At 40.2% G+C, this 576716-nt stretch overlaps 2 protein-coding genes across 2 annotated transcripts; one reads left to right on the top strand and one right to left on the bottom strand.

Annotated features, from left to right (window-relative positions):
- Positions 1-16061: 16061 nt before the first annotated feature.
- wdr75 (WD repeat domain 75) lies at positions 16062-54511 on the bottom strand. The gene is made up of 21 exons (XM_060827361.1): positions 54410-54511; positions 52434-52563; positions 49920-49985; positions 49736-49835; positions 47451-47575; positions 46364-46434; positions 46145-46261; positions 45108-45196; positions 44080-44238; positions 43537-43596; positions 43324-43439; positions 38333-38508; positions 36684-36847; positions 27340-27520; positions 24883-24977; positions 24661-24756; positions 23282-23451; positions 23119-23178; positions 22306-22437; positions 22128-22219; positions 16062-19832 (listed from the first exon to the last, which is right to left on the bottom strand). Exons 1-21 carry the CDS (start codon positions 54502-54504, stop codon positions 19631-19633), a joined length of 2496 nt encoding a protein of 831 aa, XP_060683344.1. The 5' UTR covers positions 54505-54511; the 3' UTR covers positions 16062-19630.
- Positions 54512-266590: 212079 nt separating this feature from the next.
- Positions 266591-540548, top strand: col5a2b (collagen, type V, alpha 2b). Its single transcript, XM_060827360.1, has 54 exons — positions 266591-266820; positions 387952-388161; positions 391330-391346; positions 392550-392582; positions 392817-392849; positions 395376-395429; positions 403425-403526; positions 403764-403841; positions 406546-406590; positions 416736-416789; positions 416964-417017; positions 417741-417794; positions 423734-423787; positions 424003-424056; positions 424666-424710; positions 426606-426659; positions 431546-431590; positions 434887-434940; positions 445360-445458; positions 445552-445596; positions 453653-453751; positions 456538-456591; positions 459288-459395; positions 460637-460690; positions 460819-460917; positions 464969-465022; positions 472270-472368; positions 472798-472851; positions 472968-473021; positions 474348-474401; positions 475183-475236; positions 480359-480403; positions 480492-480590; positions 481343-481450; positions 481548-481601; positions 482486-482539; positions 482719-482772; positions 486400-486453; positions 488453-488560; positions 488669-488722; positions 493347-493400; positions 494252-494413; positions 497699-497806; positions 504846-504953; positions 508239-508292; positions 512329-512436; positions 516834-516887; positions 522444-522551; positions 522827-522880; positions 524307-524414; positions 525314-525596; positions 527708-527898; positions 534359-534601; positions 538449-540548. The coding sequence occupies exons 1-54, from the start codon at positions 266724-266726 to the stop codon at positions 538593-538595; spliced, it is 4476 nt and encodes a 1491-aa protein (XP_060683343.1). The 5' UTR covers positions 266591-266723; the 3' UTR covers positions 538596-540548.
- The last annotated feature ends 36168 nt before the right edge of the window (positions 540549-576716 follow it).

Below are 576716 nucleotides of genomic sequence, written 5' to 3'. Positions count from 1 at the left end.
CTTTGACTATACAGGAACATCTTAACAAGGCAGAGAAAGAGGGGAAGGCATTGTGCTTTGTTTAAAGTTGCCCTTGCCTTCTTGTCAGACATGACACCTCTCTGGATTTGTATCTTGCAGTCCAGATTTTCAATGGGCTGCCTGAAACATTTCTATCATAAATTGGAAACTAAATTGCTAACAAAGGTTTCTATGTTCTGTGTTATATGGTGTGGATATTAAAACGTGTAATAAACTATCAGGAAGGTTCTAATTCTGTGACTCAAGATAAACTGAAGCCAAACTAGTCTTATGGGGATTAATAGCTGCACTAAGATTAATAATTGACATCATGTTTAATTTGTTTTGGTGTATAGAAAACATGTGAAGCTTTCCAGAATTTTAAGCTGACTGACCTCAACTAATGCACATAACTCACCACAGCAGCTGGATGAGAGTGATGGAAATATTAGATCAATTAATTAAGAAAAGTTGGATAAAATAATAGTTCCATTAATAAAACTAGAATAACATATTAGTTCCATTAATAAATGCCCTAAAACTACTGGATTGTTGTTAAAGGAAAGTTCAATAATGCCCTACTAGAGATGAAATTTGCGATCTTTTCTCTGATTTACTACATCTGATTCCAGATCCAAAGCAATGCGGTTTATTCTAAACAGGTCACTGAAATAGCATGCTGCTCAGTGTCAATGAAACTAGGGATAGGCAATTATGCTGACCCAGTCAGTGATGCTTACATCCTAAGAATGAATCTGTTACAAAAAAAATCCAGCCACCCAACCACATTTGATTGGTTCATGCTTACCTTTAACAAAAAGGCATTTCTTTCCAGATGTTAGTCACATTTAATCTGCAGAAGGATCAAAGCAAAGAAGACATCATTATGTTTCTAAGTAATGAAGCTTTTCCAAACCTACTGCAGGAGGTGCAACAGAAATATAATTTTCATTGGCAGGCTTGTTACCTTTTGCTCATACTTTTGTCATAGAAATATGGAAAGAAGGAGCAATTGGAGGCCATTGGGCTTTTCAAGCCTCCTCTGCCATTCAATGTGATAATGGCAGATCATCCAACTCAGTACTCTTTTCCCATTCTCTCCTGATACTGTTTCAACACTTCATCCCTAAGAAATATATTTAACTCCTTCTTGAAAACATATAATGTTTTGACCTCAACCGTTTTCTGTGATGAAGAATTCTATAGACTCACCACTTTCTCAGTGAAAAAAACTTCTCCTCATCATTCCTAAATGGCTTGCCTCGTATTTTTAAACTGTGGTTCCCTGGCTTTGGACTCCCTGATCATTGGGAACATCCTTCTTGTATTTATGAGAATTTTATAGGTCTCTATGAGATTCCCACCCCCATCATGCTTCTAACCGTCATTGAATAATCAATTCAGCATCTCTTAATTTTACAGTCCTGCATCCAGGAATCAGTCTGGAAGAATTTTGCTGCATTCCATCCACAGCCAGAACGCCCTTCCTCGGATAAGGAGATCAAAACTGCACTCATGGTCTCACCAAGGCTGTGCACACTTGTAACAGGACATCTTTGTTCTTGTACCAAATTCTCATACTATGCAGGCCAACATACCATTTGCTTTCTTCACTGCCTGCTCAACCTGTGATCTTATTTTCAGTGACTAGTGTATAAAGGCACCCAGGTCTCATTGTGCCTCCCCCTTTCCAAAGAAATTGCCATTCAGATAATAATCTGCTTTACTGTTTTTGCTACTAACGTGGATAACCTCACATTTATCCACTTGATACTTCATCTATCATGCATTTGTCTATTCACTCATTTTGTCCAAATTACACTGAAGCATCTCTGCATTCTGACAATTCACCCTTCCACACAGTTCTGTATTATCTGCAAATTGGAGATATTACATTTTGTTGATTTATCTAAATCACTAGCAAATGTTGTGACTTGCAGGAATTCAGGCTCTGATCCCTGGCAGCACTGATCCTACTCGTCATAGCCTGCCATTCGGAAAAATACCTATTTATCTTTACTCTGGTTTCTTATCTGCCAATCAGTTCCCTTTCCATATCAGTACAATACCTCCAATATCATGAGCTTTAATTTTACATGCTAATCTCTTATGTAGAACCTCATCAAAGGTCTTCTTAAAATCCAAGTAAATCACATCCAGGGGCTCTCGTTTATCAACTCTACTAGTTACACTCTCAAAAAATTCCAGATTAGTCAAGCATGATTTTCCTTTCAATTTCCATGCTGTCTCTATCTGATCTCCTTACAGTTTTCCAAATGCTCTACTAATGAATCTTTTATAATGGACTCTAGCATTTCTCTACTACTAATGTCAAGCTAACTCTTCACTTCTTTAAAATTATGGGGTAACATTAGCTACCATTTAATTTATACGAGCTGTTCCAGAGTCCACAGAATCTTTCAAGATGGCCATCTGTGCATCCAGTACTTCTTGAACCACTTCTTTAAGCACTCTATATTATTGCGCCCTAGGTCATTAACCCCATCAAGTTTTCAAGTGATTTCCTTCCGCTTCTCCCTCTTGTGAGATCGTGTATTCTCCAACCATTTTGGGATGCTATTTGCTTCTGTCTTTGTGAAGACACAACCAATATATGTATTTAACTTAACCTGTCTTTAAACGTGCTTTCTCTCCATAGATGCTGCTGGACCAGCTGATTTCTGGTTTGATTTCTGATTTGCAGCAACAACAGTTCTTTGTTTTTTTTTTAAAATGTGTTTAAGTGATCTGCCATCTGCTTATTTCCCATTATAACTTCCTCTGTTTCTGATTGTAAGGGATTTACAATTACTTTAACAAATATTTCAGTCTTCAGAAGCTTTTACAAGCAGTTTGCATTTTGTCTGCAAGCTTACCCTCAGACTCTGATTTTCTCCCTTAATCAATCCCTTTGTCTCCAATTGCTGAAATCTAATCTTTGCCCAATTCTCAGGCCTTCCAGTCTTTTTTTGACTAATTTGTATGTTCACTCTCCTAAATTCCCTTGCGAACCACAATGTCACCTTTCCCATTTTATTTTTGTGTCAGGAAGTCCAGTTGTTCAGAGAAATGATAAAGGCAGAGGCAAGACAAAGCTTTGATGATTGACCCGATAATTCAGCAAATTCTTGGGGTAAGATGGTGATGTGGTGATAATGTCACAGGACTAGCAATTCTCTGAGCACATGGGTTCAAGTCCCCACCAATGGGTAAACCTGAAGTTGAAAGTTAACCCCAGTGATTGCAACTGTGAAAGAAAAATCACTGATTATCATAAAACCCAGTTGGTTTGCTCATGTCCTTCAGGGAAAGAAATCTGCCAATCTTACCTATTCTGCACTATGTGTCATCCCAGACTCTTTAAAGCCCTCTGGCAGGCCACCCAGCTGAAGGGCAGCTAGGCTTGGGCAACAAATGCTGGCCTTGCCAGTAACTTCCATAGAATAAATAAAACCATTTTTGATACCTTTCCCACAACCTATTTTCTTCTCCTTCTCTGGAATCAAAGATTCATCTTGCACAAAATGTCTCACATTGGTAACACTCTTTGACTGTATTGCCTTAAAATAACATTGTAATTGACTTTCTTTGTCTAAGAGCGAGTGCCTCATACTTTGTGCCAAATTCAGTTCTTTCCACTTTTCTATCCCCAATATTGTTGCTCCAGAACATGTGATTGGCCAATTTAAGGAACAGCCACTGAATGAAGCAAAATTTCCAAGTAAGGAGGATGAGTTATTAATGTGAAGATGAGGACAGAATGGAAATGAACACAATGCTCAGTACATTGACATCTTATTGGTCCTGCCTTTACTTACTCTATGTGTCAGACACACTGAGCTTTCCCATTGCAAATCAGAAAAATTGAGAAATCATTTGAAAAAAGCAGTGACTTTGTGCTTCAGTAATATGAGAGAAACATAAGTACTGTTCTTAAGCAGTGCACTGAGAAATCCAGATGCAATGACAGTCATTGTTGACTGTGAAATATTCAGTGAAACACCTTCTTTGCAGTATTGTAATGGAACAGAAAATAGGACTCAGCATTAAACTGGCTGTTGCTTCATATTCAGCTCATTTTACTGTAATGGTATTGCACAATTTCAATTCCTTAGCACAACACTTTTCCTCTTTATGTTGTCCGAATGGATTAAATAAAAATATAACAATGAGGGAGATTTTTGGATGTGATTTTAACAGGCCTGAGGATGGGAGGCTGGGCAGCTTCAGGAGATGGCAAAGTGCTGGGAATTCATCCCAGGAATGTTCCCTGATGTCATCCTGCACCAGGCCATTATTCCAGCAAATAGGATGGCAGCAACTGAGGGCCATTTTCTCAGTTCTTTGACATTATCAGTGGCAGAGTGGAATGACAATGTCTTTATGGGGCAGTGGTCAGATGTTCCATTTTCCAAGGTACCCACCAACAGATAGTTACCTCTGCAGCCCCCATGATCCTACCATTGGCTTGGTAGTGTTTACACTCTGGTTCCGACTGCCTGGTGCCTGTAGGGAAAAAAAAACAATGACCTAATTTTGTCTGAGCACACCTTGTAGCCTCAGTCTCAGTGTTGCCAACATCATGTGCTGCCATCTCTTTGATTGAACTGGCAGTGTAGGAGCCAGCCCATTGATCTTAATTAGATGGAAGGCCAGATGGTAGTCGAACAAGATGTATTCGGCCAGGAAGATTGCCATTGTGGTCTGGCTGTCTGCCCATAGGATTAGAGCCTGCATGTGGTTCCTGGGTTGCAATTAACCCTGACAGTAAAATCCCACCCCTCACCTTGACTACATTGTTGTTAATCTGATGAAGCAGATCACTGACATTTTGGTCAGCATGGATTAGTTTGAGCAAAGGGCCTGTCTCCATGCTGTTGGACTCTATGACTTACTCATTGAAGAACCCAATGCATTCACGATTTTTAAATATTTATTCACATTTTTATAAGCAACTTGCTCAGGAATGTTATGACATATCTCTGGAGCATGTGGCACTTGAACCCAGGGTTCCTGGTCCAGAGGAAGGGAGTCCATCACTGAAGTTAATGTTCATTATTGAGGCGTAAATCTTACAGGAACTGTAAGACTGACAGTCAGCAAAGTTAAACGTGGAAATCTGGATGTCACCCATCTGAATTGCTCCTGCACTGTACTGCCCTAATACCTCACTGATAGATTAAGCATTCAGATCTATGTGGCGGTGTGAAAATCAAGCAATTACCCATTGACTCTCCACTGAACTCAGCAGAAAAGTTTGGAGATTTTCTAATAATGAATAAGTTAAATGTTATCCTTGTGATAAATCTTAATTCCTGTCAACCAACCTCTTTACCATGAAAAAAAAATATTTACAAGTATGAAGTCTAATTCCTTCAGATTTTAATTATCATTGGAGATTTAAAGTTATGCTGATTTGGAACTATGTTGACATTTTGGAGCTAACCGCTGCAGAAGAAAGCAGTCTCTTAAACATGCACAGTTGAATGAGCAAAGCCTCAAGATGTTTTCCTACTTAAAACCACAATGTTATTGTTAAGTTTAGTTATTATTTTGTGCATATTTCTTTGTATCTCTATTTTGTGCTAAAAACAAAGCTTTGAAAAGTCTACTTTAATACAACCCAACTGGCTGTGTCCAAAAATGTTTAGAAGACATTATTAATAGAGGAACTAGCTTTGCCATGATGGATTCATGACTGAATGGCCAATAACAACCACAATTCAGATGATAACATAAAGAACTCCCATTCGTATCCTCAATACTAACTTGTGTAACAGAGCTACAAGATAATTATGGTAAAATATCAATGATCTGAAACATTAACTGCTTCTTTTTCACTGCCAGATATGTTGTGCATTTCCTGTATTTTTTTTCTTTACGATTTAAAGTATCTGCAATATTTTGCCTTTGCAAGTTTAAACCCTTGGGATAGAGAGAGAAAAGTTTAGCTCCAATTTCACTACCATGTCGTGACCCCTATCGGAATTGCACTCTCAGTGATTGTTGGTGAGCACAGGATTTTTTTTTTTTTTAGACTTACAGTGTGGAAACAGGCCCTTCGGCCCAACAAGTCCACACCGACCCGCCGAAGCGCAACCCACCCATACCCCTACATTTACCCCTTACCTAACACTACGGGCAATTTAGCATGGCCAATTCACCTGACCCGCACATCTTTGGACTGTGGGAGGAAACCGGAGCACCCGGAGGAAACCCACACAGACACGGGGAGAACGTGCAAACTCCACACAGTCAGTCGCCTGAGTCGGGAATTGAACCCGGGTCTACAGGCGCTGTGAGGCAGCAGTGCTAACCACTGTGCCACCGTGCCGCCCACTAACAGGCCCTTTGTATGTGAGAACAATCAATTGATAACTTGATAGTATTTTCAATTTCCACTTTATGGACAAGATGAAAATAAATGAGATGGAATCTTAATAAATCACACATATCAGGATGGTACCAATCTTTCATTCTTCTTGTGGCTTGGCTGATTTGGGTTGTGTGAGTTCAACAATAGATTTAAAACAAATTGATTAGAAAGAAAAATACAATCTGTTATTCTTGAACTAGCAACAACTCGCAAATAATGATGATGTAAGTAATATTTTTATTTCAACAATTCTTCTTTAAAATCCCATCCATTTCATGCCAGACCCATTCCATTCTATTCAATAAACCATCCCATCCTCCATGCATTCCATGCTAACACTCCACTTGTTGTTCATGTCACCAATTCTGACACCCTTTGTTGAGTACTCTAGTTGTGTAAAGCTCACCACCTGAAATGTATTTATAAATTGAGAACGGTCATGTTAATAAATACAGAAAATTTCCAAAATATCCTTTTAAATCTGTTCAGAGAAAATAAAAATGCTTAGGAGATAACTTGCTAATAGAGGAACAAGCTTCACCGTGATGGATTCATGGCTGAATGGTGGATAGCAATCACAATTCAGATTAATAACATGCACTTGGGGAGAAATTACTGAATATCATCTAGCAGCTCAAAACTGTCGCCCCCCCACCCCCTCCGAGTCACCTTCAGCAAAAGGAAAAATCGTTGGGTGAAAATGTATATATTTTAAGTAAATCTAAACTAATATAACTGCTATTTATTTACCACACAACTTGAGAGCATGCTGGATCACACAAAGCAATATTAGATCCTGCTCTCTTTTCTCAGATTCATTTTATCAGCCTTCATATCCGGCATAAGCTCACCCCATCATTGCGTTTCATTTGCATCTCCTTCAACCCTATTCGCATTTATCCATCATTTCTGTGCTTATTGACTTACACTCGATCTCAGTTCAGTCATGTTAAAATTCTCATACTAACATTCATTAGGCTCTTTTTTATTTCATACCTCTAGCCCTTTAGGATATCTGTGCTCCTTCAATTCTGTTACATCTCACTTCAAAGCAGCTATATAGGTGATTGCTTTTGTTCACTGGAGACTACAGATTGAATGTAATACAAACAGATTTTGAAGACTGAATTGAATTGCATTGAATTTATTGTCACATGCACCGAGGCACAGTGAAAAGCTCTGTCTTGTGAGCAATACAGGCAGATCACAGAGTTAAGTAGCATAGATAAGTAAATAACAGGTAAACAGCGGCAAAAACAAAAACACAGGGACAGGCGAAAGTTAAGAGTTTGTGAGTCCATTCAATATTCGAACAACAGTAAGGTAGAAACTATTACAAAACTGGCTGGTGCGTGTGTTCAGGCTTCTGTACCTTCTCCCTGACGATAGAGGTTGCAGAAGAACATTGCCAGGCTGGGATGGATCTTTAAGAATGCTGGTGGCCTTTCCTTGACAGCGGGCCTGGTAGATGGATTCTACAGATGGGAGGTGAGCCTTTGTGATTGTCCGGGCTGAGTTCATCACTCTCTTTAACTGTCTCCGATCTTGAATGGTACAGTTGCCATACCAGGTAGTGATACATCCAGACAGACTGCTCTCAGTAATAATGTAAATTATTTACATAATAATGTAAACTAAATATTTTGTACCAATTATAGAGATTTATTAAATAATTAATTTCCATTGTTACAATCACAGATTAAAACCTCAAAATGCTATGGGTATTTTTAGCCCTTAATTCCATTATGCATTTGTTGAATGAAGACTGCTGCAGAGACAAGTACAGGTATAGATTCAGTGTTTGCCTGCCACATGTTCCGTGTGGGAAAAATGGAACGTAACACATAGAAGTGTCAAAGTAACTTCACACAGAGAGATAATATAGAGACAGATAGTATCAACCCGCTTCTCACCTCAACCACTGCAGTCATTCACCACCCATAGACATTTTTGTGGTTTTCTTTTCCAGTAATATATAAAAAAAGTTAAAAGAGCTTGAAAACTAGTTTGTGTGTTATTACTAGGCTACTATGGACTCAAAAGTGTCTAGAAAACTGAACAAATCATAGCCTGAGAACAGCCAGTAAGCAATTTGTAATCCAGGAAAAGAAAGTTTTCTGTTACTCTAATGCTGCAATACTGTTAAAAAGGAATCAGGACACATGAACTTCAAATAGCCCACAGAATCAAGAGTCTCAAAAATTGACTGGTCAACTGCCAATGTCAAAGAAACCGGTGCAACTCAATAACGGTCACAACATTGTCTTCTGAGGAAGGGTCACCAGGCCTGAAACATTAACTGACTTTCTTCACAGATGCTGCCAGACCTGCTGAGCTTTTCCAGGAATTTCTGCTTATGTTTCTGATTTACAGCATCTGCAGTTCTTTTAGTTTTTATTCACAACATTGTCTAACCTGCTCCTTATGCACAATTCAGACACTGATCTGTATAATCTTTTGTCATTTTTGGATTCATCTCTTATTTCTAATCTGTGTGTATGTGTGTTGCATTAGCGTTTCTTTTCATGTGTAGTAATTAATGGACTCATTATATTTGTTAATTCAAGAATACTTGGCTAAATTGGCTCCTTTTTGAAGCATCTTTTTCAAATTATTCTTGTTACAATGAACCAAGGGGATGAGTGAATAAAGAAAGTTCATCCCTCCTCATCCAGGAACTTAAAATCTTGGGGTATCCTATCTGGAACCATAGCAAATTGAGGAATATTGCCAGGGGTCTGGTTATGACACCATATTGCAATTGTTTCAGAATTCTTTCTAATTAAGAAATGCATGGTTTCAGAAACTCAAAGTTTGCATTTACAACACAATCCACTCCATTTCAGTTTCAAAGAAGAAATATATTCTCATTAGCCCGGTATTGCCTTGTACCATATATTGTCATGAATATGTGCCAGGAAACATGACTTTTTGTACAATTCTAAAGTTCATTACTTGAACTTCCCACACAGAAGGTAAAAGATAATCGATGGAGGTCAGAGATCTATGGAAGTCACACCTAGAGATATTTACACAGTAGTTACCACAGTCACACAACCACAAATAGTACTAACACTGTAAGTTGCAGAAAAACAAGCATACTTTAACACTCCTTCGAAATAGTGCAAGTATTTTCCAAATAAAGTCCTCTTCTTGCAAATTCAAACTAAAATGCAGACACCACTTATGTAACTTCAAAGGATATGAGGTAAACCTTTCATACTGAAGTGAGGAGAAATCTCTTCACCCAGAGAGTGGTGAGCCTGTCAAATTCGCTGCAACTGAAAGTAGTTGAGGCTAAAACACTGTATGATTTCAAAAAGAAGATGGATATAGCACTTGGGACTAAAGGGATAATAGATTATGAAGGACAAGCAAGAAGAGGCGTTTGAGGTGGACAATCAGATATGATCATAATGAATGGGAGAGCTACTTCAAACATTTTCTATGTTTCTAAATCAATTATTAATGTCATGAATGTCTTATGGGATCTAATATGTGGACCAAGAAAGTCAGTTGCCCCATTAAATTAATTTTTTTTTCAGATACAATGGATAATATATTAGATATTTGATGTAAGCAGATTACAGATCATGCTAGAATGAAGGAGCTTAGTAGTAATGATGCTGGAACAATCCAATGATTTGATAGAGTCAAAGATTATACAACTAGGTTCTTTGAGAGCCACACAGTCTTGTAAATCAAACAATCACTTTTATTTGTTCAAGGATTGGTTTTCTTATTGGCAGCAAGGTATTAATACCCTGTCAATCTGAGAAGAGCAAAAGGGTACAACACACAGTTTTTAGACAAATCAGAATAGACGCAAATCTTTCTGGTTGGCAGTTGGATCAGACGAAGCGTGTGTGACACACAGTCACAAAATAGTAACAAAATTTATAGAGAACTGAACAAATGAGAGACGCTTATAAATTTACAAATGTAGTAATACCACATGGCAAAAAAAAACAAACATAAGTGATCAGGTAGGCTAGAACAATGGTCACTGCTGTCTGGCCTAATGAGATTACAATTTCAACCCATTAACCCTTAATAAGCAGATATGCTCCCACATTCCCCCTCCTCCGCAACCCCCCCCCACCACCCTGCACCCCCCGCCCCGCTCACTTATGCTTACCTAAGCACGATAACATAGAAAGGTAGCAAGATCATCATAAGCAAGATTAAAAACAATAGGACTACCCATGGGCCATGGTAGTTCAGCCCAGGGGTCATGATTATTCTGTGGCTGTTGCTTGATCCAGCCTCATCCACGATGGGGATTTCCAACAGATCATTTTTATATTATGATGCCTTTGGGCACAAGTTAGGCCGCATCAAGGTGCAGTAAAGAAGGGGAATCAATGTTAGATTCAAAATTGAAGCAATACACCAATTCCACGAGAAACTATAGTTTGTGCTGATTATGGGCAATATTAGGGCTTATGTTCACCTTTTCTTGTTTCTAGATCAAAAGTCAATAATGGCCACTTGTTACTACACTGGAGGATTAAAGTCAGCGCTGTGTATATTATTGCATACAATCCTACAAATGTGAAAAGAGCAGTCAACGAGGAACATAGCCAACAAAGGTTCATCTTGTTGAATTAAATTATCAAGACAGATGGATCAATGTTAGCAAGTTCCATGACCCTATTACCCACATCAGTGCTCATAAATTTGGCAGACAGTTCCATATTCAATATAACCATTTGTTAATTTGAAGATACCTTCTTTCCCAATTTAGAGGTACATCCAGTGCAACAGGCCAATCCAAATCCAATGGCTACATATATTTCTCATAAGATTCCTACTATTTTAATATTGTTAGACCTGTATATTGAAGCCAAATACTTCACCAACAAAATAGATCCCATTGCCAAAACATCCACCACTGCCAGACACCCCTTTTTCCATATCTTTACCATTTTGCTCAATTTGTTGAGTGATTTTGTCAATTCATTTTTGAAAATCATCAATCCATGAACAACATTCAGGTCTAATAATGGCACAGGCACCTCCTTGAACGTGTAGCACATAGTCCAAGGCTATCTGATTTTATAAGGCCATTGTCCTTATCTCTGATGCTTCCTGGTTCACTAATCCCATTGTAATTGCAGTTTCATTTGCCACCTTGGTGAATGCATGTACCAACTCATTTATTTCGTAAAGAGCTGATACCACACTATTATTTGGTTACATAGCAACAAAGAAGTACTGCCATCTAGAGTATTCAAAATTCAGACTATTTTTGCTCTGCTTCATAAAATGGTACAATGTCCATTCAGACAATGGAGTGAGGGGCATTCCTGTTAATCGAAAGACGGGACATAATGCACCAAGGCACAGCATCTATTAACATCAATGGGCAACCAGGAGTAAGCTGTATGGTTACACACCTATATGGTCATTTCTGTAGAGTTCAGGTTACATTTCCTTTTATGTTGGAACATGTGTAGCAGATTGTTCTGCCATGCATGGGCAGTTTCATTTCTAAACCCATCTCTGACTAGTTGTTTATGCATATCTTGGTCTGTAATTACGTAACGACAGTGGCTAGTGTAAGGCCAGTCTACCTTGGGCCCCCTTCTATTTGTCCACTCTATACACCCATCAGTCAACAATTGGATTTATAGTGATGGGTATCCCTTTGAATGCCTCCTGACATCTCATACATTCTCCACCCTTCTGAGATTTTCCTCCACATTTGGCACATCGGCAGTTTATCTCTTGTGGCATCACAGTCTTGATGGCTATATGGATCATCTCTGTGAAGAGGTAATAGTGCATACAGAGTACAGTCTGGGATTGGAGTCCCCTGAGTAGGGAAGTCTATGATGTGGAGTGTACAGGATTTTATGTTTCTCAGGTACAGATCCATTGTTCTTACTCCTTATTGCTTGATGGACCTGCTGTGATCATTCACTATATAAGTTAGGTCTTCCTGGTTGTGAACTAGTCAATTTCATACTTTGTACCTTCATCCTTCAGTATTAAGGGATAGTGTAATTAAACCAAAAATCGCTTTGTTGTGCGAGACCTAGCCTTTGAGGGTAGTCGTGGAAATAAATACTAATGGTTTGCTGGGCCATTAAAGATCAATTTTTGCTTGGTGGACTATTAATTCCATGGAAGTATTAGTAGAAGTGGTGCCAATCAAATTACAAAGACATAGTGCTCGTGCCAAATTTGTATTTGCCTGGGTATTATTGGCTTTCAGGCTGAAGGGCGTGAATCTTCATTGGCACTTGGATTTAACACATGTATGCAATAAGTACAATTGTTCCTACAGAAGTCAGGGGCTGGCAAATAATGAAGGTCATTATTGGGGCACTATCATCTGTGTCTAATCTGTATAAGGTGCTACTTCCACTCTCTCTCACTCCCAGCCTGAGGACTAATATCCCGATAATATAGAACAGTCTTAACTTCAGGATGGCACCTTTTTACAATGTATCCACTTAGGTTTTCCTTTTATTTTAACTGCAGTTGGTGTCGTTAGCAGGACATCATATGGTCCTTCCCATCTGGGCATCAATACCTTTTGGTTAAATCTTTTAATTAGTAATTGATGCCCTAGTTGGATGTCAGGACTTAATGATTCCACAGTTAGTGGCACCACTTGCATCTCTGAGACCTGTAAATGATACTTAGTAATGGTATGAGTTAAAGTCAAAAATGTGTTGCTGGAAAAGCTCAGCAGGTCAGGCAACATCCAAGGAGGAGAATCGACGTTTCGGGCATGAGCCCTTCTTCAGGAATGAGGAAAGTGTGCCAAGCAGGCTAAGATAAAAGGTAGGGAGGAGGGACTTGGGGGAGGGGTGTTGGAAATGCAATAGGTGGAAGGAGGTTAAGGTGAGGGTGATAAGGTGAGGGTGATAGGCCAGAGTGGGAGTGGGTGCGGAGAGGTCAGGAAGAAGATTGCAGGTTAGGAAGATGGTGCTGAGTTCGAGGGTTGGGACTGAGACAAGGTGGGGGGAGGGGAAATGAGGAAACTGGAGAAATCTGAATTCATCCCGTGTGGTTGGAGGGTTCCTAAGCGGAAGATGAGGCGCTCTTCCTCCAGCCGTCGTGTTGCTATGGTCTGGCGATGAAGGAATCCAAGGACCTGCATGTCCTTGGTGGAGTGGGAGGGGAAGTTGAAGTGTTGAGCCACAGGGTGGTTGGACTGGTTGGTCCGGGTGTCCCAGAGGTGTTCTCTGAAACGTTCCACAAGTAGGTGGCCTGTCTCCCCAATATAGAGGAGGCCACATCGGGTGCAGCGGATGCAGTAAATGATGTGTGTGAAGATGCAGGTGAATTTGTGGTGGATATGGAAGGATGCCTTGGAACCTTGGAGGAAGTGTGCGCCCACACCTCTGAAGAGCAACCTACCCAGACCCATTTCCCTGACTAACACACCTAACACTATGGGCAATTTAGCATGGCCAGCAGTGGTAGAGGCAGGTACGGTAGATTCATTTAAGATGCGTCTGGATAAATGCATGTGTAAGTGAAGAATAGAGGGATACAGATGCTTAGGAATTGACCGATAGGTTTAGACAGTACATTTGGATCAGCTCAGGCTTGGAGAGCCTGTTCCTGGGCTGTACATTTTCTTTGTTTTTTGTTCTTTGTATATCTGGTCAGCATGGACGAGCTGAACCAAAGGGTCTGCTTCCGTGCTGTACATCTCTATGACTCTATGAGAACTAAGGACTAATTTCACCTCCTGCCCCACCCACCATAACCCTTCATCCCATTACTAATTAAAACTCTGCCTGTCGCCTCCTTAAATTCAATCAATGTCCCTGCATCCACCAAACTCTGGGGTAATGAATTCCACAAATTCTCAAGCCTTCTGAGAAAAGTAATTTCTTCTCATCTCTATTTTAAATCTATTACCCCTTATCCTTTCTCTCCATACTTCTTGATGTCATGAAACAAATCAATCTATTGCTTGAATTTACTCAATCACCCAGCCTCCTTAGCCCTCTGTTACTGCATCCCACAGGTTGACCACTGAGTGAAGAAATGTTTCCTCTTCTTAGTTCTAATTAGACTCCTGTATATTGTAACACTGTGACCTAAGGTCTGGACTCCTTAGCCAGGGGAAACACCCTCTCTGCAACTAGTCTGTCCACCCATGTCAGACTTTTATGCAGTTCTCTTTCATTCACAACCCCACTCATTCTTCTAACCTCTAGAAGAACAGACCCAATTGAACCAATCTGTCCTCATAAGAGGACAGTCCAGCTACCTTTGGTATCAGCTTAGTGAACATGTCACTTATGTTAGACTCTAGCTGTTTCTGCACGACTTATGTTAAAGCACTTAGTCCATAATTCAGTGCTTTTCTAATCCCCTCCCTCCTTTTTTTTAAAAAAAAGGAGTGGTGTCATGTTTTCCACCCTCCTATCAGCAGGATGGCTTTAGAGCCTATTGAGTTTTGAAAGATGACCACCATTGCATCAATACTTCCACTACCTTTAGTACTGTGGGATACAGATTCTCAGGCCTTTGGGATTCGTCAGCCTTTATCTTAGATTAGATTAGATTTCCTATAGTATGGAAACAGGCTGTTCGGCCCAACAAGTCTATACCGACCCTCCGAAGAGTAACCCACCCAGACCCATTCCCCTACCCTATATTTAACCCTGACTAATGCATTTAACCTATGGCAATTTAGCATGACCAATTCACCTGACCTGCACATCATTTGTATTGGGGGAGGAAACCGGAGCACCTGGAGGAAACCCATTGTAGACACGAGGAGAATGTGCAAACTCCACACAGACAGTGCATACTCAAGATTTGAAACATGAAATCCTTGTTTTAGGATGTCAAAGCTTGAACACTTCGTAATTAAAGGGCATCAGATTAAGAACAGAAAATAATCAGTAGCTCTTGCAATGCTTTGAAGCTACTACTTTTAAAATAGTACGAGATTAAGACAGAAGGCTTGCATTTTCTAAAAATGATCAAGTAAATGACTAAAATTAATAGAACATCATTCGTCCCAGGAAACAAAAGGCGACTTGCTTAAAACTTATATAGACAGGTGCTTCTCGAAGAATGGCATAAAATGGAGAAACAGAATCACTTAGGAATTAATCAGTGACTGGTTACATTTTTTTTGTTTTAACAGTATTTTCACTTTGCAATTCTCTAAATTCTACTAAATGGAAAAAAAAACACTGAATTTTCTGGTACTAACACTAATTCCCTTCAGCAAGGAATAAATGATACTGACATTTAGTCTCCTTTTTCCTATATAGTACAGCTCATGTGAAAGTAATTTCACTGCAATGATCATCATAGATAAGGCCAAAGTCCTGCTAATGCTGGAAACCTGAAATAAAAGCAGAAATCATTGGAGAAGTAGCAAGTCTAAGTAGCAAGGAGACCAAGCATCATGAAAGTCAAAATGAAAAAGTCTGCCCCACATGTCCAGCATGTTTCATCCAAAACTGCTTTTGTTCAACAAGAAAAACATGCACATGATTAAGCTTCTTGTAACTACATAGTCTATACAACATTCAACTGTCAGTTTTCGACAGCACATTTGTTATCAAGTATTGTTTTAAAAATCAATAAAAAAAATTTGTAGTACAGTTTCGCACACATTTTGTATACAGTGGTATTCAATGAAGAATGGGTACATCCACAAAATGTGCACTTTGAAATACATTCAAACAACATGGTGTAGACTTCACTTGTTTATTAGGAGCAAGGCGACATGCTACATAATATCACCTTACAAAAATTACTTGTGACTTAGGAGAAAGCTGACCCTCCATCAGAACTTAAAAGCACTAAGGAAGGTTACTGTTTTTAAGAGCAGGTAGGGAATAGAAGTGGAGAATAGAATAAACAGGCAAGATGTGAGACAGGGTTGAATGCAGGAGATTAAATGAAAAAAGATGATATTGAAAGCTAAGTGAGGTGGTAGCAGAACAAATAAAGGAGCAAAGAACTGTCTAGATGTATAAAGAGAAAAGCAGCATCAGAGTGTGGAGCTAAAAGGGCACATGTACCTCCTGAGCTTTCATATGCAGGTGACAGAGGGTGTATAGAAGGTTGATTGAGAAATGCAATGTTATAGTCCCTTCAGATGCTGACAGAGGAATGGAGGGGGAAGAAGAATGTTTGGTGGTGGCATCAGTCTGGATTTGTTTGCTGTTACATCAACTCTCTAATCAGCCTTTGTTAAGGGACCAGAACTGACCAGTTTATTCTGGTCTACTTGCCACTTGAAAGTTGTTTTCAAATTTGCAAGAGCATAAACTTGCCTCATCTTAATTCATTTTATTCAGAGATTCTCCTTTTATTTCAGAATTGGTCCATTTTTAATCTGCACCTGAATCCTTAAATATCCCTATCAGCATTAGCTACAGATAGAATCAAGCTGCAAAATTAGGTTGAAGAACTGTAAGCCATCTTAGAAGTGAATCTTGCCAGATTGGAATCACATTCTACAGCAGTTATTTTGCTCCTAGTCTGCAACCCCAACTCCTCTTCGGAGTATGCCAAAATATTTAAGATGTTAGTGCTTACATGTGCAATCTAACAGGAAATAACATGTGTGGTTGGCCAAGTGATTGACCACAGCCAACTTAAAAACAAAAAGATATTGCACAAGTGATTGATGAGGAGAGAAAAACAAGCAAATAGCACCATCTGTCAAAATACCATTGTAAGGACACCAAGTGAAGAATATGCCAGGCACAGAAGTTAGATCCAGACCTTCAGGAGGAGTTAGAAAGCAATTCTACACACAAACAATCAAAGACTTCTGGAACAATTTTCATGAAATGGCAGCTGACGCAAGGTTAATTGCTCATTTTAAAACTGAGATTGTCAGATTTATATTCATTAAGGCATTAAAGGATAATATGTATAAGCAGATTTAGGTCAGAATTCACCCTCACTTGCTAGCTGAAGGAAATACCAATTGGTTGAGCTTTTACCCAAGCTTGTTTACTTTGACCATAAGGCATAGGAGTGGAAGTAAGGCTATTTGGTCCATTGACTTGACTTAATGACATTTCCATTTCTGTGGTGAATTATATTTAATTTCTTGCACTGTACTATGACTTATATATAATGTCTCAAAACAGTACTTGAGACATAGAAGTAAGAGGCGGCCATTTGGACCCTTGGTCCATGCACTGCCATTTAATAAGACTGCTAATCTAACTTGCGGCCTTAACAGTACTTTCGTGTCTGCTCACCCCCAACTTCATTAAAGATCTGTTCAATGTCTTTGAGTTGATTCAAGGATGTAATGTCCTCTTCTATTTGTAGTACAGAATTTCCCAAATTCATGACATTCAGAGAAAAAATGTCTTCTTGTCTTCATCTGAAATAGAATACCCCTAAATTTGAAACTAAACCCCCTTGTTTTTGATCCCCTGCTCACATGGAGGGGAAATTATTCTCTCAGCAATTATCTTGTCAAGCCTCTTCAGAACCTTATATGTACATGAGATCACCTCGCATTCTTCTGGATTCCGATAAAGATTAGACTTCCATGACATTTCTTTATAACAGAATCCCCTTCACTCCAGAATTCAACCTCGTGAATGTTCTGAGTGGCCTCAAATTAAGAGAGCAAAACTGTATGCAGGACTCTATAATTGTAGCGTCAATAATGCACTGTATCTTTGTAGCAAGTTTTCCCTATTTTTAAAGTCCATTTCCTTTGCAATAAAACTATTATTCAATTTACCTTCCTAATTACTTGAGCTGCACAGCAATCTTTTGTGGTGTATGTATAAAGGGGATCTCTTTCACACCCTAGCCTGAAAGATCACTTTGTAATTTAACTTTTGAGGAGTCGAGATCCAGGATCCTTAGGAAAATAACTTTGAGGAACTAAAACAAAAAACTATCCCAATAGTAAGAAATCAATAGAGAAACAGAAGGTTGAAACAGCAAGACATGGCAGCAGCCCAGACTCCGTTCAGTCACTCTTACAAACCCAACGACAGCAGGTGGGAGCATAAAGGGGACAGAACTTTCAGCCTTTGGAGGATGCAAAAGGTAATGAGAATGATGCAGAAGTTGTCAAATTAAATCTCAAACTATTGGAGACATATTTATAATTAGGCACAGAACAATGGGGAGATCCAACAAGGCTACTCTCAAAGTTTAAAGGATTATGTAGGGACAAACTGGGGAGTATACCTTTACCATACATATGGATGCAGAAGAACCCTCTCCCATAAAACAACATCCAGAATGCTCAAGTCCAGAGAAACAAGCCCAGGTGAATAGGAAGGATTTGGAGAGATATGGGCCGGGTGGTGGCAGGTGGGACTAGATTGGGTTGGGATATCTGGTCGGCTTGGATGGGTTGGACCAAAGGATCTGTTTCCATGCTGTACATCTCTATGACCCTTTGACTGCACCCCACCCCACCACCGCCACAACCCAAAAGTCAAATCCATGGCCCCATGGGTGGTTCTGCTACACAAGAGAAGGAAGGAAGAAGATGAGTATCAGGAAATATAAGTGTACCCCTGTACCCACAGGTTACACATTCCAAGACCTACTGCGGATGACAGAAACTGCATATATAGTGAACCCCATCATTTAAATAGGCAACTTAACCTCCTGGAATAAATGTTTGGTGTGTTCCATGTAGTGGTTGGGGATTCATTCGTAAAGAGAACAGACAGGCATTTCTGTAGCTACAGAAGAGACTGCTGGATGGCACAGTTCCTTAATGGAGCCAAGGTCATGGATGTCTCACCAAAGGGCATTCTAAAGGAATGTGTGCGCACATGAGAACAGCTAGTGGTTGTGGTACATAATGGGATCAATGACATAGGTTGAAAAAAAAGGGCTGAGGTCCTACAAACCAAATGTATGAGTTAGGACATGCATTAAAACGTAAAACCTGAAAGGTAAAGCTGCTGTAGTCTTACCAGACCACAGGGGTGTGCTCTCAAATCAACTGGTGTTGCTTTAACCCAAGGGTGACCAAGCCCCGACTAAGAAAGGCTGAATAGATTCTTTAATGGTAACTTCAGCTGGCACAAAAATTGAACCCATGCTATTGGCATCACTATAAACCAGCATCCATCCAACTGAGCCAAACAACATTACAGAACAAATACACAAAAGACCTTATATCTCCCAAACAAAATTATAACAAACACAGTCAGTTTTAAAAACAAAGCTTTATATAGATAACAATGACTAAATATGGTGTACTAGAAATATTTAACATTTTATCCTGCCATTTCCCAATAGCTGTCCAGCTGTAATCTATAATGTAGATATCCAGCTGAAATCAATCTTCCGAAGTTTTTTAAGCTCTTTTTGCTCAGATTTGGTCAGCTTAGGTAACAGTTCCTCTGCTGAATATGCCTCCTTTGTTTCTTGCTCATCTTCAACAAGAGTAATTTCCGTGTCAGATTCATCTTCCTCTTTCTCACTGTCCATTTCCTCCACCTCTTCTTCTTTTGCACTAATTTCACATGTTACAGAAATGAATAATCAGTTTAAAACAGAATTAGAAACAGATTTTTTTCTTTCAAGTGAATTATTTGGGAGTAAAATTCGAACACCTAATTACTTCAATTTAATTTGACTGATTATTCCAAACAATTATCACTCAAGTGAAGATATTCTTAGCATCAGTTCCAACTTATTTTTCAGTGTCCCTTACGACTATAAAAAATAGTCGGCTGTTCAGCCTCTCAAGCCTGCTCAGCCAGGATCCGAAAATGCAGTTCCTTTATTCTTCCTGCCAAACTGCATAACCTCACATTTTACCCGATTATATTTCATCTGCCAAGCTTACTTGTTTAACTTGTCTCTATCCTTCTTCCTGATGAAGGGCTCTGGCCCGAAACGTCGAATTTCCTGTTCCTTGGATGCTGCCTAACCTGCTGTGCTTTAACCAGCAACATATTTTCAGCTCTATCATTCTTTAGACTGTCATCCTCATCACTTGCCTTTCCACATATTTTTGTTCCATCTGCAAACTTGGCTACATATATTCACTTTTCAAGGCATTAATAACTATTGGAAATAATTGCTGCCCAAGAACTGATCCCTGTGGAACTCCATTAGTTACAGGGTCATTCTGAAAATGCCCCTGTTACCCTAATTCTGTCTATTAGCCAATGTTTTATCCATGCTAGTACACTATCTAAAATATCACTTATCAAGTAACTTAAGGTGTGGTGCCTTACCAAGGTCTTCTGAATATCTAAATAAATTACATCCACCCTCATCCCTCTAAAATATGAACTTTTTTACACTTCATTTCCTACATCATTACCTTTAATGCTCAATTTTAAGCCAATAACAATGAAACCACTGCAAGCTTCTCAACAGTCTGCCACTCACTCATTTGAAGTCTATGATCATGAGTGAGACAAGCCCATATATTATGCAGGAATACATGATCATGTGTTTAGCATTGCTGAAATTTTCTCCAATTTGTTCTTATTATTTGTCATGCTTTGGTTTAAAAATCTTAATTGGAATTGTCAATCAGCAACTAAACTCAACACATCTTAACTGAATCCTTCTCCTCTACTCCTCATTTACTGCCTTTCTGATTCTGCTCAGATTCAAATTATTTTGGCTGCTCATCACGTGTTTTAGTTAATGCAACAGCAGACAACTTATGTAGTAAAAACAAGTTTACTTGATATTTGCTTTTTAATTCATTCATGGGATATGGACTTCACTGCTGGGTCAGCATTTGTTGCCTAGGTGGTGATGGTGGTTAGCTGCCTTCTTGGACTCTGCAACACATTTGATGCAACACAGTGCTTTCAGCAAGTTCCAGAATTTTGACTCAGTGACCCTGAAATAACTGATGTGCCATACAAGTGTCATACCAAGTAATGCTGTTGAGTGGTTTGAAAGGTACATGTAAGCCATGCTAGTCCTGTGTATCTATTGCCCTTATCCTTCAAGATGGCAATGGCGTGAATTTTAAAGGTTGTCTGAAAAGCCTTGGTGAAGTTTTGCATTTTATCATGTAGACATTACACACCGCTGTTACTGTGCTTCAGTGGTGGATGGAGTGAATGTTTAGGAATGTGGCGCCAATAGTATAAGATCTGAAGGTCAAGAAGAAAAATCTAACCCAAACCACAAAGGCCTTAAGTGCATAAAAAATAGGAAAGGACTTGGCTTTTCAGTCCCTCGGGTCTGCTCCGCCATTCAACAGGACTGCGAATGATCTAACATTTCTCATATCCACTTCCATGCATTTTCTCCATTACCAGTGATTCACTACTGATCAAGTATTTCTCAGCTTTAAATAGACACATGGATTCTGCCTCCACAGCAAGGAGCTCCAAAGACTCTCAAACCCTCAGAAGAAATTCCTCCTCATTCCAGTCTTAAACTGGTGCCCCTTAATTCTGAGATTATGCTCTTTGGTCATAGACGCTCACAAAACGCCGTCTCAGAATTTACCCTGTCAAATCTCTTAAAAGTTCTATGTTTCAATGAGATCATCTCTCATTCCTTCTAAATTCCAGTAAGCAGAGTCCCAACCTGTTTAGCCTTTGATCATAGGACAATCCTTTCATACCAGGAATTACTCATGTTAAACCTTCTGTGAAGGCCTCCAATGAAATGGTCCTTTTCTATCTAATCAAAGTAACTGAAGGGTTATACAAAGAGCAAGCACACAGACAATGGGAAAATCTCAAATAATGTTTGCTTGTGTTAGCAAAATCTTAACTGCATTTTGAATATGTCACATATTCCTAAGCCACCAATTTATACATCTTACCTTGTGCCCATCTTGGAAATCATCAATGAGTTCACAAACATTGAACAGAGGAATGATGCATTTGGCAGAACATGAGCTGGTGTATGAAGCATCTTGAAAATAAAATGAAGAAAGCTTTTCAGAAAACCGAAGTGGTCAAGACTGCACATTCACAACTGCTCATCATGAAGGTACTCACCTCATCAATTGTAGCCGATCCTTCAGGCAGTGCTGTTTGTTTCGCTTCTGAAACAAAACTGGTTTGCTGCTCCCTATGCTTTCGCAGCAACACATGGAAAGGAGTCATGGGAATGTTTTCTTCTATGACCAGCTGAAAGAAAATTGAATATATAAAGTTGCAGATGTTGAACAAAAGATTCCCAGAAGCCACTCTTCATAGAAACAAAAAGAGAACTTTATCAGCATGAAACACCTAGAACAATAACAAACAGAATTCAGTAAAGGTAATTTATTAAAGCTTCTCAACCTTCAACGTTGTCAAAGTGACGAGGAATAAGTAGGGGAATGAGATAGGCTGGGCTGTTCTTACACAACAGAAGCAAAAATGGTCTCCTGTGTTGCAACAATTATTCTAACCTACACAATTTAGAGTTATTTCAGTTGATATTTTAAGTCACTATATCATTAATGTATTATCAATTGTACAAATAAATTAAAAATAAGGTTTCTAAACCTCTTATCACAGTATGTTGCTACCTTGCTAGACAAACACCAGTCAACATTATCCAAAATCTCTCAAAAACTCAGATTATTTGTACTTTATATCACTAGAATGAATTAAAGGTTGCATTAGATTTTCACAATTCAGATGGTATTTTCAAACTTCTTGAACTTTGAATACTATTTTCCACTTTCAATAAACAAAGAATCAAAAAGGTTTTTATATCTACTACTTGAAAAACAAATTTTTTCATAAGATATAATGCATGACTTATACAAAATATTTTGTTCTTTGGCTTATAGCCACATTATTATTGTACTAGCTACATACATGCTTGCTGGATGATGTCAATCTTTCTTCTACTGATTCTGTACCGAATGTCATCAAGTTCTGTAAGGGAAAAAAAACTTAATCAACTTAGTAAATAGTAAATAAGCAAAAAAGATCGAATCTCTTAACTAGTTTTCAAATTCACCATATAAATTTGTTTTACCTGTGAAGCAGACAGGAAGTAGAGCTGGGATCTGGCTAGCCATTGCTTACCATCAGAATTGTAGTCCTCAGGAAATTCTCTGGGAACAAAGAGAGCCCACTGAACCAGACCAGAACACACATTCTTCTGCATGTACAGGGGCCTTGGCTCGTTAGGCTTAAAAACAAACACTAGGACAAAGAAAGAACATGAAATGAAAAACAATGAAGTTGACAACTGCTGAAAAACATGATATATTCCACTTGTGTTCATATCCTTCCATTAAAATTAACAGTTGCAAAGTATTAGGAAAATAAAAATTAACTTCTTTGCTGCATAAGGCTTAAAACATCAAACAAACCCAACAGCTAATGTTCTTACAGATAAGACAGTTTCATATCAAACCACTTAAGGACAGATGTAATGAGTAATTGTGACTTTGTAAAACAGTAAATTTAAGACTTAAATGTGATCCCCTTTGAATCAATCCTAGAGGTTATTTTCTAATATCTTAGACTACAAGACAAAACATTACACAAAGTATTCTAAGCTATACCTATTAATTCTGGTGTTATGTAACATTTATAGCATAATATATAAGCAGTCCGGCCCATTAATATGGTAGTGCAAATTTGGAGAGAACGTAAAGTTTGATTTTTACTTCACAAATGTTCCTCCACAAAAATTGCAGAAAATGCATCACGTGCATAGCAGAACAGCAAACATGGTGAAAAACAGATTTTGCATTTTTTATTACAGAAATCTAGACAATTTTCAAATTCAGAAATTATAGAAATGCAACAGAACATCAATAGGAAGAACTGCAGTGTCAGAAACTGGTAGGTTTATACAGCCTACTTTTGCTCTCTTACCACCTCACCACAGAATGCTGTGGACATGTTTCAGGAGTCATTGGCATTTGACAAAATCAACATTAGAAGAGCAAGTTTCAGTTTCTGCCAAGTTGAATGGCTATTACATAGCAAGGAAAACAAATGCCATCTTTTGTGGCCACATATCTAGATCCTTCTCCCTGGCACAAAGCAAAGCTTAAAGGAGCAAGCTGGCATTTTTAAAATCTGACTGTTCACAAAGACAAGCAATTAGTCACAAATGAAGTGACAAAAAAATTCAAGTGAAATATTATAGTACCATGAATTTATTACACGAAGTTTGCAAAATCATTCATCTTTGTTTAAAAGGTTTGCATTTAAGATTTATTAGCTACAAATTAATATGACTTCTTGAACATATCTTTTGTGATTAAGTAATCAAATGAAAACAATAATTTGATCAATCTTAAAATTACAATGACTGCACGACAGAAAATATGATACTTGCTTAATTTACTTATGAAAAATACAGCATATATTGCAGTTAAATACAACTACTATACTTACAGTCTGTAACCTGAGAAAATTCAGTAAAAGCAGCAACATTTTCAGAAAGAGGGTCAACTTGCAAGACTTTAACATTCAACTGTGTGCTCCATTCCACTGCAGAACAAAAATGAGAAACTCAACAGCAGTTTAATGATAATAAATGGCATGACTGCAAAATCTCAGTACTTTGAAAATCACAGATTTAGATTATCATATTGTTAAACAAAAAAAAACACTTACAGCTACAGCTTAAAAGGTTCCAACAGCACAAGAAACCATTATCAGTTGTTCCAAGGAGGTACTTGGAACAGCTGAGTCTTCCAAAGGCAAGGTCTCTGAAAGATACAAGTGAAACTTGTAATAAAAATAACATTAATTCTTGATTAGAAATATTGCAAATTTCATTTCTCATGCAATTGCCAATCGTTAATGAGAACACGCAATCCTGAAATGGCTGATTTCATAAAATTTTATTGTCTCATGGGTGTTTCAAAAGATCACTTTTCTGGGTCAATGATTTTTAGAATTAAAGCATTTACAACTAACAACTATCCGATGTAAAATATGAACAGTCCAAAGAGTCCATTTCTAAAACTGTTCAACTGTTAGCGAGTTTTGAGAAGATTTGTAGCTCAGGTTGAGGTTCTGGAAGTTGCTTTGCTCACTGAGCTGGAAGGTTCAGTATCAAATGTTTCGTCACCACACTGGGCAACATCTTCACTGAGCTTCCGAATGAAGCACCGGTGGTGTAGCCCCTTTCTATGTTTGAGTTTCCTTGGGTTGGTAATGTCATTTCCTGTGGTGACATCATTTCCCATGGTGATGTCAATTTCTGTTCTTTTTCTCAGGGGGTGGTAAATAGGATCCAAGTCATCACAACATCCACAAAGCTTCATTAGAACATTTCAATGAGCCACCACACCGTGCAGCACAGAGGAACTACACAGAGCAGAGGAAAATCACTTATATAGTGTATTCAAAAAGAATGGGTACCAATGAACACAGCCCACTGATTTCTCAGCAACAAACCCCAACAAGCAGACAAAACACATCCAGAAACCTTAACGACTCTCCCCTACAAAGACATCTCTGAAATGACTGCCAGACTACTCAGACGCCTTGGCATCATGGTAGCCCAAAGATCCACCAACACACTAAAACAGCAGCTTATGAACTTGAAAGACCCTATACAGACAACAAGCAAAATAATGTCATCTACAAAATACCTGGTAAAAACTGCAAACACTACATTGGGCAGAAAACTAGCCACCAAGATACATGAACATTAACTAGCCACAATGGCATGACCCTCTCTCACTAGAACCCTTACATACAGATAAGGAAGGACACCACTTCGACTGGGACAACACATCCATCCTAGGACAAGCCAAACAGAGACATGCACGAGAATTCCTAGAAGCATGGCATTCCAACCAGAACTCTATCAACAAACACATCGAGTTAGACCCCATCTATCACCCCCTGAGAAAAAGAACAGGAAAGGCCATCACCATAGAAAATGATGTCACCACAGGAAATGACACCACCAACCCCAGGAAACTCAAACATAGAAATAGAAAGCAGGCTACACCACCAGTGCTTCATTCGGAGGCTCACTGAAGAGGTTAACTAGTATGGTGACGAAACATCTGAAAACAAACCTTCCAGCTCAGCAAGCACACCTACATCCATGTTCAACTGTGTCGTGCTCTGAACAGTCAAAATTAATTGAGTTGCAGATTGTGTTTACATTTGTGGAACAGCAAGATGATCAAGACAAAACATGTGAAAGACTCATGCAGGAGTGGTGGAAGAGTTGGGCAAGTGTAGTAGATACACTTAGAGAACATCAACACATTTCCACTGCTACGGAACTTCGTCCGGGTCAGCCTGGAAAACAGATGGGTTGCCCACTAAACAGAGGCTGGGAGACAATTTGCATATGAAAGCTCTAATTATAGACCATTTCATAATCGCATTGGTATGTTATCAATGATGTAATAGCTCCCTTTATCATATGGTATAGCCACTGAAGGCAGAGGTTCCATGCCAGAAACAATGGGCTATATTGATGGAAGGCGGCCATAAAAGCTGACCGAGGGCAATCCAATAGAGTGGCCTACCACCTTGGGTAGATTCTGATTTGTTGATTGTTGTGCAGGAGGGTGCTTCATTTCAGGCAGTCACACAATCCCCAACCTCTTGCTGAGATTGCTGAGGGTCTAAAGCTGCTAGCTCTCTGTATTAGTTTGGTAGAATAAGGAGCAATCACAGCATGCTTGCAAGTGGCCAATTAGGATGCTACTTCTAGGAAGATGGCTTTTCCTGTCTTGTTATAAACGAGAGTGTATTTTTGGTCCCTATTTGGTCCTAATATCAAATAGTCAACTTCAAAGCAAAAATATATCAAAATTTTTTACATTCGATTGGCTCTCTTAATCAAAGATTCTCTTCACTTTGGATAGCTTTTATCAAAAGTGAAAGGTCCATCTCACAGTGCAAACTGCAGTAATACTATGATTAGCTGACGTTGACAGAGTAAAATCAGTCATGAAGAGGCTGAAAACTGGGTAATTGAACATTGTGAAGGTAAAAAAACCCAAAATTTCTAAGAGGTGAAATATTATTTTCAAAATTAGAGCCATATGACATTTATATTTTACAGCCAGACAGCAACTAAATTTGTGGAGGACTTACTGTATTTTCCCAGGTGGATGGCAGAAGGTGCATTTCAGATCCCAAGTGTCTGGGTCCCATAAAGTAATGATCTGTTCAAAACTGACAGCAAGCAAGGAACCATCTTCAGAGAAACTACAATTTGTGGCCTGAAGGTGGTGATATGTTCCCACAAAATCACAGCTCCAGCATACACACTTTCCTGGAAATGAATTACAAGAAAAACAGCACATTATGTAAAACACCATGTGCAGAAAAATCACAATTACCTGAACTTCTGCATTGGCAATTTAGTTCAAATGTTTGAGTACTTGACACCAAGTTACAAGAAACTGCACAATACAAAAATGCAAAATACAAAATATCAATATTAGCCTCACTTTTCAAAAAGGGGGACTGGGCATACACTAATAAGTTTAACTTTTATAAATAAATCATTATTCCTGTGATCAACAAACCACATGCACCAAAGCTAAAGAGTAGACAGCAGGGAAAACCATGATTTGAGTGGTGCTGGAAATGCACAGCAGGTCAGGCAACATCTGAGGAGCAGGAAGATCGACGTTTCGGGCAGGAGACCTTCATCAGGAATCATCATTCCTGATGATGGGCTCCTGCCCGAAATGTCGATGTTGTCCAACCTGCTGTGCCTTTCCAGCTCCACTCAAATCTCCAGCATCTGCAGTCCTCACTTTCGCAGGCAAAGTGATTTCTATCAGCAAATCAGGTATTAAAATAAATGATAGGACAGGTTTGTTATTTCATATAATTTTTCAAAGAAGTAATAATCAGTTTGTTGAAACTGGATGGCAAAATTCTGTAACTCCATGTGGAAACCTATACAAACACACCTTCTACTGTTGAATCACATACAATTGAAAGTGCACCAAGAATATGTTACCTAGTTGTTCCATTGTTAAGGTTGTCAAGAGGCAAAAACTTACCCAAACCTTTTGAAAACTTTGAACAATGTTTTACAAATTGCATTTACAGGGACTAGAACACAAGAAACCAATGTGGAAAAAAAAGGAACAGCATTTTACACATGAACAGAGTGTGCTCTATTGGAATAGAGATGCAACAACTGTCAATTTTAGTTCTCAACCAGACAGGTGGACTCTGATTAGTCAGAATAATGCATTGGCAATGGATTAGAGACTGGCAGTCTTCACAACCGAATTTTCCCATGAAAATAGTAAAACATATGTATAGATTACTTTTCTCTTCATTAAAAAAAGGACCCGGTGTCTTAATACATGTATCTTCTAGCATGCATCACAACATGAGCCTGATTAATACTTTTAAACTGGTTTCCAATGTACTACTTAGTACAGTTTGACGTATTTTATCCACTGATTCCAACAGTAGAATCACATCTAATTGTGGACACATTGTTCTGAGGTTTGCAAACATAGAGTGAGTGAGCACAATTGGTATGTTGTCACTGTGAATCGTCAAAGGGTCATTAAAATTACCCACATCCTTACTGGATTTCTTATCTAAAACCTGAAATATCTGCTCGTTATTCTTGTATCATCCACTTCCCTTTGTCTACTTTAGACAAGGTGTTATAATCTACTCTATAATCTAACCTTCACCAAAATTTCCCCATAATTTTGTGCACTCTAATTTCAAAGATAACGCATATGCCTGAAATAAGTTTGGTAAATCTTTTCAGGGTGACTATGGAGTAGGTCAAGGTGCAAACCAGAGTTAAGATAATTAGATGGGGGTGGGGTGCTCAACTTGAGTGAAGTGACAACCATTCTAGTTCAGGTAAACTAGTATGAAGCATTGGCAGATAAACCGGTAATGGAACAATCAACTGCCTTTAAAAAGGCGCGTTGTTTGGGTACAGCTGATACATATTTCAAGATTTTTGCAGAACAAACAAAATTAAAAACGTTCCTGAAATGATTAAAAAAATAGTAAGAGAAAGCAGAAGGATGCCTGCACTACAACTAACATGGCTAAGGCAAGCGAGGACCTGGTCGAACATAAAGCTCAGAAAGCAAGTGCAGAGTTAGCCAAGAAACGTCAAATGAGGCTATGGTTAGCATAAAAAGGAATCCAATCATTTTGTTCAGGCATAAAAATGGTAGGAGTAAAAGGCATATGGACTCTTATGGAGAGGGCGGAGAGAAACCAGGGCTACTGGGAAAGTCAGTTTTTCCCACTTAAAAACACTTAGCTTGAAAGTTGGGCTTCCATTTTGAGAAGAGCAGCGAGGAGAGAGGGTGGAGAGAAATAAGAGCTGCCAGAAAGTTTTTAAATGGGTAAGATCTAAACCAGAGACCCGACACCGTAGGGCCTCCCTCCAAACCACTTCCTCTAACCTTACTAAGAGTCTATAAAGTCTAAGTTTTCAGGTTCTCTCACTTTTTTTCCCCTTCTCTTTGTTTAGTTCTGATTTGGAGATGCCAGTGTTGGACTGGGGTGTACAAAGTTAAAGATCACAACACCAGGTTATAGTCCAACAAGTTTAATTGGAGGCACTAACTTTCGAAGCACCGCTCCTTCGTCAGGTGATTGTGGAGGACACAATTATAAGGCACAGAATTCATAGCAAAAATTTACAGTATGATGCAACTGAAATTATACATTGAAAAATATCTTGATTGACTATTGAGTCTTTCATCTGTTCGAATATCATGATAGTTCCACTTCTTTCATGTGTAAATCACAAAACCTTTTTAAGAAGTTGGTGTTAGCTAGACAATATGTTGAAGGTGTTAGCCCTCTGTGTTCTCTGTCTGTGACATGATGTTTAGATTGTTTCTAATCTAAAAAGAGGGATTACAGAGTTTTACATGAATTCATGCAGTGACTCAGCCAACGTTGTCTATCTTATATGTTGCAGACAATGATGCCCTGAGGCATGATACATTGGTGAAACCATGCAAAGGCTAAGGCAACAGATGAATGGGCACCACACAACAATCAACAGACAGGAATGTTCGTCACAGTTGGGGAACACTTCAGCAGTCCAGGACATTCGACCTCGAACCTTCGGGTGATCATCCTCCAAGGCAGACTTTGGGACAGGCAGCAGCGAAAAGTGGCCGAACAGTGGCCGATAGACAAGTTCCATACCCCTAGAGGCGGCCTCTACCGGGACCTGGGGTTCATGTCACACTACAGGTAACTACCATTGCACTATACACACACGGACGCACACATACACAGACACCCTTGCAGACACACACACACTCCCACAGGCATCCTGAGACTTAGACCACTCGATAGTGATGCACACACACATGCACTCTCTCACAGAGACTCACAACCCCCCACCCCAGACACACACACACACACACTCCCACATGCACCCCCTCACAGACTTAAGACACTCTACACTCACTATACACTCTCTCACACGCACAATCCCCAACCCAGACAGACAGACAGACACACACAAAGACCCACATGCACATATATATTTTGTGCTGTGAATTTGTACTTGCAGAGTTACATTGTACTTTGCTCAAAAACTGCATGAATTCATGTCTAACTCTGATCTCACTTTTTAGATTAGAATCAATCTAAACATCATGGCATAGACAGAACACAGGGGTCTAACACCTTCAACATATCGTCTAGCTAACACCAATTGTTACAGCTAACCTGAGAATGCAACTTCTTAAAAAGGTTTTGTGATTTACACATGAAAGAAGTGAAATTATCATGGTATTCGAACAGATGAAAGACTCAACAGACAATCAAGGTATTTTTCAATGTATTATTTCAGTTACATCACACTAAGGTTTTGCTATAAATTCAGTGCCTTACAATTGTGTCCTCGACAAACACCTGATGAAGGAGCGGCGCTCCGAAAGCTAGTGCTTCCAAATAAACCTGTTGGACAATAACCTGGTGTTGTGTGATTTTTAACTTTGTTTAGTTCAGTGTTGACTTTCAGATTAGCAGGGTATGGCTGATAGGGCAGTTGCATGTTCCTGCTACAGAATGTGGCAGGTGAGAGACACGACACAGGTCTCTGCCGAACACATCTGTGGGAAGTGTACTCAACCCCAACTCCTCCAAAACAGAGTTAGGAAACTGGAACTGGATGAACTGTGGATCATCTGGAAGGCGGAGGGAGAAATTGAGGGGATGTACCGGGAGGTGGTCACTTCTCAGACACAGCATAAGGACAGTTGGGTTAAAGTCAGGGGGAGGAAAGGGAAACAACAGATAGAGCAGAGTTGCCCTGTGGCCATTCCCCTCAGCAATAAGTATACCGTTTTGGACACTGCTGGTAGAGATGGCCTACCAGGGGAAAGCCATAGTTGTCAGGTCTCTGGCATTGAGGCTCAGAAGGGGGAGGGGGTGGGGGTGGGAAAGGGAAAGAAAGAGAATAGAAAAGCACTAGTGATTGGGTACTCAATAGTTAGACAGATTGACAGGAGATTTTGTGGTCAGGAACGGGACTCCTGGAAGGTATGCTGCCTCCCTGGTGTCAGGATCCGGGATGTCACCAATCAGGTTTACAGGATTCTGAAGGAGAAGGGTGAGCAGCCAGAAATCATGGTACATATTGGCACCAATGATATAGCCAGGAAAGGGATTGAGGATCTGAAAAGTGACTACAGAGAGCTAGGTTGAAGCAAAAGAGCAGGACGAATAGTGATCTCAGGTTTGCTGCCACACAATAATGAGGTGAGGAACAATCAGTGAGTGCAGCTTAACATGTGGCTGTGAGACTGGTGCAGGAGGGAGGGCTTCAGATAGCTAGACCATTGGGATGCCTTCTGGGGAAGGTGGGACCTGTTAACGAAGGATGGGTTGCTCCTGAAATGGAGGGGTACAAATAATCTGGGTGGGAGATTTGTTTTTGTGGTTCGGGAGGGTTTGGCAAGGAAGTGGGAACCAGCGTTACATATCTGAGAGGGGTAGTTGTAGATGGGGCAGTGACAGGATGTAGTGAATCTATCAGGAAGATTTTTCACGTGATGAAACAAAGGGATCAGCTAAAGTGCATCTGCAAGGAATGTCAGAAATAAGAGTGATGAACTTAGAGCATGGATCAGTACTTGGGAATATGATGTTGTGACCATAACAGAGACATGGGTTTCACAAGGGCAGGAATGGTTGCTTGATGTTCCAGGATTTAGAACATTTAAAAAGAATAGGGAGGGTAAAGAAAGAGGAGGGGCTGTAACATTGTTAATCAGAGAGTGCATCACAACTACAAAATCAAAAGGTTGTTGAGGAAGGTTTGTCTACTGAGTCAGTATGGGTGGAAGTCAGGAACAGCAAGGGAGCAGCCACCTCATTGGGTGTTTTCTATAGACCCTCTAGTAAAAGTAGGGAGATTGAAGAACTCATAAGCTGGTAGATTTTGGAAAAATGCAGATATAGCAGGGCTGTTGTTATGGGTGATTTCAACTTTCCCAATATTGACTGGAACCTTAGTGCAGGTGGGTTGGATGGAGCCGTTTTTGTCAGGTGTGTTAAGGAGGGTCAAGCCAATGAGGGGAGAGGCCACTTTGGATTTGGTGCTCAGCAATGAGCCAGGACAGGTGTCAGGTCTCGTGGTGGGAGAACACTTTGGTGACAGTGACCACAACTGCCTCACATTTACCATAGCCTTGGAGAGGGAAAGGAGCAGTTACTAAGGGAAGATATTTTACTTAGGGAAAGGAAATTATGATGCGATCAGACAGGGGTTGGGAAGTACAGATTGGGAAGAATTGTTCCACAGAAAGGGCACATGTGGAGACTGTTTAAGGAGCAGTTGTTGCGAGTGATGCACAAATTTGCTCCCGAGACAGGCAAGGAGGGGTAAGTTTAAGGAACCTTGGATGATGAGAACAGAGGGGCTTCTTGTCAAGAGGAAGGAGGCAGCTTATGTAAGATGGAAGCAGCAAGGATCTAGCACAGCTTTAGAGGATTACAGGCTTACTAGAAAGGAGCTCAGAAATGGACTGAGGAGAGCCATGAGGGGGGCACAAGAAAGGCTTGGCAGGAAGGATTAGGGATACCCAAAGGCATTTTACTCATACGTGAGGAATGAGAGAATGATCAGAGAGAAGGTAGGGCCTGTCAGGGATAACGTAGGGAACTTGTGCATGGAGTCTGAGCAGATAGGGGAAGCCCTAAATGAGCTATTGCTTTAGTTTTCACCAAGGAAAGGACCTTGTTGTGAATGAGAACTTTGAGGAGCTAGGACACAGGCTTGAACAGATCAAGGTTGAAGAAGTTGATGTGCTGGAAATTTTGGCGAACATTAAGATTGATAAGCCCCCAGGACCAGACCAGATTTATCCTAGGATGCTCTGGGAAGCGAGAAAGGAGGTTGCTAACCCGCTGGCAAAGATCTTTCCTTCTTCACTTTCCACGGGAGTTTACTAGAGGATTGGAGGGAGGTGAATGTTGTTCCACTTTTCAAGGGGAGTAGGGAAATCCCTAGCAATAACAGAGTCAGTTTTGTCTATGGTCCGCAAGATTTTGGAAAGAATTCTGAGGGATAGGATTTATGACTATTTGGAAAAGCATAGCGTGATTAAAGGCAGTCAGCGTGGCTTTGTGAGGTGTAGATCTGGCTCTCAAATCTTACTGAATTCTTTGAAGAGGTGATCAGACAGGTCGACTAAGGTTGAGCAATGGATGTGGTGTATCTGGACTTCAGCAAGGCATTTGATAAGGTCCTCCGTGGTAGGCTCATTCATAAAGTCTGGAAGTATGGGATACAGGGAGATTTGGCTGTCTGGATTCAGAATTGGTTGGCTGAGAGAAGGCAGAGTGTGGTTATAGATGGAAAGCATTCTGTCTGGAGGTCAATGTTGAGTGGTGTCCCACAGGGCTCTGTCCTTGGGCCTCTGCACTTTGTCATTTTTACAAATGACTTGGATGAGGAGATTGAGGTCAGTAAATTTGCCAATGACACAAAGGTTGGAGGTGCTGATGATAGAGTGCTATTGCAGGCTGCAGCGCAACATAGACAGGATGCTGAGCTGGGCTGAAAAATATCAGATGGAGTTCAACCTGGATAAATGCAAAGTGATGTAGTTTGGAAGGTCAAAGTCATAAAGATGTACAGCGTTCATAGAGACTTGATTGCTGAATATAGGATTAAAGACAGGATTCTTGGCAGTGTGGAGGAACAGAGGGATCTTGGTGTTTAAGTGCATAGATCCCTCAAAGTTGCCACCCAAGTGGACAGGGTTGTTAAGAAAGCACATGGTGTTTTGGCTTTCATTAACAGGGGGATTGAGTTTAACAGCCGCGAGGTTTTGCTGTAGGTCTACAGTCCCTGGTGAGACCACATTTGGAAAATGGTGTCTAGCCCTGTTTGCCCTACTATAGGAAAGATACAGAGGCTTTGGAGAGGGTGTAAAGAAGGTTTACCAGGATGCTGCCTGGACTGGAGGGCTTATTTTATGAAGAGAGGTTGACTAAGCTCGAATTTTTTGTCAGGAGAGAACAAGGAACACAGATGACCTGATCGAAGTATACAAGGTAATGAGAGGCATAGATAGAGTCAATAGCCAGAGTCATTTCCCCAAAGCAGGATTTATTGGCACATAGTTTTAAGATATTAGGAGGAAGGTATAGAGGAGATGTCAGAGGTAGGTTCTTTATGCAGAGTTGAGAATGCATGGAATGCTTTGCCAGTGGTAGTGGTGGACGCAGTGACATTTAAGTGACTGCTGGACATGCACAGCAGTGAATTGAGGAGTGCGTAGGTTAGGTTATTTTATTTTAGATTAGGAATAATCTCAGCACAATATCATAGGCTGAAGGGCCTGTTCTGTGCTGTACTTTTCTATGTTCAATTAGGATCCAAAAATAGGGATTTCTGTACAGAAGCAGTGGCCAAAGCTGTGTCCTAGGTGCAATGTATTCATTTATCTTCAGCAAGGAAGCAAACATTACCAAAGTCAAAACAGAGAGTTTTCCAAATGGGATGGTGCAAATTAATAAAGAGTTTCAAATGTTACATCCTTCAAAAACAGGACAGGGATAAGTCAAGGATTATAAGCAATTTAAAATTGTTGTTGGGAAGCAATCACTTGCACAAATGTAAAGAAAAGAAAATCAGATGGATTTGTTAAAATCAAATAATGTACAACTTATGTGACTAGATGAGGTTTACGAAGGCAATGTAGTTGATGTTGTGTACATGGACTTCCAAAAAAGTTGAAAAAATTACCAGGTGATAGGCTTAGCTACAAAGTTAGAGCTCATTGAATAAAAGAGACAATAGCAACATGGATTCAAAGTTGGCTAAATGGAAGTAACAGTAGTGATGAACAAATTTTTTTGGACTGGAATAATATATAGGGTCGAGTATACCAACAGTCAGTGATAGAACTGTAGTTTTCTTCTCTGCTTCTAGGCTTTGATGCTAAGGACATAGTTTAAACATTTGCAGATGATCTAAAGCTTGGAACTATTGTGTATAGTGAGGAAGTCTGTGATAGACTTCAACGGATATAGACAGAATTTATTGTAGAGAAGTGTAGTGTTACACTCTGGAAAGAAGAATTGGGAGAGACAATATTAAGGATACAATTCTAAAGTGGCGCAGGAACCGAGGGCACATGTATACAAACAATGAAGGTAGCATGGCAGATTTAGAAAGTGGTAGGTAAGGCATTTGAAATGCTCAGTTTATGAACAAAACTCTAAGTTACAAAAACAAGGAAGATATATTGACCTTTTATAAAACACTGATTCAACTTCAACTAGAGCAAGGTGTCCTTTTTCAGGACACAACTGAAGGAGGATGTGTAGGCACTGGAGAGGGAGCAGAGAAGATTTACGAAAATATAAGAATGACGGCCCAGTCATATAGTTCTTGGAGAGAAGGGGAAGATTTAGAACATCAGAATAAACTGTTTTCATTGGTAGCAGTTCAAGGACCTAAGTTACTCTGTATACCAATGCAGCCAAAATATGACCTAAGGAAATTTTTCAATATAAGAGACGAAGATGTTGAATGTATTGCCTGAGTGTGTGTTGGAAGATTATTCAATTGTCGCTGAACATGTTAGCTAACTAACCAAAGAAAGAAAACTTGCAGACCGACATAGGGTAGAAGTGTGGGACTAGCTGATTGTGGGATCAGTTCAGTGCGTTTGCTGATAATTAACGCAGACACCACGTGCGAAATAACCTCACGGGCTATTACGTTTTGTTGAGCAGGAAATATCGATTTTCGAGTTGCCCGAATTAGTTTTGATATTCAAAAGCACCATAAATGGGAGAAAACAGAAATAAATAGGTCTCTTAATAATTTAGGATTGATGTTCAATTATCCTCAATTATTGATCTGGCACATTACTCAAAGCTCAAAAGAAATTTTTATAAGTGAAGAGGAGCTATCTCAAATGGCTGCTTGTAAATGGCTAAGTACTTACTGTATATATCTGAATCATCTCCAAGAATCCAGACTTTGAACTGGCAATCGAGTCCAGCCGTTACCAACGTAGCTGGCCCACTTCTAGAGCCAGTCAAATTTTGAAAGCAAAGTGCTGAGATGTGGCTCTCATGTGGTGCATTTATCATGGTATTAAGAGCAAAACTGTCATGAGGAAATAAATAAATTTTATTAATTAAAATTACACAGCAAATGACATTTGATATATTTCAATTTATTGCAGTACTTCCCTATCAGAGATATTTAGTGGATCTTAATACCACAACTTATTTGTACAGCTCCTTAATGAAACAGCCCAAGGCCTTTCACAATAGAATTAGTAAAAAAAAGCAAGGACACTAATTTACATCGGCAGATAGTTAGTCAGATGACTGAAAGTTTAATCAAAGAGTTAAATTTTAAAAATCTCGAAGAAGAAATTGAAGTACAGGAAGTTAGAGAGAGAATTCTAGAACATAGGATCTAGAAAACTGGAGACTGTCAGCAGTGGATGAACGGTAATTTAGAATGCAGAGACCAGAATTTGGAATGCTATTTCTAACCCTGTTGGTATTCCATTTTACTTGCATATTAAAGCTATTTATAGCAAGCATGATTCCTGTGAAAACTCTGGAATCAATGAAGGAGCGCCTTCAAACTGTTCCATCTAGCAATTGCTTAAGAAAGTTTATTCTTACTAAAGAAAAGCTAAAGTTCAGTAGCAGAAATAAATAAAATCTCTCCTTTAGATTATAAATTGTATAAGTGCATATAAGCCAAGATTCTTCAAAATACAGGGGTCAAATCTGGCCATTCACTACTATTCTTTAGTTACTCATGATCAAATGAGATTTAGAAATGTGGTCTGATGTGCAAGCCCACACTCCAATCAACTTTGTACATTAACCAGAATTAATCAATGCAATCTAAAGGGGGCAATTATAAATTAAGTTGCTGGTGCAATCACACCCCTTTCTGGAGGTTCTCTCTCTGACACATTCAGCCATTTTCTAGACTTCAGTGTAAAAATGGCTTCTTACATTTACAGATACAATGCCCCTCCCCTTAAGGTATAAAACTGCTTTTAAGTATTTACATCAAGTTTTCGGCTGATGTGCTAACAATGAACTTCACAGGTAAAAGTGGGCATGAATTTAACATTCTGCCTGCTGTGCAATGAATGGATGCAGACTAATTACACAACACTCATCATATCTCTTTTGAGGTTACAAATAAACTCTGAATCATTTATAACAGCCAGTTTAACTATACAGGATGAAGAGTTATACTTCAAGCAGCAAATAATGTTGCTGATAAAGAAAAAAAGCACCGCTTCTAACAAAAACAGCAAAACATTCACACCCTCTGACAGAGGTTTCAAGGACTACTTTCCACCTAACAAGAGAAAGTAACAAATGATTTATATACTTTTAGTAATGTAGCATTATAATAAATATTGCTACAATCAACAGCTACAGTAAAAATTTCAAAAGTCAGTAAAACACTTGACATAATTCAAATATTTTAACTAAAAGGTACAAGAGGTTCATTGCTCTAAATCCAACTTTGTGTGGCTCTATTTAAAGATGATTCAAAAATAAGTTGATGTATTTCATTTCTGTGCATGGAATTTGGGTTTGGAAAACTCACCTCTGTTGTTCCTCAATATAAGCCCAAAATTTCATTTGCTGCTCAAGGTCAGTTGTTTCTTCCTTCCTTTCTTCCACAGTTACCAACCATGTACCCTGACAGTCAAAGACTGCCTTGACCACCTGAGTCTGGTTTAGCCCTGATTGGTGGATATATTCCTTTTGTACTATGTCTAGCTGTGAAATGGAAACAAAATAAAGCAAATTTAGCTGTACCTAAATATTACTAAATTAATCACGTCTGCTTTTTAAATATTTAGAAACTAAAGAATTCTGAAAACTAATTGGAGGGGCCTGGACAATTCTTCTGAGGAAGGGTCACCAGACTCAAAACATCAACTTCTAATATGCTCTTCACAGATGCTGCCAGACCTCTTGAGCATTTCCAGCAACAACTGTTTTTGTTTCTGTACATTCCACTAATGTTCCATATAGTTCTAAGAAGATTAAAACATGGTGTGCCAAGAAATTGTTCAAAATACCAAAAGCATAAAACGTTGCAACAAAACCATTGCTGTGCGTTTGATTGCCAAAGTGTGAAAGACACGTTTGAAGTTACTTCAATGAAAAATTTCATGGAAAAATGACTCAATGATTGGGTATACACACAACATTCATGTAATATTAATAATAGCTGCACACAACTTTGAGCACCATTTGTATATCAAAAATAAGACTGTTTAATAATATAGGGTAAAGAAATGACCTAATATATGGTTTATAAAGTGTCATGCCAGAAGAAAATGTTAACATTGGCCATGGTGGCATTCCAACCTATGTCCCCAGAACATTAGTCTGAGGTTTTGGATTACTAGTCCAAGGGAGGTGATAGGGTAATGGTAATAACACTAGACTAAACATAGAACCCCAAACTAACGTTCTAGGGATATGCGTTCAATTTCCACTCCATCAGCTATAGAAGTTTGACTAATATCTAGAATTAAAAGCTAGCCTTATGGTGATCATGTAACTATTATTGATTTACATAAAGTACATATGGTTCACTGTTGTCCTTTAGGAAGGAAACCTGCCAGTGATGCCCATATCCCATGAAAAAATGAGAAAGGAACAAATTTAGGAATTTATAAATTATCTGTATCTAAAATCCAGCTTTCTGCATTGATACATGTCCGGGATTATTTCTGTGAGAAAAAAGGCTTTTTGGATGAACAGTTAGGTTCTTTGTCATTTCACACTACCAGCATTCTCTATCACTAACATACAATGTTTTTGCTAAATGGTCATGGAGTGTGAATTATTTATTGCTTATTTATATTTATAGTCATTATGTTGAAGAACACTCATTACATGAATAATAGAACAATTAGCTTATGTCATCGGTGGTGTTTAGTCCCAATAACATTACATTTCATTCCATAGGAATCTGCACTCTATCATTTGCATCATGCAATGTATCACTGATGTATATAATTTAAGTTTAGCTTTATTGTTGAGAAAGGTAACATGAGTGCAAAAGAATTGACAAAGCCAAAACTATTGCAGCATTAATTGTGACTGCAAAAGCCCAAGAAAGATTCTAAAACCACTGGTAAGGTAAAACAAGGATTGGGACAGGTAATAACTGCAAAACATGCAAGAAAAAGTGAAACAAACAAAGACAAAAAACAGAAACAAAATGTTTCACTTTTGACAAATTTGCAAGACTGGCTATGTTTCTCCAATATTTGGTTTTTATTTAAAATCGCCAGTATTTATAGTATTTTGCTTTTGAACAAAAAAGGAGGAAAATATCAATAAAACAAGCAAAACGAAAAAGCAGAATAAAATTATATTACAGAATTTTTCACTATTCTTCCAAGGATTAACTCTAGGTACACGGTTTTTAAAATGTGCTTTCAAATTAATACTTGCTTTAATGAAGCTATTTCTCAAGTCAGCCTGATGATGTGAATTAAAAAGCAAACAAGTGTGTTTGCCTCAGATAATAGTCTTTCAGCAAGCATTTACACTTTTTAAGTTTAAATACCTCACCCTTTTTAACCTTTGTAAAAAATTAATTTAAAGAACAACTTTTAGCTATGAACATCAGATTGACATCTCCAGTGACAAGATAGGCATCAGGTTAAAAAAAAACTAACTTTGCTACAGTCATACAATCATAGAAGTGTACAGCATGGAAACAGATCCTTCGGTCCAACCCGTTCATGCCGACTAGATATCCCAACCCAATCTAGTCCCATCTGCCAGCACCTGGCCCATATCCCCGCAAACCTTTCCTATTCATATATCCATCCAGATGCCTTTTAAAATGTTGCAATTGTACTCGCCTCCACCACGTCCTCTGGCAGCTCATTCCATACATGGAGCACACTCTGAAAATGCTGCCCCTTAGGTCTCTTTTATACATGTTTTTCCCCTCACCCTAGACTTTTCCCCTAGTTCTGGACTCCCCCACCCCAGGGAAAAGACTGTATTTATCCTATCCATGCCCCTCAATTTTGTAAACCTCTATAAAAAGGTCACCCCTCAGCCTCCAAGGAAAACAGCCCATGCCTATCCAACCTCTCCCTATAGCTCAAATCCTCCAAACCTGGCAACATCCTTGTAAAGCTTTTCTGAACTGAAAATGTGTTGCTGGAAAAGCGCAGGTCAGGCAGCATCCAAGAAGGAAGGAAAATCGACGTTTCGGACATGAGCCTGATTCCTGAAGAAGGGCTCATGCCCGAAACGTCAATTCTCCTGCTCCTTGGATGCTGCCTAACCTGCTGCGCTTTTCCAGCAACACATTTTCAGCTCTGATCTCCAGCATCTGCAGTCCTCACATTCTCCTAAAAGCTTTTCTGAACCCTTTCAAGTCTCTCAACATCTTTCCAACAATATTCCAACAGTGGCCTAACTCAAGTATTATTAAATTAATCATGTCTACTATTTTAATATTTAGAAACAGCCAATGAATGCTGAACATTAACTTTTCCTGATCAGGATTTTTAAATAATCAATTGGACCACAAGAACTTTTAGAAGAGAACACTGTGATATCTATGTTTGAAGTGCTGAAAAATATTTAAACTGCTCACCTAGTTTAAGAAAGAAAGTCTTGCATTTTTGGGTTGCATCGCTTACGCATTTCTTTTCCAGACTGATGCAGAATTTTAGTTAGATTGATTGAACAAAATAAATTTAGTAGCCAGTGTTGCATTATTTGTTCACATTACTGTGGTACAAACATAACAGTGTAACGCACCAAAATCTGCTGTAAAGCATTATTGGTTAAGACATTTTTCTTCAGCATTCAGCACAAACATTGTTTGCACCTATAAATTACTAGGAGGTTGAGCTAACTACAGTTCAACAAGACATAGGACAATTAGTGAGCAACAGGACCAACAGCTTATCTCAAGAAATGGGCTTTAAGGATAACAAAAAACAAACTTGGAACGATAGGGAAGGAAGTTAATTGAAAGAATCGATAAAGTGTGGAGCTGGAAAAGGCACAGCAGGTCAGGCAGCATCTGATGGGCAAGAAAGTTGATGTTTTGGGCATAACCCTTCATCAGGGTCCTGATGCCCAAAATGTGGACTCTCTTGCTCTTCAGATGCTGCATGACCTCCTGTGCCTTTTCCAGTGCCACACTTTATCGAATCTGACTCGCCTGCATCTGCAGTCCTCACTATCTCCTAATTGATTGTTAACCTAATTTGACTGTCAAGAGAAATGACGAAGAAACCATTGAGTTAAAGAGAAAAAGCAAGAGAACAGGAAGAGGAAAGAGAAAATGTTTAAAACCTCTTTAGAATATTTAAGACAATCAAAAATGCGACTCCAGTTTCACTTATCCCTTTCTGGTTTAGAATATACTGAATTATAGCGTACGATTAATCATCTAATCATTAAGAAAGTCTCTGTGCAGTTAAATACCAATTCTAACATTGTGATGAGCTTAATTTACTAATAAGAATTTCTTGATAATTGTATGGTTAAATGGCAAGCTGATGCTGTCATAAGACTAATGATGAATTGGCACAAATTATCCAACAACTGGTGATGAGCGCAAGTCATGCAGTATTTGCCACATGCTAGCAATGACATGATGTTTTGCTTTGTCAGCAAATTCTAGGTCATTGTTTCAAATTAAACTCAGCCTGATCTTATTTACATGCAATTTACTTCACAAAAGATTAAGCAGTCAAAAAGTATAGAGAATTCATCCAGATTAAAAAATGGCTTGACTGTTACAACTTGGACAAACCCAGTCCCCACAATGTATGTCTTGCAAGTAAAGATTGGGTGGTGTATGTTAATTACAAGAGAAGAAACTCCTGATGCCCAAAATGTGGTACCTATGGCAGTCCTCAATTCATAACAGAGGAATTATAAAAGGTTGAATTAAAGACAGAAAAATCAAATGACCACAATAAATAAATACTAAGAATAGAAACTGAACAACTCAACTCAAGAAACTGATTCGAAATCTACACAAAAACTGTTAACCAAAACTAACCAAAGGCCACCCATTCAGGTAATCCTAAAATTACTGTGAATACCCTAATTTATTATTGCTCTAAAAGCTAGGCATTACATTTAATCAGTGGTCAAAACCTCAAACAGTTAAGAAAAATAATAAAAAAAACTGTCTCATTTGTCCTATACCACACAATTATGTTATCAACATGAACTGCTTTAAAACATTGATCCCTACACCAACAAAATAGACCTTATCCAGAATTTCCAAACACATACTGACAATCATAAATGTAACAAGTATTTCACGTGATGACTTAGATAACCTCATGCACCTTAAATAGATGAAAAATGCATCAGTTCAAGAAATACTTTGAAATGCAATGAGTTGATGCGTAAACACTACAGTTTTTTTAAAATCAGAACCTAAGCTTACAATGGCAAACCAGGAACCCAAGTCATGGGATTCTGTTACATTATGGGACAAGTGCAGCAACAAAAAGCTTAAAGCATGATTTTTTTTCATTAAAATATGAATAGACAAAATTGAAAATAACTGCACACACTTACATTGTACAACTGCTTGTCACTCTGGAGTGAATAAAATTGCAAATGCCCTGGTTTCCCATTTAGAACCAGAGCTTTGCTTCTTGGATCAAGCATTAAACCAGTTAAAACCTCCTGACCTGTAAAAGAAACAAAATAAAAAATGGAAAACAACTGAGTGCCAATGAAATGGTGATACAAATAGCTCGTTCAAACAAGTCTCAGCCAGATACATACCTTTAACTAAACCTTGGATTATGGCAGAAACAGTCAAATTGCTTTGGATGGTGATTATTTCTGAAAGAAAAATCCCAAGATGTGATATCGAAAAGTTGAAACAGGATGCCCAGGGGATTGGGACAGATAGTCAAATTAGAAACATTACAAAATTAGACAAGATCATAGAAGATAAAAGATGAACAAGTTTGAAATACGTGAGTCTAAATGCACAAAGTGTGATTAATAAACTGATTAGCTACAGCACAAATAGCCACTTGCAAGGCCATATTGGATGCTTAATAACCTTGGGTACAAGATATTTGGGAAATAAAACAATGGAGGAGGAATGGCAGATCAAGCTAATCACTAAAATGCAATTATTTAGATTAACAAATGTTTCGGAATTAAACAAATCGGTATCAAATGCTGATCCTGCCATTTCAAAAGCTAGCAAAGTCTAACCTTTGAAAGTTTTAAATAGAATTAACCAAATAAGCAATAGAACTATAAAGTAAAAACTTTGCTGAAATACAGTGACTCTAATAAGTTTCTAACTCTTACTATTATCACTGTGAGATGTGCAATGCAAGACACCATCAGGTGAGGTTGCAATATGTTCAATCGCTCCTCCAAGTCGAGGCAGAAACTCTTTCTTTGTTTCAGATTTATACCGCCATTGAACCAGTACAGACTCCACTCCTCCAGAGAGTAAACTAGTGCCTGTTAAAAAGCCACAGTAAAATGAATCAGCCAAGAATATTTTTCTAGTCTTGCACAAATAGTTGTCACCATAAAATCTCAATTAAAAAATTCTCAGCCTAAAAAGATGCTCTACGATGCAAAGAACACAATCACTGCCAACTTGACTTAAAATTCTCAAAAGTTTGGTTGAATCTTAACTGTCCTTTTAATTGCTAGTCAGCAACTAAGCTCAAAGCTAATTAGGAATAGGCAACAAAATCTAGCCTTGCAGAAGATGCCCACACTCCATGAAATAACTTAAAAAAGGATGCAGAAGACATTTCTCAGAATGGTTTCAGGTAGGAGGAAAATTTTACCACAAGTTTAGTTTGATGGAACTATGCTCATCTTGGAGCCAGGAGTTTGATGAAATATGTGACAGTGCTGTACGATACTTCGGTAAGTTTAGAGGTAAACAAAATAAAAAGCTTATTCCTATTAGCTGATAGGTTTAAAATTTTGGACAGAGGAAAAATGATGAATTTTTTTTAAAAATGCAATGTCGGTGGAAGCAGAGACATTGATTTTAAAAATATATTCAGTAGTCATTTGATGGAATGAAACTTGCAATGCGGTAGGGAGAGAGCAGGTGGACAGAATTGACTGGACTGGTCTGCTGACAATCAGCAATGACCTTCTTGTCACGAAATGAAGATGACAAATTCCTAATTCATTCTCTTCAGAAAATGAAAAATCATCAAAATTTTAATATGTATAGTATTAAAATTTTAATTTCCATACAAATTAAAAATCTTCAGAAACTTGTGTACTATGATAATGTAAGAAGAAAAAAAAATGTCTCCCACTTAAAGGCTGGTCAAGTTAGAAATTTGAACATATTTCCCTACCTTCTGCTGAGAAGATCAGATCATTGACTACATTGTGATGCCAGTGTTGGGTTGAATAGGTATACTCCTGTTTGTTACTGATGTTCCTCCTAGAAAATTGAAAATTCACATCAACCCTAGGAACTTTTCACTTTTCAAAAGAGTCTATTTTCCTTTCAAAGAAAAATAAAAATGCTCAATTACATTGTGTGATGGGAATAATTCAATATTAAAAATGTACAAAAAGTATTCTTATACATGAAACACTTGGAAAACTTCATAATTGTATGAGTTCCCACTTTAATTCAATTTTTATGCTTTGAAACATTCTGAATGACCAGCTGCTTTTATGGAACAGCATATTAAATAGACCAGAACATGCTCATGGAGATTGCTAATTGCTAACACATTTCAGTCAAGGCTGCAGATTGAAAAACATTTTGCATTTTTTTTCTACGTTTATGCTTCAATGTCAAATGCTGTTTAATATACTGATTCCTGAAACAATTCTTAAAACAAGTCATGACATTTTAGCAACGGTCTTAGTCCCTAAACACTCCTTTCTCGCATTGAAAGTAATGGAGCATCCCATTGTTATGTAGATCTTTGCAGTTTTTACTGTTGAACATGTCGAACAGAATTACATACATGGGAATTCCATCAGAATGGGATTATTAAAGCCTGCATTTTAGCAGTTACAAAATAATGAAAGAATGAAAAGCTTTTATCATCAGTTTGTAAACTATAATAAGGAGGAAGAGAGAGAATGAATTCCAACAGGCATTTTGAAAAATACAGGACGAACTCCACATCAGTGGGTCCAGTTTCTGCAGTTTCAGTTACCCATTACATTAACCGAAAACATTATAGGGAATGTTTCAGAACCAGGGACCAGGGCTGCTGGGAAGGCACATTTCCCATTTAAATGAATGGGTTCACACCGTGGTTTCGGGCCTCCGCGATAGGTCTTGGAACCTATCCCCTGCATAGGGGACAGGGGGGAGGGGACAGCACATAAACTACTATAACACCAAAATTAAGATAACTAAATACCATACCAGAGCCGAATTTTACCATCTTTGTGGCCTGTTGCTATACAGTCTTCCTTTGGATGACAGGCTACACACGTAAACACATTGTTAGCTCCTTTCCGATCTTTGCTACTCAAGGGAAACCTTAAAATGTAAATCAGCATAAGATTATTCTTCTGTTGCCTAGGTTGTAAATAGATTGTTTCTTCAAACAGAGAATGCAGAAGAAAAATGAAAGTTTCCAACCTGTAGTACTTTCTCCTTTTAAAGAGAAGCACACGAAGTTCAAGAGATTTGACTGAAGCAACAAACTGACCCTGTTAATAGAAAACAATTGTTTTGGAGAAAATAAAAAAAACATTTTGCATTCTGATGTCATTTAAACTGACCAAAGGAGTATAAAATACATGAAGTTGAGAGATGCATGGCTGCTATAGGAAAGATGTTGTGAAACCTGCAAGGATTCAGAAAAGATCTACAAGGATGTTATCGGAGTTGTTGGGTTTGAGCTATAGGGAGAGATTGAATAGAGCATTGGAGGATGAGAGAGTGACCTTGGATTTATAAAATCATGAAGGGCATGGATAAAGGTAGTCAAAGCCTTTTCCCTTGGGTAATGAAGGCCAAAACTCGAGGGCATAAGTTTAAAGTTAGAGGGGAAAGATTTAAAAGGGACATATGGGGCAACTTTTTCACACAGAGGGTGGTACGTATATGGAATGAGCTGCTGGAGGTAGTGGTTGAAGCTGGTACAATTACAACATTTAAAAGGCATCTGTATGGGTAAATAAATAGGAAAGGTTTGGTGGGACTAGATTAATGTAGAATATCTGTTTGGCATGGACGTGTTGGACCAAAGGGCCTGATTCCATGCTGTACATCTCTTTGAATATTTCTATTTTAAAACTTAATTAATTCATTCAAAAAGGTTAACTTCCTCATCATGTAACTTTTATCTCTGAATAAAAATTTGGATACATAAATTACCAGTAACAGCTATTTTCTACAATGTAATAGTTACAGAAAGAACATCCCTCTCACTCCATAGACAGTCAGCTAGTACTTTGGCGACAGGTTAATCTCTCATTGAATAAAACTTTATTTCTCTAGCTATAAATATCATGCGTCATTAAACAAGGACACAACTGGACATTAAATTATGTTTGCACTTTTCCCTGTCAGGAAAGGTTTATTGTAATCCATAATCTTGTTTCATTAATCAACATAATTGAGATAAGTTAAAATTATTTTTTAAAAATCAAGTGTAAGACAGTAAATTCTGTTCTGTTTACAATGATTTTTAATTTACAGCTGGTTAAACGAGGAGTCCTACCTCTCTGCCAAAAGCTATTGATTTCGGTGACTGATGTACATCATCCAAAACGACAGTTACGTCTTTAACTGCAACCTCTTGATCGGTTGACTTTGGCAGATTGATGGACACCAACTGAAAATTCTCTGGAGAACAGCAGAAATCGCAAAGCATGGCCACAATTTACATATGAACAAGTACAACATTTAACAATGACCCTCAAATTTTACTTCCATGATGTAATTTAAAAGCATTCCAATGACTACCAAAACCTAAAGTGCAAACAGAATGAAAATCCAATATTACACTTGGTTAGAGAAAAAAGACCAATTGAAAATGATTGCTAAATTAATAATTACATACAGCCTTTGGTAGTACAGGACCTGAATACTACTGAAAACAAACAGATTACCAAAGCTTCTCATTTTGTACTCATACTAAAAATGTAAAAGTTCAAACAATTGAAATAATTTATCTTTCCCTGGTTGTTTTCCCTCCATCCAGAATATGATTTTATTTTTCATTTGATTTTTAGTTACATGTCGATATTTCATAGCTTTGTTTACCTGTGGCTAAAACTTACTCGTGTGTAGTGAACATTAGTCTAGTTAAATAGAGGAACCTGGTTAGTGTTTTCAGTTAACCTGATTTTATCAGACAGAAACTTTGCAGACTTTCTTTAAATCATTAACTATCATAACATCCCAGAGCAAACAGGGCTTGAGAATCAGTGCACTTTCACATGTCTGCTGCAACATGAACTGGACGGATTATCTTAAATTGGTTCTGGTGCAGCTATTAGCACTTACAGGATTGCTCAAAAAGTGCTGCTCAGCTGTGGAATCGCAACTAACAATCTTGCTTTAGGTTATGCAAAGTGGGCTGGTTGAGTATGATCTGTATTCAACTTATTACGAATAGCCAAAAAAAAGTTTAATTCCATAAGTTAAGCATTGGCACATACAGACTACATCTGGATGTAGGTTTGCTTGCTGAACTGGAAGGTTCATTTCCAGATGTTTTGTCTCGGTAACATCTTCAGTAAGCCTCCGGGTGAAGCACTGCTGATGATTTCTGCTTTCTATTTATGTGTTTGGGTTTCTTTGGGTTGGTGATGTCATTTCCTCTGATGTCATTTCCTGTTCGTTTTCTCAGGGGGTAGTAGATGGGGTGTAACGTGATGAGTTTGTTAATAGAGTTCCAGTTGGAATGTCATGCTTCTAGGAATTCTCGTGCGTGTCTCTGTTTGGCTTGTCCTAATACCGTGCAAGAACTGTAATAAACACTATATTGGACCAACAGATAGAAAACTAGTCACCAGAATACATGAACATCAACTAGCCACAAAACGACGTGACCCTCTCTCACTAGTATCCTTACATACAGATAAGGAAGGACACCATTTCGATTGGGACAATACTTCCAACCTAGGACAAGCCAAACAGAGACATGCACGAGAATTTCTAGAAGCGTGGCATTCCAACCGGAACTCTATCAACAAACACATCTATCTGGGCCCCATTTACCACCCCCTGAGAAAAAGAACAGGAAATGACATCTGCATAGAAAGTGACATCACCATCCTAAAGAAACCCAAATTTCTAAACAGAAAGCAGAAATCATCAGCACTGCTTCGCCTGGAGGTCCATTGAGGATGTTACCTAGTAGGGTGACAATGTCTGGAAATGAATCTTCCAGCTCAGCAAGCAAACCTATATCCAGAACCTCAACCTGAGCTACAAATCTTCTCAAAACTCACTAAGTACAGACTACATACCTGGCATCATACTGAGACTGAAATTCATATATGGTGCTGTTTAATTATGTGGTAGGCAGAATGTTATTTTGGGAATGACAGAACTATTATACAGGATCATCATTTGTCTTGTCATTGCATATTTCCAGAGTAAAATAGCTTTCTTTATCTGGGAGAGTTGTTCAAATTTTTGAAATATGTTGCCTATCCAGGATAATGTGAGTTGGCCAGGTACGTTTCAGCTTGAATAATACTTACATGCAGATCAAAGAGCTTAAAACTCAGCTAGGTTGCCTGTTCATGTCAAACTCCTACAAAGATTATGTTACAAAACAAAAAGGATATATGACCAATGCTTAAAGGTCAATATGCTTAGAGAATAGAGCACTGGATATTAAAATACAGTTGATTATATTAGCATTAAACAGCTTTGAGTGTTAAATATTCATACTTGTTTTCTATTTAAGTGCACAAACAATGCAATGTTGGCAAAGCAGAAGGCTTATTAAATCAGATTTCAAAACTGATTTGTAAACTTTTTTTTAGTTACCTGAGATTTCAGTATCATCTTTTGGAACAATAGCAAAGATGGACTTTTCGTCAGCAGCAGATGTGTACAGGGCAAGCAGTTTAAAGTCCACAACAAAGGTCTATAGAGGAAAATTATGGTTAATGCATATTTTAAAAAACATTAAAATTCTTTATGCTGCAGTTTAAAGTACACCACCACTTACTTTTATTAAGATTCCATCTGTGAAGTCCCAAAGTCTAATTGTGCCATCCAATGATGTAGAATACAACTATAAACAAATAACCAAATCATCATTAACCATTTGAAAAAGACATTTCATTGAAGTTATTCTTCACATAAGTTAAACTGCATAGGCTTCATATGTTATTAAACTATTATGCAAATTTTAACTGTGATGATACTATGGCTTCAAGAGGTGCATTTTGTCCTGGTTTTAAGATGAGACAGAGGTCTGACAGTCTGCTCAAACCCCATAAGTAGATATCTTGTGAACTCTTGGATTTTTTCAGCTGGAACAATGGAAACAGCCTGAATTGATGGGGTCAAGCTGCCACAGAACTGGGATTTTTAGTTTCAGCTTTCTGCAGTTGCTGCGGTCTTGAAAATAGATGTGGAAGTTCTTAATCTCATCTCTGTTAAAGCTAAAAGTTGGGTTTCTCTTCCTGTTGCTAGAATTGCATGTGAGACAATCTATTTTACTGAATTTGCTTGTGCCAAGATTGTATTTATGGGATGTTATTATATTGGAACAGTGAATACATTATTTTGTCACACATTTTGATAGAGTTACAGTTAAGCCAATTCTTTTTGTCTTTTTTAAACTGTCGTGTAAAAATAAATTGTGTTTTGCTTAAAGTAGTTTGACCAATTGAATTGCATCTGGAATGCAATGCCTTACATTTACCTTTAAAATAGGAAAAAGTTAGGGTCTAAGTTATCTTAATATATTTTAAAGGGGTTTGCCCTGGTCCATATTATAATCAAATAACAGTTATTATTTAGGTTCTCAGCAATGCCAGATAAGGAATCTTTCTCCACGTAACAAAGAAAAACAAACCACATCAATAGCTGTGATGGTCCAATATTTTATGAAAACTTTCATTATATGGAAGACAGGATCCCCTTTTCTGCCTGATAGAAAAAAAAGCAATACCACTGCTTTCCATCAGTTATAGCTAATAAGTCATGAATGGAACAAAAACAGAGTGCTGGTGAAACTCAGGAGGTCTGGCAGCATTTAAGGAAAGGAGTCAGAGTTAATGTTTCAAGTCTGGCGACTCTTCATGAGAAGGATGGGTTGAGAAACAGATCAGCCATGGTCAAATGGAGGAGCAGACTCAATGAGCTAATTCTGCTCCTTTATTTAATAGTCTTATTCACTACCCCAATCTACAGGCAAGAGAGGACACATTTGTTTCACCTTAGACTTTAGATACATGCACAGAATTTTAAATGCTGTCAGATCTTTCAGCCAGACTATTTTTGTTCTAATCATATTGTTTGACTAGAGAGGAAAATAAAAGTTCTGTATCACCAGAAATATTCCACAGGGATCGGTTCTGGTCCTTCCTTGTCATTTATATAAATGATTTGGATGAGAATATGGAAAGCATGGTTAATATGATTGCGGACGACATCAAAACCGATGACACAGTAGACAGCAAAGATAGTTTACGATTATAATGGGGTCGTGGTCAAATGGGTCAATGGCTGTAAAATGGCACATGGGAGTTCAATCTAAACAAATGCAAGGTGTCACATTTTGGTACAATAAACAGGGTAGGACTTCTACAGTTAATAGTAGGGCCTTGGGTTGTGCTATAGAACTGGGGGGATTTGGGCATTTACGTTTTTGAAGTTCAGTAGATGGGGTGGTTAAAAATGTGTTCAGCACAATTGCCTTCATCGCTCAATCCTCCAAGCATAGGAGTTGGGAAGTCATTGAGATTGTACAGGACACTGTTGAGGCCTCTTCTGGAGTACTGCGTCCAGTTTTGTCATCCAGTTGTAAGAGTATTAAGTTGGAGAGGGCTCTGAAGAGATTTATCAGGATGCTGCCAGGTATAGTACGTTTGAATTACAAGGAATGGCTGGATAGGCTGGGAGTTGTTTTTACTGGAGCATAGGAGGTTTAGAGATGACCTTTTAGAAGTGTTTAAAAGTATGAGGGATATAGAAAGTTTTAATGGTAGGTGCCCTTTTCTTGAGATGGGGGATTTCAAGATCGGGGGCACATTTTCAAAGAGAGAAAGATTTGAAAAAAAGGGGCTTTTTTTTTCTTATAGAGGGTGTTTCACGTGTGGAATGAACATCCAGGAGAATTGGAGGATGTGGGCACAATTACAATGTTTAAAAGACATAGGAAAGGTTTGGAGGGATATAGGTCTGGGCCAGGCACATGGAACTAGTTTAGTTTGGGATTATAGTCAGCATGGACTGGTTGGACCGAAGGGTCTGTTTCCATGCTATATGACTGACTTGAAAACTAATTGTGTCACTTCCATTCAGAAGAACGTTTACAAGTGTATTAAGTCAGTTGGGATGTGTTCCATTTGCTAATAGTGACAACACAGCCACCAACACATCAAATCAGTCTCCAGTATCTTCTACACAAAACTCACTTATGTACCGCGCTGCATTGATTGTGCTATAAATGTTACACTGTAGTAAAGCTCTGTTGTGGCCAAAGATTAACTCTAAAACAAAACTGACTTACCTGCAAATGATTTCTGGGATTAAGCTGAATGCCTGTGACAAGATTCTTATGGCCTTGCAGAACACGTACACATTCCTCTGTAGCTGTACTATATACTTTCACAAAATCGCCTGATGCACACAACAAATATCTGCAGAATGAATATTAAGTTTCTGAGAACTACTTTGAAAACTGAAACAGAAAAGATTAAGAAAATAAGTTCCATTCTGCTTTTAAAAAAGGTTATCTGAAAAGCATTGTAAGAATTTTGCATTTCTACACTTTTTGTATTGAATTCATCCCACACGATATTAGAGTAGCTGAAATCCTCCTAATTATTGCCCTTTGAGATATTCTTAATGTGTTTACATATTATCTCTTATCCTCCTTCACCTCTGAGGGTCTCTAACATATTCTCAAGCAATGTAATTACCCCATTTTTTATCTTCAGTTCAACCACTGGGCATATTATTTTCTTAACCAATAATGTAACTTTGATTATTCTTCCTATCTACCCCATACCAAATTCCTGTAACAGGAATATTGTTACCATTCACACCCTAGTTTAAGCCACATTTCATTAACAGCCAGATCTTGAGGGTCATCGTCAGCATACCATGTTAATCACTAGAGTCACTGCATTATGTGTACCATTAACAATGAAGAATAACTCATTTGTTGTCTATTTTCTAGACTTTGTTTCCTCTCCGCCTTTCATTCTCACTTATCAATTTTCTGCCTAATATTTCCCGCTATTTTCCTTGAATAAACTGTTGTCAGGTTCCAATCATTCCAAATCCTTGATCCAACGCCACTGAGGTGCAATCCTTCCTAGTTATACATGGTCCACTTTTCCCAAAACTAGACTCATACCCCTAAAATTCTTTAAGTACTCTCTCAAGATGAGCATTATCTTCCTACCTGTCACACAGCAGTATGGGTAATCTGAAGACTCCTACCTTGGGGGGCAGGGGGAGAGTGAGGAGAAGAAAGAGGGGAAATGAGGAAACTGGTGAAGTTCACATTGATGCCCTGGGGTTGATATGTTCCAAGGCGGAAGATGAGGCGTTCTTCCTCCAGGCATTGGGTGGTGAGTGAGCAGTGGTGGAGGCGGCCCAGGACCTGCATATCCTCGGCAGAGTGGAAAGGGGAGTTGAAATGTTGGGCCACGGGGCAGTTGGGTTGATTGGTGCAGGTGTCCCAGAGATGTTCCCTGAAGCGCTCTGCGAGGAGGCATCCGGTCTCCCCAATGTACAGGAGACCACATCGGGAGCAACAGATACAATAAACGACATTGGTGGATGTGCAGGTAAAATTTTGATGGATGTAGAAGGCTCCTTTAGGGCCTTGGATGAAGTGAGGGAGGTGGTTTGAGCACAGGTTTTGCAATTCCTGCAGTGGCAGGGGAAGATGCCAGGACAGGAGGGTGGGTTGTTGGGGGGCATGGACCTGACTACCTAGTCAGATCCGCGCTCCCCAACAACCCACCCTCCCTCCTGGCACATCCCAAAGACGAGTTACCAAACGAGTGAATCTCCTCGCCTTTTCGTGACTTTAAAGAGGGACGGAGTCTCCATTTTATTAGTTACAGGTTAACCCGTGTGATTGAAGATACAAGTACAACACATGAAGGCACAATAATAAACAAGAGGATATTGGGGAGAAACTGTCAGGAGTACACCTTCAGCATCCCGACGAGAACGTTACAACCAAGGAACACCAGGCTCCAGTGGTGCACTCACTGGCGGCGTATGCAGCAAAGCCTCCCAGCCTGCTTCACAGATGGTGGGCGACTGTCCCAGTTCCAGGACTAAGAGAGAGAGAGACAGCGAGAGCCAGGACTAGGCCCTCACTCCCTCCATAGCAACTCACTGCAGCCTCACCGGGTACCATGAGAATGTACCCGAGCCTGCGACATCCCAGAGCAGGCAGGCAGGCAGCCACGTGGCTGCTAGTAGCCGGGCTCCCCGGCAGTCGCAGCATCAGATGGCACTCACCTGTTGTCGACCGAGAAGAGCGGCCGCCTGTAGTTGATTTTGCTGCCGCCGGTGCGGATCACGCGCACGTCATCCCGAACGGTCTTTTCCACCATCTTCCCTGACCTTACCACCACGTGGTCTGGGGGCAGAGGGCGGGGCTTGGGAGGCGTGACGACAAGTGGCGGGCTCAGACCGCCCACTGGAGGGGCGGGGCTTGTTTGTTGCGTGTGACATCAGAGGGGTGGGCTCTGTTCACAGGAGCCATTCGAAAGGCGGGGCTTGTTGCGTGTGACGTCATAGGGGCGATGTGGAGGAGCTGGTGTTACGCTGGTTTGGGTAAAGTTAAAACTCACAGAACATCAGCTCATAATCCAACAGGTTTAGTTGCAAACACCAGCTCTCGGAGCGCTGCTCCTTCAACAGATAGCTAGTGGAGTATAAGATCATAAGACACAGAATTCAAAGTAAAAGATTACAGTCATACAGTGATATATTGTACAAATCTGGATTGTAAAGTCTTTCATCTTTGAGAATGTAGGTTTTGGTTCATAAATCCCAAAACTTGTTTTAAGTCACCTTCTCGCAATAACTTTAAAGATGAAAGACTTAACAATTTCAGGTTTGCTCAATGTATCACTGTTGACTTTTGGTATAAATTCTGTGTCTTATGATCTTATACTCCTTAACCACCTAATAAAGGAGCAGTGATCTGAAAGCTAGTGCTTTCAAGTAAACCTGTTGGAATATAACCGGTGTTGTGTGATTTTTATCTTCATCAGATGGGTGGGTCTTGTGCCTGTAACTTATGCTGGTACAGTATTCATGAAGCTAAGAATACTGTGCTTTATTAACAACTCCCTCTACCTCTCATAGAATCATGCAGCACAGAAACAGACCATTCTAACTCAATCATGCCGACCAAGTTTCCCAAACTAAATTAGTCCAATGGATCTCTAAACCTTTCCTATTTGTGTACCTATTTTTTAAGTGTTGTAACTGTATCCACTTTTTCCTCTCCGTGGAAAAAGTTGCTCCTCATATCCCTTTTAAATGTTTCTCCACTCACCTTAAAACTTTGACCTTTAGTTTTGAAATTATCCATCGCAGGGAAAAGACCTTTGCTATTCACCTTGTCTATGCCCCTCATAGTTTCATGAACTTTTATTTGATCACCCCGCCAATGAAAAAAAAATCCAAATCCAACCAGCCTGTTCCTATAACTCAAACCCTCTAACTCCGGCAATATTCTAGTAAATCTTTTCTGAACCCTCTCCAATTTGATAAAATCTTTCCTATAGTAGGATGACCAGAACTGTACACAGTACTCCAAAAGTGGCCTCATCAATGTTCTGTACACCCCAATTTAATGGTGTTTGCATATATAAAACTAATAATCTTTCATTCTTACTGTCTGCCCATGTTCTTTGGACTGAAAAGCATCAATTCACACTTCTCGGTGTTGAATTTCACTTGCCACTTATCTCCATCAATCTTACAAAATCTTTTTCATTTTCTGCAAAGTTCTTAGTTTACAATTTTCTCATTTTCTATCATCTGTAAACTTTGAAGGCCTGTGACCAGTGAAGTGCCACAAGGATCGGTGCTGGGTCCTCTACTTTTTGACATTTACATAAATGATTTGGATGCGAGCATAAGAGGTATAGTTAGTAAGTTTGCAGATGACACCAAAATTGGAAGTGTAGTGGACAGTGAAGAGGGTTACCTCCGATTACAACAGGATCCTAACCAAATGGGTCAATGGGCTGAGAAGTGGCAGATGGAATTTAATTCAGATAAATGTGAGGTGCTGCATTTTGGGAAAGCTAATCTTAGCAGGATTTATACACTTAATGATAAGGTCCTAGGGAGCTGAACAAAGAGACCTTGGAGTGCAGGTTCATAGCTCCTTGGAGTCGCAGGTCGATAGGATAGTGAAGAAGGCATTTGGTGTGCTTTCCTTTATCGGTCAGAGTATTGAGTACAGGAGTTGGGAGGTCATGTTGTCACTGTACAGGACATTGGTTAGACCACGGATGGAAAATTGCATGCAATTCTGGTCTCCTTCCTATTGGAAAGGTGTTGTGAAACTTGAAAGGGTTCAGAAAAGATTTATAAGGATGTTGCCAGGGTTGGAGGATTTAGCTATAGGGAGAGGCTGAACAGGCTGGCGCTATTTTCCCTGGAGCGTCGGAGGCTGAGAGGTGACTTTATAGAGGTTTACAAAATTATGAGGGGCATGGATAGGATAAATAGACAAAGTCTTTTCCCTGGGGTCGGGGAGTCCAGAACTAGAGGGCATAGGTTTAGGAAAGGGGAAAGATATAAAAGAGATCTACAGGCCAACTTTTTCACACAGAGGGTGGTACTGTATGGAATGAGCTGCCAGAGGAATATGGATGGGTACATGAATAGAAAGAGTTTGGAAGGATATGGGCTGGGTGCTGGCAGGTAGGACTAGATTGGGTTGGGATATCTGATCGGCATGGATGGGATGGACCGAAGGGTCTGTTTCCATGCTGTCCATCTCTATGACTCTATGATTCTGCGCACCAAGATCTATATCATTTATGTACCATATATACTTGATGAGGAAGGTCTGTTATACCCAAAGCAGCTGTCTTGTCACATATTTAAAGCCTGGAATCCATTTTAATTTTCATATTAGTGTCTGCTTGTATGTTCCCAGGCTCAGTGAGGTGGCTGACCTTGCAGCTGTACTAGCACCTGATAATGAATTCTTTCCCAGCATGGGAATGTTTTTCTTTCACAAGAATCTATTGTTATACTAACATTTGCTTATCAACTACTAACCAGCACTGTCCAGATGCTACATGACTGGGGCGAGTGCCCACTATACTCCAATTAACAGGTTGCTAATTGTTAAATGATTGTAACTTATATAACCATGCAACTCTCGGTATCTTGTCACAGTGACTTGTGACCATTAGGTCGACTTGTCATTCGCTGTGAGCTCACGAATAAACAGTCAATAACTCAAGATTTGCGTGGCGTGATTACTTGTCTAAATTGGACTGCTCCAAGTGAGTCACTCACTGCAATAATTCACTTCATCCTCAACACTTGAGTATAAGTCGATCTCACAGAAAAGAAGACCCTTATTTTTGGCCAAAAAAATCTGGAATTTTCCATATATCTTGTGTAAAAGTTGACATTAGTCATATTAGCTGAAAATGTGTTGCTGGAAAGCACAGCAGGTCAGGCAGCATCCAAGGAACAGGAGATTCGACGTTTCGGGCATAAGCCCTTCTTCAGAGAGTCATATTACCATAATTTGTTGTGTTTTTATTTCTTTATTTGTTTAAAAATCAATTGGGTTACTGCAAATGATACAATATTTTTAACTGTAGCATGAATTTCAGCCACTCAAAAGTATATTGATGTAATAGTCCACCTCATAATTTAATTTTTAAAAAAGCCTAAAAAATTTGACTTTTACCCAAGTGTATATGGTATATCAAGAAAACAGGGGTGCTAATATTGAAACATCTGAAACTTGCAAATGGAAAACATTAAAATCTAGGTCTCGCACACTTTCTTTATGTGGGAAAACAACTAAAAAATGAAGAACACTTATAAGAAAGAATTATCAAGCCAGAAAAACCATGTTTATCTGATCAACCAGTGATTTTAAAAATGACTATCACTCTGATAACAACTGCACATCCTCATTGCTAAAATCTAAAGGACTGAGCAAAATAATTCCGCCTTGTGGTCTGGATTTTTGATTTTCAGAATTTTGTTTACCAACTCTGAAGTCTTTTTTTCACCAAGATATAGGTGGAAAGTCCTCTGTCAAAATCATGACTGACTGAGTGTCAATTTCAGATTTTTAAAATGGTCTTAATTTATGTAGTAGCAGATCAGTCATTCACGATGGCAGCACTGGCATAGTCGGCTTGACTGCTCCAGGGCTGCGCATTCTAACTTTCTCTCTCCTTCTTGTCTCTTTTCTTTTCCTTCTACTTTTCTTCATCTTCCTGGGGAGGCTGGAGTGGTGTTGGTGGGGTCTGGAGTGAGGACTCTTGTCTTCGTAGGTCCTATGCATGGACTCCTGAAGTTGGCAGTGAGTCATCAGCCACAGTGATGACAGAGTGGGGACTCCTGGCTGCAGTAGGCCTGGAGCAAGGACCTTGCAAAGATCTTGTTTAAGTCCTGCAGTTGTGTTTGGAATACCGGTGGATGAAGATGAACTCTATTGAAGCACTTTTTATTCTTTTGTATCACCAGATGAAGCCAGGCTGTGACAATCAAACACTTTTCACTGTATCTCTCTAGATATATGTAACAATAATTCATGGATGAATGAATGAATTAATTAATTAATTCACCATCCTTTCTTTTCTCTTTATTCAAAAGTCACAAGTCAAAAGTAAATAGAACCAAACAAGAAATCGCTTTTGACTGAGCGGAATTATTTTGCTCAGTCCTTTAGATTTTAGCAATGAGGATGTGCAGTTGTTATCAGAGTACATCCGCAGGAGTGGCAGCATCTGAGGAGAAAAAATGGAGTTAACTGAACTAAAAGAAAGATATCACAGTTCCAATACAGAATCATGAAAACTAAAGTTTCAAGCAAGATGGAGATGCCTCAACTGCGTGAGTTGAAGTGTGGGCTCAAGTTGTGGTATTTGTGAAGAAGGGTCACTGAACCTGAAACATTGACTCTTTTTTTCTCCAAAGATGCTGTCATAGCTGCTGAGTTTCTCTAGCAATTTCTGTTTTCGTATCACATTTCCAGTGTCCGCAGTTATTGATTTTACAATAAATAGAACTGTGTTCTGTTACAGTCAAAATCTAGTGCAGAATGCTTTTAACTAAATTAGCAGTTAATAAAACTATAAGACTGTAAGAAACAGAAACATTTTGATCTGCCATTCAATAGGATTATGACTGATCCAACACTCTTCATGTTCACCTTCCTGCCCTTTCCCCAATAACCCTTGATTTGCCCACTGATCATGAATTTATCTATCCCAGCCCTTAAATATATACAAGGACTCTGTCCATGTAGCTCTCTGTGACAAAGCAGTTCCAAAGATTCACAGCCCTCTGAGAGAAGAGATTCCTCCTCACCCCAGTCTTAAATTACCATCTTTTAATTCTGAGACAATGTCCTCTGGTCCTTGACCCTCCCATAAGGAGAAACATCCCGCGAGATTTACCTAAAAAGCCACTTAAGAATCCAGTTAGTGGGGCAAATCAGTCATTTTCTGGTCTCATTGAGATTTTGTATCTTTACACATTTTGTGATGGCTTGTGGAACAGTGGGGCATGATTTTCAGGGATCTCTTCCAAGTTAATTTGGGACAGACAATATAGACCATTAAATGCAGTCACATTTGTAATGTAAAATGCACAGCAACTAATTTGCGCAAAGTAAACCACCACAAACAGCCTTGTAATAATTGTCAGATGATCTAAGTTTTCATGATGTTGCTTGCAAGGAACATAGGGATCAGGATACAAGAGAGAAATCCCTTCCTTTCATTTGAAAATGTACTGAGTGATCTTTTCATGTTTGCTTGGAGCTTTGGTCTGAAAGCACTTTTTTTTTGTAAATATATTTATTAGCAAATTTTTTTTAACTTTATGAACATATAAAATTATTGAAAAGTACAATCAATAATAAATATTAAAAAAAGAAAACAAGCACAAAAACAATACAACTACTGTCTCCTAACTATTAACCTATCCGCTAATACAAAACAAACCCTAACACTGTGCAAAGCAACACCAAAAAAAGAAAGAAAAGCAAAAAATACAAAAAAAACCCACAGAATACAGAACAGCTATGTTCGGTGCAAAGCTCCCAAACAGAGGTGCGGAAGCATTGCATATATACCCATAGTCACTCAGGAGACCCCCCTCCAGGGCCCAGGGCTTGACAAATCTAACCATCTTGGTTAAACAAATGCCCTAGTTAAGACAATTGACAAATTTGTGAAAGCACATTTTAACTAATGTCTTAAGGGAGGAGAGAGGAGTAGAAAAGTACGGAATGTTAGTGTGGGTTATGCAAATCTTCGGACCAGGCAGCTGGGAGCATGTGTACAAGTCATAAAATGATTTAAGTATGGGATACTCTGAATGCTAAAATTGGGGGAATGCTGATCTCTGCAGATTTTGGCTTTGCAGAAGATGTCAGTGAAACTGGGAAGACTGAGGCTGTGCTTAGAAAAAAAGGATGAAAATTTTAAAATTACAGTATTGTCACACAGTAAGCCAATATGTGTCAGTGAACACAGGAGAGATGGATGATTATGACAGTTATAAATAACGAAACTTTGGATGACCTCAAATTTTGGAGAGTTGATGATGGGAGGACAGCTACGAGTGATTGTGAACAGTCAGATATGGAGGTTACAAAGACATGAATGAAGATTTCAGCTGCAAGTGAGCTGATGCCAAGCCAGAAGTTGTGATGTGTTTCAGAGGAGTAATGACAGTCAATTTGAACAGATTTGCCCTCATTATAGCTACAAAATCTAGGCTAATATACTTCAGAATAACCCACAGCTGAGAGGCAAGTATAATAGTATGCATTTACATTATTTGGGCTTTGCATTTAGTGCTGTTAATCTTCAGAATTATGTGAGGTCAACTGTGAAATCTGCTGAAGACTATCTGGACACATTACAAGTTTAGAACTGAGCCAATGTATTGTCATGAGAAAGTGGACATTTGCCTGATGTTGAAAATAATTGCTGGCGTGAAAGAGCACATGGCACAGCCAGTAACATAACTCTGCTCTTGTTTACAGCAGTTTGGGTCTTTAGCTACTGGTTTCAGTGACATATTTTGAGTACAGCTGAATATGATTCATTACATTTACATTGGAACTCATTAAGATCCAGATAAACCTTCTTAATACTGTGAAAAAAATGCATCTTTTCAATAAAAACCCATTGTGAGGTTTTGTGTCCAACCATTGTGAATTGGTTATTCTTCAAACCTGATCTTCAGTTGGTACCTGCATTGACATTCATGCAAATATATTCATGCACCAATTTGTTTCTTGAAATCAGCCATTCATTTGCAAATGAATCCAAATGCTCATCAAAAGTGAAAACCTGATGACTAAATTCACAAATGCTGAGAAATACCTACTTACTCAGTTATGCATTAAAAATAAGTATTTTGATTGGAATTGAACTGTGAATGTCATTGCCTGGTTACAACTAGTGCACAGCTTGGAATCAGCACAAAGCTTACCTTGTTAAAGCATTGGCAAGTTAGAAGGGACACTTAGTTTTGGCCCTGCTTTACTGGTGTTTAAATATGCATTCCAGATTAAACAAATGTTTGAGGCCAACATTGGACCTTACCCGCCACATTAGTTTTGCTTTTTTGGGAGTTAGAAGAAGAATTCCAGCAAAAAGTTAAACAATGTGGTTGACTCTTACATTTCCTCTGAAGCGCCTAGTAAGCCAAACAGTTATATCGAATTTCTATGGAAAGGTTGAAAAGGAATAAAATTAAACCAACCACCTGGCACTGAACTGGACTCATGAAGTGACCCAATTGCACTTAGTTCTGTTGACCTTGCAAAGTCCTCTCTATTGACACTGGGAGTTCATACCAAATTGAGAGAGCTGTCCCATAGACCAGTCAAGCAAAAGCTTGACATAGGCATGCTAATCAAATCACACCTAGAATGCATAGAACTCACTATCATCATCTCTGGGTGTTTCATATTCCACCAGTTGTGCAGAACCAACAAAGGCAGAAAGAAAATGATACATAGTCAGAAGGGGGTTGCTCTGGGAGTGATCAGCATAGACTCTGAACCCTATGACATCTCATGTTACCAGCCCAGGAAATATTCTGATTACCATTTAATGTCCCTTCAGCTGATGAATTAGAAATTCATAATTCTGGGCACCATTGAGAGGAAACACTGAAGGTGGCAAGGTCACAGATTATACTCTGGTTTGGAGATTTCAATGTCCAATGTAAGAGAGACTCAGTGCCATCACTATTAACCAAGCTGTTTAAGTTCTAAAGGACATATCTGCAAAACTGGGACTGATTCGGCAACCTGTGCGTGGTCATCTGTGTCCAGCTGCTTGCTGATTTTGTGGGGTTTCGTATCCCATATATCCTGTGGCTTAGTGTGACCCCTGATATTCTGAATCTTGGAGGAATATTCTTGTGTCAATTGGAAGGTTAATCTTGCCAGCATTGTGATCATTCTCAGTTTTCTCCTCAATGCTGCTCTCTTGGTTAACCTCAACACTTGGCTTAGCCTCATGTGGTCCTCAGATCAAGATTAACATCAGGGGCTGCTGATAAAGAAACAACTCCCAAATACCATATCATATCACCATCCGTGTCCAGCCACTTGATGATTCTGTGGAATCCAGAAAAGCCAGACATCATCTTTCCTATTCTGACCCCAGATATTCACAATTTTGGAGGGATTGTTTTCTGATTGAAAGGTCATTCCTCTTGATGAGATCTGAATGCCTGGCTTAGTCTCACGTGATATTCGGCTATCCACTCATTGACCTGGCCATCTCTATCAGAAAGAGAAGTGAACCCAAGGCTGTGGTCAACAGTAAAAACTGGGCCTTGTCCTAATGATTTGCTGAACAAAGAGACCTTGGAGTGCAAGTTCATAGCTCCTTGAAAGTGGAGTCGCAGGTAGATAGGATAGTGAAGAAGGCATTTGGTATGCTTTCCTTTATTGGTCAGAGTATTGAGTACAGGAGTTGGGAGGTCATGTTACGGCTGTACAGGACATTGGTTAGGCCACTGTTGGAATATTGTGTGCAATTCTGGTCTCCTTCCTATCAGAAAGATGTTGTGAAACTTGAAAGGGTTCAGAAAAGATTTACAAGGATGTTGCCAGGGTTGGAGGATTTGAGCTATAGGGAGAGGCTGAACAGGGTGGGCCTGTTTTCCCTTGAGCGTTGGAGGCTGAGAGGTGACCTTATACAGGTTTAGAAAATTTTGAGGGGCATGGATAGGATAAATATACAAAGTCTTTTCCCTAGGGTAGGGGAATCCAAAACGAGAAGACATAGTTTTAGGGTGAGAGGGGAAAGATATAAAAGAGACCTAAGGGACAACTTTTTCACACAGAGGGTGGTACATGTATGGAATGAGCTGCTAGAGGATGTGGTGGAGCCTGGTATAATTGCAACATTTAAGTGGCATTTGGATGGGTATATGAATAGGAAGGGTTTGGAGGGATATGGGCTGGGTGCTGGCAGGTAGGACTAGATTGGGTTGGGATATTTGGTCAGCATGGACAGGTTGGACCGAAGGGTCTGTTTCCATGCTGTATATTTTTATGACTCTATGACTCTAAATGATGTTATGGAGAATTACCTATAGGTGATTGTATAGTCCTTTGATAAGCATAAACCAGCTCCAAGAGGAACTCAGGCCACTTCAATTTGCTGTCAGGAAACAAGGTGACAGAGAGTCATGCAGAGTATAGTTGGATTGTTCGTACTCTCCATTAGCCTCTGCATGATAATGGGTGGTACAGCCTTTTGTCACAGGTGGGAATAGCATGCATGATCTTAGTAAAAACAGCTGTGAGTATGCGATATTCTGTGTACCATTACTGCTTGGGTCAAGGACCATAAAATACAAGCATCAAGCTATGGCAATCACAGGTCCTATGCTGCGGCAAAGTTGTTTCTTTCCTTTGGCTATAGTATAGCTCTCACAATTTCAACATTAGTCATCATTAGCAGGAGCCAACCCAGCCCAGTAACATCATTCTTTGGTTATTGCAGTTGATATTTCTGTCGCTCCATGTCCTGCATGATCATGGATTACAGCTAACACTTGACACTTGAAGTTGTTAGAAAGGACAAGTTGCTTCTCATTGTCATGAACCAGCTGATAGAAGACTCCAGCCCCCTGTTTAGATTCCCTTTTCAGCTGATAATGGACTTATGGATATTGGGGTTTTCAGTATTATTAAAATCTGTTGATGACGCCTTCAACTAGCTGAAGATTACTGAGGTCAGCTTTCGAGAAAGATCCTCTATTCATTCATACAACATTTATTGCCTATTCTTGATTGTCCAGAAGGTAGAGAGGAAACAACCATGTTTCTGTATATCTAGAGTCACATGTGGGCCAGACCAGGTAAGGACTGCCAGATTTCCTTTCCTAAAGGGCATTAGCAAACAGATGGGTTGTTAGAACAATCAGATGGGTTGTTACAACCATCAGTGGTGGTTACATGGCTGTCGTTGGGCAGGGAATCTGGGTAGCACAGTACAGGTGATAAGAGAAGCTTATGCTTGAAGACTGAAGAGGAATCTTCACATGCTGGGGTCTAGCTTCTTGTATGCTTCATGACGTATTATGCCCTTTATATCTTTCCTACAACCACCTTCAGAATTCTCTGATTTCCTCAGCAGGTCATGAGGTGGGACAGCCAATTGTGCATAGCCTTCCACAAACCATCTATAGTAACTAACTGGACCAAAGAACCCACAAAGCTCCCTCACTGCATTAGGCCGGGCTAATCCAGTACAGCTAAGATATCCTCATTGTCAGGAAAATGCCTTCTTCGGTAATGAAATTCTCAAGGTACCATACTTTAGTTTGGAAAAGTTGGCACTTCTCTGGATTGGCTTTCAAGGTGACCTTTGAGAAATGGGCTAAGGCAGTGTGAGTCTTTCAAGGATCTCCCTGAACATTGAATAGAAATTGAGCAAATCATCAAAATATGCAATGTTGGACTGGTAATTAAAGGTCAGAAAAAGCTTTATTCATTACATACATGAAGGTGATGGGCATTAGAAAGCCCGAAAAGCATTCATGTATATTTCTAAAGCTAATTTGGAAAGGAGTCTTTTCAATATCTCATTCAGTGGTGGATCAAACTGAGACTGCAGAAATATTTTGCACTTTTGAGAAGTTTTGATGCTTACTCTGGCCTAGGTAGGGGTAAGCATTCTGAAGAGTCATTGTGTAGAACATGTGGTAATTGAGACAGATCCTTTGTTTTCTGTGTTACTTCCCAAAGCTGACTGAAGGAGAAAATTACAGTCTTAATGACTCTTGGATGATACCTTGCACCAAAGACTTCTGCAGGTCATCCCAGTCTTCTAACAAGCGACTGGATGAGATTTGGCAGTGAGAACTCTTTAATGGATTGTTACCTTCAGCCAAAATTCTATGACTTATCAAGTCACAATACACAATGTCATCATCAGCTTTACTGAAAGTTATTCAATAATTGTTGAGAGAACAACAGAGTGCCTCGCCTGGGTCTCCTCCAATTTGTCAATGTCTATCTTTGATATGAGGTTAGAGATGTCTGCACCAGTCAGTCCACTGTCTGTCACAGTGTGTTTAAGGATACCTATTGGCATCTTCAGTTGGGCAAAATATCTTTGTCACTGAAATTTGCAATCTTTTTCTCCCACAGTGGTGAAGTAGGCTCCCAGAATTGCACTAGGTGCAAGCTCTGCTACATGTGCCATGTGACACTCTAGCAAGGCCTGAGGTTGACCAGTTGGAGACAGTTAGCATGAAACTTCAGAAAAGTGATGGGGGGGGGGTGTAAAAGAACAGGGAGAAAGTGAGCACTGCAGATGCTGGAGATCAGAGTCGAAGAGTGTGGTGCTGGAAAAGCACAGCCGGTCAGGCAGCATCCGAAGTGTAAGAGATTCGATGCCTGACCAGTTGTGCATTTCCAGGACCACACTCTTCAACTCTGGGTAAAAAAACAGCTTGATTCCCTACTACTCCAACAGTTCAGAGGTCCCACATAGACTGATGGCCAAAAGGTGAGGTTACTTATGCCGATGCTTGACCCTCAAAAGATACCATAGCAGCTTTAGCCTCCCTCTCCACCATCCACGCCAACTTGGCCAAGCACCTTTCAACTTCTTCCACAATGACCTGATGCCTATACTAGGAGAAAGTGAGGACTGCAGATGCTGGAGATCAGAGCTGAAAATGTGTTGCTGGAAAAGCGCAGCAGGTCAGGCAGCATCCAAGGGACAGGAGATTCGACGTTTCAGGCATAAGCCCAAAGAAGGGCTGAAGCCCTTCCTGAAGAAGGGCTTATGCCTGAAACGTCGAATCTCCTGTTCCTTGGATGCTGCCTGACCTGCTGCACTTTTCCAGCAACACATTTTCAGCTCTGATGCCTGTACTATCCTGCCAAATGTGTCAGAAATTTGAATAGCACCCCATCTAGGGTGATTTTGTGATTTTGAGATGATAACTTTGGGTTTCAGTGTCTTTTAATTTTCGTTAATGCCTTTCTTTTGAGCTACATATTAATAACATATTCTGAACTTGCATTGAATATTTTTAGTATTTCCTTCTTTAACTACATAAGGTAACACAAATATTAAAGATTGTATGTTTATAGATAGTGCCCGGGTTGTGAATGGGCTCTGTTCTTGATTTTGTTTGTAAGCCGATTTGTACACAAATCAGAATGCAGGACTACGTAAAGTAAGTTCAAGAAAACATTAGTACATCAGATTTTTCAAATTCATCGCTGAATGTGATTGTGTTTGTAAATACCAGTATTCATAAATTGCCTGTTCATAAATCGAGTACTTCTGTATATTATTAAATCCTTTAGTTTTCCATCCATGAGCAAGATCCTGGTGTTCATTTTCCTGTAAACTTATTTTATGAATATTGTGTTTTGTTTGTGTATTATAAATGAATTTGCAATCCACAATTTTCAAAATGAAGATTTCCAATTCTAATCTATTCAGCATAGATGGGGAATTGGGACCATTGGGGAAATGGGATAGTGGTGGATGTAGATTTGATTCTCTACGTCAATGTTAATCATTAACCAATTGGATAAAGCTGAGGGGAGTGGGTGCGGAGGTGTGGAGATGTTTTTATAAGGTAATCAATAGGGAAGAGTTAATGTTGAAGTTGTATTAACTCAATGGAAATTGGGCAATCCAGGCCTGTATTCTTGAGTGTTTTGAAGAATGAGAGGTGATCTCATTGACACATACAAAATATTTAAAGGGATAAACAAGGTCGATGCAGTTAAGATGTTTCCCTGGTAAGTCTCGAATCAGGGCCACAATTTAAAAGTAAAGGAGTTGCAACATAGGTCCTAGATGAGGAGATTTCTTTACTAAGAGGGTTGTGTACCTTTGGAATTATTTACTATAGAAGGATGTGGAAGCTCAGTCTTTGAATATGTTTAAGGCAGAGATTTCTGATTATCAATGACATACAGAGTTTTGGGTTAGGGTAGGTAAAACGCATTGAAGTGTTCAACCAACCATGATTCCATTCAACGGTAGGCAGGCTCAGTGCCTGGATTCCAAATGAAAGGCTTTTGTCCGAAACATCGATTTTCCTGCTCCTCAGATGCTGCCTGACCTGCTGTGCTTTTCCAGCACCACTCTAATCTAGACTCCAATCTCCAGCAGCTGCAGTACCCACTTTCTCTCACTGCCGGAATGACCTACTCCTACTATTACATTCCTAACCAGATTCTACGTCCACATGAATGTTTTAAAGGAGTATTTAAATAATCTTTTCATTTCATATTGGTCACTGGTTAGGCTGCATAAACTCTGGGAGTTGCCTCATTGGAAATGTTAAGCAAAGGGCTTTGGTAGCAAATCCAGTGCAGCACAGCATTAGACTTTTACCTAGTGACTTAGGGGAATATGTCTGTTCATCCTGCCTCTGTGGAGGAATATTTGGCTTACTTCAAATGATTTATCTTCTTTCATGGTAGGTTTTACAGAACCCCCAATCACCCTATATTAATGAGTTTCCAACATGAATCAGATGGCTTGGTCACCTAAAACATGGACAGTGGGAATCCAGCAATAATGGAGTAGTGTGGCTTGTCACTGGCCACTTTGACTTCAAGCCTGTTCCATTCATTTTGTGAGGCTGAGTTAAAGTCCCCCCTTATTTATGAATGAGATTGCATATCTGCTGTCATACACTTAAAAAAATACTAGAGGGCAGTAGTAGCACAGAAACCATTATGTGAAGTTTATCCTTATAACTGTGATATGACAGGACTTCGTAAAATGTCTAAACTGGGAATATTTGGTTAAGTGGGTAGGTTCAGCAACATGGCTCCCAAAATTCCTCCATTGTTAGAAATATGCTAGCCCAATGTCAATTCTGTTCAGTACTCACAATAATGATTATCATCAGGATGAAATTCAGCACATCATCTGAATAACTCTGTGAATTAATATATAAATTAATATTTTTTCTATACTTAGAGTTTTGGATATGTTCTGAATTCTTTTTAGTTTTTTTAGTATTTAAAAAAGGAAATCAATTAATTTAGAAACTTTTGCTAAAAACTAAAGCATATTACACATCTCAAAGAAAACCTTTGTCTTCTTTTATGCTAGTTACATGTTTAGTTACTGCACTTTTGTCACCATTGTTAAACATTTCGAGTTTCTTACAAAAGATTTAAAAATATTAGAATATCTTCCAGAGAATATAAAACAAACAATAACTTTCAGCAATCTGATTCAATAGCAAATATTATTTTATAAACTAACTGTTGTTCAGAATAAGAATTATTTAGAAACACAAATGTTTTGCTTTCATTCCCCAAATGTACAACATGAATAAACCAAAATTATAATCTGATTAATGAACCCTCTCAACAGGAGCTAACACGACACATTAAGACAAAGCCATAATCCAAAAAAATTGTTACATCATTTGACATATGTTTTCCTTTTTTGGTTTGGAGACTTTCTTATTACAGACATATTGTCACTGATACAGAACAGCTGTGGTTGGTCCATCGTTATGTAAACTGATGCGAGATTTTCACTGAGAAAATGCATTGGAATACTCAAAGTTTGAAACAAACTCTCATGAGTTGCTCCTATTGATTCCAAATAGTTTGGACGACTTTATGACAGTGCTGATTTGTTTTTTTTCTTTCTAAGCAGTGTGATACAAGTCAGAGTTCAATAAACTGTTGAGAATTTTTCACAAAAAGATGATGTCGGACACTCTCTCAGGCTCATTGTGTAATCTGCAAGTCAGTACATCAGATTGTTGATCCTGGGAAAGATTATGCTTAATCCCTGTTAGTCATACTGTGCTTGGGATGGGAAGAAGTTGAACCAAAGAATTTGATGCATCACTATGGCAAATGTTAATCAAATGCTCTGTGCTCTCTCTGTGGCTGAAATCTGGAAATTGACATCTATAATTATAGAAACAAACAATTAAATAATTGGAGCATATATATTCAAAAGAAAATAGCAAAAGTCAAAGGTCTCAGCTGCTTTCTTGAATTGCAAACAATGTTCTTCAAAATTTCATTGAATTACAAGCAATTGCATGCATTACAATCTTATTTCTATTCTTGGTTGTTTACTTCTATTCTTTCATGGGATATGAGCATTGCTATCTCAGCCAGAATTTATTGCCCTTCCTTAATTGCCCTTCAGAAGGTAGTGATGACCTGCCTTCTTGAAATGCAACAGTCCAAAGGGGTAGGTAGTACAACTACAATGCAGTTAGGAAAAAAATTTCCAAGATCTTAACTCAGCAACAGTGATATAGTTAGGATGGCATGTAGTTTGGAGGGAGTTTGCAAGTGTTGTTGCTCCCATGCATCTGTTATGCTTATCCATTTAGGTGGTGGGTTTAGAAGATGCTATCATAGGAATTATAGCGGGTTTCTGTTGTCCAGCTCATAGGTAGTACATATTACTGCCACTGAGTGGAGGAAGTGAAGGTTAAAGGTGGTGAATAGTATAACAATCAAGTGGGCTGCTTTGTATTGGACGGTGTCAAACTTGAGCGTTGTTAGAGTAGCAGTCATCGGGCCACTTGGAGATTATCCAGTTGCATTCCTCACTTTGGCCTGGCAGGTGGTGGACCAGCCTTGGGAGTTGCATGTTTGGTTACTCACTGCAGAATTCTCAGCCTCTAACCTGCTATTTTATCTGAGCTACTTCTTTGACCTTGACACGAGAGTAAATGGAAAAAATCATTGTGTGTGACTGAAAACAAACATTTTCAGCTCAGTATTTGATTTCAAAGCAACTTGCATATCTTGCCATAAAGGTCAGTTTCTCTAGTCAACATTTGTACAATCTTTCGATCATCTGGTGTTATCACTGTTCCTAGATTTAATTTTATTGAAGTTTTTTGATATAATTTTGCTAATTCATGTAGCCTAGCCTTAAAAAAAATGTATCACCTCAAGCTCAAGAAAATATAATTTGTTCATGTAAAATTAGATATTGAGTTGAATCTTGCATTGCTTTTAAAGGAAATGTTTAATACATGTCATTGAGTTAAATAGGAACATTTATGATTACCTCAATCAATGGTTCGATAGTTCTGAATCATTGACCCCTGCACACAAACACCTCCCAGCCCTCCACTAAAATCCTATTCTGTGAGAAACTCATGACCTTTCAGTCTGGTCAGTCTATCTCTGATGCCTTTGCTGAATTTGTATAACTTTTCTGGTTCCAGATCGTGTTTATCAAAGCCTGATGTCTCTGCTATTCTGGCTGCTATAGATCAATAGGCCTTCTGATTCAGGTACTTTTACAGATAGCCGTCTACTTCTTATGTGGGTTACAATTGTTTACCTGAGAAGCTAGGACTGTCAGAGATGAAGGTCAGGCTGCTAATGCCTCAGGCTTGGCCTGCAGCCTCCAAGACATTATTGTAAGCAGCATGGAAGAAAAATCACTGGGTATAAGAAAATAATATTTCCTTTGCACACTTTCATTTATGAATTGTGGAGATGAAAAGCAAAAGGCAGTTTGACCAATTGTAAAATTGGATCCAATGAGGAATCCAACTTTCCAACTGTTGTAAGAAGACAGTGCAGTTAAAGGATGACATTAGAGTTAATATGATAAACCTACTTTATCATTTAATATGACCATAGCTATTCATCCATTTCAATGCCTTTTTCCCATCTGCACATCTCTTTAAATCTTTAGCACTTAGATTCAAGGGTTCTAAATGTCTGCAACTTGTTGAGTTAAAAAGGAAAACATAGTCTCCTCCTAATTGGCTTTACCCTTATTTTGAAATTTTGTCCCTTGACTTTGGACTCCTTACCAGGAATCATTTTAAATGTCTTTTCCTTTTCTGCTTTCATTGAAATTACCAGTCATTCTTTGAAGCTGTGGGGAATATAGGCTCGGTTTCCTCAATCTCTCTTCATAGAGCAGTCCTGCCATCTGGGAATAAATCTGGTGATATGGCAATTGTATCTTCCTTAAGTTAAGGGAACGAAAACTACACACAATACTTCAGGTGGCTGCCCAGGCGGAAAAAGAAATAGGACTGGACTTGTGAAAGACCAATGTACTATGTGATTCGAGACCTGTTGATAACCAGTAACACTAGTCATGGCATGAGTAATAGTGATCTTGGAACCAGGAATACTCATCATTGTGCCAGTTGTACAGGTCAAGGTGGCTGTTGCAATATAGTATATAGGTAATGCACATTATGGCACCAGTTTGTGTGTAGGAAATGTTACTGTCTGTGATGATGTGTGCTGGTGCTGTTTAGATTCTCTGTATTTTTCAGGTTTAACAAATAAGATGTAAAGTCTGCAAGGTTGGGTTTTTGTGCTTGTGTCAGTATATATGGCAATATCAGTTGCATTCGTTTAAGAATTTGAAAGGTATTTCATTAGGAATGTGAATGGAAAAATAAGCCAATGTTTAAAAAAGACAAATTTGATATAGCTTTTAGGGCTAAAGGGATCAAGGGTATGGGAAGAAATTGGAAACAGGAGTTTGAGTTGGGTGATCAGCCATGATGATGTTGGCTGGGAGAACACAGCAAGCCAGACAACATCAGGAGATGGAGAAGTCAACATTTCGGGTGCGATTCTTCTTCAGGACTATGGTGGGTGCAAGGGGAACTGCAGATAAAGGAGATGGGATTAGAGTGGTGAGGTGGGGATAGATGGAAACAGGCAGAGGGTACGACCTGGTTGGTTGATGGGACGGATGAATCTGGTGGATTGCTGACAGGAATGCAAGGGAGGGAGTGGGTTTGGAAGGGAGTTGGGGCATGGGAATGGAGGTTATTAGAAATTGGAGAACTTAATGTACAGTCCTCCGGGCTGTAGGCTGCCCAGGTGGAAAATGAGATGTTGTTCTTCCAATTTGTGGTTTGATTCATTGTGGCAATAGAGGAGGCCAAGGATGGTCATGTCAGAAAGGAAGTAGGAAAGTTTAGCCGACATGACCACCCTTGGCCTCCTCCACTGCCACAACGAATCAAACTGCAAATTGGAGAAACAACACCTCATATGCTGCCTGAATAGCCTACAGCCTGGATGACTCCACCTTGAGTTCTCCAATTTCAAATAACATTCCTTCCCATCCCCAAACTCCTTTCCCAGGCCCTTTCCCTCCCTTACATTCTTCTCAGCCACCTACTTCATTCATCCCTTCCATTGACCAACCAGGTCATACCCTCTGCCTGTCTGCACCTAGCTCCACCTCATCACCCTGCTCCACCACTCCCTTTATTTGCAGCTCCCCCTACACCCACTCCCAATCCTGAAGAAAGATCTCACCCGAAATGTTGACTTCTCCACCTTGTGATACTGTCTGGCTTGCTGTGTTCTTCCAGCCTCCTACCTGTCTACCTTGGATTCCAGCATCTACAGTTTTTTGTCTCCAACTATGATTATGTTGGATGGCAGAGAAGGCCCAAAGAGTTAAATAGCTTACTCCCTTTTTCTGCTCCTGTTTTCTAGGTTTCTATGTGAGATCATTGATTAAGATTCTTGTGTATCTCATTTCCAAATTGAATCCTCTGAAGAGGTATGGGCCAAAAAAGCTAAGCAAAGGCTGCTGCATTGGACCACCTGGGAAAGCTGCATTGGAATTGAAGAAAGCTGGGCTTTAGGGGTCAAGACTGATTGACAGACATAACAGAGCCTTCTCTGTTTTGGGGAAGTGTGAATGAAGTGTTCCCTTCATCAGGATGGTTGAAACTGAGTGACAGGAAAGACAACCAGCGCTCACATGGACTGAGATAGAGAAATAAATCCTTATGCAGAAGGTGAAGGCCCTGATCTGTAGAATATAATTTCTGGTTTTAGATCAGAGCATTAGGATGCAAATCGAATAAAGAGCTTTCATCTTTATGTTTTCTTACAGTGTGACCTACACCGACATGCTGAGGCATGGATCTCATGTAACCAGAGCCATCCAGATTATTGCAGATGAGTGAAAACCCTGTGTCACCATCAAATAACATTGTCAGAAATCCCAATGCCCATGTAGGTACACTCTATGCTTTCATCAATGGGATGAGAATTCTCACATTGCACCAAGTATGGTTCCAAATGCATCTCTGGTATATTATGGGGGGATATTAAAGATGGAATTCTCCCAGCAGTCCTCCAGCTCCAAAGCATATCACTTGTGTCCATGTAGTCAGTACATTCATACTTTAGGCTGCACTGTTTCCAGGATTCTGAGCCTGAAATCTGATATGTCCTTTTCCCCAATAGGTACACTTGCAGGGCGATCTGGAGATCACCCAGAGATAAAGGGAATGTTCTCAGCTCCAAGTCAACCTTAATATTTGCCATGATCTTGGCTGCCACTATGCAGAGCTCAGACTGATAAAAGGCAGAGTGTGTGCCTGTTTCTCAATGAAGATAATTGGGCTGACCTCAACTTTACACTTTCGCCTGTTAAGACAAGTTGTTTTAAAGGTCAGCTCTATTGCTGAACAGTTACAGATTTTAATTTTGTGCCTTTGATACCTTTTGATTAGATTAGATTATTACAGTGTGGAAACAGGCCCTTTGGCCCAACAAGTCCACACCGATCCGCTGAAGCACAACCCACCCATACCCCTACATTTACCCCTTACCTAACACTACGGGAAATTTAGCATGGCCAATTCACCTGACCTGCACATCTTTGTGACTGTGGGAGGAAACCGGAGCACCCGGAGGAAACCCACGCAGACACAGGGAGAACGTGCAAACTCCACACAGACAGTCGCCTCAGGCAGGAATTGAACCTGGGTCACTGGCACTGTGAGGCAGCAGTGATAACCACTGTGCCACCATGCCGCCCCCTGTGCCACTGTGCCACCCACTGTGCCACCATGCTGCCCCTGTGCCACTGTGCCGCCCCCAACTTGACAGCACTTTGACCAATATCTTTGCTGCTAATTGTCCCCCAGTTGACTTTGTCGTTTTTGTAGCTATTATTTCTCCCTCTTTTCTCTCCATCTACAATTTGATTTTGTTGGTATCGACACTCCAAGCAGATGAGTGTTGAACTAAGCCCAGATCCAAAGTTGTATTTTGTATGTTGGGCTTGAACAGTCCCAGTGAAGGCAGGATTGCAAGCCATATTTATTTGGGGGTGGAGTTTGGTGTTCTTCTTGGTATTTTTCTATATATGGAAGGGTTTAGAGGCATATGGACCACATGGGACTAGATTAATTTAAAATATCTGGTCAGCATGGAAAAATTGGGCTGAATGGGTCTGTTTCTATGCAGTACAACTCTATGACTCTATTTAGATGGGTTTTGAGGAAAATGATTTCCACCTGGTACATGTGTGAATCTAGAAAGCACTGCCTGGGAAGGTAGTTGAGGTAGGAAACCTCATAATCTTTAAAAAAATACTTGGTTAAGTGCCATAACATTCAGGGCTAAAAACCCAGTGTGGGAAACTGGGACTAGTATAGATTTAGAGGTACAGCCTTGATGCACTGGAGGTCCTCTTCTATAATATATGATTCAATTTACAGTATCTGGAAGGACCATATGCATTATGCTAGGCTGAGGCAGTCCCTTGTTTGTCTCCCTCCTGTCCCACCAACACTCTTACAATTAAAGTCATTGTTAGTTGACTGATATTTTATGACCAGTCTACTATTACACACCTCTGAAGTAAAGCCACCATAGTTTTACTGGATCATGGGGCTGCTCTCTCCTCAGAGAAAGATGACTGGCAGTGATTTAACCTGAGGATCACAACACGTCAATTGAGGAGAGTGATGGGGGAGAACAGTGCTTCATAGTAACGTCAGTTGATGGAGGAATTGAACCCATAATGTTGGCATCATCTGCATTACAAACCAACTGCGCTAACTGAATCCCAGGTGGGAATGGAACTCAGGCCTTCTAGCTCAAAGATAGAGAGACTTAGACTACACCACAAAAGTCCCAAGATGCCACACTTTCTTTCCAATGAGAGTCCATTTGACATCATCAGTTGCCTTTCCTCACTGTCATCACCTACTACTGGAGGTCCTGATATACATATGCACAAAGGCATGAAATTAACTAGTCATGAGCTTGGGTTCCTCCTGAACACTTGGGAGAAAGTGACAACTTCAGATGCTGGAGATCAGAGTCAAAACATGCGGCTCTGAAAAAGCGCAATCAGTCAGGCAGCATCTGAGGAGTAGGAGAGTCGATGTTTCAAGCATGAGTTCTTCATCAGGAATGTGGGGGGGGGGGGATGCGGGAGACAAGGGGGCTGAGAGATAAGCTTCACCTTCTGCTCCGACCTATCAGCATCACTTCCCACTTTCATCTTCTCATCACATTCCTAGTTACCTTACATCCCCAGCCCCAACCCCCTCCAATTTATCTCTCAGCCTCCTTGGGCGCCCCCTCCACATTCCTGATGAAGAGCTCATGCTCGAAACGTTGACTCTCCTGCTCCTTAGATGCTGCCTGACTGCCACACCTTTTGACTCCTCCTGAACACCTACCTATTTGAGAGAGCTCAGTACATTCCTGTATATGTTAATGTGCAGAGTGCTTTTCCAATAGATGGAAACTGGGGAGGAAAAATTGGATGGTGCGGTGGCACAGTGATTAGAACTGCTGCCTCACAGTGCCAGAGACCCGGGTTCAATTCCCGCTTCAGGCGACTGTGTGTGGAGTTTGCGCATTCTTCCCGTGTCTGCATGGGTTTCCTCCCTCAGTCCAAAAACATGCAGGTCAGGTAAATTGGCCATGCTAAATTGCCTGTAGTGTTAGGTGTAGAGGAATGGGTCTGGGTGGGTTGCGCTTCGGCGTGTCAGCATGGACTAGTTGGGCCGAAGGGCCTGTTTCCACATTGTAAGTAATCTAATACTCTCTAAACATATAGTTTGAAGTAAGATAGGTTGAAAAAGTTGTCTAGATGGCTGTTTTACCATTTTGTAAACTGTGTACTAGATTTACATTCTTTGCGCTGTTAGGTAGAATGTGGTTGTCATTTATCAGAAGAAATTGCTTCACAGTGATGGTTGATGTTAATTATGTGAAGGTGCCGGTGTTGAACTAAGATGGACAAGATCAGAAATCACACAACACCAGGTTATTTGAAATGGCAAGCTTTTGCAGTGCAGCCCCCATCACCTCACAAAGGGACAGCACTCTGAAAACTTGTGATTTTAAATAAATGGATTGGACTATAATCCGGTGTCGTGTGACTTCTGACAATCTTAATGGTGTTTAAGATTGCAATTCCCAGTCTGACATTAATGATTGCTATTTGGGTTTTGTTTAGCAGTAGGCCCTTTGCATTCCCTATAGCTCATGATGAGTTAAAGCTTCAATTTTTCTCAGCAGGAGGGAGTTATATATGACAGAATTTCAATCCTGCAGTTAGGAGCTCTAGACTGACAACGTTTAGATGTCAAATGCAGCCTGCATCTAGAGAATAAAGCCTGACTTGACATCTGCCTCCTTGGAAGCTATGAGACTTGTTGGAAGAAGCTAAGTTAAATCAGCCTACAATAAAAAAAGAGCATTCCATGATGCTACTGTGAGCTAGAAATTATTTTTCACCAACTCTACCTGTATTTTGATTTTAATTTAAGTTGAGATGCAGTAAATTCCGTTGGCATTGCTTCAAATGATAAAAACTGATTAACGTGCATTAAAAGATCATGTTAATCTAGTTTTTGCCTGATGGCTCTATGAACATATTTTTGATGGCCTTTCATTAAAATCTTCATTTAATAGACATCAGAAATGAGTTGTAGGTTGCAGTCATCAAAATCCATTTAAAAATAAGAACAAAAAGGCAAACATGGTGCAAGGAAAAACTGAAGGATATAATAGCGCAAAAGTAGAGGTAATTTTAATTCCAAAGTGGCTCAGCAAAGCAAAGCAAATTGTAATTTCACGCAGTGGATTCCCTATGGTTTATAAGGCTAAAGTTACCACAGGTAAGGAATAGAAAGAAAGGCAATATATAACAATGGCCATCTGAGGATGTCTGCATAAGTTTCCCAGCAGTAGTGTTCAAGATGTTCTCCCTTTGGAGAAGCTGTGCATAAAACCCAAGTCATGAAGTATATAGATATAAAAGGTAAAATAGAAGAAAGCTGTCTCTGTGGAACAGGATACTGCTTCCTCACGCACTGCTGCTGCTACTCCATTTCCTTCCCAGATTCATAAAATCAAATTGATGCAGCAGTAAGGAGGGAAGTCTTTATAAACTACGTTGAAAATCACACAACTCCAAGTTATAGTCCAACAGGTTTAATTGGAAGCACACCAGGTGACGGACACCTGGAAGTATTCAAGGATGCCCTCACAAGAACGGGGTACGATGCTCAACTCATCGACCGCCAGTTCCAACGTGCCACAGCAAGGAACCGTAATAACCTCCTCAGGAGACAGACACGTGCTGCAACCTTCGTTGTTCAGTATATTCCAGGAGCAGAAAAATTACGCCATGTTCTTTGTGACCTGCAACACATTATCAGTGAGGATGAGCACCTCACCAAGACCTTCCCCACACCTCCACTACTTGCCTTTAAACAACTGCCAAACCTCAAACAGATCGTTGTTGGTAGCAAGCTGCCCAGCTCTCAGGACAACTCCATACAACCCTGTCATGGTGGACACTGCAAGACGTGTCAGAGTGTGGACATAAATACCACCATTATGTATGGGGACACCTCCCACTTTGTACATGGCTGGTACTCATGTGACTCAGCCAACGTTGTCTATCTTATACGTTGCAGGCAAGGATACCCGGAGTCATGGTACACTGGGGAAATTGAGCAAAGGCTACGACAACGGATGAATGGGCACCGCACGACAATCAACAGACAAGAGGGTTCCCTCCCAGTTGGGGAGCACTTCAGTGGTCCAGGACATTCAGCCTCGGACCTTTGGGCGACCATCCTCCAAGGTGAACTTCGGGACAGGCAGCAGGTTGAGCAGAGGCTGATAGCTAAGTTCGGTACCCATACGGAGGGCCTCAACCGGGGACCTTGGGTTCATGTCACATTACAGGTGACCACCATTGCACTACACACACACACAGGTATTCCTACACACATGCACTCTCACACACACACAGGTACTCCTATACACACATACACACGGACACACATACACAGAGACACGCACACAGACACCTAGACACACCCTTACAGACACACACACTCCCACACTCACACATGCACCCCCTCACAGACTTAACACACTCTGCACTCAATACACACACACACACATACACTCTCTCACACTCACAATCCCCAACCCAGACAGACACACACACACAGAGACAGACAAAGACCCACATACGCACATATATTTTGTGGGGTGAACTTGTACTTGCAGAGTTACACTGTACTTTGCTCAAAAACTGCATGAATTCATGTAGAACTCTGAGCTCAAAAACTGCATGAATTTATGTAAAATTCCGTTATCTCACTTTTTAGATTAGAATCAATCTAAACATCATGGCATAGACAGAGAACACAGGGGGCCAACACCTTCAACATATTGTCTAGCTATCACCATTGTTAACAGCTAACCTGAGAATGCAACTTTCTAAAAAAAGGTTTTGTGATTTACACATGAAAGAAATGAAACTATCACTGTACTCTAACAGATGAAAGGTTTAACAGACAATCATTTTTTCAATGTATAATTTCAGTTACATCATACTGTAAATTTTTGCTATAAATTCTGTGTTAGGATCGAGCCCTCCACACTCACCTGATGAAGGAGCGTCGCTCCAAAAGCTAGTGTGCTTCCAATTAAACCTGTTGGACTATAACCTGGTGTTTTGTAATTTTTAACTTTGTACACCTCAGTCCAACACCAGCATATCCAAATCATTTATAAACTATGTTTACTCAGAGTATCAACCAGAATAAATGCTGAAAAGTAAAATCTCAATGAATATCTGTTCCTGTGGAAATCTTTTCACATTGGGAAATCGATCCTTTTACTTATTAATAGTCACAGGTGAGGTGCCGAAATTGGTGGTTGGCTAACATGGTTCTACTGTTTAAGAAAGGTGGTAAGGACAAGTCAGGGAACTATAGATCAGTGAGTCTGATGTCAGTGGTGTGCAAGTTGTTGGAGGGAATCCTGAGGGACAGGATGTACATGTATTTGGAAAGGCAAGAATTGATTAGGGATAGTCAACATGGCTTTATGCGTGGGAAATCATGTCTCACAAACTTGATTGGATTTTTTTGAAGATATAACAAAGAGGATTGATGAGGGCAGAGCAGTAGATGTGATCTATATGGACTTCAGTAAGGCATTTGACAAGGTTCCCCATGGGAAACTGATGAGCAAGGTTAGATCTCATGGAATACAGGGAGAACTCGCCATTTGGACAACAGATCTGGCTTAAAGGTAGAGGACAGAGAGTGGTGGTGGAGAGTGGTTTTTCAGACTGGAGGCCTGTGACCAGTGGAGTGCCACAAGGCTTGGTGCTGGGTCCATTACCTTTCATCATTTATATAAGTGATTTGGATGGGAACATAAGAAGTTACCTCAGATTACAACAGGATCTTGATCAGATGGGCCAATGGACTGAGAATTGGGAGGTGGAGTTTAATTTAGATAAATGTGAGGTGCTGCATTTTGGGAAAGCAAATCTTAGTAGGGCTTATACACTTAATGGTAAGGTCCTAGGGAGTTGGGATATCTGGTCAACCTAGATGAGTTGGACCAAAGGGTCTGTTTCTGTGGTGTAAATCTCTATGACTCGATGACTGTATGTGCTGGTCTGACTAGCCCTTTCAAACTGATCCTACTCCTTCATATCAAGTGCGTTCATTGTTGGGGCAAGACTTCTGTTCCATTGCTGAGGACATCACAGGGCCCTGGTTTGCATTTATTCACCATTCTCCTTTATGGATAGCATGGTAGCTCAGTGGTCAGCACTGCTGCCTCATCACGCCAGTGACCTGGGTTTGATTCCACCATCAGGCGAGTGTCTCTGTGGAGTTTGCACATTCTCCTCATGTCAGTAGGGGTTTCCTCCCACAGTGCACAAGTATATGCAGTTTAGATGGATTGGCCATACCAAATTGCCCATAGGTCCAAAGGTGTGCAGGCTATGTGCAGGGGAAATGCAGTGTTATCGGGGTAGGTCTGGGTGGGGTGGTCTTCAGAGGATTGGTGTGGACTCGATGGGTTGAATGTCCTGCTTCCACATTGTAGAGATTCTCTGATTCCCACTGATTATAACAGGGGACTGCATTACCTGAAATAAAAGTGTGTGGTTAATGATGAAGTGAAAGTGGGATTGAGCATATTTGGACAGTAAGGGCGAAGTCTGATAGCAGTCTGAGCAATGTTAGCTATGTTGAAATATGTGGCTGAATCGAACACCATGTGTAGGAAGACCCACCTCAACATTGGAATCATCTCATTCCATCTTTCATGTATTTTGTAAGCGGCGTGATGAGATTAGGATTAAGCAACAACAAGATGCCAATTGACACACTATTGCTTGCTAAATGCCTTGTTAATGCCATTACTCACCTTAGTAATATTCAGACTCCCAATGTATAAACCTTGCCAAACAAGATTAATATTGGGAAAACCTGACAAAGAAACCACATTGGGTACCTGACACATTCAGCTCACCACTTTCTGTGATTGACCTTCCTGTTGCATGCAACCGAACTTTAACCCAGGGCATGATCAATGGGTATTAGCTGAATGAACTTCTCCTTCATGGACGTTGGCATTTGGCAACTGCCAACATGACCATCTTGGCACTTCTACCCTGCACCGGTCATGTGCTCTGACTGTGTACACGTGCATTACAGGCTGCACCAGTAGTCCCACTTCGTGCACAGGGACAGGTATCTAGCTCACGGACTGAACAAGGCTGTATCTCAATCAAAGCTGCTTATTTACTCTCCGAGTGCTCACTCACTTCCTGCATGCTCACAGCCTCCCTGCCTTGCCTTGCTGTGCCAATTACCACACTCACATAAAGAGGCAGCTTGCCTTGATGCTAAGCAGTCCTCAGCTTAGGAAGCACACATCTTCCTGCACAGTGGTGTGATACATAACAGTTATCCCTGCACCATGTGCCAGAACCTTACAGTGAATATGTAGCAAGTAGACAGCCATTACTCAAATCCTGGGGATAGTAGTCTCACTGAAGTCCAAGGAGACACCTGTCAGTTAGAGATATTGGCACAGTAAGTTAAGAATAGCCTTCCATCCCAGTCAAAAGAATGACCCATGGTTAGACACCTGGTCAGGGGACATCTGTCTCTGCAGTCCAGGGAATGGGTCACAGTCAGTCCATTGACTCTGTTGTGTGAAGTCCAAGTGGCTAATACAGTCATGAAGATTGAAAGCACTTGTCAGGGATCATGGCATGCTTTGCCTGGGGCTGCTCATGCATACTGGCCAAAGGGATGGTCATTGTTAATCCATTGGGTTCATTCACAGAAAAGAAAAGGGGAAAGGAGGGCAAGTGTGGCCACTGCTCAGCATTTAGCCTCCACAGTTTAGTCTTCAGCACCTGAGTCTTGGTAGTTCAGTGTGACTCTTCTTAAGGACATTGAACTGTAAACCCAGTTTCTCTCTCCAGAGATGCTACCAAACTTGCTGAGTATTCCTGACATTCCCTGAGTTTGTTTTAGGTTCTCAGCATCTGCAGCATTTTGCTTCCAGACTGTGAATCATGGCTGGGAAGGGTATGATATTTGGGGGAGTACAGGGTAGGTGGGAGGAGGAGTTGTCAGTGCGGTCATGTGCTGCTCTGACTTCAATTGGGATAGTGTCAATATATGCCCGATTAGGAATGGTCACTTCGTAAACAGGTTCTGGGTGGGAAAGCAGGCAGGTGTAGGCTCATGTAGATGGTTCGGGTGGCGTTTGAGGAATTGTGGGGATTGGGGCCTGACTGGATGGGCTTCAAGAGAGAGGTTGTAGACATTTGGGACCTCCCTGACACGATCAGGTAGCAACTAAAAGGTGGTTGTTGTCACTTCCAATGTGCTGGAAGTGTGCGGTTGGGAATAAATTGCTGCAAGTGCACTTGGAGTAGGCAGGGGAAATTACTCGACCTGTAAGGAAGGCAGCTTCAGCAAACACTGATCATTGAGCTTTTAAAAGGAAAGAACACTGACCACAGAACCATGCAATGTGGAGCATTTAGGCAGACAGGCTGCCAACTCCCTGGCCATCCTACAGTATTGACCCTCTGTGTGTGTTACTCATTACTAATTCCAGCCATTACTGATTGTCTCATTGACAGCTACATCTTTTGTGCGCACAGAGAGAAAAAAAGACATTAGGGATGTGGACTGAGGAGGGACTAAGGCATCTCTAAGCCACGTGTAAACATTGTTTTCCATGCTTCCAGATGGTGAGTAGGTGTTCAGCACTGACCTCCGTTTATGGAGACCCATGTGTGCCCATAAGCTGCTTGGAGAGAAAATTCATTTAGTGCCAACTGACAAACACACGCATGATTGACATGATGAATAATGCTGAAACCGTGAGTGCCAGTCAAATCATTTTCACACGTGCCACCAAAGTGCCTTCAGTCAGTTTTCTTTTTTCTCTCCCTTCCACTTTGTCTCAGTGTGGACCCTGCTTCTGCAGATGGGTTGGAAGGAACCTGCTCTACTGCTGAGCTGGTTGATCCTGGAGACTTGGGGGAGGGGAGCCCAGGAGTTTTTGATTGGACAGGTCTGACATGCCATGCATCTTTCGGTGTTTCATGTTCTGACTTGCTAGAGGCAGGTTGTTTCACCTCAGTTTGAAATTTCAAAGTTTGAATGGGGTATGGATTTGGAGGACTTAGACAACCCTGTAGTGTTCTGAGTGCCACGTGCTGAGGGGCCTTGTGTGATTCCACCTCTGGCTGGGTGCCTCTTGGTACATTGCATCCTTCTGAGGTTCTGAGGGCCATTGGCTCAGAGTGCAGGTATGTGTACATCTCCAGCAGACCCCGAGGGTGCTGGACCTGGCTTTACTTGGCAACCACCCACCTGTCCATGGAGGCAGCCAGAGGGTCAAAGGATCGCTGCACTGATTCAAATTTGGGCAACAGGGCCATTGGGTCCCATATGCCTGTCCGCTGTTCCTCCTCCTCCCTGTAACAATGGACAAAGTCCCTGCTTGCTGACACCACAGGGTATTTCCTGCCTGCAGCTGAGCAGATACCTGGTCTCTGGCAGTGGCCTGAGTGCCATTTCCTCCTCGACCAGCAATAAGCTGTTACAGTGAGGTGCTCACGAGATTATGCTCCCACACTTTCTTTGTCTATTGTTCCCCCTTGAAGTAAATTTTTAAAGCACTCAATGTTTTAAGTGAGGTTAATGAGTGGGTAGGTGAATGTGGGTAGGTGGACAGATGTTGTTAGGCGGAAATGCTACATTGGGGTGTGGTCAGGTCAGATGGGCTGGTGATATTGGGGTGGGATTGGGGAGGTAGTTCCATGGGGAAATCGATATTCAGGAATAGCAGGGGCAGAGCGATATGTGGGTAGGTGTGCATGGTGTAGGTTGGTGGAATGGCATCCACTGTTACTCACTGAACCACATCAGAAAATTAACAACAGGAAAATATTAGGGTAAGTGTCTGGTTAATTTTGTGCAGCAGTGTCTAAAATTAAGGTCAGAACTATTCACAAATGTGCAAAGGGACTGCAAGTATGTCCTGAGGAAATTTAAACTTCCCTGGCAAATATTACATATCTCTGTGTATCAAACCTTCTGAAGGGTTCCCTTGCAAAACAATGGGGAATGTCACAACATTTCCAACAACTGGCATCAGAAGATCTGTCTTATAAACTGACTATTGTAATTTAAAGAATCTTGAGTGTGAATTGGTTGTTGTATTTCCTACATTTCCATACTTCAAAGTCTTTCACTGGTTGTAGATTGCAGTTCTGACTTTGTAAATTATGTTACATAATGGGGGGTGGCCTACAAAACTTCTGTTAACAATGAAAATGACATATTCTGGTAGAATCCTTTATTTCCAGTTGCCTCTTTAACAGAAATCCACTTAAAACGTAAGAGTACATATTTCAGTAGAAACTTTATTTTCCATAATACATGCATGGCCACAAATTTAAGATTTATTGCCAGAGACACTGGAGGAATGTTTGCTTGTTAGTTATAAACATATCTTCTGAGAGGGAGGAAGGCATATGTCTGTGCAGTTTCAGAAATGCTGCTTTTCTATTCTTTCAACCTGGCACAGACAGCACAATAGATCAATCTTTCTCAGTTTTTGAAATTATAGATTTATCTGAAAAGATCTATTTTGAATCCATATATTCCATTGAAACAATTGTAAATAGACAACTGATTATCACCAGGGAGGTTTTGACATTGTTTACAACAAACATGGCTTTGAAAGCAATGACAACAAAATTCCAGATTTTTCTGTTCATATAAGCAAGTTCATTGCTCTGAGTAGAGCCAGCTGTAAATGGAGTCACTGACATCTGACAGTTAATGGATGCAATGGTACAGTTCTATTGCATAAGCACACAATCTTAACAATGGTCTTTTGTAGCTCATTTACTATACACAGAGTAATTTGTAATCCAAATGTTCAGAGTCATTTGCAGTAAGAAGACCTGCAATGAGTGATTAACATTTTCAGCTTATTTACACTAGGCTTTCAGTTAGTGATGCGGAAGAATGTTTCCAATGAATTTTCAGCAAGGAATCATAGTTGGTCCTGTCCTTACGTGAATGTAATCTTATATCAAAGGTAATTAGTGCAAATATTGATATTTAACCCTTCTACAAATAAAAGCTAAAAACAGAAATCAACATCTCAAATTTTTGTGCGTGCTGATAATAGATAAGTGGTGAGAGAACAGCATAAGGTGACCTTTTTGAAACATACAAGGTCCTTAGGGGACTTGTGACTGTAGATGCTGCATGGTTGTTTCCCCTTGTGGGAAAGCCTAGGATCAGAAGCCATAATCTCAGAGTAAGAGGTTACACATTAAAAGACAAGGAGGAATTTCTTCTCTCAGAGTGTAGTGAATCTATGGAATTATTTACTTTAGAGGACTATTGAGGCTGGGTTGCTCAATATATTCAAGGCTGAAGTTTTTAGTCAGTAAGGGAATGAAGGATGATGGGGAAAAGGCTGGAAATTCAAGTTGAGGATTATCAGATGAGCCATGATTTCATTGAATGGCAAAACAGGCTTGATGGGCTGAATGACCTTCTTCTGCTCCTACCTCTTTATTCTTATATTTGTTTTGCACATTCAATAATCCAAAAAATTGAGCCTTGAATCTGAACAGTAATCGTTGGTTTGAACACTATGTAGTTAATACTAAATTATTAACATTTCTTATTGAAATATTTGAAATAATCAGACACAAATCTCTCAAGACTACATTGCTATTTTGACTAGTGTTGCCTCATTGCATTTAATATGTACGTTTCAGCATCCAAGAATTTGTCAACGAGATAATCAAAAAATTCTTTATAGAGTTTTTAAGTAATAGAAATTTCAAAAGGCTCTCTGTTTAGTACACAAGTACTTCTTCTGTAAAGTCATAGATAATAATATCTTTCAATAGAATGTCTTTTCAGATTTATAGTCATATGCTAATGAAATATCAGTTAATGTGGACAATCGATGGTAGACATGTCTGTAAAAAAAAATTCCATCATGACTGGTTTCAATGCACTTCAGCAATTACAGAGAGTACACTTATATAAGATTTGCTTTATGATTCAAAGATTTCCTATTCCCTGTGGTTAAAAAGAGACCATTCGAAAATCTTGCCACTCCCATAACTCACAAAGTGCTTGCATAAAATTGGAACTGAATATTGCCAAGGAAGCTTTCACATTGCTTGAAGTATATGTAAATTTGACTGTCGGTGGAAACAAAGCTTCTATTTTGTCCATTTTGTCTGAACAGCTATGTAAGTTAATTGCTCCGAGTACAAGTAGCTATAAACAAAATCATAGACAATTGGCAGTTAGTGGTTATTTTGATGGGACTGCCTAGAGGCTGGGATGAATATTTATTGGTCGACCCACGTTCGTTAAGGTGAAATCTGACTGTTTTATCATAAACTTGTGCGTAAAGTTTACAGGAAAGAAAGATTCAGTGCTGAACCATCCATTTGATTAATTTATAAACCATAAAAATTGCTTTGATAATTTGTCCTATTTCCATAATTTAAAATGGCTGTACAAGACTTTTTGTAGTCCTTTGCATTGATCCTTGGCTGTCATGTTATCTTGCTGGAAGTTAGCATTTAGGTTTTAAATATTATCCCCACCTTTTTGGATTATGTGATGTATAACTTCTGTATATTAATAATAATTCAATAGTGTGCTAGTATTCCAATATAATGAAAGACAGACTTGCATTTATGCAGTGTGTTTGTGTTTTTGGGTCACCATAATGTGAATTGAAATGCTGAATCTTACTGGAAATTAGTTAAGTGTCAGTTTTGCCATGTTTTATGGAGAGTTTTCTCTCTGTGAGGCCTAACTAGCTGTCTCACATTATTGTCCCAAACTCGCTGCATGAGCTATGTAATGTGCATCAATCACAAACAGGAAAACTTCCAAATGATTCAAATCAGTCATCTTTACTCACCAACAGCAAAAACTAATAGGAAACAAACAGGAGTTGCATATCTCTCCTGTACAGAGCTGAATGTTTGCCTTTCAAGTATGAACAATTTTACAGTCAATGCATGATCACTTCCCCCAACTTTTATGATGTCAGTTCAATCCCACTTGGCTTCTAGTGCCCAATGTTGCTGCATTCTTACCATGCAGAAGGTGATGTTTCTCCTGCTCAATGTCATCATTCTCCACTGGTCTCAGCTTGCCAACCTTTATCACACCCCCACTTTGCTAGTTGTGTAGAGCGAAGCACACCAGGATTGTGAGGCACACTCCATCAGGAGTGTACTACAATTCCACCTCCCACCTCAAGACCAATCCAGAAAGTGGAACTTCTTCCTCTGGAGGTCTTCCCGATTTGAAGATTGAGTTGCACTGTATGTACACTTGGCCTAAGTTAGAGGGTTGCATGACAGAGTCATCAGCCCATGTTAACAGAGGGTAACCCTTGTCTCTCAGTAACTGTCTTTATAAGGCCTAGTAATGCAACAGGAACAGGAGAGTTCTCAAGGACAAAAGCAGCATGGTACCTACCTGTCAGACTGCTAAGATCCTGTGTGAATCATCATAGATGACTTTCACATTCATGGAATGTAAACCTTTTCATTTGATGATTATGTGACAATATAGCCTGCTCAATGTAAAGTAGGAAGAAGCCAGCAATGTTGCCAAAGTTTACTGGCTAGGCTGCAGTACTCACCTCATCATGTGAAGTGAAATGAAGTGGTGATCCAGCACAAATGACATCAGTAACAGCCTTGATACATTTGTGGGTGACTGGTTTGCAAGATTCTGCACATGTCCCCTATAGCTCCTTGGAAGGAACTAGTTGCAAAGAAGTTCAGTGCAGCTATTACCTTGACAACCGCCAGGATAGGATGGCCACACACTCCTTCATGTTGCAGGTCTCACTCCATATTTGGCATAGTTCAGTCACAAAGTCCCAGGACAACTTCAGTCTGCACTGACCCTGTATGTCACACATCGTGGCATTGTGAACAAAAGACTTTGTCTCTCTCTTGTACCACATCAAGTGACTGTCAGCTGCAACCACTCATGTGGAAGCTGTTCAGCATCAGCTGGAGGTTACTGCTTCTCCTAGGCTTACTGACAGATTAATTGTTCCTCACTTCCTTTGTGTCATTGCTGCATCACAGCAACAGTGACAATGACCCCTGTTGTAGCTGAATCCATCAGCCGTGCATACAACAATCTATGTAAGGAGCAGAAGAAACAGAACAGTTTCTCAGTGATGTGAGAAGATAGCATTCACATCATTTTCAAATGATGCTTCTCTATTCAGGATGACATGAAACTTTGACATTGCACCTTATTCCAATGAATTCAGCACATGTCATGTCACAAAGATACAGTATGAGATTGCAAGTGTCATGCATGAATACTGACACCTTGTGTTCCTAGCCCCACAACACCCACAAAAGTCATCATTCTATATAAGATCATATTGCAGAATTCTTATAGCTCAGGGTAAGATGGAATAATTTCATGCCCCTATGCAGCCTATGAAGGCTTCCATTAACTTTGTGCGTTGTGGCCAACAGGTTCCACTTTTAATGTTGCTTGTGATTATTCTGTTTTATCTAGTTGACTATCTTTAATCTACAATGACCAATTACATGGTCAAGACTGAATGTGACCAACATTTGCATTCCATACAATTGGATACTGCTTGCATTTCTCATCTGGTGTTATGATTGCAAAATACTTCAACCTGTACTCTGCAAATGCATGATTGTTGCAATTGCCTCTTGAAGAGTCTGAAATAACTTTGGAGATGAAGAGGAATTTCTTCTCTCAGAGGGTAGTGAATTTCTGAAGTCCTTACAGCAGATACTCCTAATGTTGGGTTGTTAAGAATACTCAAAGTTGAGATTGTCAGATTTTTAATTGGTAAGAGAATTGAGGGTTATGGGAAAAAGACAGGAAAGTAGAGTTGAGGGTTATCAGATCAGCTATGATCTCATTTAATGACAAAACAGACCTGATTGACTGAATGGGCAACTTCTGCTCCTGGGTCTTATGGTTTTATGGTCTGGTAAGGTAGAAATGGGGATGTGTATTAATGAACGCACAATCTTCAGAACTATTTGTGATTTCTCAGATACTGAATATGTCCATGTTCGTTCACAACAAAGTATGGACAAATGTCAGGCAATAACCATCTCCGACAAAAATAACCTAACCATCACCCTTGTAATTGTCAAGATCCTGGAGGTTACCAGTGATCAAAAACTGGACTTGCCATATAAATATTGGGGCTATGAATGCAAACCAGAAGCTTGCAATGCTGCAGCATGTAATTGATCTCCTGTGTCCCCAAATTCAGTTCATCATCTGCAAGGCACAAATAAGGAGTGTGATGGAATATCCCCAATTGCTTGGATGAGTGCAGCTCTAACACTCAAGAAGCTTGACCTCATCCAGACCAAAGCAGTCTGTTTGATTGCCACTACATCCAAAAGCATTCTCTCCCTCTATCACAGTAGCAACAATGTGTACCATCTGCTAGACGTACTGCAGAAATTCACCAAAGTATCTCAGACATTATCTTTGAAACCCACGATCACTACTGCCTGGAAGGACAAGGGTAGCAGATATGTGGGGACACCATCATATGCAAATGCCCTTTCAAATCACTCACTATTCTGACATGGAAATATATTACCATTCCTTCACTGTTGTCAAAATCCTGGAACTCCCTCTCCAGTGTATTGTAGGTATGACTGCACCAAATGGATTGGAGCTGTTCTAGATGCAGCTCACCATCATCTTCTTGAAGACACCTTAGAATGATCAGTAATTGCTGGCTCCATCAGCAATAGCCACATTCTATGAATTAATTAATTGGGGCTTGACAACTGAGGAAACTGTGTGTGCAGTGTGGCAGGCAGGTTGAATTTTTTTTATCCTTTCATGGGATTTAGAAATTGCTCGCAAGGAAGAATTTGTTACCTATGTCTAATTGCCTTTGAGCTGAACGTCTTGCTATCCACTTCAAAGGGCAGTTAAGACCGGACGGCGTATCTATGGTTCTTAGTCACGTGTAGCCCAGATCAGGTGAGGATAGCAAATTTTCTTCTGTAAACTGCATTAATGAACCAGGTGGGTTTTTATGACAATTGTTAATAGTTTCAAGGTCACTCGTACTGACTTTCAAGTCCAGATTTTAAAAGATAATTAAATTTAAATTCAACCATGCCCAGAACAATAACCTGAACTTCTGGACTATGATAACACTGTCTCCCCAAGTATTAAACTATAAATATTTGCAATGTACACCAATGACAGAGGGTGGGACCACAAGACGTTTCTGCACAACAACATAACACAGATGCAAAATACTGTGGTGTTAGATATCTGAAACAAAAACAGGAAGTGCTGGAAAAATTCAGCAGGTCTGAAAGCACTCATGGAGAGAGAAACAGGATTAATATCTTGAGTGTAATATGACTTTTCTTCAGGTTCCTCTTATTCATGAGAGATTCCCAATTAGACATGTGATAGAAAGTTGGAGCCTCTATCATCATTGTCCATAGCTCCAGACAATGATATGCCTGTTGCTACAGCAACTCTAATTCCCCGAATGAACTCTTACATGTAACCTATCTCATTTCTGACAGGACAGGCAGATTGTGGATCATAACTTCTGCACCCAAAAAAATTGTGCGACAATGTACTAATGCACATAATTCTCAAGGGACATGACAATGTAAATGTACAAAGCTATTTCTCCTGTCTGGGCAGTCTAGAAGTGAATGAGAGTTGAGAACCGGGTGGCACGGTGGCACAGTGGTTAGCACTGCTGCCTCACAGTTATGGTCAAAGCAGCTTATTGTAGGCAAAGAGTTTGAACCTTGCAGCTGAACACACCATGTGGGCATTGAAGTAAACCATTCATCTGCTTTGACCATTATTCCTTAACATTCTCTTTTTGCATTACCCCCAAGTCCAGTAAATATTTTAAAATTCTTTGATTTCTAATCTGAATATGCTCAGATCTGAATATATCTCAGAGACCCGGGTTCATTTCTCGCCTCAGGCGACTGACTGTGTGGAGTTTGCACTTTCTCCCCGTGTGGTCGTGAGTTTCCTCCGGGTGCTCCGGTTTCCTCCCACAATCACAAAGGTGTGTGGGTCTGGTGAATTGGGGTTGCTAAATTGCCCGTAGTGTTAGGTAAGGGGCAAATGTAGGGGTACGGGTGGGTTGCACTTTGGTGGGTCGGAGTGGACTTGTTGGGCCGAAGGGCCTGTTTCCAAACTGTAAGTAATCAACCATTTAAACTGAGGTGAGTAAAAGTTGCTTCACTCAAGGGGTTGTGCTGTTCTGAAATTCTATATTCAATTGTTGAGCATATTCAGATTAGAAATCAAAGAATTTTAAAATATTTACTGGACTTGGGGGTAATGCAAAAAGATAATGTTAAGGAATAATTTTTGTTGAATGGCAGTGCACACTGAAGGAAATGAATGGTTTACTTCAATGCCCACATGGTGTGTTCAGCTGCAAGGTTCAAACTCTTTGCCCACAATAAGCTGCTTTGACCATAACTTTAGAAGATCAACTTCTACTAGACAAGTACAGTTGTTTTACAATGAACATGTTGTTGTGATCACTCAACATAAGACTGCAAGTTTGTGCCAATTGTTTCTGTGAAGTTGTGATCACTTTTGTCTTGTATGGCTACCAAGAATGGATTGAACTTGCACAAATTCATTCCATGTTGCCCCTTTAAGCTGACATATATAAATATATTCCAGAAGTAAAGCTAATAGATACTTAATGACTTTACTTCCCATTAACATGTTAACAACAGTTTCTGGAATGTAACAGATAGTAAGTCCCAAAATTAAGAAGGTAGTTAATGTTTGTTCAGCTCATTCAGCTCCTTCTGCATTATTTATACAAGTACCTCAACTCTAAAGACAATAAATTTGTCTCGACCTAATGTCTATACAAGAGTTTCACAAATATTTTATCCCATTTCTTCAGCCGTGCGTTGCTAAGCAAAAGGAGGAGGATTTAAGAATGATTTGTTTTCATTTATGTTTACTCATTTAACCCGATCTGTTTTATTACAAACAATAATTTCACATTAAAGATGAAAGAATATGAAAGTGAGAAATGTTAAACTAACACAATGAATTTTGTCTGTTCAGCCTTTCTTTTGATGATAGCAACTTCACACATACACACTTATAGAATTACAGGCTTCAGTAATGTTAGCGCCCTTGTTGGAGCTGAGCTTTCCAGTACAGGCCAGTGAAAACATTGCAAGTCAATTCAATCTCATGTGATATATTTGCATTTCATAGATAACAAATCAAGCAAATGTCAAGCAAGCAAATAAGTGTATGTGAATTGCTAATTTACAATTTACTAAATCTTTTCTTATTTGCTCTTGTCTTTTATCATCTTTACAATTAGTCTGGAGGCAAAAAAAAACCCTGCAAATGCTGGAATCCAAAGCAGACAAGCAGGAGACTGGAAGAACGCAGCAAGCCAGGCAACGTCGAGAAGTGCAGAAATCAATGGTTCAGGTACACCATTTCGCGGATATCTGAAGAAGGGTCATATCCTAACATAGCCTTCTCCATTTCCTGATGCTGCCTGGCTTGCTGTGTTCTTCCAAACTCCTGCTTGTCTCCTTACAGTTAGTCTAGCCATACTTCATTTTCAAGTCCTGTTAAGTTTACTTACCTTTAATACTACATGTAACTAATTTTAAAATAACATAATAATCCCCTCTCTGTTGATTTTGATGGCAACATTTAAGGAAGCACTGAATTTCAGTAGTCGTTTTGGCCATTTTTGTTTCATTTCAAAATAATAAAATGTTCTGGCTCAAATAATTTATTCTGAAATGGATCCAACACTTTGCCCAAGCTTGTTTTTCAATTCTTTGCATTGGAAGTTTAAATAAATTATCATCAAGAATTCACTGTATTTCTCACTTCGGTATTCTTTTGTCTTTAATGTGAAATTATTGTTTATAATAAAATAGTCGGGGTGAATGAATAAAGTTAAAACAAATCATTTTTAGGTCCTCCTCCTTTTGCTTAGCAACATCAGAGTTGAGGAAATGCCATAAAAATATTTTCAAAAACCTCTTGTATAAATACAAGTCGAGACAAAATTATTCTCTTAAAGTTGAGGTACTTCTATAAATATTTCAGAAGGAGCTGAACGAGCTGAACAAACATTACCTACCTTCTTGTTAAAAGAAGTCAATTATAACACATTTATCCTGGCTATTGATGGTGGTTCATGACGGCAAAGAATGTGCATGAAAACAGTTAGTGAGTTTGTGGTCTTTTTTTTGCTGATCTTTGCACTTACTGTCTGGACTTTAGACAATGCCACATTCTCATATGTTTTGGCTTATTAGTGCTCCATCTCTTTACTTGTTACAAAGAAAACCAGAGTAAAGGCAGAGTCGGTGACATATTTTTGATTACATGAGGATTAGATAGAGAGAACCTGGATTTTAAAGTGTCTTTCACAACCTCAGAATGTTCCAATGTGCTTCACAGCCAATGAAGTGCTTTTAAACCATACACACTATTCTAATGTAAGATATGTCAGTTAATTTGTGCATAGCAATGTTAAGAAACAGCAATTAAATAATGACCAGATAATTTACTTTAATCAAGAGGTTTGAAGAGACTGAAAGAAAAACTCCCATCTTTATCAAAATACAGTCTTGGGTTCTCTTATTTAGAGTGGTGCTGAAAAAACACAGCAGGTCAGGCAGCATCCAAGGAGCAGGAAAACCAACGTTTCGGCCAAAAATCCTTCATCAGGGCTTTTCCTGATGAAGGGCTTTTGCCCAAAACATCGATTTTCCTGCTCCTCAGATATTGCCTGACCTGCTCTGCTTTTCCAGCGCCACTCTAATCCTGACTCTAACCTTCAGCATCTGCAGTACCCACTTTCACCTAGTTGGGTTCTCTTATGTCCATTTGATTGGCAGTTGGAGCCTCTGTTAAACATCTCCTCTGAAAGATGTCAGCCTGACAATATAGCACTTCCTCAACACTGTACTGGATTGTCAATTTAGATTACTGATTCAAATCTCTTGAAAGGGATACTGAATCCATAACTTTCTGACTCAGAGGTGAGAGTGCTACTATTTAGCAATGGTCAACTCTAATTTAAAACAATTGTATTTCGTTCTGACATGCAATTTCTATTAAAAAAGTTTTATAAAACCAAGATAATGCATAGTTTGAAAATCAGAAAATGAGAAATCATCAAGCTGGAACATTAATTTTATGTCTTCCTCTACAGATGTTGCCTGCCCTGCTAAGTATCTGCAGCATTTTAAATTTAATTTTATATTTCTCAAGCTGCTGTGCTTGCAGAGAGCAGTAAATAAAGAATTAATTGATAAGGAGCTGAAACAAAGACAGAAGTTGCTGAAAAGTCTCAGCAGGTTCGACCGATCTATGGAGAGAAATCAGACTTAACATTTCTGGCCAAGTGACCCTTGCTCAGAAGGAATTTTTTTGGTAAGGAACTGCACCTGTTCATAAAACCTCCTGATATTTGCCAATGCATTAAAAAATTGAAGAAGGCTAGTTACACTTCACTTCTCAATATGTAATCGACAGTGTTGTTTGGTTGCTTGCTGCTATGCAGCAATTACTGACATGCCCGAGGAATTGATAAAGTTGTAGGAATCAAAAGTATCCATTTACATGTGTATCAATTCCTATCAGCAGGATATGCCTAGTTGTGACTCTCCAAAGGAGTGTACTGGAGGCTTCAACTGTTTACTATTTTCACCTGTGACTCATACTAGGGAACAGAGATTTAGGGCTGAATTTTCATTTGGTTGAGTATGAGTTGTTTTGTTATTGTTTGGAGGGATTTTCTCTGCAAGGCCTGGCCTGTTTTCTCACCCTACTTGACACTCACTTCTGCCTCGATGGCGTCTGGCTCTTCCCTCCACTTACCATGCACCACTCCCTCATCAGCTCTCCAGCGGAGATTCACATGGATGTTCCCTGGAATGGTTGGTCTAACATACGAGGAACAGCTGAGGGTCCTGGGATTGTATTCATCGGGGTTTAGAAGATTAAGGGGAGACAATAGAAACTTACAAGATAATACATGGCTTGGAAAGAGTGGACTCTAGGAAATTGTTTCCGTTAGGCGAGGAGACTAGGACCCGTGGACACAGCCTTAGAATTAGAGGGGGTCAATTCAGAACAGAAATGCGGAGACATTTCGTCAGCCAGAGAGTTGTGGGCCTGTGGAATTCACTGCCGCGGGGTGCAGTGGAGGCTGGGACGCTAAATGTCTTCAAGGCAGAGATTGATAGACTCTTGTTGTCTCGAGGAATTAAGGGCTACGGGGAGAACGCTGGTAAGTGGAGTTGACATGCCCATCAGCCATGATTGAATGGCGGAGTGGACTCGATGGGCCGAATGGTCTTACTTCCACTCCTATGTCTTATAGTCTTAATATGCCCTGCATGTGTGTCAATGTAAAAACCCTGTTGTGCACTTTGATAAGCAGGGTCATTCCGGAGCTACCATGCATATTTCTGATATTTGCCCTGGGTATGAGAGACAAGGGTATTTGCTGCCCCAGTTTGCGGGCAGGGATGTGGTGTTCCCCCCGGATAGTTGGTGCACAGTCACGACTTCCTGTACGCCATGAACTGATTGTGGAGCCCACCACACCACCTGGTGTGATTATACCATGCAAGTTTGCTAACAGGAGGAATGCCCAGCAATGTAGGAAGACCGTTAATGTTCCTCTCCATTTTGCCAGCATAAATCTTCTTTCCAATACCTCACACTTATTCTATTTCTGTTACTGTACCTGCCTCCCATCAAGGCTCATGCTTCACCACTTTCACTATTGCCTCCAATATCTTCACTCACTCTCTGTGCTGCCTACTCTCTCACTCGGGACACTTCCTGACCTGCCAGTCTCTTGTATTACCTGCCACTTTCTCACTTTGGCAGAAAAGTAGCCTTTAATAGTGCATGTTTTGGAGGTGCCGTTGCTGGACTGGGGTGTACAAAGTTAAAAATCACACAACACCAGGTTATAGTCCAACAGGTTTATTTGGAGGCACTACCTTTCGGAGTGTGCTCTGGAACCACCTGATGAAGGGACAGCTCTCTGAAAGCTAGTGCTCCCCAAATAAACCTGTTGGACTATAACCTGGTGTTGTGTGATTTTTAACTTCAATAGTGGAGAAAGATTCAAGGTGGTTGATGAGCACCCCATCATTTGACTCCTCACTCCTTATCTGGAGACCTTCCTGACTCTGCCCCATGTCCACACCCTGGACTGGTGTTGGATGCTGCCTTGACTTACTGTACCAGGACCCCCGAGACAAAACTATCCCCATCGATTTGGCAGGAACCTGCTGGCAACCACGATAAGCTTCCTTCCTTTGTGTCTGTGCTAAAAAGCAAATGAAGACTTCAGTGAAATATATCTCTGGCAAGTGCATTAGGACAAGGCAAGGCAATGTGAGGCAGAGATGCTGTAAGCCTGGTCCAATCCATGAGTTGAATGCTTGCCCTTGAGTGCACAGTGTCCTTGTTGTACTTTGCAAAGATAGCTGGTGCAGTCTGAGTTACATTATTGAAGTGCAGAAACATCCCATAAGGGTTTATAGAGACAGGGATATGTTGAATGCCAATCTGCTTGGGCATAGGATGCATGTAGCAGTTTCCATGAATCTTTCCCTGAGATGATGATGCTCTGCATTTAAAATGGAGGTCCTTTGGAGTGAGAGGCGAGCAAAAGTTACCAATTAACTGCTCTGGCTTCCGTGTTAGCATTTTTGACATCTGGCTGGTTTGGCACATTTGATAAGGCAGGGAACTATATATTATTGAGGCAACTTAGGTCATTAATGAAGGAAAAGAAAAATGCTGTGGATACTGAAGATCTGAAACAAAAGCAGAAAATGTTGAAGAAACCCAGCAAGTCTGGCAGCATCTGTGGATAAACACATTGAGTTAATATTTTAAGCCCAGTATGACTCTTTTTTGCTTAAGTTTATGTGAAGATATTCACTTTGGCCTGAAAGAGGTGAAGTCAAAGCATATTCTAAGTGTCAAGATGTTAGGAATTGTAGAGAAGCTAAAAAATGTACTGTTCCAATGGATGATTTAAATATGATTCAAAAATGTTAATGGAATATAATCCTTTATTTCAAGGTGGCTGGAATATAATGAGGTGGAGCAGTTGTGTCATGGAGATGTACAGCATGGAAACAGACCCTTTGGTCCAACTCATCCATGCTGACCAGATACCCTAAATGCATCTCATTTCATTTGCCAGTATTTGGCCCATATCCCTCTAAACGCTTCTTATTCATTTATCCATCCAGATGCTTTTTAAATGTTGTAATTGTACCAGCCTCCACCATTTCCTCTGGCAGCTCATTCCATACACGCACCACCCTCTGTGTGAAAACGTTGCCCCTTAGGTCCCTTTTGAATCTTTCCCCTCTCACTCTAAACCTATACCCTCTAGTTTTGGACTCCTCCACCGCAGGGGAAATACCTTGTCTGTTTACCCTATATGCCCTTCATGATTTTGTAAACCTCTATAGAGTCACATCTCAGCCTCTGATGTTCCAGGGAAAATAGTCTCAGTCTATTCGCCTCTCCCTATAGCTCAAACATCCTTGTCAATCTTTTCTGAACCCTTGCAAGTTTTACAATATCCTTCCTATAGCAGAAAAACTAGAATTGCATGCAGTGTGAAAAACTTCTAGATCAGCATTTACTTCAGAGTTTTACACCTTAGAAAGGATTTATTAGCCTTGGAAGCTGTGCAGCACAGGTTCTCCAGAGTTAAAGCTATGCTGTAAATTATAAAGTTATGAGGAGACATTGTGTAGACAAGGTTTAGATTCCCCTGACTGTAGAGAATTATGTGGTGATATAATTGTAGTGTTTAAGATAATTGAATGATTGACAGGATAGACAGAGATAAATGACTTCCTTTGCTTGAGAAGTCCGGAATAGGAAGGCTTGACCTTAAAATTAGAGCAAATCAATTCGAGGGTGGTGTCAGGATTTGTTCATGCAAAAAGTGGTGAAAATCTGGAACAGCTTTGCCAAAACAACTGTGCAAACAAGATCTCTTGAAAATGTCAAAACTAAGATTGAAAGGTTTTGTTAGGTAGTGGTTCTAAAAGATATGGAACATATTCCTAGGCTGATTTTCCATTGGCCCATAGAAGTGACTATACGATAAGCCAAATAAATTAAGAGATAATGAAGGCCCGTAACAAAAGCAATACATTAATCATAGTCACTTTAACCTTTATGTAGGTTGGGATAGTCAGATTGTTGGAAGAAGCCATCAGGAAGAATTCATTGGGTGTATTCTGGACAATTTGTAGAACAATTTGTGGTGGGGCCAACCAAGAGTTAGACAATTTTAGATCTAGTGATGTATAATGATTAACAACTGACGTGAGGGTAAAAGATCCCATCAGAAACAATGACCACAGTGTGGTATAATTTAGCATTCAGTTTGAGAGGGAGGATCTTGGGTCAGAAACAATTACGTTAAACTTAAATGATGGCAATTACAAAGCAATGAAAATAGAACAGGCTGGAGTGGACTGGGAAAGGAGTTTAATAGCAAAGATGGTTAAGGAACAATGAGAGACTTCAAGAAAAATAATTCATGGCTCACAGCAAAGATATGTTCCAGTGAGAATGAAAGATTCTAGGAAGAGTTGAAACCAATCATGATTACCAAAGGAAGTTGAGGTTAACATCAGGTTGAAACAAAAAAAACATACCAGGTGGCAAAGATTAGTGGGAAGCCAGAGGATTGGGAAATGTTTAAGAAGCAACAAAGAAAAGAGTAAAGAGGGATACAATAAACTTTGGTGTTAACTTGCAAGGAATATCAAGGTGGACAGGAAGAATTTCTTTAAATATAAGAAAAAGAAGAGAGAAGCCAAACTGAACATAAGTCCCTTGTGAGGAGAAAGAGGCTGGGAAAATATCAATGAGGAGCCAGGAAATGGCAGAATTGAATAGATACGTTCCATCAGTTTTCACAGTAGAATATGCAAGTAACATCCCCAAATTACTAAATATTCAAAGGGAACAAAAGAGGACAGAAATCCTTAAAAATTATCTTTCAAGGAAAAATGCTTGGGAAGCTAAGTTGGCTAAAGATTGATACTTCACATGAACCTGATGAGATGCATCCTCAGATATTAAAGCAGGTGGCTATAGAGTTAGAGGATGCACTGGCAGTAAACCTCCAAGAATTCTTAAATTATACAAAAGTCCCAGAGGATTTGAAAACTACCAATGTAACAATTTTATTTAAAAAGGGAAGTAGACAAAAAAACAGATAACTGTAGGCCAAATAGCTTACTCTCTCTAATTAGGAAAATGTTAGAATCTGTTAGAAGGAATGTAACAGCAGAGCTTTTATAAAGATAGAATATGATCAAGCAAAACCTGAATATCTTCATGAATGGGACACACTGACTACAATTCTTTGAGGAGGTAAAAGCAGGATAGATAAAGAGGAAAAAGTGGAAGTAGTATATTTGGATTTTCAGAAGCCATTAAATAAGATACAATAGAGTCTGAGCATTGTATATCATGGAAACAAATCTTTTAGTCCAACCTTTTCATGCTGACCAGATATCCTAAACAGGTTAGTTCCTTTTGCCAACCTTTGGCCCATATCACTCTAAACCCTTCTTATTTACATGTCCATCCAGATGCCTTTTAAATGTTACAAAAGCTACTTACCTCTATCACCTCATCTAGCAGCTATTTGTTTAGATTAGATTAGATTAGATTACTTACAGTGTGGAAACAGGCCCTTCGGCCCAACAAGTCCACACCGACCCGCCGAAGCGCAACCCACCCATACCCCTACATTTACCCCTTACCTAACACTACAGGCAATTTAGCATGGCCAATTCACCTGACCCGCACATCTTTGGACTGTGGGAGGAAACCGGAGCACCCGGAGGAAACCCACGCAGACACGGGGAGAACGTGCAAACTCCACACAGTCAGTCGCCTGAGTCCATACATGCACCATTCTCTACATTAAAAAGTTACACCTCAGATCCCTTTTAAATCAAGATGTAAGAAAGCAATGCCAGCACGGTAGGTAGTATTCAGGCTCCTGGTGTCATCTGCAAACCCAAATCATTTATATAAATGATGAAAAGGAATGGACCCAGCACCAATCCTTGCAGTACATTGCTGGTCACAGGCCGCCAGTCTGAAAGGCAATTCTCCTCCACCACCCTCTGTTTTCTGCCTTCAAACTAATTTTGTATCCAAGGGGAAAAGTAGGAGAGTGGGATGGATGATTATCACATAAGCCATGATCTCATTGAAGGGCAGAGCAGATTTGTTGGGCTGAATTGCTTCATTTTATTCCTATGTCTTATGGTCTTCTGGTTTAGGTGGAATTGAACTACAATTAGACCAATCACAATGTAACTGAAAGGCAGAAAGAACTTGAGGATTGAATGATCTTCATTGTTCCTATATTCTTTGGATGAATGCTATAAAATATATCACTCAACATCCTACATTGACCAGTCTAACTTGTATTGTTAGAAGGAACATAATGTTATACTGACAAGTTTTAACAACATAGAAAGATGGCACTGCTGGTTGATCACAAAGCAATGATAATCTCGTAGAGTTCTTATGATTGATTGCCTAATCCTCCCAATGAAGGTAGTTGGAAACAAAAATAAATAAATTGTTGAGGGAAAGTAAAAATAGTTATGCGATAAATAGATTCCCTAGATTATAAAAAGTGCAGTTAGATGAAAGAAACACCTTAACTGTAGAGTGTATCAATTCTGCAGCATTGTTGTGTGTATCATTACATAAATTGTAATTAGAAGTATATAATTATATAGGTCCTTTCATGTGTTCATGGTTCCTTTGATGTTGTATAGGCAATTAATTATTGTTGAAGTTGTTACGTTTTAGATAAATGTGCCAGATAGTTCTCACAAGGCTTTAGAAAATCTAGTTATGAGACAAGCAACTGGAAAATTGAGTATTAGTCATATTTTTTAAAGTATCCATTTCATTAGTGAAAGAATGCAAAGCTGTACATATTGAGATGAGGTCAGGGAGTATGGAAGTGTTCTAAAAAGGATTATTTGGGTTGTAAAAAGAAATTTGGCATTACATTCTCGAGATTGATGGGTTCAATAAAGGTAGTAATATTATTTTAATTGATGGTATTTATTCATTAGAGCAATGCAGGTGGATGACATTTAGATCTGGGCATTTAGATATTACTTAAAAAAGTTTCCATAAGCTTTAGCTTATTAGTATCCTATAGTAACATTGAGGTATGATTGGAGAATGTTTCATCAATCACTATTCTATTTTTGCATTTCTCTATCTGCTTAAATGACCTAAAGCAGCATAACCATCTGTTGTCAGGGCCATGGTTTGATGTCTTTACATATGAGTAACTCAGTTTTGTTTGAATACTAAAATCATAAAATAAGTTATCTCCTTTGAAATATATGGATGAAATAACAGTTATTGCTCATGCTGAACAGCCAAATGTCCAGCGGGTTAACCATTTACAAGATTTAGATCAGTACAGCCTGGGAATGTAACTCCTACGACGGTAAGCATTTCTAAGGCTACTTGGATTGTTCAATTGATAAGTTAAAAGGCATTTATTAATTGTGTTGCTTTGTGAAGAGTGATATTTCAGAGAATTTGCAGTAAATTAAACTGAATCTGTTTATGACTAATGGCATGTACTAAATATCAGATTGGGCTAGAGTTTCCATTTGCTGATTTGAGTAATAGCTTCACAATTCCGGTGGAATTGTCTGATTTTTAAAACAAAAATCCTCCTTAGGATGTGGACTTCAGTGACTGAGCCAGCATTTTTTGCCCAAATGTAGTTCCCTTGAGAGACTGATGGTAAGTTTTGTTCAAGAACAGCTTCAGTCCATTTGGTGCAGAAGTAGAACAATACTGTAAGGGAGGGAGTTCTACGATTTTGATGCAATGACACTGAAGCGTATTTCCGAGGACAATATGGCAGAATAGAGAGGCATGTACAGATGGTGATGTCTCCATGTATCTGCTGCCCATGTCCTTCTAAATGGTAATGGTCATGGATTTTGAAGGTGCTGTCAAAGAAGCCTTGTGTTCAGTACGCACTATTGCGACTTAGTGCCAGTGGTGGAGGCAGTGAATATTTGATGATGCGTTGTCAATCAAGCAGTCCTGACACTTGGAAAGCTTCTGGAGATGAAGCCCCTGCTCACTCTCACAGATAATGAGCTGCTCTACTCAGCCATGAGTAACATGGTATTATGCAGAGAAAGATGGGAATCATCAAGCAGAGATGTTAGAGGCTAGAGAGCTACCAAGAGAAATACACTTAATTCTGTATACTGCTGTGACTTTGGCATGTGAGTGTTTGTCTGCCTTCTGAGAAAAAGTGGTAGCTACCTTGCAGACCTTGGACCATCAGAAAACAATATGCCTATTTCATATGTGCTTGTCCCTGGACTCTCCATTGCAGTGGTCACAGACTAGAATATGAAGCAGATCAATCCACTCACTTCCCGAGGTTTTGTTTTATCTCGAAGAGTCAGGGAAATATATTGGGGGGGAGGATTGCTCGCCAATACTCTGCAGATTCATCTCAGGGCAATCTAGAAGTGCTCAGCCTTTCCATCTCTTGTAGAGTTGCAAGAAGGATACAAATTGTTTATAGACAGATTTGAAAGGTTAAGTAAGTGGACAAATAGTTGGCAAATGGTGTATAATATGGGAAAGTGTGAGGTTTTATTTGGAAGGGGGAACAAAATAACAGAATATTATTTAAATGGAAAAAACTGGAGAAGGCTGCAACACAAAAGGGTTTGGGGTGCCAGTACACAGAGCACAGAAAGCTAGCACACAAGTACCGCAAGTAAACAGGAAGGCTAATAGCATGTTGGCTCTTATTTCAAGGGGCTTAGAATATAAATGTATGGAAGTCTTACTACTGTTGTAAAAGGTGTTGGTGAGATCACATCTGGAGTACTGTGAGCAGTTTTGGTCCCTATATTTTTTCATTGTAGACAGTTCAGAGAGGGTTCATTAGGATGAGCCCTGGCTTGGAAATATTGTTTTATGAGCAAATACTAAACAGGTTGGGACTGTTAGAAGAATGAGAGGCGATCTCGTTGGAATATATAGGATTCTTAGGGCACTTGACAAGGTAAATGCTGAGAGGATGTTTCCTCTCATGAGGAAGCCTGCGACCTCAGGGCATAGTTTCAGAATTAAGGGACACCATTTTAAGACTGAGTTGAAGAGATATATCTTCTCTCGAAGGGTTGAGAGTCTTTGTAACTCCTTGCCATGGAGAACTGTGGAGTCTGAGTCATTACATACACTTAAGGCAGAGATAGACAGATTCTTGATCAGTCGGGCCATCAAGGATTATGGGGAAAGGATGTGAAGAATTTCAGATTGGCCATGATCTTACTGAACGGTGTAACAAACTCAAGGTGCCAAATGACTAAATCAAGTCCCCAGAGGACACCAGCCAAAGTCAGCACAAGAGGTTAGCAGTCAGTAGGCTGCCTCCACCTCAACTGTGAATGTCATAGACCATAAGAACATATGAAGTATGAGCATTGGTAAACCGTTCAGTTCTACTTTTCAAGCCTAAGATCCTATTTAACAAGATCATGGCTGATCCATCCCTGGCTTCAAGTGCTTTTTTGTGCCAGCTCTTTACAACTCTCAACTCATTGATATTTCACACATCTATCTAGTTTCTTTTTGATTACTGTCAGTGATCTAGCCTCCACAACTCTCTGAGTTAGAGAACTCCAGACATCCACTACCCTCTGAGAGAAGACATTCGTTTGCATCTCACTTTAAATGATTGTCACCTTGTTCTGAAACCAAGTTGCCACATTCTGCTAGGGGAAACATCTCAACATCTACTCTAAGAATCTTGTTTCAGAAGATCCCTTCTCATTCTTGTAAACTCTTAATGAACAATGGCCTTACCTGTTTAACCGTTCTTGATAAGCCAAACCCTTCACTTCAGGATTCAACCTATTGAATCTATAGGCAGAACTCTACACAGTTCCCCAGGTGTAGTTTCATCAACATTATGTGGAACTGTGCCAAAATTTCCCTATTTTAAAATCCAATCTGTCAACAGTAAGGGCCAGAATTCCATTTTTCCTTTCAAATTACTTGTTGGGATAGCACATACATGAGGTTGTAGACCAAGAAAGAGGACTTTCTTTAGGGTTCATTCAATGTTCATTCAATGCATATAATCTCTACTATTGTAAACATATTGTGAGTTGCATTATTTATAAGTTTGTTGGAGTCTCAGTACATCAATGGATCTTGACATGCATGGCTATAGTAAAAGGAATGGAAATTTCTCCCACCAGAATGCAATATTGATATTCCTTTGACAGATTGCTATTGTCTCAGGTTATCAGTAATATCTGTGTCTAATGTTCATTAGATTAGATTAGATTACTGGAAACAGGCCCTTCGGCCCAACAAGTCCACACCGACCCGCCGAAGCGCAACTCACCCATACCCCTACATTTACCCCTTATCTAACACTACGGGCAATTTAGCATGGCCAATTCACCTGACCCGCACATCTTTGGACTGTGGGAGGAAACCGGAGCACCCTGAGGAAACCCACGCAGACACGGGGAGAACATGCAAACTCCACACAGTCGGAAATTGAACCCGGGTCTCTGGCGCTGTGAGGCAGCAGTGCTAACCACTGTGCCGCCCACAATGTTGTTCTCACTACCAGGGGAGGGGCAGTCCTATTAATCTGGTATTGTGCAGACAATGCTCACATGTCTGATTTCAGGGACAGTGACATTGTCAGATGAGATGAGATTGAAGAAATTTGGTCAATGATTGATATATTACAGAGAATAAGCAGACAATCCATGTAAGGAACATAAAAAAAATGATGGTGCTCTCTCGGGTGGATAAAGGAAAGATCTTTCCCCTCACTGGTGTCTCCAAAACCTGACAAAAATATTCTCAAAATATGATATATTTCCAGGTCTGAATTGTGAGTGCCTTGAAGGGAAACTTGCAGATTGTGATGTTCCCATGTATCTGCCGCTTTTGTCCTTCTACATGGAAGTGGTTGTGGGATTGGAAGGAGTAATGAAGAATTTTTGATGACTTTCTGCTGTGCATCTTGTAGAAAGCACACGCTGCTGCTCCTCAGTGTTATTGATGGAGGGATTCGAAGCTTCTGAATGTGGTATCAATCAAGTGGGCTGCGTTGTCCTGGATGGTGTTAAGGTTTTTCAGTGTTGTAGGAGCTGTACTGACGCAGGCAAGTGGAGAGTATTCCATCATACTCCTGACTTGTGCCTTGTAGATGGTGGACATTCTTTGGGGAGTCAGCAGGTGAGTTACTTGCTGCAGCATTCCTAGCCTCTGACCTGCTTTTGTAACCACTGTGTTTACATGGCTGAGTTTTTAGTCAATGACAATCCCAGGATGTCAGTCTTGGGGGATTCAGCGATGATAATGCCATTGAATGTCAAGGGCTGGTGGTTAGATTGTCTCTTATTGAAGATGGTCATTGCCTGACATTTGTGCAGTGTTACTTGCCACCTGTCAGCCCAAACCTAGATATTGCCCAGATCCTGGTGCATTTGAACATGGACTGCTTCAGTATCTGAGGAGTCATGAATGGTGCTGAACATGATGCAACCATCAGTAAACATCCCAACTTCTGACCTTATGGTCAAGGAAAGGTCATTGATTAAGCAGCTCAAGATAGTTGAATATAGCACTGTACTCCAAGGAATTCCTGCAGAGATATCCTGGAGCTGAGATAACTGAGTTGCAACAATGATGACCAGCCTATCTGTCAGTTATGGCTCCAATCAATGCAGAGTTTGTCCCATGATTCCCATTTTTGCTAGGGTTCCTTGATGCCACATTCAGTTGAATGTAGCCTTGATGTCAAGGACTGTTATTCTCACCTCACCCATGGAATTCAGCTCTTTTGTCCATGTTTGAACCAAAGTTGTAATGTGGTCAGGAGCTGAGTGACACTGGTGGAACCCAAACTGTGCATCACTGTGCAGGTTATTGTTGACTAGCTGTTGCTTGACAGCACTGTTGATGATACCTTCCATCACTTGACTGATGATCGAGACTAGACTAATTGAATGCCAATTGGCTGGGTTGGATTAGTCCAGTTTTCTGTGTACAGGACATACCTCAATAGTTTTCCATATTATCTGGTGTTGTAACTATACTGGAGAAGCTTGGCTAGGGGGGCAGCAAGTTCTAGAGCACAAGCCTTAAGTACTAGGACTGAATGTCATCAGGGCCAATAGGCTTTGCAGTATTCAGTGCCCCCAACTGTTTCTGAATTGGCTGAAGATTGGTATCTCTGATGCTGCGGGCCAATGGAGGCGAGTGAGATGGACCATCTGGCTGGCACTTCTAGCTGTGAATGATCTACTTTCACTAAGTGTCTGGATATCTTTATGTCTTAGAGAAAGTGTATAAGGGTAATTTTCTCAAAAGCTGCTATCGTTCTGTACCAATCCCCTCCCTCAGGCCCTATCAAGACCTCTCTCCCAATATATAGGTATGAGCAACTGTGTCCCAGTACAACATACTGTTAAATTTTTCTCTTTTCCCAACACATTTCACTGCAGTGACTTCTTCTAATATCTTTAACATACATAATAACTCCTCCAAGGAAGATCTCAGTGTTAGTCTGAAACATTCAATTGACATAAATTGCTTAAACAGATGTTAGCTGAAGCTAAAATGTGCCTTACAGGCACCATCTTTACTGCATGGTTTTATGACTTGAATAAATTTTGTGAGGTGTGGTAAAATGAAGCTGTTCTCCATGGAGGAACATGATAAAGTTTCAGACCACTTGCCTATCTTGTTAAATAGCTCTGTCTGATTGAAAAAAATTGAATGATATGGAGTTGGCTACTGGTAGGATGTGATATGTGTTCAGTTTTATGTTAATATAACTTGAAAGGCCAGCCACACGAATACAATATTTTTATTTTGAAACAAAGTGATGCTGCATAATAAACAATTCCTTTAAGATTAAATTAAGAATAATAGTCACACCATTTTTCCCAGACAGTAGGAAGTGGTAAATGGAAAATTCCACAGAGATTTGCCTTATTAATCTTTTACCTATACATTTCCTGACCAGATTAGTTGGTGCTTTTCCATTTTGCCTGTACTTTGTAAATGGAAAACTACTAAACCATGACATATTTGAAGCCAACAACTGTAACTATGTACATAAACTTGGGTGGGATGATACTTAGCCAAGAGAAAATGGATTGAGCTGTATTCCAGGTAGAAAAACATATTCCACACAACAATCTGTGCACCAGATGCACTTTCCTTTGAATATTTCCAACTTCTTCTGTTTTGCTTTCAGATTTCCAGTATCTAAACTATTTTGCTTTTGTATTTTCTGGCCCCAGCTGGAATTGAAAAGATTGTGCAATTTGCACATTGCTTGTTCTTAGGAAGAAAGGCTTATCCTTTTTTATTCTTTGGGAAGAAGCATGGAGCTAACATGGATTTGGAATTACATGTGATTGAATTTCAGATTACTGTTAAAATTCCCTTTCCCTTTGATAATAATCCAAGGTCATAATACCTTATCACCTTACAGCACTTTTTGGAACAAAGCTCAAGAACATCTGTTCAGCTGCAGCTGCTGTTTCCCTGCCTTTCCCCTTGATGATTGAACCAAGTGTATGTTAAGATTCTCCCTGCCTTAGCCCTTACTTCATCACTGTCTCTAATTTCTTTCCTCTCTCCTCTCAAAACATTTGTAGAGTCATAGAGTCATTCAGATGTACAGCATGGAAACAGACCCTTCGGTCCAACCTGTTCATGCTGACCAGATAACCCAACCCAATCTAGTTCCAGCTCCCAGCACCCGGCCTAAATCCTTCCAAAACCCTCTTAATGTTGAAATTGTACCAGCCTCCACCACTTCCTCTGGCAGGTCATTTCATACATGTACCACCCTCTGTGTGAAAAAGTTGCCCTGTAGGTCTCTTCTATAACTTTCCCCTCTCACCCTAAACCTATGCCCTCTAGTTCTGGACTCCCCGACCCCAGGGAAAAGACTTTGCCTATTTACCCTATCCATGCCCCTCATAATTTTATAGACCTCTATAAGGTCACCACTCAGCCTCTGACACTCCAGGGAAAACAGCCCCAGCCTGTTCAGCCTCTCCCTATAGCTCAAAAGAAGTAAGGTCCATTTCTTCCTATCTTCCACCACTCTTCCATCTGCTGTCTCCTACACTCCTGCATTGTTACTTCTGCCTCCTACCCTCTGATGCAGTTACTTCTGGTGTCTTCTTCACACTATCACTGTTATCTCTGGTATGCTCTATCTTCCAGCACTGTTACTGGAGTGCAGGAGAGTCCAAGTTAATGTTAGTAGTGCTCTAAGGTCACGATTCCTGTGCTTGAAAAGGCCCTAGCCTACCTCAGATTAACCTGAAAGGGAAAAGTGTCTCAAATCTTTGAGCAGCAGGTTTGCATTAATTGCTGAGAACTAAAAAAATGTTGCAGCATAGTTCATTTAATTAAGGTTCTAAAGGAGCTTCACTGCACTGAAATGTTAACTCTGCTTTCTCTCTACAGATGTTGCCAAACCCTACTTAGCTATGCTATTTAACGCTGTGATCTGCCTGTATTTTTGCAAGACAAAGCTTTTCACTGTGCCCTGGTACACATGACAATAACTTCAATTCAATTCAATTCAAATCTGCTGAGTTCCTCCAGCAATTTCTGGTGTTATTTCAGATCTTCAGCATCTATATTCTTTTGTTTTATTATATTCCTTCATCAAGACCTTACATCTATAAAGAAAATATGAAACATTTAGTACATAATTATATATATTAATGTAATGTTAAATAATATGCAAGGGTATGGGGGAAAGCAGGAGAATGGCAATAAGTAATAATGAACTTTTGAAAAGCAAGTTCAGATACAATGAGCTGAATAATCTCTTTCTGCATTGTTATACTTCTGTGATTCTATTATTGGTATCAGGAGATGGGAGTTTAAAGAAAATAACGATAATGAATTTAAAACTACATCTGCAGTTTGTCCATCCACCTTCTGGCAGATTAAAATTCCTACAAAATGATATAAGAGTGAGGATGAGTATATTAAACTTATCAAAGAGATCAGCAATAGATGTAATTTTTTTTAGAAAGGGGGATACTATATGCCTATAATGATATGCCCATAAGCGCCAGACTTTAATAAAGTTATGGTAATAAATTTGAAGTTATGGAATAAGGAAAAAAAATAATATTTTGATCTTTGTAGACAAGCCATATTAATCAGTCTACAATACATACAGTAAAGAGACAAGAACAATAGTGAACAAAGTAAAGGAGAAATGAATTGGGATCAAACTGGGACAACAACTAAATTCCTAAATGACATAAAGCAGCAATTTGATGATTTTAGGGGCATGAAAGAAGCATTACATTATGATAATGAACTTTGTCAATGGGAAGATCCTTTAGTATTGAAGTCGTTGAAAAGAATCACACTGTAATAGATGAGAGATTTCATAAAATCCTAGCTGGCCAATCAAATTGTGTATTAACAACGTCTCGGGAGGGTGAGTCCAAATGAAGAACACACAGTGATTGGTTTGGTGCTACATGCTAAATCAATTGTTTTGTTCAGGAGAAATTCAGAAATTCCTTTAGTTAGTCATGATCATTCCCTTGCTTGGATCCAGATTGACACAAGTCAAGAGTATAGTGAAATACTCTCTATCTGCCTAAATGAATGAAACTGCAATGATACTTGGGAAGCTTAACATCATCCAAGAAATAGGACTTCACTTGATTGGCACCCCATCTGCCTCTTTTCTCCACAGGTCACACAGTGACAGCAGTGTGTACTATCCTCAAGTACACTGCAGCAATTCACCAAGGCTCACTTCAATACACCTTGCAAGCTCACAATCTCCACCACTTGGAAGGGTAAGGGCAGCAGATACAGAGAGACACAATTATGATCCAGCTGATATTACTGTGGAAGAGGTCAGATTCCAGAAAGAAATCCAGCATAATGGACAGTTTAAAAAAAGACGCTTAATGTGGCTTTGCTTTACTGAAACACTAACATTCCAGGCTGAATATTTAATTTTAATAATAAAACAGAAGTTTTCTCAAAAGAAAAAAAAACTAAAATAACCAAACTAAATACCTAAAACACAGTTTAAAAGTTTTCAAATACCTGGCAAAACAAAATTTCCACTGTTATCTAATATCATCGCTTTACATTAACCAAAATCCAAAGAAATTATCTTTCCCTCTCATGTGACATTAATCAGGTCTTCTCTGCATTGATTTCAGGAGAATCTAATTATTTATTTTTTCCAAAAACTTGATTAACCTAGCTTCTGATAAACTAATGGTTTACATTTATCTTCTCTGTCATAAAATCCTATAATATCAACAAGCTTCTATTAACACTCCAGGAGGCCTTCAGACATTTGCTCTCTGATTTAAAATTATAGCTCCAAAAAATTGATCTGGTTAGTTATAAACCCTTCACACAACTGGACCAACCATCTGCCACTAGTTTAAAATCCAAACACTAAAACAAAATTTATAAAATGTGCATATAATGTATATATATATATTAATCTCATACCCTTCATTTCAACAGCACAGCCTACACTTTCACTTCCAAGTCACATGCCAACCTGATTTGGGATTTTAAGGCAGTTCCTTCACTTGCTAAAGTCTCAGAACTTCTTTCTACCGGCACTATGACTACACCAGATGTATTGCCATGGCTCAAGACACAGCTCATCACCAATTTCTCAAGGGCAATCAGATTGGAGATCTGAATTAAATTCAGAAAGTACTGGAGAAACTCAATAGGTCTGGCAACATCCATGAAGAGCAAAACAGAGACAATATTTCAAATCTTCTGTGGAAATAATCCAATCCATAATTTGCAGACTATGAAAATATTTCAGTGAAAGAGTCAATGTCAAGTTACAAATATGATACCAAAATAAATATAAATGAGTTCTATTTGTTCTCAATTGTGGTAACATTTGTCATTAAGTAAGCTACTGCTCAATTTTTTGTGGTCAATGATACAGTGAAGGTATTGTAGGAGCACATACCATTAGAAAACCATTTTGTCATGCTAACAATATCCTCCAGCCGCATGTGCATACAGATATATCACAACCTCAGGCTGCCCCAAAGGCACTGTGCAGCCATAAAATACATCTGAAGTGAAGGTACAGTTGTAAAGTAAGAAACATAGCAGTCTATATGCACAGAGAAAGGCTCCAAAGCAGTTGTAAGCAAGATGATCAGCTAACTCACTTCACTAATGTTGTGGGAGATAAAAATGAGCAAGACTGTAGGAAGAACTTTTAACCTTTCTTCCAATGGGATCTTATACTTCTACCCATAAGGGAAGACAGGACCTTGACCTAATGTCTCATCCAAGAGCAGCGGTGTGGCATTTTCTCAATACTGGAGCATGACACGTAAGCTTTCATTACATCTAAATAGTTCAGTATTGCAGCTATGATCATAGATATTACTTATGAATAAGCAGGAGTGACAGGCATTGCATGCATTATTTATATTTTGCACCTCATATATGTTCCAGAAAATTTCAATGAGCTGAAAATAATCCTTAAATACACAACAAATCCTTAAATACATAATATAAAGTCAATTACCACACTTCATGCAACTAGTAGACTAGTAGAATAATTCTCCAACTGAGGTTGATTGCTCCTTACTCCTTACAAATGCTTCAATTCTTTGAACTAAGTGGCATCCCCTCTGATCTGGTTCAATCATGTATTCAATGGTGCTGTTCTTGGCCTCCAACTCGAGAATCGATTTCATTGTTTCTACCCCCCAGATGGAAACTGTAGCTGCACATAAGTCTTCTTTGTCATGGGAATTTATTGCATTTGTTTAACAATATGCTGAAGAGATAGAGGAAACACAAGACATGCATCTTACTGTTTTAGTTAACAAGCTTTGAATAGTTCATTTGATAGGTCAAAAACGTGAGGTTGATTAGTTATTGCGCAGCTGTTTGATGATGTTATAAATCAAACACTGAATATAATAGATTAGACTAAAAGAGACTATTAACCCTTCACACCTATGCCATATCTTTGGCAATATAAACTTATTGCCACTGTCCTTTCCTTGTAGTTCCATAATTTGTGTTCACTCTCCAAGCATTTATCCAAGTCTTTTCCAAATCCTTTCAGTGATTCTGTTCCTGCTGCCCTTACAAACTGTACATTACAGACCAAAACAGTATGCACACAAGAAAAAGTTTCTTCATGTCATCTTTGGTTTTTCTGTCAATCAGCTTAATTTTAAATCATCTGGTTCCTTACCTTTCGACTGCTGGAAATGTTTGATTGCATCTTAAATGCTCCCACTGGTTGAATATTGGGCAGGGGGTGGGTGTCCTATAGATTGGGTGCCAGTCTAGCACCTTCCCTCCCATCCCTGAGCTGACTCCTATAATACAGAGGATGGTGAACACCAAAATCAGTTGCCCGTCCATCAATAAATAATTAAAGTTCAATTGCAATTGTTTAAAATCAACTAGGCAGAAGTGAGGACTGCAGATGCTGGAAGCCAGAATTTAGATTAGAGTTGTGCTGGAAAAGCACAGCAGGTCAGGCAGCATCCGAGGAGCAGGAAAATCGATGTTTTGGGCAAAAGCCTTTCATCCTGAAACGTTGATTTTCCTGTTCCTCGGATGCTGCCTGACCTGCTGTGCTTTTCCAGCACAACTCTAATCTAAAAACTGCAATTGTTTAAAGCTCACTTGAGTATAATATCCTGTTCATACCATAATACAGGTGACACAGACAGTCGGCAGGAGTGGGATTCGTTGCTTAAAACACTGGGAAGGAGGGACCGGGGGAAGTGTCATCATTGTAGAGTGCTCCATGCCAACGCCTCAAGAAGATAGCATCACCTTTCCTTCCTGCTTACACTTGCTTTGAAACCTGTTACACTGCCCCTCTGACAAAATAGAAACTAGCCAAAGCCTCTAGAGATTCCTAGATTTGAGATCCGCTGGGTCAGCTTTGAGGGTCTTGTCTCTGGTCAACTGGCTGGTTGCAGTCTTTTCTTCCAAAACGTGAGCTGTTGTCACACACTACCCTCTGCCACTTCAAACCAGTAGTTTTTCACCACTTTCTCTGTAGTTATTGTAACAATAATTTTGAGTACCTCTATCAAATCTGCCCTTAAATTTGTTTATTCTTAGGGAGAACAGTCTTAGGTTCCGCATGTGGTTGAGGTTTGTCATTCCTAGTATCATGGCCTTGGCATCCTTCCTAAAGTATAGCGCATGGAATTGAGTATGTATTCTCTAGCTGAGCCCCAACCAATGCTGGATAAAGGTTCAGCACACCTTCCATGCTACTGTGCTCCAGTCTTCTGTGAATAATGTTATTTCACTTTAAAAAACACAGCTTTCTCAACTTATCCTGTCACTTCAATGATTTGTACATTTTACCCCAGGTGGTTCAGTTCCTGTACTCTATTTATAATTGTAACATTTTGTTCACATTGTCTCTCCTCTCTCTTTGGACCAGCATGGGTTATTTGACATTTCCCTACATTAATCTGATTTATATTTGCTATTTCTCCATGATTTTATGAAAGCTTGGATTTTTACCAGCATAGTTAGCAAGCCATAACTTTTTAAAAAATGGTTTACACCTTCTTGGAATTTGACTCGATTTTGCTTAGTTTAACAGATGAAATGCCAAATAATATACAGTACAACATTTCCATTATTGTATGAATTAGATCAAGAAAAGCAAACTTACAGCATATGGGCATAAATGTGCATATTTTAAAATTAAAGATTGCCCGATTTAATAAAACAAGCATGCAATGAATGTGCCCCCATGAGGAAATGGTTAGGTAAGTGCTCTACTGTTTTGCAAATGCAGGAGACACCTAATCACGGAATCAGACCATTCAGCCCATTGTCCCTGCACCAGTCATCCAACCTAATATTTCCCTATCTGTCTCATTATCATCTTTTTTTTTACAATGCCCCTGTGAAACACAGTGGGACATTTTATTGTGTTAAAATTGTTATGTAAATATTAATCACTGCTGCTTTTGTTCAAAAATATGAAGCTGCACAATCAAAAACTTGATCTGAAAGGAAATGTGCTGTAATCTATAATAATTTTAATAGACCGCTATTATGTTTGTGATAATAAAAGTAACATGAATTGTAACTTAAAGAAGGGGTAATGTGTATTCCTGTTGGTACAATGCAGTCGCTATATTAAAACAGATACTGAGTGAAATCGGCACTGCTGAGAAAGTTGGGAATATCACGTGAGACAGGCAGTGAGGAGTTTCTTGAGGTTGAGAACAAAATGCCCAATTTTCCAAGAGTGTTGAACATCAAGATGAGCTCGTAAGCAGTGTGAGGCCTATTTGCATGCATTTGTATACATTACATCTTATTACTGTTTAAACTCACCTCATTTATGTGCCATTTCCCATTTTCTGACCCACTGGATAAAAACTAGACAGTGACAATTTCCAGTCTGAGAGCCAGAGTGGGTATCTGCTATTCCACCTTTCTACTTACCCCTTTGAAGCTCTATCTTGGACACTAGGCACATCTTAGGGCATCCTTCATGGACAGTACCTGCACATAACTCCCTGCCCACAGATGTTGGAGTCTGATACTTACTGGCCTTACCATATTCTCAGAGCACTTCTCTGAATCCACTTAAAATACTGTTCTGCACTGCAGTGCACACCTATCATTGGAATACTGCACCTGGGACACTGTGAGCAGACAGGTACCTGCTCATGGATTATACCAGGATGCATCTCAGGATTCATCACTTTCTCTCTTAATCTTCACTCATTTTGCACCTGCATTATTACTCATTGCGAGTTACTCACTAGACTTGGAGATAAACCCTCATTCCTTCCAGCAACATATGTGGCAACATACTGCATGTGCAGCAACCAAATGGTCAGTTGAAAGATAAAGTGATGTTCTCAATTGAGAAACATTGAAGTGAAAGAACTGAGCATGATTGGGACATTGTGGCATATCAAGGGTCGAGAAGTCAGAGTGGGACCAAGGTAGTGGATTTAATTGGCAACAAACCACAGAACTCAGGATCATACTTGCAGATGGAATGGAAATGTTTGCAAATTGATCACTCCATCTGCATTTGGTCTCCCCATTACCATCAGCAGTAAATACAGTGTACTCATTTAAAAAAAATACAAACAAATTGCTTTTCTAATTTGATGGGAGCATTTGGAACCTTGGATGATGGGAAACAAGAAGGCAAAATAGAAGGTGATGAATCTCATGCCTATATGGTAAGGGGCCAAAGACGTAGAGGCACTGTTAGAGCTGGAGTAGGATGAACTAAAGTATTGCAGAGGGAATGATCCCTTCAGCACACTGAAAATGGAGAGGAAGATTATTTGCTGATGGCAAGATGCTGGAGGTGATGAACCCACTGAATACAAAGGCTGGTGGGATAGAAGATAAGGACATGAGAAACCCTATTGTGATTCAAGGTGGAAGTGGACTGGGTTGGAGGAGAAGTACATCATTTAGAATGATCGTGGTCAAACGTCCCACCAACCAAGTATGCATCACTCTTCACTCCATTCCAACTCTCACAATAACCCTGCCATCAGTACCATCCATTGCACACCACTTCTAACCGCTGGGTGGAATTCCTTCTTTCTCTCTGTCTTTCAGTATTACTAGAATGACTTCTACCAGCACAGCCAAATGCCTAGATACTCCAAACCTTAATCCACAACCTTTAAAGATGACAATACATGGATCTCAGATTTTAAAAAATCAACAAGGTTGTCTTCTGCGCCTCCAGCAGCATAGATACAGGTACCTCGGTGGGAATGTTAGACTTAGTGAGTTTGGGAGTAGAGTCTGGTGAGTACCTCAGTATGACAGCTCCTCTGCTGTTTGAGGAAGAAATGTCCTGAGCCATTGACACTTGAAGGAACGCCGGAAGTCAGGCACCTGCTCAGGCCCAGGCAGGAGAACAACCCGCGGTGTCAGCAGTTTATTTCACAATTTTTGTAAAACAAATTTCACCTTAAACTTGGTTGTTTTTCTCTCTGAATGGCATGTTACAGCATAAAGCCTCACTGCTTAGCCACAGACAATGTTCCATGGATGGAGGTCTAATGTCGAGAGCCTGCCACACCATGCAGAAGCAAGAAGAACAAGATATATGCATGGCATTGGGTCATGTTGACACCTTTGCCCCTTCTTGTACAACATCACTGTTTTTACATGGCCTTTTTGTCCAAAGGTTTAGATGTAACTATGTTGCTCAGTGATAGCTGGCACACAGAGGTACAACAGTCAGGGAGTTTGGGGGAATGCATTCTTGAAGGGTCAGGGAATAGGGACCGCACAGGTTTGGGTCCCATATAGTGCATTGGGCTGCGCGAAATGCTCTTTCCCTGAAAAGCTCGAACATCTCAGGATCCTGCAGGTCAAGTTATTTAATCTCCACCCCCAATTTCTTGTTGAGCACTTTGGATTTGCAGCACAGTGGAAGAGAGCAGGGAGCACTCTTTTGCCAATAACATTCAGAGTTCATGTTAATAGCTTGGTGAGACCTCGATCATCCAGAACCTCTTCCTGGTAGCCCTTCCATTAACCCCAAAGGCTTCACAACTTGCCAGATATCCACCCAACCCATTTATACATGCAGGCTTCTCCCTGCCTTTTCCATTGAGACCCTGGCATCTCACCATGCCAATTGTAGTTATTCACTGCCCACCCTAGAAGCCAGGGCAACCACCCTTCCTGCATGATCCCCTTTCCATCTATGATTTACTGTAACCCTTCCTCATTTAGCAGATAGTTTTGCCTCCCTTCACAATTGTCATGCCCATTTTACACAGCCTCAGTCCCCAATCTTTAAAAAGAAACTTTCAGTGTTTCATACCCATGGCAGTGACTGTTTTCCCTCTATGGTGACTGTAATGAGGTCAGCTAGTTGGACTTAATAGAGTATGATTTCCCTGATTGGGACTGTAGCCTGGCCCAATCAAGGACAGGTATAAACAGGAGTGTCAGAGTATCTGTTCCCTCTGAGAGCTGGCTCGGAGCGAGCTGATCAGTGTCAAGGACTCTCCACATGTAAATAGAGCATGCCTTGGTGATGGGATGCTAGCCTCTGTCAAGTTATTTCACCCCGACCCACTTTCCCTTTAGTTTCCATAGACATGTGCGATGATCTGACCTTGTCCCATGTCCTTGGGTGATCCAACTGGACAGTTTAGGATGAGAAGTGAACAAAACACTGACTTGTGGCTTCTCATTTTCTAGAATGCATCAGCTGTAACTCCCTGAATGGCTGCTAAGGAGCCACAGAATTGAACTTGACCCACTCCCCAAAGTACAGAGGTACATTGGCTGAATGCTTGACCTTGGTAAATGCCCTAGACTGGTATGGGTGTGGTTGCCTTTGACTTAGTGTGCCAGGCATCCCTGGCTGAAAGGTGCTGCCATGGATTTCAGTAAGGACTACTCTCTTAAACTATAGGGCTTGTTTGGCAGGATTGGTAAGATAAAGAGCTGATCATTAATGAGGAGAGTTAGCCATTAACAAAACATTTAGCAAGCAACTATTCCCTTGAATTGGCAATATGTTGCTGCCTAGCGAGGAACTTATTGTGGTACTTGTGAAAAGCGTAAAGGATGGACTGAGATACTCCTAATGTCAAGTTTGGCATCATCTGAGTTCTCTTATGATTCTGTCACAAATCTCACCATCGCACACAATACTCAGACCTCATGATAAGATTCGAACCTATACTACTCATTTGTGTGATAGGCAGAATGTTTTTTGGTTTGACAGCAGCGATGTATTACTGGTGAACACTACACATGCTGCTACAACACAGTAATAGTGTGAAACGGCCAGCTACCAGAAATACCCAGTGATGATAAAGATCTAGCAAATATGGTTAATATATATTTTCAAAATTGTTTAAAGGAGGAGAAAACAGTGTGTAATTTCTGTGCCTCTTAATTTGATATTTGGAGCATATGTTTTGTCATGAAATACAATAGTACAGTTTCTTACTGGTTTGTTAACGGTGTGAATGTCACTGTAAAAGTATTTGTGATCTTACATTATCTAAAGTCGTCTTAACCTATCATATGGGCGAGTAATCTCTAGTTTTAGGGTAAGTTACATAAACGTTCATCATATTAGTCCTTAGAATTTTCAATTTTTCTCACCTGAAGCATTAACCTCACCTAGAGCATTCATATCATTTAACTTCTCAAAAAAAGGAAAATACTGAGGACGTTTTACATAAATTCATGTCACATTACAGGTGATCACCATTGCACTACACACACACACAGATATTCCTACACACACACACTCCCACATACACACATACACAGGTACACACAGACGCGCACACAGACACTCACACACACCCTTATAGACACACACACACTCCCACGCTCACACATGCACCCCCTCGCAGACTTAAGACACTCTGCATCCACCACACACACACACACACACACACACTTTCTCACACTCACAACCCCCACCCCAGATAGACAGACACACACAGACAGACAAAGACCCACATGCACATATATATTTTGTGCGGTGAATTTGTATTGCAGAGTTACATTGCACTCTGCTCAAAAACTGCATATATTCATGTAGAACTCTGAGCTCAAAACTGCATGAATTTATGTAAAACACTGTTATCTCACTTATTAGATTAGAATCAATCTAAAGGTCAGGTCATAGACAGAGAACATAGGGGGCTAACACCTTCAACATATTGTCTAGCTATCACCATTGTTAGCAGCTAATCCGAGAATGCAACTTTAAAAAGAAGGGTTTTGTGATTTACACATGAAAGAAGTGAAACTATCACTGTATTCTAACAGATGAAAGGCTTAACAGACAATCAATTTTTCAATGTATAATTTCAGTTATATCACACTGCAAATTTTTGCTATAAATTCTGTGTTACAATTACCTGATGAAGGAGCGTCGCTCCAAAAGCTAGTGTGCTCCCAATTAAACCTGTTGGACTATAACCTGGTGTTGTGTGATTTTTAACTGTGGACACCCCAGTCAAACATCGGCATCTCCAAATCAGGTTCCACAGAAGTCACATTGGACTCTCGATGTTAACTCTGTTTCTGCCTCTGCAGATACTGCCCAGACCTATTTAATTGCTCCAGCTGTTTTCATTTCTATAACATTTAGCTTTGTATCTAGACTCTCAAAAGTATGACAGATAATCAATTTTCCTTCAGAAGCAGCGTTATCTGTTTTATCTGTTTTAATTCCGAATTACTGTGAAATAAGCCTCAATATGTTGCATAGAGAAGCTCCTCTTGTGTCTGTCCCTGGTTTTTGATCCAATCACTGTGGTAAAACTAAATTATTCCCACCTCATCCTTGCTGAATTGAATGCAGCATTTGATACATCATCCTTTTCCAATCTTACTCCCTGTTATGCAGCTGTACGTGCTTGGTTCCATTAGCTATTAAATGGAACCATGTATATATTTTTTTCCCTCCTTGAACTCTGTAACTCTGTAGCCCTGCAATTAATTATGCTTTGCCTCCTCCTATCTGGCATGTGGGGACTGCTATTAAGGTAATCGTCCAAAAACTAAACATTGGTTTCTTCCATTTCTGTCTGCCTGAGCATCTCTGATTATAATCCCTCCATCACTGATGTTCGTATTCACCTGCAAAGGCCATATGATCTGGAAGTCCCTCCCTGAATCCCCTCAAATCTCTGTTTCTCCTTCCTCCTTTGAATAACTTCTGATTAGATGCCTTTTTACCAAAACATTGATCAACTGTCCTAATATCTTCTTACTTGGGAACATGTCAAATGTTGTTTTATAGCGTTCCTGTGAAGCACCTTAGAATTTTTAAAATTGTATTAGAGATGTTAACTAATATAAACTTTTATTGCTTAGATGATGACCAATTATCAACTTTAGAAATGCCTAACTTCTATTGTAAAATTAGGTTACAAAACAGTGGTAATTAATATTTGATAATAACTTTAGGTATGAAACAGAGTAAATCTCCTAGCATTACATCTGTTTATCTGCATTATTGTACTGTTGTGTAGTAATCTGGCTGGAAGTCAGTGTAAACATAAACTTTAAACCTATCGTTAACATATGTTGAAGTAATTGCTGCAACATCAGAGACCTGTGTGGACAGCTGTAATTTTACATAGATTGGGCAGGTTGTGCTTAAAATTTCTTGGGTTACTGGCTCTTAACACAATCAGGAAAGCAACAAACTCTCCTGTGCAATTTGAATCTGTAGGGCCAAATATTTTATCTTTAAACTGTAAATGGTGGTTACATTGCTTTTGCACTACCATGGAGATACTTCTCACACCAAAAGAAGGCCAATTAAATTGAATATTTTCCTACACAAAAAAGAGCAAAAGCAACCTTTTCATTTATAAATGAGATGTTGGATTTGGTTTCTTTTAAGTATCAGTGTGATGAAAACTGCTTAAAAACACTACTTGTACTTTGTTATGGTCCGTTGCACATTCAAAACATTTTTGTGCACTTCATATGATGGATTACTTTTGCAAAGGAGTGACTTTTTAATGCAATCTAGCTAATAAACAATGATAAGTGATTACTATGAAAAGTTACCATGGAAACAGGAAAAGATTACATTTTTCTCTTTACAAATGAATATAATTGACTATTTAAGCATTAATAATAGCAGAATGGGGAAATGATTTATTGTTGGTGCGAATGTTAAAACTAAGTACATTAATAACAATTAGTCCTTTCAGATATTATCCAGTGAATGTTTGGCATTCACATTACATTATTTTCATGGCATTGCAAACACGCTTATTTTAAATTATTGCATGTTCATTTAAAATAGTGGACTCATGTAGTTGGTTAAACTTTTACCTTCCCTCTGATACTACTATCTCTCATGCTGAGCTTGTACCTGTCCAGTTGGAGAAAGCAGTCAATGCTGAAACTCTTTCTATAACTTTTTAATGGTTAATTGTAATGTTGGTGAAGGGTGACTGGACTGAAAATGTTAACTCATTTTTGCCTACATAGATGCCATTTGACCTGCTGAGTTTCTCTAGCAATTTCAGTTTTTGTTTGGTTCAGATCTCCAGAATCAACAGTTCTTTATTTTATACTAGTCCCAGGCTTCTCTTTTTAAGTTAAATCAGCACTTTCAAATTAACTTGCAAATGCCAATACTCTGTTCATTTCCTTAAGTTGAATCAGTATCATACTTGAAGGTCTCTGCAAGTTCTTTGTTGCACAGTACTGTCACTGCTGTCATGTGGTTTTCTCTTGTTTACTTTTACCACTATCATTAATACACTGCTGAAAAGCATGTTTCTAACAAAAAAAAGCAGCAAGATTATTGTGAAATTCCTTCCTAAATTTGCAACTTCATATATAATGTAACAATTTCATGAATAGATAATTAACATACGAAGGTGTTTACGATGGGGAAGAATGGGGCACGTTCAGATGCAATTGCTCCACACTTATAGGTATATTTACAGTTATACATTCACTCATTCTGTGGTCTGCTGCCTCTTTACTTGACTAGTGTGTTGAAGAAGTCACTCAGTGGATCTTCCAGGTTTCCCATGTCCTGTGGAATGCTGGAGACAGAGTTTAGCCAATTCTGAAAATTGTCATCTCAATGAACATTTTCTTTTAAGTGTTGACTTTTTTAAAAGTTGAATTGGTTCTTCATTAAAGATTGTGTATATACAAGAATTCTAGATGTTGTTAAAAGTTCATTCATTTGAATCTTAAAATAAATACCAATTTATTAAGGAATCATGTTCAATTATCACAAACCATTAGATGGTTATAATTTGTTTCTCTGTCAAAACAACTATCCAATTGCTTTTATGCTACTTAGGAGTGTTTCATGCTATTTGTTGATTGTACGTGAATGAAATAATTAATTTGTAAAAACTATTAGGCACTGTCTCCTTATTGTTGATATGCCTATTAATTCATAAGGCCAGTGACACTGCTGCTTGCTTCCTGGGATACTTTTCTCAACACCACCTGAATTAACGGCGAGCTTAGCATTTTTGCTACTAAAAATTTAACAAGGAATGGATTACTGACCTGCTTGTTTTGGAATATCATACTTTGTTTAAAAATTATAATATATTTATCCAAACAAAAATTGAACCGAATGTGCCAATTGGCTATTAGTCTGCTAAAACTTCCATAAACAATAGTGTCTGTGCCTTCAAAGGTAAAATGATATGGTCAGTCAGGCAGTTTCCCTTGTGAAAGTACTTTTGGGACTGCAGATTTTAAGTGTTAAGTATCATGCTGAGGAATACCAGACAAAAGCTACACACATTCAATTATTGTCATGTTGAAATATTTGCCATTTTCATTTGTAATTTGAGGAATAACTGATTTTTTTTATTGTGGTCAACCTGTTAATAATAAATAATTAATGAATCTCATTCTACTGTAATGGCCAATAAATTAATGTTGTCTTTTCCACATATTGAATTATCACTATTGAAACTATGCCAACTATTTTCTCCAATTCCCTTAATATAATAATTCGAACTCTGTCTTTGAGAAGTAGGAAAACTTCAGTTTGTTTAGATCAGAGTGGTGCTGGAAAAGCACAGCAGTTCAGGCATCATCTGAGGAACAGGAAAATCGATGTTTTGAGCAAAAGCCCTTCATTAGGAATGGAGAACTTTTGCCCAAAATATCGATTTTCCTGCTCCTCAGATGCTGCCTGATCTGCTGTGCTTTTCCAGCACCACTCTAATCTAAACTCTGGTTTCCAGCATCTGCAATCCTCACTTTTGCCAACTTCAGATTATTACAACCGATTTCAACTTTTCTATAGACGGAGCAAAACCTTTCAAATGTTTGCCATACCATAAACTTCAATGTATACACTGATGTGTTTAACAACATTTAACAATCTTCAGGGTGTGATTTATATACCTGTATGACCATTATTCTCCTACTTGGCATAAAAGTCACATGGTCATTTAATATCCATATGCCCCAGTATGAGTTTGCTTCTATCAAGGTGTTTCATCCCATCACATAAAAAAGCTGGGTGTGAATATCATTGTGTTGAAGAATCCAGTGCACTTTTATTATGATTAGCTATTATGCACAAACATTATATTCTTGAGGCACAACATTTCTGGATTAATGTAAAGCTATTTGTTTATAACAGAGGAGCATTCATCCAGTAGAATATCATGCTTCATATGTCCAGCGTAACATTAAGTCTGAGATCATTATATTTGAATCAAATTCAATTGAATTTATTGTCACATGTACTGAGGCACAATGAAAAGCTTAGTTCTGCAAGCAATACAGGAAGATCACAGAGTTAAATAGCATAGATAAGTAAATAATAGGTAAACAGCGGCAAAAACAAAAATGCAGGTACAGGCGAACGCTAAGAGTTTGTGAGTCCATTCAGTATTCTAACAGCGGTAGAGTAGAAACTGTTTTGAATCCAGCTGGTGTGTGTGTTCAGGCTCCTGTACCTTCTCCTCGATAGTAAGGCTTATAGAAAACCATTGCCAGGGTGGGATGGATCTTTGTGAATGCTGGCAGCCTTTCCTTGACAGCGGGCCTGGTAGATAGATTCTATAGATGGGAGGTTAGCCTTTGTGATTGTCCGGGATGAGTTCACTTCACTCTATAACCATCTCCGATCTTGAATGGTACAATTGCCATACCAGGTAGTGATAAATCCAGATAGAATGCTCTCAATGGCACACCTATAAACGTTGGCAAGAGTATTCACCGTCATGCCAAATTTCCTCAGCTGCCTTTGTAACCAGTGCATCCACATGAAGAGTCTAAGAAAGTTTGTTGTGGATGACTACTCCAGGGAGCTTGATGCTCTCCACTCATTCCACCTCTTATGCTGTTAATGTTTAAGGGGACACGAGTTACATCCTACTGAAAGTCAATAATGAGTTCCTTGGTTTTGCTGGTATTGAGAGCTAGGTTGTTCTCAGTGCACCATTTTTCCAAGTCTTCCACCTCCTGTCTGTAGTCTGTTTTGTCGCCATCTGAGATTCGACCAACTATGATTGTGTCATCAACAAACTTGTAAATAGCATTCGTATGTTATTTGGCGACACAGTCTTGGGTATACAGTGAGTTCAGTAGGGGGCTGAGTACACATCCCTGGAGGCTCCAGTGTTGAATGTTAGTGAGGATGAAATATTATCCCTAATCTTCATTGATTGTGGCCTGTGAGTCAGGAAACTGAGGATCCAGTTGAAGAGAGTGGGGCTTATTCCAAGATCACTAAATTTACTACTACTCGTTTGCAGACTGTGATATAAAAATATCATAATCCTGACCCTTAAATACATTCTTACATATTGACTGTGAGCCATAACACAACATGACCAAACTGATTTTATATTGGTACAATTTAGTTAATTAAAATATTAAGATTTATGCTAAACAAAATTAATAACTTGCAATCAATGAGGAAATTTAAAGTTATTGTATCCCATTCCAAAAGTGATAAATTAGGACAATTTTCAATTGTGGAACAGCATCCTTGAAGTATGTGTGACCAATTTAAAACTGTGTACATTCACCTTGTGCCTGGAGCTGGGGCGAAGAATTTCTCAGAGGATTTGCCTGCCGTATGTTTGCAGACACAGGGGAAACTGAGAAATTCTATCCTTGGGGGTGAGCAGCCCTTCAAATTTTCACCGCAATGAGATACTTCCAATTACTTCAGAGGCAGGGGATGAGGTTCTGGTGGTGGGTGGTATGGTGGGGTTTGTTTGAAGAGTACTGGCAGACAGCATTCTGGCACAATCACCAGGATTGTAGCCTGTGGCGTTTCAGGGTCTGCCAATCTAAATTTGATGTAATAATATTTGCAATTAAAATTGTAGATGTGGCCCACTTAAACTTGGTCCCAGAATATGGCAATTCAGCTTGAAGTAACATCTGCTTGTGTAAATAAAATGGCAGTGCGAAGTGGATTTTATTATGGAGACACAGTTGTGGATAGCTTCGTAGGGAAACTTTGGAGCCTTATAGAAACCCTACAGTGCAGAAAGAGGCCATTTGACCCAGCACTGACCCTTTAACGAGCATCACATCCAGTCCCCACCTCTCCCTGTAACTCTTCATTTACCATGGCTAAACCACCTAACCTGGACACTATGGGCGATTTAGTATGGCCAATCCACATCTGTGGGAGGAAGCCAGAGCACCCAGGTGAAACCATGCAAACATAGGGAGAGCATATAAACTCCGCTCAGATAGTCACCCAAGGCTGGAACTGAACCTGGGTCCTTGGTGCTATGAGGTAGCAGTGCTAACCACTGTGCCACTGAGCTACCCATTCTGTTTTTGGATATAATAATATGTGTATTTTACAAAATTAGGCCAGAATTTTCTGCTGCCATGATAATTGTGGGCAATGGTGTGAATGCTGGAAAATATACAATGACAAGGGATGATTCTAATTCCTGAAATCGAGAAATAAAATTCCAATTTCTCTCAAAAATAAACTAAACTGCAGATGCTGAAGATCAGAAACAAAAGCAAAAATTTCTGGAGAAACTCAACAGGTCTGACAGCATCTGTGGAAAGAAAGCAGAGTTAATGTTCTGAGTCCAGTGAGTCTTCTTCAGAACTGATAGTAACTCAGAAAAGATGGTACATATACTGATGACAGGGCATAAACAGAGTGAATGCTGGGAGTCAAGAGCTACCTCCTCCATACAAAACCCTCAGACTGATGTAGAATGGAGAACGTGAGGACTTCAGATGCTGGAGATCAGAGTCGAGCGTGTGGTGCTGGAAAAGCACAGCAGGTCAGGCAGCATCTGAGGTGCATGAAAATCCACGTTTCAGGCAACCTCATCCTTGCCCGAAATGTGGATTCTCCTGGTTCGCGGATGCTGCCTAACCTGCTGTGCTTTTCCATCGCCATACTCTTCATATAGAATGGAGTCACAACACTGCCGTGAGTGTTGTGGACATAGTGGAACAGACTATAGAGCTTCTTAAGATGAGGTTTAATAGCTCCAGTTGGGCCTTGCAGCATAGTTTGGAAAGTGTGTACCTCATAATTGCAGAATGCCATGCTCCTTATTACTGGAGCTAACAAGTTGTTGGGTGGAGTGATATCTTGCAAGTAGATACCTTGCAAGAAATGGGGGATTGAGAGCAATTCTCTGATGACAAGGGTAGGACATTGACCAGAAGGGACTTCCAAAAGACCAGATGAAGCAATGCAAAATCTTAAAAGTCCCGTTGAACCTCATTGAAACCTGGTTCCAAGATGAATGATCTATGTTTGGACTTCCTTTTCATGGTGCAACCTTCTGTTGTTAGATATCAAGCAGCCTCTGGTTGGTGCACAATACATGTGTACCTAGTTGCCTTTGTACCCCTTGAATAATTGCATTGACCGATACATATTTTCTCATTCATTCTATGTATAGTGCCTTCAGCTGACCCCATCAAAGTATCTGCAATTTAAAAGTGCTCCTAACCAATGCAGCAGAATGCAGTAGCCTCTGAGACAGGGTGATAACGTAGCATGATGCTGAGGTTTAGTGTTTATCAAGACTTCCATCAGCACTTGGAATCTGAGTGCTGTACATGACTGGTTCTCATGATAGGTGGTAGATTGGGAGCAATCCTGAAGCACCTCTTTTCACACTTCCATCATCGGTTAGTCTTTAATTTTTCAGGGTTCATTATGCAGCTGAATTGCCCTGAAGTGTTTAAGTATTCTGTTGAACAGTATTTAACCTGTGAGAGGCAGTGCTTTGTGCAACTCCACTTGGCAGGCCAATGAGCCGTAAGGGAGAGAGGAGATGCAAACTTCTCATTATGCACCTCCCAGCCAAGTATTGTGAACACATCATCATGACTCAATAATCAAAATGTTATTCATTTGTCAACTACAAGTGGATGATTTCTTACATATTCTTGAACTTTCATCATGTGCTACCCCACAGAATATTTGCATATCTTGTACACAATGTCAAAAGCTGAAAAGGACTAAAGAGACTATAATATGATGTGTTTTACTGACATTTATAATGCACCCTGTAACTCTGCCAATTGTATGAGACATTCTTTCTACATAGAGCAGTGAACACACATCATGCATGCACTTTGTTCACTAGGTAATAAATACAGTTACTTTCTTATTCCATTTAAGACTGAAAACAAGAACGGAAAGAAGCTCAATAATTTGTGTCAGAGCACTGTAAAACACTCTGAGTATTTTTGATATAACATTAAGTTAATAACTTTTGATGTGATTTTGCACAGTGACTGACCTAATAGAATCTCTAAAGCTGCCAAGGCAAATGAAAATATCTTTTTATGGAAAAAAAAACTTCAAACCTAAAACTCTCCAGTTCTTAAGCATGTTTTAAAGAGTAGGAAAACAGCACTCAGTTTCTTGAGTGTTTGCCACACACTGTTAAATGAGGACTGTTACCAGAAAAAAAGCCTTCTAAAGCTGACAAACACTTTTTTTTCATTTTGCAGAATATAAATTTTGTTTCTGTCAATGTTTTGAAAGATGTTCTTTTTGGTTTTTGAAAGGCTATAAAATAACCTGATTTGATTCACCATCGAAAAGCAAAGAATTTTGCCTATAGTGCTTAGTTACTGGAAAAGCAAGGATTTTATTGAAGCTTTTGCATGCATCATCCCGCATGAACTGAGAATATCTGTGTTTAGTTGTCCAGATCCCACAATTCAGACACGAATGGGCCCCATATCCTGCTTTCAAATTTCTTCTTCCTGTTTGTTTTTCTAAATGCTGCTGGTTTTGACTGTCTCCCATATTTGTTGCTTAGCAACCTTTTGTGAAAGGCTATGTTTTGGCATTCGCTACTAATTGAAATCAGACATCTGGCTTTAAGAACTCTTCATCAAGTGTACAAACTGCTGCTTGCTGCATCGCGGCACTATGTAGTGGGTAGCTCTGTAACTGTTCATCCAAGGAGTGAAAGATGCGTCACGTTCCTTTAAGTACTAGTGAGTCAGTGAAACCTCAGTCTGAATCTTGCATTCAATCCAAATTGTCCCACAACTTTGACCCAAGAAAAATACATAATGGTTCCAACTTGGAAAGAAACCCTATCATGTATCCCACAGCATTTTACAGTCTGTAATACAAACTGCCCTCCCAAACCCCATGGTGGTATAATGACAGGCTGAGCAACTTGGGTCTATATTCACTGGTAATTAGAAGAATGAGAGACTATCTCACTGAAGCCTTCAGGGTGGATGTGGAATGATTGTTTCTATTGGTTGGGGCATCCCATAGATGGAGGTATATTTTCAGGGTAAGGGCTGATCTTTTTGGGCTGAAATAAGGAGAAATTCATTCAAAGTGTTGTGAATCTTTGGAATTCTCTGTTCTAGAGGGTTGTGTATTGGCTAGTTAGACAGATTTTTGATCTCTCAAGAAGTTGAAGGGTATGAGATGTGGGCGGAGTTGAAACCCAAGAGCAGATATGATTGTATTGAATGGACAAGCTCCTGCTTCTATTCCTTGTTTTGTTGTAATTGCAGCCAACAGTGAAAAGCAGAATGATTGTTTTGATTTTCAGATTCTTTTCCATGGAGATTGTTGATCTGAAAGGATAGCATTTATTCCTTTGCACATTATTTTTGTTTTTTTTTACTGGTTACTTTCTCAACGTTTAATGTTTAGTTTTTTTTAATTTTATTAATTTTTAATTTGCAGGAAGCATTGAGGTAGCAAGGGGGCAGAATGTACTCTGGATGAGGAACTTTAATGTTTATCACCGAGAGGTTCGGCCGCTTCACAATTGGGGCATTGCTGTTAGTGGACTAGTTTGACCAAAGGGTCTGTTTCCCTTCTGTATGACTCTGTAACTCTATGACTGTGTCTGCAGAAGGTAATGAGGGAAGCAACAAGAGGAAAAAAAAATATTTCATTTCACTTCATCCTCACCAATCTGCCTGATGTAGGTGCATCATTCTGTGACTGCACTGGTGGAATAACTGTCCTTGTGGAGATAATGATCCATTTCTTTATATTGATGATGCCATTTATCATGTTGTGTGAGGCAGTCACTGTGCTAAATGGGACAGACTTCAAACAAATATTGCAACACAAGACAATGCAGCACTCCAACACAAACTGTAACCTCATGGCTTGACATATTCGCCATTGTACCATTAATGTCAAGGCAAAGGACTAACCCTGGTCCAATGGAGAATGCAGAAGAGCATGCCAGAAACTTAGGCGCCAACCTGGTAAAGCTAAGGAAACAGGATTATTTACATGCTAAGCAGCACAAGTGGCAAGTGATAGATAGATTAGATTCCCTGCAGTATGGAAACGGGCCCTTCAGCCCAACAAGTCCACACTGACCGTCCGAGGAGTAACCCACCCTACCCTATATTTATCCCTGACTAATGCACCTAACACCACAGGCAATTTAGCATGGCCAATTCACCTGATGTGCACATCTTTGGATTGTGGGAGGAAACCAGAGCACCCTGGAGGATACACACACAGACACTGGGAGAATGTGCAAACTGCACACAGTCACCCAATGCTGGAATCGAACCTGGGTCCCTGGCGTTGTGAGGCAGTAGTGCTAACCATTGAGCCACCGTGCCACCCTGTAGGACTAAGCAACTTCACAGACAACAGATAAGATCTAAGCTCTGCAGACCTGACATATCCAATCAATTACATGACTTACTGCTCCACAAATATCTCTAACCTCAATGATAGGGGGACCCCGAACATCAGTGCAAAAGATAAGGCTGAAGCATTCTTACAGTTTTTAGCCATACGGGCAAAGTGGATGATCCACTTCAGCCTACTGCAGAAGTTCCCAGTGTCACAGATGCCAGGGAGCTACACCCGATTTGATTCACTCCGCGTCACATCAAAAACAGCCAGAGGCACTGAATGCTGCAAAGGCAATGGGTCCAGACAATTTCAGCAATAATACAGAAGACTTGTGCTCTAGAACTTGCTGTGTTTCCAATTAAGCTGTTGCACTAAAGTTACAACAATGGCATCCAAATGACTGTGCAAAATCGCCTAGATATGTCCTGTACACAAAAAGCAGGACAATTACCACCACATCAGTCTACTCCACAAAAATCAATAAATTAATGGAATTTGTAATCAATGATGCTATCAAGCAGCACTTGCTTAGCAATAATCAGCTCACAGGCACTTAGTTTGAGGTCTGATAAGGCGATTCAGCTACTGATCGCAACACAGTCTCTTTCAAAGATAGATAAAACAGCTGAATTCCACAGGGAAAATAAGAGTGGCAGCCTTTGACATCAAGGCTGTATTTTACCAAGTGTGGAATCAAGGAACTCTAGTAACCCTAAAGTTGGAGTCAATGGAAATCAGGGGGATATCTCTCTGTTAGTTAGAATCCTACCGAGTGCAAAAAGGAAGATGGTTATAGTAATTGGTGGTTAGTCATCTCAGCTCCAACCTTTCTGCAAGTATTCCTTTGAGTAGTTAAACCCTGATGAAGGGCTTTTGCCCGAAACGTCGATTTTCCTGCTCCTCGGATGCTGCCTGAACTGCTGTGCTCTTCCAGCACCACTCTAATCTAGAGTCTTCCTTAGAGTAGTGTCCTAGGTCATCTGTGTCTGCTTCATCACCAATCCTTCCTCCAACATAAGGTCAGAAATAGGGATATTTGCTGATAATTGCACAATGTTCAAAACCGGTTGTGACTCCTCAGATACTGAGGCAGTCCATTGCAAAGTGCAGCAAGGCCTGGACACTATTCATGTTCATTCTGACAAGTGCCAAGTAATGATTACATCAAGTAAGAGACAGGCAATGACCCTTTCCAATGGGAGCAAATCTAACCATCACCACTTGACATTCAATGGCATCACCATAACTGAATCAGCCACTAACAACATCCTAAGGGTTACCATTTATTAGTAGCTGGTTTGCACAGGCACTATAAATACAATAGCTACAACAGTAAGTCAGGGGCTAGGAATTCTGCAGTAAGAACTCATCCTCTGACTTGTCAGGGATTGTCCATCACCTACATGGCAGAAGTCAGGAGTGAGAATATTCCTCACTTACCTGGATGAGTGGAGCTCCAGCAATACTCAAGAAACTTTACATCATCTATGACAAAACAACTTGCTTGGTTGACATCCCATTGACAAAAATCGACTTCTTCCACCATTGACACCCAGTAGCAGCAGTGTGTACTGATGATCTGCAGAAATTCACCAAAATTCCTGAGACATCATCTTCCTAACCCATGACTACTACCATCCTGAAGGACAAGGGTACATGAGAATATCACCGCCTGCAAGTTTCTTTCCAAGGTACTTGCCACCCTGAGTTGGAAATATATTGCTGTTCTTTCAGTGGAACTCCCTCCTTATCTTTTGGGTCTACTTCCAGAAAATAGACGTCAGCCATTCAAAAAGGCAGTTCACCACTGCCTTCTTACGGGCAACTAGTGTTGAGCAATAAATACTGGCCCAGCCAGTGACGCCCCATACCATGAATGAATTAGAAAAAATAATTTTAATTTATGTTGATGGTCACAGTCTCAGAGTAAGGGATTTCTCATTTTGGACTGAAATGAGGAGAAATCTCTTGACTTGAAAATGTTTGGAAGTCCCACATTTAGAGGGCAGTGGACACTGAGTAACTGAATAGATTATAGACTAAGAGATATAGTTGTTTGGATACTTAGGGAGTCAAGGAATATAAGGAGTGTGAGAGAAGATGGGCGTTGCAGTGGATTTCCTCTGGGTGCTCTGGTTTCCAAAGATATGTAGGTGATGTGAATTGGCCATGCTAAATTGCCTATGGTGTCCATGGAAATGTAGAGTAGTGTGCGTTAGTCAGGGTAAATGTAGACTAAGAGGGTAGGGGAATGGGTCTGGGTGGGATACTGTTCGGAGGCTTGGTGTGGACTTGTTGGGCCAAATGGCCAGTTTCCAAACCGTAGGGATTCTATGAATTCTATGAAAAAAGGATAGGTCATAGTCTTACTGAATAGTGGAATTGGTTTGAAGGACTTAAAAACCTACTCTTTTTACTTCTAATGTGTTTTTAAAACATTTATTCATGGGATGTTGGCATTCCTTGCTAGGCCAGCATTTATTGCCTATCCCTTATTACTCAATGCATAGTTGAATGTCAACCACATTGCTGTGGATCTGAAATTACAGGGAGTCCAGACAAGATAAGAATGGCAGTTTCCTTCCCTAAAGATATGGCATTAGTGAACCAGATGGGTTTCTACAACAACTGGCAATACTTTTGTGATCTATTAGGCTAGCTTTTCTTTATTCCAACATGTTAAAATTCAAACTCAAATTACATCATGTGCCTCAGTGGGATTTGAATTGATGACCACAGAACATGAGCTTGGGGTTCTGGGTTATTAGCCCAACGTTATCACTGTTACCCTGCAGTTTTCCTTAATGTTCTTACGTACATGCTAATATTGTAGGTCTGGTTAGCACCCCTCTCCATGCCTTTTGTAAAGCCTCTATCTCCTGGAGATAGTCAAACTTACATTGATATTAGCTCACTGATATTGTACTATTGTGCTTCTTGTACTATTGATAATGGGGATGATGGGTTGGTTATTAATGGCCCCAGAATGATGGTTAATTCCACCAACATTTTGACCTCAATCACAGACATTGTATAAGAATAATTTTGCAAGGCTACGCCTGCCCTGAACATCAAGAACCCATTTGAAGAAAGCACACATGGGTCAGAGATAATTCTACAATAATTCTGCACTCCTGCCCAGTGAGTTTACTGTTGAGAGTGCAACTTTCCTAAATGATCCCTTTTGTCAACATTTCTGCCTGTGATATATTTACAATCCAAGCAGGATTCATTAGCATCCATTCCTTTTTGCAGATGTGCTGTAAAAATACAATAATGTTGTTTAATATCCTGGAGGAAGGATCAGATAGCAGAATTGGTTTTAGAAGACTCCTGGCAAAGCTAAAAAGCATTTATTTCACAACATTCATCATTCCTAAGATTTTGTTGATGTTGATCTGTATTTTTTAAGAACTGCGTTCACATTTCTCTAAAGTACCCAAATATACCCTTTCCAATTTTTGCATTAATAAACTTACCATTTCTCAGCTGTACAAGGTCTGATATGATTAAACCAACTTCACTCAGTTTGTGGAGAAAGCTGTTTGAGAAATAGCAGTGAGAGCACTCTTCACCACCAGACTAAAATGGAAGATTTTTCTGGGATTATTTGATGAAAGTACATTCAACACTTCCTTCAGAATCTGTGTTTACCGATTACTGTGTAAACCTTAACATTTTCTAGAGGTGGCAAGAGAAACAAACATGCATAATGTGTACTGAGCAGTTTATATTTTCGGAAGAAACAAAGAACTGTAATTTTCCTTTCATTTTACTTTGGTGCAGAAATGCTGCTGCAGCCCTGTAAAAATTCATTTCCTGTGTAGGCCGCATTTCCCTTGTGGCTATAGTCTGAAGCAGGGACTGAACCATTGTAAACCTCTGCCACCCCAAACTGAGGCCTCAAGATCTCAGCTTCACTGGTGGAAGTTATTATTCACAAGTTTCTCTTTTAGTTTACTTTCTCTGGAGTTACAGACAAAATAGCCATCCAATTGAAGTCTGTAAGTGATGTGTAAATTCAACAACAGGCAATGTGGTTTTCAAGGAATTGATTAGATAATTCTGGAGGATGTTTGAATGATAGTTTTCCAATTCTGCACAACATTTGAACATACGTAAAATTGCTAAATTGCCAATTGCACGACAAATGAAAATATAGCATGTTAAAAGTTAACTCTCTGCATAGATGCTGTCAGAGCTGTTGAATTTCTCTCGCACGTTGTTTCCTTTCAAATCTTATTGGAGTCTGAGCAACATGGCCTATTGGCAGGATTTATAGTAAAATCAGTCAAGAAGTCCAGCGAGGTTGAATTTGACATCAGGATCACGGTGAAGGGCTTCTGCCAAAGGGCAAGACGCACTTCTGGTGAGGCAAGGTACTGTTTACAAGGAGACCCCATGTTGCTCAGCACCAAATATTGGCATCTGTCATTTGCCAACTCCTCACGACCATCAGCACTCCTTTCTAATCCACTTGCTGGCTACTAAGATGTGCATCGTAGGGCTACAGCAGTGCCTGGACTGTGCTCACTCATAAAACACCTACCTGTGAGCTCAAGATTCCACACCATCCTTCGCTTTGTTGAGCCCTGCCTGCTCACATGTTGGTACTTCAGCCGCAGTCAAAGACTATCAGTATTGCCCTATTGATATGCTGTTTGGCATAGCCAGACTGCTACTCTTCAGGCATCTGTCTGGGGCTGTGGGGATAACCTACAGCTTCCTGCACAGCAAACACATTGCACATCTAGGCAAAAGTGAGGACTGCAGATGCTGGAAACCAGAGTTTAGATCAGAGTGGTGCTGGAAAAGTACAGCAGGTCAGGCAGCATCCGAGGAGCAGGAAAATCGACGTTTCGGGTGAAAGCCCTTCATCAGGAAACATGACACATCTATTCTCTTAACCAGCCACGTTAGAAACAGGGAGGGAGCTGACATTCCCAGTAACTCTCTTACTGGCTGCATGGGACGCAGCAGCAATGTCCAGAACCAGGAGTCTGTGCTGCAATCGGTGTGCTGATGTTGAGTGCTGTGTGTGAACATCAGAATGGCAGCCACATGTTCAGTCAGGCAGCCTTGAGGGAATGTTGGAGAGGTTTAGTCCTCAGCACAGTTGGTCAGGGAGAGGGTGGTGCTGTCAATCAGAGGATTCTGATACCATTAGTCAGGGACACAGCTCACACATAATCCACAGTCGGTTATTACCTTAGGATGCTCACCATCAGAGGATCTCTCCAAATTCAGTCTGGAGACTAGGGACGGTGATCAGTCCAGTACAGCCGCAGCAACAGTCAGAGAAAATGAGTATTGTCAGTCAGAGACCAACCTTGGCATTTACAGGGGAAACTCAGAGGAACAGGGTAGGCATCATTATGGTCTAACTTTAGGGCAGGTAGGACTTTTGGAGGAGAAATTCAATGTGATGTGTCTCCAAATCGAGGGGAATGGGTAGAAATGAGCTGTTGGGGTAATGCAAGGTAAAAGGGGAGATGGAGGCTCTGAGGAGAGGTAGGGGAGTAGCTGGTGCTGAAGGGGTACATCATGAGTTGTGTTCCCTGACATCACTTGCTATTTTCTAGAGGCATAATGCAGCTGAAAGTTGATTCAGTGAATGCCCAAGGTGGGTGGAATTAGTGTCACTTTGAAGGGGTTACATTTTATTTACAATTTTTTTTATACATATACAATGCAGACAGAGTGAATGTGGATATGTGTCCATTGTTGGTAAATTGCACTGTGCCATTGGTTCTAACAAAACAGCATTGTCACCTCAGTGATGCAAGAGTTAGAGTCAATAACCTGAGGAGATGAATATTGGGCAAAACATGACAACATCTCTTGAATTTCCAAGGGTGCTGTGGGATGAGGGGACATTATTGCATCATGTGACATGTAGAGGTGAAGATTGATGTTTATTTTTAAATTCATTCACAGATGACCGTGTCACTGGCTAGCCCATCCCTAATTGCTCAGAGGACAGTTAAGAGACAATCACTTTGCTGTGGGTCTGGAGTCACATGTAGGCCAGACCAGGTAAGGATGGCAATTTCCTTCTCTGAAGGACATGGATGAACCAGACAGATTTTTCCGACAATCGGCGATGGATTCATGGTCATCACGAAGCTCTTAATTCCAGATATTTTTATCGAATTCAAACTATACCATCTGCTGTGGTAGGATTTGAACCTGGATCCTCAGAACATTGGCTGGGAGCAGCAGTAATAACACTTGGTCATTGTCTCACTTAGCAGGCTTGAAGGGCCAAATTGTCTACACCTGCTCCTATAGTATATGTCACTGTGAAAGTAATGGAATGTGGGATGGTTGATGTGGGTGTTGGGCGGGAAGGGGGTCAGAGCATGGGAGGCACTCCCTTTTTGGATGTAATGTATTTGTCAATCAGCCAGTATCTTCACCAAGTTGGTGCACATTCTGCAACCAATGCTGTGGTGGAGTAGATGATAGGGCTGTTGCAGATGTGATTCTACAGCTTGGAGCTGTTTATAGGGGTCCTGAAATATCATCTAGATGTGTGTACCAATCCATTCTGATGTGCTGTGCTCTGCACATTCGGAGCAGGCAACAAGATAAGGTGTTGAGGAACCCAGGGAGTGGGAGCAGTATTTCAAGGAGAGGGAATAGGATCTTCTGCTGGAGGAAGCTTTTCTTGTGAATGACAAAACTCATCTGCATTGGGCACTTAAAGGCAGACAGGACCTGATTGATACCCAGTTCCATTAGATGCTACCTGGATGCAAAATACCATTGTGGACTGTCAATGTCATTTGTTGGTGTAAACTGCAGCTTCTATTCAGGTCCTTTGTATAACCCTTCACAGGATGTCAATGAAAGCTCATAGTTGGACTTGTCTGAATGCTTGCCTGTTTGTGATATTCTCCTGCTGGGTGACTACTGGGGATTGAGGAAAGAATTTCATGGACTCACAAAGAGTGTTTAGATAGGACGGAGCTAAAGATAGATGAAATATGTGGCCTGTTGGCTAAATCGTGACTAAGGTGAGAGAGTGAGGGAATCATGTGAAAGGGAGTGTCAGCCATGGCACTATGTGCCAAGGGCAGAGTGACTTTGTAGCTGCTTTGCCATTGTGCTGCCGGTGAGGTGCAATGCAGGATTGCCCATACCTCTCCGGTTGCAGGATATCCTCTCAAAAATGGTGAGAGTGAAAGAGATGCCAGTCTCTCAGCAGATATTTCACTGTGATGAGGCAGCTCCTTTAACAAGGGTATGTTGTCCTTGGTTTCTTTTTCAGTGAAGTCATAAAAGACACAGAATCTGAAAAATATAAGATTGAAGGGTTTTAGGGTCAGTTTGATTATAGCCAACAGATACTACCTCAGGCCGGAGGCTTTCAAGTTTTTTTTAGAAAAAAACACTTGTACAATGAAAGGAGAGTGTCCAGTTCTCCCAGCTTGTCTTTGGTTTGATTGATTTTGGCAGTCTGGCTATTCACTGAAAGCAGTCAGGGCAGGTGTGAAGCTGCTGGACCCAAAGAAGCAGGTCCATGCTGATCCTCCTCTCTCTCTGACATCTCTCCTGTAAGACCCTGTGTTTGATTTTACCTTTTGTGACAAGGGCTGTTTATGGGGATTGTTGCAAGCATTTGAACAGCATCATTAAGTTGAGATAGTCTATTGGGTTTTTGGATAGGCTATGTTATTCGGCATCATGATCTCTATTGTTTGTGCTTCATTTGGTAATCTTATAAATAAATTCTGTTTTGTTTCAAACTAAAACTTGGTTTGGTCAGCTGCATCACTCCTGGACTATCCACTGTACACCTGCTTAAAACAACTAACAAAGTTAGTGTCTGTGCCACTTTCTTGAGATGTTTTGAGGTGGTCTGGCCTGGTCCATAACATCCACCCTCAGTAGACTGTGTGGTGTTTGTACTTTCTCCCCTTATCTGTGTGGGTTTCCTCCAGGTGCTCTGGTTTCCTCCCACAATCCAAAGATGTGCAGATTAGTGGATTGGCCATGGAAAATGCAGGGTGAGGGGGATAGGTTTGGGGAGTGGGTCTGGATAGGATGGTCTTCATAGGGTCATGTGGACTTGATAGCCCAAATGGCCTTTTTCCACACGAGAGGAATTCTATGTTTCTATATTCACTGTGTGGCAAGATAATCTGGGAATGATGTTTAATGTGACTGTGATGGAATTGGATGTAAGAGATACCATGGGCAGGGTAGGTAACTATTGAGCCATGTTTGGTAAGATGCAGCAAGAAATATTGCTGGCGTATGTGCAAGATTCCCTCACAGACTCAACACAACTCACATTTAGGCAAAAAAACATAAGATTCAGCCTAAAAAAAATGTTTGTCTAAATGTTGTTCAGACTAAGTGCATTATGCATATTCAATTTTCTGGGGAATGCCTGCATGAAGTTAACTGTGTAAGTTATTTTGAAAATCTTTGTTACATAAAATCCTCTTTCCATGTACTTTCAGGAATTGAAGGAGGCACAATCAAAACATACTTCTCAAATACTCAATAAATTAGCAAAACCTGTAAAAAATTGTAAAGAGCCTTTGGGAAATTTGATGACAAATCTGCTTTTTGAAATTCTTTGTTGGACTAATTAGTGAATACTTTACACTATTTGGAAATCTGTATTAATTGATATTACATTGATTAATTGGTTACTATCTTTATTAAAATGGTGGACAGAGGAAAGTCATACAAATGAAGCTTGTATTTCATAAGCTGCGATAAAATTTGTAACAGGGCGCTATTCAAATGTTCCACTTGAGTGATATCTTTTATGGAAAGAATAAGATGTTACGTTTTCTAAATTTGTTCATGGAATCCAGTGTTGCTGGCTGGGCCAGCATTGATTGCCATCTCTAATTGACCTTTGACCTCAGTGACTTTTTCAGAAGGCCACTTCAGAGTCAACCACCTTGCTGCAGGTCTAAAGTCACATGCAAGCCAGAACAGGTAAGGATAGCAGATTTCCTGACCGAAAGGAAGGACATGAACCAGATGCAGTTGTAACACAATCAACAATGGTTGCTAGCTTTTTTCATTCCTGATTTAACTGAAATTTGCAAGTGCTACAATAAGATGCCTACCTTAACCATCCCGTTTAAATTGCAACTGAATTTAGCCTGTCAATTACATTGCTTTGCTATTTGTATTGATGAGGAATTATCCACCTCTATTCCCTATTCGATTAAATTGCTTGTATAGGCTTGTATGAGTCTTTTCTTGATGCCTACTTTTCTCTAACAGAGGGAGTGGAGACTCATATTTGGGAAGGAAATTAATAAGCTTAATATTATTGAATCTGCAAAGCAATCTAGAAGAAAACAGAAATGATAAAAGGAAGAAATAATTTTATAAATTGGTTTACTACATTTACTAAATGTAAAATGAAGTCTTATGGAATCAACATTAAGGTTTGTCTGCTGTAACTAAAATTTCAATTGAAACAAGCTAATCTGTCTGTAGACAGAAACTGAGTTGACAATTGATCATCGTCAACTGAGTTGACTATGACTCAGGAGAATTTTGTTTAACAAATGGTCTCAGGAAGTGTAATTCATGCTAGAATATTTCAGATCAACTGTCATCATTAATGTGGAACAGTGAATAATGTGATCATGCTTTTTCATATTATCTCACACATTTATTCTAATTATAATTATTCGTATTCTAAACGGCACTGTGGAGTGGGCCAAGCATGTGATCGGCTACACAGAACACTTTGAACCATCTGAAGTTGCTGTGTATCCAATTTGATTCTTGGTGAGGATTCTACATTATGGTGCAACTGTCCATATGTGCCAAAGATTGAATAAACAGTTTTTAAATCCAGCAAAGAACCATTCAATTCTGATCATCTTGATTCACACAAAAGCGAACAGCATCTTCTTCGCTTGTTCCTTTACCAATTCTCTTATGATTTGGAATATAAACTAAGACTTCGATGTAATATTTAACCTTGATGAGATCTCCATTGCCTGTCTGACATTCTTCAATGAGTCATACAATCCTGTTATCCTAACATTTTTTCCATCATTAAGAGTTATTCTCGTTAGATCATAGATAATCAAATGTGTATATGTGAAAGCTATTGCAAGAGAACAAAATGTTTACGATCTCCTTTGAGTATTCTATTCTGGTAGTTAGCTATTCTTGTTCTAGTTACAGTATGCATGCTGTTCACAGACAGATGGTTTCTGCAAAAACTTGTCAAATGTTCATCATTTATCAAGTAATAGGAATGAAGGCCACTGAGATTCCAGGTCTAAGATTTGGACTTTTAACAGAATGGTATACAGTTAATGAATCCCAAGGCTATTGCTGCAGATTACTTGCTAGACAAACCTTCATATTGTGTCAGCATTCTTGAAATAGGATGAGATGGCCATCCATGGTTCCTTTGGAAAGCTTGGTTTTCTGTTGCTAAATAAGAACACACTGAGAAAAAAAATTAGGAATTTCCATGTTTTCACTTGTCTACTAAAATATCAAGTCATGATGCCAATTATTCATGATAGAGAGCAAAAATTGTGTTTACAGTTGAGATAGCACATGTATAAACTGAAGCTCTTCTCAGTTGGATGCAGCAAAACCTATTATTTTTTTATCTAGCTTTTCCATTAGAAATAGAAGTCGGGTTGTGAACCGCTGAACTTAGATTTTTCTTGCTGGAACTACAATTGTCCCATACCTTCCTGACCACAGGTGATTTCCTTTGTCCTTTTCATGTATTGTCTGCAAAACAGACACACACATACACACACATCTCTGAGGTTAGGGTCCCTATTACAAGGATCAAGGGACATTGCATTTCTTTGAAGATGATATTTTCATATGTTAGTTTGGCACTTCAGAATGTTTTCAAAAGATTTTTGCTTCCGAGTCAGACATCACATACTTGGAATTTCCCATTTTGCCACATGACATGACCCAAGTGATAGGGTCTTTGTTCTGCAGTGTCTGGTGCAGGTCAGAGTCTGAGGCAGTGCCCCTGGATGCAGATTGGAATTGGACAGAGGGGTTGCCATGTGCTAAGGCAAACTATTTTAAATGTCTACCATGGTTTGCTGGGACATTTTTGCATTTTTTTTCTTAAACATGAGACCTCGAGTCCTCCCCACATGCACCTCCTCACCCCACACCCATTTGCCATGCTCATCATGATATCTCAAATGGATACACAGTTTGAACCCTCAATGGTTCTTCATATGCTCCATGCCAATCCATATCCCCACCAACATTACCCCTTATAACCACTTCGGCGTAGCATCAATCCATAATCTCTATCCATCCTCATTGGTCTTCATAGACTATATGCAATCTTAATGACAATCCATGAGCTACATCCTGCCCTTACACCCTCCATGCCATTTTACCTAGTGTCTACCATGGGTAACTCTCAGGAACCAGTCTAAGGTTAATAGATATTTAAAATTTATTTAAAGAGCTCACTCATTTTTATTTTAAGTTCCATTCATACAACTTGAAACTCACATTAAAAACATTTAAATCCACTCAAATACTTAATTTCTTTCAAAGCAAAATGACTTATTTTCATAACCCCACATCAGAAACCTTTAGTAACCTCTGATCTATCAACAAAACTGAATTTTATAGAAACATCAACCTCTGGCCCCACTGTAAATATTATGGCTTAATGCAAGTAACCAAACTTTGATGATAATTCTTAGGATTTTGTCAAGGACCAGCAACTGACAATTCTTAAGCAGGTTTATTAGCTCTCACAGATCCAGGCAGATAGCTTTTTTCAACTTTTAAATGGCTAGCTATTTAAATAACATAGCAGTTCCACAGGCATTATCTGTCCATTCATGGCATTTACAGTTTCTTTAAAGGTTTATTACTTCCTCAATGCCAGGTATAACTATTGCTCCAGTGAAAATGGGGTCTTTTTGAATTCAGAACAAGACAAGAAATTACCTTTGTATCTAAGATGGTGCTGTGTGTGGTGACATTATGCACTTTTCACCGTACTCCAGTACTTGAGTACTCGTGGCAATAAATCTAAATCTAGAGCCATGATTGAAAGACTTAAATTTGCAGCCAAACTTTACTCCAGTCAGTTTGTGGAGCACAATACTATATCAGAATTGATTGTTCCTCTGGCCCACTTATTGCTCAGTATCTCCCACTCACTGACCCTTCTGAATGCCGTTTCTCACCCATCACTATTTTTCTCCCTGATACTTTTACTTACAGCTTCCTTCCCAAGCTTTGCCTCCCTCCTGCTTCCTCTTCATGGCTTCTCTCAGGTAATTATTTTCAGATTTTTATTAAATTCAATTTTCACCATTTATTATGGTAGGATTTGAGCCCTCGTCCCCAGAATGTTAGTCTGGAACTCTATATCACTTGTCCAGCAATTGTACAATTAAACCACTGCCTTCCTGATTATCTATTAAAGACAGAAAGGCTTCTTGTTTGTAGTCAAGGTTTATTGTTTGCAGTGTGCAGTTCCTATTAATAACCACTAACTCAGTTTTAAAAAATATAACGCGGGTCTGTGCTGTATCAGCTAATCACAGCTGAAGTCTTGATAGGAACAGGATAAGATGAAGTCTGGATCCTGGTCTGGGGAGGAAACAAAAATGACCATTGCTTCCCTTTGAAATTAGAATTTAAAAGTTACAGCCCATAAGACAGAAATAAATAATCACTTCAATGTTAGTCTTGAGGTTGTCACCAGACTAGTTGCACTTATAGAGACAATTTTAAAAAAAATTGCAATCTGTCCTTTTCTCAGATTGCTATAGTAGAGTCATACAGCACAGAAACAGACCCTTCAGTCCTACCAGTCCATGCCAAACATAATCCCAAACTAAACTAGTCCCACCTACCCACTCTTGGCTAACATCCCTCCAAACCTTTTCCATTTACTTACCTAAGTGTCTTTTAAATGTTGTAACTGTGCCTGCAATCATCACTTCCTCAGGAAGTTCATTCCATAAGCGAACCACCCTCTGTATAAAATATTTGAACCTCATGTCTTTTTTAAATCTCTCTCCTCTCACCTTAAGTATATGTTCCTTAGAGTTGAAACCCCCATCCTAGGGAAAAGGCACCTACCATTAACCACAACTATACCCCTCATGATTTTATAAACTTCTATAAAGTCACCTCTCAGCCTCTTACACTCCAGTCTATCCAGCATTGCTTTATAGTTTAAGCCTTCCATACCTGGCAACAGGAGAAAGTGAGGTCTGCAGATGCTGGAGATCAGAGCTGAAAAATGTGTTGCTGGAAAAGCGCAGGAGGTCAGGCAGCATCAAAGGAGCAGGAGAATCGACGTTTCGGGCATAAACCCGTCTTCAGGAAACCTGGCAACATCCTAGTATATCTCATTTGAACCCTCTCTAGCTTGCAAACAGCATTGGACACTGGGCACAGTACTTCAGAAGATGTCTCACCAATGTTCTGTACAACTTCAACATGACCTCCCACTCCTATACTCAAACGACTGAGCAATGAAAGCAAGTGCAGTAAATGCCTTTTTAACCATCACGTCTATACGTGGTGCAAACTTCGAAGAATTATTTACCTGAAGCCTTATGTCCCTCTGTTCCATGATACTACCCAATGTGTAACGATTAATTGTAGAAGTTTTGCCCCTATTTGTTGTATCAAAATGCAATACCTCATATTAATCCAAATTGAACTCCACCTGTCATTTTTCAGCCCATTAACCTATTTGATCATGATCCTTTGCAATCTTAGAAAACCTTCTTCACTGTCTACTATGTCACCAATTTTGGTGTCAACTGCAAACTTACTGACCATACCTTCTATATTCTCACCCAAGTCATTTATATAAATGACAAAGAATAGAGGACCCAGACCAATCCGTGTGGAAACTGCTGGTCACAGGCCTGCAGTGCAAAAAGCAGCATTCCACCACCTCTCTCTGTCTCCTGTCATTAAGCCAATTATGTATCCAATTGGCAAGCTCACCCTGAATCCCATTACCAATTAGTATACCATGTAGAACCATGTCAAAGTCTTTACTAAGGAACAAGTAAACAATGTCTACTGCTCTGCCTTCATTAATCTTTTTGGTAACTTCCTCAAAAAAACTCAAGTTTGTCAGAGACAATTTTCCTCACACAAAACCGTACTGACTACTCCCAGTCTGTTTTTGTCTCTCTAAATGTTTATAACTCCTATCTTTTAGAATCACCTCCAACAATTTACCCACAACTGAAGTCAGACTCACAGGTCTATAGTTTCCCGGATTCTCCTTACAACCTTCGTTAAGCATAGACACAATATTAGCCATCTCTCCAGTCAACAAAATTAACTTTTTTTTTCATTTTTAAATTGTCTGTTGAATTCCAACTTGTAAACAAGATTGTACCCAAACTTTCAAAAGGATTACTGACAGAGACATGCTGTTAATGAGTTCTGCAGGCCTTCTTGATGTGACTTCCTTTCTGTAACAGACAAACACATGTCTTGGCTCTTTTAAACTTGTTTTCCTCAGCGAAGGTCCCAGGTCTTAAATATGTCAATGGACTTCAATTTAATCGACCATATTTTATAACTCCATGACATCATTCAGTACTCAAGGAAGTAAAGGACTCCCACACTGTGATTGCCATTTTGCTATTTAAACGCCAAACACACAAAAAGGTTATTTTATGTGCATGCAAATTGATATTGCGATTACACTTCCAACAATAAAATCTTACATTCATTTCTCAATTTGCTAATCAGAAATATTATTTATCATATCTGGATTCAGAATTCAATTCAAGTTGTGGATACTTTACTTGGCAAATGCTGTGTTTGAGATGTGTATATGTGGCTAATCCACTGTCAGTTCCAGCAAAAATAATCATGTTTTTCAGGAGGGGATAAAAAAGGTCTAACATATATTCAAATGGTAAAACTGAGCTTCAAAACTGATTCTCAAAAATGCAAGAATGTGTACAAAAGAAATTGTGGTCACATTTAAATCTCGAGAGCAATTGGAAAAGCTCTGTGAATGAAGATGGGAAAGGATATGTTCTGGTCTTTGCCTCTCTTAACCATGTCAGAGCTCTACATGCAATGTAGAATGGCTCACTAGAATGGGAATTGTAATTTGGTTTAATGATTTGCATTTTTGTCATTGATTCAACAAAATCTCATCAGGCTGCTTACCTCCTTGGTCTCCAAAACTTGATCTTACATAACATCTAAATGTTTGTGATAAAAATCAATGATGTTATGTCTGCATCCTGGAGGCAGACAGTTTAGTCAGAGAACAGAATGAAATTGGTGCACAACTTATTTAAAATTAAGTCAAAATTTATACTAGTGATTTCAATCTCATAGAGGCTTGTGTGAAGTGGGCTATGGTAACAGATGTGGTAGAACATATAAGAAGTCTGGCAAGGGCTATCTCAATGTTGATCGCAATTCACTGTACTTTTCAGTCATGTTTTGAGTGTCAAGGTGAGATTCTCTTTACAGAGCAGTGAGTTAATGCTTAAACAGAATTATTGCTTATTAATAATCTGATTGGCTGTACATCTCACCTCATTAATATACAGCTTTCTGTCTCCTGACATGAGCAAACAAGAAAGTCATATGGACACCAGATGATGTTAGCTTGCTGCTGGCTGCAAACAACCTTCATATTGATGACAATGCAACAGCATTTCAGGGCATAATCCATGAGTACAGCTGCATGTATCTCTTTTTCATGAATCTTGGCATCCGATAATTGCCAAAACCTCAGGATTCTCATATCACCTTTCCAATCCAGTTGCATGGTGCTTAGGAAGTTAAGACCCAACACTGCAGGATGCACTGGAAACTAGCTTTGAAAGTCTTGCTGGAAGGGCGCAGCATGCACAGCTCACGAATTGGACCAGGCTGCATCTCAGGCTCATTCATTTGCAATTAGTGTACACTCACTTAGTACCAGATCAGATGCACACAGTATTGTTGCCTTGCCATGCCTACTGACACAGTTTCACAACCTGGCAGCTTGCCTTGCTGGTTAGTTGTATTATCCAAAGGGTTTGTATATCTTGCTGGACAGCATCATGCCATATGTCAATGTCACATATTGCATGTGCAGCAAGCAACAGCCATATCTCAAAGTCTTAGGGGAGTGATCCTCACAGAAGATCATGGAGGAACCCGTCAGTCTGTTGGGTCCCAGCACAGTAAATCATCCTCAGATACCAGTCCAAGGTATAGCTGCAGTCAGGTATCTGGTCAGATATTCTCAATCAGAGGCTCTTTGCTGCTGAACTTCATGAAGTTGGTCACACTCAGACATTGGTTTTTTTTGGTGTTCAATCTGGGGCTGTGGTTAATGGCATTTGGGAGATGCACAGACATCAGTTCGGGATCTGAACACTTCTTGCTTAGGGCTGATCAGTTGTGTTACTCAAGAGGGTAGGATACGTCAATCTGTTGGGTCTGTCCAAAGAAACCAGGGAAAAGTGGGATGGAGGGTGATAGGGGAACCAATGTTCCTGAAGTCAAGTGGGGGATAGTGTATGACAACATTTGGCATTGTCATCTGATATGCCAGAGTCTGACATGGAAACTTAGGCAAGTCTAGGCTCCTGGGGATGGGTTGTGTGGGGACCTGCAAAGGCACAAATCCCAACGGTTTCATGGGAAAGGCCATCGGGAAAGGGATCTGGATGTTCAGTGCCTCTTGGGCAATTTGAGGTGGAAACTGGCAGCCACTAGCCAAAAAGTATTTACTATCCCTTTCCAACAAATCTGCATCTCAAACTACCGTACATAAATACAGAGTAAAGGGACATTCATTTAAAACTGAAATGTGAAGAAATTTCTTCTGTTCAAGCTCAGAGAATGTATGGAATGCTCTACCACAGAGAGTCATGAAGACTAGATCGCTGGAAGTATTTAAAGAGAGGGTAGGTAGATTTTTGAAATAGCAGAGATTTTAGGGTAATGATGAGCCGGCACGAAAGAGGAGTTGAGGCCTGGGGCAGATTTCAGCCATGATCTTGTTGAATGGTGGGGCAAGTTTGAGGAGCTGAATGGTCTACTCCCTTTCTTAGTGCTTACCTTCTTATGCTACTGTGTTAGAAATTGAATTTATACAACTGCAAAGAAGATGGCTGAGACCATATCTGGAGTGGGTGGAATAAGTGTCTCAACCTGTGAGGTCAGTTGCTTCAAGACCCATTGACGTGATGCTCTTTAGAACCCTTTAGAACATGATGCATAGATACATGCACTGTGTGGATCTCAGACCTACTATCTCCCTAATTCCTACTGATCCTAATATATTGGAGTGCTCTGTGTTGTACACTTTCCTGGCCCAGACATTGTTCTGATGAAGAGTCATATGGGTTCAAAATGTTAGCTTGCTCTCCCTCCATGGATGCTACTTGACCTGTTGTGATTTCCAGCATTTGTTGTTTTCAGTTCAGATCTCAGCACCTGTGGTAATTTGCTCCTGAAATTGCTGGATATAGGCAACTAGTCAGGCAGCACCTATGGAGAGCGAAGCATAATTAATGGGTAGAATCTTGTGCTGCTCCCTGCCGTGGGAAGACAGAGAGTATCAAGCTATGTGAAGTGGGGAAATACCGGCTGAGTTACTAAGACACATCTATTGCCAGACATGGAAAATAAGTTGTGTTAATTAGCTGGCTGCGTACCAACAGCATGTATTCAGATTTTTTTTCCATGGAAAACCAGTTATTATTAAGGAAGTGTGAGAATCAGCCCTGCTTTCCATTTTTTAGCATTGGTTTGTACAGAGGTTCTTTAATATGCCCTCTTAAACAAATCTACAATATACTGCCATGAATTCTTTGCATATTTATCTTTCAGTGGTTTCAAAACCAATGTTGAACAAAAGAATTCAATAACGTCTACATTACTCACAACAGAAACATTCATGCCCCAGCTTCATTACATATGTGGGAAACCGGCCTACTCTTTAGAATATTTATAATAGGACTTTTATTTTATGTTTAACATTGTTTAAAACATTTATATTATAGACCATTTTCATTTGCTCTATCACTGGGAAAAAAGAAAAAAAAATACTCCTGCATAAAAGTTTATGACTCTAGATAAGCATTCAATGGTTGGGATTAATGTATTAACATAGATGGATTAATGAACAGGAAGCAGACAATTAGGACTTGTGGGTCATTTGTAGGTTAGTAAACTGTAACTGATAGAATACCAAAAGGTTAGTCCTGGGGTCTCAACTATTTACATTCTCAATTACTTGAATGAAGCACCAATTATTTTGTTGTCAAATTTGCAATGATGCACAGATAGGTCAGAAATCAATTTTTGAGAATCATACAAGGAGACTGCAAAGGAAATAGATGAAGTGAATGGGCTGCTGTTTGACAGATGGAGTATAAAGTGGAAGACATAATATTGTTCCCTTCAGCAGGAAGAATAGAAAAATAGACTATTGAAATTTAGAGAGGTAGATTGCAAAATGCTGCAATATTTAGGGATTGGTTACCTCATATGTTAGTCATAAAATGTCAGTGTGCAAGTTTAGTAAGTAATTAGAAAGATAAATGGGATGTTAGCTTTTATGCAAAAGGGGATGGAGTATAAAAGGGGGGAATTCTTGCTATAATTGTACAGAACACTAGTGAGTCTGCACTTACAGGATATAATTTGGCCTCCTTACTTAAAGAGGGATAAAGTTACTTTGAAGGTTGACTAGATTGATTCCTGGGATGAAAGGATGTCTTATAAGGAAAGGTTGAGCAGGTTATGCCTGGACTCATTAGAGGATTAGATGAATGAGAAGTTATCTTATTGAAACATAATTCTGAGGGGGTTCACAGTGTAGTTACTGAGAGAATATTTCTCCCCATGGGCAATCCCAAACCAAGGAGCAAAATGCACAATAACGAGCCCTCCATTTAAGTTGGAACTAAGGAGAATTTCTCCCTTTAGAATTGCATTAATCTTTGGAACTTTCTTTTCAGAGAGCAGTGGTGGTTGAATCATAATCAATGTTGAGTTGAGATCTTGGAATTCCGAGAGAGCCAAGGGTCTGTGGGGCAGGCGGGAAAGTGGAGTTATAGTCAAAATCATTTAAGCCACAGTCATATTTGGTTGAGGAGGGCTCAAGGGGCCAAATGTTTCCATTTCTGTTACCTGTGTGATTCAGAGGAGAAAAACTATCAAAAGTAACATCCATGAGCCCTGCTGATTCACTGTGTCTCTGCCAATTTTCCATTTATGATTTTGTTGTTTTGTACAACTCTTTTCCCCACTGCGTGACCCCTTTAAGCTATTTTGTGCTTAGTGGGTATGTGTTATTTATTATGCAACTTCCGCCCCCAGTGACGTCACTCAACTGCTCAAGGACCACACCGCACGCTACACCACTCCCACATTGATTTCCACCCCCTCGTTGATCTCCGCCCCCACATCTATCTCCGCCCCCCACGTCTATCTCCTCCCCACGTCGATCTCCGCCCCCACGTCGATCTCCTCCCCACGTCGATCTCCACCTCCACGTTGATCTCCACCCCCACGACTAACTCTGCCCCCATGCCTAATTCTGGCCCCACTCCCAGTTCCAGTCCCACACCAGGTCCTAGTTCCCAGCCATGCCGTATTTTCACCATCCCTCCAGACTTCCCCCTCTCTGAGGATGAATGATCAGTCCTCAGCAGAGGCCTCACCTTCATCCCCCTACGTTCCTGGATCAATGAGTTCGACACGTGGCTAGACATCGAGCATTTCTTCCGCCTCCGTGCCTACTTCTTCAACTAGGACTCTCGCCCACCTTCTGACGACCCCTTTTCCTGCCTCCAACACACCCATTCACCTGGACACCCTGTACTGGCCTCTTACCCAACCTCGATCTCTTCATATCCAACTGCCGCCCCAAAATTGACTGCCTCAACCCGTCCACCCCTCTCACCCACTCCAACCTCTCATCCTCACAATGCGCAGCCCTCCACTCACTCCGCTCCAACCCCAACCTCACCATCAAACCGACAGACAAGGGAGGTGCAGTGGTAGTTTACACCGATCTTTACACTGCTGGAGCTAGACGCAAACTCGTGGACACCTCCTCCTACTGCCCCCTTGAGCATGACCTCACCTCCCATCACGAAACCATCGTCTCCCAGACCATCTATAACCTCATCACCTCAGGGGGTCTCCCATCCACTGCCTCCAACCTCATAGTCCCACAACTCCTCACCGCCCGTTTCTACCTCCTGCCCAAAATCCACAAACCCGACTGCCCCAGCTGACCCATTATCTCAGCCTGCTCCTGCCCCACCGAACTCATCGCCACATACCTTGACACTGTCCTGTCCCCTTTAGTCCAAGAACTCCCCACCTACGTTCAGGACACCACCCACGCCCTCCACCTCCTCCATGATTTTCGCTTCCCCGGCCCCCAACACCTTATTTTCACCATGGACATCCAGTCCCTGTACACCTCCATCCCCCATCACGAAGGCTTCTAAGCCCTCCGCTTCTTCCTCTCCCACTGACCCAACCAGTACCCTTCCACTGACACATTCCTTCGACTGACTGAACTGGTCCTCACTCTTAACAACTTCTCCTTCCAATCCTCCCACTTCCTCCAAACCAAAGGAATAGCATGAGCCCCAGCTATACCTGCCTCTTCATCGGATATGTGGAACAGTCCATCTTCCGCAGCTACACTGGCACCACCCCCCACCTTTTCCTCCGCTACATCGATGACTGTATTGGCGCTACCTCGTGCTCCCACGAGGATGTTGAACAGTTCATCCATTTTACTAGCATCTTCCACCCCGACCCGCTGCACCCGATGTGGTCTCCTCTACATTGGGGAGACAGGTTGCCTACTTGTGCCACGTTTCAGGGAACACCTCTGGGACACCCACACCAAGCAACCCAACCGCCCCGTGGCTGAACACTTTAACTCCCCCTCCCACTCCACCAAGGACATGCAGGTCCTTGGCCTCCTCCATCGCCAGACCCTGGCCACACGACGCCTGGAGAAAGAGCACCTCACCTTCCACCTAGGAACCCTCCAAACACAAGGGATGAATGTAGATTTCTCCAGCTTCCTCATTTCCCCTCCCCCCACCTTATCTCAGTCCCAACCCCCAGATTCAGCACCGCCCTCTTGACCTGCAATCTTTTTCCCGAACTCTCCGCCCCCACCGCCTCTCTGGCCTATCACCCTTACCCTCACCTCCTTTCACCTATCGTATTCCAAGCACCCCTCCCCCAAATTCCCCTCCCCACCTTTAATCTCAGCCCGCTTGGCACACCAGCCTCATTCCTGAAGAAGGGCTTATGCCCGAAACGTTGATTCTCCTGCTCCTTGGATGCTGCCTGGCCTGCTGCACTTTTCAAGCACCACACTTTTCAATTCTGGTCTCCAGCCTCTGCAGTCCTCACTTTCGCCTTATTTATTATGCAGTAAGGCAACATGGAACCTTTCAAGATGTTGCATGCTCACTTATTGGTACTCATGCCTGCTGGACAGAAAGTGGACAAGACAAAATCAAAAACCATTCAGCCACCTAATTGCCATGAATAACTATAGTGCAGTCCTGATCTTCATTTTCGTGCAGGTAACCTCTGCATGCTCTATATGGTTGAGTTATGTCCTTTGGGGCCTTTTGCTTCCAGTTTCTTCCTATGCTTAAAGTTGTAGTCCTATAAAAGGGAAAGTTATAAGTATGCACCACAGGCAACTGGATATTTGCAGTATTGAAGGAGACCATGTGGCATCAAAGAAGTTGAGTAAATCCATTTGAACATCCTATCTCTGATCAAACACAACACACGTCTCTCAATTGTTCAATGCAACCCTTATCATTAACATAGCTGGATACACAGGACTAGGTTTCCAAATCCATATATTACATACCCTCCCCTCAACACTTCCCAATCATGTCAGGCACCTGCACCTCCGCACACCAATGTAAATCTATAACTGTCAAAGTCATATGGCTCGCTAACCACACTGATGCACAGTCACAGACATTCTGCCCTCTCTTTCTAGGAGCAGGTCACCCACAAAAGGCAAGAAATCTATATGACTGATGGGGATGACCAAGAATCAATCCTGTCAGATGGTGTTGAAGACCATGAGACAGGTAAAAGACAGCCACCTCTGCTGAAGCTAAATCCCTGGGTTGCAGTACATTGCTGCTTTAGGCACCTATTCCATTATGTCTGCTGTCTCAACCCTGAAAGGTGACATAAATTGGTGATTGTAGTCCTCCTGAATTCCTCCCCATGCCACTTTCCACAGACCTATGTTTCCTCAGTATGTTTTTCTGCTGGGGGATCTCCAGCCACAGCAGACTTTCATCAAAGAGAGCTGGAAGAGAACTCGGAGGAATAGACATTATCATTTGATCTAAGACTCTTAGCCACCAGATCACAAACTGATACTATGTGAATCTAGATTGGCAAAAGCATCTGCATGGTGAGCAGGAAGGGTACAGTATTGGTGTGTTGTTGGTTAAAATTGTTGTGATGTTAGCCAAGGGGACTGTCATGGGGAGTGTGAAATGGAAGGACTGTTAGGGAATTGGATGATTGATATTGGGAGAGGCGGTTGAATGAAGAAATGAATTTCAAGTGAAATGAAGCCTCATGTGCAGTTCTTCTTTCTTTGTGCAGTTACACACTATACCTTTGGTTTCCTCCCTTATCTTCCATTGTCTTTCTCCACCTTACATAGCCTCTGGTTTTGAGGAGGTACTGGGGGTAATTGTGTGAGACAAACTTGGACAGTCTATTGGGTGGGGAATGCGGGGAAATCATTGCTTCAGGACCCCAACGGCTTGGTCCATGATCAATGGTTCTTGAAAGCTTTTCAGCTTAGGAGGTGGTTTGGCTGAAGTGGGTCTGTGAGCCATGTGGGGAAGGAGCAGCTGTCACTACCATAGTTAGGGCATAGTCTGTCTTGAAGTCATGAAGATGGTGGACATTTGCTATCGCAGGATGACAACACCAAGATGTTGCCAGGATAGTGGACATTTGCCCAGATTAACCTCTTTGTGCAATTCCATGCTAGCTGGATATTGACGGAGTCCTTTCAGTTGCAACATCGCTCTATCACTGTTGACATTGGAAGCCTACAATCCCACCTATGTGCAGTGGATGATGTCATGGCTATACAATTGGGAAGCCTGCTTCCTTGGTGATCAAAAATGCCCTCTTATCTTGTTCTTGTCCCCTCAGGGAGAAAAAGATTCAATCCTCTTTCTATCTGCAGACATCTTCCAACTTTTTAGCAACCCACACAATGTCTCAACCAGCTGGCATGAGTAAGTGATCAGTGTCTCCGCTACCACTTGTTGAATGGCCTTTACATAACCCCAGGACAGGACATTTTTTGCTTCTAATGATTGTTGGTTTCAGGAGTGAATATGAAATATGATAGTGGCACATTAAGTGGCAAGTCTTCATTTCTAGTACATTAAACGTACATGAGCTATATCTTCTTGATCTGCTCCAAACAACTGACACTGCAGGAACTGTTTCCTGTGGTTAACTCTGCAGGTAAGCCTGGATATAGCACTTTTCCAAGTAGCATCGTGTGAATGAATTTCATGGCCTAAATCTTCCGCATCTTTAACTGACTGAAGGAGGAGTACAAGACTCAGGAGCAAGGAACTCTGGTAAATCTTGGTCACCAAGTTTAAAGAGCTTACAGTCTGCCTTTTCCCTATCTACTCTTAGTCAACTGGGCAAAACATCTTTGAAGGGAAATGTTTCTTTAGTTTCTTTCCTGTCTCTCCATTCATCCTCCTTTAAACATTGCCTGTTACTCTCATGTGGACTAAAGCATTGTAATAATCGGCACATAAAGTAGGACTTATGTGGAGACCTCAGAAATTTTCATGTTTTACTGGACCGAACATGATCTAGGTTGACAGTGTTACTGGCAGAGACTATAGTGCAAGCTTAGACTGTATACTTATTAATGCTAACAGTAAAGACTTAGCAAGGCCAGTAACTAACAGGAGATTGGGTGTTAAGTAACATAATTAACATAGCACTAAGTATGTCAGGAATGATTGGTTTCCAACTAAATGTTTCATGACAGTGAGCAATAGATGACATATGTTTAAATTGTAAGTTTGTTACTTCTCAATTGATCACAGTATACTATTGTGAATAATTATAGACAATCTCCAAGGTTGACACAATACTGGCCTTTCAACTGAAGAAATCCATATGGTGGTTTATACTTTTAGGGGAAAGAAGAGAAGCGGAGTGGGAGTGTGGGGCTTGGTGGCAGCAGCGGCAATGGAAATTTGTTGAGGTAAGGGCTTTATCTTAAAGAGAAACAGAAATTACTGGAAAACATGAGCAAGTCAGGCAGTGGAGAGAAAGCAGAGTTAACATTTTGGGTCTAGCAACTCTTCTTCAGGACTGTTGCGAGGGGCCAAAATGGTAGATATGCTGACAATGGGTTGGGGGAGGGGGCCAGGAGTAAATGATAGCTGGAGATAAGCCCAGAGAGAGAACAGCAGAAAGAAATAGGTAAAGGTCAGCCTGGGGAAATCAACAGCGACCAAATGGAGACCATTAGTAACTGATAATGTGTTGGTTGTGGTCGTAACCCATGTGCTGACAGTTTCTGGTATGTGGGGGTTGGGGTATAGACATGGGAGAAGTGCTCAGGCCCTAAAAATATTCAACTTGATCATGAGACCAGAAGCATGCAGGGTCCCAAGTAGAGGATGAGATGCCATTCTTCCAGCTTGCACTGAGCTTCACTGGAGCACTGCAGCAAGCCTGAGGCAGAGATGTTGACTGAGGAACATGGTGATGTGTTGAAGTGGCAGGCAACAAGAAGGCCAGGATCATTTACCTGGACAGAGACTTTACCTCGTTCTGAGGTAAAACATTTGTCTATAATAAATGGCATCCTAATATACCAGAGAGTTAAGACAATATACAAATGTCAGCACAAACATAATACAACCAACTTAATAAAAATGTTAGGTGGAAAATAAAGCCAAATTTAATGCTCTTAAAACCCAAGTCTTTTTGTTTTTGATCTGTTGAGGAGAAAGTCAAAGAGTCATTGAGTCACAGAGGTGTACAGCATGGATACAGACACTTCAGTCCAACTTGTCCATGCTGACTAGATATCCTAAATTAATCTAATCCCATTTGTCAGCATTTGGTCCATCTGTCTCTAAATCCTCTGTATTCATATACCCATCCAGATGCTTTTTAAATGTTGTAATTGTACCAGCCTCCACCACTTCCTCCGGCAGCTCACTCAATACATACACCACCCTCTGTGTGAAAAAAGTTGCTCCTTAGATCCCTTTTAAACCTTTTCCCTTTCACCCTGACTCTATGCCCTCTACCTTTAGACTCTGCTACTCTGGGGAAAAGACCTTGGCTATTCACCCTATGTATGCCTCTCATGATTTTATAAACTTCAAGAAGGTAGCCCTCAGTCTCTCATGCTCTATGAAAAATATCCCTAGCCTATTCAGTCTCTCCCTATAGCTCAAACCCTCCAATGTTGGCATCATCTTTGTAAATCTTCTCTGAACCCTTTCAAGTTTCACAACATCCTTCCTACAGCAGGGAGACCAGAATTGCAAGAAGTATTCCAAAGGTGGCCTAACCAAAGTCCTGTACAGCTGCAACATGACCACCAACTCCTATACTTAATACACTGATCAATAAAGACAAGCATACCAAATGCCTTCTTCACCATCTTATCTACCTGCGACTCTGCTTTCAAGGAACTATGAACATGCACTCCAAGGTCTCTTTGTTCAGCAACACTCCCCAGGATCTTTGTATTAAGTATGTAAGTTCTGCCCTAAATTTCCTTTCCAAAATGCAGCACCTCACATTTATTTAAATTAAACTCCATCTGCCACTAGTCAGCCCATTGGCCCATCTGATCAAGACCCCTTTGTACTCTGAGGTAACCTTCTTGTCTATCTATTACACCTCCAATGTTGGTGTCATTTGCAAACAAACTAACTATACATCTTATGTTCACATCCAAATCATTTATTTAAATGATGAAAAGCAATAGACCGAGCACTGACCCTTGTGGCACTCCACTGGTCACAGGCCTCCTGTCAGAAAAGCAACCCTCCACCACCACCCTCTGCATTCTCCCTTCAAGCCAGCTCTGTTTCCAATTGCTAGTTCTCCCTGTATTCCATGTGATCTAACCTTGTTACCCAGTTTACCATGCTGAACTTTGTCAAATGCCTTGCTGAAGTCTACATTAGATCACGTCTACTACTCTGCCTTCATCAATCCTCTTCATTTTTTCTTCAGAAAACTCAATTATGTTAGTGTGATATGATTTCGCACACACACAGCCATGTTGCTTATCCCTAATCAGTCCTTGTCTGTGCAAATATATGTCAATCCTGTCCCTCAGGATTCCCTCCATCACGTTGACCCCACCGATGTCAGGCTCACCAGTCTATAGTTCCCTGACCTTTCCTTACCACCTTTCTTAAATAGTGGCACCACATTAGCCAACTTCCAGCCTTCCGGGACCACACGTGTGGCCATCAATCACAGAAATATCTCAGCAAGGGGCCCAGCAATCATTTCCCTTGCTTCCCAATGAGTTCTAAGATATACCTGATCAGGTCCTGGGAATTTATCTAGCTTTATGCATTTTAAGATGTCCAGCGCCTTCTCTTCTGCAACATGGACATTTTCAGGACGTCACTATTGATTTTCCCAAGATGTGTAGCTTCCATATCCTTCTTCACAGTAAACACTGATGCAAAATACTTAGTGAGTGTCTCCCTGTGGTTCCTCACTTAGGCAGCCTTGTTGATCTTTAAGGGGCCCTATTCTCTCCTTAATTACCCTTTTGCCCTTAATGTATTTGTTGAATCCCTTTGGATTCTCCTTAACCCTATTTGCCATGTCCCCATTGATGCCTTCCTGATTTCCCTTTTAAACATACTTCTACTGCCTTTATACTCTTCTAGGGGTTGGACAAAGTTTCATAAAATGAATTCCCCATTTTATACAGGCCATGAGTTGAACATTGTGCTCAGTTATTCTGTCTAGATAAAGAAAAGCTGCTTTTCCATTGGCTGAAAACAGAAGAACTTCTGAGTTCTAATCCTAGCATTATGTAAATTCCCCCTGGCTTCCTCCCTTTGTCATTCATTATTTCTTTTGCATGGGTCTCCTTGAATCTGGAAATGCCGGATATTCCACGTTAATATTTTCCAGGATAATTGGTTTGGGTTCACAACCTCCTCTGCTACTTGTACATATGCTAAAATCATTTTCAGTAGGAAGCCAGAAGAAATAAATTTTATATAAATCTGAATTTAAACATCTTAGGATCTTGATCCAGTTTAGTCCTTGCCAAATAAGAAACATCCTTTAATGCTTCACTTACAGAATGGTACACTAGCTGTCAGATTACATATACACCAAGTTAGCTTTGCTGTCCTCACATCATTTTTAATAATGAATGTCTGTTTTGCAACCTGGAGAATTTTATACAAGTTGATTATGGTCTTATGAAATTAATAAGCATTTAAAAGATTCTGGTCCAACCGACTACTAAGAGTATTTTATATTTATTTTCACAGGTTAGTTGAAAATTTTACAATACATACTGTCCTCCATTCAATGGCTCAGTACATTAAAATTAATTTTTCAGATTTTATATCCCTTTACTCGGTCGTGTGAATCTTTGGAATAAAAAGCTAATAATCGTGACAATCTTTACTTCACCTTTTATAAACAACTTTTCAAATCGACTAAGTGCTGAAACTATATTGTTACACACACTTTAGCCACAATGAAATCCACAAGACCTCCATGCATAATCTCACTTCTTGCATTCAAAATTAATCTTAAAAAGAGGGTAATCAGATGTTAAAAGCCTTTAACTGATTTCTTCATTTCACTTACTAGTTTCAGTTACTTTCAAGAGATTGGGAAGAATAGGGAAAAGTTTTAAATGATCGAGATTGCGAGTTGTTGTTTGGAAGGGATATCTTAAATGATAGAAGGTTGGAAAGTATAGATATGCAAAGTGGCCTAGCTGTCAGTGTTAATAGTCATTGCAAGAAGATTTGAGTCCAAGAATGGTGACATCTTGCTTCAATTCTACAGAAGCTTGGTTTGATCTGCAGGGAAAATAAATACTCAAAGGGATAGACAGAGTAGATACAGGTAAGATATTTCCCTGGTTGTGGAGTCTAGAACCAAGAAGCACAATTTAGAAGTAAGCGGATAGCATTTTGGATCAAAATGAAAGGGATTTTTTTACTCAGAGGGTGGTGAATCTTCAGAATTCCCTATTCCAGAGGGTTATGAAAGCTTAGTCTTTGTGTATATTTAAAGTATAGGTCGATGCATTTCCATTATCAAAGGCATAAAGGGTTATGTGGACAGTGTGAGTAAAAATATTCGATTAGCCGTGGTCCTTTTCAATAGGCTGAATGGCCTACTTCTGTCCCTACATTCCTAGCATACCGATACTGGAGGAGTTAATGATGGTAGCATAATAGTCACATTGTTGGAGGACATGGCCATAGCTTGACATTCATGTGGCATGAATGCCACTTCTTAGTACAAGAGGGTGGTGTTGGAAAAGCACAGCCTGTCAGGCAGCATCCGAGGAGCAGGAAAATTGACGTTTTGGGCAAAAGCCCTTCATCAGGAATGAGGCTGGGAGTTTCGGGGTGGAGGGATAAATGGGAGGGAAGCGAGGCAGGGGGGGAAGGTAGAAGAGAGTGCAATAGGTGGATGAGGTGGTGGTAAAGGTGATAGGTCGGAGGGGAGGGTGGAGCGAATAGGTGCGAAGGAAGATGGACAAATGGGACAGATCATGAGGACAGTGCTGAGCTGGAAGGTTAGAATGGGGGTAAGGTGGGGGGAGGGGAAACGAGCAAACTGGTAAAATCCACATTGATGCCATGGGATTGGAGGTTCCTAAGGCGGAAGATAAGGCGCTCTTCCTCCAGGTGTTGGATGGTAAGGGATTGGCAATGGAGGAGACCCAGGACCTCCAGAATGGGAGGGGGAGTTAAAGTGTTCAGCCATGGGTCAGTGACTTGTGTGGGTGTCCCAGAGCACTCTGAACCTCGTCAGGCCCATGCCCCATAACAACCCACCCTCCCCTCCCGGCACCTTCCCCTGCCACCGCAGGAATTGCAAAACCTGCGCCCTCACCTCCCCCCTCACCTCCGTCCAAGGCCCCAAAGAAGCCTTCCACATCCACCAAAGTTTCACCTGCACTAACACACGTCATTTACTGTATCCATTATTCCAATGTGGTCTCCTCTACATTGGGGAGACAGGTCACCTACTTGCAGAGCGCTTCAGGGAATATCTTCGGGACCACCCACACCAAACAACCCCACCGGCCCCTGTCCGAACACTTTAACTCCCACCCTCACTCCACCGAGGACAGGCAGGTTCCAGACCTCCTTCATTGCCAATCCCTTATCACCCGATGCTTGCAGGAAGAATGCCTCATCTTCTGCCTTGGGACCCTCCGACTGCTTGACATCAATGTGGATTTCACCAGTTTCCTCATTTCCTCATTTCCCCTCCTGTAGTTCCAACCTTCCAGCTCAGCACCCCATCCTCAAGACCTGTCCCATCTGTTCATCTTCCTTCCCACCGATCTGCTCCACCCTCCCCTCTGACCTATCACCTTTACCGCCAGCTCCATCGACCTATTGTATTCTCAGATATCTTGCTCCCAGCGCCACACCCCCTCCCATTTATCTCTCCACCACCGAGGCTCAAAGCCTCATTCCTGATGAAGGGATTTTGCCTGAAACATCGATTTTCCTGCTCCTCCATTGTGGCCTGACCTGCTGTGCTTTTCCAGCACCACACTCTTGGCTTTAATCTCCAGCATCTGCAGTACTCACTTTCACCTACTTTGTAGTACAAGCCTAGGTGTTATCCAGATCTTTCTGCATATTGACGTGGACTGCTTCGGTATCTGAGGAGTTTGAATTGTGCTGAACATTGACAGCGGGAGGGTGGTTGCTGAATCAGGTCAGAATGGTTGGGTCTAGGACACTACCTTGACCGGCTTCTGCAGAAATGTTTTTCCTGGAGCGTTGGAGACTGAGTGATGACCTTATGGAGGTTTTTAAGATCATGAGGGGCATGGATAGGGTAAATAGACAAAGTCTTTTCCCTGGGGTGGTGGAGTCCAGAATTAGAGGGCATAAGTTTAGGGCGGGAGGGGAAAAATATAAAAGTGACCTAAGGGGCAACTTTTTCACGCAGAGAGTGGTAAGTGTACGGAATAAGCTGCCAGAGGAAGTGGTGGAGACTGGTACAATTGCAACATTTAAAAGGCACCTGGATGGGTATATGAATAGGAAGGGTTTGGAGGGATATGGGCTGAATGCTAGCAGATAGGATTAGATTGGGTTGGAATATCTGGTTGACATGGATGAGTTGGACTGAAGGATCGGTTTCCATGCTGTACATCTCTATGACTCTATGACTGGAATGATTGGCCACCAACAGCCACAATCACCTTGCTTTGTGTCAGATATGACAGCAGTGTTTATTCCCCGATTTTCATTGGTTCCAGCTTTGCTCAGGTCCCTTGGTGACACACTGTCAAGTAGTGCCTTGCTGATAAGGGCAGTCACTCTCACCTCACCTCTGGAATTCAGCTCTTTTGTCCAGGTTTGAAACAAGATTGTAATGGTGTCAGGATATGAGTGGCCCTGGTGAAAGCCAAATCTAGTGATTAGTGACCAGGCTATTGCTTTGCAATTACCACTTGCTAGCACTGTCAACACACCCCTCTTATCACTTTGCTGATGAAGGAGAGTAGACAGATAGGGCAGTAATAGAATGGGCTGGATTTGTCTTGTTTGTTGTGGCGAGGACTTGAGAAGTTTACTACATTGTGGGTCGATGCCTGTGTTATAACTGAACTGGGACAACTTGGCTAAAGGCATAGCTTGCTCTGGAGGACAGAACTTCAAAGCTATTGCTTGAATGTTGCCAAGACCCAATATCCAGTGCCTTCAACCATTTTGTGACAATACTTAAAGTAAGTCAAATTGGCTGAATTCTACCAATTGTGCTCCTGTGAAACTCAGGAAGAAGTGGAGATGGATCACCCATTCAACATTTCTGCCTTAAAATGGATGCAAATGCTTTAGTCTTGTTTCATGCAACGATCTTTTGGGAGTCTTGTTATTAAGAGTGGAATATTTTCAGAGTGTCCTCTTTCTGTTAGTTGTTTAATTGTCCATGACCATTCATGATTGGATGTGGCAGCACTGCAATGCTTAGATCTGCTCTGTTGATTTTGGGACTGCTTAGTTTTTTCCATTGCATGCTGCTTCTGGTATTTGGCATGCAAGTACTGCTATGTTTTAGCTTCTACAGGTAGACACTGCAAAGTTTATGAGCAAACCCTAGATTATTACATCATTAGATTTTTTTTTACATTTTTGTCATTCATTAGACAAATTAGGGGTGTTGGTCAGGACAAATGTAGACTAATTAGGGTATGGGAATGGGTCTGGGTGGGTTACTCTTCAGAGGGCCAGTGTGGACTTGTTGGGCCAAATGGCCTATTTCCATACTATAGGGATTCTTATGATGATTCTAAGCAATCAAGGGCCAAGGTAAGGTGGAGATTAAGGTTACAATGTCTGTTCTGCTTGTACAGAGATAACTAGACTCCTTAGATGTTCTTAAACTGAGAGCAGAGACCTAACATCTTTAAATACTTTTATCTATAAAAGTGTTTAGAAAAGGCTAGCAAGTGCCCATCGCATCAAGTAAACAAAAAGTGACCTGGCAGCAGGGAGGAAGCGTCCATTCTGACACCATGGTTTCCTGTCCTGTATCCATTGGTTTGAAAAGTTTAAACAACTCATAGCATAATCTACCAGTCCCAAGAAATAAGGTACGTTAGTGAAGCAGACCCTTCCTTCAAAAGGAGGAGGATATATGTTGGGACACAACTGATGGAGAGTCTGACTGAGAAAACAGGCTGAAAATGTGTTGCTGGTTAAAGCACAGCAGGGTAGGCAGCATCCAATGAATAGGAAATTCGACGTTTCGGGCCAGAGCCCTTCATCAGGAATGAGGAGAGTGTGCCACGCAGGCTAAGATAAAAGGTAGGGAGGAGGGACGATGGAGATGTGATAGGTGGAAGGAGGTCAAGGTGAGGGTGATAGGCCGAAGTGGGGTGGGGGCGGAGAGGTCAGGAAGAAGATTGCAGGTTAGGAGGGCGGTGCTGAGTTGAGGGAACCGACTGAGACAAGGTGGGGGGAGGGGAAATGAAGAAACTGGAGAAATCTGAGTTCATTCCTTGTGGTTGGAGGGTTCCCAGGCGGAAGATGAGGCGCTCCTCCTCCAGCCGTCGTGTTGTTATGTTCTGCCGGTGGAGGAGTCCAAGGACCTGCATGTCCTCGGTGGAGTGGGAGGGAGAGTTAAAGTGTTGAGCCACGGGGTGGTTGGGTTGGTTGGTTCGGGCGTCCCTGAGGTGTTCTCTGAAGCGTTCCGCAAGTAAGCGGCCTGTCTCCCCAATATAGAGGAGGCCACATCGGGTGCAGCGGATGCAAAAGATGATGTGTGTGGAGGTACAGGTGAACTTGTGGCGGATATGGAAGGATCCCTTGGGGCCTTGGAGGGAAGTGAGTGTGGAGGTGTGAGCGCAAGTTTTACATTTCCTGCGGTTGCAGGGGAAGGTGCCGGGAGTGGAGGTTGGGTTGGTGGGGGGTGTGGACCTGACAAGGGAGTCACGAAGGGAGTGGTCCTTGCGGAAGGCTGATAGGGGTGGGGAGGGGAATATATCCCCGGTGGTGGGGTCCGTTTGGAGGTGGCGGAAATGACGGCGGATGATACGTTGTATACGGAGGTTGGTGGGGTGGTAGGTGAGAACCAGTGGGGTTCTGTCTTGGTGGCGGTTGGAGGAGCGGGGCTCAAGGGCGGAGGAGCGGGAAGTGGAGGAGATGCGGTGGAGGGCATCGTTGATCACGTCTGGGGGGAATCTGCGGTCCTTGAAGAAGGAGGCCATCTGGGCTGTGCGGTGTTGGAACTGGTCCTCCTGGGAGCAGATGCGGTGGAGATGAAGGAATTGGGAATATGGGATGGAGTTTTTACAGGGGGCAGGGTGGGAGGAGGTGTAGTCCAGGTAGCTGTGGGAGTCAGTCGGTTTATAGTAGATGTCTGTGTTGAGTCGGTCACCCGAGATAGAAATGGAAAGGTCTAGGAAGGGGAGGGAGGAGTCTGAGACAGTCCAGGTGAATTTGAGGTCGGGATGGAAGGTGTTAGTAAAGTTGATGAACTGTTCAACCTCCTCGTGGGAGCACGAGGCAGCGCTGATACAGTCATCGATGTAGCGGAGGAAAAGGTGGGGGGTGGTGCCAGTGTAGTTGCGGAAGATGGACTGTTCCACATATCCTACGAAGAGACAGGCAGAGCTGGGACCCATGCGGGTGCCCATGGCAACTCATTTAGTTTGGAGGAAGTGGGAGGATTGAAAAGAGAAGTTATTCAGGGTGAGGACCAGTTCAGTCAGTCGAAGGAGGGTGTCAGTGGAAGGGTACTGGTTGGTGCGGCGGGAAAGGAAGAAGCAGAGGGCTTTGAGTCCTTCGTGATGGGGGATGGAGGTGTACAGGGACTGGATGTCCATCGTGAAAACAAGGCGTTGGAGACCGGGGAAGCGAAAATCCTGGAGGAGGTGGAGGGCGTGGGTGGTGTCCCGAACGTAGGTGGGGAGTTCTTGGACTAAAGGGGACAGAACCGTGTCGAGGTATGCGGAGATGAGTTCAGTGGGGCAGGAGCCGGCTGAGACAATGGGTCGGCCGGGACAGTCAGGTTTGTGGATTTTGGGCAGGAGGTAGAAACGGGCGGTGCGGGGTTGTGGGACTATGAGGTTGGAGGCGGTGGATGGGAGATCCCCTGAGGTGATGAGGTTATGGATGGTCTGGGAGATGATGGTTTGGTGGTGGGAGGTGGGGTCGTGGTCGAGGGGGCGATAAGAGGAGGCGTCCGCGAGCTGGCATTTGGCCTCAGCGGTATAAAGGTCGGTGCGCCAAACTACTACCGTGCCTCCCTTGCCTCAGCGGTATAAAGGCACCCACGGAGCAAGAACTATTCTAGGAGCTACAGAAGATGAATGGAAATTACAAGATCAGTTTTGTAAAAAAGTTGATTAAAAAAATGATTAGATTGAAAAAATATGGATAAATTGGCCGAGGATACATGTGTATGTGGCTTTTACTGCTGAATATAAAGTGAAAGAAATTAAGAGAACAGATAAATAAGTTGCAAAAGGAGAGAGTGGTTTATAAACTTGCTTTACACATAAATAGTTTTGTTGGAATTAGGAGGTGTATGATAGAGTGTGTTATATAAAGAAAATCTCTAGACCAAACACTGGGACAAAGTATTTACAGAGGGCAAATGCCAGACAGAGTTAAATGATGCAAGGTTGGGGGCGGGGGAGGTGGGGTGACCTTCAGAACGTTAATTTGCCTACAAAGTGTTGCCTGCCCTGAAGCAGACCGCATTGCATGTTCAGCTGAAATCGAATAACTTCAGGCACAAATTAGCCACCAGCGAGCGGTGCTGGCTGCTGCCTCTGAAACCAGGAGCATTTTCTTTTACCTTTTTGTCTGTGACAAACTTTAAGGAAATCAATTTGTCATAAAAAAAACATATTACATTTGAAAAAAATAACCTTTTTGGCAGAACATTTTACCAGGAGGAGCTTCTCAGCGTAATGGGAAAATGTGACATTACTTAAGGGAATAGAGGAATCTTACATATTCCAGCTCGTTGCTGATAGCATAAATTTTTGGTGAATGTTACATCAAGGAGGAAGAATTAGTTCCATATGGGATCATTACTTTGGTAATTAAACCCCTCAATGCGCATGAAAAATAAAGTTTAAATTTGAAACTACCTTGAAGTGGCCTGTTTCTGAATCTTTTGGAAATATCCAAGTTTAGCCCAGTTCAGACATGTTACACATGAAATGGGGGGGGGGGTATGTGTATATTAATAATTATAAGATATAATATGTAAGTGATGATGGTTTCCTATCAGAAACTTTCTGTAAGATAAGCAATATAATGTGTAAAACGTTTCACCTCTGATGTGGGTAAGCATCTGGATTTTCAATGAAAGTAGTTGTTTCAAAATAAATATTCGACTATCAACAGCTTGCATTTTTAAAATTTATTGTTGCCTGTAGGAAATGAATCTAAGCTTTGATTTTCTGGTAAGTCTGCATCCACTCCTTGGAAGTCTTGAATGCTTCCGAAACTTTAGAATTGAAAGTCAAGCTTTTAAAAAAAATTCACCCACCAACATCAATATCTAACCTTGAAACAGTCTCATCATAAGGTTTCTGGGTGGTCTGAGTGGCGTATCAAAAGGGCAATGGCTGTGGGATATTAGATAGTAACGTTTGATTTTAGCTGACTCTGACAGGGTTCAAACCTAACCTAGACTGGTGTGATACCTGTTGTTGTCTGGCTGGAAGGTTCCAATTATAAAACGTGTTTTGGACAATTTCAAACCTCCTCTTGATGAATATGGTTTGACAGGATGAAACTGTTCCGAAATAAAGAATATAAAATGCACAATGACTCTCAAAGTATAAATATTGGGGAAAATGGAAAAATACACTCAGGCAAGAGTGATTCTATTGGCGTGGTGGTTATATCAGGGGAGAGGGAGAGGACAGGTATCTAACCTTGTGCTAATCTGTGACGGACAGTCAGGGCTCAGGTCTAACATTCAAATACTTCCTCTCACTCTCCAAAGCTGCCAAGCTCCCATTCGGCTCTCCACATTTCCAAATACCATCAGCTACTCATCCATGGCAGACATGATATCCAAATGCAATTAATAACCTTTTTTCACTCGATGCAGGAGAAAATGATCTGTACTAAGAAGGGGTGACAAGAACTAGAGGTAGGGAGACCTGCTGGAGCTGTCTGAAGAGGAGGATGTTCTTCAGCAAGTGGTGGTTGATAGGGACCACATTTATTGTTCCCCTTTATACCCCTTCTCCTGTGTTGCTCCACACTCATCCTGCTATTTGGCATAAAGGAAGCTGTAGATGGTGCGACCATGCTCCATTTGCTTTCCATTCCACCAGTGTGGCATGGTGGCTCAGTGGTTAGCACTGCTACCTCGCAGTACCATGGACCCCGGCTCGATTCCAGTCTCAGGCGACCTTGTGGAGTTTCCATATTCTCCCTGTGTCTGCGTGGGTTTCCTCCCACAATCCAAAGATGTGCTGGTCAGGTGAATTGGCCATGCTAAAATTGCCCACAGTATTCATGGGTGTGCAGTTTAGGTGCTATAGAGAGGGAATGACTTAATGGTATTATTGCTGAATTGTTAATCCAGAGACCCAGATAATGTGGTGGGGACCCAGGTTCAAATCCTGCTATAGCAGCTGGTGGAATTTGGATTCACTCAAATATCTGAAGTTAAGAGTCTATTAACTATGAATCAATTGTTAGCAAAAACCTATCTGGTTCAAACATGTCATTTTTATGGTGGCACGATCCAAAGATATACAGGTTAGGTGAATTGGCCATGCTAAATTGACCATAATGTTGGGTGCATTTGTCAGGGTTAAATATAGGATAGGTGAGTGTGTCTGGGTTACTCTTTGGAGGGTCGGTGTGAACTTGTTGGGCCAAATGGCCTGTTTCCAAACTGTAGGGAATCTAGTCAGGGTTTAAATGTGAGGGAATGGATCTGGGTGGTCTTGTTGGGCCGAAGGGTCTGTTTCCACACTGTAGGGATTCTATGAGCACTTCCTGCTTTTGGATGCCGGAGACTGGTACTTGGTCAGCCACTGCAGCCTCTTACAGAGAAGCAAGAGCTATTTCTGAGGGAGGAGCACTGCTAATTGATGTATAGACGCAACCACCAGCTCAGTTGCTGATATAGTGCATACCAGAGAAAGTAGTCTGGAACCGGAACCTGGATGTGTGTAGTCACTGGGCACAAGTGGGCCTCCGGACTGATATACTTAATGCAGTGGCAGGATTTCTAGACAGCTTCCACTCGCAGTCCAGAAGCATTCAGGAATTCCTTTCAATATGGCAGAAGGAATCGTGCGGAGCCTGGAGTTCATCTTTCCAGCTTTGCACCCGGAGTGACCAACTCCAGAACTGTACTTGTACACCCAGCCCTGATACAACAACTCTTGGCCCATGTCTCAGTGCCTCCTGCAGCACGGACAGAAGCTGACCAATTTCTCAGTATCTAGTGTCATGAGACACATGTTTGTTACAATGTGGACTCAGACCGCTGCCATCATAGATGTGAATCACAGTGCTCAAGGCATCTTGAAGGGGAAGATTGAAGAAGGCCTACAGTCTGTGATCTAGTCGATTCAGTGGGAATGTTGGTAATGTCTTCAAGAAGAACAAACCTGTTCTCAGGATGACAGGATTCATGCTCCACCACTGCAACATTGCCACTGTCCTTTTTGCTAACTACTTTAGGTGCTGAGATAATGCAGTTTGAATCCATGTCCATGAGATTCAAAACAGCTGAAGGGCTGTTGCAAGGTCACCTGCATTCTACCTGAGTGAGAATCAGCAGCCTTCTCCAACTATGCTGCACCCACTGGCATAGCAGGTCACAGGAACACTGGGATGGAAAACGATCTCTGCAAACCAGATGTTAAGGCAATATATGGGGTTGAATGGCCTATTCCTGTTCCTTCTTTGTATGTTCACATGAATAGTTTGGTACAGTAAGTATTGCTCAATTTAATGATGCTTGGAGCTGTTAAATCAAGTTGTTCAGTTGGTCTCGGCCAAGAGAAAATTGTGTCGGGACACAGCAAATAGTTTGAAAAGAGGTGATTTGTGGAGTAGTGATGAGGCTAAGCTGTGACTTAGAGAAAATGCAATGTCCGTTGCCAATCATGAATGGCCCTTCTGGAGGGAAGGAAACTTGGCTGCCTCCTCCTCACACTTCTCTGCACAAGGCGGCCTTGGGATGCATGACTATATAGCTCAATCCACAGAGAATCATAGAAAGAGGCAATTCGACTCATCGAACTAACACTGAAGCTTTGAAGAGCATCCCATCCACACTAAGTCCCCCTATCCTACTCCTGTAACCTGACATGTACTCTGGCCACTCTGTGGAACTCTCTGCCTCAGGGCAGAGTCCTCTATTTTTCTCTTTGAAATCCATCAAGCCACCTATGCTTCCTCAAGAATATAACACAGTTCTTCCTTGAAAGTTGGATGTCTGACACTTTAAATAGTACAAGTGATGTATCACATATTTATTTTATAATCAACATGCTCAGATATTTTATTTTATACCTCTGGATCAGGTGTGACTTAAATTGAGGCCTCTTGCCTCGAAGGTAGGGTCACTACCACTGCAGCACAAGAGCCCCAGGAGACCTGTCCTCTTTATATTTTGTATTTCTGTTTCGCTGTGGGCTGGATATTTTCTGATCATCCTGTTCAGAGATGTCTTTATACAACTCTGGAGGAAGGGGTTACTTGAATACAGGCCGCTTGGCTCAGAGATAGGGACACTACCATTATGCCAAAAGCATGCGACAAGTGCAGAGCGATTTTATTGAAAAATATTTCAAATCTTTATCAGGCCATTTTATAATATTATTCGATAATGAGGCAAGCTCTGGACAATATTGGAAATGTCATCATTTCATGAAAGTCACTTCACATGCTAATGTTTCCTTTTGCTTTGCATGTGCTTTTTCAAATAACCTTTTGAGCATTCCAACCCATATGAGACAATTTTCCTAATTTGGTATTTTCACTGTCTGCAGCTGTGTGAGTCCACAACAGAAATGAAATGTAGAAGAACCTTGAAGATGCAATTTAATACTTTACCAATTCAATTCCCAACATCTGGCATGAATGGTGCATGTCACAAATCCATTCATTCCACAAATGGTGCTGGCTTGGACACTTTTTAATCACCAGATAATTCTACTTGTGGGAAATGAATTCTATCCCATATGCATTATTTACACCTCCAAATATATTAAAATGAATACATTTACTGTGTTTGTCTCCCAGTTTGTTACATATGCAAAACTGTCTTATAATCTTGGCTTATCTGAGTTGCTGGCAGTGGTTGGCCAGCATATTTTAATCCACAAAGTTTTGTGAAATAGCAATGTAATTCTGCCCTGAGTTTGTATTTGCTGAACAATAATGATATTTTCTGGCCATAAAAGACCATAGTTCAAACTCGGTCGAATACCACATCACGATAAATGGTAAGACAACGTATTATCTAACTTATCATGAGTTATGTCACAGTAACTGTGTTCAAAGCCAATGAAAATGTTGTTAGAATACTACTCTGGCTGTATTTGAAGTTTAGTTTGGTTTTGCTTCACAGACTGGAACAAATTCATAACTGCAAATTTTTTAGGGTTTCCAACATCAAAGAGATCTAGCAACTTGCAGGCCATGAAATTACAACATCAGATATGGAGCGTGAACATGAATCTGTTTCTCTGGTATTCCAAGCAATTTTAGTTTGAAGTTAATCTCAACTTAATACCTCCCTCTGAAAGAGTAGAAGATGAAGTTTAAAGTGATAGGCTCGCAGAGTAACATCAAGGACAGAAGGGATCAATATTAATGCATTGATATTCTTCAAAATTGAACCTTAGATTATGATACTAAAATTATTGATTTGCTTTCTGTTGCTATCAAATTTAAACAATGTTCACGGATCTAAATTAGACACATTGCTAATTAACATAAACAAACTGCATGTGCTTCAACCAGATGCCAGTGTCTGAGACTGAAAGTTGACCAGTCATCAATGGAGTGAAGAGGCAGTGCGTTCAGCCAAGGTGGTGCTGCCACACTTAGTCAAAGGGCTCATGTGATCCAGTCTAAGAGGTTGACCTCAGTCAGTCAGATGCTTAGTCCTACCAGAGTCTGGGGAGAACAAAAATCTCTTCATTTCTGTCTTAAAACAGTATCCTCTTATTCTTACACCATGCCCCTTAGTTTAATTGTCCTTTCAGCTAGTGGATTGGGTAAGGTCCATCCTGCTGGTCAAGTGCAAGTAGTCTGCAGATTGCAAATGGGTTAGTCATGAAGTGGGAGATATCAGCCTTGGAGCTGGGCTGTTCTCAGGTAGGAGTGTCCTGCCAAGTTACTCTTGTTGGGCTTTGGTCAGTCCTGCACATTTGGGCATTAATGGTCAGGAGCCTTAACAGGCAGTAGTTCTTGGATTTCTTTGGAAAAGTTGAAAGATCACGTCTGGTTTTGGTCACTGAGAGAATGATTACTGTGAAAGTGGATAATTCAAAATAGAAGGTTGGCTGTCATAGACCATACAAAGGAATGGGAAGCTTTGGTAGTATTCAGGATGGGGGTTCATATGTGAAAACCACTATGGCCTTGACATAAGGAGAAATGTGCAGTAAGTAGCTGAGGAAGTGAAAATGGAAGAGGAGGAATTTGGGGAAGGGAGGCAACCAGCACTTTTGTTTTTTTAATGAAGATGGCCATGATTGGCTCATTGAACTGTGATACCTATGAATGCAGCCCTGATTCCCCATTCACCAGCAGTCCCATATCTTTTGGTTTCCTTATTTGAAAAAAAATCTAATTTCTTTTGAAACACTCAACTCACACCTGGATGAAAAAGTTATCTCATGAAGAAATATTGTGTGGGTCGGTTGTATGTCCCTTGTCGTTTATGAGAGGAAGATGTCAACATATTGAAACAAAGATGATGTTCAACAACTAGGCAGGATGGGTGTCTGAAGCTTTTTTTTCATTTTCCAAAATTAAGGTTTACAGTTTAAGAAAATGAACTCTCCCTTTTAACATAGAGATGAAGAGCATTTTTTTTTCCCTTAGAAGTCATTTTAATGTGGCATTCTTTTCTCCAGTAGGTAGTAGAGACTGGATCTTTAAAGTTATTCAAGTTGAGCTGCATTGACAAGAGAGTGAAGGGTTATATGTACAGATAGACAAGTGGAGATGAGATCACAATTGGGTTAGGTATTATTTTATTGAATGGTGAAGCAAGTCCAAAGGGCTAAATAGCTTACACTTGCTTCGAAGTCCAATGTTTCTCTAGCTGACCGATTAATGACCTGGATATATGGACCCTCCCTGGGATAGGTCACCAATCCCAGCATCAATTAATGTGGAGACAGTTTCTTGCATCATTTTCAAAGGTCAGCCTTGCCTTGTAGATTGTGTTTGCCAACCCTTGCCTGCAGAATACATCCCTCTACCTCTGTGCATGAAATCAGCAGCACAATACTAATTCTAGAGGCTCAACTAAGAAATCAAGAAGCACTAAAAGGCTGCAGCCAATCTAACAGAGAGAAGAAAGCAGCTGGCCCCATGGTTTCATGATGCTCTCTTGTAGACTTTCTTTCAGGTTGGCAAGGGGAACATTGGAGCTCCTTTTTCCATTAAAGGGCAGATACCAAGGAGATTCCTGACTGCACAAATCCAGATGGCAGATGAGGTTTCTGAAAATCATCATGGGCATAGATAAGGTGAATAGCAAAAGTAGGAGAGTTCGAAATTAGAGGGCATAGGTTTAGGGTGAGAGGGAAAAGATTTAGAAGGGATTTGAGCTGCAACTTTTTCACACAGCGAGTGGTGCATGTATGGAACAAGCTGGGGTGGAAGGGGTAGAAGCAGGTACAATTACAAGCTTTAAGATATTTGGACAGGTACACATAAATAGGAAAAATTTAAAGGAACATGCGCCAAAGGCAGGCAAATGGAACTCCTTCAGTTTAGATAACCTGGCCAGCATGGATGAGTTGAACGAAGAATCTCTTTCTATGCTGTATAATTCTATGACTCCATAAGCCAGGCCCCATATGCTCATTGCCCTGATCCTGGTTGGAGTACTGAAAACCACCAATGACCTTCACTTCACCAGTATAAATTAACCATACCTCTTTCCTCTCAGGAGCTTGTACATGGCAAAAAAAAACACGTCAGGGCCCTGCACCCTGTCAGTGGCAAGAGGTTGAGGCAGCAGCAGATTCTTTTTGGTGCATTGGCACAATCTTGGATGAGAGTTAGACTCATTGAGGAGACATTTAAGAGCCGTGAAATCGGGCAGTAGAAATGGAGAGAATTACTGGGAGCAAACAAAGACTGCTTGACACAAGTCTGATGTTGGAGAGTCAGAGTGGATAAAGAGTGGAGCTGGAAAAAGCACAGCAGGTCAAGCACTATCAGAGGAGATAGGGAGTCGATGTTTCAGGTCAGAACCTTTCATCAGGACTGATGTTGGATAGGAACTTAGGAACATGAGTAGGCCGTGTAGTCCCTTGAGCCTGTTCCTGTCATTCTTTAAGATCATGATCTGTAGCCTAACTCCATACACGTGCTTTACGTACATATCCCCTGATAACACCTTTTGAGGAAGAGAGTCCCAAACCTCCACTACTCTTTGCTTGTAGAACTGTTTTCTAACAGCTCTTCTGAATGGCCTGGCCTTAAATCTTATACTATACCCCTGGTTCTAAATCTTCAACCAGTGGAAGTAATTTACCTTTATCTATTTTGCCTTTCCCTGTTAATGTCCTGAAGATTTCAATTAAACTCTCTTTAACCCTTTAGATCCCTCTAAATTCTAGGGGATAAAGGCTGAACTTGTTTAATATTTTCTCATAACTTGACTCCTGAAGTCCAGGTATCTTCCTTGTACACCTGCATTGAATTTCCTCCAGGGCCAAAACTTCCTTCCTAAGGTATGGTGCCCAGATCTGCTCTCAGTACTCTAAATGGGGTCTAACTAGGGTTTTGCATAACTACAGCATAATGTCTAAATCTCTATATGCTAGCCCTTTGTGGGCAGCACGGTGGCACAGTGGTTAGCACTGCTGCCTCACAGTTCCAGAGATCCGGGTTCAATTTCTGCCTCAGGTGACTGACCGTGTGGAGTTTGCACGTTCTCTGCGTGGGTTTCCTCAAGGTGTTCTGGTTTCCTCCCACAGTCCAAAGATGTGCAGGTTAGGTGAATTGCCCATAGTGTTAGGTAAATGTAGGGGTATGGGTGGGTTACACTTCATTGGTTCGGTGTGGTCTTGTTGGGCCGAAGGGCCTGTTTCCACACTGTAAGTAATCTAAATCTAAAAAATATGAAGGCCTGCATTCCATTATTTTCTACATTTTTTCTGCACCTGTTCATGGTATTTTAAAGAACTATACAATTGACCACCCAAATCTTGTTGCACTCTACTTATGCCACTAAAAAATGCCCTGATCTGTTCTTTCTCGGTCAGAAATAAATTACTTCACACTTGCTTATATTAAATTCAATCTGCCACAATGTTGCCCATTCACATAACCTAACAATAACCTGTTGTAATTTTTGTTGTCATCAAATCTCTGGTACTGGCTGAAGAGGAGGCCCTGGGAGTTATTGGCTCAAAGTGTGGCTACGCAGTTACAGATGGCGAGAAAGGACCGGCCTCCCAAGAGAATGAGGTGACAGCAAGTTCATGTACTCACCACACCCAGTTACACTGTCTGTCGTAGGTAGGCCATTTTAGTCTAGCTGTCTGTTTTTACTCCCTTACGTACCTCACTGATGTGGTCATCAAGTATTTGCTGCTCCTGTTTTCACTGCTGTGAGGTTGCCAGTACTTGTTCCTCCCTTTCTTTGCATGACTCTTTCTCCTTGAGATGTTCATCAATTCGTTGTTCCTCATTGACGTTCCTGAAGAATGCTGGACAGGCTACATAGACAATGTTCATAACATTCTGTCACAGGGAATCAGTGTAGCTTTACTGACATTCTTCTTTCACTCTTGCAGTGTACAACTACTGTTAGAATAAGCATACTAGTAGTTTCTGAGGCAGAAGAAGAGCTATATGCTGATCTAGCCAGTAACTCCTAAATCTTTTGAACAAAGATATCATGGGGCTGACATGGGTGTACCAGTTGCTTGCAACTTGGTCTCGCCCTATCATGCACTACCTATCAACCATATCTGATCCTTCTCCTTGCTACTCCCACCTCAGTCTATGTCAATTCCTCTGTATCTCTTGCAGATCTCTCCACCATCCAATGCAGTTCCAATGTTTAGAACTCTCTGTCCACCATCTGGCAGTGGTCCCCCTACTCTTCACATCAACAATCCCTTTGACAATAGCTGACTTCAAATGACTGGCACTCAGGCATTTCCTCTCTCCTTTCAACTGGTCAGGGATCTGAAGCCCTTCCATACTTATGTGTCTTGCAGTGAATTGAAAATGACTTGTAAAAGGACATTCAAATAAAAGGCTCAAGTGCCTCATCAATGATTTTCCCCTCTATCATAATGTCAGAAGTAAGGATGTTCATTGGTGATTGCATAATGTTCATCACCATTCGTGACTCCTCAGATACTGAAGCAGTCCATCTTCATATGGACAATATTCAAATTTTTCAAAATAATGAAATTTGAAACCACACAAGTGTGAGACAATGATCATCACCAACCAGAGAGGAACTAACGATCCATCTTTGACATTCAATGGCATAACCATTACTGAATCCTCTGATGAAGTGCTCGATTCCCCTGCCCCTCGGATGCTGCCTGGCCTGCTGTGCTTTTCCAGCACCACACTTGCAACTCTGATCTCCAGCATCTGCAGTCCTTTCTCCTAGTTGCATCCTCTAACACCATTGGATCATAGCAACTATAGGAAGCAGGTCCAGGAGTAGTTATGGGTAGGCAATAAAGGCTGGCCTTGCCAGAGGTAGTCACATCCTGTGCAAGAATTAAAACAACTATGCTTTGTAAGACTTAAAATAACATAATAACTTTTCTTTCAATAAAACTACATAGATTTAGTTTCATATATAGAAGTACATTTAATGTAGAAAAAAACATCCAAGGCCTATAAACAATAAGAGGCTATTTTTATTCACATGGTGCTACCTGAAGTAGTGGTACTCAGACGTGCACTAGAAGTATGTAGTATGTATACTAGAAGTATGTGGAGTTGGTAGGCTTTGATGTTCATCAATTCCCTGACAACAGAGTGTTCCTCATTGATGTTCCTGAAGAATGCTGCACAGACTACATAGAGACAATGTTAGCAACATTCTGTCAAAGGGAATCAATGTGGCTTCACTGACATTCTTCTTTAATTCTTGCAGTGCAGAGCTGTCGTTAGAATAAGATCTAGCCAACAACACCTAAATCTTTTGAACAAAGATATCATGGGGCTACCTGCACTAAAACCTGTAGCGTTTGACGTTGCTGAGCACATTCAAAATGAAAGAAAGCAACTGCCTTATCTTCCTGGTCAACTCACAGCTCACCTTAAATCTGTGATGTGGAGGTGCCAGTGTTGGACTAGGGTCGAAAAGTGTGGTGCTGGAAAGGTACAGCTGGTCAGGCAGCATCTGAGGAGTAGGAGAGTCAAGGTTTCGAGCATAAGCTCTTCATCAGGAAAGGCGGGGTAGGTAGCTGGGAATGCAATAAGTCAATGAAGATGAGGAGTGATGGTGATAGGTCAGAGAGGAGGGTGGAGTGGATAGATGGGAAAGGAGATAGACAATAGGAGAGTTCAAGAGAGTGGTACCAATTTAAAGGGTTGGATCTAGGAGAAAGTGGGGGCAGGGGAAATGAGGAAGCTGGTGAAATCCACATTAATCCCATGTGGTTGGAGGGTCCCAAGGCAGAAGATGGGGCGTTCTTTCTCTAGGTGTTGGGTGGCTGGAGTTTGGTGTGGAAGAGGCCTAGGACTTGTATGTCCTTGGTGGAGTGGGAAGGGGAGTTGATGTGTTCAGCCACAGGGCAATGGAATTGATTGGTCCACGTGTCCCAGAGATGTTCTCTGAAATGTTCTGCAAGTTGGTATCCTGTCTCCCCAATGGAGAGGAGACCACATCAAGAGCAATAGACACAGTAGATGATGTGTGTGGAAGTACAGGTAAACCTCTGTTGGATGTGGAAGGATCCTTTGGGGCCTTGGATGGAGGTGAGGGGGGATTGTGGATGTAGGTTTACACTTCTTGCGATGGCAAGGGAAGGTGCCGGGAGTGGAGGCTGGGTAGGTGAGGGTCGTAGACCTAGCAAGGGAGCCACAGAGTGAATGCAGAGATAGGTGGGGAGGGAAAAATATTCCTGGTGGTGGGGTCTTTTTGTAGATGGCGGAAATGAAGAAGGATAATGCTTTGTATCCGGAGGTTGGTGGGGTGGAAGGTGAGGACCAGGGAGGTTCTGTCCTTGTTCAGATTGGAGGCATGGAGTTCAAGGGAGGAGTTGCATGAAGTGGAGGAGATGCACTCGAGGGCATCGTTGACTGCATGGGATGGGAAATTGTGGTCTTTGAAGAAGGAGGCCATCTGAGATGTTCTGGAGTGGAATTGGCCCTCCTGGGAGCAGATACAGCAGAGGTGGAGGAATTGGGAATAACGGAGGCAGGGTGGGAGGAGGTATAGTCCAGGTATCTGTGGGGGTTGGTGGGTTTGAAGTATATGTCCGTGTTGAGTTGGTTGCTGGAAATGGAAATTGAGAGGTCCAGGAAGGGCAGGGAGGTGTCCAAGAATTCAGACAACACCAGATCCACTTTACCCGATGGGAAGGGGCAAAGTTAGTGATATCAAACAAACCAGTTGGACTATAACTTGCTGTCATCTGATTCTCACCTTAATCTATTATCTGTGATGATGACCAAGCACCTCTATCTGTGACTTTCTTGATTTCCATCCTACCCCCACCCATTTAGACATTTCTGTTCTCAGACACCCATGAACAAGCACTGGTCAACACAGCAAGGAGGAACAGAGAGAAATTGCAAAACACAGCAGTGACAAAATGGCCCTAACACTTGATCTAACACCAGCTCAGATATTGGAATTGCATGTACCTTAGAAACTAGTGCAGAGTTAGGATCTGCATGGGCAATTGAGATTTGTTCAGCTGCAGGAGACATAGAAGATTACTTTGATGGTGTGGCACACAGGAGGAAGCAGATGTTGAGATGTACATAGATATTTTGTGCATTGGCTACTCAGCCAGATGATTTTCTGTCCCTGTCAAACAGCCTCTGTTCTATCATCTTGTAGTTTTGAAGACCCAGTGGTATTATCAAAGTACTCCCAGGCCTATTGTGTAAACAGGTCACCAAATCCTTTCTCATCCGCAGCAAGGTTGCAAACACTCACTTTCACATCCAGGAACTCACCATAATATTTTCACAAAGACTCCACAGCAGTTCTCAAGACTTTTCAATAACAGGGGTTATTCCAAATTTCTTGGCCTTTTTGACCCTTTAAACAATTCTAGTACTGAGCCCCAGCTACAGTTGAATGCATGTTTTTTTCATGAGTGGTGTGTGAATACTTTTAATGGACCTGTGTGCTCTAAGTCTGCAAATAGATTGTCATATCAATTGAAAAGTGAATTACTTCATGGCATCATCAGGTGGGAAACTTTCAGTACGCACAAAAGATGACCATATGAGCGTTCTTCCCGGGTTGAACTGCCAAGCAAGCCATGGTAGATGCATCAGGAAGAATTATGTGGCCTTTGAAAGGCCTTTGTTTCCTGTAGTGCTATATCTAGAGGTGCTGTGGATGCAAACTTATAACATAGATCTTTGCTGCAAGAGTCAGTGAAGAGAAAGAAATCGCAAAAGGATATGGAACAATGTCATGTGAATTTTAAGTTTATTTGCAAGTTTACTTCTAAAGCCAAGTTTCTGGCAAACAGATGGAATGGTGTATCTTGTCTGACCTCCACAACCAATAAAGGCCATTCTTTCTTGGTTTTAATAACACTGCAAAATCAATGGTTTCGTTCGGAATTGAAGAAGTCTAAAATGCCCTTGAGTCAAAATATTTTTATATATCATACTAATTAGCATCTATTTCGTCCAACTTCCTGTTCAAACTAAAATCTCAAAGGAATCTGCAGTTTAAATCTATGCCAAATGTATATCCATCTATTTATCACTGACTCAAACTGCAGATGGATTTAAGAATTTATCTTGGATAGGAAGTGTGATAATTTCATTCTTTTGGTGCTTTCAATTGGTAGGGAAACAATTGTTGAGTTGAAAATTTTAACTTCAAATTAAAAAGAAATGAAATATATTGTAATTCTTCAAAAGGGAACAATTATTGGAATAAGTAGGATTGCTCATTTATTTGTAACAAAGACAGCATTTTCCGATTTCTGTATTCAATGATTTCAAATTTTTAAATTTGAACCTAATGCTAAATACAATGTAATAATTAATCTGAAAATGTATGTGTGTTGTGATTTGGAAAGATTCCAAATGTTTCCTTTCAAGACCTCACCAAGGATGCTCCAAGAGCAAACTCTCACTCTCTGTGAGCCTTATGTATAAAGTATTTGATAATGCAGCATGACTGTGAATAAAAGTTGCCACTTCAAAGTTCGGTAAAAACAGTTACTTCAGACCTCTCCAGCTGACACACTGTATTGCTAAGTCTACAAATTATGACCCAATTTACTAAAGAAATGAAATTTTTTCCTGTAAATATTAACTGGAAAGCAATGAAAAAAACAGCTATGACTTACTTCTCTCAAAATATGGCTCAAAATGCAAACATTTTCAAACTTCAGCCATTCCTCTAACTTAGAACAAAAGCAAACAATGAATACCCAGTTTCCTGTAATACAGTTGTAATTCTAACACATTAGCTGGCACAATAGTGTCAGGAGAAAATCTTATCCAGTAAGACTCAATGATGGGACCGATGATGGTGGTTAATGATGTTGGATCTCTCACTGTGATATATTCAACATTAAACATATTAATCGCCAAGATGAACAACCAGCACTTGCTCAGAGTTGATTGACTCATCCATCCTTTGAATAGTCATTAATCTAGAGTAAATCAATTACTGAGGAAAACATAACAGTAAAAAGATCTCTCAACAGACAGTTATCTTAACAAAATTAAAGCAGTTAAAGCCATTCAGCCCTGGAACTTGCTCCACCATTCAATAGATCATGGCTAATCTGGTTAGATTTTCACTTCCACTATCTGTGCCCTACATAACCCCAAATGTAAAGAAACATCCAGAAAATAATTTTCCAGAAATTGCAGATTTCTGATCCATTGCGGATGGTTACCAGCAGCACCACTTCTTCAAGGGAGGGACTGGATGTGTTCTTCAAAGATTCAACAAGGACTGATGAGTCTGTGAAATAATAATGACTGAATGCTTTTGGATAGAACCAGTTTCACAATCTCAAATGGTTTCACTTTTCTCTGAATTATCTGAGAGAATACGAGAAATTATAACATTCATTTTTCCATTTCAGAGCACCCAAAGGAGAAGTCATGTTCCAAAGGAATACGTCAATCTCAGAGTTATCATGTTGAACGTCTGATTCCATTGTTGACACTCACTAGTGCAGAGTTTCTTATTGGGATCACTCGAGTGCAGGATCCAGAGTTTAATAATGTACACTCAGTTTTCTCATAAAAGCAAACTGCTGCAGATGCTGGAAATCTGAAATAAAAACAGAAAATGGTGGGAAAGCCCAGCAGGTTCAGCAGGCAGCACCTGTGGAGAGAAAAACAAAATTAACATTTTGAGTCTGATATGACTTTTCAATAATCTCTCCACTTTGACTATCCATTTTTTTTTGTGCTGCAGATGGCTATTTGTTTAGGAAAATAACATGTAAAAACACTTCGAAACAAATTCTTCCAAGTTCAGTTGCTAGAGGTAAGGATTTTCTGAAAAGACAAACTTTGAATGTGACAAAATATACATCACTGACATTCTGCAAACTATTGATGGGAAACATTTTTTGCTGATTTGCAATAGTTTATGAATAATATCTTTTCCACTACTGGTATAGCTACCAAATGTAACAAATAAAATCAAATTTATTTTTGATTGAAGATATATTTACTCAATCTGATGTACTTGTTATAATCACATACATATTAATTTTTCCCAATTCCAAACGTAGGGAGATGGGAGCTTACCAACTTACTGAATGAAGAGATATTGATGGACTTCACTAGGAAGTAAGACCTTTTCTCAAAGTGTCATCAGCCAATGGCTTGGTTGGTAACATCTCTACTTCCAAGCCTGAAGGTTGTAGTTTCAGTTCCAGAGCACGGATTAAAACTTTTGTGTGGTACCTCTGTGCAGTATTGAGGATGTGAAGTTAAACTGATGTTTTCGTTTTTCCTTTCAGATAGATGCAAGTATCGCCTGGTGCTGTTTTGAGAAGGTGCAGAGGAATTGTTCATGATATAGTGCCCAGTATTTATCCCTCATATAATGTCACAAATAAAGGGGTGTCACGAATAAAAGGTTAGCTGGTCATTATCACACTGTTGCTTATGAGAACTCATGGTAATAATGAACTGCTGCATTTCCTACATTACAAAAGTAACTAACCTTCAAAGGTAATTCAACGACTATAAAGGCCCTGATGTGATGAAATGAACTATATAAATGCAAATAAAATAGATATTGCTAGAAAAAACTCAGCAGGTCTGGCACATCTGTGGAAAGAAGGCAGGGTTAATATTTCGGGTGGTCTCAGAACCACTGATGAAGAATTGCCAGATTCAGAACATTAACTCTGATTCTTCCCATAGATGCTGCTGACATGCTGAGTTTCTCCAGCAATCTCTCATAGAGTTCTTCATTTTATTTTGTATTAATGCAAGTTTTCCTTTTTAATACCCCATGTTTCCTGTGCATTTACAAACTTGCAGTACCTGGAATATTAGAATCAGAGAATGGTTTCAACACAGAAGGAGGCCATTTGGCCAGTTGTGACTATGCCAGCAGTCTACATGGACAACACACCTTGACCCATTTCCTCACCTTGTCCAACAATCCTGCAAATTTGTCCCTGCAAACTCCCCAGTGTGGTTTAACCTCCTGATTCTTTCATGTGTATCTTCCAGACCTGAAACATCTCTTACATCTTGGACATCAAAACTATAAGCAATGTTAAAAGAATGGCCTGGCCAGAAAACTGTAAAATGTGATCATTGCATTTGCCGACTCATATTCTACTGTTTTGGTGAAGTAAGTCAGCATCTTGGCAGTCATATTGATTGCTGCTGCATTGGTTTGATGTCATTCATATCCAATCTAGTCAGAGTGTTAGATATCTATCAGCTTTAACCTTAGATATTTCAATGCCCACTACCTTGTGTACCACCTTCCAGAGTGTGGCATGCTGTACTTTATCACATTTTATTTATCTGCACTTCTACTGCCCACTTACATACGTGGACCAACTCATTCTTTCATTTTTTGGCTGACTCTCACAAATTTCCCATAATTTGTCATCTCTGTCAGATTTGTAAACCACAGGCTGAATATTACGGGATGTGATGTTATTTCCCTTTCCAGCCACAGTCAATTGAAAAGCTATTTGTTAACTTATCCACATTAAAGTGGGCGGTCCCTCAGCTTCTGAACACTGGAAATGGACTTCATGGCGGCATGGTGAAAATTCTGACTCCATCTGAGAGAAGGTCCCACCTTTGAGAGTTGCCAGCCTCTCTGATTGGCTGGCAATCCTGAAGTCCCAGCAGTGCCAAGTTTGGGCAGTGCCCACTGCTGGGACTGCAAACAGTACTCGAGAGGATGATGTGATTGAGCGAGACTTCAAGATATGCCTAAGGTTTTGGATTGGCCTGGTTGGCAGTTTCCCTGACTAACTGGAGTCCACCCTCACTAAGTGATCATCTCTTTGACTTTTACACATTGCCAGTTTCTTCAGGCACATTCTGTACATTTGCCAATAAGCTGCTGGCACATGTTGAGGATTTGATGTTAACTTAGCACTATGTCGTACAGCAACATGTCCAGCCCTCTCTGTTTTACAGAGTTACTCCTCAGTGTCCTCTACCAACGCAAGCTACCCACCAATATTGCTACAATTAAAAAAACATGCTAAACACAGGAGCTGCCTATCTCCAACTTAGCCTTAATGACCTTGTGTAGTTAAAATGCAGGCTTAGACACAGATGCCTGGTTCCATGACAGCAAACAAAATTCTGCATAGATGTGAAATGTTTAGCTGTCACTCAGTGCAATGTGACCTGCCAGAAGCATGCAACTCTTAGCTATCCATGAGATGCAACCTACATGATCAAGACCCTGGGTTGGGCTGATAACAAGTGCGGTAATGTGAGATGGTGAGTTCTGTGAACGAAGGGTTCAGAAAGAATATGGTCATTGAACATGGCGGTAACGTGTGCAGAAGAAGCAGTTCCAAGTGAAGAGAAGTTAGATGATGACCACAGCCATTCTTCCAGTTGCAATGTCAAGTCACCAGGTATTTGCTTCACTTTACTTGTCAGGTTTTTGCATTTTTAAGTCTCTCAATTACAGAGAGGAATATTGAAAGCATAATGCTAATGTGATGAGTTGGGCTAATATGAGACGTGACTACATGGAAATAAGTTTCTTGCCATCTGATGGTGTAATACTGAACTCATTATCCAAGGCTTCAGAACTTAATTGGACGAATTTTTTCTCAACACTGACTGATCTTCTAAATCTCAGCTGGTTAAGTCATCCCTCTCACTATTCTTGACACACTAGGTGGAAATTTCACCCATGAACTTGGTTTAATTGCACTTAATAAAACCATAACGTAGTGGCAGAAGTAGGCCATTCAGCCCATTGAGCCTGCTCCACCATTCAATGAGATCCTGGCTGATCTGATAATCCTCAGGTTAACTTTGCTGCCTTTTCCCCATAACCCTTGATTACTTTCCTGATTAAAGATTTGTCTATCTAAACCTTGAAAATACTAAGTAACCCAAACTCAACAGGCCCCGTGGTAAAGTATTTCCCAGATTCACATCTTCTGAGAGAAGAAATTTCTTTTCATGACTGTCATTAATGTGTAATCTGCCTATTCTCAGATTGTGCCACAACAGAAAACAACCTTTCCTCATCTACTCTGTCAAATTCCCTAAGAATCGTATATGTTTTCAGAATACTATGTAACTTCTGGTCATTATATTGCAAAACTAAAAGTACTGGAGACAGTGCGAAAGAAAAACATGGGCTATACTGCAGAATCACACTGATCAGGATAGGATGATTAAGTTGTACCCTTTTTCTCATGAAAAGACTAGACCTTAATGTGACCTAATAGAGGACTTTAAAATTATGAGCTGAATTTTACTGGAATTTGGCAACAGGTCAATTTTGCTGACTTTCATGAAGAATTTTTCTGTGTGAGCTCAAGCAAGATTTCTCGCTCTGTCTTCCTGAACTCATACCATTATCAATGCATCATGTGTCTATGGTGCCCTACGCATCGTATCGTTCCTCCCACGAACCGCTGGAAATACTCATCACTGCCAGACCCTCCCAAGATTTGTGGAGTCCATGCAATTTTTAATGCCCAGCCATGCACCAGGTCAGGCACCGTCGGTTCACAGCTGCACTGAAATAGGTATACTGCTTCACAGACAGGAGCCTTGAGGTCCTGGTGGATAGGGTGATACAGAGGATCTTCTCTCAGCAACACCAGAGACTGCCAGATTTTTCTGAGGTTGCTATCTGGGTCAGTGCAGTTTCCAGCGTCTATAGAAATTCAAAGATGACCCCCCCAATACATCCATTACTCGGAGGGCCACTTCCTTAAGTGCTCTGAATGTAGGTCATATGGCTGTGGGAATTTATCAGCCTTTAATCCCATCAATTTCCACAATAATACTGATTTCCTTTCTCCCATTAGTGCTGTTGTCTCTGTGTTCACCTATATTAGTTGTGTCCTCCTTTTCTGAAAACAACCAAAATTTGCATTTAATTGGCCTGCCCATCTTTTTGTTCCCCATTGTAACTTTTCATGCTTCTGATTGTAAGGAACCTATATTTGTTCTCTTCAATATTACTGAATTAAATGATATTGCTTTGACTTTGCTCATTGGGCAAGGTCAGGTATCAAGAATAGGTTCAGATAGTCACACCTATTAAAGTGTGCTATTTTATAGATCATTGTGGCATCTGTGTTTATTTCAAACTTCACAAATTGAATGTTTGCAGCAGACACAGTAAAATTGAAGAATTGGGCCAAATCTGCATCTTGCAGTGATCAAACATGACATTGGCTACCTTTCTGGAATGCTGTGAATTTGCTTTACAGATCTGGCACTATTCTTTCTGTTTAAAATGTATTATATTTTAATTTTGACCACTCATAGTCCATAGCTTAATAAAATGGATGTATTAGTCTATCATTTTGTTTCAGTCCGTTGTCATATACTTTTCAAGCAAAATCTTGCTTTGAGATCAAATAGCTGAGTAAATTCCAACTAATTTCCTGTTTTCCTTCAACTTTCTGTAATACAGTGAAAACAAAACTGGCAATTATCCATATAGAAAATTTAAATGTAAACTTATATGTCTTTGAACCCAAGCATATTTGTGTGCTTTGTGTCCAAGTTTAGAAAATTGCAAGACATTGTTTAATGAAACCTATTTAACCTTAACTTCTCTCATATTAGTTTCTAATGTAGTATTTGATTTCAAAAATTGTTGGCAATTTTTTTTCTTTAATTAACTTATGTTACTATGGTTGCTAAATATTACTTCAAATGATGATGACCAATATCTTTGTGCAGTACGTTCAATTGTGACATTCAAGAAGGCATTCGATGATTATTTAAACAGATACAATGTACAGGGTTGAAGGGCAAAAGCAGGAAATTGGCTGTGATTCAAAATGCTCTGATTTTATGATGTATCAACGATTGCCAAAAACAGTCCACTTAGGCCAACAAAAAATGTTAAAACATTAAACTAAAATATTGCAATCCTAATGATTAGAACATCAACCCATACAACTGAAAAAAAAGGAAAACAGAATCCAAAATAATAAAATCTACTTTACTCACGAGCACGTATTATTTTATGAATAATTTATCTGAGCAAATTCTATTTTTGCAGTGTCGATAATACTGAAGATTGCAAAACAGTCTCTGATAGCATCACATAATCACCTAAGATAGAAATTGTGAGGTTCAATGTCGTGACTTTTTTGTGTTAAGCAGTTATTGGGAAATCTTAAAGTGATTCTAACTTCTACTGAAAACTGATCCACAGCAGCAGTGGCTAGCTTCAGTCTCTGCCAGAGACTTTGGGCAGTACTGAACAATAAATCTACAGGGCATGCATACAGAGTGCGGCCACCTGCTCCATAAATGGAAATTTAGGGATGATTTAGGGTGCGATTGTGGTCATGAGTCTCAGACCATGGAACTAATCATGCCTCACGCTAAAAGCTATTGCTGAAGGCACTTCATTTCACCAGTTAACATCTTAGGAGGTAATTGAATGAACAGCCAAATTAAAATTGATTATACATTTTCCTTTCGTACAAAATTATTGACATCCCTCATGTTTTGAGCAGAGGTAATATTTTTAAAATAAAATTTATGTTAACACATTGTGCATGTTACTAAATGGAAAATATCATCCACAAATACTTCTTATGAAGACACCAACTTCATAGTAAATACTATGCTCAAAGTGGTATATATGTGCAGGTGCACAAAAAATCTACAGAACAAAGCACAATTTGTATTCAGCTTGCTATTTTTAATCAAAAGTGATTTCTAAATTATTTTATGAAGAAATCTTACCACCCTAACCCATGATGTCCTGAAATAGTCCTTCCATAGTTTTTGGCTTGTTATGTCAATAAAATTTCTCAACTTGGATTTGTTACAAGTAACTGCAATTTAAGATAATAAAAGCTTTTAAAAAATTGTCCTGAATAATTGTTTATGGTGTTACCTGCAGTTTTGTAAATAAAATTGTTCAACTTTCTTTTAATTTCTGTTTTCTCTTCTCTTGATATTTTAATATGTGCTGGCATCAAATACCATATTGTAAAGCAAAGGTATTCTTCAAATGTTAAGATTCTGCTTTCAATTTGTAAGTTTAGAGAGGAGAGTGTAGCATTGTATAAATTAGGGCCATATGATCTGTTTGAAGCTGATTGATCTCCCCACATAATTTGGACAATAAATGTTTGATGTATGAGTTTTAGGTGTACTATCACGTGTAACCAGTCTACTACTTTATAAGTGTCTCTATTCTTCATAAATATCTCCAGCTTTAGGCATGGTCACATAATAAATTTACATGCAAGCAGAGGTCAGCCAGCATTACATGTAGCCTTAACTTTAGAATGGACCAGCTCTCTGAAGTAATACGCTGGCACCATTACTAAAGAACAAAATATGTTAAAGCCCTTAAGAGGTAATAACTGCTTGCTTACTTTCGGCAGAATTGAGGGAAAACACCAAAGACAGCTACATCAAAAAGCTTTGAATCCATTAGTGTGAATGTATGTTAATTTGCCAAATATTATAACAATAGATTAGTTAACCCTTTATTCCGACATAAAAACTACGTTGATTTGCCCAACAGAAATTATACTTGGGGAATAACAGAATAAAAAACAATCTCTTTGTGTCAAATTTAGTTTGGTAACATTGGACAGTGCACCTTTTTTTCTGGTCTATAATCTAGTGATTGACTCGTGAACCTGACGTCGGTGGTGGGTAAGTTGTTGGAGGGAATGCTGAGGGACAGGATGTACATGCATTTGGAAAGGCAAGGACTGGTTAGGGATAGTCAGCATGGCTTTGTATGGGAAATCATGCCCCCCAAACTTGATTGTGTTTTTTTTTGAAGAAGTAATAAAGAGGATTGATGAGGGCAGAATGTTAGACATGATCTATATGGACTACAGTAATGCATTTGACAAGGTTCCCCATGGGAGACTGGTGAGCAAGATTTGATCTCATCACAGGGAGAGCTACCCATTTGGATCTGGAACAGGCTCAAAGGTAAAAGACAGAGGGTGGTGGTGGAGGGATGTTTTTCAGAATGGAGGCCTGTGACCATTGGAGTGCCACAAGGATCATTGCTAAGTGCACTACTTTTCATCATTTATATAAATGATTTGGACAAGAACATAGGAGGTATAGTTAGTAAGTTTCCAGATGACACCAAAATTGGAGGTGAAGTGGACAGCGAAGGAGGTTACCTCAGATTACATTCGGACCTTGATCAAATGGGTCAATGGGCTGAGGAGCGGCAGATGGAGTTTAATTTAGATAAATGAGGGGTGCTGCATTTTGGGAAAGCAAATCTTAGCAGGACTTACACACTTAATGGTAAGGTCCGAGGGAGTGTTGCTGAACAAAGAGACCTTGGAGTGCAGTTCGTAGCTCCTTGAAAGTAGAGTCGCAGATAGATAGGATAGTGAAGAAGGCATTTGGTATGCTTTCTTTTATTGGTCAGAGTATTGAGTACAGGAGTTGGGAGGTCACGTTGCGGCTGTATAGGATGTTGGTTAGGCCATTATTGCAATATTGCAAACAATTCTGGTCTCCTTCCTAAAGGAAAAATGTTATGAAACTTGAAATGGTTCAGAAAAGATTTACAAGAATGTTGCCAGGGTTGGAGGATTTGAGCTATAGGGAGAGGTTGAACAGGCTGGGGCTGTTTTCCCTGGAGCATTGAAGGCTAAGGGGTGACCTTATAGAGGTTCGTAAAATCATAAGGGGCATGGATAGGATAAATAGACAAGCTCTTTTCCTTGGGGGAGTCCAGAACTAGAGGACATAGGTTTAGGGTGTGAGGGGAAAGGTTTAAAAGAGTCCTAAGGGGCAACTTTTTCGCACAGAGGGTGGTACATGTATGGAATGAGCTGCCAGAGGAAGTGAAGTAGACTGGTACAATTGCAACATTAAAAAGGCATCTAGATGGGTATATGAATAGGAAGGGTTTAGAGGGATATGGGCCAGGTGCTGGCAGATGGGACTAGATTGGGTTGGGATATCTGGTCACATGAATGGGTTGGACCGAAGGGTCTATTTCCATGCTGTACATCTCTATGACTCTGTGACTCTAATAATGCGAACATGGAGAGGAAGGGTTGACTCTAACATCTATGTCTAAATTGTGTTGATTTGTTTGGAGGGAATTTTGTTGCAAGGCTAAATGGTTTTTTTTGCTGCATCAACCTCATTAACTACTTACTCTACAACATTTCATCCCTGTGTCCAATTCTGGCCCCAACTTACCATGCAACATTCCTCAAACCAACTTGCCAATCAACAGATATCTTGGCATTCACTGCTATCCCTATCCTGTACCCTTGCCTTAAAAATCATGTGCACCTCAACAAAAATTGTCAATCCAGGGCACGCCCTGCACGGTTCTTGATATTTTGTCTGGACATGGCAGATAGGAAGAAATGAATGCTCTGAGGTTAAGGTAGGGACCTGGAGGCTCCTCTGGATGGGCTGGTATAAAGTTAGCAGAGGAGACCATATCAGATTATGCTAGCCTGCTCTGCGATTGCCACCTGGGTTTAAGCACTCTCTCAGCCATCCTGAAACACTGTTCAAAGTCCTTCTCAAGTTTTCCAGTGTAACTGTCACTATCTTCTCTCTGATGCCAACACTCACTCTGCCTTTCTGGCTGTACCCACCTCCCATCAAAGCTCAGACTTTACCACTCTTGTTGATGCGTGCAAAATCTTCACTCACTCACTGTGACTCACTCCAACCTCAAATACACTGACCCTGCATGCCCTCCGCACTGTCGACTCACTCACTCAGGACAGACATCTCACAACCTGCACCCAAAGTAATAGCTGTGACACTCACTTCCATCTCCATTAAAATCTGCCCTTCTCTCTCAATACAGGATGAAAACAATCCTCAGCAGCTCAATAGTTGGGGCTGCCCATTATTAAGCTCCTCATCTCATACATGGAGAGCATTCCAACTCTGATTGCCATTGAGTGGCTGACTGAGTCTGTCAAAGCCTCTGCACTGGTATTGGAGGTTGCCCTTGAGTTACTATGCTGTGATCCATGAGCGAAGGCAATCTCTCTTGAATTACAAGGGGATTGTTCAGAGCAAATGGTGAGCTAGCTTCACCAGGGATGATTTGGTTTCCATACTACATTTCATTGATGTCTCATTTGTTTGGTGAGTTTGATTACATTGCAAGTTAAATATCAATGAGGCGGGTTGGGTTATCAACAAGGTGCTTAAAAAGCATTAACTTGCTTTAATTAGCATCTTGCTGATGCCCAGCGATAAAATCACCCTGGCATTTGTGAAAAGCTTAAGAGGTAGAGTGTGAGGCTCCTAAAGTTGAAATTGGATTGTTGGACTTCTGCTGTTAATCTCATCAGAGCTTACATTATTCAGACCCTGTCAAATCCTGCCTGATGAAAAGACTGGGCTGATCAGGCAGCATCTGTGGAGAGCACAGATAAATGTGATATTTTTACACTTCAGGTCAACGATCTTTTGGTCAGGACTAAAGTTAGACCAATAAACAGTGCGTAAAAGAAAAAAAAACAACAGGAAGTGGAAGGGAAAGTTCACAAAAATAGCATAACTTGGAATTTTTTTTTCTTGATTTACTTGGTAAAAGCTATTCATAATTTTGAACACTTCTAACAGATCACATATTAACTCTTCTTTTCCAAAGAAAATTAGTAAGCTGTGCCTTGAAAAATACTATAATTCAAAAGCAACATAACCATAAAGATGCCATTAAAGAGAAAGAATACTTTGCAAACTTCTATTATATGCTGCCAAAGTTATGCGTGATTCTGTTTGTGGTGTCGAAATTATAGAATCTGTTTTTAGTTTTTTAAAACTGCATGGAAGTTTGTCAATAACATTGAAGAACATTCTGCAAAGTGCTTTCCCACTTTGAGAGGAGTTTCTTTATGTTTTGTTTAAAACAGCTACTTTTTTCAGGAGGCAGGTTGCCTTAGCAGAATTCAAATTGTGAAACCTCCTGATAAGATAATTTAGTTAGCTAAGATTGAATGGTTTGGTGTATTAAAAGGCTGTCTCTTTAACACATGTGGCTTTGATTCAAATCTAACCCAGACCATGCTTTAAAATTCCATTTTTGATGGGTCATAAATAAAATGAGTTGAGATGGTCTCAACTTACTGCCAAATGGATAAAGTTCATAACACCAACCGCCCATAATTCAGCACTATAATTAGCAGTAACTTACAAATCTCAGTCAAAGGGGCCCTAAGGATGGATGGTGTGGGAAGTTTAAATGATTCATGGTATGGAATATGATTTCAGCTTTACCTGTCAAATACACCCACTTATAAAGATCTTAACATGGTAAGGACAATTTTATATAATATTGCTGAAAACATTAACTTTGTTGCTACATATTAGCAAGTTAACTTTGGGCTAGAATGTTTTGATAAAATAGTGATGGGCAGGATTTTCCCTCTCTGTGAGTGGTGAGACAGATGGCAAGAAGGGGAAACAATAAGGTGAATTGGAGAGAAACTCACACTTCTTTGTGCTACTGTTGGTATTAAGTGCTGGACAAGAAAGTCCATTGAGACCTATTTCAAATTGCCAGCAACCAAAGCCCTTATGTAATCAATTAATGGCCACTTAAGAGCAACAACCTCGCAGATCATTCATCTCCCCACAGGGTGAAAAAGTTTGTTTCCTGACTGGGAAATCAGGGACAGTCACCTGCTTGGTTGTGTGTCGAATTGCTCCAAACTAGGAACGATCAGAGGTAGTGGCAAGGAGGTGAACGCCACCCTTCAGCCCTGGCCTCCAACTATCCCAATCCCTCAAAGAGAATGCCTTGACCACTAGACCTTGGGTCTCAGAGCTGTTATCTTTGATTGGCTAGCAGCTTCTGGTGACCTGGGTCTCTATGTTGAGACCATGGTAGACCTGCCTAACATGCTTTCCCCTACATGTAAAAATTATGAGAAAATTTCACCCATTGTGTTTTTTGTTCTGTTTTATATTAGTCTATAAAACTCCACTGTTTGATTGCAATGAAGCCAATGAGAAGCATCATAACAAAAAGGATTTTCAGGTCTCACACCATCAGGAACAGAATTCAAAGTCAACTATCTTCAATTGAGACACATGCCAACCTTCTAAATGCAAACAGAATGCACTCTGGGAAAATAAGGAAAAATAGCAATTGCAACCATAATATTTAAGAAAGGATGATGGGTAACCATAGACTTATAGGGAGCATGTTAGATTTTATTTTATAAGTTATAATAATTGGACATTCAGGAAGTAGTGCCAAAATTAGGTAAAATTCCATGGATTTGTGTAAGTGATATCATATTTGACAAACTCGTTTTAGATTTGATTAATCTGGTATTGAAGAATACAAATCAATGGATATAGTATATTTGGATTTTAAGAAGGCTTTTGGTAGGGTCCATACAGGAGGTTAGTAAATAAAATTTGAGTGCATGGGATTGGGGAGAATATTCTGGTATGAACTGGGAATTGTTTAACAGATAGAAAGCAGAGAGAAGGAATAAACTTATAATTCTCAAGATGGCAGGCTATTACTGGTAGGGTGCCACAGGGATTACTGCCACTCTTCAGATGTAAATATTGGGGCCAATTATAATATTTCCGAGTTTGCTGATGACACTAGCTAACTGGACTGGAATGAACATTTTGAGGAAGATACAATGAGGCTTCAAGAAGATTTGGATGGGCTCAGTGAATGGGCTAGAACATGACAGATGGAATATAATTTAAATAAGTGAGATATGTTGTATTTTGGTGGAAAAAATACAGAAAGACGATATGTGATCATAAATTGGAGGAGGTTCAGCAATGCTGGTGTCGAATTGGATCTGAATCACTACAAGTTAGTGTGCAGATGACACTAGCAATTGAGAAGACAAACGATATTTTGCTAAGAGTGAAGATGTTTTCCTGAATTTGTATAGCGCCTTGGTGAGAATTTGTCTGGGAGAAAGTGAGGACTGCAGATGCTGGAGGTCAGAGCTGAAAACGTGTTGCTGGAAAAGCGCAGCAGGTCAGGCAGCATCCAAGGAGCAGGAGAATCCTGAAGAAGGGCTCATGCCCGAAACGTCGATTCTCCTGCTCCTTGGATGCTGCCTGACCTGCTACACTTTTCCAGCAACACATTTTCAGCTGAGAATTTGTCTGAACTATTTTGCACAGTTTTGGTCTCCTTATCGAGGAAGGAATGCACCTATCATAAAGTGAGTGCACAGGAGATTCATCAGATTAATCTCTGGAATGGCAGGATTGTTTTATGAGGAAAGATTAATAAGAATTTGTCTATATTTCCTAGAGTTTCAAAAAATGAGGAATGAGCTCATTGAAATATGTAAACTTCTTACAGGGTGGGCAGAGTCATAGAGTAATACAGCATGGAATCACATCCTTTGGTTCAATCAGTCCATGCTGAACATAATCTCAAGCTAATGATAATGCTAAACATAATCTCAAACTAGTCTCACCTGCCTGCCCCTGGCCTGTGTCCTTCCAACATTTCCTATCCATGTGTTTATTCAAATGTCTTTTAAACTTTGGATTTCTCCTCTGGAAGTTCATTCCACACTGAAACCACTCTCTCTGTAAAATAATTGCCCCCTCATGTCTATTTTATATCTCTCTCCTCTCAACTTAAAAATGTGCCTCCTAATCTTGAAATCCCCCTTTCAAGGGAAAAGACCTACCATGAACCCTTTCTATGCCCCTCATGATTTTATAAACTTCTATAAGCTTTTTATACACTTTTATAAATTTCTCAACCTCCTACACTCCAGTGAGAAAGGTCTCCACCTATTCAACCTTTCTTTATAACTCAAACCTTCCAAACCTGGCAACATCTTGATCACTCTCTTCTGAATTCTCTTCAGCTTAATAATACCCTTTCTGTAACTAAAAACAACCAGATATTTCTCCTCGGTGGGGAGTCTAACACTAGAGATCATAATCTTAGCATAAGGAGTAGGTTATTTGAGATTGAATGTCCTCACTTAGCGAGTGTTGGGTCGTTGGAATTCTCTGCCCCAAAAGGCTGTGGAGACTCAATCATTCTCCACATTCAAAACAGAATTGATGCATTTCTGGAGATGAATGACAGTGGGGATATAGAGTTTTGCCAGGAAAGTGGCAATGAGTAGACAATCAGCCATGGTTTAATTGAATGGGCTCAATGGCCTTCTCCTGTTCCTGGGTAGTGAACCCTGAACCTGTGTAGTCAAAGACTTGTAGGGGAAGACAAAGCTGTAGTAAATGTATTTATATGCTTAATGTGAAAAAAAAGTTGAGGAAAATATTTTGTAAGGGTGTAATCATCTGGAAGGGTCATACATAAATCCACCATAAGCACCAAAAGTAGCAATGACGATGTCATATGGACTTGGCGGGAAAACACCTTCGGATTTTGAAGGAGTTCGACCTATCATCCAAACCCTCTGCATACTCTCTGCAACAGTGTCTATCCTATCAGTGTAACTTATATATTACGGTTTACAGGCACTAACTACATTTCGTTAAAGACTAAAGACTCTTTGCATTTGACCAGCAAGTGGCTTTCCTCTACTCCACCAATCCTATCACAATAATAAAGCAGACAACCTCATAAACCATGGTGGCCAGCAGTGAGAATTGCTCATAGAAATGCCACTTCACTGACTACTGCACTACAGCTTGTGAAGCAAGGCACAGTGTAACAGTCTGATGCACATGGTTGGATCTGACTAATGTATTTGATGAAGCTCCAGCATTTGATTTTATAAGTGTGATTGTTTCAAACTTCTGGGAACCGCAAGACTTAACCACTGTCTCGGAAACTATGTTGATTATAGGAACTCAGTGAGAGCCTAACAAGAAAGAAAGAAATCTTTTCAAGTTCAAGATTTCCATCATCCACAGCATTAAAGTGTTGACTAGTAAATTCTGTAAAAATGGTATTTTAGAAATAATCACAGCATTTTTCTACTGTTTTAAATTCTATTGTGATACTTCTCTTGCCCCAAAAAGGCAATGTTAGGTTTCGTTAAATGGTTCATAAGACCACCAATGTGGTCCTGACTTGGGGCTCATCAGTGTATCTTCCACTGCTGAGGAATCCTTTATATTTGAATTTGAAATGTGACAGGGTAATACCTTTGTTTGGTTGTCAACTAGGTGTCAGAATGAATTCTTGAATCCAAAGGTCTCCTGTTTGCTACAACTTAAACACCCCACACTGCCCACAAAATCCTGTGGCCTTTGACCAATAGTTTTGCTTCTTTTTAATGCATTTTTCTTTTAACTTAGTTTATGTACAAGCACGTGAAGACCTAAAGCATAACTGGCACAGTTAGGCTACAAGCTAGGCAGGAATCACCTTCCATTATTGGGAACCTACAACCTCATGACCTTAACAATCAATTCACCAGTTTCTCAATCTCCTCACCGCATCTCAGATCCAACCCTCCGATTCAGCACCACGCTCTTGACCTGACCTATCTGTCCATCTTCCTTCTCATCTATCCGCTCCGCACTTCCCACTGACCTATCGCAATCACCTCCTACGTGTACCCATCTATTGCCATGCCACCTAACTTTCCCCTAGTCCCACCCCACCTCTATTTATTTCTCAACCCCGTACCCCTTCTCCAGTCCTGATGAAGTGATATGCTCGAAATGTCAACTCTCTTGCTCCTCAGATGCTGTCTGACCTGCTGTGCTTTTTCCAGTGCCACACTTTATCGACTCTGACTCTCCAACATCTGCAATCCTCACTATCTCCTAGGCATCAAATGATGAAAGCAGGTTTCCGCATTTGAATGGACCCCAGTGGTGATTGATGACCTTCTGGAACTTCTGGGGACTTAGTGAGTTTATAGTTCCATGGAGAAAATAGAGTTACCCAATCATTATCCTTGTCACAATGTCCAACAGCATAATTCCCTAACATTAACTAGAGTGTAATTCTAGGATATACAAACATTTGCTTTGGTTGCTGCCTAGAGATCAGTTGAAGTAGCTAAATCTGCTTGGTACTTCAACTGTATTTTATAGTTTTTAGATATGTGGGCTGCATTTTTAAAAGAATAATCAGAATGACAAAAAAGCATGTGATGCAAAACTAAACAAGCATGCGGACACTCCAGTTGGACCTTGAAGCCAGTAAATGATTACATCTTAAACATAACTGAAAATATTTCAGAATGGAAATGTATAAAGTATGTGAGAGAGTGCCGCCTTACCAGTTAAGAATTCAGAATACTGTCTGACCTTAAAGTTAATTTCAAGGAGAGATCCATTTAGCTGCAAGGAGAGAACATCTCTTATCTTGAATGAGTCATAAGTATTTGAAAAATGTTTAGACTTAACAGCAGACGCCTAGCAATAGAGAAACACTAGTGCAAAGAGGAAGTATGGATTTGAAAGTACAGGACACCACATGAATGTAGGTCACTGATAAGTAGAATACTTTGATGTTAAAAGGGAAACTAGATCCCATCTTTTATTTAATATTAAAGTAGATGTCTAATATCTTCCAGGAGCAATTCATTTGCATTGTAATTTCCAAAGTATTTGAACTTCGTTGTATGAATGGGTTTGTTCAAGCCTGAAATGATATAATGTTCTAATTAGAGAGTTTTGTCAAGTAAACAATACAAACTTATATTGTTTTACTGCAACTATTTACAGATTACATGAACATGACCTACATTACAAACAGACTCTTAGGAGCTAACGAGTCCCAGGTCTGTCTCATGTAAGCTCCTTCTTTACTCTGATCACATCCCTATGGCATTATCCCAGGGGGTGATGCTTACCACACTCAAACAAGTATTAATACTTTCAGACCCTTTCAGATGAATATTCAACAAACCCATTTTAGGAAAATGACATTACAGAAACTGTACATAGAAAACTAAATCATACACAAAATTAGTTTGCACTCAAACTTAAGAGAAGCTGATTTGCTGACATGCAAAAATTCTCTATTACAATTTGCAAAGAAATCTATCTCTTGCATGTACTATATTGTCCTCCGGATGTGGAGGAGCTGGTGTTGGGCTGGGGTGGACAAAGTTAAAAAATACACAACAACAGGTTATAGTCTAACAGGTTCATTTGGAACTTAAGGTTTTATGAAAAAAGGTGACATTTCAGCTCAGACAATGCATTAAAGATGTGAGGTTAGAGTCTGTCTGTATTCTAATCAGACTGGTTCCATTTCCAAAGTAGGAATTTATACAATGTTACATGGATTGACTGCCTGCAGATTAAGTGCTTTTCTAACAAAGTAGAATGTATCTGCAAATATAATTCTGCAAATGCAAATTCACCTGATAGACTTGTATGTGTGTGTGCGTGCACGAGTGTGTTCGTGTGTGTGTGCACGTGAGTGTGTGCGTGTGAGTGTAAGTGCTTGTGAGAGAGTGTTTTTATGGGGTGAATCTGCATTTGCATTTATGTTTCCAATTTCAGAAATATAACCAGTCTGAGCTGAGATGTCACTTTTTTTATAAAACTTTAAGTTATCTCAAGAATGTGACTTAAAAGTAGTTCTGGGATTTACATATTAATGAACCAAGAACTGTAACCCAGTCTAAAAGATGAAAAACTTTAACAGCAATCTAGGTTTGTTCAATATATCATTTCAGTTCATGTCACTGTGATCTGTTGCTGTACATTCTGTGACTTATGATCCTGCTCAGCTAAATGAGCAGTGCTCTGAATGCTAGTGCTTCCAAATAGACCTGTTGGACTATAACCGGGTGTTGTGTGATTTTTAATATGTTGTTCCAACTTTCCTTAGGAATTGTATGTTCATGTTTATGTATAAAATATTCTAGTTCAATGCTCATTCTTAAATTGTTGGATTGTAATTAGCTGTCAAATCAGGATAGAGTCAGTATATTAACTAAAGTAGAGATTTCAGAAAGAAACATGCCTTGTTGGAAGCATTTATAAAATTCCTGGGAAAATGTTCATTTCCAGCACCTTGCACTGCAAAATGGAACACACAACAATAGTATAAAAAATGATGGTTTCAATGGTAGCAGCATTTCGAGAAAAATAGTAAGGGGTGCAAGTGTCAATTTGAAAGAATACAATAACTAAACCTGGTGATAATAGAAACACTTATGACGGACAAGAGAAAGATGAATCATTGAATGCCTGTAGAATGGTCAACAAGTTGGGGAAGTGATGGCATGGTGGTATTATCATGAGTCAAGTAAATTGGGGTTCAGCCAGGTAGTGTTCTAATTCTGACCAGGGTTCGAAACATTATCTCCACTTTTCTCTCTGCCAAACAGACGAGGTTCTGGAGCACTTTCTGTTAATGCTCTGGGGACCTGGCTTTGAAATCAAGCAGGACAGATGGTGAATCATAGAATGTCTACAGTGTGGAAGCAGGCTATTCAGCTCAAGAGTCCACATTGACCCTCCAAACAGCATTCCATCCAGACTCAAACCTTCAATCATGTCCCTGTAATTCTGCATTTTCCATGATGAACCCATTTGGCTTGCATATCCCTGAACACTATGGGGCAATTTAGCACGGCCAATCTACCTAACTTGCATTTCTTTGGACTGTAGAAGTAAACTGAAACACCAGGAGGAAGTCCATGATGACACGGGGAGAATGTACAAACTCCAAACGCACAGTTGCCTGAGGGTGGAATCAAACATGGGTCTTTGGTGCTGTCAGGCAGCAGTGGAATCTGAATTCAATAAATATCTCATTTAATGATGACCAGGAAAACACTATTGTTTGTTAAAAATACCCTCCTGATCTCTAATGTCCTTTAAGGAAGGGAACTTGTTCATATGACTCCAAACCCACAGTAATATGGTTGACCATTAACTTTTCTCTTGAAACTGTAATTCAGTTTTATCAATTTTCAGAAAGTCTCAAAAAAGAATGGAAATGGTCAGACCGACTGGTGTTGATCTAGGCATTGGCAGCAAACATACCCATGTTAATCCTGCAAAACCTTCCTTACTAACATCTGGGGGATGGTGCCAAAATTGAAAGAATAGTCTCACAGACTAGTCAAACAACAGCCTGATACAGTCATACCCATAGAAGTATATCTTACAGACAATATCCCAGACACCGCCATCTACAGTTATTTCTATCCTACTAACAGAGGTGATGACACAGTGGTATACAGTCAGGATGGAACTTCCTTGAGAATCCTCAACATTGACACTAGACCCTATGAACTTTAATGGCATCAGGTTAGACATGGGCTAGGAAGCCTCCTGCTGATCACCATATACTGTCCATAGTCGGCCGATGAATCAGTACTCTTCCACATTGAACACCACTAGGAGGAAGCACTGAGGGTGACAAAGATACAGAATGTAGTCTGGGTGGGAGGCCTCATTGTCCAATACCAAAGTGCATTGGCAAGATCACTGCTGATTGGGTTGGTCGTGTCCTAAAAGAGACTCTGCTAGACTGTATCTGTGGCAAGTGGTGATGAAACTAACAAGAGGGAAAACGAACTTAACCTCATCCTCACAAGTCTGTCTGCGCCAGACGTATCTGCTCATGGCTGTATTTGTCAGAGTGAACACTGCGTTGTTCTTATGGGGACAAAATCCTGCCTTCACATTGAAAAAGCCCTCCATTGTGTTGTGTGGCACTGTCACTGTGCTAAATAGGACAGACTTCAAACAGTACCAGCAACTCAAACCTGGACATCTATGAGGTGTTGAGGGTCATCAACAGCAGTAGAATTATACTCCAGCACAATCTGCAATCTCAAGGCCTTGCATATCTTCCCTCTCAACCATTACTTCAAACAAGAGGATTAACACTCATTCAATGGCCAGTGCAGGAGGGCATACCAAATGCAACACCAGACATACCAGTAAATCAGGTGTCAACCTAGTGAAGATATACTTGCATGCCAAACAGCATGAGCAGCAAACAATAGAGAGAGCTAAGTGATTCCTTAACCAATGGATCAGATCTAAGCTTTACAGTGCTGCCACATCCAGTCATAAATAGCGGTAGACGATTGAACAACTCAGTTGAGGAGGAGGTTCCACAAATATCCCCATCCTTAACTGTTATAGACCAGACCAGACACTCAATATATTTTAAGACAATAGCCTAGACCCTAACTTGTTCTTATTTTAAAGCTAGATGTGTGGTGTTGTGTTCCAGATGCAATGAAACTGGTCAAATTACTCAATGTCAACCAAAATGCAATTTATTTAAACACTACAGTTAAAATACAAACAAAAGAAATAGGAATTTAGAATAACTTAACTATTGGAAAACTTAACCAAATGATAGATACAGTAATATTCCTAGTTAATTGTTTCAGTATAGTAACATTCCATAAACATGATCCTTGTCAAAAAGACATATTCAGACATAGATTCTCACATGTAGTTCTCCAATCCAAGAGGTTAAAAAATATCATCAAAAGAAGATTCAGAGAAAGTAGCAGCTAGGAGACTTTTTGAGACCTCAAGTTCTTCTGCTTAAGGTTAAACCTAGAAACAACAACAAAAAATCAGAAAGCCTGATCTGTGAGAGCTGGCTGCGCCCAGGCTGCTACCACTGTTCCAACTTGTAAAAGAAAACCCAATGCCTCACAACTTGTTTACTTTCTTAGAGACAGCTCTTCACCCTTGCCTTACACCATTTCTTCAAAAAAAAACAGGACAAAATAATCTCTTAAAGTGACACAATGGTGGAAGAGCCTAGCACTTCAGTGAAGCATTTGCAGCAATCTTCAGCCAGAAGTGCCGTGTCGATGATCCATCTTGGCCTCCTCCTGTGGTCCCCAACATCACAGATTCCAGTCTTCAACCAACTCAATTCACTCTGTGTGATATCAAGAAACAGTTGGAGACACTGGATACTGCAAAGGCTATGGGCCCTGCCAACATTCTGGCAATCGTGATGAAAACTTGTGTTCCAGAACTTGCCACTTCCCCTAGCCAAGCTGTTCTGCTACAGCTACAACACTAGTTTCTATCCAATAATCTGGACAGTTGGCCAAGTATGTCCTGTACACACAAACAAAATTCTAGCACAGCCAATCTCTGCCTTATTAGTCTGTTCTTGATCATCACTAAAGACATGGAAAATGTAATCAATTGTGTCATCAAGCAGCACTTGCTTAGCAAACATCTGCTCATTGATGCCCAGTATGGGTTCTGCCAGAATTACTCAGCTCCGGACCTTAATACAGCCTAAGATCAATAAGAAGCCTCAGACAAAAGAGCTGAATTCTAGAGGTGAGTTGAGAGTGACTGCCCTTGACATCAAAGCCATACTCGACAGGGTTTACCATCAAGGAAACGAAAAAAATTGGAGTTAAAGTGAGTTAGAGGAAAACACTCCACTGAATGGAACCATGCCTGGCCCAAAAGCATTATTGTGGTTATTATAGGTCAGGCATCTCATCTCCAAAACATCTGTGTAAATGTTCCTTAGGTTAGTGTGCTTGGCGCAACTATTTTCAGCTGCTTCATCAATGACCTTCCCACCACTGTAAAGTCAGGAATGGGCTAAGTTTACCAATGATTACACAATATTGAGCACAATTCAGAAATCATGCAAAACTGAAGAACATGTAGATGGAAAAGCAGGGACTGATTAGGGATAGTCAACATGGGAAATCATGTCTCACAAACTTGATTGAGTTTTTTGAGGAAGTAACAAAGAGGATAGATGAGGGCAGATCGGTAGGTATGAACTAAATGGACCTCAGTAAAGCATTCGGCAAGGTTCCCCATGGGAGACTGATTAGCAAGGTTAGATCTAATGGAATACAGGGAGAACTAGCCATTTCGATACAGAACAGGCTCAAGGGTAGAAGACAGAGGATGGTAGTGGAGGGTTGTTTTTCAGACTGGAGGCCTGTGACCAGTGGAGTGCCACAAAGGTTGTTGCTGGGTCCACTACTTTTCATCATTTATATAAATGTGAGCATAAGAGGTACAGTTAGTAAGTTTGCTGATGACACCAAAATTGGAGATGTAGAGGACAGTGAAGAAGGTTACCTCAGATTAGTATAGATTCTTGATCAGGTGGACCAATGGACTGAGAAGTTGCAGATGGTATTTAATTTAGATAAATGCAAGGTGCTGCATTTTGGGAAAGCAAATCTTAACAGGACTTATACAAGTAATGGTAAGGACCTAGAGAGTGTTGCTGAACAAAGAGATCTTGGAGTGCAGGTTCATAGCTCCTTGAAAGTAGAGTCACATGTAAATAGGATCGTGAAGAAGGTGTTTGGTATGCTTTCCTTTATTGGTCAGAGTATTGAGTACAGGAGTTGGGAGGTTATGTTGCAGCTGTACAGGACATTGGTTAGGCCACTGTTGGAATACTGCATACAATTCTGGTCTCCTTCCTATCAGAAAGACGTTGTGAAACTTGAAATGGTTCAGAAAGGATTTACAAGGATGTTGCCAGTGTTGGAGGATTTGAGCTATAGGGAGAGGTTGAATAAGCTAGGGCTGTGTTCCTTGGAACGTTGGAGGCTGAGGGGTGACCTTATAGACGTTTGTAAAATCATGAGGGGCATGGATAGGATAAATAGACAAGGTCTTTTCCCTGGGGTTGGGGAGTCCATAACTAGGGGGCATAAGTTTAGGGTGAGAGGGGAAAGATATAAAAGAGACCTACGGGGTAATCTTTTCATGGGTGGTACGTGTATGGAATGACCTGCCAGAGGAAATGGTGGAGGCTAGTACAATTGCAACATTCAAAAGGCATCTAGATGGGTATATGAATAGGAATGGCTTGGAAGTATGGGCCTGGTGCTGGCAGGTGGGACTAGATTGGGTTGGGATATCTGGTCGGCCTGGACGAGTTGGACCGAAGGGTCTGTTTCCATGCTGTACATCTCTATGACCCTATAAGCCCAAGCCCATATATGGCAAGACCTGGACAGTGTCCAGACCTGGGCTGATAAATGGCAAGTAACAATTGCACAGCAGAAATGCCCGAAAAAAACCATCTCCAACAAGAGAAAAGCCAACCATCATCCCTTGACATTTGCTGGCATTACCATCACTGAATCCCCATTAGAAACATCCTTCAAGTTACTATTGACCAGAAACTGAAGTGGACTAACCATATAAGTACAGCAGTTACAAAGGCAGGTCAGAGGCTAGGAATCTAGAGTTTCCTGATGAAGGGCTTATGCTCGAAACGTCGAATTCTCTAATCCTGAGATGCTGCCTGGCCTGCTGTGCTTTGACCAGCAAAACATTTTCAGCTAGGAATCTAGTAGCACCTAACTCAACACCTGCCTCCCCAGAGCCTGTCCACTATCTACAAGGCATAAATCAGGACTGTGATGGAATACACCCCACTTGCCTGGATGGGTACAGTTTCAACAACACTCAAGAAGCTTGACACTATCCAGGACAAAGCAGCTGCTTGATTGGCAGCATATCCACAAACATTCTGTCCATCCATCACTGATGTACAGTAGCAATAGTATGCACCACTTACAAGATGCACAGCAGACATTTCGACTCTTTAGACAGCACCTTTCAAACACACGATCACTTCCATTTTGAAGGACAAGGGTTGTATATATACAGAAAGACTACCAGCTGCAAATTCCCCAATAAGCCACTCCCCATCCATAGAATCAAATAGTCATAGAACCCTACAGTATGGAAACAGTCCATTTGGCTCAACAAGTCCACACCAACTCTCTGAAGAGTAACCCACCCAGATCCATTCCCCTACCCTATTACTCTACATTTACCACTGACTAATGCACCTAACCTACATATCCCTCTATGCTATGGCAATTTAGCATGGCCAATTCACCTAACCTGCACATATTTGGATTGTGGAAGGAAATTGGAGCACCCAGAGCACCCATGCAGACATGGAAAAATGTGTAATCCTCACACAGACAGTCGTCTGAGACTGGAATTGAACTTGGCTCTGTGATGCTGAGCGGCAGTACTGCTAACAACATTCAAGACCTGCTGCCCTCAGACTTAGAAATATGTTGCCTTTCTTTCAATGTCACTGAAGCAAAATCCTGGAAGTCTCATTGTGTGTGTACCTTCACCATATGGAATGTAGCACAAGAAGGTAGCTCACCACCACCTCCTCAAGGCCCACTAGGGTTGAATGCAACTGCAGTCCCAGTCAGAGACACCCACATCTACTCCCTGAGTGATAAAGAAAATAGTTTGGATGCGACTATAAAATAGCATTTAGCAAAGTGCTGTCCTAAACATAATATCAAGATTTTCCAAATGGTGCAGCCCAGAGAGGTTTCAGAAGCAGAATATGATGATACTGATTATTCTGAAGGAATTGTGCTGGTCACAAGATGTTTCAGTCCACAAATGAATGCTATCACCACAGATGCCTTCAATTGTACTGTGGACACATGTCCAACGTATGTGCTGTAGATTAATTAAATGTTATTCAAATTCTCTCACTAATAACGTCCAAAGTGTTGTGAAGGATTTTAAGTGTTCTCTATGCTTTAGGAGTGCTTTGGAGGTAGCAATACACTGGAGAAATAAAGTAAGTGTTTTATTTCCATGTAAAACAGCCAAGAGTAAACAGACAGCAACACATCAACACAGATACATTGGTGAGTGAAATGCTTTTTTGCCAACAATTAATTTAAATATATGTGTGAAAATATGAGCATTATAGTAATGTACATGACAGCAAAAAAAAACCTCTTTAATAATGGAGTTTGTAGAAAAAATAATGCAACAATGGATTAGATGTTTTATAAAATCTAAGTGGACCACCCAAATTGCAAATTAACATCTGCCCATGAATGGGCAGACCATGTGAAGAACTCGTTGCATATGGTGTGGGCCACAGTCTATAAAGAAATGCTTTTTGGGAGAAATCCAAATTCCTTTGATAAAAAGTGAATGCTTCCCAGTTTATGAAGGGATTACAGTCAGCTTCACCTTTTCCAAGCACCTGAATCCTCTGCACGTTGGTTAAAGAACATTCATTAAGACTGAGATTTCAGAGAAAATTCAGCAAGCCTTAAGATGATCAGAAATAAATTTTATTCCAGGTGTCACAGTACATTACAAACAAGAAGGGCAGAGCGTAAGGAAAAATCTGGATAGGTTGAGAGCAGTGATAAGAAAAAACTACAATTTTGCAAAATGATTATCAAATTGTTAGATTGAATTCCTTGACTTTAATTGGCATCGATTTTACAGTTAAGGAATCAGTTTACATAACAGAAAACTCTAAGGTATCATACATTTTGCATACACATATGTTGGACAATTATGAAGGACAGATTGTAGCAAATAAAGGGCAGATTGAATATGAACATAATGGAAGGTTATTTTTCCTGGAGTCAACTGCCAAAAGTTGCCACTAGAGTCACATATATTCCAAGAGGGACTAGTTAATGAAAGGATGCCTCCATTAAGGGACAATGGGGGAAACCACAATCAAACACAAACATTGGCAAAACATGCAAGTCATGGAGGCACGGTAAGATCCATGGATTGTCAAAATTAAGATGTAGAAAACCAGTGAACATAGTATGAGTTCTGAAAGTGGACATAGAAGTAAGCTTGATCCAAAAAAAATCACAGATTGTTTAAAGAAACTTCGATTGTAGGTTAGGGAGATCGTGTAGCAGTAGTTCAGAACAAGGTAGAAAGGTGCATTGATACAGACCAGAGGAAATCTCCGTCAAAATATTTGGAAGATAATCTCCACCCTAACTTTTATTTTAAAGGTAAATGTAAGGTGTTACGTTTCAAATGCAATCTGTTTTGTCAAACCACTGGATTTAAAGCAAACACACTTTATTCATCCAGTAGTTAAAATACAACAAAAAAGAGGGAATTGGAATAATTTAACAGAATAATAGATACAGTAATTATTAATAATTAACTATTCCAATATAGCAACATCCCATAAATGCACCTTTGTAAAAGACAAATTCAGAAAACAGATTTTCTCATATGCAATTCCAATATCAGGTAGAAAATCCACAGCTTTTGGCTGTAATTGTGAGAGGGGAAAAATAGTTTCTATTTCTTCAAGACCCCAACAGCATTTGCTGGAAACTGAAACCTAAAAATCCAAGTTCTTTGAGAGTTTGATCACACCCATTCAGGCTACTTCTATTGTTCCAACATAAGTCCCCACAAGCTGTTCATTTTAGTGGCTCTGGTAGATGGTTCATTACCTCTGCTTTAAAACCTCTCTTCAAAGAAAACCAGGTCAAAATGCACCTCTTAAAACCAAAGTATAATCACAAAATTTACAGGCACTATCGTCTCAGGTGTGCACATTGGTCTTGGGAAAAGCACAGCACATATACACCAGAAAAATTACTCATGAATGAAGAGTCAACTCATGTGGAAAGATTATACATTTGACTTTTGAGATGAATAGATCGAGAGACAACCTAATTGACAGGCACAAAATAGTTCACAAAATTCTTATGTTGGGGAGTACATCACATAGATAGGCCATTTGGCAGTGATACCAGGAGTAATCTTTCATGTAAAAGGGCAGGAAAATTTGGAACTCTTTTGTTGGGTGGAATGAATTGTTTAACACAGAGACTGATTCGGTTAATGTGAGATACAATATAAATTACTATGGTTCAAATTCATGTAGAGCCATAGTCATAGAATCATAGAGATGTATAGCACGGAAACAGACTCTTTGGTCCAACTTGTCCATGCTGACCAGATATCCGAGCCTCATCTAGTCCCATTTGTCAGCACTTGCCCCACATCTATCTAAACCCTTCCTATTTATATACCCATACAGATGCATTTTATATGCTGTAATTGTACTAGCCTACACCATTTCCTCTGGCAGCTCATTCAATACACACACCACCCTCTGTGTGAAGAAGTTGCCCCTAAGGTCCCTTTTAAAATTGTCCCCTCTCACCCTAAACCTGTTCTCTCTAGTTCTGGGCTCCTTCACTTCAGGGAAAAACCTTGTCTATTTATCCTATCTATGCCCCTGATGATTTTATCAACCTATATAAGGTCACCCCTCAACTTCCAATGCTCCAGGGAAAACAGCCCTAGTCTATTCAGCCGCTCTCTATAGCTCAGATTCTACATCCGTGGAAACATCTTTGTAAAGCTTTGTGAACCCTTTCAAGTTTCACAACATTCTTCTGATAGGAGGGAAACCAGAATTACACACAATATTCCAAAAGTGGCCTAACCAATTTCCTGTACAGCTGCAACATGACCTCCTAACTTCTGTCCTCAATGCTCTGACCAATAAAGGAAAGCATACCAAATGCTTTCTTCATATGCTATCTATGTGCAACTCTATTTTCAGGCAACTATGAACCTGCACTCCATGCAACACTCCCCAGGGCCTTCTCATTAAGTGTATACACCCTACTTTGATTTGCCTTTCCAAATTGCAGCACATTGCGTTTATCAAAATTAACATCCATCTGCACTCTTTAGTACATTGACCCATCTGATTAAGATCCTGTTGTACTCTGAGGTAACCTTTTTTGCTGTCCACTACACCTCCAACTTTGGTATCATGCTGCAAACTTACTAGCTATATCTCCTATGGTCACATGCAAATCATTTATATAAATGACAAAAAGCAGTGGACTCAGCACCGATCCTTGTGGCACAGGCCTCCAGTCTGAAAAGCAATCTTCCACCACTATCGTCTGTCTTCTACCTTCGAGCCAGTTCTGTTTCAAATGGCTGGTTCTCTATGTATTCCATGAAATCTAACCTTGCTAACCAGTCTACCATGAGGAACCTTGTTGAACGCCTTACTGAAGTCCAGACTGACCACATCTATAGTTCTGCTCTCTTCAATCGTCTTCAATGGACATGAGGTTCTGCATGAACCGTGATTTGCATTCCAGACTTAAAGAGCTGAACAGCCTCGTCCTGTTCCTATGTTCCAAAGAAAATCATACAAATAACTGCCAAATAGTAAGCATTGATATGCCAGTCGCAATTCTCCAAATATTGTTTCGTCCATTAAATTGAAGACCTAATGTTTAAAAATAACCTCTTAATGGATAAAAAAATTAATTATATGATTAAAACAATTTTTTATAAGAATCGCTTATTTACAGTTTTAGCAGAACAATGGATTATTTAATGCATTTCAATCCTCAAAGCACTTGTAGAAGTACATGTTAATTATTCAAACTCAGTAAATCACTGCTCTTGATTTTATCCCCATATCACTAGTAATATCACTATCATTATAAAAACTGAATTCCAGTCTGCGCGTGGATAAAATTGCACAAGATTTATTAATATTTATCGATGTAACTATAGTATGTGAGCACTGTAATTCTTTACAAATACATGCTGCCAGGGGATGGTAAAGACATAATATATTTTCCAGAAACTGCTCAAAAAACATTTACTGTCTTAGCAATTTTCTCTCAAGGCTCTTTCAAATTCCATTTGTGAAGATGGTAGTCTCTCTCTCTCTCTGACTCTTTGTAACCATGATCCTTCAGTACCATGGTAACTATCTCTAAATCTTGTATGCTGCACACCACAGGAAAGATCTTTGGTCTGTGTTGAGAGTGTGGATGACAGCCAGGGCTGTTGTGAGAGCATTATATTTAGCATCAAATTTCATTTTGGGCAGTGGAGGAGGAAAACAGGTAGAGTTTTCACACATTTATTGCTGTTCACACATTTATTGATCCCTGCTACAATGCTACATCACTGGATAGGATTAGGCTTAGTTATGATGACTTCTGTAGGAAAATTGCCTTGTAATGCTGTATGAAGAGCTATTATTTTTAGGTCTGCCTCCATTCCCTCCACTATCCCCACTTATTCATGTGTGAAAGTCTAGTTTTGTTTGAAAGGGAGGATAAAGCCAAAATCAGTTTTGGTTTTGTTTGTAATGACTTGTGAACAGCAAACACCAGCAGATTTCCACCTATTAATTAATACACAGAAACATCTGCAAATCTAACAAGCAGAATCACGAATACTATGACTTCACATGAGCCTTTTTTTATGCTCTCCGGCTTTGATGATAGAAATTAATGGGAGTGTCTGCACCAGTTCCTACTTGAACAAAACTGATCTTGTTCTATCATGAAAAACTCTTTCATTACATTAACATGTTCTTTGACGGATCTTCACTTATATAGTGAGATTCAGTATAGCACCTATGGTTTGTTAACAACATAAACATGGAGATTAAGCCAGTATTTTCCCTAATAATCTTCAAGGATAGATAAACATTTCAATTTAGTTCAGCGTTAATACAGAAGGAGGGTGAGTATAGTATATACAATTGACAACCTATCAAACCTCTAAGTCTGACGAACAATATATTTCACCTTACCATGGACTAGACACCACTGAAAATCTTAGCAAATCATATTGGTTAAACTAAACTGGCTTCTATGTTGAGTAGTTGCAAAACATGGTCGAGTTTCACGAACATTGTAGTTGGCTAAATGATGAAGTTCAGGCTGAAATCAGGGCATAACCTGGAAGGTTATGAAGGTCATTTAACACAAAAATGAGCATTCTGTTCAGGGGAAACATTGGAACTTTTTTTTCCAATTTTGTCATTTGACTTGGAAAATCCACAAATTAAAATAATGTCACAGGTTAGATTGCTGCAACAAAATGAACATATTGGAATATAAAGGACGTTTAATGAATTTACCTCATAGAACATAGAACAGTACAGCACAGAACAGGCCGACCACTGATCCTCATGTATGCACCCTCAAATTTCTGTGACCATATGCATGCCCAGCAGTCTCTTAAATGTCCCCAATGACCTCGCTTCCACAACTGCTGCTGGCAACGCATTCCATGCTCTCACAACTCTCTGTGTAAAGAACCCGTCTCTGACATTCCCTGTGTACTTTCCTCCAACCAGCTTAAAACTATGACCCTTCGTGTTAGCCATTTCTGCCCTGGGAAATAGTGTCTGGCTATCGACTCTTATCTATGCCTCTCATTATCTTGTATATCTCAATTAGGTCCCCTCTTCTCCTACTTTTCTCCAATGAAAAAAGTCCGAGCTCAGTCAACCTCTCTTCGTAAGATAAGCCCTCCAGTCCAGGCAGCCTGGTAAACCTCCTCTGAACCCTCTCCATGGCATCCACACCTTTCCTATAATAGGGCGACCAGAACTGGGCTCAGTATTCCAAGTGCGGTCTAACCAAAGTTTTATAGAGCTGCAACAAGATTTCATGACTCTTAAACTCAATCCCCCTGTTAATGAAAGCCAAAACACCATATGCTTTCTTAACAAACCTGTCCATTTGGGTGGCCATTTTAAGGGACCTATGTACCTGCACACCAAGATCCCTCTGTTTCTTCGCACTGCCAAGAATCCTATCCTTAATCCTGTACTCAGCTTACAAATTTGACCTTCCAAAATGCATCACCTTGCTTTTATCCAGAATGAACTCCATCTGCCACCTCTCAGCCCATCTCTGCATCCTGTCAATGTTCCACTGCAGCCTACAACAGCCCTCTATATTGTCAACGACACCTCCAACCTTTGTGTCATCTGCAAACTTGCTGACCCATCCTTCAATCCCCTCATCCAAGTCATTGATAAAAATTACAAATAGTAGAGGCCCAAGGACAGAGCCCTGTGGAACACCACTCACCACTGACTTCCAGGCAGAATATTTTCCTTCTACGACCACTCACTGTCTTCTGTTGGCCAGCCAATTCTGTATCCAGAAAGCTAAGTTCCCCTGTATCCCACTCCTTATGACCTTCTGAATGAGCCTACCATGGGGAACCTTATCAAATGCCTTGCTGAAGTCCATATACACCACATCCACAGCTCGACCCTCATCAACGTTTCTAGTCATATCCTCAAAGAACTCGATAAAGTTTGTGATGCATGACCTGCCCCTCACAAAGCCGTGTTGACTGCACTTTATCGAGCCATGCTCTTCCAGATGGTCATAAATCCTATACCTCATAATTTATTTTCCTCATATTAATTGGCTTCAAAAATATTGAACTCCCTCAGTACAGAAAATATTGCCTTTTTGAGTCATGATACAAGTAGAAGCAAAACCTACAATTATGCACCTTTGGGTATACAACAAATTGATCTTAAAGTCTTAATTCACAGGTAAAAATATGTTAAAAATCACACAAGGCCAGGTTACAGTCGAACAGGTTTATTTGAAAGCATTAGTTTTCGGAGCACTGCTTCTTCATCAGGTCGTCACCACCTGATGAAGGAACGACATTCCAAAAGCTTGTGCTTCCAAATAAACCTCTTCAAATATAACCTGGTCTTGTGCGATTTTTAATTTCATCCAGCCCAGTGAAACGCTGGCACCTCCAAGTCATAAAAAAACTATGAATACTTTGATTAATTTTAAGATCATCAGATGTTCAAAGCTGACTCTTTACCCTATTATTATAAACTATTTTTGTCAGATAAAACATATTTATTTGCCGGGAGTTTCTTCTTCTGATTGACCATTATTTGCTGTAAAAAGCATTGAAGTTCTGGTGGGTGATCGACAGATCCTCTGAGGAATTCCGGTGAATAGCTCTGAAATTACTGAGTTGGAGGGGCTGGGAGTTGTTCTCTGTGACTGCAATTTGGCTCAGACTCTGCTGTTTGCTACAAAAAGTGTCAAATTACTGATTTCTGGCAACCTTCTGCACAGGGTTAAGAAGCACCAACTCTCTCATTGGCAGAGATACGTATATTATGGAACCAGGGTTGACATCTGACCTTTGTTGTGTGACAGGCACCTCCTCATATACTAATTTGTTGTATGTCACTAGGCAGCAGGTACAGTTATCCTAACTTGCTCTTCAGTGTGGCTTAAAGGGAACTGCTGAGGATGGAATTCTTAGTCATAGATTCATAGAGTCACAGAGATGTACAGCATGAAACAAACCCTTCGGTCCAACCTGTCCATGCCGACATGATATCCCAACCCAATCTAGTCCCACCTGCCAGCACCAGGCCCATATCCCTCCAAGCCCTTCCTATTCTTATACCCATTCAAATGCCTCTTAAATGTTGCAATTGTACCAGCCTCCACCATTGCTGCTGGCAGCTCATTCCATACACGTACCATCCTCTGCGTGAAAAAGTTGCCCCTTAGGTCTCTTTTATATTTTTCCCCTCTCAACCTAAACCTATGCCCTCTAGTTCTGCATTCCCCGACCCCAGGTAGGTAAATAGCCTATTTACCCTATCCATGCCCCTCATAACTTTGTAGACCTCTATAAGGTCACCCCTCAGCCTCCATCGCTCCAAGGAAAACAGTCCCAGCCTGTTCAACCTCTCCCTATAGCTCAAATCCTCCAACCCTGGCAACATCTTCGTAAATCTTTTCTAAACCCTTTGATGATTTAATGTAAATATTTGTAAAAAGCGTGTCAGAGTCTTAGAACTGCTCTTGTGAGACAGAGATGTGACTGTTACTGGTTTAACCCAAGGGTCATCATGCCTCAGGTGAGGGGGAGGTTGGGAAGGAGAATCTTTCATGGTAACCTCTGCTGGTACAAGAATTGAGAGTACACTGTTGGCATCACTCTGTTGCAAACCAGCTGTTCGGCCAAATGAGCTAACCAACCTTAAAAGTTGTATACTGACAACCATTTGGTTGCAATCTCCATAAGCTTTGTAAACACTTGTCCTCCTGAAAAATTAAGAATTAAATATCTGAAGGCTCCAAAGTGGTCTTCTAAAGAGAATTTTGGTGGAAAAGAAATATACAAAGGGCAGGGCATTTTAAAGGGAGAAATAGTTATTAATTTGCACTAGAGGAGAACCAAACCATTCAGAATACAGATTCTACAGGGAATTTCAACACGGTAACTGTCCAAGATCTTTCTGTGTAGTTGTTTAGCAGGAAGGTACACTTACAGAAACATAGAGATTTACAGCACAGAGGGAAGCCATTTGGCTCATTGTTTCTATGCTGAGTTCATAAAATTATAGAGTCATATAGTATAGAAGAGCTCCCTCAGCCCAGCAAGTCTGCAATGACAACAAACTACTCTTAATCTACACTACTTCCACAAGTTATCCAGTCTTTTTCAGCTCTTGGCCCATAGTTTTGAAGGCTATGGCAGCTCAAATGCAAATTCAATTGTTGGATTTGTTTTTTTCAAGTGAGATAACAATTTCTTAGTACTTGTTAGTCAGTGAATTTCAGGCTCCAAAATCATTCCTCAACTTCCCTCTTTCACAACTGACTTTTTAAAGCTATGCTTTCATAGAATAAAGTCATTGTTAGCAAAGCCAGCACGTATTGCCCACCCCTAATTGTTCTGGAACTAAGTGACTTGCCATTTCAGAGTGCAATTAATAATTCACCACATATGAATCTGGAGTCACATGCAGGCCAAGCCAGTTAAAAATGTAGATTTCCCTCCCTGAGGAGAATTCGTGAACCTGATGAGTTTTTGTAAAAATTGATGTTAGTTTCATGCCACCACAACTCAAACACTGTTCACCATGCACAAGTCCGAGTTGGGAGCATGGAATAAATACAACTCACAGCTCCATATCCCTGACTGGAAAGTGCCCCTGGACAGTGGGAGTTTTGGATAGAGTGTGGGGCAGTGTTGCTGCTGGCAGGAATTGGAGCTGGGCCCCTGAAAAGAGTTTGTAGGCCACAGGAGGAGTTGGCCACTGCCATCCAGATCTTTGACCCAGCTGCAAAAATAAATCAACTTAAACAGCACCTTTGGCTCACAATCCTCACATCCTATCAACCTGTACACGTTCCCTCCCCCTCCCCCACCCACTCCCCCCACCCTAACCCATTTCATACTAGCACTGATTTTGATTTAATATGTAGACAGTTCTTTCAAAACATTAAAGATTAAGAGATTTTAAAGCCTTGACATCTTAACAGTTCCCTTGACAGTTAAATTGACAGCTTAATGGTTCCAATGTACTTGAAAGTTCCGATGGCTTTATTCACTTTCTATATGCATTTATGTTTACTTTTAACAATCACAGGGGGCACTTGAACTTGCGTACTCCTGCTCCTTGTTTGTATGTATTTGTTAATCTGCTTTATCCCAGTCACCTTTTTTTGTCTGGCATTACATGTGAGTCATTCAATCTTGGATTCAATCCCACTCCAGGGCTTAGAACAAATGTCAAGACCAGCGCTCAAGAACAATACTCGGGAATGTTGTTGGAGATGACACTTCCAAAAGAGATGTTAACCTGAGCTTTTTGCTCTCCATGATGGGAAATTCCTCGCTGGTGGTTATTCACTCACAGAACCTGCAATGTCTATTTACTCATCACTGAACTCAGATTTGAGTTCGCTCCCACAGATCACTGCCTCTAAAGGTTGTCTTGATCTGCTTTGGAATTATTCATTCTTCTTCTCCATGAGTTGTCAACTTATCAATCGGTGAACATCTCTTACCATCTCTGAAATGTTTTATTATTTTCTACAGCATTCTTCCTGGCTGAGGTAAGTTGCTTCTATAGGGTTCTTAATATGTCAGGTCTTCTCTGCTGCTGACTGTGCTGTATGAGCAGGCAACTTACATATAAATGTGAAGACCTCATATCACTGTTCACCATGTGTTAATGAGCATCAGTTCAATTCCACACCACTGCCTACTATGTTATATGCACATGTAAATTTACTATACATGGTAGGCACCATGTTGATCATGTGAGCGCCACCATCCTATTTAAATACAGGGTCTGTTTGGTCGAGTGTGGTAGAGGAAAACCACTTTCTGATCGAAATAGAAGAATCATGCATGATTACCAAGATATATTTTAATGCATATTTGCAGTTAATCATTGGTTATGTTGACATGGTACATGTTGTTACAGAGACTTTCAGGAGGTCCAGATGTTAGGTGTCACTCCTCTGAGATCCATTCTTATGACAGAATTATAGTGCTTACAGCATTCCTCAGTTATAACCCTTTCAGATCCAAACAGAGCAATAAACACTTTATTGTAATGAGGTTAGCCAGGTAGACCTAATCAAATATGAGTTCCCTGATGGGGGCTGTTAATCTAGTCCAATCAGGGAACCCTAGTTAACAGATAAGAACAGGAATGTTAGAGGTTCTGCTCACTCTGAGGGAGCTGGATCAGTGTCAAGGACTCTCCATATGTAAATAAAGGATGACTTAATGACAGGTTCCTTGCCTCCATGGGGTTGTTTCACTTTAGAAAAGCAAGTCTTTTCCCCACTGCTTTTGAGTCATAGAGTCATAGGAATGTACAGTACAGAAACAGACCCTTCAGTCCAACTTGTCCATACTGACTGGATATCCTTACTTAATCTTGTTCAATTTGCCAGCACTTGGCTCATCTCCCACTAAACTCTTCTTTTTGTATACCCATTCAGATGCCTTTTAAATGTTGTAATTGTACCAGTCTCTACTATTTCCTCTGGCAGCTCATTCAACACACACACCACCCTCTGTGTGAAAAAGTTGCCCATTAGATCCCTTTTACATCTTTCCTTTCTCACCCTAAACCTATGCCCCCTAGTTCTGGACTCCCCAACCCCAGAGAAACACCTTGTCTATTTATCCTATCCATGTGTCTCATGATTTATTAAACCTCTATAAGGTCACTCCTCAGCCTCCAACACTCCACTGCCCTAGCCTCTTCAGCCTCTCCCTATAGCTCAAATTCTACATCCCTGGCAACATACTTGTAAATCTTTTCTGAACCCTTTCAAGTTTCACAACATCCTTCCAATAGGAAAGATACCAGAAATGCACACAATATTCTAAAATTGGCTAACCAATGTCTGGTACAGCTATAACATGACCTCCCAACTCCTATACTCAATCCTCCCACCAATAAAGGAAAGCATGCCAAATACCTTTGGCACTATCCTATCTACCTGCACCTCTATTTGCAAGGAACTATGAACCTGCAGTCCAAGGTCTTTTTGTTCAACAATACTCCCAAGGACCTTACCATTAAGTGTATAAGTCCTGCCCTGATTTACTTTTCCAAAATGCAGCACCTCACAATTATCTAAATTAAACTTCATCTGCCACTCCTCAGCCCACTGGCCCATCTGATCAGGATCCTATTGTACTCTGAGGTAGCCTTCTTCGCTGTCCACTACACCTCCAATTTTGGCATCATCTACAAACTTCTGAACTATATCTGCTATGTTCAAATCCAAATCATTTAAATAAATGATGAAAAGCAATGGACCTAGCACTGACCCTTGTGGCACAGGCCTCCAGTCTGAAAAACAACCCTCCACCACCACCCTCTGTCTTCTACCTTTGAGCCAGTTCTGTATCCAAATGGCTAGTTCTCCCTGTATTCATGAGATCTAACCTTGCTAACCAACCCCACTTGAGGAACTGTGTCGAATGCCTTACTGTAGTCCATATAGATCACATCTGCCATTCTGCCCTCATCAATCCTTTTTGTTACTTAATGTTTTCAAACTTATTCTCATCCCTTTCAAAGGAACAAATCCTTCTGATCATAATGTTATGTACTTACTCTGCCCTCTTTGTCAATGTATTTGAGCTACTGCTAGTAAGACTTACAGACATGTTGCACCCAATGGTGAGGAAATTTGTTGACTCCTAGGTTTTTGACAGGGTCAACATCCATGAATATCAGTGAATGAAAGTCCTTCCTCACTGTACTTTGTTTAGTGCATCAAGAGCCCAGGAATTTCAGGGCCACTGCATAACTCTCCATTTTATTTCCCTCTTATAAAAATACTGAAGATCTACTGCTGTCAAGCAATCCTTTTATCAAGAGTCCTGTAAATGTAACAGCCTATAATTCCTTTTCCTGTCGTGTGTTAGCCACAGAAACATTTATATGGCATCCACAAAGTTTCCACAAATAATGATAAAAGGGATAGCACATTGGTATATGTATAGACATTAATGCCCAAACATGAAAAATGTGTGGCTGGTAATTTTATAGTTATAAAGCAACTTTACTTATGAGTGAAGATCTCTGCTACATTTGCTGAGTCAAATGTATCATGTCACAGAAAGATCCAGTGAAACATATATACCGTGTTAAGGCAAAAGGAAACAGCTGTGTTATTTGCTTTTTCTGAAGCACCAGGTGATTTACTTGCCAGCCCACTCCATGGAGACACTAATTCAGTGGGTGGAAAAGTATTTATGTTCTTGAAACGGTGCCATTAAAAGTAAATGGCGGGGCATTCAGCCAGTGCAAACATGTCTGTAGTTAACATCACGACTCGCAGTTTCACTTCAATTCATGGGAAGGAAATAGCAATCTGCTACATCTCTGACTGCATCAAGTCTGCCAAGGGTCCTGTTATGTGAGATTGTGACCATCTGTAAGCCCACTGTAGCTGATGCAGATAAAACAGTGAATCATGCTTGACTCACTGATTGTTCTTATTGATTATTTTTGAATTGTTTGGGACTAATTTTGTATTTCATTGTATCAAATATTGTACTTGCCATGAAGAGAGATTGGAGAAAGTGAGGACTGCAGATGCTGGAGATCAGAGCTGAAAATGTGTTGCTGGAAAAGCGCAGCAGGTCAGGCAGCATCCAAGGAGCAGGAGAGTCGTGTTTCGGGCATGAGCCCTTCTTCAGGAATGAGGAAAGTGTGTCCAGCAGGCTAAGATAAAAGGTAGGGAGGAGGGACTTGGGGGAGGGGCGTTGGAAATGCGATAGGTGGAAGGAGGTCAAGGTGAGGGTGATAGGCCAGAGTGGGGGTGGGGGCAGAGAGGTCAGGAAGAAGATTGCGGGTTAGGAAGGCGGTGCTGAGTTTGAGGGATTTGACTGAGACAAGATAGGGGAGGGGAAATTAGGAAACTGGAGAAATCTAGGTTCATCCCTTGTGGTTGGAGGGTTCCTAGGCAGAAGATGAGGCGCTCTTCCTCCAGCCATCATGTTGCTGTGGTCTGGCAACGGAGGAGTCCAAGGACCTGCATGTCCTTGGTGGAGTGGGATGGGGAGTTGAAGTGTTGAGCCTCAAGGTGATTGAGTTGGTTGGTCCTATATTGGGGAGACAGGCCGCCTACTTGCGGAACGTTTCAGGGAACTCCTCTGGGACACCCGGACCAACCAACCCAACCACCCTGTGGCTCAACACTTCAACTCCCCATCCCATTCCACCAAGGACATGCAGGTCCTTGGACTCCTCCATCGCCAGATCATAGCAACACGACGGCTGGAGGAAGAGCGCCTTGTCTTCTGTCTAGGAACCCTCCAAACACAAGGGATGAACCTAGATTTCTCCAGTTTTCTAATTTCCCCTCCCCCCACCTTGTCTCAGTCAAATCCCTCGAACTCAGCACCGCCTTCCTAACCTGCAATCTTCTTCCTGACCTCTCCGCCTCCATGAAGACAGTTTGCCCAACTGACAGAAAGTAGGTGAATAGACTTGTGCACCAATGTTGAAACCTGGAATGTTTGTTGCAAAAGAGTAAAACTCATGCATTGTAATTGAAAAAATCCGAACGTATTCATTATCTAATAGTCTGTGGGACTTGGATATTTTAGAAGCAAGACGACATTTTTTTATACTTCCAGTTGGCTAATTAAATCATTGGTCTTTGCTGTTTAGAATAGAATTTTATTTTCTTTACCTGCTGGGAACTATCAATGTAATTTTATGCAACGTACTCATGGGTGCTATATCATGTCATCTTCACAGTCATCTCACTTTTTCAGAAGATTTGATGAAAAATAAAAGCTGGGTTTGGCTTTGTTTTTTACATTTGCATGGGACTATAAACAGTTTGTCAGTATTTTCGCAATAAGTTCCAGTTAACAAATGAGTCAAAAATATTCAGTGCTATCTACCTGTGTGAATAAGGAGAGCTACTGTGTATCAACTTAATCTCTCAGATTAAGCAATCCTTAAGGAGCAGATCAGAATCAGAACCAGTCATTGTTAATTAAATCCCAAATCAGTCTGGGCAGTGAAATAAAGAGAGGGTACAAAGTTTAGTTTTAGTGAATAAGGGTTTACAGTAAGAAGGGGAAGACAGGACCTGATGTAAGTGTGATTACCTTTCGAAATGGATACTAACCTCACCATACCACCAGCAGGGCATAGCTGTCAAGCCAAAAAGACATTCTGCCTGTCACACAAAAGAGTAATGTATACAAATTTCAATGCTGGTGTGACACAGGCATGGAAGCTATATGTGCCACAAATTGGTGGATCTTATGAAATTGGGATGACTATACTCAATCAGCCCATGCTTGTAAAAGCTGCCACATAGTGTTAACATTAGGTGCAAATCTGCAGTTGGAGAGCATTTTCTGGATAACCCTTAGTAAGTGAAGAATGACACTGTTAACCAATATAGGATTGTCAGTTAGTCTCGCAGAGTCGTGCACTTGCTTATAGTGGAAGCTACATGTATGGATCTCTGTTGTTGCAGACAGAAAGAACTGTTTCAACTCACAAAACAGGTGACAGTCAATTGCTAGTTCATTTCTCAGAGCTTTGGGCCACAAGAATCCTCCTTTGAGGTTTCTTTAATGGTCTCCAGGTGTGAGATCTTTGCTTTAATTTTATTAGAAATGACCATCAACAATAAGAGTCAATCTAACCATTGGCCCTTGACATTTAATGGTGTTACCATCACTGAATCTCCTACTGTTAACATCCTGCCAATTACCATTTACCAGAAACTCAACTGGAGGTCACAAAAATATATTGGCTGCAAGAGCAGATTAGAGACTAGAAATATTGTGGCAAGTAACTCACTTCCTAACTCCTCAAAGCCTGTTCACCATCTGCAAGGCACAAGTCAGGAGTGTGATGGAATACTTCCCACTTGCCTGGATGGGTGCAGCTCCAACAATACTCAAGGAGCTTAACACCATCCAAGGCAAAGTAGCCCACTTGATTGGCACCACAAACATCCACTCCCTCCACCACTGGTGCTCAGTAGCAGCAGTGTGTACTATCTACAAGATGCACTGCAGAAATTCAAGACAGCACTTTCCAATCTCATGACCACTTCTATCTAGAAGGACAAGGGCATTAGATATCTGGGAACACTATCACTTGCAAGTTTCCCTTCAAGCCACTCACTATTCTGACTTGGAAATATATTATCATTCCTTTACTGTTGCTCTGTCAAAATCCTGGATTGCAGCAGTTCAGGAAGGCAGTTCATCACCACCTTCCCAAGGGCAGCTAAGGATGGGCAATAAATCTGCACAGCCAGCAATGCCCACATGCTACAAGTAAATGTTTAAAAAATGGCCTGAACATTCAGATTCAATCTGCCTGGTTCTGGCAATGAACTATTATTTATGAATTATTGGATGCAACACTTTTACTGATCAGAGTCTAATTGCCAACCAATCAGCATTCTTCTCCCAAACAATATAAATTATGGTCTTTGTCTCAAACTGATATTCTTGTGAATCGTTATGGGATCATAAGGAGAAACTGTAATGCATCGCTTCCATTAAACAATAAATGAATAGAAACCTGGATTTATTGCATTGAAGAAGAGGAAGTAGACAGTCAGAAGAAGAGCCCTCACACTGATAGAACATTCCAGAGCTCAGAAAATCAGACCCAGATCAGGCAGACTGGGTAAAACATCACGAAGATTAGTCTGTTGAAGTCTGAGATTTCATGGGGAATATGGAAATGGTGGGGTTAATGGACTTGGGGGGAGATTGTGAGCAATGGGATTAACATCAGAAGTAGACATGATGATGGAATAATGATGTCAGAGTCACATGATTAAGTATTGTGAGCTGCAAGGGATCTGATGCTCTAGCCTTGTGTGTCGATAACACATGTGCAGACCCAACTTTAAATAAGGAGGTCCTCCAGAATGCACCATGAACACAAGTAGTTTACCTCTGAGAGGTCTAAACAGTGCTAGACCCTCAAGTTAAACAGTGTAGACTGCTGACCATTCATTGGCTGAAGGTACGGACTGAGGCAGCGGCTATATTGTTAGCTGGCAGAAGTGATATGTAAGTGCCATGATCGTAGGCTCACCAGTACTGATATACTGCCTCCAGCTACTTTGTTGCAGCCTGAGAGCTTTCAGCTCATCAGCTGTATTTTATATCTGGATCATCAGCCTCCTCATCTTCCTCCTTACCCGAGGAGGCCTTTTGCCCCACCATGTCCTCAGCCACGAGGACCTCCTTCCTCTTTGGTGTCATGTTATGCAAATGGAAGCTGCCTGGTCCTATCTGGGAGATCTTTGCTGAGGCATATGAAAGCATTCCACCAGGATGATGCAGATGCCTAAATCTCATCTACAGGAGACAAATGGAAAATGTCATTCCTGAGGAAGGGCTTATGCTCGAAACGTCGAATTCTCTATTCCTGAGATGCTGCCTAACCTGCTGTGCTTTGACCAGCAACACATTTGCAGCTGTGATCTCCAGCATCTGCAGACCTCATTTTTTACTCGAAGATCAACAGGAAAAGAATAGTCCGCCTGATGATGACTCAAATCACTACCCATGGCCCACCTTCTGCATTAATTTGCCTCAGTCCAGCATTGTAGGGTTCACAGGGTATCACAGAGTCTCAGAACTGTTATAGCACAGAAGCAAACTATTCAGCCCTAAATGCCTACTTTGGTTTGATGATTGAGTACCAATCTGCTGCCTTTTCCCTGTATCTTTGCACACTATTTGAATCCAAATAATAATCCAATCCCCTCTCCAATGCCTCAATTACACCTACCTCCACTACATTTCCAGGCAATGCATTCCATACCCTAAACTACTGTGAGGAAAAGGTTTTGTTCTTACATCACCCTTGCTTTGTTTGCAAATCACTTTAAATCTATGCTCTCAATTTTTGCTTTCTTTTATGAAAGAGAACAGCTTCTCCCTAACTGCTCAGCCCACTCATGGATGTGAACACTGTCAGTGAATTTCCTCTCAGCCTTCTTCTCTCCAAGGAAAGCAGTTCCAAGTTCTTCAATCTATTCTAATGGCTGAAGTTTCTCAGTCCTGGAACCATTCTTGTAAATTGTTTGTGCACTGTCTCCAGTGCATTCCCATCTTTCCTGTGATGAGGCTCTTTTGCCTGTAATGTAATGTGCACAAAAGTGCAGGACAGGCTGGTGGCAGGCATAGAGCAGTTCCCATTCTGTTGGAGTGGAACCCCTTCCTGTTAATAAAGGCTGGTCTGTGGGAGCCATCATGGCCATTTGCATGCAGTCAATCACATATTGCACCTCAGTGAATCCAGTGATGACTCTGAATCTTCTGATTTTCTTGGTCTGACTGGCAGCATCAGTTCAGTAACGATGCATTGGCTGTTTCTCTGAAGGAAGACGTGTATCACTAGCTTGCTGCAGCAATGGGTGGCTGATTGACAGTTGCTATGCCCAGCTCTGGCGAGTCTCTGGAATAATTTGATTTGATTTGATTTATTATTATCACATATAGCTAGCTACAGTGAAAAGTTTTGTTTTGCATGCAGTACAGGCAGATTATACAATGCAAAGTGCATTAGGGTGGTAGAACAGAGCAACGAGTACAATGTTATGGCTGCACAGAGAACGAGATCAACATTGAATTTAAAATTTGAGAGGTCCATTCAGAAACATAATAACAGCGGGAAGTAGCTGTTCTTGAATCCATTTATACTTTGATGACTTCTGCTCATCAGAAGAGGGTGGAAGAGAGTGTAACCGGGATGGGAGCAGTCTTTGATTATGTTAGTTGTTTTTTTCTGAGACAGTGGGAAGTATGGATGGAGGTGGATACACAGAAACTTAGGACATTTGGATACATGAAAATCTGGGACCTTGGTAGCCACTAACATTATATGACTCCCAGTGCAAACAAGGCTCACTCTCACTATCATTGTGACGGAAAGATTGAAGATGTCTTGGGTGACACTCCAACATCTGCAGACATCTCATCCTGTTTATATATACCCTAGACACAGGATGCCATCTTCTCCACATTGTTGTCTGCTTACAATCCCTTCCTGCTATATCCCCAAGCCAAATCTGCCCTTTTAGGTGAGTGTGAGCTTGCTCTTGCCTTGATCTGTGTGCCTGCTGCTACCCCTCTCGGGTTCTCCTCCTTTGTTTGCCCTTAATGCACAGTGCCTGCCAATGCTGGCCTAACAGCAATATTGCCCAAACTACGTCTCCCGCTAGGCTCTTCTCAAGTGAGCTTTGTTTTGGGAGCCTAATGGCATATTTGGAGCACAATTCCAGATCACTGGCTCTTCAGCTCCCTTTTCCTCTTTGCCAAATGCTGCCCTGACTTTCCTATACATACAATTGGCCTGACCCCATGGATGCTGAATGTAGCTAAGTCTTCAGCTGCTACTCCATTGCCAACCTGACAAGTGTACTCTGCAAATCCATGGTTCTAAGAATTCCTCAGTACGTTTGGAAGAGGCCTGTTAAACAACTTTGTATTTAACAGTATATGTACAGATGTGAAGCTTAGTATCCAATTTACAGAAAAATAATGGTGAACTTTGTTAATGCCACCATTTTTGTTAAGTAAAATTTGGCCTGATGTTATGTCTGACTTATAATAAATGTACTTTCACCTGTTTTGTGATGATTTCACACCCCCCACCCACCACCCAATAGTGAAAGTAAGAATACACTCATAATGAGGCAGAACCATTCCTGGGTTTTTTTTCATTTATTTACTTCCATGACAACAATACCTTTGCCATCCAATCTTAGAGTGCTTTGGAATTCAGATTCATCAGAATGCCTGGATTCATCTAATTTTAATCCTCGTACTAATTTCAAAAGACATTTATCTTGCTCAGAACACATTAGCAAAGATGCACGTGCCATCCAATGAGAGTAAATGTTGAAATATAAATAAAATGGTGTTCATGTTGGAGCTCTACAATGAAAAAGAAATGTGCTGCAGAAACATAGCAAGTCTGGCAGGATCTGTAGAGAAAGAAACAGTATTAATGTTTTGAGTTCAGTATGACTTTTCTTGAGTCCTGGCCTGCTGAATTTTTCCAGTACTTTCTGTCTATATCCAAATGAGAAGAGACTACCTTGTTTTTTTTGTGTAAGATCAGAATCCTTTACCCTAGGTGCTTGTAGCAAGGGAAGCTTGCAAAATGAATTACAATGTGATCTGACATGATTTGGAGATGCCGGTGTTGGACTGGGGTCTACAAAGTTAACAATAACACAACACCAGGTTATAGTCAAACGTAATGCACCAGTAATGATGTTTAACTGTTTGGCTGTCCTTTTACTTTTTAAATGTCATTGCTGCAACTGAGCACTTTATCAAAGTTCATCCATCAGCAATTTTTTTCCTTCCTTTCTCTCATAATGGAAATTCATGGTATTGTGGAAGTAGTAAAATATACTCATATTTATTTCAATCAAAGGTCATAAAATATGACAAAATGATTGTACAATTAATTCCAGATCTTCTTTGAAGAATGTAACTGTGTTCAGGAATATGGCATGTTAACCACAGTGTCTCCGAGCATGGTCTGCTATACTTTTTCCACATCGCATTGGAAATTGGACTTCCCCAATCAATTTATTCCAGGCACTGAATTCATATCCCAGTATTAGTGCAGCAGTTACTTAAGTTGAACATTTCAAAAATGCTATGCACTTAATTTAAATTAATGTTCATGTCAGTTATATTTTTCCATGCAGAATTACTTAATGTTGTAACATCCTCCAGACTGCCAAGTGCATTCATAATAAAAGAATGTTTAGGTTTCCTGTCTATGAAGTAGGATTGTGTGACTCAGTTCTCGGCTGTCTAGTCATGGTCATCATTCACAAAACACTGTTTTCCCTGATGTAAAAACCTCCCATACATGATGGAAAAGACAGTTGAGTAATTGACATTTGTTATTGTAATTGTGGACTATGTACATATGAAAATAATACATTTATACAGTCCTCCAAGTTATATATTTTTTAAGGTGGAGGTGACTCAGCGTGTCAATGGATTAATGCAGCAAAGCATCACAGACTTACAGAATATATATTTAACTGTTTCAGAGGTTGCAATGATTTTTGGGATCATGCCGAATGGAATAAATGGGAGGAAACTTTAGAGCTAAGATTAAAATGAAAATTAACAAAGGTGAAGTGTATAAATTTCACTACCTTTTCTAAATTATGTTGTTGATACAGTTCCCTTACACACTGAGTGTATCTGGTTTAACAATTCAATAAATAGGCAATTCTGATGATGGTCTAATGTTTCATGGGAGGGATTCAACAGATTTGTGGATCATGGGTTGGTTAATCTCAAGTTTTGGAATAAGTTTAGGAGAATTCTTGGGCTTGATTAATTTGGTTTATTGAATTGGATTAACGATATTCATGAGATTGAATATCTTGTTTAAAACCTAGCCTAAAACAGACTGATGAGAAATAAAAATGGCATGCTTCTGGATTACTGCAATAAAGTCAAACAAATACCTAGCAGACCAGTCGGCTACTATAGAAGTAGTTGGACTCATACTGACATTAAAAACAATCAAGGATCGTTATGGGTGGTATGGTGGCACAGTGGTTAGCACTGCTGCCTTACAGCGCCAGGGACCCGGGTTCAATTCCTGCCTCAGGTGACTGACTGTGTGGAGTTTGCACATTCTATGTAGGTCCAAAAATGTACAGGTTAGGTGAATTAGCCATGTTAAATTGCCCGTAGTGTTAGGTGAAGTGAGAATGGCTTGTGCTTTGGCAGGTTGGTGTGGACGTGTCAGGCTGAAGGGCCTCTTTCCACACTGTAAATAGTCTAATCTTTATTTGAGTCACTTCCATCAGGTCAATTCTACGTCCTTCTGTCCTGCACATTGAGGCCGATCCATTGTGTTAGACTGGGCCTCCTCTGAATTTGCTGCATCTTTATCTTTATTGTATCTGTTTGATAGGATATCCAATAAAATCCATTGCTTACATTTTAACTTATACTGATTATAGATCACTGAAACAGATCTTCCATTCCTTTCTTATCAGAGTTTTGATAACTTGTGATATTTGATAACAGACTTACATCCTTATGTACGTCATCATTATTAACATAACCATTCCCATTATATGACTGGTCAGGAGCATTTTCAAATTTGATTCCGTTGTTCTCAGCAGTCTACAATATTTTTCTGATGGCGGGAACCAAAGACAGGCAACTGGAAACTCAGATCTCGTTCGCAGTGTATGTAAGTGATCAAATTGAAGAATTGTCATATTGTTAACAATGTAGAAACAACTCACTGTGAGTACAGTAGATTAAACAAAATGATTTAGTCATGGGAAAGCCAGTAATGAAAGTGCAGGCATTGCATCTCCAGCATTGGCATGGGTAGGTCCTGCATGGAGGGGACAGGCCGGTCATGGGTGATTATGGGTTGAAACACATTGTTGAGGAGGAAACAGTACCTTCCGAGTGCTGAAATGGGAGCAAAAATCAGGATGTGTTGCTGCAATCAAGTTGGAAGTGGTGGATAGGATGATCTGCTAACTGTGGAGGCTAAAGGTGCAGAAAAGGAGAACTCTTTCAAAGTTTTTGAAAGGGCTGTCAGCACCAGTGTAGGAAATGGGAGAGATGGTCAAGACCCCTGTCATCCACTGGAGAGGGGAAGTGTGAACTGAGAACAAGGCAGGAGTAGCAAGAATATTACTCTCTTTCCCTGACCCAATACGTGTGTAAAATCTATTACACTTCCTACACTTTGCACAGTTGCTGATGGGTATGTCGATCCTCTTTCCTCAAAAGCAAACAAATTTGCTGAGTATTTCCACCATTTCCTGGTTTTATGGTAAAAAACAACTTGTTGCTTTACTAGAGTAGATTCTGGATGACAAGAAGGAAGAACTTGCTGTGATTTGGTCATCCATAGCCTTAGGACATTCCAAAAATTTTTCCAAATTTTGGTGACAGTTGAATCATAAGAACTTGGCACCCATGTTGTGCTCTGCAAGCTGCCACAAACAAATGCAATAACTATTAAATAAACTATTATTTTTATCTCTTTTCATTGATGGATTAATATTGTCCAAGGTTCTGTAGAGAACTCCCCACGCTTCTTTAAATAATGCTACAAAACCTTTTACGAGTTTCTTAGAAATAAGTCTGTGATTTAACATTTCACTGAAAGAAAATTCACTCCCGACAGAGCAGCACTCTTTCAGATGGCAGCTAAGTTTATATGTTAGAGTCTTTGAAACTTAACTGCAGTTAAAATACTGTAAGCTTGCTTAGATAGCTGGCCATTCTGTATAATTAACACTGGCTGAGAAAATTAGACCAAACATAGACCATTCGTAAAAAAACATCAATTTCATGGTGCACCTTGTGTCTCTGAAATACCAACCAAATATGGGGCTAAAGATTATTCAGAGGTATTTAGGAACCAGCAAAGATGGACATTATGCTACTTATATATACAGTAATGAGGGGTCTAAACTCTTTCAGTACCAATTACAAAGATTGGTTAGTAATGGCCTGACATTCTCCATCGAGATTTTAGTACTATCGGGTTCTAAGCAGTTATAGAGACATAAAGATGTACAGCATGGAAACAGACTCTTCAGTCCAGCTCATCCATGCTGACCAGATATCCTGATTTAATCTAGTCCCATTTGCCAGCATTTGGTCCATATCCATCTAGACCTTTCCTATTCATCCAAATGCCTTTTAAATGTTGTAACTGTACCAGCCTCCACACTTCGTCTAGCTGTTCATTCCATACGTGCACCACCCTCTGTGTGAAAAAAGTTGCCCCTTAGGTCCCTATTAAACCTTTTTCCTCTCATCTTAAAACAATGCCATCTAGATTTGGACTCCCCTATCCGGGGAAAAACACCTTGGCTATTCACCTTGTCCAAGCTCCTCGTGATTTCCTAAACCTTTATAAGTTCACCCTTCAGCCTCTGATGCTCCGAAAATAGCCCCAGTCTATTCAGTCTTTCCCTATATATCAACCTTCCAACCCTGGCAACATCCTTGTAAATCTTTTCTGAAGTTTACCAACATTTTTCCTATAACAGCTGGACCAGAATTGAGTCCAGTATTTCAAAAGTGGCTTAACCAATGTCTTGTTTGGCTGCGACATGAGATCCCAACTCCTATACTCAATGCACTGACCAATAAAGGCAAACATGCCAAATGATTTCTTCACTATCCTGTCTACCTATGGCTCTACTTTCAAGGAACTATGAACCTGTGCCCCAAGGTCTCTTTGTTCGCCAACACTTCCCAGGACCTTACCTTTAAGAGTATAAGTCCTGCCCTAATTTACCTAATCAAAATGCAACACTTCATATTTATCTAAATTAAACTCCAAATTCCACTCCACGGCCCATCTGATCAAGGTCCTATTGTACTCTGAGATAACCTTCTTCACAGTTCACTGCATCTCCAATTTTGGTGTCATCTGAAAATTTTTGAATTATACCTCTTATGTTCACATCCAAATCATTTATATAAATGATGAAAATGATGATCCTTGTGACACACCACTGGTCACAGGCCTCCAGTCTGAAAAGCAACCCTCCACTTCCACCCTCTGTCTCCTACCCTCAAGCCAATTTTGATAACTAGCTCTCTCTGGATTCCATGTGATCTAACCTTATGCACTTAAAGGTAAGGTCCTAGGGAGTACTGCTGAACAAAGAGATCTTGGAGTGCAGGTTCATAGTTCCTTGAAAGTAGAGTCACAGGTTGATAGGATAGTGAAGAAAGTGTTTGGCATGGTTTCCTTTATTGGTCAGAGTATTGAGTACAGGAGTTGGGAGGTCATGTTGCAGTTGTACAGGACCTTGGTTATGCCACGTTTGGAATATTGGGTGCAATTCTGGTCTCCTTCCTATCGGAAAGATGTTGTGAAACTTGAAATGGTTCAGAAAAGATCTACAAGGATGTTGCTAGGGTTGGAGGATTTGAGCTATAGGGAGAGGTTAAATAGGCTGGGGCTGTTTTCCCTGGAGCATCGGAGGCTGAGGGGTGACCTCATAGTGGTTTATAAAATCATGAGGGGCATGGATAGGATAAATGGACAAAGTCTTTTTCCTGGCACTGTGTAGTCCAGAACCAGAGGGTATATGTTTAGAGTGAGAGGGGAAAGATATAAAAGGGACCTAAGGGGCAATTTTTCACACAGAGGGTGGTGCGTGTATAGAATTAACTGCCAGAGGAAGTGGTGGAGGCTGGTACAATTGCAGCATTTAAAAGACATCTGGATGAGTGTATGAATAGGAAGGATTTAGAGGGATATGGGCCAAATGCAGGGAAATGTGACTAGACTAAGTTGGGATATCTGGTTGGCATGGACTCGTTGGACTGAAGGGTCTGTTTCCATGCTGTACATCTCTATGACTCTAAACAGTCTACCATGTGGAACCTTGTCAAATATCCTGCTGAAGTCCATATACACAATGTCCACTGTTCTGCCTTTATCAATCTTTCTTTGTCACTTCTTCAAAAAAACTCAATCAAGTTAGTGGGACACGATTTGCCACACACAAAGCCATATTGACCTTCCCTAAACAGTCCTAGCCTTTCCAAATACATGTAAATCCTGTTCCTCAGAATCCCCTCCAACAACTTGTTGTCATTAATGTCATGCTCAACCTTCTATAGTTTCCTGGTTTTTCTGTACCACGTTTCATAAATAAAAGCACCACTAAAAATAAAAGCTATCGACTGCCTCAGCAAGAGGTCTAGCCATCAATTCCCTACTTTTCCGCAAAGTCCTGGGATATACCTGATCAGATCCCGGGGATTTCTCCATCTTTATGCATTTAAAAATATCTAATACCGCCACCTTTGTAATATGGACACATTTCAAGATATCACTATTTATTTCTCCAAATTTTCTAGCTTTCATATCTTTCTCAGCAGTAAATATAGATGCAAAATACTTGTTTAGTACTCATCCATCTCCTGCAGTTCCACACTTGATCTTTATTCTCTCCCTGGTTACTCTTTTGTCCTTAATGTGTTTGCAGAATCTCTTTGGATTCTGTTTAACCCTATTTGACAAAGCTATTCCTGCCCCTTTTATGCCCTCCTGACTTCCCTCTTGAGTATACTACCCTTGTACTCCCCGAGGGATTCAATCACTCCTGGCTGTCGATCCCTGCTGCATGCCTCCTTCTTTTTCTGGACCAGAGCTTCAATTTCTATAGTCGTCCAACATTTCCTACACCTACCAGCCTTGCCTTTCACACAAAGAGAAACATGTTGCCTCTGGACTCTCATTATCTCATTTTTAAGCTTTCCACTTTCCAAATGTCCCTCTACCTGTGAATAGCCACCAATAAACTTTTGAAAATTCTTGCCTAATACCTTAATCACTCTTATAGTGACCTGGTCGCCAACTGAAAGATGAGAACCTCACTGTTTTACAGCCCGACTATGGTTTGCTGCCAGCTTGCATTTGACTTTTTCTCCACTGCTAACCCTAATGCCACAAGTAAGGATCGCTGCCAGTAAGACAGCTGGCCCAAATTCGAGTACCATAAAATGTTATTTTGGAACAGTTTTGATGAAGTTCAAAGTTCAATTTTGACCAAGCTTTAGATTAGCAGCTTCTGGTATTTTCTGGAAATGCATTGACCATTCCATGCCCCAAGATAAACCAAATTAATGTTCAGCCAATACTTGTCCTTGAGTTTGTTCCAGGAATGTGAAAAGAGTGATGGAATAACTTGGCAGCACACTCCACTTATGTGAAAGGTTTGCACTACAATTATAAAGCAAACTATCTTTCTAATTCAAAACATAATCATTGCTACTTATCCATGAACTATCATCAATGGTTGTTTAAGCACTTAGGGTAATATCAATAAATTGCCTGTGAGAATTAATAGTGGAATGTAGTGCAAAAACAAAAGAAGCTTATTCAAACTGTACTATTAACCTGCACAGGAAGAAAATATCATACATATAAAGTAAAATGTGAAAGTAAAATAAATTATATTTAGAAGTGTCTATATTGCTCCTCTATCAGGCTTCGCTATTACATTAAGCCAATAAAAAATCACCTGTGGAACACTGATACATATATCCCTGAACTTTATAGACCAGGAAGTCTACAAGTGTTCAAAAGTAGCTTAAAAACAATCCAACTTAGTTTGAAACTCCATACTTTGATGCCAGTTGGAGTTTGGCTGTAGACATTAGAGGCTTCCTCTATAATGTTTATGAATATGTAGTGTGTGGTCATGGAACAAGCCTCTATCTAGGCTTCTGGAGACTATTCAAATGGCACAGAGGAAGATAAACATGGGCAGTTCTCTCTTCACAGGTGCTGCCCACAATGTTTGATACCATGAGATAGCCCCCATTTAGTATATTGTGAATGTCTAGTTCAAGGTTCATGAGTTTTAGCACATACTTTTTCTCTACTCTTTTAGAAATAAAAACAAAGCAGTAGAAAATAGGACAATTACAACTGAATCAAATGGAAGTTTAGTGAATTTGAAAGATTGGGGTCATGCTACTTCAAGAGTTTAATAGACACAAAAGTATGATCAGAAACAGCAGTTGAGCTTGCTGAGCTAGAAATGTGGTGTCTACACTGCATGTAGTAATGATAGTCAGAAGAGCTAGTTTGTTTTGGAAATTAATGCTGTATCAGTTCAAAGCATACAATGAACTCTGAAATGTGGTAAAGCCTATTTATTTCAGAATAAAGTGCACATGAGGAGTATTTTATCCATAAGTCTGTTTAGGATAGGCCAGAGCAGCTGAATTATTGTCTTGATTTTAGAGCTTAAGAAGGTTGACTGGTTTTAATGAATCTGGTTGCATGTTTGCTGGGAGAAGTTAGTTGCAGTTTAGAGCTAAAAAGAGTGCTGAAGCAGAACGAGCAGCTCTACGCAACACAAATACTGTCCTCAGCAGACCTCAGGTAGTTCAGACTCAGGAGCTCCAAAGCATGCTGGATCTACTTAATGGAAAACAGTTAGTGATAGTTCAGTAAAGCCGAGAGTAGGGCAAAAGAAGATTTCAAGTAATATTTTCTTGATGGAGCTGAGAAAGATTGGTGCTTAGAGAAATTCAGAAGCAGCTTGCTAAGGCTAGGCATTTGTTAAAGTTTAAAGTTAGATCAATAATTAGGAGCTTGGGAGCCTATGAAACTGGGAAAAATCTGTCTTGGGGAAAAAAGACTGACTTACCAAGACTTGAGCAGTTGTTGAGTCAATATGTGTTGAAAATATTTGAAAGCAATCAAAGCCTAGATCTTTGAAAGTGAAGACTTGAAGTCCTTGCAAGGGTGACAGTGCACTAATGTAATTTGGTAGCTTACTAGTATCTGAGTGATATCTGCTGAGATCACACCAACTACATACAATACAGACCGTGGGTGTTTAATCTTTGTTTGTCCATTAATTCATATTAACCTCATATTATTGAACATTATTGAATATCCTTTATTGTCACTTGTCTGGCACAGAAGTAGAGGAGTACAGTGAAAGGGTTTTACAATGGCTGCCTTTTATTGGCAACATCTTATGTATAAGTATCTAGGTACAAGTGTTACAGAGTAAAAAATACAGTGTTGTTATTAATCCTGAATACATTAATATATTAGTCCTAAATGTTCGAGTTTAACTTGAATATGTAACGTATATAATTTTGACTCACTTTGTTCTCAGTTCAGTGTACTTATTGGCCGGTTGTGTTGATGCTTACTTTGTTCAAATTTGCATGAGAAACATTCTATTTTGGATTTTAAATGCAATATTGGGGTCCAGTCACTTACTTGCTCACCCTTTGTGTTTCCACACAGTTTATTTATTGAGATATGAAGTCAGATTGTAATAAGGTTCTGGTTGTACCAGGGCTTCCCACCCAACAGGTTTCAATTTAATAGTCTTCTTCAAAGACTGCATCCACAAAAATGCAGAATTCTCTCAGCATTACACTGAACTGTTAACCTAGGTTATACATTTAAGGCTGGAATGGATTTAAATTCCACAACCTTCCAATTTTGCGTACGACTGCAAATAAGAATATAGAGTTTACTTTATAATTCCTGTATGAAAACTGAGAATGGATGCAGTGCAAAATTGCATGCCATTTAAATTCATCTGTCCACTGCATTTCATTAGAATATAGCCAAATTTAAATTGACTCTAAATGGGCATAAATCAGCATAAATTATGGTCAACAATTCAGGACCAAGTGACTGCAAAATCTAAACAGATTATCCCTTTTTTGATTCCTAAATATTCATGCATAACCAGTGTAGCTTGCTGTCATGACTGAATGAGAATCTCATAGTACTAACAGCATTTGTAACATGCAATTCAAAATTGTGCTTATTTGAAAGAGAACTGCAACAGCCAAAAATAGTTGCCAAAATAAATTAGGTGGAACAGGAAAGACCATGGAATGTCACACCCAAAGGTGGAATGGGAACTGCAATCAACAAGCTTTTGGAGAGGGGGGGGTGGAGGTTAAGGGGCAAAAACCAAGTCTTAGTAAACTGTCAGTTATCTATTGAGTCGACAAAAATAACGAGGAGATGAAAATCTCCTCCCTAACAGCGAGCCATTACCTGTTGATTATGTCTCAAACTGCAGATAATACGTGTGTTTTTTCCCTTTGTACAATACTGAAATACACGAGCTAATGTAACGATACTGTCACTTTTTGACCTTGTTTTGAAGAGAGGTTGTACAAGCAGAGGTGACGAGTTGGCTACCAGGGCACTAGTGTAAACAGCTTAGGAGGCCTTGGGTTTTTATTTAAACAGCTTGAATGAGTGTGGCCAGCTGTCACAGATCAGGATTTCTGAATAGCATCAGAAGATAATGGAGTCTCAAAAGAGCTGGAAGCTTCAGCGAATGGGTCTTGGCTGTTATTCTCTCTGAATCTTTTCTTGATTTTTTTTCCTCCTGAATTGGAGAACTGTATGTGAAAATCTTTGTCTGAATTTGCCTTTTTGCATAGCGTGTGTTTATGGGTCGTTACTATATTGGAACAGTTAATTAGCAATATTACTGTGTTTATTTTATTATGTTTTCTTATGTTAATTATTATTTTATTCTAAATTCCTCTTTCTTTTGCTTGTATTTTACTTCTCGCATTTAAATAAATTGTCTTTTGCTTAATGTTGAGTAGTTTGACCACTTACATCGCATCTGGAAAACAGGACTTCACATCTACCTTTAAAATAAAAAAAAGGTTAGGATCTAAGCTATTGTTTTAAAATATTTTGAGGGGGTCTGGTTAGGACCATAACACTAAAAATCAAGTTTCAACTCTATTGTAGTGTGTTAGTGGGACCAAGGATTTTGTGTGTGCCAGTGTGCTGTGTTGCACTTGTGTGTGAGCCTGGGTTTGATTGTTAGCATGCTGTGAAGGTCACGGTTGAAGAACCATCCCCCTAGACACCCTGATGTTCAGATAAAGGGACTCTCCTATGCTGAGTGCTGAAAGTCAGTTAGCTAGAAAACCAAACAAAAGCACTCTCTCTTACCCTGAGTGCTGGCTGAAAGGAATCCAAACAACAGAAAATCAACCAACCTGCAAAACTAAGAGCCTTGAAACTGACTATTCAATTACCGATGTGGAAGCTGCTGGTAACCTTTACTGCAATGGCTATGATGTTCAACAATCTGTTTTTTTTGAGAACAATTCAGATACTGATCTGTAAATTTTCTTTTAAAGTTTTGTCTTTTTTGACTCACCTGTTATTTATAATCTGTGTTGAAGGGTATTGTGTTACAAATTCTTCTCGCATTTAGTAATTAACAAGCTCACTCTTTCTTAACTCAAGAAAGTCTGGCTACATTGGCTCCTATTAAAATGCTCTTTTGAGTCTGGGAGAAGCTTTCTACATGAACTTGATTCAGTTGACATTAATCTTGTTGCAAAGGAAACAATGAATAAAAAACGGGAACCATTCCCTCACCCTGGAACTTATTCATATAGGATACACCACCTAGACCATAACAAATTGTAGAACCTTAGCCAGGGTCTGGGTGCAGTAATGCATAGGAACAAGAAAAAGCTTTTTGAATTTCTCATGTGAATTATATGTTTAAAAAGGAACATAAAATACAGAGCAAATCTCAGTGAGGTAATTTTTTTTAAAAAAACTTGAAAAACTGTTGTAGAAGACTAGATAAATGGTTTTGTTTCCTATCATGGTAGAAATGACCACACATTCACAAGATGCCGAAAACAAGAACCACATTTGAGAGCTGGAGGCGTAGCTATTGTTTTCGTTGGAGATTCATTTGAAGAGAGGGTTTGATGGACTGATTTAGAGAGTTAGTAAGTTTAAATGTATGGCAGCACACTAATTTCTCACCTCTACCTTAAATTCTGCAATCTTGTAAGTCACATATCTATTTACACCTAGATTAATGTGTATCTGAGCATGGATGCAAAATAAATCCATATCTTGTCTTCAACAGTAATTTTTTAAAAAGACCATATGTACTATTAAGGGGTGTGAGGATCGCTGCCTAGATCAGCCTTTATTGCCTATCCCTAATTTCCTTTCAGGAGGTGGTGAGCCACCTTCTCAAACTGCTTTAGTCCATATCATGTAGGTAGACCACAGCATTGCTGTTAGGGAGGAATTTTCGGCATTTGGACCCAACAGAAGTGAATGAACCGCGATAAAGTTTCAAATTAGGCTGGTATGTGGCTTGGAAAGGAACTTGTAGATGAAGATGCTCCCAAACAAATGATGCTTTTATTTTTCTAAGTGGTAGAATTTGCGGGTTCGGAAGGAGCAATTGGTGGATAGCCATAATGCATCCTGTAGATGGTGCACACTGCTGCCAATGTACATCAGTGTTGAAGAGAATGACTAGGTGGTGGATGGAGTCTCATTCCAATAGGCTGCCTTGTCCTTGATGATGTCAAGTCTCTTGAGTGTTATTGGAACTGCACAATCCTCTAACATAAATTACAGTATATTATTGTACTCATTTTGACACATAAATATCACTTTATGATCAAGATAGACAAGTCAAAGTGAATTCCAAACCATCAAAACTGGATCAAAATGAGAACATATGAGCAAATCAAGCTATTAAAAGAAATAAAATGTCACCAGCTAGTAAATTTATCATAAAACAACATTCAATGTTTGGTAAATAATATTTATTAAGTGTTCATTTTTGAAGTATCAGTAATAAATAAATACATTTGGAAAAATGAACAGATCTACTTATGACACTATTGAAAATAAAATTTGTAATATTATAAACTCTCCATCAATCTTGTCCACGTGAAAACATGTGGTACAAATCACTCAATAATCCAAGACTTATCCAAAGACTATTGATGGTTGGAAATTGTTAAATCTTGGCCTAAGAGGAGCTGAAGAGAAACACTGTGTTTTTGGCAGATCAGTACCTCCAACAACACATCCAGTCAGAGCTAGTAGCTGGCCAAACAAATGGCTCCCTAGACACTAGTTCTGTCCCTATTTCATAATACAGCTCAGATTTCAGTGACGAACATCAGCATTCTGAACCAGAGAATAACGATATTGCTAACCGTGTGAATGTATATTTTATGCTAGTGGTTATATCATTAACTATACTTCACTTTGATCACTATGGTGAATCCATACTGATTTTCTGTTAGCTTAAGGTTATGTAATTAATTACAAAGGCAATATTAGGATGTTACAAAGGCCCCATGAAGTGTTTATTTTACAGCATGGCTTGGAAAACATCATTCTTGAAATAAGCTTCGTTTAAGGCAATGACTTCTTCAATGTTAATTTCTTCAGTAAAATGAAATGTTGACGCTGGTTTGGGCAGGAGAATTTTTTTTTTCATTTATGGATCAACAGTAAAAAGGATGATTTAATTTAAAAAAGTTCTTTGGGTGATATCCACTACGAAAATATCAAGGGAATGTCTTTTCAATATGTATGCCATTGGTCTGCTCAATGCATCATTAGATTAACATTATGGTGTTTGGATGGAATCTTCCTTGAACCATTAAGGCAGGGTTGATGGTTGGACTCAGAATAAGATCATAAATAAGGCTCAATCCCAATCTTGACCTATACAAGAAATCCGTTACGACCTTCATGAGGCTGTCAGAGATCAGGTTGTAAGTTTGCTCACTGAGCTGGTAGATTTGTTCTCAGACACCATGCGAGGTAATATCATCAGTGAGCCTCCAATGAAGCATTAGTGTTCTGTCTTGGTTGCTATTTATCTATCTTGGTCTGTTGTGGTGGGTGATATCACCTCTGGTTCTTTATCTGAGAGGTTGGTAAATGGGATCCAAATCGATATGTTTGTTAATGGAGTTCCAGTTTGAATGCCAGGCCTAAGGAATTCCCGTGTCTTTCTTTGTTTAGCCTGTCATAGGATGGATGTATTGTACTAGTCGAACTGGTGTCCCTCTTCGTCTGTGTATGTGCATACTAAAGATAGTTGGTCATGTCTTTTGGCGGCTAGTTGGTGCTCATGTATCTCGGTGGCTGCATTCCTGCCCATTTGTCCAATGTAACGTTTGTTGCAGTCCTTGCAGGGTATTTTGCATATGACATTCATTCTGCAAATTGTTGGTCCCAAACAAGAAGACACAAAATGCCCAGAAATTCTAGCCACCTTGCCATACATTAAATACATCACGGAGATGACAACCAGATTACTCTGGCCCCTAGGCATCATGGTAGGCCACAAGCCTACTGAAACAGCTCCTGATGAATTTAAAGGACCCTGTACCAACAACCAGCAGAATGAACGTCATATACAAAATACCCTGCAAGGACTGCAACAAACATTACATTGGACAGACAGGCAGAAAACTAGCCACCAGGATACAAGAGTACCAACTAGTCACCAAAAGACATGACTAACTATCACTAGTATCCATACACACGAATGAAGAGGGACACCAGTTCGACCGGGACAATACATCCATCCCAGGATAGACTGAACAAAGACATACATGGGAGTTCCTAGAGGCCTAGCATTCAAACTGGAACTCCATAACAAACACATCGATTTGAATCCCATTTACCAACCTTTCAGAAAAAGAACCGGAAATGGTATCACCCACCAGAACAGACAAAGAACAAAGAACAAAGAAAATTAAAAGACCAGAAACAGGCCTTTCAGCCCTCCAAGCCTGAGCTGATCCAAACCCACTGTCTAAACCTAAGCATCTGTGTCCCTCTGCTCCTCATCTACTCATGCATCTGTCCAGATGCATCTTAAATGAATCTACCATGTTTGCCTCTACTACCTCTGCTAGAAGACAGATAAATAACAAGCGAGACAGAACACCTAATCCACAACCTGAACTACAAATCTTCTCCAAAACAGCAGTAAATCAGAGATACCAGGAAGCAATACCACACTAAGGTTAAGAGTCAGACCAATCTCACAGACATCTGTCATTTGTGGCAAGGCTTATATGACATAATGCACTATGCACTAATGCACAGAAGTTGAACAGAATCGCAGGCAACAATACATCCTTCCCCCGATGGACTCAATGCATTCTATGCTTGCTTTGAACAGAAGGTCAGTGAAACAATGACACTGATCTCAATAACCTTGCATGCACCTGTGTCCACGGTTACCACTGCAGACATCAGCTTGGCCTACATGAGAGGGAACACATGGAAAGCAACTGGCCTGGATGGAGGCCTTGGCTGTGCACATAGATCTTGTACGCAACAGCTGTCAGGAATATTCACAAACATGTTCAACATCTCCTTACTACAATCTGAAGTCCTTACCTGCTTCAAGAAGCCTACCATCATACCAGTGACAAATGCTGCCCAACTCCATATATAAATTTGTTGACACACCACCATTGTAGGTTGGACTTCAAACAACGACAAAACAGAATACAGGAAAAAGACTGAGTACTTAGCAGTATGGTGTAAGGACAACAATCTCTCCATCAATGTCAGCAAAATCAAGGAGTTGCTCGTTGACCTCAGGAAGTGGAATGGAGGGCACACGGCTGTCTGCATCAGTGGTGCTGAGGTGGAGATGGGTGGGAGTGTCAAGTTCTTGGGAATGACTATCTGTCCTGGTCCACCACGTTGGTGCAATGGTCAAGAAAGCAAATCAACATTTCTACTTCCTCAGAAGACTAAGGAAATTCAACATGAGCACAAAGACTTTGACCAATTTTTATAGAGGCATCATAGAAAGTATTCTATTTGGATGCATCACAGCATGCCGTGATGGCAAACACTGTTCTCAATTCTGCAAGAAACTACAGCCCAGTCTATCATGAAAACCAGCCTTCTGTCCACTGAGTCTACCTACTGCTGCCTTGTGAAAGCAACCAATATAATCAAAGAGCACTTCTGCCCTGGTTATACTGTCTCCCACCCTCTTCCATCAGGTAGAAGATGCAAAAGTTTGAAAAGACGTATGAACGGCTTTTTCTCCACTATTATCTGACTTTCGAACAGACCTCTCAAATGTTAATGTTGATCCTTCTCCCTGCACCTTGTCTGTATTAGTACATGTGACAACAATAAATCAAACGCAAACTCATCATCCAAACTGCCCCCTTGCACATAGGCACATAGAGGTATACAGTCTCATAACATAGAAACAGGCCCTTAGATCTACCATGTTTATGCCAACCAACAAACACCAAACTATATCAAACTCACTTACCTGTACTTGGTCCATAACCAACTGTGCTCTGGTATTTTAAGTGCTCATCTGGATACTTCTTAAATATTATGAGAGCACTGCCTCCACCATTCTCTCAGACAGCAGGTTACATATACCTACCACTCTCTGGGTGAAACAAAATTCTTACAGAGCTACTCTAAGCCACTTGCTCCTCACATTAAACTTAAGCCTTCTGGTCTTAGACACAGTTGAAAATCACACAATACCAGGTTATAGTCCAACAGGTTTACTTCAGTCTAAGTACAGTCTTGCGATTCATACTGTTTGTGCACTTCATAATTTGTATACCTCATTCAGATCCCTTCAGCCTCCACTGAGCCAAGGAAATCAATCCCAGTCTATCCAGTCTGTCCTCATAACTGAGACTTTTCCTCCCAGGCAATATCTTGGTGAATCTCCTCTAGACCCTTTCCACTGAAATCACATTCTTATGATTGTGTGAAGACCAGAATTGCATACAGTATTCCATCAGTGGCCTAATCAATGTTTTAGAAAGTTATAAAAGACTTCCTTAATCCTATATTCTACGCCCCGGCAAATGAAGGCAAGCATCCTGTATGCCTTATTCACCACCCTGTCTACATTTTCCCAACACTTCCAAGTCTTGTAAAGCAAGGACTCTTTGTTCCTTAATACTCCCAAGGATCCTACCTTTCTTTGTGCATATCCTTTTCTTTACAGATCTCCCAAAACACATCACCTCACATTTATCAGGATTAAATTCCATCTGCCATTGTCCTTCCAAGTTCCTAGCTCATCAATATCAGACTGTAGCCTGAGACCATCCTCCTCATGATCAATAACACAACTAATTTTTATGTCATCTGCAAACTTACTAATTATATTCACACCCAAGTCATTAATGTACGTAACAAATAGCAAAGTTCCAGCAGTGAATCCTGTGGTACACCACTGGTCAGGCTTCCAGTTGCAGAAACATCTCTCCACCATTACTCTTTGCCTCCGACTTGCAAGCCAATTTTGTGTAACACAACTCCAGTCCCCTCTAGCCTTTAATGACCTGTATTCAGCCCATCCTGTTCAATGCTTTGTTTGAGGGTTGCAGCTGGGAATGCAGTGGCACTTTTTATGAGATTGCTTTTCCAGAGAGTTGCCAATGTTTTAATTCACTGGATCAATGATAATAAGGTCTGAGGTCCAATCGTTTTTGCACCTTGAACCGAGGCAAATAAATTCTGGTATTCTGATTGCTACAGGAATTGAGCATACCAAATATCTTCAATAACGGCAATAAATTTCATTTCTAGAGGTAGATAAAAGATTGCCTAACTAATGGAAGACAGAGAATTGGGATGAGGAGCACTTGCAGAATAAATGTATGTCACAGAGTACACAATTATTTACAACATAGATGAATGACTTGGATGAGGAGAGTGAACATTCTAAAGCCAAGTTTGCGAATATCACAAAAAAAAGGCCAAAAGACAACTGGTGAGATTGATACATAGATTCTGCAGAAGGTTAGAGACAAGTTAAATGAGACGCTTGGCAGATGGACTATAATTTAGAAAGAAGAACAGAAGGGTCTGAGAGTGCGCAATCATTAATAGAATCCCTACAGTATGGAAACAAGCCCTTCAGCCCAACAAGCTCACACTGACCCTCCAAAGAGTAACCCACCTAGACCCATTCCCCTATATTTATCCCAGAATAATGCACTTAATCTACACAACCGCGAACAGTGTGGCCTACTCACCTAACTGCCACATCTTTGGATTTTCAGAGGAAACCCATGCACTCACATGGAGGATATGCAAACTCCACACAGACAGTTGCCCAAGGCAGGAATTGAACTCAAGCCACCATGCCGCATTAATCTCAAGAAACTAATATACAAGTTCATCGGGAAATAGGGAAGACAAATGAAATATTGGCCTTCATTTTGAAGGGAATGGAGTATAAAAGTAGTGAGGCTTTTCCGAACCTATACCAGGCACTGGTCAGACCATAGCTGAAATACTGTAAACAGTTTTGGGCCTTTATCTAAGGAAAGATACACTGACATTGGAAGCAGTCCAAAGGAGGTTAACTAGATTGATGCCAGATATGGGGGGACTATCTTATGAGGAGATATTGAGTAGGTACAGCTTGTATTTATTGAAGTTTAGAAGAATGAAAGGTAACCTTATTCAAACATCTAAAATTCTTAGAAGACTTGATAGGATAGATGTGGAAAGATTGTTTCCTTTCTGTGAGTGTCTAGAACCAGAGAGCATAATCTTAGAATAAGGTAGAGATGAGGAGGAATTTCTTCTCTCAGTAGGTAATGAATCTAGAGAATTCTTTTCCACAGAGTACTGCTGAGGCTGGGTCTTAATGGAAATATAATTTTTTAATCAGCATTGGTATCAAGGGTCATAGGGAAAAGGCAGGAAAGTGGAGTTGAGATGATCAGATCAGCCATGATTTCATTGGATCAGCAATGGGATCACAGTGAGCTCAAAAAATCTTCTGCTACTTCTGCTCCTGGATTTTATGGATTTATGGCCTATATGACTGTTGACAAAGTAAAATATCTCAAAGCGCTTTACAAAGGTTTTATCAACAAAATTTGAAATGTTGAAGATGTAGACCAGGATGTCAGGCCAGATGATCAAAAGCATGGTCAGAGATATTAGTTTTAAATGCACACCTTAAAGGAAAAACTTAGTGGTAGAAATCTGGGGAGGTTTATGGATTGACATTAAAGCTTTGGGCCTTGGTAGAAGCACTGCTGGATCAGGTGCCAATGTAGTTCATTAAGCAGAGGGGTGATGGGTGAATGAAACTTGATGTAAATGAAGACATGGACAGCAGGCTTTTGGATGGCCTCAGGATTATGGTGTGTTGAGGCCAGCTTGGAATACATTGTAATTGTAATATTGAATGGAAAGAAAGGCTTGGATGAGCATTTCAAAACCTAAGGCAATGTGAAGTCAGAGATATTACTGCAACTGAGATCCTTTTTATGTTTACAGGAAGATTAATTTAGTAATTTCAGTTTATCACCCGTGTAAAGGTTTAAACAAACACAAAACTTTAAAATATGATATTTCTACCTTGTACTTGTAGAGGCTGGCATATAAGTTACAAGCAACCTTTCTAATTTCTGAGTTGTAGGTTGAATCACAAGAGTTCACTGCTATGGAAGGTGAAAACCTTGAAAATATTACATTGTAGCTACAATGGAAATTGTACAACCATGATCTTTCATATGTTCTCAACAAGCTAAAGAGCAACTTCATCACTACAAATGTCTAAAAGATTACTTTTGACAGATTATAAAATCTTGAAGAGAATTTTTTTGAGTTAGGTTTGACAAATCACCCTTCATGTGCACTGAAAAGTTCACTAAGGAACAGGCCAGCAGAATTTTGATGTTGTTGGGCTGTTTGTCAAATGAGGTACAAGTACACTAATGTGTCACTGAAAGACAGCAATACTTTGTACCTCTGCTGTAATACATGGTTCAAGACACTTCTCACACAAGAACTAATGGTGGAGTACAGGGAGCTGGATCATGTTCAGAGTTGGAGAAATTTTAACAGTGGAACAATTAATAAAGGTCTGCTTGAAATGTTTCAGAAGAGAGTCCAGAGTTAGTATTAAAACATTTGGAAGAACATCAAACACATAGGTGCATTAAATGTTGGAGTGTAAGTGTTCACAAGACACAGGAGGTCCTGAACTCAGTTGTACAAGATGACATTGATGAGATTGAGTGCAGTGAGAAACTTGTGAATGACAATAAGTTTGGAATACAGTTACTTCTGAAATGCCAATGTTTTTCTTGGCAAATATTGTGGAACATCTTGTGTTTATCTAAAAATCTGTTCTGTAGTTTTAGAACTAATGTACAATTTGTTATCTTCTCGTTGGCTAGATTCATAAGCAACAACATTGAAGCAGTCACATATACTACGAATTGTTATTGTAACTTTGATCAGAATTCTTGCTAAATATATTGTGGGTGGTACGGTGGCACAGTGGTTAGCACTGCTACCTCACAATGCCAGGGACCCAGGTTCAATTTCCACCTCAGGCAACTGAGTGTGTGGAGTTTCCTCCAGGTGCTCTGGCTTCCTCCCACAAGACCAAAAATGTGCAGGTTAGGTGAATTGCCCGTAGTGTTAGGTGAAGGGGTAAATGTAGGGGGGTGGGTTGCAGGTCGGTGTGGACTTGTTGGGCCGAAGGACCTGTTTCCACACTGTATCTAATCTAACTGGAGAAGATTTTATGGACCATTTTTTAAAAGTTTTGTTAGAATCTCAGCAAGATCTGGGCCAATATGTGCCCTATTTTTTGTTTATGACTCTTATTAATCTTTTTTTCTATTTGGTCCTCAACCAAGTGAAACATGTCTGTTCTGTGCATTGATCTGTGGTTTCATTTGTAACAGATGGATATAATGGATTTCAAAGTTCTGTAGAATCCTGTAATTTAAATAAAGTTAAAAAGTGTTCATTATTTACTTCATAAGCAAACATGACATATTTCTGTGAAGCATTCTCGAAGTCAAATGCATGTGCTCAACAAAAATTACAAAGACCCCTGAAGGGGTTCTGTTTTCTTTCAAAAATACAGTGGATCGACAATTTAGCCATGACAAAAGGCAGATGGTGCTTGCTCTTCATTCACCTTTACCTATGCTGCTGAAGGTCCACATGACCAGACATTCTTCTGCATTCCTCTTTCATACGTCCTGTTACACAGACAGGATGCCAGAATGTTACAGAATGTGCTCCTCAAAACCTTAGAATCCTGAATCCTTTTTGGAGTGTTCTTTTTTCAATTACTGCAGTTGTTTTTAATTTGTCTACATTTTAGTAACAATGAGCCAATGATTTGACTAGAACATAAGAAAAGATTGGAATCTTTAAGGTTTACAGGGAAACTTAATTAACATCAGTTGCTACAAAAAAGTAGTATTTTAATAAACATAATGGAATGCTTTCTGTTTTTCGTCATCATGCTGTAGAATCCTTGAATGCAGACATATCTCTATAACACTCTATTAATCTTTCGGAACATGTGCACAAGGTATTTATTTCAATGCTTGATCTTCACTTTCTTTAAAATGGATTCACTCTCACCAATTCATGCAGCAGTAATTTGGTTTTGCTTTCATCGAATCGTAGAATCACTACAGCGTGGAAGTGGGCTGTTTGGCTCATTGATTCCACACTGCCCTGGACCATTCCACCCAGACCCACCCCCTACCCTAACCCTGTAAATCTGCATTTGCCATGGCTAATCCACCCAGCTTGTACATCCCTGGACACAATGGGCAATTTAGCACAGCCAATCCACCTAACCTACACATCTTTGTTCTCAGAGTTGTGAAAGAAACCTTCCAGAAGTTAATTCACCAGTTTACGACTAATCTTTAGAGGAATGTAGACTGGTCTTTGATTACTTTTCCATAAAATATTCCCCCGTACGTTTTCCTTTAATTATTTTTGGAGATATTTGGGCTTATTTTACAGCTGTTGTAATATGTGTGGATGAACTTTGTACCGTTAACCCATTATTTTCATGAGCTGAATATTGACTATAAACCACAAAATTATTTTTTCCCATCTGAATCATCGTAAATTAAGAATTCCAGGAAAAATAAAATGAGATGATTTCAGAGATTTGTGAAACCATTGTACTTGAGATTATTAATATGAAACAGCAGTTATATTTTTAGGAAACTAGTTGCTTGTTGAAAATATAGTTTGATCCTGGCAGCAAGTGAAAATGGCAGAGCCCATTAACAATGCTAACCTCTTATACAAAGCAAGCACTGTTGGTGTTAAAAACACAAAATACTGCGGAAACTCAATAGCATCTGTGAAGAGAGAAACAGAGTTAACACTTCAAGTCCAAAATGACTCTTCTTAAGAATTCTTTGTTTGTATTTCAGACCTCTATTCTCTGCAGTACTTTGTTTTTATATTACCCTACACAGTGTACTCAGTATATATTACAATATACTTGCACATGCTAATACAGAATATTTCTATGAAGCTAGACGTATGAAACAGGACCTTATACTGGATTGTTTTTGGTTGCATCAAATACAGCAAAGCTGAAAGAGATGTATACAGTAATTGTAAATAAGTATTTAAAACTAAGATTGACCAAAATGTAAGGCAAGAAATTTGTTGACTTCCATATTCAGGTTGTAGGAGTTATGAATCTTGATTACCCTATCCCTGACCCTGTTGAGGTAGGCAGCATGCAAGTTGCATTCTGTTTCCTCATGTCCATGATTGCAGTCTTCTGCTGAATGCAGCCAGGGCTGCTAGAAAGCACATGTTCTAACTAGTCTGCACCTTTTTAAAAGGAGACAACTTTCCTAAAAGTAAGTGCCAGAGTTTATTAGGAATAAGTGTCACAGCAAGAATTGGCTGGAAAGTGAAACATGAGCAAGACAGATTCATGCTTTACATTGCCAAAGGTAAAAGCCATATGGGGATAAACATTTTTAATAGATGAGGCTTCAAATTTGCAGAGCTCACTGGAGCACACATTAATGTGATCTATTACAGTGACCATACTCAAAAGCACCCTTCTTATCTACAGGATCTGTGGAGAGTAGAGTTTGGCGAGAGTCTGAAGTCTCCTCATTGTTGGATCAGGAGTCTTACGCTTTTTCTGCCCTACAGTGGGCTGCGTTCGTATGGAATGGGAAAAAGTGAGGGATTGAGTGAGAGGAAAGCGAGTGGCATGGCTCTTTGGGCTGGGTGCAGATGGTTGAAAGGTGGTGAGGTGCCCTGGGCGAGTGAGCAGGCAGCAGTGGAGAAGATCAGTGGTATTGGAGGTTTTGTGGAGCTGAAGTGTGGGCAAGCGAAGATATAGCAGGCAAGAGTAAGAGTGAACATGACATTTTGTGGGAGGTGGATGCAGTGGCAGAGATAGAATGAGTGTGAGGTAGCAGAGAAAAGAGTGTGGCAATTACATCGGAGGAGCAATGGAGCTCACTGACCTTCTTATGACACGGCTGACTGCTCCTCTGAATCATGAAATGTGCACTGACTTTGGTGGCGAATACCTACTTGGCTGCCCGGTTCTGTTGGCACACCCTTCTCTGCCAGTCCTCCAGGGACAGAATGCACCTCCTTTAGACTATACCACCCATCAGGACCTCAAGGTCCTTATTGGAGAATCACAGTGCTATCCTTCTCCCTCACTAACATCTTCCGGCAGAAAGTCCATCACCGAGCAGGGCAGTTTCGGAATGTCAGTGCTTGCCCTGGAAGCTTTTTAAAAGTAGCATGTGTGACAGGGATGCCAGTCTTTTGGCAGATATCCAGAGGCGTGAATGTTTACAAAAAGTTTGGCACCATTTCCATCTCCTCAGTCCATATCCTTATGCAGCTAGACCAGGCCAATATCCAGGTTTGAACTGATAAGTGGATCTAATGTTTGTGTCACACAAGACTCAGGCAATGACCATCTCCAACAAAACAGGATTCAACCATCGGCCCTTTATATTCAATGGCATTCCCATTGCTGAGCTACCAACGTTATTGATCAGAAACTGAACCAAACCAGCCAGAAAAATATGGTGGCTACCTGAGGCTGGGCTTTCTCTGGTGAGCAACTTACCTCCTGCTTCCCCGAAGCCTGTCACCATCTACAAGGCACAAATCAGGAGTGTGATGGAAAAATCTCCACTTGTCTGAATGAGTGCAGCTCCAACAATACTCAAGATGTTCAACGCCATCTAGGAAAAGGCAGCCCAATTGATTGATACCCATTTAACACCTTCAATGAACAATCTCTCCACCACTGATGCACAGTTACAGCAGTATATGCACCTATAAGTTGCAATGAGTTAACTCGCCAAGCATCCTTGGACAGCACCTTCCAAACCAATGGCTCCACAACAAGGGAAACATAGAAACACCAGATTTGTACATTCCTCTCAAGACGCACCATACTACTTGGAACTGCATGACCATTCCTTCAGTGTCTCCATCCTTAATTACACAATAAGGGACCGAAGCACAAGAAGGGTACTTCTACAGGGCAATCAGGGATGATCAATCAATACTGGCCTAACCTGTAATGCCAATATCCATGAATGAATAAAGAAATTAAAACCCACAATCTCAAATTTGTCGATCTCTGCACTATCATCAGAACCTTATATCTCATAATCGATTCCCATGGAGACTTCAATAAAGTTGACCTTGACAAAATGACTTATTCTGTATGTTTGTTGTTTAAGATGGTTTTGATTTAAAACAGTACATTTTTCAATTGTTTGGTGTTTGATGATTTTTGTCTAGTTTCAGTTATCTGTCTGTGATTAATTAAACCTCAGTGCGGTTGTTGTGAAAGAGGATCTAGATTGAGGCAAACAGTTGAAAACATCAGTGCACTAAACCATTGGATACAAGTTATCAGATCAGACATATGATCTGGAATGCATCGCCTCTGTATATCTCAGAGGTATAAAACACACCAGCTGGAGCATTTGTTTTGTATATAGATTTGAAAGGGTTAATACTGAAGGCAGCCATTAGCACATCTCACTGTGATGATGTTTAACTTAGGATCTTGAACAAGTAAAATCAAACATCTGGTTTTCTTCAAAGTCTGTGTAACAATGTCCACATAATTTTTAATGGAACTTCTAACTAGTTGCTCATATGCTGTAAACTATGTTTTGTTAATTACAAGTGACACTTCTAGTTAGATCAGGAGTGGTTTTCCTCTACCACACTGGATAAACCAAGTCCTGTAGTTTCCTACATTTAAAGAGAATGGATAGAACAACCTTCAACGAGAGCAGCGGTCCTAGTGAGTTGGCATAACCATGCACTATTCTGCAGAGCCCTCCTGCTTCCTTTGTACAGGCCCTTCGTCTCAGCTCCATTTCTGTGATGTGTTGCAGAAACAGGTAAACTGTAATCGCCACCCTATAACTGCTGCCGCAGTTGTGTGGGCAGGTTACAAACTACACACTAACTTCTCTGTTAGAGTTACTACAACGACTCCTATTCCCAAATCAATTAAGTCACCAGAACTCCTCAAAAGCAGACTTCAGAATATCTATAAACTTTGATAGAGCAACAGTAAGGCAAAACCAACCCATTTGCAAGTTAGCGATTGGCTCTTTAATTAAATGAGCAGGGAAATTCCTAAATGGAGCTGGATTAAATAGGAAAAGTTCAGGAGGATATGAGCCAAGTGCAGGCAAATGGAACCAGTTTCGTTTGGGAAATATGGTCAACATGGATGAGCTGGACTGAAGGGTCTGTTTCTATACTGTACTATGACAATGACTCTATGAGCTGGGAGTGGTTAACAGAGGGCATTCACTCTTGTGCAGTATCCTAGTCTGTAGGGTGTGCATCTAATCAACTTCAGAGTCTTAACTTCAAAGTCTGTTTACACAGTGTACACCCAGACTGATATCTGACCCAACATGGTGGGCTGTATGAGGTATGCTAAAACCACATAAAATGGTGCATCTGTCATTTAGACAGTCTCTGGATTCTGTAGCGATGGATTTTTAAATCAATTGATAGCCCTAAAGATTAGATTACTTACAGTGTGGAAGTAGGCCCTTCAGCCCAACAAGTCCATACCAACCCTCTGAAGAGTAACCCACCCAGACCCATTTCCCTCTGACTTATGCACCTAACACTATGGGACAATTTAGCCTGGCCAATTCACCTGACCTGCACATCTTTGGACTGTGGGAGGAAACCAGCATACCCAGAGGAAACCAATGCAGACACAGGGAGAATGTACAAACTCCACACAGACAGTCACCCAAGGCTGAGAATCAAACCTGGGACCCTGGTGCTGTAAGGCAGCAGTGCTAACCACAGAGCCACTATGCCACAGTCAAATATGCGGTAACCCATTGCAACACATGGTCTGGGCTTCTCGCAATGTTTGAAAATTATTTTTTACGTGATTTAACTAATGCCGAGATGGAAGAGTGATATAGGCAGTTTTCTGTTTGTATTGGCCACAGTCCAGAATTACTTTATTCTTGGTGCAAATTTTAGCATGTTTTATTATTCAAGAGCCATGTGAGTATAATTTCATTCCGTGATTAAATGATAAGCACGAGACAGTATATGTAGAAATGCATTGACTTAAGTCTCTTGGTACCTTAGAACCAAACAATGGTTATGCATACTGCATTATAAGTCTTGTAGTTTTGGTAGAATTAGCATTTGATCCACAATAAAAATAGAACAGAACATAGAACATTACAGCGCATTACCGGCCCTTCAGCCCTTGATATTGCACTGATCTGTCATACCAGTCTGAAGCCCATCCAACCTACACTATTCCATGTACGTCCATATGCTTGTCCAATGATGACTTAAATGTACTTAAAGTTGGTGAATCTACTACCGTTGCAGGCAAAGTATTCCATACCCTTACTACTCTCTGAGTAAAGAATACATTTGGTTTGATTTCTTATAGATTAGATTAGATTAGATTACTTACAGTGTGGAAACAGACCCTTCGGCCCAACAAGTCCACACTGACCCGCTGAAGCGCAACCCACCCATACTCCTACATTTACCCCTTACCTAACACTACGGGCAATTTAGCATGGCCAATTCACCTGACCCGCACATCTTTGGACTGTGGGAGGAAACCGGAGCACCCAGAGGAAACCCACACAGACACGGGGAGAACGTGCAAACTCCACACAGACAGTCGCCTGAGTCGGGAATTGAACCCGGGTCTCAGGCGCTGTGAGGCAGCAGTGCTAACCACTGTGCCACGGTGAAGTAGCACAGTTACTGACATAACGCTGCAGATGTACTTTAGGTCAGACATTACATTGAAGCAATGGTAGACAAAAAGTGGGACTGGATGATAAGTTTGCATTTTGAAGCACTCTGCACATGCACACTGTCAAGAGGAGACGCATGACTCATTCATTGTTTCTGTGTGATGTTTATCTAGACAGAAGGCTCACCAGCTCAAACTGAAGAATGGACAAGTAAAACTGAAAAGAATAATGTATTCTGGGTCTGAAAGACAGTGCAAAAATATGAAATTGACCCTTTGGAGTTAGTGGGTGGATGCTGGGGGATGGGGGGAGCATGGGAATGTGGAAAAAAAATTGTAAGTAAAGAAACAGAGAGCAGCTGAAAATGTCCATATATAGAAACACAAAACATATAAGGGCCTGGGGCACTGCTTCATGTCCAGGCTTTAGAAATGAGCAAGATAAGCACAAGGTCTCGGAGGTTCGTCAGGGGGAAGAGGGGAGTTCATGAATAACTTTCATTGTTTATTTTTGGGATACATTGAAATGTTCCTATTTTGTTATGTTATGATTCAAGATTTCAGTCATTGTAGAGGAAAACTAAGGTATCCCTCAACAACCACACTTCCAGTTATTTGTTTGGTGACTTGTGTGATGATTAATGTTTCACTGTCTGCTTTCTAACCAACTGATATCCAGTGCCTGCATCTCAGTGACATGTACAGTGTCTGCAGTCTTGAAATATGAATAATAAGAACATACAGAGGTTTTCATTAAACTCTGTTTCCTCTCGCTTCCCCAACCATTCATATTATCATGTCAGAGCTGGGGTGGGGCCAGTGGTGGGTACGCCAACAATGGTATGTCACCCTAATTTACAGGTTCTTTTACTTATGGTTTCCCTATCATATACAGCCCCAGCTGTCTGGAAATATTTTTGAAGACTTGAGCAATTCACAGGCATTTAGTATAGTACTTTGAGAGCAGCAACATAAAAAATATTGTATTTCAATAAGTAGTACTGCTTTATAGTGTGGACCACTGTTTTAAGCTTCAAGTAAATATTTACATCAGTACTGTTTTCCAGTTTGCACACTTGTGATCAGCCGCTCTGACATCAGATTGCAATCCAGAAAAATTTAAAATCCAGAAATGACTCGGATGAAACCATCCAGTTTTATCCAACAAATGTAAGAAATATATGTTGGCAATAGTCTGCGTGTTCTTTTCAGAAAAGAGATTTCTTGTTGACCAAGGATTCATTTTGTTGTAATGTTAGTGAAGGCGACTTTTCATTTCATATTCTTGTTAATTTTGCAGTTTTATTCTTGAAACTTTCCAATATCGGAACAATAGGACCACTCAACGATCTATATGACTATAGTTTTCATGTGCTCAGAATGTTTGTTGCACTACTTAGTACAATGCAGATTGCTATGTAGCCAGACACATACATACGTTAAGAGGGACATTGGTTGTGTGCAGCTTGCTTGTTACACTGCATGATATGCTGTGTATTGCTGAGTGGTTCTGCAAATTAGGAGGCATGTGACTCAGCAGAAGCACACTCACCAAAAGGGTCAAAAAACTTTCAGTCCAAATACAAATCCCAGGCTGTTAGCCCATGAGAAGTTATTGGGAGCAGAGAGAATACATCCAACGATAAAAAGCAAAATAAGGCTGTTAATTGTGGAGGTATTGGCTATCACCTTTACATCTTCTTTAAAGTTAGACAGATTTTAAAGGATTGCAAATGCTAAATGCTTATTTGCAAAAAGATAAACTCAGTAAGTGTGGGTCAGAAAATTTTATCTTGGCAGTGGGTACAGTTTTTAGCAATAATAATTCAGGACAAAATTAACAGTCTCATGGAATTGTGAATTAATTAAAGGGATTCCAAATGGTTAAGTTGTGAAAGATGAATTAAATTTGCACAAACTGGTTGAATTTACTGATAAGCTAACCAGAAAGGGGTAACATGGCATATAGGGACTTCCAAAATTTGATAAAATGCCATGTTATAGGCTTGCCTCGAAGGAGGGTGCCTGTAAACAGGAAGGTGGCTTGAAGTGTGTATACTTCAATGCAAGAAGTATACAAAATAAGGTAGGTGAACTTGCAGCGTGGGTTGGTACCTGGGATTTCGATGTTGTGGCTACTACGGAGACATGGGTAGAACAGGGACAGGAATGGCTGTTGCAGGTTCCAGGGTTTAAATGTTTTAGTAGGGTCAGGGGTGGGGGTAAAAGAGGGGGAGGTGTGGCATTGCTTGTCAAGGTTAGTATTACAGTGGTGGAAAGGACGATGGATGAAGACTCGCCATCTGAGGTAGTTTGGGCTGAGGTTAGAAATAGAAAAGGTGAGGTCACCCTGTTAGGAGTTTTCTACAGGCCTCCTAATAGTCCTAGAGATGAAGAAGAAAGGATTGCGAGGATGATTCAGGAGAAGAGTGAAAGTAATAGGGTGGTTCTTATGAGGGTCTTTAACTTTCCAGATATTGACTGGGAAAGCTATAGCTCGAGTACCTTAGATGGGTCGGTGTTTGTCCAATGTGTGCAGGAGGGTTTCCTGACACAATAGGTAGACAGGCTTACAAGAGATGAGGCCATACTGGATTTGGTTCTGGGTAACGAACCAGGCCACGTGTTAGAATTGGTGGTAGGTGAGCACTTTGGGGACAGTGACCATAATTCAGTGACTTTTACTCTAGTGATGGAGAGGGATAAGTGTGCACTGCAGGGCAAGAGTTATAGCTGGGGGCAGGGAAATTATGATGCGGTGAGGCATGACTTAGGATGTGTGGCTTGGAAAAGTAGGCTTCAAGGGAAGGGCACAATCGATATGTGGAGCTTGTTCAAGGAGCAACTATTGAGTGTCCTTGATAAGTACGTACCTGTCAGACAGGGAGGAAAGGGTCATGTGAGGCAGCCGTGGTTTAATAAGGAATTGGAATCCCTTGTTAAAGGGAAGACGGTGGCCTATGTAAATATGAGGCATGACGGTTCAATTGGGGTGATGGAGAGTTATAAGGTAGCCAAGAAATATCTAAAGAGAGAGCTAAAAGCAGCAAGGAGGGGACATGAAAAGTCTTTGGTTGGTAGGATTAGGGTAAACCCAAAGGCTTTCTATAGGTATGTCAGGAATAAAAGTATGACTAGGGTAGGAATAGGTCCAGTCAAGGATAGTAGTGGGAAGTTGTGCGTGGAGGCTGAAGAGATTGGGGAGACACTGAATGAATACTTTTCGTCAGTATTCACTCAGGAACAGGACATTGTTGCCGATGTGAATATTGAGTCACTATTAATTAGAATGGATGGCTTTGAGGTATGTAGGGAAGAGGTCCGGGGAATACTGGAAAGGGTGAAAATAGATAAGTCCCCTGGGCCTGATGGCATTTATCCTAGGATTCTCTGGGAAGCAAGGGAGGAGATTGCAGAGCCATTGGCCTCAATTTTTATGTCCTCGTTGTCTACAGGAATAGTGCCAGAAGACTGGAGGATAGCAAATGTAGTTCCCTTGTTCAAGAAGGGGAGTAGGGATAAGCCTAGTAACTGTAGGCCGGTGAGTCTCACTTCTGTTGTGGGCAAAGTCTTAGAGAGAATTGTAAGGGATAGGATTTATGAACATCTGGATAGGAATAGTGAGATCAAGGTTAGTCAGCATGGTTTTGTGAAGGGAAGGTCATGCCTCACAAACCTTATTGAATTCTTTGAGAAGATGACTAAGGAGGTGGACGAGGGTAAAGCGGTAGATGTGGTGTATATGGATTTTAGTAAGGCGTTTGATAAGGTTCCACATGGTAGGCTACTGCAAAAAATACGGAGGTATGGCATTGAGGGTGCGTTAGAGGTTTGGATTAGGAATTGGCTGGCTGGAAGAAGACAGAGGGTAGTAGTTGATGGTGAAGGTTCATCTTGGAGTGCAGTTAGTAGCGGTGTTCTGCAAGGATCTGTTTTGGGACCATTGCTGTTTGTCATTTTTATAAATGACTGGAGGAGGGGCTAGAAGGTTGGGTGAGCAAGTTTGCAGATGATACGAAAGTCGGTGGAGTTGTTGACAGTGAGGAAGGATGTGGCAGGTTACAGCGGGATATAGATAAGCTGCAGAGCTGGGCAGAAAGGTGGCAAATCGAGTTCAATGTAGGTAAGTGTGAAGTGATTCACTTTGGTAAGAATAACAAGAAGATGGGGTACTGGGCTAATGGTTGGACACTTGGTAGTGTGGATGAGCAGATCTTGATGTCCATGTACACAGATCTCTGAAAGTTGCCACCCAGGTAAATAGTGCTGTGAAGAAGGCATATGGCGTACTGGCTTTTATTGGAAGAGGCATTGAGTTCCGGAGTCCTGAGGTCATGTTGAAGTTGTATAAGACTCTGGTGCGGCCGCATCTGGAGCATTGTATGCAGTTTTGGTCGCCATACTATAGGAAGGATGTGGAGGCACTGGAACGGGTGCAGAGGAGTTTACCAGGATGTTGCCTGGTATGGTAGGAAGATCGTATGAGGAAAGGCTGAGGCACATGGGGCTGTTTTCATTGGAGAAAAGAAGGTTTAGGGGTGACTTGATAAAGGTGTACAAGATGATTAGGGGTTTAGATAGGGTTGACAATGAGAACCTTTTTCCACATATGGAGTCAGCTATTACGAGTGGGCATTGCTTTAAATTAAGGGGAGGTAGGTATAGGACAGATGTTAGGGGTAGATTCTTTACTCAGCGAGTCGTGAGTTCATGGAATGCCCTGCCAGTAGCAGTGGTGGACTCTTCCTCTTTATGGGCATTTAAACGGGCATTGGATAGGCATATGGAGGATAGTGGGCTAATGTAGATTAGGTGGGCTTGGGTTGGCGCAACATCGAGGGCCAGAGGGCCTGTATTGTGTTGTATTTTTCTATGTTCTATGCCAACTGTATGGAAGTCCATTGGGGAAAAAAAAATAAATGATGGCAGAAGTTGACTGTGTGACAGGAAACAGAGGGTACCAACAGTTGAACTTCCACTTGAGGAAGGTACGCAGACGTGCTCCCCAGAGGTCAAGACTGGGACCACGTTTTTTCTTGGTGTATATTAAGATATATACTTAGATATGGGTACAGAAAGCTCAATTTTGACTTTTTTGGGTGATGCAAAACTTGGAAATAATCTGAACTGTGAAGAGGATTCATGAGAAATAGTCAGGATGGTGGAATGGGTGAAAATATGGCAGATACAATTTAATGAAGAGAATTTTGAAGTTGAACATTTTAGTGGAAAGAACAAAGAGAGACAATATAAACTAAAAAATATTCTAAAGTTGGTACAAGAACAAAGATATCTGAAGCACAGGTTATTAAAAGAGACAAGGCAGTTTGAAAAAAGTGATTTAAAAAAAGGCATTTAGAATCTTGCATTTTGTAAATAGAAACCTATGACAGAATTTTCCACTTTTTAGGACCACTGGGTCAGTGTATGTCTTTAAAAACAAGAGACCACCTGACCACTTAAGAGATTTCATTAGTCGCAGGTCAGAAAAGTCAACCATTGATGATCCCACCTAAAATGTAATTGCTGATTCAGGTAGCAAGGAGAGAGGGCAGCTGATTATTTGCCCCGCCTGCTTACTTCCCTGCCTTGATCAACCTTTCAAAAATACTGGGTTGAAAGAAAACATTCTCATTGGTGTTGATTTGAGGACCAAAGAATACAGGTTTGATACAGAAAAGAAAAGCAGTGAGAAGTTTTTGTTTTAATGCCAAATGATTATGTTCTAAAAGGTACTGACTGAGAAAATGGTCAAGAAAATGAATTCAGCATCTTCAATGTTTAATTTTCCTTGAAGTAACTTTCAAATTTCACATCAATTTTCTGCACCCACCACTGTTGTCATTTGTGCACTACCACATTTGAATTTCTTAATTGTTAACCTGGCTCATGAAATGTGAATGTTATTAACTTTATCATTTTTTTTGATGTATCAAATCTGTATCCTTTGGTTCTCGAATTGACATCAATGAGAATTTTTTTTTGGAAAAAGCACTCATTACCTACATTTAAATTCGACTAAGGGTCAGCTTAGTTCAGCAGTTGTCATCTTGCCTTTACATTAGGAGATTGTGAGGCCAAGGTTTTCATCAGCATTGAATCGTACAATCCAAAATGACATGTTAGGAAGTACTTTAGTGAATCTCTATGTTGCTGAGGATATCGTTAGTTGTAAAGATGCTAAACAAAGGTCTTATTCAGATGGATATAAATGGATATGAATTCTGATAGCTGCCTTTGACATTAAGGAGCCTCCAATATGATCCAAGCTGGAACATTGAACTGGAATATGAGTTTAGTCTATTGAACACACAATGCTAACTTGATAAAAGAAATGAAGAGCATTCTAGGATTAGCTGTTCGGATTCTTGTTCAGGCACTGTATGCTTTTTTTTATTGGATAGTGTTTGGTCTAAACCTCTTTCCTAACTGCAACCAGCTGTTGGTATGAAATCAGTCATTTCTGAGGACGATACACACTAATTAAAGGCATACTTAAATTTTAATGATGAGATACTCTAAGAGGTTTGGAGAGGACTTTAGAAATACAAGAGCAACAATAGACCATGACAACAATTGCTGAAAATGTGTTGCTGGAAAAGCGCAGCAGGTCAGGCAGCATCCAAGGAACAGGAGAGTCAACGTTTCGGGCATAAGCCCTTCTTCAGGAATGCTTATGCCCGAAATGTTGAATCTCCTGGTCCTTGGATGCTGCCTGATCTGCTGCGCTTTTCCAGCAACACATTTTCAGCTCTGATCTCCAGCATCTGCAGACCTCATTTTCTCTTCCATGACAACATTTGAGCCTGTTCATTTGCTTGAACTCCATTCTCTAGCCTGCCAACGACTATGTGATTGGCTTCCAGATGGCTGAACAATTTGAGGTGTGAATATTTGAACAGAAGCAACTGATCCTTCAGAAGAGCTGAAACTGTTTCTGACCTGCGGTAAAATGCATCTCAAGCCTGAATATAGCCAGTTTACTTCCCCTCATCAGTTGCTATTTGCTGTGACTTCTAATTATTAAGCCAGAAAGCTTTATTAAGAAGTCAGTTTGTGCCTCCTGGAAACAAATCAAAACACCCAGACAAGGAAGATGAAGAAACAGCCTTTTGCTGATCAGAATGATCATCTTCGCACACTCTGTGGGTAGGGACCACTGTACTCCTTCCCAGCCTTTTCCTCTACCAGAACACCTATGTGTTGTCTGTATGTGTGTGCAGGGTGGGAGTTTTATATGCAGGTTAGAGTTTTAATTAAAGAATTAAATATCCACAGATAATAATTGTTACTTGCAGCTAGAATCAATATTTTATGACCCTTAGCAATACTTGTTAAGTACAGAAACTTGGTCCATGATTTTTGTCAACCTCATCTAAATGACAGGTAAATTGGGGAATTCTATGCACTTTTAAAACTGTTTGGTTTTTGTGTTGACTCCAAGACTAGCAGGGTTTGATTTCTAGTGCAGTACCCAAATGAAGCATAACAATTTGATCTACTTGCAAGAACTTTTACAATTTGCGTTAATGTTTGTGATTTACTCTTATACCTATTTTTTTCCTCACGTTTTACCAACTTCATGGTTGTTTATAAAATAAAACATCCAATCTCAGGCTTACTATTATTTGCAATATTGTATGTCTATTTTTGATCAATACTATCCTTACCTTCCTTGTGAAGGAAGTTAAGGATGGCTATTTCTCACTGAATTATTTTTGTTGAGCATTTTGAACTTCTTTAAAAGTTACTTGAAATTAATTTACCACCATTAAGTATGTCTATCCAATCAATCTTACCTGTCTTTCAGCTCATATCTATATAATTGGCTTGTAAAGGATTCTTGTTTATGATTGAAATATGTCATTTTCAAACTTAGCACTGAAATCAATTATATTGTGATTACTATTTCTTACTTGATCTTTCATTAATTATGATATTAAGAGTTTCTCTTGCATCATACTAAACCTACCATAACTTTAACCCTTGTTTTTTTCCACAACATTTTGTTCTGGGAAGCGATCAAAAAAGTATCCACCAAATTCATCTTTTAGATGACATCTGCCAATTTTATTGATCCAGTTCCTCCAAAATTGCAATGTTGTCTTTGTTGTGGACTCTAATCATGCCCTATTTAATGTTCTTTCTAATGCTGTAACTACTGTTGGGGGTCCTATAAATTATTCCTACGGAAGTATTTTGATCCTTTCTATTCCTAATTTCCACCAAAGGCAAGAAACAGACAGGACCAGTTCCAACACTACACAGATGAGAGATAATATAGAATGGAGAAGTCACGGTGGCACAGTGGTTAGCACTGCTGCCTCACAGCGCCAGGGACCTGGGTTCAATTCCCACCTCAGGCGACTGACTGTGTGGAGTTTGCACGTTCTCCCCGTGTCTGCGTGGGTTTCCTCCGGGTCCTCTGGTTTCCTCCCACAGTCCAAAGATGTGCGGGTCAGGTGAATTGGCTATGCTAAATTGCCCGTAGTGTTAGGCAAGGGGTATATGTAGGGGTATGGGTGGGTTACGCTTCGGCGGGTCGGTGTGGACTTGTTGGGCCAAAAGGCCTGTTTCCACACTGTAAGTAATCTAATCTAATCTAATCATGCAGGCTGGGCAATCAGAACGAATGTACCAGAGACAATATTAATTGAATATCTACAAACAACTGTGCCAAATGGAGACTTGTAAGCACTTGAGGACAGAACAATGACTGAAGCATCTGAGGGAGTCAGTACCTTACTGGAGAATATCAGACTTTTGCATGAACCTCCAAACATTCAGTTGTCTCAGAAAAAGGCAATGACAAATGGTGTTACTAGTACACTGAAACCATTAGAGGTTAAAACTCATGAAAAGAATAAGCAGATGCCTGAGGTGCACCGATGCAGAAACTGACCTCCTGTGGAACATCTTAACTACTGACGGTTGTAATTATGATTGCAAATGTTTTCGTTGCAGGAGACTCTGATGTAAAGTGAGAGGAATATTGTGCATATTTAAGTATGTTGAACTATCATTTTAAGAATCTGATTGTGTGATGTCACGATTTTGGAAGGAAACAGCTCAGTCTAGCCTTGATGTCTTACAAAGTGAAGACCTCCTTAATAAAAGCTCTTCATGTGTTAATCACCATAGTGCTTGGTTCTTTTTGGAATATTACAGATACAGAGAACCCCCTTCACACCTTCGATGTACAAGGCTACAGACCAACAAGTGGAAAGTGGAAACAGGTAGAATCACTTTTTCTTTCCACTGCCATGGAGAATAAGTGGAATGCTGTGCTTCTGAGGTTTAAATTTCTATGACTAGGCCCAAAATTGCAAGATAAAGCTTCAAAGAAGCTTGTTTGATTGTACAGTGACCATTCAGTGCCTGTTTTCACTCTTTCACAAAAATAATGCTATTATGTTTCCATGACCAAAGATATCCTGACAAACAATAATGGTGTTCTGTCAAAGGTAAAGTGGGCCTCATTTCTCCATATGTGGTGGACTTCCACTTTCCTCTTCAGTCACTTGAAGGGGCCTCACATTTTAAATTTTTATGAGCAATATGACTAAGGTAAAGTATACCTGAGGACTTCTCCCCATTGCCTTCCTCCTCTCTGCTTAAGTGAAGCACAGATCTTGTTTCCACAGGAGCCTCCATTGGATGCAATAAGACCATAAGACCATACGACATAGGAGTGGAAGTAAGACCATTTGGCCCATCGAGTCCACTTCACCATTCAATCATGGCTGATGGACATTTCAACTTCATTTATCTGCATTCTCCCTGGACCCCTTTAATTCCTTGAGAGATCAAGAATTTATCGATCTCTAGTCATAGAGTCTTAGAGATGTACAGCATGGAAACAGACGCTTTGGTTCAACCCGTCCACGCCGACCAGATATCCCAATCCAATTTAGTCCCACCTGCCAGCACCCAGCCCATATCCCTCCAAACTCTTCCTATTCATGTACCCATCCAAATGCCTCTTAAATGTTGCAATTGTACCAGCGTCCACCACATCCTCTGGCAGCTCATTCCAAACATGTACCACCCTTTGCATGAAAACGTTGCCCCTTAGGTCTCTTATGTATTTTTCCCCTCTCACCCTAGACCTAGAAGTTCTGGACTTCCTGACTCCAGGGGAAAGACTTTGTCTATTTATCCTATCCATGCCCGTCATAATTTTGTAAACCTCCATAAGGTCACCCCTCAGCCTCCGACGCTCCAGGGAAAACAGCCCCAGCCTGTTCAGCCTCTCCCTATAGCTCAAATCCTCCAACCCTGGCTACATACTTGTAAATCTTTTCTGAACCCTTTCAAGTTTGACAACATCTTTCCGATACCCTGGAGACCAGAATTGCACGCAATATTCCAACAGTGGCCTAACCAATGTCTACCTTGAAGACATTTAATATCCCGGCCTCCACTATGCTCTGTGGCAATGAATTCCACATGCTCACCACTCTCTCGCTGAAGAAATGTCTCCTCATTTCCATTCAAATTGAGCCCCTCTAATTCTAAGGCTGGGTCCATGTCCTAATCTCCCCGCCTAAGGAAATAAATTCCCAGTGGCCACCCTTTCTAAGTCACTCATTATCTTGTAAGTTTCTATTAGATCTCCTCTCAAACTTCTAAACTTTAATGAATACAATTATTGTTCCCTAAGTTTCTATCTCTTCCATCTTATATCATATAACCCAAAACATGGGACCCTTACTTGAGTCTAGACAATTTATAAACAGGACATGAACAATCAGCCACAAAGGTCTCAAATAACTCTGCTACCTTGCTCTGACCAATGCTCATTCCTTAGTCATTATCAATATAGATTATTTATTTAGTTATGTATGTATCTCTTTTCTCCATATGATAAAATATTTATAGATGTTCAATTGACTATGAATGATTTCGGATATCCTGAGGTTAGGAAAAGAAATACATAAATGCAGTTTGTTTTTCTTAAACTTGCAACATTAGACAAAATTCAGACTCATTATATTAAAAGATCACAATAATATGTCTTATGCGCATAATTAGTTAGCATAAGTACGTTAGATCAATTGCAAACTAGAACATAGAACATAGAAAAGTACAACACAGAACAGGCCCTTTGGCCCACGATGTTGTGCTGAAGATTATTCCTAATCTAAAATAAAGTAACCTAACCTACGCTATTCGCTGCTGTCCATGTGTACGTCCAGCTGTCACTTAAATGTCCTTAATGATCTGCCTCCACTACCACTGCTGGCAACACATTCCATGCTCCTCCTAATATCTTAAAAGATATCTGATAATATCCCTATGCCTTCCTTCTAATATCTTAAAAGAATGACCACCTGTGCCAGTCAATTCTGCCCTTGGGAAAAGTCTCTGGCGATTTACTGTATACAAACCTCTCATTACCTTGTGCACCTCGATCAGGTCACCTCTCTTCCTCCTTCTCTCCAGAGAGAAAAGTCCGAGTCCAAATTAAAACAGATTTTCAAATGTAGAAAGTAATTGAGGAAAGTAAACAGACATTTGAGGTGCACCAACAGCCACACAAAAATTGATGTCCTCTGGAACGTTTTACCTACTAATGTTTGTGCATTTGATTGTAAATATTGCAAATGTTTTGATTGCAGGAAAATTTAAACTGAGCAGGTCAATCTTTCAAGATGCATTTTGTCCTATAATGTGGACATTACAAACAAATGTTATATAAATATGAGAAATATTTACAACTTTTATCAGTAATCGCTAAATGTAAGTATTGATGTGAATTAAAGGGTAAGCAGTCAGCAAACTTTTCCCACAGCATCATACACTATTTTGTTAGAAATAGTTATAGAGTCATACAGCATGGAAACAGACCATTCAGTCCAACTCATCCACGCTGACCAGATATCCCAATCTGACCTAGTCCCATTAGCCAATATTTGACCCACATGCCTTTAAACCCTTCCTATTCATAGACCCATCCAGATGCCTTTTAAATGTTATAGTTGTATTCACCTCCTCCACTTTCTCTGACAGCTCATTCCATGCACACACCATACGTTGTGCGAAAAAGTTACCCCTCAGGTCGTTTTGATATCTTTCCCCTCTCACTTTAAATCAATGCCCTCTAGCTTTGTACTCCCCTATCCTGCGGGAAAGACTTTGACTATTTTTTCTATTCATACCTCTCATGACTTTATAAACCTCTATAAGGTCATCCCTCAGCCTCTGATACACCAGAGAAAATAGCCACAGCCTAGTCAACCTCTCCAGATGGCTCAAACTCTCAAGCAAATCTGAAGCCAAAAGAGAAAAGGCTGGAAAATCTCAGTAGGTCTGGCAGGATCTGTAAGGAGAGAAAAGAGCTGATGTTTCGAGTCTAACTGGCCCTTTGCTTTTATCTCAAGTAAATCTTTTTTGCACCCTCACGTTTTACAAACATCCTTCATATAGAAGGGTGACCAGAACTGAATGCAGTATTCTAAAATGGACAAACCAATGTCCTGCACAGCGCAGCATGACCTCTCAACTTCTATACTCAATGTACTGACCAATCAAGGAAAACATACCAAATGCCCTTTTCATTATCCTATCTGCCTGTGACTCTACTTTCAAGAAACTATGAACCTGCACTCCAAAGTCTCTTTGTTCAGCAACACTTCCCAGGATCCTACCATTAAGTGAATAAGACCTGCCCTGATTTGCCTTTTGAAAATGCAGCATCTCACATTTAGCTAAATTAAACTCCATCTGCTACTCTTTAGCCCATCTGATTAAGAATACTGGTGGGGATGTCGGGAGAGGAAGAAACTGAGGGCTTGGAGACCCTGATCATGGCAGGTGGAGGTGCATAGGGACTGAATGTCAATGATGAAGATGAAGTGTTGGGGGCCGTGGAAACAGAAGTTCCTATATACCTCCATCTGCCATGGCCTGGGCTTCCAAATCCTCCGTTTCTTCCTCTCCTGACATCCCCACCAGTACCCTTCTACTGACACTCCATTCATTTGGCTGAACTGGTCCTCACCCTTAACAATTTCTCCTTTGAATCCTCCCACTTCCTCCAGACCAAAGGTGTAGCATGGGCCCCAGCTATGCCTGTCTCTTTGTCAGTTACGGGAACAGTTCATCTTCCGTAGTTACACCAGCACCACTCCCCACCTTTTCCTCTGCTACATTGATGACTGCATTGGCGCCACCTCATGCTCCCACAAGGAGATTGAACAGTTCATCAACTTCACCAACACATTCCACTCTGACCTTAACTTCACCTGGTCCATCTCTGACACCTCCCTTCCCTTCCTGGACCTCTCCAGCTCCATCAACAGTGACCAACTCAACACTGACATTTTCTACAAACCCACCGACTCCCACAGTTACCTGGATTACACCTTTTCCCACCCTGCCTCCTGCAAAAATGCCATCCTGTATTCCCAATTCCTCCGTCTCTGCTGCATCTGTTCCCACGATGACCAGTTCCACCACAGATCTCACCAGATGGCCTCCTTTAGAGACTGCAATTTCCCTTCCCATGTGGTTGATGATGCCCTTGAGAGCATTCTCATCCACATCCCGCACCTCCGCCCTTGAATCCCACCCCTCCAACTGCAACAATGACAGAACCCCACTGGTCATCTCCTTCCACCCCACTAACCTCTATATATATCTTGTCCTCCTCCACCATTTCCGCTACCTACAAATGGACCCCACTACCAGAGATATATTTCCCTCCCCAGCTTTGCTTTCTGTAAAGACCGTTACCTCTGTGACTACTTCGTCAGGTCCACGCCCCTGCCAGTGCAGGAATTGCAAAACCTGCACTCACACCTCCCCCCTCACCTCCGTCCAAGACCCCAAAGGAGCCTTCCACATCCATTGAAGTTTCACCCTCCACTTTCACACATCATTTACTTTATCCATTGCTCCCGAAGCAGTGTCCTCTATATTGGGGAGGCAGGGTGCCTACTCGCAGAGTGCTTCAGAGAACATCTCTGGGATGCCTTCACCAACTAACCCCACTGCCCCATGGACAAACATTTTAACTCCCCTCCCCACTCTGCTGAGGACATGCAGATCCTGGACCTCTTCCACAGCCACTCCCTTACCACCCACGCCTGGAGGAAGAACGCCTCACCTTCTGTCTCAGGACCCTCCAACCCCATGGCATCAATATGGATTTCACCAGTTTCCTCATTTCCTCTCCCTCCACCTTACCCCAGTTTCACCCTTCGAGCTCAGCACCACCTTCATGACCTGTCCCATCCATCCATCTTCCTTCCCACCTATCCAATTCACCTTCCCCTCTGACCTATCACCTTTACACCCACCTCCATCTACTTATTGCACTCTTAATTACCTTCCACCCAGCCCCACCCACCTCCCTTTTATCTCTCCACCCCGGAGGCTCCCAGCCTGATTCCTGATGATGTGCTTTTACCCATAACATAGATTTTCCTGCTCCTTGGATGCTGCCTGACCTGCTGTGTTTTTCCAGGACCACACTCTCCAGCATCTGCAGTACTCACTTTCACCCATCTGATCAAGATCCCATTTTACTCTGAGGTAACCTTCTTTGCTATTCACTACTCCTCCAATTTTGGCATCATTGGCAAACTTACTAACCATATCTCCTATTTTCACATCCAAATCATGTATATAAATGATGAAAGCAGTAGACTCAGCACCAATCCTTGTGGCTCACCACTAGTCACTGGTGCCCACTCTGAAAAGCAATCCTCCACTACCACCCTCTGTCTTCTACCTTCGAGTCAGTTCTGTATCCAACTGGCTAGGTCTTCCTGTATTCCAAGTGATCTAAGCTTGCTAACCAGTCTATCATGTGGAACTTTGTCAAACACCTTATTGAAGTCCATTTAGATCACGTCTACCTCTCTGCCCTTATCCTCTTTGTTGGTTCTTCAAAAAACTCAATCAAGTTAATGAGACACGATTTCCCATGCACAAAGTCAAGTTGACTGTCCCTAATCAATCCTTACCTTTCCAAATACATGTAAATCCTGTCCCTTACGATTCCCTTCAACAACTTTCCCACCACTGATGTCAGCCTCACCGGTCTATAGTTCCTTGGCTTTTCTTTCGTAAACAATGGTACCACATTAATGTGGTTTTGTGTTTGGGAAATCATGCCTCACTAACTTGATTGAGTTTTTTGAAGAAGTGACAAAGAAGTTTGATGAAGGCAGAGTTGTGGACATTGTCTATATGGACATTATAAGATGCTCAATAAGGTTGCACATGGTAGACTGGTTAGTAAGTTTTAAATCACATGGAATACAGGGAGAACTAGCCAACTGGATACAGAACTGGCTCGAAGGTGGAAGACAGAGGGTGGAGGTGCAGGTTTGATTTTCAGACTGGAACACTGTGATCAGTGTTGTGCCGCTAGGATCGGTGCTGGATCCACTGCTTTTCATCATGCATAAAAATGATTTGGATGTGAACATAGGAGGTATATTTAGTACGTTTGTAGATGATGCCAAAATTGGAGATGTAGCCGACAGCAAAGAAGGTTACCTCAGAGTACAATGGCATATTGATCAGTGGCAGGTGGAGTTTAATTTAGATAAATGTGAAGTGCTGCATTTTGCAAATGCAAATCAGGGCAGGACTGATCCACTTAATGGCCCTGGGAGTGTTGCTGAACAAAGAGACCTTGGAGTGCAGGTTCATAGCTTCTTGAAAGTGGAGTCACAGGTAGACAGGGTGGCGTAGAAGGGATTTGAAATGATTGCCTTTATTGGTCAGTGAATTGAATATAGGAGTTGGGAGGTCATGTTGCAGCTGTACAAGACATTGGTTAGGCCACTATTGGAATACTGTGTGCAGTTCTGGTTATCCTGCTATATGAAAGATGTTGTGAAATTTGAAAGTGTTCAGAAGAGATTTATAAGAATGTTGCCAGGGTTGGAAGGTTTGAGCGAGAGGAAGAGGCTGAATAGGCTGTGGCTATTTTCCCTGGAGTGTCAAAGGATGGTGGGATGACTTTTTAAAAGATTATAAAATCATGAGGGGTATGGATTGGTGAATAATCAATGTATTTTTCCTAGGGTAGGGGAGTCTAAAACTAGAGGGCTTGGATTTAAGGTGAGAGGGGAAAAATTTAAAAAGAACATTGGGGCAATTTTTTTACACAGACGGTGGTGTGTGTATGGAATGAGCTGCCAGAGGTGGTCGTAGTCAATGATACAAATACCTCAGCAAGGGGCTCATCAATCTCTTTCTTAGCTTCTCACAAAGTTCTGGGATTCACCTGATCAGGTTCCGAGGATTTATCCACCTTCATATGTTGAAGACCCCCTCCCCCCCACAACATTTTCTGTAATATAAACTCTTTTCAAGACATCACTGTTACTTCCCGAAGTTCCCTGGGTTCCAGATCCTTCTTTACACTAAGTGCTGAAGCAATATAGTTGTTTAGTATCTCACTCATCTCCTGTGGTTCCATATATAGATGGCAACATTGATCTTCAAGGGGCCCTAATCTCTCCCTAGTTACTCTTTTGCCCTTAATGAACCTATAGCATCTCTTTGGATTCTCCTTAATTCTGTTTGCCAAAGTTATCTCATGTCCCCTTTTTGTGCTTCTGATTTCCCTCTTAAGTATATTCCTACTGTGTTTACACTTTTCGCAGGATTTACTCAATCCCAGCTGTCTGCCCCTGACATATGTCTCCTTCTTTTTCTTCTTCAATAGTTCAGACTGACAGACACAATTTTCCAGTTAAATTTAAAGTCTGCTTTTATATTTAATACTAAAAAAGTGCTTACTTGATAAGTTACACTCTTGCTTTTTAAAAAAATACTTCATATTGACCAATTGGTAAACACATTTTTAAAAAATGTGATAATCATGTTATTAATGTCACTTTGGTATTGTTGAAGATTTTACAGATTGCAATCTGCAGACTGTTCATTCTTGACGGATAGTGTGAGTTGCCTCATTACGTTTTGTAACCTTCCCCCTCACATAAATGATCTTGCCACTATTTGAGATCCTCAGTTTATTTTCTGAGTAAGATTACATTAAACAATTTTAAAATGTTTTCATTTGATTTCTTCCTGTGGATCTTCTTCAAATCTTACTTGAAATCAAGAATTATAAATGATAAATGCACCAGAAAATGCATTCTATTGGCAAAAAGATTTGTTAGCTTCTCACAACAGTGCTTTAAACTTGACCAGTGTCTGCTTTACTTTCTAACAATGTGGGTGTGTTGTTCAGTAAACTGGCTTCAATCAAATTCATGCCTGTACATTAGAGAGCCAATCTGAAGCTCTGGTTTCAGGGAAGAGGCAGGAAGAGGAGAGTTGCCAAAAGTTGTCCCATTTAAAACATTCCCAGCAGAAGGAACATTGCAGAGTTTCAGCTGGGCCTGGTGCTGAAAAGGAACAGGAACACATTGGCCTGATGTTCGTGTATTGATACTCCACCACTGATCCATACAGACTCCCATGTCTGATATTTAGACATGGGGATCTTGGTGCATATGGGAACATTGCTGCTCTTTGCCATAACACTGGCACAATTAAGACTGGTAAAAAGTCAGGATTTTGAGACAGAAATTGGTAAGTTGTATGTTTCACAACTACTTTTGTAATTACATTCCTTACAACTGTTTTGTCTTTAATCACAGTATTTTCTTCGATGCATGCTGCTCAGTGTCAGGAAATGATTCTCCGAAACTTAGCAGGTTGTGTTCTGTTTTGTTAAAGGACTAGTTAAATGAAGGCTTCACATTATTGGAAATAGATATAGCTAAAATTCATCTTGCCTATGCAAAAGAAATAAGAGGCATTAAAACAGATTGGAATGAACAAAACACTACCAAGCATAACAGTAAAATTCCTGTTAGATTCATGAGAAGCCTCACTCTGGCAAAACAAAAATTGAAATCATAAAGAACTGTCAATTGTGGAGCAACAGTAGTGGCATTTGGTAAAAATCCAAGAATTTGTTTTAAAAGAAATTTATCAAATCTCTATGCTGTGTGCATCTGACGTTCACCACCCCAAGGCGGAGCCCTTAACAATTCACTGGTATTTTTTTTTCTGATGATCTTACAACAGCCTCTGAGTTGCAATGGGACTGATTAAGGGCCAGATGGTTTGTTTGCCACGTTGTATAAATGATCATATGAATTAACGTTTGCTTTACATTACACTGACAGCATCTGATTCAGTCCAGAGTCTTATGTTAGATTTTGCCAGTTCCAGTGCTATGTCACCCTTATTAACTGGTGAAGGAAGTCTGGCATTAAAGTACCTTACTCTGTATATGCTAGATGTTTTCGCCTTAGAGGGAACTGTTGAGAGTGTTATTTGTGGTTATGCATTAGTGAACTAAATTGGTTTATGTTGTGTTTATTGATATTTTGTCTTTGGAATTTATATTTGATATATAAACTTCACACAAACTCTTCTAAATAGTACTTGAAGTGATTTTAATATGTTTAGTGTGCTGTTACTATTGCCATTATTGGTGAATTGAAAATGTTGAATTCCAGCACTTACATTTCTTTGGTATATGACGCATTAATAGCAGGGATAAACAGACAGTTTGGTCATTGGAAACACATTCAAATGTTACTTATAACAACGTTATTTGCTGGTCAAGTTCACTTTGTAATATACAACTTTATGAGGTTAATAATACTGTGAATTGGAACTCTGAATGTGAAAGCATCTTTCATGTTTGATAATGTTTTCACAAGGTTTACGACTGTTATGCAGTGTTTGCCATATCTTTAAGGTAGATCATCATAACACAGCTTCAAAAGCTGAATACATGCACAACATGTACATTTATGAGGTTGATTTTGTGAGGAAGGTGCCATCACTTGGTTCACTGAGCACTGATGATGTTAAAAGTAACACATGCTCTTTGTACTGCACAAGTGCTTCTTAACAGTACAAGAAGCTGAAACTACATAAAGACCATCTGCATGTTGGTATGTTCCTGGGGGAAAAGCTTATACAATGATCCAAAATCTGTTTTCTATTCTCTTCCACCAACCAAAGCCACTTAAATGAATTGCCTGATTAATTTATTCCACAATGATATATAGCCATGGGGAAATAGATTACTAATCACGTCATTGCAGAAAAACTTGCCAAATAAAATCCACATCAAACGTAATGTTTCCCTTATGCTTTTGGTTGGTTCTAAAGAAAGCTTTAATGAGCAAAGATTAAAAGAAGTCAAAAGTCACAGACCTACTAGAAAGTAGATTCCAAATTGCTGAGGGTGGGCAGAGGTGGACTGATAGATATCTAGATTTTGGTTTAACAATTCATTTTTTTGTATTTGCACCAAATGTATGTACTCAAATAAATAGTTGCAGAAATATATTTTTGTTTATAAATGTGTTTTCAAACTGATGGCTTTCAATCCCCACATCTTTTTTGTTTTAAGTTTGACACCATATGCTTACAGAATTAAATGTAATTACAGTAATAAAATTTGCATCTTGTTGGATGTATGATTTTAAAATCAGTTTCCATACACATCTGGTTACTGCATCTTTTGTGTTTGGTTTTAACGAAGTAGAGATTTTGCAGTCTTGATCTGTTAGTGTCAGTTGAACACTTCTCTGTCAAACTGAATAGCCCTCATAAAGACCCGTAACTGAATCATTCTTAGTTCTGAATCAAATCCTGAACCAAAGGTTGAAACGCATAAGGCCTGTTTTGGGATAAGAAAGTTCATCCTTTGGGTAACTGTCTTCTGCTTTAATTTTCCAAATATTTTCACTGCGATGAAATCATAAAGAAACTAAAGCAAGAAGTCTGTTACTTATTCGTTAGCCTATAGAACACTGAATAACAGTATTTTTTTTGGGGGGGGGGTAGTTCAACCTAATTTTAGGGTGTGTTGTGAGTTAGGAGCAATTTACAAAGGACACCATAATTGCAGATGTTTATGGAGCTGTATGTAGCCCCCTAGTGGTGTGATGCACAAATTGAGGAATATACTCAGTATATTAAACTCCAAAGTGATCATGATCTGGGACTAATTCAGAACCTACAACTTATGTCACTAAGCTGCACAGGCACTTTGCACATGTTCTGTTTTAAAAAGCATATTCTCCCTACTTAAAGTGGTTGTTTTATTTTTCCCTAAGGTTGAAATGAGCCTGTACCAAGAGATGTCTAATTTATCATTTATTATAGTTTGAATTTAGTATGTATTTGTCACTTGTACTATATTCATGCATTCATATAGTGGCATAACTACCCTGATAAATTAATATTTAATAGGTTTATACAGATAACTTGACTGCAAAGAATCAAAATGTAGCCTTCCTTCCAGAGTGTAGATAAGAGTGCTTAGACTTTATTTTATCATAAGCAAAATATGATAAATAAAACCAGGAAACATGAATGATTTTGGCAATTGTTCACCACTTATCACTGAATATAAATTAAAAACATGAAATATTGTAAATGGAAACAGGACGGGCTTTGTTTCAGAGTATACTTGCGATGGTTGCATTGTGCATTTGTGTGGGAATAATACAACACAATGAGGGGATTCAGTGATGGGAATTCTCTGTACGACTGAACACTGATCAATGCAGAACTAATTTACTGGAAAATAATATGCTTGGATCAGGGTTCTGCTCAGTGACAACTTTCACCCTAATGTTAGAAGTTGGGAGTGGGACAGTTGTGATTGGATTTGTTATTATTTCATCCAGACACCAGCAGAGGTTGGCTGACATCTGAAGAAAAAAAAGTAATTTAAAATCAGTAATTTAATAACTAAAAACATACTGGTGAAGAGAACTTAGCTATATTGGTTTATATTGTCTGTCCCAATACTGGCTAATTTTCCTCCCAAATTCTCCTGAGGAAGAGTAGCCAAAAAAGGTCAGCTTTATGCCTTGTGTCTGGTCTCTATCTCCAGACTGGAGAAGCTTAAAGAGTGGGCAGTAAGGTTTCGGAGAACTTAAAAAAGGAGAGTGCTTCATTTCTCTAAAATCCTCACCAGCAATCTATAATCTATTGACCACTAATACAGCTGAAGGTCTTTAGGAATGACTGGGCATCTACCCGTTGTTAAGCATTAGGTTCTTCCAGGGCAAGCCTATGCATGTTTCATCAGACAAGTGAAAATGTGAAGGGGTTCGGGGGTAATGAGAAGCAATAGAGTGTGGTGGAGAGACAAAAATCTGCACTTTGGTTACTATACAGAAGGAAAATCTAGGGAAACATACCAATGAGACATCATGGTCCAACTCAAATACTTCAAAATGGAGGTTGAGGATGACCAGTGAATTAATTTCCAAGTGTTACCTTTCTTTAACTATTTGATTTTCCTCTGGGTAGCTTGAATGAGCACAATCAGAAATGATGAAAAAGGTAACATTATTTTATCACATTTTACTTTGATCTCTCCTGCCAAGAGTATTCGAAGATAGTCCTGGATCTCAGTCCTTTCCTTTCCTTACCTTGCCTTGTTTGTTCTTGGTTATGAATCCTGCTGCTTTTGCCTAAAGTTCCCTCTAACCTGTGTGCTGCACACAGCTGATTGGCATGTGCACACATTGATTTCTGATTCCTGATGTCACTGTTGCACACTGACCTTAGAGGTCCATGCAATAGCTGGTAAAATTACAGGGAATGCAACTCTTCCCTGCTGACTTGGTTCTATTTATAGTCTGTTTTTCTCAGCAGGCCACCCTTTTTAAATCAGAGCTGAAAATGTGTTGCTGGAAAAGCGCAGCAGGCCAGGTAGCATCCAAGGAGCAGGGCTCATGCCCGAAATGTCAATTCTCCTGCTCCTTGGATGCTGCCTGACCTGCTGCGCTTTTCCAGCAACACATTTTCAGCTCTGATCACCAACATCTGCAGACCTCACTTTCTCCTTTTTAAATCAGACCTGAGTGTTAAAGTACATTGGCCTTTTTGATTTTTGCATTTATTTATTTAAACTGAATTCAACTTTTCAAAATGCTTTCGTGTGTTTTGGATTCATCTTATGCTGTCCAATAAATATTTTCCAAGTGCAGTAAGGTAACCAATATGCACCTTAATCACGAACATGGAATAACAATTCTTGATCTATATGTTCCAGGATCCAATAAATGATGGAGAAAGTTTAATTATTTAATTTTGCACCTTGGATATGTTGAAGAGATTTGGAAAACAACTGTGACATTAATATGTAATTCAAATATAAAGGAAAAAATGGCGCAGATGCTGGAAATCTGAAATAAAAACATAAAATGCTGGAAACCCACAGTAGGTCTGATAGAATCCGTGAAGAAATAATTAGATTTTAGCTTTTAGTTTGATGGCTTTTCATCACAACACAATGATGTTATCTTCCAAAACCTAAGATGAGTCCAGATTGCACTGTTGGGTTGAGAGTTTTTCCTTTCTGTTAGGATCTCAATGATACCCTACTTGGGACAGTTGAGCTAGTTTCCTAAGCTTGAACCGATTGCAGAAAAATACTTAGCTTTTGTCACAAGTTGACAATATTGTGCAATGAGTATAAGAAAGCTGGTGTAGGAATTGGAAAGAAATGACAACATGGCGTGAAGGATGCTTTTCTGAGGTTGTGGCAGGAACACCTTGGATATGAACAACTCCCAATACCAATGCTGGTGAGGGCTTGACATGTTTTGTGCAATATTCCTCCCTGGGTAATTATTGAACCATTACCACATTTTCAATAAATTCTGCTGTAATTTAAACAGAGGACTGCCCATGTATGCCTTACATGTTCTTTTTTCTGCAATTATTAGCATCGGCAACCTGTGGTTCATTGTTTTTGAATCTGCAAACGGAATTTTGGCAGTAATTGCTTGTATAAAAGTGGAGACATGTACAAGACATTAGTAAGACCATACCTGGAGGATCATTTACAGTTTGGTCCCCTTCCTTGAGGAGGGGTGTAATTGCAATGGAAGCAGTTCAGAGAAAGTTCACTAGATTGATTCCAGAGATAAAGAGTTTGTCTTATGAAGAGAAACTAGACTTAAACTCTGTCTAGTATAACAAAATGCGAGGAGTTATAATTGAGGTACTGTACATAAAATGCTAAAGGGGATTGACAAAATAGATGTAGAAAAGATGTTTCCTCATGTAGAGCAATCTAGAATGAGAAGTCTTTGTTTTAGGATAAGAGATAGCCGATTTAAAACAGAGACGAGGGAGAAACTACTCCTCTTAAAGGGTCATGAATGTGTAGAATTCATTGCCCCAATGTGTGGTGGATGCTGGGACAGTGACTAAACTAAAGGAGGAGATAGGCAGATTTTTAATGAGTAATAGATTGAAGGCTTATGAGGTGTAGGCCGGAAAGTGGAATTGAGGCTGAGATGTTTCAACCATTATGGTATTAAATGGTAGAACAGCTCGAGGGGCTGAATTGCCTAGTCCTGATTCTCATTCTAATGTTTTTATAAAGAGGGAAGGTGCTCTGTCTTTGTACCTTGTGATGTCTACTGGACAGTCTAATGCTGACACTGTTCCACAAAATATTTCCATTCAAGGATTTCCAAACTTTAGCAGCTAGGTATAAAAAACAGTCACAAACTGCAAACGATGACACAATTATGTTAGTCCAGGCACTAAAAGTGAGAGACTACACAACACCCAGAAGAATACCATGCAAGGTGTCATCCATCATCTTCTTTGCTCAAAGTGGAATTATTTCCCTTTAATCTTCCCCTTTCTTCAACATCCAATTAAATTATTCTGGTAACCTCTCCTCTTCCAAGTCCTCTACCATGCTGCCACAGTTACAACTGTTTATGCTCCTCTGGTTGTGCGATTCTATTTGTGTCTCTGGCTGGAAGGTTACTCTATGTCTTTTACCCTAACAGCAGGAACATTGTAAAATTGAGTGAGGTGGCATTGGATGCTGTGTCCATTACTTGCTTATCTCCATTGCTCTGTTTCTGCTGGTCATGATGGCACTGAAGAGCTACCAGTACTCCTGTTAGCCAGAAGCTATGGAGCCAAGGTGCTTATCCTTCCTTGGGCAGGTGGAAGATAAGACTTCAGGCAACTAAATGCCTGAGTGTGTGGCACTTTGGGTAGCACTCCTGTCTTTGTGCTTCAAATCTGTGTTCCACTTTGTGACACTGCGTAATGTGGCCCACAGATGGAATATCGGACTGTAATTCTTTCTCATGCAGCTATGGTAGTAAGAACAGGACAGTTTCCTGGTCAGCCAGAACTGTGTCGTATGTACAGTCTTGCCACACTCAAAGTGTCCATGTGCAGGTTCTTATCACAGACATTAGTGTGGTCTCGCTAATGTCTTGTACATGTCTCTACTTTTATACAAGATCGCTTTAGCAATCACTGCCAAAATTCAGATTTGCAGATTCATCAACAATGAACCACAATTTACTGTTGCTAATTAATTGCAGAGAAAAGAACATGTAAGGCACACATGGGCTGTCCTCTGTTTATCTTCTAGCAGAATTTATTGAAAATCTGGTAAATATTCAACTTGTTTTGAGGGATAACCAGAAGAAGAAGAGAATTGTCTCCATGCTCATGTCTACCTGGCCACAGCCTCCAGGTTAAAACCCAATCTGTTTCCCCATCTCTCGATCTCTTCTGCCTCCTTCTCCCTATTTTAGATCACTGTAAAGCTGGGGTGGTTCCTTCGTGTTCAGGAGTTTAAACTCTCCTTTTCATTGTGAGCATGAGGAAACATCTGGCTGAGGCATTTTGAGAATATGCAATATCTCCTTCGCATCGTCAAAGGTGGAGGACGAGGAAGGGACATTTCCCAACTGTGAAGTTTCAATCAATGAGGGAGTAACCATTCCAAAGTCTGGGAATGTTAAGCAACATGATGGTATTTATAACGGCTTTTGCACATGGAAAGAATAAACTGTAGTTTTATTGGAGAAATTAAAGAGATTCCAGGGCTATATTTAGTCTGGGAGCTGCTGCTTAGACATCTTAGCCCTTGGATTCGCAACCCTGTATTTAAATAATATAAACAGTTTGGAGCAAAGGAAATACATTTGGGCAGCACAGTGGTTCAGTGGTTAGCACTGCTGCCTCACAGCACCAGGGGCCTGGGTTCAGTTCCAGCCTTAGATGGCTATCTGTATGTGCAGAGTTTACATGTTCTCCCCATGTCTGTGTAGGTTTCCTCTGGGTGCTCTGGTTTCCTTCCACAGTCCAAAGATATGCAGGTTAGGTGGATTGGCCATGCTAAATTACCCATAATGTCCAGGCTAAGTGGCTTAGTTCTGGGAAATGCAGGGTTAACAGAATAATGTGATGTTGTGGGTCTGGGTAGGATGCTCTTCGGAAGGTTGGTGCAGACTCAATGGGTCGAATGGCCTCTTTCTGTGTACCAGGGATTCTAACACTCCTACACAGAATTTGCATCAAATCACATTAGCATTGTCGGTGTGGGAGAGGGAGATTATGACCACAGAAATCACATGAGTTTGAGTTACATAGGAAGTTAAATTATTTAAAAAATCTCAGGGAACCCAGCAACTACAGGGGAAACATGAACTGCTGGATCCAGGAATTCATGCCTGATCACATTGCTAGATTCAGGAGTTAATCATAGAATCCCTACAGGCCCACTCAGTCCACACTGACCCTCCAAAGAGCATCTTACCCAGACCCCCCTACCCTGTGACCCTGCATTTCCCATAGCCAATCCACCTAGCCTGCAGATCCCTATTCACAATGGGCAATTTAACATGGCCAATCCACCCAACCATTGGACTTTGGGAAGAAACTGGAACACCCAGAGGAAACACGCAGAGGCACAGGGAGAATGTGTAAATTCCACACAGACAGTCACTCAAGGCTGGAACCGAACCCAGGTGCTATGAGACAGCATTAATGGCTAACCACTGAGCCACCTTGCCATCCACTGATAAACGTGTAATGTTAAAAAAAACCTGATTTAATGGCAACATTTAGGGGGAAAAGTGTTTACCACATATTAATGGAAAGTAGGGTTATTTTCCTTTTCAAGCATCCACAGCACTGACCTTCAGGCACCTATGGGGCCTGGTAAACAGGAATGATTTGGATGCCCCTGTGGTTGATGATACCTGATCACATTGCTGCTGAATCCAGGAGTTGATGCCTGATCACATTCCATCAAACCAATGTGAATGAACGGCCAGTCTCCCAAGATCTGCAACAACCATCCCTAATACTACTAAATCCCTTCCAAGATTTCTGATTTCTCCATATGCCTATATCCCCAACCCTGAGGCCTTTAATTTCTACTTTCCACCAAAGCCTATTTACAGCCTTCCTTGAGGCTTCTCACTTCCTGGATTAGTTCCAGCACTTTGTGGATTCACAGCCGACCAGACCATCCATCCATCTGCTTGGACCTCAGCCCCCAAGCCCGAGCAGGCTTGGGCCTATTTGGTCTGGCCTTTTCTTCAGTGCTCCTGACTTGACTGGATGCTACATCTGAAGTTAGGCTAATTCCTGACTAGGATAAAAATCACACAGCACCAAGTTATGGTCCAACGGGTTTATTTGGAAGCATTAGCTTTCGGAGCGTTGCTCCTTCGTCAGGTGGTTGTGGAGTATAAGACTATACTGATGAAGGAGCAGCGCTCCAAAAGTTAGTGCTTTCAAATAAACCTGTTGGACTATAACCTGATGTTGTGTAATTTTTAACTTTGTACACCCCAGTCCAACGCTGGCATCTCTAAATCCTGACTAGGAGCCTGTCTGCAATGCCTACTGTGAGTAATGGAGTTAAAAACTGCACAGCATGCAGAGAAACATTGACTTTGGGAATTCTGGCAGGTTGTAAGTCATTGGGACTCATTGGCCCTTGGTGGGTCAAGAAGTGAAATCCACCCTGATTTGACTGGAGAACTTAATTTGCCTTTTGGTACTTTATTTTACAAGTTTACTGGGTAGTGAAACAACTAATAGCGCTGTTGCTGGAAAAAAAATCAGCAATTGCTCTATATATGTTGATACCATCAAATCAAAGAAGGCATGATGAAAGTGGATGAAATGCAGGCAAGTTGCCGGGCTTGTGCAGAGATGTAAAAAGCTCGGAGTGAGACACAACAATTCAGCCCATTCAGTTCATTCCTTGCACAGACCATTTATGTTCATTATTTATTGGACTCTTCCCAATTAACTTAATCTCTAAGAGGACAGAGTCAGCAAGTGTCTCCCTGCAGTCCCTTCACACAATATTCACTCTATTGTCGACATGATCAATGCATAAATCCACCCTTGACTCTCCCCTGCCACACAAGCAACCTGAGAACTTGTGGAAATGATGGTTTTATACTCGTTTTTGTTTCTTTGTTGGATTCTGCTCAGAGTGAAGGAGGGCATTGTTTTTGTTTTCTCTAATCACGGCCATGAAAATGAGTTTAGGTCAGGATGTTATTATCCATCCCAAATTCCATTATTTCCGCTCAAGGGTTTGTTAATCTGATGGCAGCAGAGAAACAAAGCGACAGCTGAGGGAGCCCAATGCTGGAATCTGAAGGATGAAATAATGTGTTTCATCGAGCTGTTCAAAACTCATTACTTTAGATTTGACTTGTGCCATTTTCCTTATTCTTTTGTTTGGAGGCTTCCAGCTTCATTTGGGTCAGATAATTCTTTTCTCTGACTCTGTTGGAGTAAAGGGGAGAACAACACCGAAGGTGAGAGGTCAGGGCTATAAAGTTACCCACAACAACCCCCAATTCCTCTTGTGGTTACTGAGCGATCAGGTAATTGAAGAACATAGCAGGCTAGGTCATTAAAGTTGACAAATGAGCAAGCTGATATCGTCAAACATTTTCATTAGATTTCTGGGTTTCCTAAGCGTTTGGAGTAAAGAATTGCAGACTTCTGCACATGATCTGTAGAGGCAATGCAAGCTAAAAGGACTTTGACTCAGGTCTAAATAAGTAACAATTTGTACACATCAATTTTCAGTTCGCATGGAGATGCCATAATTCCAAGGTTTTCCAATTAAATTTTGGCTCTGTCATACTGAAAATCTTGTACAAAATCATAAATGACATCCATGTAACTGTGACAAAGGTGAATTAGCCCTCCTCATTTTTTCTTGACCTGTCTACAGCCTTTGATATGGTTTACCATGCCACCCTCCTCCAAGACATGTCTTTGACCAGTTTGGTAGGAATGCTCTCCTTGGGTCTTCTCTTATCTATTGCTGGCCACAGTATTACTTGCAAAGGCTTCTCTTGCTGCAGTTGAACCCCTACCTCTGGTGTCCCCCAAGGGTCAAATATGGACTCCATGTATTTCGCTACAACATGATGCTCTCTTGGCAATACCTTGTGAAACCTGAAGGAGTGGTATCAATTTCCATGCATTTGCTGATGACACCCAGCTCTACTCACCCTGCCCCTTTAGTCTTTTCCACTAACCTGAATAATCAGACTGTTAATCCAACATCCAGTTCTGGGTGAACAGAAATTACCTCCAGTAAATTATTTCTAAGACTGAGCTTTTTTTTTTGGTTCTGGCTCTACTCCATTTTCTAGCTACCAACTTCATCCCTCTGTTGCAATAGTTTGGATGAAACCAATCTGGTCTGGGATAGCATGGTGGAGAAATGCGAGGTGTTGCACTTTGGGAAAGCAAATCTTAGCAGGACTTATGTACTTAATGGTAAGGTCCTAAGGAGTGTTGCTGAACAAAGGGACCTTGGAGTGCAGGTTCATAGCTCCTTGAACATGGAGTCGCAGGTAGATAGGATAGTGAAGAGGGTGTTTGGTATGCTCTCCCTTATTGGTCAGAGTATTGAGTACAGGAGTTGGGAGGTCATGTTGCAGATATACAGGATTGTTGGAATATTGCATGCAATTCTGATCTCCTTCCTATCGGAAAAATGTTGCAAAACTTGAAAGAGTTCAGAAAAGATTTACAAGGATGTTGCCAGGGTTGGAGGATTTCAGCTAAAGGCAGAAGCTGAACAGTCTGGGGCTGTTTTCCCTGGAGCATCGGAGGCTGAGGGGTGACCTTATAGAGGTTTACAAAATTATGAGGGGCATGGAGAGGATAAATAGACAAAGCCTTTTCCCTGAGGTCAGGGAGTCCAGAACTAGAGGGCATAGGTTTAGGGTGAGAGGGGAAAGATATAAAAGACATCTACAGGGCAACTTTTTCACACAGAGGGTGGTACGTGTATGGAATGAGCTGCCAGAGGAAGTGATGGAGGCTGGTACAATTGCAACATTTAAAAGGCATTTGGATGGGCATATGAATAGGAAGGGTTTGGAGAGATATGGGCTGGGTGCTGGCAGGTGTGACTGAATTGGGTTGGGATATCTGGTCGGCATGGACGGGATGGACCAAAGGGTCTGTTTCCATGATGTACACCTCTATGACTCTATAACTCTATGACAATGGTTAGTTCTGCTGCCTCACAGTGCCAGGGATCTGGGTTCAATTCCAGCCTTGAGTGATTATGCAAATTCCATATTCGCCCCATGTCGGTGTGGGTTTCCTTTGGGTGCTCCTGTTTACTCTCACAATCCAAAGATGTGCCGGTTAGGTAGGTTGGCCATGGTAAATTCAGGATTCTGGGGAAAAGATGGGGGACTCGGTCTGAGTGATAAGCTCTTTGGAGGGTCAGTGTAGACTCAGTGGGCGAAATGGCCTCCCTCCGCATTGTAGGGAGTCTACAATTCTATCATCTGAATGTCAAATCCGACTCTGAGATTCTAACCACATGTTTCTGACATCTCTAAGAATTGTTATTTCCACTTCTGTAACAATGCCTAACTTGGCCTCTGCCACAACTCATCAGCTGTTGAGGCCCTTGTTCAAGCCTTTGCAAACTTGAACATATGACAATTCCAACACACCTTTTGGATGACTTTGTACATTTTACCCTCTACACGTTCCAAGCAATGCAAAACTCTGCTGTGTCTTAACATGTTCTGCATTTTCCATCACATCTTAACTTGCAAACCTATACTGGCTTCAGTTTATACATCACTTTGATTCCAAAATGATAAGCCTTGTTTTCATGATTTGTTTTCATCATCACTCTTTTTCCTAAGCTTGTCTCCTTCGTTCCATTTGTTGCTCAGTGTCAAATGTTGCTTCATTATACACTTGTGAAGTGCCTTTAAGATTTCATTACATTGATAAGTACTAGATAAATTCAAGTTCATGCAAATGATGATATTTCTTTTTATGATAAGTATCAGAATAATTAGTGCATTTGCTCACAATGCAAATTTGACAACGCAAAGATAATTTGTGACTCTATGTTCTGGAATTCTGTGGAGAAAATACTTTTTCAAAGGACAACCATGTATTGCAGGATTCACAAATGATAACATACAATTGTGAAGGGTCAGGACTTGGGAACATATGAAATGGTGTAGGATTTCTTGTGCCCCTTACATTCTTCCACAAGAATATTATTGAATTTCTACATTAATTACACTTTCCCAGCAGATCCCAACATCACTTAATACCTCAGTAGTCAGAAACTTATTGGCCTCAATGACCAAACACAGGATAGACAATTCCAAAGATTCACAATCCTCTGAGTAAATACATATTTCCTCATTTCAGTCCTGAATAAATGATGATTTACCCGTACATTATGAATCCTAGGGCTCCACAGGAAAACAGCCTCTCTGCATCTACTCAGCTGTACCTTTCAAGAGTCTTATACGTCTCAGAGAGGTCACTTCTATTCTTACTACGTCAAAGAATATATTTCCATTTTACTCACTCTCCATTCGTAAATCAATTCTGTCAGCCCAGGAATCAATCTGGTGAACCTATGTTACATCACCCGTAAGGCAAGTATATCCATCTTTGGATAAGGAGATCAAAACCGTGCACAGTTCATTTTGTTTACTCTCTTATACCCATAAGTTTATCACTGCAGCTTTAGGATTACTATCAGCCTGTAAAGTGTAATCCAGAAGGGGAAAACAAAATAAGACTCATGAATGACACATACTGGTCCAACTCATTTTCTATTTTTCTCAATAGGATCCCTATATGACCAGGGCAAGCATTTTCAAGTATTACTTTTTAGGTGAATGACAGCTTGCAGCTGACATACTCATCTTTGAAGCCATTACATTTGTTCCTATGTTGGAAGGGTCAAGACGGATTGCTGGGATGGAGGCTTTATCGTATGAACATTAATTGCATCAGCCAGACTTGTATTCACTGGCATTTAGAAGAATGAGAGGGGATCCTATTGAAACATATAAAATTCTAACAGAGCTAGACATACTGGGGGTAGGGATGGAGATTTCACAGGCCACCGAATCCAGATAAAGGAGTCATGGTCTCAGGTATGTGGGCTCGGGGTTGGCCATTTCAAACAGGGATGAGAAATTTTTTCACTTGGGCTGTGGAGGCCAAGTCACTGTATGCTGTAAGTGCCAACGGGAATGGGAAGCAACAAGGAGGATGGCATTAACTGTGATACATTGAATGTTGGAATGGTTTCAATGAGCCAAATGGCCCACTTCATATCCTCTTTTCCATGTTTCTATCGTGAAATGTTGCTACACAATTCATGCTTCATTCAATTTGATCATGACTATAGTGTTCTCCTCCCTCCCATTTTCGCTATTCCATTCTTCTGATACTTAATTTCAGTAGAAGAATAATTATGTAACTCAGCAAAAAATTTGTTGTGTATCTCAGCAAGTTCCATTTTGGAGGCATGTCTTCGACTGCAGGCAGGTGGCCTTACCTATAACTTAAGAGTAGCCTTGTGTTGGATTTCTGAAATGCTTCCTCCTTTCAGGAATTTTCCAGACTTTCCTGCATAGGACAACAGTTTCTGCTAGTTTATTCATCTTTTACCCTCACTCCCAGCAATATTAAAATGAGCCAAACAAACATTCATTGGTAGGGCAACTGCTGAGGCAATTGAAAAGGCTGAAACCTGGTCCTCTGCACTTCTGAGATAGTACCGATATGTTTAGGTCCATATTTCAACATTTGAGCCAGAAGTTTCATTCATTCTGAACTAATCATTGTGGTAATCTCTGGTTGGTCCTACAAAGGAGAAGGACATCCAATCTATGGTGCTTATTTAAAAATGTCTTGTAAAATTCATTATGCAGTTATATGGGCAAAAGGAAAACAGATATGTAACAGAGGGTGAGAGGATAATGACAATGAAAAACAATTGCAGATGTATTAAGTTACTGACAAGCAGAAGATTCTCTAAAGTGCTCTGAATCCCTCTTGTGCTTTTTTTCTCATAACTTTCAGTTTTTTGAAATTCTGTTTCTCTTCATGCAATGCATGCTGGGGTGAATGACATAATTTTCTGCAGCTTGAGTTATGTTATAAAACTTTCCAGTCAATTTTGGCTCGGAAACAAAACATTTACTGTGTTTATAGGATCCAAATTCTCTGGAAAGTTTTAGAATACATCTGCTGAACATAAATTGGTTACAGTGTATTCCCAGAATGTATTACATGTAGGTTAAATATGCCTTGATTAGTTCTGAGGATGAGAGGAAGTGGGGCAATTGTCTTGAGGTCAGGAATTCTTCTTTGCTGCCTAAGTGAAGAACAGAATCTGATTAACTGCTCCTGTCTCCTTTTCCCAGTCACAGGAAGCCAGTCTGACATGTGATCAGAATAATCCCCTGGTGTAGGATATTTGATGCTTCAAGGATAAGGTCAGAAAGTGAAGGGTAGAAATTAGAGGACATCAAGGAGGAGAGGGGGAAATAATGGGTCAATAGGAGATTCGAGACTGCAACTGGGGAGCAAGCAAGGGGATAATCGGAAATAGCAGCGGGGAGTGTGAGAGGTGATAGAAATTTAGAGGTGAATCATGGGTTATGAGTGCAATGGAGGTGAGGGGGTAGTACTGTTGGATGGTGGTAAGGTAAGCAGGAAAGATGGATCCAACAGCTAAGTAGAAAGAAACTAGTCAGCTTTAGCATGCAGTCTTCCCATCTCTTTAGCTGCTAGTTTAAGAAATACAGACTGTGAGATGTAAACTTAATATAGCCATTAAATATGAGGTGAGAAACCTCATTATAACATTTAACTGATTAACCTGCCTGTTTTTTTGACTCCATTTAAGCTGGACATGGATGAGTTAGGACAACTGGAATTCTGGTTTAGGAAATGTAACCTTTATATCCCATGCCACTTGTTCTGGGGATTTGAATCACTCAAGTTCTAACTGCCGTGAACCTTTCCTCAATGCAACACAATTTATAAAACTTGGCAAGTATAGTCGTTGCCACTATACTATTAGTAAAATCACTTTGAAGGAAATAAGCAAGGCAACTGGAACTTGATTTAATGGTCTTGTTGGGGGTTTTGTTGGTTTTGATAAACTACTTAGTACTCATACAGATAAACATGATATTTTACAGATGGTTCCTAGTTTAAATTGTAATCTAGCTTATTGTTTTAATCATAAGAAGGACACTCATATATTTGCAAGGAACCATTCTAGAACTCTCTGTATTTTATTTTAACTACCGGACATGCTAAGGAATAGGAGAGCAATATGTATGCTTTGTAAACAGTTAAGATTCTCAAAACACTAACAATTTAATAAAATTATTTTTTCTTTGATCTCAACATTCCAACAGAACCCCTTTCTTAACTGTTCAATTGTATCAGTTTCCTCTTCAATAACTTGCTAAAACATACATTTTGTTTAAATGTTTTGTCTTGCACACATCAAGCCAGTTCACAAAATTTCCAGCAACTGTACTCACACTGTATGAGAGGAGAGTCTTAATTGATTGACAAGTGGAGTCTACTTGGTAGAAGTATCACCATGGAGAATGCACCAGTTAATGATAATTGACAGTTAACTCAACAGAACTTTGTTTAAATGTAAATCAAGCATATTGTCACTGGTCAAGGCATTGGGCTGAGACTTGGAGCAGAGAATGGCTATCACCAATTCTGTTGAGTTAGAACAGGCTCAATGTGTGCACATATTCTCTCTGTCTGCTTCAAACAGATCCCTCTGTATTTTCTAATATACTCAAGTGCTCCACACCACATGTCTGACTGACAATCGTGAATTGATTTTCAGTGCAATTCTTTACAAAAATGATTATTTACTAATCTTGTCCAATTGCAGAATCACATCTAATGTCAGACAATGTGATGTGGGTTTTGCAAACACAGGCAGGTTGGGTATGGACACTACATTGTATGATGTGAAAACCCAAAGAGATAAGCTGTTTTTCCAATCTTTGGGACATATGACATCTCATTTGCAATGAACATTGAAATTCATAGAAAAGACTATGTATTTGTGGAAAATGCAGAAATACATCCCCACTGCTATTTTGCCAACTGTGGCAATAAAAAATGGACCTTTCCTCTCTTGCCCACCATACACTTCCCCATCTTTTGTGGCTGTGGAAGCCAGCTGAGGTCTTTTAGTAATAATTAATTGGCCGCTTTGAGTGCCTCAAATAGGCTTAAGGGCAACACCCCTACTTCAAGTCTTCAGAGACTTGAGGTGCAACTTGTGGGCGGCACGGTGGCACAGTGGTTAGCACTGCTGCCTCACAGCGCCTGGAGACCCGGGTTCAATTCCCGACTCAGGCGACTGACTGTGTGGAGTTTGCACGTTCTCCCCGTGTCTGCGTGGGTTTCCTCCGGGTGCTCCGGTTTCCTCCCACAGTCCAAAGATGTGCGGGTCAGGTGAATTGGCCATTCTAAATTGCCCATAGTGGTAAGGGATAATGTAGGGGTATGGGTGGGTTGCGCTTCGGCGGGTCGGTGTGGACTTGTTGGGCCGAAGGGCCTGTTTCCACACTGTAAGTAATCTAAAAAAAAAATATCTCTGAACAGATTGATTAGAAAATATCTAGGCTTATAGATGGGGTAGCTAATGGGTGCATTGCTTACCCCTTGTATTTTTGGAACAGGGTAGGTGATGGACAGCAAGGCTGTCATCTACCCAGCTGTTAAATTTTGCACTTCCCCTTGCTGAAACCATTTCTAATGGGACCGTAAAATCCAGACCAATGTTTATACCAGAATGTAAACTGCATTACTCACCAGCTGGTTTGGCTAATGGTATTTTTTAGTGGTAGAGGTAAGTTTTCTATTTATCATACAAGTTATTTGTCAGTGTCATGAAGCTGCCATAAGTGCAGATTTGAGGTTTCACACTCATGTTCTGCCCATTTCGGAAATGCCTGAGTATGATTTGGTTAATTCAACTGTTGGAACGATATGGTGATTTATAAGATATCTGTTGCTCAGTGTTCACAAATAAATGTACAAGGAATCAGGAAGGGTTGATCATACTGGTGTGATCATTAATATTATAACTGCTTGTTCAGAATAACTTACTGAAGAATAAAACTACCTTATGATCTCAAAAGTTGAAATTAACATACTGGTTTTGAAAACTGAATAAGCTGCTTGATTTTTTGATCAGACCAATGAATGAGTAAGGAGTGAATAGCTTCAGTGCAGATCTAATTTAACTTTGTTTATGTTCATCAAACTATATTCTTGCATCCTTTTCGATGAGAGGTAAGGTATAGGATGTTGAACATGAAAATAGAAACATATTAATGCTACTAATGTAAAAGCTTTTGAAGATATTTCAGAAATTATATTCATAGTCACTTACGAATGTAACCGAGAAAGGCCACAGGTGATAGGAAATTGTGCAGCATTTAGCAAAATCCATCTGCACAGTAATTTATGGCTTGTTTACATTGCAGTCTGGGTTGCTTAGTATGTAGTTCAGTTTCAAATGTTTGACAAAGTCAGTGCTGATGGGATTTATCCATACATTCTTCTGTTGACCATGTATGGGTGGAATATAGTGCTAGATTAGATTACCTAGAGTGCAGAAACAGGTCCTTCAGCCCAAAAAGTCCACACCGACCCTCCAAAGAGTAACCCACCCAGACCCATTTCCCTCTGACTAATGCACCGGGCAATTTATTTTGGCCAATTCACCCGACCTGCACATCTTTGAACTGTTGGAGGAAACTCACATAGACACAGCGAGAATGTGCAAACTTGACACAGGCAGTTGCCCAAAGCTGGAATCAAACCTGGTGCTGTGTGGCAGCAGTACTAACCACTGAGCCACCGTGCCACTGTACTAATTCCACAGATAAATTGCTTGCAAACTGAGAACACACACATTTGGTGAGGAAATCAAGGATAAACAAATATTTATCAAATGGCATCACTATGTGTACAAAAAGCATGCTCGTATGATATAATCCATTAGATATCTTTACGTAGTAAAATGAAACCCATGGCATTAATGTTCAATAATCTTGAACAGCAAAAAAGTACAACATCCAAGATGTTATTGACGCTGTAGGAATGTTTTGAACTAAGCACATAAAAATGAAGTGCTATTGTGATGACACAGTTATTAATATTAAAAATACATATTCCATCCTTTCTTTAGTTGGTTTGCCACCTTTCATGAAGCCAATGTTGAATTCCTATTCCCAAACATCTGCCACCTTGTCAGCGGTTATTATAGGCATATCGAATTGGCTAGAATAATTTTCCCTTTGTTTCCTTTGAGAAAGTATGAGTCTTTGAACAACAGAAAATAAAATTCCTAATTTTAAGATTTAGAAATTTCTTGATCCTTTACTATATTATGAAACACTGGACATTTCACCTGTAGATATAATCGGCAAATGGTTTATTGCGAACTGTAATTTCAGCTCAATATTACTTTGTAATATGGGTAAGCATTTTATTTTGCTTAATTCAGTCAATTTGATATCCTCAAATGGTCTGTGGCTATACACAATTCTATATATACTGAGCATCATTTTAGTTTAGAATGTGAACACTCTCTGCAGCTAGCTCACAAGTTAACATCATTAGGAATTGTTACAATGGATTTGCTCAGAACTTTGTGAAGAATTTCAAATTTTGCTGACCTTAAATGGTGTTGTTCCATTGTTGTGTTTCACTACATGGTTGACTTTCAGTCATTACTTTTAAATTTTGAACAAATCAGAAGATTGATTGATTGTTAAAAGTAGCCATTACAAGTCACGTGAACTTTAGCATTTTGAGTTCCAGATAGTCTTGTGTTTCAAGCAAATACCCAGTTAAGTATGTACTTTACAACCACCTGCAAACTCACATGTATTGCTGAGGAATGATTCATCATTGAAGAGATGTACATTTTTCCAGCTCAACTTGGAGTGTGTGGGTGTTTCACCATGGACAACATATACATTAAAGCTCAACATATATCAGATGAATGTGAAAGAATCCTAGCAACCGCTCTTTGTATTATGATGTCTTCTCTCATCTAAGCTAGCCTGTATATATCCCAAGCTCTTCAACAGAATGTGTTATCCACACACAATCTTTCTTTGAAAAGAGGGCTTTGAACTTTTGATGTCACATTGTAAAGGACATCACTTTGATTCCTGTTTTTAATATAATAGCAGAAGCTATTTTGTGAAGACAGAATTCTATCAGAATGCCATCAATCATCAAAGAGCTATACGCCTGCCACAGAGGAGAGACTGTTACAGTTGTAACTGTATTGTTTCATCTTCATCTGTACCTAAACATTGTTTCTGTGATGTGTGTGAGACAATAACTTGGATTTTCCACTGCTTAGACAGGAACCGCATTTGCAGAATTCCCATCATTGCAAAGGAATTGCCTGAGAAGTTGAATCTTCAGCTAGGCAATTCCTGTTTGCCTGGAATATTCCAATATCTCAATTTAAATCTGAGATGTCAGAGGATCCTGATAAAATAAGTAAAATAATTACTCTAGAAGTGTTAAGCTAACAACTGTATAGTTAGTCAGGAGTTAGACTGTTAAACTGACCCCATACCTAACTCATGGCCACAACATTGCTTCCTCCACATCACTCACACACTCCAATATCCTATTCTGACCCTCACAGGAGCTGACTGGAATCAATCTGAACTGACATTCACCACCAATGGGCCTCGGATCCAAACTCAACCTGAAATCTACTCTATTGTTTGCTGGAAGAAATGGTGTGGTTTGCCTTCCTATGACAGTTCTGCACTAAGACAGAACTGTGAGAATGGGAATACATTTCTGCTTTTCTCAGGAGGGTCTAAGTGGGATCTCCTGTCAGAAGTGTGGAGCTCTCTTCTTTTGTCACTCCACACCCCTCAGAAAATCAGACCCATTGGGTTCTAATAAATAAGCATCTTAATTTTAAAACTCACAAAGAAGCTTGCTGCAGGATTATTTAAATTAGGGAAATCAATATGAAACTCAGAGAATACATGTTTCTAGCATAAAAAAAAACAAGCTGATCACCCCAGTAAGAAAATGTATAGATTCCATATGAATATATGTATAAAATAATTTCCCTTAGTCTGGAATTTTGTTATATTTCTATACAGAATAGTAAACATCCCACATACTCTCTTGTAAGGATTTACTGCTGTTCACACAAGAGTGTAAGAAATAAATATATGCAAATGTTAAAGGAGAGCAAGAGTAGGCCTTTCACACTTACCTGCCTGACAACAGTTGATCTAATGTGGGCATAATTTTACTTTCTGACCTGATCCTTTGTAAACTTTATCTTTCTTGTTGGTCAAAAATCTGTCTAACTCAGCTTTGAATAGATACAATGACCTAGCATGCACTACCAACTGTAGAAGGGAATCCTAAAGATTCTGTGGGGAAAAAAAAATCCTCACTTTCATCTTAAATGTGAGACCCTTTATATTGAGGCTATGCCCATAGTTATTCCCACACGAAGAAGCACCACCAAAGTTCCCTAAGTCTTAGATCATGGCTTTCCTTTCGCTTTACTCCCCTCTACCTAAGAATACAAGGAGTGCAGCTGAGATTTCATCAGATTATTCCTCGGCTGGAGGGATTGTTTATGAGGAAATTGGATCTATATCCCGTTGAATTTCAAAGAATGAAGGGCAGCCTCATTGAACCTGTAAAATTCCACCAGGACATGGAGTGTACAGAGACCGGATGTTTACCCTGTTTGGTGGGGAACCTAGAGTCAGGACCATAATCTCAGGAGAAAGGTTAAATCATTCAAGATTGAAATATGGAGAAATTCATTCACTCAGAGGGAGATGAATGTTGAGAATTCTCTAATACAGAAGGCTGGCGATGCTCACTAATTTATTATCAGAGTCGAATGGATATAGATTTAAACTGCGGCCTATGGTAATTTAAATGTAAAGTAATTTAAATGTAAAGAGAGTGTTCATTTGGTAATTGTTAGAAGTAGAAAAAGGCAAGGAAACAACATTGAAATATTAATAAACTTTGCTTTCACTTCAGTAGGTATTTATTTTAATATGACTTATTAGCTAAATATAAGATCTGATGTTGACTTGAGGCACAAATCATCCAAGATAGATTCTAATAATGGATGGATTTCAACTAAAAAACACGCAACACTTAGCTTAAATCAAGGGTTGTGGCACATAGACATTTTTGTTTATCAAAGCCTATTTTTACTGGGCTAGTGTCATAATTTCAACAATAGGGCCCTTTTCAGAAATTAAAAATGACTATTTTTAAGGGTCATTTGGCTGAAAAATGGAGCCACATACTTAGAAATGTTTTCATTAAAATAGATACATGGTAATGTTCTTCAGTCTTCTGTGACTTTGAGAATACAGTCTTGTTTTGTATTATTTTCTTATCTAAATTACCAATCATGCATTCACACTAATCTTACTAATTAGTAAATGTTAACAGCACTGTAGAATCACACGTTGCTTGCTGCACCTGCAAGTACAATTTGAGTAACTCATGAACAAGGATCATCAAGTCCCGAATCCTCTCAGCATTTAAGAAGTAATCTGCCTTTCTCTTTCACTTATGAATATGAATACTTCATACTTATGCACATTAAATTCTATCTGCCATGTCTAGCTCATTCACTTAGATCATTCAAGTCTTCTTGAAATGTCCTTACATTGTCCTTGTAACTTGCATTCTCACCCAGTACGGCATCACTTACAAATTTTGAAATGTTATAGTTGTTCCCCAGATCCAAATAATTTATATAAATGTGGACCTAGTATTGATCCTTGATGTACTCTCTAATGTCAGTGTTCCACTGCTATTTGAGAAAGAAAGTTACAAAGCCTCTTGATTCTTTGTGAGAATTTTATTTTCCTCATCTGCCTTAGCTGATGGACTCCATATTTTTAAATAGGATCTCTAGTTCAATATTCTCCCACAAGAGGAAATATTTTCCCCATGTGTAACCTGTAAAGATCCTTCAAGATTGTGTATATTTCAATCAAGTCGCCTCTTATTATAAACTCGAGCAGATGAGACAACCCACTCATTCAAGCTATTAGTCTAGTAAACCTTTCATAACTTCTTCCAACACATTTACAAGTTTTGTTAATTAGCAGTACACAGGTGTGGTTTAACCAGTGCCTTGTGTAAACCAAGATAGATATGAAATTGCATTCAATTCAGTTGTTGACAAGCAGTAACATTCTATTAGCTTTCCTAATTACTTCCTGTCTGTGCATACTAATCTTTTGCGATTCATGTACTCTGAAATCTAGATCCCTCTGCATTTTTGAGTTCTGCAACCTTATACCATTTGAATGATATGCATTTTTATTCTTTATACCAGGGCGGCTTGATGGTTAGCACTGCTGTCACAGAGTACTAGGGATCTGGGTTCGATTCCATCCTCTGGTGACTGTCTGTGTGAAGTTTGCACATTCTCCCAATGTCTGCATGGGTTTCCTCCAGTTTGCATCCACAGTCCAAAGATGTGTAGGTTAGGTGGATTGACAATGCTAAATTGCCTATAGTAACCAAAGATGTGCAGGTTAGATGGATTAGCAATGCGATAGGGAAGGAGAGGGTGGGTCCAGGAGGGATGTTGCTTGGAGGATTGATGTGGACTCGATGGGTCGAAAGGCCTGTTTTCACACTATGTATCTATGAAAATGAACAATTTCAAATTATCTCACATGACACTCCATTTACCAAATCTTTGCATATTCACTTCATCTATCAATATCCCTTCATAACCTTCTTAATTTGTCTTCATAACTCAATTTCAAACCTACCTTGGTGTCATCTGCTGTACTTCTGCCCTTTATATGAATTGAAAAAAGGTTGCAAACGGTTCATGTGTTAGCTGGATAAGTTTCTTTGCCTTTCAATCTTTTTATGCTTCCATGAAATCACTAAACTGTGGGGCAGGCTGAATGGGCTAAATGGCCTATCCCTCGTCCTTTGTACAAATGTGGCAACCTAATGAGATAATGGGCTAGAAATCCAAGTACAGTATATCCATTGGTTACCCTTTATTCACAGCACATTGCTTCCTCAAACAACTTCAATAAATAGGTTAAGCGTGGTATTGGCACCACATTGAATTTTTCTGAACACCCTGCTTTAAGGAATTGAACAGTAACTTGTAATATCTTGCCTCCTTTAGTTAATGAAAGAGTTGCATTCACAACTTTCCATTCTAATGGAACCTTTCTTGAATCTGGTGACTCTTGGAAGTTTAAAACTAATGTATCATTAGCGATTCCTTTCAGGGTGATGTCCATCAGGACCCCAGCCTTGTCACTTCAGAACTCCACCAATTTGCTTATATTTGATTTGATTACATTATATTTGATTATAATTTTCTTGAGTGCCTTCTTCCCTTTGACTTCCTGATTTCCACCAATTCTGGGATGTGATTGTATCCTCCATAATTAGACTGTAGCAAAATATGTATGCAATTGATGTTTCAACTGCTTCTCTTCCATCATTAACTCCCCAGCGTTGCTTCCTGTAGGAACAGTTTTCATGTAAACTGTTTGGGACTCTCTGTAGTTCTAACTGAGTGTCATATTTTCTTGTACATGGTGCTACCTCCCAGTTAAATACTGCTTCCTATTTCCCGAAATTATCGATAACCTTTTTAAGGTGTCATGTGTTCTTTTGAGTCTGTGGAGGAAAGGAAAGGCAATTCTCACACCTGCCATTTGTGATGGGTTTATCTTAGTAGCAGCTGCAGAAGCTTCTGAAACAGGGCAGCACAGTGGCTCAGTGGTCAGCACTTCTGCCTTACAGCACCAGAGACCTAGTTCAATTCCAGCCTCGGGTGACTGTGTGTAGTTTGCATGTTCTCCCCCTGTCTTGGTGGGTTTCCTGTGGGTGCTCCATTTCCCTCCCACAATCCAAAGATGTGCAAGTTAGGTGAGTTGGCCATGTTAAATTGCCCATAGTATTAGGTACATTAGTCAGAGGGAAATGGGTCTGGGTGGGTTACTCTTCAGAGGGTCAATGTGCACTTGTTGGGCCAAATGATCTGCTTCCACACTGTAGGGAATCTAATCTAATCATTAAATCTTTTCCTGCTCAACAGGAAATCATTCCATACACTAGATTCTGTACTCAGGTGATGTCATTTTGAGTGCACTACAGCCAAATTGGAGGGAAATTCCCATTAGCAAGAACTGCTGCCAGGTTTAACTAGACTCCTTCCACCTGAAGGCATTGTTCCAAAATCATCATGCCGGTAATGGAAAGTAGACTGACAACCAAGGCTTTAGAAAAATGATAGTTTCTTTTTTCTTGAAGTGACAGATTATCCAAGACTATTGACGTAATGTATTATGTGTTATTGAAAATAGACATCAAAAGAGTATGTTGTTAAATTAGCATATTGAGACTGAGGGAAAATGGAAAAATCAAGTCTGGTGCATTGAAATCATCTCTGGGGAAATTTCAACATTTCAGTATTTTAACATGCAGTTTAAATGCATAAATCCAGAGGGTATTTATGGGAACAAATGTAATCAGCAAAAGCAAAGGCCTACAATTTCCAGATGGTAAGGCGCTGTAGATCTTCAGCCATAAAAATATATCGTGTTGCATTTTGGCAACATGAAAGGGGGGAAGGAAAGACTCTATGCATCATGGATGAAATAATAGAAACGGACAGGGAGAGTGGAAGATAAAAGTGAGCCAAACTTTCTGAGTCAAGAATTGCCAACAGATTAGCATTTGCATTTAATATTGAAATACATGTTTTACAGTACTGTATTGCGTAAACTAGATAAAAGGCCGATTCCTTTTTTAACTGCAGCTTTGCACGATGAATGCCTTGTCTGCAATGGCAGTATTTTTTATTCATTAGCAATACTTATTGGGTGGGATTCGTCCATTGATGTCAGAATTCCACCTCCAACACATAGGCCGAAAGGCCTCTTTCTGTATGTTAGCCTTTCGATATGGTTTAGGGTTCTAATCCCAATGTCAGGACTGCATAGAAGGACCAAGGCCTACAACATTTAGGAGTGCAACTCTTGGCACACTCATCTACAAGCCAGCTACATTTGCCCTCAGGACAAAGGAGCTAATTAAAGAATCCACAACCCGAAGCCTCAGTAGCTTCAATAGGAGAGATGGATGCTGTTAATGCAGGTCAGAAATCCTGGCCTCAACTTGGGTATGCCTTTGGTGGTCTGTACAGATCACAGTAACTAAAAATCCCTGAAGCTGGTAAGGCCTCTGCATAGGATTACGCATGGCTGTCTTTGGGGTTGAGGGGTGTGTGTGTGGGTGGGTGTGGAGGGGGTGCGCTTTCCTCCATGTGGCTCCAGCTTTGGGGAACACCGTCTGCTGCTCTAAAGGCCCCCTTGCCTGGTGCTGGCGGCTGCCTCAAATGAGCCAGTGGATGCTGCACTCACTTTGTAAGGGTCAGTGTTTTTGCAGGAAAGCATCAGTGTCACCGAACCTTTATTACTTCCATTGGCTCCCCTACCTGACGTAGGAAGGGTGCTGCTATGCTGAGGGAGACATTCTATGCTGGGATCATGAGGGGAACTCTGTGACCAATTGTCATTACCACTGGACAATGCAAGAAATATGAGAATTTAATATATTATTTTTCCTTGTTTTTTATTTTTTTTGAGCTGCCATATCAACAGATCCAGTTGCTTTATTACACTGTTAGAAACTCAAAGTCTTTATCATTATTTAAGAAAGGTGGTAAGGAAAAGCCAGTGAACTATAAACCAGGGAAGCAGGACATCGGTGGTGGGCACTTTGTTGGAGGGATTCCTGAGGGATAGGATTTACATATATTTAGAAAGGCAAGAACAGATTAGGCATTGTCAGCATGGCTTTGTGTGTGGGAAATCATGTCTCATGAGCTTGATTGAGTTTTTTGAAGAAGTAGCAAAGAGGATTGATAAGGGCAGAGCAGTGGATGTGATCTATATAGACTTCAGTAAGGCATTTGACAAGGCTCCTCATGGTAGACTGGTTAGCAAAGTTAGATCACATGGAATACAGGGAGAACTAGCTATTTGTTTAGAGAACTGGCTCAAAGGTAGAAGACAGAGGGAGTTGGTGGGGGATTGCTTTTTAGACTGGAGGCCTGTGACTAGCAGTGTGCTACAAGGATTGGTGCTGGATCCATGTGAACATAGAAAGTATAGTTAGTAAATTTGCTGATGAAACCAAAATTGGAAGTATAGTAAGTAGCAAAGAAGGTTACCTCAGAGTAAAATGGGATGTTGATCAAATGGGCTAATGGGCCGAGGAGCGGCAGATGGAGTATAATTTAGATAAATATGAGGTGTGCATTTTGGGAAAGCAAATCAGGGCAGGACTTATACACTTAACAGTAAGGTCTTGGGGAGTGTTGCTGACCAAAGACACCTTAGAGTGCAGGTTCATAGTTCCTTAAAAGTGGAGTCACAGGTAGATAGGATAGTGAAGAAAGTGTTTGGTATGTTTGCGTTTATTGATCATCGAGTATAGGAGTTGGGAGGTCATGTTGCTGCTGTACAGGACATTGTTTAGGTCACTATTTGAATATTGTCTGCAATTCTGGTTTCCTTGCTGCATGAAAGATGTTGTAAAACTTGAAAGGGTTCAGAAAAGACTTACAAGGATGTTGCCAGGATTGGAGGGTTTGAGCTATAGGGAGATGTTGAATAGTCTGAGACTATTTTCCCTGGAGCAGTGGAGGCTGAGGGATGACCTTATAGAGGTTTATAAAATCACAAGGGGCATGGATAGATGAAATACGCAAGATCTTTTCCCTGGGGTGGGTGCTCCAAAACTAGAGGGCATAAGTTTAGGATGAGAGAGAAAAGATTTAAGAGGGAGCTAAGGGGCAACTTTTTCACAAAGAGGGTGGTGCATGTATGGAATAAGCTGCAAAAGGAAGTGGTAGAGGCTGGTATGATTACAATATTTAAAAGGCATCTTGATGGGTATATGAATAGGGAGGGTTTAGAGGGACATGACCAAATGCTGGCAAATTGGACAAGATTTAGATCGGATATCTGGTCTGCCTAGACGAGTTGGACCAAAAGGTTTGTTTCTGTGCTGTATATCTCTATAACTATGACTCTATCTTAATGAATTAGAAATTTTATCTGAAATTATGCTGCCGGTGAATGTCGTTTTGAAGAGAGAAGTTTTTCAGGTCAATGATTAGAACTGTTATGTGGACAGAAAATTGAGTTGGCGTTGAAAACTATGAAGAAATGACAAAAGGGAGAAAAAAAAGAGTAATCTATAAACATTAAGAAATGAATAATATCACAAAGAGTAATAAGCTCACATTTCAAAAGATTTGACTGACCAAAATAATTTTTTACAAAATCATATTTTGTAAGACCTGATCAGGTTCCAATGTTTTCGACTCCTGTTTAGGATCAGATCATGTAGAGTCAGGGAATAAATAGCAGAATGATAGTAAAATGGCCACAAAACAGAGAGTATTAATTAAAGGTAGTTATTCAGATTTGCAAGTGGTAAGAAGTGATATTGAATCAATGCTGAGGCTTTCTTATTCACAATTTAAATAACAAAATTGGTCTTGGGAATTGGTGGCAATTTCAAAATGTCAGAGACATTAATAAAATTGTAGCTGGATTGCAGAAAAAGTTTAAATAGTAAATCAAATTTCATGTAGATAAATGTGAACATTACAATTTGATAGGCAGAATAAACACACAACATACCATAAATGGGATGGATGAACAGAGGAATTTAAAGTACAAATATATAAACAGTGAAGGAACTGCAAAACAATAAGACCATAAAAATGTAGACAATGCCCTGGAATTCATTTCCAGAAGGATAGAATTGAAAAGAATCATTGAATTATAGCATCCTCTGAAAGAGGCCATTCAACCCATTGAATCTGCAATGACCCTCTGAAGACCATCTCACCCAGAGGGCAACAGTGCTAACCATTGAGCCACCCTGCAGCCCCAAAGAAAGATATAATGTAAACCCCATGTTGAACTGTGCTTCTAAAGGAATCTTATAGGCGTCTCTTATAGTAATATGGCCTCTGGCGAGATTTGTGACAGAATTGTGTGACAAATGCAGCAAGGCCCATCTTGACATTCCATCTTTAATACTTTTTACAAGTGACGTGGCAAGGTTGTTGCTAAGCAGCAGTGAGCTGCCAATCGATGGTGATTAATGCTTGTTAAATGCCTTGTTGACTGCACCACGCACCTCATTAATATTCAGCATCTCGTTTTACTAAACTTGCCTAATAAGCTGAATGTTGGGGAAAACTCCATGGGCCAATGATGCCCATAACTTGTAAATGAATAAAACAAGAGATTCATTATCGTTTAGTCACTAACATTTAATTGACATCTTGGACCTTTCATTACCAATCAACTAAATGTAAAAATATATAAAATTTATATTATAATTTAACAAGCCCTTTTCATGTACAGATTTTTGCTATACTGTTAACTTATAAATTCAGCTATAGGTTCAGGCAATGTTTTTCATAAGATCTGTTCTGTTTTATACAGTTCCCTGAATTGAGTTACTTTTTGAGCACTAATATTTTGTTAACTGGCAGTTTTTCATGTGAGTCTAGATTTTCAATAATGGGCCAACACTTTTATAATAAATGAATCAAAAATAACACCAATCTCCCCATGTCACAGCTAAAACCTTCAGTGGCTGGCAGTATGAGGTGCTGCTGATAGATTGCAGGTGTCTGAGGTGCTTTCCATTCTGAACACGGCTTTCTGGATGTTACCCAAACATTGCTCAAAGCTGTGCTATTTCTGCTCCTCATTAAATCATCTGGTTTCAAATGGAAGAAGTTGCTCTGCACATTACTGCTTTCTCAATAGAGCACTGGAAAATTGAGGCCCAGATTTTCACATGTTGGAATGACTGTGGCTCCTGTTAAATATGGTGGATAGCCCAAGATTCCAGGGTTCAATGCCCCAAGATTGCCATGGCATTAGTCTCCAGAGGAACCATGCCCCATGCCATCTCCGAGCAACATGTGGTGTGTATTCGGGCACTATTCACTGAGGGGAATCCTGAACTACCTGCCTTGGTTACTGAAATCTGGCCCTTTGGTTCCTTAATGAAGGAAACAAAATGATATCAAGGCTTGCCATCCCTTCTTCTCATACAGTCATACAGCACAGATAAACAACCTTCGGTCCAACCAGTCCATGCCAACCATATTCCCAAACTGAACTAATCCCGCCTGTCTGCACTTGGCCCATATCCCTCCAAATATTTCTTATTTATTCCACACAAAAACCACTCTGTGTAAAAAGGTTACCTCCTCATATCCTTTTTAAATCTTTCACCTCTCACCTTAAGAATACAACCTCTAAATTGAAATTCCTCCATCATAGGGAAATAACACCTGCCACTCGCTTTATCTATGCCTCTCGTGATTTTAAGAATGTCTATAAGGTCACCCCACACCCTCCTCCACTCCAGTGAGAGAAGTCCCAGCCTGTCCAGATTCTCCTCATGCCTCAAATCCTCCATTCACAGCAACATCCTGGTAAATCCTTTCTGAACCCTCTCCAGCCCATACTTGGTTGTCACAGTGTTCCTTAGCCTTGTTTTTGATTATTATGGACAGGAATAAATTTTCTGGTTGCAACTCATAATTGACTAGACTGTGACAAAATGATTTCTTTGCACCATTGTAAACTTTTGGCCATCCTGTTTTTCAAATTTGATTCCATAAATATTTTAATAATGTGTAATTCAATGTTCAGAGATATACATCAATTCTGGCATTAAATAAGTTATTGTTCAATAGTTTTGGTGAAATATTATGCAGAAAATGAGACGTGTTTAAAATGTGAATGGAAAAATAATCCATTTTGAGCATGCTCAATATTGGACAGGCTAGAACAAAAATAATGAGCTTTAAGGTAATTCTCTTCTTCAGTTCAACAATTTTCCTTGATCCCAATCTTAGAAATATGAGCTTGATGGCTTATCTGAGAGTGTTTTTTTTTCCCTTATCCTGCGCAAAGTGTTTTGTAAGAACATGGAATTGCACTGATTCCACAAAGCCATTCCAGCAGCTTCAATTACACTGCTCAAAAAGAAGTGATTACCTGGGAGGTAATGGTATTAAGTCAATAAGAAAAGGCCCAGGAAGCTGGATTAAAAAGGTAGATAGCTGCCATGGCTTCAAATTAATTATTTTTCATTAGTCTTTCTATTTTTTTTATTGGATAGCATGTTTTTTTAATACTGAAACTTTAACTGCAAAAAAAGTATGTGTATTAGCAAGATTGTCTTTCTTGTGGATATTATTTCAATAATGTAGAATATAGTAATATCAACTGCAGAAATCCAATGTAACCCATAGTCTCGCCTCAGTTTATACCTGCCACTCTGGTGTATAATTTATTGTTCACAAAAGAGTTAATATTTGTGTTATATCAGCTCCACTCATTATGCAGATATCTCCATCACAAGCTCTGTGACAATGTAGCTTTTGGAGGAGGCAGATATGGCTGCACCACCTCCCTAAAATCCTAATAATTATGCCTATGGCCGAAAAAAATGCTTGAAGGAGATTTTATCAAAGGTATTGATTCTGAAAGGGTTAATACTCACATTACATTGAGTTACGTTCTCCTAATATCTGTCACGGCCTTTGGGTGGGGCTGAATTCCACTCTAGCTTTCACAGGAAGCTGATATATCAGTACCAGTTCCCTTTGTAACTAAAATTTATCAAATGTATCTGAGTTTATTGCTATCACGCAATAAATTTTCTTGTATCGAAGAACAATGCTTCTTCTGTAGATAATTGACAATGGTGTCATTACAAAGGCCCAAAACAAAGCGAAGATAAAGGAAGACTACCTTAAACAAGGCTTCCTCAGGACAGATATTTTCTAATCAACTTGCTCAGAGATATTATGGAGCAGGTGGGTCTTGAACCCACCCCAGTTCATCGGTAGAGACACCACCACAGCACTACAAGAGTCCTAATTCCTCAGGGTAGTGTGCAAGCTCCAACCATCTTCCGCTGCTTTATTAATGACCTTCCCTCCATCATAAAGGTCACAAATGGGAATTTGTGCATCACATTTAACACTACCTTTGACACCTCAGACCTGAAGCACTCCATGTCCAAATATAGCAAGACCTGCACGACGTCCAGATTTGGGCTGACAAGTGACTGATAATATTGTGCCACACAAGTGCTAGAGAAAGACCATTTCCAACAAGAACGAATCTAACATTACCCCAAGACATTCAATGGCATTACCATAGGTGAATCCTCCACTATCCACATCCTGCAGGTTACTAAAACCAGAAACTGAACTTCACTAACCATATAAATACTGTGGCTACCAGAACAGGTCAGAGACTTGAGAATCCTGCAGTGAGTAACTTACCTCCTGACTCCACAAAGCCTAACTACTATCTACAATGTACAAGTCAGGAATGTGATGGAACACTTTCCACTTGCCCGGAAGATGCACTACAAAAGGCACTACAAAGAATCACACAGGCTCCTTAAATAATAACTTCCAGTCATAGAGTCATAGAGTCATAGAGATGTACAGCATGGAAACTAACCCTTTGGTCCAACCCATCCATGATGACTAGATATCCCAACCCAATCTAGTCCCACCTGCCAGCACCTGATCCCTCCAAACCCTTCCTATCATATAGTCATCCACATACCTTTTAAATGTTCCAATTGTACCAGCCTCCACCACTTCCTCTGGCAGCTCATTCTATACACGTACTACTCTCTGAGTGAAAAGGTTGCCTCTTAGGTCTCTTTTATATCTTTCCCCTCTTACTCTAAACCTATGCCCTCTAGTTCTGGACTCCCCCACCCCAGAGAAAAGACTTTGTCTATTTATCTTATCCATGCCCCTCATGATTTTATAAACCTCTGTAAGGTCGCCCCTCAGCCTCCGATACGCCAGGGAAAACAGCCTCAGCCTATTCACCCTCTCCCTATAACTCAAATCCTCCAACCTCGGCAACATCCTTGTAAATCATTTCTGAACCCTTCCAAGTTTCACAACATCTTTCCAATAGGAAGGAGACCAGAATTACATGTAATATTCCAACAGTGGCCTAACTAATATCCTATATAGCAGCAACATGACCTCCCAACTCCTGTACTCAACACTCTGACCAGTAAAGGAAAGCATATCAAACACCTTCTTCATTATCCTTTCTCGAAGCGACTCCACTTTCAAGGAGCAAAGAACCTGCACTTCAAGGTCTCTTTGCTCAGCAACACTCCCTATTACCTTACGGTTAAGTTTGTAAGTCCTACTAAGATTTGCTTTCCCAAAATGCAGCACCTCACATTTGTCTGAATTAAACTCCATCTGCCTTTCTCATCCTATTGGCCCATCTGGTCAAGATCCAGTTGTAATCTGAGGTAATCCTCTTCACTGTCCACTACACCTCTAATTTTGTTGTCATCTGCAAACTTACTAACTGTACCTCTTATGCTCCCATCCAAATTATTTATATAAATGATGAAAATAGAGAACCCAGCACCGGCCCTTGTGGCACTCCACTGGTCACAGGTCTCCAGTCTGAAAAGCAATCCTCCACCACTACCCTCTGTCTTCTAACTTTGAGCCAGTTCTGTATCCAAATGGCTAGTTCTCCCTGTATTCCATGAGATCTAACCTTGCTAATCAGTCTCCCATGGGGAACCTTGTTAAATGCCTTACTGAAGTCCATATAGATCACATCTACCACTCTGCCCTCATCAATCCTCTTTGTTACTTCTTCAAAAAACTCAATCAAGTTTAAAGGACAAGGGTAACAGATAGATGGGAACAGCACCACCTGCAATTTGCCAACTGAGCCACTCACCCTCCTGACTTTGAGATATAGTACTGCTCCTTCAGTGTCACTGGGCCAAGCTCCTCGAACTCCCTATCGACAGTGTGCACATAGTTACACCAAATGGGTTACAGTGGTTCAAGTAGGCTGCTTCCCAAGTGCAACTAGGAATAAGCAACAAATGTTACCCTGCCAGTGACACCCACATGGTAAGAGTGAATAACAAAAAATAAATCTTTATCCAGGATCACATACTGGCTGAGGTGCCAAACACGAAAATGACCAGGAGTTGTCACTTGGGAAGATATAACACATACATCCAATTCAGCGCTTGAAATGGCATCCCCTATGCAGCTGCATTTTGGAACTCTCTCAAAAACATTTCACTTGGTTACTTCTTTACCTTCCTTCAAATTTGCTTTTTTTGAAAACCTATCCATTTGATGCTACTTTAAAATTTTTAAATTATACCTATAGTCTGTTATAAAGGTCTTCGAGATGCTGGTTTTTGTGAAAGTATATTACATGTAGAAGTTGCTGCTGCAGTTTTAGGAGTTCAAAAAGCTAAGGTCAAACATAATAGGCCCTTGGTTGCTCTGAACGCACCAGACTGCGCTGTCGACGAGTTAGACACCAACTATTTTACTATTTCAGGAAATTGCTGGCATTGGTAAGGCAACAATTACTACTGACTGCTTTCACAAAATCCTGTCATTTGCTGGTGATTGGGAGAAGTCTTCATTCACTGAAGCTACTTGTTTCTGTGACTGTTGCCATGGAGCCGAGACATACCAGCAACAATTAAGTTATTACAGCCTGTCGAGCCCTTTTGCCTGAAATACTTTTTCTCCTGAAACATCTGCGCAATAATTTGGGACTTCAGAAATAGGAAGGGGCAGTAAATACTTAAAGACGGATTATGGAACAGATTAATTCAAAGTTGTGACATGTCAACGTCTCTGCTGGGCTGAACTGCTGATGATGGATACATCTCAATTACTTATAAAGTTTTTTTCGCGCGAAGAATTCAAGACAAAAGGAGTCAGCTTGAGTCATATGGAAGTCATCTGGTTAAACATTTTCACTCAAACAGTAATGAAGTTTCAGTAATATTACAATTCCTCAGTTGTTATACCTGATCTTTGAAGACTCTAGGGTCAAAATTGCAACTGACCACAGAATAAAACTCTAACTCTAGGCTGAGGCAGTAGTGTGAAAGCGTCATTAACTTCATCACCCAGTGTAAGTGGGTGAGAGGGGGTTGGAGAAGAAGTGCAAAAGACCAAAAATAGCCACTTGTTTTTCTAATATTCTTTACTATTATCTTTACTAACATATCATATAGGCCATTAGGAAGTGTGTCATTTTATAAATGCTGCTTTGCCTGCTCTGATATCTTCACTGACCTTATCAGTCAAATGTCATGTGATTTTCAAACATTTGACAAGTTGGAGATAAGCCTGAGATGTCCAACAGACGACTCCTAGTTGGTAGTTTGAGACTGGGAGAAATAAGGTGAGATGGGTGCCCAGTAGTAAAAATAGATCTGCCTCCAAGTTTAGGAGTTGAGACCAAGAACCCACCTTTGCTGACCATGAGCCAATCAACAGGCAGTTGATTGAGTGGGAAGTTGTGTGTCTCCAGATGGATCTGCACTGATTTACATTAGGTTCCTAAGAAAGCTCGATGCACTACCCTATCTGTCATTTTAACAATAACTTTGAAAGCAGTAGATAAAAGCTTCACTTCAAGGCTGCTCTGGGAGCCTCAGTTTTGGGCTGGAGCCTGACATAACTGGATCTGGCCTAGCTTAGGGCAGGTCAGGCAGAATTCTGCTATTGTAACAGGACACCAATAGAATGGCTGCAAATTGGTGGGGCCTTAGTTAGAAGTACCACTCTCAGAGGAAGAGATCTTAACTGTAAGACTATCATCTTTGTGCAATATCAGGTTGGCATTTTACTGCAGCAGGAATTAACTGACAACTATTTACAATAATTTGATTGGACAATGGTTATGCATGTAGGAGTCAATAATTATCAAGTCAATAAAATTGGAGAAAATGGTGAAACACTGCTGAAGGAAGCACCCTGTAGACGATTTCAGTACTTTGCGATGCACTCAATTCCTAGTTGCCCATTCACTGGTTTCGCAACTGCATTGCATTATGCATACTGTTTTCCCAATTTTCTTTTGCTTGTTTTACCTGCCATTCTGTGCTTTCTGAGAAAATATTCAACTTTGTTTACACAATTCATAAGGTAATTTAACCAAGTTAGCTGGGTTGGAAGCTGAGATGGGGGTGTGTGATAAAACCAGATTTCTATCTGAACTATTCTATCCTCATTGATTTCAAAACCAGGCACAGCTTAAAACCATCATTTCATCCAATTCTGCTGATTTCCAATTCAGCTGTTCAGAGTAAAATTGCTTCCCTTGGTCTTACTTAGCTTTTATTCTTAATGCAAGTGTAAGCTTCCCTATTTTATTTGGCTGAAGTTAAGTTAGAATTAGAACATAGAACATTACAGTGCAGTACAGGCCCTTTGGCCCTTGATGTTGCGCAGCCCTGTGAAACCAATCTCAAGCCCATCTAACCTACACTATTTTATTCTCGTCTATATGCCTATCCAATGACCATTTAAATGTCCATAAAGTTGGCAAGTCTACAACAGTTACAGGCAGTGCATTCCATGCTCCTAAAACTCTCTGAGTAAAGAAAGTACCTCTGATATCTGTCCTATATCTATCACCCTCAATTTGAAGCTATGCCTCCTTGTGCTATCCATCACTATCCTCGGAAAAAGGCTCTCACTGTCCACTCACTGTCCAACCCTCTGATTATCTTATATGTCTCAATTAAGTCACCACTCAACCTTCTTTCTAATGAAAACAGCCTCAAATCTCTCAACCTTTCCTTGTAAGACTTGCAGTCCACACCAGGCAAAATCCTAGTAACTCTCTTCCAAACCCTTTCCAAAGCTTCTACATCCTTCCTATAATGCAGTGACCAGAACTGCATGCAATAATCCAAGTGCGGCTGCACCAGAGCTTTGTACAGCTGCAACATGATCTCATGGCTCCAAAACTCGATCCCTCTACTAATAAAAGCTAACACACTGTATGCCTTCTTAACAGCCTTGTCAACCTGGGTAGCAACTTTGAGGGATCTATGTACATGGACACCGAGATCTCTCTGCTCATCTGCACTACCACGAATTTTACCATTAGCCCAGTACTCTGCATTCCTGTTACTCCTTCTAAAGTGAATCATCTCACACTTTTCTGCATTAAACTCCATTTGCCACATCTCAGCCCAGCTCTGCAGCTTTTCTATGTCCCTCTGTAACTTACAAGATCCTTCGGCACTATCCAACTGTTGTCCACAAATTTACTAACCCATCCTTCAATGCCCTCATCCAGGTCATTTATAAAAATGACAAACAACAGTAGACCCAAAACAGATCCTTGTGGTACACCACTAGTAACAGAACTCCAGGATGAACATTTCCCATCAAGCACCACCCTCTGTCTTCTTTCAGCTCGCCAATTTCTGATCCAAATCATTAAATTGCCCTCAATCCCATGCCTCCGTATGTTGTGCCGTAACCTACCATGGGCAACCTTATCAAATGCCTTACTGAAATCCATATACACCACATCAATGGCTTTACCCTTATCCAACTGTTTGGTCACCTTCTCAAAGAACTTAATAAGATTTATGAGGCATAACCTACCCTTCACAAAACCATGCTGATGATCCCTAATCAACTTATTCCTACGGAGATTATTATATATCCTATCTCTTCAACACTTTATCTACAACCGAAGTAAGGCTCACTGGTCTGTAATTACCAGGGTTCCCTTTCTTGAACAAGGGACAACATTTGCTATGCTCTAGTTGGGGTGGCATGGTGGCTCAGTGGTTAGTACTGCTGCCTCACAGCACGAGGGTCCAAAGTTCGATTCCAGCCTTGGGTGACTGTGTGGAGTTTGCACATTCTCCCCATGTCTGCATCGGATTCCGCTGGGTGCTCCAGTTTCCATTCACAATCCGAAGATGTGCAGTTAGGTGAATTCGTCATGCTAAATTGCCCATAGAATTAGGTGCATTAGTCAGGGGGAATGGGCCTGGGTGGGTTACTCTTCAGAGGATCGGTGTGGACTAGTTGGGCCGCAGGGCCTGTTTCCACACTGTAGTCTTCTGGTACTATTCCTGTAGACAATGATGACATAAAGATCAGCCAAAGGCTCAGCAATCTCCTCCCTGGTTTCCCAGAGAATCCTAGGATAAATCCCACCCAGTCCAAGGGATTTATTTATTTTCACACTTGCCAGAATTTCTAACAACTTGTCTTTGTGAACCTCAATCCTGTCTAGTCTAATAGCCTGTATCTCAGTATTCACCGCGACAACATTGTCTTTCTTAATGTTTCTCTTAAAGCCACCTGAACTGACCATCATTTTAAGACAAGAAGGCATTGCAGTATTAAGTATGCTAACTGAGGAATTTTAAAGTGCTCTTGGAAAGGCACATCCACTTTGGTTTGGGGAGCAGCCTAGCAACTAATGAGTTACTTTTTATTTGTACATTTTCCTTGCTTCTGACAAAATCTTCCCAGTTTTACGGGGGAGGGGATGGATAACCCAGCATCAGCACTAATGTTGTGCATCTGGGAAACAGTTGTCCAGCAGGAAATGAATTGCTTTGTGCAAAATGCAAGTTGAATTGCTCTTTTGATTTTTCACTCCCTTCTTCTCTCTCTTCTCCAATCCCCTGGTTCTCAGAGCTGAGTTGCGGAAATATACTCAATGCTGACTTGAATGGCAAGAACGTACATTTATCCTTTAAATCGAAACACATTTTGCTTCATTTTACATCATCTAACCATCAAGGGGGAGCTGAATGGCTGATTTGCAATGCAGAGAGGCCAACAGCGTGGGTTCAATTCTTGCACTAGCTGAGGTAACCATGAATTTCTCTCCTTCTCAATCTCTTCCCTTGCCTGAAGCATGGTGACCTCAGGTTAAACTGCCACTAGTCTTCTGTCTGTCTGTCTGTCTGTCTGTGTGTGTCTCTCTCTCTCCCCACAAAGAGAGCAGCTCTATATTCTGATAAGACTGTGGTGACTTTACCTCTTTTCTCAGTGGGCTCCCAGCCTCTCTAGGTGTAGTCTTTGGGTAAGAACACAGCACCACCAACAACAGCATAGGGTAGCTGAAAGCACAGCTGCCTTTGAGAGAGTTCTCAAAATCAAGGATGTGCAAAAGGCTAGAATTGGAGGAACTAACCAGAGAGGAGGAAAGTTGATTGGAAATGGTACTGACTATTAAGATTACTGTGGAGTGGGGAGAAGAACAGCTGCTCCTCCCGACTCACCAAAATGTTTGGATGATATATCTGGTGCTTAGCACAGGCCAGTGGAGCAGACCTGATGCCTGCTGCACACTTGTAATTTTCCAAAGTGTCACAACAGATGTTGATCTGCTCTGTTCTGTATCCAATTAATTTCAGGTCACATGACTTTTGGATATCGCATGTTGGTCCCCAAAATTGCACCTCAATGTATTAGTTTTACACCTTAAAAGGAAGTGTAAACAAGGTTCAGTTTTTATCTCACACACAGTAATTGGGCATGCTCATGAACATAGCTAATCTCAGGATTGCTTCCAGCAGCTTGTTTTACCATTGAGTTCAAGGGAGATGAAGGTCAGGTCAAATGCAAACTGGGTTACTAAGTCACTATTATGGATCTTGCTCCACTGCTCAACATCAGTTATACCTCCAGGGTCTTCCATTGGATCCTAATATCAGTGGCTAGTATAAGTCAATTAGAAATGTTATTCTGGTGAAATGAATGCCATGAGTTAAATGTAAAATACATGTGCAATTTATTGACATGAATGCTGGAGTCTGTTTTATTTTTGGGCTAACTTTCAAGTTTAAAGATGCCAGTGATTATGTCAACCATGACATAATACCAAAGTTATTAACACCTGGGTTTGTGAAAGGTCTTTTATCTTTTATCTCTCAGATTCTAATGCAGACAAGAGGAAAATTAAGTTTCATTTTCACTTGGCTTTTGTTCAGTGAAAAAGGCCAGTAATAGTGTCAGTGGAACAGAAACCTCAGTAATTAGGTGAGATTCTGATTGGATTCTAATCTAACCCAGCTGCTAGTCATTTGTGCTACAAATTTACTGAGTCCAATCTTTAGACAAAAGGCTAATCTAACGTATACACTGTCTGTCTCTTCCTAAGTTTGCTTTGATTTTCTAGCTAACATTCATCCTTAACCAGCCTAGTTATAAAATCCATAACCTGGTTATGAAATATTTGAACTCACTGATAAAATGTCTCCCTAAAACTATTTGAAATGATTACTTGGCAGAAAAGAATTTGAGTGATTCTGATAAGAAGAGACACAATGTTGAAGTGTTTTATCTTGCACCCATCGTGACACAAGCAACAAGGCCCAATTTCAACGTTAGTGACAATTTCTAATGCATGACTGATTGTTTGGTAAGGCACTTCTGAGTGGTTGCCTAGTTGTCAGGGACAATGCACCAAAAAAACGATTGTTCCCATATTATTGTTTCAATTGAAAAATCACAATGCCTGGGTTTGTTTTTTTATTACCAAGGTCAAGTTTCTGCCACTCCTCTAGCCAAACTGTTCTGATACAGTTATAACACTGGCATCTACCTGACAATGTAGGAAATTGCCCAAAAATGTCCTGTACATAAAAAGCACGACGAACCCAATCCAGCCAATTACTGCTCCATCAGTCTACTCTCGATCATCAGTAAAAAGATCCATCAATAATGCCATCGAACAGCACCCGCTCAGTAATAACCTGCTCAGTGACACCCAGTTTGGGTTCTGACAGGGCCACTCAGCTCCTGACCTCATTACAGCTTTGGGTTAAACATTGACGAAGAGCTGAATTTGAGAGGTGAGGTGAAGAGTGACAGCCCTTGATATCAAGGCTGCATTCGACTGAGTGTGATGTTAGGGAGCCTGAGAAAAACCGGAATCAATGGATATTGGGGACAAACTGTCCAGTGGGTAGAGTCATACCTGACACATAGGAAGATAATTGTGGCTGTTGGAGGTCAGTCATCACAGCTCTAGGACATCCCTGCAGAAGTTCCTCAAGGTATTGTCCTTGATCCAACCATCTTTAGCTGCTTCATCAATGACCTTCTCCCCATCATAATGTCAGAAGTGGGGATGTTCACCGATGATTATGCAATGTTCAGTACTATTTGCAACTCCTCAGATACTGAAACAGTCCATGTTCAAATGCAGCAAGATCTGGACAATATCCAGGCTTGGGCTGACCAATGGCAAGTAACAATTATGCTGCACAAATGCTAGGCTATGACCATCACCAAGAACAGAAAATCTAATGACCACCATTCAATGGTATTACCATTCCTGAGTCTCCCACTATCAACATCCTGGAGGTTATCATTGACCAGAAACTGAAGTGAACTCACCACATAACCACAGTGGTTACAAGAGCAGGTCAGAGGCTAGGAACACTGTAGTAACTCATCTCCTGACTCCCCTGAGCCTGTCCACCATCTACAAGGCATAAGTCAGGAATGTGATGGAATACACCCCACTTGCTTGGATTAGTGCAGCCCAACAACACTCAAAAAGCTTGACATCATCCAGGACAAGGCAGCCTGCTTGACTGGTATTACATCCATAACTTTCACTCTCTCCACTGCTGATGCTCAGTAACAGCAGTGTGTACCATCTACAAGATTCACTGCATAAGTTCTCCAAAGATCCTCAGAAAGCACCTTCCAAACCCACCATCATTTCCATCTCGAACGACAAGGGCAGCAGATACATGGGAGCACTACCACCTGCAACTTTCCCTCCAAACCACTCACCATCCTGACTTGGAAATATATTGTTGTTCCTTCACTGTTGCTGGCTCAAAATCATGGAATTCCCTCCCTAACGTCATTATGGGTCAACCCACAACAGGTGGATTGCAGTAGTTTAAGAAGGCAGCCCCTTCTCAAAGGCAAATAAGGATGGACAATAAATGCTGCCCCAGCCAACAACACCCGAATCCAATAAATGAATAAATCAAGAAAAATGAATAAATGTATTTTTTAACAAATATATGGGAACCACTCAAATGAAAGCAAAATGAAATGGATTCTGGAGATGACTTTTCTACATCCATCACCTTCCAGGCTGGAGATATTTGCTATTTTAAAGGTGTCATTGAGACTCTCTACTTAAAAACAATGAACTATATTCCATTTTCTCTTGAAAATTTCACACAGATTGGTAGGGAATTTAGGGTTCCGCAAGGTCCAGGGTGCCTTACACAACATGCAAATCACCTTGCTGGTATCAGATGTCAGTTCAGCCCTATTGTGAAATGAAAGATACTCGACTCTCTCAATGTCCAGCTGATGTGTAGCCAAAGGCAGCGAATCATGTAGTTTGATGGTAGGGATCCTGACCACAATTCAAATGCACCCTCCCCACTTCTATGACAATCCTCTCTGTCAACTGAGTTCAGTCAAAAGCAATGGCTATGGGTGACAAGGGTTATCACAATGACATAGCCAATGACTTTGATGTGCAACGGACATGCACACCCACAGCATACATACAGTAAAAGACATTTTACCACATGAAATGTGCTTGAACAAACCACTGACCTTTTGAAACGATGATCTCACTATATGTACTGCTGTAGAGAAGGCTTGCAGTATTTGGTGGAATAGGTGTCGATCCAGAGTAGGATGTTACACAACCTCACAATCAAGAAGGTGCACTACTCTTGAAAGCAGCTAAACAGTGAGAAGCTGAGCTCAAGAGGCTTGGACAGAGAAGTGAATAGGTAACTTATTGAATCACTTTCTGACCAGACTAACCATGAGCAATACCAATAAGTGCATCCCAAATTTCCCAATCACAGATCCTACACTGTCACTGTCACTCACCGCGGCTGAGTCCCTTTGACAATGATGCAAATTTAAAAGCCACTGCAAGATAAATGTTTCAAACCAAATTTATGAATGAAAGCATGCCACGTTACATAAAAATGCTAACAGCCACCCTATATATTCTCTTTGAACCTGTCTTCCATATGCCTTTGCCTATCCTAGATCTGCCCCAGTAGCTGCAGCATTGTTAGCAAAAGGCTGCTGACTTTCAGGATGAGCTTAAGCAGCTCTGTTTCTGTGCAACCTTACTGTAGACTGCATAAGGGGTGGCTGCAGTCTGGGCTGGGTTGCTAATAGGCAACAACAAAGCTCTGCTGGTATATTAGAGATAGGAGATCATATGGTGTGGGCTTGAGAGAGGAAACAGTGCTCCTTGTAGCTACAGACAACAAACAGGAAGACATATTACTTTGCAGTTCTTCTTGATTCTTATGCAATGCAAGTGCAAAGTTTAGTACATTCATGTTTTGCCATTTTTGTGTGATTATCCAAAGTACTTTAACAAGAATGAGTATTACATTGATCCATACTTCGTTATTGTTTCAGGTGAATAATAAGCAAATTACCCATATATTTATAGAGCTCTTACAATGGCGTCTTGCTGAGAATTGACAGACTTGTATATTTATATTTGTTTTTGCCAAAGATAGTGGTGTAATGATAAAGTAGTGCTCTGGGGTGGCTGCAATTTGAATTCAGTTAACATATTTGGCATTGAAAGCTAATTTCTGGTGACAATGTGGAATTAACATTGATTTGTATTAAAATTCCTTTTGGGTGGAAAATGTGCCACTCTTACCAGGTCTGGTTAAATGTGACTCCACACTTACAACAATGATGACTGTTAAGTGCCACTCGATTCGAGGACAATTCAAGAAGCAACAAATGTTGGCCTTACAGCAAAGTCCACATCCCATAGCAGAGTAAGAGTAAAACATAATGATATATGTGTGTTTTGGGAGTGGTGATTAATTACAAGGGGACCCTTTTTTGGAGAACAACAGAATTTTACTGTTGGAAACCTTGAATGAATTTACTTCATCAGCTATTGCAATCACTGTTGCTTTCAACTGAATAGAGGAGATTCCCTTTTACTTTCGGACACATTAAAGTAAAAAGCAACCATTGTCTACTATATCATGACACATACTTTATCCAATCACTTTTTTAAATTATGGATGTACAATAAGTCCTTGGCAAGTAGACATACATTCATGCATCAATAATGTTGACATAAGACCATAGACCATAAGATATAGGAGTGGAAGCAAGACCATTTGGCCAATTGAGTCCACTCCACCACTTAATCATGGCAGATAGGTGTTTCAATTCTACTTACCCACACTCTCCCATAGCCCTTAATTCCTTGTGAGATCAAGAATTTATTAATCTCTTCCACTGAGCTCCGTGGCAATGAATTCCACAGGCCCACCACTCTCTGTCTGAAGAAATGTCTTCTCATTTTCATTCTGAATTGACTTCCTCTAATTTTAAGGCTACTTTCACAGGTCCGAGTCTCCCCACCTAACGAAACAACTTCCCAGATTTTTGAAAGATCAGAGTCAGCGCCTCCGCTATTTCCTCAGCCACCTCTCTCAGAAGTCTAGGATGTAGCCCATTGGACCAGGAGATTTATTGATTTTATTTACCTTTTAGCTTTCCTGTTTTGTAATGGTTACTATACTCAACTCTGCCCCCGACTCTCCATAATTGTTGGGATATTACTCATGTCTTCCACTGTGAAGACTGACACAAAGTACTTCTTATGTTCTTCAGCTATTTCCTTATCTCTCAGCACCAGTCTTCCAGCATCAATTTGTAACGGCTCAATTTCTATTTTTGCCTCTCATTTGTTTTTTATGTATTGAAAGAAACCTTTACTATCATTCCTAATATTACTGCTAGCTTACCTTCATATTTAATCCTCTCCTTCCTTATTTCTTTCTTTGTTATCCTCTGTTTGGTTTTGTAGTATTCCCAATCTTCTGATTTCCCATGCTCTTGGCCATTTTGTCGGCTCTCTCTTTTTGTTTGATACATTTCCTGATTTCCTTTGTCAGCCATGGCTGTCTCACCCCTCCCCGGATAATCTTTCTTTTCTTTGAGATAAACCTCTGTACTGTGTCATCAATTACACCCAGAAACTCCTGCAATTGTTGCTCTACTATCTTCCAGTAGATTTTCGTCAGTTCCTCTCTCATGCCCCTATAATTACCTTTATTTAACTGTAACACCATTACATCTGATTTTGCCTTCTCTCTTTCAAACTGCAGACTGAACTTTACTATATTATGATTGCTGCCTCCTAAGTGTTCCCTTACTTTAAGATCTTTTATAAAATCTGGCTCATTACGTAGAACTAAGTCAAGAATAGCCTGCTCCTTTCTGGGCTCCATCACAAGTTGTTCCAAAAAGCCATCCTGTAGGCATTCCATGAATTCCCTTTCTTTGGATCCACCAGCAACATTATTCACCCAGTCTACCTGCATTTTGAAGTCCCCCATGATCACCGTGGTCTTGCCTTTCTGATGTTCCCTATCTGTTTCCTGTTACATCTTGTGTCCCCAGTCCTGACCACAGCTGGGAGGTCTGAAAATAACCTCCATTGTGTTTTTTTTTTGCCTTTGTGGTTCCTCAACTCCAACCTCCCAGACTCCACATCACCTGACCCTACATCATTCAGTGCCCATAGATTTAATCTCATTCTTAACTAACAAGGCAACTCTGCCCCCTCTGCCTGTCTCCCTGTCTTTTCGATAAATTGTAAATCCTTGAATATTTAACTGACATGGTTTCTAACACAACATGATTATATGATAATTTCAAAAGCATTTGGTATGGGACAGAATGATTTTTGAGTACATGATAGAGAAGGCACTGTGGGTTGTTTTAATTTTGTGTAATGCCAATACATTGGGATTCCTCATCAACTGAGCGGATGATGTCATTGCAAGAATCACACCCACTGTTACTACCTGCGGCTTGAGAAAATCTTAAACCCACATTTGTTGGAGAAATGAAAGATGAGCTCCTGTTCTAGCAATGTAACTTCAAATTCCTCAACAACCCTTTCTGAAGAAGGAAGATTGTAGAAATGGCATGATATGGGCTATTTTGAGAATTTATCCGAAACAGAACAGAAAAGATTTTGGAATTTTAAGGAGCTGAAGGAGGTCTTCATCCTATTTAGCATTTTACCATATATGGCTTCCTTTACTTTCATAAGAATTGGTGATGATTGCTGATTCTATTATATCAATGTGTCTATTTTGGAGAAACACATAAGCAGAGATGCACTTCCCTTAACAGCAATTCATGAAATGGAAGATCTGGAGAGCACTGAATGCAATTTATTCCTTATGCTGCTATTAAGTAAATTACATTCTGTTTAGCTTGAAGAAACGTGGGGAAAGCATAAACTCCAGCAGAAAATAACTATAGTTTCCATGCTGTTTCAGGAAAATAATTTGCACAAGCTTTTCTTGCCATATATAAACAATCATTGTTCATGTTATCAATATAATAACTCAGTAACATATGGAAAATATATTGAAAAGTCTTTGAAGTTCTGCACATTTTTTTGCCAAGCCAAATAATTGCATGGTGCATGTTTTGCATAACTTAAGAAGGCTTTGCAAATCCAGAATTATTAACTCTTTTATAGTAAAATGCAGATACTTAAACTTCTACTTTTGAAAATAGCCCTGGGTAGACAGACAAGTTTTGCCTTAAAAATGTTTTCATGCACAAATGAAGAGAGAGTCATGAAGGTCACGAATAGCACAGCAGATGGAACTGTACACATACCACTGGCAGAAAACACATTACACACACTAATGTCTTACAGATGTCTTTTGTAAATGCAAAGCTTTACTCATTAAAGTGAAAAGCAACCATTGCTTGCTACATCATGGTGCATACTTTATCCAGTCAGTTTTTTTTTGTTATGAATGTACAATAAGTCCTTGGCAAGTAGACATACATTCATGCATCAATAATGTTGACATGGTTTCTAACATGACATGATTATGTGAAAATTATGAAAAGTTAAGCATATATTTGAAAATACTTAGGTTACATTTGATCTTCAGAAGTGGCTAACAAACATAGAAATCTACAGTATATTTCCCAACATCTGTAATATATTAAGCATAGAATTGCATCTCAGTTAAACTAATTACTGCAGAGAAAGCAAATCTGAGAAGTGGAGTTGAGTTTACTATTTTTGGTAAATTATGAATTCTTGTGTTCTCATGGTTAAGATTACGTGCCCCAGTGTAAATATGCTTACCTGAATGATATCTGCGCAAATGATATTTTCATTCAGTGTTCTATCTAATATGCTGGAAAACATTAATTCTATGTATAAATAGTTATCACTGCATATTGATCCTTTCTTTGACTGTGGTTCTGTTTCTCCCTCTTTCTTTTATGTGATTTTACAATTCACCTCTGACCAAGATTTAGCTCAATACTCATTTTTTGATTCTAACCCTCCACAAAGTATGTTAGGAAACTATTCTTTGTTTACAGGTTCAATCTAAATTTAGGTTGTTACAAGGAATGCTGCCAGATAATGTTTGAGCAGAACTGGACTGAATTTGTTTAAAGTCCTGTCAAATGTAACTAAAGGAGAATGCTAAAGACAGAGTTATGATGAAGCTGAGAAGGGGAAAGGTGAATGGACTGATCCAAGTAGAAGTATTCCATCTGAAGGGAGAGATTATTTGTAATAGGCTCCTTAGGGAGGCATTAGAAGCTGAAAATATCAACAATGATAAGCAAGAGTTGGAAGGACAATTGGTGAAAAATTAACTGAGGAACTTTGGTTGAGTCCTTATGATTTTGTTTTTAAATTCTGGACCTGGCCAAACAGATCAAAATGGTCTGAAACATCTGGATAATTTAAAACTTAAAAAAAAATTGCTTGCAGAATGGACTGTTTAGTAAAGCATTCATTTGGCTTTTTCATTTTAAGTTAGTCTGCTAAAGGCTACATAGCAGTGCAATCTACTGGAAAAAAGGATCTGCACTTCTTTAGTGTCTTTCACAACTTCAGTATGTCTCAAAACAATTTACAACCAATAAAGTACTTTTGAAGTGTAGTCACATTCGTAATGTAGCGAACACAATAGCCAATATGTCACAGCAAGCTGCCAAAAACAAGAATAAGACAAGTATTCAGTTGGTGGGCGGCACGGTGGCACAGTGGTTAGCACTGCTGCCTCACAGCGCCTGAGACCCGGGTTCAATTCCCGGCTCAGGCGACTGACTGTGTGGAGTTTGCACGTTCTCCCCGTGTCTGCGTGGGTTTCCTCCGGGTGCTCCGGTTTCCTCCCACTGTCCAAAGATGTGCGGGTCAGGTGAATTGGCCGTGCTAAATTGCCCGTAGTGTTAGGTAAGGGGTAAATGTAGGGGTATGGGTGGGTTGCGCTTCGGCGGGTCGGTGTGGACTTGTTGGGCCGAAGGGCCTGTTTCCACACTGTAAGTCTAATCTAGTCTAATGTGGAAGAGCCAGTGTGGGACTGGGGTGAACAAATTTAAAAATCAGACAACACCACCTGATGAAGGAACAGCGCTCCGAAAGCTAGTGCTTCCAAATAAACCTGTAGGACTATAATAACCTGGTATTCTGTGATTTTTAATTTTATTCAGTTTTAGTGATGTTAATTGAAGAAAAGCATTGGGCTGGTGATAACCCCTCTGTACTCCTTCAATGTATTACCAGGGCAGAAGGGATCTTCTTTTAATCTTAACAAAAAACTGTAGTTTTGTTCTGACATTGCAACGCTAGGTCAGTCAAAACCATCGTGCAACCTGCAGCATTATCTCTTTACTGAAATTCAAAATCATAATTTAAACATTTGTTTGGATTTATGATTACTTCAGTGCTGATAGGCTGGGCTCCAGTGTAATTGATAGTAGGAATATTTATCGATCCTCCTCTTTTGCCATTTGTTGAATTGTTTACCAGCATTCATGAGTAGACATAGTCGGACTGTAGAGTGTAGATATGATCCAAAGGTAATGAGATGCCTTATCTTTTGTATGCTGCATCCACTGTTCTACATGCAACTTGTCCTGTGTTGTAACTTCACTGGACTGACATATTTTTATGTAGACAAGCAGGAGGCTGGAAGAACACAGCAAGCCAAGCAGAATCAAGCGGAGGAGAAGTCGATGATTTGGATGTAATCTTTCTTCCTGATGGTCAATTTCTCCCTATACTGATGCTGCCTGGCTTGTTGCGTTCTTCCAGCCTCCTGCGTGCCTATCTTAGATTCCAGCATCTGTATTTTTGTTTGTCTCTAACCATATTTTTATGTAGGTCAGGTGCTGTTGTGATAAATTTCAAATGGACCCTAACTAGAAAATTGTTTTGACTGATTTCTATATATTAACATTCAAACACAATAAAATAAAATGTATTGGAATAGGACAGAACTTCAGCACTAAAGTAATCATGCAGCAAAAAAAACTGCATATGCTGGAAATGTAAAACAAACACAGCAAATGCCAAAAAACATAGAGTCATAGCAGTCTCAAGTCATTAACGTGTTCTTCCTCCAAAGATGCTGCCAGATTTGCTGTGTTTCTTCAGCATTCTTCTAATCCTATGTTTCTACCAACAAGAAGGACAAGGCCAACAGGTATATGAGAGTGCCACTATTCACAAGTTCCCTTCCAAACCATGTACCATCCTGACTTGGAACTATATACCATGCCTTCACTTCACAGGGGAGGTGATGGCCTAATGGTATTATTGCTGGACTGTTTAATCCGGAGACACAGGTAATGTTCTAGGGACCTGGGTTAGAATCCCTCCCCAGTAGATGGTAGAATTTGAATTCAATAAAAATCTGGAATTCAGAATCTAATGATGACTGTGAATTGTCAGTTGTTAGGACAAACCCATCTAGTTCACTAATGTGCTTTAGGGAAGGAAACTGCCATCCTTTCCTGGTCTGGCCTGCATCTGAGTCCAGATCAACAGCAATGTGGTTCACTCTTAACTGCCCTCTGGGAAATTAAGGATGGCTAATAACCAGAAATGCACTCATTCTGTGAAATGAATTTTAAAAAAATCTTGGAACTCTTTCCCTAAAAGCATTGTGAATGCACTTACCCCAAAAGCAAACAATTCAAGAAAGCAGCTCATCCACATCTTCTCTAAGCTGATCAGGGTTGGACAATAAATTCTGGCCCAGCCAGCAATGCCCATATCCTGTCAACAAGTTTAAAAGTATAATTGTTTAGTAATGGAAACTTGAATAGTACTGAAAAGAGAAGCATGTTGCTGAATCTTTTCATCTTGTATTCATTAAGACAAATGCGAACATGCCAAATTTAAACAATCACAACAATTTATATTGCAGAAGAAAGCAGGAACTGATTAGTTAGCAAGTCAAATCTCACAGAGGTGTTGCCTTGGAGAAAGCAAAGCAGACTAAAGACTATTCTGGGTAACTCAAAAGCTGCAAGGGTTGAACATAGAACATAGAACATAGAACAATACAGCACAGAACAGGCCCTTCGGCCCACGATGTTGTGCCGAACATCTATCCTAGATTAAGCACCCATCCATGTGCCTATCCAATTGCTGCTTAAAGGTCACCAATGATTCTGACTCTACCACTCCCACGGGCAGCGCATTCCATGCCCCCACCACTCTCTGGGTAAAGAACCCACCCCTGACATCTCCCCTATACCTTCCACCCTTCACCTTAAATTTATGTCCCCTTGTAACACTCTTCCTTTTAAGTGATAAATGTTTGAAGAGTCTCAAGTTAATTTTAAATTAAATTGTCTCAAAAATTTAAACAGCAGCTTTAAGAAAGCACTTTCACATTGTTGCTGCTCAATGCCAAAGTAAAAGTCATTTTCCACCGATGGGATGTTGCAGTGATTCCAAAAAGACCTCCTGTTGGCCATAAAGTTGTGCACAACACGTATGGATTTCAGTGCTGGTGTGATGCCAGGAATGTAGGCCATATGTCCCTATGGGTGGTTGATTAAATCAACCAATCTCTTCTGCCAGCTGTTTATGATCGGGAGAGTGTAGATCATATTTAACCAGGCCATGATTCCAAATCCCAAAACTTAACATGTTTTTAATGATATGATTCTGTGATTGGGCAGTACTTGTTAAACAACTATGAGTGTGCTACATAATAAAACATTTCAGAGAATCATACAAACTTATAATGTTGTTCATTTACACTTGCAAGAAGTGATCTACATTCTTAGATAGGGACCTATTCTCTGAAAACTAAAGGAGTATGGTCAAACCTGGTGTCTTCTATGAATTAACTGGAAGCATGGGAAGCTTATAATTTCCGATTTCTTTCCCTCCGTCCATGCCCCAATGAATCAGAGTTGACTTGCCAACAATGAGCACCCCTTTTTTCAGCTGTACAATTTGTTGTGATCATTTGAAAGTTGGCACACTCTTGCACTTTTCCTGCTGAGGGAGGAAATGTTTTAGCAGCATGTCTTTGTTTTCACCCATATCCAATTTATATTTAATGCAGATAAGAATATATAAACCTTTGTTCTTAAATGATATTTTTGGACTAAGGCTGTTATAAAATATATTTCAACTTCATTACACTGGCTGAATGGGAGAATTAGGGAAACAGAGTGAGACAGGAAAAATGTTTCTGGTGACAAAAGGAAGTTTTGTTTTGGTTAGACATTCAGCTATACTGAAATCTCCCTGTAATATTTCTATCACTGTGTGCTTACCAGGTGAACCAATGACCACCTCCTTCCCTGCTAACTACCACAAATGCTGGGATGGAGGAATACAGCCAGTTTCCTAATCCGTTTTCCTTTTGTACAGCCACTTATTGTCTTTCTATTGACAGACTCTTTAAAGGTACTGGTAAGCTTAGGGTAGTTGAAGTACTGGCCCTGAATGTTGCAGAACTCTAACTCCTCCCTTTTTGACACAGTCTGCAAATCTACTGAAAGGCCTTACAATCAGTAACAATTTGGTTGGTACTTTCAGGGCTGATCTGCCCTTTTCACTCTGTTCTCCTCCCTGTTTGGATGCTATACCCAGTGGTTCATATTGATGGGAAGAGTTGGCTTGTGTGAGAATGACAACTCAGACTGAATCTCACAATGCCCAAACTTAGCTTACTGCTCTTCTTTTTCTCTGGTCTTCAATTAAAAAAACGACAAATTTATCTCCAAAGATATTTTCTGTTACATTGAAACATTGCAAATTTATGCTTCATACTTCAAATGAGGTGTTCAGAAACTTTTTTTCTGTCTGCCCTCAAGCCGTCCCTCCGCTACTCCTAAAATTTACTTATTTCCTTTTGGCATACAAGCTGTAAGTGAAAGTCTGAGATATTTATCGTCGCAATGAATTCTACAGCGTTCCAAGGTGCAGCTAGATTTCCTTTTTTGAGTAACTTCATAATTGCTTTTATGTTGTTGACTGACAACTTCTTAAGCAAATTCTAGTTGGCAATTAGTTAAATATTCACATTCTTTTTCCAATTCGGGACAATATGGCAAAAACCACTTGTATGCAATTTTTGGCTGCATTTACTGAACATTTCTCATCATGTAAAACTAACTCACTTGAGTGTAGATTTAAATTAATCTCGAAAGATGCAGAAACATTTGCACAATGTTAAGGAAAAAGTGGTGTGTCATAATCAAGAATAAATTACATAAGAGTTCTGCAAGTTAACAAAGGGACTATGGAATAATCAGTGATCCAGTTCAAAATGGGTGGAACACATAAACAAAAGATGTCAAAGATTACATATTTTCCAAGGCCACGCACCATCTTCTAAGCCCAATCTATGTGTTTATCTTAAAACAATCCAGAGGTGAGGTGAGGGAGATGGCATTTGACTGAGTGTGGCATCATGGAGCACTAGCAAAGCTGGAGTCAATGGAACTCGGAATGGGAAGCAGGCTGGAAGGGAAGGGAACCTCTCCAGTGACTGGAGTCATATCTTGCATGTGGGAAGATGGTGATGATTGTTGGACGTCAGTCACCTCAGCTCCAGGACATCTTTGTATGGGCTTCTCAGGGTAATGGCCTCAGTTCAACCATCTTCAGCTGCTTCACCAATGACCTTCCTTCCATCGTAAGGTCAGAAGTGCGGATGTTCACATAATGTTCAGGACAATTCGTGACTCCTCAAATACTGAATCAGTCCATGCAACAGGACCTGGATAATATCCAACTTGGGCTGAAAAGTGACAAGTAAATATCTGAGTCACACACATGCCAGACAATGACCGATATCAATAAAAGAAAATTTAACCACATTCCCAAGACATTCTCTGGTATTGTCATCTCTGAATCCCCACTATCCTGAGGGTTACCATTGACCAGAAACTGAACTAGACTACTATATAAATACATTCAGTACAAGAGCAGGTCAGAGGCTAAGAATCCTGAAGTGAGTAACTCCACTGCTCCCCCCGCCCAATCACCCAAATCCTGTCTACTATCTACAAGTCACTAGTCTTGAGCCACACATTGCTAACGTATTTGATGCTTTCCACCAACCACAGCTGTCTCCTTTTATCTAAAATACTACTTCAAGCTTTGGAGTGTTTTACCCTTTGATCTTAACTTAGTGAATATTTTTGCCACCATTACTTTGTCTTCTGTTACTCTCAATCTTTCCATTGCATGTTCTCAGACCTGAGTAGAAATGTTCAATAATAATTAGCCATCATCCAGTTGAGTTTTTACAACAACCCAGAAGCTTTCATGATTATTTTTTGGAAATAGTCCAATAATTATTTGATTTTAATTTCTGAACTTTCTGTGGTAGGATTTTAAATTATGAACTTTTGGTTTCTCACTTTACCTCATAACTATTATGCCAGAAATACATGAATGCTCTTACAACAATAACTCTACCGGCAAAGGGTTACATTGCCACCTAATATACTGTTGTGATAATGGATTAGAACTCTGAAGTACTATGGATGTTTTGTTAATTTTTAATTCCAAATAGCATTTCTGAGAGAAGACTGCTACAGATGAAAATAAAAAGATTGTAAATGTAAATTTAGTGCTTTCTGGCAAAATTTCTTGTGGAACCCATGGAATATTGCACGTGTAGAATGTTAGAGGTACCTCAATCAGAGAGAGAGAGAGTGAGATCTAGCAGGAGGTGATAATGAGGGGACTGATTACCTTCCCTCTCCCCCTTCTCATCAAAAAGCCCTTTGTGTTTTATGTTTTTCCCTTGCAGGAATATGTTTTAAAAATCAGTTGAAAGCCAACTATATCCCTGGTCCTTGTGAGCTAGTGGAAAGAAAGTATGGTACTGAACTATGGCACATGTGTGTACTAGTCTGAGTTCGAGCATGAAGATCAAAATCAATGAACAATCCACTAATCAACCCTGCATTGCAGATAAATTGACTCTCTCACTGTGCAAGCTTAGAAGCTATCTGTAGGAGCAAATTACAACAGATGCTGGAATCTGTAGTGAAAACAACTAATGCTGGAGATCACAATGAGTCAGCTAGCATCCATGGAGTGAAAGCAAACTAAGATTTCAAGTCTAGTTGACCTTTCATCAGAGCTAAAGTCTCTGACAAGCCATTAAGAAAGAAAGAGAATGAGAAGGGTTCTTTTGCTTTGAATATTGCCAGCTAATCCCTACCAAAAGGAAACAGGATAAAATTGTTCTAACTAACTGCAAAGCCAAGAATACTGAAATTGACTGCTCAGCTATCAAAGTTCCTCTATCTATCCTTTATGAGCCACTCAGACTCACGTATCCATATATCTTCTACCTTTTATCATTTTGCTTGCATTCTGTGTGCGAATATGTTGTGTTATTAATTATTTTTGCATTTAGTAACTAGTAACCTAATTATTTTGTCAACTCAAGAAATGTTAGTTAAATTGAATCTTTGTAAAACATAAATTCATTTAATCAGAGTGGGAGGCGTCCACCGGAGGTGATCCTTTCTAAATTACCTTGGTTACAGTCAACTGAATGGCGGCAGGTGAATAGAAATGGGGAGCCAACCTATCTCTTCTCATCAAAGGCTTAACAGTTTGGGGCATCCTTCTGGATCTGAATTAATTTGGGGCAAATCACTCAGGGTTGATCATAGCAATATAAATAAAAACAATTGAGATTATTAGAATTACAGAGGAAAATGAAGGGAAAAGAATAAGAGGCAGTAACCACCCTCTTCACCGCCATTAAACCACCTAACTCCAGCCAATCTCTAGTCATCTGCTGCTGAATTACACATCTGTGCATTTATTGGACCTTTAAACTTGACTAATTATATATTCTCTTGTATAGCCTCTTAACCTTTACCCTCTGAAAATTTGAACTCACCCAAAGCTAATCTAAATACTCCTTGTATTCTAACATTCTCTCTCTCAATCCTGTTCACCCATCAGTTCACTGATCATTCAATTTAGATTAGCTCCCAGTTCGGAGCATGGTGGCTCAGTGGTTAGCACCGCTAACCTCACAGTGCCAGAGACCCAGGTTCAATTCCCACCTCAGGCAACTGTCTGTGTGGAGTTTGCACATTCTCCCTTTGTCTGTGGGTTTTCCTCTCATAGTCCAAAAATGTGCAGGCTAGGTGAATCGGCCATGCTAAATTGCCCATAGTGTTAGGTGAAGGGATAAATGTAGGAGAATGGGTCTGGGTGGGTTGCTCTTCAGAGGGTCGGTGTGAACTGTTGGGCCGAAGGGCCTGTTTCCACATTGTAAGTAATCTAATTTAATCAAAACCTTGATCTTAAAAATTCTTAATCTTGTCAAATCTTTCCATAGTCTGAGCCCTCTCTAACCTGCTATCCCTGCAGCTTTCTGGAGCCATATGTCATTTTGAGATCTCTACAGTACTATAGTGAAAGGAAGAGATGGATAAATGATAAAGAAAAATACAAATTTATGGATATGGCTGAAAATTCATTGTTTCAGTGACATTCTGATACATTCCACCCTGTCAATGTTATTAACCAAAAAGTCCATTTTCTAGATTTATTGTAAATTTTTGACAATTCTTATAAAGCATTTTACACATGTTTATGAATAATTGTTTTGTTCTTAACCATTCATTATGCTTCATAGGCATTCCCAATCGCACCTAAACCTCAGTTAAATTAGAAAAACCTGAAAGATCACTGGATGTGATTTTATAGTTGGAAATAATAATTATATGAACAAATGTGGCCTGAGGCTTCCACTATAACTGTGCCCAGATATATCTGAAATCTAGGCAAAAATCAAGTCTGAAGCTTAAAAGATTGAAAAATCTGGGAAGTGAATCATGTGCGTGACTACAACATGACTGGTGGTCTTGATCTTTTATGCCTGCCATCAAATCCCTATCTGAATAAATATTCACAGTTACAATAACCTAATACTGGCAAATTCTTCTATGCTTCATTCTTGGTTTTCATGCCCCTGGTCAGTAAAATGTTTTCTCCAGTACATAATTCCTTTATTCTGTTTCTTCTGCTGCAAAATAATAGTTGGAACTGAGCTGATCCCAAACTAAGAGGCTCATGACCCTCTGGAAATTAATTCTAGGATTTCAACACCAACTTTTGGCATGTACCTGTAAAAGAAAATAAACTGAGGACCACCAATAGTGATGCTCAAGGAAATTCCAAGAGAAGGCTGAGATTGAAGTGAATACAACAGGACAAGGGGGGAGGACTAACCTCACTTCCTATCATGTTGAGGAGGCAATACTTGACCTCTTGGTTCAATGGGACATTTCGTTTTTGGTTTTGTATTGTTATCTTTCACTAGGAATTGTCAAAACACTCGATTGGTGCTGAAACTCCTAAAACATTTTCATTGGTGATCATGTATTAATTTACAAAGAAAGAGTTCCATGAAATTAGCAATAAGCCCAGTCTGTCTCACTGTGCATTTTCCTGTGCATTTTGTGTATCAGCAGATTAGTGCCACTTTACCAATTTCTACCTATGATGCAGAAATGAAACTGCCTAGATACCCAGGAACAAGAAACAGCAGCATGATGGCACAGTGGTTAGCACTGCTGCCTCACAGCACCAGGTTTAATTCCAGCCTCAGGTGACTGTCTGTGTAGGGTTTGCATGTTCTCCCCATGTCTGTGTGGGTTTCCTCTGGGTGCTCTGGTTTCCTCCTACAGTCCAAAGATGTGCAGGGTCAGGTGAATTGGCCATGCTAAATTGTCTATAGTGTTAGGTGCATTAGTCAGAGGGAAATGGTTCTGGGTGGGTTACTCTTCAGAGAGTCAGTGTGGACTGGTTGGGCTGAAGGGCCTGTTTCCACACTGTAGGGAATCTAATCTAACATATGACATTGTCAAATTTGAGCATGTCACTAAATGAGATAGCATGCATAAAATTGTCTTTAAATTAAGTTTTGCAAAGTAATATAATATTTACATAGAAAATATTTGATTTGTTTCAGTCATGTCAAACTCCTAATAATTTGCCTTAAAAGTTGCTTTAGTCACTGTTGAAAGTGGGGACTGAGAGCAATGACAATAAGTTGTCAGGCACACAGCAAGCATTTTACAACATTACCACAACTCAAATTGTTCCAGATTTTATTTTCACATTTATTTGTAACTTTCTAATAAAGACATTCCCTGTAGCAGCAAATATAAAACATGAAGATTGCTTCTTGGTGTGGCGGATGTATATTTGTGAGAGAGGTAGGAAAACAAATGGTTATATAAAACAAAAATGTATAAAAATTAATTATTTCCCAATGTGTGGTTGCAAACAAGCCTGTTTTGATATTATGTTTACAGATAGTCATTTTAATATTAAGCATTATTTGTATGAATCTCACAATGAAGTGTAAATGTCAACATTGTTTCATGGAACAATGATTAATCAAAGTCAGTTATGGTGAAATACCTTGAGATCTCCCTTTTCCTGTTAAATATTTTGAGATTTCACATCTTTTAAGCATTTAGTGGAAAATTCTAGACCCCTTTCAGTATTAAATTCTTCTTTGAGATTGATTCTTAAGACAGTGGAGTCTGATTGTCTGTCTGTGCAGAGCCCAGTGGATTTAGCTGTCTGTTTTGGCTACAGTCGTGTGGCTTTTTAGAACCATGCTCAAGTGCTTCTATATGTCAAGTTTTGAAAAGGAAATTACAGTTTGTTGCAAAATGTATAATATTTACAGAAAACACAAAAACTGTTGGTGTAGTGAACAGTGAAGAAGGTTATCTCACAGTACAACAGGACCTTGATCAGATGGACAATAGGCCAAAGAGTGGTAGTTAGAGCTATATTTAGATAAATGTGAGGTGTTGTGCATTTTGGTAAGGCAAGTCAGGGTCGTGGCAAATTTTGCCGAATGCAGTGACCTAAGGATGCAGGTGTATAGCTTCTTGAAGGTGGAGTCGCAGGTTGACAGGATGGTGAAGAGGGTGTTTGGCACACTAGCCTTCATTGGTCAGAACTTTGAGTGTAGGACCCAGAATGTCATGTTGCTGCTGCACAGAATATTGGTTAGATTACTTTTAGAATTCTGCATTCAATTACAGTCTCCCAGCTATAGGAAAGATGTCGTGAAACTTGAAAGGGTTCAGAAAAGATTGACAAGGATGTTGTCAGATTTGATGTGTTTGAGCTATAGGGAGATGCTGAATAGGCTGAGGTTATTTTCCCGGGAATGTTGGATGCTAAGGTGTGACCTTAGAGTGACATAAAATCATTAGGTGCATGGATAGGGTGAAGAGCCAAGATCATTTTCCCAACATAGGAGAGTCTAAAACTAGAAGTCATTGATTTAGGGTGAGGGGGGAAGGATTTAAAAGGGACCTATGGCACAACTTTTTCATGCAGAGGGTGGTACATGAATGGCATGAATTACCAGAGGAAGTGGTGGAAACTGGTACAATCACATTTAATAGGCATCTCAATAGGCAAATTAACAGGACAGGATTCGATGGATATGGGCCAAATGCCAGAAAATGGGACTAGATTAATTTCAATATCTGGTTGGCATGGATGAGTTGGACTAAAGGTTCAGTTCCTGTGTTGCACAACTCTATGACTCTCTTAGAATGATGTTTGGAACAGTAACTTGATTGTCAGTTTATATTCAATTCACCTTAATATGAAATTTTACTTCATACAATAAGATGGTATATATTCACTCAAATGCTGCTGACATTACATAGCTCATGTAAAGTATAATGAAATAAGCAAGAACAACATTATAAATTAATTGCCTGAGCTATTACAGGATGGATATAAAAAGATAATAAATAACTTCTGAATACCTTTAATTTAGACATCGTTTAATAATATTTAACATGACGTATTATAACTGGAAATGAGAAATTGCAGGTTTTCTGTAAACAAAAGATTTGGATGAATCGTGCCCTTCAGGTAATTTGATCTCATTCTTATAGATTACTGTTAGGACGGGCTACCGTCCCCGTGTTCGTTTGAAGGAGAGAAACACTGGATCTGATTCAAAATATAAGCTGGTTTAATGAGAGAGAGCCGTACAAAATACAGTGAGATTTGCTGCTCACTGGAGAAAGTACCTTCTGATCTATTGTTCTCTTTGTCTAGCTTTTTAGCCCCTCGCATCCCAGTGCTACATCCTTATTTGGTAAAACTCAGAATTTTCATATGTGATTGGGTCTCGCCTGATAACGTTCTATTACCTCAGTTTGAGCTACGTGTATCTAGACACGGCTCTAATGTCCTGTTATCTCTCAGCCTCCCTGGGGCCTCTTCAGGCTATGCCATCAGCTTTTCAGTCTGTTCTTAGTGTAACATAATGGCTTACTGTTGTCTAGTGAAGCTAACAAGTTCCAGACTTGCTAATACTACCTTACGTGAGCACTACCTAACAATAAAGTTTCTTACACTGCCTAACCTTAATAATGGATCCCAACAATTACCAAATCCAATTCTAATTGTGTTACAATATTGTTGCTTATTAAATGAGTCCAAATTTTGTCCTCTGTCGCTATTTCCAGCAAAATGTTCTGCCTGTTAGTTCTGTAAGCAGAAATGCTTCTATCTGTCATCAGCAAGCCTTCACTTCACAACCATTGGCATGTTCCTTCTAGTCCTTCTGCCACATTCTTTTTTTTAATTGAAAAATGTGATAACCAGGTGATGAGGAGTGATTGACTTCTGTCCTTCAAACATCCTCTTAGTTGGTCACAACAGTTTTATTTTGCCATTTTTTCAGCATGTAGATATCACACTTGAATTAAAATGCAATTGACTAGATCGAAATGAAGGAGAAAAAATACGGGGTTTCTTGAATGAAAGAAAGGGTACATCAAGAGAAATATTGAAAAATGTGACATTGAATATGCACATGAACATGGGTAAAAGAAAGGGAAAGTAAAGGCAGAAGCTGCAATTTAAAGGTTGTAATTTTAATTCTTGAGGTGTTAGATTTTCAAGCCCAGGTGGGACCTTTTGGCTGTTGTCTTCCTTCTTCAGCAGTGGAACACTTATTGGTCTTCAGTCCTCAGTGAGTGACCGTTCCAAATTGCTTTTTCACCAGGCACTGAGAATTGAGATCAGAAGTGGGTGTGTTTGTTGATGATTACACAATGTTTCACACTCCTCAGATACTGAAACAACGAATCTTGATATGTGACACAACCAGGATAAGATCCAGGCTCTTGCTGATAAGCAGTAGCATTTGTGCTACAGCGGTGCCAGACCAAAACCAGATACTAATCATATAACTTGAGTTTCATTAGCATTACAATCACTCAACCCTCCACTATCAACATTCTGGTGGTTACCATTGACTAGAAACTAAACTTGACAACCTGTATAAATAATGTGGCTGCAAGAGTAGATCAGTGGCTAAAAATTCTGTGGAAAGTAACCTATCTTCTGTCTCCCAGTGCTGGTCTATGATTTACAAGTTACAAATCAGATTTGTGATGGAATACTACCCACTCCAACAACACTCAAGAACCTTGACACCATCTATGCCAAAACACTTCTATGGATTAGCACCCCAAACACCACCTTCAATATTCACTCCCTTCAGCACTGATGCACAATGGTAGCAGTACGTACTGTCTTCTGAAGCAAAGCATCAAAAGTCCTTCAACAGCATAATCCAAATTCTACCACCCAGGAGGATAAAGTCATCAAATGACTGGACTAACACCACTTGCAGAGATTAATTAATGGACTTCAGTCCTGCAGAAGTGTTTCAGCCCAAAATCTTTCATCTGAATGGTGGGTTTGCTACCAACACCTCCAAGCTTGAAGTCATCATCTAACAGATCTCCAATAAAGAAACCATGTCACAAATCATTTTGTCACAATTCCACAGCCTCAACAATTTGCTAACACCTGATCCTTAGCATGAGCTACTGAAAATGAGATTGGTCAAATATAGGACAATGAATACTGGAATCAGCTATCACTAGTTCTTTTATTGAGTAGTTCATTTGAAAGCAACCATTACGTATAAACATTCAGATCGTGAGCTACCCCAGTGTCCAGAGTTATTCATAACAATTTAAGGGGGAGATAGACAGATTTTTAAATCAGTAACAGAGTCATAGAGTTATGCAGCACAGAAACAGACGCTTCAATTGAAGTCGTCCATGCTGACCAGATACCCTATATGAATCCAGTCCCATCTTCCAGCATTTGGCCTATATCGCTCTAAAGCCTTCCAATTCATATACCCATCCACATGCCTTTTAAATGTTGTAAATGTATCAGCCTCCACCACTTCTTCTCATTCCATACACGCACCACCCTCTGCATGAAAATGTAGCCCCTTAGGTCCATTTTAAATCTTTCCCCTCTCAACTTAAACCTGCTCCCTCTAGTTTTTGACTTCCTCCACCCTGGGAAAAAAACCTTGGTTCTTCACCCTATCCTATGCCCTTCATAATTTTATAAAACTCTATAAGGTCACCCCTCAGTCTCCAACACTCCAGGGACAATAGCCGCAGTCTACTCAGCCTCTCCCTATAGCTGAAGCTCTCCAACCCAGGTTGAAGAGTTATGAGAAGCAGGCAGGAAGTTGGAGTTGAAGATAAGATATAAGATGTTGAGTGATGAGGCAGGATCATGGAGCTGAATTGCCTATTCCGACTCTTTCTTATGTTCAAACCTCTCTAGAAATGACGATCCACCCTTCATTAAATAACTAGGATTTGATTGGGTACTGTGATAGGAATGGTGTAATTTGGATTTCTGAATGGCAAACAGACTTACGATCTGATGTTGGGATTTTATGTGGCATTGGTAACTGTTTTTTTAAATATTCATTTTGTGGGATGCGTGCGTTGCTGACTGAACAGCATTTATTGCCCATCCATAGTGGCCCTTGAGAAGGTGGTGGTGAGCCACCTTCTTGAACCGCTGCAGTCCCCCTGTTTCCTGTGGGGGAACCTGTTGCTGGATAGGTTGAGAGATTGAAGGGTTCACCAAGTGGCCTCCCAACCTAACTCGATCTTGTCCTCAGGTGGGTCAACATGCAGCTGTTTGAACCTCAAGTCAACAGTGTTGGGGAGCCAACACTACCTTTGGTGAACCAAGGTGAAAGTTTGGCTGTCAAGAATTTTAATCAGGCTGATGATTTAATTTTTACTTGATGACGAAGACCTTCTTCAACGATAAGGTTTACTGGGTTGTAGAGCTTGATTTCATTTTCAACATCTTTGCAGCACCAACTTGTGAAGGTCATCAAGCTCTGAGCACTTTCCCACAAAATCGAGATGTTAAACAGATAGCATGTCATTCTTGTTGGCCACAAATGATGTATTTAGAAAGTGGTTTGCAGTTACAATAATTCATGGAACCATACGGCTTAGAAGAAAACCATTTAGCCTATGTGCGTACAGCCCTTTGAAAGATGATCTGGTTATTCTTACTCTCTCATTTTCTTCTCCAAAATCCTCAAAATAAACTCATCAAAGTCCTAATTTTGTTGATTGTAATCTTTAACAAGTTACTTTTACTTTTACAGTGATATGGATCACTGATATCGAGAGGTCATAGTTTCAGGATAATGGGTAGCAGATTGAAAACAGAGATGAAGAGAAATGATTTCTTTCAAAGAGTTTTGAATCTTTGGAATTCACTGCCCCGGAGTGAAGTGGATGCTGGCACTTTGAATAAATTTAAGGAGGAAATAGATTTTTAATGAGTAATGCTTTGAAGGAAAATGGAAAGTGGGCAGGAAAGTGGAGTTGAGGCCAAGATGTGGTCAGCCATGATTGTCTTGAATAGCAGAGCAAGCTCAAGAGGCTCAATTACCTGCTCCTGCTCTTGTTCTTCTGTTCTTATAACGCAAGTAAAAAGATCATCATTTCAATAGTTGTCTGTACATGAACAAATTAAACTGAAATCAAGTCACTCCTATCATGGGTGGCTGATTGACAATACCAGCTTTTTGTTGAATGGTGAGATTCAAACTATCACAGTTTGTATGTGTTTTTGAGCACTATTACCTTGAATTTAGTGAGGAGGAGATGATCACTTAAACTTAACCTACCCCTCTGGGATCACCTGCAATGTCTTTTTTATGTCCCACCTGTTTTTGTTTTGTCGTGTTAAATTTAATGGAAAGTAATAACATGCAAAACAAAAGGTGTACCCAATCTTATAGATTTCTACCTGTCACATTCATTTTAAATAAGTGTCTAATTTAAGGTAACTTAAACTTCTTCTCATTGTTGGGACTGGGATTTGAAATGATCAAGAAAAAGAATAAACATTGACTGCATGTGGATTACAGCTTGGAGGGCCCTTTGATGGACCCAAGGAGCCGGGTAAGGATGGCTCCTGCTCCCCATCACCAGCCCACACAGAGAAATGGCTGCTTGGTGTGGATCTCCACTACTACTGGTTAAATGCTGGCCCTTAAGTGGGCATCATTTGCCCACTTAATGGCCTGAATTTATCTGTTGGTGGATGGGCCACTTGATGCCATTGCCTGTGCTTGTATAATTACAATGGAGGCAGGGGCTGGTGGGCAAGCTAGCTGCTGGATTCAATGTGCCCTTCCACTTCCAGCTTTGAACCTATTAGCCCATGAGGGTTTAATCTAGCCCCATGTTGCCAGTTTAGGGCTAGTAAATGCCTGTGATTATATGTTGGTAGCAGTACCAGAATTTCTACCCATGAATTTACATGAAATCTTTTTTTGTTTCTAGATCATATACCTAAATATCTCCTTTGTCAATCAATGTTGTCTTCCAAAGCAATCCTTGCTTCTTCAGTGAAGACACTCTGGCAGTTAAAACTTTCCCTTGTTGCTGTCAGTGGTATTTTCATGTTTGAATGGCAGAACAATGTCATTCTACAGACCACATTGCCATCCCTTTGTCCCCAGGCTGACCTTGGTAATTTACACTGCAAGCTGAAAATGTGTTGCTGGAAAGGCACAGCAGGTCAGGCAGCATCCAAAGAGCAGGAGAATCGACGTTTCGGGCATGAGCCCTTCTTCATTCCTGAAGAAGGGCTCATGATGAAACGTCGATTCTCCTGCTCCTTGGATGCTGCCTGACCTGCTGTGCCTTTCCAGCAACACATTTTCAGTTGTGATCTCCAGCATCTGCAGTCCTCACTTTCTCCTAGAAGAATTTACACTGCAAGTTAATTAACTGAAAAACTGCTATGTAATTAAAGAGGATGAGAGAAAATGGAGAGTCAAAGGCAGATTTGCCTAACAGTGTAGGCAAAATAACTCAAAACTATTTTCCTTCTCCAGGGATCATCATCAATTGCTCAAGCATTGCAGAATCATGGCTTAGGTTGAAATTTTACTATGGGGCAGGATGAGGAGACAGATAATTGGATTAGGAATAGATATAAAACTGAAACACACCTCCTAGCAATTGCATTAACTGCTTTCCGCCCCCCCCCCCCCCCCACACTCTCCACCCTATCATTAGACCATAAAACATAGTAGCAAACGTAGGCCATTCAGCCCCTCGAGCCTGCTCTGCTGTTCAACAGGATCATGGCTGATCCAATGTCTCTAGCATCCACTTTCCTGCCTTTTTCACATAGCCTTTGATTCCCTGACTGATTAAAAATCTGCCTATCAGCTTTGAATATACTTATTGACCCTGCATCAATAGCCCCCGCAGTAAGGAATCCAGTTGATTCATAATCCTCTGCCAACACGCTTAGAAAATCATAATGTAGCTCAGCAGAATAATGTTTTATGAAAGGCTCAAATCTGTGGAGGTTCTTGAGGAGTTTACTGATAAAATAGATAAGGAGGAAATTGTGGTCTATTTGGATTTTCAAAACATACTTGGTATTATACCACATGAAGGATGATTGCAAAAGCTTTGAATAATAAATGGGATTGATGATTATACAATTTTTGGGTCTTCAGTCTGTAGCTAGTTGGGTACTGATCGGATTTAGAGCTGGGCTTCAGCCCAACAATTTAGGTGAAGGAACTCAGAGATATGTATTCAAGTTTGCTGATGATACAAAATTGAATGAGAACATTCGTGATGAGGATGATAAAGAGGCTGCAGCCAGACAGAGTGTGGGGAGTGGACAAGACTATAGCAGTTGAAACAGTGTGACAAAAGTGTGCAGTTTTCCACAGATAGAGATCTATTTTCATTTTGTAAATATAAAATATATTTTGACCAGTGAGAAACTGGGGAATGTTTGCATTTGGACGAACATGAATCTTGCACATGAATCCTAAGAAGTTAACATGTAGGTAAAACAAATCATTAGGAAGTTCAATGGTTTGTTAGCTTTTGTTGCAAAGGAATTGGAGAATAAAAGTAACCAAATGTTACTATAATTATATAGGGCATTGACCATGCCACACCTGAAATACTGTAAGCTATTCTTACCTTCTTAACTAAAGGACATCCTCACCATAACAATGGGAGTTTAACCAAGTTTCCTTAGATAGGTTCCTGGGATAAGGGGACTTATTGACTTATGAGAAAAGTTGAGCAGACTATTCATGTATCCACTGGACATTAGAAAAATGAGAGGTAGTCTCATTGAACCATATGAAGTTCCTATTGAGCTTGGACCAGAGTAGCTATTGAGAAAATGTTTCCCCTTGCTGGGATATATAGAATATAAAGTCATGGTTTCAGATTGAGGAGTAATAAGATGCTCACCTATTGAGTATATTCAAAACAGAGGTTGATGATTGTTTTACGGCTGAACAGACATGAATATCCAAGTAGTTTAATCTTGTTGCTAAGGAATAAAACTTGAACAAAAAAAGAGGATTCCTTTTAAAGTTAGCAGTGCACCAGCCTGCAGGTAGAGAGGAAGGACTGAATAACATCTTAGGTGTTTTTTTTAAAGGTTATTGCACTTGGCTCAGATACAGTTTTGGACCTTTGTCTGAACATGTAACATTTGACCTTTAGAATTGACATGTCACAAGTAAGTAGTTAATTATAACAATTAAATGCACTTAAATTGTTGCCTGTGTAAAACCGCCTGTCTTAATTGTATATTTGTTTTGGGTGTTGAATATAGGTGTCAGCCAAAAAAAACCTTTTGGATTGATGCGTGGTCTGATCTAGGGTGGATCTTTGTCCTAAATCATAATTTTATATTACCATATATGATGTTTCTAAAAACATATACGTTGCTCAGAATAAGATGTTAGCAGTGCAGAATATTTAGCATTGGGGTTTCTGGAATCCAGGTTGTCTATATTGAAAAATGTTTATGAATGCATCACACTGGCTGAATTGCAGTCATTATAATATAAGTATACTTTAACATTGGTCAGGAAAAGAAATGAAATGAGAGACAAGAAAGCAAAATTCAAAATGAGTTAAAGGCTACAAAAGGAAGGGACCAAAGCAGAAGCTATCTGTTACATTTTTTTTGTTCATGACAGCAGAGTGTCACAGGGTGACAGCAGCTTTAAACTGGGTTGTTGCTGGAAAAATATCCACCAAAAAAGGTGTCAACATATTCAAGCATTTTGGAAATTCATGATGATTGAACGATTACTTACAATTTAAAGTCAGTGGATTCCTGGGTGGCGTTGGGATAATAATGATGATGACAACTTTGAAAGGGAGGAGGACAGTAGAATGAAACTTTGGATCCCAATATCACTTTGGAGCCAATGAAGTGTTTTTGATGTGTGGTTGGTGTATTAGATTAGGCAATGTGGCAGTCAATTTATGCATGTGATGCCACAAACAGTAGTTCTATAATGACCAGATAATTTGAATTAGTGATATTATTTGAAGGATATATATTGTCCAGGAGCTCTGGTTTGAAGTAGTGCCATGTGATCACTTCCATCTACTGGAGGTTTGACATCTTATCTGAAAGACTGCTCCTCTGACACTCAAGATTTAACTCAGTATTCCACTGAAGTATCAGTCTAAAGGTTGTTTCAATGGTTTATGAGTGGGAGTTGAAATCATAACCTTTTAGTAGAGAGATGAGAATGTTACTGACAAAGCTCCAGTTGACACCAGGGGAGAAGAAAGTAGTGGAATTTATTGTGGGAAAGTGTGACATGACATAATGGGTTGTATTGTGTATGGATTAAAACACAAATGACATAATTATATAAAGCATTGGTCAGATTCCAGTTGGATTACTGTGCTTAGATTGAGAATATTGGAGAATACAATAGAATGACAGGAACTACATGTAATGGAATTTCAACAGAGACTTGAGGTACTGGAGAAATCTTCTGAGACTGTGCAGAAAGTTAAAGAAAATTTTGATTTGAATTTGTTTTAACTTGTGATGAGTGTGTTCACCCAGTCTTTATTTCTCTTGGTTATTCTGCTTTAGAAATGAGCACCTCCACCTCTGCCTGACTTCCTCCAGCCCTCTTGCACTAGCTACATTCTGGTATGATTCATACCTTTGCATACCTCTCAGAATTAGTGTGTAAATTAAATTCAACGCTCTACTCTTTACAATGGTTATGGCCTGTTTCTTTAACCTGTTATGGGCCTATAATTCCTGCTGCATTATACCCTTTCCCAACTATGGAGAAACTATGCTTGGAGGATGATTGAAATGTTTCTCCAGAAATGTGTCTGAAGTCAACATGCACGAAGCTGACAATTCTGGGCCAACTTTACTGTAAATTGAATTTGGAAGATTGCAAAATCTATCCTGCTGTATTTTAGCCTGAATATTTCCTCTCTTTCTCTCTCTCTCTGGAACACTCACACAAACTAACATACACTGGGTCTACCTTTTAAGGTAAATTCACATGACACAAAATGAGCATTGTTGTTCATTCACATTTCATAAATTTGATTGGCATTTTAAACATATGCCCTAACACACACACAGACACACACACACACACAATAATGTTTGAAATCTGGTCTAATACTTCTAATTCTTTTGTAATTCAAATTCACAGTAAAACAGTAAAATTGTTCAAAAACAAAATGCGTGGTCTGATTTCTCATTATATTGGCATAACATGGCAGGAAGTTTAATTTCCTGTGTTGCATAGGAAAAGGAGCTTTTATGGTCTGCCTCATCCAATCACATACCTTTCAGCCACATTAAAAGTATCTTTTCTAAAGCAATATAGTACCAACTTTAGTGAAATATTTACTTACAGAACTCTCACCATTGATTCTTTTATTTTTTTCAAAATTAGAATACAATGAGTTTTTGAAGGGAATGATTCTGAAAGAGTTAATGTTGAAGTAGAGCATTTGCTCCACTTAATCTGATGTTGCATAGTCTTTGGGTGGAGAAGAAACAGTCTCACATGAGGAGCCAATGAAGATAGATATCTCATCTTCTGGCTCCTGATTGTGTAATTATGCCTGACTAGTTAATGGTATTTGTACCAACTGATGTCATGCAATACATTTATACTTTTAACACCTTCTTGTTAAGGTGCTAAGTGGTTTATCTTTTATGACCAATGATTTAATAAACCTTAGATACAGCAAGGAAAAGCTGGATTATGAGAGGGGAGATTGTTCATGTGACACAGTAACCATGCCCCAAAAGACCAGTGTTCACATCTGACCTGCTTCATAGGTGTGTCCTAATATGTTTGAACAGGTTGGTTAAAAAATGTCACGGAAGGAGAATTGGGTATTGTTGTGAGGAAGTGGTGTCTTCACGTCTGGGGCCTGAACATCTCAGTTTGAGTCCCACCTATCCCAGAGGAGTGTCTAAACAGGTTGATGAAAACATTGTGCAGTGTGCAGAGCACAATAAGTTACTATCTACATTTGGGCTATTACATTAAGCTACTACATTAAGGGTTCCAAAGGTAAATATTTGAGTCTCACTGTGGTTGAAATTTCAGTTAGTTCACTTTTCGAAGTCTTCAAAACATACTTATGCAGCTGATGATAATAGTGATAGAGGCAGTGCTGCAGCCCTTCCCTCTGTGCTAGAAGGGCTGGCTTCAAGTTTCACTTCCCTCAGAGATGTGGTGTAACACGCCCAAAAAAGGTTTTGTTTCTTGATTGTTTCTTTTCCCTTGTTGTCAGGCAGTTCTGGAATCCTCAATGTGATATCAAAAGCAAATTGTGAGGGTACTTGTCACCACTTCAGGTTTCCAGAATGAGTATAATACAGCCCATGGCACAATTTCTGTGGCTCCTGTAGCACAGTGGTAATGCTCCTATCTCTTGGCCAGAAAGCCTAAGTTCCTACGAACCACCTCAGAAGTGGATCACAGCATATCTGAAAAGATTGATTTGGCAATTGTATGACAAAGTGGATGGATTTGGTTTAGACCATGATGTTTCAGAAGATCGCAAGTTCACATCCTGTCCATGTTTCTCCTACCAGGGGCTGTCTGCCTTGCTTCACATTTACTGAACAGAGTGGAAAGGAGAGCTTTCCACCAAGGACTGAATAATCTGTTACTGCTTACTTAAAAGATGAAAAAGGAAGATTAGTTGCAGTAACTGCCCCAACCACCTGCGAGCAGTGGTAGGTAGCCAGAGCACAATAGTGTGCAAGGCATCTTACAGTCAGACAAGGTAACAGCATGGTAATTGACTTGAGTCCTTCTGGGCTGGTAATGGCACGAAGAAGTCAACCAAATAGCTTAGTTACTTGGGGTGTCTTTGTCAAGCCAGGTTTTATGCTCAACAAAAAATCATGCATGCAGACTCACAACCAGGGTTGTTGATTAGCTGTGCACTCCCCATTCTTGCCTAGCTGGGATCAGCAAACTCAGCATAGCTCACAGATGGAACTTCCCATCTGAATACTCAACATTATAAGGCCATAAGACATAGGAGTGGAAGTAAGGCCATTCAGCCCATCAATTCCACCCTGCCATTCAATCATGGCTGATGGGCATTTCAACTCCACTTACCCGCATTCTCCCCGTAGCCCTTAATTCCTCGAGACATCAAGAACCTATCAATCTCTGCCTTGAAGACATTTAGCGTCCTGGCCTCCACTGCACTCTGCAGCAATGAATTCCACAGGCCCACCACTCTCTGGCTGAAGAAATGTCGCCGCATTTCTGTTCTGAATTGACCTCCTCTAATTCTAAGGCTGTGTCCACGGGTCCTAGTCTTCTCGCCTAACGGAAAAGATTTCCTAGTGTCCACCCTTTCCAAGCCATGTATTATCTTGTATGTTTCTATTAAATCTCCCCTTAATCTTCTAAACTCCAATGAATACAATCCCAGGATCCTCAGCCATTCCTCGTATGTTAGACCTACCATTCCAGGGATCATCCATGTGAATCTCCGCTGGACACGTTCCAGTGCCAGTATGTCCTTCCTGAGGTGTGGGGACCAAAACTGGACACAGTACTCCAAATGGGGCCTAACCAGAACTTTATAAAGTCTCAGTAGCACAACGGTGCTTTTATATTCCAACCCTCTTGAGATAAATGACAACATTGCATTTGCTTTCTTAATCACGGACTCAACCTACATGTTTACCTTTAGAGAATCCTCGACTAGCACTCCCAGATCCTTTTGTACTTTGGCTTTATGAATTTTCTCACCGTTTAGAAAGTAGTCTATGCTTTTATTCTTTTTTCCAAAGTGCAAGACCTCGCATTTGCTCACGTTGAATTCCATCAGCCATTTCCTGGACCACTCTCCCAAACTGTCTAGATCCTTCTGCAGCCTCCCCATTTCCTCAGTACTACCTGCCTGTCCACCTAACTTCGTATCATAGGCAAACTTCGCTAGAATGTCCCCAGTCCCTTCTTCCAGATCATTTGTATATAATGTGAACAGCTGTGGCCCCAACACTGAACCCTGCGGGACACCGCTTGTCACCGGCTGCCATTCCGAAAAAAAACCTTTTATCTCAACTCTCTGCCTTCTGTCAGACAGCCAATCCTCAATCCATACCAGTAGCTCACCTCAAACACAATGGGCCCTCACCTTGCTCAGCAGCCTTCCGTGTGGCACCTTATCAAAGGCCTTTTGGAAGTCTAGATAGACCACATCCGCTGGGTTTCCCTTGTCTAACCTACTTGTCGCCTCTTCAAAGAATTCCAACAGGTTTGTCAGACACGACCTCCCCTTACTAAATCCATGTTGACTTGTTCTAATCAGACTCTGCTCTTCCAAGAATTTAGAACCTCATCCTTAATGATGGATTCTAGTGATTTTAAATGTTCAGTTCCCAAAGTTGCATATGATCAGTAAGAAGCATCAACATGCAAGGTAACAGTGAAGAATTTTGACCCAAATTTTCATTCTAACAGTTCTTAGTCAATATTTTCTAAATATTTTGGATTCCATCAAACTGTTTGAATTCCATCCAAAATGACTCTGAATTCCTTCATTATAACACATGGAGGAAAGTATAGAGGGGATGTCAGAGGCGGGTTCTTTACACAGAGAGTTGTGAGAGCATGGAATGCGTTGCTAGCAGCAGTTGTGGAGGCAGGGTCATTGTGGACATTTAAGAGACTCCTGGACATGCATTTGGTCACAGAAATTTGAGGGTGCATACATGAGGATCAGTGGTTGGCTCAACATCGTGGGCTGAAGGGCTTGTTCTGTACTGTACTGTTCTATGTTCTATGTTCAATCATCTCTTCAAATGGCATTAATTCCCACTAAATAATGATTCCACTGATGATCTGGGTAATGCTTCTGTCTTTTTTTAAAAAATGAGGAACAATGATTGCTGAGCTACGTTCGTTGTTTCTTCCTTACTCTCCATCACAAACTGTAAGGAGAATTGATTTACTGTGAGACCTTTTTTCGATGGTGTGTGGTAAATCGTCATGATGTGGAACTGACCCTTGGCCAATTTACTCTTTTGTTTTCTGTACTTTCCTTTGAACAGCTATTTTACCTCTATTCAGTCTTTTGTTGGGATTGCAAAATGAGATCAACTGGAAATGGGGTTTCTGACCTTTGTTTTTCATCACACATCACATGAATGTACGGCACCAAGTCTTAGTGGCTGGACGAATAACTATACCTTCCACTTGGTAACAAGACTCATTTTACACTAAGGTCTTTACACTGCTAAATGCTAAGTCAACATTATTTCCTTCAAATGACAGAAGTTAACTCTAGAATAAAGCATTTTCCAGGAATTTGACCTAGCACAGTAAAATTCTAAGTCAAGATGGCATCTAACTTGCATGTGGTGGTGTTCCCAGCGATCTGTTGCTCTTGTCTTTTCAGCTGTAAAGGTCAGAGGTTTAGAAGGTACTGTTGGAAGAACACAAGTGAATTACTGAAGTGCAACTCATAGATGGTACACATTTCCTTATTCTGTACTGCAAGAAACTAAAATACATCAAGTTTTGCAGGTCATTCCAACTGAAAAGATATTTCCACATGTGTTAAGAACCATATTTGTACTAAATGTGAATGTTAGTATTTTTGAGCCAAATCATAGTTCACCGTATGGACTCTGGCTATTGAAAAATAATTTTTTGTTGTATATTATGTGATTGGTTGATAAGCTGAGCATTCATATCTGTAGATTTGTGAAAAAAATAAATATCATATTGGTCTTTTTGATTTTATGCTCCTGCATGCCAAGTATTCTTAGTATAGTCTTTTAATTTGTAACTAGAGCTCGATACAATTCCTATCAGTTAAAAACAAAATACTCCTTTTGAATGTTTGCCTTTAACCTCTGAATCAAGATGTCAGATATGACACATTTAAAGAATCAAACCCCCTCGTTATGTTCTGATCTGAAAAGAATGAGGAATTTTCCTAGCGCTTTCCAATGATCTCCTTATAAAATCCCTCTTGCTTTTGCACTTTAATCAAAGACCATGAATGTGAACATTAAAAGCAATATACAGCCTTTTCATTGCCACTTCATTACCTCAATTTAAAAAAAACATTCACTTGTTCTCGTAAGTAATAAGTAAATCTACATCATAATCTTGCAAAGTCTTCAGTATGGTTGTGGAAAAGTTGTTTAAAATGTAAATTATAAATATTTTTACATACAAATAATCTGGAAGTGAATGTTCTCCAAAATCCTTAAAATGATCCTTTTAGATATTGTTTTGAAGAACCCAAATCTCTTTAACATAACTCAACTAGATGTTCAAACTACTGCCATCATTGATAATGCAAAAGGATTGCGTAAAATCCAGCAATGTGTTCTCCAGTAGATTGTTAGGATTGTTAAGGGGTCACCCTGGGAATCTGGCAGTACAGTGTGGAGAACAAACCTGCTGTCCTCTCTCAGGGAGGCAGCACTCATCCTTCCATTTTTGCCTGTCAACCAGCCCATTCTGAAGCTGCCCATACTGAAATGATACAATCCACAGCTGGGGCTTCTTGGGCAGCAGCTGTTCAAAATCATCCTCCAAGATCACACTCCATTGAGAATGAGCAGATTTCCATCAGTTATGCTGCAGACACTCATGTAACACTGTGGAGGAACGCTCAACATTCCTTAAGCTTCATGATTTTACATCTTCAATTAAATTAACCCCACAAGTGTAGAATATTTTATCATCATCAGCCTGCTATTATAGAATCATAGAGTCATACCGCACGAAAACAGACCCTTCGATCCAACCAGTCCATGCCGAACATAATCCCAAGCTAAACTAGACCCACCTGCCTACCCCTGGCCCATATCCCCACAAAGCTTTCCTATTCGTGTGTCTATCCAAATGTTTTTTAAATGTTGTAATTGTACTCAGATCCACCACTTTCTGGGAAGTGCATGCGAACCCCTCAATGTAAAAACAAAAATTGCCTCTTATGTCTTTTTTAAGTTTCTTTCCTCTGACTTTAAAAATGTAACCCCTAGTCTTGAAATCCCTCATCCTAGGGAAAAGATCAATCTTATTGTTCTGTGAATTTTTGCAAGGTATATGTGCAATCTTCAATGATTGTAACAAGTAAGAGTTTGGTAAGTGTTTTAAAGGATAATCTTTATAAATTGAACTGCTAGCAAATAATATTAGCAAGAAGATTTTGCACTAACATTGACTTCATTTTTCAAATCATATCAAACCTGTATAGAAATCAAATTGTCATTAACTTTGATAGATGATGTTATCTTCAAAAGATGGTCCCTCCTCTGGCTACATGGATGCCCACTGTTTCATCATGTGCAAGTATTGACTCTAAACAAACCTGTAAGGTATAAAGAGTGTCAGATTCTGAGCTGGAAACTGTGAGTAAAATAACTTGCTCAGTAAGAGAAGGGAAGTGTGGCAATGAATTCAGAGCAACGTGTTTAGTGATGTGTCTGTTATTGTTAGTGGGGTGCAAAGGCTGTGAGAAGTGTTCTGAGACTTGCAGCAGCACTACATTTGTAAAGATTTGTAAAACATATGGATATTAGTAACAAGTCTGAGTGATACAGATTATTGGTAGCTGAGCGATAGGTGTTTGTGAATTAGACAATGTTGAAGAATTGTGGCACATTTTGTAGGGTGTGACATTTAAAGTTGCATTCATTGACCTTGACTACTCATGTGAGATTAGTCAGACCTGTTTGTTCTCAGGACTTGACTCCTGTCATTGATCTCTGGTTCTCAGGGGCTTTTGCACACATGTCAGGGACCCTCATTGTCACTGGGGAATACAAGACATCTTGTTTCATTTTTGCCTTTCTACCAAAGTGTCCAGTGCAGCTTCCAAAAACCTTAAAGCCAGCTCCCATGCATAATTGTGCCATATTCCACTATTTCCTACATGAGATTCATTTTCTGCATGAGTTTAGCAACTCCTCTATCTATAAAAGAAGTTGAGTAGCTTTGTACAGTGTAGGCTAACTTAAGTGATGTTAACAAGTTATAGTATCAGGCATCTAGCTGATGTATGCAGCCAATGATAATGTGATAACCCCTCGGAAGTCCATGGGAAATCACTAATTAATCTTCTCGTGGAGCTCTTTATTTATGAATTCCCCTAGTAACAGGCAATGACCTGCCCAGTTGGAACTCATCACCTGAGCCCATTATACAACAGACGCAGAAGATTCTTGTGCCGCAGTGATAAAATCCTTATCTTTGGGATAAATTGCGATCTGTTACAGATGTGGGCAATAACATCTCTGAACAGGTTGAATAGAAAGTAAGTTAAGTAAATTAAAGAAAAGAATAAAACAGACCCTGAGAGAATTCATATGGTGCAGTTGTGGTGACTCTGTCTCTTTAAATGAAATCTTGGATAATTTTCATTTTTGCTGCCTATTCTTAACCCAGGAAGTCTATTAAATAAAATCAAAATGCTCCAGCTACAGGAGATCTAAGATTGAAAATGAAGTGTTAGAGAAACTTAACAGGAGAAAAACAGAGTTAACGTTTCAAGTTGAGTATGATTCTTCTGTGGTTCCGAAGAGTCACTGGGCTTGAAAAGTGAACTCGGTATTTCTCTCTCTGCAGGTGCCTGTCGGTTTTTTCACTTTCCTTAGTATTTTCTGATTTTATTTCAGGGAAGTGTGTTATTTATTTTATAACCTATATAACTTCCATTATTTCTTGCAGAAAAAAATTGCTGGAAATAAATGTCAGTCTAGCTGACAATGCCCAAATCCAATGCACAATGTTTTACAAAAGAGATTATCTGGGTTACTACATGATAACTCAGACTGTTGAGTGAGCCCACACAGAAGCAACTCTGACAATGTTATTTGTAGGAGTTTTGTCTAGTTTTGTTGACTTTCTCATCAAGTCTATAGTCTCTGTTAAAGCCCTATAGTTAGGTTCATGTGCTGAGTTCAGATTGGGTGTTTATTAACAGAAAAACATTATCGAGATCTGACTGTAGGAGGAATACTATTCTGTCATGGCCTTTGTGAGAAATATTTTTCTCTGTGTTAATAAAGCATTAGAAACCTAGGGTTTATTAATTGGGAAATAGAATATAAGAGTATGGAGATCTGGTTGAATTTGTGCAGCAGACTAGTTCAGCGTCATCTGGAATACTGTTTCCAGTTCTCAATGGAATATTTTAAGAAAGATGTGAAGGCATTGAAGAAAGATCAGAAAAGATTAATGAGAAACAGAGCTTTATGATGATGTTTTAGAGAGGCTGGGACTGGTTTCCTTGAGAAAAGGAGATTTGAATGAGGATTTCCAAATTAATGAGGAGTCTAGACACAGTAGGTAGAGAAAATCTTTTCTGTTCGATGGAGGGATCGAGAATTAGAGGGCACAGACTTAAGTTAAGTTATAAAAAGAAATGATGGAAGCATGATGACAAATCTTTTCAGGCTGTGAGTGGTTGCGATCTGGAATACCAAGCCTGAGAGTGTTCTGGAGGCATTGTCAATCAAGGCACCCAAGAAGGAATTGATTTCCTATCTTAAAAGGAAGAAGGCATAGGGCCTTAAGGAAAAGTCTTGGACATAGTACTAGATACCTTACTCCTTTGGAGAACCAGCACATTAGGGGTCTGTATATCCTCCTTCTGTACAATAACTGTTCTGAGATTCTGCATGCCCATCTCCTTAGTCATGTCAAAATATAACTATCTTTATGTATGGGAAGTGGATGAATATTTGAAGCAGAGATATTACAGAAACTGTTTGTGCGTGTAATTATGGAGGTCAATACAGGCAATCTGATCCTTCACATCCATGGTTCCGCATACATGACTATCCACGTGCAATGTAATATGATCTGCTGTATGCCATTTTGTGTGTAGTATCTTCCCATTCTGTGGGGAAATGCCTGTGGTGCTGACTTCTTGGAATGTATAGGCGCCAGTTCCCATAGACTTTGACAAATATATAGATGAGGTGATGGCCATACAGTACAGTCAGCAATTTTCTCATTCTGGGACTAAGTATGGGGCACCATAGGAGTCAACAAACTTCCCTTCCCACTGACAAGAAATTTTCACCTACCGCTCACCGAGCACCTTGTTAAGAACTGACTGATGAGTCTAGCGAGTATCTTGGCCTATCACAGACCTCAATACTGGCATATTGGGTTGCCAGAAGCTGTGGACAATCAGAGGCCATCAGCTTCTGGGTCCAAAAGACCATTGTTTGAGATCTACTCCTCTGAGAAGATTTAAACATTCATATTCTTCTTATCGCAGAGTCGGAGTTATGGAGAGAGGGGGAGAGAGAGAGAGAAATTCAGGTCAGAGGCAAAGGATGACTTCGAATGCCACCCTCTTCCATCCCATCATTGCCTTCGATAGCCCCCAGATTAGGGCAATTGGAAGCCCCCCCCCCAATCTGGACAGTAGGTCATTCTGGTTACTTAGGAAACCATTCACTTTTCTTACCAGCTAAGAAAGCAGTTTATTGGCAAGATGGTGAGTTGATGCACTTAAGTGGTTGTTAATTGACAACAAGGGGCCTAATTAGTGATAGGTTAGCAAAGACAGGGCAGAGTGCAAGTACTTTGCTAAGGCCAACTCGCCCAATTATTTCCCCTCTCATCATCTCTCTCATCACTTTCAGGAGTGGAAATAAGGAGTCGGAGCAATGCAGTAGACAATCATTACACATGTGCAAGGGGCATGAGTGATATAATTCTATGTCAGGTCATATTTTCTGGAGTGGAGTTCAGTTAGTCATTGTATTTTAATTGTATTTTAATCTAGAAATGTTTCTGCTTCTCAGTACTTTCCTAGTGGTGCAGTGGCTAGCACTGCTGCCTCACAGCTCCAGGGGCCCAGGTTCAATTCCAGCTTTGGTCAACTGTCTGTGTGGAATTTTTATGTTCTCCCTGTGTCTGCGTGGGTTTCCTCCAAGTGCTCTGCTTTCCTCTCACAATCTAAAGATGTGCAGGTTCGGTGAATTAGCCATGCTAAATTGCCCATAGTGTTCAGGGATGTGTAGGTTAGATGTATTAGTCAGAGGTAAATATAGTGAGTACCATGCTGGAGATCAGAGTCAAGGTTAGAGTGGTGCCAGAAAAGCACAGCAGGTCAGGCAGCTTCCAAGGAGCAGGAAAATCAATGTTTCAGGCAAAAGCCCTTTATTGGGGTAACTGTGGGGAATGGGTCTCGGTGGATTACTCTTCGGAGGGTTGGTGTGGACTTGTTAGGCTGAAGGACCTGTTGCCACACTGTGGAGATTCTAATTCTAATTCATCACCGTAGGCTACATATTTGCTTGAAGTTATATTCCTTTGGTCTTTGCCGTGGGGAGGGCACATTACAAAGGAACTGTAGTTGTGTATAATCTACATAGCATCCCTAATCCTGTAGATTATCGAACAGAATATCACAGCAGTCAAACAAGGTATGTGTGGAAGAAGGAGCCAGATGCCTGGATGAACAATAGCTGTTTCCTGTGCAGGACAGGGCTATTGGATCTTATGGCTATTCCAGCTGTTTGCTGAAGAACTCAATCTTAGTTGAACATGATTTACCTTTAAAAAAGTAATGTTGATTTTCATTTATTAGACTGTACTTTTCCAATACCAGTTAATAATATGCCAGGTTAATACATTAAATGTTTCCCTAGCAATGATGACTGATCGGCAGTAGCCAAGTTGATCCTTCACCCTTTTTTTGGGAACATTAACTTGTTTGTGTTATTTTTCTTTACTTGGTGTGTAAATTACATGTTACCACCATTAGATGTAGAGTCATTCCTCTGGTAATTAGAAGACTGACATGGTCTATTTTGCATATTTTAAGTGACCTAATACGTGCAAATTGGCATCCAGGCAGAACATTTCTCTCCATTTCTCCCTCGCAGAGCAACATTCTCAATCCTGCTCCTGGATCTCCAAGCATCCTTCCCAAATTTGGGCAGATGCTTGTAGTAGCACTAGAGACAATGTTATCAAATGTGGTCCATGCAGAAATGGGAGGAGACTGAGTTGTATGGATTCCAGACAATTGCCTGCTGCTGCCCTCCCAGTACTACTGGAGAATTGACAGAAAGAGAAAGGAAAATCTGGCTTTATAGGCCCCATGGTAATACTTGAAGCAAACCAGATGTTCTGACGTTCCAGCCAATATTCATTGGTCACGGAATGAACTAACATAGAAAAATAGATTGCCTGGCTATTCATCCTGGGGCTGTTGCATTTGCTGATACCAGAAAAGTCACAATCCTTGAAAAAACAGTAATTCAGGCTTTGACTTTCCACTTGATTACATCTAGATATGAGATTTAACTGTGCAGAATCAAACCAGATATTATGGGTGATTGAAATCAACCAATCATTTCTTTACGTCTAACTACCCCTGACCTTTTAAACCTGTTCAACAGGCTCACTCAACCAAACCAGCTTTCAAGCATGAAACTGCCCCCTCACCAGGTAGAAAAAGGCAAGTATCAGATAACTGCCGAAATTCTAGGTTGTGGGATCAAGTTTGTAGATGGAGTGTTGGGAGTTTGCTGAGTACTGGGAAGGATCTGCACATTCGGCTTAGATTCTCGGATACATAGCCACCTGATCACATAAATCTGGTGTCACTCAACTAACCAGGCATGACCAAAGTCAACTAAAACCATAAACATGTCCTGCCCTTGTAGGAACCTTAATCAATTATCAAGTTGCTGTGTGAGATTTGTGAAGGTTTGAGTACAGAAAGAAAACTGATGCTTGCCTTGATGGTGAGCCTGACATCGGTGGTGGGCAAGTTGTTGGAAGGAATCCTAAGGGACAGGATGTGCGTGTATTTGGAAAGGCAAGGACTGATTAGGGATAGTCAGCATGGCTTTGTGCATGAGAAATCATGTCTCATCAACTTGATTGAGTTTTTTGAAAAATTTAAAAAGAGGATTGATGAGGGCAGAGCAGTAGGCGCGATCTCAATGGACTTCAGTAATTCATTCGACAAAGTTTCTCATGGGAGGCAGCTTAGCAAGATTTGGTCTCATGGAATACAGGGAGAACTAGGCATTTAGATACAGAACTGGCTAGAAGGTAGAAGACAGGGTGATGGTGAATGGTTGCTTTTCAGACCAGAGGCCTGAGACCGGTGGTGTGCTTCAAGGATCGGTGCTGGATCCACAGCTTTCCATAGTTTATATAAATGACTTAAATGTGAACATAGAAAGTATAGATTGTAAATTTGCAGATGACACCAAAATTGGAGGTGTAGTTGACAGTGAAGTAGGTTACCTCCGAGTACAACCGGATCTTGATCAGATGGGCTGAGAAGTGGCAGGTGAAGTTTAATTTAGATAAATGCAAGATTCTGCACTTTGGAAAAGCAAATCAGGGCTGAATTTACACACTTAATGGTATTGTCCTGGGGAGTGTTGCTGAACAAAGAGACCTTGGAGTGCAGGTTCATAGCTCCGTGAAAGCAGAGTTGCAGGTCGATAGGTCGATAATGCTTGGTATGCTTTCCGTTATTGGTCAGAGCATTGAGTATAGGAGTTAGTAGGTCATGTTGTAGCTGTACAGGACATTTGTTAAGCCACCTTTGGAATATTGTGTGCAATTCTGGTCTCTTTCCTATCAGAAGGATGTTGTGAAACTTGAAAGGGTTCAGAAAAGATTTGCAAGGATGTTGCCAGGGTTGGAGGATTTGAGCGATAGGGACCAATTGAATAGGATAGGGCTGTTTCCCCTGGAGTGTCGGAGGCTGAGGAGTGACCTTATAGAGGTTTATAAAATCATAAGGGGCATGGACAGGATGAATAGACAAGGTCTTTTCTCTGGGTGGGGGAGTCCAGAACTAGAGGGCATAGGTTTAGGGTAAGAGGGGAAAGATAAAAGGGACCTAAGCGGCAACATTTTCATACAGAAGGTTGTGCATGTATGGAATAAGCTGCCAGAGGAAGTGGTGGAGGCTGGTACAATTACAAATTTAAAAGGCATTTGGATGGGTATATGAATAGGAAGGGTTTGGAGGGATTATGGTCCAAGTGCTGGCAAATGGGATTAGATTAGATTAGGATATCTGGTCAGCATGGACATGTTGGGTCTGTTTCCATGATTAGATTAGATTCCCTACAGTGTGGGAACTGTCCACACCAGCCCTCCGAAGACCCATTCTCCCTAGCTAATTCACCTAACTCTACGGGCAATTAAGCATGACCAATTTACCTAACCTGTACATTTTTGGACTGTGGGAGGAAACCCACACAGACAGTCACCCGAGGCTGGAATCTAACCCAGGTCCCTGGTGCTAACTACTGAGCCACCATGCTGCCCATTTCTATGACTCTACATTTTCAACATCACTTTGGGTTTTATATTGCCTTGCGTTTGATTCCTCAGCACCTTTTCTCCTTCTGGCACTAAGGACACTCTTCCAGTAAATGGTCAATTACATTCAATGGCACTGTTTAATACTTAATTCCACTGAATAATGGAAGAGAGTTTAGCTTGTATATATGCTAATTAGATTACTTGCAGTGTGGAAACAGGCCCTTTGGCCCAACAAGTCCACATTGACCCACAGAAGCACAATCCACCCAGACCCATTCCCCTACATTTATCCCTTTACCTAACACTACGGGCAGTTTAGCATGGCAAATTCACCTAACCTGCACATCTTTGGACTGTGGGAGGAAACCAGAGCACCCGAAGGAAACCCAAGCAGACACAGGGAGAATGTGCAAACTCCACACAGTCAGTCGCTTGAGGCGGGAATTGAACCTGGGTTTCTGGCGCTGTGAGGCAGCAGTGCTAACCACTGTGCCACCGTGTCGCAACAAGATGGAAATTCTTCTTGACAAAAGCGTGTAACGTTGTGCACTTTTTGGGCTAAATTTGCTGATTTGGACGCAAGAGGAAATTCGTTTGACGTACAAATTATTATTACAAGTTAGAGGGAAGTAATATTGTTGGAGCTTGAATTCTTGATATTACCAAATTATACTGAGCTCTGAGAAAGTGATGAGAGAAAACACACCATACAAGATTCTCAGTGCATATTATTTTAACTTTAAAGGTCAGCTTCTTAAAATTACTTCCACTTCCTTTCATACAATCTGAACAAGTTATCACAAAGTTCATCAGAATGACCTGTTCTTCAACACAACTCAGTTCTCTCGGGATATTTAATTGCGCTTTATCTGTGAGGGCTGTGTTGAATAAACAAATGAAAGTGATTATTTTTCTATTTTCTCACCCTCACCCAGAATACAGTACACCCCTTCCTTGTCACAGTCAAGATTAGATTACTTACAGTGTGGAAACAGGCCCTTCGGCCCAACAAGTCCACACTAACCCGCCGAAGCGCAACCCACCCATATCCCTACATTTACCCCTTACCTAACTCTTCGGACAATTTAGCATGGCCAATTCACCTGACCCGCACATCTTTGGACTGTGGGAGGAAACCGGAGCACCCGGAGGAAACCCATGCAAACACGGGGAGAACATGCAAACTCCACACAGTCAGTCGCCTGAGTCGGGAATTGAACCCGGGTCTCTGGCGCTATGAGGCAGCAGTGCTAACTACTCTAAGGCATGCTAGGATTTCTTTCCCCAAAGGTGACAATCCATAGCACAGCCTTTTCAAAACAGGAAATTCCAAATCCCTATGACGTTCCAGTCAATATCATGGCCTGTCCTTGTGGTAGCCCTTAACAGAGCCTGTCCGTATACTGGCAGCCCATTATCTTTCCATGCCAGAGAAAAGTGAGGATGTGTAGTCATTTCTTCCTTACTAGCCTTATTTACTCATTTCTAACTTCAATTTCACCTGAGATTCTCAATGGTTCTATCTGTAAAAGCAAGATATTAGAGTCTGATTTTGGCTGTCAAGTTGGGAAATTTCTTGACCTGCCAAATCCCCTTCACTGTGAAGTACCATGCATCATGTGATTTTCTCTACAGTGGACTTGGCATATGGAGATGGTTACAGACTAGGTCAGGCAAATGTGAGCAGGACATGAGAGTGGGTGAGGGCAACAGGTTTGAAGATCCCCCTGAGTTCTCTGGAATTTGTCTGAGTTATTTTTGATTATCTTGGGCCCTCATGCTCTCAATTACAATACACCCTTGCTCCTCGCCTAATCTCTTATGGCGCCTTATACCCTTCAAGCCAAGACAAGCCAACTCACCTGGTTTTCATCATAGACAAAAGTCAGAAATCACATGGAGCTTGAAATAAAGTTAACCTATAAAAAAACACACAGCTCTTGCTATACAGAATGGATTGTGGAAAAAATATACGCAGAATTGCTTGTGAAAAAGTCTTCCATTCATGAAATAATTGAAACTTTTAACCTTGCCCACATAGAGAATCTCTTAAAACCAAACAAGTAAACTCTAATACTAGCTTTTTAAATCTGTCAATCAAACTGTGAGCTAAGAACCCTTAATGATATTATTCTAGCTTTTAAAACTGGTCAAGTATTTATAGTGAATATCCTTGGGGAAATGTCAACAAATAACATTCTTGAAACTTCACAAACAGATACCACACTAGCTGGTCAAAAACCATCAGAGTTCTTATTAATAATCAGTGACAATTACACCCATTATTTTTAATAGTTTATGGAATTGTTGATATTTTTAAAAATCTTCAGATCGTGACAAGGTACAGATTTGAATTGCCTTTCAAAGGTGTTGATAGCTAATTTAGCACTTATTATGGTTTAAGACCCTTGCAATAGCCAAAATGGCTTTGTTTGAGCTCAAATGGCCCTGTTGAATTTGGTTTTCCTCCTGTGTGAGTTATGATCCACTTACTTTCTCCTTCCACCTCGAATGATATCTATCAGAAAGGGGAGCAGATCCACGTCTCACCCACCATTTTAAAAGTACATTGACTTTTCCCAATTCTGCAGAGAACCAACACTTAATGTTTTATTATCTGAGAATTTTCCTCAACATCTAAATGGAAATAATATGACCACTTTCCTGTTTTTATTTCAATTTGGAGAGAGTTCCTTGGAGAATAGCAACAATATAAGTGAGGCCCTAACGTTAATTAGAAACAATTATTGAAGCTGGAGATCATATTGTACAAAGATTGATCTTTATTTTAGTTCTGAATACATATATAGAACATAGAACATAGAACAGTACAGCAACGTACAGGGCCTTCAGCCCTCGATGTTGTGCCGGCCTTTTATCCTACTGTAAGATCAGACTAAACTATATATCCTTCATTGTACTAACTTCCATGTGCCTATCCAAGACCCCCTACAATGTCCCTAATGTATCTTACATCACTACCACTACTGGCGGTGCATTCCATACACCCACCACTCTCTGTGTAAAGAATCTACTTCTGACATCTCCCCTAAACTTTCCTTCAATTACCTTAAAATGATGCCCCCCCCCATGATAGATATTTTGGTAATGGAAAGAGTCTCTGGTTATCCACTCCACCTATGCCTCTCAACATCTTGTACACCTCTATCAAGTCACCTCTCATCCTTCTTTGCTCCAATGAGAAAAGCCTTAGCTCCCTCAATCTTTCTTCAGAAGATATGCCCTCCAGTTCAGACAATATCCTGGTAAACCTTCTCTGCACCTGCTCTATAGCCTCCACACCCTTCCTATATGAGATGACCAGAACTGAACACAATATTCCAAGTATAGTTTAACCAGGATTCTACAGAACTGCAGCATAGTCCTGCCGCTGTTAAACTCAACCTCCATGTTAATGAAAGTCAACACATCATACACCTTCTTAATAACTCTATCAACTTGGGTTGAAAATGTGTTACTGGTTAAAGCACAGCAGGCTAGGCAGCATCCAAGGAACAGGAAATTCGACATTTCGGGCCACAGCCCTATCAACTTGGGTGGCAACTTTGAGAGGTCTATGGTCATGGACCCAAAGATCCATCTGTTCCACATACTGCCAAGAATGCTGCCTTTAACCTTATAATCTACATTCAAATTTGACTTTCCAAAGTGAATGACTTCACACTTTTCCAGGTTTGAACTCTATTTGCCACTTATTAGCCCTGTTCTGCATCCTGCCAATGTCTCAGTGCAACCTACACCAGCCCTCCAAACTATTCACAACTCCATCAAGCTTCATGTCATCGGCAAACTTACTAACCCACCCCTCCACTTCCTCATCAAAGTCTTTATAAAGATCACAAAGAACAGAGATCCCAGAGTCGATCCCTGTGGAGCACCTGGTCATCAAGCTCCAGGCTGAATACTTTCCATCTACCATCACCCTCTGTCTCCTATGGGCCAGCCAATTCTGTATCCAGAGAGACAGGCTTCCCTGTATCCCATGCCACCTTACTTTCTGAATGAGCCTACAACAGGGAATCATATCAAATACCTTGCTAAATTCCTTGTACACCACATCCACTACTCTACCTTCATCAACATGTTTTGTTACATCCGCAAAGAATTCAATGAGGTTTGTGAGGAATGCCATACTGACTATCTGTAATCAAACTATGGTTTTCCAAGTAATTATAAATCCTGTCTCTCAGAATCTTCTCCAATACATTGCCCACCACTGGCGTAAGACTGACTGGTCTATAATTCCCAGGATTAACCCTATTCCCTTTCTTGAAGAAGGGAATAACATTTGCCAACCTCTAACCATCTGGTGCAACTCCAGTGGATAGTCAGGGTGCAAAGATCATCGCCAAAGGCGCAGAAATCTCTTCTCTCATTTTCTGTAGTAACCTAGGTTATATCCTGTCTGGCCCAGGAAATTTATCTATCCTTATGTTTTTCAAATTTCCAGCATATCCTCCTTCTTAACATCAATCTATTCTAGCATATCAGTCTGTTTTGCACTATTCTCAGAAACGTCAAGATCCCTCACAGTTGTGAATACTGAAGCAAAGTATTCATTAAGGACCTCTCCTACCTCCACTGATTCCAGGTGCAAGTTCCCGCCACTATCCCTGATCAGCTGTACCCTCACTCTGGCCATCCTTGTTTTTCACATAAGTGTACAATGCCTTAGGGTGTTCCTTAATCCTAAAGCTAAAGCTTTTTCATGTCACCTTCTAGCTCTCCTAAATCCATTCTTCAGTTCCTTCCTGGCTACCTTGTAACTCTCTAGAGCCCTGTCTGATCCTTGCCTCCTCAACCTTAAGTAAGCTTCCTTTTTCCTCTTGACTAGATGTTCCACAAGTTCAACTTCTTTCAAATTCAAGTTCAATATCGAAGTTCAAAGATACTTGAGCAAATCATCCATAAGGTTAAGACTATGAAAGTGTCAAAGCTTTCAAAAACTAAATAGAAGAACATTCAACCAATGTGGGAAAAATCTAATTTTCTTCATGATTACTTGCTAGACATGATCTGACTACCAAGCCTTTGAAAACTTGTGACTATTTTTGGTGCAGTGCACACAAGTATGGTTTTCCATCTGCTAATATGGATTTCATATTTCTGTGTAGCCAGATAAGCACCTGTAAATTATAAATATTTCCAATTATAAAAATAAAAGTGTTGTTATCTGATTTTCTGTTGTTGACATAGTCATAGAATACGTGTTAATAATCCGATTAAAGATTCACAATTCATCAGTGTTATTTTCAAAGCACACAATTTACATGCATATCCAGAATTTCAGTAGTTATAATCTGACTAAATTAAATACATGCAACAAGATATTGTACAATTTATGATTTGGAGATACTGGTGTTGGACTGGAGTGTACAAAGTTAAAAATCACGTAACACCAGGTTATAGTCCAACAGGTTTATTTGAAAGCACTAGCTTTCAGAGAACTGCTCCTTCATCACCTGATGAAGGAGCAGGGATCCGAAAGCTAGTGCTTCCAAATAAGCCTTTTGGAATATAACCTGCTGTTGTGTGATTATTAACTTTGTACTACTTATTTATTCAATAAGTTCATTCACTTGGTACTTTGCCGCAGTTCACTGTTTGATTAAAATTGTATCACATTCTTTGAAAAATCAGTAGTAATCAGTTAACTGTAAATTCTCCTAATTCCACTTTATTCATGCTCAAGTCATTCTGTTTCCCAGCTGTTTAAGAGAGATGGGCTAAATCCGCTGAGGCTAAAATCAAATAACTTTAATCTTAGTGCGCTCTTCACTATAAATTGTAAAATTTTTAAAAATGCTTTTGCGCCTTCGTTTAGAAATTCTGATGAAGAATCTACAGTGAAATACTATTATGATAAATGTGCTTGAACCCTTTTGATACATCTTAAAAGATAAGTCCAGTTCTGGAAAGAGCTGTTAATGATGTGTCAGGGCAAAGCTATTTGGTTTTGCTTTAGAGAAGAATGGAAGTAAAACTGATTGGCACTTTGATCATGCAGTGGCAGAAGTTCCAGTCTTGGGGGTGGATTGTCCTCTTTGTGCAATTTTAACTCGGTGGTAGGATCCTTATCTGCAAATCAGACGTTTAGAGGTTATTCCAGAGACTTGAGCATGTAAATTTGCCTGACATTCCTATGCAACATTTCTCTACATTGCAACAGTAATGACATTTCACATTTATTTCATTCACTGTAAAATGATTGAAACATCCTCACTATCCCAAAAACGAAACATGATTGTATAAATTCATATTATTCTTTCATTTAGCTTTATGTTTAGAATTATTTATTAATACATGTGGTCAATGACATTACATTTGATAACTCTAATTACATATATGAGAAATTAATTCCTGGAAAAGTTCCATGTAATTCTTGCTGTTCCCCAGTGTCAGGAGAGATCAGAGATGGCTGTGTGTCTAACCTTTTCTAAGAAATATGAAATGGAAAATTGATTCTGTGATATAACACATTGTCTGAACTTGTCTGGAACCACATTCAGATATTTACTACAGCCCTCATTTAAGCACAGCGTTAGATTGCTCGTTGCTGTAATACGATAACTATACTGCAATGTGAATACCTGCTCATATTGTGGTAAGGAGCCTTTTGTGGGCATATCATGAAGTCTCTACATTATTTTATAGATAGTACCCTCCATAAAAGACTAGACTGTGAGATTAACTGCTTACTTTGCAAAACCTGCTTGAGCTGTGAGTTTAGGCCCGCTTATTATTTGCAGTTCTAATATTGTGGTGAATAGTCCATTGTAAGTGACAGTGATTTTTTTAAAAAAAAGGCTGATAAACTTTAGGTGTAGGTGTTCTCCAGAAGTTTTGGAGTACAAATTTCTGGTTGCTTTGTGAGTTTTAAATCATGAAGCTACTGAAGTAGTACAGGAAACCTGATGGCCAGATCCAGGATGCAAACATCTGTGGCTCAGACAGACAAATCTGGAGAGAACTATGCGGCTTGAATGCTGCTGCTCCTCTTCCTCATCTGAAATTCAAAGCTCCTTTGCTACTGTGAGAGCTGAGAACTGAGAAATGCAGATCAAATGGAAAAGACTTGCAAGGTAGCAGGAGCTCCAATCTATTGTTTATCTCCAACCAAGTTAAAAAAAATCACACAACACCCAGGTTGTAGTTGAACAGGTTTATTTGGAAACATTAGCTTTCAGAGTGTCATTCCTTCATTGGCTAGGGACAACTACCCGATGAAGGAGCAGCACTCCAAAAGCTAGTGCTTCCAAAGAAACCTGTTGGATTATAACCTGGTGTTGTGTGATTTTTAACTTTGTCCACCCCAGTCCAACACCGGCACCTCCAGGTCATCTCCAACCAACGCAGTGGAAGCACCTTCTTGGAAGAACGTAAAAGTCTTTCACATCGTCCAGAAACCAGGTGTGAGATCTCAATTGGTAAAGTTTTTCCAGTCTGTCAGTTACTCAGCTCAGTTAATTTCCACTGCCCTCTTGGCTCATTTTAACTGGTAGGTGTCAGGAAAGCAGGGAAACCATGTTCATGGATTTAACGGTTTCAGTCAAAGTCCGAGGTTAAAACAGCAGTTAATGAGCATTGACCACGTTTTCTGGTTAACACACTTGCCCCCAGGGAAGCCATGTGCACAAGAATGCATATGGATTTAAGGCAGATGTTGGCAGATTCTTATTGGTTTACTGATGTATTTACAGCTTCAGTCTAAATTGAAAACCATGCACTTTCCTGGTTAAAATTCTTCCTCATATCTTTGGCAGCACTTTCTTCCCCAAAGCCTCTTCTCAGTTATTTACATTAACATATTATTGTACCACCCACAGTGGACTTGCTTATGAATTATTCCTTTCTTCTTTGCCAAAAATATTTTATGTTTCATTTGTGAGAACTATGTAAAGAGCAACAGATTGGTGAGAACTGGTGTAGGTCCCTTATAGTCAGAAAAGGGAGAATTTCTAATGAGGAATAAAAATATAGCTGATTAACTAAATTCATAATTCTTTCACAATGGAAGACGCAGATAACGTACAAGAAATAATGAGGAACACAGGGTTTAGTGACAGGAAGGAACTGAGATAAAGCTGTATTAGCAGAGAAATAGTTTAGGAAAAATCGATGGGAGTGAAGGATGATAAACCCCTAGGGCCTGATATTCGACATCCCAGAATACTTAAAGCAGTGGCTGTAAAACCAATGGTCATCTTCCAAGATTCTTTAGACTCTGGAACATGAACTACAAATTGAAGGATAGCTAATGTAAGCCCACTATATAAAAAGGAAGGTAGATAGAGCCCAGGGAATTATAGACCAGCGAGTCTGATATCAGAAGTGGGGAGATGTTCGAGTCCACTTTCAAGGAATTTATAGCATAGCACTAAAAAAACACTGATAACATCAGCCACCATCATGCTTAAAAATCTACTGAAATTCTTTGAGAACATAACATACAGAGTTGATCCAGGGAGCCACTAGATGTGGTTTATTTAGGCTTTTGACAAAGTCCCACGGAAGAGATTAATGTAAAAAAGTGAAGTGCATGGTAGTGTATTGAGGTGGATAGAAAATTAGTTAGCAGATAGGAAATGAACAGTAGGAATAAATGGGTCTTTTTCTAGGGATCAGTTCTAGAATCCGATTATTCTCAATACCTGTTAATGATTTAGATGAGGAAGCTACATATAATATCTCAAATTTTGCAGACAATACAAAGGTAGGTGGAAGAGTAAAATGTGAAGAGGATGTGGAAGAAATTGCAGGGTGAATTGGATGGGCTGAGTGGCCAAATGCATGGCAGGTGCAGTATAGTGTGGATAAATGTGAATTATCCACATTGGTAGCTAAAATAGGAAAGTAGATTATTATTTAAATGGTGGTAAATCAAGAGATGGGAATGTTCAATGAGACCTGGATGTACACCGCTCGTAGATAGAAAGCCTGTGGTGCAGCAAGCAGTAAAGAATGCAAACTGTATTTAGGCCTTTGTAGTGAGAGGATTCCATGTTCAGGAACAAGGATGTCTTGATGCAATTATACATGGCATTGATGAGGCCACACCTATAATATTGTTATAGTTTTGGTCTCCTTATCTGAGGAAGAATGTTCTTGCTACAGAAGAATTAAACCGAGGTTTACCTAATTGTTTTTGGAGTTGACAGGACTGGCATATAGGAGAGATTGAGTTGGTTAGGATTGTATGCATCAGAATTTAAAAGAATGATGGGAATCTCATGGAAACCTATAAAATTCTAATAGGGTAGACTCAGGAAGGATGGGAAGTCCAGAACCAAGCATCATAGTTTGAGGGGTAAACCTTTTAAGCTGAAATGAGGAGAAATGTTTTCACACAGATAGTGGTGAGCCTGTGGAATTCAGTACCAGAGAAAAGGTTTGAGGTCAAAACATTGTCTGTTTTCAGTTAGGGGGTAGATATAGCACTTCTGGTAAAAGGGATCAAGGAATATTGGAGGAGAGTAGGATTAGCCATTGGACAGTGAGCAGGGAGGAGGTGAAGGGACTAGAATTGCACCTTCTGTCGTTACATGGGAAAGGGTGTTAGTGGTCGATGAATGAACTAGATTGCTCCGGAGGGAACAAAGCCTACAAAATGCAGGTGGGGATTCCAGCATCTGCAGTAATTTGCTCCTCCCTGGTTTACTTGTAGTTCTTGTAGCAATAATTGTTTTGTCTAACACAATCCAGCTAGGATTTCCCACTGCTAAATGTGCGTTGAGCAATTCATAAACAGATTCCTTTTCCCCATAGTCTCAGCCTGACTGATTGACCATGCTTCTCAGTGCAGTGATATAGGACAACACCTGTTCAGGAAAAGCTCAGGGAATTTGCTGCCAGACTTTTCAAATTAATGAGTCATTTTCCAGGAGACTGTGCTAGTCCAACTTTGAATAATCCTAAATAACCGGAAATTATTTCTCTTTTACTGAAAATGATTTCTTCACCCAATCACCTGTCATTATAATCTAAAAGAACAGCAGCAAATCCATCGCCCTTGATTGTATCAGCACTCTCTCCCAGAAGGAAATCACATTATCTCCTGAAGGTACCATATTTATTCAGGTTTTTTTTTAAATAAATAAATGAAGATAGGCAGTTATTTAATTCTTATTTGTTTTTCCTCCAATTTGTGTGACACCATCTTTGATCTGACACTTTTAAATAGATTAATAGTGACAGGTAAATGTAATTTGAATCAAAATTATGATAACAGCAGATAGACGTAGACCTGAAATATAATAAATTGAGTTTATCCAGAGACTGCTGTTATGCAATTGCTACACTTTGGATAGCACAGTTTGGAGGATTTTAGAAATCAAGAACACAGCAAATCTTGAAATGACATTATAAATACAATGTATCAGGAATGATTTGGAGATGCCGGTGTTGGACTGGGGTGTACACTGTTAAAAATCACACAACACCAGGTTATAGTCCAACAGGTTTAATTGGAAGCATACTAGCTTTCAGAGCGACGCTCCATCAGGTGATTTTCCTGATAATCACCTGATGAAGGAGCGTCGCTCTGAAAGCTAGTGTGCTTCTAATTAAACCTGTTAGAATGTAAGTTTTGATGAATTTAATTGTATTATTTTAATTGCTCACTGTCATTGCAACATTATCCAACATCACGTTTTTGAAATAACATATCATTTAGAGAAGGAATGGATTTATTCTTATTGGTGTCTTTTTTTTGCCAACCATAATAACTCTAAATTATATGTGCATATTATAATCTAATCATATAAGATAATGAAGTAGGAATTACCCTGTAATTGGGAAGCCAAATTATAAGGTGCTGAGATCATAATGTGTATTTCAAATTAAATTATTTGATATTGTTTCTTGAAATCTTCAGAGAATCATAGATATAATAGAAAGACACTGAGAAATCTCTTTCAACATCTTCTGTCAGGAAGAAGATACAAAAGGCATAAACATATGTACCAACAAGTTCGAGAACAACTTATCCCCCGCTGTTATTGGACTTCTGAATGGATCTCTAAAATTTCAAATCTAATGTTGATCTTGCTTTTACTGCATCTTCTTTGCAGCCATAATTTTGTATTCCTCACTCTATTCAATCACCCTGTGTTCTTTGTATGTTATGATCTGCTTGTACCTGCACACAAAACAAAACTTTTCACTGTACTTAGACAAATGTGACAATAATAAGTCAAATAAATCAAAACAAACTTGTGTGCTTTCATTTTGGTGCTGCATGGTAATGATGAACATGCCACACATTCGAATTTCCAAGGACACTTCAGGGAAATGATTTGCCATTACTTTCACGGGAACATTTGGCAAAATTCCACTATTTCGACAAAGAATCATACAATATTTTGTGGGTATAAATGTTAATTAAATAAGTTACATTACATTTCTTACAAAAGTAAACAGTCCTAATGACAATCCAAAGCTTTTAAGTGAAGAGGGAGACGGCATGGGGCAGGATGACACTAGGCACACGGACAGACAAGATGGCAGCTGAGCCAGACATTGGCCAACTTGACGCACACATGGTCACCGGATCACAGTATGGAGAGAAACAGCAGAGCAGATACAGACACTGCCTGGGGCCACCAGAATCTAGTGCAATGCACTCACAACCCAGTTGATGAGTTTAAGGCGGGTGGGGAGAGAATACACATGAGTAACGAACACTGCCCCCCCCAACCCCCCCCCCCCCCAAAGTGTCCAACCAACACCTTTGATAGGAATGCTAACAGCTTGATACAGACTCAATGCAAAATGCTAATTGCCAGGGCTGCAATAATCTTCCTTCTCAGGAAGAGCGATTAGCGCCCATTACTACAGCAATGGATTTCTGTGCAGACACTGAAGCAGACAATGTCTACACCGAAACTGACAATGACCACTTGAAAATTAACAAAGGCTGTGCTGGAACTGACAAAGACTGTATCAAAACAATCAACGATTCTGAAATGATTGCCATAAACAAACCATGTTACAAAAACAATAATCTCATCACTGACTTATTGTATCACAAGATGTAAAGAAGTTTCTTGGCATGTGCTCTGGGTTGAGAGAAGAATCACAGCTGACCACTGTGCTGTTGGTGTCTTTCTCTCCCCAGAGCTCTGGTATTTCCTTGTACAATAAACTCTGTCATTGAACCCCGAGTCTGACTCCAAGGCTGGTGTTTTTCCCCACAACATAAGCGCAACCTAAAATTGGACTAATGCATCTCCAATTGGGAATATAAATGACTAAATTAAATGAAAAATAGCAGATGCTTATAATCGTAGATTATGCATTAATTGGACACCTGCCAAATCTGTTTCAAGATTGTGCAGATTTAGTTGTGCTTTGCACATTCCATTCAGTTACATGGATAAACAGCTGGTTCAGTAACTGCAGTCATCTTACTATGTAGTAATACACCACATGCTGCCATGTAAGTGTCACTACATTAGTGCTTGTTTTAGTCTGAAGTTTCCTGAACTTTATTTGGTGAAGTTGCTATTTTCTGTAGATGTAATGCATGAAGGATTTATGGAAAGATGATCATGTTTGACAATCTTGTTGGAGTTTTAAGAATATTACTTGTGGCATGTATAATGGGGTGATATACTAGTATGGAGCAAGAATCAGTTAACAAATAGAAAACAAAGAGTAGGAATAAACGGTTCATTCTCAGGATGGTAGGGTGTTACTATAGCACTGCAAGATCAGTGCTGGGGCCACAGCTCCTTACAGTTAACATAAATGATTTGGATTTTGGGAGCAGTTGCAATGTTTCCAAGTTTGCTTACAGGAAAGAACTTGTTTGGAATGCAGTGTATGAGGAAGATACAAGGAAGATACGAGGACAGGTTAAGTGAATGGGCAAGAACGGGCAGATAGAACATAACGTGATTATGGGAAATTGTTTACTTTGGTAGAAATGAACAGGCAGAATATTTATTAAATGTGAGTTTGGAAAGTTTTGCCATTCGAAGGGACCCAGGAATCCTTGTCCATGAGTCACTAAAAGGTAGCAATCAAGTGCAAAAAAAAAGGCACATGGTAAGTTGGTTTTCTTCTCAAAGGGATTTGAGTACAGAATTAAAGATGACTTGCTGTGATTGTACCTGGTGCCTTGATGAAACTATACCTAGAACATTGTGTACAGCTTTGACCTCTATCTATGGAAGAAAATGCTTGCCATAAAGGGAGTGCAACAATGGTTCACTGGATTAATCTCCGGCATTGTGGGATGGTCTTATAAGGAGAGACTGAGATAACTGAGCCTAAATTCTCTAGAGCTTTAAAGAATAAAATTTAATCTCATTGAAACTTACAAAATTTAAGAGGGTATGACAGGATAAAGTAGACAGGATGCTTCCCATGTTGTTGAGTCTAGTATCACTAACTATGAAAACCAAAAAAACTGTGGACGCTGTAAATCAGAAACCAAACAGAAGTTGCTGGAAAAGCTCAGCAGGTCTGGTGGCATTTTTGAAGAGAAATCAGAGTTAATGTTTTGAGTCTGGTGACCCTTCCTCAGACCTGGGTTAACTCAGTTAACTCTGATTCCTCTTCACAGATGCTGTCAGACCTGCTGAGCTTTTCCATCAATAGATATAACTCAGAATAAGGGGTAGATCATTTTGTACTGACATGAGAAAGATTGTCTTCACTCAGAGGATGGTGAATTAACGGAAATTACTACCCAAAAGGACTGTGGAAACTCAGTCATTGGATGTGGTTCAGACAAAAATTGATAAATTTCTGGAAACAATGACATCAGAGGATATGGGGACAGTGGGAAAGTACCATTAAGATAGATGATCATCCATGATCCATTTCAATGGCGGAGCAAGCTGAATGGCCTCCACTTATTCCCAGATTTCCTAAAATAATGGTGACTGGCAGTCCATTGTTTCTTATTAGAAAACAAAATATGCAAATAGACACCCTGTATCGGCAATCTGAGACTAGTAAGGAGGCTTGCCATACCAGTGGAATCTTCTGACTTGAATTCATTATGTGCTATAAAAAGATACATACTGTACAATTGCTGCAATTGCTACCATTTTGATTCCATGTTAAATGTGGTATGTTATAATTAGAAATGTACAAAAACACAGGGGTAAAACTAGCAGACTAAATGGCTAGATATATGCTGCAAGTTGACCAAATTGCTCCTGCAAGAAAAGCTTGCCATTTGTGAATGGCAAAATTATATTCTTTTAGTGCAATTTCCTTTTGTTGCCTGATATTTTAGACAGCAAACAATAAATGAGCTGTTTAAAAAAAGACAATTGTTTAGATGTTTGTACTAAGTTGGTTTCAACATGGTGGCAATTTGTTAAAATAAGGACTAACTCAAATATAAATTAAATATATGATTGTTTTTGATGATATGCAATTGTCAGATCCATTTTACTTCTATGTTGTCAGGTCCTTCTAACTGTTTTGGGAATTTCTATTGAAAAGAAACTGGTCAGTTTGAAATTTCTGAAGAAGAAAACCCCAGTTTGAAACAAGTTAGTTTGATAAAGACTCCTATATTTATAAGACCATGTAAGAAATTCAATAAGTGCAGTTTTTAAAAAGTCACAAATAATTTAGCTGATTCTTAGATTTGTAATTGTTTTTATTTTGTCCCATTTACTATAACTGTAGAGAATTTTATTATCTGACTTAATTTAATAAATTATTCTTATTTGTTTAGCAATTGAGCTGCTGTCAATTTTTGCACAGGCTGGTAAATTAAAGAAGTAATTCTAACCTCCAATTAATAGCTGGTTGGAAGAATCAGAAAGATCTGAGATTTTTGAGTCTTTTACTGTCAGTTCTGAAAACTGAATATTCCTCCTTTTCTTCTGGGACAACTGAAAGTGTATTTCAGAAAGATAACTTATGCTGTTCTTTAACCTGACATTAGTGGGCGGCACGGTGGCACAGTGGTTAGCACTGCTGCCTCACAGCGCCAGAGACCCGGGTTCACTTCCTGCCTCAGGTGACTGACTGTGTGGAGTTTGCACGTTCTCCTCGTGTCTGCGTGGGTTTCCTCCGGGTGCTCCGGTTTCCTCCCACAGTCTAAATTGGCCATGCTAAATTGCCCGTAGTGTTAGGTTAGGGGTATGGGTGGTTTGTGCTTCGGTGGGTCGGTGAGAACTTGTTGGGCCGAAGGGCCTGTTTCCACACTGTAAGTAATCTAAGCTCTCTCAGAACAAGTTTAAAAGGATTTACTTCCAACTCATTCCTTATCCAGTCTGGAATTTTTTACCTAAAACTGTCTTATATCATTTTCTCTCAAGCTAAAGATAGGCAAATAATCCAGCCTGGTCTAAACTGGCAATGTGTTTTTCCAATCGGAACAGGATGTCTTGCTCATAATAATGGAATAAACAAAGAGACTTTGGCCCTGAGCTGCTTTCACACTCCATCCTAGACTTTGAAGACTAACCTTGTCTGTGATGTGAGGAATATATTAAACCTTTTCCCTTTCAAAACAAATCTCCTTGGCAAGATGAATCACACAGACCTTATATCTCAGTAAAAATGCTGATCAGGTATCCCTGAGAAGCCAGATCACTTTTAACTTGGAAGCAACTGGAAAGTTTAAAGGATAACTGTTTACTGTGTGAAATTCACAATACTTTTCTGAGACTTTTAAGTTTCATTGTATATCCATTTGGCACACAGGCATTCTACAATTGACTCTAAGTATAACTTCTTGCAGCTTATTCCCAGTAAAACAAAATGGACTATCCTTATTGCTAACAATCTGGCCTGCTGGTAAACAATCTTCAGAACTGGTCACATGAACCTTACATTAGATTAGATTACTTACAGTGTGGAAACAGGCCCTTCGGCCCAACAAGTCCACACCGACCCGCCGAAGCGCAACCCACCCATACCCCTGCATTTACCCCTTACCTAACACTATGGCAATTTAGCATGGCCAATTCACCTGACCCGCACATCTTTGGACTGTGGAAGGAAACCGGAGCACCCAGAGGAAACCCAAGCAGACCCGGGGAGAACGTGCAAACTCCACACAGTCAGTCGCCTGAGTCGGGAATTGAACCCGGGTCTCAGGCGCTGTGAGGCAGCAGAGCTAACCACCGTGCAACCCCTTTACTTTACTTCAGATTAAAGATACAGTTCCAAAACAACATATTCTTAGAAACCTCAATGATAGCATAACATTTTAACTTAAAAAAGAGACCTGACATGGGTTTCTGAAGACATGAGTAAGAAGTTATAGAGGCACGGGATCAATTCTGGTAGACTAAGATGACAATTAATGGACAAGATTTACTCTTTGTTTTCTCAACCACAAACGTTAATTTAGGCTTAAAGGCAAAGACATAAATTCCTTAAATGAATAGTAAGCTAGGGCTCAACCAAGAGAGAGATCTAAGGGAAGAACAGCAATATTTTGTAAAGTATAAAAGTTAAAAAGGGTCTGGAATTTAACACATTGTATATTGAGTAGGAATCTATGTCTACAACTTGTGTTTGTATGATATATATATATATATATATATTCTCTTTTAAGAACGTCAGTGATGCGCAGTTAGTTAAAAGCTCTCTCTGAATTCTCTAAAACAAGCTACAATAATATTACACATATGAGCAGCACAACCTCAAACATTGAAATAAATAAAATGAGGAGCTGAATAAAGTCTACACATGAAATAATTTTGGTAAATATGACAAAAGCCAAACCATTGTCAGCATGCTTTTTATCATTCATTATAGGATAAGGGCATCACTGGCTAGGCCAGTATTAACTGTTCATCTGTAGTTGCCATTGAGAAGAAGATGATGATGAACTGCATGACTTTAGTCCATTTGCTTCAGGTAGACCATTTTACAATTAGGGAGGGAGTAGTGACACTGAAGGAATGGTCATATATTTCCAAGTTAGGAAGCGAGTGAATTGGAGGGAAACCTACAGGTGGTGCTGTTCCCATGAATCTGCTGCCCTTGTCCTTCTACATGGTAGTGGTCATGGGTTTGGAAGATGTTGTCAAAGGAGTCAAGGTAAATTTCTGCAGTAGATGGTAAATATTGCTGCTACCAAGCATTAATGGCAGAGGGAGTGAATGAGTGTGGATGTAGTGCCAAGTAAATAGATTGCTTCATCCTAGGTGTCTTCTTGAGTGTTCTTGAAGCTACATTTATCTGGATAAGTGAGAGTATCCATCACACCCCACTCCTGACTTGTGCCTTGTGGATGTGGACAGGCTTTGGGGAGTCAGGAATTAAGTTATTTGCTGCAGGATGGCCTGCTGTTGTAGCCATTGCATTTATATGGTGAGTCTAGTTCAGGTTTTGATCAATGGTAACCCCCATGATATTGAAAGTGGGGGATTCAGTGTTGGTAATACCAAGAATGTCGGATGTGATTTATTGTGATCATGTCCACCAGGACCACCTGAAATAACTCAGGTAGGGTCACTGCCACTAATCTGTCTTTCCGGTATTGATCTAAGTTGCTGAAAACAAATAGGGAAAATTGGCCACCCCAAGTCTTTGGCAGAAAGGGAGGTTGGTCTTAATAAACATGACATATTCATTACATAGTCCTTAACAGATAGGTACATTACATATGAGGTTTTTAATACTTCCCTGCCAGACATCAAGCTTAACTGAAGACTAACTATGCATCACTGTTACTTGCATAGATCTTGGACCAGAGCAACTCAAACTCAGTCGGCAACAAATACTGGTTAGTTCTTCCCACAAACAGCCTTTTTCTCCTTATAGCGGAGCTTGTTTTGTAATGTTACATAAGACCAGAACAGACTGAAGCAGGAGTAGAGCATTTGGCACACTGAGTCTGCTCCATCATTCTGTAAGATCAGAGCTAACCTGATAATCCATAACCTCACTTCTCTGCCTTTTCCCCCATAATCATTGATTCCCTTACAGATTAAAAATCTCAGTCTTGAACATATTTAGCGTCCCTGTTCCTACAGGTTCCTGCAGTAAAGAATTCCACAGATTTGGTACCTTCAGAGAGAAATATATGCTTCTCATTTCTGTCTCAATTGGATGATTTCTTACTCTGAGATTACATCAGCTGGGCTTAGACCCTCCCACAAGAGGGAACAATCTCTACATATACCCTGTCAAGCCCCTAAGGATCTTACACGCTTCAAGAAGGTCTTCACTCCAATGAGTACAGGCCCAAGCAACTTAACCACTCATAAGAAAATCCCTTCATAACTGAAATCAATCTAGTGCGCCTTTTCTAAATTGTCTCCAATGCCACTTTAGCTTTCCTCAGACAATGTAAATAAAACTATTCACAGTGTTCCAGCTGTGGTCTGACTACTGCCTTGTAGAGTCTTAGCAACACCTCTCTATTTTTACACACCATTCCTTTTAAAATAAAAGCCAACAGTTCATTTGCCTTCCCCATAACCCACTGTACCCATACATGAAGACCCCCAAATCTCTCTGTGCTGTAACATTTTGCAGTCTTTCCCCATTTAAATAATATTCTGCTATTCTTCCTGCCAAGTGTCATTCATTTTCCCATATTATATTCTGTCTGCCTTCTCAGGTACTGTCTTCTTCTTTACCGTTCCAATAAGAATGCAGTAATAAAACGTTTCAATATAATCGGGCTACAAAATAAAGACATGTTCTCTCATACGTGTGAACACAAACAAAGCTGAGTGAACAGTTTTCACTAAAATCAGCAATGACACAACTGTGGTAGTTTGAAACCTCTTGTAGTATTTTAGGTCATTTCGGTATTATTTAAATGAACAGGCAACACAATAATGCTTCACCGTTTATCCAAAATTTTGAACCTCCCTTCAAAGAAACAGAGAAAAATAAAGAGAAATAGAAGCCACTTGTTCCATTGTGTTTGCTCCAGCAGAGAGGAAACGAACCAGCATTAAACCACCTCCAACTGTCAATCCATCACTTTCTAGGATGCGGCAACTGAATATCTGAGGTTTTTAAACAAGACAGTGACAGTTCCTGTATTTATCTCCTTTTCCCTGGTGTATGAGACCTTTATACCCCGAGAGAAACAAAGGTTTACCTAACTCAATCTAGATTGGAAACTCACTTTACACTACAGAACGGGCTATCAGAAGCAGTGAAAATGTAAAATACTTAATGGAAACGTTTCGGCGGGAAGATACTATAAGTACACTTCTACCTCAGTTTTGTAATTATCTACTACTTTTAAGATTGAAACTAGTACCTCTATGCTACAATGCAGTGATGATACCATATTAGAAGATATATTGACATACAGACAATGAGACAAATTAGTTTAGATTAGTTTACTTACAGTGTGGAAACAGGCCCTTTGGCCCAACAAGTCCACACTGACCCACAACCCACCCATACATTTACCCCTTACCTAACACTACGGGCAATTTAGCATGGCTAGTTCACCTGACCTGCACATCTTTGGACTGTGGGAGGAAACCGGAGCACCCGAAGGAAACCCACGCAGACACGGGGAGAATGTGCAAATTCCACACAGTCAGTCGCCTGAGTCGGGAATTGAACCCGGGTCTCTGGCACTGTGAGGCAGCAGTGCTAACCACTGTGCCACCGTGCCGCCCACTAATACAACAGAAAAAATGAGAGTTCAGGTGTCTCAAATTATTTGGGGTTAAGTTTCTAACCCCAAAATGACTATCGCGTCCCTGAATCCTTTCCCATGCCAGCTCCTCCAATTCCACCAATACTCATGTTCTCCCATCTCTTGCCTGTTTAAATGTATTCCTCATTGGCACACTAAGTGTTGCTTGTTTTTAGTGTTATCAGAACTTCTGAGGTAATTGTGACAGCCTCTGACAACAGATTCGCGGGAGGTGCATTCATTCTCTAAGCGGGGGGCATTTAGGGAATTTTCTTTTGTCAGCACTAACCAATAAGTAAGATTGCGGATGAATGCAGAACAGAGCTAGCAACCAGAGGATCAGCACTCTTGCTGATAGTACACACAAAATGTTCTACCTGAGGGATCATTGTATGTTAAGTGGTTACATGCACATTTCCTGATAAAAACTTTATGAATTCCAGATGTAACAATAACTAATATTTTATAATTGTCTTTCAAGATGATAGTTAGAAGTAACATTTTTAAAAAGTATCTGGATAAAAATGTTTCAACTCAGGGTTTACCAGCAAGGCAAGTTATTTCTGATTTGAATTCCTGTTTTAAATTAAACTGAGTTCTGACATTTGGATGCCAAAAGTTCAATCAAGCTTTATCTTGGAGCCAAGATGTTCAAACTGCCAAATAGTGTTTAAAACATGACCAATATTAAGCCAAACTCAGCAAGATTTGATATTTATTAAGAATAATTCTGCTTCCAGAGTTGCAGTATTTGAACATTTATTTTCGCAGTGACAAAACAAGTATGAGATACGATGATGCATTTTAAGCTGACTCATATTCATTTATAACTGGGTCTGACCGAAATTTTCAAAGCAGCCTTTTAATGTCAATTGTATACTTTAATCAGGTTCATAAAACATAAAAAGTGAAAGCTTAACATCAAAATAGGATGCCTATTGAATTGAATTTATTGTCACTTGTACCGAGATACAGTAGAAGCTTTGTCTTGTGAGCAATACAGGCAGATCACAGAGTTAAGTAGAATAGACAAGTAAATAACAGGTAAACAGCAGCAAAAACAAAAACACAGGGACAGGCGAATGTTCAGAGTTTGTGAGACCATTCAGTATTCTAACAACAGTAGGGTAGAAACTGTTGTGAAACTGGCCACTTCGTGTGTTCAGGCTTCTGTACCTTCTCCCCAATGATAGAGGTTGTAGAAAAACATTGTCAGGGTGGGATGGATCTTTGAGAATATTAGCAGCCTTTCCTTGGCAGTGGGCCTGGTAGATAGATTCGATAGATGGGAGGTTGGCCTTTGTAATTGTCTGGGCCAAGTTCACCACTCTTTGTAACCGTCACTGATCTTGAATGGTACAGTTGCCATACCAGGTAGTGATACATCCAGGCAGAATGTTCTCGATGGTGCACCTATAAAAGTTGGCAAGGGTATTCGCTGTCATGCCAAATTTCGTCAGCTGCCTGAGGAAGAAGACACATTGTTGGGCCTTTGTAACCAGTGCATCCAGATGAAGAGTCTAAGAAAGCTTGTTGTGGATGACCACTCCTAGGAGTTTGACACTCTCTACTTGTTTCACCTCTGCACTGCTAATGTGAAGGGGGGCATGAGTAATATCCCGCTGAAAGTCAATAATGAGTTCCTTGGTTTTGCCTGCATTGAGAGGTAGGTTGTTCTCAGTGCACCATTTTTCCAGGTTTTCCACCTCCTGTCTGTACTGTGTTTCATCGCCAACTGAGATTCGACTGACTATGGTGGTGTCATCAGCAAACTTGTAAATGACATTAGTCTGGTATTTGGCGACGCAGTCATGGGCATACAGTGAGTACAGTAGGGGGCTGAGGATTCCAGTGTTGAGTGTTAGTGATGGTGAAATATTGTCCCCAATTTTCACTGATTGTGGCCTGTGGGTCAGGAAACTGAGGTTCCAGTTGCAAAGAGTAGGGCTTAGTCTGAGATCACTAAGTTTAGTAAGCCGTCTCAAGGGGATAATAGTGTTGTAGGCTGAACTGTAGTCAATGAGTAGGATTATTCTGTAGCTGTTCTTGGTGTCAAGATGTTCTAGGGAGGAGTGAAGAGCCAGTGTCATGGCATCTGACATGGATCTGTTGATCCGGTAGGCAAATTGGAGTCAAGAGTAGTGGGGAGGCTGGAATTGATTAATGCCACGACCAGCCTTTCAAAACACTTCATGACCACTGAAGTTAGGGCCACTGAGCAGCAGTCATTGAGACATGCTGCATGAGCCTTCTTAGGCACAGGGATGATGTTGACCCTCTTGAAACAGGCAGGGACAGTGGCCTGCTGCAGGGAGAGGTTGAAAATATCGAGAAGACCTCTGCCAGTTGATCTGTGCATGCTCTGAGTGCACGGCCTGGTACTCCATCTGCTCCCATCACTTTCCTTGGATTCACACAAAAAAAAACTGATCTGGCCTCTGATGCAGTGACTGTTGGGATAGGTTCGTCAGGACTTGTCAGGATAGATGTTACCTCTCCGCTGAAACTCTGCTCAAAGCGAGCATAGAAGGTGTTGAGACAATGTCAGAGGGATATGTCATTGTCTACTCTCTTGCACTGTCTCTTTTTAGAACCTGTGATGTCTTTCAGTCCTTGCCATAATTGCTGGGTGTCTGTGTGGTTATCTAGTTTGGATTAGTATTGGTCCTTGGCTATCTTAATGGCTCTGCAAAGGTCATATTTGGATTCCTTATATTTGAGTGGGTCCCCTGATCTGAAGGCCTCTTGCCTGATTTTTAGCAGGTTCCGTATGTCCTGATTCATCCAGGATTTCTTGTTGGGGAACATCCGGATTGACTTCCTCTATATGCAGTCCTCCACTCACTTGCTGATAAAGTCTGTGACGGTGGTGATGTACTCATCCAAGGTACCTGCAGACTGTTTGACCATGGCCCAATCAGCTGATTCCAGACAGCACCGGAGTTGATCCTCTGCCTCCACCGACCAGTACTGGACCTGTATCCATGAGGGTGTCTCCTGCTTGAGCTTTTGCCTGTACGCCAGGAGAAGAAACACAGCATTGTGGTCAGAGATCCCGAAATATGGATGGGGGATGGAGCAGTAGGCATCTTTCACAGTGGTGTAACAGTGGTCTAAAATGTTCAGGCCCCTAGTGGTACTTGGGCAACATTTTCCTTAGATTGACTTGATTGAAGTCACCAGTCACAATAAACAGGGCCTTGGGTGTTCCATCTCCAGGGTGTTAATGGTGGAGAACAGCACATCCAGAGCTTCCACAACCTTTGCTTGTGGTGTGACACACATAAGTAACATCACTTTTCAAATTTGTCTGAATTATAATGATGTTAAATCACACTTGGCACTTTGACTATCTTGTCTTCAATAAGACTGAGGTGATGGATGTATACTCTTAATTTTTAATACTGTTGACATACTGAAACTAAATCTCCACTGTCCTATATGATGGAACCTGCTAATTCCCAGAATTTGAACAGATGACTGTGAATTTTAGCTAAAGTGATGAAGATATATTTGCTTGACAAATAGACCTCTCAATCATAGATGTAAAAATGTTACTTTCTGCACTTCCCCCTTCAGTTTTATTTTTGTTTTGAAGTGGGAGCTAACATATTTTTGGGGGATGGAGCACTTACAATAGGGTTAGGATTAGAGTTAAAGATATTGTCACTAAGGAACTGAGCACTCTTTATATTGATTATTAAGTATCATAAGACCATAAGACATAGGAATGGAAGTAAGGCCATTCGGCCCATCGAGTCCACTCCGACATTCAATCATGGCTGATGGGCATTTCAACTCCACTTACCAGCGTTCTCCCCGTAGCCCTTAATTCCTCGAGACAACAAGATTCTATCAATCTCGGCCTTGAAGACATTTAGTGTCCCAGCCTCCACTGCACTCCGTGGCAATGAATTCCACATGCCCACCACCCTCTGGCTGAAGAAATGTCTCCACATTTCTGTTCTGAATTGACCCCATCTAATTCTAAGGCTGTGTCCACGGGTTCTAGTCTCCTCGCCTAATGGAAACAATTTCCTAGCGTCCACCCTTTCCAAGCCATGTATTATCTTGTACGTCTCTATTAAGTCTCCCCTTAATCTTCTAAACTCCAATGAATATAATCCCAGGATCCTCAGCCGTTCCTCATATGTTAGACCTACCATTCCAGGGATCAACCGTGTGAATCTCCGCTGGACACGTTCCAGTGCCAGTATGTCCTTCCTGAGGTGTGGGAACCAAAACTGGACACAGTGCTCCAAATGGGGCCTAATCAGAGCTTTATAAAGTCTCAGTAGCACATCTCTGATTTTATATTCCAACCCTCTTGAGATAAGAGACAACATTGTGTTCGCTTTCTTAATCACGGACTCAACCTGCATGTTTACCTTTAGAGAATCCTCGATTAGCACCTCCCCTTACTAAATCCATATCAGGAGAGCCATGGAGTTGCTAGCAATGGAAAGCTGTTTGGAATGTGGATCAAAAGCAATGGCTTCAAGCTTCCCAAAAATTAGTTGGAAGAAATTAATGTTTATCCAGATGTGGTCCTCAGAGAAGCATTTGATCATTTAGGAACAGTGGAAGGGTTGAGAGAAATGATGTTGAGCTAGAACTGGATGTTGTCAGCAGAGATGTGAAAACTAATTCTGTGCTTTGGATGATGCCACTGAAGGTCAGCATGTAGATGAGAAGCAAAAAGGTCAAGGATAAACTCTTTCTAAGATACTAGAGACAACATTGCAAAAACTGAGATAGAAATAGTGATAGTCTGGTTACAGTTAGGTAGATAAAAATCATGCCAGCAGATGAGAAGTAATCGCATCTAGCTGGGCTGCAGTGAAGTGGCATTGGATAAGGATGGTGTGGTCAGTCATGGAATACTCCTCCTTTGTCACAATCAAATTGATTGTCTTTTGTGACTTTTATCAAAGTCTTTGTGGTAATGTGGAAGAGACAGAATCCTGATAGAAGATATTCAAATATTGAGTTCTGGGAAAGGTGGGCATGGATTTGGGAGGTGAGGATATATGAAGAAAAGTGGAAAGTGAAAATCAGATGGAGATTGAGTAGTACTTGACAAGGATGCTAGGAACAAAGGCTTATTATTTAGGAGAAAAATGATGACAGAAGATTTAAAGGAGAGAGTGACAATAATTGAAGAGAGACAGTTAACAATATCAAATAAACTGGAAACCAGGAGAGGATGTTGTTTTGTGGAAATCAAGGAAGCAGGAGGTGGATCTCATAGACAAAAAGAACTCAAAATGTACATGAGATGTGATGGAGGACAAGTTATGAGTTTAAGGGAAGGAAACTGGAAACCTGAGGAAATTTGGTCTGATGAACTAGTTAAAGGGGGTGCTGTGACAGATGCAGCCAATCAGATGGTCCAGATGTTTATGAAAAGAAATCCAACTCTCGTTGTTGCAGGTGGCAATGTCAAGTAGAAAGGTTTAAGAAAGCAATTTTCCATTGGGAAAGGAAGACAGGGGTTGGGTCTATATTCTAGGTACCTCCTGAAGCAGACATTGTTTTAATGTATTGAAACAAGAGTCAATAGTACACAACAGTACAGCTGGCGTGGATTATGGATGACCGTACCCGTTCAAGTCTACATCCCTTTGACTTAAGGCAGTGGATCAAAGAAAATTACTAGAGCAATGGCCATTATAAGAAAGAATAATAATTGCAAAGGGGAGTAAAGCATTTGATGTTGACATAATTACAATTGAATAGATCAGTAGCAATGGTAATGTTGGTGCAAAAAGAGGAATTTGAATATGCTATTGTAATTGAATTGGTGAACAGTTGTGAAAGAAGTCTGAAATAGTGGTTATTCAATGATTTGAATACACTAGAAAAGTATATTTCTCTTCCTTTTGTACATTCACATGCACTTGTTCTCAAAATTGATATAAGAAACTGTCTTCTAATGGTTTGCCCAGGATTATTGGGCAGGGGAAGGTAAATGTAAAATTATGTGTGGGAATTTTGTGGAGATGCAATATGGACAAAACAAAGTAGTTATTCTGTGTTCCATAAACTAATATAATGGACTAGTTTAAGTAATAGTAACAAGTAACTGGAGTTTATGTAATGTTGTAGAACATTTACAATGCAGCCATATCTCTTCAATCTTGTAGAGCTGGGTAACTTTCATCAAATTAACTGTTCTGTTATCTTTCTGCTTGACTATTTCACTGTCCTACTAGTCAGCATCTCACTAAAACTTTTGTTGGCTGTATTTTGTTTCAGACATCAATCATTCCCATTCCTGTATGTGTGCTTCCAATTCCTCTAATGTTACAAAATCTCCCAGTGATCATTTCAACTTTCATTACAGGGCACAAAAAGGAATGATAGCAAACTCAATCTCCACTGTAGCTTTCTTTGTTACAGTCTACTATGAAGATTACAATCAGCTGCCATTGAATAGATAGGATTTTAATAAACATGAAACAGTTGAGAATAAGAAGTTCTGAGATATCTTGAGGACTCTTATTCTTCTTCCAGATTCTTGGTCAAGCTTTAATGCATATTTGTCTCAGCATGGGTCTGATCTGAGTGCTTCACCATAATCTACCCAATCACAACAATGTCACTTTATGATTAGATTACCTACAGTGTGGAAACAGACCCTTCAGCCCAACCAGTCCACATCGATCCTCCGAAGAGTAACCCACCCAGACCCATTTCCCTCTGACTAATGCACCTAACACATGGCCAATTCCCCTGGCCTGCACATTTTTGGACTTCGGGAGGAAACCAGAGCACCCAGAGGAAACCCACGCAGACACTGGGGAGAATGTGTAAACTCCACACAGACAGTCATCTGAGGCTGGAATGGAACCTGGGACTCTGGAGCTGTGAGGCAGCAGTGCTAACCAGTGAGCCACCGTGCCACCCACAGAATGACGTCCTACAGAATAAAGGGCAAGAATGAGGCTGATGAAACTTCATTGAAGGCATGTGCAATCAGGTAATATTATGGGCAGAATTTAGACATTGTGATTGTGGAGACTGTCATCTAGACTAGAGTGGTGCTGGAAAAGCACAGCAGTTCAGGCAGCATCCGAGGAGCAGGAAAATCGATGTTTCAGGCAAAAGCCCTGATGAAGGGCTTTTGCCCGAAACGTCGATTTTCCTGCTCCTCGATGCTGCCTGAATTGCTGTGCTTTTCCAGACCACTCTAGTCTATACTCTGGTTTCTAGCATCTGCAGCCCTTGTTTTTACATACCATTGTGGAGACTGCATCAAGTTTCAATTATCTCGAAGTTAAAGTTGCATTTTCAAAGGAGCAGGGAGGGCAATGGAGTGGGAACTGTGATTGTTGTCAATTAGCAGAACTTTACGTTCATTAAGTTACTTGTCAAAGGTTTTATCCATTCTGGTTTGGTACTTGTAAAAACCTTTTAGCTGAACTTGAGCAGTCTTGTGATGTTAGTGTACAGTTATACAGCAAATGGACTCAGAACTTGCCTCTTGGCCACTTAGGCCGATTAAATTTAAAACAAAACAACACATTGCAATCATGATGGAGCTTGATAGTAGGGTTAAGGCCTAGAATTCATCCTGGTGTCAAGTACTGATTCCTCTTTGAAAATTCAATGTTTAAGTACTTCACAATAGTCCATTTGATATGGTCATGATTCAGTGTCTGCATCCAATGAGAAAGTTGCATATTGAGTCACTGTCTAGTTAAAATTAGGATTGAACATTGTAAAGCAAGCAAAGGATACATTCAATTAAATAATGTTAAAGAAAATGAAAATCCACAGCAATGAAGGCAACCCATAAAGTGAATAATATGGGATGTAAAATTAGATCCATGTTCTGGAGATTTGACTTGATTTCATTATTGTCACATGTACTGTGGTACAGTGAAACATTTTGTTTTGTGTGCAGTACAGGCAAGTCGTAACATACAAAATGCATAGGAACAATAGAACAAAGCAAGGAATACAATGTTACGGCTGCAGAGAAGGCACACAAAGAGTGAGATCAATGATTGAAACATGAGGGGACAAGGTGAAACTGTATTTAAACAATTGGCAGGAAATTGAATGAGACAAGCAAAGTCAATGACAATGTAAACTATATCTGGTCTGCAGTTTTGTAAGGCCTTGGTGAGATCATTCTTGGAGTAGTGTGTTCAGTATGATCGCCATATCTGAGGAAGGATGTTCTGTCTATGAAGGAAGTGCAACAAAGATTTGCCTGGCTGATTTACTGGGGTGACAGGACTGATGTCTGAAGAAAGACTGGCTCGATTATGATGATATTCATTAGAGTTTGGAAGAATGAAGGAGATCTTATAGAATCCTGTAACATTCTAACAGGACTGGACAGCCAAATCAGAGGAGATATATCCTGAATGATCAGGAAGTCCAGAACCAGGTGTCGCTCTGTAAGGATGTGTAATAGGCTGTTTAGGACTGAGAGTGGTGAGCCTGTGGAATTTTCTGTCACAGAATGTGGTGAAAACCAAAACATTGAACGTTTACATGAAGGGGTTAGATATAGTTCTTATGGTTCAAGGGATCAAAGGGTATGAGGAGAAAGCAGGAACAAGGAAGTGATTGGGATGATCAACCACTATATCATGTTGATTGGTGGAACAGGCTCAAAGGGCTGAATGGCCTACTTCTGCTTTTATTTTCTATATGTCTACTACATTGTTTTTTTCTTGTGCAGTTGTAACATAAATCTTATTTTCTTATGCCTCACATCTGATCTGAATTTGTGAAAGTAAGGTTTAAATTACCTCATTAATGAAATCTTATTATTCTGCTATTGGGATTACTTTCCTCTGAGGCTTTCTGCCTTCTTAGCTGAAGAATCCTGTTCCTCCCACACCTCTCCATCACTGGTTCCAGCTTACTGTCTGGAATAAAATATAGAGGTCCCCTGGCTCCAAATAAAACTTGTTTTAGCAGTGAGTCATAGGTCAAGTATGCATTTTTTACACACACAAATGTGTTTGTGTCAGAATCATATTCAAACACAAAGCAAAACTCTCTTACAACAAGATGGCTTCTGACTATTGTGTACTTTGAATCTTGCTATCTACATTGTAAGTTATCAAACAGAGGTCACTAGACTGTAGAAATCCTGCAAACATGGATACGAGGGAGCCTATGACGTCGTGTCATTTATACTCATCTGTGATCAATTTTATTTTGTTTGCAATAAAAGTACAATTTTGCATTTGTTGGAAATCTGAAACAAGGGAAGGCTGGTGAAATGCAACAGTCAGGCAGCATCTGTGGAGGGAGAAATAGGGTTAACATATCAAGTCCAGGATGACTCTTCTTCAGGACCATAGCTTATTTTGTATTTGTTGACGTGTTAATAGGTAATTTCTGTTGACGTGTTAATAGACAATTCTGTAGTTCTGCACAATTTTAAAAATTGGAATGACATTATGGTTTTTCAATTACACCAACAGCGATGTTAATATGTTTTCAACTGCTCTTTGAAAGTTTCTGGGAATATTGCATGAAATCTAGTGCACAGAAAAGTTTCAAGGTCAATGGGTTTCTGTTGATCATTTTCATTCCTCATTGGTTAGCTATCAAACTTTGTGCTTTTTTTCCAGTTGGTTCTTGTCTGTATTTGTTATTGTTACATCAATTACAAACTTGGACTGCATTTTAGCAAAACAGAATTCTATTTAATTGCATTATAACAAAGCAAACCTATGTAATAAAGCCATCAGCTCAGTTACTCCTTCGCTTTGCTCTACACCCCTAAATCTGAAGTTAACTATTACCTTGGTTCTAATAATCTCTCAACCAACTTCACCAAACTCCCATACCCTGACAACCCTCACCTCACCATTTGTGATGCTGGAAAAGCACAGCCGGTCAGGCAGCATCCAAGGAGCAGGAGAATCGACGTTTCGGGCATAAGCTTTTCATCTTTCCATGCATTCTAGACATGTTTTCCTTTCTGCTAAAATTATCGCTTCTTATCCAGGGTTCCAACTAGTGCACAAGACTTAATAAGATTCTCTCTCTGATCTTGTGCTTGTGCTTTGTGCCTCCCAAAAACTATACATCTTTTCATCCATGCACTTCTTCAGCATTCGCAGCCTCTAATCTAATTTAATAGCCACAACATTAATGTGGCTCAAAAATTATGAGACAAACTCAATAAGTGTGGCAGCCTCCCTTTTTTATCAGTGTTAGAATTGAGAACACAGGATGTAATCATTTCAGAGGGGGATAGGTTCAAATAGGTAAGGAGAAAGAAGGAAAATTAAAGCAACTGATGACAAGTTGACAATTGTCAATGAAAGGGCAAGAGGTGGTAGAAGGCCAGAGGTCAGGGAGTGGGGTTCGGATGGAGGGAGAGTGTTGGAGTTGGATGAAAAGGTCTGTAGGACAGTGAAAGGGCTCCTGTCCAATGAAATGAAATGAAGACGATGGAAGAACAGTTCAACATCATGTCATGCCAGATTCTGCAAGGCCTGCTGAGTTTCTCCAGCAATTTATGTTTTTGTTTCTGATCTTCAGCAAGTCTAGTTCTTTGTTTTATGCTAATATGACTAGTCTTGTCAAGGAAATAGTTAGTGTTGGAAAGAGACATCAGGTTATATGCAATGATCACCAGAAGTGAAACACGAGGCAAGTTTTTTTTGATGATTTACTGATATTCTCAAGGCAAATGGAGAAAGAGATCATTTGTTGTTAAAAAAATCTTTTGAGAGGAAACATTTTGAGAGCTACTGTCATGACCAATGATGGACCCAGTACATGATCAAATATGAATCTGTTTCATAGTTTATTTTATTATTTAAAAGATGTGTAGCATAGGGTACGGTGAAATAAAACACAGACAGTTGCTCTGAGGGTCTCAAAGATGACAGAATAATGTCCTTTCAGGAATAAGGCAGGAAGGCAATGTTATTTAGATTAGATTACTTATAGTGTGGAAACAGGCCCTTCAGCCCAACAAGTCCACACCGACCCACTGAAGCACAACCCACCCAGACCCATTCCCCTACCCTGTACTTACCCCTTCACCTAACACTATGGGCAATTTAGCATGGCCAATTCACCTAACCGGCATATCTTTGGACTGTGGGAGGAAACCAGAGCACCCGGAGGAAACCCACACAGACACGGGGAGAATGTGCAAACTCCACACAGTCGCCTGAGGTGGGAATTGAACCCCGGTCTCTGGCGCTGTGAGGCAGCAGTGCTAACCACTGTGCCACCATGCCACCCACAAAATTGGTGCAGCTGCACGTGCACTTGACACTCCAACTGAGAGATTACAATACCCGCAGTATGGAAACAGGCTCTTCGGCCCAACAAGTTCACACCGATCCTCTGAAGAGTAACCCACCCAGACCCATTCCCCTACCCTGTACTTACCCCTGGCAAATGCACCTAACCTAGGCATCCCCAAGCACCATGGGCATTTAACATAACCAATTCACCTAACCTGCACAACTTTGGAGTGTGGAAGGAAATCAGAGCTCACCCCACGGGGATAATATACAAACTCCACACAGACAGTCACCCAAGGCAGGAATCGAACACAGGTCTCTGGTGCTGTGAGTGACCATGTCACCCCATGGGATGGTGACAGAAAACTCTGTTGGGGAGTAGGCAGAGAGGAACACATAGAGAAATTCATGGAATAGGTTGGAAAATACAAAGGCTGAGAAGAAATTATGAACAGTGTCTTCAAGGGAGAGCAAAACATGCTGCAAGTCACAGTTTGTCACACTGCAACAATGGAGAGAGAGCAAGCTAACATTTTGAGTCCAGATGACTCTTCATCAGAGTTGACGTGAAGTGTGGGGGGACAGCATTAATGCAATGTCAGGATGTGTGGAAGAGAGGCTGGGGGAGAGAGGCTACTGATAGTGCTGATTAAGTGATCAAAGTATGGGAATGGCAGAAAAATGGTTTGTCTAACTTCCAAACAGGAAAGAACAGACAGTCCCATTGGAAAGGAGGATGGGGAATAGGGATGGAGGATATGATGACAGACAACGCAACAAGTTAAACTAAAAGAAAGGAAAGGCAGGAGAATGGGTTCACAATCTGAAGGTGCTGAAATCAATATTAAGTCGAGAAGTTTGTAAAGTACCGAGTCTGAAGTTGATGTTCTTCCTCCAGGTTGTGCTGTGAATCACTGGAGCGTTGCTTTGGATGACTGCTTTGCAAATGACCTCTGACTTTCCGGTAACCAGCTATTTTAACACAGATCCTGCTCAAATACCCACTTGTCTGTCCTTGGCATGCCACAGTGCTCCAGTGATTTTTTTTTTGTTTTCAGTACAGATTCGAACATCTGCAATAATTTGCTCCTTCTTCCAAGCAGTGGTTTGAAAGGTAGTGAAGAGTCAATTAAGTTAGGGGAGGAGTAACTCTTGTTGACATGACGGTGGGAGTAGATTGCAAAAGGTAAGGAGATGGTGGAAACATGGAGAATCACCATTTATGCATCTCCTAAAACAAGTTGGATAGCTTCTGTTGCAACTTCGCAGACCATATTGTATTAATCCTTTGCTTTGCATCACCATATTGAATGCCACATGACACCCATTATATTTAGTTCCGGTGTATTTGGCAGTTTTAATAAAGCCAAGTTCATCCTGCCAGATACATTGCATTGATGTAGGAAAAATATAATAATGGAATGTGCAAGATAAAATATTGGCCAATTATAATAATGGCATGTGCAAGCTAAAATATGGGCCCGTTTAAATATTGGCTGAATGCTCTGCATGTGGTTCTTGATCAGCAAGAATGTGATGATGATTGGACAGTGACATAGCTCAATGCAAGTGCTGAGACTGAGTCCAAAAGTGACTCTTGCTTCAGTAAACTATAATGTACAAGAGAAATAACTTCTAATGGGATGTGAAGGTGATCTCATGCTGGTTACAGCAGACAGAAAAATAGAAATCTATAGCTGGAATAATTTAGGCAATACGGTGAAGGTCACATGACATTATTGCGACAGAGCTAGAAATCCTTCTGGTTGTGAAGTTTTAGTGGTTGTCAGTAGATTATCAGTGGAGCTTGATGGATCATTTGTATTATACATTCAGGGTAAACTATGCGTATAAGCGATAGATATTATGGTGATATCCTCGCCACCTCACCCCAACCCATAAAAGGGCAATGTTTTGAGGGCAAGTAAAGAAATACAAACTTAATTTCCCATTCTTAGATAAATTAAAGAACATGAAATCAGTCATTTTTAGAAATCCTTTACAATGTTAACCTTCCTGATAGGTATTCTCATGCAACTGATTTCATAATTTTGCTAATGGGTGAAATTGGGAAGTCAATAAAATTCAGAGTTGTTGAAAATATTTCAGTTGTTGTTCCGATTAACATTCAATGTTTATCAGCTGACTCTAATATCTGAAATCTTGCTCCATGGCAACTCCTCAGTCAATCATAGTTGTAGTAGTTTGAAATTTGGTGTTCTTGTGATAAAGGTTCACTGTCATCTCGCTTTTCAGCCACATTCAGATTGTGTGCAGCTAAAAAACTATCTATCAATATTTACCTGATTTTCTTCTTCACTGATGTGGCAAAATTATAATTGTGCAAATGTGATGTTACTGATCTCGTGACCCTGACATCAGGAAGAGAAAAGACACTGTCTACAATGAGCAAGTGAAGAGAGGACTAGTGGATACTATGCTGGAACAATGTGTTTGATAACCTATTGTATACAGATGGTAAATAGAAGCATATTACAGTACATAAGGAGTTACAGAGCCTGACTTACTGTTAAGAAGCAACTAGCATAGAATCACTCACAGCTTAGACCAGCATTTCAATGCACAGGTAACAGTAATACTGCCTTGCAACATAAAATAAAGCAATTGACTCCATCCAGCATTCTTGACTGTAGTAATAACACTTTACAAATCTCTCTCAGGTAATGTCCTCCTATTAACAATGTCCTGGTGAAATTATGTTTTCTTTGCAATAGCATTCCTAGCACTGCATACAATATTTCAACTGCAGCTTAGCAAAGTATTCCACAACCTGAAATTGTGCACTCAGATCCAAAAGGAAGGATACAATATCACAATGCTGGCAGACTTGCAAGTAGGAAAGCCTATACATTTCTGAGTGCCTCCTTCATGAGTCCCTCACTCCAAACACATCAATCCCCAAAGCTCTGTGTCTGTGAGCGCGTCCCCCTTCCTGGCCTCTTCATCAGGATCCCCCTGCCTCTACTTTTGTCATGTCCTTGTCTCCAGAATGAGGATTCTGGGGAGTTATTTCCTTGCTCAGTTCAGGTGAGAGTGGGTAAAGGAAACCTATGAACATTATTTGTTTGATGCAGCTGAGAAGTTGAGGGACTTGGTATTCATAGCAGCTTGGTGGAGGTACCAGCTTTGATTAAAAACTCAGATTGTACTGCGATTAAACGATCGAGAGCCACCTCAAGATTTTTGGAGAACTTGGATTGGGAAAGATAATAAACTAATAAGATGTGAGCAGTCATTGACCCACTGCAATTCAGAGAAACTGAGAATATGTGGAAAGCTTGATCTTTAAAAGAACTGGAACTGCAAAGAAGACGCATGACAGAATTTTTCTTGTGCCTGAGTGACAGGGCAATTGGAAGAAATGTGGATAAAATCGGTGAGAATGAAATAAAGTGAGATTCTTGACAATGAGAGAAAAAAAAGATTGATTGTTTGTGGGTCAGAATTCAACCCCATGTCTCCAGCTCAGTGAGTCAACCTGCTCCTTTGCATCCTAGCCATTTTGGTGCTAAATTCCTAAAGCAATGTCTATCCAGTGTCTTGGGATGTGCTTTAATAGCATTATCCCATTTTCTACAGGTGAGCTTTAATTCATAAGTTACATTATAGCTGGGATACATGATCTAGATATTCATAATGATTACTTTCCATTTCTTTACATTTAATTGTATTTGTACTTAAGCTTCCAAACATTTACAACAGAAAGAAGTGTAAATTTATGGGAAATTAGATAAAGGCCAATAGTCGTACATTGTGATAATCGTATACTCTGGCCTTTTATAAGCTGATTTTTGGCTTGTTTCATTATGTGGTAGGTTTCACACTTTGTTTAACTTAATAAACCTAATTGCATGTTAATATGCAAGCCAGAACTGCAGAATATAGAATCGCTTATCCACACCAATACTCCAAATGGGGAGGTTCACCTGCTCAAATATATATCAAAAATTCAATTATACGTTTGCCCATGATCTTCCAACCGTTAATTTTGATTATTTAAAGGTCTTGCTGCAGTGTGAATTTAGATTTTGAACTGTAAACATAATATGTTAAGCTTCCCATCAAAAATGCACACTTCTAACTATATCTTCTGACAAGTTTACAAAATTAATGTTAGGACTTTATAATACATTAGTCTTAATTCTGTGCTCAATATTTGTCATGACATCAGAAAATGAAAACAAAGGTTCAGAGCATGCACACAGTGTTTCAATGTCTTTCTCATCTTGGCATTAAGCTGTCATCCTGCTTTCAATGATTGCATGACAAAATTGGGAGAATGTGTTGAATTTAGATCATGTTATCTGAGACAATGTCAGTTTGACCTTTCTTTCCTTTTCTGTCTGTCATGAAAGCACATCTGTTAAAGGACTAGTTTGAAAATAGATAGGAGAACCTATTGCTTTAATTAAACCTGAAGCAGGGTGTGGAAAAATCCAGTGGTGGGATTCCCTCGGGCACAGTGATTTGACTTTAATGACTGGATGGATTATTTTCTAATTTGTGGCTCTAACAACAGGGTGAAGCTGACATGCAATAGAATGTGGGAGCATTATCATTTACAGTGGAACAAGGGACTTTTGTTTTTAATTCATTTATGGGATATGGGCATTGCAAGCTAGGCCAGCATTTATTACCCTGAGAGCTAACCGTATTGCTATAGGTCTGGAGCCACATGTAACCAGACTAGGTAAGGTTTTCTCTCTACATGAATTAATCAGATGGGGTTGACATTGGATTCATGGTCATCACTAGACTTATGTTGAGTGCACCATCTGCCATAGCAGGGTTTGAACCCAGGTCCCTAGAACATGACCTACTTCTCTGGATTAACAGTCTAGCAATAATACCACTAGACCATCACCTCCCCCAACAACATGTTATCACTCACTGAGGTATGTTACGACATGAGATAAAACCTTACGCTAATTTAAACCAGGCACACAGAAAAGCTCATCTTGCGCTGTAATCTGTTAAATTTTGAGTCGCAACGATCTATCTCAAATATCTCTACTTAAAGGAAAAATTAGCAATTTTTTTCTTTAAGTCTAAAAGAGAACATTAAACAACAACTATTTACAACTCCTTCCTCTTAAACCTCTTTCACTTCCCACTCTACATTACAGGTCCAATAAATTCCCTCTTAAATTTATGGGAAATCAGTTTTCAAAACCAGTTGTCATCTTTGGATATTGAACTTCCTCTGTAGATTCCTCTAGGTTGTCTTCGGTCTTCTGCTGCACAACTTTCTTATGGACAGGTACCTTTCAGGGAGCTACTCTGTTGGCAGTATGTTGGTGCTTGGCTGCTCTTTGCTGTTCTCCACAACTGTTCAAAATACCCAATTTTATATAAGCCAAAACATCGGACTGGCTCATTGGTTTGATGCCGTCCAAAACAGTAAAATTCGATTGGATTTTGGTATCTGGGGCATAATTTAAACTGATTGGCCGAATTTGAATTTGTTGTGTACCATGGCAATGCAGCTCCAACTATTTGTTTCACAACCAAATGTTACATTTTTAAATGTTTTAGCACATTCTGGTCAGCCAGAAGTTTCAGCTCCCTTAAAGGTACAGTATACATCCACAACTTCATAACAGGTGTAGGAACATGTTATCATGCAGTGGGGTGTGCAAGCATGTTGTCACATGGTGGCAAGATGGAAACACAGAGTCATGTAGTCATACAGCACAGAAATAGTCTTTTCAGTCCAATCAGTCCATGTTTCCATGTTTATCAGTGTTTTCTTGTCATAACTGCAGCTCAACAAAATCAATGTTTTCAAACTAAACAACCCTCAAGCCACAAATTAATAGCATGATATTTTTTGGAATGTAAAGTTAACATTTCATATCCAATCTATTTTTCAATTGTAGCATTTGTGATTCAATGCTTCTTTTAAAAATACATAAAATCTGGTTGAGGAAGTTTCATTACCTTTGAATAAAGACACTGAAATATAAAATAATGCTAACCCCAAGCCAAGGACCCACAATTATGAACCCAGAAAGATAAATGGCCTTTCATATCCCTGAATTCCATCTTCATCTGTGTCCTCTCTTTCCCCAACTCCATTATGCATCACATTGACTGTCTGTTAGCTCAGTTGACTGGATAGCTGGTTTGTGATGCACAATGATGCCCAGCAGTGAGAGTTCATTTCCAACATCAGCACAAAGGACTCTCTTCCTCAACCACATCTCTTGTCTGAGGGTCTTTCTCACCCTCACTCTCTCTAGGGCAGGCAATGGTTTCATGATATTAATGCTGGACTGTTGACCCAGGTAATGTCCAAATCCTGCACCACCAGATGCTGGGTTTTGAATTCAATACAAATCTGTAATTAAGAGTCTAATAATGACCATGAATCCGTTATCAATTGTGGGAAAACCCATCAGGTTCACTAATGTCCTTTAGGGAAGGAAACTTCCATCCGTATTTGTCTGGACTACATGTGGCCCCACATGCAGAGCAATATGGGTGATTCTTAATGGCCCTCTGAGAGAGACAGTAAATGCCAGCCTAGCCAGTGATGCCCTCTTCTGTGAATGAATTAAAAAAATTGAGAGAGGAGCCCTATGGTCACTGGGATTATGGCAACTTCACCTTTTACCTATAGACTAGACATAGACTGCAAGATCCTTATAAGCAGTTTAGCTCAATGCCACTGGAAAGTACAGATAAGCGTTCAAACTCTATCAAACCATACTGGACATATGGAACTCTTTGAAGAGGAAATTCCATTGAGATGAATATCATGCTAATGATTAATTGTGTCCTTATGTATTTTCAAATGCTATTACTTCAAACATTTCAATCACTTCTAGGAATAATTTGAGATTTTTTTGTGGCTGTGCGATTAAAGGCCCTCAAGGCTAAAGCATCGGTGAACAATTACAGGATTTAGTTTCTTACATCTTTCACTGCATTTATCATTCAACGGTCCTGAAAGAATGAGAAAAAAAATTTGTGGATTTGTATTGGTAGTTTAAATGAGGTTTAGAATAGTGGTGGCTCAGTGTTCAGTACTGCTGCCTCACAGCACCAGGGGTCTGGGTTCAATTCCAGCCTCAGGTGACTGTCTATGTGGAGTTTGCACATTCTCCCTGTGTCTGCATGGGTTTCCTCTGGGTGCTTGGGTTTCCTCCCACAATCCAAAGATGTGTAGGTTAGGTGAATTGGCTGTGCTAAATTGCCTATTGTTTCCAGGGATGTATAGGTTAGGTACATTAGTCAGGGGTAAAAGTAGGGGAATAGGTCTGGGTGGAATACTGTTTGGATGGTCGGTGTGGATTTATTGGGCCTAATGGCCTGATTTCACTGTCTGGATTCTATGATCCCCTCTGTGCATGAAAAGCTTTCCTCTTAATATCGCAATCTTATTTCTGTAGAAACATGTAGTTGCATGTAGATGGAAATCAGACAATTTCAGATTAAGCTTCATTTATATTCAACTATGGATATTATTTTCCAATGAAGACAAATGAATGGGACATATGGCCATATCTAGTTGAAGATTAACCACACATAGTAAATCCTCAACCGGAGACCAGACAAAACGATGCACTTCAATTATGACTTCATCACACACAAACTAAGGCATCTTTCAATAAGCTCACACATTGGGACTCCACAAAGATACTCATTTATGCTGCCAACCCAGACCTATTCCCTCCAGGGTTTCAAAAAAACTGAACCAGCTGTTGCAGGAATTGAACCTACAGAGCTGGCATTACTCTGCATCACAGACTAACCATCCAATCATTGAGCTAACCAATCCCATCATAGAAAGAGGATAGTGCAATGCAGTGTTCTTATAACTGTAAATATTATTCAAAAGATAGAGTCTTTTATAGGTAGCAGTCTTAGAGAGTTATGGAAACTATTCCAATCCATAAATATAGTGATACCTTATCAACACCGGGAATAATGACACATTTCCAAGTTGGAATGATGTGTGGTTTGGAGGGGAACTTGCTGGTTGTGGTCTTTCCATACATTGACTGCCCTTGTCCTTTAAGTGTTAGAGGCCACGTGTTAGAATGCACTCTATAGGAGACCTGATACATTACAGTCTTGAATCTTGTCGATAGTAGATACTGATGCCACCACTGTGTCATGGAATGGATTTTGAAGGTGGATTGGATGCCGGTCAAGCAGACTGCTTTGTCCTGGATGGTATCAAGCTTCTTGTGTGTTCTTTGGAGCTGCACCCATCTAGGCAAGTGGAGCGTATTCCATCACACTCCTCACCTGTGCCTTGTGGATGGTGGATAAGTACTGGGGCTGTGAGTTACTCACCACAGGACCCCTGTTCTTATAGCCACAACATTTATAGGCTCATCCAGTTCAGTGTCTGGTCAATGTAACCCCTAGAATGCTGGTAGTGGGTCATTTAGCAATTTTAATGCCGTGGAATGTCAAGAAATAATGGTTGGAGGCTTCTGCTGGGGATGGCCATTGTTTGGAACTTTTGTGATGCAAATATTAATTTCCACTTATCAGCGCAATCAGATACTGAAGCAATATGTGTTGTCCAGGTCTTGGTGCTTCTGGACACAGACTGCTTCGGTATGTGATAAGTCATGAATAGTGCTGAACATTGTGCAGTCATCAATAACTATTTCTACTCTGACCTTAGGATGGAGGGAAGGTCATTGATGAAGTAACTGAAGATGTTCAGACTTAGGACACTAACCTGAAGAACTCTTGCGGAAATGTACTGTGGCTGAGAGATTGCTCTCTTTCTCTCTTTTCTTGCCTAAAATGTTTGTGAGACAGAAAATCTGTCCACAGTAAGTTCAGATGTTTCATGTATAAATATGTTGCAGCTTGCTCACTGCTGGGGGCACAGCAGGTTTCAATGTGGGCTTGCAGTCTCCCTAATAACAGGCTTGTTGTTAAGCAGAACCCATAAGAGATTATCTAATGAAATGTTATAAAACCTCATATTTGCAGGACTATTCCATCTGATTACTGTATTCTCAGCCTGAGAATCTGACACGATTTTCAAAAATAAAACACCATTTACCTGCAGGTCTGGTTTCTTTCTAATAAATGATAGCCAAGTCCAGACAGTAACATCTTTCATCCTTCTCACATGGTGGCTATTTCTAACAATAAAGCTGACAATATTTCCATTTACATTATCCTCCTGTTTTAGGCAATAAAAAGAATATTGCAACTGAGGACTTCCTACAAAATGAAACAGCATATTTGAAAAATAATTAACCTCCTTCCTCCAGTGCAGTTTTATGTCATATATGATTTGTGTGTATTTTACAAATAATTTCCCTTTTTCTTTGCTTTCATTAGATCCTTTAAGCTGCACCCAATATGGCAACCACTACCAAAACAAAGACGTCTGGAAACCAGAACCCTGTCAAATCTGCGTGTGTGATGAAGGAATAACACTATGCGATGAAATCATGTGTGACGAACTATTTGACTGTGATAGAAAGATAATTCCAATAGGAGAATGCTGTCCTATATGTCAATCGAGTGATTCAGACCTATATCCTGACAGTAAGTGACCTGCATTGTTTCAAACTATCAAAATTATGAAGCATAATTCATCAATGACTGTTGTATATGCATCTGAAAGGGTTATTATTGAGCACCACCTCCTAAAGTTATATCATTTGGACTAGTGGGGAAACAGCTTATGATCTCAGTGGAATAAAACCTAACATCTAGATCCTCCATCTGGTCTCTGTAACAAAGTCTAGCATTTCAATATAATCTGTGATTAGATGCTAACATGGAATAGACTACTTGTTCAATATAAGAACCTCTTCTAGCTACACCAGTAAGTAGTTTACTACTACCCCATTAAACCAATCAAACCCTGTAGATCATTTAACCTATATCGAAAGAGGATGGTGGGAACAGATGTACCACATAGTGAAGATCAGACTCAGTTTACTGCACATTCAACAATTGCCACTCACTGAAGCTGGGTGGACTCTAGTTTTAATCTGAGTGATGACAAAATCCAACCTGTCAATAGTTTGCATGGTATTCCTCAACTGCAAGCAAGGATGTAGGGATTTTCCTCTTCTTCGATCAAGTTGAATATGCAGATAAGTTAAGTAAGCCTTTGTTACAAAACTTTAATAGAACATAAGAATGGTGTGGGTGGTGAGATCTGATCTGCCATTCAGGAATATCAGGGCTGATCCATCCATCTCTATCAGAAATATCATGGCCTTTCATTAGCCTTTAGCATGGCTAGTGCAAACCTGTCCTCCTCAGACATAGAATTTTTAACTGCAATAACATCCAGTGCTTTTTGTGGATGAATGATCCACTGTTCTCCCAGTTCTTGTGTGAAACAATGTTTCCGAACTTATGTTTTGCATGTGCTTGGCTCTGATTTTACAATGTGTTCCGATGTTTCTGATCATAGCTTGGCAGAAGGCGATTACTTTATCGATTGCTGTTAATTCTAAAAACCTCAGCCCTCAATGTTCTTTGTCGTTCACCATTTTAAAAAAAAATCAAATTTAGATCTGTTAGTTATTCGTTTAGAATAATCCAAAATGTAGTACAGTTGAAAAAAACGAATAATACTTGGAAATGGTCATACTGATTCTCCATGAGAAAGTGAGGACTGCAGATGCTGGAGATCAGAGTCAAGAGTGCAGCTCTGGAAAAGCACAGGCAGTCAGGCAGCACCAAGGAGCAGAAGGACCAACTTTTGAAGTATATAAGATGAGTCAAGACAATATGTCTCATTTGCCAGATACAATATTTTTACTTGGTAGGAAATGACCAATTACTGAAAATGTGTTGCTGGAAAAGCGCAGCAGGTCAGGCAGCATCCAAGGAACAGGAGATTCGACGTTTCGGGCATAAGTCCTTCTTCGGGCTTATGCCCGAAACGTCGAATCTCCTGTTCCTTGGATGCTGCCTGACCTGCTGCGCTTTTCCAGCTACACATTTTCAGCTCTGATCTCCAGCATCTGCAGACCTCACTTTCTCCTCGAGGAAATGACCAATTGTCACTATTTGATTCACTCTCTTAATCTCTCAATGTTAGTTTGTAATGTTAAGATCCAGTTAATATTACTGATGCCACCAATCTTGTCATCTTTAGCAAGCTTGTATATATTGTATGTTTCTCTATGTTATTATTTAAGTCATGAATACAAAATGTGATTGAGTTGAAATGCCAAAGTAAGTCCTTGTGAAAAGTATTAAGAAGGAAAGATTTAACATGTTGAATTCTTTAGACTATGTTCACAAAATATTCAAATAAAACAGTTTTCAATGAGTTTTGCAATTTCTCAATAAATTTGTCGCAATCTATATGCAAGCCAGAATGCATTTGAAAATGCTGTTGATTATATTAATGGATAGATATTTAAAATGGCCATATGACATTACTCATCTGCTAATTTTATGAGATGATTTTGTTCTGATTGCTTTTAGATTATATTTGATAAAGACATTCCAATCACTGAGCTTGGTATCTCTGGTTGAGGGGGTAAAGCATAAAAATATGCTGAAATAGACATAATCTATTAGTGTTTTTCATCTTTGAGCTGATTCTATTCACAATGGCTTTAAAATGCTTCTCAAATGCAATCATTAATGATTGACAATCTGAAGAGAAGGAATGTATCCCACAACTGATAACATTTTTTGTTCAGGCTGTAAAACAATTGCAATACTTTTTTTTATGCTGCTTACATAGGCAGTTATGTTTAGGATAGCTTTCCAATATTTTATAGTTATATATTCAGCACTGGACCATTTTTGTTTGCTCAAATACTTTTTTTTATTTTATCATTTGGCACAGTTCTTCAGATCTCTGTATATCCCCCATCACCTGCAATCATTTAAACTAATGTCCTTTTCAATATTTTCCATCTGGGGTGACACGATGGCTCAGTGGTTAGCACTGCTGCTTCACAGTACCAAGGGCCCAATTTGATTCTGCCCTCCAGCAACTGACTTTGTGAAGTTTGCACATTCTCCTGTGCCTGCATGGTTTACTTCTGAGTGCTCAGGTTTCCTGCCAAAGTCCAAAGTATATAGGTTAATTGCATTAGTTATGGAAAATGCAGGATTACAGGGAAGGGATGGATCTGGGTAAGATGCTCTTTGAGGGGTCTATATGGACTTGACAGACTTCCACACGTTAGGGATTCTATAGTTCTATCTTGTATTCCACACTCTCAAACCTTCACCAGCAATGTCATACCCATACCCACCACAAACTCGTCAGCACCTTCGCTGTCCCACCATCCCATCCCTAACCTCAGTCCTTATCCTGCATCCCCCCACCCCCCACAACCCTTCACTTGCCCTGAATCCCCAGAGGAGAAAGTGAGGTCTGCAGATGCTGGAGATCAGAGCTGAAAATGTGTTGCTGGAAAAGCACAGCAGGTCAGGCAGCATCCAAGGAACAGGAGATTCGATGTTTCGGGCATTAGCCCTTCTTCAGGAATCCCCAGACCCCAGCTGATTCCATATTATTCTTTTATAATATAATTGTCTGTGATGTGTCTTTGCTGAATTTGTTGACTGACTTCTAAAGCAAATCTTAGACTCTAAAAGTGTGTTTACTGAATGGTCAACCTGATTTTAAATGGCCACCCTGAGCAGTTTTGGGCATTGTTAAGTGCAAAGGTGGATTGATAATCGCGAACATTATTCTAACACAAACCTTTCTTTTTTCTTGTCCAGTTTCAAGAGGAGAAAAGGTAAGAAGCATTTTGTAAACATTTCTATAGATATAAAAGCAACAATTCATTTTGCAATTGTTTTAAGATAATGATGTATAAAGTTTGCTTTAAAATATTGGGAGAGAGCCTGGTCTTGGGAGGTAGTCTAGAATGTGCAATTCACATTGTTTATCCTGGAAATTTGACCAGAAATTAGTATCAAGTGGGTTGTAAAATGAGATTTGCTGATACTAATTTTATGATATCATTGGAAGCAAATTTCATCCCAACATATTCTGATTTTCAGTTAATAGATTAATAGCCAAGTTTCTATAAAGCACCTCAAATACTTGTTATTTTTTGGTAGAAATTAGAAAGGGAATGAGGAGAAGGTTAAAAAAAACAGATCTGAGAATTTTTTTCTTCCTGATAATGTTGTTTTCATTCAGATATTGGGATATTCTTAGTGATCATTAAAGGAAGTAGTTTACAGCAGTTACAGTGTCCACTTTAGCAGGGTGTAAGATTGTGTAAAGAAATTAGCATTACCACATTCACTCTTTGGTAAGAAAATATCAGATTAAAGCTATGCACCATTTTCAATCTTTATTTCACCTTATTCCCTCTGTCTTAAAAAAGTATGAGTGTTAGTGAAAAGGCATACATGGCCTATAAGTAAAAGGGCAAGGTAGTTGAAAGCACATGAGCAAAAAGAACTCTCTAAGGTGTTCAGGTCATGTGATTTGAGGTGAATAGCTACAGAGATGTGTTCTAGAGGACAAAGTGGAGGGCAGCAGCAAGAGGGGTGCACTTGGATATAGTTGCACAGAGGTGTCATAGATAAGCTACAATAATGGATGGCACAAAACAGAGAGCAAAGCAGACAACAATGGCAAATGTCTTGGCGGGGGAGCTACACGCAGCAGCAGCAGCAATACAGTTCAATTTTTGTTGTTTTCTGAAGCTATTTTAATTTCAGCTATTAATGTAGAGGTTGAGAGAAATAAATAACAATGATTACATAGGACAGCAGATTGATAGCTTTACCTGTTAGTATGGGATTTTAGGGTGAGATGAAGTAATCATTTTTTTAAAAAAACATCAGTACCACAATAAGATAATATGAACAGGTAAAAATTGTTTTCCAACTACGTACTGTAGGATTACTATTCAAGAATAATGTATTTGTCGAAACAGATTATAAAGTGCTTCCAATCTGAAGCAATTCTGATCTCTCAATAGGGACAAAAAGGTGAACCAGGAGAAGTCCGCAGAGTAAGTGATTTAAAATTATTTATCTTCATCCCTTGTTTTAGACTGACCATTTGTATTTGCATTGGCTACAGCATATTTTCAAAGCTGTCCACTTGAGTAACTGTTTTCTGTATGTTAATACTGAAAGATTGAGTAATGTCAATAAGAGTAAGAATTAAGCGTATAATTAAAGTTGGTGATACCATTTACTATCACTTTACTATTGCTGATTGATATTTTTCATATTTATACCAGGTTGTTGGAATAAGAGGACCACCAGGCGCAGCAGTAAGTGACACCTTTTGCTACCAGAAGTAATTACAGAAAATCATGTGTGAAATTAAGTCTGAGCATTTATTTTCAGCAAGGCAGCTGAATTATTAACATGTTGAAAATTTCTGCTGAAACTTTTAGAAAGGCGCAGTGCAATGCCATGTTAAGTTTGAGTAATGGAATAAGTAGAATTGAGATGTGGAGTAACTCATATATTTTACAGCATATCATCTTTTACGTTTAATAGATTTAAATGACTTTAATCTTTTGTTGATGCTTTGTAGTCTAGCAGATTTCCTGTTTAGATTGCTTCATTCCTGCTTGACTCCAGCTGTAACCATGTTGTTTACCAGAGAACTCTGCACATGTTTCGATTCACACATGGACAGAGTAAGGATCATTGAAAAGCTATGGCACAGAAGGAGGTCATTTGGCCCATTATGTCTGTGCCAGCCAAAAAAAAACCAAGCCAACCAGCCTACTCTCACTGCTCAGTATTTGATCCATATCCCTGCACTTAGCTATACCTTTTAAATGAGTTAAGAGTTTCTGCCTCTTCTACCTTTTCAGACCCCTACTATTCTTTGGGTGTCAAGTAACCATTGTATGTTTAATCATTAGATAATGGGGTAATACTTAAATAAAAGCCAGGTAGACTTACAAAGCACCCAGTTGTTTCTGGAGTTTAATACTACACTACATTTACGTCCGATGGGTGACAGTAAGATGGCTGTGCACTTTACATCTTTCCTGAATTTTATTTCCATTGATACCAGCCATGCCTACAAATTTCACCAGTTCTCAGAACAAAATAGCCAGCACAGCATCTTTCCAATGTGCCCCATTGGCTAATGGAGGAGTCTGTATATGTTGATTTGAGTAGAGCCCTGACAACAACTTCACTTCTGAAATCCAGTGCCCTTTCAAGTGCCCGGCTTGCTGATTGCAACAAAAGTAGAAATGCTCTCTCACATTTAAAACATGATCTGATTATGGCCAGACCCTACGTGAAGTTCCCTAATTTGCTATGGTTGCAGACAGGATATCCCAGGATACATGATGAGCTCCATGGTGAGGAGCTGGCATGCTTTTCACAATCCCTCACAGGCATAATTTATTGCAACAAGATTAACTTTAAAATGATATCTTTATTCTAGACCCAAATAAACTGAAGTTTTAAATGATGATAATTTCGCCAATCTTTCTTAAAGTAACAAGAGTTTACTAGTTACGAAATGAGAAAAGAATTAGTAATCCACCACTGGCAGGTCCAGATTAGAAATAAAACATCCTATTTTCCTTTTTCAACTGATTTGCCATATTCTGAGTGAGAGATAGTTTTTACATGCAACACCAGTGTGCCTTAAGGGGTAGCTCTTCAGCTATGACCTTCATAGCACACTAATACTGGAGCATGAGAATGTTCAGTCCCACTAGCATATACCTTTCCTTGTGTATTTGACAATGGGAGATACATGACATGTATTTTCAGTTTGAAATATAATCTACAGGAAGTAGCTTGCCATTGAGCAGGGGTCTTCAGCCCTTATTATCTTTGTAGTTACAAGGTTGCACAGTCCAGTCAATTCAAAGTTTCTTTAACATTTTAGGTACTAATTTCATTGGTTATTCTCTCCAGATAGCCCCTTAACTTACACCCACAGCCATATTTGGCAGCAAGAGCCCTCTTTTGAGGAACTCAGTTTGAGGTTACAAGTTGAAGGCATCACCAGTAATTTGTGGTTCTGACCACGATTGTAATAATCTTTAAAGAGTTATTTTCAATGTATTGAGATCCTAGTACAGTTATCTAAAACAAAAGGAAAGTTTTTGCCTATTTCAAGAGATTTGCCTGATCTTTCCAGAGACATTAAAAATTATTGGAACATTGAGCAGCAGGAATATTCATTTGGAACTTTCTGCAATATCTCAATCCATTAAAATGTAAAGTGATTCATTGGATATTTACACACTGTAGTAATGATAAAACAAACTGTATTAAATATAATGTGTTAAATGAATCTCATTAAACAGTTGGTGGAGGTTTACTGTGTATTGTAGATTTTTACCATGAGCTGAAATTTGATTGATCTCATTGGCATGGAGCCTGTAGACCATTGTAATGTTGGTTTTAGATAATTGAATAATAGCTTCTAAAGGACCATCAATTTACAGCAGGGCATTCAAAAATGTATAAACCTGCTACATATATAATGGAAATAAAAAAAATGCATTAACTTAAGCCTATGAGGGAGATAGGTAACAGCTGTCAGAAATTGTAAAAGAAGCAATGATTATGTAAATAGTTCAACCAGATTCCTGGGAAAGTAAAACTATGAAGTCTTTCAGAAAGGCTGGTAATCATAATATGTTTATGAGGAAACATCACCTCAAACCTATGGCACTCAAAATTCTCCAGCACAATGTCATGTCTTGATATAATGTAAGAGGATATTCTTCTTCACCTATGTGTTTTTTCATACACATTAGTCCTAACATTTAATTTATTTTCCATTAAAAATAATTTTGTTTACTTTACAGGGACCACCAGGCTCACAAGGATCAAGAGGTGCAGAAGGGCAAAAGGGACCACCAGTGAGTAATGATAAGACACTTTTCAATGACTGAATATATAGAGTATGTTATTTCCATCACAGAAATAGCCTGATGAGATTATACCATGGTCAATAGATTGTTTGGAGGTGCAAAAAGGGTTACTTACATATCTAGTATGATATTGTGAAATTGCACGGTGCAATTATCCGTAAGCATGACATTGGAAAAAACCAAAAAGAGATATAAAACAATTGAATATAGAAAGTGGAGAGATAATTACTGAGAACATGTGAAGCAGAAGCAAGAGTATACCATATAGCTTGTCAAGCTTGGTCCTCCTACTAATATGATATTAGCTGATCATTGGCTTCAACTCAATTTTCTCACCTACTCCCCAAATTCCTTGATACTGTGAGAAATAAAAAAAAACTGCCTGTCTCAACTTTCAATATATTCAATGATGGAGCGCTCACAACTTTCTGGGAGTAGAGAATTTCAAAGAAATGCAACCGTTTGAGAAAAGAAATATCCCTCATCTCTCAAAGTTGATTTCATTTGAGGTCTTTGATAAGGTGCCACACGGGAGGCTGCTGAGCAAGGTGAGGGTCCATGGTGTTCGAGGTGAGCTACTGCTATGGATTGAGGATTGGCTTTCTGACAGAAGGCAGAGAGTTGGGATAAAAGGTTCTTTTTTGGAATGGCAGCCAGTGACAAGCGGTGTCCTGCAGGGTTCAGTGTTGGGGCCGCAGCTGTTCACATTAATGATCTGGAAGAAGGGACTGGGGGCATTCTACCGAAATTTGCCGATGATATGAAGTTAGGTAAACAGGCAGGTAGTACTGAGGAAGTTGGGAGGCTGCAGAAGGATCTAGACAGTTTGGGAGAGTTGTCCAGGAAATGGCTGATGGAATTCAATGTGAGCAAATGCGACGTGTTGCACTTTGGAAAAAAGAATAAAAGCATAGACTACTTTCTAAACGGTGAGAAAATTCATAAAGCCAAAGTACAAAGGGATCTGGGAGTGCTAGTTGAGGATTCTCTAAAGGTAAACATGCAGGTTGAGTCCGTGATTAAGAAAGCAAATGCAATGTTATCACTTATCTCAAGAGGGTTGGAATATAAAAGCACCGTTGTGCTACTGAGACTTTATAAAGCTCTGATTAGGCCCCATTTGGAGTACTGTGTCCAATTTTGGTCCCCACACCTCAGGAAGGACATACTGGCACTGGAATGTGTCCGGCGGAGATTCACATGGATGATCCCTGGAATGGTTGGTCTAACATACGAGGAACGGCTGAGGATCCTGGGATTGTATTCATTGGAGTTTAGAAGATTAAGGGGAGACTTAATAGAAACTTACAAGATAATACCTGGCTTGGAAAGGGTGGACACTAGGAAATTGTTTCCATTAGGCGAGGAGACTAGGACCTGTGGACACAGCCTTAGAATTAGAGGGGGTCAATTCAGAACAGAAATACGGAGACATTTCTTCAGCCAGAGAGTGGTGGGCCTGTGGAATTCATTGCCGCAGAGTGCAGTGGAGGCCGGGAAGCTAAATGTCTTCAAGGCAGAGATTGATAGATTCTTGATGTCATGAGGAATTAAGGGCTACGGGGAGAATGCAGGTAAATGGAGTTGAAATGCCCATCAGCCATGATTGAATGGCGGACTGGACTCGATGGGCTGAATGGCCTTACTTCCACTCCTCTGTCTTATGGTCTTATTATTCTAAGACTGTCCCTCCAAGTCCTAGATTCCCAAGTCAGTCAAATTGTAAAGTGGAAGACCATTCTTGAACCTTCTTATTAAATTGTTCTGAAGAGGCAACAAGAGAGTAGTCAAGGGTAAGGTAATAGATTTGGATTTCTACTTAATAGTAGTTAAGGGTACTGCTCAAACTGGCAAGGATCCACAAGGATGTATGTCAGAATGGTTTGGTTTCTCACTATTTATGTGAATTGATTAGACCTGGACATCTAAAGAACAATTACAAAATTTGTGCCTTGACTTTTCAAGCCTTCTGGGAACAGGTTGTAAGGCAAAGGAGAGCATTAAGAGGCAATGGAAGCCTGCCAGGCAGTTCTCAGGAGGGGAGGAGCAGCTTTTCCTCTGTCTGGTCTACTCATGGTTCACAGTTTCACTGATTGGTCATACCCATGGTTGAACTCTCTGAGGTATTTTGGGGATTTTGAAAGTAAATTGCCCCACCTGTCTTATGCATTTTGGCCCTTTGGTATGAATGCATCCCTTGGCTGGGGCTTTCTCCCCACCCTCACCATCCTTTTAGATTAGATTACTTACAGTGTGGAAACAGGCCCTTCGGCCCAACAAGTCCCCACCGACCCACCGAAGTGCAATCCACTCATACCCCTACATTTAACCCTTACCTAACACTACAGGCAATTTAGCATGGCCAATTCACCTGACCTGCACATCTTTGGACTGTGGGAGGAAACCGGAGCACCCGAAGGAAACCCACGCAGACACGGGGAGAACGTGCAAACTCCACACAGTCAGTCGCTTGAGGCGGGAATTGAACTCGTGTCTCTGGCGCTGTGAGGCAGTAGTGCTAACCACTGTGCCACCGTGCCTCCTCTAGCTTATCTCTCCACGCTTCAGGCTCTCTGCCTTTATTCCTGATGAAGGGCTTTTGCCCGAAACGTCAATTTTGCTGCTCCCTGGATGCTGCCTGAACTGCTGTGTTCTTCCAGCACCACTAATCCAGAATCTGGTTTCCAGCATCTGCAGTCATTGTTTTTACCTCGAACACTGAGCATGTTCTGGATTAGTGGTACTGGAAGAGCACAGCATTTCAGGCAGCATCCGAGGAGCAGTAAAATCGATGTTTTGGGCAAAAGCCCTTCATTAGGAATAAAAGCAGAGAGCCTGAAGGATGCTGCCTGAACTGCTGTGCTCTTCCAGCACCACGAATCCAGAATCTGGTTTCCAGCATCTGCAGTCATTGTTTTTACCAACACTGGACATGTGTGCACCCTCTTAGAATAAGGGACTGATTATTTAAGATGGAGGTGACAAGAAAACGCTTCACTCATAAATTTATGATTCTTTGGAATTCATCTCTCCACAGAGTTATTGATATTCCATATTTGAATATCTTTAAGGCATTTTTTGATCTCTCAAGGAATGAAGGCTATGTAGAATGAACCAGAACATTGAGTTGAGGTTGATGTTCAACCTTAAATGCACTAAATGGCACAACAGTCTCAATTTTGAATTGCATCTGTTCCTAACTGGTTCTCATTTTCTAATGTTTTTCAGTATAGGATGATTAAGGTTGATGAAAAAGGGCGGAATATTCTGTTACTGTGACATTGATGTGGATCTGTTGGATTTGTTACTGCGCTGCAAATACTATCTTACTCTGTAATCCACCCACTTAATATCTTTTACACATTCAAGTTGTTGAGTATGTCACAATCCGACATACAAATAAACTGAAAGCTCCTTGGGTCAGGGTCAATTTCTGGAAAAATCCCTAAGAAAAGCATTGACATTTCCCTGCAGTATCTGCTCATGGATGTACTTATTGACAAGGGTTTTCCACAAAATATCAACAATTGGACATGATGTAAATTGGCCATAAATACATTGCCACCCATTTTCCTGGAATCCCAAAGTTCATCATTTGATTCTGAATAATGGCAGCTATTTTTTGTATTGAGAATAAAGGCCAAAATAATGTTGAGATTGTGTATAGTTGTATTATCTGGGCTAGAGTGTCACTGAGGAGCAATCAAAGTCTGTCTTGGCATGCACCAGAGCAGTAACTTCCAAGTCGCACTCTGAGGCTGCAACATCCTTTTCGAATATTTCTTGTGACCTGAGATCCCTGCCCAAAATCCCAGCCACCCACTTCCCCCCACATCATCATATCCATCCTACCTTAGCCTTACATGCCTGTAGTTGTCTTCCTGCCTGAGAGCTACCAGGCCTCCCAGTCTGTTTGGTGGCAGCCAGCAAACCAATGCAAAAAAAACTAGGTGAGGCCTTACCAATAGTCCTTCATTCCAGTCTAACCTAGCCACTGCCATTCTGCCTCACACTTATGAGTCAGGCCATGGTCATTTATGATGCCCTCTGGATGTTGATGCTTTTCAACGATAGGTGACTGACATGAAAATTGATTTTATGTTATAATTGTGAGTATATTTAGTTACTTAACTACAGTAGCATAACAGTAATCTTGTCTGCTTCATCATAGAGTCATAGTTATAGAGATTTACAGCATGGAAACAGACCCTTCAATCCAACCCGTCCATGTCGACCAGATATCCCAACCCAATCTAGTCCCACCTGCCAGCACCCAGCCCATATCCCTCCAAACCCTTCCTATTCATATACCCATCCAAATGCATCTTAAATGTTGCAATTGTACCAGCCTCCACCACTTCCTCTGGCAGCTCATTCCATACATGTACCACCCTCTGTGTGAAAACATTTACCTTTAGGTCTTTTTTATATCTTTCCCCTCTCTCCCTAAACCTATGCTCTCTAGTTCTGGACTCCCTGACCCCAGGGAAAAGATTTTGCCTATTTACCCTATCCATGCCCCTCATAATTTTATAAACCTCTATAAAGTCACCCTCAGCCTCCAACGTTCCAGGGAAAACAGCCCCAGTCTGTTCAGCCTCTCCCTATAGCTCAAATCCTCCAACCCTCGCAACATCCTTGTAAATCTTTTCTGAACCCTTTCAAATTTCACAACATCTTTCCAATAGGAAGGAGACCAGAACTGCATGCAATATTCCAACAGTGGCCTAACCAATGTCCTGTACAGCCGCAACATGACCTCCCAACTCCTGTACTCAATACTCTTGGCCAATAAAGGAAAGCATACCCAATGCGTTCTTCGCTATCCTATCTACCTGCAACTCCACTTTCAAGGAGCTATGAGCCTGCACTCCAAGGTCTCTTTGTTCAGCAACACTCCCTAGGACCTTACCATTAAGTGTATAAGTCCTGCTAAGATTTGCTTGCCAAAAATGCAGCACACAGTATTTATCTGAATTAAACTGCCACTTCTCAGCCCATTGGCCCATCTGGTCAAGATCCTGGTGTAATCTGAAGTAACCCTCTTTGCTCTCCACTGCACCTCCAATTTTGGTGTCATCTGCAGACTTACTAACTGTACTTCTTATGCTTGCATCCAAATCATTTATGTAAATGACAAAAAGTAGATGACCCAACACCGATCCTTGTGGCACTCCACTGGCCAAAGGACTCCAATCTGAAAAACACCCTCCACCACCACCGTCTGTCTTCTACCTTTGAGCCAGTTCTGTATTCAAATGGCTAGTTCTCCCTGTATTCCATGAGATCTAACCTTGCTAAGCAGTCTCCCATGGGGAACCTTGTCAAACACCTTACTGAAGTCCATATAGATCACATCTACCACTCTGCCCTCATCAATCCTCTTTGTTACTTCTTCAAAAACTGAATCAAGTTTGTGAGACATGATTTCCCATGCACAAAGCCATGTTGACTATCCCTAATCAGTCCTTGCCTTTCCAAATGCATGTACATCTTGTCCCCCAGGATTCCCTCCAACAACTTGCCCACCACCGAGGTCAGGCTCACCGGTCTATAGTTCCCTGGCTTGTCTTTATCGCCCTTCTTAAACAGTGGCACCACGTTTGCCAACCTCTAGTCATCTGGCACCTCACCTGTAACTGAAATACAAATATCTCAGCTAGAGGCCCAGCAATCACTTCTCTAGCTTCCCACAGATTTCTCGGATACACCTGATCAGGTCCTGTGGATTTATCCACTTTTAACCGTTTCAAGACATCCAGCACTTCCTCCTCTGTAATCTGGACGTTTTGCAAGATGTCACCATCTCATACCCTACAGTCTATACCTTCCATATCCTTTTCCACAGTAAATACTGATGCAAAATACTCATTTAGTATCTCCCCCATTTACTGCAGCTCCACACAAAGGCTGCCTTGCTGATCTTTGAGGGGCCCTATTCTCTCCCTAGTTACTTTTATCCTTAATGTATTTGTAAAACCCTTTGGATTCTCCTTAATTCTATTTACCAAAGCTATCTCATGTCCCATTTCTGCCCTCCTGATTTCCCTCTTAAGTATACTCCTACTTCCTTTATACTCGTCTAAGGATTCACTCGATCTATCCTGTCTATACCTTACATATGCTTCCTTCTTTTTCTTAACCAAATCCTCAATTTCTTTAGTCACCCAGCATTCCCTATACCTACCAGCCTTTCCTTTCACCCTGACAGGAATATACCTTTTCTGGATTCTCGTTATCTCATTTCTGAAGGCTTCCTATTTTCTGGCTGTCCCTTTACCTGCGAACATCTGCCTCCAATCAGTTTTCGAAAATTCTTGCCTAATACCGTCAAAATTAGCCTTTCTCCAATTTAGAACTTCAACTTTTAGATCTGGTCTACCCTTTTCCATCCTCTTTTAAAACTAATAGAATTATGGTCGCTGGCCCCAAAGTGCTCCCTCACTGACACCTCAGTCACCTGCCCTGCCTTATATCCCAAGAGTAGGTCAAGTTTTGCACCTACTGCGAATCCTCTTGCAAGGATGCCTTCCTTGAAGAAGCTCTCTTCCTCCCTCTACAAGGATCTCAGTGAGTCTCTCTCTCACTGCACCCCCCAGGTCATCTCCTCTGCTCCATCGCCCGTCCCCCAAGTCCCTCCTCCCTACCTTTTATCTTAGCCTGCCTGGCACACTCTCCTCATTCCTGATGAAGGGCTCTGGCCCGAAACGTCGAATTTCATGTTCCTTGGATGCTGCCTGACCTGCTGTGCTTTAACCAGCAACACATTTTCAGCTCTGATCTCCAGCATCTGCAGACCTCACTTTTTACTCCAAGTTTTGCACCTTCTCTAGTCGGTACATCCGCGTACTGAATCAGAAAATTGTCTTGTATGCAATTAACAAATTCCTCCCCATCTAAACCTTTAACACTATGGCAGGTCCCAGTCTATGTTTGGAAAGTTAAAATCCCCTACCATAACCACCCTATTATTCTTACAGATAGCTGAGATCTCCTTACAAGTTTGTTTCTCAATTTCCCTCTGACTATTGGGGGGTCTATAATACAATCCCAATAAGTTGATCATCCCTTTTTTATTCCTCAGTTCCACCCAAATAACTTCCCTGGTTGTATTTCCAGGAATATCCTCCCTCAGCACAGTTGTAATGCTATCCCTTATCAAAAATGTCACTTCCCCTCCTCTCTTGCCTCTCTTTCTATCCTTCCTGTAGCATTTGTATCCTGGAACATTAAGCTGCCCAGGCCTGCCCATCCCTGAGCCATGTTTCCGTAATTGCTATGATATCCCAGTCCCGTGTTTCTAACCATGCCCTGAGTTCATCTGCCTTCCCTGTTAGGCCCCTTGCATTGAAATAAATGCAGTCTAACTTATTAGTCCTCCCTTGTCCCTGCCTGCCCTGATTGTTTGACTCACTTCTGTTCTCAACTGTACCAGTCTCAGATTGATCTCTTTCCTCACCATCTCCCTGGGTCCCACCTGAGTCCCATCAGTTGACAAATCTTTACAACTCATTTCTGGCCACTCCTGTTTAGACAATGCAATAACTCAAAGAACTATTTGAAGTAGTCAGACTTTCAGAAAAGCATATGAGACTAACATAAAAATTACTAACCTATAAGGACACTTTTAGATACTGATACATTGGTATACTATGAGGGATGTATAAGAGCATCCAATTGAAAGCTACAGCAATAGTTATTCTAATCACCAACATGTACTGACTGTTGCTTGTCTTGTGATTATGAATTATAAAACTAATGAAAACACTGGAGGGAAATTTCTGCACGAAATGAGTTGTTCAAAGTTCGATCCAACACTTGATTTTGAGTCACAATGCGTGGCATCTCACAATTGCTGTTCTATCGAACAGAGATAGAGCTAATTCACATGAGATGACGGAAACCAAAGATGGGAATTTGACAAAAGCGTTGTCACAATTCCAAAAAAACTTCATTCATATTTGGAAATTATTTCTTTTATAGGGTGTGCCAGGTCCACCTGGACCTGATGGCGTTCCTGGAATTCCTGGAGATCCTGGTGCTCCTGGTCCACCAGGACATCCCACTCATCCTGGATTTCCAGGTGTAAGTATTTCAAAGTGTTAAGTGATGTTTAAGTCCTCCTCAAATGTTTTCTATTCACTTTGAACAAACCTTTTAACATTCACCCTTAATCTTTACATGTCTATTTGTAATATAATAAAAAACGCAATTGAGAAAAATAAAGTGCATTATTTATCATATTTAGCCTCCTGGCTGTAACATCTGCACATAAATACATGCAGCACATTTAATCCAACTGATCTACTTCCTCTCTTCCAGCAACTTGCATCTCAGATGGCGGGTGGTGATGAGAAATCAGGTTTTCGTGGTCAGCTAGGAATGGTGCCTGGAACGATGGTAAGAGAGTGTTTAACAATCTGTTACTGTGTGTTCAATACTTTATTTATGTCATTTTAAGAGTACATTGTAAAGAATGTTTATACTGATCACACTCTGTTCTGTGATAGTAAGTAACAGTAATCAGAAATTTATAGTATGTAGAAAAAAACTTAAATAAACACTTGAACATCTTACATTGCCTTTGCAATAATGTCTGTATGCATGTGTGTGCAGAAGTGTAAAAGTGTCCATTGTGGGATATAGTTGAAAATGTGTGTAATAGTTTCAAATTACATTAGAAATCAATGACAAATTGTGAGACCTTTTTATGAAATCATAAAAGTTTTAGTTGCTTTAGTCTCAAGGTAAACCAGTCCTTGCAGATTAGCTCCTACATTAACACATGATTAAGTCAAATCACATATTCCTGTCAGTAGACAGTCACTCAAGCCCTGGTAAATATAGATAGACTGGAGAATTGAGAAGTTCAATATATCTTGAAAAAATAGTCTGTCACATTAACTTTCTTCTATATATTCATAAATCATGGTGATCAGTATAAGATAATTCAAAAGCTAATACATTTTCTATACATATTATAAGGGGAGATCCTGTGCTTAGTAATGTATAGGTTTTAGGACAATGCTATGTCCTAATACTCAAAATCATGGACACGCTTCTGATGGTAATTGGGAATTGTGAAGCACACATAACCTCAGCAAAGGAGTTGGTGTGCATGCCCAAGGATAACTGGCAGCATATAGAGCAGATTACAAAGTCAATCCATATACAATCTGACTTTATGTTAGGGTTGCCATTTAGAATGTATATCTGGTTTTAACAGAATATTAAAAGGTATGAAGTACCTATACATCAATTTTTTAGTTGGGCAACTGCATGAAAATTAAATTAATTTACAGTTGGAGCTGTCTATAACGTCTGCCACTTTGCATTGAGTGGTCAGTGAGGATCTTTGCTTGCACACTCACAGTATACTAGGATTTTGATTTATTTATTATTTTGTAGGAAACTTAAGTCGCTGTCTCTTTGACATGTTTTGCCGGGTTTGGGGACGTGGTGTCCCTGACCTCAGAGCAATCTGAATCATCTATGGCCAGAAATACATGGCTTTGGATCAGGGACGTTTTCAGCTGATGAGGCTGCTTTCACAGGTTTCCATTCTTATCTGTATAATTGTAGCCATAGAATCCCTTGTACTGATTTCTCTATCTGTTTTTGCACCATTACCTCTTATGTCTCTCAAGAATCAGTCCCTTAGTTCCACCTATTTCTGATCTATTTGCTACTTCATGATGATATCATCTGAATGCACAGCATTAGCGTTCACATATAAATTGGTGACACACAGATCTCCCATTCCACCTCTCTCAGTTCCTCCACTGTTGTTAAATTACCTTGATGCTTATTTGATAAATAGTACTGGCTGAGTAGAAATTATTTCCAATTCAATATTGGGACAACTGAAGTCCTTGAAATCAGTCCTCTCCCCAAATTCTGCCCCTAATTTCTGATTCCTTCCCACTTCCTGGCAACAACCTGAAATGCTGATGTCACATTCAATCCCACAATGTGCATCTGACCTCATATCAAATCATCCCTAAGACCAAATATTTCCTCCTCCATAACTCTATTCACTTCACCTTCATCATAGCTCATTTACTGCTGAAAACCTCAACCACACCTTCGTTACTCCCAGGCATGACTATTTGAATATTGTCTTGGCTGGTCTGCCACATTGTGTCTTCCATACACTTGAAGCTATCCAAAACTCTGCTGTTGTTGTTTTAACTCACAATAAGGTCTGTTGCCCTGCCATTCCTATTCTAGCTGCTCTACACTACCTCCTGATCAAGCAACATCTTGATTTTATGATTGGCATTGTTGATTTCAAACCTCTCCATGGTATTTCCATTGATACCTCCATAACATCCTCCATCACCCTCTGAGATATCTGTGCTCCTTTAATTTGGCCCTATTGTGCATTCCCAATCATAACTACTCCACAGCTGGCAACTGCAACTTCAGTTGCCTAGATCCTAAGTTCGGGAATTCCCGCTCCACACTCTCTTTGCCTCTCTTCCTCGCTTTCCTCCTTAAGACACTTTTTCAACTTTGGTTCGGCTTTTGATCATTTGACCTGATATCTTTTTATCTGGCTTGGGTTTCTCCAGCACTCTCTGTTTTATCTGTCAAATAAGTGCATGCCTTCTGAAGAAGTCATGGAAATGATGGTTTTCTAAGTCTCTGATCCCACAGTTCACTCCATTGTCTTATGGGGGTCTTCCTTGGGGAAGTTTTGTTTCATCAAGATTTCCTTGACCATGAGATTGGCTTGATGAGTTGATTATCATAATAAAACAAAAGCAATATAAATATCCCTTATTGTTAGCTTACCAGCTCATTAATGAGTTAAGTCAGTGCCTTGTCATTAATATTCCATGAATTATGAAATCTTGTGTATCAGTCTGATTAAATATCATGCCCCCAACCGTAGCCTTGGTTACTTATCTACTACACTCCTATTAAATTCCATCTGGTAGAGAAATCCATCCTCACTTCTAACTTCAGAGAAATACATCAAGATGAAGAGAGCGACAAAGGCCCCAACTTGTGATAGACCTCCACATAGAATTAATATTCAAGCTACAGTATTTGCTTCTGTGTTATTTATCATTGTTTCTTGTTACTTCTCATTGTCCAGGGTGAAGTAGGATCAAGAGGATCTCCAGGAATCATGGGACCAGCAGTAAGCACATTTAATAAATCATTTCAACATTCCAATTGGTGATGGATAGAGCCATATTTTTTGATTCAGCTGTCATGGATTTATTAATGCAAACTAAAGTTTCAAAAAAGATCTCTTTGTATATTATAATATTATATATGTACTGACTTTGAATGCTAAGAAAGTTGAAGAGTAATATACTCTGATGTGTACTTAAACCGATCATTTAAGTTCACTCCGTTTGCTGTAAAAAGGCCAGTTAAGCCAACTGTGTGCATTATACTTATTATCTGGAGACAATTTGAACTTCTTACATCATTTTTTTGCCCCATCTAATATAATTACACTAACCATTGACAATTAACTTTAAGTCTGCCTAATTGCTTCAGCATTCCTTTCTATCCATCCGTAATTACTCTCACTCCACCCAGTTTCTAGTGCTATCCATAAATCCAGTTCTTCTCTGACTGGATGGGATCCTTGATGTTCCATGTTCCATTGCCATAATGTAGACCAACATTGCACCTTCCCCACTGATTGTACATTCTTAACTTTTTCTTCTTCACTTCAGCTAAAAGCCCTTGAGATGTTGGAACACTGATTTTCTTGTGGGTATATTCATTGGCTGTTCAGAAGTCCAGCTGATTCTCAGAACCTTTCATTTTGATGGAGAGCCACATTTGAAAAGGCTGTAATCCTCTTCCTGTCTGATGATTCAGCTACAAAACTCCATACAAGGCATTTTGTAAGATGCTTTTTTGACGAGTAGGCTGATGTTGGATGGCCTCCTCATTTCACTCAGCTGGCAATTGCTAGCCTTGACTTGATTTCAGTGCTGCTAGGTTCATTTTTGACATTTTTGATCCCAGAATTATTTACATCTGCAATGATTGTGGATTATAACACCATACTTTTCTCACCATGAGTTGTCAATCAGCTAACACTATGGAAGAAATAATTAACCAGATGTGAAGAAATTGAATTTTGCTAGGTGGTTGGCTGATTTCAGATCTGGTGGATTGCCAAGTATTCCTGACTCTAGTGTGGACCAATTAGCCCGATAAGCCAGGACTTGAAAAAATCTCTTAGAAATGATCAGAGAAAGGCTCTAATACTTCACACTTGAAATAGGTAGGAATAGTTTTGTTTCACCACAACAGTAGGGATATCAGATGCCATTTTTGTGGTGTGTAATGTGATTGTATAATGTCATATATTAAAAAGCAGAATGACAAGAAATTGTGTATTTCTCATCTATACTGGTGTAAAAGTTGACGTTATGTAAGAGTCAATCCCCTATTTTTGGTCAAAAAACCTGGAATTTTCCATGTATCTCATGTAACAGTCAACCCTCATTCTTCACAGATAACAGTTCAACATTTGTGGGTCAAGGAATCATCCTGCATTGATGAAACAAATAGTTTCTGATGCTATTATATGTTTTGATGTACGGTGCATACCTACGTTAGGCTATAGATTTCTTAGTTCATTATCAAACATGCACCTATAATAGTGTGATACAGAGTTTATCATGCCATCATTTCCTATATAAGATAGGCCTATATGCAGTTACTTCACTATAATCATCGCACAGCTGTTGATGATTTCTCACAGCTACAATGATCAGTGAAAGTCAAATGTCTGATAACTTTTGTTTTTCCTCATCAGAAATAAAAGCTTAAAATGTTAGTTTGAAAAACTAAAACAACAATAGATGAGCGAAAACTGAGGGAAATGGAAGAATTTGGCACAAAAGTTTAAGATGCATCAGATCAGAGTCAGATGAAAACCTCCCTTTGCGTGCAGCTCAGTTGAGCTTGTAGAATTACCTAATTTGTTGTTTTTTTTCTTTATTCGTTCAGAGATCAGTTGGGCTAATGATACGGTATTTTGGACTTAATGATTGCTAGGTTATCCGAGTTTATTTTCCCCTGATTTTTGACTGTACTTTTTCACAAAATGTCTGCTTACATTTATACGGGTTCCCTTCACTAACAATCTGTGTCATACCTCCCACAAATTTCTGTTTAGCATGAATTTCAGCCCCTCCACAAATTTAATCTTAAAAAAAGTCTTAAAAATGTAACTTTTACACAAGCATATACAGTAACCTCTACCGTCATTACAAAAGCCTCTGAATTGGTCCATCAAGTTTCTCAGCTATGGAAAACCATGATGGGTTTACAGTGCTATAACTCTGAATTTGGCAGATCTGTGGACTTTGCGAATAGGTGAAAATTATCATGACCTATGATCCCAAATGATATTGCTCTTGGAAAAATTTGATCCCAGCCTAAAATCTGGCATGATGGGTCTTTTTTAATATTAAAGTGACAGAATTTCGCTGAAATATAAGCACACAATATTGCAGATATGGCTTTTACAATAAAACAGAAGTTTATTACACACAGAAAATGAAGATAAAATAGATTAAAACAACTTGTTTACACTAGCACGTTTGAAAGATTTTAAAACACACAGCAAAATGAAAATCCCATTTTTTCCCTAAGCCATCACTTCAGAGTAAACAAACTGGAGAGTACCCATCTCGATCACAGCTATTGGTTTGATTTTTCATTTCAATTCTCAGTTTTAAATTTCTGACAGGCATTTTTTGACAATTCACACAGCTCAACCTAAACTTGCACAGTTTCAAATAACCCCTTCAGAGTTCTAACCAAATGCTTCTGGTTTGGAATTTTCAAACCAAAGCCCTTGCACTAAGGTAACCTGTTTCATAAACGTTCTGAATTAAGTTCTGAGTTTCTTCAGTTGAAGCTGTTGTTACATCTAACCCTAGTCAGGACTTCAGTGAATTGAAACAAAGAGCTTTCCAGCTCTATCAAAAAAAGCCTTTCCTTCTAAACCAAAGTAAACTAACATCTTTTAATGTTTGCAGTCTCAGGTCATAAACCCACACAATACAAACAAATACTCAGTATCGCTCCAGGAGGGCTGCCCCCTGACATCATGGCACCAGAAAGTCTGAAAAGTTGGTAATAAAATCCATTCATAAACACAGACAAAGGCCATATAACCCCCCTTTCAAAATCCAAATTCTAAAACAAATGATACTAGTGTACTGAAGTAATAGCTGTACATACTTGGGGAACTTGAAATTCTCCCTGAATATTTTAGAACTAATGATGGTTACTACAAGTACAAGATAGGGTGATGATATCAGTCCAATGGCCAGACACAAACCATTAACTCTCCATGATGGCAGAAGAGCTGAGGAGATTGAGGTTGAAGTTGGAGTTGACCAACCACATCAACACAAATACTCTCAATGATATTCCATGGTGAGAGCTGTGTGATATTTCAGCATTCCCTACACAGAGCACCAACTCTGAGTTCAAAGGAATGATTGTTTAAGTTATCCGAATTCATTTTCCCCTGATTGTTTATTCTACTTTTTCACAAAATGTCTGCTACTATTTCATATGGGTTCCCTTCACTAAGAAACTGAGCCATACCTCCCACAAATTTCTGTTTATCCCTTTAATTCTTTCAGAGTATTTTCACAGCTACCCAATATGAATACTGGAATCAATGTTTCTTTTCTCCCCGCCATTGCTTTATCTCTCCCCATTTTCTGCACTTTCAAGTGAAGAAGCTGCAGGAGGAGGCACAGGGGAAGAATTTCTGCAGATGGCCTCCTCTCCTTTTTTTCTGAATCTATTATGGAACAACTGCAGGAATAGTGGAAAACCAGACTCAGTTGCAAACTTGGATTGGAAGACTAGGCTAACCCATGAAATCTCCACCCATTGAGACAGTAGTAATCTTTTGGCATGTTGAAGTAAATTTTCTGAACTTACGGAAGTTTATATATTTCAACATTTTTAATTACCTTTCCAACCATTGCTGTATATCGTGGTGGCATTCTTGATATCTGATAGACAAAGACCTACATCTTTTCTTACCTCATCCTATTTCACTTTGCAATCTCACTTATTTTTCTTAATAATTTACATTTTCTATATTTATGACATAATTATCAAATATTTGGAGCTGGTTTGGAGCTTTATTTCTTCCCTGAAAATTAATACTATCTTTTGTCTTTGAGGTTTTATATAAATCATATTATTCTATTGTGCCAGACAATGGGGCTGGTATAGACTTAGTGTATTTTTAGCAGTTGAGACTCAATGGGATGACAGGTCCCTTCTGTAGTATATGATTCTATGATAATGACATTTACAACCAAACCTTTGATTAATAAGAATATTAGTGCATTGTCCCATTGCAGTTCTTGAGTGTTTGTAGCGAGGATTTTGGATGGTCGGAAAGATATAAAGAAAATACTGTGGCAAGGCATTGTCTACAGAAAAGGAGATAACACGACATCATCATCAGGAAATTTCTTGTGTTACTTTTGCATCGGTGGTGTTTGTTTCACGAGGAGTGTAGCAAATATCCCAGATATTACGAATGATGTCACATCATCAAAAGTATAATTGGCTTTGAGAATTTTTTTTGGCTTAAATAAGTTTTCTTACAAAGGAATAATTCCCAAAGACCAACAAAGTAGGAGTCTAACAAAATAGGAGTTTCACTAAACCATTGTTAATGGTTAATCAGGTGATTGCTTAGAATTTGCATCTGGAGCCTTTTAGGACTTCATTCCTTTCTGTCCCTTTATCTTTACATTAGTAAACCTTTTGGTTAGAGTGGCTTCACCTCAGCTGACGCCAGCTGCATTCAGTTATTCTAAACAGATGGAGAAAATGTTGGGCAGGGCAACCAATAGGGAATTAATCCTTGCTCCAAATCTCTAGGAAAAGTGTTGATAGCAGCATCCATTCCTGGCAATATATTTGGCTTCATGCTTGCTGTTAGATATAACAGCCAAATGACATTCATTCCTGCAGTGCAACACCCCTGTGCTGGAAAATTAAATTAAAAAAACAGAATTGATGTTTTACAAACCTTCCAGACTGAAGGACCAACCCCACTCCCTTTAATACCTGTCACAATAGGTCATCAAGTTCCCAATTAGTTGCCTGATGTAATCCTCATAAAGTTCAATTGTAGCGATAATTTGCATGCTATTGAAATGCTTTTTCCTATTTCAAGTGGTAGCTACAAACTTTTGCCAGGTAAATCAAAGGAAATAATGTTTAATGCATCATAGGTCTGCATTCCAGTTTGCCCTCTCTAATATGTCCTGGAAATTAGAGGATGTGAGGAATTAGGCAGAGGAAACTAGGCCAGTAGAACACTCGGTCAGCCATGCAAGGTTCAGTCCAATTAATGCATGTCTCCTTCTTGGAAATATGAAAATGATTTGGGATTGATCTAATGGTTTGAATTTCAGGTTGGTTTTGAAGGCTCTTTGGCCTGGTGATTACCTTGTATTAAATAATTTGGAACATTGCAACAGATGAGCAATCCAATTGCTGCCAAAATTGAAAATTCATTCAAGGCAGCCCAAGACCTTTGGGAATATTCAGAATTTCCAATTGACATCATATTCAAAGTGGGAACTGAGCAAATAAGGATTCAGACTTGACTGAGATATAACAGAACTTTCTGAAATGGAGAATCATGGGTGAAGAGCTGAGGTGCAGACTACAGAATGTCACCAGGTGAGCAGCCATGAAGTCAGAGTGGATAAGGTAAATAGCAAAGGTCTTTTCCTGAGGGCAGAGGAGTTCAAAACAAAATGGAATAATTTTAAGGTGAGTGGAGAAAGATTTAGAAGGGGCCTGAGGGGCACATTTTTCACACAGAAGGGGCTGGTAAATGGAATGAACTAGCAGAGGAAGTGGTAGATGCAGGTACAGTTACAACATTTAAAAGACATTTGGACAGGTGTGTGAATGGTTTAAAGGGATAAGGTCAAATGCAGGCAAGTGGGACTATTTTTAGTTTGGGAAACTTGGGTAGTGTGGACAAGTTGAACTGAAGGGTTTGTTTCTAAGCTGCACCAACTGTATGAGTAATTAAGCTTTTGTTTAAATGGGTTAAAGGTTAGTTGACTACAAACAATTGCTAATGGATCTTAAGGATAACATATGCCAAGATTAAAATAAATACAGGTACCATTCATTCTGTTAAAATGCGTGTTTCATCAGCCTTCACTGTAATGCAATTGATGAATTGGGGATGCTATTTCTACAGCGCAAACTTTTAAGACATGTTGGCTGTAATGCGAGTACACTGCCAACACTTTAAGAATTGTATCTGAAATGGATTTTTTTATAATGTGGTGTTGCACAAGCACACAACCATTGCATTATAGAAGAGCTGACTGTAAGACAAATGAATACTTACAGGGGAAATATATGAATAGTTGTTGTGTTATATCAATGGGTCCATTGCTTGAGCTCCTTCTCTCTTAATTAGGATGCTCAACCTTTGAAATCAGGTCCTGCAGTAGCAATGGCTTCAGAAGTTGAATAGTTCATATTTTCATTGAATAGTTGATTATTTTTATACAGATACATTCAAAAAATAGAGCAGACTTAGAGGCAGAGAGAAGGTTTCTTGTTCCTCATTCTTTCTGCAGTTACATTGTTTGCAGATGGCTTAACGGCAGAATTACAGTCGACTCCTAAAACAAATGCTCTCAGCTGACAATTCTCTTTTGTGAGGATATTGTCTTAGACTTTCCTGGGGGTCTGATTTCGAAACAGATTGTCACAATTAGGAAATTAGCAATGATAAAGATGTAAGTGGCTGTGATATCAACTTCTGATGAATCATTAGCCCTTAAAGCAAAATTAATTATGCTGGAGTTCCGAGTGGGGGTGGGAGAAGAAGGTGATTGTTTCAGTCTACAAACAAAAGCAGAAACTGCTGTAAAGGCTCAGCAGATCTGGTAACTTCTGTGGAGAGAAAGTCATTGTGAACATTTTGGGTCCAATGACCCATCCTCAGAACTGATGGCAGCTAGGAAAAGGGCAGTTTTTATGCCGAAGATAGGGTCAGCAGGGGCTATAGGACTGGAACAAGGAATGTTCCACGTACCCCACAAAGAGACAGGCATAACTGAAGCCCATGCGAATACCCTTGGCCACCCCTCTGACCTGAATTAAAGTGAGAGGAACTCCAAGAGAAGTTGTTCCAAGGTGAGGATGGGTTCAGCCAGGCGGAGGAGGTTGGTGGTGAATGGCGACAGTTCAGACCTTTGTTCCAGGAAGAAGTGGAGAGCCCTGAGATCATCCTAGTGGGGGATGGATGTGTAAAGGGATTACACCTCTAGGGTAAAGTGAAGGTGGCTGGAGCCTGCAAACTGGAAATTCAGGAAACTGAAGTAAAGCGTCAGAGGAATCACAGATGTACGTGGGAACAGGCTGGACAAGGGACTGCTTCGCAGAACATCTACGTTTGTCCACAGAGAAAACTCTGAACTTGCCTGCCACTTTAACACACCATCCTATTCCCTGGTCAACATCTCTGTCTCAGGCTTGCTGCAGTGCTCCAGTGAATCTCAGCACAAGTTGGAAGAACAGCACCTCGTTTTCTGCTTAAGAGCTCTCCAGTCTTTTGGTTCAACAATTTTAGGGCTGAAGGCATGTTCACATGTGCCTACCCCAACCTCTACACACCAGTCCTTGTTATCACATAGTCTGCAATTTGGACAACAACATACTAACCTTGTCACAGTAGACGCTGCAAGACATGTCAGAAGGTTGACATGGATACCACCATTACACATGGGACACTTACCACCGTGTATGGGGTAGGTACTCATGTGACTCAGCCAATGTTATCTATCTCATACGCTGCAGGCAAGGATGCCCTGAGGCATGGTACATTGGTGAGACTGAGCGGAGGCTACGGCAACAGGTGAATGGGTACCACACAACAATCAACAGACAGGAGTGTTCCCTCCCAGTTAGACAACACTTCAGCGGTCCGGGACATTCAACCTCGGACTTCTGGGTGACCATCCTCCAAGGTGGACTTTAGGACAGGCGACAACACAAAGTGGCCAAGCAGAGGCCGATAGCCAAGTTCAGTACCCATGGGTGATGGCTTCACCCGGGATCTTGGATTCATGTCACACTACAGGTGGCCCTACTGCACTGTACACACACAGACAGGTGCACACATACAGACAGACACACACTCACAAACACACACACTCACAGATGCAGCCACTCTTACACACAGACACGTGCACACACTCCTACAGACACACACACACTCCTACAGATTCATACACTCACCCAGACCCTCTCTCATACACAAGCTGTCTCTCATTCGCTCACATATACACTCCCACACGCACCCTTTCACAGACTTACACCCCTTTACACTCACACTCACACACTCTCTTACAGACGCTCATAACACACACACACACACGCTTATAAGTTTGTGAGGTGAATTTGTATTTGCAGAAATATATTTTATTTTGCTCAAAAACTGCATGAATCCATGTAAGATTCTGTAAATCAGTTTTTTAGATTAGAATCAGTGTGAACCTTGTGGCACAGACAGTCTCACACAGGGCACCTCACACCTTCAATGCATTATCTGGGCCGACATGACACCAATTGTTGAAGTTTGCTCGAGAATGTAACTTTAAAAAAGTTCTGCGATTTACATATGAAAGAACTGAAGCCAACATGTTTATTTTAAAGGATGAGATAACAAACAATCCAGGTCTTTTACAATATATAATTTCTGTTACATCACACTGTCAACTTTTGCTGTAAATTCTGTGTCTTATGAGCTTGTACTCCACGACCACTTGATGAAAGAGCAGCGCTCCAAAAGCTAGTGCTTCCACATAAAACCAGTTGGATTGTGTGATTTTTAACTTTGTACACCCCAGTCCAACACCAACATCTCCAAATCATGTCTGTTATTATACACCACCCATCTTTAGTCACTAATTGTCCACTAATAGCTATTCATTCTCCCATGCTGATCGTTATCCAATCCTTTGTCTGTCTGTTCTCCTGTCTGTTTGGGTTCTATCTTCACCTATTATTTATTCCACTCTACCTTCTGCATAAAAATCAATCTTTTCCAAGCTACCACCAATTCTGAGGAAGGATCACTGGACCCACGGTGTTAACTCTGATTTCTCTGCACAGATGCTTCCAGACTCCTTGACCCTTTCCAGCAATTTCTGTTGTTTCTGATTTCCAGCATCCCCAGTTGTTTCAGTTTCTATTTTGTTCCAATCTTTTGTTTGTCTCAGAGGTTTGAATTTTCAAATCCCATTATGTTGGCGTAAGGGAAAATCAAATTCCAAATGTTTCCCTTTGAAGTAACTTTTGAGCTACCAGACAGCCTATCTGCCCTTTGTCTGTCTGAAGTTCATTGACAAGAATCAAACATGTGTAACTGCTCACAGAATTGTTTTAATCTGTCATTTTTATTAGTTAAGTTTATACACAGTATTATAATTATCACATCCCAAAAGTGCCAGATAATTACCATCTCCAACAAGAGATAATGTAACCATCTCCCCCTAATGTTCTATGGCCATAACACCACTGAACCAGCCAGTGAAACCTCCTGGGGTTACCATTGACCAGAAGCAGAACTGGTCCAGTTACAATGGTGGGCAAGAGGCTAGATATTTTGTGGTGAATTCCACCTCCCGAACCTCTTTCCACCATCTACAAGGCACAAGTCAGAATTGTGATGGAATACCCTCCACTTGCCTGGATGAGTGCAGCTCCAACAACCCCCAAGAAGCTTGACACCATCCAGGATAAAGCAGCCAACTTGATTGGCAACCCATCATCTTACTCCAAAATTGACTCCATCCACAAAGGTGTACTGCAACAACTCAACAAGGCTCTGAAAAAAATGTTCCTTTCAAAACTGTGATCTCTACAATCAAAAATGATGAGGACAGTAGATATGTAGGAACACCACCACCACCAAGTCTTACACTTTCCTGACTTGGAAATGCATTACCATTTCTTCACTGTCACTGGGTTAAGAGTCAGGAATTCCCTTCACAGCGGCACTGTGGTGTACCACACCCCAAAGGCAGATCACCACCACTTCTCCAGAACAGTTAGGGATGGACAATAGATGTTGGCCCAGCCAGTGAAGCCTATATCCCCAGGACAACTGTAAAATCATATAACTTTGATTCTAATGCCTTGATGTGAACACAGCCATGCTTGGTAAATGGAGGATAAGAACCTTGTCTTTATATGTACTTTTTCTTTCTCTTGTACAATTAGGGCCCAAAGGGACAGCCTGGCCCACCTGGAGAGCCTGGTGACTTGGGACCAATGGTAAGCTTTCAAACATTGTCATTAAAATGTGCTTAAATTGTAAGAGAGTTTTGAAGCCACTAACATGAAGAGTAACCAACATTATATTATAATGAGTACTTCAGATTCCTTTTTAAGTGCATCCAGCTGTCCTCAATGCTGTGGATAATACTTTTCTTTACCATCAAATTGCAGGGCGCAGCTGGTAACCGTGGTCCTGAGGGACCATCTGGAAAACCTGGTGAAGATGTGAGTGTACATTTTTAAATTTGTTGAAACAATGTTGATGAACACACCTTACCAATAAATTCTTGCTCACAAAATATAAAAATGATCCATAAGCCCTTTATTGAGCTAGTGTACATTCCCCATACTTAAGAAGCAGTGCATGCCTCTTCATATTTAACGATGGATGAACAAGGCTGAAGTAGGTAAAATGGATTAGAAACAGGAGTATATTAGACATGAAAAAAAATTGCAAAATAGCAACGTTAAAGCCTAGAAACTATAAGGTTCTGTTAAACAGGAAAGGGCTCAGGGCCCTTCCTAATAGATATGTGATGTGTACTAAAATAAATTTTCATTTTGACTCAGCCTGAATTCAATCACTTTGTTTGCAAACTATCAAATTGAAAACGTAGTTCCATTAAGGTTTGCCATATTTTCCACACAATCTGGAGGAGCTGCAGGTAACTAGGAGAATAGTATAAGTAGTATCTGCATTTTTGTTGTTTTTCTCAGGTGTCCATGTCCACTCGGGTGGTAGTGGGTATTTGTGAAGTTACCTATCACATAAAATTCACCTTCAATGCATATACTCAGGCAGGAGAAGACTAGGCTGGAGCATGGATTCGCCCTAAGTCCTGTTTATTAGTGAACAAATAAAATTATTGAAGGCACTCAGGCAAATTAAATGCATCTTAATTCAATTTTTTTATTGACTTATGGACTAAATTTCTTTTCTTTCCAAAGGGTGATGTTGGAAAACCAGGACGCTCTGGTGAGCAGGGATTCCATGGACAGCAGGTAAAGTGGCTGGTTATTGAACTAGATATAAAAATTGGCAATGCAAGATTGTTTGCAGAAACCTGATAACTACAAAATAATTTCAACTGAAACACCTAGTGCCACGTTTGGCTGTCTTGAACTGCTACTTCACAAGAGCAGGGTGGCGTGATTAGCTGCCAGGCAGAATGGGTGAAGGTTCTGCCTTTCTTTCTGGCACTCCATTTTCAGAGGCACAGTGAAGGGCACAGGGCAAAAAGCCTGCCAGTCCCTATCAAAAGATCTAAGGTGTTGCATTGCAGGCTTTGTTCTCCAATACTTTCAATTTTTGCAGCCCTCTGCCACCCCAGCAAGTGAAAGGAAGCCAAACAGATGGCCAAGAAATGTCTTGACAGGACATTTAGGAGTTAATGATGGCATTGGAGGCATGTTCATGCTGAGGGAGGTCATTAATGGACTAGGAGCATTTGGGGCACTAATCCAGAGAAAGGTCTGATTTGTGTGAGCTTTGATGAGCCCTGTCTTTAAATTTGGCCACTCTGAGCATCTGAATCCCTGCTTCACCTCTCCTAATAGACTCCCCTCATCATGAACATGCTTCCAATCTCAGGAGTCTCAGCTATACCTTGTTTCATGCCAGGATCAGACTATTTTTGATGCATGGAGCATTGTGACTCTTTAAAACAAAAGATGGCAGCTGAGATGGGCCCTCCAACAGGCCTGCTGCAGAGCCCTCCAGCCTCAGTTCCCGTTTTGGGACTGATGACTGTGACAACAGGCCCGCACTGGAAAAACCGCAGTTCCTGGCAGACTTAGTAGTTGAGGCTGATTCGCAAAGTGGGATTGCTACTGCTTCCCAATTACTATCTGCAATGTAGAAATCCATCCACTGATATATGTCAGACATAACTGGGGAAAAGGATTCATTTCCACTCTTGATTAAAGATAAAATACTAAAGTGGAGAAACAGCTTAAAGGTAGGTGAATTATACATGGAATTTATTCTGATCATAGGTAATTTGGAAGAGTGGCTTAGAGATAGTAGACAAGTGTTGGGCTGTCAGAAGGTTAGTTACTTGTCACAGACTTTCTAGCCTCTGACATCTTGCTGTCATAGTATTTGCAGTATATAAATATATTTGTCCATCCTATTTCAGTTTTTGTGTTACCATAAGACACAGGAGTGGAAGGAGGCCATTCGGCCCATCGAGGCTGCTCTGCCAATCAATGAGATCATAGCTGATCTGATAATCCTCAACTCCGCTTTTTTGCCTTTATTCTATACCCCTTGATTCCCTTACTGATTACAACTCTGCCTTGAATATATCTAATGACCCAGCCTTGGTGGCCCTTTGGTAACCCCAGGATGTTGCCTGTGGGTGATTCAGTGATAGCAATGCCATTGAATGTCAGGTGGTGATGGTTTGAGTCCCTTTTGGAGATGATCTTTACTAGAAATTGTGTGGCATGAATGTTATTTGTCACTTATCAGCCCAAACCTGAATGTTGTCTGGTGTTGTTAATTATGATTTAAATTGTTCAGTGACCAATTTGGTGTGAATTTGAAGTATATTTTAAATGTTTCCCATGGGGCACAGGTTCTGTAGAGTATCAGTTTTTCTCCTGCTAAATGGGACAAGAGCTCATTGGCAAGTGACTGGTGTTTGGTAGTGGGATCAGTGAGTGAAAACAGCCAAGTAAAGAGTCATTAAAGCAAGGGGTTGAAATGTTGGAGGGATTGCACATTGTGAGCCTATATTGGAAGGCATTTATTGGAAGGCTCTCACTCAGTAGCCATCATATACAGTAATATCATATATCAGCTTAGTATCCTGAGAACTAACTCTTAATGCCTGCTGTGTATTGGGTTTCATGCCTCTACTGAGCAGAGTGAGAGGGAGTGACAGATATCGCAATGTGGAGCAGAACCAGAGCAAGCCAGAGAAGTAGCAGCCTCATGAGTAGATGAGGAGAATGCATAGGAGCAGGAATACAGGTGAATGTCCTCCAAAGGGGCTACCCACCTGAAACTGTACATGGAGACTGCCTTAAAGGAGGTGCCAGAGCAGCAGTATGATAGTGCGCATGTATGGAATGCTGGAGGAGCAGTTGAAGCCAATGGTTTGTGATGGCTGTCTTTTAGCTGTGGCAGTGAAGTCGCTGCGCTGAAATTTCTGCTGGTTGGAGTCATACCTAGCACAAAGAGTTGAAGTAATCACATCAGACTGACCATTGGCCTGCAGTGTGAGACTAATCTGTATTTCACAGAATGTTCATTCTTGGTCATATCAACTCCATGCATTGGTTGTCTGGCATTGCATCTTTTGGCACTATTTGTGACCTGCAAGATTCCTGTTATCAATGCCATTCACCCCTTGCCAGACCAGATCACATTACTAAATGTTTCTAATATTGCATTCATTGTTTTTGCAACCACTCTCCATCTGCTGACATCTTCAGTGAGCTCCAGCTAGCCCTCCTTTTTGTATTTTTCTGGTGTCCACCTTCTGTTTACTGGAATACCACTTGCTTCTGTTACCCCAGTCCTGGCAAAAAAAAATTACTCAATCATGGAGTCTGAGTGAAGACTGTTGGCTGCTCTTCAAATATAGTGCCATCTCCTGACATGCTGAAACTTCCTGCTGTCTGCCCCTAGTTATTGGCCAGATCTCCCATCTATCAGGCAGCAATTGGCCACAGATGGGAAAACTTCTAAAGATCATCTGCCAGTGTGGCCGTGCAACTAAAACTTAACATTGGATTCCTCCTAAATATAAGATCCATTTCTAGTGAGACTTCTATGCGCCTCCATCCCCAAAACAATGTGTTTGGCTGTTAAGTTCCTTTTGAATGGTGTCTGATGACACTCAGTTATATGCAAGATGACAGCTCTGCACTAACTTCTCAAGGGTATTTTGAGATGGGCACCTAACTGCTACCCTTGCCAGAAACACTCATGACACAAAAAGGGATAAAAGGAAAGCTACATCCAAGCTGACGCAATTTATAACTAATTTGAACTGATAATTATTTTATTTCATTAACACTGATTACAATATCTATACTATGATTTTTTTTCCAATGAGCCACAGATGATCTAAACATTTCTTTGAAACTAATTAAATGTACTGATGGATTGCAGGGCAGAAGATACTTGTGTAAATCCATGATAGAAATTTCTCCTACATTAATCAAACTGGCTGCAGCCTTGCAACAGTAGAACTGTACATCTACGTCTAAATCTTGTGGGTTCAAGCTCTATTCTTCAGCCATGGTCTGCAATACAGAAGGAGCACTGTGTTGTTGGAGTGCCATTGAATAGATGAGTCATTGAACTATGATTTTGTCAGCTGACCTAGTGCAGATAGAACATAGAACATAGTTATAGAACATTATAGCTCAGTACAGGCCCTTCGGCCCTCGATGTTACGCCGACCTGTGAAACCAATCTGAAGCCCATCTACACTATTCCATTCTCATCCATATGCTTATCCAATGACGATTTAAATGCCCCTTAATTTGGCGGGTCTACAACTGTTGCAGGCAGTGTGTCTCATGCCCCTAAAACTCTCTGAATAAAGAACCTACCTCTGACATTTGTCTTATATCTATCAGCCCTCAGTTTTAAGCTATGCCCCCTCATGCTAGCCATCACCATCCTCGCAAAAAGGCTGTCAGTGTCCACTCAATCTAATCCTCTGATTATCTTATATGTCTCAATTAAGTCATCACTCAACCTTCTTCTCTCTAACAAGAATAGCCTCAAGTCCCTTAACCTTTCCTCGTAAAACCTACCCTCCATACCAGGCAACATCCCAGTAAATCTCCCCTGAACCTTTTCCAAAGTTTCCACATCCTCCCTATAATGCGATGACCAGAACTGCATGCAATACACCAAGTGCAGCTGCACCAGAGTTTTGTACAGCTGCTGCATGACCTCATGGTTCCGAAACTCGATCCCTTTACCAATAATAGCTAACATACTGTATGTCTTCTTAACTGCCCCATCAATCTGGGGGGCAACTTTGAGGGATCTATGTACATGGACACCGAGATCTCTCTGCTCATCTACACTACCAAGAATCTTACCATTCAACCACTACTCTGCATTCCTGTTACTCCTTCCAAAGTGAATCACCTTACACCTTTCTGCATTAAGCTTCATTCGCCACCTCTTTGTCCAGCTCTGCAGCTATGTCCCTCTATAACCTACAACATCCTTTGGCACTATTCACAATTGCACCGACCTTAGTGACAACCGCAAATTTACTTACCCATCCTTCTACGCCCTCACCTAGGTCATTTATAAAAATGACAAACAGCAATGGACCCAAAACAAATCCTTATGATACACCAGTAGTAACTGAACTCCAGGATGAACATTTTCCATCAACCATCACCCTCTGTCTTCTTTCAGCTAGCCAATTTCTGATCTAAACTGCTAAACCTTTACCAACAATCGAGGTAAGGCTCACACATCTATAATTATCAGGGTTGTCTCTACTCCCCTTTTTGAAAAAGGAACAACATTTGCTATCCTCCAGTCTTCTGGTACTATTCCTTCAGACAATGACGACATAAAGGTCAAAACTAAAGGCTCGGCAAGCTCCCTGGCTTCCTAGAGAATCCTAGGATAAATCCCATCCAGTACAGGGGATTTATCTGTTTTCACACTTGCCAGGCTTTCTAACGCCTCCTCCTTGTGAACCTCAATCCTATCTAGTCTAGTAGCCTGTTTCTCAGTATCCTCCTTGACAACATTGTCTTTTTCCAGTGTGAATACTGACGAAAAATATTCATTCAGTGCTTCCACTATCTCCTCTGACTCCATGCACAACTTCCCACTACTGTTGTTGATTGGCCCTAATCTTACTTTTGTCATTCTTTTATCCCTTACATACCTATAGAATGCTTTAGGATTTTCCCTGATCCTATCTGCCAACAACTTCTATGTCCCCTTCTCACTTGTCTTAGCTCTCACTTTAAGTCTTTCCTGGTTACCTTGTAACTGTCAATTGCCATAACTAGTCTTCATATCTCACCCTAATAACATAAGCCGCCTTCTTCCTCTTGACAAGAGATTCAACATCCTTTTAAATCATGGCTTCCACACTTGACAGCTTTCTCCCTGTCTGACAGGTACATACTTATCAAGGACTCCCAGTAGCTGTTCCTTGAATAAACCCCATTTCTGTCGTGCTCATTCCCTGCAGTTTCCTTCTTCATCCTAGACATCCTAAATTTTGTCTAATCGCATCGTAATTGCCTTTCCCCCAGCTGTAGCTCTTACCCTCCAGTGGATACCCATTCCTTTCCATCACTAAAGTAAACATAACTGAATTATGGTTCCTATCACCAAAGTGCTCACCTACCTCCAAATCTAACACCTGACTGGGTTCATTACTCAGTACCAAATCTAATGTGGCCTCACCCCTTGTTGGCCTGCCTACATACTGTCAGAAAACCCTCCTGCACACAATGGATAAAAACTGACCCATCTAAATTACTTGAACTATCATATTTCCAGTCAATATTTGGGAAGTTGAAGTTCCCCACAACAACTACCCTGTTACTCTCATTCCTACTGAGAATCATCTTTGCTGTATTACCTTGCTATCCTTTGCTATACTATACGTAAGTAATCCCAGACTGAGGTTGGTATTTGTGTTATTCCACATATATCCTTTGATTGACATCACTGATGCTAATTATTTTGTAATTTATCTCCTTCTGTTGTGCCCAAATATGCCCTCAATCAGAACCCATACTAAAGAAACAATAAATTGACTGTGAAGCATTTTGGTCATGATAATTGCAAGTTTTCTGTTTTCGAGGTGGACAGAAGTCTGAAGTGCATTATCCAGGGTGCCATTTCTTCTCTTGAACATTCAAGATAAATAAACAAACTGAGCGGCACTGTCAGGGTATTCTGGGCTGTTAATATGTTCCTCTGGTTTCAGGGTTCTCGAGGTTTCCCAGGTGCCCCTGGTTTGCCTGGTATCAAGGGCTTGAGGGTAAGTAAGCATAAAACAAACTCAATTTCAAACACATTACATAAGTACATCTGTTGTTGATACACACACATGTTGATATGTTACAATATGTTGGCTTAAATATCCAGTAAGGAAGTTTGTTAAGTTTCATGTACATTTGTTCAAACTATGTTCCTGTTCTAAACATATATTTATGGAGATACTTGAATTTAATCTTTTAAAAATTTCTGTTCCAGGGATACATTGGCTTGAAAGGACCTAAAGGCGAACTTGGAGCTGCTGGCCAGAAGGTGCTACTTGAATTATTGAACATCAGTTAATGTGGTGCACTGTAGAGTCAAAATTCAAGGACAACAAAGCTTGGCTCACCTTATTTCCCACTGCGTTAAAATAGTTATTAATTAATTTGTGACATTTATGGAGACGAATTTCCAACAAACACATTAAGTTTTGTACATTAGTGTTGTGCAGTCATTCTGACGGTAATGTCCTTAAAACCACATTTGCAGAACATTGTTTAAAACTTCTACAGCCATACTTTACATAGAGTGTTCTTGTTAATGTTCTTAAAGAAATTATCCCAAACTTTACTAGTAATGGCTCATGTTAATAAATCAGCCCTGCTCTCCAATTCTCCAAAAGAATTGCAGCACTTTATATTTGCTTAATGGAAGAAAACCTGATATCCTTTATGTGATGAATATTTTCAAGTCATTAAAACTACCTAAGAGAGCTGATTCAGCTTTAGAATATAGAGTCATTGCAAATTGAGAATAGCTGCTTTTTCATTCGATTCTCTCCTTTAATTTGGAGAACTATAGTTTGCTAATTGTAGCCAGCTACTGGTAATGAAGGGATTGTGGTCTAAATTACTGTTTTCTCTTTCACACCTACTGTAGGGTGACCAAGGTTCTCTCGGTGCAATGGGTGCTCCAGGTTCGAAGGTAGGTTTGTTGTTATATGAGCTGAGATGGAATCAGGAATGCTAAATGCATCAGCCTCTCTCATCTTTGTAAGAGTAATCAACTTTTTTGATTCCTATCTATCCCTTACCTGGATCTTGTTATGAAGGAAATAAATTGCCAAGCTATGGGGAGTTCAGCAGGGGAATGGGATAGATTGGATAGCTTCAGAGAAAACCAGTATGGACTCAAAGAGCTGAGTGGTATCCTTCTCTGTCAGAGGGGCTTCACAGCTGGAATTTTACCAGCCTTTTAGTGATGGGCTAAGACGTGAGATGGCTGCCACAATGGAACTGGACAGTGTTGGGTGTGTCTTTCATATCAATCCACCACCATTTCGTTAATAGTGAGAAAGTTGCCAGATCAAAGGGTGACTGAGCAATGTATGTAGTTAGCTAAGAGCTACTTGTTACCTCAGTGGAAGTATTTCACTCTGTTTGGAGGATCCGCCATTTGTTGGGAAACCAACCAATGAAGGTTAGTGACTGAACCCGCCCCGCCCCACCCATGTCCCCCACCCACAGTGGTCTCTTGGGAGGGGTGATTTACTTTGAACATTTCATTGATTTATTTAATGACATGTAATATTTCCTGAACATGAAAACATGGTAAAATGTTTCAGTTCATTTAGAAATTCTATTGAAAGATATATGTATGAATTTAAGTATCTGAATAGTATTTCCAACATTAGATATGATTCTGCTGTTGGAAATCATTTGCACTGTGCTAATAATTGCACAAGAAATCAATTTACAATTATAGGTTGGGCTTGTATTGTGATGCGTTTGTGGTTGCTGGAAGGTGTTAATACATAGGATCCTGTTTTATTTAGGCAAATGGAATTCCTACATTAATTGCACCTTTTTCATGGACTAAAGACTGCTGAACTCTGCAATATTTACAAGGCAATGCCCTGACCAATCAGAATCTACTAGCATACTCTGACAACTAAGATTAACAGTTAACTGTTCTTGCTATGCCTCCATGCCAATGTTGGTTCACCCTCTTCCCATTCTGTATAGAGTACTGTCCCCTTTGTTAAGGCTGTTTAAGATGTTCTCATCTCAATGAATGTGAGATAGAAAGCTTTTGAATTCTTGACTCCTTTTAACAATATTTTAAGTTCAATATACCAAGTAATTATTCATGAAATCAGAAATACTTCTTATGCATTATTTTGAAGTAGAGTTTTGCTGCCACTTCAGCTTGTGTTGAGTCTAGTTTTGTCTTTCAAAACGAACAAGCTCATTTTAGCGTAATGAATGGAGAAAACTGCTAATGAGCAAAACAAGAAAGTTGCTTGTAAATTCCTTGGAAATTCACCTGCCCATCCTCACTAACGGTGGTGGAAACCTAAGAGACAAGGCAGTAAGTTGCCAGTTCTGCCATTCCAGCTGAGATTCATTCTGGAAGATCCCTTCTGTGAAAGTTATGGCAGGAGGTTGAGACAGCCCATGCAGGGAATTTCTCCCCCCATGCTGTCCATGCTATTATCAATGCCTCTGGACTGCTGTGAATCTGATCATCCTGGGAAAAACATTACCTTCATCAATGAAGAGAAATAGAGTATGATCTGCCCATGAGGCAGCATAAAGCATTAGGTTGTTTTTAATTATGTTGTCACTGATTCTGCTCTGATGGATTAGTGAATAGATCACAAAAGATAACTGAAGTTTACAACGGTATACAATTTATAACTTCTCTCGGTCTGATAGCATCAAATACATATGCAACTGAATATGTATCACTGAATTGTCAGTTCTGAGGTAAAGAAAAACACATATAAGGGAAATCAAAATCTTGGTTTTGGTTACTTTTGCTGATAACTAGTTTTTAAATGATGGATAATGTTAAAGCTGTATTTTTTATTTGCCTAGGGTCCACGGGGTCTTCCAGGTGAAAGAGGCCGAACTGGACCTCAAGGTGCTCTGGTGAGTATAATCTTCAAGTCACCTTTTCCTATTTAGGCATAACTTATCATCAATTCTTTAGTTGTTCTAATCACTTCGGGGACTCTGCTATTATACTTCCGGCTATATGCTGAAGAGTTCAATTTATTAGAAATTGGAATTAATGTTAAATCCCACATCAACACCATTGGGTAGTCTTGGATCCATACATGTCCCCAGTGAAACAGGGACACTATGATTAACACGTGCTTGATAATAATTCATATGAAGGAAAAGAGCCAAAATAGGATGTGGCAGCGATGAGGACATATGGATAGGAAGCTCAGAATTTCAGCTTTCCCGCATCACTGGAACTATTTTAACTTTTCTCAACCAATTTTTCACATGGCAGCCAATCAGATTCATAGACTGACTGTCTGTCTGTCTGTCAGAGTGGAAAGCTGCTGGAGAGTGGATAGCAGGTTAGTGTAACATCACAGAGGGATACAGGGGGTTAATGATTCTTCTATCTTTACATCCTGACAAGGTAAATTTATCCAGTTGAGCCTTTTATTAGATTAAAACCACAACTAGGAAAGATTTTAAATCATTGCAGGAATTTAGTACTACTTGAAATGGAATATCCTCCCCCTTAAGAGTTTTCAATCTACCAAATATATCCCAGGACAAAATACAGAGGAACTTCGATTATCCGGCATTTGATTAACCAAATTTCAGATTAACCAAGCAAGATTGCAAAGTTCTGATGCTCGGCTAACTCTGTTATCCAGCATTTGATTATCCAGCATTCGATTAACCAAATGAAATATTCCCCACTCAAACACTTCGGATAATCGAGGTTCCTCTGTATATTTACTCATGATGTGGAGAAGCTGGTGTTGGACAGGGGCGGACAAAGTTAAAAATTACACAACACCAGGTTATAGTCCAAAAGGTTTACTTGGGAGCACTAGCTTTCAGAGAGCTATCTGATGAAGGAGCAGCGCTCCAAAAGCTAATACTTCCAAACAAACCTGTTGGACTATAACTTGATGTTTTATGATTTTAACTATATCTACTCAGGTATATTATAGCAGAAACAATTCACTTGAGATACACAATATTAATACATAGAACTTTAACTTAAGTATTCTGGAATATTTTTATTTGTTTCGTTTTTTTTGGCTCAGGTCTTCAATGCATTAAATTTGTTTGCAGCTTTTTATTGGTTTCTTAATAGCAAAATTACATTATAGTAATAGTAACAATATTATAAAGCAAGGATAATCAATCTAGTTAACTAATCTAGAAGAATCATTAAGTGCAGACTACATAAATCCAAATAATTATGCAATAATCAAACCAATTAAAAGTAGCTATATGGTATCAAGCTCATTTAAATTCAGAGATATTCAAGCAAATATTTTACAAGCATTATCATTTCAATCCAATTCTAAATCATATGTTGGTTGTATCTTCTCTCAATTGAAGAGGATTCCTCTCTGTATTTGTGTCAAAGGTAGCTGATCTGCTTCTGACTGATGGAAATGTGTACTTATACCCCAGCTTTCAAGAAAATTCTCCTGTCGTCTGAAACTTAGCAATACAGGCTTCCACTGTTTATTTTGAAGTCTTATGCCAAATTTGAAAATAAGTCATTTTTTCTAAATTTTATGATTTATGTCTTAGCTTTTTTTAAAGAAAAATTTAAGGTTCAACATGTTTATTGTCTGCAATTCTTACAGGTGATTAGCTCTCTGCCAGTTGCAAGATTTTAAAGCTTTTACATGAGTTCGTGTTTATTATAGAGTACTTCTTGGCAATGATTCAAATCCATTGGGTATTTTAAATTGTTATCTAAATGCTATATTACTGTAATTAACACATCAGTCTCTTCACAATAAATTCTTAACAGGGTGAATTGGAATGTATTTCCAGCAAGTCTGCACCTCCTTATATATACATACTTATATGTGTATTTTTGGTTTTTTGTTCCATTAAGAATGACAGAGTCTCTGAATACTTCTGAATGTTAGAACGATTTTCAAGTGTCAGGAGTACAATGCTAGAAATGCTGTATTTCTATCTCAGGCTTTACGAAGGGTGATGAGTGAAATTGTCATGGAGATTCTAATTGACTGTCTGCTATAAGTCCAATGGGCATTTTCTGGAGGTCCCAGAGATATGGTGATTATGCTGTTTCTCCTGGTTTCTATGCTTCCTCCTCAAAGGTACTGGGGACAGTACAGAAAAGGCAGCAGAAGTTACTGCTGAATGTATAATTATGGCTGTTGTATTAAAAAGAATGCATGAACATCACCCAAAGCACCAAGTAGATTTCAAGTAGATTTTTTTCATATTTGTGACTGAAACATGCAAACTGCACATGACTGGTATAAGTGATTCATTGAATATTTAAGGCACCTAATATCTTTTAAATTGATTTGGGAGAACCATGCTTTCACAACATTGAACTCTGAATAAATCATCTATTAACTAAGTGAAATTAATTTAAGAAGTTTGAAATAAAAGGGAAGTTGAAATAATTTCCTGATGCACTGTACTGCCATTCAAACATGTTTCATTTCTTGAAATTTAATCCCAAAAGTGTAACATTGAAAGATTTTTTTCCCCATTGTTATCATGGTGTGGGTTTCTCGAGTTGTTTTATGACTATAAATTTGGTGGGTATAAGTTCCTATGTTGCTGCTGATTACATCAATGATATTCAGTTTGAGTATCTGATCCAGCAGTTGCAGAACAAATCCCTCAAAACGTTACACAGACCAAGCCAGAAAACTGAATTCAAGCTTTTACTGCCAGCAACTGTCTCCTCAGCATCTGTTCAGTGGTCATTTCCATTGCCAACTTCTCCACTGACTACTTTGGATCATTTCCCTGTTCACCAGGATTGAGTACGCATGTATATGGCAAGAGGCTGCTGTCCTGTGTTACATGTGTAAGACATGCTCTCTCCAGTGTGAAGAGAGATAAATAGATTTTTATAAGGTTCTTTACATTATTTAATCGTATCCTCTCTTAAGATAGGTCTTGCTTGCTTCCCATTTCAGACTAGACCTTGTGGTAGAGATTTACCAAAATAATAGATGGAAGTGATTGAGCTGTATTTATAGCATGTGTATTTTTGTGTTGATACCCTCAAGACTGAATAACCTGGTTTGAGTGTTCCCTCCTAAAAATGCATTTGAAGCCAGATTGCCAACTTTAAGTATTTATGCAATCTCATGATAGCATGTTTCCATAAAAAAAATCTCTGATCAGGAATTATATTTCATATTTTCATCTATATGGTGACCAACATTTCTAGTCTGTACATCTTTATTGCAACACAATATCATGCTGTTGCCGTTAAAACCCCCACACTGTTGCACACAATGGTGTGAACTTTCACAAGGTTGGGCTGACTCCAGAGATGAAATTGTACAGGTTACACCCCTGTTCCAAGGGCAGCAATTTTCATCAATATGGAGGAAGGATACACATTAGCAAGCCCACATCTGCATTCCCAGATGGCTGGCTGAATTGCCATGTTAGACCTCTCAAGGTCCCCACGGCTTTTGTTGATTGGAGTCGCATGGTGCGCGGCCCTTTGGGGAAGCTATGAACACAGTTTGGATTCAGGCACCATTTGAAAGATGCATTAAAAAGTCTTATTGGTACCCTTCCTGCCATTTCCATGCCTAGTCTTGGCTGCAAGGCCCACAGGACTGTGTGGCTTCTAAACACCCTCCCCTTGTTACTTGCCCTACCTACAATCTGCAACTAGGATTGAAACTGATTTGACCCTGTCTATGTCTCCTTGGTCCAAAGATTGTCTGCAACATAGTCCTTTAAAATGATGTTGGTTGCTGAGTCAGGAAGTTGTCCAACTTCAGTCACCTGCCTTGATGGTAGAAGTCCAATTCTACAAATCAAATTAAGTGAAGCAGAGTTAGACACTTAAGAAGTTATTTGGCTAAAATGCACAAGCATAATTCATCTCTCAGTCTAAAGTGACACCTTCTATCCCTCCATTTAAAAAGAAAGAGAAAACTTAGCAGAAACTGCTTGATGCTAATGGCAAAGTATTATTCAGGACAGCTAACTGGTATTTGTGTATTGCTGGAAGCCTGGTAGTGTGCATAATTCAAATTAAACTTCGAATGTTATAGCACTTGACAAAGCCAGTATGAGAGTTTCTGGGGAGTCTGTGGCCTTTGAGTGAAGATTTTAGTGAAGCTACTAAAAGCAATTCAATTGATACTTAATAATGTGATGGTGAAATATGTTTTCTTTCTAACAGTTGGCCAAACTGTTGTTTTGGACATTACACATTCTGTTAATGAGAAATATGAAATGAAATGTAATATGAGATTTGAACACACAGATGGCCTAAAGATCATGAAGTAAGCAGTCCTTATTCCACTGGCAACAGATCACTCCAAGCATGAAGGGAAATTCAGGTTAAATAAGGAAGCATTTGCAGGGAATGAAGTCTATGGTTTACATTAGTTTGAGAAAACCTTTTTTTCTGTCTGCTCCTTCTATCCATGAGCCCACAAAGTTGCCCTTTTTTTTCCCAGACATGGTCAGCTTGACAGGTCCAGCTGCCTTCCTTCACTGTTACAAACTACTGCTGGAGGCTCTATTGCAAGAAAAACATTAGAAAGTGTATTGAGAGTTAGTTAAACAAATGTTTCAGATTAGACAAAATTACAAATTTTACATTATATTTGTGAATCTGACTAACTATCAAGGTAAAGGTTTTGACAAACATGGGGAAAAACATGACAACTGGAAATTAATTTGATTAATTTACACAGATAGAAAGAGTACACTCACAGGACAAACGTATTGTGGGAACATATCTTATATGAAAGCAAATTAAAACATTTGAAATTCATGAGTATTTTCTTCTGTTTCCAAAGGGTCCTCGTGGTGCTGTTGGGGCACCGGGTCTGCCTGGTGCTACGGTGAGTAACATTTATTTGTTTTCTGGGAAGTTAGATATAATAGCTTTTCTACTATTATGTCCTCTCAAGTTGCATTGATTTCCGAACATTAACTTCAAGACTAGTGGGTCAATGCAGCTTGAGTTTAACCTGAAATGGCATGCTGAAATCAGCTTTGGGTAAGTTTGCACCCACTGCCCTGAGTTCCTGCCTGTTTTAAACATGCCTTGATACTTGTACAGCCCTCCATGCCCCACCAGCGTGGAACTGTTGGCGTATGTACTTCCCACCAATCCAATATCTTGAATTTTACTGCCACAGGATGGTAGGGTCAAAGATGGGGATAAAATAGGGGATAAAATAGTGAAGATGTCCATCATGTTCAGTCCATGATGCACTCCCACTGGGCAGGAAGAAACTGAGGCATGGATTGCTATGTGTCTGTTCTATGGAGATGCCCAGCCAGTTTTCATAATGAAAGTCCCCATTAAGGATTAATAAGCAGGGCTGACATTATTTTGCCACTAGTGAAGCAGTCTCATAAAGGAAGCCATCTGCACCTTATGTGACTCCAGAAATCCCTCTGGAGAGATTCCTCTCTAATCAATGGGGATGTACACCATTGACCATCCTAAATGTTGAATAACATTCTCCCCTTTGATGGCATCTCCCTGCCTCAGCAACATTCGTGTGGTTGCTGAGGCTTCAGAAAACAAAGCGGAAAGTTCTGGAGAAACTCAGCAGGGCTGCTAGCATCTGTGGAGAGAGAAACAGAGTTGATGTTTCAAGTTCCATGACCCCTCTTTGGAAATGGACCTTCTGCTGAGATTTCAGAATTGCTTGCCCTCTGATGAAAAACTTACCAGTCATGTTTAATGGGGTGATTGGCTCGAATGTGTCTAATTAAGAGAATATTTATGGGAAAATTACTCAGCTACTCTAGCTGCCAGAAAGTGTTGACTCAACACCCCAAAACCACCCTACAGTGGAATTCAACTGAGTGTGTTTGTTTCTGCTGTGTCATCTTTAGGAACTGCCCAAAAGAAGCAACATGTGTATCTCTCTCTCTCTTTTGTTATTTTCAATAAATAGTACACAATATAAGTTGAACTACTTCCCAGATGTTTTAGAATGAAATGCAAAATCTCTTTCCCTTGACATGTAAAAGATGATTGTATCAGTATCCCCTGTCCAAATCCTGCAAAGATTTGCTCTCTCTCTCTCTCTCTCTGCTTAGTAAGCTGAAATACAGAATAGAGCTAGAGACTGAACACATTCTTCATTGCTACAATTGCTAAAATATGTTTAGCTAAAGATTAAGTGAAATTGAGGTTTGCGTGATTCATTTTTGGACACCCAGGATTTAATTATCTCTATTGGCTGACCTTTGCCTTGTCACAACATTGTTTTCACATTTGATGGTCTCTTTCTGATTCCGTCTTTCTTTGTCTTAATGAAAATACAGCTGTTAAGTTTAGATTATCTTCCATTAGACATTACTTGTGTCGAATATAGACAATCTACCCTTGCCTCTGAACTGATATTAGATCTAACATATAAAAAAAATTGAATAGAATGCTGCAATGAACATTTATTTTCTTAGGCTGTGCACCAGAAATAGTTTATGATTTCCCACAGTTTTATATACTGATAAAAGCATGCAGACTGACCATCCAACTGAGGTTCAAACCGTATGTTTGCAATTCTAACAGAAGCAATATGAGTCAGCTGTTAAAAATAATAGCTCAACCCTTAACATTCTCTGATAGAGTAAGGTAATTGGCTGGTACCTAACTAATGATTCTTTGCAAAGCTCTTCCAGTTTTAACATTGTTTTGGTCTATCTTGACTCAGTTAATTGAGCTGAAGGAACTGAATCCAAGTATTTACACCTGTCACTCATATGGGAAAGGCTGCTTTTCAAACTAATAGATAAATACATGTCATAATTAAAAATTGAATCGATTGCATCTGTCACATTGGTATCATTGAGTAGCTCCCAGTTTGTTTCTCTGTTCTGTGAAGGCATGGATAATGGTTATTTGTAAATAGCATCGAAAATAAATTGACATGTATGGATTGAAAGGATCAGCCTTGTATTATAAACAATAAAACTATCACAGATATAATTCAAAACTACAAGTCTCCCATATTTCATTGTTGCTAATGTTACAGCTACTTCAGTGATCTATGTTATTAAGCATAGTCTTTACTAACTAGAAGCCTGTAAGGGTAGCTAAGTGCCTAGGTTTGGTTGCTATTTTCTACGTTCAGGTTTAATTCTCTTCAGTTAAAAGAGTTTGATTACAAACTACTTTCAATATTAAAGCCAGCCTTGTCTTTTAGAATATAATCCCTACTGTGTGGAAACAAGCCATTCAGCCTAACAAGTCCACACTAACTGTCCAAAGAATAACTCACCAAGCCCCATTCCCCTCTGCTATTACTCTCCATTTACCCCTCACTAATGCACCTAAGCTACATATCCTTGAACACTATGTGCAATTTAGCATGGCCAATTGCCTAACCTGCACATCTTTGGATTGTGAGAGGAAAGTTAACTGTTTATTAACAGTTTCCTCATTTCCCTCCGCCCACATTATCCCTCCAACCTGGCACCACCTCCTAACCTGTCCATCGTCTTTCCCAACTATCCACTCCACCCTCCTCTTCCACCTTCCCCCTCACCTTTGTACTCAGCCAGCTTCCTCCCAACCCCACCCCCCTCCCATTTATCTCTCAGCCTCCCCAGCCCCCAAGCCTCATTCCTGATGAAGGGCTTATGCCCAAATGCCAATTTTCCAGCTTCTCGGATGCTGCCTGACCTGCTGTGCTTTTCCAGCACCAAACTCTCAATTATGGGAGGGAGACCAGGGCACCTGAAGGAAACCTACGCAGACAAGTGGAGATTGCGCAAACTCCACACAGTCACCTAAGGCTGGAATCAAACCCGGGTCCCTGGTGCTGTGAGGCAGCAGTGCTAACCACTGAGCTACTGTGCTTTAAGTTCCATGTCACAGACCAAAAATATTTTCCTGGTATTAAAAATTGAGTGACTGTCATTTTCTATGTAGCCTGATCTAAAATGTGTACCTTTAGGCCATACTTAAACCACCATAGCATTATTCTAGTTTAATTTTGAGGCATTTTTAATGTCTGCTTGCAAAGTAGGCAACATAGGAAGACACCACCTGGGTCATGCCAGCGTTAGGTTGAACATTTATAATCTAATTTTAGCAAAAAAAGTATTTTTAATGTGGCAATACTTGCTTTTTAAAATTATTGCAATAACATATCATTATATTTTTATTAAATAGGGTCCTATCGGTTTAATGGGTTCCCCAGGTTTCCCAGGTCAGCCTGGCGCTAAGGTAACTATTTGTGACCTCTTGTTAACTCTTCTTTGGAACTGTTGAAAATTCTCTTTCAAAGCTGATCAGTCGCATTTACTTTTTTCTTCACTTTTCTCACCTTCACTCTTAAGAAATTTGTCCTAAACTGGAGGCTTTTCAAATATACCTACTGTGTGATGTGCATAGGGTTGTAGCAAAATTTTAATGCACTGCACTTTTACAAATAGTTATATGTGTTGGATGATGAAAGATGTGCAAAGTTTTACATTTTTAACTTCTAAACATGTTGTATCTTGCAAACGGCATTTGATATACTTGAAATTTGAAGCTAAATACATGGATACAAAAAAGGGATAGAAAAGACTATATTTGAAAATAGTTTATTCTGTCAGGAAAATAAATGGGTAGAAAGCTAATTCAGGAATTACATGGCAGCATTTGTCACAGAAGATGCAATTCTCCTGACCAACTTGTTTTCCATGCTAGACCATTTCTGTGAATATTTCCTGATATTGATTATTTTTGATGCAACTTTGTTTTGAAAACAGTCTGTGAACATTTTTTAAATTTGATGTTCAGCTTTGACTTAGTTTGGTATCACTTTAGTATGAATTAAATTTGTCCACTTTGGATTCAAACCTTATTTGATCTTAGAACCTAAGGTGATATATGCGTGGCGGAGGGAGCACGTGTGTGGCATCCTTCAGATGAGGTATTAGATTGAAGTTCAGCCTATCTGTCGCTGCAGTTTTGAGGAAGGCAATAACTACAGATGAATATCACCAAAAACAGATTAAGTTAGTGTGCATCCAGATGGATCTTGTTCTGTGCAAATTGGTTGCTGCATTTCTCCCTGTAGGCATAGAAACTGTGCATGATAAATAACTGCTTGTCATCTTTCTGAAATATTTGAAAAGTGGTTTTATAAGTGCAAAACGGTTGTTCAGAGGATCATTAATTTATTATTTGAAGCTGGCTAATTGATTTTTGCCTCAATTGATTTTGTTACATTATTACATTTGCTTTACAATTATTTAGCTTATAATTAGATGAGCTTTGACTGTTCAGAAAGTGATGTATTGGCCACCCACAGCACTGCATGATTATTCTTAAGTAGATATCAATCTCTAATTGGTAACAAGGTATGGGTGCTAGAGATAACAAAAAGACATAGACATAGGAGTAGGAGTAGGCCATTCAACCCATTGAGTCTGCTCTGTCTTTCAGTGACATCATGGATAATTGATTATCCTTAACTCCATTTTTCCACTTTATTCTATAACTCTTGATTCCCTTATTGATTAAATGTTTATCTTTCTCTGCCTTGAATGTACTTAATGACCTAGCCTCAACAGCTCTCTTTTGGAAAGAATCCCACACATTCACAACCGTTTTATCCAGCACTATTGATTTCCTGAGTTAGAGTTCCAGTTAGAGACATCCTGGGTTCTCTGAAAGATAACCTGATTTTAATCCGCACCTCAAAGTGAATATCGTGCAAGCTCAGTGTCAAATGGCCAAGTGAGGTTTTAATTAAAGTGGAAGTTACAGCCTGGCATTATCAGGTACTCAGTGGAGGCAAAAGGAAGCATTTAAATTGATCTCTTCAATGGATTCTTTCTGGACTGGGAGGAACAGGAGTACTTTCCTGGAATGTGGGAGGAATCCTTGGGTTTCCCAAATGTTAGCGTTTTAGCATTCGCCCACCCACTAGTGCTGGTGTGGCTGGTGGAAACACCCCACAACTATAACTTCATGCTGACACCTGTTCTCTTGGGGGCCTGAAGTCCACTGGCTTCTTTCCTAGTTTCTGTTGTACTGCCCAGTCTTGAAATCGCTCCAACAGGAGTTGGTACTGCATTTTTAACAAGAGCCAGGGAGTTAAAATAGCCCACTTCCCTGGTTCATTTTTTCTGTGGGGTTTTCCCTGGCCTGAAAGTTAACACTTTTCTCCACTACCAAGCTAAAACTTGCATATGTAAGTATTGTTTTGTATGTGCAAACGATATAATGATGTTTATGCCTTTATATTGTTGCTGGCTTAAATTAAACCTTTAAAAACATGGTTTTTGATGCATAATTATATCATCTATCGCATAACTATAAACAGCATGTGTCTAGATATTCCAGGAATCTCACATGACACCAGGAGTTGAAGCTCCTGCACAATACTGCGCAATATCAACTATTATCTGACTGAATATTTACCATCAAAGCACAGAGCCATTACAGTTGTAGTGTAACTTGTATTGGCAATGAGTGTTCACATAGATCAGGATATGATTTAGTATGCTGCTTCTACTAAAAATTATCTGACTCCAGTGAATTTTCTTACATATAAAAAAAATTTGAAATCTTTAGAGTAAAGAAATTGCCAGTGACAGCAACTTCTCAGATGTGCTTAAACCAATAATCAGGAGCACAACATAAAAGATCGAGAACATATGAGGGGTAGAAAACATAGGCAGCATTTCCAACATTCCATGCATGTTTACATTTATTCATTGTTGATCTCTTTATCGTGTTATTTAGATCTTGCCTGAATTATGTGGGTGCAAAGAAAAATTACCATATTCTAAGTTTTCAAAAAATTGATGGATTTGACTGAATATTTTTGCTTTAGTGTAGTTACTGATTCCAAAGTGGTTATTTTGGAAGAACAAGCTGAGTGGTTGGTGGTTGTTGATTGACAGCTTTCTTACTTGTGTGTAATGAATGCGATTCTTTTGATTGGCCAGCCCACATACAAAACAATCTTCAGCAGCTAGCCAGCTGCCTCTTTATGGCCATTTGGAGTGGGCAGCTGACTAAGAAACTATCAAATAATTTGGGCTTCCTACTGATGTTTCTGTCAGTACAGTTAGTGATCTTGACGAGGAGTTAAACTTCCTTCTTTACATTCTACATATGCACTTAGCTGAAGTGAACTGTCCTCTCCCTACATTAACTTTTAGTTAGATAGTTTCCTTTTGAATCATTATTGTGTCATTTGGTTCAATTATAATGTGCTTTCTGTGTCAGAGATCCATTTTGCACATTGAAGATGTGAAGGCTAGAGTACAAATGAGGTGTGTGAAATAAGATTTAAAGATGTTATATTTTAATTTGGGAAGTGATATTGCACCACTTAAGGTAAGACCTGACTACTTTTTCCACTTCATTCAGTGTTAGCAAAGTGCTGGTGTCTCATCTTGCACTGACTTTAATTGGGAGTTGGATGTCTTTGAATGAGTTATGGAAGTCTAGTGATTGCAATTCAATATAACTTGAAAGTAATAAAGTCAAATACATTATGGAAAGTTTTGGGCTAGCAATAGAAAGTATCCTGAAAAACTACTGATTGAAACTCAATTATTCCATTAATTAATAGTCCCTTCAGGAAGGCTATGTGCCACCAGGTTTGACCCTTGTGCAACTCCAGTTTCATAGTATATGGTTAACTGGTAGTTGTTTCTAGGAATCGAGGTTTGGATGATACAATATGCCTCATCAGTGGTGCCTGCAATTCAAAATGATCTGACAATCCTTTATTATCACAACGAGTGCAGATAACCATAAGGACTTGAGAATCACTCTACAACTTAATGTTGGTGCAAACACAGGTGAAGGTCGAAGCAGCTCTTGAGTTTAAAAGCGCCATTAAATAGGGAAAACAATGCATTCCAATTTGTAGATAATTTCAGTAAATATTTTCTGTTACTCAAAATAACTGCTTCTCAATTGTGTTGTGACAGTATCTGGAAAAATAGTGTTTTCTCCTTTTAAAAGATCATGCAGGAAAAGAAAATGTTTTGATGAAGGAATCATTATTTGCCATTCTCAACTCTGGTGAAATGTTCATTCCAATTTGGACGTTTTGAAGAATCAGACTAAAGAATTAATCATAGTACACAGTGTGTAGGAAAACATGAGCTGTTTTGGTAGGAATGAGGTGTATGACTCCTTCGAGATTTTATAAACAAGGAAGCCACTAGATATGAGACTTCACATCATTCTTGGGGCTTTTCCTTGGGGTGAACAGCTGTCGTGGCAATGTTGCCTCCAGTCTCCTCAATACAGCAGATTTGGGTGCAGATGTTTACTCTGTGAAATCATTCACACAGCCATTCTGGAAAATGTGGGCAAATTTGGCTTATTCAGTGGGAAAGTGAGCCGTATGTTTGACAGCACGAGAGACAATTTCCAGCTGGTAACTGAACATGAAGACAGTGAAGTAAATTTAATAAGAGCCATTTGGAAATAAGAAACACTATTTTTCTCTTCTTTACCTTGTTTTCCTCCAATGCTTAACATTCAGCAGTTGATGACTGTTTCTATAACTAACCCCCTTGTTATGTGGACAGGCCATTGACTTGACCCATAATGCCTGCGAATTGCTACTATTTATTCGAACCTAGATCTGGCAAACTGCTACTATGCAAGAAGGTGGGGGTGGGAGGGGCAGGAATGATGAACTGCCAGTCTACTTGTCAGAAGTCAGTGCGTATTTGGATATCAACCTAGCAATTAGAGGTTAAAGATTTTATCTTAACTTCTTTGATTTTTTGAAGTTGGCTTGCATCCAACATCTTCCTACTCACAGGTAGAAACTGCTGGCCTAAGTTTCACTCCTTAAGTTTAACAATACCTTTTTTATTTTGTTGTCTGCCCAAAACCAAGTCTGACCCTCATCATCTTGCTTTCCACTGCAGTTCTGAAAAGGAAATGGCTCCCAAATACACCCCAAATGGACTCAACGCTGTTCACACCAAAATGGTCCACATTGGTTGTCCAGTCAAGTACGCTATCTAGCAACAATAATGCCCTCCCTCCCCCAACCCTGATTCTTCCAACACTTCAAGAAGTCTGAGTTGCTGTGGCAACATACATTTTTATATGCACATCATCACCCAGAGCTATAGAGAGTGATGGTTGAGGCTCTCATCTCTTTCCATCTCATGGCTGATGAGGAATCTTTCTAACTGATACTACTGCTATTGGCATATGTTGGAAGAATGTATAAGTGAGTACTCAATCTGTTTGACCATGTTGTAAATGTGACTTTCTTGACTATCAAGTCCTAAAGTGAGACTTGCACCCTGAGTTTCTCGCTCAGAGCCAGAAACATTGCCCACTATGCCACAAGATCTCCTCCTTCACAAGAATGTCAATGTTTTTAAAACATTAGCTCTAGCTAACTTTATTCAATATCTGACTACTTACTTTGAAGCTTCTCATTTGTTTCTTACTGGGAATGATATAAATCTTATTACAGGCTTGCTGTTGATTAAGCAATAATCCTGAATGAACTTCTGGTGTAATTGACAATCAGAAGTTTTGGTGTGGATCTCCAAAATGAAGAATTATATATTCTGTATGTTAGGTAAATGTTATACCATGCCATTGAGCAAAAAAGATCATATTGGTTAAGGTTTAATCCTTAGCCCATGTTGAGCTAACTGATTTCAATTGGGCAAAACTGGGCAGATTAGCATAGAGTGGGAAATTTAACCAAATTGCCTGCTTTTGATTACTAATAGTCCCCCTAGACATGAGGATCATGGAAAGTCTTTGGCTCTGGAACTATACCCAACCATGAGTCAGTGCCTTCAGAGGGTGAAGAACAGTCAGAAAATACTGGGATAGATATATGTTGGAGAGAGAAAAAAATAAATTGTTTGGAAAAACCCAGACATACTTAGAAATACCAAATGTAGGCGGAATAACCTCAATTTCTCTGTCGGTTTATTTGTAAAATGTATAAATTCCTTAGCTACTTTGGAAAAATTCAGTTACAAAAGACAGTTTCATGGCACAATATATAATTGAGTATTGCATTTAATAAATGGTTTAATTTTCATACTGCACTACTCCAGACTTATTCATGTTGTGTTATGGTTTTGATTTGCTTCTGGTCTGACACAGAATTGCAAAACACAAAACATATCCTGGGGCAGTTTATACAATTTTACCAAAATATTACTTTATTCGCATATCTTTAATTCTTATTTTCTGTAGTATAATATCTGGTTGCTTGAAAATAAAAGATTTGTAGTGGTAAAACATAGATTCCATGGAAGCAGATCTTTTATACACAAATGGGACATGCAATGTTGCAATAATTTGTCACATTCATTTTGCAATCAGACAATGGGAAAAAAGACAATAGCATTCTGGACATAATCACATTAGTTTGAATTAGTTAGCAAAGTTGTTCGTCTTTCATATTGGACAAGAGTATATAAATTCAAATTCAGTTTGTGGATATTGAGGAATGGCTGTTAACTGTTTGGATTGACTATTTCTATTTCACCTAAATACCAAAAGATAATTAAAACCAATGAAGACCAATTGCTTTCACAATGAAATCTGAAATTCTTGATGATGATTTCATTACCATCTTTTTCCCAGCCTCCCTTTGTTAACGAAAACTATTTTTCCACTGACATCTCAAGATCACTTCTTCCATTGTCGTTGCAGTTGATATATTTTCCATAGTACCTAAAAATTTTTATGACGTACGGTGAAATCAATAATCTTAATATCCGACTCCTAATACAAATATTATAAACAAGTTAAAAATTTGCCTTGTCATATCTCAAATAGAAATTTTCATACACAAACATTGAACAAAAGCAGAAGGAAGAATTTCAACACCTGCCATGTGCACAACCAGTACCTCCAACATGGAATATTTTAACAGAAAATTTTAAATATTGAATTTAGTCTCAAGAAATGTACTTGCTTAATTAAAATCAAAATACGTAATTTCCTCACTATATCATTGAAAGCTATGCACCAAGTTCCTCATCGTTCTCACTGGCAAAATGCCAATGTATTGGAAACCTATGGTTCCTTTTTGAACTATACAATAGGTTCAACCAACCTCCTCATTATTTCCTAGAACTGTCTTCACTATGCTCCATGACATCATGGAATGGCTTATCCAAGAGATTGTTGTAGTGCTTGACTTTAACACTGTCCAAGGTTTGATTGGACCCTGATCAAATGTATGCTGTCACTTGTCCTTTTGCAATTAAATTGTTTTGCATAACGTTGTAATATAATTACATCATATTTATTCCTAAAAGTTGGTTTGGAGGGAAAGAGTTCAAGTGCACTTGACTTGTATTATATATTCTGGATTAGTGGTGCTGGAAGAGCACAGCAGTTCGGGCAGCATCCAAGGAGCAGCGAAATCGACGTTTCGGGCAAAAGCCCTTCATCAGGAATAAAGGCAGAGAGCCTGAAGCATGGAAAGATAAGCTAAAGGAGGGTGGGGGTGGGGAGAATATAGCATAGAGTACAATGTTGAAAATGTGTTGCTGATTAAAGCACAGCAGGTCAGGCAGCATCCAAGGAATAGGAAATTCGACGTTTCGGGCATAAGCCCTTCATCAGGAATGAGGAGAGGGTGCCAGGCAGGCTAAGATAAAAGGTAGGGAGGACTTGGGGGAGGGGCGATGGAGATGTGATAGGTGGAAGGACGTCAAGGTGAGGGTGATAGGCCGGAGTGGGGTGGGGGCGGAGAGGTTAGGAAGAAGATTGCAGGTTAGGAGGGCGGTGCTGAGTTGAGGGAACCGACTGAGACAAGGTGGGGGGAGGGGAAATGAGGAAACTGGAGAAATCTGAGTTCATCCCTTGTGGTTGGAGGGTTCCCAGGCGGAAAATGAGGCGTTCTTCCTTCAACCGTCGTGTTGTTATGTTTTGCCGGTGGAGGAGTCCAAGGACCTGCATGTCCTCGGTGGAGTGGGAGGGTGAGTTAAAGTGTTGAGCCACAAGGTTGTTGGGTTGGTTGGTCCGGGCGTCCCTGAGGTGTTCTCTGAAGCGTTCCGCAAGTAAGCGGCCCGTCTCCCCAATATAGAGGAGGCCACATCGAGTGCAGCGGATGCAAAAGATGATGTGTGTGGAGGTACAGGTGAACTTGTGGCGGATATGGAAGGATCCCTTGGGCCTTGGAGGGAAGTGAGGGAGGGGGTGTGGGCGCAAGTTTTACATTTCCTGCGGTTGCAGGGGAAGGTGCCGGGAGTGGAGGTTGGGTTGGTGGGGGGTGTGGACCTGACGAGGGAGTCGCGAAGTTAGTGGTCTTTGTGGAACGCTGATAGGGGAGGGGAGGGAAATATATCCCTGGTGGTGGGGTCCGTTTGGAGGTGGCGGAAATGACGGCGGATGATACGTTGTATACGGAGGTTGGTGGGGTGGTAGGTGAGAACCAGTGGGGTTCTGTCTTGGTGGCGGTTGGGGGAGTGGGGCTCAAGGGCGGAGGAGTGGGAAGTGGAGGAGATGCTGTGGAGGGCATGGCAGTTGGGAGAGCGGGGCTCAAGGGCGGAGGAGCGGGAAGTGGAGGAGATGCGGTGGAGGGCATGGCGGTTGGGGGAGCGGGGCTCAAGGGCAGAGGAGCGGGAAGTGGAGGAGATGCAGTGGAGGGCATGGTGGTTGGGGGAGCGGGGCTCAAGGGCGGAGGAGCGGGAAGTGGAGGAGATGCGGTGGAGGGCAAGGTGGTAGAGTACAATGGGTGAGTGGGGGAGGGGATGAAGGTGATAGGTCAGGGAGGAGAGGGTGGAGTAGATAGGTGGAAAAGGAGATAGGCAGGTAGGACAAGTCTGGACAAGTCATGGGGACAGTGCTGAGTTGGAAGTTTGGAACTAAGGTGAGATGGGAGAAGGGGAAAGGAGGAAACTGTTGAAGTCCACATTGATGCCCTGGGGTTGAAGTGTTCCGAGGGGGAAGATGAGGCGTTCTTCCTCCAGGCATCTGGTGGTGAAGGAGTGGTGGTGAAGGAGGCCCAGGACCTCCATGTCCTTGGCAGAGTGGGAGGGGGAGTTGAAATGTTGGGCCACGGGCGATGTGGTTGATTGGTGTGGGTGTCCTGGAGATGTTCCTTAAAGCGCTCTGCTAGGAGGCACCCAGTCTCCACAATGTAGAGGAGACCACATCAGGAGCAAGGGATACAATAAATGATATTAGTGGATGTGCAGGTAAAACGTTGGATGTGGAAGGCTCCTTTAGGGCCTTCGATAGAGATGATGGAGGAGGTGTGGGCATAGGTTTTACAGTTCCTGCAGTGGCAGGGGAAGTTGCCAGGATGGGAGGATGAATTGTAGGGGTGTGTGGATCTGACCAGGTAGTCACGGAGAGAAGGGTCTTTGCGGAATGCGGAAAGGAGTGGGGAGGGAAATATATCCCTGGTGGTGGGGTCTTTTTGGAGTTGACGGAAATGTTGGCAGATGATTTGGTTTATGCAAAGGTTGGTAGGGTGGAAGGTGAGCACCAGGGGCGTTCTGTCCTTGTTACGGTTGGAGGGGCGTGGTCTGAGAGCGGAGGTGCGGGATGTGGATGAGATGCGTTGGAGGACATCTTTAACCACGTGGGAAGGGAAATTGTGGTCTCTAAAGAAGGAGGCCATCTGGTGTGTTCTATGGTGGAATTTGTCCTCCTGCGAGCAGATACGGCGGAGGCGGAGGAATTGGGAATACGGGATGGCATTTTTGCAAGAGGTAGGGTGAGAAGAGGTGTAATCCAGGTAGCTGTGAGTATGCATAGTTCAAAAACATGCCAGCTTAATTTTAACATTACCTGGCCAGGAGTAATAAGGTGCTTCTTGTTGCATTGACACAACAGGTAAAGGCTTTGTTAATAATTAAATCTCAACGATCATATGATTTAATTTAGATCCTGATAAGAGTTTATCTGCCAATTTTGGCAGAAATTGCCATGTACTAAAATGCCAGAAAATGAAATCTGGCTGGAAACATAATTCTCTCCAGAAAAGACTGAGGTAAGTTCATTTGTTTTTGCTGTTTTAAAGCCATCGTGTTGGGGCCAGGAGGAGCAGGAGTGCTCTAATTGAGTCTAACAGCTAAGCCTTTGGCTTGGAGTTGTCCTCCTGCTTCCCTAACCATGATTGTTTCCCTCAATCACCAGTTACATTAAAGGGTCACTTTTCACTCAAGTATTTAGAGGTTTCTCCAATTGCACAACATTCCATTTTTGCCACGCACCAGCTCACCTCATTCCCATTGGTTTTAATGTGGGTGCTTACTGGAGCATGGAAATGAGACCCAGGAGCTAAAATACTTTGGACTCCTATCAACCTTTCCCATTAATCAGCTTGGCCTTTAACATATCAAAGATTTGAATGAGATCTATAATATCCACTCCTCGGCAAAGGAGGGATGATTTGACGCAACTGTGACCCATGTTCTATACAGTGAGTTGAAAGACTTAATTACTAGGTCAGTTCCTTTGTTTAGTCAGTGTTGGTTTGTGAATCTTCTAGAATCTACATTCTAATCCACAACTGTTTTTGGAACTTAAAATTTATGGTGAGCACAATTGTGAAAGAATATTAATTCAGCTTTGTACATTTAATTATTTTGATACCAAATATATAAAACAATTCAACAAACCTGAGGGCTGTACTAACTTTCTATTCCCTTTTTCCTTATTTGTTCTTAGGGTGGACCTGGTCCAACAGGCGTCCGCGGGCCTGAAGGACCCCAGGGTCAACGTGGTACGCCAGGTCGCCAGGGTAACCCTGGACCTCTGGGCAACATCGTAAGTCCAAAAATCATGAGTGCTCAAGATTTTGAATAATTGTGAACATCCTGCCATGCAAATATTTCATTGTCCCTTTCTTTTTATCTGTAGGGTCAGCATGGTATGGATGGGACCTTTGGTGCAAAAGGCCCATTGGTATGTTTCTTATATTTATTTTCACTTGCCACTTTTGCCACATCTGTCTTGATCCATTAAGGATTGAAGAAGCTCATTAATAGTTAGATTCAGGAAAATAGCTGCAACAAGTAACAATTTCTTTCTTCTATTTAATTATTTTCCTGACACTTAACCTCATGTATTTTTATTTGGTGTTACACTTGGTTGATTAGTTTATCTTTCTTTGTTTTCTATATTGTTGTTTTCCTTCCACGCATGAAAATTACTCATGCTTCACATTTTTCTTCTTCTTTTAACTTTATTGTCCTTGTAAACAAAGTTGAAAATGTTGCAACAAAATTCTGAAATTCCACATAGTTAAAACGTGATAGGTAAAGATCTCAAATGTGCCTTGTGCATTGTAAACCTTTTGAGGTGAAGTACATAATTTTGCATTCTACTTTGGACATAGGACTGCAAATTCTCCTGAGAAGGAAAAAACAGATCAATGATAGGTTGGGAAAGGGAGGTTAATAGAGTTAAAGTCCCATGTGGTTTATCTATATCTTTTTATAAGGCTTGTTAGACTGTTTTCTTTCAATGTAGTTCAAAGAGAACAGGGTATTTTCCAATTCCAATAAACATATGAATTTTATTTCTGTATGTGCATGCTGATTTTATATTTTCAGGTAATAGAGAAATTTTGACTGCTGGTCACTTCAAATAATGGAATCAGCCATCCCCAGTTAGTAACATGCTCATTTGGTTTATATAGGATCATGGGTCGATAAAGTGTGGCACTGGGAAAAGCATAACAGGTCAGGCAGCACCTGAGGAGCAAGAGAGTCTCTTGTTTGTCAGATGCTGCCTGAGTTGCTGTCCACACTTCATCAACCATCTCTTGATATAGGATCATGTACACTTATCCATCAATTCAAAATTTGGTCCAAAGGGAAATTGAGAAAAACTTTATGCCATTATTGATGGACACCCCTGAGCCATCAATACATTTGTCTTTTTATTCGTCAGGCATACCATTGATGATTCATCCAATTATACAAGTTAACTCTTTTTTTTAATATTCAGGAATACATAATATCAAGGAAGAAAAAGTAACAGAGGTGGGGTAAACATACGAACATCGAAACTAAGAGCAAGAATAGGCCGTTTGGCCCTTTAAGCTTTCTTTTCCATTTAATTGGATCATGTCTGGTCCTCTATTTATTAAATCCAAAACTGAATATCTTCAATGATAAAGATTGTCCAAATATAACTTATTGTATGAATACCATAAAAATATTTAACTAACTTGTTAACACAAAATATTTAAGTAACTTGTTGATACATTAATTACCATGAAATGGCAGAATAACTGAACAGTGTGGTGCTGGAAAAGCACAGCAGTTCAGGCAGCATCTGAGGAGTAGGAAAATCCTGATGAAGGGCTTTTGCCCGAAACGTTGATTTTCCTGCTCCTCAGATGCTGCCTGACCTGCTGTGCTTTTCCAACACCACTCTGATCTAATCTTTGGGTTCCCGCATCTGCAGTCCTCACTTTTGCTTAGAATAACTGAACATACATTTTGGTTCTGTCTTCTCAAAAAAGGACACAAGTAATTTCCCAGAAATGTTGGAGAACCAAGTGTCTAGTGAGGGGGAGAAATTGGACAAATTCAGTATCAATAAAAAAATGATGCTGGACAATTTAATAAGGTTAAAGGCTGACAAACTTCAGCATCTAATAACGTACATTCCAGAGTAGTAAAAGAAGTGACTCTTGAAGTATTAGGTACATTGGTTGTCATCTTCCAAAATTCTAGACTGTGGATCAGTTCCTGCAGATTGGAGGGTGGTAAATGTAACCCTACTATTTTAAAAAAAACTGCGAAGAAAACAAATAGAGAATTACAGACCAGTTAGCCTAACATCGGGCGTGGGGTAAACGTTAGATTCTATGAGAAAGATGTGGGAGCAGGATAATGGAAAAGCATGAAGAGGATTAAACAAAGTCAGCACAGGTATATGTAAAGGAAATTATGCCTCACTAGGCTACTGGAGCTTTTTTTTTAGGGTGTAATTATTAGAATAGATAAGGGAGAATCAGTGGATGTGTGCATTTGGATTGGGTGAAATTACAGTAGATGGGATTGGGGGTTAATATACTGACATGGATTGAAAATTGGTTGACAGACTGGAAAGCGAGATGAGGAATAAATGAGCCTTTTCTTTTGAGATGGAAGCCAGTGCATCAGGGCAGCTCAGTGCGTGAGTCCCAGCTATTCGTGATATGTACAAATGATTTGGATGAGGGAACTAAATACAACATTTCCTAACTTGCCGATGACACAAAACGAGGTGGGCTTGTGAATATGAGGAAGATGCAAAAAAGAAAATCATGGAAATCTGGACAAATTGAGTATGTGGACAAACACATGACTGTTTCAGTATAGCATGGTTAACTATGAAGCTATACACTGTAGTGTGAAAAATGGAAAAGAAATGTATTATTTAAGTGGTGATCAACTGGGAAAAATGGATGGCCACAGGGATCTGGATTTTCTTCTACACCAATCAATGGCAATAGACGGGCAGGTTCAGCAAGCAATTTAGAAGGTAGATATATGTAGTCATCATTGCAAAATGATTTTATTTCAGAAGTAGAGGCATCTAAATGCAGTTATACAGAGCCTTTGTGAGACTGCAGCTGGAGTACTGTGCGGTTTGGTCATCTTACCTAAGAAAGAGTATACATATCATAGAAGAGGTGCAGTAGATTAGATTCCCTACAGTGTGGTAAACAGGTCTTTTGGCCGAGCTAGTCCACACCGACCCTCCAAAGTGTAACCCACCCAGACTCATTTCCCTCTGATTGACTAATGGGCAATTTACCATGGGAAATTCACCTGACCTGCAAATCTTTGGACTGTGGGAGGAAACTGGAGCACCCAAAGGAAACCCACGCAGACACGGGGAGAACGTGCAAACTCCACACAGTCAGTCACTGGAGGCTGCAATCAAACCTGGGATCCTGGTGCTGTGAGGCAGCAGTGCTAATCGCTGAGCCTCCGTGCCGCCCAGTAAGGTTCACTTGGAAGTTTCACACAAGTTTTTGGAGCGACGCTCCTTCATCAGGTGATTGTGATCAGCAATTACCTGATGAAGAAGCGTCGCTCCGAAAGCTAGTGTGCTTCCACTTAAACTTGCTGGACTATAACCTGGTGTTGTGTGATTTTTAACTTTGTACACCCCAGTCCAACACCAGAATCTCCAAATCAAAATGACCTAGTCCTGCTTCTCGTTTCTATATTCAATTCCTATGTGTTCTCTTTTGTTTTGTCCTAGTTAACAATCGATAGATCTGTTAGAGTTTGAAATCACCAGCAGAAACAGTTTTGCTTTTCTCGGTCTCCTCTCTCTGGCATTTTTCCTAGTTTTAACCTGACTGGGATATTTGAGCACAAGCAATGTTAAATAACTGAGCATAGGATACTCTTTTAATTTATTGAATCAAATAAATGTCAACTTCCCAATGGAGTTAATTCTACCCAAACTGAGCTGACCATTGTCATACAAATTGTGACCCATGTCTGCTTCCACACAAGTATTGTTCTGGAATAAGTTTGGTTTAAATGTGACATAAATAATACCCACTGTGTCCCAATAAAACCAAATCCTGAAACTAGCCAGGAATTGAGCCATCTGAAGTTTGGATGTTTGATTCCAAAATGTGTTTATGGTTATGAAACAGAAATCTAGATAACTGAAAGCAGACCTTCCTGAGAATTCCTCCTCCTTGTAGGCTATTCTGCCAATATAAAGGTTCCGTTCAATTCCTCTCTCCTTGTCACCTGCACCTTCATCTCCAAGAACAGTAAGAGGAACTCATTAGTTAATGTGAAGACAAAATCAAGACCATCTGATCAGCTGCCTCTTCCTCCACTAACTAACGGAGACAATCATCCTCTGAACTCACCCTCTTCTCGATCTAAACTCTAACTTTTTCTAATTGATCTCCTAACTCACAATGTTTTTCAAACTGGAGTCCCTACAGTGTGGAAACAGGCCATTTGGTCCAACAACTGCACACCAACCCTTTAAACAACATCCCACCCAGACCCATTCCCTAATACCTGTTACTCTATGTATTCCCTTACTAATGCAATTAGCCTACATTTCCCTGAACAGTGGGCAATTTAACATAGCCAGTTCACTTCATGTGGACATCTTTTCATTACGGGAGGAAACTGGAGCACCCAGAGGAAACTCACACAGACGTGGGGAGAATGTGCGAACTTCACACAGACAGTCCCCCTAGGCTGGAATCGAACCCGAGTCCATGGTGCTGTGAGGCAACAATACTACCCCATGCTCACTTTGAGCATGGCTTGTCCATGAGACCCATTTCCCAATCTCTCAAATTCACTCCCTCATCAAGCTATCCTCACCTAGCTTCCATTCCTGCATCTTGTGTTAGCTCTCCATGTTAACATTCCCTGTCCTCAATTATAGTTCCTCTGTCCTTTGAAATAGTCCCTCACAAACAAAACAAAAATCTTTCGCCCTTCCATTCTTGCGAACTTCTGTCCCAGGTTCAACCTTTCTTTCACCATAAAATGCTTAAAAATGTTGATGCCTCTCAAATTCATTCCCACCTTTCCCAGAACTTCATGTTTGAATCTTTACAAATAGGTAAGCTCCCCTCCAGCTCCATCTTCCCCCTCCATCCACCCTCCCATATAATGCCAGAACAGCTGATATCAAAACCACAAATGGCATCCTGTGGCTGTGACAAAGGTCCCTACTCATTCTTCTAGCCTGTAGATGAATCAGATCACTCTCTATGATGACCAGTTGGGTAGCCTACACTTGCCTTGCCCCATTCATATGCATATAAGTGTAGTCCGAGATCCAGCTGTCATGGCCCCCTCCTAATCTGGCTTGATCACCTCTTATGCATGTTCACACTTTCCCACCCAACCCCACTGCTATCTATGCATGCCCAATGCTATTCCAGCATGTTGGTTCTCAGTGATATTTTCTGAAAATACAACATCAGTTGAGCCTTCACTGTTTCTAGATTGCTTTCCTAATAAAGAGTATTGGGTGAGCAGAAATTTCCTCTAATTAAATACTGAAATATTATAGAATCATAGAATCACTACAGTGCAGAAAGAAGCTAAATGGGCAATTAAATCTGCACTGCCCCTCTGAAGAGCATCCTACCCAGACTCACACCTGATCCCATCCCTGTAACCCCACATTTGCTATGCCCAATCCATCGAACCTTCATTTCTTTGAACTATGGGACGAAACCAGAAAACCCACCAGAAATCTACACAGGCAAGGGGAGAACTTGCAAACTCTATACATGCATCCAAGGAGTAAATCAAATCTGATTCCCTGGCTGATGCCTCCTTCATCACTCTCCCTGAGATTTCTGACATTTGATCTAACTGGACTCTTCAGCCTTTAGTTCTAGCACTGGCATCCAATTGGCCAGCAACACTCTTAGGGAGCCTTCCTCCTGAAGAAGAGGTGGAAGTCTTTGCCTTAAAACAGTTAATGGTGATTCCAGTGTTAAGTTGCTGCTCGTAACATTTTAGCCCAAGTGCAATAAAGTAAACATCCCATAAAATCTAACCCTTATCTCTGAAAAACAATGATCCAAAGTGCCTATCCAGTCACATTTTGCAAAGCTACCTGCCTCAGTTTGTTTCTGAACTTGGGAAGAATTGATGCTGTCGGAATCTTTCATGTTCTGGCCCAACACTAGAAACTTCTCAAGTTCAGACATTCTCCCAATCATCTTGTTTCCTTTTTTAATTCAACAGGAAAGGGCTATTTTATAAATATTGAAAATGTGGATGTATTTGACAAAGCAACTCGTAGGCCTAGTAGCATTAATGTGAATTGTGATGAGAGATCACAGAGCATTGGATTACATGCTAAAAGTGAGGGGTATGTGCAGCCCATTGCACATTTTGGGGACTGAGGCCTCCTCTTTGGGATGGCTTGCCCTCAGTAATGTTTCAGCAGATGGACCTTTAATCAGTTTAAGGTGGGAACTTTCTTGTGTCTGTCTCCAGGAGGAGACTTCCCCTCCCCCGCCTCCCTCACAGAGCTACCAATTTTTCCAAGATCAGCAGCTTTGTCCCCACAGCAGGATCAATATCTTCCTCTTGTATTGTAGGGGGGCAGGGAGGAATGGGACACTCCCAAACTTGGACAAGTACAGAATCTCACCAGGGTCAGTTTGAGAGCAGTGGGAGCTGTGTTGGAACAGGACAGGAGGGTTAATGTCCTTGGACAAGCAAAGAGAGACCCCAGTCCCCTTTCACTGACCAGCTGCTTACAGCATTAAAGGTGCCAGGATCATTGTTAGGCCCAGTTCTCTCATAGGAGAAAGTGAGGACTGCAGATGCCAGAGATCCAAGTCAAAAGGTGTGGTGCTGGAAAATCACAGCTGGTCTTCATCTCCTGCTCCTCGGATGCTGCCTGACCGGTTGTGCTTTTCCAATATGACACTTTTTGACCCCAATCCTCTCATGCTGTTCATAGAATTGAAATAGTCCTAGAATGAAGCCTCTAATTACATTAAATGTCCACCTCAGGGGTTCAGTTGGTGTATGGATAGGTGTCCCACCTAAAGTCACCCTGGTCACAGTCATGGCTGTGGCTGGAACGCTGTTGGTGGCATGGTCCTCCAACCTATGGGTCCACCCAGCTGTTCTTTTACCCATGGGTGGTCTGTAGAGTTCAGCTCTGTGATATAGATTTGTGCTCCTGGTTTCTGGTCTAATTCAATAGGTCTGTGAAGGAAACTAGAAGCTTAAACAGTGTTTGAATCCAGTTCTCATTGGCCTCAATTGTCTCCCTTTTCCATCATAAATCACATTTTTAATTTCCTTGTCCAAGTATTTAAATTGAATTGAAATACTTCAAAATATAATCGGTTGTCTCATGTAACATTTGCTAACAAAGGCACAAATAACACTTGAACGTACCTTTATATATAAAAATAAAATCTACAAAAAGGAAGTAAGTTGTCCTCTTGATAAGCAACCATCCTGCCACATAGAAGGATTGGGAGGTTTGTAAGTGATTGTCGATCTGGTACAAAATTTCATTTGCCAAGTTAAGCTCTAAATAGTTTCTGAGTGTATCTATTTAGATCATTGTTCTGTTTGAAAAAAGTGTGCCATGTGACCTCTTAAATGTCAGGCTAACGTTTGGCTGCATCAGCAGAGAGTTTTCCTCAATTGATAATTAGTCTCTTCATAAAAAGTCTACAGACTTATGAATTTTATTTCTCTATTTTTCCACTTTTATACTGAAAATGGCAGTGCTGAACTTCTTAAACTTATTTCTTTATTTTTCTATTTCTGTAACTGCACTGTTGTACTCCTTAATAAAGTCTAAAGCTAAATCTAAAAATTGAAAATAACAGGCATAAAAAGAACCAATTTGTTCAACAAAAGTAGAAGTTTCTGGAAAGGCTCAGCAGCATCTCAGGAGAGAAGTCAAAGTTAACATTTCAGGTTCATGACCCTTCCTCAAACCTTATTGTCAGCATCTTCGTCAGACCCTTCTGAGGAAGAATCACTGGACCTGAAATGCTTATTCTGATTTGTCTCCAGAGATGCTGCCAGACTGCAAAGCTTTTCCAGCAATGTGTTGTTTTCTGATTTCCAGCGTCTGCAGTTCTTCTGGTTTTTAATTTCTTCAACAAGCTTGGTCTATATGTAAAAGTCTTGAAGCATCATTATTGACACCTCCCACACATCCACAGATATAAATTCATCGGAGAAAGATTAAGTAAGAAAAAGTACAATCAAATTCCCAATAAGGAGAAATAATACTCTTGAAATTTCTCTTTGGGTCACGTTCCTAGGCACACCCTGAAGATTTAAAAGGAGCATCTGGTTCATCCAGTTAGTCCAATTCAAGTGAAATCTGGGTCTCAACACCTTGGCATCTCTTTGCTACCAGAACTTGTGGCAGGGCTGTTTTGCTAACATTTTCCCCAAAAGTTAAGTCTCCTTAGATGAGGTGAATCTTTGTTTAAGCACTCAATGCTCTCTTCTCCATTACACAGGGTTCCCCAGGTACAAGTGGTGCTGCTGGGTTTCCAGGTCCTCCTGGATCTGCTGGTCCAACAGGGAACACAGGGCCTCCTGGGATCAAAGGTCAAAGGGTAAGCGATGCCTTTACTCAAACTACATGGTAGTTTTTGCATACTGGTAATCCCCTTCTTCTCTTGGTTGCCATAAATCTATTTTTCAGGAATGCATTTTTGAGCTGTTGAAGTCAGGTCTCAGTGAGCGTTGTTACATTAATGAAATTTGCTCACCCACAGTGCCGCTGACATCTGGTGAGGTATTGTTGAGATCTGTTTTGAGTGCTTTGGCTGCTTGGTGTGTGCAATCATGTTATATTGAAGTTAGGATATTAGAATATATGTCATATCTATCTTTGCGTGGCATTAGCCTTTCATTTTGTCAAAAACCCTTGCATATTTGTTTGAGTAAACTTTACTTGTAATAAGCTAGTTCTTATTTCTTACGTAAAGAAACCTGGCTAAATTACTTCCAGTGCTGAACGAGATGCAGTCTAAAACATATTTAAATGGCCATGTCAGCACTCTAATGAAATTTGTTATGACTCATGGAGAAGTGTGATTAAAAAGGAATTAGTTCAACCTTTGGTGGTGATATGGTATTTAAAAGGATATTGTATAAATGAAATTTGGTATTTTCTCTTTATTTAATATGTGTTCGTGCTGTGAAAAGATAAAAACTGTTTCTTAGACAAAAGTTAAATCTGCTCCACATCACCAAAATAAAAAGTATGGTATAAACTGATAATAAAGTGTCTCATTATGATCACACAGCAGTAAAATAATCATTCAATTCACCTTCAGACTATCTTACTGTGTGTGATCAAGACAGAGAAGAAGTTAAAGGGTTCATGCAGAAAGGATCCACTCCACTGAAGGATGGAGATGCTTTCTCAAAGAAGTGGGCATAGAGGTGAAGCTGGCAGAAAAAGAACTCAGTATCAGGCCAAACACAAAATCCAAAAGGTGCAGCAGAATGTCCAGGAGATCTCAATCATTAATGGAAAATGACGAATGGAATTTCAGTTGGAATTCACATTCAGTATATCAGAGCTGGAGCCAGCGGCTGAGGGAAGGGGCTGTAAGTGATTTTTCATAAATAGCTGGCCAAAGGCAAGAAAGAAAATACAAAGCAATTAAGATGATCCAGATAATGGAGGTGAAAGAGAATTGCAAGAACTGAATTGCGAAGGTGGGAATTATGAAGTAAATATTTCTTCAAAAACCAAAAAAAATGCCGATGCAGGAAGCAAAAGAAAAAGAAAATACAAACCAAAAGTGCTGCAAGTCCTCAGCTCAGGCAGCATCTGTAGTAGAAAACATGGTTCCCACCTTGGGTTGTTGTCTTTTCATTGCAATGAGAAGTCAAAGATGTAACAGGTTTTAAGTGAGTATTGAAGATGGAAAATGTGGGGAAATTCCAAGTTAAAAAAGGGAAAGTTTTATGCTAGGTAAAAGGCAGTGGAAATTAAATGTCGGAAGGGCTGATGGTGATTAGAACTGGCAAAGCTCACGTTTATTTACATTGAAGAGAGAAAATGCTACTTCTGAGAGGTTATGAACAAACTCAGAATTTGCTTGATTCACCACATGAATGCAAAGACTTGATATTTAGAATAAAAATTAAGATCATGATATGTTGTGCGGATTAAAATGTAAACTTAGAAACTGACAAAAAACACACACCTTCCAGTAGAAATTATAATATGAGAAAGTCGGGCATCCATTATATCTGAACAAGTACACGGTTTTCTCGGCTGCCTGTGTACATTTCACAGAGAAGTAAATGTTCTGAGATTTCTGCAAAGGTTTTGTGATTGTTTGCTGTACAAGTCAGCCAAAAATCAGCCAATCCAATGCAGAAGATTGCAGATGTTGTAGTCCACATCATGTCCAGTGCACCTTTTGTGCTGGTTTCACATTTGCACCACTGGTTGTGCTACAAAACCTGCCTTGACCCCCAGCCTGAGTTCATCACTGCCATAATCGTCTGCTAATTGCATCCATTTTTACGTCTTCCAGCAGGTGAATGGATGATTCCCCTTTTACTGTGCACCTCCTGCTTAAGACCTTCAGTCCTGTGTCAGAGAATCTTGAGCCCACCTTTGCTCAGTTGCACTACTTCTGTGTTCTTTACAGGCATTCTTCTGTAGCCAGTTCCAGCAACTGCTCTACTGCATTTGCCCTTGCAGAAGTGTGGGTTAGTTTTTAGTTGTCCAGCCTAGCTTTAAATTGGGCTCGTTTCTCACAAACTTTGTCCCTATACAATGAGCGCGATGCAGGCCAGCTTTATGTGTACCACATTCTGAGTAATCAGCAACCAATACAATGTCTGTTTGTTGCCTGCATCATAAGGAATAAGCTGGAGCTAATATACAATCCTCGTGGAAATTTTTGGGACTTTATTAATTTTCCCTTATGGAATTTTAGAACATTGAAGGAGATCTTTTGCCTCAATGTCATTGTGTTGGCTGTCCTGCTCCATCATTTTCAAAATGTGTATTTTTTTTCAAATATGTGATCACTTTTAAAAAGCCATAATGGATTTTGCTTCCAGGACTGTTCATGACCAGGTCTTTCATATCCTTTGATATAAACACAACTTTTTCAATTCTTAAATTTATAGTTTCTATTCACCAACTCGCAAACAATGGAGACAACATTTTCTGTCTACTTTTATCAAAAACTTTCAGAATTTTAAATTTATAACTATACTTTTACAATAGCATGTATAATTCATTTGAGTAACTGAGGACATTACAGTCATGATTACAAGTCAGTGGGTGAAAAAATAATTAAGTTAGTGATGAAATGCTTCGAGTGCTCAATACATGTTATAATAAAATACTATTTTCTTCATTCAGGGAGAACCAGGCCAAATAGGCTACAAGGGAGACCGTGGAGCTAAGGGCGAACCTGTAAGTTCATAATCTTCCAAATTAAAACACAGACAAAAATATACTGTCAGAGTTTATTGGCTTTTTTGTAGAAGAAACATCGGCTATCAAAGAAATGACATATAAAAATGAAAATTAATATTTTTCACTTTTGTTTTATTTGTATTCCTTTATTCCCCTTTCCTTCAGCTATCGATAAAACCTATTGGACTGGAACAATTAGTTTGTAATATTATAACTAAGGTCTAAAGAATTTATAAATATTGGAAATCACTTCCTTGATTTGCCCTCTGTTGGGAAACTGCACATAGCTCAGAAGAGTGGACTGTAAGGTGGTTATTTCTATAGAATTAGGAAAGGAGGCAAGAGGGCCACACACCTTCCTCTTGTCATGTGATGATTTTCAACATTGAGAAGGTTGCAGATGGTCTTCAGGTCCAGAGAACAAGCCCTCCTTCCACTTTTACTGCAGTCTACCAGAAGCAGGTTGGAGGCTACTGGGGCTGCAGAGGGAGACAGTCCTGTCAGAGCTGGTAACATCTCCTGCAGGCTCAGTGCAGAGAATATGGCCTCCTGACTAGTAAACATACGGCCTACAAAGCCCAAGCTGCCTCACAGATACACCCAGTACCCACCTTCACCTTCCCTCAAGGCAGACAGACTGACCTCACTGACCCTGACCCCACTTACCTCAGTTCCAGAAAGGCCTCTCCAGTGCTGCTGCGGGCCAGGTGATGTCTCAGGTTGATGTCTGCTCCCAGTGGTGTAGCTGGGACCAAAGAGCTGCCAATCCTCCTTTCAGAAACATTGCTGCCAAGCAGTTGATTGCCTGATAGCCACAGTGTTAGGTCACAACTCCCAGAAGCAGCCATGATGGTGTTGCTCTTAGCTTTCTGGATTTCTACTTATAATAAATCCAGCTGCATGTCTCTGTGTAGAAAGCCAAGGGTCATGGTAGGTTTATTATAAGTATCATTCATTTCCAGCTACTTTGGACAGAACGCTCACAACCACTGGATGAAATGTGTGTTATGACAAAGTTGGCAGAATTACGTGAGGTCAGCAGTAAGGGAGGTTCCCTCATTGTGTGAAAAATTTGGAAAAGAATTTTGAACAAAGTGACGAGATTCTTGCAAGTGAGCAGCGGGAAGTGTATGAGCATCCATTAACATCCTCCTTATTACATTATATTACCTCAATGACATGCAGTTTCCTGGTCTCCCACCAGGCAGATGAAAAGTAGAAGGTGACAATCTTAGCATGAACGTCAGTGTGGTTACCTGGTGACCCTAGCTTGCAACTTGCTCCTCCAGCCTTCCATCAGACAGTGGACACCCACATCTCAGGGCACATTCTATGGGCAGTGACTGCACGCAAACACCCCCACCACACAACCTTCTCCCCATCCCCCACCCCCCAACCCTGCTACTGCGTGAAAAGCTTTGTCTTGCGAGCAATACAGGCAGATTACATAGTTAAGTAGCATAGATAAGTAAATAATAGGTGAACAGCAGCAAAAACATAAACGCAGGTACACTGTCCAGGAAAATGTTAAGAGTTGTGAGTCCATTCAGTATTCCAACTGCAGTAGGGTGGAAACTGTTACACAACCAGCTGGTGTGTGTGTTCAGGCTTCTATACCCCAATGGTAGTGGTTGTAGAAAAACATTGCCAGGGTGAAATGGATCTTTAAGAATGCTGGCAACCTTTCCTTGACAGCGGGCCTGGCAGATAAATTCTATAGATGGGTATGTGGGTAATGTGGCAAGTATTGGAGAATAGTGTCAGAAAACTCACTAGGGCTTGTGAAGAGAAACCCTCATGAAACTCACTAAAAAATTAACATTTAGCCAATTGCTCGTATATTTGACCCTTTCCATTGTATTCCTTTTACAGTTATATGGTTCAATAATACTGTCTGTTATCATTCTTTCTTCCAAATGTATCACTTCATGATTTTCTAACTTGTGTTTAATTATTTTAATTATCTATTTTAATACCACAAGAAGTACCACGTCATAGAATCATAGAGATGTACAGTATGGGAACAGACCCTTCGGTCCAACCAGTCCATGCCGACCAGATATCCCAACCCCATCTAGTCCCACCTGCCAGCATCCGGCCCATATCCCTCCAAACCCTTCCTATTCATATACCCATCCAAATGCCTCTTAGATGTTGCAATTGTACCAGCCTCCACCACATCCTCTGGCAGCTCATTCCATACACGTACCACTCACTGCGTGAAAATGTTTACCCTTAGGTCTCTTTTATATCTTTCCCCTCTCACCCTAAACCTCTGCCTTCTAGTTCTGGACTCCCCGACCCCAGGGAAAAAACTTTGTCTATTTATCCTATCCATGCCTCTCATAATTTTGTAAACCTCTATAAGGTCACCTCTCAGCCTCTGATGCTCTAAGGAAAACAGCCCCAGCTTGTTCAGCTTCTCCCTGTAGCTCAAATCCTCCAACCCTGGCAACATCCTTGTCAAATCTTTTCTGAACCCTTTCAAGTTTCACAACATCTTTCCGATAGGAAGGAGACCAGAACTGCAGCAATATTCCAACAGTGGCAGAAGTCTGAGGAGATAATTATGAATACAATTTACAACATATGTTTGGAGATGGCTAAATTAATATTTTGTTTCCAAAAACATGGTGTGCACTATTTCTGAATCTTCTTCCTTGATCTACTATTTTTCTTTGATCCAACTATAGGGCCCACCTGGTCCACAGGGAGCCCTTGGTCCAATGGGTGAAGAAGGCAAGAGAGGACCTCGTGGTGACCCTGGTCCAATTGGTGCTCTTGGTGTATCGGGAGAAAGAGTAAGGACATAACAAGAGTTACATGGAATGTTGAAATGTGACTGTGAAATGTAGACAATCTTTGAAAAGTTCCATAAAACATTTCGAAAGAATTTAAACGTGAGTTTAGAAATTATTAAACATTGTATTTATTGAAAGGTATGTAATGGAAGTGATGGGGGTGTTTGCTGCCAGCTAAGAGACTGCTGAGAACCTCATACTATCCATTTTCTGATAAGCCTGCTTTATTTGTGTCACTCAGGCTTTTACAGGCCAGTCTTCATTCCTTAATTCATTTAGGGCTGAGGCCACCAATGGTCAAAGCCAACTTTTATTGCCTGTTCCTAAATGCCTCGAGGGCAGTTAAGTGTCAAGCATCTTGGAGTCACATGCACGCCAGACTGTGTAAGGATGGTGAATTTTCCTCCCCAAGGGACATTGACAGAACAGGGGAATGGGATGTTCACCTGGGGGTGGAATCCTACTTGCTAAGATCCAAGGCCAGCATCTATTCTGTGCTTAGCTTTGCCCCAGCCAAGTTGTGATTGGTGACAGTACTGCATTCACACGAGGCCTGGAAGCAGGGAAGCAGTCAGGCACAGGCATGCATTGACAGGAAGGGGCTACAGGAGGGAAGCTGGTCCAACCCAATGGCAGTGATTGACCCACAATGATGTCTTGGGGCAGTTCTTGATCTCATGTCTTTCGCCGGGCAATGAGTACTTTTAAATGACTATGACACACTGCCCTCGCCCTCAAACCACTCTAGCCTGCAAAAAACATGCCAAAGGTTGCTTGTTATGTTCACTGCACAGTGAGCTCTACCACACTGCATTGAGTTAAATGATAGGCAGCACATTTAGTCCCTTCAGTAGGTACTACTTGGCCTGCCAAGGGCCTTTATTGACAGTAAGTTGGAAAGACCACCACTGGCCTTTCTCTTGTAGACTTAATTGGGGTGGAGCCAGGAATTAATATACTTGTCAGGTTCCTGCTGATTAGTTGTGTCCTTACCACCAAGGACACTGTCAGAAATGGGCAATATTGTATCAATGAATAGAATTAGGATTGACTGTGGTACTCAGTCATACATTACCCATACTTACCAATGAAGAATAGCTGCATGGCGTATTACTAAAAAACAAACATTGCCTATGGATCTGAGCTCAGACAAAGTTAAGGAGGGTAAAACAGAGTTTAAAAGTTACATATGTTTTTCTTCCTCTTTTGGTGTTAAATTCAGAAATTCTTTTTGTAATTAGGGTTCTCCAGGTAATCGTGGCTTCCCAGGTCAAGATGGGCTGCCCGGCCCTAAAGTAAGTCAATCCTTGTTATATTTATGGAACATTTACTAGATTTTAAGATACCTAAGTTTATTTTAAGACCAGTTAGAAAAGACTGAGGGTCAACATTAATAAAAAAAATATGCTTTTTCTATCATCAGGGTGCTCAAGGACAACGCGGTGTAATGGGGCCTTCAGGTCCTAAAGGATCTCCAGGTGACCCTGGCCGTCCTGGTGATCGTGGTCTTCCAGGCGCAAGGGTAAGGACAGACCCCAGGGTTTCATCAGTACTGGTGTGACAGTGTTTCAGCATTATGGGAATTTTGAATGCTGCATTATAGAAAAGCAAGTGCCCGAGATACAATGTTCAACGAAACATTGCCACACGAAATGGAAATTTTACAGTGGCTTGAAAACTTCCTGGTAGAATTCCATTGTATTTTCCTTTCCTTATTGCAAATTTGCATTAAGACAAGAATTGAGAATGTAAGACTGTTGATTCTGGTTGTATTTCAAATTATTGTTGACCTCCTGATGTTTTAAAATATCTTTGTCTATCTGGTATCGTTTGACATAACATTGAAATACACATTTCTGGAGATTTTGGAAGGGTTGATAGAGTTTTTTTTAGCAGCTTTTGTCATAAAACTTGTTATATGTTTGTGTGTGTGTATATATTTTTATATATATATATTATATATATATAATATATATATATGGCACAACATTCATATCAGCAACACCCATTGTTTGGGGATGACAGCTACTTTTTGAAGTCCAAATGATATCAGCATGCATATACTTCTGGCAAGACCTGGGTTAGTAATGAAGACCTTTAGTATGTACACAAAGAAAGTCCTCCAGCAATGCAGAAAGTAGACAGATCTTAAATGTAATCTTCACATAACACTGATCTGACGCCACTGCTGTGATTGTGGAGCTTAACATTCCAGTAAGCACAATCACCTTGTAAAGAAGGAGTAGCCCTTTCTGACCCAGTATTTGTCTTAGTTGGACTACTTAGACTTAACAAAGTATGATATCAGTACTACAATATCCAAATTAATTTTTTACCTTCTCTGTGTTATTGATGGATGCTGCGTTCACTTGCTTGTAATGCAAAAGGAAAGCCAGTACAAAACAAACTTTTCATGCCATATTTTTAAGAGAAATCTTTTCATATTGCATACAAACATTAGCTATTCACTTTGTGTCTGTCTTCAATGTGCCTTTGCATGTCCTGGTGCTCCTTTTGTAGCGTTACCCCAATGGCTATACATGGCCGGTGGAAGACTACTGACTTTCAGTGAGGGTGATGGCAAATTATTTGCACAATTCCATCAAGCAGCTCTGGACCCAGAAGATCCATCTTGGAAATGTTCCATGTTGGCCTTTGTGACAGCAGACTGTTGGTTGGCTGATAAACAAGAGCAAGATAACTGGTGGAGTGGCAGAGCTGGGATCATGAAGATTATCTTTTTGTGAGACTATAGCAGGTTTATACTCCACAGAGCCACTGGCACTTTCCTGGGCTGGCATCTCCACAATCTTAATAATTGGTTGTCAGTAATGACAGTTTGTGGAACCTTTTGTACCCTGTAATCCATAGTCATGATTTCTACAGTCTTACTACCTGCATGGTAGTAAGCTGAACGGACATGACTTCAGTCTGAGCACCAACTGCAACACTCAGACTTCTGCTGGAAACTGTAGGGGCTGAAATGGAAGCTGAGGCATTCTGTATCGGGAGGTCTGTAAGTGTGCTGACAGAGTTGGTCATCACTTTCATGTTAGAAAGAGAGGGCTCCAAACTTTGTGCAAAGCTCTCTGTCATGCTGATGTCTGACCATGCTACATAGCATTGACTGCTGGCTGTCCTCTCAATACTGCCTCGTTCATGTCCTCACTGGAATCTTCAGCAGTAGAACTCATTTTAAACTCGCTGGGCATCTGCACAACCATTGAACCTAGCCAAAGGCCACTCTTCCCTGATATCTCTCCAAATGCAAACCAGTGCTACTCTCCAGTGGCTCTGATTGCCAAAGTAAGTGACAGCTTACTTGTTCTTCGTTATTGTCTCCTTGTTGTTCTGGCTGTACATGTATAACTTGCATCTTGAGTATCTGAAAGGAAAACATCCAAGGATTATGCTTTTGTGTGGGAAAGGGATGAAATTAAGCTTGTGCTATCAGTTATCTCACTCCTGATGAAGGGCTTATGCCCAAAACATCGATCCTCCTGTTACTCGGATGTTGCCTGACTTGCTGTGCTTTTCCAGCACTAAACTCTCGACTCTGAGCTCCAGCATCTGCAGTCCTCACTTTCTCCTAGCTAACAGTAACGCAGAAATCAGAATAGACTGTAGAATGGGTGGGGGTAATGATGTGAGAAACATAGATTATGTACAAGAATGCCATCATTTTCTTTGGTTTCTGCACCTCTGATTCCCCTAACTTGAACAACAAGTGACCTGGTAATGGTGCATGTCATTTCCTTCCTGTAGTTCAAAACAGGCATGTTACCTATTTGGTTAGTTCCTGTTTCTTCTGTCTGGTTGTATGTTGTCCAATAAAAGAACAAGTCAGTTACTTGCTGGCTGTTTGATTGATGTGATCATCATACTTTAATAACTGGCAGATGTGAATGTAAGGTTTGTGGTAGGTAATGAATGTCAGCTATGTGTCCTGACAGATTGAGATTGATTTAATTTGATTTTATTATTGTCACATGAACCTAGATGCAGTGAAAAGGTTTATTTTTCATGCAGTAAGCAGATCATAACACAAAGGACATACAGATCACAGAGTGCTTAAACAGAGTGAGGAATACAAAATTACGGCTGCCATGGAGGTGTACAAAAGCAAGATCCTTATGGACATGCCGAATTTCCTGAGCCTCCTGAGAAAGAAGAGACACTGTTGTGCCTTTTAGACTGTCGCAGTTACGTGGGTGGTCCAAGTTAGATTGTTGGTCATCATCACTCCTGGGAACTGGAAGCTTTCAACCCTCTCCATTTCAGCTCCATTGATGTAGATGAGGCACGTTCTCCTTTCTTCCTGAAGTTGATTATCAGGTCTTTTGTTTTGCTGACATTGAGAGAGAGATTATTGGTAGGTGACTGATCAGGCTGTGGCTAATTTTGCAGTTGGGAGGATATGGCATTGGTTCACTTGAGCATTTTTATGGGATCTTCAAATTCATTCTGATATTGCATCCAAGTCTTCAGGACCTGACTTCTTTCATTAATCTATATATCTAACTTCTCTGACTGTCTACACAGACTGTATATGGAAGACATACTGCTCTGCTGGACACAGACTATACTTCCCCATTTTAACATTCTCATCTAAGACCTCCAGAAAATGTCTTACTTTCGCCCATAGTTTGCAGTTCTGTTGTCTTTCCCAATTCAGAATTTGTTGCAGGTGTTCTAGCAGCTATTCCATCCACAGTGAAACTATTTCTTAAAAAGGCACAAGGGGCTTTGGGTATGTAGACTCCATTTAACTCATGATTTTCAACTCGAGACTGAGAAAGGCTGTCCACAACAAAAGGATTAATACAGGCTGTCCTCCACAGACATGTTGATCAGCAAGTAGCATAAAATTGGTGTTCTGCTTGTAAACATTGATTTAGTGTTGATTAATCATTGTGACCATGACCATTGTTTTGGAACGGAGAAGAGACAAAGTGTAATGTGCTGAATCACTGTGAAAATGTAACTTAATATTTCTGCTACACCTGAAATAAGTGAATATTCAGATATCCAAAGTAATATATAAATGATAAGCTAGAAGAAAAGTCATGTTTACAAAATATGTGGAAATAACAATTATTGGGGGCAGGTCCCTGAATCAGTGTTTTTCGATTTAGTAAGCTCTAATAGCGATGGATAGTAGCCAATATGTGATTAAAGAAAGGAGTGTGAAACAGCAGCATAGAAAATCATGTAAATGAGTGAAAATGAAAGCATTTGCAATATTGCTAGGTATCTAATTACTAAAAACATTCGAGAAATTGCAAATTAAGTTTTAATTGTTCACGTTATCAAGTAATGAGTTTTATCAATTCCTCACCATGATGCAGCCATTGAAATTGGAAAGAACTACGTGGTTCTGATGAATGTATTTATAATGATGGCATTTTGCATTATTACTTTTGGACTAGAAGTAATATTGCACGTGACTCCTGTTGGCAAACTAGTCACACATTTATATGTTTCAGCTGCATCTTATTACTTGTTTCTGTGAATATTTTAATGTTAAATGTTAACCAATAAACTGATGTAATAAGTTTTCTTTAAAATTCTAGGGACTGACAGGAAACCCAGGAGTCCCAGGTGCAGAAGGCAAACCTGGAGCGACGGTATGTATTTAAATCAGACCATGATTTGGAAAGGAATGATGATCAGTGGAATATCATCAGGTTTATTTTTATTTTGTTTTTATTTGTATCATTTCTTCTTATATAGTGATCTTGAATAATTCCTGAGTGAAGACTTACTACTACTTTGTATCTTGGCCAACATTCTTCATTTAACTAACACTATTAAGAATGGACATTCCCTCATTATGGGAGTCTTTGTTGCATACAAATTAGCTGCAGCATTTGCCTACATAATAACTATGAGTGATATACAAAAAGAAAATCAGTAGTAGAGTCATTGAGCTGTACAGCATGAAAACAGACCCTTCTGTCCAACCTGTCCATGATGACCAGATATCATAAATGAATCTAGTCCCATTTGCTAACATTTGGCCCATATTCCTCTAAACCCTTTCTATTCATATACCCACTGAGATGGCTTTTAAATGTCGTAATTGAACTAGCCTCCATCACCTCTTCTGGCAACTCATTCCATACACGCAACACTCTCTTTGCGTGAAAAAGCTGCCTCTTAGGTCCCTTATAAATTTTTTCCTTCTCGCCTTAAACCTATGTCCTCTAATTTTGGATCCCCCAAACCCAGGGTCACCCCATCTATGACCCTCATGATTTTGTAAACCTCCAAGGTAACCCCTCATCCTCTAATGCTCCAGTGAAAATAGTCCCAGCCTATTCAGCCTTTCTCTATAACTCAAACACTCCAACCCTGGCAACATCTTTGTAATTTTTTCCTGACATTTGTCAAGTTTCACAACAGTTCTCCAGTTTCCTCATTTCCCCTCCCCCCACCTTGTCTCAGTCGGTTCCCTCAACTCAGCACCGCCCTCCTAACCTGCAATCCTCTTCCTGACCTCTCCGCCCCCACCCCACTCCGGCCTATCACCCTCACCTTGACCTCCTTCCACCTATCCCACCTCCATCGCCCCTCCCCCTAGTCCCTCCTCCCTACCTTTTATCTTAGCCTGCTTGGCTCTCTCTCTTATTCCTGATGAAGGGCTTATGCTCGAAACGTCGAATTCTCTATTCCTGAGATGCTGCCTGGCCTGCTGTGCTTTGACCAGCAACACATTTGCAGCAAGTTTCACAACATCCTTCCTACAGCAGGAAGACTGGAACTACATGCAGTATTCCAACAGTGGCATAACCAATGTCCTGTACAGCCGCAGCATGACCTCCCAACTCCTGTACTCGATGCCTTGAGCAATAAAGGCAAGCAACTTTTTAGAATTCTGAAATTGTGAACTAAATTGACCAAGAACAATCCTTCAACATTGTTGGGTAAATTATATCACAAACACAGAACAGTTTAAAAATTCAAGCTACTGATTAATCCATGGCATTTTGGAGTTCAGGTTTGTTTAGACTTATTGCCTGGACAGGACATTGCTATTGAGTAGTAAATACTGAAAAAAGAGCATGTTAAAATTTGTAGATTAATAATGGTTTCTACTACACTGAACATCTGTTCTGTAACTTTCTCCAAGAATTAGATTCGGAATGCAATCTGACAGCACAGCCTGTTCACTATCATATGGTTGATTTATTTATTCTGAAAATATTACCCGGTATTCTGGTTGGCTCTTTTGACACAGTTAAGTTCTTCAAGTAGGTATCTCAAGGAAACAGAAACCACACACCCTCTATGTATCTACTGCTTTGACAAACAATTTTTTTAATGTGTTTTTTTTAAATTTAGAACTAGAACATAATAAACAACCTCTGATTCAATCAAAGCAACTTTTGTAATGTAGGAAACCTTTTTAAGTTTTACGTGTTCAATATTGGGTGTCAGACTGGGTTTCATGGTCCTTCACCATATTAACAAAAATACATTGGTACACTGCTCCAAAAGAGATTATCTTTATTGAACTATTGGTACATGGGTTAAACAAGACTTCAAATGCTTTGTTGACCAAACCTAATGATGGCTTCATGTCCGTTGAATCATTAAATATCTTCTTTCCACTAGGCTGGTGTCTATCAGCCTTAGATAATTCAATTGAAAAGTTAGCGATTGTATTTGTTTTTATATTCTTTATGTTGACATTTCCTTTGTGATTCTCCCAAAGTTGGTTCCATGGGCCTGCTGATACCTTTCTTTGTTTGTGATTACTTCAGTTTTTATTGGGGTTATTTTATTAGGTGTGCCAGTTACTGCATTTTAACCACTTCTAATCTCAAGACTCTGTAATTCTTTGCTAGTCTTAGAATCATAAAACTCTACAGTGTGGAAGCAGGCCATTAGGCTCATTAAGTCCACGCTGACCATCCCACATAGACCTAACCCTCCTACCCTATCCCTATAACCCTGCATTTCCCATGAGTAATCAACTGAGCCTGCACATCCCTGGACACAATGGACAATTTAGCATAGCCAATGCACCTAATTTGCATATCTTTTGTCATCCCACAATAACCAATTAATTGTCCTATCCCATCGGTTGCTTTGGCAATTCAGCCAGATGGAGCTGAATTGTTGTGACTGGCGGCAGGGAAGCTCAAATGGGGAAACCCAGGTATAAAATGTCTGTCATGCACAACGTCTCCTCCAGGGAGGAAGTGGTAGGATCAAGTCAGGCTCATTGATCCAGGAAGCAGATTGGAAATGGTCTCAGGAGTGAGAAAATACAAAGGTAGGTAGGTTAGAAGGCTCACTTCATATCAGTGGAATTTGGCCCTGGTTGGTTTAAATGCTAGTAGACATTCCAGCCTTCTCAACCCCTTATCCCCGACCCATTCCCATTGCTGTCCATGTCAACTCATAATTCCATGTCACTGCACATCACCCTTTGCTACCTTTACAATGGACTGACCTCATGACATAGAGTCATAGAGTCCTAGAGATGTACAGCTTGGAAACAGACCCTTCGGTCCAATGCGTCCATGCCAACCAGATAACCCAACCCAATCTAGTCCCATCTGCCAGCACCTGGCCCATATCCCTCCAAACCCTTCCTATTTATATACCCATCAAATGCCTTTTAAATGTTGCAATTGTACCAGAATCCAACACTTCCCCTGGCAGCTCATTCCACACACGTACCACCCTCTGCGTGAAAATGTCGCCCCTTAGGTCCCTTTTATATCTTTCCCCTCTCACCCTAAACCTATGCCCTCTAGTTCTGGACTTCCCTTACACCAGGGAAAAGATTTTGTCTATTTATCCTATCCTTGCCCCTCATAATTTTGTAAACCTCTATAAGGTCACCCCTCAGCCTCTGACGCTCCAGGGAAAACAGTCCCAGCCTGTTCAGCCTCTCCCTGTAGCTCAAATCCTCCAAACCTGACAACATCCTTGTAAATCTTTTCTGAACCCTTTCAAGTTTCACAACATCTTTCTGATAGGAAGGAGACCAGAATTGCATGCAATATTCCAACAGTGGCCTAACCAATGTCCTGTACAGCTCAGCATGACCTCCCAACTTCTGTACTCAATATGCTGACCAATAAAAGAAAGCATACCAAATGCCTTCTTCACTATCCTATCTACCTGCGACTTCACTTTAAAGGAGATATGAACCTGCACTACAAGGTCTATTTGTTCAGCAACATTCTCTAGGACCTTACCATTAAGTGTATAAGTCCTGCTAAGATTTGCTTTCCCAAAATGCAGCACCTTGCATTTATCTGAATTAAACTCCATCTGCCACTTCTCAGCCCATTGGCCCATCTCATCAAGATCTTGTTGTAATCTGAGGTAACCCTTTTTGCTGTCCACTACACCTCTAATTTGGTGTCATCTGCAAACTTACTAACTGTACCTCTTTATACTCGCATCAAAATCATTTACGTAAATGGCAAAATGTGAAGATTTTAAAAGTTACTTCTTACTAAATAGAGCTCACGCTCACTTGATATACAAAAAAAACTTGCAGTTCATGAAATGCATTCAAATACTTCTAATTCCATTGTGATCAGTCTGTTAGAAAAGCAAACAAACTTTTATTCCATAACCAAATCCAAGATGATAAACTCTCCCTCAGCTCCAGGTAGATGTTCCTGGTGCTTTTGCAAGTCAGCTAAGCAGTAATAACAGGAAATGACATCACCAACCCAAAAAACCCAAACATATAAATAGAAAGTAGGAATTTTCAGCATTGCTTCACCTGAGGCCCACTGATGATGTTACCTAGTATGGTGACGAAACATCTGGAAATGAACCTTACAGCTCAGTGAGCAAACCTACATCCAAAACCTCAACCTGAGCTACAAATCTTCTCAAAACCCGCTAAGTAATAACAGAACTTGGGAAATGTCAACAATGAAGTCTAAAAATATTACAGAAAATGATGGAGTTTGTTTTCTTGGAATAAGTTGTAACAGATGGTAGAAATTACACTGAAAACAACAAATGCTGGAGATCACAGTGGGTCAGACAGCATCCATGAAGAGAGAGCAAGTTAATGTTTCGTGTCTAGATGATTCCTTCAGAGCTGAAGTAAAGCTTTATTTCAGCTCTTATCATTAGTATGTTTTTTCTAAGTTACCAAGAGCTCTATCAATCAAAGAATTTCTGTAAAAAGTCCAAATGATAACTTGAATATGTTTATTTTCCATATTTTGGATGTTCCCAATAGTTGGAAGAGTCCAGAACCAGGGGTCACAGTCTAAGGACACAGGCTAAACAATTCAGTATTGAGATGAGGAGAAATTTCTTCACCCAGAGAGTAGTCAGCATCTGGACTTTGTTACTTCAGAAAGCCATTGAGATCAAAATTTTTAAAAAAACCATGAACTGCAGATGCTGGAAATCTGAAACAACAACAGAAATTGTTGGAAAAGTCTCGACAGATATGGCAGCATCTGTGGAGAGAGAAACCGATTAAATGTTTGTGGTCCAGAGGTGGTTCTTCAGAATGTGTTCTGGAATTTAAAATATTATTGTATATTCAAAATATTACATGGTTTCAAGAAGGAGTAGGATATGGCACTTGGTGCTAAAGGATACAAAAGGAATGAAGGCAAAATTAGATCATGCTGTTGAGTTGGATGATACATGGTCCCGATACATGCCAGAGCTGGCTTGAAGTACAGGTGAAAGATAATGCTCCTATTTTCTATGTCTCTTTGTCCCTTTTATTCCATGACCAATAACATTTTTAAAGTCTCATGTGTGACACTATATCAAACACTTTCTGAAAATACACATCAGTTGCATTATGCTTGTTGAATCTTTGTTACCTCAAAAGTTCAAGCAGTCAAGTGTGATCCATTTCCTCTAACCTCTTCCCAACCAACCTAGACTCAGCGCAAGCTGGAAGAACAGCATTTCATTTACGCTTGTGCACGCTGCAACCTTTAGGACTCAATGTGGACTTTAATGATTTTAGAGCCTGAGCATCTTCTTCCATGTCTTTTACCCATCACTGCACTCCAGGCTCTACTTGCAGCTCAGCCAACCCATTTTCATCTACAGCTCATTCTGCTATAACATGACAGTTATGTTCCTCTGCAACCCCACATCATAGAAAATCACTATAGGCAATCGTTCTATAAAAGATCGCTATCGAAAATTGCTATACCAATTCAGTAAAAAGTTTATGTTATCCAAAGGGTGTCCACAATTCATTAATCACATTATAGCCAATTCATTTAAATGAAACTGGCATTTTACCAGAGCGACCTGTATTAATGGTCCCCATTACCAGCTTTTCCTTCTCCCCAGCATCCTTTCCTTTGTCTGATTAGATTAGATTACTTGGTGTGAAAACAGGCCCTTCAGCCCAACAAGTCCACATTGACCCGCCGGAGCATTAACCCACCCTGACCCCTACATTTGCCCCTTCATCTAACACTACGGGCAATTTTTTACCTCAAAAGTTCAAGCAGTTTAGTCAAGTGTGATCCATCTCCTCTAACCTCTTCCCAACCTGCACATTTTTTAGATTGTAGGTGGAAACCGAAGCACCCGGAGTAAACCCACACAGACAAAGGGAGAATGTGCAAACTCCACACAGAGTTGCCTGAGGCGGGAATTGAACCCGGGTCTCTGACGCTGTGAGGCAGCAGTGCTAACCACTGTGCCTCCTTGCCGCCCACAAATTTGGTGCAGCTGCTTTACTGTTTTTCTCTCTCTCTTTCTGGACTGCATCTCGCTCTATCCTCCTCCCCATTCCCTGCACATATCCTGTCTTTAGCATATATACCACCATTTCCGAGCTATGATCAACTCTGAAAATGAACCACTGGACTCAAAACTTAACTCTGCTTTCTCTCCACTGATACTGCCAGATCTGCTGAACTTCTCCGGCAATTTCAATTTTTGTTTGTATCTGGAGTATTCCTTGCTAAGCTGTGATATTAGTAGCCAAGTTGTAGTAAATATATACTTGAAATTTGAGGTAGTGATGATAGTGAACTTATCACCATTTACTGCTATTATTCCTCTGAAACTAGTATCAAATTCTGAAGTTCATAAATGTGTAGTAAGTGCAGAAATTAGGTGATGATTCTATGCTTTCCCATAGACATGCTGTTGAGGTCCCCATGGGCTGCAATCAAATTGAAATAGCTAGCTTTTGGCCTTTCACATGATTGGTGTCACTATCAAATCCCTTAAATCTTACATATGATGAATGTGGTGTAGCTTTTATTTTATGGCATTGAAAATATCTCTAGATCATAAAAACAAATTTTGGGAATACCAAACTCCTTCCTTTGTCCTTCTTAATTTGAGATATTTGACTGCTTCCAAGTTCCATTTTCATCTTTTTAGCAGTATAGAATCACATTGTGTTCACAAGATTATTGTACTAACAGGCTTCCCATTTTCAAAAAGAAATTAAAAAATAATAATTTTTGGGTTTGGTCATTGTTTCATCAGTCATGTTTCCTATGCTCATTTGATATCATTCCTGTTCAATGGTTGATTTTACAGAATATCCAAGCTTTGCCTGGATTTTAGCATCTTTAAAAGCAGAATCCTGAGGCGCGAAGGGAAAGAGCATTAAAGTATGAATAACCAGACAGCTTTTCCAAAGATGTGGCAAAGGCATAATTGAGAAAATGGTAACCTTTTGGGTTGTAAAATTCTAGGAAAAAGGATTTTAATGAAATGTTGGGACCCATATTATTGAGAAAACATTGTCACTAAATTAAAAATATTTAATCCAGCACACTTTTTTTTATGATGATAATATATCCTGTGTCTGGAACACATCATTTATAAGATAAAATCCCAACCAAAGAGATACATTTTTAATTTCTTTCACTGTTTGAATTACCAGGGTTCTCCAGGTGAGGAAGGACGCACAGGCCCTATAGGACCAACAGGACTAAGAGGTTCACCTGGTTCTATGGGTACAGTAGGACCAAGGGGTAATAGCGTAAGTGAGAAATGTTTTGTTCTTTGCAGAAATATCAGGATATTTCCTGATTGAACTTTACACCTAACAATCATTAACATGATTTAGATCATATTCCAACATGTGAGGGCACCTTTTATTTCGTGGCACTGGATAGCTTGCACTGTCTTGTCAGGACATATTTAAACCATTTTCGGGTAATTGGTTTGCAGCTTGCTTGTAAGTAAAATCAACAGTGTCAACTAACTTGATAATAATGCAAAAAACGTGGAAACTTTATAATGTACTTCAAATTTTGATTTGTAATTACATTGAAAAAGAAGCCTAAAACTTGAAACAGAACTACCCATGTACCTGTACATTGTTATACAGACAGCCACATTCAGCCAGTACAGATGGGCTTCATCTACTTTTCTGACTACTATTAATACCCTTGTATTTCTACTGTAGGGCGATCCCGGTAAGACAGGTGAGAAGGGTCCTCCTGGTGCCCCTGGTCAGCGAGTAAGTAACATGTTCTTAACAATTTACAGAATATTTTTACAAAGTAGTCTCATGAAGTTTTAAAAGTAAGGACATTTCATTCTTAGATTGTGCTTCTTCTTCCACGATTGTGTTAGGGTACACCTGGCAAAGATGGCGAAGCTGGACCTCAAGGTCACATTGGTCCAATGGTAAGTATCAGGCATTGTTTGGACACATATCTTTAAGGCAGAATCTGGTTAGATTCTATGCTCACTTCTTAGCAGGAATCTGTTCATTAATATTCACAAAATCAAAGCTATTGTCATTTTCTTAATGCAATAGGGCAATAAAAACTGGAAAGTGATCTAATTTTCGCTATGCAAAGACATTCTTCGAAACATTGCTTTAATTGAGGATAGATGTCATCATTTTCTTCAGGCTTAAGTATGCCTGTACCATTTGTGCATGATGTTTTTAGTTTTCCATTTACAAGTAGCTAACATTCACACCATACAAATATCAGGTAATGATCATCTCCAGTAAGAGAAAAACTAACCACTGCCTTTAACAATCAATGGGTGTTACCATCACTGAATCTCCTACTATCAATATCTTGGGGTCACCATTAACCAGAAGTCAAACTGAACTAGCCATACAAATATAATGGTTAAAGGTCAGAGTCTGGGAATCCAACAGCACATAACTCATCTCTTGACACCCCATAGCATGTCCACATCTACAAGGCATACATCAGGACTAGGATGCAATATTTCCCACTTGTCTGGATGATTACAGCTCCAACAACACTCAAGAAGCTTGACGCCATTCAGGACAAAGCAGCCCATATGATTGGTATCACAGCCTTAGTTGTTGTAGTGTGTGCTACCTACAAAGTGCCCTGCAGAAATTCACCAAGGCTTCTTAGACATTACCTTCCAAACTGATGACCGCTACAATCTAGAAGGACAAAGGCAGCAGATACATTGGAACACCACTACCTCCAAGTTCCCTTCCAAGCCACTCACCATCCTGAAATATGTCACAATTCCTTTATTGATATTGGGTCAAAAATCCTGGAATTGTGCCTCTCATGGCACTGTAGATCTGCCTTCATGCAGTTCAAAAATGGTAGCTCACCATTATAGTGTAAAGGGCAACTATGGACAAGCAATAAATGCTGGCCAAACCAGTGATGCCACATCCCATGACTGAATTTTTTAAAAAATCTAATGTACATCTATTTATAATAAATATAACCGTTGCCTCAGAAATGACAATTTTAAATAGGATTTATTTTTGTCAGAAGCTGTCAATTCATGCTTTTTAAAGTAATATTTGAAATCTCAATCTTTCTAAGAACATCACATTGAGCAATAAACAGCTATACAATTTTTTAAAAAAATTGTTTTAGTGAAACTATCTGAACTATGTGATGTTGATAGTGAAATATTTATAAAGGAAGAAATTATGACTTTGCTATCAACAGCACAAAAGTAAATCATTCCTTGTGTTATATATGTTGTTGTTTTGCTCAGGGCCAAGCTGGAGATAGAGGAGAACAAGGCCCACCTGGTCCTCCTGGATTCCAGGTATGTTTAAGGAATATATTTTATTGCATCCTGTGGTATAATTATACATCCTTGCAGTACATAATTTTTTAAAAAAGTAAAAAATTGGTACCTTAGATCACATAAACCTACTAATGTATATTTTGACCAGGTCTGACATAAGGTTTTGTGGATCTGGTTAGCCATGCCTCAGAATTTTCATCTCTGAGTTATAAGATTGTGGGAACAAGCCTCATTCCAGAGGATGAGCACGGTAATCTGAATTGACAGTCCAGCGCAGCACTGAGGGAGTGTCACACTGTCAGAGATGCTATCCATTAGATGCAAAGTTAAATTGTGCACTGTCAAGTGAATGTAAAATATCCCACAGTACCATTTAAAATAAAAATAAGACTGTTATCTTGAGGGACCCTCACTCAAAATCTCTAAAACACACCATTGAGCCATTATTACATTGTTGTTTGTGAAATCTTATTGCATGTAAATTAGCTGCTAATACTCCATGTGACAATAATGGCTAATCTTCAAAGAAATCCTTTGTTAGCTGTAAAGTGCAAAGGAACAGTTAATGGATGTGAATTGTGCTATATAAATGAAAGTTTTATTTCCATCTTGAAAATATCAAATAATGTGTTTGAGATATCATGTTCATTTTTTCATTGTAAAAACCTATAACCAAACATATATTTTTTCACAGGACCAAAGAAAGTTTGGTTATTAAATATGATAAATGAAATCCATAGGCAGTGATAATTAAATTGCAATATATGTGACTTTAATTTGTATGTATTAATTGCTTTAGGGTTTGCCTGGACCTCCCGGTCCTCCTGGTGAATCTGGCAAGCCTGGCAATGAGGTAAGATAGGATCTGATTTCAAATGTCAGAAAGACATCATCCAAATGATACCTTCTCTTTCTTTGATATGCTATTAACACAAATATATTGGGATTTCATTTGTTTGCATGTGCTGCATTACTATTTGTATCAGGACAGTACCCCTGGCATGCCCTCTTGAAGTTGGTTGGATAGAGGGCCGTATATGTGACAAGAGGAATGATACATGTCTGATGCTGAGATCTCACAGCCCTATCAGCTAAAGTGACATTGGGCCTCCTAATTGGACCATACAGGTCCATTGAACAAATTTGAATATCACTTTGCAAAAAAGAAAATAACTGTTTTGATTGGATCCTGCATCAATGCTTGGGTGCCAAACCCACAGATCAGGTGACTTTGAAGAACGTCTCGCTACTCTAAAAATGCTATTGGAAGGACTCTGGAGTGTGTCTGAAGAATTTTGGAGATTTAAAAAAAATTTTCAGATAGTGCTGCAGACTTCCTGAAAGGAAGGCTAGAGGATTAAGTGCCCTCTAGGGGCTGGATATTATACTCCAGTGCCAGCAAGTTTGAAGATAGGAAGTAGAGGGTGTACGTAAAATGCAGTGGGTAGCTTTCCTGCTGACTAAACCCCCAGCTTTCCCCGACCTGTCTGAAATGTCATCAGGATGGAGGGTGGTTTGGTGGCCCAGTTACCAACGTTCCTTTCAAAGTCCTAAAGTGTTAAATTAATAGTTGTTCAAGGGACTCAACACTTCCTCTCCACTTACCTCCATAACAGGGAGGCACACACCTTGCAGGAAGTCTATTTGCATAGACTGGTGTCCGGCTAGGGATAGGGGTTGTTGGGCTCCTTCTTTGTGGCTCCTCGGGATAATTGGAGGTATCTTCCCCAAAGGCTACTCCCCATTTTTAACCCTCCTCTCCAATCCAGTCTTCACTGCCTTTGTGCCCCTTGAATACCCTTGCTGAGATGGTGTGGCCCTGGACATATCTGGTCTTCTCCCTGTAAAGGAGTAGCTTGTAGTCTCAGCAATGGCCATTACTCTTGGGTGGTGTTCCTGGAGCGACAGAGTCACAGGCCATCAATTGGCCAGTGGCTCTTGAAGACAGGTTTCCCTCCAAGAAAAGGACCTTAGCTGAAAGCAATGAATGCTGCTTCCAGACACTGTTTTTTCCTGGCTGGAGGCTTTGTGCTGTGGCAGATTAGTGGGGCAATAGCTGTAGTGCCCTGGAATCTGTAGGATCACAGAGAAGATGGGCAAGAGGCTGTGGAGATGGTGGCTTCTGTACATAGTCCTCTGCTAACTTGGAGCAAGAATGTTCCATGCTCCTTGTTAGTGATAGCAGGCTGGCAAGCCAGTGTTTATGTCCATCTTTTGAATGCTGCCCTATCGAAGCTCACACCTGAATCCTTGGCAGCAGAGCCCAGCTGTGATTTTGCCACCCTGTGATCTGGGAGATGAACCATCTTTAACTCCTGGTCTGACTGCTTCTACACTTGTACACAGTGACTTACCACCTGCTGGTCCAGAGTGTGGGCCAGACTCATCTTGTAAGAGAAGAGTAGCTGAACTAGAGGCTGTGAGTGGCAAACCAAGTGCTAGTACTGCTTCACCCCACCCTATACACTGCCTTTTCCTTGAGCTACGCCGGCTGAGTATCTGGCAGTCATTGGGCACCTTATAGGAATAAATCAGAGCAGGAAGCTTGGTGAGTCAGAATGAGGTTGAGAAACAAAAGTTTCACGGTCACATCACCTGCAGCTTGCAGGATGAGGATGAGAGTGAGCTGGATGTTGAGAAAGTGGCAGAAAACCGAAATGTGCTTTCACCTCAATTGTCCAAGTGATGCCAAATGACATGGGCTGTTGTATATGTGGGCTCAAGATGCAAAGTACCTTCTGCACTATCGAGCTCAGGAAGGACAGGCATTCTTGTTCCCAGTCAGTTTGACTGTGACCCCCTTCTCTTGTGTATCATTTTGCCCTGTAAGAGAGAAGGGAAACGTGTCAGTGATTGTGCAATGCTGTGTTGGAATGACATGCCGGCCGAACTGAATGGTTAGGGTCTGTAGAAACAGTAAGAGGTAACTGTGAGTCTGGCAGCATTGGTAGGGGTGGAAGGGTAATGTGGAATCGCTGGACTCTTGATTGCCGGGTGGGGGGAGAGGTGTGCTGATGAGGTGAGTAACCAGGATGAGGTGCACTGAGGAGTGGGAACAGTTGGTGGTGTGTTGGGTGTGTTGGGTAGAGCTGTCGATAAACTCGTTGACCTCAACCAGCCGCATGAGGAAATCATACATCGTGTTATACTGCTGCTGTCAGATCCAGATTCTAGGAGTTAGCCTCCCTGTTCACTTGCTCTTATTCCCATCTCAGGATAGTCTTTCTGACCATTTCTGGCATGATAGTATCTCTCCTCTTGCCCACTTGCTGCACTACTACTTACTGATCTATTTCTTTTGGAAACCTCTCTCTGCCTTGATGCAACATTTTTCATGTTCTAAAATACAGCAATATTATTCAGTGCAGCCTCCATTTAAAGGGATAAACTGCCTTTCAGATTAGAAAGCTGGTTGCACCATGTCTGATGAGTACACTGCTATTCAATCCCCTGCAGAGCACAGTCACCCAGCATCATGTCAAATGTTCGGTACAAGGTGATAGCCATAGTGATAATGGACCAAATTTACTTGCTGCCTTTCTCCAACAGTTTCAGTACAGGCAGGTTACAATTCCTGCATCTGGCAAATTGGGTAAGCTCATGTTCAACCCACTGAGTTCAATAAAATTCTTACAAAAATACACTCAGTTAATGCTTATTCCCACAATCAAACTTAAAAATTTCATATTGAAGTCTACTATAAATAAATTACATCAGGTAAGTTAAAATTTAATGATTTGCTCTGTGCCACACTGGCTGAATTCAATTTCGATAAAATTCAGAGAAATATTGAAAAGCAACACTTCCACTTAAGATCCATCAGTTTTAATTACATTATCCTGCAAGAAATGGGAAGGTCCCAGTTGAATGGAGCTAAAACGCAGAGTGTTAATGCTACTCTTTGCCTATTTGTAGTTGCATATTTTCAGCTCATTTTATGAATGGTACAGGTATAAAACTCCTTATTCATTTAGTGATTGCTGTAGGTTCTTGGGTTCAGGTCTGGTCAGGAAATGTATTTTCTTATCAAAAATGTGCAGGTTCACATCTAGGTTTTATAGATTATTTTTTATATTTCAATTGCATGACCTGATGGAAGGAGCACATACTTAAGTTTCTTGCTAGCTTAGTTCTCAACAGTGGGGTAGCCAATTGTTTGTTCTTAATGCCTGGTTTTAGTTGTAATGGCCAAACAAGTGTGTAAAAGTTTGCTTGGCATAGCAATAACACAAATATGTTGAGTTTACTCATAGAATTCTTCTAAAAACAAGCAAACAGAAAAAATGCCTATACTCAGAAACATACTTTATGGACAAAGTCAAAACCTTGTGGTGATGAAGTAAAGAGTCAATATACTTTTCTGTTTCAGTCCAGAAAGAGAAAACCTCTTTGGTTTGTTTATGGAGATATTTTTAAACACACAGGAAATAATTTTAAAATAGTTCAGAAATGTATTGAACACTGACCAATGAAATGAACAAATAACAAATAATTTAACATTAACAAGCCAATTTAATTAATATAACTTAAATGTACCTACTAAGGTGAATAGCAAAGATATTTCCCTAGAGTTGGTGAGATCAAAACTGGAGGGCATATTTTTAAGATGAGAGGAGAAAGATTTAAAATGGACCTGAAGGGCAACTTTTTCACACCAAGGGTGGTTCATACATGGAATGAACTGCCTGAGGAAGTGGTGATTGCAGGTACAGTTACAACATTTAACAGATGCTTGGGGGTTACAAAAATAGGAAAGGTTTAGAGGGATATGGCCCAAATGCAGGCAAATGGGACTAGTTTGATTTGAGAAACTTGGTCAGCATGGATAAGTTGGACCAAACGGTTTGTTTCTGTGCTCTATCACTCTGACTCCATGATTCTGTGTATAGAATCAGTTTGACTAATTACTAAGGAATAATATATTGGAATAAGTAAATATCCTACAGGCAGTTAAAATGTTCCCTGTACTACATTACAAATTGCAAAGCATTTTTCTGGGAAATCAGAGTCAAGTGATTGAAGCGAAACTAAAATCTGAATAGCCTTTTCTTAGAACCCCCTCAAAATGTGACAGTACCAATGCAAAAGGTTGTTCTCTTTTAGCCTATCCTTGGATAATTTCTGTTCTACTACGTGTTGTATTTTATTTATCATCACTTTTCTTTAAAAAAAAATTGCATTCTCTCTGCCTTTACACACAGGATTTATTTTAGATTTTTTTTATTTTAGATTTATTTCATTTCATATGTTTTCAACTCAGTCACTGTTTGATTGTTAGATAAACAGAAATGAAGAAGCATCACTGGACCTAAAGGATTAATTCTGCTCTCTCTCCACAGATGTTGCCAGACTTGCTGAGTTTTCCAGGCAATTTCTGCTTTTATTTCTGACTTCCAGCATCTATTTTATTTTAATTTACTGTTTCATCATGTTTCCTGTTCACTACTTTTGTCTTGTATTTCTATGTACTTCATCTTATTGATCCTTGCCTTTTCAATCCAACCTAAATCTGTTAATATAGGCTTAAATGTATGTGACTTAGTCTAATAAGAAACTTTAATTATTTACCTTATTTGTTCTTGGGTTGAGGTGATGCTGGCAACATCTTGTTTATTACCTCTCCAAAATTGTCACGAGATGGCAGAAGATTTTTGCATCATTGTAGTTTGGTAATGGATTCATGTCATCCTATCATGTAAGAAGTTGGCTCACACTATTGAGGAAATGGCAAAATAGTTAGAATGGAATGACATGTAACTATAGCTGGTCTTAAATGAAATGAGAACTAATATTTTTACCTCAGCCCTGAAAGTAGGAAGTATTTTGTTTCATTTTACAGAGAAGAGTAGGAATAGGAACTGTTATATTGATGCCACGGTGGTGGGCATGCTTGCTGAGTTGGGAAGATGTTCTATTGTGTATATTGTGAAAACAATCTTGTTAACCCCCTCTTGCCTGCATTTGTATCTTCGCAGGGCATCCCAGGTGACCTTGGTCCAATAGGCCAGTTAGGTCCAAGAGTAAGTACTCTTGCAACATTTTGTGAAACATATGGAATGCATTTAAGATAACAGCCTGTTGCTGATATTATTTGATAAACTCTTGTAGGGGGAACGTGGCATTCCAGGTGAGCGTGGTTTACCTGGCCCTCCAGGTCTTCAAGGTCCAAGAGGTATTCCAGGTGCTCCTGGCAAGGATGGAGCTAAGGTATTGTTAAACTCTGATTACATCAATCAATTTCCACTCAATGAGTTACTCTTTGCTTGTAGAAAATAGTGACTGCACTTTGAAAAACATTAATTGAATAAGAAGCATTTTGGGATACTCAGGGAAGTAGGACAGTGCAATATGAATACAAGTTAATTTTTAATTCCCTCCATTCCTCTCATAAACATTGTATCTCTTGCTATGATTCCATTGATGTTATTGGCCCTTATGTGTCTTACCTAAATGGTCAATATTCATGTTTGATTCCAGTAAATAATGACACAAGCCATCAACAGCTCAGTCCAGACCTGTTCCCACTTGATATCTATTTAGTCAACTCTTACTACTGTAGTTTTTGCAATGTAGAATCTTCCTGACATATATTTCCTTAACATCAGCATGTTAAGATCACTTGTCAAATGGTTACTTTGTCTCAGATGAGATTAAATGATTCAGAACAGACTAAGGATTGAATTTTGTCCTATGTAGTCAAGGTCACGATAACCTGTGTGTTTACTTACCGTGGATTTGGAATCACCATTTCACTTTTATAATAAACTAATTTCAACTTTAACAGTGTTATAATACTGGCTTCAGGATGATATGATAAAAAATTAGCAAATCTTTAATGGAAACCACAATTTACTTAAGTGAGGTTAAACTGAGCTAAAATTACACCAAGCGTACTTGAATACTCTATTAATCACCGCATCAGAGATACTTCATGTAGGTGATTGTTTCTTTCATTTTAGGGTTTACCTGGACCCGCTGGTAGCCTTGGAGATCCAGGTCCTCCAGGTCTTCAGGGAATGCCAGGGGAACGAGGAGCTTCTGGGCCTGCAGGTCCTAAAGGAGAAAGAGTGAGTAACCGCTTGCATTGCACATGTGTGAGCATATTTAATTCAAATGATTTAGTGCCTAGTTCCTGTCTAATAGGTATTTATTTTCCTATGACAGGGCATTGGAGGTGTAAAAGGATCTGAAGGCAGTCTGGGTAATGAAGGCCCGAGAGTAAGCAAACTCTTCATTTTACTCTCTTTTTGTTTGCAGATATCTATTCATTAGCACAACTTAAGAACATCTATGCAAATAGTGCTACAAATAAAATTATTAACATGACAGATCCATTTGAGGTAGGTGGTTGTGTTGGTGGGATGATTGATAATGGGACAGCATCATGCAAAAAGCCACTTCCGTTCTGTTAATGTGCAGCTTTCCCCTTACACCTGCTGGGACTATTTCTGCTTGGTCTTTCTTAACGTCTGTGACAACTGGGGGCAGGATGTGAGTACTAGATCCTCAGTCCATTTTTCTTCCCAGACCCCTTGGTACTATTGCATCTTGGGGCCACTGTATGAAAGATACCTAAGTACAAGATCGAGGAAAGTGTTTGAGAGATCTATTGATAGACTGAGATGAAGTAAACCAGATGGAGATTCATGTGCAGCATCAATTCCAACAAAGACCTTTTGGGCTGAATGATCTATGTGCAAGCTGTAAATTTCTATAAAATTCTGTGCCATGTTGGTATTGGCCCTGAGGTCCCTCTCATGGAGGGAGAAACATTTTCTCTGGTGCACATTCTAACATTCAGTTGCTGACTGTTTAATCAGACTGGCAGACCAGAAGTATGTTGACAGAATGAAAAAGATACCCTAACATTAACTTCGACAGAACAAATGGAGAACCTTTATTTCTGGGTTTTCCACTTGAAAACCCTCCCCATTCCTCTTCCCTGCCATCCTTCACACTTGTCCCAGCTTTGAGTAAACAGTAGGACCTATGTTTCTCTCAACTCTGCCCAAGGAGTAAAATGTCCCACTTTTTGTTATTTATTGTGATCAATTATGTCAAGAATTGTGGTATGATTATTTTTTACTATGTTTTTGCAACAGGGTTTGCCTGGTCCTCCTGGTCCACCGGGTATTTCTGGTCCTGCAGGCGATAAGGTAATGGTCATGGTAACCTTGAGTAAAACAGCACATCAATTGCACCATCTTATTACCATTTCTAAGTGCCAGGGAACTTTTTGGCACAAAGCAAATAGACTAGAATTTAATGTAAATCTTGAATTTTGCTCTGTTTTTATCTTATTAATGGTTACTTTTTTGTAAACAATGAATTGTAGGGCGAGCCTGGTTCGATTGGACCTCCTGGGCCTGTGGGTTCTCGTGGGTCTCCAGTAAGTAAACGTTATAAATACAGAATGTAACTAGATTTCAGTTCATCGTCAGCCAGAGTGAAATGGACTAGTCCAGCCATCTGGAGGTGACCTCCTGGCAGCAGATCAGACTTCGAGCTCCTCCCTGTTTCAACAGCTGCTATAGCTACACAGCAGAGGTGTTACACAACCATCAGATGCTACCGTCCAACACAAACGTGCACACATAAATATATACACACACACACTTTACTGTAATGACCAAATTCGAAGATCTAAAATGGCTTCTCTCTTTGTCCACTCCTGAGTTGAATGCAATGTAGTTTGAATTTTAAATGTTGCCAATTTGAAAAATATACTTTGCTCTGAGAAATATATCAGCCAAGTTCTTTAAGTTAACAAGTAAAGAGAGTTCTTTTTCACTAAAACTCACCGATGTAAAGATGCAGAAATTATGAACAAATGATTTAGAATATGTCTAACTACCCAATGATACCAAACAACACACACAACATTCTACAAGCATGCAGAAATGATGATAAAACCCTGCAAAGTATTAGAGTTTAAGACTTAACCAAGGAACAAGTAAAGTTAGAAAATAAAATTATTCACAGATTGTCCAAGGCTTTAAAGAGCACTTTCCAATGTAGCTGCTGTTACTGGGTTATTTCTCACTGGAACAGTCACTCTGTAGTCGTAGCTAGGGTTATTCTCTCAGTCTCTTGGAGACTGTAGAATTGATTGGAGTTCTTCCCTAAAATCTCTGTCAGCAATGAAGTTTTCTCGTGGGCCTTCTAATCATAAACACTTGGCTTTATTGAAAAAAAGAGTGCTTTGTAGCTTCTGTAGTCTCTCAATCTCTTAGTAAAATTCGGCATCTTTTTGTGCACCCAATTTCTGGGTTGTGTGCCCTCACTCTGAGTTTTCTGTAGACTCTATGTCTCCATAAAGCAGTTTATGTCCTTCAGAAATGCCACTTTGTAGCTAATGCAGACATTGCCCTTTGCTATGAAATGTGTTGTTTTAAAAAAAAAGTTCGAGATATATCTATGTCTCACTCAGTGTATATTTCCAGCAAATAATATTAGAAATAAATATGTTAGGTAATGCATCTTCCTAAGTGCACTAGAAAAGTTTAGAAAAAGGGTTGCCTCTGTTTAGAAGCACCTTCTCCTTCACTTTCGTTGATTTTTTTTTGTCCCTGCTATTACTGGAAACGCCTCAATCTGTAACACACTGCAAGCTACACTTATTTGGATTAAGGGCCACTTCAGGAAAAATCTCAATAAATAATTGCTATCCACACAGTACAAACCTCTGACACAAACTTGAGCTTGCAAGCAAGGTTCAAATGGCTGCCGGAAACCAGCCTGTGCATCAAATTTGAGTCCATACCACAATTCCGGACATAACTAGTTTATTTTGAGCTTTTGGGTAACTTTTAAAAGTATGTGTGTTTTACAAACCTTGGCTGGTGATGGTTGTCACCTGAATGTCAGTTCATTCAGTTCCTGTAAACTCCGTTGCTGCATTGAATGATTGTAAATTTGATGTGGAGGAGCCGATGTTGGGCGAGAGTGAACAAAGTTAAAACTCACACAACACCAGGTTATAGTCCACCAGGTTTATTTGGAAGCACTAGCTTTTGGAGCACAGCTGCTTCATCAGGTAGCTGTGGAGCAAGATCATAAGACTCAGAATTTATAGCAAAAGATTACAGTGTCTTGCAACTGAAATGATATATTGAACAAACCTAGATTGTTGTTTAGTCTCTCATCTTTTAGAATGGGCTGCAGGTTTCAGTTCATTAATATATAAATCCCAGAACTTCTTTCAAGGCACATTCTTGAAATAACTTAATGGTTTATAATAAAAAGTGACACCTCAGCACAGACAATGCATTAGAGGTGCGAGGTCAGAGTCTGTCTGTATCCCAATCTTAAGTCAGATTGGTTCTATTTCCAAAGTGGAATTTAAAACTTACTACATGGATTGACTGCCTGCATTGACTGCCTACAGATTGTGTCTCATTTGAGCAAAATAGAATGTATCTGCAAATATGATTCTGCAAATACAAGTTCACCCCATAGACTTATGTGTGTGCACGTGTGTGCAAAGAGAGAGACAGTGAGTTTTTTGCATGTGTGTGTGTGTATGTGAGTGTGAGTGCATGTGAGAGAGTGTGTATTTGCATGTGTGCATGCTTGTAAATTGTGTGAGTGTGATGGAGTATAGGCGTGTGTGTGTGTGTACATGCACATGCACATGCACATGCACACGCTTAGTGTAGTGGGGCTACCTGTAGTGTGACATAAGCCCAAGGCCCTGATTGAGGCCATCGTCATGGGTGCTGAGCTTGGCTATCAGCCTCTGCTCGGCCACTTTGCGATGTTGCCTGTCCCAAAGCCCTCCTTGGAGGATGGTCCTGCTCCACAATCATCTAATGAAGGAGTAGTGCTCCGAAAACTAGAGCTTCCAAATAAACCTGTTGGACTATAACCTGGTGTTGTGTGATTTTTAATTCTAAATTTGCAATAGCAGGTTTATTTTGTCACATCTTGGTGTTTTTCTGCCCTAGACAGCGTGGTACCCAAACGTAATTTGTACATGTAATAGCAATTATATTTTCAAAATTTTAATGAGTGATCCTTGGCAAGTTATCTGTAATCTTTTGAGGTTAAAATCTTGGTGCATAGAGACATTACCAACATTGCTTAACCCCTTCCTGTTTTGACTGTAAATTTATCAGGTACCTCCTCTAAATGTATTACACTTTGTCCTCTTCAAGTTAAATATGGATCTATGATTGAATGTGCGATACTACAGCCTGATTACACAGCTTTTTTATTGTGTTTGAAGAGGAATATTCTCAGGAAGGAGCATGTTGCATTTTGATGTTGAGGCACATCCACAGTTTAAGGAGTATGAATGGAATTGAAAACACTGAACCAGCTTCAATTATCATTGGATGAGAGACCAAATAGGAAATTGTAAATAGGAATTCAGATATTGTGAAATGTGTTGACTTTAAAGGCTATGGAAACCATGAATGTGTTCAAAGGGTAACTAGACATACTTCTAAAGAAAAAAAGAAACAGAGGAATAGGTTAGGTGTTGTGTAAAGGCTTTTGGTCCCTGGAATAGATTTTCTATGATATAGCTGAGCTGCTATCACAGGGCATAAAGAGCACAGTGTGGGAGGAATTAACTTGATTTGAGGAGTGAAACATATGTAGATAACAATCTTTCCACGATGTGGTAAGATCATGTAAGAACAGAACCTGAAATATGATTACTATGTACAATTGATTATAATGTCAACATACAATTACCGAAGTTGTGAAGATGTCTAAACCTGAAGACAGTTATTGCCCTGGTCATCTTCACCACCAATCTTTCTATAACCTAAACTCTCATGTATGGCCCTAAAACCATTTGATTAAAGAGAAGCGACAAGTAGGTCTGAAATTTAAATTTTAAAAATGGTTGTAATGATATTTCCCTATTTCTCCAATTCATTTAAATGTATTAATATGATGGAAACTTTCAGATCAGGAGTGGGTTGTGTAAACTTAACAGTAATACCCTTACAAATCTCTGATTGTTCTGAGAAATTTCAAAATTGTGCTTTTCATTTTCCTTTCTCAGGGCTCTCGTGGTGAAACTGGTCCCACTGGTGCTGTTGGATTTTCTGGACCACCTGTGAGTTTTCTGTGTCTATAAATTTATTTTAAATGACACCTTTACTTTAAGACAATGTTGTATTAATAGTTGTTGTTTGTTAAGCAATATCACATCGATCGTTTCACTTTATTGAATACATTTGTTTTTATGGGTGTTCAGTTGATAAAGACAAATGGAAAATGTGGGAATTACTATTATTAATGACAGTAACAGCATAAGGTCATTAATACCTCACATTATTTGCAAGGCACAGAACTGTGTAATAGCCAAACTGCATTTATCAATCAAGACCTCCTAATGTATGAAAGTTGACTGGTTAGTAAGGTTAGGTCACATGGGATCCACAGGGAGCTAACAAATTGGATACATGATTGCTTGAAGGTAGGAGATAGAGGGTGGTGGTAGAGGATTGCTCTTCAGTCTGGAGGCCTGTGACCAGGGGTTGGCACAGGGCTTGGTGCTGGGTCCACAGTTTTTCATTTTTTATTTAAATTATTTGGATGTGATTATAGGAGGTATAGTTAGTAAGTTCACAAATGACACCAAAATAGATGGTGTATAAACAGTGAAGAAGATTATTTCAGGGCACAATGTGACTTTGATCAGATGGCCCAATGGGCTGAGGAGTGGCAGGTGGAGTTTAATTTAGATAAATGAGAGGTGCTGCATTTTGTAATGGAAATCAGGGCAGGACTTACACACTTAATAGCAGGGTCTGGGAGAATGTTGTGGAACAAAGAGGCCTAGGAATGCAGGTGCATAGTATCTTGAAAGTGCAGTTGCAAGTAGACAGGGTGGTGAAGAAGGCAGGTATGCTTTCATTAGTCAGAATATTGAGTACAGGAGTTGAGACATCATGTTATGGCTGCACAGGACATTGGTGAGGCCACCTTAGGAGGAATATGTACAAATTTGGTCACCTTTCTGTAAGAAGGGTGTTGTTAAACTTGAAAGGGTGCAGAAAAGATTTACAAGGATATTGCCAGGGTTGAAGGGTTTGAGCTGGAGGGAGAGGCTGAGTAGGCTGTGGCCTTTTCCCCTGGAGTGTCAGAGACTGAGGGTTGATCTTATAGTGGTTTATAAAATCATGAGGGGCATAGTAGGGTGAATAAACCAAGGCATTTTTCCTAGAGTGGCGGAATCCAAAGCTAGAGAACATAGGTTTAAGGTGAGAGAGGAAAGACTTAAAAAGGATGTGAGGGTGGTACATGTATGGAATGAGATGCCTGAGGAAATGGTAGAGGTGGGTACAATTACAACATTTAAAAGGCATCTAGATGGGTATATAAACAGGAAGAATTCAGAGAGATATGGGCCAAATGCTGGCAAATGAGAGCAGGTCAATTTGGGATATCTGGTTGGTATGGAGAAGTTGTCTTTAAGGGTCTGTTTCTGTGTTGTTTGAATCTATGACTCTAAGTAATGAGATGTTGAGCCAAATAGTAGGATGGTCTCAATCTTGACTTTTCCCTGTTAGTCATTCAGTTTGTACCATGAAGAAGTGAATAACATACATCAAGAAATTGTTAATGATATAATTTAGATAGGAAGAAATCTAATGAGGAAACTCTTCTGTATTGGAGAAGCTATTGCAGATTAATAAAAGAAATATCATCCTATTCTACTGCTTTGAAAATCCTAAATCTGAGGGATTTCAAGGCAAGGGGGCACATTTTTAAGATCAAACGGGAAAGATTTTAAAAAGACACAAGAGGGTGGCTCACATGTGAGATGGTGGATGTGGGTACAATTATAATGTTTAAAAGACATTGGGATAGATAGATGAATAGGAAAGGTTTGGAGAGATATGGGCCAGGAATAGGCAGGTGGGACTAGTTTAGTTTGGAATTATGTTCTACATGGACTGGTTGGACCAAAGGGTCTGTTTTCATGCTGTATGATTCTATGACTCCATAAGTATAATTATGTTTCGAAAAATGTATCAGCCATAAGGTACTTTTTCTCTCTCTTTTGTACTGCATCTATCCACTAAAGTACCCAATTTTATTTGAAACAGGGCAATGATGGACAGCCTGGAGGGAAAGGTGAAACGGGTGAGCCAGGTCAGAAAGGTGATGCTGGTTCCCCAGGACCTCAAGGACTAGCAGGATCCCCTGGTCCACCAGTAAGGACATGCTGAAGCTCTTACTAGTATGACAGAAATAATTAATAGTTTTTTCATGATTCTAATTGATGTATTGTTCAACTTATGTCTCGCTAATTTATTTCTTAGGGACCTATCGGTGTCCCAGGTCTAAAGGGTGGACGTGGCACACAGGGACCACCTGTAAGTAGAATTTGCAAGTATTATTTTCTCAGCCTTTCACTTGCTGTCAATATTTCAATCCTTGACTTCTTTCATACTAAGTGTTTTAAATGCATTTTGTTGGTGAACAGAAGGGAAGGTTTGTCATTTTCAAATGTGTTCTCTCAAATAGCACAGCATGCTCCACACACAAACTCTAACTCTGCAGTAGAGTTACTGTGATTCTGAGGTTTTGTATAATTCTGGGAATTACATTATGACCTGATCATGAACAATATTTTAGAAGTGTAACTGGTGCACTCATCCAAACATCAGTTAAAACCAGGCCTTATTGATTATATTTTTTCTATTGGGTAATGGATGACACTGGAAACATTGTATTTGTTATACATCCTTTTGGCTCTGATACAGATGATGGCTTCTTCTTGCACTGCTGAATACTGCATAACGTTAAAAATGAGCAGCATATATTTGAGTTGGGATGTGATGGAAGTTAGTGAAGAACATTGCAGGCTTTGTGACTGTGCCAACCCATTTCCCCATTACTCTTCAGCTGTCTGTGGGCTTTAGTATGGTTCACAACACTGTCCTTCTCTAATAGCTCTCCACTGTTATCCAGTTGAGGATGGTTCATCTCAACTGATTCTATCAGCTGCAATGGCTACAGTTCTTGCTTTTGCACCGTTATTCCTCAAGGATCTATCTATTGGCTTCTTCCTATTTCTTGAGTATATTTCTTTGTAACAACATCTAAATGAATAGCTCAATTTTTGTGTAATAGTAAGCTTTGAGAAGATTTATAGCTCAGGCTGAGGTTCTGAATGTAGGCTTGCTCGCTGAGCTGGAAGGTTAATTTTCAGACATTTCATCACCATACTAGGTCACATCTTCCTGTAAGCCTCCGGACAAAGCACTGCTGATAATCCCTGTTTTCTATTTATATGTTTGGGCTTCTTTGGGTTGTCATTTCCTGTGGTGATGTCATTTTCTGTTCTTTTTCTCAGGGGGTGGAAGATGGGGTCTAACTCAATGTGTTTGTTGATAGAGTTCCGGTTGGAATGCCATGCTTATAGGAATTCTCGTGCGTGTCTCTGTTTGGCTTGTCCTAGAATGGATTGTGTTGTCCCCGTCAAAGTGGTGTCCTTCCTCATCTGAATATAAGGATAGTAGTGAGAGAAGATCATGTCATTTTGTGGCTAGTTGATGTTCATGTATCCTCGTGGCTAGTTTTCTGCCTGTTTGTCCAATGTAGTGTTTGTTACAGTCCTTACACAGTATTTTGTAAATGACATTAGTTTTGATTGTCTGTATAGGGTCTTTCAAGTACATTAGCTGCTGTTTTAGTGTATTGGTGGGTTTGTGGGCTACCATGATGCCAAGGGGTCTGAGTAGTCTGGCAGTCATTTCAGAGATGCCTTTGATGTAGGAGAGAATGGCTAGCATTTCTGGACATGTTCTGTCCACTTGTTTGGGTTTGATGCTGAGAAATCTGCAGACTTGTTCATTGGGCACCCGTTCTTTTGTGTATGTGTGTGTGTATGTATATATATATATTATATATATATATATATATATATATATTTGATGACACCTAACTCTACCTCACCATCACCACTCTCAGCTCTCCTACTTTTGTTAACTTATCTGATTACTTATCCAACATCCAGTACTGGATATGCAGACATTTTACCGCAGTTAGATATTAGAAAAACTGAAAACAATTATTTTCAGTCTTTGCTTCAAACTCTTTTCCCTAGCTACTGACTCCAATCATTAGCCTAGAAATAGTATATGACTGTACAAATTGTTTCCCGAAGTTCTGCCTTAGTAAGATCACACCTGGAGTACCATTTTGGTCTCCGTATATAAAAAATGATATAATGCATTAGAAGCAGTTCAGAGAAGGTTCACGTGCTGATTCCTGGAATCAAGGTGGCATTTGTTGGGAAATGTTGAGTAATTTGGGCCGACAGCCATTGGAGTTTCAAAAATGAGATGTAATCTTCGTGAAATATACATGATCCTGAGTGGGCTTGACAGGGTGGATTCTTGTGGGTGAGTCAAAAAGACACAGTTTAAAAATTGTGTGCCTCATTTGTAATGGAAATACAAAGACATATTTTACTCTGAGAGTCATTAGTCATTGAATTCAATACCTCAGAGAGCAAACAAAACTGAGTCATTGATTATGTTCAAGGCTGACTCAGATAGACCTTTGATTGACAGGGGACTCCAGGGCTATGGCGGGTAGGCAGAAAACTGTAGAAGACACCATTAGATCAGCTACAATTTTAATGAAGGGCAGAGCAAGTTTGAAGGTTCAATGGATGTGTTCCTGCTCCTAATTCATATGTGTTATATTTGGCAATAAGCTGAGCCACTGATCATATATTTATGCTATCACCCAAGACTGCCTCTTTCCATCTCTGTAACATTTCCTGGTCACCCTGACTCTGATCCTCTGCTTCTAAAACCCTCATTCATACCTTTAGATAATTTTGACAAACTCCAGGCTGTTGTCCCATGCTCTACTCTTTGTAGAAGGTCATCCAAAACTCTGTTGCCTGATACTTCACTGGCATCAAGTTCTGATCCCCTGTCACCTCTGTCTTTGCTGACTTACATTGACACACATTCAATCAGCATCTTGATTTTAAAATTCTTGTAGTTACCATTAAATCTCTCCATATCCTTGTTCCTCACTCTCTGTAATCTCTTCTAATCCCCATAACTGCTTAAGGTATTTGCATTCATCTAATTCTGCTGTCTTGTGCATCTACAATTTTATCACATTTGTGGCCCCACCTTCAGTTGCCTTAGCCCCAAGCTCTAGAGTTCTTTCTCAATACCGCTACATCTCTCTTCTGTTAGGACACTGCTATTTGACCAAGCATTTATCATTTGACCTATATTATCTTATGTGATTTAGTGGGACAGTTTGTCTTATCATACTCCTATAAATTGTCGCAGGATACCTTATTGTATTAAAGATGCAATATGATTGCCCATTATTGTTGTTTTAGTGAATCAAAGATCTGCTGTCTTATTCTTCTCAGTGGTCAAAGTCAATGGGCTGGGAAATGTTGTTAAAGTAATATTTGTGGGTTATTGCAGTGCAACATGCTGCAGCCACAGTGCACCAATGGGTTCAACCATGACACTTCATAGAATTCAGCGATGTTCTCGCAAACTACCAGGTCATTTCTAGGCAATTGTGGACCAGTATTCCGTCACTTCTGGTGGAACCTGCTGGTGACTAAATAATGTATACCCAGGTCACCTGTGCAGTTGTTGTCGGAGTCTTAGCCTGATCCAAAGCTTAATCCAGTATTGATCAGCCCACCTGGAAATGTTCTTATCTTGTGTGGAATGTTTCAAATGCTAAACTAATTTAGATGGTTTTAACACTGAGCTGCATTCTATGGGACTAGAGTCACATATGGGTGAAACAACCATTCACTTATAACTAAAGAAAACACTAAATTAAGGTAAAAATGTTCAAGCTGTTCTTTCTCAGCAGTTTGTTTCCCATCACATTCTCTGTATTGGCAAATTGTCTCAGTTTTACTTTGAACTGTTTCTATTTAACACAATTTGTTTATAAATGCATTTTTGTTTTGTTCCAGTATCTTCTATAGCATATTCTCTCTTGGTTCTCATAATATTATTGATAGGTTCCAGACAGATAAATGGCCTCCAATTGACTGAACACTCCTTCAAAATGTTTTTATTCAAACAGTTTAGTACTGGAGGTTCAAGGATGGACACAGTAGAGTTTTGGTGATTTGGAGATGCTAGTGTTGGACTGGGGTGGACAAAGTTCAAATCACACAACACCAGGCTATAGTCCAACAGGTTTATTTGGAAGCACTAGCTTTTGGAGCACCACTGCTTCATCAGGTGGTTGTAGAGTATATGATCATAAGACACAGCATTTATAGCAAAAGCACATCAAACTGAGATCAGTCCATTTTTATTAATCATCCTGATAATGTGGTCTTGCTCAAATATTCTAACCCCTGTGTACCAGAGTCAGCATTAAAAAGAATTATGACTATATCAGGGCCAAATATTTGTTCGGTATGAGAATTTATCTTGTTTTATATTGTTAATTCAAAAACATAAGTCTTTACTTATTTGTTACTAACAGAAACATCCTTTTTCCTGAACTTTTCAGCTTTTATACATCCAAAAATTAGGATTTTATGAATGTGGGATTTGGTCACTGCTGACAATAGGCAGTCCCCAGGTTCTAAGTGCGAGGAGCTATTGCTGTTCTCTACACCATCTTGTACTTGTTGATCAATATTAAAACTAAGCTTGAGACATAATCTAACCATAGCCCTGTACAGTTTAATCTATTGTTTCTGATCTGCTGCTCTGTCCTTCCTATATGTTGTTAGGTGCTTAGTTTCTACAATCACAATATTTAATGTCTTTCAGACTTGATAATATTGTTCCTTTTATTACTTATCTTATACTTTAAATTGTATTAAATCTCTTACCATTCAGCTAATTTATAGTAGATCTTCAGGTTAATTGTATGAAATTTTGGTTCATTTGAGAATTACAAGACCTTCAAAAAGATTATCAAACTACATTCAGTCTTGGGCTATAACTACAAACATTTCCTCTGTAATCCTAGGGTGCCACGGGTTTTCCTGGACCTGCAGGTCGAGTTGGGCCACCAGGACCAACTGTAAGTAGTGAATGCTGAGGAAGGAATTCTTCACTGGTCATAAAATGTGAGAGTTTCCGCTGGAGGCTATGCCAATAAGTCGTTCTACCATAACCTGCTTTTGTCAACACAAATTCACCGTAATACGATTGATGAATTGGGAACGCTATTTCTAAAACATGACCTTTTAAAATGTGTGTTGGCTGTAACGTGTTTACATTGCCAAAACTTTAAGTGCTGTTTCTTTAGCGCGATTTTTCTATAATGCAGGGTTGCACAAGAACGCAATCATTGCATTATAGAACTGACTGTATATACCCATCACTGAATCAGTCTTGACATTCATTTGTGCTTCATTTTTCAATAATCTTGTCAACAGCAAAATGAGTGGCATTAACTTCAATAGTGAAATAATAAAAAGGAATTTTCCCTAGATCTCATTTAGCTTGTGTTCAGGCTACTGCTGGAGATAATCTCTGCTGAAACACATATTCCCTAGAATTAAGTGTCCATGGGTTTAACACTGAGATCTACAAGTGGGTGTTTAAGTCACGTGAAATGATAAGAGTATCATAGCGTAAAATTGATGAGAATCAATGAATGAAATATGGAGATTTTGGTACTAATCTGGTATTTTTCAGTATCACTGAGGAGCAAGCAATGCTGTTGAAGAAAATGTTCTTGATAAATAGAATTCAGCCAACAGTGTGCCAGAGCTGGACCTCCCAATTGGCTATCCCACTGTTCTGTTAAAATCAACTATCTACCCCACCACCACCCCTCCGCCAGTATCTAATAAAACAAAACTTGGCACATCAGAAAACATTGGTGCGTATTAAAAATGATCGGTTACTTCTGTCTTTGTTTCTCAGGGTGATCCAGGTCCGATCGGTCCCTTAGGGTCTCCTGGTAAAGAAGGACCCCCAGGTCTTCGGGGTGACACTGGCCCACCTGGAAAGACTGGTGATCCTGGCCCTCCTGGAACACCCGGTACCCCAGGTGATAAAGGCGAATCTGGAGATGATGGTCCAACTGTAAGTACAATTAAATATTAAAATTATAATCTAAAATTAACAAGTACAGATTGTTACTTGTGCCATTACACAGAGGCATGGTATTAATATTTTAGTCATTAAAAATAAAATACTGTCTTGCTCTTCAGCTTTGGAGATTATCTCATTCTGCAAATAGGCACGCTAAGTGCAATCTATATTTCTTGTAATGAGTGCACGCAGGTGGAATTTAACTTCAAAAATAATCAGGTGCATTTGAGTCAAGTTTAAGATTAAAATGTGAAACATCTGTTGCAGAGTCATATTTATTTGTGGCTCTTACTAATGCACTTTAAGAAGACAAGTGTAAATTCCAGGCTGAGAGTCGAACATTTTCAACATTAGCTCAGTTTCCTGGGGCTGAGGAATTTGGCAGTTTTATCAAAGCAAGGACTTGATGGATTCAGAAGGTTGTTGTCTTCACATTTACCTCCTGGATCCAGCTGGGAAAGCCTTGACACTTTACAGATCCACCACCACCCCCCACCCCCGCTCCTACACTCCCACTGATACAAGACCTCAAATCTCCCCCCATACCCCTCAAACCTCTGAAACTCAATTTTCAGCCCCTGAAACTCAATTTTCCCACCTCCTGACCTGTCCAATTTTCATCCCTCTCAAGGCCTTTTAACCTTCCTGTAGCATCAACAACCTTGAAACTCTTCTGTCCGTGGCTTAATCTGCTTTCCTCTCAAATGATTGAGAGCTCTCCCAATCCTCCTGCCTGTCAACCATTTATTTTTTTACTCCAGATAAACTCTTCTTCTTTCCCTCAACCAGTTGACTTCCTGCCTTTCCTCTGCACTTACTAATTGATTGACCCCATTCCTCTCTCTTGCACTGACTTCCCTGATACTGTGGGGGCTGTCAAAATTGACTACCTTGTTGCCAGATGCGGTGGAGTTAAAACTCCCGATTATGTTCCCCACTCTTTCTAACCAACCCATTACCACCTTCTTCTTTCTCGTCCTCCTCAAGCCTATTGGTATATGAGGTGGATGAATGTATGCATAATGTGCTTCCATAGCAAGAGATTTTCCTGAAACAGGTCACTAGCCTGTTATCAAAGTCTGTAACTCGAGATATGCCAATTCACATTAAGCATGATGGAGCAGGAAACCCTCCCACTCTTACTGCTTGCTCTATCAGAAGGATTTACAGATTGATCATTCGGCTGTTTGGTTTGATTATGAATGTGCCATTGCCATCAAACGGCAAGCGGTGCTTGAACCCAGACCTTCACACTGTGCCATATCTGTGGCACAGGGTCTCCCTTAATTAACTCTCACTGAGGAAAGAAAATCCATTATCTACAAAATGTTTTATCAATTGCTGTTTCTTGTTATCAAGCTGTTATACACTATAATAAATATTATACTAGCTCATGACAAAGAGAGTGACTGCTGTGAAAATGTTTACGTCCCTTTGTTACTTCTGCGGGTTCATTAATCACCCAAATCCCTGGCATTGAGCTGCTGACATACTACTACAGGTACCAATCAGCCTCTTACAATGGAACAATGTGTAAACAAATATTATTACTCTTTAGGAGTATTATTTAAGGAATCCAGAAGTACATCTTTTTACATGGAATGACCATTCCTCGAAGTGTTAGGAATTTAGTACAAAAGGAAAATAAAAATGTGTTAAGTTTAATTAAGGAACCAAAACTGTCTATTTTCCAGGAAGAGAGTTTTGACATGTCCTGCTCATGGGCCATGCAGAAGAATAGCAGAAATTTCATACTCAAAGACATCTAGATCAGATCTTGAAAGGTTTGTGTAGAAAATTGACTGGTGATTTAGAAAATATCACCAAAGAAGACATGACAGGTTTGCTTAGCTCACGACCCTCACAGAAGGGATAAAATCAAGCTCAGGAAACTTGCATTTCAACAAGACAGAGACAGGAACATGAGAATGAAAAGCCAGTGTGTAAGGAATAGGATATCAGTCTAGAACAGGATGGCAAATACAGAATTACTTGGAGTTATTATTCCTTGATTTGATAACTTGACACATTTACTTCAAACTGAGCCCATAGACTTTTCAAAAAGAATTAGTTCAAAGAACTTCAATCTAGTTATATTGCATTTTTGAAGGATAGTGATGAATTTAGTAGAACAATTATAGTAAGGTGAGTAATCATATTGAAGCAGTTAACTATGCACTTGGCCATGCAGCCTGAGAATAGCATTACCTCCCATATAAGTTCAGCAATTAGGTGTTCATATTGGGTGCATTCATTTTGAGGTGGAGCCAGGAGTCTTGAAAATGTCTTATTTTACTTTGAATAATTTATTGACATGAACAAATAGAGGTAAAATCATGCCCACAATCATAAAATTACATTGGTAGAGATTCAGATTTGGTTTCACCTAAGTTGTGAAAATCAAGAGATTTCATTTTGGTCGCAACATCCAAACAAATCCATAACCGAAAAGTTCTTTTCACAAAATATTGACAAACTAAACTGTCAGTTACAATCAATGTGATGATCCCTTAATCTTATTGATACTGAAAAGATTGAGAATCACAGGCAAATTTCTGCAGATTTCCCTGTGTTGAAATGTAGAAATTGATGATAAACAAAAGACAAATTCAGCAGCAGCGATGGTAGTAGTCCTGAGTGTGTTGTTGGCTTCAGCCTTGGTGCCTCACTCTCGGCTGCTTGCCATTGCTGCTCTTCTGTGGCCATTATTGTGCCTATTTTGTAGATCTGGGGCATACTCATTGGGTCAACCGACAGGAGTTGAAAATTCTGCTGTTTTATTTAAGTGTTCTTGAGGGTTCCGAAAACTTCTGGAAACAAAATAAAACTAAGTTGCTATTGAACTCCAGAAATCCCTGATATGCCTAAATCAAGTGACTTGGCATCTTGCAGTCTCTAGCTTCTATTGTTGTTTATTAGCTGATGGGAATGCAGGCAATCCATCTGAGCTGGTCAGTTATTTGTAACGTGGTGTAAAATAAATGAGTAGCAAAGAATTGAGGGAGAAACAATGCAAAGCTTCAAGGAAGCCTGCACTTTGAAATATTATGATCAACTTTGTGTGCATTTACTCACATAAGGATTTCACAACACTTAAGTCATTATTACATTGAAAATTTCATGCTTAGTAGAAGCTGCCAGCTACAGCTGTTTTGGACTATGTTCTATGGGATAGAGCTGCAGCTGAATCTTACATGACCTTGTTTTTCAACTATGGCTGTTTCCACCCTGGTACCCTAATTGGAGTCCTTCTGATCTGTCTCTTTGCAATTACAGGGTCCGAATGGTCCTCCAGGTCCACAAGGTACAACTGGACAAAGAGGACCTGCAGGCCTACCAGGTCATCGTGGGGAAAGAGGAATGCCTGGCTTGCCAGGGCCTGCTGTGAGTATTATTTCACTAACATTATCATTCTTTTTCATTTGGTTTATTGTGCAGCATTTTTGAAGCTATAAATATTTGGACAGATTGGAACATGACAATAAATTGTAATTTATAACAACTGCAATTAGATATTCAGATATTTAATTCCCAAAATATTATTTTCTGTTCTCCTTTATGAAAAGGTTTCTTTAGCTAGAAAATTACAAATACTTTGGCACTTTTTAATCTCTTGCTTAGCAGGAACCATGATAAAACATTTCTCAACCACAGAATATTGGCATATGAAGTAATTATGGGAATATGTTATGATATTGTTAAACTTACTCAAGTTTTGCCCAGTTGAAATCCATATCAAGGCATGTTTGCTGACTAATTAAATTACAATAGAACATTCTGTATTGTCGATTATAATGCATGTGAACATAAGAACCAGTAGTTGAGAGTTTGAGATATAAATATAGAGTGGAAAGACTGGGATATTTCACTGGTGTGTAGGAGGTTGAGAGTCGAGTGTCAGGTGCTAGAAAAGCACAGCAGGTCAGGGAGCATCTGAAGAGCAGGAGAATTGATGTTGCAGGCAAAAGCCCTTCATTAGGAAGGGATTTTGCCCCTCAGATGCTGCCTGACCTGCTGTGCTTTTCCAGCACCACACTCTCAACTCTAATCTCCAGCATCTGCAGTCCTCACTTTTGCCTGTAGGAGGTTGAGAGTTGACCTTATTGAGGTTTATAAAATCATGAGAGGCATGGCTAAGGTAAATAGTAAATGCCTGTTCCCTCGGGTAGGGGAGTTCAAAACTATGGAGCATATTTTTAAGGTGAGAGAAGAAAGTTTTAAAAAGGACATGAAGGACAACGTTTGTTTACTCAGAGTCGTTCATTTGTGGAATGAACTTCCAGAGAAAGTGGTGAATGCAGGCACAGTTAGAACGTTTAAAAGACATTTGGATAAGTTCATGAATAGGAGAGGTTTGGAGGGATATGGGCCAAGTGCAGGCAGGTGGGACTAATTTAGTTTGGGAACATGACTGGCATGGACTTATTGGACTGAAGGATCTGCTTCCATGCTGCATAACACCACAACTCTATCAGAGTCCATCTAAAACAAAAGCATAAGGTCGATTTATTTCAGCTTCTACTGTTGTGATCATTGCATGATGCAATGATCATGGCTTTGTTGACTAATCATGGCAATCAATTCCTGTCAATTAGTTTAAAGCAAACCCAAGCATGAAACAATTTAACCCCAATGGTGAGAATCATAGGCTCAAAGCAACTTGCTCCTCCTGGATATTTTTCTTTCACTGCATGTCATGTCTCAAGTTACGAATGTGGTACTGTACTTTCTATACTTAGTATGGAAGTAATTATGTTATTTATCAAGTCATAACTTTTAACCACAGCCCATTTAAGTTTTGACCGAATGCTTGAAAGATTACAGCATTTTAATGGCTAATAATTGGCATTGGAATATTTATTTTGGCAATGTTATGTTCTCTTGCTACATGGATTCATAATGTAGATGTTAACCTTTATATTCATTTAGTTCAGTTGATTTTTGCATGCAGCGTATGGTTCAAGACTGTGCTTTTCCAATTCTGGCCTCTTGTGTATCTCCAATTCTGTTACCTCCACCGCTGTTCAGGCATGTCTTAAGTAATCTGAAGTTATTTTAGATTGTCTATCCAATAGTTTGCAACAGTCTCCATATTGGTATCAGCTAACTTTTAACAATCTTTGTCTAATGTAAATAAATGAGAAATAGATTCAAAATGATAGAGGCCAGCAAGCTACATTGTTTACAGGGCTAGTAAGTAGTGTCACATTGTGCCCCAATACAGGGCTCATTCACTGTCCTAGCTGAAATGAACTTTGATATTCCTCTCCCCACCTTGGACTATTATAAATTCATAGCATGAGCTGTGACTTGGCAGGTCTTAAATAATCAAGGATGTTATATAGCGAAGAATAAGGTTAGGTGTCCAGACGAGCAAACCACAAGATTGAACTACAACCTAACAATGTGAAATACTGAAAACTCATAAAAAGGAATTATATTAGTTTGTTTTATGCATTCCCACAGATCTAAAAAGAGAATAAAATGAAAGGTTCTGTAGACAGATCTAAGTCTTGTCAGTACACCTTTCTTTTAATAATGCCTCTTGTAATACTGCACCTGGCAGAAGACAGCAGGGAGATCAAAGCAGCTTATCTTTATGAAAACCAGTAGCACTAGAGAAGAAGCTTTAGGCTTTTTTAATATTGCCATCAACATAGGCATCAATTCCAATATAGCTAATGAGGCGCGGACTGCTCGTAATCCCCTCCTAAATCTTTCCAACTCTCTACCTCTTATCCATTAAAGTAACCTCTGTTCAGGTTTTTTGTTACCCACTCCAACATATACCCATCTCTAGGTGTTACATTTTGTTTGACAAAGGTTCTGTGAAATTTATTGGGATGCTTTACAATTTTAAAGACAGTACGCAGATGAAAGTTGCTGCTGCTCTTTGAGATCTGCTTCCACAATAAATTTGAGAAGCAATATTCGAATCTACCTATACATCAGTTATATTTTCTATTTTACCTTCATTCAAATATGGAAGTGATATTCTCCCATTTCCATCATGTTGCACCAGTCCATGTACTGGAGAGCGTGATCCTCTCAAACCTCACCATTGGCAGCTCCTAGCCTGGCCCTGACAAAGCCTCAAATGTACCCCTGAGTTCAACTCCATGTCTCTTTGATATTGTAATTTGACTGCAGTCCCAACGTTAGCCATCACTCCCAGTGATGCTGCTGAGGCCAGAGAGTGATGGTCACCTGTTTGCTATTGGAGACTGGCCCTTTTCCCAGATGGTGGAAGAGGTCTGATCTCAAGCATTTAATGGATCTGCCGGCTGTAAAATCAATGATGGGCATGGCAGCCAAATAGGAGAGGGCTTGCTTCAGATATTTAACCCAAGGGATATCATCTCCATCTCTGAATAAAACTGTCTCCCATGACTGAAAGGATTGTTGATTTAAATAGATGGTTTAAACATAAAACTCACATGGCATCAAAGCTCTTCATGATGTTCTTCATGACTGCATGTTCAGATGCCAAACCTTCATTCTCATCTGCAAGTGGAAGGGGGAGAGGGAGGAACTCAAAAATTGGAGACCAATCTCACTGTTGAATGCAGATTACAAAATTCTGTCAAAGGTTATCGCCAACTGTGTCAGGTCTGCTCTCGTGTCAGTGATTCACCCTGACCAAACCTGTGCTGTACCGGGCAGGAAGATCGCTGAGAGTCTCGCACTCCTCAGGGATACAATTGTCTATGTGCAGGAAAGAGGGTTGGAAACCTTCCTGATCAGCCTGGACCAGGAGAAGGCCTTTGACAGGATATTACACAGGTATATGAGAGAGGTTCTCTCCAAAATGGGTTCTGGGGAGGGAATCTGCAATTGGATCAGATTGCTCTACACCAACATTGTCAGTGCAGTCTCAATCAATGGGTGGGAATCAGATAGTTTCCCAGTCAGATCTGGAGTCAGGCAGGGCTGCCCTCTCTCTCCTGCCTTGTTTGTGTGCTGCATAGAGCCATTTGCCGAGTCCATCAAGAAGGATGCAAGCCTGAGAGGGGTGACTATTCCTGGCAGCGGGGGCTTGCAGGTTTAAGGCCTCCCTGTACATGGATGACGTCGCTGTCTTCTGCTCGGATCCACTGTCCGTGCACAGACTCGTGTGCATATGTGACCAGTTCGACTGGCCTCGGGGGCTAGGTAAACCGAGGCAAGAGCGAGGCCATGCTCTTCGGGAACTGGGCCAACCAATCCTCAATCCCCTTCACCGTCAGGACTGACCACCTAAAAGTGCTGGGTATTTGGTTCGGAGTGGCTGGGGCGTGTGCCAAGTCTTGGGAGGAGTGTATCAGCCAAATGAGGCAGAAACTGGGCAGATGGAAGCTATAGTTGCTCTCCATCGCGGGAAAAAACCTGGTCATCGGGTGTGAGGTTCTATCATTGCTGTTATACGTGGCACAGGTCTGGCCTATTCCCAGAACCTGTGCCGCTGCAGTCACCCGGGCCATCTTCCAATTTATATGGAGGTCAAAGATGGACCGGGACCGAAAGGACTCAATGTATAAAAATCTGGGCAATGGGAGAAAAAATACACCCAATTCCACCCTCACCCTGATGACCACCTTTGTGTGTGGCTGCATCAAGCTGTGTGTGGATTCCCGGTCCCCGGTGTTGCGAAGGATGGGCTTGGCTTCGCTGCCGCAAAACGCTCCGAGTAGTTGGACTGTTCCGTATCACCTGTCCTTCGTGGAGAAGTTTATGAAGAAAAACACCTTTGATCACAAGTCCATCAGGAAGTGGTCAGCACATAGTGTCCTTGAGACCCTTGAGGAAAAGGAGAGGGTGGATCCTATTGAGCTGTTACCTGAGCAGACTGTCAAAGCCATTTGGCAGAATGCCTCATCACCAGAACTTTCCAACAAGCACCAAGACATGGCTTGGCTGGTGGTGAGAAGGGCTCTGCCTGTGAGATCCTTTATGCACGCCCTGACTCTCAACCACACCGCACGCTGTCCTCAAAGTGGCTGAGGGGGGGGGACGAGACTGTCACACACCTCCTTCTGGAATGTGTCTACGCAGAAGAAGTCTGGAGAGGAATGCAGTGGTGTTTGTCGAGGTTCGTCCCAAGCAGCGCTGTGACGCAGGACTCCGTGCTCTACGATCTGTTTCCCAGGATGCACACCGAGACGAACATCAACTGTGCCTGGAGGATCATCATCTCGGTGAAGGATGCTCTCTGGGCAGTCCGAAACCCGTTGATCTTCCAGCTGAAGGAGTTGACCCCGACTGAGTGTTGCAGACTGGCACATTCCAAGGTCCAGGACTAGGTGTTGAGGGATGCGCTGAAGCTTGGGGCAGCTGCCGCCAAGGCGCAGTGGGGAAAGACCACTGTGTAACGTCTGCCTGCCTAAAGAAGAACAGGGGGCCTATGCAGTCATTTGGGCTCTGCTGACCCCTCAGCTAAATATATGGACATATGATTGATAAATGTACAGACCTGTATATATAAATGATAAATTCTGATCTCTGTATGCAAATGTTTACGTATGTATGGCATGACCAACTGTACAGACCATCAAATTATTTTATTAATAAAGTATATTTTTGAAATAAATAAAAAAAGGTTCAGATGCCAAACCTTTGCCTTGGGTATTTAATGGAATTTAGGGATGAAAGGTTTAAAGTAGATGACTTTGACTGTTCTAAAGTAAAAACTAACTGAATATAATTATTTATCACGGATGACTGGAGTGTTGTTCAGAACTTCCGATATGTTTCCTGTTGACTGACCCTGATACAGTGCCAGATGTCTTCCTCATCTTGATGAAAATGAGAAAAGTTGGTTAAAACCAGTTAATTGATTATCCTGCTGTGCCATTTTATACTTTTGTCCCCCATTTTTTTGGCCTAGTTTAGATGAGGCAGTAAGATGCAGAGCGTCAGTGAACCATCATGGTCTGTCCAGTTTCACACTGTCTTTAAACCCTTGTTGTTTGCTAAGATATGAGCACACATCACTCAAATGAAGCTTTGTTTCATCCAACATTGCCCTGAAGCTGACTGAACTGGCTTTTGTCACTCAGTCACACATGAACCCTACTAGATTTGTTTCTATGTGTGGAATTGTGAGTTTCATTTGGATCTAAGAACCAGAAAGTCTATTGTCCATCATAAAAAAATGGTGATATTCTGACTCCATGAACATTGCATTTTCTTTCCAAATGCATGGTTACCTAACACTATTGTCATTCCTTATTTTAATAGCAACACTGCCTTGGTAAAGAACTTATTTACCATAAAGTAGATTCAGACACATCAGTTATCTCGTAAATGTGGATTATGACAAGAGTAGCAGGCAAACAAATTCTATTTTCTTAATATTGAGGGAACTTCCATTATACCTCACTGGGGAAACTATAGGTTGGGAATCAGTTGTTTTGTTTTTTACTTGAGCTTCCACTGCCCATTTTAATTTTAAAAATCAGCTACCTAAAGTGGTTGCAAAAAACAGGTAATAGAGATGATCTAATAGTTGCAGCCTAGGATAATAATACTTTACCTAATCATCCATTGTGGTAGATGCATCATGCAACTGCTGCACTGTTCAAGATAAAAGTTGTGGATGAGTCGCACTTCTGGATGAAGGATGCAATGAGACTCAGATATGTAGTGCTTCAGTTGGTTATTTAAAGGGAGGCACAATTCCTAAATTGGACACGCTGTTCAAACTAAGCAGTTTGCATATGACCAGCAAATGTTCCTTCAGGAATGGCAGTTTGTTGACGAGAATCCATCAAGAATTAGAACTGGTCATGTGATGCAATCCTCCACCCTGATAAACGTGCTACCTGGTGCACATTGATCTTGATAGAAGGGGATGACTAACACATAATTAACATAACTTCTAAAAAATCTTGTGAGAAAGAGAAGTCTAAACTGTTTAGAGTATGAGTCTCCTTGCATTTAGTTTTACAACTTAACCTACTTAGAAATAGAATAGTTATTTTTGTTATTACAATGTTTTGTGTTGTCTGCTTTATGCTGGTGCAGGAAGATATTAAGGCCAATAGATGTTGAGTACAAGAGTGCTGAAGTTTTTTTTCAATTGTATAGGAGCTTTGTTAGATTGCACTTAGTGTAATTGTGTGTGGTTTTGGTCTCCTTATCTTCAGAAAGATATCATTACCACAAAGGGAGCACAATGAAAGTTCACCAGACTTGGTTCACCAAACAGAGGGGTGTGGAAGTTCAGGCTTAAAGTATGTTTAAGGTAGTGATTGATAGATCTCTGTTTACCTTTGACAGACAGGATCATGGGGATGGGTGGGGTAAAAGCCATGGAACTGTTCGTTCAGCTGTGATCATAGGGCAGGCTCAAGGAGCTGAATGGCTTACTCCTATTCCTATGTTCCTATTGTAGTTTAGTAAACCCAATAACATAGTGATAGTGTTTTGTTTGTTGGATTTTCAGGGTCAACCTGGAAAAATAGGACCAACAGGAACTCCTGGTGAAAGAGGCCCTTCAGGCCCAATTGGTCCTCAGGGAGCGCGTGGCCCACCCGGCGAATCGGGTCAGGATGTAAGTAAACCTTCACAGGAATTGACTGTTTAAGCAGGTTTATGTTGTAAAGGTTCCAACTGTTACCATCACTCATTCATTTGAAAGCAAAGGAAGAGTTGAATTTATATGTCACCACTCATCACCTCAGGACATCCCATTGTACTAGACAGCTATTGGAATACTTTTGAAGTTTAGTCACTGTTACCAGGTCACAACATTAACAGCTCATATCTGCCGAGCAAGATTCCATAAGCAACATGATACTGATCAGATAATTTATGTAAATGAACTTGACTGGGAATAATGATTTCGACGTTTCAGGGCTTATGAAGGGCTTATGCTCGAAACGTCGAATTCTCTATTCCTGAGATGCTGCCTGGCCTGCTGTGCTTTGACCAGCAACACATTTGCAGCTGTGATCTCCAGCATCTGCAGACCTCATTTTTTACACTGGGAATAATGATTGGCTAAGACATTGATACGTTCTTCTCTGCACTTCCTCGAAATATGCTATGCAATCTTTTAAAACCACCTGACAGGGCAAAAGTGGGCCAGAATGTTGTCATGGAAGTGGGAATCCTGTGTTGTCAAATCTCCAAACTTGGCAGGCTCACCCTCCATGGAACTCATACGTTGAAAGGCAGGCTCTACTGTAAGGGTTGCGGGAGGGTGGGAGCTAGCTGCCAGAGCATGACTGAGCCAAGCCTGCCTTTTCAGATGGAGACATAGTGCCATGAAGAAGGCCCATCTCACTTCTTGAAGAATCCAGCCCAGTTCCTATAATTCTTTATCTTCCCCATTCCAACTCCTTGATCACTCATATCCCCAGGTTGCCTTCATGCCACCTCCTATCTCATTCTGTTTCTGAGTCCTCTGATAACCTAACCAGATGACACTTAACCACTATGCCACTTCATATCCTCATGCCACCTACATAATTGCTCAGACACCCATGTCATATGTTATAACCACAACCCCATGCCAAACCATACTCCTCTTGCCATCTCCATGGCTACTCATATCCAATGCCAGCTGGGTTGAGAGATCTTATGAGACATGTGGAGGTGAAAAAGGAATTGCACTTGTAGCCATCTATGGGATCTCTCACTCACACACACTTGATGCAAGAAAACTCTCATTCTTGAAATCCATTCAAAGATTTTAAGTCCCCTCAAGTGGGCAATAGATTAGATTTCCTACAGTGTGGAAACAGGCCATTTGGCCCAACCAACCCTTGGAAGAGTAATCCACCTCAACCCATTTCCCTCTGACTAATACACCTAACAACACCATGGGCAATTTAGCATGGCCAATTCACCTGGCCTGCTGGAGGGAACCAGAGCACCCAGAGGAAACCCACACAGACATGGGGAGAATGTGCAAACTCCACATAGACAGGCAGTCGCCCAAGGCTGGAATCAAACCTGGGACTCTGGTGTTATGAGGCAGCAGTGCTAACCACTGTGCCACCATGCCACCCTATGTTAATGCACAATGTTAATACAAAAATCAAACTTCTGTTAGGTAGCCATATTAATGCTAGCCAACTCTTCAATACCGTCATAAAACTGACAATGAAAATGTGACCACAACCTCTCCTACCCCACACAGACAAGTGCATTTAGAACTTTTGACTGTCAACCAAGCATTCACAATGGGCTGTGCTTTAATAACCACACGTGGGAAATAGAACAAACTCTGTTGAAACTAGTCATTTTGTAGCACAATTCTTGAGAATTGCAGTAAAAAGACAGTCTATATCGAAGTTTTTCATCTTGCACTAATCAGAACAATTTGCAAAATATTTGATAGGCATTTCCTGGTTCATTTCTTGGGGCAGAGCTCTGACCTGCCTACCTGGTTTAAAGTATGAACAGTTAATTATTTATTGCTGCATTCTCCATGGAAACACCTCTACAATCAGATTCCACTTACCAAACAATCAGCACTTCCCTCTCATACAGTTAAATATTGTGTTCCCCTTAAATTGGTATTCTTGCCAATTATGTTGATGAAGGTAAGGTTTGACAAAATGTGTCTTTTTTTGGCAAAACTGAAGTTCTGTATGAAAGAAAACATGAACAGATGTTTCCTCTAAACAGCTCCAGATACCCTGTCTATCAATGTACTCCATCTGTGTGAGTGTTTTTTTTAAACTTAAAATGACTGGTGTCACTTGATTCCATGCTTATAGCATTGGTAGACATGCTCTTGTGGTGCAGTGGTAGTGTCATTACTACTGGGTGGCCTGGGTTCAAATCCCATCTGCTTCACTGTTCCCTGTGTGTGATGATATCTCTTAAAAGGTTGATTGGAAAAATTGGATAAATCAAAAGCATTACATTTTTTTAAATTAAAGGATTGATGAGAACTTCTGTGGTGCATTGGTTGTGGTCATATCCCTACTCCAGGTTCAATTCCTACTTGCACCAGAGTTGATGAGAAAATATCTAAAGGTTTAATGAAGGGGAGGTGATGATCAAGTGGCATTATCATTAAATGATTAATCCAGTGACCCAGGTAGCGTTCTAGGGATCTGGGTTTAAATCCTGCTACAGCAGATGATGGAATTTCAATTCAATAAAACAAAAATCTGGGATTAAGAGTCTAATGTTGATCATAAAACTATTGTGAATGTCAAGGAAAAAAAATCTGCATTACTTTTTTCCTTTAGGGAAGGAAACTGCTGTCCTTACCCTGACTAGACTAAAAATGACTCCAGACCCAGAGAAAATGTGATTGGCTGTTAACAGTTAGGGATGGGCATTCAATGTTGGCCTAGCCAGTGATACCCACATCTCATAAGACCATAAGACATAGGAGTGGAAGTAAGGCCATTCGGCCCATCGAGACCACTCCGCCATTCAATCATGGCTGATGGGCATTTCATGAATGAACTAAGGCAAAGGGTTGACAATTAAAATAGATGATGATACTTGACAGATTTTATCTATCCTTCAAAAGTGTTTGTATTTCCTTTATGACTCTGATGATGTTACTCAAAACATTTGGAACGTCAAGAACGGAGCCTATTTGACTAGTGAGATTAATTTCCAAATGCCTTGAGGAGTTCAGGTTTCCTCTGTTACTATGCATGCCTCTCCTCCTTTCTACTGATGGGAATTGGGAGGAGACACTAGCATCTAGGTTTTGTCTGCCATTGGCCTGAAGAGTTGGACCAACTTCACAAATACCTGGTCCAGGGTCTTGATTAAAGTTTCATCTGACTGCAATTCTAACAGTGCTCAAGACTGCCTTAGAAATGAGTGCTTTTAGTAACGACTTTTTCTGTTTTTCTCTTAGGGTATGCCAGGAATTGATGGCACCCCTGGGCGTGATGGTCGTCCAGGAGAACCGGTAAAATATTTGAAAAATCCACAAATTAACCATATATTCCAGATAATTTTGATTATTATTTTAACACAGTGTGCATAAAGGTCATATAGAAGAATTGCAGATATATTTTTGAACTATACATTGTCGTTTTCATCTGTTGGCCAAAGTTGGATTTTCAAAAGGTATTTAATAAGATGCCTCATACACAATTTGTCACACAGGTTCAGAACTCATAAAGGTGGGGATAATATATCAACATAGATAAAGGCTTGGTTAAATGACAAAACAAAACAGAGTAGGAATCAATGGCTTACTTTCCAGTTAGTGGCCACTCATAACAGGGCAATACAAAGGTGAATATCGTGCCTTTAGCTATTTGTAGTATCATCAATGATTTGGACGAAGAGGCCAAGTGTAATGCTGGAAATGCAGAGCTATGTAAAAAAAAATAGACACTGAAGATGACACAAGATTTTCAAATGTTGACATGGTCAGGTTCTTTTGCGGGCGAAATTTGGAAATTGCAACCTGGAGGTTGTGCTTGGATCCTAACACCTCCAGGTCAGTTTTGAATTTTGCAAGGGCTAATCTGGATTGTGAGGGTGCAGGAACCTTGGTTTCTGCCATTTACTGGCTATTTGCGTTCAATGAAGAGCTTGTTAAGTGACCTGTCCATTTGTACTTGGGAATATCAAATTTGATACCAGTAAGCTGAAACAATTTTATGAATGCAATTATGCAGCTTTTAGATTTATAGCAAGATCTAAGTTATGTTTGCGGCAGCTTTTTATTTCCAATATGAGATTTGAACTTGCATTGCCATGAGTACTGAAGTTAACCTTGCAATCCATGGATGTTTTCCAGCTTATCGGATCTCCTGCCCTTATAAGGAGATACTTGTTCTCTTCTTTGCCACTGGGACCAGGCAGATAGCCTCCATCTCCTGGAGGTCTCAGAATCTCTAAATTAGTACCAGGCTCACCTTCTGGCAATTTGCCTGTTTCCTTTAAAAACTAGCAGAGGGATAGTGACTCAGTCAGGACACTAACTTTATCTGAAAGCTAGGTTTTGCTCCCAGTCTGTAAATTTGATACAAAGGATCTGTAAAGGGTTAGAGAAACGGTAATCGATTGGGAAATAGTAAATACCCTTAAGATATGATAGAGTATGATGTGAAGAAATGTGTGCTTATTCATTTCTTAGGGAAGAATAGATACAGAAAATATTTGTTAAATGGTGTGGAGGTAGTTTAGAAGTATTTGGGTGATCTTGCATTTAACATTAACAAAGTTAACGTTTCAGGTATAGCAAGCAGTTTGGTTGGCAAACAGCATGTTAACCTTTATTACAAAATGGTTTTAACTCGAATAGGAAGGACGTCCTGCTGCAATTGTACACGGTTTGGTGAGATCACACAAAGAATGTTGTATACAATTCAATCTCCATATCCAAAAAGAGATATACTTATAGAGTCATAGAGATGTACAGCATGGAAACAGACCCTTCGGTCCAACCCATCCATGCCGATCAGATATCCCAACCCAATCTAGTCCCACCTGCCAGCACCCGGCCCATATCCCTTCAAACCCTTCCTATTCATATACCCATCCAAATGCCTCTTAAATGTAGCAATTGTACCAGCCTCCACCACTTCCTCTGGCAGCTCATTCCATACACCCTCTGTGTGAAAACGTTGCCCTTAGGTCTTTTTTATATCTTTCCCCTCTCATCCTAAACCTATGCCCTCTAATTCTGGACTCACCGACCCCAGGGAAAACACTTTGCCTATTTATCCTATCTATGCCCCTTATAATTTTGTAAACCTCTATAAGGTCACCCCTCAGCCTCCGACGCTCCAGGGAAAACAGCCCCAGCCTGTTCAGCCTCTCCCTGTAGCTCAGATCCTCCAACCCTGACAACATCCTTGTAAATCTTTTCTGAACCCTTTCAAATTTCACAACATCTTTCCGATAGGAAGGAGACCAGAACTGAACGCAATATTCCAACAGTGGCCTAACCAATGTCCTGTACAGCCGCAACATGACCTCCCAACTCCTGTACTCAATACACTGACCAATAAAGGAAAGCATACCAAATACCTTCTTCACTATCCTATCCACTTTCAAGGAGCTATGAACCTGCACTCCGAGATCTCTTTGTTCAGCAACACTCCCTAGGACCTTACCATTAAATGTATAAGCTGAAAATGCATTGCTGGTTAAAGCACAGCAGGTTAGGCAGCATCCAAGGAACAGGAAATTCGACGTTTCAGGCCAGAGCCCTTCATCAGGAATGAGGAGAGGGTGCCAGGCAGGCTAAGATAAAAGGTAGGGAGGAGGGACTTGGGGGAAAGGCGATGGAGATGTGATAGGTGGAAGGAGGTCAAGGTGAGGGTGATAGGCCGGAGTGGGGTGGGGGCGGAGAGGTCAGGAAGAAGATTGCAGGTTAGGAGGGCGGTGCTGAGTTCGAGGGAATCGACTGAGACAAGGTGGGGGGAGGGGAAATGAGGAAACTGGAGAAATCTGAGTTCATCCCTTGTGGCTGGAGGGTTCCCAGGCGGAAGATGAGGCGCTCTTCCTCCAACCGTCGTTTTGTTATGTTCTGGCGATGGAGGAGTCCAAGGACCTGCATGTCCTTGGTGGAGTGGGAGGGAGAGTTAAAGTGTTGAGCCACGGGGTGGTTGGGTTGGTTGGTTCGGGTGACCCAGAGGTGTTCCCTGAAGCGTTCCGCAAGTAGGCGGCCCGTCTCCCCAATATAGAGGAGGCCACATCGGGTGCAGCGGATGCAATAGATGATGTGTGTGGAGGTGCAGGTGAATTTGTGGCGGATATGGAAGGATCCCTTGGGGCCTTGGAGAGAAGTAAGGGAGGAGGTGTGGGCGCAAGTTTTGCATTTCCTGCGGTTGCAGGGGAAGGTGCCGGGAGTGGAGGTTGGGTTGGTGGGGGGTGTGGACCTGACGAGGGAGTCGCGAAGGGAGTGGTCTTTGTGGAACGCTGATAGAGGAGGGGAGGGAAATATATCTCTGGTGGTGGGGTCCGTTTGGAGGTGGCGGAAATGACGACGGATGATACGCTGTATACGGAGGTTGGTGGGGTGGTAGGTGAGAACCAGTGGGGTTCTGTCTTGGTGGCGGTTGGAGGGGCGGGGCTCAAGGGCAGAGGAGTGGGAAGTGGAGGAGATGCGGTGGAGGGCATCGTCGATCATGCCTGGGGGGAATCTGCAGTCCTTGAAGAAGGAGACCATCTGGTCTGTACGGTATTGGAACTGGTCCTCCTGGGAGCAGATGCGGCGAAGACGAAGGAATTGGGAATATGGGATGGCGTTTTTACAGGGAGCAGGGTGGGAGGAGGTATAGTCCAGGTAGCTGTGGGACTCATTAAATGTATAAGTCCTGCTAAGATTTGCTTTCCCAAAATGCAGCACCTTGCATTTATCTGAATTAAACTCCATCTCCCACTTCTCAGCCCATTGGCCCATCTGGTCCAGATCCTGTTGTAATCTGAGGTAACCCTCTTCACTGTCTACTACACCTCCAATTTTGGTGTCATCTGCAAACTTACTAACTGTACCTCTTATGCTCGCATCCAAATCATTTATGTAAATGATCTTAGAGAAGCGTCAATAAATGTTCATTAGATTCATTCCTGGGCGAGGAATTTGTGGTATGAAAAGAGTTTGAATAATGCTATTTTCTAGAGTATAGAAGAATGCGAGTTGTGCATATTGAAACATATATCATTCTGAGAACACAACATGTTAAATGCTGAGAGCATTTTTGGATAGATTGGAAAGCTAGCCATTTAGATCTAAGATGAAAAGAAATATTTTCATTCAGAGGATGGTTAATTTTTAGAATTCTCTATCTAAGAGAGTTGTAGATGCTCAGTCATTATTGATTGCTGCATTTTTGGATTGAAATGGAACTGAGCGATACTGCAGGAAAGTGAAGTTGAGGTTAAAGATTAGTCATGAATTAAGAGCAGAGCAGGGACAAAGGCCTTAGTGACAAATTCCTCCTTCTGCTTTCTTATTTTCTTCTCTTTTTTTGTGTGCACAGGGTGATCGTGGTGATCCAGGGCCTGCAGGTGTTCCAGGTGTACAAGGTGGTCCTGGGGCTCCAGGTCCTATTGGTCCAACTGGAGAACCCGGTGCTAGAGGTGAAACAGTAAGTCTCTCATTCATTTATTATTTAATGGCAGTGCTTTTCTCCAGATGCTTTTCCTTAGCAGTTATTCCAAAACAAAAAATATGCAAATATGCTAACGAGGAACAGAAGTAGCCATTCATCTGCTTGGGTCTGCTGTGCCACGCAATAAGATCATGGCTGATCTGATTTTAACCTCTAATCCACATTCTCACCAGCCCCTGAAAAGCTTCCAACTCCTTGCAGAACAAGATTCTACCTACCTGCCATAAAAATATTCAGAGACTTCTGCCAGGATACTGGGAAAGAGTTCCAAAGGCTCATAACTTGCTGAGAGAAAAAAATACCTAATCTCTGTTTTAAGAGGACAACCTCAATTATTAAATAGTGATCTCACATTCTATATTCTCCCATAAAAGAAGACATCCTCTCTACATTATTCTGTCAAGTCCATTAAGATTTTATGTTTTCGTCAAGTCATCTGAATTCCAGCAAATACAATCCTAACCTGTTTAATGTTCGCTCATTCATCGCCAATGGATTTACTTCCTTTATTAAATAAGGGGATCAATCCTGTGCACAGTACTCCAGATGAGGTCTAAAGAATGCCCTACGTAACTGAAACATCATCTCCATTTCTGTATATTCAGGACTCCTTGCAATAAATGATAACATTCTTTCCCAATGTTCCTAATCACTTGCTGTACCTTTGAAATACATGCACATGGACATCCGGATGCCTCGTAATCTCAGCGCTCTGCAATTTCTCATGATTTTGATAATTGCTTTAGTTTTGTTCTTCTTTTGAAAATGGGCATTTACATTTTCTCATGTTATAATCCACTTGCCACATCTTTCCGACCTGGATAACCTATTTATATCTGTTTGCAATCTTTTTCTGTCCCCTTCACAACTTAATTTCCTACCTAACTTTGTGCCATCAGCAAATTTGATGACTAAACATTCCATCTCTTCATCTAAGACATTTCTACAAATTATAAATAATTGAGGTCAAACACTGATTCTAGAGGCATACCACTCATTACATCTTGCCAATCTAGATGAAATGCATTTACTTCTCCTCTGTGTTTTCACTTAGCTAGCCCATCTTGTATCTATGCCAATATGCTACCCCTACACCACAAGCTTTTATTTTCAAAAGAGTCTTTGATGAGGCACCTTATCAAATGCCTTCTGAAACTGAGTACAGAATTTGTTTCCCTTCATCCATGCACAGCTATGTCCTCAAATAACTCCATTAGATTGGTCAAATATAACTTCCCTTGGCAAGATTACTTTCAACTTACATAAACGCACTGTTACAATTTCTTTAATAAAAGCTTTCAACATTTATTAAGCTAACTGGCTTGTAGTTTCCTACTTTCTGTCTCCCTTTTAGCATAAACAATTTACAATAACTTTGTTGTGAACTAATGTAACCATGCCTAAATCAAGGTTGGTTGGAAATCATGCCCTCAATACTTGTCAGCCTGTAGCTCTGACAATTAACTCATGCCACTTCTCTGGTGATTGTAATTTTCATGAGTTCCTCCCTTCCATTTTCTGATTTATAGCTGTTTCTGGGATGTTACTTATACCCTCTATTGTGAAAATAGATGGAAACTATCTATTCAATTCATCTACCTGTTTTAAAATTTTTCATTATTAATTCTTCTGTCTGACTTTTGCTAGGACCTATGCTCACTAAAAGGTCTTTAAAATATTTCTGGCTAGCTTTCTCTTATACTTTTGTCCCTCTTTTTTTTTTTTGGTCGCTCTTTGCTGTTTTCAATGTTTCGATGTCCAATCTTCCGACCCGCTACTTGTTGCAGAGTCATATACCATGGAAATAGACTCTTCAATCCAACAGTTATCCATGACAACCAGACATCCAGATCTCAACTCATCCCATTTGGCAGCATGTGGCCCATTATCTCTCTAAACCCTTCCTTTTCATATTCTTGCAGATGTATTTTAAATGCTTTAATTGTACCTGCCTCCATCATTTCCTCTAGCAGCTCATTCCACACATGCACCACCCTTTGTCTGAAAACGTTACCTCTCAGGTCCTTTTTATGTCTTCACTCTCTCACCTTAAATTTATGCCCCCTAGTTTTGGACTCCCCCATGTGAGAAAAAAAACCTTTCTATTTACCCTATCCACACCCTTCATAACTTTATGAACCTCTATAAGGTCACCCCTCAGCCTTCGATGCTACAGGGGAAAAACACCTAGCCTAATCAGCCTCTCGCTATACCTCGAACATTCCAGACCTGGAACATCCTTGCAAATATTTTCTACACCCTTTCAAATTTAACAACATCCTTCCTGTAGCAAAGAAACCAGAATTGTATGCAGTATTCTAAAAGTGGCATCACTAATGTCCTTTATAGCAACAACATGACATCCCAACTCCAAAACTCAATGTTCTAACCAATGAAGGCAAACATGCCAAATATCTTCTTCACCACCCTATCTACCTGTGGCTCCACTTTCAAGGAACTATCTTTGCAAAAATATCTTCTTTAGCTTTTAGCTTGATACTTTTTTTTGTTAAAATGGATGGTGGGTCCATCCCTTGGAATTTTTCTCATTTGTTTGAATGAATCTATTTAGCAAATTCTGAAATATCCCCTTAAGTACCTGACTCAGCATTTCTATTGACTAATCCTTTAATCTAATTTCACTTTTGCAATCACAGTTGTTGTCATAAATTGCCTTTATTTAAAGTAATAATCTTAGACACACTTCCCTCGTCCTCTACCCGAATGTAAGATTTAATCATATTATGGACATTGCTACCCAGGTGTGTTTGCATTATAAGATCATTAATTAGTCCTATCTCTTTGCTCAATACCATGTGTTAAATAGCCTGCTCCCTGGTCAGCTCTAGAAAATACTACTCCAAGAAACTAGCATGAAAAAGTTCTAAGAACAGTTAATATTCAGATTAAAATTTTCTGTGATTATCGCTGTATCGTTCTTTTTTCTTCCTTTGTACTTCACCATAACATATGGGTACAATTAGGGGATCTGTAAATCAGCCCCACAAGTGACTTATTGCCTTTACCACTTCTCACCTCTACTCAAATTATTTCCATACCTTGGGTAGCTCCTCTCTCATGTGTTCATAACATCATTACTTTTCTGAGTCACCCTTGCACATTTTCCAACATTTCTGTCATTCCCAAGTGTCCTGTACATTTCAAAGTTCAGCTCTCAATCTAAATCATTTTGCAGCCATGTCTCTGTAATGGCTACCAGATTATACTTGTTAATTTGTATTTGCACTATCAGCTCTTCTGTTCTGTTTCAAATGCTATGTGCCTTCAGATTCAGAGCCCATAGATTTATCTTTTTCCTCTCTTTGTAAATTCTTATTTATTAGTTGGCTCTTAGATTCAAATGCTCTGTTCCTTCTTGTCACTGCAGGTTTGCCATTTCCCATTTTAATTCTCCATGTCATTCTAAATTTGATTCCTTGCCCCCACTGTTCTGTTTAAAATCCCTTTTTATTTTCCCACTTATTGGCAAGAGCACCAGCCCCAGCAAGATTCAGGAAGAGTCTGTCCTATCGTGATTGAATGCCTTATTTTTGTTCTAAATGGAAGAAAATATCAGTAGCGTCATAACCCCACGTTATAATTATATTATTTTAATAACACAAACAATAGGAGGAAAAATACTCATGTTTGACAGAGGTGTATCGAAATGCAAATAATTTTATGAACAATGTGGAACTGGAATTGGAAATAACTGTCGATGAAAATCTTGGCCCGGCCACAGAATGATTCTGGTATATGTAAACCGCTGAGCCATCGATATACTTAAGAATAAAGATTATTTATTATATATGCATTCCATCTTTATTTGTTGAAAGGTTATGCTACTAAACTGAAAATGTGACAACTCCAGACTTTATTTGAGTATTAATATTTTTGGTTGGGTCAGATGAGAGCCTAAATACATCATCTGCTTCTAGACTCAAAATTTGCCTTAATTGCTGCCATTATATAGGTTTAGTTAACTTATGTATTGTGAACAGTTTTGAAATTGTAGTTTGAAATGCATGTAAAAAGCAAATGACACTGAGAAACCACTAGGAGTACAATAGTTAGCTGAGAGCCAAAACTGTATGGAGTAGTGTGTAATTGGGGTAGGTGGGGGCCAGGGATATTGGCAACCCACCTGCTTTACAAAAACTATTCACTCTCTCTTTTCTAGTGACCTACATAGAATAGAGAATTGGATGGACTATCACCACCACTGGTGGTGACACCCAGTGTTTAAAGTAAAAACTACCTCATTGTGTTGTTAAAATCTCCCTGCCATTAAATGTATTCCTCCATGAAGCAATGCCAATCTTCTTGAATATGAAATGTTAACATTGTAACAATAACTCTTCCTTTCCTCACAGGGTTCTCATGGCCCAATTGGCACCTCTGGACGAGCTGGAGGGCGTGGACTACCAGTAAGTTGTTGAATTTGTTATTCAGTATTTGTACAATGAATGTCTGGATTCGCTGCAGCTGACATCTAGATTCATCCAGATTCATGAAATGTCAATGTATCCCAATAACTTCCCCAACCACTGCATGCATTTAAGTTGAGTGCAATCTTCAATAACAATCAGAATATATTTGTTTATCTCGGATTCGACCACAAGCTTATCACACTTGAGATTTTTAGAAGAACGTGTGTTTTACTCTTAATAAAAACAATAGGCTAAATTTACCAGTGGTGGTGGTACACTTTTCTCCACACCCATCCATCCACTAGAAGAATGCAGGGCAAACCCTGCTGTGGCTATTTCTGGAAGCTCTGACAGGATTCAGTGAGAATCAGATATTTGGAAGCCTGTCAGCTGGATTGCTATGTCTTAAAAGACAAAGAATCTTCCTCCAGGAGCTGCCAGTCAAGCTGCATCACAAAGAACAGTGAGTAGACCTGGGTCTGTAACAGGTCCAGGAGCAGTAGTCAGGAAGGAGATTCCAGAAGAGAAGTTAGTCATTTGGGATCACTGGGCCCAGTTATGCAAGCTTGGTCCATTCAGCCCTGAGCTCCAGGGAGGCCCTCTCTGAAATACAGAGTACTTAAACAAGAGACCCACCACTTCCCTCAAACCACCACCCACACCTGAGGCTGCCAACGCATATCCATGTGACAGACGCACTGGTACTGCTTGGATAATGCTTTTGAAATGAGACCATTAACTAGCCACTTAAAGACCTCAGTTTGTTGCCAGATGAGAAGGCCAACATAGTCAGAGTGAGTTAGGGAAGTAATGTATGAATTTATCTGGTCAAAGACATGCCCCCATCCAAGATCCCAGACCATTGCCTGAAGTGAGATACAGGAATTATTAAAATCTGAGAATTGCAAGATTAAAAATTATTTCACATTTGAGACTTTCGTTTGAGGTTGAGCATGAGGTGGTAGAGTTGTGTGCTGATGACATTTATCTGTTTGTGTTTTATTAGTTTTAGAATGATAGGCTGAAAGTCTCTTTTTTCTGGCTGAGGGATTTCACAACTTTACATTGTAAACTCTTTGAAAATGCGAATGCAAGTCCAATCCAAAACTGAGATTTATAAAACACACATAATGCATTGAAAGTATTGATTGATAGTACATATTGGAAATGTTATGTGACTTGCCAAAGCAGTACAAGGACCAATGTCTAAGCATGAAGATTATGTATGTTTGGCTGCAAATGCAGAAGCTGAACTCCAGTATATTATAAGACATTGTCTTCCCCAAAGTCATAAAAGAAATCAACACTAGTCCTAAACCTAAAGTTTTCCTACCAACAATTTCTCTACATATGTTCTGTACATAAATAGATGAAAACTGAAGACTCGTTCTATCCTTCCAAAATGAAAATATGTTTAGACATACAAGAATATGAATCTGGAATTCACAGATTATAGGCCAAAGAGCTTTTTCTTTCTAAGTTCATAAATCTTGTGTGAAGATTTCACCATAAAGCCTTTGTCATACATATATATCAATACCGTTAAATATCTATATGGGTAGATTAAACCCATCAACATGCACACTGTTACAATTCTGGAACAGCAGTATTGTGTAATGGATTAGAACAGAAAATGTCTGGTAGCACCTTTTCAGAAAGAAACTCACTGGATTTTACAGCTGTCCCTTTCAGTGTATTTTTGGCAGGGAGGCGGGCCCATGTAAAATATGTCAGACGGATAGGCCATTGTGTTCCTGCCCACTACTCCATGGTGCCATAATACATAATTGGTCTAAGGACACCCACTAACCTGTGTGTCCTTAGACCAGTTGTGGTCAGTTATTGCCCGCTTAGGTCCCTCAATCTACTCCATTGTCATAATAATCTGGGCAGTATAGGGACTTTGTGGCACAGTGGCAGTGTCCTAATCTTTAAGCCAAAGGTCTTGGCTTAAGTCCCGCCTGTCTGAACAGGTTGGTTAAAATGTCTGCATTGAGCAGTGGCAGCTGGGTCAGAGTGAGAAGGCTGCTTTTTTTAGTTGGAAAGGTGCAAGATGAATCGAACGCATCATTTGGGATGGGGAATGTATACATGCACCCATGCACCCCAGAAAATAAAAACGGTTATACTTGGTAGTGAAGGTACTGGTCACACTGGAGCTCCATTTTGAGGTTAACAAGATGAGTCAGAACAGTCTGTGTCTTTCACACGTTTTTCTTTGTGGCATATCAGGGGCACTACCCTCCAAAATATTACCCCACTTTGTGTCTACCTGCCTGCACTGTAAAACATATCCCACCTCAGGATCCTGCTCCAAACATATGCTGGGACTTAACACCCTCTGGTGGCCATGCCTAGGATCTCTTGGCAGCCCTGGCCATGCCCTTTACTGATTTCTCGCACGACCACAGCTGCCACTAGGTAGTCAGCTTGCTCAGCAGGTCTGGGGAGCAGGACTTTCTGTCACTGAGGATGGGAATGCAACTCCCTGCTTGGTTAGACTGCTCACAGCAAGTCGAGAGTGTGGTGTTGGAAAAGCACAGCAGGTCAGGCAGCATCCGAGGAGCAAGAAAATCGACATTTTGGGCAAAAGCCCTTCATCATTAATGAGGCTGGGAGCCTCCGGGGTGGAGAGATAAATGGGAGGGGGGTGGGGCTGGGGAGGAAGAGCTTTAGGGCAGAGGAGATGACCTGAGGGTTGCAGTGAAAGAGAGAGACTCAGAGAACTTTGTAGAGCGTTCTCGCTACAACACTCTCCTTGGAGAGATATAGAGGTAGGCATCCTTGGAAGATGACTCACAGTGCGGTTAAAATCAACTAGGAGAAAGTGAGGACTGCAGGTGCAGGAGATTAGAGTCAAGAGTATGGTGCTGCTGCAAAGTGGCCTTTGTTAAATATGGTCCATTCTATAATCTCCCTGTAAAATCCAGTTCAATATTTGGGGTTGAGGATCTTCCATCAAACTTGACCATTAACTCTTTCCTTTTTGTCCACATTTCTAACCAGCTCTGGTGATGGTTTTAATGACTTCTGTATTTTTATTATTTCTGCAGTATTTTGCTCTTGTATTGATGGATATTGATTCATCGCTACAAATTAGACATCATCAAATTGACCGTCTAGCTCTTTCCAAAGAGACTGACGAATCTGGTCTTTGCCTTTAGTTTGTGAAATGAGTTGATTATGAATCAATAACAGTTCTACTGGGCTCACCTTTCTTCTCAACCAACTTATATAGAATTTAAAATCAGGCAGAATACAAACTGCATTGCCAATCTACGCTCAGCTCGTTGGGTGTAACTTGCAAAGATTATTACTGTCCCTTACAGCATAACAAAGACTGATTACTGAAACAATAGAAATTTTTCAGTCTAATAAAATTTACATATTACAGCAAAAATGGAGTTTGGACTATTAGCTCAAATAAATGGTGCAGAAGAACATATGTACCTTCTTAACACAAATATGTTTGATTTACGAATTATTCCCTTGAGCTTTCATGTAATTCTGAAGCACTCCCTGAAATTGCAGCAGAATATACAATTGTTTCATGAAGCATCTCAAATTGCCATATTCCTATTCAAAACCAATAGATCTTGCTATTGTTAAAACAGTGGAAATAAAACTCACCTACAGGCAATAAGTAGGTACTTCAGGATCACTCAAATGTAACACTACACATTTGATATGCTCTTACATGAGAAGCAATCCATTTGTAAGAAGCAGTGAGCTTGAAGTATATTTTGGAATGAGTATTAGTATATGCATGCTATTTCTAACAGAATAATTTAAAACAGAAACAAAAGCAGATTTGTTTCTTTCCCTCCATTTTTCCTCAGTCATATTAAAAGGTGTTCACTTTGGGTATAATCAATGATCTGGAGCAAATTGTGTTCAGAATTTTGTCACTTTTGTTTTTTATGCTTCTACAAATTTTACAGTTTCCAACATAAAAGCTGTTGTGAACAGTGCCACTGGGCATCACTTTACAGCACCATTCTTAAACTAAGTTTTTGCTCAGACGTATTCCTTGTTTTTACGTGTTGCAGTATGATTGGTACTGTTTAAACAAATTATAAGCTTGTGTTAATCAAAGTTTAGACCACCACTTGAGTAACTTGATTTTTAAATCTGAAAATTAGTTTGCAAAAACTGCACGGAATCTCCTTTGGTATAATCTACTCAGGTATAATTTTAGATTAGACTTACAGTGTGGAAACAGGCCCTTCGGCCCAACAAGTCCACACCGACCCGCCGAAGCGCAACCCACCCATACCCTTACATTTACCCCTTACCTAACACTACGGGCAATTTAGCATGGCCAATTCACCTGACCCGCACATCTTTGTGACTGTGGGAGGAAACCGGAGCACCCGGAGGAAACCCACGCAGACACGGGGAGAAAGTGCAAACTCCACACAGTCAGTCGCCTGAGTCGGGAATTGAACCCGGGTCTCTGGTGCTGTGAGGCAGCAGTGCTAACCACTGTGCCACCGTGCCGCCCTTGATGATCAGTTTACTGGTAATTTTAAACAAAATAGGTGAAAACATTGAAAAATGCCTCTTAACAGGGCCTGGGACAGGGAGAATATGAGGATCCAATAACTGAGGCCTGAAGTGAGGACTGCAGATGCTGAAAGGTCAGTCAATAAAGTGTGGAGCTGGAAAAAGTACAGCAGGTCAGGCAGCATCAGAGGAGCAAGACAGTCCACATTTTGGGTTGGGAACCCTCATGAAGAATCAGGTCTCGACACGAAACGTCAACTCTCCAATTCCTAATCCTGCTTGATCTGCTGTGTGTTTTTCCAGCTCCACACTTTATCAACTCTGGACCTTTTAGGAGTCTGCTGTGCTCAGTTCATGGGTGGGTCTGCCATGCTCAGGTTGGAAGTCAAGGGCAAGGCCTACTTACTGTGCTGGAATTGGGCCGGAGTTCACTGTGGTCATTGTGGGGTCAGCTGTGCTGGAGTTGGGTGGGTGGCCAGTGTGCCCCGGTTGGAGGCGACATGTTGGAGTGGAGCCATTGTGCTTGGTTCAGTGGCAGGGCTAGGAACAGGCCTGCAGGCCAGGAATGGCATGCAGGCCTGTGATTTCCCTGCCCTGCCTATTAGTGTGTTTGCACCTAAAAAAAAGAGAACTGAATTTAAATGTCTTGAAGCTCACAAGCAGGTATAGTGAACAGAAACCCACCATGGTGGTTACCAATCTGGGCGAGACATTTCTGTAAGGGGGAGGGAGGCTTGCAGAGCAATGTTTCTACTGATTGCTGAAAAAAAATGCTTGTAATTTGAACAATTATTAACATTTATTTGATCAATTTTGGGAGCAAATTGCTTTGAAAAGAAAGAAGCCGCTGCGTTCTATCAGAAATTTCTTCACTTAGTTTGCGTATTTTTATTTTTAAACAATGAAGAGTCATTAGACTCAAAATGCCAACATTGCTTGTTCTCTCTCCAGAGATTGTCAGACTCGTTAGGTTTCTTCAACAATTTCTGTTTGGATCAAAATATGCTTTTCTGAGGAAATTTTCTAATTTTGAATTGAATTCCATAGGGTCCTCAAGGTCCTCGTGGTGATAAAGGAGAAAACGGAATTCAGGGTGAACGAGGTCAGAAAGGTCATCGTGGGTTTACTGGTTTACAGGGTCTTCCAGGTCCTCCTGTAAGTAACTAAACACCTAATAATCGTTATTTCCAGACCATTTCAAAGCAGGTTTTACCATATTTATAGCTAAGTTTAATTTGCTCCATAATATTTGACTTGCTTTGTAGATGTGTTCTTGATAAAGTATATCTTCATACTTTCTTTCTATCTGCATCTAACCAGCATGTTCCATCCATTAAATTAATAAGCACAGAATATCAGAGCATTAAGTACAGAAACAGAAAACACTGATCAAGCAATTAAGCAAACCCAATTCTATTTTCTCTTATTAGGGTCCATCTGGTGAGCAGGGTGGTCCTGGAATTCCAGGGCCATTTGGTCCACGAGTAAGTATTGATTCAACATGTACGAGTTTAATCTAAAATACAGAATTCATAAATATTCCATCTGAGACTCTCTTTAAACCATGACTTGGAATTTCCTTCGTTCTTGTGCAGTAGTAGTCATTCGAGCTGTATAGCACCATTTTCTTCTGTGAAGATTCATGTGGATGTGACTTTCACTGTGAAGTGTCAGCTCCTTTGCCCAAAACTCTGGCTGCTGAAACTCTACCCAGCTCAATAACATAGATTTACCCTTGTGCATGTGTCACCTTCCTGCATTTATCCCATTTCAGAAGTGTGTATGGAAGGATGGAAATGCAGTTCAGAGAATGTTTGTGATACTGGTACAATGTCAGGCAAAGGTGAATTTTCTTATGAGGAAGGGTGGACAGACTAGGCTTGATTTCTCAGGAGGATAGAAGAGTAAAAGGTGCCCTGATTGAAGCAGATAAGATGTTGAAGGATCTAAGTAGGCTGTATCTGGAAAGGATGTTTCTCTTGTGGGAGAATCTAGAACTGGGGTTCAGGGTTTTAAAAATAAGAGGTTGTCAATAAAGGTATTTCTTTCTCACAGAGTGCTGAGAGTCTTCTGAACACTCTTTCTCAAAAGATGATGGAAAACAATATGTTCATTTGTACATACTTATGTACTATTAAACCTCTTTCTTCAAATGTTGTCAAAAGCTAGTATGAATGATGTCAAGCATGTGTATGAAGTAATCAAAGTAAGTGATAAAATCAAGATATATAACAGGAAACCAGTTGTGTTTTTATGTCATATACGTTTTCAAATTGCATTCCCTGTTTCTTGGTGTAAGCTGTTGAGTTTCTTTTCATGGATCAATAAGTAGTTCTTTAAATATTTGTTGAGTCATGCAGAGGGTGATGCATATGTGGAATGAGCTACCACAGAAGATGGTGGAAGCTGGTACAATTACAACTTTTAAAAGGCTTCTGGATGGGCTCATGAATAGGAAGAGTTTAGAGAGAAATTGGCCAAATGCTGGCAAATGGAATAGATAAGTTTCGAATATTTGTTCAACATGAAAGAGTTGGACCAAAGAGTCTGTTGCCATGCTGTTCAACTCTGACTCTACCTAATTTCTTTTTCTGTTGCCTAATAAGACTGGTTTCCGTAAATGATCATATTGTTTTCCTTTCATTTGATGAAACTGTCTTTTGAGAGCTAGGGCTGAAGTCTTACAGGATTTGATCAGAGTTATCCCCATTCAGAAACATTGACAAACTATTGTTGCCTGAGTAAGGAGTGATTTTCCTGTGTTTAGATTACAGGACACAGATTTAAAATGAATGTCACCAAAACCTATGATAACTAGGATAATTATGTCTCAGTTTGTTGATTTTGAAATATGGATCATATATGCTCCTGGATGCACATATAATGTTACAACATGTTGTATTGTTTTAGGGACCTCCTGGCCCAGTTGGTCCTCCTGGAAAAGAGGGTCACATTGGTTTCCCCGGGCCTATTGGACCCCCTGGTACACGTGGCAGTGTTGGCGAAACTGGCCCTGAGGTAAACCAATACAATCTTAATGATTCAGGAATGCATCTCTTCAATCCATTTTAACCGGGTGCTAGTTTATCTATTTCTATGTTAAACTATAGCGTAGAAACTAAATCAGGGAGAAACGAAGCAACTATCAAAGACCAGAACTTGCATTGATCATTAAATTCTCTGTAATTGTAGTTAGTATAAATCATGTTTGACTGCAAGCAGCATTAGCCAGGATTTTATATTTGTTAAATGAAAATGGATGATTAGAATGATGCTGACTTTTTGCCTGATATGTTTCTGAATACTTTGACTGTCTCATTAATTTAACACTTTCTGACAGACCAACATCAAATTGCTTATAGCTCTGATTGCATTGGGTATGTGAATGGGGCAGTAACTTTGAATCATCCAGTAGTAAATGTTGATTAGAACTTGGCTTAAGTATCGGGTTGACTCAAATATAGTATTCTCTTCTTGAATCAGAAGGAGAGGAGCTCATGTTGCCCTCCAGGATCTGAGTGTATGCCTTAGGCTCTATTTAAGTACAGTATTGTGAAAGTTACAGGTACTATTATTTGGATGAGATACTAAATTGCTGAATGTACCTGTTCAGATGAATAAATAAGGGCCCACAGTTCTCCTTAAAGAACAGTCTGATGAGCTAATTGACATTTATCCCTTTTTCCTGTCTGTTTGAACTTTTTGTAATTTGGCGACTGCATTAAGTGTGAATAGTGAATGCAGTTCCATTGCCATCCACCAGCTGCGTAATATTGTAAGATGTTTTGAAGTTGTGAAAATTGCTAAACAAACTTGTAGTATTTGTACTAATAAATTTGAAGCTAATAGCATTCTGTGTAAACCAACTACACATTAATTAATAGTTCATAAATGCTCCCTTGATTTCCCATTTACAGGGTCCTCCTGGTGATGAGGGCCCATCTGGTCCTCCAGGTCCTCCAGGTCCTCCCACTGCCACCTATGAGGATATTTTGGGCCATTATGAGATAGAACCAGATACCTTGGATATACTCAATGCTGACGAGACCTCTGATAGCATGCCAAAGGATTCGGGAGTGGATGCTACCTTGAAATCTCTCAGTAGCCAGTTAGAAACCATGCGCAGTCCAGATGGTTCCAGAAAGAACCCAGCTCGAACATGCCAGGATCTTTTGTTCTGTCACCCAGAAAAAAAAAGTGGTATGTATTCGGATAAGAACCATTCTTTCCTGTAGCAATTCAGATATTTCTTTCTGAAGCACTGAACCTGTCTTGTTTAAAGAACGGCAAAACAAAGCAATGCTCACTTCCGTACAATTGAGGTGACTTTTAATCTCAAATGTTTTAGAAGAGATGGGAGGGCTGGGCAAGAGAAAAATGCCCTCACTGATCTGAGATGCAAGTCTGGGGTGTTCTAACCCATGGAATTGGGATAAGTCCACTTCCTGCTGGGGAAGGCTGTGGAAAAGAGACAAAGAGGAAAGAACTGTTAGCTGCTCACCAGATTGCAACGGGAGGAGGTAGAGGAGGCTCTTTAGGCCATCTGGAAGGAGAGAAGGAGAAGTGCAAGGAAGGTTTTTGTGAAGGACTCCTATAGAGTCCTCCTTTTCCTACCTCCAAAAAGAAGAGACTGGCACTCAGCTCAAAGATGACTTCTTTCTAAAGACCCTCTTCGATTGGTGGGAAAGGCAACTCAAATCAGGCCATTTTCTGAAAATAACAATAGGTAGGTAATGAAATATGAACTCCAAAAGTTTCAGACCTGCTGGGAGAATGGAACCATCCAATGAAAATTGTTTGTTTTTAAAAAAATGATTAATGAGATGTGAAAGTGACTAAGAAAACCAGCACTTATTGTCCAGCCCTAGTTTCATGAAGAAGATTGTGTTGAACCACTCCCTTGAACTATTATGGTTCATGTGGTAGTGCGGTAGACCCATAGTGCTATTTCAGAGAGTTGCCGGATTTTGACCGAGTGATATTGAAGGAACGGTGATATAATTTCAATTCAAGATGGTGTGTGACTTGGAAGGGAACTTATAGGTAGTGCTTCTTCCATGTCCTTTGATATTGAGGATGTCATGTTTTGGAAAGTGGACTGTTGAAGCAGGCTTGGCAAGTTGCTTCATTGCTTCCTGCAGCACTGTAACTGTGCAGATGGTAGGACAAGTAAACTTTTAAAGTGATAGTCTTCAGCATGTTGGAGCTACACTCATTCAGGTAAGTTGTGAGTATTCTATCACATTCCTGTCTGGTGTCTTGTAGATGGTGAACAGATATTGAACAATCAGGGGTGAATTATTTGTAATAGGATAGGATAGCTTAAACTGAAATCCTCTTACTCCATGTAATGTTGTTCTCAAATTAGCTTTCAAATGTTCTTCTTGGGAATTTTTTATCTGTCTCAAGCTTTAGAGAATTAAATTAGATTTGTTAAAGCTGTGGTCAGGCAATTAAACATAGACTTCTCAGATGAGGAAATCTTTTTTAGACAACGGACCTTTTCTTTTCCAAGTTTTGGAATGGGATATATGAACATATTTAACAACAGGGAAGTTGTTGTGGTTCTGTTCGCCGAACTGGAAGTTTTTGCTGCAAATGTTTCGTTCCCTGGCTAGGGAACATCATCAGTGCTGTTGGAGCCTCCTGTGAAGCACTGCTTTGATGTTTCTTCCGGTATTTATAGTGGTTTGTTCTTGCCGCTTCCGGGTGTCAGTTTCAGCTGTAGTAGTTTGTATGTGGGGTCCAGGTCGATGTGTCTGTTGATGGATGTTCTTGCCGCTTCCGGGTGTCAGTTTCAGCTGTAGTGGTTTGTATATGGGTTCACAGGAGGCTCCAACAGCACTGATGATGTTCCCTAGCCAGGGAACGAAACGTTTGCAGCAAAAACTTCCAGCTCGGCGAACAGAACCACAACAACGGACACCCGAGCTACAAATCTTCAACCAGACTTTAAACAGGGAAGTGTTAACAGGCATGTTAAAATAATGATGATTACCTATACAGTACAACCTCAATTATCCAAACATCAACTATCTGAATTTCAGATTATCCGAACAAGATCTCAAGGTCCCGTAAAAATGGCATTAGGCAACTCAGCATTCAGTTATTATTTAAACGGTATTATGGCGTGCATTACCGGATAACTGAAATGTTTGGATAACTGACACTCATAAATTTCCGCTTGTTTACAATCAGATCAGTTATCCAAACAATCAGTTTTACGAACAAAATATTCCCGTCCATCTCATTTGGATAATCAAATTTGTTCTGTAAATACTTGAATACTTGAATGTGAATGTATTTTACAGGGGAGTATTGGATTGATCCAAACCAGGGTTGTGTTGAGGATGCTATTAAAATATACTGCAATATGGACACTGGTGAGACCTGTATTCTTGCGGATCCACCTGAAATACCACGCAAAACCTGGTGGAGCAAAAAGAATGACGATAAGAATGGATACTTATGGTTTGGTGAGTCCATTAATGGTGGATTACAGGTGAGTAAATGACACTGCTCAATGTTAGCAAATATGAGAAAATAAGTTTCTTTTCATTGAGCAACAAACATAGTTTCCAGCTCCTTTCATTTGTAGCTGGGGTCAGGCATGGCTTTCAAAGCAAAAACGTGCAGGTTCTAATTGGAAGAATCCTGGGTCCTCATTGAAAGATACTGGTACATTGATGAAGGTGGATGCACATTTATATTCCGAATAACAGCAATAATAAAAAAATCACATTATTAGTACACAAGAAAAAGCAGCAGTTATGTAGTAATTTAAGAATTCTGGATTAGTGGTGCTGGAAGAGCACAGCAGTTCAGGCAGCATCCGAGGAGCAGTAAAATCGACGTTTCGGGCAAAAGCCCTTCATCAGGAATAAAGGCAGAGAGCCTGAAGGGTGGAGAGATAAGCTAGAGGAGGGTGGGGGTGGGGAGAAAGTAGCATAGAATACAATAGGTGAGTGGGGGAGGGGATGAAGATGATAGGTCAGGGAGGAGGGTGGAGTGGATAGGTGGAAAAGAGAGGCAGAGAGGACAAGTCATGGGGACAGTGCTGAGCTGGAAGTTTGGAACTAGGGTGAGGTGGGGGAAGGGGAAATGAGGAAACTGTTGAAGTCCACATTGATGCCCTGGGGTTGAAGTGTTCCGAGGCGGAAGAGGAGGCGTTCTTCCTCCAGGCGTCTGGTGGTGAGGGAGTGGCGGTGAAGGAGGCCCAGGACCTCCATGTTCTCGACAGAGTGGGAGGAGGAGTTGAAATGTTGGGCCACAGGGCGGTGTTGTTGATTGTTGCGGGTGTCCCAGAGATGTTCCCTAAAGCGCTCTGCTAGGAGGTGTTTAGTCTCCCCAATGTAGAGGAGACCACATCAGGAGCAACGGATACAATAAATGATATTGGTGGATGTGCAGGTAAAACTTTGATGGATGTGGAAGGCTGCTTTAGGGCCCTGGATGGAGGTGAGGGAGGAGGTGTGGGCACAGGTTTTGTAATTCCTGCGGTAGCAGGGGAAGGTGCCAGGATGGGAGGATGGGTTGTAGGGGGGCGTGGACCTGACCAGGTAGTCACGGAGGGAACGGTCTTTGCGGAAGGCGGACACCCCGCGCTGGCCTATTACTGACCTCGACCTCTTCATTTCCACCTGCCGCTGGGACATTAACCGCCTCAACCTGTCTACCACCTCTCCCACTCCAACCTCTCACCCTCACAATGTACAGCCCTCCAATCCCTCTGCTCCAATCACAACCTCACCAACAAGCCAGCAGATAAAGGGGGCGCAGTGGTAGTCTGGTGCACTGACCTCTACACCGCTGAAGCCAAACGCCAACTCGAGGACACCTCTTCCTACTGCCCCCTTGACCATGACCCCACCCCCCTCTCACCAAACTATCATCTCCCAGACCATACAGAACCTCATCACCTCAGGAAATCTCACACCCACAGCTTCCAACCTCATAGTCTGGGAACCCCGCACTGCCCAGTTCTACCTCCTTCCCAAGATCCACCAGCCTGACCACCCTGGCCGACCCATTGTCTCAGCATGCTCTTGCGTCACTGAACTCATCTCTATCTACCTCGACACTGTCCTATCCCCCCCAGTCCAGGAAATCTCTACATATGTTCGAGACACCACCCAAGCCCTCCACCTCCTCCAAGACTTCCATTTCCCCGGCCCCCAACGCCTCATCTTCACCATGGATATCCAATCCCTCTACACCTCCATCCACCATGAGTAGAGCCTCCAAGCCCTCCGTTTATTCCTCTTCCGACGTCCCCAACAGTATCCTTCCACTGACACTCTCATTCGTTTGGCCGAACTGGTCCTCACCCTTAACAATTTCTCCTTCGAATCGTCCCACTTCCTCCACACCAAAGGGGTAGCCATGGGCTCACGTATGGGCCCCAGCTATGCCTGTCTCTTTGTTGACTACGTAGAACAGTCCATCTTCTGTAGTTACATCGACACCACTCCCCACCTCTTCCTCCTCTACATTGATGACTGCATTGGCCCCACCTCGTGCTCCCTCAAGGAGGTTGAGCAATTCATCAACTTCATCAACACATTCCACTCTGGCCTTAAATTTACCTGGACCATCTCTGACACCTCCCTCCCCTTCCTGGACCTCTCCATCTCCATTAATGATGACCGACTTGACACTGACATTTTTTACAAACCCACCGACTCCCACAGCTACCTGGATTACACCTCTTCCCACCCTACCTCTTGCAAAAATGCCATCCCGTATTCCCAATTCCTTCGCCTCCACTATATCTGCTCCCAGGAGGACCAGTTCCACCATAGAACACACCAGATGGCCTCCTTCTTTAAGACCGCAATTTCCCTTCCCACGTAGTTAAAGATGCCCTCCAACGCATCTCGTCCACATCCCGCACCTGCGCCCTCAGACCCTACCCCTCCAATCGTAACAAGGACAGATCACCCCTGGTGCTCACCTTCCACCCTCCCAATCTTCACATAAACCAAATCATCCGCTGACATTTCCGCCACCTCCAAACAGACCCCACCACCAGGGATATATTTCCCTCCTCTCCCTTTCCGCCTTCCGCAAAGACCGTTCCCTCCGTGACTACCTGGCCAGGTCCATGCCACACCCCCCACAACCCACTCTCCCATCCTGGCCCCTTCCCCTCCCACCGCAGGAACTGCAATACCTCCGCCCACACCTCCTCCCTCACCTCTATCCAAGGCCCTAAAGGAGCCTTCCACATCCATCAAAGTTTGACCTGCACATCCACCAATATCATTTATTGTATCTGTTGCTCCCGATGTGGTCTCCTCTACATTGGGGAGACTGGACGCCTCCGAGCAGAGCACTTTAGGGAACATCTCCGGGACACCCGCACCAATCAACCACACCACCCTGTGGCCCAACATTTCAACTCCCCCTCCCACTCTGCCGAGGACATGGAGGTCCTGGGCCTCCTTCACCGCCGCTCCCTCACCACCAGATACCTGGAGGAAGAACGCCTCATCTTCCGCCTCGGAACACTTCAACCTCAGGGCATTAATGTGGACTTCAACAGTTTCTTCATTTCCCCTTCCCCCACCTCACCCTAGTTCCAAATTCCCACTCAGCACTGTCCCCATGACTTGTCCTACCTGCCTATCTTCTTTTCCACCTATCCACTCCACCCTCCCCCCGCCGACCTACCACCTTCATCTCCTCCCCCACTCACCTATTGTACTCTATGCTACTTTCTCCCGACCTCCACCCTCCTCTAGCTTATCTCTCCACGCTTCAGGTTCTCTGCCTTTATTCCTGATGAAGGACTTTTGCCCGAAACGTCGATTTTACTGCTCCTCGGATGCTGCCTGAACTGCTGTGCTCTTCCAGCACCACTAATCCAGAATCTGGTTTCCAGCATCTGCAGTCATTGTTTAATCTAGTAATTTAAGAATATCTAACAGCAGGTGAAGGTAACAAGTGAAGCTAAAAATTGCAGAATTTATGACTTGCAACATTTAAAAGGCCATTGAGCAGTCAGGTTAATGCAAATGTCATGATCCACTTTATAAAGTGTCATTGAATCTCAAGTCCCACTTCTAGCGTCATCACACAAGTTAAAGATCTCCAATTTTCCTTTCTGATGAACTCAGGTTAACTGGTAATCATGACCAGGTTCCTGCACTTAACAAGAAATTACTGTTTCTTCACAGGAGATAATCGATTAATCATCTTCTAATCTAAACTCTATCCCTCCCAAACCAGTGCAGACAGATACAGGCAAACAAAAATCTTAAATGTTATACATGTCGGGAAAACATTATGGCACACATTTAATAGCATTAATCCATATGATTTAATGAAGTGTCATTGCTTCTTCCAAGCCCTTCTGACCTTTCTGGTTCCAAGTCCTTTCAGGTCTTTGCTGAGGACACAGGGTGGTTGATACACTAACTGTTTAGTCTCTCAGTCACTGGTTAGAGGCAGCATCTTCAGGCAGTGGAGAGTGCAAGCAACTTGCTACCCTCTAACTTCTGGTTACTTCGCTCCTAAAAGAAACAGTATGCTGTCTTTTGAAAATTAAAAGACTTCAAGCCCTTGTATTGTTCACACACTGGTTGGCCAACTGCCCAGGAGCCAATCAGCGAACTGTTATCATGCTGAACATGCTTGACACAAGCATCCAACAGACTGTGCCTCTGTCTCCGGGTAAAGCTGAGCTGAACACACACCTATAGTGATATTGAGCCATGAAGCCACAACCATCAACCCGCGCTCTCTCCCTCTGAATTTGAATGAGGCAATGGTGTAAATACAGCTCACAAAGAGTTCTAGTAACTTAATTAAAACTGCAACATTCTGTTTCAGTTTCCTTGGCACAATCCAAAAATAAAGAAACTTAAAAGTTAAAAAAAATTCCATTTACCCAAACTATGATTGACCAATTGAGAGTAAGTTTCAGAATAGAATAAAAATAATAATTGTGAGTTGAATCTTCTACATTCATAAAGGACTACTTTCATTGGTGAGACTTCTATGGGTTTTTTTTCCCAGAAATATATTTCAAAAATTTTACTTGTTTCCTCAGTATTTTTGGTTAATTTTACATTATTTCACGCAACTGAGTTGTAGGATCTGAATCTGCATTGATTGAGGAAGACAATAGTGTTGTCTTGTGAAAGTCTACAGAAGCTCAGTGAAGTCTAACTTTGATCAGCAAGCAAGCATAATTTAAATGCATCAAAATTTAACAAATATATCAGTTTATTCAGTAATTATTATAAAGGAGGAGATTTTAGTATTAATCTATTGTTTTCTGAATTACCTGCAAGTGGTGGAGACTGGCACAATTACAACATGTAAAAGGCATCTGGATGGGTACATGAATAGGAAGGATTTAGAGGGGTATAGGCCAAATGCTGGCAAGTGGGACTGGATTACTTTAGGATATCTGGTCGGCATCATTGTAAGTCCACGTCCAATGATGTTTTCTCTTGAGAAGATTCTGGAAAAGCAGCTTTGTTTAATACAGTTTGCATTTTGTAATAAGCCAACCATACTTCTGGGGTAACATAGAATCATAGAGATCCTCAGATCAGAAAATCGCTCTTTGGGCCATCATGCCCACAGCAGTCAAACACGAGATTCTAATCTAATTTTCCACCACTTGACACGTAACCTTTTATGACTTGGCATTGCAAGTGCATATCTAAAGGTATCTGTGCCAACTTATGTAGCCAGACTGTGCAAGGAGATAGGATTTACTTTCCTGTAGGATATTTATGAATGAGCTTATTTTTATGACAAGCAGTAAGATCATTGTCACCATTACGGATAATTCCAGATATGTTTAATTACTTGTATTTACATGGCCCAGCTGTTATGGTAGATGGTTTTGAACTTGTATCACACTATCAATCAGTCCAGATATCTGAATTACTCACCCAGATCATAACCTATTGTGCTATGCTACCCTGCAAAAGTAACGATGATGTAGCTGTTAAAATAGTGAATCAGAGAAATTGCAGATAAACTTGAAGTTTTTTCCTCGTGGAATTTTTTTTTAGATTTGATTATGTACAGTGGGGAAACAGGCCCTTCGGCCCAACAAGTCCACACCAACCTGCCAAACCTATTCCCCTACATTTACCCCTTCACCTAATACTACAGGCAATTTAGCGTGGCCAATTCACCCTGCCTGCACATTTGTGGACTGTGGGAGGAAACCGGAGCACATAGAGGAAACCCACACAGACAGGGGGAGAATGTGCAAACTCCACACAGTCAGTCGCCTGAGGCAGGAATTGAATCCGGGTCTCTGGCACTGTGAGGTAGTAGTGTTAACCACTGCCACAGTGCCACCCACAAATTGCAATGTATGATTTCAGAGTCATTGCTGAAACTAAATAGAAAATCTTTTATATTGCTGAACTGAAAATAATATTTTAGGTTTTTAAAAAAATGGCTCTTTGTGAACATTCGGAGTGAATCCTGGGTTGTATAAAATAATTATTCAAAAAACACTAGTCAGCAGTGACATCTTACAGGCAACAGAGGGTGATGTTGAACTATGAAAGATTTATAACATCTCTCCGTGGTGCAATGGCAGCCTCTATTGATAGAAAAGCAGTACTACAAGATGAGTTAAAATCGTACGAGCTTTTTTCCCTTTATTATAATATACCTTAAGATTTTTTTAAAAGAAGGATCGCTACCTAATTTAAGTCATGACCTGATCATGCCAATTCTAATTAATATGTAGTTATTCACAATTGCAGCTGTCCAAATACAGTGAATTTGACTAACACACAGCTAGATTTACCTAAATGCTATTTTTCAAATTGACTGACCATATTCAATAGAAACTAAGTTTTCTACTCTCTATTATATCAGCTTTTGCCTGCACTTTCTTGAATGAAAGTGTTTGCTTCTCATGCCTAAATTTTTGTTGCAAAACGTCATTGATTCAATATTTGAAAATATTTTTTTCCTTACAGTTCAGTTATGGTGACAAGCAACAGTCCCCGAATACTGTCATGATCCAGACAACATTTCTCCGTCTTCTGTCAAAGGAAGCTTCCCAAAATATTACCTATCATTGTAAGAACAGCATTGCTTACATGGATGACCAGACTGGCAACCTTAAGAAAGCCTTGATTCTTAAGAGTGCCAATGACATTGAGATCAAAGCTGAAGGAAGTAACCGATTTAAATATAGTGTGCTGGAAGATGGCTGCACTGTAAGTATTAAGAATTGAAATATTTCAGTTACAAGAAGTGTATTTCTACCTAACTCTCTCAAAATCTTTGTGTTACCCTGCCAAAATAACAGTAATAATAAGTAATTGCTTCTTTGGATAGGAATTTTGGCTCCCAAATTGGTGGATTTTGACCAGGTGGGAGCTTAAAGTGTTAAAAACTTGATCTCCCCACTCCAACTGCACTAACCTCCATCAGCCATGTCTTCTCCCATAGCTCTTAAAACCCCCTGCTGACCTTTCAGGCTTCAGAATTCACCCCTGAGGCCTTTCGTCTCATTCTACCACATGCACCTGGCCTTTGAACTGACCACCCTTAGACCCTGCCTAGCCTCCACATTTCCACACTACAACCTCCATCTCAGCCTTTGAACCCTGCCTCAGCTTTGGATCAACTTGGTTTCTAATCTCTCTCGCAACTCGGATTCTGATTTCTCAATCCCCAGACTCCAGTCCCCCTCTATCCTGATCAGTATGCACACTGCTGACACCATTCCCCACTATCGAGATGGGATTTCCTTTCTGCTCTGTGGATATTGCCTGGTGCCATAGGCCTAGCAGCAAGGCAGCCAGTCAGTCTCCTACTCTGGCTGGCTGTGGCCTCAGAACAGAGGGAAAATAAAATATTAATCAGGTCCTGCTGTTAAACTTGGCAGAGCACGTTTGTTCTGGCTTTCCTGACTTCATTCCAGCTCCCCTCTGCATCTTATATTTGCATGTGCTGTCTTAACCTTCTTCTCATTGTTTTCTCAGCTTTCGGTTTTATCTATTCATTATTCCATCATGCAATCCCACTCCAGAGAAAACTTTCCTTTCTTTGATATAGCCATACCTTTGCTCTTTGTACCATGAAATCTTTTATCACTTAAGCTCTCCTGTCTTCTATCTGCCAAACCTTCCCTCTTTTTAGATTAGATTAGACTTACAGTGTGGAAACAGGCCCTTCGGCCCAACAAGTCCACACCGACCCGCCGAAGCGAAACCCACCCATACCCCTACATTACCCGCACATCTTTGGACTGTGGGAGGAAACCGGAGCACCCGGAGGAAACCCACGCAGACACGGGGAGAACGTGCAAACTCCACACAGTCAGTCGCCTGAGTCGGGAATTGAACCCGGGTCTTCAGGCGCTGTGAGGCAGCAGTGCTAACCACTGTGCCACCGTGCCGCCCACTCTTCTTCCACCTCTCTGCTTACCTTTTTTTTCATTTACTCAAAACACCTGAAACATTAAATCCATTTCTGTTTCCACAAAATGCTGCCAACCTCTTGCCACGCTCTCTTTTTTTCACGACCTTTTCATGGGGACATTTCTAACTGAGATACAAGAGGGGAAATAGTGAATCTAATTTGCCAGCTCAGTTGATTTCACTGGTTGCTGGCTCAGTGGTAGGGATCCACAGGTCTGGCGGAGCTGTGGGTGAAAAACTGAGCTTCATGATCTCTGCATAAATGTGCCCTTATGCAAAATTCTGAAATTGTGGCCAGAATGTAGAGGGTAATGGCTGAATGTGCACCCTCAATAACCCCACAGTTCCAGGCTATCGTATCAGTCATAGTCTGCTCCAAAATACTTGAGAGAAATGGTGTTGTTGTGGTTGGGGGTATGTTCGCCGAGCTGGGAAGTTGATTTGCAGACATTCCATCCCTGTCTAGGTGATGTCTTCAGTGCTTTCGAGTCTCCTGGGAAGCTCTGCTGTACTGTCTTGTGAAATTTATTTGGTTCCATTCCTGCTGCTTCCAGTTGCTGGTTCCAGTTGTTCATTCTAGTAGCCGGTATATTGGGTGTCAGTCAATGAGCTTGTTGGTAGAGTCCGTGGATGAGTGCCATGTTTCTAGAAATTCTCTGGCTATCTTCTGTTTAGCTTGTCCTATGATCGTTGTGCTGACACAGTCGAACTTGTGGTCCTTGTCATCTGTGTATATGGCTATTAGGGACAGCTGGTCATGGTGTTTAGTGGCAAGTTGGTGTTCATGGGTGTGATTGCTAGTTGTCTGTTTGTCCTATATAGTGTTTCGCGCAGTCTTTGTATGGAATCTTATAAGTTACATTTGTCTTGCACATGATGGGGATAGGGTCTATTGTTTTGGTGAGTTGTTGTCTGAGCGTGGCTGTCGGTTTATGGGCTGTCATGAATCCCAGTAGTCAGAGAAGTCTGGCTGTCAGTTCCAAGACACTTTTTAATGTAAGGTAGTGTGGCTGGTGAGTTAGGTCGTGGTATGTCCTTGTTGTGATATTTGTCTGTTAGGCATCTATGGGTGAAGTTTCAGGGATATCTGTTCTTGATGAAGACTCTATAGAAGTGTTCTTCTCTTCATAAGTCAGGAGTGCTGCAGTGTGTTGTTGCCCAGAAATATTGTTGCAGGGGCTGTGATCTATCTGATATTGCTGAAAATGTTCGTTAGGCAGTAAGGGCATCAAGGATTTTGGAGAAAAAAACACAGAAAAATGGAGTTGAGGATTATGAGATCAGTTATGGTCTCATTGAATGGCAGAGCAGACTCTATGGGCCGAATGGCCTACTTCTGCTCCTACATCTTATGGTCTCACTGAGGAAAATGTTCTTGTTTGCTGACTCTGATTGAAGTTCGTGGAATCACTAATGGAGTTAAATTGTTAAACTATGAAAAGTAAAACTGAATGATAATCTAAACTAGCTAAACACAGGCTAACGCAGCATGCTTGAGATATACAATTGTATATGTCTTGCTTGTACATACTTCAGCTGGAGAATTTTTTTTTACTGGCTTTTATCCTTTCCATTATCCTCTATTACAAACGTTGGCTCTGTACTTTCACAGACCTCCATCATCATCTGATATTGAACTAAAGTGATCATTCTTCATGTGTGACCTTAAACAGCAAGTGTCTGCTGACTGTTTGACAACAGGGAGAATCTTAACCATACATGAACTTCTAGAAGTCCCCCTGGGTTAACAATTAGGAACCTCATCCACTTTTTGCCTCCACTGATGATGAGGCTAGTTGTATGATGTATACTGCATTTAAGATCAACTCATTCATAACATAGAGGCATTGACTGAAGACCTTGTTCCTTATAACTTGACTATGTATTGTTCCAACTGCTGAAGAGGTGGGAGAGCTTGCAAAGAAGCTTACTTCTATAAAGTAGATCTAATTAGACAAGAAAATGTACATAACTTTTATTAGCATATATTTTATTGGCTTTAAATTTTACCTTTTCTAAATTGTAGATCCACTTGTATAAAAGTTTTTCAGTTGATTTAATGGTAGCAATCTTCGTCTGTATGTCAGAAGGTCATGAGGTTTGAGTTTCATTAAAGATTTCAGGAGATTGAAATATAGAGAGCAGCAGCGAGCCATTCAGTCCTTCAAGTCTGCATATCCATTCATTATGATCACAGAAGATCATCCAACTTGGTGCCCTGTTCTCGCTTTCTCCCCACACCCTTTGATCCCTTTAGCCCGAAGCACTGATCCAGCACCTCCATGAAAACATTGAGGCAGAAAATTCCTCACCCTCTGGGTGAAGTCATTTCTCATTGACGTGAAACATTAATTCTCGTTTATCATTGCTATCTTTAATTTGCATAAACATGATTACTTACATTTATGTTATGATTAGTTTTTTTATTATTGGGATGCAGTTGAAATCTCAATGAAGCAATATTTGACAGGTGTGAAAACTCTTTCAAATCTCCAAATAACGTGAGTGAGAATGTGCATCATATAACAATATAACCTCTGCTGGAAATGAACATTGCTGTAATTTAATATTGCAATTGCCATGGCTTGTTTCCCACAGATGTTCAGTACATTCATTCTTTTCTGTGTTTCCTCTGCAGAGACATTCTGGTAGTTGGGGCAAGACAGTATTTGAGTATCGAACGCAGAACACAGCACGTCTGCCAATTGTGGATATTGCACCTATGGATATTGGTGATCCCAATCAGGAATTTGGCATTGAAATTGGCCCAGTTTGTTTCTTGTAAAATAAAAGGACTTGGAGACTTTGAAAACATTCCTGAACTCTTGAATTAATGGCTGATCTAATCAGCACTGTATATACAAGTACTTAGAATTTCCAGCCCTTCATGACAATTATTTATTGTTCATATGAACCCAGCTAGTAAAACTTAAGATGTGATTTAAAAACTGTGGAAAATTCTGAGCAGTTTTTAATGTAGTAACAATTATTGGCTCTTATGAGACAAGTTTGGAAATGGAAAGATTTTCATCTAAAACCTAAAAGAAGATACAAAATATAGTGTTGAAAATGTTCACTTCTGAGGAAGCTCCATCTGATAGTTGTTGGGGCTGATTAGTGCACTGACAGGAAGCCAAGACTAGAGAATGGGCGACACTTTGTACCCCAAGCTCTTTGACCCACAATTCCTGCCAGGAAAGCTCCTTCTGAGTGTGTGGAATCTGTCTCTATATCTATTAATTAGAATATGCTCCAATAACAAGCTTACCTACCGCACATATAAAAGATGTAGTTTTTAAAAAATCCCCATGTTTAAGCTACCTCATCTCTGTCAGAAGCTAGGATTCATTGATGCTTGTCTGATTCATTTGTTCTCCAGGTGCTATATTTCCAGGCTTCCTTCTGTGTTTGTTTACAGAACCAGGAGACAGAGGAAAGATATCATGGTGCTAGTTATAAGGATCCCATTTCCTATGAGCTTTTGATGAAGTAGCAGCAGACCCACACATTGATATTTTCATATTACTGTCATGTCAACTTTGAGTATGAATGGTGTTCCTTATCTCTCAATTCAATTAGCAATAGAGTTCTGCATGTCTTAGAAATGAAAGCATGTAGGCGAAATCATTTTGCAATGCTTCTTTGTCTATCTCTTCAACAATGTTCTTTAATTCTCCAATAAAGAGGACCATTTTACAAGGAAACCAGAAATATTTATTGGCTGAATTAATTGATTCCCCCCACTCCACCTCTCCACTATCACTTCCCCTCCACCCCCCCTTGCCTCACCCACCATGACCCCAAGCCTTCAAATAATTGTAAATTCATCAAGTAGGTATATGTTTGAAAAATGACATTCACAAAATGTCTTTAACTCTGACCTACTTCACCCCTTTTGAGTTGTAATGATATAGTCAATATTATACAAAGAGTCCATCTGATGAGACATCTTTATTAAAAGGTGTAGAGGTCACAAATTTATTTAAAAATGCAGTGGGAACAGTCAACATCCAACAAAGAGAAAATAAAATATTTATAATAAAAAGTTTATATTAAACTCTTACAGATTATATTCAACAACTAAATTTATTTTCTTCATTATAACTGATATGGTGAACACAGTTATGTTATTTACAGAATTATTTCTTTGAGGTTTCAGTAGTTCAGGTCCTTTATCTTGTATCCTGCCTTTCAAATTGCTACTCAAAGTGCCAACAGCACCTGTATTTTGTAGCTTGATGAATTGGTTGAATACAGGTCCCAAAACACTTCTGCTGATCAGCTATTGTATAAGGTTACACCTCCTCATTAATTCAGTTTTCATTTCTCAACACCTTTCTTGTACTATTTGTTTTTAATTGTGGTAATGTTTGCCTTCTTTTTGGCATGCTTTTAAATAGCCTTAAATCAAATCAATGCTATCTGAAGATATATTGTAACACAAATGCTTCTGCAACATATTATTTGAAAAGGTTTTTGTGCTAGATTAACAAGCTGAAATGGGAATTTATATTTCCAGATGGCTCAGAATTATTATATCTATGTGTTTCTCTTTATTCTTAGCTACAGAAATGACTCCTCTTGGAGACTTGTATAGCACTTTGCCTGCCATGCTTTGGGGACAGAGCCTCTATGTTTTTAACTTGCTGTAAGACCTATTTAATTATCTGAGTTTTAATGAAACTGCTCTTATGTAACAGTAAAAAAAATGAATAGGAAAATTAAATGTTTAAGCAATTTTTTAGTGTTTAAGCTTTTATTGTGAAGAAAACACTCTATAGAAAATGGGTTAACTGTAATATGATTTGCCTAAGGAAACCTGGATTACATAGGTTAATTGTTCTAATTTTAATTTCAGTTTAACTGGACCAACATTCCAACATTTGAAACACCCTACAAAACTGAATGCCAATACATAAAGAAGGAAGCTTTACTGTTATGTAATGTCTTATCACAACTCTCAGATATTTTTTCGCATACAAAGAATGCCTTTGAAATGCAGTGATTGATGTTTTGTAAACAATAGTGACTACTGTTTCTGTTCCCTGTTTATAGTGCTGTACATAAATAACATGAAACGAGGAGCCAGTTGCCTGCTATTTTATTCTTTTACTACCAGCTGAGAGTTAGAGATTAGACAGGTAGCAGAGGGTTGACAAGAAAATGGGCTGAGCAAGCTGCCTACATTGGGGTTGGTTTAAATTTTTACAGGCACATATCAGTACAGCGATGGGGATCGCACAATAAATCACAATGCTTAAAATGTTAACAGATCACAGCCTGATGAAATATTTGGTGGTGCTGCTTTATATTAACTGCAGGTCTGGGAAGATTTTATGCACTTCTCTGTTAGACAGTGGATCCATGGCTTGAAACACCAACTGCCAAAGAGCATGGCTCAGTGGTTAGCACGGCTGCCTCACAGTGCTAGGGACCTGGATTCAATTCCCGCCTCAGGTGACTGACTGTGTGGAGTTTTCACGTTCTCCCCGTGTCTGCGTGGGTTTCCTCCGGGTGCTCCGGTTTCCTCCCACAGTCCAAAGGTGTGCAGGTCAGGTGAATTGGCCATGCTAAATTGCCCATAGTGTTAGGTGCAATAGTCAGGGGTAAATGTAGCAAAATGGGTCTTCAGAGGGTTGGTGTGGATCTGGTGGGCCAAAGGGCCTGTTTTCACACTGAAGGGAATCTAATCTAATCTCCTTTAATTCAGCACTGTCTATAAGCAGAAAGAGAAGTGATACTACACTCAGGCCTCACAAGAAAACCTCCACTACCCCTCTTCCTGTTACCATAAAGGCCCAACTTTTCAGTCTCCCTTGGCCTCTCCCCAAGCCCAGTTGCTCCCTGGAGTTTTGATTCTTTTGACTTTGGAGGCCTGACCCCCAGTTGTTTCCCTCTCCCATTACTTGCCAATCATCCCTTCTAGCCAGGCAATCAATCATCCTGAACTTCAAACAAAATAATTTGAACGATGCCAGGTTCACTGCTAGGATCCCCAGCCGTCTCTCTGCTGCCTTTGTGCCAGCCTTTTACTAGGGAAAACTGCTGATTTAGATCCATGCTCTGATGCTGATGCTGGCTACCAATGCTATCATTTCCAGAGAATTGCTAAGGGTGACATTCAGACAGGTTCAATTTTTATTGGCCTTTTCCAATGCAAGTCTTGACAAATCTCAGTGAATTTACTTTCATTAGTAATTGGCTGCAGGAAGCTTGTCCTATGGGAGTCAGAGACATGAGTAGTTCAGGAGTTCTTCATCATGAAGATAACTAATCAGAGCTTTTTTTTATGATTTTCTAATTGTGCCATTTTCTTTTACATTATACCCTCATGGTTTCCAGATATCTTAAATGTTGATGACTTGGTTTATATAAGAATTCCATATTGATAACTAAACTTGTATCAGTAATGTAGAGAAGATGGCACCCAATCCTTCCTTTGCAGTTTGGGAATTCGTGTTTCCTTTAGAGAAGAGTGTCCATGAGTTGGATTGTTGTCATTTTCTGATTGTTTCACTAATGTTTTGATTAGATTAGATTACTTACAGTGTGGAAACAGGCCCTTTGGCCCAACAATCCATACTGACCCTCCGAAGAGCAACCCACCCAGATCCATTCCCCTACATTTACCCCTTCACCTAACACTATGGGCAATTTACCCTGGCCAATTCACCTGATCTGCACATCTTTGGACTGTGGGAGGAAACCGGAGCACCCGGAGAAAGCCCATGCCGATACGGGGAGAATGTGTAAACTCCACAGAGACAGTTGCCTGAGGCGGGAATTAAACCCGGGACTATGGTGCTGTGAGGCAGCAGTGCTAACCACTGTGCCTTGAGGAAAAGATACCCGTGTTCTTTACGGGCGTGGTCTATTTATGAGGCCTGTCACACACAAATGGCATTGACATTATCAGTCTTCCAAAGAGGCCTGACAAGCCATCCAGTTATGACGAGTCTCTGAAGTCTGTGGGGAAAGAAATGTTCAGCTCCACCAATCAATAATTGCCCATGTTGCTATGTAATGAGAATAAAGAGGATTGAGGATTTGTTTGAGAGTGTGGTGCGGAAAAGCTCAGCAGGTCAGGTAACATCTGAGGAGCAGGAGGATCAATATTTTGGCCATCAGGAAGGGCTTTTGCCCGAAACCTCAATTCTCCAGCTCCTCAGATGCTGCCTGACCTGCTGTGCTTTTCCAGCATCACACTCTCGACTCTAATCTCCAGCATCTGCAGTCCTCACTTTCACCTTGTGGATTTATTGGCAACCATAATGCATATTATAGTTTTTCTGATGTTTCTGATTATGATTTAAAGTTGTGAGGCAGAGTGTATTAATTTCTTTATTCAATTTGAGAATTCTCATTGTGGAATGGGATAATGCTGTGCACCCAGAAATGAACATCAAGCATTTTGGATGTTATAGTCTGGGAGGGCTAGATTGTGTAGTAGATATTATTTATCACTTTTCTAAACAGTCAAGCAATGGAGCAAACTCTCTGTTATCTTTTTGAAGCTGGGTGCACTTACAATAAGTGAGTTTGAGAAGTCTTAAACCCATTCTACTAACAGAAGGATGTTGGGTTTTGTCCTCTCCCCTGTTCAATTTCTTTAAATACCAATGCCAGCTAACACTCACCAGCCTTCTCATCCAAATACTCATTGATTACTCTCTTCCACAATTATCTCAGCAACAACATTCAGCTCTCACATCCTGAGAACAGACTATCTCATTATTTTCCAGTTCACTGCCTTAATCATTCCATCTTGATTCACTAACTGGGTCAAATCGAAGGATGTAATCATGATGATGTGCTAAATGAACATTTCTTCCAAATAATCACGAGGGAAAGTCTTGAGCAATAAATTCCTTATGATTTGTAAAATTCAAGAATAGTCCTTGCAGCACAAATGGAATGGAATATTATAATAGGCTGAATGAACCTCGATGGTAACAGCTCATTTATTTTAGTGGAACATGAGAAATTCTAAACAAAACCTGAGAATGCTGGAGAAACTTAACAGGTTTGACAGCATCTGCAGACAGAGAACCTGTGTCAACGCTATGATTCTAGTATGACTCTTCTTCAGAATTTCGTTTTCATTTAATGGAGAAATTGTAACTGACTTGAACGGTAAATGTAAAAGGTCAAGGTTATCTTGAAGATGTTGGCAAACTGCTAGACAGGAAATTAAATCACGTTTCCAATTTTCAAATAAGGTAATGGAACAGTTCTGGGTAACTACAAATTTATGAGTCTTGGATAAAATGGTTTAAATTAATTACCAGGAATAAGTTTGCATTTCAATAATAACCTAGTGAAACAGTCCACACGGATTCAAAAGGAAAAGATTTTGCTTAATTAATCCTCTTTTCTTTTTGAGGAAGTAATAGCAGATGAGGCTATGTGACTGCTGTTTTCAGTTAAAGTAATGGGGTAGAAATCATTGGGCAGAAACATGCTTTTTCTTTCCTCTGCCCAAGTTGCATGAACTTTTTCGAGAAGGTTTCACAGCAAGGCCTAATGAGTTCTCTCAGTATGTTTTACCAGGCTCCCTTCACTAACAGCTTATCCCGCATCTATGGCATCCCCCATGGTCAATTCCAACCTCATTTTACAATGTGCCAGTCCCAGGACAACTTGCTACTCTGCAGACATCTGCTCAAAGACTGGAATCCCTTGTGTCCAAATCACCTTTGAAAGGCTGCTGTTAAACCAAGCAAACCATTCTGCTATTCCATTCTTTATTATAAATGCAAGCACTTCTCAATTAGAATCAATAAGCTAGCTGCCCTCTGGTGATCTATTTCCTTGTCTCCTTCCCTTTTTAAACAAGGTATTGCATTGACAGTTTTCCAATCCTCTGGGCCAGTTCCAGAATCGAAGGATTGCTGAAAGATTGCTATCAATGGATCCACTGTCTGTAACTGGTTCCTTTGATATCCTAGGGATATATCCCAGGAGACTTATTAGGCTCTAGGCCCATTAGTTCTCATAATACATTCTCCCTGATGATAGTTACTATATTTATTTCCCCTCCTCCTTGCCTAACCCCACCACCCACCCCCTTGACTATTTCGTAATTTTGGAATATTATTAGTGTTTTCATTTATAAAGATTGATGCAAAAGATGTATTCAACACCTCTGCCATTTCCTGGCTCCCCATTATTTATTTCTCATCCTCTTTCTCTCAGCTACCAGCCTCTCTTTTCCTTCCCAAATACTTGAAGTAGCATGTTTTGTTGGTCTTGATATTAATTATGAGGTTACTCTCAAAGTTAATCTTCTCCCACTTTTTTGTTTATTGTCTTTTTGTTGGTCTTTAAAACTTTCCTAATTATCTGTCTTACAACTAAACATTGCATGTTGTATACTATTTTCTTTCAATTTGATGCTATCCTTAACTTCCTTGGTTGACCATGGTTTGTTTATCCCCATTCCTAGAGTCTTCTTTGACTCACTGGGGTATATATTTGCTCCAACTCACTGCAGCCAGCTCTGCACTCATTCCTTTGTATTTACCCTTGTTTAAGCTTACCACAGTTGTTTCTGACCCATGATCCTTCCTCTCAAACTGATTACTAAGTTCTAGCACATTATCGTCACTGTTTCCTTGGGGATCTTTCAAGCTGACATAATTTGTTGAGTGTGCCTCATTATACATCACCAAATCCAAAATAGCCTGATTGGAACCACAACCTATTGTTCTTGGAAACTCTCCTGAACACACCTGATGAAATCTTTCTCATGACATCCTCTGCCCACCTGACTATTTCAATGTTAATGAAAATTAAACTCCCCCATGACTAATGTACTGCCTGTTTTTTATGTCCTCATTATTTCCTGATCTATTTTCAGTTCTACTGAATATTGTTAGGATACCTATAGAATAAGAGTTAAGAGTGTGGTACTGGAAAAGTACAGCAGGCCAGGTAGCATCCAAGGAGCAAGAAAATTGATATATGGGCAAAAGCCCTTCATTCTGCTCCTCGGATACTTCTTGGCCTGCTGTGTTTTTCCAGCACTATACTCTCAACGCTGATCTCCAGCATCTGCAAACCTCACTGTAGCCTATAGAATAATCCTACCACTGTCTTTCCCCCTTTTATTTCTTACCTCCATCCGCATCGACTCACAATGTTAACTCTGCTTTCTCCCTAAGTATGCTGCCTGACTGACTGAGTTCCTCCAGAAATTTTGGTGTTTGTTTTACATTGATGGAGTCTGTTTGAGTTTAGAAGGTGAGATAATACAATTAGTATTAAGAAACCTTAAAGATGGTGCAGCTAGTTGATCATTAGTTTGGCAGACAAAGAAAGTTTGTCACTAAAGAAGTTAAGAAACAAGATGTTTATTACCTCATTAAAAAATATGGGTATAGATCAGCAAAGCCTCTTAACTCACGAAAACAGAATCATTCAGCTTAAACCTAAAGCTGCTATTCATTAATCCCATGCTGGATATGGGAAGCAAAGTTTGTGGAGAGTGCAGGTCACAGAATTGGAACTATAATGTTGTAGCCCTATTTCTGGCTAAATTTTACAAATGGATATTGAAATTGTGTAATTGTTCCTTCTTTGCACAGTTTTTCTCCTCAGTGTCTTCCTGACGTCCATGACCAGAACGCAACATCATATTATGCTTTGCGAAAGTTAACTAGGCCTAGGGTAGAAACAGAAAATTTCACAGCCAGATAATATGATAAATTCAACTGATTCACTTTCCTGATGTCCTGGATATGGAACCAATGACATCCTTCTCACCAAGATGCTTGTGTTATTGAAGTGATCTTAGCTACTGTTAGCTCATATGGTTTATAATTAACACTGAAATGTTGGATAGCAATTACTAGCAACTACATGGAACATCAGCTATGAAACCTCATCTTTTCAGACTAAACTATGAGCACAAAATTTATTTACAGGTAAGAAATTTTGTCAAACTAAAAATATTGTCAAGCAATACCCAAACTTACAAAAAAAATGGTAATCTGGTTTAACAGCTGAACAAAAAAGAAAATTCTTTAAAAAAAAATTAAAATGGGTCACATTTACAGTGGAAATTGTTCAGTGAAATCCAAATTGAATTACATAGTTGCCAGGATTATAAAGTAATTCATGAATTATTGAAGAAGTCTCACATTTTCTATTACCTTAATCAGTAGTTAAATGAGGTGACAAAACAGCAATACAGCTTTATTCTATGACAATGTTTCATGATGGATTACATCTTAGTAACATAACAACACTGTTGGAATATTGAGTGCAATTCTGGTCTCCTTTCTATCGGGAAGATGTGAAAAGGGTTCAGAAAAGATTTGTAAGGATGTTGCCAGGGTTAGAGGATTTGAGCTATAGAGCGAGGTTGAATGGGCTGGGGCTGTTTTCCCTGGAGCATCAGAGGCTGAGTGGTGACCTTATAGAGGCTTATAATATCATGAGGGGCATAGATAGGATAAATAGACAAAGTTTTTTCCCTGGGGTTGGGGAGTCCAGAACTAGAGGGCTTAAGTTTAGGGGGAGAGTGGAAAGATAGAAAAGAGACCTAAGGGACAACTTTTTCACGCAGAGGATGGTATGTGTATGGAATTAGCTGCCAGAGGAAGTGGTGAAGGCTAGTACAATTGCAACATTTAAAAGGTATTTGGATGGGTATATGAATAGGGAGGATTTGGAAAGATATGGACCGGGTGCTGGCAGGTGGGACTAGATTGGTTTGGGATACCTGCTCGGCATGGACAGGTTGGACCGCAGAGTCTGTTTCCGTGCTGTACATCTCTATGACTCTGTGACTCTATGAACATGTTTGACAGTGATTAGAAATTGGCTACCTTATCATATGATCAATAATAGTAACATATCCCATCAGTAAGCAAATGCTCTCAAGCTGAGAATCAGGTAAACTACCTCAGTATATCAGAAAATTTTAACATCTTAAACATTGCATGGCATAAATATCAAAATAAATTTCTGACTTTGCATCCGTGCTGTGATATGATAACAGCAGAATTTCTGAGGTGGGTGGAGGCAGAAACTAAAAAAAGATAAAAAGACAGTGGTAGGATTTCACTGTAGGCCCCTTAACAATAGGTCTTTGGTAAGATTGAGAATAAATCAGGAAATAATGAGGCCTGTAAAAGAGTGAGTACATTAGTCATGGATGCATTTAATCTTCATTTAGATTGGGATAGTCAGATAGGCAGAGGAAATCGTGAGGAAGATTTTATCCTGTGTGCTCAGGACAGTTTCCTAGATCCAGCCAGGATTCGGGCTATTTTGGATTTGGTGATGTAAAATAAGGTAAACTTAATAAGCTATGTCACATTAAAAGATCCCCTAGGAAACAGTGACCATAATGTGGCAGAACTTAGCATTCAGTTTGAGGGGGAAGAACCTGGGGCAGAAATAACTGTGGCAACCTTAAATAAAGGTAACTACAAAGGAATGAGTGTAGAGTTGGCTGGAGTGAATTGGGAAAGGGGTTTAGTAGCAAAGATGGTTAAGAAAACATTGCAGATGCTTAAGAGAATAATTCATGGTTTACAGCAAATATATATCACAGTGAGACAAAACAACGATTCTAGGAAGGGGATTAGCCAATCATGGTCAAGCAGGGAAGTTAAGGATAGCATTAAATTGAAAGAAAAAAGGTACACATTAGCGATAAATCAGAGGATTAGGAAAGCTTTCAACACTAATACAAAATGGGAGAAGATTAATTTTGAAGCTAAACTTCTTATTAATATCAAGACCAACAAAAAGAGCTCCTTTAAATATATTGAAAGGAAGAGCAAGGCCAAAATTAATGTAGGCAGCTTAGAGAAAGAGGCTGTGAAATAATAACGAGGACCAGAAAATGTCAGAGGAGTTGAATAATTACTTTGCAACAATCTTTATCATCGAAGAGACTAATAATATTCCAAAATTACGTCATAGTCAAGGGGAGTAGAGGAGGAGAGGAAATAAATGCAACAACTACCAACAGCGAAAAAGTAACTTTGAAAACTAATGTCAAATGGGGCTAATGTCTAATAATTCTCCTGGACCTGATGCAATGCATCCTAAAACATTAAAGGAACTAGTTACAGAGGTAATGAATGCAGTGGTTGTAATCCTCTAGCAATCTTTCAATTCTGAAGAAGTCCCAGAGGATTGGAAAACTGCCACTGTGGCACCTTATCTTAAAAGAGAATGAGACAAGAAAACAGGTCACTGGACTTCAAATGTGAACTTTGCTTTCTCTCCACAGATGCTGCCAAAGCTGCTGAGTTTCTCCAGCAACTTTTTTTTGTTTCAGATTTCCAACATTTGCAGCACTTTATTTTATTTTCCATTTCAGTGAAGTAGGATAAGGGGACACTGACAGTTTAATGTGAACTGTGTAGAAGGTTTTGGACTAGTCTAGGCAGGAACAGAAACTCTAAGCCAACTATGACCAAGATCTATCAATATTAATCCATTTCAAAATTGTATATAGAATGAAATTATTTTGACTTTGAATGTCATATCTTCTCTGACTTAAAAAATGTAGAGAATATTATCAAATGGAAACAGAAAATGTTGTCTGCTTCATTGTGCATAGAGCTATGGACTTGCAACTGCTCATATTGGCACCATTGGTGATGTTGCATCTTCTGCCTTTGCCTGGGATGGTGATATGAGAAAAGGAAAGGGTGGTGGTGGTGGGGGTTGGGGGGAGTGCCACTAAGGAATAGATGAGGCTATTCAAGGTCCAGTTTTTATGTGATAATAATAGGTGGAATTAACATTAACTAGTTGGACATAATTACAACTACAGGAGCCAGAGATGATATGTCTGTCCTCATTGAGACCTCATGCAAAGGAACATTTTATTCTCTACCCAACTCTGCTATATCAGGCTGGGTGGAGCTAATGCAGTTACAACATTAGAACTTTATAGGACCATTATCGTATCCAACTTGAAACTCCTTGTTCAACATGAACTGGGGAAAAATAAACATTTTTTACAGTAAAAAATGAGGTCTGCAGATGCTGGAGATCACAGCTGCAAATGTGTTGCTGGTCAAAGCACAGCAGGTTAGGCAGCATCTCAGGAATAGAGAATTCGACGTTTCGAGCATAAGCCCTTCATCAGGAATAAGAGAGAGAGAGCCAAGCCGGCTGAGATAAAAGGTAGGGAGGAGGGACTAGGGGGAGGGGCGATGGAGGTGGGATAGGTGGAAGGAGGTCAAGGTGAGGGTGATAGGCCGGAGTGGGGTGGGGGCGGAGAGGTCAGGAAGAAGATTGCAGGTTAGGAGGGCGGTGCTGAGTTGAGGGAACCGACTGAGACAAGGTGGGGGGAGGGGAAATGAGGAAACTGGAGAAATCTGAATTCATACCTTGTGGTTGGAGGGTTCCCAGGCGGAAGATGAGGCGCTCCTCCTCCAGCCGTCGTGTTGTTATGTTCTGCCGGTGAAGGAGTCCAAGGACCTGCATGTCCTCGGTGGAGTGGGAGGGAGAGTTAAAGTGTTGAGCCACGGGGTGGTTGGGTTGGTTGGTCCGGGCGTCCCTGAGGTGTTCTCTGAAGCGTTCTGCAAGTAAGCGGCCTGTCTCACCAATATAGAGGAGGCCACATCGGGTGCAGCGGATGCAATAGATGATGAGGTACAGGTGAACTTGTGGCGGATATGGAAGGATCCCTTGGGGCTTTGGAGGGAAGTGAGTGTGGAGGTGTGGGCGCAAGTTTTACATTTCCTGCGGTTGCAGGGGAAGGTGCCGGGGGTGGAGGTTGGGTTGGTGGGGGGTGTGGATCTGACGAGGGAGTCACGAAGGGAGTGGTCCTTGCGGAACGCTGATAGGGGAGGGGAGGGAAATATATCCTTGGTGGTGGGGTCCGTTTGGAGGTGGCGGAAATGACGGCGGATGATACGTTGTATGCGGAGGTTGGTGGGGTGGTAGGTGAGAACCAGTGGGGTTCTGTCTTGGTGGCGGTTGGAGGAGCGGGGCTCAAGGGCGGAGGAGCGGGAAGTGGAGGAGATGCGGTGGAGGGCATCGTTGATCACGTCTGGGGGGAATCTGCGGTCCATGCGGGTGCCCATGGCAACTCCTTTAGTTTGGAGGAAGTGGGAGGATTGAAAAGAGAAGTTATTCAGGGTGAGGACCAGTTCAGTCAGTCGAAGGAGGGTTTTCGCTTCCCCGGTCCCCAACGCCTTATTTTCACAATGGACATCCAGTCCCTGTACACCTCCATCCCCCATCAAGAAGGACTCAAAGCCCTCCGCTTCTTCCTTTCCCGCCGCACCAACCAGTACCCTTCCACTGAAACCCTCCTTCGACTGACTGAACTGGTCCTCACCCTGAATAACTTCTCTTTTCAATCCTCCCACTTCCTCCAAACTAAAGGAGTTGCCATGGGCACCCGCATGGGCCCCAGCTATGCCTGCCTCTTCGTAGGATATGTGGAACAGTCCATCTTCCGCAACTACACTGGCACCACCCCCCACCTTTTCCTCCGCTACATCGATGACTGTATCGGCGCTGCCTCGTGCTCCCACGAGGAGGTTGAACAGTTCATCAACTTTACTAACACCTTCCATCCCGACCTCAAATTCACCTGGACTGTCTCAGACTCCTCCCTCCCCTTCCTAGACCTTTCCATCTCTATCTCGGGCAACTGACTCAACACAGACATCTATTATAAACCGACTGACTCCCACAGCTACCTGGACTACACCTCCTCCCACCCTGCCCCCTGCAAAAACGCCATCCCATATTCCCAATTCCTTCGTCTCCACCGCATCTGCTCCCAGGAGGACCAGTTCCAACACCGCACAGCCCAGATGGCCTCCTTCTTCAAGGACCGCAGATTCCCCCCAGACGTGATCGACGATGCCCTCCACCGCATCTCCTCCACTTCCCGCTCCTCTGCCCTTGAGCCCCGCTCCTCCAACCGCCACCAAGACAGAACCCCACTGGTTCTCACCTACCACCCCACCAACCTCCGCATACAACGTATCATCCGCCGTCATTTCCGCCACCTCCAAACGGACCCCACCACCAAGGATATATTTCCCTCCCCTCCCCTATCAGCGTTCCGCAAGGACCACTCCCTTCGTGACTCCCTCGTCAGATCCACACCCCCCACCAACCCAACCTCCACCCCCGGCACCTTCCCCTGCAACCGCAGGAAATGTAAAACTTGCGCCCACACCTCCACACTCACTTCCCTCCAAGGTCCCAAGGGATCCTTCCATATCCGCCACAAGTTCACCTGTACCTCCACACACATCATCTATTGCATCCGCTGCACCCGATGTGGCCTCCTCTATATTGGTGAGACAGGCCGCTTACTTGCGGAACGCTTCAGAGAACACCTCAGGGACGCCCGGACCAACCAACCCAACCACCCCGTGGCTCAACACTTTAACTCTCCCTCCCACTCCACCGAGGACATGCAGGTCCTTGGACTCCTCCACCGGCAGAACATAACAACACGACGGCTGGAGGAAGAGCGCCTCATCTTCCGCCTGGGAACCCTCCAACCACAAGGTATGAATTCAGATTTCTCCAGTTTCCTCATTTCCCCTCCCCCCACCTTGTCTCAGTCGGTTCCCTCAACTCAGCACCGCCCTCCTAACCTGCAATCTTCTTCCTGACCTCTCCACCCCCACCCCACTCCGGCCTATCACCCTCACCTTGACCTCCTTCCACCTATCCCACCTCCATCGCCCCTCCCCCAAGTCCCTCCTCCCTACCTTTTATCTTAGCCTGCTTGGCTACTCTCTCTCATTCCTGATGAAGGGCTTATGCTCGAAACGTCGAATTCTCTATTCCTGAGTTGCTGCCTGGCCTGCTGCGCTTTGACCAGCAACACATTTTCAAAAAGAAATCAAAGCTGATATTGACAGATTTTTAGTCAGAAATGGAATAAATGGTTATAGGGAAAAGGCAGAAAAGTGGAGCTGAAGATTTTCAGACCATCCATAATTTTACTGAAAGGCAGAGCAAACTCGATGACCTGAATGGCCTCCTTCAGCTGTGATGTTTTATCGTCTTATCGTTGCAGTAATGTGCACTTATTCTTAAATTGACTCTGATGTCTCAAAGAGACAACCATGTATCTTGACTGTGATGCTATTTAACAGCTACTTACATATAATGAATCAATGATGTTTATCAAGACTGGCCTTACATTCTGCCAAAGATTTCTGTCCTCCAAGTAATTGCAGACCCATTCCCTAACAGTATATGTGTTTCAGACTGCCCAACGCAAAGTCACATTGGTCAACATCTCTCAACAAAATCCAATAACAAACAACTTTATCCAGTAGTACACGAAAGATACAAACATCCAGATCTAATTGTCATTGATTCCCATTAGTGCCTGATCTATGGGAGGCTCTATGCTGATGTAGTGCCCCAATGCAGTGTTACCTCAGTTGCTGCAGTATAGATGGTGAATGATTGCTAAAATTCAGTGAGGGAGAGAAGCCTTTGGAGCATGACCTCTAGCAATAGTGGGCCTGCGAGCCAGTTTCAGCCTCCACCATTCTGGAATAGGCAGCGACAGGCTGGCTGAGAGGCTGAGCAATCTGAGCACCAGCAATCATGACATTAATGCTCCTATTCTAAGTGGGCACAGCATGGCTGGGCTCTGCAGTATGACTGCAATACAGTAGTACCTTGAAGTAATCTGTTGATGCACAAATTAATGAGCATATTGTTTAAGTTAATGACTCTTAAAAATTTACTGTTAAAGATTCTATTAGGTTTTATGTAATCTGATGATGTTGCAGTTTTTGAGTGGTGAGAAAACAGTCCAGTGTGATGTCCCAATAGAGGCACATGTTTTTTAGATTACTTACAGTGTGGAAACAGGCCCTTCGGCCCAACAAGTCCACACCGACCCGCCGAAGCGCAACCCACCCATACCCCTACATTTACGGGCAATTTAGCATGGCCAATTCACCTGACCCGCACATCTTTGGACTGTGTTATTTCTGGCTCAGTATTTGCAATTATGTTTAATTAGTCAATGCATTTTGGACCAATTATTATCATGCAACAAACTACAGCTTGTTGTTAATACAAATGTTTCTTCTCATTAAGATTTTATAGTGGTTTGCCATCTGCCACTGTTAATTAAGTGTCTCTTAAGTCTCAAAAGAAGAGGTCAAAAATCACACAACACCGGTTATAGTCCAATGGGTTTATTTGAAAATACTAGCTTTCAAAGCACTGCTCCTTCATCACGTGCCTGATGAAGGAATGGGGGCTCCAAAAGCTTATGTTTTTAAATAAACTAATTGGACTATAACCTGGTGTCATGTGATTTCTGACCTTGTCCAACTCAGTCCAACACTGGCACCTCCACCCCAGTAGAGAAGGAGACAGCTGTTCACTGTTGTGGAGAAAATCACAGTCTCGGTGTCAGAATCGGGACTGAATGACAGAGTTTATTGTACAAAGAAATCGGAAATCCAGGGAGAGAGAGAGAGAGAGACGTCTGCCAGCATAGCTGTCAACTGTGAGCCTCCTCTCACTCTCAGAGCATATGTCACAATATTTTATACATTCCATGGTTTCATGGTCAAATATCAAATCTTTGATGGTTTGTTTACAGAAAATATGACAGAGTCATTGTCAGTTTCTGAGGAATGTTACAGAGTCCCTTGCTGCAGTAATTGGTCGTGATTGTTCTTCCTGAGAAGAAAGATCGTTTTCGATTACTGCAAATCTAAGATATTAACACTTGTATACAAGCAGTCTCAGGTAGTTAACATTTCTATTGAAGGTGGTGTCTAGACGCAGACACTTTGATGGGCAGTAGATGTTACTGATGTGGATTCTCTCCCCCACCCACCTTAAACTAATTATCTATGTTCTGTGTCTATTCTGTTGGCCTCAGGCAGTATCTGTGTATGCTTCACTGTACTTTTCCATGGAATGACTCAGCGGTCATCTTGTGTGCTAAGTGACTAACTTATAGTGCAGTGGCCATCTTGTGTCTGTGTGCCCTGTGTCAGCATGTCCCATGTCAACTCTCACTTCACCACCCAAATCAAAAACTACACAGTTAGTATCACAACATATCATCTGGTGATCAGTGGTGAGATTGTTGCATAAATACGTCAAGGTAACTGTGGTGGAAAAATCCATTTGACCAAGACGGAAAGCTTTTCAGAAGAGAAATAAGTTTTCAACTTTCAGAACATTACTGAGCTGAGCAAAGTATGTAGAGGATTGTGAAACTTTGCAAAGGGGCAGCCGGACCTCTGGTTTCCATGTTGGTTTTGGTTCGGCGCCTTGACAGCCATCGTGTTTCCAACTGTACCATGAAGTTTGTTGGACCATCCGTTTTGGTCTTTCATTCAGAATCCTCATTTTGTACTCATGGTAGTCTTTGAGATCCTGTTTGCGGTCTCTTTCGCATGCCATGTACGGGGATATTTTGTGTTGTCTCCGGAGTTCCCTCAGGAGGCAGTCATTGTATCCAGGTGGGTTCTTATATTCTCTTTCCGTCCATTTCCAATCATGGGTCGGTGATGTATAAGTTACCACCGTTTCTATGGCTTTAGGTGACCATGTCCATTTTGACCATTCGGTTATCATATCGATTTGTGGATGAGGTAACGGTCTGTTGGCTTCTCTGGTTACGTAATTAAACACGTCTTGTTTTATGTTGGATCGGAGCATGTTTAGGTCAGTTAGGTTTTCTTCATTCCGCTTTTGTAGTTTTGCAACATAGTTCAGACAGTCCACAAAGGTATATTTTCCTATGGAGAGTATCATTAAGTGTTCAGCCAGGTTATGGCCTCTTCTACGGTCATACTGTACCATATATTCTTTTGAAAGGGGTGTTTGTCGAATGCGTTCCCCTTTGATCAAATCTGGGTCTGGCAACATCTTCGTTGGTTTGCATACAGAAAGTAATATGTTCATATTCAATTCTTCGAATAGCATTGAGCAAAATGTGCATATTAGTCTCTGTGCCTTTTTACGTCCATTACAATTTAAACATTGTCCAATGTTGTGTTCTTTTAGAACTGTTCTTGGCTCAGTCCACCATCCGTATTCCGTGTGGTGTTGGTTTCCTTCTTTCTAGTTACCCATTCTTTAATTTTTGGATATTGATAAAGGAATATTGAGGTTGTTTTTTTTTGCATAGATGCAGAGGGTTTGTTGAGTTCCAGTAATGTAAGTTTTTGGTTCCATTTTGGTACGCAGGTTTTCTGTGGTTTTTGTTTCTTCCAAGGTGGTAGCTGCTTGGACTTATTTTGTTTTTCTGATTTAGCGTCACCCAGAGACGGGTCGCGTCTGTGTTTCAAAGGTTTGGTTTGGTTTTTGGTTTGGACAAACGAAGGTTTATCTTGGTTCGAGGTCTGTGTTAAGACCGAATGACAGACAATTAATGTTTTTAGAATCAAGTGAATGGTAGCACAATAAATGGCCCATTCTGGTTCGTAATTAAAAGATATGATTATGGTTGAGGAGATCAGTGTTAAAAACGATCCCCATTCTCCCTTAGTAATTCCAAATTTTCTTCGTTTAAATTCAAAGCCAATCATAATTGTGAGAATTAGTCCTATACCTAGGGTCAAATGGACCCATTTATATTCTACCAAGCCCCAAAGGAGCTGGAGTCCTATCAGAATGTTTCCTCCTATAATGGGTAGGTGGTGGCAGTAGGCGTCCCATAGACTTACGGGCATGACTACAGGGCTAAATTGTTCTTTCATGTGGGAGAAAATACCACATTTGTTCGAGGAATTCCTGTTTCTTCACAATAGTTCAGAGTTCCAAGTAAGTCTTGGTTTTGTTTTCCCAGGAAGTCTAGGACTTCTTGGTATTTGGTTGTGGTTTCATCCATGCTTGCCGGTCGAGGAAGCAGAATGTGGTTTATTTTCGTTCTGAAATCAATCCCTTGATTTAATGGCTTGAGAAATGGCCAAATTACGACCACAAACTCCCAGAGTAGGATAAGTCCCACTAAGAGCAGTGTATGTTGTTCTAGGCCAAGCCATGATAGAATCCAATAAATCCAATCATAGATTTGCACCCAAATGTTTGCAGTAGTTTGTAATACTGACATAGTCCCTGCATTGATATGCAAGTTATCATACCAATTTTTTCTTGATTCTTCTACACATATTTTTATCTCTTCCTGTAGAGTTTTTTGGTCAGCCTTCCTTTCTTTTGATATTAGGTTCTGGAAGGTCTTTAGCTTCTCGTCATCCGTTGGGCCCGAGAAGGTTATCTCCATCCATTGCTTTTCTGAATAGATGGTTAGCATTCTTTCTAAATGTTCCTAGGTCAGGTTTGGGTTTTTCTATTTTTAGATTAATTTTTTCTGCCGGGTTCTTATAAGTTTCTCTGTTTTGTCTCATAATTTTGCCATTACATCCGACATGTCCTGTCGTAACATTAAATTCTCCTGACTGGTTTGTTAGCCAGGTATTTCCAGATGGGAAGTACTCCATCTCGCAATCTTTTTTAACATATTGAACCGTGTTATTATCACAGGGTTTTAATAGGGTTAAATTAGAGAATTCGATCAGTTGAGGCTGATTGTTAATTTGAATACATTTTTCCTTTTTCAGCCACCCATTTTTTAGGCTTTGCCAAATTGGTTGTTTTATTTTAGTTTCGTAATTTTCGTTTGTGAGAATGGATTTGATCTCTACTAGTGAGATCTTTAGTTGTTGATCTTTGTTTTCCACGTGGGATCTGTATACCCTTGAGGTTAAATCAGCTGTTGTCCTGTTTTCTGTTCTTACGGTGTTATGCAACCATCGTCTAGTTATTACATTTAATTGATTTCTAAGGTCATTAAAGGCAATTTGCCAGGCTTGGTCTTTTTTGATTGTTATCACCTCTATTATTAGGTTTTTTGAGTTTTCCCATTGTATTTTCTGATTTTTGAATAAATCCTTAATATATGCTTCTGCCTGTTGTTGTCTATTATTATTATTATTATCATTATTGTTGCTGTTACTGCTTTTTTGATTTGTGGTTATCACCAGCCATCTATCAGGAGAAGATTGTTCCCAAAAGGTGGCATTCTGCTTTGTTTTGTAGCAGTACATCCTGCCCCAATGGTAGCAGTACAGAGTTGTATTTTCTACTTTTATTTCAGTTCCCTGTCTTTGTGGGTCTTTTAGGAAGTATTTTAATTTTTCCCAGTCTTGATATACTGATTTCCATTTAGATGTTTGATTTCCATCTGGGTTTTCTGCCTCAGTGTTATACTTTTTGATATTATTTTCATAGTAATTATCCTAAGGAACTTCATAAGTGTATCCACATTTAAATCTACCGTGTTCTATATATACTACTTTTCCTGAGTTGGGAATCTTGCAGGACCATGGTCCATGGGTTTCATTTCTTTTTGCTCTATTATCATTTGGGCAGTTTTGGAGGAGAGCGGTATTGTATCCTGATGGACTATAACATTGTGTGGCTTTATCGGCGCATCCAATTATATGGGTGTTATTTTTATAATAATAGTAACAGGATTCATTTGTTTGTCTCTTGTGGTTTACATCTTCCCATTCTTTCCCTTGGGTCTCTTTAGGTAAGGATAATTCTGCTTCATACCCTAAGGCAAAGTGGTTACAGACATCTATATCGTGTCTGAATAACTTCGTAAAGTTTACTGGTTTCTTTAGTAATTCTCCTATTTCTTCTCTGGACTTGGATTGGTTAAAGATGGTAGGATTGCATATTATCAGTGTTTCATTTTCTTTAAACATTTTCTTCTGGTAATAAGTTCCTAACCCCTGAACTTGCGTATTATCTTGTCTTAGTAGGGTGAGGTAAACCTGATCCGTGTCACCTGTGGCATTCCATCTTTGTCCTTGGTCACCTCCTTCTTGGTAGTGCCAAGTAGAGTTTGCATATAGTATTATCGGTTGGTGAGTGTTCATATTAGTTAGGGGGTTGCCAATATTTGGATAGGAGCAGTTATAGTGGTTTTTCGATCCTGGACTCTGATAGTCTGAACAGTTATACGTTTTGTATAAACAGTAGAGCCATCTATCTCTCTGAGGTTTCTTCATTTGTTGTAACATTTTGTATACTATAAGATAGTAATTCGTCTATCCAATTTTGTATAAGATTATCTATTCTTTGATCTTGTTCTTGGTTTTCATTCCCAAGCTCCTGTTTTAAGACTATTATGTCTAAGGTGTATGTGTGTCCTATAATTTCTTCTCCTATTATTTCTGCTGAGGGTCTTGGATCTGTCCAATTTTCATATTTTTGAGCTTGCACAACATTTATCATAATTAGTCCTAACATTACTAGAGCCATGTTAGATAGGGTTAATCCTCCTATTATTAGAGGCATTCCTGCTGAATTTGTCGAGTTACTGTTGCTGTCGAGGTTATTACCTGTGTTACATTCCAGGCTGCGCTTTATTACTGCCTGAAGTATCCATCCTATAGTTAGAAAGGCTAATACTATAAATAGTAGGGTGTGTTGAACTATATTACACTTAGAGCAGTGTTCTGCCGTGAGTTTCTTTTGTTTAATCGTCTTAGTCTCTTCTTTCTTGGTTTTTTTTAAAGTTTAGGAGGGTTTTTTACTTTTGGTATCCTTTTGCCTTTCCCTAATTGTCCTAACTCCATATTGTTCTGTTTTTGTTTTTTTTTCTTTAAATATTTGTTTCCAATTTTTTTTTCATTTCTGCTGTTTACATCTCTCTTGGAGGTTAAAAATCCCTCCATTTGTTCCGTGTTTCTCTCCTTCTCCTAAATATACAGCCATCCAATCTGCCATGTTCTTAGTCTTTGTTAACTGGTCTTATATTATCTACAGATAAAGTCCTTTCCTTGCCTTCCTTCCCAACTGTCACTGTCCTATTTCCTACTTGGATTATCTGTTGAGGCAAATGATAGCGGGCTTTAAAGGCTCTTCCTGATTTATTTTGTTTTTTCTCTTGTACCCAATCTCCTACTTTAGGTTGCCAAAATTTTCTGTCTTCTTGAATTTTCTGTTCCCTTTGTTGTCTTAATTCTTCTTTTTTAGTTTTTAGGAGATCTATCCATTCTTTTTTAAGTTTAGTTTGGGTTTCTATTTCAGGCTTATTTTCTGTATTCATTTGTACTCCATATCTCAAATAGTGCGGACTTATATGGTTCTCTGCTCCTAAGAGATCTATGGGTGTGTTATTGATGGCCAGCTGCACCTCCTTCAACCATTGACTCCAACTACCACCGCGAGTGCACAATAATTTTGCCAAGGCTAGTTTGACATCTTGGTTTCTCCGTTCTACCTTTCCTGCTGATTCAGGATGGTAAGGTGTGCTAAACTCAAGCTGTATCCCATGAGCGGTACACCACATGTTAAAGTCCTGGTTTTTAAAGCCAGGTCCTTGGTCTGTATGAATTACTCTGGGAGGCCCATTAGCGACCAGAATCAACTCACTAGCTTCTATAACATCTTGTGTCCTACAACTCTTTGTTGGGATCAGGGTGGTGAATCCGGTACATTCATCAATACATACTAGGCAATATTTATTCGGTCTTTTAAATGGCTTTTTCCCGTGAGAGGTCGGCAATGGGCCGATAAAATCCATTATCCATTTATCCCCGGGCTCCATATTTTGTGACCGAATAATTTTCGGTTCTTTTTTAGTTCCTCCCTTGATATTATATTTTAGGCAAGTTTTGCATTCATTACAATATCTTTTAACTTCTGCATTCATCCCAGGCCACCAGTATTTCTGCTTTAGGTGTGACTGAGTGGTTTTTATTCCTGGATGCACGGCCCCTAAGCCTTCGTGGGCCATCTTGATAAGTTCTCTTCTCCCTTTCCTAGGGGGTATTATCTTAGCCTGTTCTGTGGTTTGATCTTTAAATTTAGTTTTGACTACCCCATCAGATTCTTCCCAGTAGTCCTGATTTTTAGGGTATCCTTTTACTTCCTTGCCCTGAAGTAAGTCTTCCAATTCTTTGTCCTGATTCTCTTTTTTCATTTGCCTAGTTATTACTCTTATTTTGTATTCTTTTCCCAAACTTGCGGCTTTGGCTGCTCGGTCAGCTAGATCATTTCCTTTTTTGTGTTCACCTTCTTTCTGGTGTCCTCTGACATGTATTACTTTTACATTTGGGAGGTTTTCTTTTAATCTAGCTATTTCTTCCCATATTTGTCTATATTGTATGGGGTGATTCCTACAATCATGGAATCCTTTTTCACTCCATTTATCTAGTTCCTCGTTATAGCCTCTACTGGCATAAAAGCTATCTGTACAAACGAGAATTTGGAGTTCTGCAGGAAATTGGCTTGCTTTTTTTAAGGCTAATTCTAACGCCTTTACTTCTGTTTTCTGGGCTGAATCTCCCAGTGGTCCTTTTATTTCTAAGACCTTTTCTTCTTGGAACTCATTGTTTAGTTTTGTACCGATTACTATTCCTATTCCTGTTAATTTTTCTTCTTTACCTTGTTTATCCAGGCCTCTTTGGGCACTACCATCTGTATAGATGTACATATCTGGATTGAATTCAGTTTTTTCTTCAGTAGCAGCTAGTTTATATTTCGGTGTCCACCAAGTATCTGTTTTTCCTGTAAGGGGCTATATTTCTATAGTGGGATCAGCTAGTAGGATATCCCATTTTTCATACCTGGCCGAGTGGACCCTTTGGCTCCTTTCTATTTTTTGTTGTTTGGATTGTAATTCTGCCAATTCCGTGAGGATTATTATCTTTCCTTCCCCTTGGATTTTTCTGATGGGTTCCACTGCTCTAGTTATGGCTACCCATGTTTTTTCTATTTTTGGGTATTTCCTCTCTGTTTCTGTAAAGTTTAAAGAGATATATTGGAAGGGTTTGTTCTGTCCTTGACTGGTTACTCTTACGGTGGCACTTTCTTGTCCTATAATTACTTCTAGTGTAATGTCTTTCCCTGGTTCATGCTTCCCCATGTTTTCTGCTTTATTTAATTGGTTGATTAGTTCATTTAGGTTATTTTGATCTTCTTCAGTCCATGAGAATACTTTCTCGGTTAGTTTTTTGTACAGGGGTTTAGATATTTCTGCATATCCTGGGACAAAGTCTCTGGCATAGTTACATAGGCCTAATATTGCTTGTAATTCTTTAATTTTGGTAGGAGGTTGAATATCAGCTATTTTTTCACTGTATCCTTCAGTTAGTCCTTTCCCTTCATTGGTTAGTTCCACTCCTAAGTATTTTACCTTTTCTCTGGCGATCTGGGATTTTGCTAGTCCAATTATATATCCCTTATGGTACAGGTGTTCCATTATTCTATGTAGGCAGGCAAAATGTTCTTCTAGGTCACCATGAGTGATATAAATATCATCTACGTAGCATTCTATTTGTCCTGGCGGAGCTAAGTTTTGTACTGTTTTTCTGACTTCTGCAGAAAATATTACTGGGCTATTTAGGTATCCCTGAGGGAGTCTGGTCCAAACTAATTGTCTCCCTAGGGTGTCTGTTATGGCTGTATATGGCCACTCTTCTTTTGGGATTGGATGACTCCAAAATCCATTTGATAAGTCTAGGGTAGTTTTATATTTCTCCCTTCTTAAGGTATTCAATGTAGTCTGAGCTCCTTTAAAGTATGACGAGAAGGGCACTGATCCTGAATTCAAGTCTCGGTAGTCACAGACAAGTCTGTACTTTCCTGGCTTATCAGGCTTTGGTATTCCAATTATGGGTGTATTGTATGGGGATCCTTTTTCTATTAGGACTCCCTGTTCCTCAAGTCTTTCTATGACTTTTTGGATTTCCCTAGCTATCTCTGGTTTGTTGATGCCATACTTCTTTTTGATTTTGAAGTGTCCCATTCCTGTGGGAGTGGGATCAATGTTTAGATTACCGCAATGGTATGAGTTCTTTTGCCAGATTTCCCAGTGAGTTTGCACTAGGTGTTTTATTTTTGCTCTGATTTTGGGGTTGCTTTCTTTATCTAAAATTTCTTTTAAGTCTTCTGTTCTTTTGTCTTCTGTTTGTTCTAGTAGTTTGTGTCCTTTAATGTCTTCCCATCCTAATATTACTGGTTCTCCCTGGTCTTTTAGACCTTCTATAATTAGAGCTTTAGTCTCTATTTGTTTTCCATTTTTTAGGATTAATTTGATTTTTCCTACATCTGCCCATTTTACAGGTGCTCCTATGCCCTGATAAGGTTCTGTTCCTACTTTTGGTATGTTTAGTTTTTCTGCCAAACTTTTGTCCATTAATGACATTTCTGCCCCTGTGTCTAGCATTATTGTGAGCCATTGCTGTCTGTGGGGTTTATACCCCTCTATTTTTCCTTGTTCTTGAGGGTAGCATGTTTCTACTGCTGTCTGTCTGGGTTTTCTCACCATCCCTGACTGGTGGATTCTTTGCCCTTCTGTATTCCTTTCGTCCCCTTGTGCTTGCACTCTGGCTGATCCAGAGGTTATTGCTTGTCCCTGACTGTTTCTGGGTCTCAGGTTGTATCGTTCTTGTTGAACTTGTCCATTTGGAGGCCTAGGTCTAAAATTTTGTTGGGGTGGCCTATATTCCCTAGGTTGTTGTGGTTGCTGGGCTGGCTGTAGTGGAGATTGGTATCCCCCTCTAGCTCTTGGATCTTGATAATTCGGAATGGGGTTTCTCCCTAAATAGTTTGGGCTTACTCCTGGAATTGGTCTAGGAGGTAGCTGCTGTCGGGGAGGTCCCTGGTTTCTGGGTTGGACTTTTTCCACTACCTGAACCAATGGTTCATATTGGGGTTGGTATGTCCATGGTTTTCTTTGGTTTTGTTGGCGTCCTTGCGCCTTGGATTTCTGGGTTTCTGATTTAGGTTTTTCTGATTTCCTTTCCTTGGCTTCTGGTTGAGGTCCGTGGGGATTTTGTTTTCCTATTCTATCTAGGGATAGATTGAGGACTTCTCCTAAGTTGATTAATTCTTGTCTGAATACTTGCCATGGGTTTTGTCCCTGTCCTAGTGCTCTGTTTGTGGCTTCCCTGAGCCTGTTTGCATGGCCTTCGTTCTGGAATTGTCTGAATAATTGCGACCTGACTTGGACATAGTTTATTTCTAGATCTTCAGCGGATTGTGCTACCTGGAGCATTGTTCTCCCTGATTCCAGGAGTGTTTTGAATATCTTGTTGGCTGCTTCTGCTCTTTGGGTTCCATATACCCGGTTGTGGGCTTCATGGAGTGTGGTAATTAGATTTATGGTGGTGTGCGGTTCCTGATCTAAAGCAGGACAATCCAGGGCTTTAAATAAATCTGAATTTTCTTGGGGGGTTAGTCCTTCCAAGAAGGCTTTTAGTTTTTCGAAATGTTGAATTATATATTTTATTGCTGCTCTGTCATCTGAGGGAAAGTTTAGGAAGCAGATTTTAAAATTCTTCAGTGAGGGATCACCGTACACACGGCGGGCTGCTACCGGTTGTGGTGCTTGTCCGGCTTGTCCGGGCCTGGGATTATTGATTAGCCATCGGGCTTTTTCTACAGCATGTTGCGCCACTAGGACTTGTGCTGCTACTCTATTTAGTTGGGGTATTTGGAGCACTCTGTCTGCTGCCACTATAATTTGCTGAGCTATATCTTCTGCCCAGGCATGTTCTGACATGCCTGGTACTAGCAGTACTTCTCTTCCCCTTAGGTCTGTTTCTCTTCTAATTACTGTTACCGTATGTTGAGCTGGTAGAACGCCAGCGGTATGCTGGTGGGCTGGTTCTAGGGGGTTTCCAGTTCCATCTGCTGTTATACATCCATCATAGTGATGGTGAGTTCCATCTACATATTCTATTCTGAACCTGTATCGGAGTCTTGCTGCTATAGGTTCTCCATTGAGTCTGTTTAGTCCTTCTAGGACTGACTCATCTGCCCTCAGTCTTACCTCCTGACTTCTTAGGTTAGGTGGGGAGACTATATTGTCGTTTCCTGCTGCGACTATTTCTGCCCAATCATTTCTAAAATAATAGGCAGGTATATTGGCCATTTTCTTTTTCTTTTTGAGGGGCTTTTATTTTTTGTACTATTCGCTATATCCCTACAGAAGGAGTTTATTTGGTGACAAAGATAATATTTACGCCGTGAGGTTCAAGATAGTGCAATCTCTCGAGCCCCACGTTGGGCGCCAATTGTTATGTTATTCAGGTGGATATCCTCAATAGGTATGGGTTACTACCGGATTAAACTACAGTACCTTGGGCATATACCTGAGGCCGTTACCTGTCAAGTTTACCAGTGGTCCCTATTGACTGTATGGTCCTGATAGCTACAAACTCGGCTGGGTTTATCGCAGGTCTCTAGGTCCCTTCAGTTTATCCTTTCACCTAGGAGTGAGAGGGATTCACTTTAAGTCAATCCTAATGCCTTCTCAGCTAAGTTCTAGACTTAACATACCAACACAAAGGTAAACATATCTTATCAAATAAAGATTCGGCGAATACGAAGTGTGTGGTGTAAAATATAATAGAAATTTATCAATATAATAAGTTGAATACTCACAATCAGATGTTTTCAGTTAATCACAATCGTTACAGCCTTTTTGAATGTTCTTAAAAGATACCTAGGATAAAAGCAGAGCTTAATACCTGAGTGTCCCAAATGGGATCTTCTTAGACTAGTGTGTTTCAGCTAGTTGGTTCAGATTGTATCTTCTTCAGGCTAGAATGCAGTGCCTCAACCGAGAATCTTTTAGGCAGGCGTATTTCAGCAAGCTCTTAGCCGTCCGTATGTTTCATCCGATCGGTCTGTATTTTGCACAAATGTGTCTTTTCTGCAAGCCTGGTGGTTCAGTGGATCTGCAGTTAAGCCGAGATGGTTGAGTGACTCATTGTCTGTGTTTCAAGACAAGAGTGAGTTCTGTCTGTTTTAGCTCTGCTTTTATCCCTTATAGTCTAAGTTAAGCAATTACATCATTTGTTTAAAGAACTGGAATCTCAAACTGTGCCTCGGTCAGCATTGTTTAAAGGTCGCGTTAAACACTTAATTAGCTGAGAAAACAATAAGTAGCTGATAAGTAGCTGGTAAAGAGCAGCTGCCACGTAGTCATAGTTATACTTAATTGTTGCTAGGCTAAAATACAATAAAGAGTTAATAGTATCATTGTTGCTACAATCTAATATAATCAGGTAAAATTCCACAGAAGAATTGAGTCTTTTCATGAAGAAGTAGACGGATCCCATGACACTTAACGAGTTAATAGCATCATTGTTGTTAAGCTTAATCTTATACAATATAATATAATCAGGTAAAATTCCACAGAGGAATCGAGTCTTTTCATGAAGAAGTAATGGATCCCGTGACAGTTTAAATGAGCGAGCAAAGGTCTGGCAGATGGAGTACAATGTTAATAAATGTGAAGTCATCCATTTTGGTAGAAATAACAGTAAAAAGGAATATTACTGAATGGTTAAGAAATTGCAGCATGCTGCTGTGCAGAGGGACCTGTGTATTTTTGTGCATGAATCACAGAAGGTTTGTTCTGCAGGTACAACAGGTAATTAAGACGGCAAATGGAATTTTGTCCTTAATTACTAAAGGGATTGAGTTTAAAAGCAGGAAGGTTATGTTGCAGCTGTACAGGGTGCTGGTGAGGCCACACCTGGAGTACTGTAAACAGTTTTGGTCTCCTTACTTGAGAAAGGATGTACTGGCACTGGAGGGGGTGCAGAAGAGGTTCACTAGGTTGATTCCAAAGTTGAGGGGTTGGCTTTTGAGGAGAGACTGAGTGGATTGGGATAATATTCATTGGAATTTAGAAGTGTGGGATATAGGTAAAGTAGTGTTACTTCTGCAGTCATAATTACTTATGCAAGGTAAATGAACTCACACCAGTGTATAATTGTTTCAGCCAAGAGCTGAGTCAACAAGAATGAAAACTATGTGAAGGAAATACATAATTAGCTAAAATGTGCATGCAAGAATAAAATGTGCCTGTAAGCAATGGTGGATGTTACAGACAAATAGAAAAGGTGCTGTGAGGGGAGGGGGTTAAGCATGATATGCCTGTACAAACAGTAGTTATAAGCATCTGCTTCCCGCTTCTGCAAAAACAAGAACAAACCACAATCAAGAAGTCATGGGGTCATAAGGTCATAACAAGTGAGGGAAATAGATTGTAGTGAAGAAGGATATACCTAACAATGGACCACAGCAGGATGTGGCCAAATGGTCTTGTGAAGCCAGAAATAAGCATAAGACAAGGCCGGATTAGGCAAGAGATGAATAAGAGTAATGGGTGCTGGTCTTAGAGAGGTGGGAGATGTAAACAGGGGAGGAGCATTGGGATGAAAGAATAGGAATCAAATTACATAAATGTTGTGTACTAGTTGAATTCAGTGTGTGTGTGTGTCCCTGCCTTGTTGACAGTGGACACCACACCCTCTTGCAAGAGTGAAATAAATGACACTACTGTTTCAGATCTTGTCTCGGACTGAAATTATTGAAGTGAGTGAGTTTAGTTTCTCACAGAAGAATGAGGAGGGATCTTACAAAAAAATATATAAAATTAAGAAGGGAATAGATAGGCTGGAAGTAGAGAGGATGTTTCCACTGGTGGATGAAACTAGGGCAAAAGGGCATATTCTCAAAATTAGAGGTTACAGATTTAGGACTGAACTGAGAAGGAACTTCTTCACTCAGAGGGCTGTGAATCTGTGGAATTCCCTGCCTAGAGAAGTGAATGAGGTTTCCTCAGTAAATGTTAAAGCAGAGATAGATCGTTTTTTGAACTGTAAAAAAATTAAGGGTCACAGTGAGAGGGAGGGTAAGTGGAGCTGAGTCCATGAAAAGATCAGCCATGATCTTATTGAATGGCAAAGCAGGCTTGAAGGGCCAGATGGGCTCCTGTTGCTCCTAGTTCTTATGTTCTTATGTACTGCTTGAAGAAGAAACAAGCAGTCAGTCAGCAGCACTCACGGAATCAGCAACAGGGCAAGAGCAGCTCTCCAGAAGGAAATCTTCACCTCAGAACCTGTAGGAGGCCCAGGCTGAACAATATGACTAAAAAATGACAGAGCCTTTACACAGGATCAAAACTTGATGAGTAAAGATAGAAATCCCTATGGCTAACAGGGTATCCTTTTAAAATAATGGCAGAAAAGGCCAGGCTTGGAAGATAGAAATTGAAAATGGCATTTTATTCTTCAAAACAAGTGTGTCTGCCATTGCAAGAAGGTCCGTGTGATACAGCCACAATAGACAGAGCAGGAGCCAGTGAGTTATTTTATTCCAGACCTTGCAGCATACATATAATGTGAAAAAAGGCAATTGAAAAAAATTTTGAAGACAGAGTCTAATGGCAGGAGAATTTAAAGATTATGATAAGAATGAGATATTAATAATTTAAACTATGATTTCAACAGAAAGATCTATTGAGGCCATAGCCACAAAATATATTTAAAAATTGTGTAAGAGGGCATGCATTGTATTACTGCCTGTGAAAGATGAGAAATTGTCCTCTTTGCCATATAGAAATTGGAGACCAAATGTTGGTTCCAGAAGGTATGAAACTCTAAAAAGGCAAGAAACCACCATTTTGATTAGATGGCTTGAAACCACCCCTTTGTATTGATTGGTATAAGGTTGAAATATCTCAAGCAAGTCATGCAGAGATACTTCATTGCAATAATAGATAATGTAAAACATTTTTGGAAGAATATCATATGGTGTCACTATAACACAAGTTTCTAAAGAATTCCAGGCAAATAAATTACTACAATGTTTTCATACAAAATGCAAATGTTTGAAGATATTCAATATTAAAGAATTGCATCAACATCAATTTAATGTATTTAAAAGCTTTTAAATAATCAGCTTTTAAGCCTTGAGGAATCGTCAAATTTTTGAGCTAAATGGAACAAAGCAGTTATTAGATACTGCGGGGATGAGAACAGCTTTAAAGTAGGAAGAATAAGTAATCTAATTCAGAACAAATGATAGGAGAAATAGTAATGCCATCAAGATTTAATGAATAATGTTATAAATTGACAAGTATAGAAGAAGATCCAGTTACCTTTGAATAGGTTCTAGTAACTTTTGATAATTACTTTAAGCTGAGATCTAATAGCATTATTGAAATGTACAACTTAACATAAGATTTTAGCATCCAGGAGAATCATCTCTAATTTAATGACATCTAGATTGGTGAAGAACTATGACTATGGAACTTTGGAAATTCAAAAGGGACATAAATTATGTTGGATTTATTGATGGCAGATTCACTGCTGCCCAAGAGAGATTTGACTTTGAAGAAAGCTATGCAAATTGTACTGAAAGTAGAAACTTGGAAGACTTTCAACTAATTCATGAAAAGAGAAGGGCAATTTTCCAGAAAAGAACAAAAGAATTCATCAGTTCTAAAAAGGTACAGACCTTCTATGGACACATGTAACAATCCAAAGCAAAGAATATGTCAGAGAGCAGGTACTATTGATCAGTATCAGTGCTGTGGAACACAAAGCTTTACTGACAAAGCATTGCCCAGCTGTGACAAAAGAATGCTACATCTGTAAGACTGTAGGCCAGTTTCAAAAGACATGCAGAGGTAGGTCATAGTATCGAAGTAATAAAAACAAGCAAATTAGTACTCATATAAAGAGGTTAATGTGGTTGAGCCCCCTCCTTTAGTGAAGATAAAAATAATACACCTTTAATAGAAAAAGTGTGGCCAGAACATTCATGTGTTTATCAACAAGCATTCTGTTAAATTCCATGACATAGTCTAAGTCAGTGACTTGAAGTTGCCTGAAAGGTATGTCAATGCAGAAAAATGTAAATCATTATTAATGTTTTCCCATAATCTACCTACATGTGGTCCTCATCTATACCCTATGCAACAAAACTGATGTAAAACCTTGTACATAAGCTGATCTATCCTTTTGTTCTGGCTGCAGATTACTTGTGCGCCATGACTTACGTTCTGATCCCAGCATTCTTTTTGTCTGTGCACATTGTGGTTGCAAGAGCTACAACAAAGGGTTTTTTTTCTCACAGATGTGCTATTGTCTTCAACTTTATTCATTTATAACATTATGACTGTACAACAAGGTATAATCCAACTTGATCAGCAAAGACAAGTGTGTGAACTTATGATATTTGCACTCTGTATCTTTTGCCAAGTTTCTAAAGTGGAATAATTACATTCAGAATTGGGTAATTGCTCTTCCATGTCACAAAATGCTGATCATGCCAATATTCAAAAGTCACCTAATTTCAGCAACTCCTGTATGCTCACAATGCATGGCACATAATATGTTGGGGTATGTTTATTAGAAAGGCTTACATTATGGGAGGATCTGGTAGACCAAAAAGCAGTGCTGGCAAAAATTAAATCAACACAATTAGTTAAAAGTCAAAGAAAAAAAATTCTTCAAAGCATTTTCTTGCTAGTGACTGCTTAACTTTACAAACATGCATTCAAAAAAGAACAGGGTATCAATAATAACAAAGACAAATCAAAAGCATTGTCAAAGCATTGAGCAATTCCAGTACTGCTGCTTGTTCATTTATGTGTAGGTTAGGTGTGAGAAATTGCCCCAGCAATTCACCACCCCTGATTAATCAGAAAAGCTAAGGAAAGCATCAAATGTGAGGAAACAGAATATAATTGTGCAAAGGTGACTGGCAGATCAAATGACTGGTCAGAAATTGCATTCCAGTAAACACCCTCAAAAAAGAAATCACACAACACCAGGTTATAGTCCAACAGGTTTAATTGGAAGCACACTAGCTTTCGGAGCGACGCTCCTTCATCAGGTGATTGTGGAGGGCTCGATCGTAACACAGAATTTATAGCAAAAATTTGCAGTGTGATGTAATTGAAATTATACATTGAAAAATTGATTGTCTGTTAAGCCTTTCATCTGTTAGAATACAGTGATAGTTTCACTTCTTTCATGTGTAAATCACAAAACCCTTCTTTTTAAAGTTGCATTCTCGGGTTAGCTGCTAACAATGGTGATGATGTTAGCCCCCTGTGTTCTCTGTCTATGACCTGATGTTGAGATTGATTCTAATCTAATAAGTGAGATAACAGAGTGTTACATAAATTCCTGCAGTTTTGAGCTCAGAGTTCTACATGAATGTATGCAGTTTTTGTGCAAAGTGCAATGTAACTCTGCAATACAAATTCACCCCACAAAATATATGTGTGCATGTGGGCCTTTGTCTGTGTGTGTCTGTGCAGGGTGTCTTAAGTCTGCATATTCTAACAGATGAAAGGCTTAACAGACAATCAATTTTTCAATGTATAATTTCAGTTACATCACACTGCAAATTTTTGCTATAAATTCTGTGTTACGATCGAGCCCTCCACAATGATGAAGGAGCGTCACTCCGAAAGCTAGTGTGCTTCCAATTAAACCTGTTGGACTATAACCTGGTGTTGTGTGATTTTTAACTGTGTATACCCCAGTCCAACACTAGCATCTCTAAATCAAAAAAGAAGCATGTGACAGAAGCAGCTGTCAGGCTAAACATCATGCACATGGTATTCAATCTATGACAACAAAAGCTGACATATTTTGAGAAAACTCTCATGATTTTGTTATAATGTTGACGATACAAGTTTGCTGCCTTGCCAACATTTCATTTACTGCTCACACATATCAAATTCTCAAAGCTTTATAACACTTCATAACATCTCTTGCATCTGCAGACTTCAGGAGGAAAACTGTAATTGAGAGTACGAAACTCTGAAACCTCTATATCAAACTATCCAAGGGAGGTCACTTGATAGCTCTCAGCATATATTTCAGACTGATCACTCATCAGCCATTACTGAAACTTGTTGAAGTCTTCTGTACAAGCCATCAGCAGCAATCAATGATGGTAGTGATGTAATAGTCAGATTATTGTCATTCCGGAAATCAGGATATAGAACCATTTTGTGGGAGATGAGGAAATAGAGGAAAGAAGTCACTTGTGGCAGTGATCTAAGGCCCTTAAACAGAATCATACTATTGGAAGATGGATACAATAAGAAATATTGGATGCTTGTGATAAAGCAATGGCAATATTTATTATGATTTGGAGATGCCGGTGTTGGACTGGGGTGGACAAAGTTAAACATCACACAACACCAGGTTATAGTCCAACAGGTTTAAGTGGAAGCTTTCAGAGCACTGCGCCTTCATCAGGTGGTTGTGCAGGACACAATTATAAGACACAGAATTTATAGCAAATGTTTACAGTGTGATGTAACTGAAATTATACATTGAAAAATACCTTGATTGTCTGTTCAGTCTTTCATAGTTTCACTTCTTTCATGTGTAAATCACAGAACTTTTTTAAAAAGTTGCATTCTCAGGTTAACTGTAACAATTGGTGTCAGCCAGACAATATGTTGAAGATGTTAGCCCCGTGTTCTCTGTCTGTGTCATAATGTTTAGACTGATTCTAATCTAAAAAGTGAGATAAAGGAGTCTTACATGAATTCATGCAGTTTTTGAGCAAAGTACAATGTAACTCTGTGAGTACAAATTCACCCAACAAATGTATATGTATATATGTGCATGTGGGGCTGTGAGTGTGTGTGTGTGTGTGTGTCTGGGTTGGGGGGTTGTGAGTGTGAGAGAGAGTGTATATGTATGTGTATGTGAGTGTAGAGTGTCTTAAGTCTGTGAGGGGGTGCATGTGTGTTTGTCTGGGGTGGGGGGATTGTGAGAGAGTGTGTATATGTGTGTGCCTGAGTGTAGAGTGGTCTAAATCTGTGAAAGGATGCATGTGTGAGTGTGGGAGTGTGTGTGTCTGTAAAGGTGTGTGTGAGTGTCTGTGTGCGTGTCTGTGTATATGTGTGTGTGTGTGTATGTTTGTGTGTATAGTGCAATGGTGGTCACCTGTAGTGTGACATGAACCCAAGGTCCTGGTTAAGCCCCTCCCTATGGCTACAGAACTTAGCTATCAGCCTCTGCTCGGCCACTTTTTGCTGCTGCCTGTCCCGCAGTCCACCTTGGAGGATGGTCACCCGAAGGTTCGAGGTCGAATGTCCTGGCCCGCTGAAGTGTTCTCCAACTGGGAGGGAACACTCCTGTCTGTTGATTGTTGTACGGTGCCCATTCATTAATTATTCACTAATTATTAGTATTTTAAATGCAATTGGAAGCTTGAAAAATCAGACTGGAAATTGTAGCTTCAATAAGGAGTTCATAAAATGCTTTCAAGATAGTTTCTTAGAGCAGCATGTCCTGGACCCAATGAAAAAGTAGTCTCTGCTATATTTGTGCATTGTCACGACGTTAATTGATTAATGACCTCCGAGCAAAAGGACCTTTCGGGATCAGTCATCACAAAGCTTTCAATGAATTTTAGCTTTGTTTTGAGACAGAGTAGAATGGATGTAAGCTTCGATCTTAAATCTGAAAACGGGCAACAATGTGGACATGAAAGTTGAGTTAGCTGAAGTGAGCAGATAGATTATAGAGACGTTATGGTGAACTTTAAAGGGGTACTTCAGAATACTCAGAAAAACTACATTCCTACTTCAAACAGAAAAAAATACAAGGTGAGGCTTTTCATTCACTATTCACAGTTAACAAAAAATCCTAAGGCGTCAAAAGAACATATAATTGTGCAAAGGTGACTGGCAGATCAGATAGCTGGTCAGAATACACAGAAAAGCAGAGAATGAATACAAGTTAAATCAGGGCGACTAAATTAGATCTTGAGAGGAGGATAGCTAGAAATATAAAATTGGGCATCAAGAATTTTTATAGATATAAAAAAGGTAAAAAAATACTGTCGGTCCTCTTGAGGGTAAGAATGGGGTGGGAGTAAATGTAGATAAGAATGGTAAGTACAGTTAATAAACATTTTGCTTCTGTCTTCATGAACAAAGATACAACATTATCCCAGTAATATCAATAAATCTGGAGGTTAAAGAGAGAGAGAAATGTTCTAAAATTATAATCACTATGCAAAGAGTTTTTTTTAAGAGAGGTGAGGAATAAACTAGTAAATACCTTGGTTAATTTTCCAACATGCATTAGATTTTAGTGAAAACTAGTAAACGTAACTGTTCTATTTAAGAAGGGGAGATGCAAAGAGCAGTAAACTATGTGCTTTATGTCAGTTATAGGGGAAATGTTGGATTTGATCATTAAGGAGGTTAAACTAGGCACTTGGTAAATCTTAAATCAATCAGGAAGAATCTGTGTGGTTTTCTGAAAAGAAAATTGCATATAACCAATTTCGTGGGAGTCTTTGTGAGACTCACATGTGCTGCTATTAAAGGTACAGACCCTTGAAGATCCATTTATGCCTGATATTTGGGTTTCCATAAGGTCTTTGAGAATCATAGAACCGCTACAGATTGGAATCAGAACCAACAAGTCCACACCGACCCTCCGAAGAGTGTCCCATGCAGACACTTTTCCCCAACCATATTACTCTACATTTCCTCTCACTGATGCCCCTTACCTACACACCCCTGAATACTATGGGCAATTTAGCATGGCCAATTCACCTAACCTGTACAATGTTGGACTGTGGGAGGAAACCGGAGCACCCAGAAGAAACACATGCAGACATGGGGAAAATGTGCAAGTTCAATACAGACAGTTGCCTGAGGCTGGAATTTTATCCACATCACTGGTGCTGTGAGGTAGCAGTGCTAACCACTGAGCCACCGTGCTGCCCAGATTCCATATTAAAAAATTATTGTGCAAAGTAGGAGATCATGAATAAGGGTTAATATACCAGCATACAGAGACGGTTGACTGGCAGAAAACAGAACGTATGTATAAATAGATCCTTTTCAATTGGCAGGAACAGACAAGTGGAATCCTGCTAGGGTCTGTGCTGGGATCTCAACTGTTTACATTTAATATCAATAACTTGGGTGAGAGGATCAAATGCACGGTGGTTAAATTTTCAAATGACAGACATTTTGCTCATGTCTGTGTGGATTTCCTCCGGGTGCTCCGGTTTCCTCCCACAGTCCAAAGTTGTGCAGGTCAGGTGAATTAGCTATGTTAAATTGCCCATAGTGTTCAGGGATATGTAGGTAAGGGGCATTAGTGAGAGGAAATGTAGAGTAAGAGGGTAGGGGAAATGGATCTGGCTGAGAGACTCTGCAGAGGGTCGGTGTGGACTTGTTGGGTCTGTTTCCACACAGTAGGGGTTCTATGATTCTCGCTGCAAATGTGTTGCTGGTCAAAGCACAGCAGGTTAGGCAGCATCTCAGGAATAGAGAATTCGACGTTTCGAGCATAAGCCCTTCATCAGGAATCATGATGAAGGGCTTATGCTCGAAACGTCGAATTCTCTATTCCTGAGATGCTGCCTAACCTGCTGTGCTTTGACCAGCAACACATTTGCAGCTGTGATCTCCAGCATCTGCAGACCTCATTTTTTACTGTTCTATGATTCTCAAACACCTTATGGAAATCCAAATACCAGACATAATTGGAACTTTAATGGTCTGTCCCTTTAATCCACAGCACACGTTACTCTTACAAAAACTTCCACAAGATTGGTTAAATGCAATTTGAAGATGACATAACAAGAATGTAAAATGAAATGGATAGATTAAGGGAGTGGGCAAAAATCTGGCAGATGGAGTATAATTTAGGAAAATGTCAAGTTCTTCACTTTGGCAGAAAGAATAAAAATAGAGGTATTATTTAGACAACGACAACTGCAGAATTCTGAGGTGCAGACAGATGGAAGTGTTCCAGTGCTTGTGATTAAGAAGGTTAATGGAGTGCTATCATTTATTATGGGAGGCATTTAACATGAAAAATAAAAATATTATGCTACAAGTGTACAGGGTTTTGGAGGATGTAAGTGCATTGGAGGCGGTACAGAGAAGGTTTGCAAGATTAATCGCCCAAATAATGATACTGGCCTTGATTTCACCCGAGGTTCTTGAACTTAAGGTTTTATGGAGAACGACGTTGCACAGACACAGGGTTGGCTCAACCAACATTTTGCTTCTTAAAACAAGCCTGATGCTTTGATATAACTCTAATCCTAACCCTAACCCTAATCGTAACCCTAACCCTAACCTGGGCTGAGTCACAAAATATGTTGATCAGTTTCCCCAAATTAAGTCCTCCCATGATTTAACATTGGGTCCCACCAAAACACACAGTGACCAAATCTTATTCAAGCAAAAATACCCTTTACAAGAAACCACAGGCAAAGCCTTGCATTCCTGCGTAAAACCAGACATATATGATCAGTAAAACAATGCAGACCTTTTTCACAGAAAAACCAGTGCAGGCAACACACACCATTGACAACAATTCTAAGTTTCACTCCTTCTGCTTGGAGATGACATGGTAACAGCACTGGGCCCCAGATAGACAAAGGTTTGAATTATCCATTTCTGTCCTCAATGACAATTCATCGCAGTAACAGTAGTCAGATTCCAATAATTTTGTATTGAGTGATCAATCTTTTGGTTGCAGCAGACATTGGTAGGAACTGGCATTTCTCTGTACCCTTGTCCCTTGTCTGTTACTTAATGCCTGAACTTAACTGCTTACTGCGTAGCTTGCCTTACTGTGTTTGTGTTGAAGATTGGCTTTTGTTTGTACCACTTGTGCTTGTGCTTTTTTTTCACATTCCATGAAGCTTTGTTGGAGTTGATTCTGGTCTTACAATGGATTATTTTGAATGAATGGCTATCAGAGAAAGAAAGGAATGTGGGTGTCAAAGCACAATCAAGACCAGATTGAATAACTTACAATCTTATACACACTTAGTGTTTCTGTTTGGAACTGTGGAGGATGGCCATATGGCCTATGCCTACTCCTACTCCATAGGATCTTATGAAAAGATTATTCCATGCACCTTGACAATAACAGGAGGCTATCTGGTAGGTCAGACAATGCACCTCAATATGCATTAGCGTTCAGTGTATGATACCCCAATGAGGTTCTCACCTAAGTCCGCTACAGCAGATATCATCTGTGTCCTCACCGCCCATCCCCAAGCTGGTAGGAAGAGGGTTCAAGGTAAGAACATGCTTTTGTCCTCAATCTTTTTGACGATACTGGAT

The sequence above is a fragment of the Hemiscyllium ocellatum genome, chromosome 7 (genome assembly GCF_020745735.1).
Source record: "Hemiscyllium ocellatum isolate sHemOce1 chromosome 7, sHemOce1.pat.X.cur, whole genome shotgun sequence".
In the NCBI taxonomy this organism is placed as follows: domain Eukaryota; kingdom Metazoa; phylum Chordata; class Chondrichthyes; order Orectolobiformes; family Hemiscylliidae; genus Hemiscyllium; species Hemiscyllium ocellatum.
The sequence above is the reverse complement of the archived record's forward strand: the minus strand, read 5'-3'. Positions and strand labels throughout refer to the sequence as shown.

Excerpts from the sequence above, each read along its gene's own strand:
- wdr75 (XM_060827361.1), bottom strand. The coding sequence starts at position 54,504 with ATGGTGGAAAAGACCGTTCGGGATGACGTGCGCGTGATCCGCACCGGC. Across the intron at positions 46,262-46,363 it reads AAAAGGAGAAAGTACTACAG|GTTTCCCTTGAGTAGCAAAG; the intron begins GTTGGAAACTTT and ends TTACATTTTAAG. Across the intron at positions 24,978-27,339 it reads CATCCACCTGGGAAAATACA|AGACCTTGCCTTTGGAAGAC; the intron begins GTAAGTCCTCCA and ends TGTATCTTTCAG.
- col5a2b (XM_060827360.1), top strand. The coding sequence starts at position 266,724 with ATGGGGATCTTGGTGCATATGGGAACATTGCTGCTCTTTGCCATAACA. Across the intron at positions 482,773-486,399 it reads TGGGTTCTCGTGGGTCTCCA|GGCTCTCGTGGTGAAACTGG; the intron begins GTAAGTAAACGT and ends TTCCTTTCTCAG. Across the intron at positions 508,293-512,328 it reads ATGGTCGTCCAGGAGAACCG|GGTGATCGTGGTGATCCAGG; the intron begins GTAAAATATTTG and ends TTGTGTGCACAG.